Genomic DNA, 564953 nt, shown 5'->3' with positions numbered 1-564953 from the left:
AAGGCAAAATTATAAATAGCATGCAAAGACAGTGTTATGGTAAACAAAGATTTAATTACTGGTGTCAGTATCTCTTTAAGGTTTACAGACTAAAAAAAAAATATTTCAAATAATCTGGGACCCTTCTAAGCATTCATTCCTCTGTTCAGCCTCTGTGTTGTTAAACGCCTCCAACTCAGCCCCTACAGACAAGAGATTTGTTAGCTTATTGGCCCAAGTATAGTGCCGTCCTAATGACTTAATGCAACCAGTGGCTGCTCACCACCCCCTTAGATGTTGCTCCCAGTGGCCTCAAAGTAGGTGCCAAGTTTTAAATTTCTGCCTTAGAGGCCAATTTTGGAAGCACAGAGACACAGTTTTACTTCAAGCAGCGCCTTCTGCAGGCAGGGTCGGACTGGGGGGTGCAGGGCCCACCGGGGCTCCCGCCCCAGGGGCCCTGCAAGGGCCCCAGCCGCATCCCCTAACCCCCCCAGGGGCCCCCCTAACCCCCCCGCAGGGCCCCCGCCTGACGTCCTCCCCGAGCGCGTATAAATTAAACGCGTCGGGGAGGAACAGTCAGTAGGAGGGAGCGCCGGCTAGGGTCGGACTGGGCCACTGGGGCCCACCGGGATTTTTCCCGGTGTCCCGGCGGCCCAGTCCAACCCTGTCTGCAGGCTCATGCAGTCCACACGAGGCTACCAAATAGCCAATCACAGTCCTTATTTTGCATCCTTAAGGAACTTTTTTCATGCTTGTGTGGCTCTCCAACACTGTTTACATCTGAGTCTGACTCATGATTAAAAATATGGGGTCCTTGATTGAATGTAACAGTAATCTGGCCAGATATCTAATGTGCAGGTTTGAAAATCCATTTGGACAAAACTGACCCAGTCCCTTCCAGACATGTCTTCATAGGCCCGTATAGTGATACGATTGTTTGACCTCCATGAAAGCTTTTGGAAGGGGTAATAAGGGATAGGGTACTTGAATACATTGCAAATCACAATACTATAAGTTTGTGCCAGCATGGTTTTATGCGTAACAGGTCTTGCCAGACTAATTTAATTGCCTTTTATGAGGAGGAGAGCAGGAACCTCAATGCTGGAATGGCAGTGGATGTCATCTACTTTGACTTTACTTAGCATTTACTAGCATTTGATACAGTACTGCACAGAAAGTTAATGATAATATTGAGGAATATTTGGCTGAAACATAATATTTGTACTTGGATAGAGAACTGGCTGAAGGATAGAGTACAAAGAGTGGTGGTAAATGGAACATTTTATAATTGGGCCAGTGTTGTTAGTAAAGAACCGCAGGGGTCAGTTCTTAGTCCCTTACTTTTTAACTTGTTTATTAAAGACCTGGAGGTGGGCATAGACAGTACTGTTTCTATTTTCGCAGATGATACAGAATTGTGCAAAACTATAAGTTCCATGCAGGATGCTGCCGCTTTGGAAAACTGGGCAGCAAAATGGAAACTGAGGTTCAATGTTGAAAAGTGCAAAGTTATGCGCTTTGGTAGAAATAATATAAAAGTTATACACTAAATGGTAGTGTGTTGTGGGGTATCCTTAATTGAGAAGGATCTAGGGAATTTTGTAGATAACAAGTTGTGGAATTCCAGGCAGTGTCATTCTGTGGCTACTAAAGCAAATAAAGTGCTGTCTTGTATAAAAAAGGGATGAAAACATAATTTTGCCCCTTTATAGGTCCCTGGTAAGGCCTCACCTTGAGTATGCAGTGCAGTTTTGGGCTCCAGTCCTTAAGAAGGATATTAATGAGCTGGAGAGAGTGCAGAGACGTGCAACTAAACTGGTAAAGGGGATGGGAGATTTAAACTATGAGGTGAGACTGTCAGGGTTGGGGTTGTTTTCTCTGGGAAAAGAGGCGCTTGCGAGGGGACATGATTACTCTGTACAAGTACATTAGAGGGGATTATAGGCAGTTGGGGATGTTCTTTTTTCCCATAAAAACAATCAGCGCACCAGAGGTCACCCCTTTAGATTAGAGGAAAGGAGCTTCCATTTGAAGCAGCGTAGGGGGTTTTTCATGGTGAGGGCAGTGAGGTTGGGGAATGCCCTTCCTAGAGATGGGGTAATGGCAAATTCTGTTAATATCTAAAAGGACAGTAAAACCAAAAAATGAAAGTATTTTATAGTAATTAAAATATTCTGAATGGGAAGCTTTTGTCTCCTATAAGGATTAATTATATCTTTTTTGGGATCAAGTACAAGGTACTGTTTTATTATTACAGGGAAAAAGGAAGTTTAAATTATTTGCTTTCTATGGGAAATGGCCTTTCCATAATTCGGAGCTTTTTGGATAATGGGTTTCCAAAAAACGTATTCCATACCTTTAAGTGTTTCTATTCAAACAAGTTATTCATATTTGGATTTTTTAATAAATAAGCAAACATTGAAGTTTTTTTTTTTTTTAAAATGTGAGTTTATTCAAATTAGAAAAAAAGTCTCCAATCCACAAACTCGAGAATTGATAAATAAGCCCATAAATGTTATGAATTTTATTTAACAGAGTAATAAATTAAGTAATTATTAAACACCTGGGGATATTGAATTCTCTCAGTTATTGGTTACATTTTACAGTGTCTAATCTGTATTAAAGTAACTGTTTCATCATGTATCTTATTTATGTGACGTTAAAAGCCCCCAAAACCATGGAAAATTGCTAAGCGTTCTCTACTAACCATTATACTCTTGAGTTATTTTTTTCCAATTCTGACACTGTTAATATCTTGCTTAGAAGTTAGAATCACAAAGAGTAGAAACAAGCAAGATATTAGCAGTGGAAAGCTGCTAATATCTATCAAACAATGTTCTAATATTTCATAATCCCAAACTGCTTACATTATTTCTTTATTCTTTCCATTCCATACGACTGCAACAGTGCTGAAACTGTTTGCACTGACCAGTATCTGAACCAGTGGTTTTAGAAGTTCTCACTCAGGAGAAGAATGTAAACTTTACAAAATATACAGCATCACCCAAGATGCTGCCAAAAGTCTAATTCATTCACTTATTGATTAAATGTTCCCTTTCCAGTCCATAATGAATACTGCTGCCAGGCTCATACACCTCAGCAACCACTCATCCTCAGCCATGCCACTTTGCCATGCCATTCAAACTAATAACCCTGACATTGAAACCAGTCCATACCTCTGTCCCACCCTACACCTCTGAACTTATCTCTAGATACCAACCAACCCGCTTGTTACTCTCCTACTGACCTGCTTTTCAACACTCTCTCATTCCCTCCTCACACACTTGCATTGCAAGAACTTGTACCCCTTATCTGGAATTCTCTCCCATGTTCTGTCTGACTTTCTCCTAATCTTTCTGCCTTAAAACACATGTATTTATAGAAACTTACTCTTATTTTGTTTAGCATAATTTCAGCGTGCTGCTAAATGCAATACTACATCAGGCATTTTATTTGCTGTTTTATCTCACAAACCCATAATAACTGGTCCTAGCTTCTTCCCTGGGCTGAGTTTGCCCATAATAATCTGTCATGAGTCCTTGGGCTTCTCACCTTTCTTCTGTACATATGGTCTTGATCCTTCAGCTCTTCCATCTACCTTCACTAAAATAGATAAACCCGCTGCTCAATCAGTTTTTTTGAAATTTCAAAGCCATCTGGGACTGTGCTCACCAAGCTTTAATAAAGGCCTCTAATGGTGAGAAGTTTGCAGCCAATAAATGTCACAGCTGCTCCTACGTTTCAGGTTGGGTATTCTGCTTTAATCATCTAAAAACGTAATTCGGTCTGTGTCAAGCTGGACCTCACAGCATAAATATTTCTAATTCCGTCCATGTCTCTTTCTTAAAACTTGTCAAGAAAGGAGAAACTCCTGCCATGTTACCATCCTCCTGGTTAGCATAAACATTCAGGTTAACCCTGCCCACCCCCTGCTCCATGCAGATGTCCCCCCCCAAGCAATCAATAAAATCCACTCCATCCTTGGTACTGGTGTCTATGTAAAAAGCTCATGAGTTAAGGGGGGGTATGCTGACCAGAGGGCCGGCCAGGAAGGAAAATTACTGTAAGTATGGTAGGAATTTCTCCTTTCCCTGGCCATCCCTGGTGAGCATAAACATTCAGGATCTATCAAAGGAATAAAACAAGAAAAAGAAAATAAGAACACACAACCTAATGTTCAAGAATTTAATTAAACTTTGTTGAACTTTGAATAATCTTGTGACCAAAAGAAGCTCTTCTCTTGGGGTTTGGAAATTCCCTATTTAGAGCCGATTGATGTCATCCTCGGCATCTTAATAGGGGTATTCCAAGGGGTCTGTTTCTGCACTTGCGTAGGAACTGTTGTTCTGATGAGGAATTTGTTAAGGAGGCTTGCAAGTTGCGTGATAGGTTTCTGGACAGGGGCTGTTTGATGCATTTAAGTTTGCGTTGGAAACTGATAGACATAAATTGCTTAAGAGAGATAGGAGAAGAGATAATGATAAGAATTTTAGAGAAAGAGAAGAGGCTGGCACAGTGATGCTTATAACTAACTACAGTAGACAGTTTGACCAGATTAAACAGATTATAGGAAAATATCTGTCAGTGTTGTATGCTGACCAAGCCTTTAAAGAAGTCCTTGATTCAGATTTTCGGATGGTTCCCACTTTGGGTTCTATTGTAGCTCCTAGTCTGTATGTGCGGGGTGTTTAAAGAACAACCTGGTTACAAAGAAAAGGGATGTATAGGTGCGGTGCAAGGAAATGTGTGACGTGCACAGCAGTGCATGTCTTGGATTTTTTTGTATGCAGTGTGACAAATAAGCGTTATGATATAAGAAGTTATATAAACTGCAATACTAAGTCAGTTGTATACCTGCTTACCTGCACGAGATGTTTGAAGCAATATGTTGGCTGTACCACCAGGCCACTAAAGGAGAGGACTAGGGAACATTTAAACTTAATAAAATCAAGTAGTGAAACAACAACAGACTCTAGGCACTTTAGTGAGTGCAGTAATGGTAATGTAGGGAAAGAAAGTTTGCCAGCGCTTAGTTTGCGTTTAAAAATAATTTTTACAAAAAATGAGGTGTTAGTACCACACTTTGGCCAAAATATGTAAGCTCACGTGCCACGTCAAGGCCCCTCATTGTACGTGTGTCCTACACTGTCTAATGACTTTGAGTCTGTGATGCAATTAAAATAAAGTCCCCCAGAAAACAATGTGACTGAGTATTAAGACCTATTGCACCTACCTTTAGCTCAAAAAGGCTCTAGTGGGAAAGCAGGGAGCTTTTAAGCCCCAGCTCATTAGCACACACATGAAAGTGATTCATTGGTTTAAAGGCTACATAGCAGCTAGAAGCAAAATTTGGCTACAATTTGTACACAAAACACAGAAAGAAATCGCCAGCGCTCGGTCTAACCCACGCTGTAGTGTTGACCAGCTGCTAGAAACACACTATTGTGCCAGCGCTCGGTCTAACCCACAATCTGGAGTTGACTTTATTTTAATTGCATCACAGACTCAAAGTCATTAGACAGTGTAGGACTCACGTACAATGAGGGGCCTTGACGAGGCACGTGAGCTTACATATTTTGGCCAAAGTGTGGTACTAACACCTCATTTTTTGTAAAAATTATTTTTAAAGGCATACTAAGCGCTGGCAAACTTTCTTTCTCTTTGTGTATAATTAATGGCTTTTTATCGTTTCTAGCAGCTGGTCAACTCCAGATTGTGGGTTAGACCGAGCGCTGGCACAATAGTGTGTTTCTAGCAGCTGGTCAACACTACAGCGTGGGTTAGACCGAGCGCTGGCGATTTCTTTCTGTGTTTTGTGTACAATGGTAATGTAGGGTATGTGAGACTGCAGGGAATTGAAAAAGTGACCGCAGGACCTAGAGGGGGCGATATACAATCAAAACTGTTACGGGCAGAAGTGAAGTGGATCTATAAGTTGTGCACAAGGCAACCTCAAGGGCTGAATTTGATATTTGATATAAGCTGTTACTTTTCAAAGTAGTTATAGTTTGATCAATTTGGTGCAACAATGTATTTATTTAAAGAATTGTAACTGTTGTAAGATAATGTTATGTAGTTGCTTTTTTAACTGACTATCTGAAAAGTTCAGGATATAAAGCTGTGTGAACAATTAGCTACTTAATAATCACATCTAACTAGTTCATGGAATATGTATATGTTTGTAACAGAAGCCATATGATATGGTTATTTTATGGGCAGGGTTTCCGATGTGTAAGAAATGGAGAGAAGTCTCTGAGGAATCGATTTTAATATTAACTGTTGCGGCTTTTTATGCTGACCTGGAGTGCACTGCCAATGTGTGAAGCTTTATGACAAGCTCTTCTCTTGGCCCTAATGTCAACAGGATAGAGCCTTATGAATGTTAGGATTAGCCCAGGGAGCTGCCTTACAGATGTCATCCTGCTTCTACTGCCCAAGAAACCACCACACTCCTTATTGAATTAAGCCACATACCCTCAGGTGTCTGCTGTTCCTTCAACAGATATGCCTTCTTAATCATAGTTACCACTCATCTTCTCAATGCAACAATGGAGGCTTTCTCACATTTTTTTTTTGGTCCTGCTGGAACAATGGAGTCTATCTGACCTACGAACCGTATAGCATGTAAGTATGCCTCCATGGACTGATCTCACCTATGCATCCTCTGTCTCTTCTGCCCAGACCCTGTAAAAAAGTAATCTTGCACCTACTGGAATCTGGGCAGGTGATTTAACCTCCCTAGGTCTGTTGCTTCTAAAGAAACTGGGCTGTCCTGCCATCCAAGAGATTGCTTGAAAAACTCACTTGTAGGCTCTGGATTCTTCCCTGCGCCGAGGGGTGAATCTGTCCTGTCCTCTTGGAAAATTTTTGCAGCCAGCTTTGCTAGAACCATTGAAGCATCCAGACACAAAATGGGCGCCATCCTAATATCACCCAACATTTTAATCTGCTGATCATGCGCTGCTGCACCTTAAATATTCTGGCTTATTCACAAGTAGACAACAGGGAGGACTAGCTGTGCCAGACATCTCCAAATATTACGATGCAGCCCAATTAAGACAAACTCTACCATGGATCCAGCCAACACCTCCCACAAGGTGGGCGCAAATAGAAGCCTCATACACCTACCCCTACCACATTAGCTGTCTTTTATTTGTGGAAAGAGGTAAAACCCTACTACCAGATACTGCACCTGCCCCAATAAAATTCACTGCTATGACCTAGAACAGATGCAAAAAGAAATATAAAATATCGGGGCCACACTCCCTTCTCACCCCCATATTGGGAAACCCTGAATTCTCACCAGGGCTCCTCTGGAATCACAAAACAACCTGGGCACCAATCAATATGACTAAGATCCATAACTTTATGGACCCAAGAAATCATAAACTTTACCCCTATGTAAGACTCAAAGAGAAGTACAAATGGGCCAAAGACAAGTTCATGGAATATCTGCAAATCCAACACTTTATAAGCTCTAAACTGGGCACAACCGCACCCATACCCCTACAAGGGTTTAATATCTCACCTCTATAAACTGATGGTAACATTACCTGAGGACCCCTTCCCCAAACATAGCTACATGCGGTATTGGGAAGAGGCCCTCGGGATAGAACTGTCTGACCATACCTGGTCAAAAATTTGGGACAACGCTAATCACATAGTCACCTGCACGCAGCAGAAAGAAAGCGTCTACAAGGTAATGATGAGATGGTACATGACACCAGATAGGCTATCAAAAATTTATCCAAACAGCCTCCCACATTGTTGGAGGGGATGCACAGCTAGAGGAACCTTAAGCCACATACTATGGCAATGCCCCTTGGTAACAAGCTACTGGAAAGAGGTAGGCAACCTCATCACCTCAGTACTTGCAATGCCACTAGATATTCAACCACCCCACCTTTTACTGGGACAACCCATAGCAAGACTCAAACGCCCAGTTCAAAAACTTGTAAACCACATCACAACAGCTGCACGATTAGCGCTCACCTCCAAGTGGAAATCACACAATATCCCCAACATATCCGAGGTCATAACAAGGGTGGAGAGCAATAAACGATTTGAAACGATGACTGCCTCTATAACTAATAATGTGCAATTGAATGATAACATATGGTCGCCTTGGGAAGTCTACTTAGCATCAAACCCACGGGAGAATCCAGAAACTCACACAAGCACAAACAATATGTCAGATGGAAACTAAAAACCACACCTTAATAAAGATAGGGGTTGCAGAACCACAAGACACACAAGGTAACAGGATCTGGACCAGAGTATGCACTGTTTTATTACGTTTACAACTGTTGAACTTATGCTATTTTCATTTATGTATTAAAAGTAAAGCACAACATACTAACTACCAAGATGTCCTAATCAGCAATGTTTTATATGTATTATGTATTTCACATGATAATTTTTCAAATAAAAAATTTGAGTTACAAAAAAAATATTCTGGCTCATTTCCTCTGACCACAGTTGGTGGTATATACCAAATCTCTGTACTTTCTGCTAAGAAAGGATACAACTTCTCCATCTCAGGCTCAACAGGCACTCACAAATGACCCTTATGCCACTCTGCTGCAAGAAGGTCCTGTACCTTTTGGCTACCCGCCACTAAGGCTTTGCAGGCGTTGACTTCATCAAACCTCGCCAGACCCACACGCTGCACCTAACATCAGCCATGCTGAAACCATGTCCCCGGCCGTTAAGAGGGACCCTAAGTTGAGAATGCTCTAAGGCGATCACAGCAGCCAGACTCAGACTGAGAGAATGGTAATTGTGCTTGGTCCCCACACACAGGGGGCACACCTCAGGGAGATAGAAGAAAAAAACACCAGTACTAAGGAGGGAAGGGAATTTATAGAATGCTTGGGGGGGGGGGGGGGGGGACATCTGCATGGAGCAGGGGGTGGGCAGAGTGAACCCGAATCTTTATGCTCACCAGGGATGCCTTTTCCTCTGATTCTTCTTCTCCTTCTCCTGTTAAAGGGAATCTTTCATAGGAAGTTTTCAGGAAAACATAGGGAGCTCCTGGGGTTGGGGTACTGTAAGGCGCTCCGGGAGATTAAAAGATGTGTGATATGTATGGGTCTGATTGATTTTAGTAAGGTGAAGTTTCTCTGCTTCCAAGATGTGCCACATAAAGATGGATCTAAGGCAGAAGGATGAATAGGTCCTATGAGCCCTCTCTTTTTAAGAGTGATAATCATGAAAATGTCTCAGTGTTGGGCAGACAGTACTGCACAGAGTTCAGCCATGCACATTGAATGCTTTCACAGACTTCACAGTTTGTTGGGGAGTAACAAGCCTGTTACTCCCCTGGGTGCAAGGAATTTACGGTGTACAGTAATGGTTAAATTAGGGTTGAATAAAGTTTTTGTATATCCATTTTATTTCTAGTCATTTAGCAACATAGGAAATAAAGGAAAGTTCAAAAAAGACACCAAGCAAATCTGCCCAATGCCTGGGGGTTATATATGCTTAGAGCTGTAGGGGCAGCAATGTTGCAAATCTTGGGCCCAAGTAAATTATTGCACCCAGCTGGGGGAAAGGTTTGTGCATTTTTCTGTTGTTGGGTCAGTGGGTTAAAAGGCAGACTCTGGCTCTAAGGCAGACAGGGTCCTTTATTTTTTTCCGTTGTGACTGTGACCGAGACTGTAAGAGCAATTGTCTTGTGCTGTTGTTTTCAGAATAGTAATGAATATGCCCCTGGGTGTGTGTTCCATGAAACACTGCTTGTGAGGATTCCTAATGCTGGTGGGTCCAAACCATTTAGCTCATATCTCTGCCTTGTGGGTCATTTTCCATGTACAAAGCTGCTAAATGGACACAGTAAATATTTTCTGCAGTTAAATCCATGATAATATTGACATTGATTTGCTTCAGATCCTATAATGGATTATGCTTGAGTTCCATCCAGCTCAGTTTCATTCCTTAGCATTTGTAATGTTGCAGCCAACAAATGTTTCCATCTTTTTTTTTTAGGTAAGGGGATGCTGCCCTCTTGTGGATGAACATAGCACTACCTGAGTGTAATAAAAACACAATTGTTGTTATTCATTTTTTATTTTATGTTTAATTTTTATGAAACCATAAAAGGTGGCACTGGAGCTAGGCTTGGGCAGAAAAGGCACCAGCCTAGGGGGGTAACTTCTTCTGCGACAGGGGGACTGAATTCCCAAAACATTTTTTGCTGTTGTTATGTAGAGCAGCATATAGTTTAAGTGGCTCATCATTAGACCTACTCCTTCTTTATTCTTACCCTTTCTGTGTTAGCTGCTCTGTGTTAACTGTTATAATATACATTAATAAACATTATTACATGTGTGTAAACATGGCCTATGGAATGTACAATATTAATTTTAGAACAAATAAAGTTTGCACTTAAGGTTGGCCAAGCTTCTTTTGACATCATTCATATACTCAGTTGTCATACCAACCTTAACCTAGCTAAAACAGAACTCATGGTCTTCCTGCCCAAACCTAGCCCTTCTCCTCTTCCTCCTTTCACCATTACTATTGATGGCATGACCATCAACCCTGTTAATTCTGCACGCTGCCTTGGGGTTATCTTTGACCAGTCACTCTCCTTCTCTAACCAGATTAATAACACTGCCAAAACCTGCCGCTTTTTCCTCCGCAATATTGCTAAGATACACCCCTTTCTTTCACAAGTAACAGCTAAAACGCTAATCCATGCCCTTATACTTTCCCGCTTAGATTACTGCAATCTCCTACTAACCGACCTCCCAGACTCCCACCTCTCTTCCCTGAAATCAATTTTAAACTCTGCTGCCAGGATCCTCCTGCTCTCTCCTAAGAGGGATCCTGCTCAGCCTCACTTAATCTCTCTTGCATGGCTGCCTGTTAAGCAAAGGATAGCTTACAAAATCCTTCTGCTGACATTCAAAGCCCTTCACTCCTCTGCTCCTCACTACATTTCCTCACTGGTCTCCCTGCATGTTCCTGGTCGTCTCCTCCGCTCCTCTCAGAGCCTCCGTCTCTTTACACCATCCACACCCACTGCGCTCTCTTGTCTTAAACCTTTCTATCTCGCTGCTCCTTACCTCTGGAACTCTATCCCTGAATCCCTCCGTAGGGAAAACTCACCCACTCTCTTTAAGATAAAACTCAAATGCTACCTTCTGGAACACTAAAACGTAATTTTTCCCAGTCCTGCGCTTAAGGGCAAATGCCCATACCTGATGCACTCTTACCTTCCAGTTTGTGCCTGTATGTTACCCAACCAATCAGATTGTAAGCTCTACGGGGCAGGGACCTCCTTCCTACTGTGTCTCATACCACATGGCACTTACTCCCTTTGTATTTATATATATTTATTGTATTTATTTATTATAACACTTGTCCTCCCTGTGTGTAATTGTGTATTTTGTAAGATTGCACAGCGCTGCGTACCCATGTGGCGCTTTATAAATAAAGTTATACATACATACATACATACATACATACATACATTCATACCAACTCACTAAGATGTCATACCGACTGCTGACATGGAAATGCACTTTATGTGTAAAATTATGTGGTCAGGTTATCTTTATATTTTAATTATTTTTTTAAGCCACACCATCAATGGCAACACAGGTGCCATTACATCATGCTGTGACATTCCTGCTTATTCCATGCTTTCAACTTTGTGTCAACAGTTTGGGAAGGTTGCACTGACAGGACCCTATCTCTTCTAAAGCTTGTCCTCTCAGGGGGTAGTTACGAAGACTGTATAACCCCAACCTTTCTTACTCGTGAGCTACAGCCAAATGTAAAAAGACTTGGAGAGCAACACAAGCACCATAAAAGTTCATGGAGGTATGTATGTATGTATGAATATATTTATTTATAAAGGGTTACTTATGTACGCAGCACTGTACAGTAGAATACATTAATACAAACAGGGGGTTATTAAGATAATAATAGATAAATACAAAGTATAACAATAAATACAAATAAATTAATAAATACAAATAAATACAAGATACACTTGCAATAAGTAAAGACTCAAAGACACAAGAGGATGGAGGACCCTGCCCCGTAGAGCTTACAATCTATATGGGAGGGTAACTTAACAGATACAAATAGGCAAATATAAGTGCTGTAGGTCACAGTGGGTGATTCCCAGATCTAGTTCCCAGGTGCCAAATAAGGGCTAAGATTGGCTATTAGGCAGCCTCTATGCACCCTATCAGCTTACAGGGCTTTATTTGGTACTAAATCTTGTTTTTATTCAACCAAAACTTGCCCCCAAGTCAGGAATTCAAAAATAACTCCCTGGTTTGGGGCACTGAGAGCAACATCCAAGGGGTTGGGGAGCAACATGTTGCCCCTGAGCCACTGGTTGGGGATCACTGCTGTATAACAAAGCTTAACTGGTAGATACAAAAAAGAATTCTCAATTTATTATTTGTGTAGGAGGGTAAAGGTTTTGCACGCTTTTAGTTCAGGCAGTCTACATAAGGGTTAATCCAGCCAAGGGCTAAACCTGTTTTGCATTTAGGAGGAGTGGCTGTTTCCCTTTGTTAGGTTAAAGTGTTCACAGGCAGTTCTATAGTTGGCCAGGCGACCCTAGTTTTTTAAAATGGGAGTCACCATGTGCTCAGTCTCTTTGGATTGGTGTCAGAAGAGCCTGAGGTGGAGGTAGGCCTCATTAGCAGTAGTCAGTGTCTGAAATAACTCACTCTAGGAGTAAGAGGTAAGGTAAGAGGCAGGATCAGGGTTGTTAGTAGACCAATCACAGGCTTCAACGAGGAGACCAGAAGAGTTAGTACCCTGCGGTGCCAGCCGCCAGTATAGGGGCTCAATCAGGTGTAGGAATAGGAGATTCCTGGCATAATGCACCACTGTAATGATTTGTTTGCACTGGGACTATTACTAACTCTGGGTGTTACAAATACTTTGCTTGTGTAATATTACCAAACGGATGAAAATATAGGAAGTATCTGTAATGTGAATGACTATGAAGATTTTCATTCATCCAGGAGTTCTGAAACTGCCGGGGTACAGATCTTAGAACAGCATTGTATGTAGCATTGTATGGTGTAGAAGGCCCCCGCCTCTGTTTAGGGATGGTTTCTCCACTTTAACATGAATGGCCTCTTTTACACCTCTTTCAAATCAGCGGTCTTCTTTGTCCAAAATCTGGACATTGCTATTTTCAAATGAGTGCCTCCTGTCTTTTAGGTGTAGAAATACAGCGGAGTCCTGGCCTGTAGAGTTCGCCCTCCTATGCTGAGCCATTAACCAAAAATCTGTAACCAAAATATTAGTGAAGCAAGACTTTACAGTGATAGCGCCTAACAATTTTTTTTAGAAACAAATGAGTATTTGCATTTATAATATTAGAACCATTGCAATACAAAAAGCATACTGCTTCACCCTACTGAACCGGAAGTGCAGAATCTGTGCCTGGTATATTCATATTCAGTGTTCATCTCTGTAAACAAAGAGGACATTGATTAAAAACAAAGAAAAAACAATTTGTTTCCCAGAAAGCATGCTAAATTAAGCTCCTCATTAAGCCACGGTGGCACCCTGGTTTGAAAAGCCCAAATCTAAAATGACCCATGTTGCACTAAGATCTTTTTCTTGTCGTGACCTGGTCTTAATTTTTTCAAGTATCTGCCAATGCGATTGTGACACCATTGTGATGCCAGGGAGTGCTGGTGAGTTTTCCTATGTACTGCCCCCCGATGGTGGAAGTGACACTTGAGGAAAATATGCTGAGCCTCTCACCCCCAGGTCCGCCACTGGATTTCCACTGGTAGGTCTGGGGGTGACTGGGAGAGTTTTTATCTTTTTTATTTTTTAAACTTTATTGATTATATAGGTACATGAGGGCCACCCCCCAAGGCTGCCGCCCTAGGCACAAGCCCTCCGGTGCCTATATATACAGTATAAATACAGCCCTGATAATGAGAACTATTGACACTGATGCTAATTTATATAAAAGCTCATCCATATATACATTCTAATGTACAGCTTATGAACAGGTTGGAACAAGTCCTCAGTGTGCGCCTTATTCAGGACTCATCAGGGCAGGGGCGGAGCTACTAGTGGCAGGGGGAATGACTGCAGCAGGGCCTGCACCCCTATAGGTGCCAACAGAGGCGCATTCCAATTGTATACAGCTTAACGCACACTGGATAACCATGAGATGTTAAAAGCTTACAACCTTTATTCGCATCTTAAAAACAAGGTGCCTGACGCGTTTCATGCGCACTTAATCATAGGCATATATCCAGGAACAAATATGTGGCTTAAATAGCCAATCAGTGCATGACATCACAATATTGAAAGCATAAACAAAAAATAGAATACAAGAAAAAATAAAACAAAAGAATAGAAAAGCAAACAAAGGCAAAGCATACATCAATAACCATAGCAAACTCACTTGGAGGGAATATAACAATTTATATCAAAGACCGAATTCAAGCTGTTAGGCTGGCGTGTGCCTAAAAGAAAAATATCCATTTAACTTCCGTCCGCAACAATTTAGTCCACATATCACTGTTTCTCTCATATGGGAACACCCTGTCAATCACTTGAATTAGTCACATTAACAATCCAAGAAATGTCTTGAAACTGGACTAGTGGTACTTTTTGCAACAATGTGAGCAATATGTTCCCCCGTCCTACATTTAAGAGGACAAATAGTGCAACACACATATTGGATAGAACAACGGGCACAAGTTAATAAATAAACCACATAACGTGTGTTGCAATTCGCGTAATAACGCATATCAAAAGTTTTTTCAGTTACACTACTTTTAAATGTTGTGCCAACACAGGCACAAGTGCTAATACAGGTGCCCAGATGGCAACTAGAATAGGTGGGAGGTGCATGGGTGGGGGCCCTGGATAAGTAAATGGAAGCTAGTTACTGTGCGAGGGGTACCCTAGTACCCTAGTGCTCTGTTGTCGACTCTGGTACTGTAGTCATGTGGAATCTTATGGAGGGATTAAATGGCCAGCATTTCAGGGTGAGATATAGGCATTAGCTGTACAGATAAACCTGCATATCTTACCCCTAAGGCTAATGCCACATTGGGCTGTTTCTTGGCCCCAGGCATATTGACATATTTATGCATTTAGCACCAAAATCTGCTAAAAGATTTGAGCGCAGGGGCTGTTTCTTGGCCTCTGCTTATACTCCGGCCAAAAAACTGCCCAGTCTGGCATTGGCCCAAGACTAGACCTACTGTGTAAGCAGGTTAATCCCTTGGCTAATATGTTCCATTTCGGGCTATTGATATCTAAAAATCTCTTCCTTTAAGCATGCATTTTGGAAGAGGAATTTGCACTTAAAACACACCTTCAAAATGTAGGTTTCTTATGGCAATTATACAAATGAATATTAGTTATAGATCCCTACACCATCCTATCCTGTTACACACACCACCATACAGAGAGGTTCCACGGTGCCATTCTGCCTGCATTTGTCCTCTGAGCCTCTTGGTGGCAGAAAAGAACAAGAAACTGTGTTTTTCCCCCTTTAGTTTTTATTGTTTTACTAATATTCATACCCACACAAAGCAATTCCCACAATAACCATGAGCACATCAACAATAATAACAGTAAAGGTGTCACAGTGAAAATAAAATAAAATTATATAGCACTGAAAATAAATGCAGCTAGGAATCACAGACTTCTCCTGACAAATGCAGGGGACACCTAAAACCTGGCAATAATTAGTCATTCATTTTGATATTTGAAAATCCTGGATCTGGTGAGCGCAATGTGTTTATGTTTCCCTTATACAGGGGCATTTCAACAATCAATCTCATCCGCTGGTTACAGAGGGAATGGACAGTCGAGATAATAAGGACCCTTTCTATTCCTGATGCCCTTAGCAGCTTATTTGCTAGACACTGAATGCTGGTTAGGTTATTTATAAATAAAAAACACAAATACAAAAGTATTGTAGAAATGATACTTATATTGGCTAACATTAAAAGTACATAATGAGCTTTCGGAGCTCTAAGGCCCCTTTAATTTTGCTACTGGCTAACATGGGATAGGTATCGGACCCTTTATCCGGAAACCCGTTATCCAGAAAGCTCCGGAATATGGAAAGCTCGTCTCCCATAGACTCCATTTTAATCAAATAAGAATTTTAAAACTGATATCCTTTTTCTCTGTAGTAATAAAACAGTACTTTGTAATTGATCCAAACTAAGATATAATTAATCCTTATTGGATGCAAAACAATCATATTGGGGTTAGTTAATGTTTTATTGATTTTTTAGCAGATTTAAGGTATGGAGATCCAAATTACGGAAAGACCCCTTATCCAGAATACCCTTGGTCCCGAGCATTCTGGATAACAGATCCTATACCTGGACTATAGTTTGTGTTTTGTGGTTAGGTAACTATGAGCCTAGGTGGGTGACTTCTCAACGGTCGAGTTTAATTTTGATAGAAAAATCGAATGTCTGGTATTTATTAAGTACAAAAAACACGAAAACACATGTAAAAATTTACATGTAAAAATTTACCATGTAAAAGCTTTCGAGTTTCTATAGAAGTCAATGGAAGTTGTCATAGGCAAAGTCAAACCATATTCTCAAACTTGAATTTTTCAAGCTCGAAAAATTCAGCATATTTAAGTTTTTTATTCAAACGAGTTTTCCTTATAAATAAATAAGCGACCATTCAATATGCAATCTATTTAGAATAAACTTAAGTTCAAAAATTTTAAAATTTGATAAATAAGTCCATAGGAGTGCTGCTGCCCCCTAGTGATAGAACACTGATATGGCAAAAGCAGGCCTAATAAAGTATTGATATTCTCACCTGGGCAGCTATAGAATGCATGGTATAAGCAGCCTGTACCAAAGGCTTATTGGAAGATGATAAACCTTGACAGCAAGCACAATACAGGTAAAGCTTAGTCTCTTTGAAAAATGTATAATGAAGCAGTTTTTAATTAATCAAAAATAATTTGAGTTTAGGACTGGCCAGACTGGGGTTGACTTGGTAGTTGTACATGGCTTAGTTGGGCAGCTTGAATATATTGCAATATATGGACAAACAATCCCTGTTTAACTTAAAGGGGGGGGGCATATAAGGGGAGACACAAAGGGGCTGATTCACTAAAGGTTGATAAAACGAGCGCTATTTATAGCATGTGTTATCACTTCTTATTTTTTGCGACTTAATGCTCAATTCACTAAAATGACACGTGTCATAATTGAGAAGCGATGTTCTTTGCGTTATTTAACTCGCGATGATCGATTTTCTTGTGGTATTTTTCCCGTTGCGCACAATATATTTCGGCGCGTGCTATATTAGTGCACGATTTAACGCATGTAACCATTACTTTCGGAAAACTACTGTTCTGAAAATGACCATTTCCCTGAAGGCTGCATCACTTTAGGGCCAACACAGACTTGAAAAAATCCCACTGCAAAGTCCATGTTGTGTTGCCAAAAGCTCACGAACCACAATTAGTACCGCCTGCCCCAAGTAGGTGTTAATATTCATACAGACTAATGCGATATTTTGCGCGTTTAATGCTTCATATGCTTTTGTCATGCGTTAGTACTATTTCTATTCGCTAATTAAAACAATGCGTTAGAAATAACACTTTGAGATGATGCATTTTTTTGCGCATGCGATATGCGGATTAACACATGCGAAATGACTTTGATGAATCGGGACTTATTTGATGCATCGGTACTTACTTTTTAATGCAAAAAAGCATGCAATAAGCGTTTTCGACCTTTAATGAATCGGCCCCTTAGGTGAAAGTGACATGATTTACTTATAGACTGTATATGAGGAGTGAAGGACAGGATAAAATCTAGCGTAACCCCTTTTTGGCTGTAAAACAGACAATGACCAGCTAGAATGGCTATAGAGCATGGGGTACACTGGACTCTAACACACAGGATGGGCCTTTGCCATGTGGAAGGATAAATGGGGAGGTAGTGCTTTTACGCTGTGTGCAGAAATAATGAAATAAAGGACTCCAGAAACTTCTTGCAGCAAACAGAAACAGAACTGGTTTAATGTCCAAGACAAGTGATGCACAGGGATAAGCACAAGAGGATAGCACAACATACTCACAATACAGATGTAAAGCAATGGATTGGCAGGTTCAGTGCAGAGCAAGTAAAATAAGAATGCACCATTGTGGAGAGTAGCTTGGGAAGTACCAAAATCCTTAGGGTTTCTAACTCTAATGGTCGGGATCCCCTACAGCAGATGTGGGTCAGGGAGAAGACTATGGGCCCGATTCACTAAAGTGCGATAAAACGTGCGCTATTTTTAGTGTGCGCTAAAATTTTTTACCGCGTCTTAATTTTGGCGACTTTTCGCACAATTCACTATAAGCATACTTGCGCTTTTTTACGCGTGGTATTTCATGTGATAGGTTTGTCGCAATAAATAGCATGCGCGGTATTTTCCGCATGCAGGCTATTTATTGTCGCGACAAACCTATTGCATGAAATACGCGACAATCAGCAGCATAAAAATGGCGACATTTTGCCCTGGGAGAGCAGAGTGCTAAAGAGGTGCTGTATAAAAGTTTATTTGCCAAAAACCCCCCCAAAAAACTATAAAAATCTAAGTAAGAAAAAAAAAGAAGTGCTAGAGATAATAAAATGGGGGGGGGGGGCATTTAAGAATATTTAGCCAAATACTTAGGGGTCCGTTTGCTAAAGTGGCTTAAATTAAGTGGGAGATTTTAGACACAGAATAAACGGCAAATATGTTATGGGCACTTTATTAAACGGGGACAAATATAATATTGCAATTATTCTGGCAACAAAACATTGGATTGGCAGTTATCCCACTCGCCAGAAAATACGCTACGTACTAATTAACGCAAGTTTTACTATTCAGCAAAATGGGCTAAAAGACAAAATTGTTGCCAGAATATTTGCAAACATTTAACCCATATAGCATATTGATGTGTTACTGATAAATGTAAGAGTGTAGGGGAAACTACATGAAAGTATAGAATACCATATCAAGGAAGGATAAATAATGAGACATTACTCAGTTCAAAAGTATAAAAATCTTAAATTTTACTATAATAAAAGCTTAAAATAAAAATAAAAAATGGGGAAGGAAAAAACACTTAGGGCTTGCTGCCCTTGAGTTCCTCAAAGTCCCTCCTCAGTTCGGACACTTCCCCCCGGAGCTGGGCCAGCTCAGCCCCCATATTGTCCAGGTCCTTCTGCATGGAGCGACGCGATGGGCCTTCGTCGGCAGGAGAACCTGGTGGCTGGCATCCGGGGGGCTGGGAGGGGAACTCAAGGGCCGGGGAAACTGGGGACAAACTGGGGGAGGAGTAAAGGGGGGGGTGTCCGGGGCCTCCATGGCCTCCTCGGCCTCGGGGGCCTCCTCTGCCTCGTCAGAGTCTGGGGCCTGGCTCAGTCCTGGGGCCTCAGGGGCCTCACTGTGTCCTGGGGCCTTGCTGTGTCCTGGGGCCTTGCTGGGTGCCGGGGCCTTGCTGGGTCCCGGGGCCTGGCTGGGTTCTGGGGCCGGAGGTCGGGCCTCGTGGGCCGGTTGTCGGGCCGCTGGGGCCGGTAGAGCCTGCTGGGCCAGTAGAGGCTGGAGGGCCTGGGGTTGGGCCTGGGGAGGAGGCGCCAGCTGAAGTTCTGTGAAATAGTATTGCAAGATGTTATTTTATGTAATATATTATATATATATATGTACATTCATACACCATCATAAATAACGGGGCCCATCACAACAACATTTTTTGGGCCTCCCACGCCCCCAATGGCCCCTCCCCCTGTGAACCCTCACATCAATACAAAGGACACACAGACATTGTTAGCCAGGGCCCCCTAAAACATTTGTGGCCCTTCCCCAAATGACTCACACTATGGGCCGCTCCCTGCTGCTTCCCCCCTGCTTTAAACTTATTTATGCATATGTATTTGAAAATAGATGTGTATATATATATATATATATACAATATCCTGCACGCAGGAGCACGCTGATAATGTAGCGCCTCTCCCCTGGTAGCAAGTCAGAAACCCCAGGCATGTCCTCTCAGTTTGGTGGCTCCAGGCTCATTGACACAAAATGGCCCCAAGTCGCACATGTCACGAGATTACAAAATTGCCACAAAATGTCCGCAAGTCACGAGATTACAAAATCGCGATAAAAAAACCCGCCAAAATATACATAGTAATGTATTTTGCGCGAAAAAATATTCGCCAGTACAGTATATTATTGCGACAAAATATTCACCGCTATAGTTCTGTATATTTTGGCGACAACATATTCACCGCTATAGTACTGTATATTAGTAGCGAAATTCCATACATGCCAAGACTTTAGTAAAATTGAGTAAAAAGACACATACTTGAATAAATAACACTGTAAGTCCATATTTTATTGGCAAAAAACTCATTTACTGCACTTTTCTATAATTTTTCGCCTGCCTGTAGTAGGTGTTAATTTTCGCATAGCCGAATGCGATATTTAACGTGCAAAAGTTATAGTGAATCATGCGATCGTATACTTTTCAGCGCGGAAATTAACACATGCGGTAAAACTAGCGCGAGAAATACCGCATGCGAAAATGGCGACTTATCGCACGCGATAATACTATGGTGAATCGCACGCTAATTTTCGTTTCTTTTTTACAGCAAAAAAGTGTGCGATAATTTTTATCGCACTTTAGTGAATCAGGCCCTATGTCTGATACCCTTGTCACTACTGTGGTCCCTACACTAAGGCAGCAGAGCCTGTAATGGAGAATACTCCCAGCTATCTCTCCTGGTTGGAGCAAAGAATCTGTTCTTGCTAACCATTTGTAATCGGTTTTTCTAAAAAGTGCTAAAACAAGAATTATCTTGCACTTGCTAAATCCTTGTTCATGGAGTTCCTGCTCCCTGACTTCTCCAGAGGTAAAGGTCCCTCTAGAGAAAAGATTTACTGGAGCCTTGTTCAACCCAGGCTCAGTGGTACATCCACCTGGTTCAACAGATGCAGGCCAAAAAGAAAAATCCACCCCTGCAAAACACTATATAACAGTGTGCAGGAAACGGTCATACGCCCTATGGGCCAATAACACATAATATGCTAATAGCAAAAATATATACATGGGCACATAGTAAAGTTGTTAACAGTAATAGACACTTCTGGGATGCTATGGGTGTTTGATGGGGAAAAAGGACCATTTCTGCCTTAGAGAGTTCTAATTCAAGTTGGCATTGGGACATCCAAGCACAAATATTTGAGAAGCGAGAAGAGATCTGGAATGAGATTGGGAAAGGAGAGATAGCATGACCAAATGAATTGATCAGATGCCAAAGGGGGGAGTAAAGAGATATAGCAATAAGGAGCATAAGACGGAACCTTAAACAGCCCCAACTGAGAGAGTTAAGGGAGAAGATTATGCTTCTTTATAGGAGACATTGAAGGAGAGATTAAAAAATTAGTGGACAGGACAGGGCAGACAAGAGGAAAACCAGGACAGGGAAGATTATGTAATAGGGAAACATTCTACAGATGTTGGCCACAGACGTGCCCAACCACACAGTGCACTATCGAAGGCATTTACCAACACTCATATTTTATTTTGTTTTTTTTCCAGATTTGTAATTTTATGGGCTAAAACAATTTTTTTACCATTTATTAGGTAACAAAACTGTGACAAATCTGAATCTTTTGTTGCTTTGTGGTTTTCCCATGTTATTTTGATGCTTTCTTTTGTGTGACAAAATAAAAAATTCTTGCCTCCCTGAGTGAAATAAAAGAAGAGAAGACGAGAAGAGAAAATCACTGGGTATATAAGGGAATTAGATAATGAGACACAGAACCTATATCCATGTACCAGTGCTAGGAATGGCTGTACTTTTTGCTCATGACTATGGTGTATTACCACTATAAATTGTAAGCCTTTGGTTCACTACAACACTGCAGTGTGTTCTGTTCACATTAAAGGCCTTTGACATCTGTATTCTGAGCTGGATTCTGCTGATATGTCTGACCCGCTTACTACTCCATTCCTCTGAGAACGATGGGAAGAGAACATCTACAACAACAAGTTCAAAGAATGGTCAAACACTGGCTTTTTTAGTTTCTGTCAATTTATGAAAATGTGTATGTTTGTGATTATAGGAGCAGCTTGTGTATTAACTGCATTGCTAAATTCTCATTGGTGGAGGGTGAGAAAATATTAAAATGTGCAGAAAATAGAATATATTCTATGGGGAATTCTGTTTATATCAGGCACTTAATGTTGTAATATTTGTATGTGTGTTAATCCACAGCTTGTTCCCTACAACTGTTAGTCTGATCTTTCTCAGGGGTCACTGATATCTTATTATTCTGTACATAGTTTTAGAAACATTTGACATAACCAGCACTAATTAACGCTGTTTGTACGCTCAGTAAACAGTTCTTTTCTGCTGTTGGATTCTTTCATAATTATTTCTGTTTTTGTTTCCATTGCTGTATATCAAATATTAAGCACCAAAAACCTAGAACTTTTATTTATTTTGCAGTGTTCAGAAATGATTGTAAAAATTATATGTATGTGTCGTACATTGCATCATTGTGCTCGCTATGATTGGAGGGTTTGTGTCATTGCTAGACATGAGCAATTGTCCTCTGGGGTCTTACCTGTAACTATGACTCTTGACCCACCCTATTCCCACAATGCACCTCTGCCTATTACCAAACTCAAGTGAGTTGTGTTGGGTGCTTGTGGGCCCTATTCTATGCTTGATCTGGAAACCAATCTTTTGCCCATTTTTCTCCCTCACTTTTTCTCTCTCTCTCTATAGTGAAGCATGGATAGGGATGCATTGCTGGCCAAGTGTCCGGAACTATGGAGAATTTTAAATTTTTTATCTAACTCTGACAATTGTCACTTTAATGGGAGGCATTTACTAAAGGATTTCATTTTTTAAAATTGGCATTATTTGCTTATAATGGAGTCTATGGGAGAAGGCCTTTCCGTAATTCGTAATCCATAATTCGGAAATACTGTGCTGAATTTTCATATTTGGTTAAAATTCTTCAAAATGTAACATCTGAGATGGTGCTTGGAGACATATTTCTATAAGAAACACGTCCAGGGTCAAACAGGACCAAGGAAAAAGCTGATGGTTCTGGCTGCCCTCCTCCCCCGAACGTGGCAAAAGTAAGTACAGTATATGATGTGCCCAAGGGGGGAGGGGCTGGTGGTGGGGGAGTGGGCAGGGGTCCCAGAAGGGGTGTGAGGGCTCAGCGGTAGTTGCCCCAGTGGGCCTCACACACCCCAGTCCAAACCTGAACAGGTCACTTAGCTCATGGTGTCCATAATAAAGTATTGTATGACCAGGTACAAAGTCATCTAAATTCTAAATGACATTTTGAAAGAAGGAGCGTGTCCTGCAGTCGTGTTACCTCTTCAGATAATTGAAGTTCTCTTTGTGACTTTCAATTATTAATCTATTAGAGAACAACCTTAATTTGCTAAATAACAAGATGAACTATAGAATGTCATTAAGTATGACTACAAGAAAGATCTTTAAATAACATTAAAGTTATGCTGAGCAAACAGAAACCTAAGCTCATACATTAGGGAATGAATTTCACCATCCATAGATTAATATGGAGGCAACTGGAAGGCACATTTTCTAGAATTCTGAAAGGAAAAAAAATAATTGACATTGCTAAAATGTAAACGCTAATTGTGTTTGTGAGACATTTTGGCTTTACCAGCAGGCAATATACTCTATTAATATAGCCTGACATTACAGTTCCTTACAGGAAATTATCAGGATTGCACATTGCTTAAATATTACTTATAAACTTTTCTTCTCCTTCCAGTGTGTGATAAACTACTGGGATAGCAGGGGGTTAAGTGATTCTGTTGCATTAGTACAGGTGAAACCAGTCAGATCAGCACAGTAACTTCTGGTGCATTTATTACAACATGGCAGGAAGTCTGGCCTGCTCCATACTGGCTCTCAGTATAGACAGGAAGTGATAAAACAGGAACTGGATAATGAATCATAGACCAATGGTAAAACAGTAGGAATGCCCTTAACCAAAAAGTCCACACAAGCAGAGGTTACTACACAGTGTAGCCAAGTACCCTTATTTTGTACACAATTCAGTTTTAATTTCCATGTAACTGATTAATTTTGAGTTAGAATTGACATTGATAACCTTCTTTCCAAGGTATATCTTTTTTTTATCTCTGAGGTAAGTTGGTTGTTGTACAACTAGAGTTTGGAGGACAGCATCGGCACAGTCGGACAACGAGAGGTTGGAGAATAGCATTAACACAGTCAGACAAGCCTGCATATTGCCTGTCCTTCTCATTCACCAAACCCAAACTGAAACCCTAAATCCCTTTATTTATCAATACCTCATAACAAAGGGATATTTAATATAGAAATGTTGGAAACTGCCCAAACACATGATTTTCACTTTAGCACTTGAGTTTTTATTAAATCACAATTTCTTTTTAGTAGATGGGCTGTTCTTTCCAGGAGATGTGGGGTCCATGGGAGCTTGTTCTTCTCCCTCTTATGCCAACTTATACATGAGTTGGTGGGAGCACTTTGGCGACTTGAACCCCCATCAAGTATCAATATAACAACCATAAAATATGGTTGTTATACAGTATTGACAACTTTATCATGATTAGGAAAAGCATTTCAATAATGACCTTACTTTACTATAACATATAGTACATATATATCATGAATCAACACTTGATTTTTTAGATGTCACTTTATATGGAGATTAGTGATGAGCGAATCTGTCCCGTTTCGCCAAAAAATTTGCGAATCTTTCAAAATATTCACATAGCAGCGGAAAATTCACAAAAACAGCAAAAATGTTGCATGTCAAAAAAAGTAGTCGCACGTCTGGCTAATTATTTCACCCATCACTAATAGAGATATCTTCTTCTTATCCAAAGTTCTTATCCAAACCCACAGTGGGCAATACTTTTTTGTAAAGCTAGTCCAGCCCACACAGTTAATAGTATGCCTTACGCTCAATTTATTCAATATCGCCGCAATTGTTCAGCCTTAAAATTAAGCCAGAGAGAGAAATCGCGAGGACTTGTTAAAGTCATCTAAGTCTGATAGAAATATGACCCAACATGATTCTTTTTTTCTGAATATTTATTTTTCTACGGAATATAGTGTGGAATTTAAGAAATTTCTTCCGGTTTTATACGATAGGAATTATTACAGACACATCGATCAAGTATGTTCCACGTAAGGCAATGACTTCAGGCAGTTTGCTTGCTCCAAGTACAGAATCCCTAATTTCACACAAATTAGATCCGATTGGCTTCATAATGCAGAGACATATGGATGTGGGACTAGAGCCTGTAAAACATATTAGTAGGTGCAGATTTTAAATCTAATATAACTCAAAAAATGTTAAAACATTATGGAAACTGCAAAACCAGTGGAGAAGTGAACTTATTAGAATGTTTAAATTGTCAGAAACAATGTGTAGGCCATAAAATCCAGACATCTAGTAGAAACAGAGAACATATATATTCTAGTGAAGATCCTAGCTCCCATTCCCCCATTGGTAAGCACTATAGAAGCTGCACCACCAGAGACCTACGAGATTTAAGGGTCGAAATATTCGACAAAATTCGAACACCCCTTGGGGGGATGAATTTTTTACGTGTTTTAAATTTGAGAGAGGCTTTCTGGATTGTTTAATTATGCACCTGTACTCCTTTGGGTCTGAACTCCAAATGGGATATAACCCACTTCTGACAGTTTAAATTGCCAGTAGGAATATAATCCATATATGGAATTCAATTTGTGCCTATGCTGTGTCTTTTTCCCTATTCCCTATTAATGCTTTTTGTTTCATTTTAACTTGTTTTTTTAAAGGGGACATATTGTGTGAAAAACAATATTGTACCAATGAATTGTACCCTTCTAAATATAGAAGGAATGTGCTTTAAAAAGCAGTGTTTTGTGATTTTTTTACAATTTCTCCAGTAACCCTACTAGACCCACCTATCTGTTCCACTTCCTGCTGCCTCCTTTCCCAGGGTCATATCCCTAAGGGTTAATATGTTCCTATTGCTTTAAACCTTACCATTTCCTTCTTCTCCTTGTTATGGGGCAAAGACCCATGTATCTAGTTTGATATTAGCTTTTTGTGAAGTATTAGCTGATAGGTAGACCAGTCCCTTTACACTCTAATATGGTGTTTAGCAAAAGGGTGGATATTTCTCTATGGCTGCATCTGTTGATTCAGATGGAAGTTCCACTGAGCCTGGGCTCAACAGGGCCCCAGTAAGCAATCTACCCTAGAGAACCATCTAAACTCTAGTGAAGTCGGGGAACAGGGACCCCGTGAATGAGGATTAGTAAAAACAGGATAAAATCTTTCATAGCACTTTCTAGGAAAGTGAGATAATGAGGTTAGTTAGAAAGAGCAGTTTCTGGCTCCAACCAGGAGAGATTAGCCGGGAGTATTCTCCTCTACAGTCACTGTTGCCTTAGTGTAGGGCAGCAGGTGTCAGGTTAGTTGTTATCCCTGATCCACCGTCGGCTGTTTGGGATCTGTGACCACTAAGATATACATCCTAAGCATACAAGATACTTATCCAGACTACTCTCCACAGTGTGCCGTGCTGTTTGGCTGTCTTGACCCTGCCAACACTCTGCTGAGGTGGGATAAACCGGTGAACACCATCTCTTCTACATTTTGTGACTCTACCTCCCTAATCCATATTGTGAGTATTACATAACCCTTTGGATCATTTGTCTTGGACAAATAAACAAGTTCAGTTTTGTTTTATTGCAAAAGAACCTTCTGGCGCCCATTCTTTCATTTACTTTGCACACATCTAGCCGGGTCCGGTCTATATTCACAGCCAAATAGGGGTTACAAAACCAATAAAAGTTTTTTCTTAATATCAAAGGACTGTGACCTTTTACTCTGTTTTCTTGTGCTTGACTATGCAGCATTGGAGCAAAATGCTTAGAGTGTTAGAGTTTAATACATAAAAGCTCACCAATGTTCTATTCATTCATATAGGATTTCACCAATTGATAAATACGCTTCTTAAAATACCATAGAAATGAATAGAATGTGGTTACATTTTTATGTATTAAGATCAAGTGACATTTTGATAAATAAGGCAAAACCTTCTATGTAGAGCTGCCTTTATTCTATCTATTCTGACTCTATTCTACTTTTAGAAATAGAGATCAGTAATGCTAATTACTGAAATTTTATGTATTCAACCATGTGCTCAGAGCAGCTCAGAGCTATGCAACAATAATGTGCCAGGCATAAAAAACATGCCTTAATCTGCAGTATTTATGCTGAGAGCTTTCATGTAACAATAAATGGGCATAAATAAATATCAACAAATGTGCTCTTATCATCAAATGTTTTCCCTATCCAAAATGACTAATATTAACTATTCATTCCAGGGAACTTTCTGTTTTTCCCCCTATTAATTATTAAAGGGGATTGCTTAGTTTATTTATAAGATGATTTTACCATTTGCCATATTTATTGCCAATAATACAAAATAAACAAAAGCTGTTATTCCAGTGACACGTATATATTCTCTTGCTTTGTTTGGATCATTAGAATGATTTCAGGAGTGAATTACCCACAGTAAAATATTTTATAGTCTTTACAAAAAAAAAAAAAATCCCCCTTTTTGTGCTGTGTGTACTACATGGTACATTCATCTGTTTAATCTGAAGCTGAATTCTCAGCTCTGTGTGATACTCAGAGGATATAATATAACATGTCATGTCATTTTTATTTTTGACAAAGCAATTTACCATTGAGATTAAAGAAATGCATTCCTCCAGAATATCACAATCTGTGCAAAATCGCCACCCAGGGAAGGAAGGTACACTGGGGAGGGGGGGGGGAGGATCAGGTTAATGCAGATAATTTGGATACAACTCTAATAATTCAGATTAATTAAGTGCCCCAAAGTAAAGATAAACGTATAGAATTGCATTTAGTTTGGCTTCATATTTTAAAAATTCAGTATGAATAAGAATAGGCAGACTTTGTAGGCTACTGTGCCACCCCCCCTAAGAGCCATAATCAGTGGGTGACCTGGATATAACCTCATTTTACTGGGGTGGGGGAGCGAAAAGGGCAGTTAAGACAATATAAAGCCTACACTCTATTTTGGAGCGAACTGTGGAGAGAAAAAAAAAACATTAAATTATATGGGCTAAAACAAGATTGAAGCCCATTTGAGTTGTGAACTATGAGACATATTTGAATTAAAGTCTTCTGTCTGTGGTGCATTAATCCAATCATAAATGTAGGCCATTACCTGGAATGATTAGATTGCTAAAGGGTACCAACTGAAACGTACTTATCCATTATGCACGCGCTGGGCTCTCAAACATTCCTCCCACTTCAAAATGCTGATGGGCGATACAGCACGAGGAATGTTGGCGCTCCCAAGCACATAACCATTTGTGTTCAATCTCCCTCATATCAATATGCTTAGAGAAAGCTTTCCCAAAGTTTCACCATTTCTTTTATTTTCATATAATCAACCTTTTAAAAATAATGAGCCCATGTAAATATATTATCCACTGATCATGCATAAGAGAGGTGACTTAGATACATTACAGCAGGGCAGACATACATTAGCCCCATATGTAATAAAAGTCATTGTTTGCCCAGTTGCAGCAACCCATAGTGACCAATAGGATGTTTGTTTTTAAACAGGTGACCAGTAAATTCTGCTGATTGGTTGCATTAGTTTATATGCTCTAGGGCAATACCATGACATACCCAGTATATGGCAGATTCACAACAGATGCTGTGTAAAAAATAGTGACAAAATTCCCCACACACCGCCAGGTGTGTAAAAATATTCTAAAATCTGGCGTTTGGATGGCAAAATTTGACAATAATTGTACACAGCCTTTGACACCGTTTTTTCTGGAAATTTTGTTTTACACGGCATAATACATAGGCCCCTAGTGTATAGTGCTTTGCTGGAAAGTTCCTTACTATCATGCCTATGTCTATGAAGATTCTCATTCATCCAGGTCATGATATACAGTAGCTAGTAGAATTATGATGGTGGAACGTTCCACCACTCATCCGAGTGGCTTCTTCAGTTCAGTGACTGGTAGGGAATTCCCCAGCATTTAAATCCTTGAGGGTAATACAGTCGCAGCCATCCAATCACAATGGTTCCATTGAACTTATAGAATTAGTTGTTGGCTGAAAGTGACAGGTGTAAGAAGGTATGATCAAGTCACAATGGTACCATGATTCTCATTGATGCAGGTGTTAATCCTTCAAAGTGTTGTGAAACGGGGTAAGCATGTCAAAGCGGCATTGTATGTTGAAAACAAGCAGTGTCGCAGGCCCCCTCCTCTGTTCAGGAATGGTTTTTCCAGGCTGACATAAATGGCCTCTTTTACTCTTTCCAATCATCTGTCCTCTCGGTTCAAAATATGCACTACTTTGTGCCTACTTTTCACCATATCCTATAGTAAGGGGCTGATTTACTAACCCACGAATCCGACCCGAATTGGAAAAGTTCAGACTTGAAAACGAACATTTTGCGACTTTTTCGTATGTTTTGCGATTTTTTCGGCGTCTTTACGAATTTTTCGTTACCAATACGATCTTTACGAAAAAAACGCAATCGGACTCATTTCGACCCGTTCGTGGGTTAGTAAATGTGCCCCTAAGTGTAGCATGCTCCTGAGTAAGAGCAGGGGTCTCCCAAGAACCAACAGGATCTTCTTTTTCATCTGTTTCTTCTGCTACTTCAGTCTGCCCAGACTGATCAATTGTAGATCAATGCCTGCAGCTTGGCGTTGACATTAATAGGAAGGACCTCTGGTCTACAGAGACTTGTGCTTATTAAAGGGGTTGTTCACCTTTACATTAACTTTTAGTATGACGTAAAGATTGCTATTCTGAGACAATTTGCAATTGGTCTTCATTTTTCTGGGTTTTGAATTATTTAACTTTTTGTTTGGCTGTCAACCAGTTTGGATTTTCAGCAGCTATCTGGTTGCTAGGGTCCAATTTAACCTAGCAATCAGGCGCTGATCTGAAAGAGAGAGTGGAATATGAATATGAGAGGGACTGAATAGAAAGATAAGGAATAAAAAGTAACAATAATGATAACATTGTAGCCTCATAGAGCAATAGTTTTTGGCTGCTGTGGTCGTTGACCCCCAGTTGAAACCTGAAAAGAGTCAGAAACGGGTAAACAAATAATTCAAAAAGGATAAAAACTGAAGACCAGTTGAAAAGTTGTTGAGAATAGGCCATTCCATAACATACAAAAAGTCAACCTAACGTGAACCACCCTTTGTGCATTTTGAGTGCTGTTACCTGTCTGTGTGGAAAGGAATGGAAATTCCTGCACTGTATATTGACTGCTCAATTCCTTTAGTGAAGGGGGGAGAGATTGTTTAGTTGGCTGTTATGCTGGTACTATATATGTATATTATATATATCAGGTGCAGTGATGGCATGAAAGGTACTGCTTAGCTCTGTTATTTTCCCTACAGTTATGTGCAGCGCTGCAGAGAGCTGAGAAACCCTACATACCAGCAGTGATAACTCAAGGAGCGGTAACAGTGAGTTGGCACCACCAGTTAATTAAACCAGAGCCCCAGGGTAGGAACCATTATTACTGAACCGTGCCAGTGCTGGGCTGTCAGTGAAGGAACTGTGAGAGACTGTACTTAGCGGAGACTCTGTCAGGGACTGGCTATCTGTGTTAGATAGAGCTATTACATTACAGTTTAGTGTTCTATCTGGGTCCTTTGTTGTCCTTTGCAACTTTTTGCTATTAACCCCCACATTACATGTACATTTACCTACTGCGGCTGTGATTAGGTATTTCCTTCCTAGGTTTCAATGTAGTCGAACTAAATTCCTCACCACAACACTGACGGGAATTGATGCACAAGTACTTTCTCATATCTGTGAGCATTTAGTATATAAGGCCAATGGTCTCTTCCTTTGGAGACGTGAGACGTAATAATAGAGAGTTATATGGAAGGTTTCCATTGCATTTAATTACTTCATTTTTAAATTGCTTATATTTAAAGGACATGTATATCCTAAATTTTCCTACCATGTACACATGTTTCTTACCATGTTGGACACAACTACCCCACCCAAACCGCATCATTTGTAATGCATGTATCCCCTCTGTCTGCAAGGGCCATCACATTTTCCTAAAAAAAATAGCAGCTTTCACCTGGTGGCCATTTTCCATCTGCCATCATCATCACTGGCATCTACATCTGCAAGCAGCAAATGTGCACAAAGACCCATTTTCAGTGTAAATTTCACCAAGAATGCAGTCTTACACAGGCAGAACTTACTTTGATAGAAAATCCTATTTGGATTGAACACTGTGATGGTTGAGCTGAGCTCAGGAGAGGAGGCTAGGAGGAAGAAATAGGAGCAGACAGCGAGAGCGTAATTTTTTTTTTTGGCGGGGGTTACATGTACTTTAATTTGAAGGTTCACTAATTATATTTATCATTAGTAACAGTTTTGTTAAATATCATCTAACTTATACACCACTAGGATGCAGACATTAGGCAGCACTAACAGGTGCAGGCCACAACGTAACTTTGTATCACAATCTCTTTCTGCTTCTTTGGTCTTCTCTTCAGCCCCGGGCCAGGTGTATATGTGCAGTAGAGTGAAAAGCCAGCTTTTTGCGGCTACGTTCAGCTTCTTTCTCTGCTGCGCATACGCACCTGGAACAGAACATACTGTAGAAGAAGAAGATGGCAGTGTGACGTTCTTGCAGTAGTATTCAGGCCCTGTGCATTTATCAGTAAACAGGAGCACCTACCTGGGGTATTGGGTAAGCGATTATTATATCTAGGGCTACCTAACATTTTGGCACTTCCCAGTGATCATGCCGTTCCTTCTCATTTAAATGCCTTTCTAAAAGCTTAAAAAATACTCAAAGTCTAGTGACTGTAAGGGTTAAACTATATTGTGCTCCTTGCACTTTCCTTAGCAGATACGAGACTTATCTCTACTAGATACTGAAAGTAACAATAGGAGTCACCGGTGGAAAACCCTTTGGATCACTTTGTTTTCCAAAGTCACAGAAAGTTGCCTGCAGGAAAAAACTTTGCCTGAATACTGAAGAGACGTGATGGCCTTTTCACTAAAAACTCCTATTGTTGCCGGTGGAAAGGCTTTTCGAAGTCTGAACCGCTCCCTCGGTCCTTAACCTAATTTCCACCTTTGTCTGGTTTTTCGACTGAACTGCTCCATAGGTCCTTAGCCTAATTTCCACCTTCTTCTGTTTTTTTGACTGAACCGCTCCGTAGGTCCTTAGCCTAATTTCCACCTTCTTCTGCTTTTCCGATGGAACCGCTCCCTCAGTCCTTAGCCTTATTTAAAACTTCTTCTGGTTTTTCGACAGAACAGCTCCCTTGGTCCTTAATTTCAAACTTCTTCTGGCTAGTTAATCACATTACCAGTCCACAGATAAACCCTATGTATAATAAGCTCCTCATTATTTAAAAACCTGACACAGATTGGGGCTGGGTGAAGACAAAGACTTGTTTATACAGAAGTCATTATCTCTACCTAAACAAACTGTCCTGATAACAGGAGTAGAGACAGGCAGTCTACAGGTAAAAACAAAGCAATGACTCATTTACAACCCTGTTTTTTCTGGGATGCCCTAACTATATATCTTTACAACAGGAAAAGCACTAAAAATATCATAATTCCCAGATATGTGTTTATCCTCATGAGAACATTTTAAAAGGTAAACTAAGGTAACAGGCAACTACTGCAACATGACAACGCTGCACGCTTATCCCACACGCAGTTAATACATTGGATCTTTAATTAGTTGCTACAACACACATCACATGCAGAAAGATGGAACAGACTTTCCTAACTCATCATTCAAGGCTGAAGATTAGTCCTTTTAGTTGGTAAATGTAATAAAGACAGATCACTGAACCCATTATAATTATTCATTGGCAATGAAATCATTTACTAGAGGCTTACCCAGAACAAATTAATGTATGCAACAGCAAAGTCATTTTAGCCTACCAAATAATTAGTTATGAGAAATAGTCATTTAAGTAAGATGTACAAATTCAGGGTTCTAATTATTTTTCATTATTTATATGTTCATTTAACTTTACTGGATTAAAAGAAAACTGATTGCTGTTGCCAAGTGGCTTTTTTTTATCTGATAAAATGGTTACTGTCTAGAGCAATTATTAGCATTTAAAAATATGTTCCTAATGAAAAACAGCATTTATATTTTATTACTGCTGGGGCGGAAAAGGTCTGCGTAGTCAAGACACTAAGGGCCCTCTGTGTGGAAGTTATTCTAGAAGATTCACAACAGAGGAAATATGCTCTCACTTTAATAGAAAATTGAGCCTTGAGCTGCCATGAGATTAAGACATTTTATCTCCTTAATTCAGATTAGAAAACATAACCAAGAACAGAACCGCCATTGGTCTACCAATGGCCTACCATGGACTATCTATGGACTAATCTTAAGAGTAGTTATTAAAGGTCAGTTAAGGTCCCCATACATGGGCCAATAGTAGCTGCCGATTCGGCAGCTAATCGGCCTGTGTGTGGGCACTCCTGACGGACCTGCCCGACTGATATCTGGCCTGGAATTGACCAGATCTCGATTGGGCAGGTTAGAAAATCTAGTCGGATCGGGGACCGCATCAGCTTGTTGGACTGACTTTTATTTTGGACCAATCGAGCGGATCTTATGGTGTATTGGGACCATTAGGATGAGCTTGGACAAGGACAAGAGTACTAAGGCACAAAAGCATGCCCCTTGGTGCTCTCCAGGGAGCACTTCTGCCCAGGGTCTCTGCCAATTCTGAATGACAAGCAAATTTAGGGACAGGTAAGGGGCGAGACGGGACATACCTAAGTGAACAGGCAATGCTGGATTCATAGGGACAGCTGCAGGTCTCTGTATTACAACACAAAGTGCAGTGTCCTACGGTTATTCCCTATGGTATAATTTAGAATTGAAAAAAGAACAAAAGAACTAATGTGATTGAATATTTTTTTCCATAGCCAATAAATTCCATAGAGCTCCTGGTGCAGGCAGCCATGTCACACACATGTGCATAATGAGCAAGCTGGGAAACTTATTATGCGAATGTGTCATGTCCCATCATGGCCGACTGCACCAGGAGCTCCTTTCCAGTGCGGGTGATAATTTTGCTATGAAAAGCGCCCTTTAAGTACATTAGAGTCTAAGAGCTGGGCATGATATTGACTTGATACCATCTACAGGCAGACTAACAATCTTCTGCAAATGGATAGCAGAGTAGCAACTTGTTTCAGAAGGTTTTTGAAAGGCGTCTTAATTCAATTACCCAGCGTCCCCTATAAACACAATAGTCGAGCAGCAAATTGTTAATATATGCTGAACAGGGTAGAGATTCTCTTTAAAGTTAAAAGCAGCAATTCTGAAATACCACTAACAAGGAAATAAACTTTGATAGAAATGCTAGAATTTCATTGCAATTTGTCCTTAAGATGCCATTGCTCTTTCCACTTGCTGAATGTCCATTCAGAATGCTGCAAATACTATGAAAAAGAGCAGCTTTTAAATGTGCAAAGGTTATTGCCAATAGTGTTGTCATAAGAGCATATGTAACAGACTCATATTTACTGACAATAAATACACCCTAGAACACACAAATGAATAACTATAGAAGTGCAGCTGGCTTTTTCATAAGAAAATCGGTTCTCCAAGTCAGACAAAAGCAAACAAAATTCTATGAATGAATTCCAAACTCTTAAAAAAATCCCATTTACATGGGTTTATCCTATAGGCTACAGCCCAGTGGGTGAGCTGTAGCCTATAGAATAAACCCATGTAAATGGGATTTTTTTAAGAGTTTGGAATTCATTCCCAGAATTCCTTTTGTTTGCAAACTGGATCCTGAATGACTGGACATTTCTTCTTGGCTCGCAGCATCTGATTGATTAACCTTTTATCAAGGATATATTTATAAACCATCTCTGAATGTATATGTATTTAATGTCTTGTGCTTCTCCCCAGGTAGGAACATTTTACGGACTGTGGTGGTTATTAATCCATTAACAGTTTTATTATCATGTGCCTTTAGCTGCATTCTCGCTAATCCCTTATTCTTGGCAGGTACACTTGGCAGGGGGATCAGAACCTCTTCAAATGACTTTCAGACAGATGGGAGGTCCTCTGTACACACCCATTATAAGTATATATGGGAAATTAAGACATTTTGTGCATTAACGTACTAAAATAAACCCTCCCCTTTAAGCAAAACAGGAATTCTTTGTCCATATATTAGAATATACTTTAAGCTGGCCAACTACGTCAAAGTCATCCCCAGTCTGGCTGGTCCTACACTCACTTTCATCTGATTAATTCACCTACTTATAGCCTTATTTCACCCCTGCTTAATGGTTTAAAATTTAGTGGTGAGCACAACTTTTCCTTTTTTGCTCTATGAAGGACTGTTAAGTTGTCTGGCTATTCCCTTCCCAGGGAAAAAATGTTTCAGAAAGTAACACACTGCTACAAGAACTGCAGGTTTTAGCAAAATTGTATAATGAAAAACAAAAAAATACGGAACAGGTAAAAGCAAAGTCCATGAAACAGGTAAAGGATCAAGGCTCGCAGCAATCAAGCAGAGTCTGTATAATCAGGCAGAGAGTCAGGGCCAGCAATGGACAGGTCCAGGTAGCATCCAGGTAACAGGCCAAAAGTCAAGGGCAGGCAGAAACTCTGTGGAGTCAGATAACGGGCCAAGGTCAAAACCATGGAGTCAAAACAGAGGGAACAAGAACAGGACAGGAACAGGACTTACAAGGCAGGATTCTCAGGACAGGAACAGGACTTACAAGGCAGGATTCTCAGGACAGGAACAGGACTTACAAGGCAGGATTCTCAGGACAGGAACTCAACAAACAGGAACTCAGGAACACAAGGCTTAGACTAGGCAAAATGGCCAGTGATCCAGCAACAGGCTGTTGCAAAGGGCAGGCTTAAATAGCCCCTTGATTGGGTCATAGGGGTGCGGACAAAGGGAATACTGACAGGAAACAGATCTTGATCTTATTAATCACCCCAGTGCCTCCTGTAGCTCAACCTGGAGCAGTGGCTACCAGCAAACATCAGGTCCTTGTTTCAAATCCAGGGGAGTTCCTGACAATTAGTAACCTAGTTGTAAATGTTGATAAATCCTACAGGTAATATTCAGTTGCTACAATCACAAACATGAGAGAGGTACAACAATGTAACAGTGCATTTTTATCTGCAACTTTCACATTCAAGGTTTAAACTCCCAAACGCCTTTTATTCCAGTCGGGTAGGGGGCTCCTGTGGTTCCTAGCTTCTGTCAGGTGATCCCCGTGGTGTCTAATGGAAAGGATAACAATTTTAACTTTGGAAATGTAATTCACAGGTAAAATTCAGTCCAATAAAAATGCATTATTAAATAATTTAATTCCTAATGAATCAGATGAAAGTGAGTGAATGACCGGGGATGACATAGTTGGCATGACATAGTCCCTGTTTTGTTTAAAGATTTGAGGACAAAAACTTTTCTCCTAATTCAGTTTTTTATTCCATACACTTCAGTAGAGTTTAAATGTGATAAACACCAAGGTAAGTTTTTCTCATTAAATTGCATCTGGCTATGGGAAAATCTGCTCTCTGCACTGGGCACCAGATCAAAATTATAGCTCTTAGTGCAGAGAGCAGGCAGTGCAGCTCAGCCCTGTCCCTGCCCTTGTGCTATGGCCGGTGGTACAGAAAGGGCCTAAATGCATGCTGCGCTTCCTGACGCTTCCTACCTTCTACCTCTGAATGACATGCAAGGTAGGGGGGACGCCTAGATGCCCCCCTTGCCTGCCCCTTACTAATATAGCATTGACTAATGGAGTCAGTACTGTATTAATAAAGGGAGCATTGTAAATGAGCCCTTCAGTGTTGCAGCTCTAGCAGTATGCATAGTGGAAACCTACTGGTACATGGTCAGTGGTCTTACTATAGAGTTTTTATTCAATAGAAGTGTTTAACCAATATACTTTTTTATTATTTAAAGCAATTCTGGCACTAAAAACCTACTTATCAACATATGTATGTTAATAAGTATTAATGGTATTAAAAGTTCCCTATAGGTCATGGTGATTGTTTACCCCTGATATGGCTGATTTGTAAGTACAAAGTGTTGTTACTTGAAGTTCCTAAACCTGGCAAATTTGCCAACCTGATTGCCCCTCCTTAACCTGTAAATTATAGCTTCTAATGCTAACAGCCTACTGCTGCGCAAATATGGCCGCCCCCTCATAGAGTAACATGGGGGATCAGATAGGGAATGTAAAAGCATCGGGCAAATACTTTTATGGCAAATTATAAATAGCATGCAAAGACAGTGTTATGATAGATGTAAAAAGGTTTATTTTCTGGTGTCAGTATCTCTTTAAGTTAGATATACTTACCATTTTCCATTTAATATGTTTCCACAGGCCAAGCTGTGTCATCTGTGTAATATGCAATCAGTGTGTCTTATTAATTAGCCATTGGATCAGATCAAATTGATAAAATACAACATTTTTTTTAATCTAGAGTAACTGACTTAGAATTGTCACCTGAGGGCCCCAAGCACAGTGTGTAGCCAGCTACTATATATACAGAGTTTGGGTAGGAGGCTCTTTTATTAGCAGTAATTAGATTCAATTTCATTAGCACATTTCCAGAGGTATCTGACTGCCTCTATCGTTTGAGGTTAGGCAAATGAATTCATTATAGTTATACAATTTTTCTGTGTCTAAATGATAAATTCTGAAACACTGGGTACTGGGAAAATTCACATTTCTCCTGAATATATATATATACTGATATACGGTATATATATCCACAGCAGTGCCTCATTCTATATATGCATGTATAGTTTTATTTATATATCACTACTTGTGTAAGCAGTGCTTAGCATTATAGTAGTATATTAATATAAAAGACAGGGATCAATACAAAAATAGAATATAAATATTAAATACATTTACGATAAAGTGCTAAGTGTTAGGAGTCAAGAGGAATGATGACCCTGCCGTGCAGCACTTACAATACAATTAGGTGGATTACAGACACAAATAGGAAAAGTGCTAAAATGTACAGGGGTTGGCATTGCCTCGTAATTGCCTGTACTGAGTCAGATGTTATACGAGTGCTCCAAGAGATAGTCTTTGAGGTTTTTTCTTAAAAAGCCTGAGGAAGATTCTCTTATGAGGACCTTTTGGGAACCTTTGCCTATTCTCATGGCAGTACTCCAAGAAGTAGTCTATGAGTTTAGATTGGAAGAGTCTAAAGGACTGATGGAGGAATTCAGTTATGGTATTCAAGAAAAAAGGAGCAGTATTATAGAAAGCTTTGGAAAACGACAGTGGAAGTGGGCGGTGTGGCCAGGCAGTGGCTTATGACAGGAACATAGGAGGTGGCTAGAAATGTATGGAGTTAGTGGCGTAACTACATATACAGCAAACCCTGTGGTCGTGGAGGGGTCTAAGGGACCTGGACCATGGGGCCTGCAGTATTGTAGTCCCCCCCTCCCCAGCCCCTCTCCAACCTTGAACTTCTCCAAAGGTAGTAAAGCAGTGCAAGCAGGTAGCGAGTGGGCCGGGAATGGGGTGGGGGAGGAAGGATTATTCGCTTCCAAGATACACGTCTCTATGGAAAAACAAGAAGAGATGGAGTGAGATGCAGAGAAATTAAGGCTATATATATATAATGGTTATATTTGTGGGTAGTAACCACAAGTGGTGACCAGTTTAATATATTTGTTCTAGATATAACACAAAGAATATCTACTTTCTCTTGAAAAGTCACCAATGTGCTCTGACTTTGTGTTTTTTTAATTTCAGTGCAGTATATTGGCTACCATTGGATCTTTGTTCTTGTTAATATGTGCATTTGTGTGTTCTGATTATTGCTATTACACAATAATACAATGACAGCAATAAATAAGGTAGGGATTTTCTCTTCTGAGACACACGTTACACATTATAGTCATATCAACATGAGAATGAATTACTGACACATTGTCATGTTTCAGAACAAACATTATTAAAGTGTTACTAAAATGTCCATATGGGAGGTAAAACTGAAAACTCCACTGTTGTCCTAGTTAATTTGACTGATTCATCTGGATTCTGTTTTTCTGTTCCTTGTGTTACTTTCTGCTCTTGTGCATAAATAGATATAAAAAAATCACAAAAGTGATGATAGAGGAATTCTCAAAAGTGACAACAGAGGACAGTGGCAAATCCAGTGTTTTCTAATTGCCCCATCAATTTAAACTGGGGGGCTTAAGAATAGATTTGTAGGGGGGTTGTGTCATCTTGCAATTCTATATAAGAAAAGGTAAGTTTGTATACATTATTCAAGTAAACCAACTTTCACCTAATTTAGTTTAATTCTTACTTATCTAATAACTATTTTCATCATTGTATCCTTTTTTGTTAAACTACAGTAATCCAAATTTAATATGGATAGGTTGGAGCTGCAGAGTGCCATTGAGCCCTATGGGAGACTTTCCTTGGGCCGGGTTGGAGCTGCAGAGTGCCATTGAGCCCTATGGGAGACTTTCCTTGGGCCAGGTTGGAGCGGCAGAGTGCCATTGAGCCCTATGGGAGACTTTCCTTGGGCCGGGTTGGAGCTGCAGAGTGCCATTGAGCCCTATGGGAGACTTTCCTTGGGCCAGGTTGGAGCGGCAGAGTGCAATTGAGCCCTATGGGAGACTTTCCTTGGGCCGGGTTGGAGCTGCAGAGTGCAATTGAGCCCTATGGGAGACTTTCCTTGGGCCGGGTTGGAGCTGCAGAGTGCCATTGAGCCCTATGGGAGACTTTCTTTGGGCCGGGTTGGGGCTGCAGAGTGCCATTGAGCCCTATGGGAGACTTTCCTTGGGCCAGGTTGGAGCTGCAGAGTGCCATTGAGCCCTATGGGAGACTTTCCTTGGGCCGGGTTGGAGCTGCAGAGTGCCATTGAGCCCTATGGGAGACTTTCCTTGGGCCGGGTTGGAGCTGCAGAGTGCCATTGAGCCCTATGGGAGACTTTCCTTGGGCCGGGTTGGAGCTGCAGAGTGCCATTGAGCCCTATGGGAGACTTTCCTTGGGCCGGGTTGGAGCTGCAGAGTGCCATTGAGCCCTATGGGAGACTTTCCTTGGGCCAGGTTGGAGCTGCAGAGTGCCATTGAGCCCTATGGGAGACTTTCCTTGGGCCGGGTTGGAGCTGCAGAGTGCCATTGAGCCCTATGGGAGACTTTCCTTGGGCCAGGTTGGAGCTGCAGAGTGCCATTGAGCCCTATGGGAGACTTTCCTTGGGCCGGGTTGGAGCTGCAGAGTGCCATTGAGCCCTATGGGAGGCTTCCAAAATCATGCACAGAAGGATCAAAGTCGGAAAGGTTTTTCTGCATTTTACGATTGGTACGAAAATTTTGGATCGCCAATACGATATTATCGTGACTAAAACGATTTTTTCATAAGCATATTCGTGATATTTGCGATCTTAAGAAATTATTGTATCCAATCCGAATTTATCCCATTCGGAATTCGAACTCGTGTTTTCATGAATGTGCCCCTAAGTTTGCCCAGGTACTGTAGCCCATAGCAACCAATCAGCAGGTAGAATTTACTGATCATCTGTTTAAAAGCAAATCAATTGTTGGTTTCTATAGGTTGTTGCTACTGGGCAAACACAGAGGGGTATTTACCAAGGCTCCATTTTTTTCTTACGCCAAAATATGATGTTGCTGCAAATAAACCCCCCACAATTTTTTAATTTATTTAAAAAAATGCGAAAACTCCGGAAGCAAAAATATTCCATCTAAAACCTGTCAATATCATGTAGACGTCAGTGGCAAATGTCCCTTTTTCATGTTTTTTCACGCTGTCATTTGTGTGACAGTAGGAAAGTCGTGTTTTTTGCTCGTCTTTTTTTTTCATTCTTTTTCGATTCTGATCTTTTGATAAATGACTGACATTCAAGGAAATGAGTTTACTCGTGGTTGCCAAAAACTCTAAAATCACGAAAATCCGAATGTTGATAAATGCCCCCCTAAGTGCCTTTTATTACATATGGGGGTAACTGTCTATGCACTTCCTGGACTTAGTTAACCCATGGGTTGCTGGTTGCTGAGCTACAAGCCTGCTTATAGAAATCTAATAATGCAAATATCTCAGAAACTGTTAAAAATAGAAAATGATTGTACAGGTATTGGCTCCCTTATCTGGAAACCCGTTATCCAGAAAGTTCCAAATTACGGAAAGGCTATCTCCCATAGACTCCATTATAAGCAAATAAATCTAATTTTTAAAAATGATTTCCTTTTTCTCTGTAATAATAAACCAGAACCTTGTACTTGATCCCAACTAAGATATAATGAATCCTTATTGGAGGCAAAACAATCCTATTGGGTTTAATTGCTGTTTTAATAATATTTTGGTGGATATGAGTTATGGAGATCCAAATTACAGAAAGATCCCTTATCCGGAAAACCCCAGGTCCGAGCATTCTGGATAACAGGTCTCATACCTGTACATTGCAAAAGTGCCAGAGAAGCACCCTATGAATGTATATATCAATTCATATTTAGGGGGTCAGATCCCCTTTAAGCAGCTGATCAGTAAGTGCTCTGTGTTGCTATGAGTTACTAGACTAATAGCAAACCTTACAAACCTTTATTGCATTACCCACTTAGTCTACATGAGCCTGTCAAGTAGATAGAATAATACAGCTTACACTTATTTATAATAAAGGACACAAAATGAGTGCCCCTAAAGCTGTAACAATCTTGCTTTTAAATAGCCAGAAAACTAAGCAAGAACAAAATGCATCTGATTGAATAAAGTCCACTGTATTTTAATAAAATATCACTTCGCTATACATAACAGGGAACGCATGCAGAGTATTTCAAGATATATATTTATTAGGATTCTGAAATATATGTTTATCCTCTAATCTGCTTGTCATGCTACTTTTTATTTAATACACATTCTGTTTTGCAGAGTCAAACAAGTATTAACATAAAGCAATATTCAAAAGAGATTTGTTCGGTTTTGCTGAATATCTGTCTTCTCTTTGCGTTATTGTCTATAGGTTTTAGAATTAAGAATTCCTATGATTGATACATTGATTTGGCTTACCGATGTGCCCCGCTCCCAGGCAGATTCCAGCATTATTTATTTTTATTACTTTCTAATATGTCAATTTTTCTTGTTTATCTGTCAACCCTCTCAAACATATATAAATCAGAATGAGAGCAATCAGACACTAACAAGATGTCATTATTGTAGGGCTTGCTCCTTTTAAAAATTAAATCCAATTAAAGTTCCATGCTGTTTGGTTCAGGTCAAACGTTTCCTTTAATAACGAAATACATTCCGACAGAATCAGTGTTGTATAAATCAAAATACTTGCACAGTCCATATTCTTATGCAGCCAGACTTTGTTCTAAAGGACAAAATATTGAAATATTAATTCGAATTATTTCAGAATGCTGTATAAATATTAAACGTCTTTAATTATCCTGATGTTAATCTGCGGCCACATTTGATTACCAAAGACGTTTTTTTTTCGTAATTTACCGTTGCTTTGAACTAAAAACGGGAAGCAGAAATGTCTAAATATATCACCTAACACCTAAAATGACTTGGAATTATTGCCAATACCAATTACCAATACCAATTGCCAATCATTATACTCATAATTATAGTTAATGAAAATGGGCATTATAAGACCCTATATACCAAATCAGATGCCAGGATGTACACTTTAGGCCACTTAATCTGATTACCAATATAGCTTTCATCTATAGGGAAAGGTAATATTTAAATGGAGAGTGCCATAGGAGAATTAGTATCATTAGTAACATTAGGATATATAGTATTTATGTCGACAGAAGGTGAATAGAACATTCCCAGTGCATATATTTGTATGTTCCAAGGCTCTTTCAAAATTATCTGCTCTCTCTCCTTTGAGCAGTTTTCCGCATAAAACATAGTCAGATGGACAGGGAATAATTTATTCTGGATGACATATCACAAACCAGACAAGGTTTGTATTTCTACAGTGGTTTTAATATATAGTCCTCTTTAGTAACTAAGCCGATATTCTGATCTTAAGTAACTAAATGATGTGTTAAAAAATGCATGTATCGTAATTATTATTGGAAATGTCATAAATTAGGGAATGTATGTATTTAAAAAAATATATATATATTTTATAATACACAAACAGCATGTCTAAGGGATACCAGAGATACCAGCCAAGGTTTTAACCCATTAAAATCACACATCCCTACTGTAGTGAATATTTATTCCTATTTAGTCTAAATACATTTGTAGACAAAATAAAAAAAAGTAATAAGAACTAACAGGAATAAGAATATGAGACAACATCTATGGGCTTAGCGTAAACTCTCTCGTTTATACTATATATATGTGTGTCTACACATTACAAACATATATACTGTATTTTCTTTTACTATACACACACATACACACACACACACACACACACACACACACACATATATATATATATAGAAAATAATCATCTGTGGCCAGCACACCCTTCAATGTTTCATCAAAAATGTTTTTATTGTAGATATATTGTTAAAACCAACGTTTCGGTCCTTATTAGGACCTTTCTCAAGGATGAGAAAGGTCCTAATAAGGACCGAATCGTTGGTTTTAACAATATATCTACAATAAAAAAAAATTTGATGAAACATTGAAGGGTGTGCTGGCCACAGATGATTATTTTCTATACAGACATAATTTTGGCTAGCACCCCGCAGAATATTGAGCCTTGGAGTGCGGACACCATTTGGATTGATATATATATATATATATATATTTTTTAGCTATGCCACACTGATATACAGAATATAAAAACAATGCTTGTATATATATATTTATTATTTGCTTAGATATCTGTTACTGATTGATAAATGAAACCTATCTACAATTTTGCAGGCAAAAAGGCTGGTCCTCTGGCTAAATATACATATGCTTTATTATTATTATAATATAAAAGTTGACAAGTATATATATAAAATATATAAAAGTAACAAATATAGCAAATGAATAAAAACACAGCTGTGATGCATATGTTCTTTTTTTTCCCTCTCCAGTCTTTAATTTTCAATTTGTATTAATTAGAGAAATGGTAGTTGTTCTAACACTCAGCCACTAGGTAGCACTCTTGCACTGGGAACCATTACAGATATTAACTATGCAGAAGGGCAGCATGCTGTGCCGAGCTGATTTATGATTTCTTCAGACTAACAGCACATGTATGAAACTGGGAAAGGAAGGCTGGCATAAAAAAATCATTTTTGTTTTCTTTCACGTAGGGACAATTTTCAGGCATTTTTGTTGGGGTTCGTTCTTTTCAGGTCTCCTGTAAGCTTGCCTAGGAAGGATACGCGTGTTTCTGTTTGTTCCTAAAAGATGCAGGGGGTCTGCTTTATAAAAACATCCTTATTGTCACTGTTCCCACTTTTGGCAGAAGCTCTTCCTTGAACAGGATGCACTGAAACTTTACCTCTAACAAAGAGAATGAAATCTATTTTTTTAAAAAATCCTCAAACTCAGGCTTTGAAAACCAAATGGAATGAAATGAGTCAGGGCTGGGGGGGAGTGATGTTTCCTAGGAGTACTGGCAGGACAGACAAACACACATTGATCTAGTGCTGAAACAAAGGTTCCCTATGTCTGGAGTAAAGTATCAGACAGTATTACAATTGGTTAATTCTGTTAGAGCCATCAGTTGAGCATCTAAAAAGTGTACTCCAGTTTGGAAACCAATCCCATTGCTGTAGTTGCAAGACTGATTTTACGGTGGGACAGAGAGGGCATATGCTTCAGGGCTACTAGCTTTACAGGGATCTCTTTGTGGAAATAAAAATTGTTGCTAAAAATAAGTCACATTATGTTGCAATGCAATATTTACAGTATATATACAGGTATAGGACCCATTATCCAGAATGCTCAGGACCAGGGGTTTTCTGGATAAAGCGTCTTTCCGTAATTTGGATCTTCATACCTTGTCTACTAAAGGTCAATAAAACATTAATTAAACCCAATAGGATTGTTTTGCATCCAATAAGGATTAATTATATCTTAGTTGGGACCAATTAAAAGGCACTGTTTTATTATTACAGAGAAAAGGAAATCATTTTAAAAATCTGAATCATTTGATTAAAATGGAGTCAATAGGAGACAGGCTTTCTGTAATTCGGAACTTTCTGCATAACGGGTTTCTGGATAAGGGATCCCATACCTGTATATATATATATATATTTCCAAACTTTGGCCCTCAAGCTGTTGTTGAACTCCAACTAACACCATAGTTAGTCCTCTGCCCCTATATATCCATGCTGGTCCTCTGTATGTAGATATATACAGAACATTTAACAATAAATATACTGTATATACTCGAGTATAAGCCTAGTTTTTCAGCACCGAAAATGTGCTGAAAAAGCCACCCTCGGCTTATACTCGATTCGGGTGCCATGGGTCCCTCTAGACTAGCACCCTCTCTCCTTTGTGTGCAAATTAGGCCTCCTGCAACCACACCTTCCAGTGCCCTGGCCTAGGCTCCCACTAGCAATACTTATTTCCCCTTACATCCCTCCAGGACTGGGTCTGCTGCCAGTTTGCCAATGTGCAATGAGCGTGGGGTAGTACTCATATTGTTTTTGTTGACCCTCTTTTCCGCTTACAGAGCTAGTTTACTGTTTTTCTTTGAAATAAATTTTGAAAAACCTATACCCCACTGATGCCTCAATTAATGTAATTTTATTGGTATTTATTTTGCTTATTAAAACTTAGCAGTAGCTGCTGCATTTCCCACCCTAGGCTTATACTGGAGTCAATAAGTTTTTTCCGTTTTCTTTGGTAAAATTAGGTACCTCGGCTTATATTTGGATCGGCTTATACTCGAGTATATACGGTGTATTATAGATGTTGCTAGTAACTTCATATCAGCTTTCTAAAACCCACTGGTTGGTTTCTGAAATGTGTGCAAGGTACTGTACAAAAATTCAGAGCAACTTTTGTTTTTTGCCCAGTTTTCCATTGTCTTTGCATTTGCTGCTAGACCCATTGTAATGGGGAACAAAGAACTCAGGGGGTCAGTGTGGCATTTTTGGTATTCTCTGACACGTCTTCCTGCCTGTTCCAGTAGGCACAAATTACTTGGGCATATATGTAAAGCACTGCATTTAGTGTCACACCCCAAATATTATGTTTAGTGAGGGGGCACTAAGCACCAATATAATATTTAAAATATTTTGTTAATGGTGTAATTTATAAATCTGCCCATGTTTGAGAATTAAAGCCACACGCTAAAGAAATTACCTGGGCTAGCACTGTGAAGGGTGTTGAAGCCCTATGGGTAGAGATTTCAGCTGGACTTTAGCTTACAAAAACAATGACCATTGTTGTATGGTACAAACTGCCCAGTATGAGAGAGGAGAATAAAGCCCAGCTACTATTACTAATGGAATAGGCTTCACAACTAGGTCACATTGTTATTATGGGTCACTTCAGTTATCCAGACATTGACTCGAGTAATGGGGTGGCCAAGTCAGAAAGAGCTATCGGATTTGTAAATATGCTAAATGAATTTTTTTTTTTAGTTCAGGCAGTTCAGTTCAGGATCCTTCTAGGAAAGATGCTCTAAGTGATTATGTTGCATAGACAACTTTATAAGACATGCAAACTTTGCCACTATAAGGTCATCTCTGCAATATATTGCCAGGAAAAGGCTTTTCATGGGGTTAAACACAGAAGGAAAATGCAATGTCTTTTTAATTGCTGCTTAACAAATATAGATGTCAATATAATTCTCTTGTAAGCAAGGAAAGGTTTTGCAAAGCAGAAAATGAAAAGAGCAGAGAGGAGTAAAATGAATGAAAAATTATTTTTTAAATATTCAAATAGTAAAAATAAATGAAGCAAGAAAAGGTGGGAGGTCAGTTGGTTGATGAGAGCAGGGAAACAGTGCAGATTCTAAATTGTTATTTTTCATCTGTCTACAGAAACAGCTAATTACGGCTTCTTTTTTAACTACAGATGCAAGGGTGACTCGGGTGGACATTCAAAAGAGACTAGAACATGGAAACACAGTTCCAGGACTGCATGGGATTCATCAAGGGTTCCAAACAAGCTTATCTATGTGCCACAACCTCTTTACTTCATTTTTCAGTATTCTTTACATTCTGGCATTGTGCTGAGAGACTGGCGAATTGCTAATGTGGTGCCACTGTTCAAAAAGTTCTCAGCCTGAAACTATAGGCCTGTTTGTTTGATGTCAGTGGTTTGTGAACATCAATGAGCACCAAACAGCTATAATAAGTAATATACTGTATATTCAAACCCTAAGCTGGCATAGATATAATCAAAGAATTATTATACAAAATAGGTTAATGGGAAAGGTCCAAAAGAAAATTCCTAAAACATGTCAGCCAACTGGCAATTAGTAATCACACAATAAACCACAACTCACCCCTGTCGGTGTCTAATCCGGGTGCTCACAGCCCCGAACCCGTAGCCTGAGGGAACAAGCCCAGATCATCCAATAACGGCTTGAAAAGCACGGGCAGCCATGCAGGCCCGGATTTGTGGAGAGGCCACAAAGGCCCGGGCCTAGGGCGGCAGAAGTTTAGGGGCGGCATGCCGCCCCACCGCAAAAAAAAATTTAAATTTGGCTCCCATACGGAGCAGTCGGGACCTCTCCCCACTGCTCCGTATGGGCGTTTTAAGGAACGCATGCGCACTGATGGGGTCGCTTTCGCGCATGCGCACGGGGGGGCGCGCTTTTGCGCATGCGCACTGGGGGGGCCGCGCTTTTGCGCGTGCGCAAAATCCTTAAAACCTGGATGCCTGACGTGTCTTTACTCAATATTCAATTTTTTTCACCAAAAGCCCCAGTTTATCTGCCTTATTTCTTTCTCCAAAGCAACCATAGTATTTAATTTTTTCTATCAAAGTCTATTTAGCATTTTACCTCAGCACCTATTAATTTGCAGTGATTCTTAATGCCATTTTTTAATTCAATCCAACATGCAGTGTTAGTCATTCATAAGTTCTTTAAGTATTGTATGAGGAATGCCATCTTGCTGTCAGAGGTAGTGGCTCATATTTAAGATACCCCTTTTTCAAAGCACATATGGTGCATATGGTATAGGTGAAAGGGAAAGGAGCCATTATGTTAGTCTGATCTGAGTACAGATATGGAATATGAACTTTTACTTGATGGTAACTAACTTGTGTCAGTCCATGTTGATATTTTTTTGAATATTTACATTTTTTAGCTAAATTCCAGACATTATGTATAAAATATCTCTTATATGTACATTCCAACATGTTTAGCTCAGAATGATGGGAATGTGTTTTGGAAACACTTTGTAGAAGCAAAAGGATAAAGAGTGAGACATTAAAGCCAAGACATGGTCTTGTTTATTGTTTACATTGCAAATGACTCCTCCTTTGGCTGAGCATGCTCATAAGAACAGTGTGGGTCACAATCTGGTCTATTACTATAAACCCATCCCACACCACTGAACCTTTCCTTTAACCCCATATCAATGTGTATAATTTAAGATTGAAAATGAATAATTTACAAAATGTTGCTTAAAAGCTGCTTTTTTATTCATAAGAAGGTATCTAAGACAGATCTTCTCAATTAATGTTTTCTGGAAAGATTATTGTTGGTGAGTAGCAGTACCCTTATAGCCGAATGCATAATCCTTAGTAGTCTTTAGGCAGCATATTACATTAAAAGGGACTATTTTTCTGAATGAAATAGAGACTCCCTGAATATTTGTAGTGGAGTGATATATATAAGTGCTGCATGATTTTTTCACAGCCAGCTCTTTTTGTCCAAAAAAATGTGCTTTTTACAACAAAGCTATTGGTACATTTTGATGTGTTAATAGGCATGTCCTTTTAAATGTGTTATTAAGGGAATATATTTGCTGCTTTTTAATAGGAATCGTAGAACCATAGAAGCAGTGAAGTGATAGACTTTATTTTATCTTTTCAAACTGGTATTTTTCAGGGGTCATTTAGACTCAAGGCATGGGGCTCCACGTTATGGAAAGACACTTGTGTAGACAAAACTGAATATATATAAATATAAATTTATATAATTTATGGTGACAACCTGGAACAATTGGCCATCAGTCTTGAATTTTTATTTATTAACTATTGGCCATTTTGCTTAGTAGCGACACTGATTCCAACAAACCCAAGAGAATTTGATTTTGAGGCTTGGCTTTTATATTATCAGGTTTTTTTCAGGTATTTTGGATCTTGGACTTTTATTTGCTTGGAAGGTGTGGGAAAAACCTTTGAAACTACTGTTATTCGCCACAGTTGCCTATAGCCTAAAAGCACTTGTGTTTATTTCACTGTTGCCAAAAAATATTTTTAGGTTTAACCTTTCTCAAGTCATGTCAGCTGAGTATTCCGCTATCTTGGTTACAGAATTATGAACCCTTATTTTGCGCATGAGGAAAGTATGGAAATATACTTTCAAAACCTAAAAAAACAAACTGAGATTTTCCACAAACAAACATGTTTATTCTAATGTATTTTCGGGAAATTTGCTCTTTAGTGTTAATGTAAATAGCTGATAATAATCACAGTGATCTGACTTCCTGAGAATGTAGAAGATTATGTTAAAAAGAATGCATTTGAGTAATAGTAGCACATATCAAATCCAAATCAATGCTAATGCCGACTATAATGTACTTTATTCCTAAAATGCTCTTACAACTGCCTACACACGGCATCTAGCCATTTGCACAATTCTGTTATAATGATATCTTTTAGTGGTTTCTGTCACATTAAGGTCTTCGCAGATTGATTTTAAACAGCCATATGGTCTAAGATACCAAATTGTGACTTTGCTAATGTATGTTTTCATAGTATAGAACACAACATGATTTTACATGCATTAAGAATTCTGGGAATCACGGCTAATTTGACAAATTGGTTTCTGCTTACATAAATTGCTTCGGTTACGTAGTTATAGTTGCATTTAAAAAGAACACATCTCTCTCTTTGTTAGTCAGTGCATCAATGCAAATGTTTGTGATGTGTTACTAAATATAACAACAAGACAACGGTTATGATATCAGTAGTTAAACCTGCTTTAAGTTACTTGACAGGCTTTGGTGAATTATTAGCACTTAAAAGATACAGCATGTTTCATGGAATGTAAAAACTTAGATGACAATTGGCTACTATCCATTAATAATGCCACTATAGCTTTTCATTGTGATGATAAAAACTATTAAAGCATTGAACTGTTATTTTTTACCCATCCTGTTTATTTTAAAATGAGAATCAATAATCAATATGTATTCATTGTGAGGAGAAAGGCACATTACAGCACATAATCTTTCCTTCCAAGTTCATGTATAGCTAATATTTCCCAATTTACAATATATTTAAACATACAATTACACTGGCTACACTGTGCAGGGCCCATTTAAAGTACCACTGGACCCAGTGCAAAGATCTCTTTCTTGAGCATTGCAGCCCCAGTAAATATAGTAGTAGTACTGTCTTCAAGCAGGTGAAATCATGGGGCCCAAGGGCCTACCCTGGTCTATCAGCCATGGGTGTACATTTCCAAGCTAAGGGGCTGATTTAAGATTGCTTGAGCCTTCAGGATCAAGCAATCAGATATTAAAACCACGTGAGAGTTCCCAAACTCTTGTGTGGTTTCTCCTAAAAAGTAGCCTTCGTGCAAATCGGGGTTTTCTTGGTAGGATTTAGGTTTTTTGGAGGGGAAAAAAACCCCCAATTTGCATGAAGCCTGCTGTTTGGATGAAGAAACCACCAGATGTTCAACTGCATTTGGTATTATTTGTGTTAAATGTGTAATTTGTTTGATACTGTAAATCTTAAAAGATTCAATTGCTGGAAATCCTTTTGGTGTCTCCAGTTTAAGCTTTCATCCTATAGTAGGAGGTACACTATCCTTTATAATATACGTGTATAAGTTCATATATTTGAAAGGATAGTTTATCCTTATTTAATTCTGTTGTTTGAAACCCCTTCTTCTATGATTGTCACCTTGAGCCTCACGAGAGAAGCACTGGCAGCTAGAATATGCAGGTATTGTATATCCTAAAACGGTAACATTTATCAGGTTTGGACTGGCAATCTGTGGATTCTGGCAAATACCAAATGCCTATGGCTGCAGTATGATGCCATAGGCAGTCACTATTTATTGGGCTGGTGGGGGCTGTTTAGGCCTCTGTGTACCTAAAATGCCAGGGCCTATTTTGAATCCAAGTCTGGGCCTAACATGGACCCCTGAGATGTTTGTCAGTCAAATGACAGGCCTAAGCTGGCTGAAAATGGGAAGCTCCATCTGACAACCCAGTTAGCTGCCAAAATATTAAGTTTGGCGGAATACAATTATAGTAGAAGTTTAATGGATATAAAGTTTTATACAGGGCATAGAACTCAAAGGACACTTATATAGGGAATTATTATATATATATTATTTGTTATAGTGCTTAAGTTTCAATCAAGTTCAGTCATATTACATTATTACACATTGTTTACAGCTGATGAAATCACTAACCATAACCACTGTTTATAAGGATGTATTTTCTGGGTTTCATGGGTTTTTATAGTAAATAAGGAGTAATGTACCCCCAAGTTTCATGACCATATACAAACAAAAGGCGTCATGTTATCCACAGTCTCTCTAGAACACTATGGTGAAAATGCCTTCAACCATGTCATTTGTATGACTGGGGCAATAGGTGAAGGGCTGTACATGACCCCATTAATTGCAGGCCAGAACTGAGGAGGGGTTTTAAAAGTGTCACATTTATTATTCTGAAGATATGTATGACCTACATTAGATCTCCTAGTGTAATAATATAAATTAAATGTATTTTTTTAAAGACCCTATACAACTGGAAAGGGTGGAAGTTGGCTGACTATTAGGCATGCATTATTAAATATTAAGAACCATCACTGTCTTTGACTTGACTTCCACTGTCTAAAGGACAGTGATTAGAGGTGACCCCACCATAAATATTTGGTCCTGATGAACATCTGGCAGGAGGAGAAATTTGCTTAAGAGTTCAACTCCCCCACTTCCTCCAGATGCCAGAAAGGGACCCATGGTTTAAACATACTTTTTACATTTCCCTTTGTGCTGATTTTCACTGTATAGTAGAAAGGAGGTCAAGTGCCTGACCAACCCTTGTTCTTGATAGTTTCAAGGAATCCAATGCTATTTTGTATAATACAGTGCCTCAAATCCCAGGATGGTGTGGCATAACTAACCTAGTGATTTCAAGGTAATATGGGTCCCTGTAAACCAGCGGTTCTCAACCTGTGGGTCAGGACCCCTTTGGGGTCGAGTGACCCTTTCACAGGGGTCGCCTAAGACCATGGTGTTAGGAATAATTTTATGGTTGGGGGTCACCACAACATGAGGAACTGTATTAAAGGGTCACGGCATTAGGAAGGTTGAGAACCACTGCTGTAAACAATAATTTATCAGCTTCAGAGCATACATATACATTAGCATGACTACGAATAGTAAGTCAGTATATAATAAGTGTATTTAATAAATCACACCACATGGATATTACATGTTTGCAGGCAACATTATAAATGCTGTACCTCAAATACCCACTTTTAAAAAAAGAGAAAAAAGCCATCTATTGTGTGCTATTTACTGCCAAGACCCTGAATACACAATATTGAACAAATAAACAAATTAGCGGTGTCACATATTGCTGCACTAGATTAGGTGCTGTTTATTCTATTACATGCATGTCATTGGAGGAAGATTTCTTAATAATGTATTGAAGGAGACATTTATTTGAAAGCCGTGGTTGTCCATAAAGTGGTGATTACTCAGTGAAGTGGAGCTTTATGCACATCCCTCTGTACTGCCTACTCTATTGGACTCTAGAGGGTATTCACTACAGTATTTGTTTCCAGGAATGGTTGCAGGATACCGGCAGCTTTATGTGGATTTCTGACATTGTTTGTACATGTTAGTAATTTTCTAGTAAGGAGTCGATCACAATGAGCCATCCTAGTTTGTTAGCTGACATACTAAAGGACTTCTGCATCTGCTTGGTGGCCCTCCATTGACCCTCACTTTCCATAGCCACCAAGGGCAGAATACCTCCTTGTTCAACAGAAGCACAGCTAATAGAACTTGCAAATATACATTTTGCCTATTGTTTTTGTTATTCATTGAGCTAAATAGGGTGAACAGAGAAAGTCACACCATGTTTCTAACTTTCTGGTGCTTGCAAGGTTGATAATAAGGTTACCCCTTTCATAATTAATCTCTAGTTATCTGTAAGCCAAAACAGTCACAACAAGGAGGAGAAGGTTGTGGGTTATTTATACAGAGCTCATTATCTCTATTTAAAAGAGCCAAGCTAATTACAATGGAAGTAGTAAGCATGAAAGCAAAACAATGCTGTATAATACAAAATAACAAGAAATAGTTATAAACTACCCCTTTATTGAACTTTATATACTGCCCTTTATTGAACTACATTTTCTGGTACGCCAACACAGAATCAAATTGGAAAATGGTGTTATTAGAATAGAGTAGCTAACAGAGTAACTTATTGTCATATTAACAACCCTTAGTCCCTTAGTGATGTTTATGATTAAGTGAAACCTTAAGAGATAAAGTAGCTCTGACAGTTTAAAAATGACATGACAACACTTCTGGAATGTAGAATTTTGATGAGGAAGTTATCTTATTTTGCTTTTGATATCCACAGAACCATCTAATTTGCAGAGAATATGTCTTTTTGATTCTCTCTGTGGTGGCTATTTTACTTGAGTGTAATTGTTCAAATCCAGATTGATTTAGGTCTCTAATGAGGATGTGGGACTGACATTTCAGAAGTTTGTAACAGATGGGTGGCAGAGTAATAGAAAGATAATTACAAAGCTGGCACAGGTCAGAGGGCCTTTGCTTTAAACAATTATGGGAATAAGTGTGTGTCTAAAACAATTTCAGGAGATTCCAGATCTAAGAAATGTGTCAGAGATTGGCTAATGTAAGGGAATCTGAGAACATCTGAGGAATTCAGGAGAAGTTTGAAGGGAGATTCTGGCTTTGATGAATGGAGAATAAATCTGTATGTAATTTGGTTAGAGGTTAAAAAATACTATTAGTCCCTGGCAAACAGTTTTTGAATTCATATCTGAAGAACATTTTATTGGCATTTTGTCTAATGTTCTATAAAATGCTACAAAGGGTGACAAATAATGACATTTCCTGGACTGACACAGGATCTTAAATTTCCATTGACATTTTGTTCCCCTCTGTGCCCCAAAAGGTTTATGGATCTTGGGTACTGAGGGGCATCTTCTATATGAACCAACACCTATACATTTACATATGCATGACCTTTACTCTATGTGCAGGTTATGTGCCGAAACCAGTAGTGTAACTATATGGTACCGCCACATCCCAACCCAACGCCCCTTCCCCACCCTCCCACTGCAGAGAAATCTTTGGAGGGGCCTGGTGCACACAGTAAGAAAGATTTTCTTAACTGTAGAGGAAGTGGACTCCACTGTCTGGGCCACCCTGTCCCCTAGGCCCCCCCCACCACCTTGTAGGGCCTGCTTCCTCTATAGTTACGTTAGTGGCCAAAATACAACATGTTCTGTCCTCATCCCATCGAGGAAGGATCACAGATTTAACTGAACCTAAAAATGTGCCCTTGCACTAAATCAGATAGATATTCATATATTTCTTTCAGATAATATGAGGGTGTTCAGACATTCTTAATGTATATACTCTCTATCTTAGCCCCACATGCAGAATATGGGATGGAATCTACTATTAAATGAAAGGAACAATGTAGGGGGTCTATAAAAATCTAATGCATAAACAAGCTCCTATGTAAAACTCTGCTTCATCTAAATAAACCATTTTCATAAAATATACTTTTAAGTAGTATGTGCCATTGGGTAATCCTAAATAGAAAACTGCCCTTTTAAGAATTAAGGGCCGCCCCCTGGGATCATAGGATTCACAGTGCACACAAACAAGCCAAGGCACACAAACATGCTAGGCCCCATCAGCCAATTAATGGACAGAGTTCTGTCCTTTACTCCCACACTACTTCCTGTTATAGTTAGAGCTGCATTATTTCCTGTCAGCTGATCTCTGAGGGAGCACACAGCCCATCACTAAATGGTGGCTCAAGGGAAAAAGATGTAAAAAGCAATATTTATTGATATATATTACAGTTTGTCAAGATTTTTTAATAGATCATTTAACATCATATAAACTATCTATTGGTTAAGTATTCATTCTGGGGACATAGTTTACATTTAAGGGGCATATTTTTTTAAATTGGAGATAAACATCACCGGTGATGTTGCCCATAACAACCAATCACGTCTTTGCTTTTGTTTTCTAACTTGTAGGTGACTGTTTAAATTTAATTGTTGATTGGTTGCTATGGCCAAAAACCATTCTGGTTTTTTTTCCAATGTTATTAAGTACTTCCCTAAGTGTTTCCAATTGGTCTTCATTTTTTATCTGTTATAGTTCTGGAATTATTTGCCTTCCTCTTCTGCATCTTAGCAGCTTTCAAATGGTGGTCACCAACCCCTGCAGCCAAAAAACCTACTTATCTTTCTATTCAGCCCCTCTCCTATTCATATATCAGTCACTCTCGCAAACTGCTCCCTGTTACTAAGGTAAATTGGACCCTAGCAACCCAATAACTGCTGAAATTCTAAACTGGAGTGCTGCGGAACAAAAAGTAAAAAAAACTACCAATAATAAGAAATGAAAAATGCTAATTGTCTCAGAATATTACTCTCTACATCATACTAAAAATTAACCCAAAGGTGAACAACTCCTATACACCAAAACTATACAGTATATTTAACTCTATATTACATTATTTGGCACTGAGGGAATATATACCATAGTGCTTAATGTATACAAGCCCCAGATATATGTGAAGGCTCATGTTTTATATTGAAGTGGTCTAGAATGTAGCCATGCTGGAGTTAGTGATAAGGGCATTTTATGCTCCACAATAGTGCTCTTCTATGCTCTCTCTCTCTCTCTCTATATATATATATATACTTTCCAGACCAACAGCTGACCTGTTGTTTTTGTGCTCCACTGCCAGAACTGTAAAAGATTTGCACAATATGGACAAAGACTTCTAATATGTACATGTTTTTCCTGTTAGGTATTGCTAACTCCAAAAGGAAAGGTCTGCACTAGGGCCATGGGAAATAAAACTGCAGAACACCATAATTTCATTTCCAGTTTCTTGCTAATTGTTGAAGGTAAAGTGCTCACATATTTTACACAGAGCTGTTATGAGATAGCAGTCCATCTCTGATTTCCTGGTAATAGGTATTTGCTTGTAACATGACGCTTTGGCGAGAGCATACCTGGTACCAATTACAAAAAGTGAGTGATTGTAACATTCTGAAGGAAAAATAGATCAAGTGTTAACTTCAAAAGAACTCGTAAATTGAATTCATATGTTACTCGAACAAACTATATTACTTTAAGTAATACCTGTTCTCTAAAAGCCATTCTGCAACAATATTTAATAGGTTCCCAAAGTCTGCATTGACTTGTAATTTAAAATGTTTCCTGATACCAATAAAACAATAATATCAGAGAAGAAGTGTCTGTTAGACAAATGTGTGAGTATTGTGCAGGCGCATTTACCAGTTAGAAAACCTACAGTAAGCAATAGAGTTACTGTCTATTCATCTTATCTTAAAAGTAACACTGTATTTTCTTCCTGTCAAATCCCTACTGAAAAGTAGTAAATGATTCTGAATCATGCCATAAACATCTGTTTTTATTTTAAAAGGAATGTGTTCATTTTACTTTTTTCTATTTTGGGATTTAAGCACAAAAAAACCCAACTTTTAGCTCAAAGTCTGGTAGAAATATGAATATCTCTTTATTAACAGCATCTGATAAAATGTAATACAGGTATGGGCTCCGTTATCCGGACACCTGATATCCAGAAAGCTCCGAAATTACAGAAAGCCTGTCTCCCATAGACTCCATTGTAATCAAATAATTCAGATTTTTAAAATTGATTTCCTTTTTCTCTGTAAAAATAAAACAGTGCTTTGTATTTGATCCCAACTCAGATATAATTAATCCTTATTGGATGTTAAACAATCCTATTGGGTATGAAGGGTATGAAGATCCAACTTAGGGAAAGACCCTTGGTCCCGAACATTCTGGATAACAGGTCCTTTACCTGTATTAGCAATCATTATTCTATGAAATTGTACGCAGAGGTTTTCAGTCACAGGGCCACTGTGTCCCATAGCATTTACAATCCGAGTATATTTAACTGACCTGACCACAAGAAGCTAAAATAGTTGTCCATTTTAATAATTTCTTGCAAGCACTGCCGGTCCCCTTTTTTATATTAAATGAATGTTGAAGATTAATTGACTTGCCCAAGGCAATAAGAAGCTGAAACAGTAGCTATGAGAATTGAACTTTGAGTGCTTTGGATTTTTTATGTACAGATGGAGCAACACTTTACAGTATGTACATTCATGGCACAAACCTTCTCACCATTTTCGTATTAAAATGGAAAAATCAGTGCTATCTGTTCTCTACCTGTACCTGTCCAGTAGATGATTCATATACAGGCATGGGATCTTTTATCCAGAATGCTCGAGACCTGGGATTTTTCTGGCATTTGCATCTCAATACCTTAAGTCTGCTAAAAATTATTTACACATTAAATAAACCCAATAGGATTGTTTTGCCTCCAATATGGATTCATGCAGCTTAGTTACTGTTGAGTACAAGGTAATGTTTTATTATTACAGAGAAAAAGGAAATAAGGTATGGTAAAACATTCTACAGAATAAATTTAGCATTTGGCTTGCACTATTGTGACTAATCTATAGGCAATGAAATGCCTTTCTTTCTCCTTTAAATCTAATAAAAAAAAAAAAAATCATTAAATAAACCCAATAGGATTGTTTTTCCACCTGTAAGGATTAATTATATCTTAGCTGGGATCAAGTACAGGTACTGTTTTATTAATACAGAGAAAAAAATTAAATCTATTTTCAAAAATGTAATTACAGGCATAGGACCCATTATCCAGAATGCTCTGGACCAAGGGTATTCCGGATAAGGGATCTTTCCATAATCTGGATCTCTATACCTTGGGGCCGATTTACTAATCCACGAACGTATCGAAAGCGTCCGAATGCGTTTTTTTCGTAATGAACGGTATTTTGCGATTTTTCCGTCGCCATCACGACTTTTTCGGAAATTGTCGCAACTTTTTCGTAGCAGTTACAACTTGCGAGAATTGTTGCAACTTTTTTTCATAGCCATCGCGAAAGAATCGGAAAGGTTTGCCCGCCGTTTACTAGCGCTTAATACGAAAAAGTTGCAGCAATTCGCGCAAGTCGTAACGGCTACGAAAAAGTCGCGACAATTCGCGCAAGTCGTAACGGCTACGAAAAAGTCACGACAATTCAAGAAAAACTACGACGAAAAAATCGGCAAAAATGAGAAAAAGTCGCAAAATGTTCGTTTCCAATCCAATATTTTCCCATTCGGGATTCGGATTCGTGGATTAGTAAATCAGCCCCTTAGTCTACTAAAATATCACTAAAACATTTATTAAACCCAATAGGATTGTTTTACATCCAATAAGGGGTAATTATATCTTAGTTGGGATCAAGTACAGGTACTGTTTTATTATTACAGAGAAAAGGGAATCATTTAACCATTAAATAAACCCAATAGGGCTGTTCTGCCCCCAATAAGGGGTAATTATATCTTAGTTGGGATCAAGTACAGTACTGTTTTATTATTACAGAGAAAAGGGAATCATTTAACCATTAAATAAACCCAATAGGGCTGTTCTGCCCCCAATAAGGATTAATTATATCTTAGTTGGGATCAAGTACAGGTACTGTTTTATTATTACCAGAGAAAAGGGAAATCATTTAACCATGAAATAAACCCAATAGGGCTGTTCTGCCCCCAATAAGGGGTAATTATATCTTAGTTGGGATCAAGTACAGGTACTGTTTTATTATTACAGAGAAAAGGGAATCATTTAACCATGAAATAAACCCAATAGGGCTGTTCTGCCCCAATAAGGGGTAATTATATCTTAGTTGGGATCAAGTACAGGTACTGTTTTATTATTACAGAGAAAAGGGAATCATTTAACCATTAAATAAACCCAATAGGACTGTTCTGCCCCCAATAAGGGGTAATTATATCTTAGTTGGGATCAAGTACAGGTACTGTTTTATTATTACAGAGAAAAGGGAATCATTTAACCATTAAATAAACCCAATAGGGCTGTTCTGCCCCCAATAAGGGGTAATTATATCTTAGTTGGGATCAAGTACAGGTACTGTTTTATTATTACAGAGAAAAGGGAATCATTTAACCATTAAATAAACCCAATAGGACTGTTCTGCCCCCAATAAGGGGTAATTATATCTTAGTTGGGATCAAGTACAGGTACTGTTTTATTATTACAGAGCAAAAGGAAATCAGTTTTAAATTTGAATTATTTGATTATAATGGAGTCTATGGGAGACAAGCTTTCTGTAATTCAGAGCTTTCTGGATAACGGATTTCCACATAAGGGATCCCATACCTGTATTTGATTAAAGTAAAATCTAGGGGAGATGGTCTTTCTTGATCCCATACCCGTACAAGAAGAATAAACACAAGTGCAATAACAAGTAGTCCAAGCAGTTAGACATATGTCCCTTTACCGTACAGTCTATTATCATATTGAACAAAAACAAAAATATTAGGTATCGTTTTATGAAAATATAAAAAAACTTCAGCAAATGGAATCATTTAAAGGGGATTTGTCACTAACAATTAATTCCTAATTCTTTTTTATTGACCCAGTCAGGCAAAATGAACTTTACTTACACTATGTAAAAGTTATAAATCTTGTTTCCTTCAGTCTTGGAATTCACAATCACAGCAAGCATACTGGTGCCATTTTGTGAACACTGTTATTAAGGGGACAGGGAAGATGCCAAAGAAGAAAATGAATTAAGAGGTGAATTAGACCTAATAGCGTTCAGTAGAAGCTAAAGGCTATAAGAATAAGTGGCTTTAAGGGGCTTAATGGGAACATTTGAGTATCACAGATATTTCTCCTTATACACAAAAAATGCTACTGGATGATTCAGGAGAGAACAATTTACTGTGTAACCAAGGTATTCAGAAACAGATTGGTTAAAGTTTATGAGGAATGTGGAAAGGATTTCAGAAGTTATTTAGACATGTAAAATAGAGAAATAGGCATGTATTTTAGAAATAAAATAGATTTTTTTTTTGCATACAGCTGTTGGCTCTGTGGCCACACACTCACCCCACCCCCGCTTAATATTGTAACATTGTCTATTGGTGGGCACAACTGTTTTTCCATGAGTTTTGGAGCCATGAGATTTAATGAGATGCAAATAAAAAGCTGAATTTACAGTAGGTTGAGATAGTGCTGGCTAATAGTATGATAAAAGACATTTCTAATGAAGAACATCTAAAAGATTTTTTTTCCCATCACAAAGAGGTTTGGGTGAGCCTTTACTGTAAGAAGTAGACCACCCCCTGGTGCAGGGATGCAAGGAATCATGATACAGACTGTACTGAGCAGCTTCTCACAGGGATGGTATGATATAGACTGAGGCACAGGAGGCCCTACATTGTCAGCAACACAACATAGTTACGCAACGCTTCTCAAGAGGATCCTCTCATATCCTCACTCATGTCCCTCTCCAGAAGCCTCCAGTGTCACTGTCATGTGGAAATGCACTAGCAGAGTGCCATTAACCACTGAGGGGGCCTCCACCCCCAATAATGCCTTCCCCCTACTCATCTGTTGTGTCAAGCATACAGTGTATAAGCTTTTCCTGAGCTGTCTCACTACAGCTCCTGTATTTGTAGGTTCCCACTAACCTACTCCAACACTCCAATCCCTAATTGGTGCACATTGCCTGGGGCTTTACCCCAAAACTGCCTCATCAGGGTCACAGGCTGCCCTTACTGGCTAGCATAGCTACCTCTCACCTCTAAGATGAGTCTGGTACTGAAGTCCTAACATGCCTAGTCCAAGAAGGTTGTGGCCTACCAAATGGACTGGCTATCTACAGTCTGTCCTGCCTTTGATGTTTTCAGGATAAAAAGGACGTTACTGACTCCTGTACTTCCTTATATAGTCTCCTGTAGTTGGTGCCACCTGCTGGCTCAACTGGATATTGCTATTTTCATGTGAAATAATATATATATAATAAAAGTTCCAAATCTGAAAACTTTTTAGCCGCACATGCTTTTTCACTTCAGATTTTTTGATAAATGTTTGACATTCGTGGAAACTAGTTTATGTGTGGTTATGCCTATTTAACCAAGCTTAAACACCTAGTACATAGATAAAATGTATTACAATAAATACTTAGATACATTATTTAGAGATCATCAAAAACATAAGACCTAAATATATTTATCTGAACTCACATTTCCATTGTGTTTCCTTTTTCGCGAGATTAAAAATCTATCACTCATTTTATTTCTACATTACACTGCTTACATAGCAAATAATTCACCAACAAATCTATTTCTTTAGCTGTAATATTGGTGTATAGGCGCCATCTCAGTGCATTGTACCTGAGTCTGAGCTTTCAGAAGGAGCCAGCGCTACACATTAGAACTGCTTTCAGGTAAACTATTGTCTCCTACTCCCATGTAACTGGAGGAGTCCCAAGCCGGACTTGGATTTTTTTACTATTAGTGCTATTCTGAGAGCTAGCACTTTTAAAAATACAGGTGAAAGGTAGCTGCTATCTTGTTACCTTCCCATTGTTCTGCTGTTCTGCTGATTGGCTGCTGGGAGGGGGGTGATATCATTCAAATTCATGACTGTGGCACGCAGGGAAATGAAGAATATGGCTAGCCCCTTGTGAAATTTAAAAAATAAATATGAAAAAATCTGTTTGCGTTTTTAAAAACTAGATTTCAATGCAGAATTCTGATGGCGAAGCTCTATTAACTGATGCGTTTTGAAGAAAAAAATATGATTTCCCATGAAATTTTATTGCATCTGTTACAGTCTATAAAACTGAAACTGGACAATCCATTTGAATTGTTTTTATGAAACTCCAGGAAGTGAGATGATCGAGTGGTAATACCCTGTCAAATATTTCTTCATATGATTGCTTCATATGGCTCATGTATGATTTCCCTCAGATTAAACATAACCCCCTCCTTTTCCCTTTTTAATTTAGAGCCCCTAATCAGTTCTTCTCTATCTACATAATTATATTTATTATTTGCTTCCAGATATTGCTTATTATAATGCCTCTGCGAAAACCTCTTAATTAATTCACCTGCATACCCCATTGGGATCGTCAACTCTCAAGCAATTTCTATCAAATTAACCATATGGATTATTATTTATCCATGATTTTTGATGGACACTTCTTGCATCCAATAAATTATTCCTGTCTGTTGCTTTCCTAAACAATTTTGTCCCAATAACCCCTTTATCAGCAGACAAACAATACATTTAAGTCATTAGGATTTAAATAAAAAATAAAGGCCTACATACCCCCAATTGCAAATGATCAATGCATAAATGTAGGAAATTATATCATGGGGAATTATTATGTGAATATTTTATTTGCTGTATAAATGATTCCTAGAATTTAGAGGAAGGTTATTGTGCAGATGTGAAATTCCCTACCCATGTGTATACAGATAGGTTAGGATTAGTGATGAGCTAATTTTTTTACCAGGCATGGTTTCTCAGCAAATTTCAGCATTTCACCATTGGCGAATTGTTTTGCAGAAAAACTATCACAGTCATGTCAAAATGGGTGTGGACGCGGCAAAATGCATGAGGTTGCATCAGAATGGGCGTGGTCACAATGAAATGGGCGTGGTCATGTCAGAATAGGCCCATTCATGTAAAAAAATTGCGTGACATCTGTGTTTTGTAAATTTTGGCAAATCAAGACAGGACCGATTCGCTTATCACTAGTTAATTATATAAAAGAGGGAGAAGATTTCAATATGCTGACTTTCTGCATGAAAATGCATACTATTGTGTGTCCATGTGTGCGCTGATAGACTGATACCAGAGAAATACAGACCAAGAAAACACCTAGGGGGCATTTACTAAAGTTAAAAATATATGATTCTGTTGTGGAAAAAAACACAATTTGTTGCTATTTATTATGCAACAAAACTGCGACAAGTCAGAAAGAAAAAATATGCAATCTCAAAGCTGCTGAGATCATGTAGAAGTCAATAGCGGGTGACCTTTTTACAACTGGAAGGTCCTACTTTGCTTCGTGGTTTTAGAGGTTTTGGGTTTTTTTATGCTTTCACTTGTCTCGTGTTTTTTCTTCATCTTTTTTCGTCCGTGCTTTTTCAGTTCAGATCTTTTAATAAATGCCTAGCCATTCATGGAAACGAGTTTAGTCGTGGTCTCAAAAAACTCCAAAGCTACAAAAATCTGAATGTCGATAAATCTTTTTTTCACATTTCAGAAAATATACAGGTCTACCATTATCAGACAGAAATAAATCTCTGCCCATTTGTTTTGTTTTTTATTTTTTCCACAACAATTTTGACGAGGAAGATCTTTATGTAAGGCAACGCATTGTCAGGCAGGGTGAAGAAATATTTGTAGAAGGTATTCTCTTTAATTTTTAGATTAGAAAACACCTCAGTATAGCTTAGTAATTAAATTGGCTCATAATGACGATGTGAACATATCATTGCAATGCACCTTGAAGGAGCAAATCAGCAACCAATGTTTTGTTTCTGGTATGACTGTTTGCCCTTAATTTTAATCTAAGCAGTCTTTGCTGTGTCTGCCAAAACACTAATACCATCATTTCTCAATGTCATATTTCACTTAGGCAGACAGCTTTTTGCTTCAGTATAGATTTGACTTTTGAAAATGTAAAATCACAATAAGTAAACTTACAATTTCAGAAGGTCATATAGTTAAAGCTGAAATGTGATACTTATGAGACTATAATAGCTATTAAGCAGGCTGTTTAGTAAGATTTGAAGAAACACGACTTCTATAATGAACAGAGGGCATTATATTATTATAAATTCAAGTTTTTACTCCTGTCTGAGTATTTTGTGCTAAAACTCAAATTAGAGTTTCCAAAACTTGAACTCAAACATACAAATTTGCCATCTAAAAGCTGGCAGGTGCATGTAGATGTCAGTGGGAGTTGTCCTAGCAAAATTGAAGCAATTTTTTCAATTAAACTTTTTCACACTTTTTTGAACGTTTTTAGGCCCATTGAAAATGATGAGTAGAATGTAATTTTGCTGCATTTAAGAGTTGTTCTCATGTTTTTAACTGATCAATAGTGATGAGCGAATCTGTCCCATTTTGCTTCGCTGGAAAATGAGTGAAATGATCCGCAAAACGCGCTTGTTGTGCAACTTTTTTGGCACACGCGTCTTTTTTTTTTACGTGACAGAGCCCATTTTGACACGACTGCAACTTTTTTTTGGCACCCAATGAATTTTTCTGCAGTGAGTTTTTGTGGAAGTTTTGCAAAACAATTCTCCGATGGTGAAATGCAGAAATTCGCTTCGAATCCATGCCTGGCGAAAAAAATTCACTCATCACTACTGATCAAGTTTTTGGGATTCCAGGTTTTTAATAAGTAAGTGCACATTCCAATTTGTCAAGTTCCCAAGTTTTTCTAATTAAAAAAACATGAAAATTCAGCTCAAATTTAGAGTTAAATAGGCCTCTGCGAGTTATTGTTATTCATAACCACCCATGAGGAGGGTAAATAAATAATAAAGTGTATGCAAGAAAAAAAGAGAGATTTTTGCTATATTTATAATTTCGCGTGCGACGAAATAATAGCCGCGTGCGACGAAACAATAGCCGCGCGACAAAATAATAGCCGCGTGCGACGAAACAATAGCCGCGTGCGACAATTTTTTTTGTCGCACGCCATTTTCGCCGTTTCGCGAATTTTTCGCCGTTTCGCTGATCTTTTGAAAGATTCGCTAATTTTTCGGCGAAGCGAAACGGAACAGATTCGCTCATCACTGATTAGAACCCAGAAGTATTTGGGAAAGCTGAAAGAACTATAATGTAACTTGAAAATATTCTGATCGGCAGAGCTGCTCATTTTGCAGTGATACTGTGCAGAGACGTTATATTGTTTTTCTTATTCATTATTTCTGTACATTAGAAAATGCTAAATAGAGAAATATAAAATAAAGCTGTGGTTTTTATATGTTAACTTGAAAAATAATTACCCTTGAGCAAAACTGAAACGTATAAGGATATACTTACAGATTTATCACTATACACTCATTCGTTTTTAAAGTTCTGCAACTTTATTGAACAGTGTCTGCAAAAGAAACTTTAGGTAAAATAATCCATATTACTACACTTTATTCCCAGTTCCGTTATCCGGAAACCCGTTATCCAGAAAGTTCCAAATTACAAAAAAGATGATCTCCCATAGATACCATTATAAACCAATAATTTTAATTTTTGAAAATGATTTCCCTTTTCTCTGTAATAATAAAACAGTATCTTGTACTTGATCCCAACTAAGATATAATTACCCCTTATTGGGGGCAGAACAGCCCTATTGGGTTTATTTCATGGTTAAATGATTCCCTTTTCTCTGTAATAATAAAACAGTACCTGTACTTGATCCCAACTAAGATATAATTACCCCTTATTGGGGGCAGAACAGCCCTATTGGGTTTATTTAATGGTTAAATGATTCCCTTTTCTCTATAATAATAAAACAGTACCTGTACTTGATCCCAACTAAGATATAATTACCCCTTATTGGGGGCAGAACAGCCCTATTGGGTTTATTTAATGGTTAAATGATTCCCTTTTCTCTGTAATAATAAAACAGTACCTGTAATTGATCCCAACTAAGATATAATTACCCCTTATTGGGGCAGAACAGCCCTATTGGGTTTATTTAATGGTTAAATGATTCCCTTTTCTCTATAATAATAAAACAGTACCTGTACTTGATCCCAACTAAGATATAATTACCCCTTATTGGGGGCAGAACAGCCCTATTGGGTTTATTTAATGGTTAAATGATTCCCTTTTCTCTGTAATAATAAAACAGTACCTGTACTTGATCCCAACTAAGATATAATTAATCCTTATTGGAGGCAAAACAAGCCTATTGGGTTTATTCAATATTTAAATTATTTTTAGCAGACTTAAGGTATGAAGATTCAAATTACAGAAAGATCCCTTATCCGAAAACCCCCAGGTCCCAAGCATTCTGGATAACAGGTCCCATACCTGTACTAGCTTATTCCATTTAAATTCTTCAGTGTGTGTGCAATATGTTCTGCAGACTATTTCTTCAGTTTCTGTGAGTTATCTTCTGTGATCTAAATCACAAACTGATGTTTATAAAAATAAATTTAAATCTAAACTATTTTCTCACAATATTAAAGAGATATTTCCTTTTTATTCAAAGCATTAAAATAAGGCATTATTACATATGATTATTATTTATCTAATTCGATATCTAATTTTCATAATTAAAAAGCCAGAAATTAAATCAGAAAACAGAACATGTGAAAACATTGCTATGTATACAAATCAGAATATGAGTTTGCAATGCTTTAGTGAATAAAACATGGTTAATACAAGATATTAAGTAATTATTCAATGTGAGCATCACATTTATGAAAATTTCACATCAAATCAGATTAGTGAACAGTGAAATTTGTTTTAAAAAAAAACCCAGTTAGAAAAACTCAAGCTGTACAAATGATTTCAGTTATATGATTTCAGTTTTTGATATAAAACGAAGTATATGTAAACATTGGGATGTCTTGTTGCAGGATCCAGTTTTATGTCGCGTTTTGGATAAGAAGCCCCTATTTGTTTTCAGGAAAGGGAGAAATATAGCCTCTTGGGTTTCCAGGAGCCTGTTTTCAACTGAACACAGTGAACAGGGTACAGCTTGGTTGCGACATAAAGGCACTTTTAAATGCGGTAGGAGCAGGTATAAGGCCTGTTCTGTTATAAATATCTCGAAGAGTTTTATGAGTTCAAATACGGGACGGGTCTATCAAATTCCCCAATATTTCAATTGTCAAACTAAGGGGATTGTTTATCTAGCCACTTGTTGTTGTGGAGCACAATATGTAGGGCAAACTACTCGGGCTGCTGGCACAAGGTTTTTAGAACATCTCTCTGCTATTGATAGGAATGAAAAGAGATCAGCTATTGCGACACACATTATAGAGATTCATGCTAGTAGGGGCACAGTCTCCTTTCAGGTCATAGATAGACCTAGATGGAATGTTAGGAGAGGTGATTTTGGTGCTAAGCTATCAGAAAGAGAAGTATACTGGATCTACCATTTAAAGACAGTTGAACAGTATGGTGTACTTAATAGAGAACGGGAAGTTTCCTGTTTTTGTTGAGTTTAATAATTTAAAAAAATTATAATTTTTTTTTTTCTCTCTCTTCTAACATTGATCATTAAGTAGGGATGGATTTTTCCCTGTATTCCTAGATGAATCAACTATCTAACCAGTGGGGGCTGTATACAAATCGAATAATTTAACTATTGTATTTTGGTATTTATTTATATAATGACTGATATGTGGCGCATTTAGTATGTTATAGTTGTCAATTATATATTAACCATATAATGTGGAGTTCTATTCCTGCATGATGCTTATTGTGGCTTTTTGTTAGTGATGATTTTAAATGTTGTTTTATTCATTTAGTGTTAAGGGGTTAAAATATTATTGGGGACACTTTGGGTGTGCACTTAAGAATGGGTGGAAAGGGACACCGTAGCAGCTTCTGATGAAGTGGCACGAGGCCACGAAACGCGTCAAGCGAGCTACATAGGACTGTGATGTTTTTAACTTTATTAATAAAAGTGATATTTTAAATCAAATAACGGTCCCAGTGCTCCGTCTAAATATTTTTTGTTATTGACTGTTGGAACACGCCTGGACCAGGGGCGCAACGGACGTTGTAGCACGGGAACCGTTTACAGCTGGAAGCTTCGGTGAGTGCTCCCCTTATTACATTGTTATATAAAACACTATAAACATGTATGATATACCTGCAGTTTCATTTTACATGAAACAGGAGAGAATATTTATGTAATTCTTATAATCATGTAGCATATTTGTACAGGTATGGGATCCATTATCTGCAAACCCAAGTTCCTAATTACGGAAAGGCCATCTCTCCATAGACTCCATTATAAGAAAATAATTCTAATTTTTAAAAATTATTTCCTTTTTCTCTGTAATAATAAAACAGTACCTGTACTTGATCCCAACTAAGATATAATTACCCCTTATTGGGGGCAGAACAGCCCTATTGGGTTTAAATGATATTTAAATGATTTTTAGCAGACTTAAGATAAGGAAATCCGAATTACAGAAAGACCCCTTATCCCGAAAGCCCTGGGTCCTGAGCATTCTGGATAACAGGTCCCATACCTGTAATATATTTGTCATTGCTTAAATTTTTAAATTTTAGAATTATTATGTAATGTTACTCTCAAATAAAGGAATTTTTTTTAGATCTTAAAATGTTAGACTTTAGAATGTAAAAATCTGACTTGAAGCAGAAGTCTGTATATCTGAAAGGTATCATTTGATGTATGTTTGAGGATACACCCAGAGGTGTTCACTTTTGACACCCACGTGCAGCACGCATACACTAACATTTGTTTAATAAGCATTGGCCGCCCTTTTATTCGCTTTTGTGTAAGTCTGCAGTCAGAAGGTAATGCTGAATGCATATTCAGGAGAAAGGGCTGTGAACAGAAAAAAGTTCATATTGTTATTCCTGGGGTGACTGCTCAGGTTTGTTGGGGTAAGAAAGGCAACTTAGATATCAAAGTAAAATGAATATAAAACCCATGTATAAAAATAGACACCGACATGCAGAATTTTTGAACACAGCAAAATGAGCACCTCCTACACTCCTTATTAAATAGAAATGTCTTGTATGTTTTTCTCCTCCTTTGACACTTTTATTATTAAAAGTTAAAATGCTATTTTATCTATGAATTTGGAATACATGAGAGAAATTTTAAGTAGGCCACCTGTGAACTAAAATCAAATGAGATAATATCCACGGAATGATGTCATTAAAATATGGAGTAAAGCTCAGATCTTTTTGGTCTAACACTGAACCAGTCTTGCTTCTAGTGTTCTGGAGAGGATGGAGATAAAAGAAATTGAGAAATGATTAAGAGCTGGCTTTGACTCTCCAAAAACCCACCATTTGAAAAAAAAAGGTGTTCATTTGATCAAGAAAGATATGCTAGGCAAATGAAGCTCAAAGATTACCTTCTACCATTAAAACTTTTTTTTTTTTTTTTGCAACCTCAAAAATGGAATAATGAGGCCGTATAGTTCAGGTAGCTAAAGTAGAATGTGCAAACATTTATTGTATATAAAAATGAATTTTATGTCAAGACATCCTTGGGGATTGATGTAAATGTTACAGAACATTGATAGTGTAACAAAAAATTGAAAGCTTCGTTCCAGTGGAAAACTATCAGATAAGTACATTACCGGAAACCTCATACACTGTTTGATTACGATTATTATTTCCAGTTGCATTGCCAATCATGTTATTTGACATTTAAGCAACAAAGTATTGAATGACCTAGCATTGGGTAATTGAAATGCTTTCATTGCTTACTGAACATTAAAAACATTCAAGAACCCATCTACTACAAACAGTCATATCTTCTTTGATGTTTCGCAGCGCGGTTGATTGCTTTGTGCAAAATTCACAAACGTAGTAATTATTTTAAAGGTGAAAATGTAAGCGCAAACTAATCTGCTTTAAAATAGATCTGTGTTCCAGCTACGTTTTCGCTGTAAACGTGGTTGACATGGTCAGTTTCTACATTATGTCGAACTGAGAAATCCGAAAAAAAAATATACCGTGGGATTAACAGAGAATGCTGATCTATAATAACTTGCCATTCTATCATTTATACTGTAATTTCGGCTTCAGAATTCTGTAATGGGAACATCATAAAAACAGTACTTCTTGCTAGATATGTTTTTCATTTGCTTATTAACAGCTGTTGAAGCTGTACACTTTCCTACTTTCCTAGAAATAATACACCTTTACTTTAAAAACCTACACAAATGTGCAAGAATGTCAATATTAACAGCAGGAAAATTATTTTCAGTTGACCTGAAACAAATAAGTAAATACACAAACTCACAATTTATTCCAAAAATGCAGATACCACATATACTTGTTTTGTTACCAGTACATTTGCCCCTGAGAAACATAATGGTTTATATAAAATGCCCAGGGAGGTGCACTCTATTTATCAAGATAAAAATGAATGACTGGGTGCCTGAAATTTAATGCACTCAACTGGTCTTGTAGTGTCAAAAATATATTAAATTACCATGATTAATGTCACCAAAATTTTAAACCCAATTATGGACCATTAATACATCTTTTGGCAATGTATAAGACACACTTTATGCAGTACTTTTGTTCTATGAAGTATATATTTACTGTCCAATACAGATGGGTAGCACCTTGTTCTTTAAAACGAGCTAGTAGCTGCCCCAGTGCATAGTAACTTATAGTATATAAATCAAAAGAGAACCAGCACGGAAATATTCAATGCATTGTAAAAACAAATCTTGGGTGTACAACGTGTACATATTCCTCCATACAATTGTATATTTTATAAATGTAATGTAACGAAATACTAATAAATTAAAAATGGTTGTGGAGGTTTTTTTTACAACGCAAACCATAAAATGAGTAATAGAAAAACCAGCCTCACACACAGATCCCTATTTGCAAAGTTTCAAAAACAGTAAAATCCATTTGCAGATTTTACTGCTTTTCCGACTTTGTTTTTTTTTCTATATACTTTACATTCTTCAGCAAAGTTTCATTCACATACGATTTTGACCGTATTCAACCTATACAGGTATGGGATCCATTATTCAGAAACCTGTTATCTAGAAAGTTCCAAATTACAGGAAGGTCATCTCCTATAGACTCCATTGTAATCAAATAATTCACATTTTTAAAAATGATTTCCTTTTTCTCTGTATTAAGAATAATATATAATAATAATAAAACAGTATCTTGTACTTGATCCCAACTAAGATATAATTAATCCTTATTGGCGGCAAAACAATCCTATTGGGTTTAATTAACATTCAAATAATTTTCAATAAGACTTGGGGTATGAAGATCCAAATTACAGACATTTGTTTGACATTTGTTTTCAACATCAGAGCTGTTCCATTTTGGCAGATAAAGAAATTAATTTGGACAAACTGAGAAGAAATCATTAATTGAATTCTGCCTTTTGATAATTTTTTCATCATCTATACATTTTTGCTAAAAAAATGTTAAGCTTATACAGTAAATAGATATTTCCAATAGGTATTTTCCATGGAACAATAGTGTAGAACATTGAATTAGTAAATGCTACTTTTTTATGTTGTAAAATTAGGGTTTACAGTTTGCTTTTCTTTTTATAGTAACTTCAAATGATGTACCATATAATATACAGCAAAGCAAGAGCACACCATATGCTAAAAAGGGAAAATTACATGTTATGAAAGGAAAATAAAAAATATTCAGTAAATCTTATACGTTCATTATTGCATACCAAAAAGATTTAGCAAAGCATTAATAAATCACACATTATGGGAGTTATTTTCGGAAAACTCGAATTTGTCTGGGAATAATAACGAAAAAAACAAGTTCTGGTGAAAATCCACATGTAAATCTTAAAATTATCTAGAAGTAAGAAAAAATCTGACTTTATCTCATAATTGCTTAGTAAATGTGCCCCATAGAGTCAAATTTATTAACTTTCTGATTTTTGTAGTTTAAAGGTTTTTGAAACTATGACTAAATTCATTTCCATTAAAGGAGAAGAAAAGTCATTTTGGCATTTTACTGCCAATAGATTCGTCACATTAGTGCCACCTAGAATGCTATATTTATTCTGCAGAAAGCTTTACCATACCTGAGTAAAGAGCCCTAGAAGCTTTATCTGTTTAAGATAGCACCTGCCATTTTAAGTAGCTTCCTGCTCAGGTTACACATTTCTAAGGGTGGGGGAGTGAGTGGGGGGGAGCAGGAGAGAGCTGCGCAGACTCTGGTCCCGGGAATGAAGGATTTTTCTGAGAGAGGAAGTCAGATACCCTAAGAACATGTTTACAAAAAAGGAGACAAGAAATCCTGTGTTTACTTTAAAGAAAATATTACCGGATTTTAACATTGGGCTGGAAATGTCATGGTGTAAAAGACCAACACTGAAAGTAATGCTGTTATTTTCACCACTCCAAATAACCCTTTAAAGTCAACAGGGAAACTTCACATGGGAAAGAATTTCTGGAATAAAAAGTGGGGTAAAATGCTATGCAAAATGATTTTAAAATATACTTTTTTGTGCTAGAATATCAATGTATAAATGCCTCTGATTCTACTGTGGGGTTAATCTGGAGATGTTTGGTGCATTTCAACAAAGCACATTTTCATAAATTCACTAGTGGTGAGCGAATCTGTCCTGTTTCGCTTCGCTAAAATTTTTTTGGAATCTTTCAAAAGATTCACATAATGGTGAAAAATTTGTGAAAATGTTGCTCGTCAAAAAAAAGATGGTTCTTGCAACAATTCCTTTGACGAGCGAGACAATTCTTCTGGCGCAAGACAATTCCTTTGACGAACGAGACAATTCTTCTGGCGCAAGAAAATTTTTCTGGCACAAGACAACTCTTCTGGCGCAAGACAATTCTTTTGATGAGTGAGACAATTCTTTTTGATGTAGGCGATAATTCTTTTGACGTGGGTGACAATTTTTGGACGCAATGGCGAAATGCGGAAATTCACTGCAAATCCATGCCTGGTTATTTTTTTGTGCCCATCAGTAAAATTTACCCCCTACAGTCTCTCTTTCAACTGCCTATTTATTTTTATGTTTTGATCATGTATTACTACTACTATACAAATTCATACAACTACAGAAATGTAACAAAATGATTTTACATACTTTATTGTCAACAACAGTTATATAAAATGTAATGCGTAATATAAACCAGCCATTTTCCAGGAACACCTAATCTCTGTAAAACAGCTCATACAACCATTTCAGTTTATGGAAATATATAAAAATAAAAAGTGGTCAGGATGTTTGATCTCTCAAAAAAAAGAGCAAGAAAGTGAACTACATAATTAGTATCCAGCACCGCATATCAAGTTTCTGTATTAAAGAAGTGCAATTTAGCAAACTGAATGTGGTTAAAAATGCTGGCGAGAGAAACAAATACAGTATTTATGTAGAATCCACCCTAAGGTTGTTTTGAGGTCAGAACAATTAACATAATGAATGTACTTTTACTTGGAAGCGACATCACTGAAGTCAGGGTCATACACAATTAAAACAAAAAATGCAGATTATTTTAGAACATAACTCTACAAACAGCTGTAACACCAGAGTCTGTTCTTTGCTTTAAGTTTGAGAAATAATAAACCCAGGGAATGAGTCTGACTTTGGCTTCCACTCCTGTGGTTGGCGAAGAAACAAATGTTTACCAAAAGATTCTTTTTAGCACATCTACAAAAAAAACTTTTATGTTTTTACTGTATGTATACTTTATCATTGCATTAATAGTGTGCCACAATGGGTGCAGTTCCAATGGTTTGGTCTCATATATTAACTTAAGTTAAGTATAGTGTGCTATATTTGTAAAATTAAAACTATATATATTCAACTCTTGGTGGTAGCCTGTTCACCTTGAAGCATTAATTAGCAGTGCTGTGCTGCAAAATTTCTTATTTAACCCCCACCCCCCCATATACTGTACATCTCTACTGAAGTAAGATTTGAACTCAAAGGTCCAGGACACACTCAAATAAATATAAAATTATTTCTAAATGGTTCCATAGATTAAAAGAATTAGCTTACCTTGGGCTCACAGTGTAATAAAACCCTTCAATCAACTTTTTCCTTTTTGGATTCTGGGACATGTCCCACTGTTTTTCAGAGATTCTGTGCATCACTCTGTAGGGACAGCAGAGAGACGTCACAATGGAACAAAGTGAGGGAGGGTCTTCATTACTCTGTTGATCACTCTGTGAGCCTTGGGGGTGGGGGAACTGCTCCCAACACTGATTATCATGGTTTCCTTTTAATCAGGTTCTGTGTAAAAAATACATTTATATTTGGAAATTTTAGTAGCTTTTGTGCAAAGCCTTTGAAAGAGCAAAAAGGTGAAGAAGGGATATAAATGTATGAATATTGAAATAAATATCCCTAACTTGAACTGTAGTCTCTTATTTGGAGGGTGTGTCTTCAAATATAAATAAAATATCTTGTGATAGGACCTGGATCACCAGCTTTGAAGGCCTAAGAAAAAGTCCATTTCACAGACATTAAGCCATTTATTAAGACTAATTTTACATCTGGATTTTCAAAATGGCTATATCCTGCTTGAATACTGATATACTCTATATTGGCACTGAATCTATCAGACTGGCTGTGGCCCTGTGCACATAATTTGGTCAAATTAGCAGTTGTATAAAACTTTTCTCTACAGGTCTTCTTATAAGGCCCCAAACCTTCTCTTTAATGTAAAAGTAAGCCTTTTATCATAAAAGCCCTAAAAAGGACTCTATACAAACCCAGAATAACACACTCCCTGTACTCAATCTCATGCAGATTCTGTATCATGAGCAGCTGAACTTCAAACGAATCTACATGCATTCTAATATTTATGTGTTATATTAACACTTCATTCACTATGATTCCTAAATACATTCACCTCTAAATCTCCTAAATGAATATACTTCAATCTATAATGATCTATATTTGGACATTATTTTTTATCCACCTAGAATCTTATCTGCCTTATCTTTCTATAGCAGCAAAATCAGTAGTATGCAATTATAAAGATCCAATTCCAAACTTTATGAAATGTTGTTTCATTTATAAATAATGCATGAAGACGTTAGTTTGTTCACCAACTTAGATGTCAAAGGCCTAGGTCCAATACTACTCGTTCTGTTGTTGTTATTTCATTTGCAAAAGAAGTCAGCCAGTTTACTAATAACTAAACTTTAGTCACTAATGGTTTTAGATGCTGAATTATCATTCTGCTTGCTATAATTTAGTGCCAACTCCACCAATATCAATGCTTTTCTGGAAATAATCCTATACAGTTATCTGATCTCTGCTGTACATCATCCCAATTATGAACCAAAAACTGTAATGAATGAATGACTGAAAGCATACTATTAATATTTATATGGACTAATGAAAGTAAAAAGTGATGGCGAGAGAAAGAGAAAGTACATGGTCACAAAACAAGTTTTTCTATTAAAAACATATAAAAACATTGTCTCTTTTGGCTTATTCACTGTTTTTTTCATTTTATAAAGCTCACGCTGATCATAATGATTCCATTATCGGAGCTGGTACAAATGGGTATGGTTTTACAAGATGAATTAAATTATGCAATGTTTAAATGCATCAAAGAGACACTTTGTCCCAAGCTTTGACATTGGATATAACATTTATCTGGCAAGCAGAGGTGGGAAAAATTGGATTTATAATTAATAATGTTCTAAAAGCATTTACTCAAAACTGCCTACTCCAAATGCCTTTCATTTACTCTCTACTTGTTCCAAAGCATTATATTCTAGGAAATTTTATTTTCACAGTGGCAGAAAAATATACTGACATGATGACATGCACAAGGCACTGGCATAAAGCACAGTACACAGTATGGAAGGCTAATACAAGGTAAAATATATTTCTGATTTGAAAACATATCATTAATTTATGTGGCCTGGTAAGTGTGTGACGTTATCCGTGTCTGATGCTATATTCATCCTGCTTTAAATAAAGTTTAAAAACAACAACCATGATTTACAGGTATGGGACCTATTATCCAGAATGCTCGGGACCTGTGGTTTTCCGGATAAGGGATCTTTCCGTAATTTGGATCTCCATAATTTAAGTCTGCTAAAAATCATTTAAATACTGAATAAACCCAATAGGCTTGTTTTGCCTCCAATAAGGATTAATTATATCTTAGTTGGGATCAAGTACAAGGTACTGTTATATTATTAGAATTATTTGCTTATAATGGAGTCTATGGGAGATGGCCTTTCCGTAATTTGGAACTTTCTGGATAACAGGTTTCCAGATAAGGGATCCCATACCTGTATTATCAGTGCTCCCAGACATGAAGTTTCATAAGCGATATAGATATACTGTATATGATATAAGACATGAGGGCTCATTTACAATGCCTCATGCAGTGTGCAAAGTGCAAAAACAGACTGTCCGCCCTCAATTCCAAAGTGGCTGGGGGTGGGGGGCACATAGGTATCCTCCCCTCCCACCCCCTACTTTCTTGTTGCAGGTAGTCTATAGAAGGTTTATTGCACAAAACTGGAATAGGCAGATGACGTAGCAATTTCGATCTTTCGTGCGATCATTGGTCACACGAAAGATCATTTCCACCCTCCACTGACGTTCAGGGCTGAATCATCAGATACGGAGGCAGACAATGGGCAACAATAGAAATTCTACCTCCACCTGCCGATTCAGCCCTGAACGTAGATGAATGTATTACATTTTCGAGAAATTTGTAGCAAAAAAATTTTTTCAAACTAGAATCATTGAGACTTATCTAATAAAAAAAAATAATGAAAGTTCAAATGAAAAACTTTACCACCTAAAGTCAATGTGGGGTATATTTGAAGCATTCTGGCAGTTGATATTCACCAAAGTCTTCCATTGCTGGGGAGATGGCGGAGGGAAATTGATACTTTTGATTTATGATTTAAATGCTAATCTTATGACCTTCCTATCTTTTGCAAAGACCTGACCTTAAGTATAACAATCCATAAATGTTGTTATTGTATTTCTTCATTTGGTCAGAGATCATCTCTAGTAGCCTTAGATGCTTAAATATACTGTATATTTAGAAGTGCCTCCATTGCCTGATGTAACTGTATCTGAAGTAAGCTGGCTGTCCATATGAGTAGGCCACAGAAGACATACCAATAAATTCTGGGCTATAATCTGCACACAGACTTTAATGGGTACAACCAAGCTATCATTTAGCCAATGTACAGTGTTGATAACATACTTTACAGAGGGGCTGATTTACTTAAACTCGAGATTTAATTTTTTTCCATGATTCATGTATTTTGCTGTAAAAATCTTCAATCATGATCCTTGCAGAATTTTCCAAAGTTTTTGAGATTTATCCAGTGAATAATTTTTTTTCAAAATCTAAAAGCTGGCGAGCTTCTGTAAAAGTCAATTTAATGTAGATTTTTTTTTTTTTTGTGATATTGGGTTTTCCAATATCAACAGACACATTTATAGACACACACATAGTCAGTTGTAATCAGTATATCTGTTTTGTCTGTCCTTGATACATATGGGGATGCATAACAAAAAGTTTGCCCAGGAGCAGTAACCCATAGCAACCAATCAGCAGATAGCATTTACTGGTCACCTGCTTAAATGTTAAGATTGTATTGGTTGCTATGGGTTACTGCTCCTGGGTATACTTAGTGCCTTTTATTACATATGGGGAATAGTACCCTAGGCAAATTCTTTTCTATATTCCTATAGGTATAGTCCTCTTCTGTACTGCTGCAAGGCACTGTATGCTTTCTAGATTAATCCAATGGACAATTTCACACAAGGCTCTTTAAGGCACTTTAGAGGTTGTGGTTTTAAGTGTTTTAAGTCTTCCTATAATTAAGTGCCATGTTGCACGAAATGTGTAGGGCTTTTATGGGTGTGGCAATTATATTTTTTACTTTATTTGTCTTGTCACAGGGTTTGGAGTGACTGCTCACTTGTTGGTGATATGGTTCAGACCTCAAACTCTGGGTTAGGGCTTAACACCCAAACCCAACATTTCCCCTGGTGAGTTTATACATACTCCACATATGTGGGGGTTAATCCTTTTCCTTTTTGTGTTTACAAGTAGCCCAAATATTTAAGTACCCGCAGATTTTTTCTTTTTAGACTATGGGGGTTTGTTTTTTTTTACACCATGTTTTATCAGTTTTATTAACTTTGTATACATTTAGGTGCCCATTTATTAAACAATTTTTTTGTTCTAAATTATAGAACATTTCAGAATGTATATGAACATTTCAGTAAAATTCCACGAGTTTTTCATGGTTTTCGGTAAATTTCCACAAGTTTTTCATGGTTTTTGTTACATTTCCACGAGTTTTTCATGGTTTTCGGTACATTTCCACGGAAAAATATCATATTTTGCTAAAAAAATACGAACATTTCGGAATTCGTTGACACTTTGGTTACACTTTCATCGGGACTATATTTTCGCCAGGTTTGATCTGTCGAGTCCTATGGAAGGCTGCCAAAGTCAGCAATGGAAGGCTTCAAAGCAGAACTGTTTTCGTGGCATTTAAAAACTTTTCAGCACGAAAATTTTAAGACTAGTGATGAGCAAATTTTTTCACCAGGCATGGATTCGCAGCCATTGGCGAATTGTTAAGAGAATTGTTTAGCAAAACTTCCATGAAAATGTGGCGCGCAAATATCTTTTGGTTGCGCATCAAATTGGGCACAGTCACTGCAAAAAAGGCAGGGTTGCCCAAAAAAGCATGGGCGACAAAAGAATCGCAGGCGATAAAAAAATAGACGCGAGCAACAAAAAAAGACAAAAGCATTTCCCGAATTTTTCACCGTTTCACACATTGCTGTTTTGCGAATTTTATGGCGAAGCGAAACAGGACAGATTCGCTCATCACTATTTGTGACTAATGCAATTACAATATTTTCATACGAACGATAAAAGCATTGTTTTAGAACTACAGAAATTATCGTGGTTACTTCTAATTTATTAACATCCATGGTTTCTCTGGTGTATTTCTTTTTTTTTTTACTTAACAGGAAATACAATATCTACTAAATATAAATGTTACTAAACCTAATAAATGAATGGTTACCAGTGCTGGGTTATTAAAACCTAGTTATTATTTATTCTATGTGAAGTATAAAATATAATGCAATCTAATGAGCTGAAATACAAAAACACTTGCAATGCAATCTAGCTCTTAAATGGTGTTAGAATACATAATTCAATATTTTAACACACTGCATGTAACCTTTAATTTAAAGTACATGAAGACACAGCACATATATTTAAAATACTTTATTCTGACACACTTTGAATTTTCTTTTTACCTTACTAAATTAGTAGCAATACAGAAGGGAAACAGCGAGCCGATGAATATTCATAGCAAGGCCATGTTATATGAATGTAAGCATTAATAAAAGACAAAATGAAGGCTTGTTATTTTGAAATATAATGAAGTTAAGGAAAGCTGTACTACACAACTGGTATGCCTTATGTAAAAATAAATTGGTTCATTAACTATAACCATATCAGCCCTCTTCCATTATTGTAGTCTAATTGGACAATGAATGAAAAAAGTGGGGACACATCACGGAACACGAAGGCACGCATGGACTAATTACCATCTCTGTAAATGTACTGACTTTATATCTAATGGCCCTCTCTGGTTTTTGGAGAAAAGGTTTAATGAGCCAAAATGATAAAAGAAGACTGGGTAGAAATGAAACACTGCAAAACAAGCAGGAAACATATATTAGAAGTTGGCTTTTTTATGCAAAAATAAAAGTAAGAGAAGTCATCGGATTGGTTCATTTTTTATTATTGTTATTTTTAATGAACTGCATTGCAACTACAACTGCTGTTTATTAGCCCACTACAGTGCTATGCAACTGCGGGCCTCAGGAGCAGTAACACGGCAGGCATTATATTTACCATGAAATAAAAGCACTGGGAGGTCAGTAAAAATGTCTAAATTGCCAATGATTCATCTGTAATCAAGAATGGATCTCAGACCTGTGAATGCGGCAGTATCATTTTCATTTTTGTCAAACCATTATTTTGCTTTATTCTGTTTAAAAGTTATTCTATATATTTTAACCCAACCGATAATTTATACATGTTAAGAGTTTTTTAAAAATGGATTTTGCATTGTGCAGAGAAAGTCCTCTACTAAAATCTTTGTAAAAAGACTGTTTCCATTTCTCAAGAAGACAAAAAACAAGCCTTCCTTCCTTTCTTATTACTTACTTCCAGAAAAACAACAATACCTTGGAGTAAATTGCTATCATAGGCTTCTAAAAGTGGTAGTTCCCCTCTTAGGGGTTATTTCTGAGGGGTGGAGGCAAGGTGCACAGTGCCAAAACATAATTAAAGAGACATGTTTTTCCCATAAAGCCACTGTAGTTTTCAATTTGTCCTATTGTTTTCAAATAGAACATAACAAAAGCCCTTCTTCTTATCCTTCTGTTGTGCTTCGTTTTACCTTTTCTATATTTATGCTTTAGAATGAATTAATTTACTCTCCTCATTTTCCTATAAATCCTACCAGCTCCATTTGTTCAGGTGTGTAACAGTGCTACATCAAATTCTCATTAGAGCAACATTCAGAAAGAGGAAAATAATAATAACTGAGAAAAAAAATTGAAAAAAGAGAATAAGGAATGTAGTAGGTGGTACAAAAGAAAAAAATAGGATTGAAAGAAGGAAGGAAGATGGTGAAAGAAGGAAAGAGTAAAAGAGATGGAGGACAAAAGTGCCTTCATTAAAGGGAGTGAAAAAATTAGAGCAATGGGTCTCGGACAGAAGAAAAATATGTAAAAACAGAGCATGCTTTATTTGCATCATGACCACATGATAAGAAGCTAATGCCATGATAATAATGGTAATGAAACTTTATACATTATCAACCTATTTCAACAACCCCTTTCAAACATTGAAAACAGATCACAAAAGTTCAGTTCGCAATATATCTTGCTTGGTATGCTTAGAAGTAATAAATATTAAAATAAGTTTGCCTTGTTGAGCTTACAGGACGTGAAGGGATTCCTGTCACATTGTGCTAACGGTGCAAACTGCATTCATAGCTTTGTCCCCTAAAAGTTGATTTTGCCACATTATAATTTTCTAATGGATGAATCAGAATTGCAAACCAGTATAATTCCACTCAAACTAATAATGAATCAAGTGCTAAGAGCACATGGATAATGGAGAGAAGCCAAGTAGAGGGAGACCAACAAGGACAATTGTTTTCCTTCATTATAATTAATTTTAAAAAGTTACAGAGCTGTTGCTGTAATACAACCAGGTAAGAATGCAACATAAGAATGCATGGGGAAGGGGGGAATCGATTATTGTTTATAGGTGTTTCCATGGACATCATTTCTAATATATTGCCTGCTCCCTATTTTTAAGTTCCAAGGTCAAAAATGTGCACAGAGAGCACTTTAATTACTACTGGGGTGTTTACTAAATCTGAACCTGTAGTGGGTTCAGACCAGGGGCCTGGGCCCTAGGAGTTGAGGGCTCAGTGTAAACAGATCTTGGGTGAAGGGGGAGGCATCAAGTAGTCGATGGCCATTGACTTGGCCATGTTTGACTTTGATCCAATCTAAAAACTTTCTGCTGATTTCTACTCCACCTGAAGTGATGGCAATTCCTTATATATCATTGGCCAATGCACCATATTCTATCAAACTATATATTTAGGTCCTGGCATTCTAAGACATGGATTCAGAATAGAATCCAATAGAATAGACAAACTTGAACAAAAATAGTAATACAGCAAGTAGTTTCCTTTAATGTAGAGTTTGGCTTATAATGCTCTCCATATTGAGGGCCTCCAGATGAGTAAAATGAGGGTTATTCATTTTCTGTTGGAGGTCACATTGAAACTTTATTGCAATTGAAGATTTATGAGGTTACTCAATATACCAATTCTTGAATTTAACAGAACAGTACCCCATTCTTTTTGTGCAGTATTGAGCCAAAGACACACAAGGCATTAAAATTGTAGTACCTAGGCAGCCTGTGCCTTACCACATATTAACTGTAACTATGGTGTTCAATTCAGTGCTATGGGAGCAAGAGTTGGGGGAGCAGAAGTGCATTGTGAGCCTATTCCTAAATTCTGGGAATGGGTGAGAAAGCTGGTTGCTGTTTACAGACATAACAAGAATTTTGAACACAACCCAAAAGACATGACTGATAGAGAAGTGACATTCTAAAATATTTAACCAGCAGGTCTCTGTAGTTACACAAGGGAAGTAGAGCAAAAGGCCAGAAGAAAGAGTGAGAGGCATCGGAAGTGATGGTTACTGAATGTTGGCTGAATGCTGGTCCGGTGTTTGTCATAGTGCCTACATACCTAGAATTACTTTTTTTACATTAGTTGCGAGTACTTACTGCATGTGAATACTACATCCTTCCCCTAACAATTTTATAGATTTTCTATTTTTACTGATATTAAGCAGATATGGGTTACTACAATGACTTTTTTACATATACTATGGGGCAGATTTATCAAATCACGAGTTTGAATCCCAAATGGGAAAAATTCGGATTGGAAATGAAAATTTCTGAAGATTGCAAATATCGCGAAAATGCTTACGAAAAAATCGTATTAGTCATGATAATATTGTATTGGCAATCCGAAAGTCATGAAATTTTCGTACCGTACAATTGTAAACGGGTAAAACCTTTTCTGATTTTTTCGTGCAAGCCTTCGTGCGGTGCACGAAAAGACGTGCGCCGTATGCAAAATCGTACGGACGCCCGAAAAAGTCAGCGAAAATACGCTCTGATCGTTCGAATGAATGCTCTGATCGTTTGTGCTTTGGTAAATGTACCCCTATGTGAAACCTGTCCAGAGGACCCCTACATTGACATGTACTTCTGGTATGTGGGCAATGTTTGTTATGAGCTACAAGTGTTTTCATTTTATCCTACGGTCAACCCACTTGTTATAAACCATAAAACCAATAGTGGCTGCCAACAAATTGTTTTTGGGGAAGAAACTTCAAAAGCTAGATCTTAATACTGAATGTCAGACTTGCCATTTGCTCTGCAATGCATATTACAGGTGTAAATATTGAAAGGAATATGTACCATATGCGGGGACATGACAGTTAACATGACAGTCCTCAAGCTTCTCACTGTCCAAATGCAGATATACCTCCACTGTGCCATTTATACACTGAATTTATATTGGAGAAGACATGACACTATGCCATTGTCTTTCTTTTCTAAATACCAACAGTCAATATTTGCTGTTTTTTGCATTTGATAAAGAAGAAGTGCACTTCAGCATGATGTGACCTCATAAGTTATTGTCGCACGGAGTTGTTTTCTTTAAAGGAAAAGTCTTTAAAGATATGGATATAACATTTACAACTTTTATTTTAGTGACTTTCATACTGTATCTCATGCCCATATTGGAAATGCATGGTATTTTGCTTTTTTTTATTCTGTGACTAAAAGCAGTTGCAGACAATTTTCTATTTATACTTTGGTTCTTGACATGTATATCCATTTAGAGCTGACCCAGAAAGACTGATTGCAGTATATGTTCTCTTGAATGTGCTCATAAAATAATATGTCAGCTTGACAAAAAACAGATATCAGTTTCTCTGGGATCCACATGATTCTAATATCCATCCCAGTCACACTATAAAAGAGAGTGGTGAAGCAGAGATTTTCATCAGTTTTGCATGTTGATGTGCCTGTATAACACATGGATTGTGGCACTTGTCTCTTAGTAGTAAATGGCTGGATGGGTGCACAGTCAGTAAAATACTTCATGACTATAAAGAGATGGATGCGTACACCCTGGTTATTGCAACATTTTTTATATATTTTTTTTAGGGTTCAAGATCAGGAAGTAACAGGTGAGTATAGCATTCCCTCTTTAAAAATACCCCTGAAAGTCGAGAAACTAAACCCTGACCCTGAGATGAGCAACCTACTTAAAATTTTTTGACAAAGATTCAGTTTGTCATTAATACAATGTGGGATTCATAGAGATTGCTTTCAAGAAAGCTTAGGTTTGTTTTGCACTGTTTTGAACTGTTTAATTCAGGGAACTGGGATTTATAGGGCAGTGCCTCAACTAAGTGGGCTGAGGAGAACACCTCTTCCACTAGGAATTCCACTAGGAAAATAAATCACACAAGTTTTGCAGAAAAGATAAACTTTATATAAATATGAATAAGCAATGCTATAAAATGCACCAGTTTAAACCCTGCACTGGGGAACCTGTGTGGTATATCAACCGCTGGCACAGTCTCTCACTCCACTCCGGATGGACAAAGACAGATTTCTCAGTTCACTCCCTTCCCCAAGAGCTCTTTGGTCCCCCCAGGTAGCGCTACCTGCCCCAAAGTACCTCTCCCTTTATATAGGCAGTTGCACCCACGTACTAGGCACTCAAGAAACACCTGTCCTCACACAGGGGACACACAAGGATGACAACAGGCACCCACAGGCAGCTGAACAAGATGCAGAAAACTCTCTCCCTCTAGGCTGGAGCTTGAAGCTGTTGCTGTCCCAAGCTGAGCAATCTGCAGCCTCTTTGGTTACTGACAGTTCATTCACTTCTCTGCTGCTCTCTTTTTCTCTGGATTCTCTGTGTTTTTTTTTCCTGTGGTTTTGGCTCCTAAGCCAGATACTCACTGGGTCCTACTGGTCTCCCATAAATGCACTGAATAAGTAAAACGTTTGTTTTACGATCATGAAAAGTCTCTAAAAAGCCCAACATAATTTCCTCCTAACATTGAATCTGATGTCCCCTTTAAGATAGGGGGATGTGGCGGGATGTAGTGTCATTTAGGGGTGGTGCTATGATCTAACGGGAAGGGAAATGGATGGGCCTGGCAGGGAAAAGGTGGTTGGGGCTGGTAAATGGGTGAACTGTGCAGAGTAACAGGCAGATGAGGCGTGGGCTCATAGTTAACATAGTTAAAGGATGATCGTCAACAGAGAGGGTAAGGAAAGGGAGGGATTTATAGGCCATTACAAATTTATCAACAAGTACATTGCCAGTAAATTTGTAATACCGGTTCCAGCCCCAGCTGGTTAGGCCAGCCAAATACCGGCCAGATGGCAACACTAACAGTAGACAAATCTTTGACCAGCTTCCTATTCAGAGGAGAAGGAAGGCTCAGTATATTAAAGGGGTGGTGCTTTAGGCTAGATGTGGATTTGACTGATCCCATCTCAACCACTGTCAAAAAAGAACAATTTCTGACACATATATCTTTTATATATATATACAGTGAATGAATATTCTCCTAAACTTCTGGCTTCTGGGCCTACTGGTCTTTATTACTTTTATCAGGTATGTAGTTATTTTGCTTCCTATGACTCAGTATTGTATCCATGTATCAGTTTGTTTACTAGATGGGCAGAGTCCATGTTGCAAAGTTTCTGGTCCTGGTGTTGCCCAGCAGCTCTGCAGTGTAACTGAGCACCTAGGGGTTTGTTTTTACTTTCCCTTTTGCAGCAACACACAACCAAAACTTAACATGTATAGTTTGCCATTAAGATTTTTTTCTGTCCAGTAGAATTGTGTACAGGTACAGTACCTTGCCTCCTTTTGCCTTAGTTTATATGTAAGCCACTTGTAATATAGTTCCCTTATGCCCCATGCTACAGTGTGCTTTAAATAAACTGCAAATAAATACTCAGTCTTACACTTATCACTTGGATTTTTTCCCCTTTGGAAAAAAAACTGATAATAAACATCATGCAGCTAAACCTGAGGTCTAGGCATCCAGTTTCCCCTTCATTAAACAAATGATCTTCTAATGTACGTTATCATTCTCTCTCATTAACTGAAATCATGTTCCAAGTCAGCTGAGAGGAGCTGGCTTCTCTTTTATTGGCCAAATCACAGTTTGTATCTCCTACTGGAATAAATGTTTTATAGACTGCATAATTTTCCTTGCTTGGGATTTTACAAGCAAGCGCAGAGTTTGTGGTAAAATGGCAATTTTAACATTGTAAATAGACATTTTACCATGGCCAGTCTTTTGCTTTGCACTTTGTTTTGGAAGTAGAGTATTGTACCTATATGGAGTAACTCCAGTACTGCTGCACCTCCGAGACAACCTTTTTAAAATAATTTTTTGATTCAATTTCTATTCACTGGGGCAGGAGTGTTAAACAGACAGAAAACAGTGTCCTAAGATCTGTATAGGAGTAAATATATAAAATAATAATATTATACAGTTGATTTCACAGCCCTTTCATAGTAGGAAAGGGCTCTGGGATCAAGGCAAAGCCATTTTATGACTCAAAGCCTGACCACGGGTTCCTAAGTCCAACTGCATAATATTACTTTTGCTTTATTTTATGGGCAGGTGTGTTTAATTGACAGAAAACAGCTGAAGACTAGGCTAGCCAGTAAACAGTTTCCTACACTCATACTGTCCAGCATGTTTTAGGAAATTTAAAATGATAAAGTTGGTTTTAGGAGCCCATGGTCCGGTTGGAAGTTCTAAAGTTTGCTTTTCTTGGTGTCACAGATCTTTTTCCTGTTCTCTTCTTGTCTTTCTTTCCTCTTTTTTATTAAATGTTTAATCAAAAAGGGTCTTACATTTTAACAGTACATGTAATAAAGTGTACCAGAACATCATACTTAGAGCATAACAACTTTTTACTCAAGTGAAGAAGAGTAATATAAGATACAATAATTTTGTTAGTACCAACACCAAAATATGTAAATTCATGTGCCACAACAAGGCTCCTATTGTACATCCTATACTGCTTGTCAGCATTCTAACCCCATATGTAATAAAAGCCACTAAGTTTGCCCTTAAGCAGTAACCCATAGCAACCAATAAGAACAGGTGACCAGTAAATGCTTTCTGGTGATTGGTTGCTATGGGTTACTGCTTTTGGGTAAACATAGTGGGGCCGATTCACTAAAGGTTGATAAAACGAGCGCTATTTATAGCATGCATTAAAAATTGTATTGCTTCTTATTTTTTGCGACTTAACGCTTGATTCACTGAAAGGACAGGTGTCATGACGCAATGTTCTTTGCGTTTTTTAACTTTTATCTACCCTTTAGTGAATCGGCCCCAGTGTCTTTTATGACATAACCCTGTTAGACTGTAGTGCATTAAGAAATGCAAGTAAAGGCTTACTAATAATAATGCCCACATGACCAGGAACAATTGGACTGTTTTGGCTATTGAACTCTTTGGCCACTTTCTAATGCCTCTGTCTAGTGACTGACGCCTTTTCATATACCCTAATACAAGCCTGGTTCCAAAAAAAACCCAAAAATCCAATCCACTCAATCCAATTTCTTTTTTTACTACAAGACTGTACTGTACAAAATGATTGGATGGTTGGTTGGCTTGGAAGAATTGTGCAAAGCACATTATTTAATTTTCTTGCAAAATTGATATCAAACATACCATTAAATGTACATTAATGAATGCAAATTGGTTTTAGTGTAACATAGGTGTATCTATTTTATGTTTCTCTTGCTAATATTTATCAAACCTACTATAGGCATTTATCAGAAAACTAAAGCCGAGCATTGACTCTTGTACCTCAGTGAATAACAAGTGAAAAATGCAGACACCATAGATATAGCTATAATCACCAGCATCTAACTCTGCTTTCAGATATTTGGTCATAATATTGAAGGTTATGTGCAAGATAACATATATGCTACAGTATATAGTGATGAGTGAATCTGTCCTGAAAATTTTGTGAAACAGCGAACATTTTTTGAAGTGGGCGACAATTTCACCAATGGCGGAACTCAAAAATTTGCTGCAAATCCATGCCTGCCGAATTATATCGCCCATCGCTAATGCTATATATGCAGGTTCATTTTAAAGAAGGGGAAATTTAGTTCAGTGCAAAAAAGCAAGCTTGGGGCCCTATTTATTAATATTTTAGGCCTTTTTTACAATTCAAGTAAAAAAGTTGATTTTGTAAAAATAAAGAAAACTATTTATGTTGTAATTGTTTTTTTTTCTGAAAATTATATTGATGAAGTTTTTTATTATTTGGGTTTCTATATAAATATGTAAGCAACAGTGATGGGCGAATCTGTCCTGTTTTGGTTCACCGGAAAATTCTCAAATCTTTCAAAAGATTTGCGAAATGGTGAAAACGGCAAAACGGAAAAAAAAATTGTTGTGTACGTCATTTTTTTTGCTGCGTGTCAAATTTGTATGTGGCGGATTTTGACGGCTGTTTCTCAAAATAATCCACCAATGGCAAAATGTGCAAATCACTGCCTGGGGAATTATTTCGCACATCACTAGTAAGCAATCAAGAACAAAAATTGTAGTCACTCAAAAAAAGTTTCATTGCAATGTTTTTGTTTTGTCATTATGTATAATTGTAATTTTGGTAATGATTTTTCTAATGGGTGAGGTCTCTGTATTTACTACACATAGAGGCCTAGGGGAAAACGTTTTATAAAAACTGTATTTTAATGGACTCATAAAATGTCTTGTGTAAATTACCTCTAAATGGCTTCAGCAGCAAAACAAAATGAAAAAAGAAATGCATATTCAGTTCCACCAAACCTTTATGGCTGCCAATAGCTTTGCTCTGTTACACAGTACATGAATCATGCCATCATTTAATACCTGACCCTAAGCTTCGAAATCAACATTTGTGTACACCCTCCCAAATTCCAGACTATCACAGTAATCTGAAAGGGAGACTGATTTATTGTCCGATGCATAAGACATTACTGCATTTGCAAACACCTTTTTAATATTTATTAATTCTGAATACAAGAAACTCATAATGCGCTGCCCTTCCCAGTCCATCATTTTATGGCTTAGCAATTTTATATGAAATCTGGAAGCAGTTAACATTGCCATAAAATGAAATTAACAAAGGGGGAGAAAAGCATGTAAATTGAAAACAGATATTTAAGTACTTCGCCCTTATAATTGAAGATCAACCACATGTCTACCAAGAATCTTAGCCAGCAATCTAACTGGATTCTGAGAGGAAGAAAGCAGGGGAAGACAGAGCCAGCCAAATACGGTTTTTGTATTTCTAGTCATTAAAATGTGTTTATACAATTAATTGAAAAACCCAAACAAACAGAATGAACGCAAACATTATTTGAGGAAGATATGCTGCTTGTGAAGTCATTAAAATGGTTAACCAAATCCGGCACTTAAAACAAAAGTCTTCCATTTTTTTTGTGTCTTTATTGAAAAAAGCATGTGTTGTAAACCAGAGGCCAATATATTACATTTGTCAGTTTTCTGATCTATTTATGTTGTTTGTTTTTGTAAAATTCATCATTTAGGGGAAGAAGATTGGATCGTTAGTTCAGCAGAGAATGTTATATAAATGACTGATACTCTTTTATAAGATCATCTTGGATCATGAAGCACACTTTCATATTCCCACAAGTAACTTTTGCAATAAAAATATTTCATGTGATTGAAATTGGATTTCTCCTAATTTAGTTTGCTCAACAGAAACAACTTCTAGTTTATGTTTTGCTATGCTGTGCAGTTTAAACTACAAATATATGTAGATAAAGGACAAGAAGTATATTTAATTGTGTAAGGTTGTAGCTGAAATAAAACCCTGAACCAACACAGCAGCACTTAAAAGCTAATAATATTTGTCCCTTCTTTGCAACATAATATTATGAACTATTGTATATTGCTACATACATGTGGCCACTTCTACTCTGAGGTCCTGAGTTCAATTCCAGCCATGGCACTTTCTCCAAGGGTATGTAGGTTCTCCGAGTTTTGCATATGTTTCCTCTGGGTAGTGGTTTCAATACATCCAACGTGACCCAGGCATCCCCCACAGCGACAGCTTTAATCAACATATAATCAAGCACAGGGAACCCCAATCTTTTATACCCCTGAGCCACATTCAAATGGAAAAAGTTTTAGAGAGCAACACAAGCATGACAACATTTCTGGAGGTGCCAATGAGGGCTATAATTAGCTATTTGATAGCCCCTATGTTGACTGGAAGCCTACAGAAGGCTCTGTTTGGCAATTACACTGGGTTTTTATGCAATCAAAGCTTGCCTCCTAACCAGAAATTCAATAATAAGCAGCTGCTTTGAGGCCACTGGGAGCAACATCCAAAGGGGTTGGTGGGCAACATGTTGCTCCTGAGCCACTGGTTGGGGATCACTGATCAAGCAAGTAACAATGAAATAGAAAATGAATACAAGTCAAATATCTTTTAAACAATTTCAGTACCAACAACATGTGATTGTAAATACATAACACTGACATATCAGCAGAACCCCAGTCAGTCTGCACTTACATAGCCTTAAGCAATTTCCTCTAGCCTGGAGCCCGCCATCAGTTTAATGAATAGTTTATCTGGATTCTATTTACAACAATGCTTATCCACCTTAGGGGTAAACCATCCCACCAATATAGGCCTCCCCTAACAGAACAAATTCCCCCTGGCAGAGTGACAAGAGCCCACCTAACTGCTGTGCGTACTATGATAAATAATGTGATCCTGAGTTCCCCCAACTAACTGAGTTACAACTAGTGTATCCCAGCCCTCAGAGGCCACATAAGTGACAATTAAACAATATAACAAACTTAAACAACAAAGAAACCCACCCAACTGGAGAGGGCTGTTGCAACCTTAATTTCAGCCACCTGTCTAAGTTGGACACCCTCTCCACCCCACTCCCCCGAACTTAGCTCCCCCTTTTAAAGTAAACACACCCATTAGCTCCTGCCTGGGATGAACCTGAATCATACCTCCTCTCCACCACCAAGCAAATTTGCAGGAATTGCCTTAAAATGCAACTGCATCAAAATTTCAGTTCTTGATGATGGTTTCATAGTAGAAATGAAACATTGATATTACTGCATGAAATAAAGTTAAAATTGTAAATTCAAATCCTAAAATTCAAATTCTACAGGTGCAGTGGGTGTCCCCCCTCCTTTCTCTCTCTCTCTCTGTCTCTTGTTCCTTTTCTGGTTCTTAGCACATCTTATAAACCTATGTACTAGACACACTGCTTCATGATATTCTGATGCTTACCAGCCGCTAATGCCATTGTGTGAATGAATGCGGAAAAAATGATAACAATATTCAGTTGCCATATTGTTATATTGATAATACTGCACAGATAAAACTTCTCCAAGCATAATTGGTAAATATATACCAGTATCTTAAATTTGTAATAGAGGTATCGGACCCCTTATCCGGAAACCCATTATCCAGAAAGTTCCGAATTACGGAAAGGCCATCTCCCATAGACTCCATTATAAGCAAATATGATGCAATAATAAAACAGTACCTGTACTTGATCCCATCTAAGATATAATTAATCCTTATTGGAGCCCAAACAATCCTATTGGATTTAATTACTGTTTAAATTATTTTTTTAGTAGACTTAAGGTAGGAGATCCAAATTACGGAAAGACCCCAAATCCGGAATACCCCAGGTCACAAGCATTCTGGATAAGGGGTCCCATACCTGTAATATATTTAATTTGTACATATAGCAAGTAGTTTTAATTCAGTTCATTAACTCTTTTTGTTTTAGTATAAGTTTATGGCATTTAAAGGGGAAGCTCATGTTAAATTTAAACTAAATTGAACCTTGGGATATAAACAGGTGAGAGGCTTTGCGCTCTCTCAGGCGGGCTGAGCACTGATGTATGCCCTTGGCACATTGGGCAGCCAGGCAGTTTTACTTTAGTTGGCAGAACGCTTTTAATGGCCACCTGGATGCTCCTTTTCTTATTGGATTAAATCTTCAACATCTTAAAATATTTTCCCATTTTGATCCAGCATATCATTATAGAAAAAAATATTCCTGGAACACTGAACTACAATGAAAATATTTTTGCATGTCACGTTGTAGACTATATAAGAAAACAGTGCGAGGATATAAGTGAATAGAATAAATATCACAAATAAAATTCTCTCCTATTAATGTCTCTCAAATTCTCAAATGCTATTATTCTGATTTAAAACTAATGTCGCCCTGGATAATTCCAGTGAATTTAAGTGAAAGCAAATCTAAAGGAAACACTGAGACTAGCATAATGTTTCCTTCTTTTACTCCCAGATGGCGTTTTCTTAGACCAAATGGTTTATGCATGTTATTTCTGAAGAATAAACATTTCCATAAACACTACAACGTCTATGAATTTCAATTCCTACTTCAGACAAAAGCTCTGGCACTTATCTACAAGCACATTGGGCGAGAGCATGCATATTTATACAAGGAACAGAAGCTTGCTAAAAATCCTTTTGACCATTAGAGGAAGAAATATAAAATAAGAACCACATTGGGATGCAATGAAAACAAAAAAATACTTGGCCAACATATAACCAAATAAATTCTGCTAAAAGACATATTTATTAAAACATAATGTACATTTAACATATAAATCGACTGTTGTGTACAACGCTGTATAACAATGTTAAAGGTCACATTTTGCAGACTGAAAAATGAATCAATTTATGAAACTACTTCCCTGTGTTTATATTCTGGTGAGAACTGTGCTCCATTGAATTTACTGTACACTCCTATATAAATGTTAGCATTTACAATTAAGTAGTTAGTTCTGCCACTCTCTACCACCGAGTCACAGCATATATCTATGGTAAAAATAAAATCAGAACTTCGGTCTTTGTCAATAAGGTTATATTGGATACAGGAAATATCCCCAGAATTAAAAGAGATTCTAATGTATCTTAAATCCCATTGCCTACAAGAAGCCGTTAACTTTCGATATGGAAATAATGTATTAATACCTGGTCCCCTTATCTAGACACTTTAAGTGCTGCAGACAGAAATTAATACAGAAGAGTATGTATAATTCTCAAGTACAATCTTCCGCTACCCCTTAATGTTCTATACCTAACCTTAACCTTATGCTTATTTTCTTCCTAGAGAGCTGATACTTAATGAGAGACCCTGTTTAATTTTTTGTAAATATTGTATTGTTATTGCACTGAAGTGTTCACTTGCTGACACTTATTTGATCTAATTTATTTAAATTCATATACCGTATATACTCGAGTAAAAGCCGATTCGAATATAAGCCGAGGTACCTAATTTTACCTAAGAAAACTGGAAAAACTTATTGACTCGAGTATAAGCCTAGGGTGGGAAATGCAGCAGCTACTGCTAAGTTTCAATAATCAAAATAAATACCACTAAAATTACATTAAACGAGGCATCAGTGGAGTATATGTTTTAAAAATTTATTTGAAAGAAAACGGTAAACTAGCTCTGTAAGTGAAGAAGAGGGTCAACAAAAACAATTGTTTTATCAACAATGATACCTTAAGAGTTCTACCACCTTAGCTCAATCAGCAACCAAGCTAAAACACAAAGAGTTAAAATTCTTCAAAACTATATATAGTTTATATAGAATATAAAGTGCAATGTCTAGTGCAGAATGGGACAGGCGAGGATGGTAGATGAAGATGAATTTGGGAGCGGGCCAGGGCACTGGAGGGTCTTGTTGCGGGTGGCCTAATTTGCACACAAAGGATAGAGGGTGCTAGTCTGGGGGGACCCATGGCACCCAACTCGAGTATAAGCCGAGGGTGACTTTTTCAGCACATTTTGGGTGCTGAAAAACTAGGCTTATACTTGAGTATATACAATATGCATAATTTTTTCTTCATTTTCTTATCATTGTTCTAAAACGATTGCACTAAAATTTACTTTTGACTAGTCTCTTGAACACTGGTATATTTCATATTGTTTATTTTAAAATGCCAGTTAAAAAGAAAAGGAAATAGTTCTTCCAAACCAACAGCTGACACACTAGTAACCAAGTAAAGTATAAAGTGAAATATGTTTTTCACAGGTAACACCATTATGGATTTCCCTTTGTAAATGGCAAATGTACAAGTCACAGTACTGTAATCCATACAAACAATAAGTGGACCTACTGCCCATTACACAAATACCACAGCTAAGCAGTGACCTGGATTTCCTGAACGACCTAGAACTAGAAAACAAAACAAAATAAACAGGGAAGTAGAACAAAACAAACTAGACATTTGCAACTTTGATTCTGGAAATTATAGAAAAAATTGAAACAACTAAGAAGGTTAAACCAGGCCTACACCTAATCTATTAGCAATCCTAAACAAAGTGTGGCCAACAGAAAGCTGCAAATAGTAATAATTATTGCTATCAACTATTATTAAAACATAATTTCCCCTGATAATATTCACCTCTTTACTGTTTTGAAAATAATTATTTCACCTCAGATGAAAAGAGATAGTTGTACATAATGAATTTTATGATTTCTTAAGATTTAATTGTACTTGACAGACTAATGTAAGGAGAACACTTGTAAAGTGCAATTGATTTGCCTCTCTTGCATGTACAGAGAATAGTTCAATAAACCTTGAATATAAAACAAGTACATATTACATTATACTGTACCTCTCTTCTCTCAGCTGCAAATATTGATGAGTACTATAGAACTATAGATAGGTATCTAAATGGCCTAGGCTTTGCAAATCCAAAGGGTATTTCGGTGTATCTCTTCCAAGTGAGCTAAGCTGAGAACTTTTATGTCCTAAATTATGCCCTACCCTGGTAGAAATATGAGATGTATCAAAGTAGTTATTCATTTGGTTTTATACTTTGGCCGAAAAATTGGATTGTATCAAAAGAGTTGGGCTAGTTATCCGGCTAGTTATCCTTTCTCCTAAAAGTTCCATCTTCAGTGTCCATAGCTTCTCTTCATAACATAGCTTGAGATTATTAGTGTATGTGTGCCCACTGCCATCCTGAAGCTCAGGGTAATTGTACTGATGCCATTCCAGGTTTGTGATGCCGTTCAATGTTTACTAGCAACTTAGATATAGAGGGATCAGGAGTAGCCTGGCACTGATTGGGTTAATACTGTCCACTAATCCATGTAAGAGATTTAAGGTGGTTTGAATACAGTAATGTTATAAGATGTGTAACATCACAATTTACTCTCTTAATTATCTTGGCGGACTCCAAAACAATTCAATTTTTAGTCACTTTTCAAAGTCACCAATCTTGCTCTTCACCAAAAGGAAAACCACACGAGGGGAGGCCAATTTATCAACATTCTCGTTTTCATAGTTTAAGAGGTTTTTGAAACCACGACAACTCATTTTCTCTAAAATTGTGCATGCCAAGTGATTTATTAAAACAGCCTTCAAAAAAAGCACAAATGAAAAAAGATGGGGAAAAAAAATTTGATTTTTTTTTTTTAGTATTGTCATACAAATAAAAGCGTCAAAACCCCGAAAACCTCAAACCACAAAGCAAAAAGAAAAATTTGTCAGTTGTAAAAAGGACACCTGCCATTTACTTCTACATGACCTTGACAGCTTTAAGATTCCATGTTTTCTTCTTTCGGATTTGCCGTTTTGTTGCATAATTAATGGTGAAAAAAAATGCATTTTTTTGCTACGACAAAATTATATTTTTGCTAAGAAAATATAAATTACAAAAAGAAAATACAACCTTTAATAAATGCTCCCCTTAGTATGAGGCTTTGCATCAGACCATGGGTCAGAACTGTGATGTCCATTTTTCTTTAATGAGTCTGTGTTGACCCCTTTCTTTCAGACCTGGTAGCTAATGATATAGCTTAGGGTATAAAGGTATCAGTCAGACAATTCTTCCATATAAAGAGCTGATGACATCAGGAGTGTATAGAATATACAGAGGAAACAGACCCTGTGACTTCACTAGGGAGCCCAGTGAGTTATAAGCAGTTTCAAAATATAGTGATTTTGCTGGGAGATTCTTTTTTCTGATGGAATCTTTTTCTACTTTCCTGACATCTTGTGGTTGTCCCAAACTTTCCTTTATTTGGACCTTCACTTAGAACAGGGTTTTTCAGGCTCTTTTTTGTAATTTGATAAATTGCATCAATTCACTTGGAACCAATCCTATAAAGTAAAAAAGACAAAGAACAAAGCATAACTCATTTGCATCCCACAAGGGTAGGAATGTTCTGGGCCTTTCCTTGTTCAGCTGGCAGCTTGTCTAGAGCAGCTGTTGTTGCACCTCATTTGCACTTTTTAAAACTATCAGTAAGTCAGCTTTAGAGGCAATTCCTTAAGTAAATTCTATTAATTTCTGTGCTCATCAACTAGTTCTTACCAGTTGGAATAGTGGTTAGTCCTGTTTATGGGCTTTAGTGGACAACTGGGCTCTAGAATGCCACTGTACTTGTCCTCACAATAATCCAACATAGATACAGCTCCTCAAAGTCTTGTTGCCATAGTCCTTACAGGTTGCATTATACCATTCCGTTGTTTTTAGTGGGGTTGTCCCCTGTTTTATAAAGTCCCCCCCCCTCCTATGTTTCTTCACTCTCATTCAATGTCCTTCCTTCAATACAATACAAAACAGTATTTGTTATATATTTCAGAGCATCAGCTTTTATTTTAGTATATTGCACAGCCTTCACCTAATACTAAGAAAAGTACATGGGGTTTTGAAGGAAAAAAAAGTGTTATTTATTAAAAAATATTGCTTTAGATTTCATTTTGCAGTTTTAGTAGCATTTCTCCTGGTACAGCCTTGAGCAGTCCCTGAAGCTCCACAATAGAACCCTTTAAATAAAGAAAACCATTATAATTTATAGAAATATTTGCAGTCAGGTTACTTAGCAGCCTCAAATGTCAGGGTGGTATATTTTGGCTTTTTTCTACTTATTCATAATGCATGATATTACCTTTTAACCTAGCAGCCTTCTAGCTATTTCCACAGTCCACAGTAGGCCATACCTAATACTGGGGTTTGCTTCACAGTCATAACTGGCATTTTTTAATTTCCTTATGTTGCTAGTAGATAATCCAGATGTTGTGACTTGTCCCATGGATTAATGATTTCATTATTTAAGTTATAATGTCTTTGGGTTTTGTGTAAATGTAAAGTAAATGAAAGAAAGCTATACATTATTTATACTTTTCTGCCTACTTTGATCAGTACTGTATGTCAGTTTGTCACAACAGGGCTAATTTATGAATGCAAGTGCAAGTGTATCTGAGCTCAGAAGGGTACAAGGCTGTGCAAGAAGTGACATTATTCAGTAAAGGTACTTGTGTCTATACGTGTTCCTTACCCTTGTGCAATGTGCTCATTGCATTGTGGGTAAAAACATGGTAAAACTATGTAATTGTTATTTTTCCACTGCACTAGCATAAGTATATGACCCTTAATGTGTTTAGCTGCCTTAAGCAGTCAAGCTCAATTCTGTGCAATGGGGTGTTAAAGATCAGCACTGCTGCCCACCCCACTGATTTGTGAAGCACAGGATATTAACAAGCATTATAGATTTAGATTTAATTATTAAAAGATATATTAAAAAATCTAAGAATCTGACAAAATGTGGCCTTGTTTACTTCTTCAACATATATCACTAATACAGGAGTGTATATTTACACAACACCTTGCAAGTTGGACTACTACATCTAATGGACTTATCACCAGGTATATATATATCAACAGCAAAAGCACACTATATATATATATATATATATATATATATATATTGCTGTATGGTACAGAAAAATTTGCTATTTATATATATATATATATGTGTGTGTGCAAAAAAATGCTGATGCACACCAGGAATTTTGTACAAAAAAAGTTACTCATTTTATTAGATCTAATAAAATGAGTAACTTTTTTTGATAAAATTTTCTGGTGTGCATCAGCATTTTTTAACATATTCATGTTATTTTTCTGATTTGCACCCAGGTTGTAACTCCTATATGTGTGTGCTTTAGCCCTTTTCTGTATATATATATACAAGTAACTGTATAAAAAAAATTGAAAAGTATTTTTAAGTCTTTTTTCTAAAAAAATCTGCCAAATTGCACCCGGACTCACTGCCCCTAGTTTCTAGACAGAATCTGCTGTTTTGAAGTCCCTGGTACTTTTTGTACCTGGAAGTTGCCTTTGGGTTTGACTCAGGAGGTGAAAAACATTGTAATCACTAATCCAATGTTTACCTTCAAACAAGTGATCCTTAAATAGTACCTGCTAATGTGTTAAATTAATAGAATAGGAGTAATTATTAAGGTATCCCAAACCTGGAACTTAACGACTGCACTACAGTTCATGATCTTAAGTTCCGAAATCACTTCTTGCTGTCTGTCCTTGCTCTATAACATATAATAAGTGAAAAGGGAATACAATTACATTGTTATAGCCAAGGCTGTTTATCAAGTTATATCTGTAAAATCTATCACATTATGCCCCCGTTCTGGGCTATTCTTATATATTGCAAAGCCCTGGAGATTATTTTTGAACATTGGCAACAACTGCATTCTGTTTTTTAAGCTGAAATTCCAGGTAGCAATGTCTTATTAAGCACTAATGGAAGAATGCAATAAAACTAATTAATAGAGAAAATAGGCACAATACAAATGTTTTTCCTTTGTGGGCATTTAATAAACATTTTGCAAACCTGGACAAGTATTTAGCGACTGATGCACCAAAGGAAAAATTACTATGCATATTTTGGTCTTTGCCAGTGGGTAGCATCTGTAATAAAACTTCTTAATGGAAAATGTAACTTTAGGATTGCTCCTTAAGCAGATTTTATGAAAGCAGTATATGCAATAAATATTCCAAATTCGAGTCTAATGAACAATAATTTAGCAAATTTTCATTCCATTTATGACATTTTTTGCATTAAACCTAACAGAGTTGCATCCCTACTCATGTGGTATATTTCTTTATTTACTTATTAAATATTACTAATTTACTATTAATTAAAAAAACTGGAACAAAGTAGCACAAAGCTGATTTTTAGGACCTTCATTACATTACATTTAGCAGGGGGATTTGGGTTTGTCTCTAAATAACCATATGCATAGCTTAAAATATATAAATATGGACACATGCTATCTATCTATATCTATTCATCATATATGAAGTGTTTGATGCTGTTCTTTTGTTTTTCATGAAACAAAAAGTTAGAAGCAAAATAATAAAAAAGAAAGGACAGAAGAGCTAAGAAAAAGGTCTTTTTGTGAGCATTCAGAGGGAGAAAGCACAAATACTGTTTGGAAGGTCAACATAAATTACTTTTTTGAAACCAACTGCATCAATCCTGAGGAATATGTTGACAATCTATTAATACTATGACAATTCTTTTCTTCTGACTGACCAAGAGAAAAAAATAATGGGCAAAAAGTTTGTTTCCATTAGTTTCTGCACAGAGCCGTGGAAACACTTGGAGCTACCGTGAATTTTTTAGATCCTTATAGCATTTCTGTTAGTGATGAGCGAATCTGTCCCATTTTGCTTTGCCATAAAATTCGCGAAACGGCAAGAAAATTCACGAAACGCATTCCTCTCGTGATTTTTTTGTCGTCCAAGTCTTTTTTGATGAGACCGCACCCATTTTTTACGTGACCATTCCCATTTTTGATGCGCAGCAAATTTTTCCATGTTGAATTTTCACAGAAGTTTTGCAAAACACTTCACCAATGGCGAAATGTGGAAATTCACTGTGAATCCATGCCTGGCGAAAAAATTCACTCATCACTAATTTCTGTATCTAGGATGGTAATTGTAGCCTTAATATCAGTACTGTCTGACTCTTTTGTACTGTGTTTCCAGCCAAATGTTTGGTTGACATTTATACACATACTAGAATATGGCTAGTACTGTAGGAGCAGTGCCAGCATTGTTTCCCTGAATGCTGCCATACATACAGGCAGCATAGGGCAGGCAGAGTATGGCACACACAGGCAGCATAGGGCAGGCAGCATATGGCACACAGGCAGCATAGGGCAGACAGAGTATGGCACACACAGGCCGCATAGGGCAGGCAGAGTATGGCACACAGGCAGCATAGGGCAGGCAGATTATGGTACACAGGCAGCATAGGGCAAGCAGAGTATGGCACACACAGGCAACATAGTGCAGGCAGAGTATGGCACACAGGCAGCATAGGGCAGGCACAGTATGGCACACACACGCAGGGTAGGGAAGGCAGAGTATGGCACACACAAGCAGCATAGGGCAGGCAGAGTATGCTGCGCACAGGCAGCATAGAGCAGGCAGAATATGGCATACACAGGCAGCATAGGGCAGGCAGAGTATGGCCCACACAGGAAGCATAGGGCAGGCAGCATATGGCACACACAGGCAAGGTAGGCCTTATGACTTGTTGTCCTTAATTCTTTTGAAAGTACGACTGAATTACTGATACAAAATATACAAAATTTTGCTAACATGGGTCCTGATCTAATGCATGAACTAAAAACAAATTGAAAATCTTTATGAGGGCCTCAGTGGCTACACAGTATAAAGACTTTTGTTGCACTATAGTAAAATAAATAACCCATTAGCTCACTTATTTGCTTAGTCTACTAATAGTAAATGCTATAACTGCAGTGATCCATGGAGCGTATGGAAACTAATGGCATTATTTGGGTCCGTAAAAAAAACCCAGCAGAGAATACTGGACAATTGTTATCACATGAAAACTTTTAGCCAACATTTAAACATATGCAAGGAAATAACATTCACTCTTTAAATAAAGACAGTGGAACAGTGTGGAAGATCAATTTTATACTTGACCCTATTTCCTTGATTCTTCCAAGTAATTGTGGCAGCAGAAGAAGGTATCAAATTCTCCCTCTTATTAACAACCATTGTATAGTTTTCTCCTTATACATCTAAGACATGGTCAAAAATCTTTTCTGATCTTCATTGCCATGGTTATGGCTTAACATCTGTGGCCTTCATTTACAAAGGAAGTAGTGACAGTGCATACAATATGTATAAGGGCTCATTTAATAATGAAAGTTCCAACTGCTAATTTACACCAAGGCAGTGTTCGAAGTCAGGCACAAAGAAGCCCTGCGCAATGACCACCAAGTCAATTGCACATGTCAGCAGTGCCCCCTATGGTAACCATGAAATTAAGATCTGCTTTATGTATGTATGTATGTATATGTTTATTTATAAAGCGCTACTTACAGTAGAATACATTAATACACAGATTATGGTACACAGGCAGCATAGGGCAAGCAGAGTATGGCACACACAGGCAACATAGTGCAGGCAGAGTATGGCACACAGGCAGCATAGGGCAGGCACAGTATGGCACACACACGCAGGGTAGGGAAGGCAGAGTATGGCACACACAAGCAGCATAGGGCAGGCAGAGTATGCTGCGCACAGGCAGCATAGAGCAGGCAGAATATGGCATACACAGGCAGCATAGGGCAGGCAGAGTATGGCCCACACAGGAAGCATAGGGCAGGCAGCATATGGCACACACAGGCAAGGTAGGCCTTATGACTTGTTGTCCTTAATTCTTTTGAAAGTACGACTGAATTACTGATACAAAATATACAAAATTTTGCTAACATGGGTCCTGATCTAATGCATGAACTAAAAACAAATTGAAAATCTTTATGAGGGCCTCAGTGGCTACACAGTATAAAGACTTTTGTTGCACTATAGTAAAATAAATAACCCATTAGCTCACTTATTTGCTTAGTCTACTAATAGTAAATGCTATAACTGCAGTGATCCATGGAGCGTATGGAAACTAATGGCATTATTTGGGTCCGTAAAAAAAACCCAGCAGAGAATACTGGACAATTGTTATCACATGAAAACTTTTAGCCAACATTTAAACATATGCAAGGAAATAACATTCACTCTTTAAATAAAGACAGTGGAACAGTGTGGAAGATCAATTTTATACTTGACCCTATTTCCTTGATTCTTCCAAGTAATTGTGGCAGCAGAAGAAGGTATCAAATTCTCCCTCTTATTAACAACCATTGTATAGTTTTCTCCTTATACATCTAAGACATGGTCAAAAATCTTTTCTGATCTTCATTGCCATGGTTATGGCTTAACATCTGTGGCCTTCATTTACAAAGGAAGTAGTGACAGTGCATACAATATGTATAAGGGCTCATTTAATAATGAAAGTTCCAACTGCTAATTTACACCAAGGCAGTGTTCGAAGTCAGGCACAAAGAAGCCCTGCGCAATGACCACCAAGTCAATTGCACATGTCAGCAGTGCCCCCTATGGTAACCATGAAATTAAGATCTGCTTTATGTATGTATGTATGTATATGTTTATTTATAAAGCGCTACTTACAGCGCATTAATACAAACAGGGTGTATTAAGATAATAATAGATACATACAAAGTATAACAATAAATACAGATAAATACAAGATAAATACAAATGCAATAAGTTAAGAGTCAAAGACACAAGAGGATGGAGGTCCCTGCCCCATAGAGCTTACAGTCTATATGGATTTGTAAATCCCATGGTTCTCATTCATCCATGGGCTTTTAACTTGACATATGCATTTTCGATTTCATTTGCCCCAGCAGAAGTCAAGTTAGTTAGGTTAAAAAGACACACGTCCATCAAGTTTGAATTTTTATGTCAATATATAACCTTCCTCTGATCCAGAGGAAGGCAAAAAACCCTTCTTACGCCACTCTAATTTACCGCAGAGGTAATCCTTCCTGATTCCAAAATGGCACCAATAACTGGGTTAACTTGTACTGGTAGGTATCTTCCATAACCCTGTATTTCCTCACTTGCTAAAAAGCCATCTAACCCCTTCTTGTAGCTATCTAATGTATCAGCCAATACTACTGGTTCAGGGAGAGAACTCCACAAAGTCACAGTTATCACTGAAAAAATCCCTTTCCGAATATTTATTTAGAACCTCCTTTCTTCTAAGTGGAATGGATGTTCTCATGTCTGCTGGAAGGACCTACTGGTAAATAACTCTCTCTAATTTAACAATGTCCTGTTTGAGCACTGGAGACCAAAACTCCACAGCATATTCTAGATGGGGCCTTACCAGTGCTCTGTAAAGGGGAAGAATAACTCCCCCCTCCTGTGAATTTATGCCGCTTTTAATACATTTGCCCAATTGTTTGCCCTTGCAGCTGTGACTGGCAGTGCAGCACTTGCAGCCCTGCTTATAAGACTTTATTTGGACATCAGGAAAATAGCACTGTACTGCTGATACCTAATACAACACAGGTTTGACCCAGTTAATGTATGTGTGGGTTGAGGTTATTTTTTTCTAAAATTTCAATACAATCCTACTGCTGATGTAATTTTATTTATATTAACAGAAATATTAAAAAACAATACAACATTAGGCAAAGGGGTAAATATGAACGTTGTGCCACATAAGAAATAGCAGTGCAAACAGGGCTACCTGTTACTTTAAGATGCTTTTCTAAATGCTGTTTTAATGATTGGTACCTCTGATTCTCATATATAGGTCACTACATAATACTCATAGTAAATCAGTGTTTTCTCTTGTATTGAACTCTATTAAACGTACAACAGAATGAATGGCATTTCCCTTATATGACCTATTATTCCTGAGGCATCAAATTAAACCCCTGAACAACAGATAATTAACATTATTCTGAAACCAAATAGCAATGATTTTTTTCATTATTTAGTATAATCTCAAGGATTTCACATTTTTATTTCTTTTCATTAAATACACATGATTCTGTCTGCAATTGCCTTTGGGCAGCTTCATCACTGACAACTTGTGTTTATCACCTGTATCCATGGTTAAATGCAACTAGGGTATGCCTGAGGGTAAAAGTCTATACATAGAATTAAGAGCAGAAGATTTTGATGTGCTGTACCTATACTGTTGCCCATACTATTAGCATAATCCTTTTTAAAATAGTTACAGTTCAGCCGAGTTTCTGAAGTTTGTTTTATAAATGTAATTATGCCCTTTTGCCGCTTTTTTAAAGATTTTACACTCAAACAGGTTTTAAAGATATTCCAGTCAATTTATATTATTTCTGAAGGTGTCACATTTTAACAGCAGACTCGGCCTTAGGGCCCATACACACATGGCCATTTTTCATGCATTTGATGCATGTTTGAAACGCAAGGCTGAGTGCACCAAATGAGCTAACACAAACTCAGTCATTCCATATCATCCTGCCTGGTTGTACCCATAAACATTCCAGTCTGCTTTTAACCAAGGTGTTTGTCCAAACACAAATGCCCCTAATGTGCATTTGAAATATATTAAGATGGAGAAATTAATGGCCCTAGGTTTGATTCCAGTTAGGATAACTATCTGCATGCAATTTGTATGTTCTCCACATATTTCCTCTGGATAGTCTAGTTTCCTCCTACATTCCAAAAACATACAGACAGCCTTACTTGCTCCTGATAAGGACTTAAATGGTAAGCTCCAGCTGGGGGGAGGGACTGATTGGAAGCGCTGTGGTAGCGTTGGCACTGTATAAATAAATAATAATACATTTAAAAAAGAATACAAACCCGAAATGTGACTTATTCAGCTTATTTGATAACACATTTGGAAAATATTTTACAATTGAATTAACTTTAGGCCAAGGTAACTAATGGGTTATGTGGCACTAGGGTTCCCACCCCATCATGCTTTTAATAGAAGTAGCATGGAGGAAAAGAATACATGGAAAACTCACTTCTAGAATGCAATTCTCGCTCACGTTGTAGTTCAAAAACATCTGGCAGGGCTCTGTTTGCCCAAGGCGCATGCCTCTAGCGGGATCAGAAAGTATGCAACATCATTATCATTAAGAATGCACCATGTATATTATCTGAGTAGTAACAAAATGCTTACTTTTCTCTGATTTGGTTGCAATTTTCTGTATCGACATGTTCTTCTTACTTCTATTCAGAGGTTCACAAAGTAAAGGAATCACATATTTTTAGGAGACGGAAGAGTAATACAATAAAACTTACAAAGTTTGCACCAGGTATAATAACTTATAGAAACCAACCAGATATTGGCCATTAATTGCTACTAGCTGATTGATAGCCATGGGTTTGGGAGCGAATTTAACATTGGGCATACCCAGGCTATAGCCTAGGGGTCCATCTGGCTTTTTTTAAAATAATTATTTCTCAGTTCTATGCTTCCATATCTCTTTTACTTATCGTTATTTGCGCTGGCCACATCGGTCAGGTGCACCTCACTTGGAGAACTCAGGGAGACAAGGCATGCTGTGTGTGTGTGCCCCCAAGGTACGCGTGCACCCCAGCTCTCAGCTCTCTATGCCATGTTGGGTTCAGCGCACACTAATGACATCACTGGTGTGTGCTGAACACAATACAGCATAGAGAGCTGAGAACTTGGGTACACGAATATCCAGTGAGGTGCACCGGACTCAACCAGCCAGTGCAAATAATAATAATAATAATGAGTTAAAATACACTGGGAAAATAATAATAGAGCTGAGAAATAATAATTTTAAAAAGCTAGATGGACCCCCTGAACGCATGGACCCCTTGCTTGCTGACCATGGTCTGTGTTGTATCAGTATCTCCACAGATACAGCCTAGAAGGGGGGTCTGTGCCAAGTGTAGCCTGGGGGCCCCACATATCATTAATCCGCCATTGCATGGGTTACTAGTTCTGACCTCTTACTACGCATGAAGTTCCATTCCCTCATTTGTCCTGAAGCAAGGACTTCAATGCTGCACATTCTCTTACAACATTGGTAGTGCTACAGGTACAACACAGTATCTAGATAGAACTAATAATAATACTATATACTAATAACGGTGCTTAGTGAATCTTTAAAATGCAAAGTCAAGGTAAATGTGTTACTTTATGTAAGAAAATGAGATCAGATTCTGTATTTTATAGGGCCATGCCCCATCCTAACTTTATTATAAGCTCTCCAAACAACAATAGTCACTGCAGATCTTACTAAAGAAACTAAAAACCATACAATTTAAAGAAAACAGCTCTCATACATTACATTTATGACACGTGAGGTTGCCAGCTGCTGTGCTGGGAGCCCAGACTAATGGCTGTAATATGCACTATAAGCCTGATACTCTTGGTTCACAACATGCTCTAATTTCATACTACAAATCTTTTAATGGCAGTTATGTCTTAATTAATGTGATTATGTGCTACCATTAGCAAGCCCTCCCATAGTATATTTCTTCTGGTAGACCCATGAATGCCAGTAAACTGTAAACATAAAAGGACTGTTTGCTTATTAAATTTAAAGACATAAATAGACATTAGACGAACGAAAAAAAAAAAAAAGTGGTGGTTGCAAATATCTTACCGTCATTAAGCTTAATATTGTCCCCATTAGGTAACATTTCTGGTAATTAACAAGAGCATTTGTAAAGCTTGTTAGTTGCTTTATTTAAAATCTATGCAGATAGATGAGAGAACAATGCTTTGGTTAAGGTCATATTGCAGAGCCCACTCCTTTTTAAATAGTATCAGTTGTATGAAAAGTCTCATAATTGAAATGTCTCTGTAGATGGATGTTATGCAGGAGAAAAGGGAAGATCTTGTGTTTTCATTTATTTCTACAGCAATACAAGTGCTTTGTCATTATCTTCTGCATATGGTTTCATTATTTCGATATTCTGTTACATAGCCTCGCGCCATTATGCCTCTAAAGCCTGCAGGGTACAAGAGCACTTATCTTTCTTGATGACTGTTGAATCATTTAAAACAAGTTATAAGTGAAACAATTAAAATGATATTGTTTCACAATTATATTTATGGCTAGAAGGCATAATGAAACATTTGGAGCAGCAGTTGGAGGTTCTCGGAAAGGACGTGAAACACGGTTAAACAGAGGAAAGAGAAACCTTTAATGAAAACCTAAAGTGTACGGACACATTAATTGTGCTGGAACATTTAATTTGATTGAGAACAAAAGTAAGGTTGAAATCACATTAGCAATGTTTTATGAAGGAATAGGAGAATTATAATGTCATCTGCCACAGACTGTACTTACGTCTCAAGGATCCAAATGAAGGCATACTACTTAACTTGAACAAGAACAGAGTAAATATGGATATTCTTTTTGGGAGCAGGGTGCTATTTTGTTAGGGACACTACTAGATTCAGTCAAACTGGCACTTTTATATTTATTAGTATGAAGCTAATCTGTAAGGTAGGAGAAATTGCAATATCTTTAAACTCTCACATCTATTTTGTCCATACACACCTTTATTATACTAATTCATTTGGGCATTATTTTGTCTACTGAGTGATTTTGTAAAACAGTGACATGACTATAGTGACAACTTACTTCCCAATGAGTGCATCGAGGCGATCACATTGGAATGTTTTTTAAAAGAGAAAGAAAGGTAAAAACTAAGTAAGCTTTATCAGGAAGCCATAAGCCATAAGCACTCACAGAAACGTTGCACTGACTTCTCTGTCAAAAGATTTCTTGTGTCTGTAATTCATGTGCCAGAGACATGCAGCTCTCTGCTCTCTCCTGCTCCCCCCTCCCTCAAGAATGCTAAGAACTCATTTCCCCCCCCCTTAGGAATTTGAATCTGAGCCAATCAGCAGGAAGCTTCCTCATAGTCTTACAAACTGAGCATGTACACTTGGTCTCGGTCTTGGTGCAGGAGTGAGGCATTATGGGAACTTTTTTTACACAGTTCAGTGTTTTTTCTTCCTGTTTGGCTTCTAATCATCTGAACAAGAGAAATATGGGGAGACTTAGGGGCACTATTAAGAGAACTGACGGTATGCCTGCAGCTTGAGATTGACTCTTTATTAGCCTTTCCTTCTCCTTTAATGCAATTTTTTGGTTTGCATACAGTTTTGCCAGCTGTCAGTTTGTGGATATTGATGGGCAAAATAATTCAGCAAGCATAGATTTGCGGGAAACTTCCAAGTTTCGCCATTTGCGGATTGTTTCGTGAAACAATTTTTTTTTTTTGTCATTTGGCATTTTCACTGTTACACCGTTTTGCGACAGATTAAAAAAAAAAGTGCAAATATCACAGTTACACCAGAATTTCAGGTAAAATCATATACTTCAATGGACTTGATTAGATCCATTGACATTAAAGGGAAGAAACATATGTAAGCCTAAGTAACCTGCATAGAAACTGGTGTCGTTTGTAAAATGCTTAAGAACTTACTATATTATACAGTCTTTATTAATGTTGATTATCTCACGTGGCACTCTCATTATATTATTGCTTTTCAGTACATTTAATCCAGTGTAGAGATATTTATTTATGTTATCTAGTTATGAAATATTTATATATAATGCAGCAATATTTTCCATTAGATCTAATCAGCTGTACATAACAGATTTGTCATTATTCTCATTCCTATACAAGTGGCCTATAAAGCATTCCTATACAAGGGCCCCCTTTTCAATACAACTTTATCCTTCCCAAAGAATGAAAGTGAATTTTTTTGTAGCGTAATTCAATTCACAGGACGACTTGTACCCGTTTGTATTACAAAATCAATGAATTTTTGGTAAAATTCACTTACAGAACAGCAAGTGGGATGTAGTGATTTGATTTGCACAGTGTTCCACAGTCTGTGAATCACAACAATTCATCACAAATTAAGATTAGTGTGAATCAATTTACTCACCTTTAACAGGAAGCACACTAATGTGATAATACTCCAGAAAAGAAACAAGGTAAGGAAGTTACTAAGCCGGTAGTATGTTAAGTATAATTCATTTTATTGGAAGAGAGGGTGAGGTAAGCAAAATAAATCCTCAAAAATGTAATGTTTACTGGAGAAAATACTAGTGCAAAAAGCTTAATTCTATAGTTCCCTAAAGCACAACTGGTCAGGCAAGAAATGATACATATTTTGCATAGAGAGTATTGAACCAGCCTAAAGGCACAATCCCTTTATTACAGTGATTATTTATAATTCAGATATTGTCCTCCATAGTTCATCATCTTAACGATCTATGTTGATCATTAATGATCTCCCTGGTAAATGAGGCATTACATATGCTCAGTGTGCTCTGGGCATTAGAAGGTAAACCATGGGGTGGATGAAAAATGTCCTGCAGGAACTAGATGAGGTTATATATGGCAAAAATATCTAACCTTTATACCAAATAATGTTTCAGTATTTGATCCAGCCCTGGTACATGATGGAGATTGTTGTAATTGTCATTAGCTGAGTAAGAGTAAGCTGAGCAGAAGCAATAATTGGAGTAACCTATATATGCTTGCAATACCTATTTTAAAAGTATCACTGGTTCAGGGAATGATCTGCACATGATTTAATGATGTTCATTCTTAAAGGGATGGAAGGAATCCAGGCACTGGTCAATCACCTGGTTAATCTTATTTATTCTGTCAGTCACCAAACTAGGAAATCCAAAAATCACTCCTGTGAGCTGTATGAATACTACTGTATATAAAGACCAGTGGTATTATAATGTTATCCCTGATTAGTTATTTCTCTGAGTTATATGGTTATACCAGATCCAGTGACCTAGCCAAGCTGCCAGCCTTCCATGCCACAAGGCTAAGAAGGAATCTGTGGCAGTGATGCTATAAGTATACACTTACTATATATGCATAGTGCATTGTTTTGGAGCTCCTAATATATATAATTGTATGCTGAATGTTTTTGTTCCCTCTTATAATTGGTTTTTCTTCACAGCTCATTGGTCACAAAAGGACTGATGCTATATCATCTTGTAATGAATAAGGATTATTTAAGGACATTATGTACCAATTAGGTATTTTTATTAATATGGATTAATGTAACACTGGATATGAAGAGACTTAAAGAACTTTGATGGACACTTACTTTCCCCAATGACTTTTTATGGTGACTGTTAACAATCATTGAACATGACGTGAGACTCCGTTGTATAATTTATACACTTGAAATAGGGCACTAAGTGGCCCGAAACATGCTGTGTGCATAATTAGAAATGAACGTATGTGAAGCAGGGAATCTGCTCTCCTTCATCTATAAGAATTCTGTGGCCACAGAAGATTTAACATTTTGACTCATGATTCATCTAGAGAAGTGGAGTAGCAGCCAGCTTAGATTCACACTGACATACAATGGAGGCAGAAGCATGGTGCTCAGTCACAAAACTGGCCAAAGACAGTCAGGTAAGGAAGTACGAGTACAGGTATGGGATCTGTTATCCAGAATGCTCAGGACCTGGGGTTTTCAGCATAAGGGATCTTTCCGTATTTCGATCTTCATACCTTAAGACTACTTAAAAATAGTTTAAACGTTTAATAAACCCAATAGGATTATTTTTCCTTCAGTAAGGATTAATTATATCTCAGTTAGGGTCAAATACAAGGTACTGTTTTATTATTACAGAGAAAAAGGAACTCATTTTTAAAAATGTGAATTATTTGACTAAAATTGAGTCTATGGGAGATAACAGATCCTATACCGCTACTTTATTTCTGACTTTATACTCTGAGTCAGTGGGAGAGTTATATGGGCATGGAATGGTATGTTATGGTATGAATAAACTCAATAATCTTTTTGAGTGGGAGGTACAATATCTATTTCTATTTCTAATCTATTTTCTATTTTGAGCCTTACTGCTTCTTATTTCTGCTGTTACTGGGCAAAGACTCAAGTATCTAGTTCATCCTTTACCTAATGCCTTATTGGTTATTTGGGTTGACCACACCTCTTGCACTCTAATATAGTGTTTAGCAGGAGGGTGCAGCTTCCTCTTTGGCTGCCTCTGTGTCTCAGGAACAGGTCATTGAGCCTGGGATCAGAACAAGGCCCCAGTAAAGCAATTATTGCCCTAGAGTCACCATCTGCTCTAGAGAAGTTGGGGACAGGGACCCCATGAACAAGGACTAGTTAGATAGTTACTCTTGTAAGAGCACTCTCTAGGAGAGTGAGATAGAGAAGGAAGCAAGAGCAGTTTCGGCTCCACCAAGGAAAGTAGCTGGAAGTATCCTTCCATACAGGCACTGTTGCCTCAGCATTGGGCCACGGTTATGACATAGGAGACAGGCAGTACCTAAACCCTGATCCACAGTCAGCTATAGGACTCTTAAAGCTAGAGGTATTCAACCTGAGGACTGAGGTATCTATCCAGACTGCTTCCATAGGGGTACCAAGCTGACCAGGTGCATTTACCTTGCCCAGACTCTAAAGGAGGTGGGATAAACCGGTGTGCATTCCCTCTCTTTGTTGTCCTCAGAGAACTACTATCGTATAACATCTGTCTCAGTATAACTATCTGCTGAGTATTTCAATTAACCCTGCCTCTTTAATTGTCTCTGCCAATAAATCTATTCTATTGTTGAACTGCAAGAATGTCTATTTCTGCTTATCTGCACTGCACACAGGTAAAGTGAGTTGTAGTTCCACTACACCCCAGCTCCGCTGGTCACTTCTATTTAGCAAAGGCCCATCCTGTCTAAGAGAGTCGCATGTACCCCATGCTCTAATACCTATACTAGCCTGGGTTTTGACTATTTTATAGCCCAATAGGGGTTACACTAACTTTCACGTTTCGTCCTAAACCATAAGATAAGATTTTGTTATCAAATTCATTCATTGGGCCACATTTTATTCATTGAGAAAATTGTATCTCCTAATTCAGTTCCTTTTTTATAGATTTTATCTAAGTTTTCATGTAATAAATTATGTGCTAAGTTTATCTCACCAAACTAAATGTGGCCCCTGCCTTTACCCCAAAACTATACACCTTACAAATAATTGTACCTGATAATCACTTCAACACTATTTAGCTTGGCATGCTGTCTAAGTTCTTGGCTCTCTATATACTCTTTTATACTTCAGCAATGCATAATTTAATATGCCATGAATGGACTTAGCTACACATGTGCTTGTGCAGTTGAGCTGAATATTCTTACCTGCCTGGCTTCATTTTCAGTGTTTGGCGTGCAAGTGTGCTGCTCATATTGATGCAGGGCACTGACTGAGGGAATCCTGGAGCTATTGCCTGGTCAGGAGGTGGCTGTAGCTCCAGGTTCCCATGCATCAATAGGTGCAGCAATACCTGATTCAGAATGAAAGACAAACAGAGCAGTGCACAGCGCAACTTTACCAAAGCGCTAAGGGAACATTTTGACGCATCTACTGCCTATGACTTCATACCCCCTAAGTATTGTGGGGTATGAAATTTGTAAGGCGGATACACCTTGGGGTTAGTATGTGTATTGTTTTTTATATGTGGACTTTTATTTGTATATTATTTATATAATTTATATATTATTATTTATATAGCACCGTCAATTTATGCAGCACTTTACAGAATAGAGGGGTATAAAACACAGAACAGTTAACATGTACATATAAACAATTCACAAAAATGGTTTGCAGTTACATTTGGATGAGGATCGGAGACACTAGGGGGAGGGGCCCTGCTCGCAAGAGCTTACATTCTAAAAGGGAGGGCTGAGACATAAGGTCAGACTTGAATAAATCTGATTTCTTTGTTATTTAAAATGTTTAATATGCCCTTTGGACCTGGAGGCTATATTCCGTTAACAAAGGCCCTATGTATGATTGGCCTTATTATAGATCCCCTTTCATTTATTTTAGTCATTCCAAATGAATGTAATTTTGCTTTAGGGTGCTTTGTACATATGTGCTATATATCCTGTACTATCTCCAAGGTTTAAAAAAATGCAACATTTACTGAGGCAAAAATAATTACTAAAATAAAATTGCCATTGCCATTTTTATGCTCCTTTTTTGGAGAGAAATTAACACTTCAGGGACAAAATAGCAGAAAATGTTATGGTGTGCAAATTGTATTGTACATATCAGTCAACCATCAGTCTACCATCTGCTTTTTAGTGAAAATACATTAAAAAATTTCCAGATTTATATTTGGCATATTTTTGTGCGTAAAATGTTGCATATAACGCATACAAGCCTCACTAAATGTCGCTCTAAATTAAAGTGACAACATTCAATTTCAAGCACGTAACCCATATATTTCATATGTATTTCAAAATGATATCTATTCATAGTTTCCCATCGGGACTTGCTTTCTGAAAGTGCAATTTATCAGGATTAATATGAATTTATTCATCACAAGATTATTTAAGAATAAAAGTGTGGCATAGAATCTGTAAAATCATGTATATTGTATCATAGTTTTAGATACTGATATGTATATGCTGTACAGTATGATTATTTAATTAATAGTAATATCATTATTTTAAAAAAATATATTAAATATTGTTTGACAATCGAGTTTTTAATTGGGAGTGTTAAATAATGCATAAGATCTTGAGGGGGTGCTGTTGGCTTCTGAGAAAGTGGCTGCTTAGTGCCATGAAACATGTTAAGCCTTCTTCCCCCCCTCATTGTTTTGCTTAGCTATAATTAATAAGTTTGCTTCATACAAAAACCATGTGGAGTAAGTAGATATTGCTCCGCTTTACGCTAAAGCCTGTGTTGGGTCCTGCCTTAAAGATCTGATTGTAATAAAGCTTGGGCAGAGGAAACAACTGTATACAACAGAAAGGCAGAGGAAGAGGGGACACAATAAGATAAAGTGGGTACTAACAGGAAAGGGGAGAGAAAATGGAAAATTAAAGCTTTTTACACATGGAAAATAAAATGATTGGGAAGAGTGGATGAGAGAAGCAAAATATTTCACGTAGGACAAGTACAAAAGGATAGTGAATAAAAACAGAAGAAAAGGTACAAAGCTGGAAACAATAAGGGAGAAAGTAATTAGGGTGGTTTGTGTTTTATTTACTGTACATCTGTAATATAAAGGGATTAGTGATGATCACATTTTTACAGCAGGCATACATTTTGTTGCGAAATTCACCGTCGGCAGCCAATACAATTTTACTTTATCGTACAAACTGCAGCAAGCACAACCTGAGATATCTGTAGTGTTGGACTGGGACCCCAGGGGCTCACCAGAAAACCTTAGACCACAGGTCCACTCTCCAAACTATTTTTCCTCCTTTCCTCACCCAACCTCTTTATTCTCCTAGTCTCATTTATTTATATGCTAGCATCTATTCTTCCATCTATTTCTCTTCTTTGTTCCTATTCAGAAATAGGGAATGACCATGAAGCAGGCCAAATGGTCAGGAGCAGGAGGTTCCTATGACACCTGGGCCCACTGGGGTATCCTGGTGGGCCAGTCCGACACTGAATATCTGGGTTACGAAAGTCAACTGGGAAAGTTACTTGATAAATGGAATGAGCTGAAAAAAACTTTTAGAATGGGGATGAAGGAGCATCTTCTGGTAGATCGTCTGCATTAGAGTTTATAGAGTTCTTCTCAAGGTTCTTCTTAAGATTTCCAAGGGTGTCTATGTTTAATTGTGTTTATTTATTTATCTTCCTATAAAGCAAACATGTAGGGGGTGGGGTCTACTAACACACAATTTTTTCGGTTTTATATTTTTCTGAACCACAAAAAAAACTCATATCCATGAACTGCAGACATTTTGCACGAATGAAAAAAAAAGTTGCGGAAAAGTCACAAAAAACATTACTTTTTCAACTTCTTCACCTCTAAAATCGAAAAGCAAAGAAAGATCTTCCAGTTGTAATAGGGACATATGCCTTTTACATGATCTTGCCAGGTTTTAGCTGATGTATTTTTGCATTTGGCGTTGTTGCAGTTTTATCACATACAAAATTGTGGGGTTTTTTCCCTGTGAAAAATTTGAGTTTTAGTAAATGCCCCCCGTAATAATAGCATTGTATGGGGTTTATTTTGGAGTATGTTTGTGTTAATGAATTCTGAGGTTCTGGCCAGGTTTTACTTTAACATGACGGGGTGCTGCCAGGATTTGAGTGAAAGAAGAAGCAAAGATAATTTAGCCCATTTATTCGGGGGTAAAGAAATTTAGACATTTCTGTGTGAGCAGTGGTGTTTCTAGGGTGAATCTGCTTGTATCCATTGAGCATTAAAAAACTTCAATATTGTCCTCAAAATTAAAAGAACAAAAATGATTAAAAAATAGACCTCTCCAGGGTGGCTGGATTGAGGGATTGGAAGGGAAAGAAATGTCTAACTGGTTATATTGGATGAATTTATTTTGTGGAATTCCTGACATTTCTTGTAAGTAATTAAATGTCTTCAATTAGCAGGGGTCATGAGATCAAACAATATGCTAAATGTGTGTGAGGTTCACCAGTGGTCCCTCAAGACCTGGAAGGAAATGAGAATTCCCAATAAGATGTTGTTTGCAGAGTCATGAAGGATGTGTTTCTTTTATATGTGTGAGAATAGCTTTATGTCAAATGTAATGACTGAGTTTTTGCAGTCTCTGAACATCTGCTGGGGCGGCCCATAGAGGGGTGAAACTCTTATGGGGGTATATTGTGGCAGTTTCAAAGTCCCCCAGTTTTCTTTGTTCTCCTGAGGACAAAGAAAGAAGTTTGGTTAAAGAATAAGCATAGAAGTTAATTCTGTTCTGATTTACAACCAGGGTCAGACTGGGCCACCAGGACACCGGAAAAAACCCGGTGAGCCCCGGTGGCCAAGACCCGATCCTTGCCGGCGATCCCCCACCCAATTGACGCATTAAACTTACACGCTCACGGGGAGGATGTCAGGTGGGGGACCCTGTGGGGGGTTAGGGAGGCTCAGCGGGGGCCCTTCGGGGGGGTTAGGGTGGTGCGGGGGACGCGGCCAGTGGGGGCACCTGCAGGTGGGCCCTCCACCCCTCAGTCCCTGTTCACAACAAAGCAATAATGTTCAGTATCAATACTGGGCACTACACAGTATTCAGAAACAAGTTGTAACCATAATGTTTGTGTACCTAAAATGGGAAATGTACAGTACACTTAAGTTAAACAAAGGCTAAATAAATACTCAAATTGTGTATTGTTGCATAGTGTTAAAATTGTAGTGTGAAAACCAAGTATTACATCACTTTAATTATTTTTTGTTAGCTACTCTATATACCAAACAATTTTGAAATAATAAAGCTTGTAAATGACACTTTTTAGTGGTATGGCACACCAGATACATTTTTATGCCACTGGGCTAAGGCTGTCATGTCCGTTTTAGGTTCTTTAGCCCAATATGCCATCAACACTTGGGGGGGTTATTTATCAATGTCTGAATTTTATTTCCACGATTTAAGATTTTTTTTAAAAAAAAATTATGAATTTGAATAATGATTAAAAAACATAACTTTTCAATATGTATTAAGTCAATGACAGCTGTCCTAGTTAAAATTAACTATTTAGTCAACTTAATTTTTCACATCTTTTTTAGCTTTGCTATCTATCAAAAATGATGCAATTACTAATTCGAGGTATTCAAGTTTTTTTTTAACTTACTTTTTTAGATTGTTTAATAAATAAGGTAAGATTTGATTTTTTTAGAATTTGAGGTTATTCGAAGTAGAAAAACATATGAAAATGACACAAATACAAATTTTGATAGCAAAGCCTCTCGGATACTTTAAGGGGCGTATTTATTATGCTGGGTAAAACTAATTCACCGAAAAAACGGAGTAAAAATCTGTGTAAAGTAAATGGAAAAGATCGCCGTCTGAACGCTGGATATTACGCCAGATATTACGCCATTATTTTCCATAAGTTCCGGTGGTAGAAAAAATGCGTAAAAAAATCACGCCAATTTTACACCGTTTTTACACAGCGAAGCCTGGCGATGTGTGATGAATTTTCTCGCCGTTTTTTACACAGCATAATAAATATGCCCCTTAGTGTATAATTACACACATGTTGCACACTTTTATATATTATAGTAATCACAGTTTAAAATAACATGTAAAACAAATGGTAAATAGTGATGAGTGAATTTTTTCGGCAGGCATGGATTTGCAGAAAATTTACACATTTCGCCATTGGCGAACTTTTTAGCGAAACTTCCACGAAAATCCGTCAAGCATCAACAAAGTTGTGGTCGTGTCGAATTGGGCACGTGCGCGTCAAAATAGGTGTGGTCGTGCCAAAATGGGCGCAGTTATGGCAAAACAAAAAAAGTCATGCTACAAAAGCGGTTTGCATATTTTTTGCCGTTTCCCGAATTTTCCTGTCGAATCGGGACCATCACTAATGGTAAATCCAACAGTACAAGATCCTTCTCTCCAGTATGCCTAACATTAACTTAATTTGGGACCATCCGTTCACTCTCCATATCAAAAGCCAAATCTTTCCTGAGGCTATTTTAGAATGTTTTTTTTCTTTTTAGTAATAACATTTTTGCCGTGTTGATCTTTCATATAACTGTGCTGATTTGTACCTAAGGCATTCGTATTGTAATATCCGCGTGGAATCTGATGATTTATAAATTGTTAGCTTGCGTAAGCCCATAGACTAGAAATGACTTTACAACTAAAATACCTTGTTTCGGTGCGGCAAGATATTTTTAAGAGGAATAACCTTTTTTTGGATTAATGTCCTAACGAACAACCAACAAAGATGCAGGCTCAACTGCAGTTTATCTTATTAAAGATAGAACAAGTTTAGTATCCTTTTTACATTTTCCTCAGTCTGTTGGTCTTATTAATTCCAATCTGACTTTCAATGCATGCATGTAGCCAAGATAATTATTAGCAGGGGAGATCAAAGCGAGCATATTATAGACCTATTCCATTTTCTGCTGATGTGAATGATCTGCTTTCCCTTTGATGTTGTGTGCTTCTACAGTGAAAGTACAGAGGATAAAAATACTACACCATGTAATCTGGCATTTATCCCGTGAGAGTAGAATTCCAAATTGTGACACATGTCAAGAAGTTAAAAAAACTTAAAAGGGCCCTGTGCTTTTTAAAGTGACTTACTTTGCATTTAAACACCATCAAACATCCTTTTCCATTACAAATTACCGTATATACTCGAGTATAAGCCGATCCAAATATAAGCCGAGGTACCTAATTTTACCTAAGAAAACTGGAAAAACTTATTAACTCGAGTATAAGCCTAGGGTGGGAAATGCAGCAGCAACTGCTAAGTTTCAATAATCACAATAAAAAACAGTAAATTACATAAATTGAGGCATCAGTGGGGTATATGTTTTTAAATATTTATTTAAAAGAAAAACCGTAAACTAGCTCTGTAAGTGGAGAAGAGGGTCAACAAAAACAATATGAGGGCTACCCTATGCTCATTGTGCATTGGCAAACTGGCAGCAGACCCAGTCCCGGAGGACACTTAAGGGGGAATAAGTATTGCGTGGGCCAGGGCACTGGAGGGTCTGGTTGCAGGTGGCCTAATTTGCACACAAAGGACAAAGGGTGCTAGTCTGGAGGGACCCATGGCACCTGACTCGAGTATAAGCCGAGGTTGACTTTTTCAGCACATTTTGGGTGCTGAAAAACTAGGCTTATACTCGAGTATATACAGTAAGTCCCTGATATTAAATTCAAAGTATTTTCAGTTATTTTCCTGAAAGAAAATGATGGAGCTAGTTTATGAAACAGCTACCATATTTACAATTGTTGCAGGGATTTTCGAGAATGTGTTATTTGCACTTAATTGGAATAAATAAGAGGGAAAAAGAAAATCAAAGCCTTCAGATTTGCATGTTCTAACTAAACTAAGCTCATTACTTAAAGAAGAAAAGTCATTTCAAAATCGAATTTGTTGTTCTTGTATCGAGCAAAAAATATTTACATGGAGCATAAAAAGAAAATAAATGTGTTCCAAACCTATTATAAGTATTTATTGTGATAAAATATCCACTTGTAGCTACAAATAATACAGAATGTATAACATCTGCCATAGTGCAAACCCAAGTACAATGTATAAGCTTTATGGTTATGGTTATAGTGCATTATTGTGGCAGGTGGTTGTCAAAAATTAGCAAAAGGAAACTTGTCATCACCCCCCCCAAACTTTTTAAATGACAAAGGTAGGCTGCAATAAAGGCTTGAACATGTATCCAGTGTTTATGAATTCGGGAATGGTGGCAAGTTAGTGTCAAGCAGTTGTAACCCACTACTTGTATTGAAGTTTTCCTGTACTATTTTGCTCTGCTTTGCAATGGGCATTTTTACTTACAATATATATGGGTAACAAAGAACATATTCAACTACAAGTGCGTATGTACCAAAAAGTGATTGTTATGTTTTAAGTCTAGAATTAGACTAGTATTAATCTAAGAATTAGCAGTTGATAATATACTATAGATCAGGCACATTTAAAGGAGAAGGAAAGGCTAATAAAGAGTTAATCTCAAGCTGCAGGCATACCTTCAGTTCTCTCAATAGTGCCCTTAAGTCTCCCCATATATCTTCCGTTCAGATGATCAGAAGCCTCATAGGAAAAAAAAAATGCTGAGCTCTGTAAAGAAAGTTCCCATAATGCCTTGCTCCTGCACCAACACCAAGATCCCTGTACATGTGCAGTTTGTAAGACTGAGGAAGCTTCCTGCTGATTGGCTCAGATCACACATTCCTAAGGGGGGGAGGGAGTTCTTAGCATTCTTCAGGGAGGGGGGAGCAGGAAAGGGGAGAGAGGAGAGAGCTGCGTGTCTCTGGCACAGGAAAAAAAAGAGACAAGAAATCCTGTTTCTTTTGACAGAGGGCTCAGTGCAGCGTTTCTGTGAGTGCTTATGGCTGTATTTACATAGACCTTTCTGATAAAGCTTACTTAGTTTTTACATTTCCTTCTCCTTTAAAACATACAATAAGTGGATATGTCACTAAATGGCAAAAAGGTCCATTTATATAGACCAATTACCATGTGTCAAGGCCCAATGGCCCTTACTGGGTTTGAAATCTGAACTAAGGAGGAAGCTGAATCCTAAACGTGTTGTCTGAAGGGGTTATAAAGATCAAGGTCCAATTTAGGCAAAAATCGGGGCAGGCAGCAATCAGGACAGTCAGAACAAAAGTCAGGAACCAGAAGATTAAGTCAAAACAGCAATTTAGGCACACCCAGGAACTTCACAAAGAAAGACCTTTATTCAGGCACTGAACCTGGGTCTTTAGCTTTTATTTGTTTTGATTCTCGCACCAGGCGCGAGGTGATGATGTCATGTGCCTGTGTGCCCTGTATGTCACTGCACTGGCACCACCCTCACGTAATGCCCATGGGCGCCATCATTTTGGCAGGGGAGAGAGGAGCGCCATTGGGCGCTTTTCACACGACGCTGCTGCCTAAAATAGTACTGTCTGTGTTCAGAAGCACTGTATTCAGATGGGCGAGTGATGGCCTCCAACCCACTTATTGTCCTATCATCAAAATGCACAAGTTACAGGTTCTGGTGGTAAAGAAGGGGCTGCCTTTTGCCCCCCAGAGCTACACTCTGCACCTTGGGCTTTTAATAAACATTAGGGGGCTCATTTATCAATGCAGGAATTAAAATTTTTGCTGTAATTCAAATATTTTTGCACTAAAACTTAAGAATTCCTTTGAAAACTCAAATGTGAAATATTTACTAAGTGCAAAAAATTCTAAATACTCTAATGTAAAACTTCGGCATCTAAAAGCTTGCAAATTCTTGTAGAAGTCAATGCCAGTTGTCCCAGGCCAAATCTAAGCAATTTATTTTGAGTTTTTTGACAAAAAAAAAAAAACAAAGACACGGGCAACAAATGCGTTTCGCGAATTTTTTGCTGTTTCGCAAATTTTCTGGCAAAGTGAAGCGGGACATATTCACTCATCACTAAAAATGACTCCTTAAATTGCAAAAACCTGAGCAATAATGTTTCATGACACAGCATGACACAACAGCCAGATTCAGTTCAGTAAGAAAAAAGGTTTATCATGTGAATATCATGGGAATACTCGATGAACGAGATTTGAGATGCAATTCAAATCAGAGAAACTATTGTCATGTTTTATCATCTGAAAACTCTATTAAAGTCTATGGGGGAAAAAACTGAATTTGGAGAAAAGTTTTTTTTCTCCTCAAATTGAAACTTGTTCATGTGGCTTCTGAAATGTCTTGGTGGCCACAATATTTCATGATATAATGTGAAGCTAAACAGTGATCCCAGGATGATATGACACAATGGACCAGACCCCAGCAATAAATAACACAGTGTCCCAGAAATGTCACAGTGTGCCCAACATGTCAATACTTGCTGACCTACTGTAGATGGCCCTTAGGAATAAATGATAATCACCCTGTGCCCCAACATTTTATGATGCAGCGGTCCCAAAATATTTTAGTTTATACATGAAAGAGTTAAAATAGATCCTAAAAGGTTCTAGGTACCACAGGTATCCAGTCGTCATCATGCTAGGATCTCAGTGATGTAGAAATCCAGTTTTAAGTGTTTGTTTGACTTCTATTCTCAATGCAGAGATCTAATATATTGTATAAACAAACACCTACACATTCAGTCTTCTGTTGATTGTTTTTGCAGGAAGCTTTATATAATACATTTGATTAAATAAAAGTAAATGATGGCCTTTTTGAAATGATGCAGATTGCACTAATTCAGTTGTTCAGTGTATGGCCTCACCAGAGTAATGCATGGCAAATCGTATCACCTCCTAAACTAGCTGACCTGAATATTTCCCATATGATTATTCTTTGTTTATGTAATGTCATATTCCGCTGTGATTTAAAGAGATGATGCAGCAGTCTCTGCCCCCAGTGAAACTTACAATCTAAGGTCCCTATCACACAGTAGGGCCAATTTTAACAGGAGCCAATTAACTTGCTTTTAATAATTAACCTAAGATGTTTGGCCCATTGATCATATTGTGTATTTATTTTAATTACTTAATACTAACTACTTATTGCCCAGAAAAATGCCATTATACAGGGTGACTAACAGATAAGGTGTTTTGGCAACTGCTCACATTGTGGACGAGCTGCTCTAAGTGACGAGTAATGGAATGAAACTTTATTCCACATTATTGACAACTTTATTCTGCCAATAAAATTGCCATTATTCTGTGTTACTAGGTATACTAAGGTATTCTGGCAACTAATCTCACAATAATGCCTTTGTAAAAAATGTTTTTTTCATTTTTGTGGTTTTATTGAATCTTTATTTTATGTCCACAACTACTTGTGTACTCCTATAGTTAAATGGGGTCACTGTGCGCTCCAGAAAACTCTTTGCTCACCATATAAATCAAAATACATGCGACTCTTGCTCTCTGGGAATGGGCCCTCCTATTGGAGGTAGGGTGTTGCAGGTCAAGTATGGGTCTGTATGTGAGTGGATAGATAGGTCAGTATGGGTCTGTATGTGAGTGTATAGATAGGTCAGTATGGGTCTGTATGTGAGTGGATAGATAGGTCAGTATGGGTCTGTATGTGAGTGGATAGATAGGTCAGTATGGGTCTGTATGTGAGTGGATAGATAGGTCAGTATGGGTCTGTATGTGAGTGGATAGATAGGTCAGTATGGGTCTGTATGTGAGTGGATAGATAGGTCAGTATGGGTCTGTATGTGAGTGGATAGATAGGTCAGTATGGGTCTGTATGTGAGTGGATAGATAGGTCAGTATGGGTCTGTATGTGAGTGGATAGATAGGTCAGTATGGGTCTGTATGTGAGAGTATAGATAGGTCAGTATGGGTCTGTATGTGAGTGGATAGATAGGTCAGTGTGGGTCTGTATGTGAGTGTATAGATAGGTCAGTATGGGTCTGTATGTGAGTGGATAGATAGGTCAGTATGGGTCTGTATGTGAGTGGATAGATAGGTCAGTGTGGGTCTGTATGTGAGTGTATAGATAGGTCAGTATGGGTCTGTATGTGAGTGGATAGATAGGTCAGTATGGGTCTGTATGTGAGTGTATAGATAGGTCAGTATGGGTCTGTATGTGAGTGGATAGATAGGTCAGTATGGGTCTGTATGTGAGTGGATAGATAGGTCAGTGTGGGTCTGTATGTGAGTGGATAGATAGGTCAGTGTGGGTCTGTATGTGAGTGGATAGATAGGTCAGTATGGGTCTGTATGTGAGTGGATAGATAGGTCAGTGTGGGTCTGTATGTGAGTGGATAGATAGGTCAGTATGGGTCTGTATGTGAGTGGATAGATAGGTCAGTATATGTTTGTGTGTGCTGGGTTTACTTGGAAGGGTTGAACTTGATGTAACTCTGTAACTATGTAATTAACTCAGCTGGGTACCACTGGTAATTAAAACAAAGGCTAAATCTTTATTGCCTTTATTATCTATTTATTAAGGTATTTATATACTATATTATTTATTATATATTTATCTTTATTTTTTGCCTTTGCCTCTTGGCCTGTAAGCTTATGTCCCTATTCTGCAGGTGGTACACCCAGGATTTAATCCCTCTTGTTTCCTCATAGGAGCATCAGACTGCTCACTAACTACCCTGATCCTAACTCCCACTCCTAGGGTAAGTATAACACTATCCTCACGCTAGTTTCACCCACTGGGCCTACCTCCACCCAGACTCTGAGTACCAACACATGAGATCTAAAGAGGCACATGTTGGCTTCTCCTTTAATAAAACAGAACAATGACATCAACTAGCCAGTTACTGAAGTGCCAGAAAAATACTTTAACCAGGGATAAGGAAACAGTATCCCCTCCCAACTGTAAATTAGGGCCCACTTAGCTGGCCAAATCTTAAAGAACTGCCTCAATAATGACTAAACTTTCCCCTAAACTTGGGAAAAGTCCTTGTAAGAAAACATTCTATTTATATGAACTATAAGTAGTCCTGCAAGTTATGCATAAAAAAGCATGCCACCACCTAATAAAAACTAGCCAGTTATAGCATGCAAGGGGCTCAAAATGGATTAAAGCATGGTGTGCAGTTTTGTTGTCTAATCTTTGTTTTGTGAGAAATCTTTTCAGATTTACAGTTCTGTATTAATTTAGTGATAAGACTGATTATTGTAGCAAGCTGGTGATTTATGGTGTTCTGGAACTGTGTTAAGTGTCCTTTGGTATTTTAGTAAAGTGGTCACAACACACTAAAGGTTTATTGGCACAGGGTCACAGAAAGAGAATTAGGGTGAGTAGCTGCTACTAGTAGCCCAGTGTGTCTTCACCTTTAAAGTGTGCTGGAGAATTAGGGCACTTTTGGTTTCTGGTAAATGTAGGGCTTCAGTATTGTCAGTTGGGCTTTGTGGAGTGTCTGTATTTGTTCTTAGTAGAATACTGTAGAATTTTGTGTGCAGATATGAATTGGTCATATGGTGTGCATAGTTTAGTAGAGATGTAGCAAACTGTTCGCCGGCGAACTAATTCGCGCGAACATCGGGTGTTCGCGTTCGCGCAAATTCGCGGTTTTTCCGCCGCGTTTTTTCGCTTCGTTTTATCGCCTATGCATATACATAGGAATAGCTTGCGGTTTTTTTTTTGGCGTTATTTTTTTGCGTTTTCTTTTTTTTGCGTTATTTTTTTGCGGTTTTTTTTTTGGCGCTTTTTTTTTGGCGTTTTTTTTACAAGTATTTTTCAGAGAAGTTTTTGCCCTTGATCCCCCTCCTGCATGCCACTGTCCAGGTGGTGGCACCCTTTAAACAACTTTAAAATCAGTTTTCTGGCCAGAAATGGCTTTTCTAGGTTTTAAAGTTCGCCTTCTCATTGAAGTCTATGGGGTTCGCAAAGTTCGCGAATATTCGCGAGTTTTGGCGAAAGTCCGCGAACGGGTTCGCGAACATTTTTGCGCGGGTTCGCTACATCCCTATAGTTTAGGCCAATGGATTTTGACCATTGGGGCTCGCTAGTGGGATTGACCTTGGTTACACACCTTGCAAAACGGCGGGCTAAATAAGATAATGGCACTTATTTTTGTGTAGGTGCATAGTTGATTGAGTTGCAAGGTAACCAACAGGGCAATTAATTCAAATTTTAGTGCCAAAAGCATTTTTTTGGTCCATCACAACTAATATTTCATGTACAAAGGGGTGTGATTTTGTGCCCCTTATTTACATTGGTAAATGAATGTCTAATATACTTTAAGTGCTAGTTACTGCAGTTTAACAAGAAATGAGATGTGCTTATCTTTTAATACAATATTATCTTTTTAATAAAATATTTTCAAGTTTATGAATTTCTGTGTTTCTTTTTGATTTGAAAAAACTAACAAAACTCACCAAACCTGAATGTGCGATTATGTTATTAAAACTGAAATATCTAAACTTGATTGATTAAAACATGAAAAAAAACCAAAGCAATCTACACACCGTTTTCAATGGGTGCACCAACTTCAAAAACTCACTTCATTTTTGCCTAGGACAACTCTCCTTGACTTCTACATGAACTCACCAGTTTTACTGAATGTTAACATTAGTTTTTCAAGTTTTTTGCACTTACTTATCTTAATCTTGAATTCAAGATCACAAGTTTTAGTGCAAAAAAACTATCTCAAATTCGAACTATGATAAATCTAACCCCTTATTTTACTCAACTAGATGTTGCTTCTATGCTATATAAAGTTCCAATTTGCGCCATTCCTTTTCTTGCCCAAATTAAGGCTCCATGGGCAATGATTTGCAATATTCTCATTCTAATACAAGACTTGAAGGTCAAATATCAAAGCCAATTTTACCAATTTTTTCATTCATTCACTGGTTTACATAGTATTTCCCAGTACATTTACAGTTGCTTACTATTAGTTTAATTATGCCAGGGTTCTGTTATAGTGATGAGCAAATCTGTTCTGTTTTGTCGAAAAATGCACGAAATGCTAGGAAAATCTGTAAAACGCATTTGTTGTGCACATCTTTTTTTGTTGCGCTAGTCTTTTTTTTGCCATGACCACGCCCATTTTTACGTGGCCGTGTCTATTTTTGACGTGCAACAAATTTTTTCGCTATGGCTTTTCGCTGAAGTTTTGCGAAACAATTCGTCAATGGCAAAATTCGAAAAAAATTAACTCGTCTCTGTCTTGTTACTATCAGCCTTTATTTCTTTTATATAGCCCCAACACATTTATGCAAAGCTCTACATCAGTCCCTGCCCCAGTGGACATTACAGTTCCCTATCATATTTACACAGCACACTATGATCTATTTCATTAGAAGCCAGGTAACCTATTTAGCCTGCCTATGCTGGTAGAAATCTAAGTACCTAGAGAAAAACCCTTGTAGACACTGGGTGAACATACAAATTCCAGGACCCCATTGCTGCACGGCAGTTGCTTAGCCACCAACAATATTTGAATTCAAGTACTATTTTATTAGTTTAGGTCTTACCAAAATCATCAGATAATCCACAAAAATGCATTTAGTACTATAATGAGATATTGAAGCTGTATGTAAGATCCAGTGAAGTTCCACATAATCACATGATATGAAGAACTCTTCAAGTGAGGAAAGCATTCTCCTATCAACATAGAACTATACCTGTTTAGTAATTTTGGCTACTGTATTTATTTTTAATAAATCAGCTAACTTATATGAGCTGTGAATTTTAACAAGAGTGCTCTAAATACACTTTTCAATTCGTACATACTGTATATTGTTTGACAATTAAGTAAACATGTAAATTATTCATTTATTCTTTTGCTTTATTGAATATTCCTCATGCTGAAATCCTTGTTATCAATTAATTCTCTTCCTCATCAATTGTTTTTCTTCTTTTCTCGCTGTGACTGGTTTTATGACCTAGACCCAGGCGATACCCTGAGGCAGTTCATCTGATAATTGACACATTTTCCAACATTGTATAGCGATGCTCAAGTCAGCGCATTTGGACCTTGACTCCAGCTTATTGGAGTCTGCATCAGGGACCCTTTTATCCCTCATATATCAGAATACTGACAGCTCTCCCAAGCAGGGACCGAGCTGATCTATCCCTTAGGAAAATGTATGCAAAGCTTGTGAACATTACAGCGGTTGCTAGGCATCACGATTGTGACATCTATATAATAAATATATTATGCAGAAAAAGGCTATAAAAAGGAATAACAAATGATTATATCCAGTGGGCAATTTACAAGACCAACTAATGTAATAAATTACAGCCATAGTAAGATAACCTTGTTACCTATCAATGCATCTGAAAGCAAGGAAAGAATAAGCAAGATACGCCTATGAGCACAGTACCAATAACACAAACACATATATCTATATTTTATTTGAATGACATAATAATTTATATTCCTATTTAATATTCTAAAGTTTATTTATTTAGTTTAATATTATATGCTATGGGTAATTTACAAGTCCAATTAATGTAATAAATTACAGCAATAGTAAGTAACCTTTTTACCTATCAATGCATTTGAAAGCAAGTTAAAAATCAACTGCACCTATGAGCTCAATATCAATTATACAAATACATATACGTTTATTTTTTTTTGGTATGACATTTCAATAATCTCAATTCCTATAATTTCCAAGAAGAATATGTATTTTAATATTCCAAAGGGTTTTTACATTTTCATTGCTTTAGTTTATTTCTGTTTAGAAACCAACAATTCTATAGGTGGTTTATTTCTCTTTTCGATGAACACGCATTTGTTGGGCTCATTTATTATTTATGGGGCACACTTTTCACGTTATTCTCTCAGGCTGTGCCCTGAGGTACAACACTTTGCATTCCATTAATGGAGCATAAAGGTTTGCACCTCATGTGCTACTACTGTATCTGAATTTGCCAGTTATGCATTCAGAGGGGGGGAGTGGTGGGTGGCAAGTAGGCACCTCTGGACCACCCCCGCCTATATTAATTGTCCCAGGCATAACTGCTAAGTATGTAGGCCCTACAAGGTGCTATTTTGTGCCCCAAGCTACATAGTCTTAAGGGTGCATTTACTAACATTCTTTTTTTTTCAATGATTGTGTTTTGATTGAATGATTTTGCCCCATTATTATAAAACAATTCATTTCTTTTATTGTGCCTAAAAGCATTCTGTTATTTTATGGTATGTGACTCAAATTTAATGTGTTTATAGTTAATTAGTACAATACATCTGCTTTCATTGCCTCAATTTAGTCTTCTTGTGTCTTTTACTTTCAATGTTAAGCCAACCATGATCTTTGTAAATACCTCTTGTGCCCTGTGGCACACTGGTTCTGATTCTGAATACATTTCTCAATTCCCCTTAATTCACTGCAGTCAGATGTGCTCAGGAGTAGGTTCCACCATTCACACAAGCACTAAAGTGTCCATAATGTTACAAAGCAGTAAACCTTCATCAGACCCATAAGTGGTCTTATTTTGTCGCACAGTTTTTACTTAAATGCAGAAGGGCATCCAATATCCCACTCTGGTTCTCAAGAACACCAGATAATTTGGTTTAATCCAGGGGAGCATTACATACACTTCATAATGATGATAAAGTCCACCACAATGTCCATAGGGCTCTACTATAAAGGAAATACAACTTAAATACACCCTATAAATGCTTCAGTTATCTCAGAATGACCCCAAAGTTTAAGCTGTTTACTTATGAGAGTTAGTGGCCCAGCCTGAAACCTGTGGCCATTGGCCTGGACATTGGGTCTGGGTCACGTGCAGGTTAAACTTCCAAGTTGCCGCATACATACTTTTTATTAGCTTGCTGCAGCTGTTGGAGGGTTGTGGTGAAGCTGTTGGAGCCCACACCTTGGACATCACCTCTGATGTCAACTAAAGAGGCAGGACGGGTTTGGATAGGTGCGGGTTGGAAAATTCCAACCAGCACATTAATATTACATATGTACAACAGTGGTCACATATCTACAGTGGCTTGCAAAAGTATTTGGCCCCCTTGAACTTTTCCACATTTTGTCACATTACAGCCACAAACATGAATCAATTTTATTGGAATTCCACGAGAAAGACCAATACAAAGTGGTGTACACGTGAGAAGTGGAACAAAAATCATACATGATTCCAAACATTTTTAAAAATAAATAACTGCAAAGTGGGGTGTGCGTAATTATTCAGCCCCCTTTTGTCTGAGTGTAGTCAGTTGCCCATAGACATTGCCTGATGAGTGCTAATGACTAAATAGAGTGCACCTGTGTGTAATCTAATGTCAGTACAAATACAGCTGCTCTGTGACAGCCTCAGAGGTTGTCTAAGAGAATATTGGGAGCAACAACACCATGAAGTCCAAAGAACACACCAGACAGGTCAGGGATAAAGTTATTGAGAAATTTAAAGCAGGCTTAGGCTACAAAAAGATTTCCAAAGCCTTGAACATCCCACGGAGCACTGTTCAAGCGATCATTCAGAAATGGAAGGAGTATGGCACAACTGTAAAACTACCAAGACAAGGCCGTCCCCCTAAACTCACAGGCCGAACAAGGAGAGCGCTGATCAGAAATGCAGCCAAGAGGCCCATGGTGACTCTGGGGGAGCTGCAGAGATCTACAGCTCAGGTGGGGGAATCTGTCCATAGGACAACTATTAGTCGTGCACTGCACAAAGTTGGCCTTTATGGAAGAATGGCAAGAAGAAAGCCATTGTTAACAGAAAACCATAAGAAGTCCCGTTTGTAGTTTGCCACAAGCCATGTGGGGGACACAGCAAACATGTGGAAGAAGGTGCTCTGGTCAGATGAGATCAAAATGGAACTTTTTGACCAAAATGCAAAAAGCTATGTGTGGCGGAAAACTAACACTGCACATCACTCTGAACATACCATCCCCACTGTCAAATATGGTGGTGGCAGCATCATGCTCTGGGGGTGCTTCTCTTCAGCAGGGACAGGGAAGCTGGTCAGAGTTGATGGGAAGATGGATGGAGCCAAATACAGGGCAATCTTGGAAGAAAACCTCTTGGAGTCTGCATTCTCTTGGAGTCTATCATTTTATATAATATATAATATAATAATATAAGTCTTTAAATATAATCAATTGAAATTTCTGACCCGTTTCTAAATAATCAAGTTACTCTTCATGAAACCCCTCTCAGCATTTGTCTTTTTTCTTTCATCATGCAGGTGTTGGGAGTCTGATTTGATTTGATTTGATAATAGACCTGATTGACAGGTCTATTTCAGTATTTGAGGTGGGGGGATTCACACTTTTAAAATAACCAGACCTTGTCTCTTTCCATTAAGGATTTATGCCATTCCTTTATTATTTAGATTTTGTTTATTCTGAAATCAGTTATTGGTGCAGCTCGAATGCATTTGCTAAGAAGGGAGCCCCCCAAACCATATATCAGATCTGCCAATCAGAATCTGACACCCGACTCCTGAATGAAGAGAAACTAATGCTCAGAGGAGGATAGTGAAGAGTAACGTGGTTATTTCAGAAACAGGTTTAGAATTTTTAATTGGTTATATTTAGAAATGTTCCTAGTTCAGTGTGATGAAGCTTATATTAAATTTTCATGATAGTTCTTGTTTAATCAAATAAATTGTTTCGTGGCCATTGGCCTCTCTGATAGATTAGAAGCCTCTTGTAAGCAAGAAGTAAAGTGTTTCATATTTGGATATAGTCTATTATGCCCTCCTTGACGCTAACAATTTATTATTGCTCATTATTTCTTTACAGGCATGAATGGGAGTTACTTCTCGTGAAAAAATAATAAGCTACTCTGATTTACTAACTAAAATGAATCCAAGAAGACGACAGGAGTAAACAGGCACATAACACACATAAAATGAAATAAAATAACTTGCTAAAATAACTCTTACCAATTTAAAAAAGGCATTTCTAGTGTGTTTATACCAAAAATCTGCCCCAGCATTTGATAAGTTAGTGACTAAATAATTATAATAGCTATGCAGATATGGGGTGCGGAAACCTGTTATCCAGAAAGTACCAAATTCCGAAACGGCCATCTCTAGCGATGAGCGAATCTGTCCTGTTTTGCTTTGCCATAAAATTCGCGAAACGGGAAAAAAATTTTTTTTTCTCGCCCGTGTCTATTTTTGTCCTCTGTGTCTAGTTTTTTGTCAGCCGTGGTTTTGTTTGATGCAACCACGCCCAATTTTGACGCGACCACGCCCTTTTTTGACATACCCGTTCACGATTTTCACAGAAGTTTTGCAAAACAATTTGTCAATGGCGAAATTCATTGTGAATCCATTCCTGGCTCATCACTAACCATCTCCCATAGAATCTATTGTAAGCAAATAATGCTAATTTTTAAAAATTATTACTTTTTCTTTGTAATAATAAATCAGTATCTTGTATTTGATCCTAACTAAGATATAATTAATCCTTATTGGGGGCAGAACAAGCCTATTGGGTTTATTCAATATTTAAATGATTTTTAGCAGACTTAAGTTATGGAGATCCAAATTACGGAAAGGTCCCTTATCCGGAAAAAACCTAGGTCCCGAGCATTCTGGGTAACAGGTCCCATACCTGTAGTGGTATCTGTTGATAATGTTAAAGTTGTAGATGTTTCTTTTCTGTATAGCTATAGGGTCATATTTAATAGATATTTAATACGATTAGTAAAAGTGTAAAACATTATTCTAAATCCATGAAAAACAGAGGTAAAATGGTAACTGGTATAGCTTTAATGAATATACAATTAAAACCTAAGAGTTTGTAATTATATACAGTTAAGTGAATTACCAGTAGAGCAGGTAATGGAATAGTCTAAATTATCAATTAAGCAGGAAGTACTGTACTTAAAGTCATTAGTAAACATCCTGCTAACAGAAATCTGCTTGAATTAGTAGAAAAAACCCATACATTGCATGCTATATTCTCAGATAGTAATTGCCTTCCATATCATAATTAGTCATGCAAGTATTTGCTACATGTTTTTAATTATGCACTAATATTAACAACATTTATCATTAACATTAGTCCTGAAGAAGTCCTGGGATTCCAATTTACTCACGTTTTTAAAAAAATACACTGGGGCAAATGTATTCATTTTTGAGTTTCAGCCTTTTTTATTTGCAGTGGGGAAAAGTCAAAACTCAAAAATCAATATATTTGCCCCATTGTGTATGGCTGTACTGAAGTCACAGTTGTGAATTGTTTAACAGTATTTTCTGCATAGAAGAATATGTAATGTATCTGTTAGTGAAGCGGTATTAAAATGAACACCATAAACAACCATAGGTTTATTTTGCTCTTAAAACTTAATTTGAAGGTGTCCAAGTTCACATTCATTCAGCAATGCTGAGATGATAGAGTTCCCGGGAAGCCCTGAATAATTGTTTCTTTTTCACAAGTGTTCTGAGAGCCTGGTATACTGAGTCTGTAAACTCTATGCAGATATAAATAAGTGGTTTTTAATATAACTGTCCTTTACAGCTTCAGGGGAACGGAGAGGCCATGCGTTGAGCATTCAACAACAAGCTAAACAACTAAACCTGTCTCATAAAGTCTGTTTGCTCTAAATATAGAAGTTGCACCTTACTGTAAAGAAGCTTTTTTTGGTTGTTATTCCACTATAATTTTCTGCCAGCCAAAAAAATCCAAGAATATATAAGGTATCATTCAGCCAGCAAAGATTATCTTCCAGCAGAACAAGCACAGCGGATCTGAAGTTGATGAGTAGTTTACTTAACTGTTGTAAGGGTAAACACAGCCATAGATAATTTATGAAATATTTATCCCACTATTACCAGAGAGAAAACTGATGGACCAGGGGAATGTTTGCACTGGTGTATTTACTCGTACCAAGCAAAGTTTTCATCTCTTAGTTTAAATTAGAAAGGCTGATTGGTTGTTATGGTAATTATACTGCTGAAAAGTTGCATCTGCATTATAATTTCTCTGTGATAGTACCATCCACATAGTGCAACAGCTATTCTCTATACCAGTGCTGAGGAGCTTGATTATAATGAATGAATAATGTCATCCAACATCAGTGGTGTTCTTGAACAAGATACAAAGCTCTTTGAGGGTCACATATGGCCCATGAGTTTCCAGTTGAATAGTTTTGCTCTGTATCATTGATATCAACTACAAGGTGGAGAGAGGTTTTAACATGGCAGGTTATACTTTGTGCAAATGTATAGGCCAATGCGTAGCAATTCGATAAATTGTTGTTGGAATCACTTTGTTAATGCCTGAAAATAACATTTTATGGCAGTAGATGTTGTGTTTAGCCCATTTTGTCTTTCAAATATCTATTTAACACAACTTCAGTCTCCTTGGTGTCAGGGCCTACACAGCTTCTATCGTGTTAGTAGTCAGAGCCAAGAAGGAAGCTCAGGGTCAGACTTGGGAGTGCAGGACCCACCGGCAGGTGGGGCCCTGCAGGTGCCTCCGCCGGCCACGTCCCCCCCACCCCCTTACTTTCCCCCACAGGGGCCCCCACTTAGCCTCCCTAACCACATCCTCCCCTGAGCATGCATACGTTTATCGCTTCAGGGGAGGAATGGTTGGCCAGGGGAACCCCGGCAAGGGTTGGGTCTAGGCCGCCGGGGCCCACCAGGTTTTTTCCTGGTGTCCCAGCAGCCCACTCTGACCCTGAGGAAGCTAGAGTTCAGGTAAACCAATAGTCCAAAATGTGGTACCAGTAGGGTTGAAGAGTCTTAGAGTCATATTCCAAGCACAGGTCGGTTCAGGCAGGAAAGTCAATTAGCAATTTAGAGCACAGGAGTTTGCTAGGGAACCCTGTATTTAGGCATTGAACCCTGATCCTCAGTGTCTATTTACTTTGAAGCAGCAACTGTTATAACATCACGCTACAGCGGTACAACACTATTTATCATGCAGAAGCAGTGACGTGGCGGCCTTGAGCGCTGCCATCTTTACCATGAAGTGGAGAACTTCTGACAATTGGACTATCTGGGGTATAATTTTATACTATTTTCTATTATATCACCATGCTCCTGTCTACAATAAATATTTTGGTCCCTGTCCAATTACAGAAATTTCTACAATTTTTGCATATGGATTAGCATACACACATGGATAATTGCCCTGATGCACCCAACTGCTTCATGGTTATACAGAAGTAACAACACTGGGGAAAATAGAGTAATCATTTCAGCCACCAATTAATTTTCCTTTATCCTACCTAGTGCAATTGCACCAGGGAATGATCAGCCAAACTGCTTCCCTTGCATTTTGGTTGGACTGTGTGAAAAAATTGAAAGTGAAAGGGGAAAGTATGAATAATCCACTTATGACTTTATATCTAATGCAAGTTCTCACATTGTAATAAGCTTTGCTGTGCACCATCATGGCAGACAAAAGTGTTTTGTGTACCACAAGGCTGAAACTGTATTCTGTCAGTGCAATGATATACAGTAAGCCTAAGAAAAATCAGTTGGCAAAGCGCTTGTCAAATTGCAAACATTTATGGCTTAATCTTATCGTTTAAACAAAAAAATGATCACCTAAACAAACTTCTCCTTGTGCTTTTGCGAAACCTGTGCACAATTTTAACTAGTTCCCCCTTGCAGTAAAATGACAAAAATGACTGAGGTGTGCAAAATTATAAGGGTGATACTCTAAGCAACATCAGTCCGTCCCTTATGAGACAAAGGTTGTGCTCCCGGATTTTTTGTTCTGCCTTTTACTATTTTCTGCTAATGATTTAAACCATCACATCCCTTAGAGGTATATAGTCCATAACCACTTAACTGAGACTTTGGGCCTGGGTCACACAACCTATTCTTACAATATCTGAAGAAGGGGAATACAGATTTTCTTCAGATAATGTAAAAAGTCAAAGATACCTTGTAGAAGGAAACTACTTTACATCTGTTACAGTGCTCTCATTTACTGTATGTGAGGAGGAAAATGGCTCGAGCTTGTCAGTTTTTGTAAGGCAGCCTCTTACAATGCAGCTAATTAGCTTACTGGCTAATAGGAGACAGCTCTACTGGTTTTTCTATTACCCAGTCTTTATTAAGTGAGCTGTTGCAGAGACGAAAATCGCCTTTATAATGATGAGATCCCTTTTACGCCTATTAATCTTTAAAGAAAGCTTTTTCCTATAGAACAAAGTTGCCTTTATTTTTAAGAACATACAGTCAGAACAAGTACAGACTTCTTTTTTTCTGTGTAGAAGTATGTTATTAAAAGTTTTAGCATCAGCAGTGATAGCAAGGTGTCTGTGCCTTTAATCATTTTTTTTTGCTTTAAAACAGAGCCCTATATTTTCCCATCTTCAGCTGTCCCAGAGGGCAGCGAGGGCCATCTTTAACAACATTAATTTCTCTATATGACAGCACTAGTGCTGCCGGAGGTCTTCGGTGCTGTCTTAAATGTCTAGAAAAAAGGATAATGAAGGAGATATTTGAATTGTAAACAAGAACAATTTCGTAATAAAAACCATATATTTTCTCCATTGGACTTTGGGCCTAATAGCAACAGCAAAAGTATGTCGTAATTTGTTAAGTACTAGAGAGCACGCGTTATGGAGCAAAAAGGGCAAATACTATTGGCATTGATTAAAGAGGATATAAAATGCTGAATTTTAATTTAGTCACTCTCAATTTTTTTTCCTTTGATTTATGCGATCATACATTACTGCAGACAGAAACATATGCCCTGTCTGGAAAGTGGTCACGCAACAAACAGTTTTATTAGAAGGTCTCAGCTTTCCCTGCAACTTTATAATGTGAATCGACATCTTTTAGAATAGTTTAAACATGGATACTTGCATTGTACTAAAATAATATGTTATAGTTTGCAACAGGACCAGAACAAAAAAGAAAAATGCATTGTCAATACACAAATCCACAATCCACAGATAGGCTTTCTGTTTCCCAAGACCTGAAAATAAGAGGATCATAGCGTTGTACAAATACAAGCACCATGTATTTATTAACATCATTTGTTTCTCTCAAAGAACATCAATAGATAGCTAGTGGTTAGGGATATATATTTATTTAAAATGGACTTCCTTTCTTTTAACAGCACCTGCTTCCTCTGCTGTTTATTAATCATGACAAGACCTTCATGCAAAGCCTTCTACTCTGCTGCACCTTCCTATAGTTCATCAAATGTATTTTATATGTTCCTAGATGTCTTCTTCCTTACCTACAGATCCACCATTGTAACATTACTCCCTTTCCCTGCTGATCCCTGCCTTCAAAACTTTTGCAGCTTTTATCCTCCGAAACTACATACTTTAAATACATCCTCCTTCTGTCACAAAAACCCAAGTCCTGCCTTTGCATTGATGGGCCTTTGCCCGAACCAGTGGTTAAACTCAGTGTGTATGGACCATAAAAATCGAATGCAAATTCTCCATTATCTCCTGAACCACAGTTGTTTCTTATTGACTGTTTCTGTCTGTACTAAATCCTCTTTTCCAGCTCAAGTTAGTTTTGAGCTTCAAGGTTCTTCACATCAAAACAGATGAAGAAAAAGTGAAACAGTCTAAAAAAGTCTTAAGTCTACCAGTAATCTGTAAAAATTGTACTAGTCCTTTCCCTGTAGTCAGCAGAAGACATTGAGAAGTAATTAAACTGACATCTTAACCCCAGCTAAAGGGTACTTTTTGATAGGTCATGGCTGATCTCCACAATAAATTATTTCCCCCTGTCTAACTGGGCACAGTATAGAGAAAAATGGAAATCTCCCACACAGTACTAAGCAGGATAAGGTAGAGATAGGGCAAAGGTAGTAACACCTTGCTTCAGTGGAATTCTGGGAATCTCAGATTATTTTCTCTGATGTTTTCTCTATGGCTCTGTTCATTTTTGAAGAATTTTTAAAATATCTGCAAACCTTTTTCCAGTAGAATGTTAGTTAATTGTTTCACTTGCCCAGAACCAGAAACAATTGTAGAATCCTATAAATTGTTCACTCTTCTGCAAAAGATATAGAGCTTGTGCACATTATTGTTCTTTTACAGCAAAATGTTACTTACTGCTTGATGAGCCACATCCTCACTAAGCAGAGGTCTGTAGTGTAAGGTAGTTTAGTGTTGCCAAATTAGCTGTTCATAACTTTTAGAATACTGGTCAGGGTGAGTAAAACATTAGTTTTGCATTTCAGCGATGTCCCCGGAAAAGCAGCCATAAATGAGAGCTGCAGAAGGGCAAACAAGTTGGGGAAACACTGAGAAAAACAGCATTGCTAATTTTATGGATACTGATTCTGACATCTACTGTAAAGGTATATTAAAGCTTCATATTTATTAAAAACAAGCAAATAATATATACATTAATCCAAAATTATTTGCAATTATTCCAAATTCGCCAGTTTGATCTGGAATAAATCAGCCCCTTAGTCTAAATGCTTAGAAGAATGAAGCAGTAAATTATTGCACATATATGTAGGGCTTCTTGAGTACAGTTCTTTTGGGCCTATATGCCGTTAAAAAAGTGGTTAAAACCAACTTTTGGTTGGCACCACACTGTGCAAGTGACTAAAATAAAGCATTAAATATATAAAATGTAAAATAATGCAAAATTGTAAAAATAAATGGCAGATGAAACTGAATGTATAAAATGAATGTATTAAAAGCCCTGTAATGCACCTGAAACTCTTCAATAGATATTTAATGGTGCATGAATTAATCAAGAAATATTTGTTGGCTCGCGCAAGTTAAAGCAGCAAAACATCAGGCAGCCACTAAAAATACGGGTGTACATATATCTTTCCCTGCCATATGTGTATCTGAATATCAAATAGTACAGTAAATACAACACTTGCACCCTGTAGGAATAATCCTATTTATCATCTGAAATAAAAGATGGTTATGATAATTGTATCATGCACTTTAATCTGCTTGCTCTGAATCCTAGCAAATTGACCTGAGAACAATAAAACCTTGAGTATATTGCCTTTGAACACCTCCCTATGACAAATGGTCAATTAAAAGTGATACTGGGGTTGTCAATATTAAAAGGTGCTGGGAAAATTGAAATAACTGCTACATAACTTTAAAAGAGTTGAGATGTTTTGTTTGATGTTTTAATGGGTAATGTACAGCTTTACACAAAATATATTCACTGAAAACTTTAAGTTCTGTCCAACAATAGTGTCTATGTGGTCTCTTTGTTAGTAACAATATTTTAATGGAACCCGGATGCATTTAAAAATATGAGCATTGGCCTCTGCTAGCTCGAACAAGCTGTGGGTTGTCCCTAGTTCTTACTCCCCTTGCTCTTGCTTCTGTTCCTGCTCCAGTCCTTCTCCTGCTTCTGCTTCAGTCCTTCTCCTACTCCTGCTTCAGTCCTTCTCCTACTCCTGTTCCTGCTCCAGTCCTTCTCCTGCTCCTGCTTCAGTCCTTCTCCTACTCCTGTTCCTGCTCCAGTCCTTCTCCTGCTCCTGTTCCTGCTTCAGTCCTTCTCCTACTCCTGTTCCTGCTCCAGTCCTTCTCCTGCTCCTGTTCCTGCTCCAGACCTTCTCCTGCTCCTGTTCCTGCTCCAGTTCTTCTCCTGCTCCTGCTCCAGTCCTTCTCCTGCTCCTGTTCCTTCTCCAGTCCTTCTGCTCCTGCTCCAGTCCTTCTCCTGCTCCAGTCCTTCTCCTGTTCCTGCTCCTGTCCTGCTCCTGTCATCAAATGTAAGAGTGCACACAATTAGTACAGGTATGGATCCCTTATCCGGAAACCTGTTATCTATAAAGGTCCGAATTATGGAAAGCCCGTCTCCCATAGACTCCATTTTAATCAAATATTTCAGAATTTTAAAACTGATTTTCTCTGTAGTAATAAAACAGTACCTTATAATTGATGCCAACTAAGATATAATTAATCCTTATTGGATGCAAAACAATCAGTTTAATTAATGTTTTGCTGATTTTTTAGTAGACTTAAGTTATGGAAATCCAAATTATGGAGAGACCCCTTATCCTGAATGAGCATTCTGGAGTACAGGTCCTATACCTGGACTACTAAATCTCATACACGCAATACATTCCCAAAACAAAGAAGATACATTTATGGACCACGCACACCCAGCAGTCTGATTTGACCCCCCATCTTCTAGCCAGGGAGGTTTCAGGAGCTGAATCTAAAAAGACCTGATGGGAGAGAGACCCAATGGGGGTACATAGGGGTTTGTTTTACCTACATATAACATTTCTGCATTTAGCTGTGGCTGGTTAGCTGCAATAGGACCCAGTAACATTTTTGTTTTTAACAATGATTTCAATATATGTATGTTCCCAACTTGATCTGTCAGTTTCTTTATATTCAGAACATGCATTTTAGGAGGTTTTAAGAGAAACAGAATCAGCTTGACCATTTTTGATCCCAAATACTTTGCTGCATATTTAAATAAATAGCCTTACTGATCATTCAATACCTGCAACCTATTGACATTTCCTGACATTTTTTTTTCAGGTTTAAAGTACAGATATATTCTTGTGCAAAACCCTTTTATGACTAATTGGGTTTCCTGCTTGTGTGTTCCTCTAATAATAGCTACAAGATTAGGAAACAGGTTGCTTTAAAACTTGTGAGCCAGTGGGATGAATTCCCCATATGGATTCATTAAACCTTGATGTAAAGTGGAGAGCATAAAAAGAAACCTCTTCTATTTCGGCACCTGTCCAAAGGTTGGAAGAGACCCTTGTTGTTCTGATTTAGTCAAACAAAGCAGGGGAATAACCACTTGATGTCTGTCTGTAATAAGATGTGAAAAAGGCAATATAATGAGAATTATACTTTTTTTTCCCATGGATAGGACTGAGAAACAAACCGTTCTGATCACAGAGAGCGATTGTAGATATTTCCAAATGAAAGACTATTTGTTTCCAAATTACACCAGCCCCTGGAATGCATACGCGTAGAGATCAAAAAAATCCACATTTTGTGAAGTAAAATTACCTCTCAGTAATTTAGTCACTGCAGGTTTTCCCTTCTGAATGGTCAGAAGCTATCAGATAACTTGCAGCTGCAGACTGTAGCCAGGTTATTTTTTTTATATATATATTTATTTATATATATATATATATATTTTTTTTTTTTATCACGACAGGCAGTTAGTTAGTAGAGCCATCAGTGTGGCATCTGTCATCCCGCTAGGCCCAAATTGTTTTCTGTGATGGATGTCACAGTCTGTATGATCAAAATAGGAGCCCCGCTGCTTTTAATTGCAAAATCGGAGTACTCGCACGTTTGTTATTATGCCGAGGTTATTACCTCACACAAAAATGAATTAACAGGTGAAAATAATTGATGAGAATGGTCGAGGGATTTTTTTATCCACTTCAAAGGGACTTTATAATTATGACATAATGAACGTTCAGAGACAGATCTGTGGGGGGCAGCACGAGCCCACCAAAGATTTTTTTATTTTATTTGGTCCCGAGATTGATATTCAATTATCACCGCAATAAAGGTAGATTTATATGCTTGCCAATTATTTTAATAGATCTCTATGAGAACAATAAAAAAATATATTTCCCCCCCTATAATAGTATAGCACCTTCATTTACCTCTTTGGCGGCCATTAGATGTGCATCAGAAATCGGTTTCTGTAAAAATAATTTTTTTTTTTTTTTTTGCTTAAAGTAATTTTTTTCCCCAGTAGCTTGCAGCTAGTGTCTGTTACAATGCGAATCATTTTATTTTCAGCCTTACAAGATTTTGACGAAATATGATATTGATTGCATCCTAGCTGAGGTGGACTATGCCGTTGTCTCATGAAGTGAATCGCTGAAGCATTTTGTAATCTAAAATAATTACTTCTTCCTTTCTGGCTACTGTTTTGTTTTGACTTGGTCATGCTTCAAATGCACTCGGCTCTCTGTAGAACAAGGCGCTCAACAAGCTCCTTCATGTTCAGTGGATATTTCCTTCTTTGCTTTTTTCCCCCACTTTCTTTAAGACGGTTTGGAGCCAAGAGGTCGCATTTAGTATCGCAGTACAGTGCATTTTCTTGTTAATCTGACAATACAATTGCTGCCATTAAGTCCGCTGAGCATTATTTCATGTTTTGCATATACTGGGATAGGGAAAAAAAACACGTACAATTTTTTTTCCCTTTGTGTCTATGGCACAGAATTTTTATTGGTATAATCATTTTGATTGGCTTGAGTATATTTTATTTATATATGGCAATGACTATATGATACTAGTTTCTGGGCACATTCATTTTTAAGGGCCTATACTGTATATACGGGTTAAGGTTAATAGTACAATGGGATCTGTTATCTGGAAACCCATTATTTGGAAAGTACCAAATTATGGAAAGGCCATCTCCCATAGACTCCATTTTAAGCAAATAATTCTATTTTCCTTTTTCTCTGTAATAATAAACCAGTACATAGTACTTCATCCCAACTAAGATGTCATTAATCCTTAATGTAGGAAAAACTATCCTTTTGGGTTTAATTAATGTTTACACAATGTTTTAGTAATCTTAAGTAGTGATGAGCGAATCTGTTCCATTTCGCTTCGCCGAAATATTTGCGAATCTTTCAAAAGATCCGCGAAACGGCGAAAATGTTGTGCAACAAAAAAAATTGTTGCCCGCGGCTATTATTTTGTCGTGCGGCTATTGTTTCGTCACCCACGGCTATTATTTAGTCGTGCAGCTATTGTTTCGTCGCCCTCAGCTATTATTTCGTCGCCCGCGCCTATTATTTCGTCGCGCGGCTATTGTTTTTGTCGCCCTCGGCTATTATTTTGTCGCGTGGCTATTATTTAGTCGCACGGCTATTATTTTGTCACCCGCGGCTATTATCTAGTCGCGCGACTATTCTTTTTTGACGCCGGCGACAATTTTTGGACGTGCTGCGTATTTTTCTGCGGCAAATTTTTTTATTTGTTTCGCGAAACAATCCACCAATTGCGAAACGTGCAAATTTGCCGCGAATCCATGCCTGCCGAAACATTTTGCCCATCACTAATCTTAAGGTATGGAGATCCAAATTACAAAAATATCCCTTATCCAGAAAATCCCAGGTCCCATACCTGTACACCAGAAAATATGCTTTCTATATACATACTTTATGTTAAAGCCCCCATTACCTTGTTTAAAACCGTGTATAGAGCAGTGAAGTGCAATTTTCCAACAAGACAGGTTTCTATATGAGCTTTTATAATAGCACAGTATGTACTCATATAGGTATGGGACTTGTTATCTAGAATGCTTGGGACCTTGGGTTTTCCATAAAAGGGGTCTTTCCATAATTTGGCTCTCCATACCTTAGATCTGCTCAAAAATATTTTATAGATTAATTAAACCCAAGGATTGTTTTGCCTCCCACAAGAATTAGTTACATCCTAGTTGGGATCAAGTACAAGGTAAGGTTGAGATCAAGTTGGGATCAATTACAGAGAAAAAGGAAATAATTTTTAAAAATTTGAATTGTTTTCTCAAAATGGAGATGGCCTTCTGGATAATGGGTTTCCGTATAACAAATCCCATAGCTGTAGCTGTACTGTTGTGAAAAATAATATTGCAGCTTTACACATGGGCCCATTTGTACATGGCTCAGTGCAGTAGTCCCCCTAAGATTAGATATTTAATTAGATTTTTCTTAACCATATTTTTACCAGTAATTTTTATTTTTTATTAAATAAAATTGCATGAAAATGCTTAAGTCATTTTCACTAAACTACAAAGATAATATCAGTATATTTTAGACCTATAGCTTGTCACAATGGGCTGTTTGACATCACAACGTCACTGTCTTTTGAGCCAAAGTATCATGTCACACAGAGAAACAGATACCTCTTACTTGTAAGTAGTGATGAGCGAAATTCTTCCCAGGCATGGATTCCCCTTGAAATTCCGCATTTTGCCATTGGCTGATTTTTTTTTGCGAAACAGGCACAAAAATTCACTGTGGAAAAAATATGGCTAATTAGGAAAAAGTCGTAGTCGCATCAAAAAAGTTGCGCAAGCCAAAAAAGTAGCATGATAGCTGCGCAAATTTTTTGCCATCGCAAATTTTTTCACAGTTTCGCTTATTTTTTGGTGAAGCGAACGGGACCAATTTGCTCATCACTACTTGTAAGTGGTCGAGCCAAGGTCAAGTAGCAGCAACCTGTGCTTTAACCACCACATTTTTAGTAAGAACACACTATCAGCCATTGCACTATTCACACTCATGTACAAAGGATTAAATGCCTGGGTGCTGCCCTCCTTGGCCATAGCCTTTATCAACATTTTAGAGAACTTGGAAAAAGGTCCTACAACAGTGTGTAATAAAGATTCATTTTAAATTGTTCCTTAGTGTATGCCATATATATTATGAGCACAGCAATGATTTGCATTTTCATCTCTTCGCAAATATGGGAGTCTATTATCCAGAAACCCATTATACAGTAAGCTCTAAAATATAGAAATTCTGCTTTCTGTAGCATTTAAGCAAATATTTCCATATTTTCAATGATGTGCTATTGTAATAATAAAGCAGTGCCTTGTACTCAAAAGTAACTGGCCCATTTATCAAATTTCGAATTTGTGTAGTTTTAGAGATACAGCTATGGGACCTGTTATGCAGAATGCTCGGGACCTGGGGTTTTCCAGATAAGGGATCTTTCCATAATTTGTATTTCCATAACTTTAGTTTGCTAAAAATCATGTAAATATTGAATAAACCCAATAGGATTGTTTTGCCTCCAATAAGGATTAATTATAACTTATTTGGGATCAAGTACAGGTACTGTTTTATTATTACAGAGAAAAGGGAATCATTTAACCATTAAATAAACCCAATAGGGCTGTTCTGCCCCCAATAAGGGGTAATTATATCTTAGTTGGGATCAAGTACAGGTACTGTTTTATTATTACAGAGAAAAGGGAATCATTTAACCATGAAATAAACCCAATAGGGCTGTTCTGCCCCAATAAGGGGTAATTATATCTTAGTTGGGATCAAGTACAGGTACTGTTTTATTATTACAGAGAAAAGGGAATCATTTAACCATGAAATAAACCCAATAGGGCTGTTCTGCCCCCAATAAGGGGTAATTATATCTTAGTTGGGATCAAGTACAGGTACTGTTTTATTATTACAGAGAAAAGGGAATCATTTTCAAAAATTAGAATTATTTGCTTATAATGGAGTCTATGGGAGAAGGCCTTTCCGTAATTCGGAACTCTCTGGATAATGGGTTTCCGGATAACGGATCCCATACCTGTATTTCCTAAAAGCACAAATGTCTACTCATTTATTAAAAACTGCAACAAAAAAAACATGGACGCCAAAATCGTGAATTTTACCTAAATAGCTTGAATAGCCGCCCCCCCCAAAGTACAAGGACCACAAACTTCCATTTACTTCTACATGACCTCAACAGCTTTTTTATATTGATTTTTACATTTGCTTTTTTTGCGGTTTTGAAGCATAATAAATGGAGAAAATTTTAAAATTTTTTAAACACAAAACAATTTTTGCTTTTACTACAAAAAAACATGAATTGCAGAAATGTATTACTAAGGTATGGGATCCAACTTACTACTCCTTATTCTCTTGTCCCAAGCATTCCAGATAATAGATCACTGTACATTCATTATTTCAGTTTTTTTCCTGTGTTGTAAATAAACATTTCTGTCAATAAACTACTAGCTACAGTTGATCATATTCAAGAAGGAAATAGAAAAGTCTAATAAATGCATGGCCGGTAGTAGATTTCCCCACATGTGAAGTGGACTGTGCTAACCCATCAGGCTTCATGTCACTCGCTGGAACATTCTTCATAAACCCCCACCTGTCTGCATTTATTTCAGAAATAAGACCAGAAATGGATTCTGCAATGATGTTACAAAGAGATAAAAGCTTATTATACAAAGCAAGGAAAATATAAATTGCACGGGAAATGAAGGATAAATGCAAAATCAGCCGTGGAATAGAGTTTAACGACATTATCTCCCACAAACATAGACATTTTATTGGAATCTAGTGGGAATCTGTTGCAAAATGAAATCTTTTTTTTTTCAGAGCCTTTTCATACAGTGCAGCGCAAATCTGTTGACTCTTAAACATATAACTCATAATTTAAAGCATTAGGTTTGTCATTGAGCGTTCATTATAAATAATGATTCATTTAAAATGATAATTGAATGCCCCATATATTTGTAGCTGAATTAAATGAAGTCTGGATCATTCTGGTTTTTATTTTACAAATCCAATAGTTCAAAGCATTTCAACATATATCTCATGATTTCAGCCAATGTAAATTGGTTAGTTGAAATGGATTGCTGGGAAAAAAAAACAGGAATATAGGAAGTTTGTTATAAAAAACATAAAATTATGAATATTTATACATATGGTTTGTAATAGTTACATAGTTACATAGGGTTGAAAAAAGACCTATACTTACCTATCTATCCACTCACATACAGACCCATACTGACCTATCTATCCACTCACATACAGACCCATACTGACCTATCTATACACTCACATACATAAACCCATACTGACCTATCTATCCACTCACATACAGACCCATACTGACCTATCTATCCACTCACATACAGACCCATACTGACCTATCTATCCCCTCACATACAGACCCATACTGACCTATCTATACACTCACATACAGACCCATACTGACCTATCTATACACTCACATACAGACCCACACTGACCTATCTATACACTCACATACAGACCCATACTGACCTATCTATACATTCACATACAGACCCATACTGACCTATCTATCCACTCACATACAGACCCATACTGACCTATCTATCCACTCACAAACAGACCCATACTGACCTATCTATCCACTCACATACAGACCCATACTGACCTATCTATCCACTCACATACAGACCCATACTGACCTATCTATACACTCACATACAGACCCATACTGACCTATCTATACACTCACATACAGACCCATACTGACCTATCTATCCACTCACATACAGACCCATACTGACCTATCTATCCACTCACAAACAGACCCATGCTGATCTATCTATCCACTCACATACAGACCCATACTGACCTATCTATACATTCACATACAGACCCATACTGACCAATCTATCCACTCACATACAGACCCATACTGACCTATCTATCCACTCACATACAGACCCATACTGACCTATCTATACACTCACATACAGACCCATACTGACCTATCTATACACTCACATACAGACCCATACTGACCTATCTATCCACTCACATACAGACCCATACTGACCTATCTATCCACTCACATACAGACCCATACTGACCTATCTATACACTCACATACAGACCCATACTGACCTATCTATCCACTCACATACAGACCCATACTGACCTATCTATCCACTCACATTGTTTTTTACTTAGATTTCTGTATTTATAGACAATGATAAAACATCATAGTTTATGCACAAATTAACATAGAAGTAGCAAAAAACAGTTTCCACTAGAAATTATTTACATTTATACACAATTATCTTGATTATTTTTAGATTTGGCGTTTTAGCAGCTTTTCTGATATTTAGCATGTACATCCTTAGTCCTCTTAGTACACCCTTAGTCACCAGTGGGAATTAGGGCTAAATTATCAAGGTACTTACCAATGTACAAGGTTTTTTCAAGTTCAAGTTTAAATATGTTGCCTTAGTACCAGAGTACTTAGGAACTGGTCATGTGGGGTCGAATCATAGAGGAAGAAAATAACTGAAAATAACAAAAAATAGAACTCTGGAACTTTTAAATAACATGGTTTTTATGTTCCATCCTTTACAGCTCTCTCTATAAAAACCCTTATCTCAGTTTAAGAACCACTATTCTTCTAATCTCACTGGATGCCTTTGGGCCCTCTGGAATGGTCCCCTGGTGAATAAGGCATCAGAGTTAATTATTTTGGCTGTTTTATAATTAGACATAGATATCATGTTCCAATTAAAAAATGAAAATGTATCCATTGTAAACCATCCCAACTTGATCACCCTTCATCATTGAGATTTCCCATAACCTTTATTAGCTTAAAGGGGTAGTTCATCTTTAAATCAGGTGCAGACATTGAAATTCTGAGACAGTTTGTAATTGGTCTTTATTTTTAATTTTTGATAGTTTTTCAGTTATTTAGCTCTTTGCTCAGCAACTCTCCAGTTTGGAATTTTAGCAGCTATCTGGTTGCTAGGGTTTTTATATACCCTAGCAACCAGGCAGTGGTTTGAATGAAAGACCAGAATATGAATAGGAGAGTGCCCGAATAAAAAGATAAAGAATAAAAAGTAACAATAACAATAAAATTGAAGCCTTGCTATGCACTCGTTTTTTTGAATGCCGGGGTCAGTGACTCCTCCCCACCCATTTGAAAATTGGAAAGAGGCAGAAGAAGAAGAAGGCAAATAATTCCAAAATTATAAGAAATAAATAATGATAACCAGTTTCTAGGAATAGGGCATTCTATAACATACTAAAGTTAGCTTTAAGAGGAACCACCCCTTTAATAGCTCAGTAATCTTCCTTTTGAGCAGTGAAGGTGAAACTGCCCTGCATATTCTGGATGAGGCCTTGTTTCTGATCTTTAAAGGAGAAGAATTAGCCCACTCTATAAATGAATACCTTGTTGGCGCTTTAAGCTGCCAACTGACATTGCTTGCTATAGATACGTTTTTGTTCACAAGTACCCCTAGGTCCTGCCTCAACAATGATTTGCCTACATTATTAAAGGTATAAGTAGACTGTATTTTTAAGTATATGTTTTACAACTTTCCATTACGTCATTCTACAATGTTGTATAGGACCACCCAATATTCCAGTTGTTATGTATGATGTTTATAAGGGTATCCCAATAAAATTATATTTTACATAATTTAGCTTGTGACATATACCATATACATTCATTTTTTGCTGACTTTGAATATATTGGGGCTCATTTTCAAACACTAGTCAAGTTTGCACATTGGCAGTAACCCATGGCAACCAATCATATCCCTGTATAAAAAGAGCCAATTACTGATTGGTTGCTATGGGTTATGGGACATGGGCAAATTTTCCCAGTGTTCATATATGATACCCATTTTGCTTTTGGATGGAAGTTAAACCTTCTTTATATCTGTATAAATTTTAATATTGATTTATGAGTGTATATAACGTACCTTTGCATTTTGGTTTGCCTGGAAATTTCTGGCAACTAATTTCAAAAGTAGTTAACAATGCCCTTAGATGGCAGTTAAAAGATGACATGAAGGCACTAATTTGTAGAAATGTATGATTTTCTGAATAGGGTAGATTATTTTTTTCAAAAAATCCTTAAAAAAATAAGAATGTATTCTGTTGTAACATATCTTGTAAAAGGAAGACATTGAATTGCCTCCAAATAAAAAACAAGATTATATATTAGTAATAGTACAGATATAACTTGCATTATAGGACTAGAGAATGAATTTAGCTCGGATAACATATGAATGAATATAACCTCTATTGTAAAATCTAGGGAAATATGTCTCTGAGGATTAAAAGACCAGCACAAGGAGAAGGGCAACACTACCCTTCTATAGTGTACATGGTGTCCATGCATAGTTAACCACACCATTTACAATAAATGCAGATTCCACATGATTTAAATTGGTATTTATGTTGGTATGGTGTCACTTCCGGAGCAGACTGTAATTTTCCAAGTACAGATTTTATTGACGCAAGGTGCTGTTGGAACCCTGGAACTACCATCAAGTCTAGGCTGAGGAAATGATCCAGGGTAACCTAGCATCTAGTAGCATTTTACTGCCACTGTCATTTTACTGCTTTTTATTACACCAACTTATGTTTCTGAGGATGGGCCTTTACTAGTAAGTGGTTCCAAATAGCTGAAATATTGGCTTTGAGAAGTTCACTAAGTACATTTTTGCTATGGCTGAAAGGTTGAGGTGCACAGAAAGGTTGAGGTGCACAGAAAGGTTGAGGTGCACAGTCTCTGTACTTAATGCTTTTTACCAGCAACCCTTTGGCATCTGTTAACCTCAATGAGCTATGATATGTCATCACTGTTCCTCTTTTCTAAAATAATTTCTTTCCCATGTTCATGGTGTGTCCCAAAGTGTTACGGTATTTGGCACTATTCTCCTGTTATTTTGCTGCTGCTTTGTAATTTACTGTAGGTATGAAGAATTAAACCTTTTCTTTTAATCAGAATATTGACTAGGATTAAAAAATTAAAATATCACTACACTGCATTCTTATATTTATTCTCTAATGAAAACCGACTTTATTGTTAATCAGTACTGTAACTGACGAGTCATTATTTGGCGTCACTTTGAGCCTTCACAATTGTTTCTCTTTGGCCTTGGTTTGTAAGGTATAAGAAACACATACAGCCAATTAAGAAAGCACTGTAATATGGCGTAACAAATAGATATCCAGCCATTCATATTTAAATACACAGAAGAGCCTAATATTATCTCCCTTGACATGGTAATATTGGGAGCTTACTGTATTTGCTCCAGTGTATGGAGTGATATATTATATACTATGTAATTATCTTTTTCTTATTCTCGCTCCTATCTATCCCCTGCACTAGGTTATTAAATATGCACCACCACTGGTTTTGATTGTGTGTGTTTTTTTAAATGAGTGTATTCTTGCCTTCTCTCTGGAAGCTGCTAATCAATGAACACTTACTGATTTCGTTTAAGAAATCTTATGATTGACTATAGACTAGAATAAAGAATAATAAAGAGTTTACTTAAAGCTATGCAGCTTAGCTGGCAATTTATTTAATAATAAGCTCCAGTTAGGCCCTGTGGAGAGGAAGGTTAGATTTAGAGGAGTGTACACATGAACTATTAGCCATCTTGGCTATAGGTTTAGCGTATATCCTTCATTGTATGTGCAAATTCATAATTATCTTAACTATTTTGTATAAAACAGCTGGAATATGGATGAAGAGCAAGGCTTGAAACAAAACTTAGTAGAGCATTAAGAACTTGCTCTTAGTTAGAGCACTTTAATTTCAGCAGATGCTGAAATGAGTGTTATAATAAATACAATAAATATATATAAATACACAGGGAATAAGTGCCATGTGGTATGAGACACAGTAGGAAGGAGGTCCCTGCCCTGTAGAGCTTACAATCTAAGTGGTTGGGTAACATACAGGCACAAACTGGAAGGTAAGAGTGCACCAGGTATGGGCATTTGCCCCTAAGCGCAGGACTGGGCAAAATAATGTCTTAGTGCTCCAGAAGGTAACAGCTGAGTTTTTTCTTAAAGAGAGTGGGTGAGTTTTCCCTACGGAGGGATTCAGGGATAGAGTTCCAGAGGTAAGGAGCAGCGAGATAGAAAGGTTTAAGACGAGAGAGCGCAGTGGGTGTGGATGGTGTAAAGAGACGGAGGCTCTGAGAGGAGCGGAGGGGACGACCAGGAACATGCAGGGAGACCAGTGAAGAAATGTAGTGAGGAGCAGAGGAGTGAAGGGCTTTGAATGTTAGCAGAAGGATTTTGTAAGCTATCCTTTTGTAATTATAAATCCTCTTTTTGGCCGCCTACGAGTTTTACTAGGGCTGGACAGTGTTATCATTTGTAAAGTGTATGCCATCCTTGCATATAAGCTAGTTTTGTTTAAATTTTCTTTTTTTGTATTATTTAGGAGTCACATGATAACAATTGACACATGTTGGAGTCATTGTAATGCTGGAATTTAAGTTGTTTATTATAGTGTTTGTTCATCAGTTTTGTTTTTGTTTACAACTAGTTATTCTTAACATTTGCAATTGTTAAGTGTACCTAGGATTCACTCGTCTGGAGACATTGCACCTACCATCTTGCCTTGTAATGTAGTGTGTAAAGCCTCCAGTGCAAAGTCACTTACAGGATTACCCATAAACAAATATGGACATGCACAAGAGTTATTATCCATGTTGTTGATCTTTTGGATCAATTTAAGACTTTTATGAAAGCTGCAAATGAATATTCCCTCACAAGTCACTTACCTTCTCTGCAGAACTGGCCAAACAAAGTTAGAATATGGCTTCTACAGGGGTAACTTAGTGTTTCAGACCCATGAAGCAGTAAAACATGATGCTTACTGATGTTATAACCTTCTTCCAGTTGATAGCGATTCAAAAACAAGATCCTCAGAGAGTTTCTTCTAGTAGATCAAAGCTCTATTCTCTGCTTCAAAATTACAGACCTCTTGAGGCAATACAATTGGATTCTGCCATCTTGTTGCTGACACATAGCAAATAAAGCAACACTAAAACATGAGTACTGCTTAATCCTGTCTGAATCGTTTCCTCCTAGATTACAAAGAGTGGTGGTAAATGAAACATTTTCTAATTGGACCAGTGTGGTTAGTGGAGTACCGCAGGGGTCAGTCCTTGGTCCTTTGCTTTTTATCTTGTTTATTAATGACCTGGAGGTGGGCATAGAGAGTACTGTTTCTATTTTAGTTGATGACACTTAATTGTGCAAAACTATAAGTTCCATGCAGGATGCTGCCGCTTTGCAGAGCGATTTGACAAAATTGGAAAACTGGGCAGCAAACTGGAAAATGAGGTTCAATGTTGATAAGTGCAAAGTTATGCACTTTGGTAGAAATAATATAAACGCGAACTATCTACTGAATGGTAGTGTATTGGGGGTATCCTTAATGGAGAAGGATCTAGGTGTTTTATTAGATAACAAGTTGTCTAATTCCAGGCAGTGTCATTCTGTGGCTACTAAAGCAAATAAAGTGCTGTCTTGTATAAAAAGGGCATTGACTCAAGGGATGAGAACATAATTTTGCCCCTTTATAGGTCCCTGGTAAGGCCTCACCGTGAGTATGCAGTGCAGTTTTGGGCTCCAGTCCTTAAGAAGGATATTAATGAGCTGGAGAAAGTGCAGAGACTGCAACTAAACTGGTTAAGGGGATGGAAGATTTAAACTATGAGGTTAGACTGTCGAGGTTGGGGTTGTTTTCTCTGGAAAAGAGGCGCTTGCGAGGGGACATGATTACTCTGTACAAGTACATTAGAGGGGATTATAGGCAGATGGGGGATGTTCTTTTTTCCCATAAAAACAATCAACGCACCAGAGGTCACCCCTTTAGGTTAGAGGAACGGAGCTTCCATTTGAAGCAGCGTAGGTGGTTTTTCACGGTGAGGGCAGTGAGGTTGGGGAATGCCCTTCCTAGAGATGTGGTAATGGCAGATTCTGTTAATGCCTTTACGAGGGGCCTGGATGAGTTCTTGAACAACCAGAATATCCAAGCTATTGTGATACTAATATCTACAGTTAGTATTAGTGGTTGTATTTATAGTTTATGTATGTGAGTGTATAGATTGGTGGGTGTGGGTTGTGTGTGCTGGGTTTACTTGGATGGGTTGAACTTGATGGACTCTGGTCTTTTTTCAACCCTATGTAACTATGTAACTATGTAACTTCTATCCACCCAGCCTGTGCATTAGAAGACCAAATCAGTGTCTCTGCATTGGCAACAGTAAACACCACATCCTCTCTACCCTACCCCTGATTTTAAGGGACCCTCTGCCATACTCTCCATACTATACAACTTTATGTTTATGGACTACATCACTGAGTTTATAGTATTTATCATTTATTCTTTAAGATTCTTCCAAAGCTGCACGGCCTTCTAATTTTTATTTAAAATATCTAAAATGTAAAAATATTCAATTACAGATTGTACATGTGCTCTTCTATATATAATACACAAGAGCCGTGACTATCCTGTAAATTATATCCTTATAAATAATGCTGTGATGTAGTTTCTGTCACATGACACGTGTATTATAATAAATAATGTACCTATAGGACCTATATAAATATATATATAAATATATATATATATTTATTCTGTCTTTCAGGTCTTTCTTCAGCCTCTTAAAATGTGTGAACTTTCTCGGAGCAAAGATTAAAAATACAAATGTCATTATAAAAAGGCAATGATTTTCTCAATTAAATGTACAAAGTTGCCATTAAAGATTCATAAAACAGCAAGAATTGTTTTATATGATTTCTGTAATAGCATGAAATTAGTTACTCTAGCTGTAATTGTTTGTACTTAATTAGCATGCAAAATGGGTTTATGAAATAAGCTGTACACAATGGGAACCTTACAGAAGAGAATTGTTCTTTGTTTAATATTAGACTCCGCTGTATTTGCTTTCCTAATATAGCAGTTCTAATTAGTACCTAGCACTCAAACTGAGATTATTTTTTTTTTACTTGAACAAACTGAAGGTGACAATTGTGTCAAAATTCATTGGCACTACTTTTTCAATTCTTGTCAAAATATAGCACTGGGTGGATGGAAAAAAATGATAGAAATGTTCTTGTTTCTTGTGCCACTATACTATTGAAATGGGTGCAGTATTTTTTTCTTGTGTGGGTAACTTTTAATAGCCATTTTCTTTGTGCAATCTTACATGTGGAATATGTATAAAACTGTGTAAAATGGCACTGAAATACACCACTTCTAGCTCCAGTGACAGGGGCCCGGGATAGAACAAGGTGCAAGTTAAGGATACGGGGCCATGACAAGGTTAGAAAAGGCCCAGGAAATCGATTGGCTTAGGGATGCTGGGTAATGTAGTCCTGTGGTGTGACTGGCTAAGGGGAGGAAAGGCCAGGGCCAATTAATAAATGAATCAGCATTATAAATAATAACATCATTAATAGCTTATAATATGATAAAACCACATAATGTATATTGTGATTTATTGCAGAAATTAATTTCTGCAATAAATTAAGTTTTAGTATGATGTAGAATAGGGATCCCCAACCTTTTATACCTGTGAGCCACATTTAAATGGAAGGGTTCCTGGGGGCAGTAATAATTGGCTACTTAATAGCCCCTATGTGGACTGTGGACCAAATGAAAGTTGTTTAGAAATGGCCATTTTAGGGAAGGTGAACCATCCCTTTAAGTGCACCAATATTAATTATTAATGATATATTAATGTGGTGTTGACTTACTTTCTACATATTTTGTTAATATGAGAAGTATATAGGGTTAATTGCATACAGGGGGTATGTTAGTTTTCTAGTACTGTATTTTTGACAATTTCTAAAAAATGTATATATATCACTAAAGGGTTCTCTTCATTACCTTGTTTATAAAATAAGTGGCTGACCTACCTACTATAAAATACAGGATAAGGATGAGGAAAAGGATAAATAATATTGAACCTCCCATATCAGCACACACTAGGGCTCATTAACAGATGCAAGTGCAGATGCATTTGCACAATTTCAGTTGTGCATAAAACCCCATTCATTTAAGGTATGCACTTCAGTATAACTGCACTTCTGTATAGTTCCATATAGCCACTGTTCCCTCCAAGGTTTCAGAAAATGCCTTTCTCTTGTCTTCTATGCTAAAACTTGTCTTGTCTTCTACTCTACATTTTTAAAAATACAACCCGCAGTCCATAAGTAACCAATTTATTGATTGGATAAGGGAAATCATAAAAGCGGAATAATGGACCAAACTGCTATGGATAAACTAGCTTTCTTAGTCAAAAAAATATTGTTGGTGTTACTTCTAAACTTTTTATACCCAATACCAACTGACTATTTATATGATACTCATAGTGATATCTGTATCTAATCTAAATTGTTAAAATAAAATGTAAAGTATCCTTTTTCAAATTCAGTTGCACCATACTAGAGAAGTGAGAGTCTGAGAAAAACAAAAATAGAACGTTGGATAAAATTGAGTAGCTATAATGTATTCCATTAGGTCTCTGGGCTCTGCTTTATTTATTTTACTGGTACTAACCGGCCTCCCTAACGCCCATCTTTCCCCCCTACAGTCTATATTAAACACTGCTGCCAGAATTCTCCTCCTCTCATCCAGGAGAGTTCAGGCCCTTCCCCTGCTAAAGGCCTTATCGTGGCTTCCTATTAAACAAAGAATATCCTACAAACTCCTTCTCCTAACCTTCAAAGCCCTCCATTCCTCTGCTCCTCACTACATCTCTTCCCTTGTGTCTCCGTACGTTCCTGGCCGACTCCTTCGTTCCTCGCAGAGCAACCGTTTGGTTGCGCCCCCCACTACTACTGCTGTTTCCCACCTTAAACCTTTCTGCCTTGCTGCCCCTTACATTTGGAATGCCCTCCCTGATTTCCTCCGGAGAGAATCCTCCCTCAGTCTTTTTAAAACTAAACTTAAAGACTACTTTTTGGAGCACTCGCCCAGCACCTGATCTGGGAATCAGCACTTATATTGTAGTGTCACCCACTGTGACCTACAGCACTTACATTTGCCTATTTGTGTCTGTAAGTTACCCTCCCATATAGATTGTAAGCTCTACGGGGCAGGGACCTCCATACTCTTGTGTCTTTGACTCTTAACTTATTGCAACTGTATTTATCTTGTATCTATCTGTATTTATTGTTATACTTTGTATTTATCTATTATTATCTTAATAATCCCCTGTTTGTATTAATGTATTCTTGTGTACAGCGCTGCGTACATAAGTAGCGCTTTATAAATAAAGATATACATACATACATACATACTGGGTTTTTTACACACCGAGTACATTTAGCTGTGGCAAATGTTTCAAAACTATGCAAACTATGTACTTGTGTGCTGCACTACAGAACATAGAGCACAAGGATGGAACATGAAAAGAGGATGAATAAGATAAATAAAAGTGTGGCAATAAAAATAATAAATTAGAAGATAATGCAAAAAGAAAAGGGTAAAAAACCAGTGTTACACAAGGGAAGAGGAGATAGTGGGAAGGGAAAGACACAAGCAGGGAAAGGTTAGGTTGGCACATGGTTAAAAGGGATAAGTGGAGGAAAGAACTATACAGAGTTATCAAGTAAAGAGGGAAACAGGTAAGAAAGAAAAGAGAAATGAGGAAGGAAAGAATAGGTGTACTAGAAAGAAAACTAAGGGACAGTGGGATAAATAGCATAGGGGTTAGGAAAGGGCAAAAGGAGGGGAGAATGAAACATTGGAACAGAAAATAAAGGGGGCCTATGAGAAAGACAGTTGAGTGGGTAAGAGAAGAAGGTAAAAAAATAATCCATGCATATTCTGCCCCCTTTACATGGTTTGAGTATTAGAAACTGACAAAACTCTCTAATCTCTCTGGCTTCCCAGGGGATACCAGGGAATAAACAGGTCAAGTTAGCAGGGTCTACCTTATACCTGTTACCCACCAACTAGTTATCTTCACTGACTGCAATTACCTGGGCCCACCTACCCATATTTTCAAAACAGAACAACATACATTCATTAGATTTAGCTGGTGTTTAGAGGTTGATAGACCAAAAAAAACAACAGGTATTGAAGGAAGCTCAGATCCCCGGCACATGCGCAGTATAATCATTTTTCTGACTTTCCTATACTGCACATGCTAAGCCTGCCATAGGGCCATCGGTAACTATTTAGGGTCATGCAATTAAATAGGTTTGTCATTTCTTTAGCTCTGAGATGTATTCTACTTATAGAAAATATATGAATATATGAATACTGACCTCAGCCTGGGCATTGAGCACCGCCTACTGCCTATGTTAAACCTTAGAATGATTTTGGATCTTCCTTTTGTGCCACCTTCTTGATCTTCTTGCCTGTTCTTGGTACCTGCCTGTCCTTTTTGGCCTACTTTTGTATATTTGCCTCTGCTACTTGCTGTCAGGTTGTTACACTGACCTGAATATTAGCATGTCTCGCAACAAGGATTTCTCTCTAAAACAGCAATGCCTAGGAACCCTAAAGGTGTTTCTAAACACATATTTCCCAGTTTTTGTACATTGTAATTAACAATATGCTTTATCTGTATTAATGAAAAGGAAGAAGCAACAAAACACTTTAGTGAAAAGACAATAAATGATAATAAATGTGTGAAATGACCAGAACCACCAATTTATTCTCCTGGTGCTGTCACAGATCTAAGTTTGGTACTACAGAGAGCAACAACAGAACAAAAGCCAGATACACGCTAAACCTTTTCTACTTCTTTATTTTTTAAGAACTGAAAAGTAATAATAACAAAAAATGAATCCCAATATTTCTGTGGGCAAACTACAAAAAAAAAGCAATTATAATGAATCTTTCGTACAGAAACAAAATATCCTCCGGGATACGTATTCTTATTTGTCAGCTGAAGTTGAAGCAGTAATGTTTTCTTATTAATAGGGTTTTTTAGGGTTGTTGTAATGTACCATTATTAATTGCGGATTCCTTTTTACCTTTGGTTTAGCTGATTGACATCGGTAACCCTTTTTAATTTCCCCAGATGGTTGGTAAAGCAGTGGCAAAGTGGAAGAGAAAAAAAAAACTATATATGCATTATTAATGCTTATATTCAGTAGCCAATTTCCTCCACAAGCCAAGTAATAGTTTAATGAGGTCACATTAACATGCTGCTCACTGGCTGTGTCTCGTCAAGTGTTGATAAAAAATTAGATTAAATCCTCAGAGATTAAGCACATTTACTGAAATACAAGCTCAGGTGTTTGCAACTAACACCATGTAATGGCATTTTACCTTGCATTATATGCATAGCATTATGAGCGACGCTGAAAATCCAAATAAAACAATGTGATTTATGTCAAAAAGTATGAAACACTTGCCAAATGCATTATTATCTAACTAATAGCTTGCCATCTGAGATATCATTGCTATTTAGCAACGTCAGACTTAAAATGTTTTGAACTTGATGGATTTTTTGTTTGAATAACAGACTTTGAGAATATGCAACATCTTTTTTTTCTGTTCGTATTATTTATTATTGAAAATACCTGGAAATGTCATTGCAAAGTGGCAGTTGTTTTGCATTACACGGCATAACGTGATTGCAAATGTATTTTGATCTCTGCCTAATAAATGATAATTTTTCCACTCATTTTGTCTTTTAAATATAAGCCCAATAGATACTCTTAGAGCAACAGAATAAATACAATTTAAATTACATTTATAAATCAGCTGGGACATACAATTCAATTGGAAAAAAAAGTTGATGGAAATCCATTTTTAATGTTAGTTGTAATGCAGCATCTCGTGTGTTAGTGAGTTGTATCCCACTTCGTATGCCAGAAATTGTTGGTATTTTTTCGGTTCAAGCTTCCCATGGAAGTCTGATCCTTTGCTAGGTCCAACTCTTAGTTCATAATATCTGCCATTCGACCAGAGTTTCAAAAATGTAGAGAGAATCAAATAAATCTTCATCTTCCCTAAACTGACCTTCGAGCTGGAAAAGAAATTCCAGTGTCTTATCTACTGGAGAAGTAGTGGGTGAGAATATTCCCCTGTCACATGTGCTACATGGAGGCTCTAAGGCTAAGGCAGGGGTCCCCAACCTTTTTTACCTGTGAGCAACATTTAAATATAAAGAAAGTCGGGGAGCAACACAAGCATGAAAAAAGTTTCTGGGGGTTCTCAATAACAGTTGTGATAGGTAATTTGGTAGTGCTTTGTGGACTGGCAGCCTACAGGAGGCTGTTTTTTGGCAGTACACCTGCCTCCAGAACTTTCCTTCAAGTCATGGCTTCATCTAATGGTTTATAAAAATACCTTTAGCGCTACATCATCTGGAAGAAGAATCCATATCAGCATATTCTGCCCCCTCTACATGGTTTGAGTATTAGAAACTGACAAAACTCTTTAATCTCTCTGGCTTCCCAGAGGATACCAGGGAATAAACAGGTCAAGTTAGCAGGGTCTACCTTATACCTGTTACCCACCAACTAGTTATCTTCACTGACTGCAATTACCTGGGCCCACCTACCCATATTTTCAAAACAGAACAACTACAAGATGCTCTGCATACATTCATTAGATTTAACTGGAGGTTGATAGACCAAGCATCTAAAAACAACAGGTATTGAAGGAAGCTCAGATTCCCGGCACGTGCGCAGTATAGTCATTTTTCTGACTTTCCTAAACTGCACATGCTAAGCCTGCCATAGGGCCATCGGTAAGTATTTAGGATCATGCAATTAAATTAAATATGTTTGTCATTTCTTTAGCTCTGAGATGTATTCTATTTTTGTTACTTATAAAATATACAGGTATCTATGCTGACCTCAGCCTGGGTGTTGACCACCACCTGCTGCCTATGTTTAACATTAGAATGATTTTGGAACTTCCTTTTGTGCCACCTACTTGGACTCATCAGTTTTCCTGTAAATATTTCCCAAGGAGACTAAACAAAAGTGAAAGTTAGCCACACAAGACATAGAGAAATTATATATCTATATATGTGTTTGTGTGTGTTGTTTGAACATATATGCATTACAGAATGATTACATGAGCCTAATAATTAAAACATGTTCAGATCAAATAATCATGATCCAATTCAAAAATCAACACCTGTTGTGAGGCCACTGAAAGCAACATTAAAGGGTTGGTGAGCAACATGTAGCTCCAGAGCCACTGGTTGGGGATCTCTGCTCTAAGGTAAGAGTTTGCAGGCAGTGTTTGTCCTGTGGGTAGGCAGGTAGGTGCAGCTTTTGGTTTGTGGTACCCTCGCATTCCCGGGGGGGGGGCACAGACAGGGGCGGCCACGGGGTGCCATTGGACTGCAACAGGTCAACCTCCCCCCAATAGGGCCTGCTGGAGTCACCACATGTGCTACATGGAGGCCTAAGGTGAGAGTGTGCCCACAGCATGCATCCTGGCCAGGTATTAGGGGCCCAGGTGCAGCTTTTGGCCTGTGGACCCCTAGTTATGCCACTAAATCTCACCTTATATTGGTTTAAACTAAGCCACCCAGCCACTGCTCCAGCCCCCACTAGTTTGACCAGCCCCACCATTTTGGAATCACTGTTCTATGCAGTGATGACTACTGCCTTAATTGCCATTCAAAACATATAAGCTGGGGAGCGCTGAGGGACAAAAGCTCTTTGGAACCCAGAATTAAATGCCTTCTTAAGTCAGGTATTAAGTACAGGGCTTCCTTCCTTCAGTATAAGCCTTAAGGGCTGTTATGTTGGCCCCTTAGCTCTCCAAAACTTGTGCCTGTAGCTTGGTAAATGAGCCCTTATGTATTTTCTCGTGAACTATTAGCCCTAGCATTTACACATGTTTTGTTTTTACAGTCCATTTATATAGCATATATTGTTTTCAAATCCCATCTCATATGTAATCTAAACAGCTTGTCTCCTGGGCTAGGCCTGCTATATGACTGCATAATATATTCACTGTTCTAATGCTAAAACATGCTTCCAGTGCAATTATGTATTATGGCATGGAATGCATTCTAATAAATGCACAGATGAATGATTAATGGCAAGCATAAGCCAGATAGAGGTAAGTTATACGGAGGGCCCAGTCTATGTCAGTAAATGATGACAAAGTGAGACAGGTGAAAATACCAGGTTTAGCAATGGTGGTTATCTTTAATAATATTTTGGTTATGTTATAAAAGTTATTTTTCCCCTTTAATCATGATCTATGCACCTTTGGGTCCTTTGTAACAAAACTATAAAATGTGCACAAATGTATGATGCTTTAAGTAGACTGTTGTACTAAAGTTATACTATACAGTATATACATACAAATGCAGGTTCAATAGAAGAGACAAAACACACACAGTAATGATATCCAGTTTCTCTTTTAACTGCCACGTTTTACATGATTATTCTCACCTAATGGTGAGCTCAGTAGGCCAGCCAGCTCCTCATATCTACCCCCCACCCCCCCATATCCAGCTCCCTTTTTTCTATGGTATATTCCATGTCACAGGCTGCCAGAGTATAGGTATGGCATAGTCTCCATAACAATTTGCCACCCTAGGCCCAGGACTTTGTTGCATTCCTACAAATCTGGGCTTGGCCATGTTATAGTTATACCATCTTGTAGTTCCTTCCTGTAGCATCATCAGTTTGCATAAGGTTTTTCTTTCTATGTGTTGAGCTACTTACTGGACTGTAAGTCCCCTGTGCATCACCTACCTAAGTAGTGATTCTGGCCTCCTATGCTGGGTCAGTGAGTAGATTTACATTGTGAAGAAGGGTCATATGAATGTCGTATTTACAGAAAAAAGGGGTTCCAAAGACATTCAATGACCCCACATAGATCACTCATGCACCTGTCATGCTTTATATGTCAAGCTCTAGATTATGTTGCAGTACCTGCAGTGTTAACTTCAGACACAGTAATACAATAATACAGTAAAAACAAATTATTACGTAACTGTAAATATAAACAAACGTTCTGGTGGCCATGGTAGATGTAGAACCTCATGTTCCTCACACCAGTACTGTGCACGTACTGGAAATGTCACTTGATGCACCCAGTCATATACATATTAACTGTTTGGGTGATAATCGACCTAGGTAATACCATAATATCGCTATATATAACATTACACATACCCTCTATAATTTAACAATTGACAACACAAGAGTAGTGATGGGCGAAAAGTTTCGCCAGGCATGGATTCGCGGCGAATTTCCGCGTTTCGCCATTGGCGGATTGTTTCGCGAAACGGATGAAAAATTTTGCCGCGGAAAAATTCGCCGCACGTCCAAAAATTGTCGCCGGCGTCAAAAAAGAATAGTCGCGGGCGACAAAATAATAGCCGCGGGCGACGAAACAATAGCGCGCGACAAAATAATAGCCGCGGGCGATGAAACAAGAGCCGCGCGACGAAACAAGAGCCGCGCGACGAAACAAGAGCTGCGCGACGAAACAAGAGCCGCGCGACGAAACAAGAGCCGCGCGACGAAACAATAGCCGTGCGACAAAATAATAGCTGCGGGCGACGAAATAATAGCCGCGCGACAAAACAATAGCCGCGGGCGACGAAACAAGAGCCGCGCGACGAAACAAGAGCCGCGGGCGACGAAACAAGAGCCACGCGCAACGAAATAATAGTCGCGCGACAAAACAATAGCCGTGCGACAAAATAATAGCTGCGGGCGACGAAATAATAGCCGCGCGACAAAACAATAGCCGTGCGACAAAATAATAGCTGCGGGTGACGAAACAAGAGCCGCGGGCGACGAAACAAGAGCCACGCGCAACGAAATAATAGCCGCGCGACAAAACAATTAGCTGCGGGCGACGAAACAAGAGCCGCGCGCGACGAAATAATAGCCGCGCGACAAAACAATTAGCTGCGGGCGACGAAATAAGAGCCACGCGCGCGACGAAATAATAGCCGCGCGACAAAACAATAGCCGCGGGAGACGAAACAATAGCCGCGCGACAAAATAATAGCCGCGGGCGACAATTTTTTTGTCGCACGACATTTTCGCCGTTTCGCGAATTTTTCGCCGTTTCGCGGATCTTTTCAAAGATTTGCAAATTTTTCGGCGAAGCGAAACGGAACAGATTCGCTCATCACTACACAAGAGTAGGGATGACCGAATTTTTTGACCAGGAATAGATTCGCAGTGCAATTCCACATTTTGCCATTCGCAAAATTTCTGCATTATCCACATTTGGCAAATTTTTCACCGTTTTGTGAATTTTTTCACAGTTTTGCAAATTTTTCTGCAAGCTAAAATGGAACAGATTCACTCATCACTACTCAAGAGCCATAAAAATCCTGTAAATGATATCCTTTTAAATGGAACTTAGTGATGCCATCAGTTAAAATCAGTGCTTAATGAATTAATTTTTGTCACATGACACACTGGGGGTCATTAATAAACACTGGGCAAATTTACACGGGTGCAGTTACCCAGGGCAACCAGGTAGATGTTTGATTTCATTGTTTTACTTGCAGCTGGTTCAAAAACAGCTGATCACTGATTGGTTGCTATGGGTTACTGCCCAGGTGCAAATTTGCAGAGTGTTAATAAATGAGCCCCAATGAAAAATATGAGGATATTAGAAGAGTTCCAAGGTTTTTAATCCCTAAAAATTCTGGATAAATACATTTATTTGATCTGAACATGTTTTAATTATTAGGCTCATGTAATCATTCTGTAATGCGTATTTGGGCAAAAGCCTTGGTACTATAGAATTTTACATTAGCCTTTTTGTCTCCACTTCTCTCTTTCAGCTCCTCTGCATTTACTGTTTTTTTCATAAAAGATGCCCCTGCTCGGTAGTACCAAGGATCTTTCCTTTTTGGATAAAATAACCAGTATTACAGTTTCTCTAAAAAAGGAATCTCTGCCAAAGGAATAAAGTGTTTCTACATAGAATCCAACTGCCACACAACATATGTTCACATAACACACACAAACACATATATATAGCTATATCATTTCTCTATGCCTTGTGTGGCTAACTTTCCCTTTTGTTTAGTCTCCTTGGGAAATATTTACAGGAAAACTGATACGAATTCTTCTTCCAGATGATGTAGCGCTAAAGGTATTTTTATAAACCATTAGATGAAGCCATGGGCACAGATAGATCATTTGGCATTAATAAAATATTCATAACAAATATTTAACACATTAGGACAGTAAAAGAAGCACAGAATAAAAATGTAGGCAAATCGTGGAAGGCCAAGGATTAAATGTATTGTGGATGGAAAAACCATCTAAAATCTATCACTATAACAGGAAGATAATGTATAACAGACAGTAGTGGCAACTGCTAAGCATTTACTATTCTGATGGACGTACTTAAAAATCAAAAACATATTGTGTGCTTTGTATTGTGCATAATGCATAGGTTTGGAAATCGGGTTTGCATATATGTCTGATTCTAAATCTTTATATCGTGTTTAACTCTCTCAGTGCCACTTATAGGCCAGTGAGTGGATGACTGGCATTTAAAGACACTTTCCACTTGTTCTCCAAGGCAACAAAGTGAGTTGGCAATGACTGGCTCCACTGGTGTGATAACATAGATATGTGGTTTTCCTGTTTCCCCAACCCTAGCCAACCCACCATCTGGAGTGACATGGTTGCCCTCCTAGCTACCTTTGGCCCTTCAGTATTAGCACCCTTCCAGACTTCCTACAGTCTGCCTACCTGCACCCAGATGTTAGGAACTTCCCAATTATTGTAATAACTTACCTAATACACCGGCTGTACACCTAGAAGCAGAAAACTCACCAGCCTGGGGTGCTTTTTAGTGAGTCCCACGTGGGTGCACTTGTGCAGTAGTCAAAGCCAGACTTTAATAAAAAGACCTCTCCTTCACTCTACTCAGCATGTGTCAGCCCCAGGGGATTGAAGAAAAAATAAGCAGAAGAATAGGATCAGTCTGCTCCCTGAAGAGTACCCTGGGCAGTTTTTTACTAACAGGAACACCGTCCGGGTATCAGGAAAATGATTACAATCACTGGGAGTGCCTAATATTTGGCATGCCCCCCCCAGCCAGTGATTAACAATTTCCTTCTCCTCCATACTTATAAAGTTTTATATTGGAGTTTTGTAAGAAGCTGCACACTGCAGATTTTGAGAAATGGAAAAAGTTTGATAGTTTGAGGTAAGAAGACATATTTCCATAGTTTTACCTTATCAGATATGTTTTCTTTCCAAAAAAAATTTTTTTTTGGGGGGGGTCAACTTAAGCATTTTGCAAGGTAAAGTAGGCTTATGTCTGGAGCAGTGATTTGAAAATGTAGTACAGGTATGGGGCCTGTTATCAGAATGTTCGGGCCTATGGTTTCCGGATAAGGGATCTTTCTGTAATTTGGATCTCCATACCTTAAGTCTATTAAAAAATCCATTTTAACGTTTAATAAACCCAACAGAATTGTCTTGCCTCCACTAGGGATTAATTATATGTCAGTTAGGATTTAGTACAAAGAACTGTTTCATTATTACAGAGAAAAAGAAAATCATCCTTTAAAAGTTGAATTATTTGATTTCACTTGAGTCTATGGGAGATGGCCTTCCTGTAATTCAAAGTTTTCTGGATAACAGGTTAACAGATAACAGATCACGTACCTGTAGTGTACAGTTGTGGGTGGAGTCAAATTTGAATAAACCTGTTTCCACGAATGTCTTCCATTCACTAAAAAGTCTGAACTGAAAAAGTTGCGAAAACCCCAATTTTTTTGACTTTTTGCACAAAATACTTGCGCTGAAAATCCAAAACCTCTAAGGTTTTGAAACAAAAGAAGGATTTTCAAGGAAAAGGGCCTCTGCCATTGTAGACATGATCTCAACAAGTTTTCAGCAAGTTTTAACTGGGGAATTGTGGGATACAAGCTTTTAGCCGTTTGAATGCATAGTTTAAAAAAACGTGAATTTCTTTTGCTACTTTTATCGCTAAAAATCTAAATCAGATCTGAGTTATAGCTCAGATCACGCATTCCTAAGGGGGGGGGTTCTTAGCATTCTCATGGGAGGGGGAGCAGGAGAGAGGAGAGAACTGCACAGACTCTAACCATGGGAATTAAGGATGTTTCTGAGAGAGGAAGTCAGACACTGGAACATCATGTTTACAAAAAATGAGACAAGAAATCCTGTGTTTCTATTGATAGAGGACTCCGTGCAGCCTTACTGTAAGGGCTGTATTTACATAAACCTTTCTGATAAAACTTACTTAGTTTTTACCTTTTCTTCTCCTTTAATGAAACACCAGGAGACAGAGATGGGGTAAAATGGCCACAATATTTATTCACATTTTATCAAATAAATAGGACCTTGCCAGCCTCACCCCAAGGCAATACTCTAAAGCCAGAATTCCATGAGAGATCGCTTCTATGCTCTACTGTTCCTTACTAAAGACTTGAATTTTACTTCCATAGTTGCCATTTGAGATCAGTACTATGTCATTATATCCACCATTGAGTATTAGGCTGCCTCTACCTACAGAGAGGATGGCCCCAAACTCTGCTACCAGGAGGAGCTGCATCTCCCACCATGAGAGAAGTTCAGCAGCCCTGCTGCCGGTCCTGAATCTGCAGTGCCTCGATGATAGGAAATCCAAGCAGGCTGTCACCAAGTGTAATCTGGCTGCTGGTCATATGGATCCCTTCTCATGCAGCCCCTGCGCTTATAGCTCCAGGGCTTTTCTTTATCCTTTAGAGGACCTTGTAGAGTTGGTGATTAGAGTTTTTTGTTATGATTTCTGTTTTCCTTCCCTTTTTCATGCCAGTTTTCCCTTCAGGTAGTCATCTTTGTTCCTGTCCTAGTTACAATTTCAACTATTTAGTCAATTTGAGCTTTTCGAATTTTTCAAATAGTTATGGAGCTTTGCAAGCCATTACAAATGATGTGAAAATGACAGATTCAAGGTATTCACATATTTTAATTATTCAATCATATATTTTATAAACAGATTTTTTAATAAATCTTTAAAATTCAAATTCTTTAAAAATGCTAGTTTAGTCGAAGTAGAAAAAAAACACAAACATCACACAAATGTAAATGTAAACACTATGCCCCTTCGGTATTGCAGTGCTCAATTTAGTGTGAAAAGGGTCATTTTGGGAGCAAGGTTTTTTTTTTACCCACAATGCAGCTGCATGTATGCTTTGATAAATTGGACTAAAAATTGAATTGCACTAAAAATCATCAGTGTTCAGATGTTGTCATATCCAGCACTTCTCGTTAAAATGATGTCTGGGCCCCATTCTTTTTTTTGCAAATACAGTAGCTCCAGGGTATCAATAGAACAGCCTGGAAGGGCGCACTTGAGCTTTATGTCAAAACGTGCAGGTACACGGAGCAGCTTTAGTACCTTTAATTAATGCTTTATAGTTGTGAAACTAATTTGATAGAGCACAATCACCGCAGGTTATATTTGTAAATTTCTTGCATCTTGAACTGTGTCTTTGGATCCTAAAATGAGGCCCAATACAGTTCTGATTTTGAGAATATAGGGAGTATTTACATACCTCTTTAATCAAGCGTAATGGCACAAGTACACACAGTAATGCCCCCAAAGTTTGACTTTAAATTATGCACTCCAAGCCCCCCTGGGTGCTCACACACCCCACCTGCCCCTCAGCCTGCACTTGCCTCTGGCTGCTCACACCGCCCTCCAACCACCGCAGCACGTCCTCCATCCCCCACCACTGCTGCCATATCCTTCACTGGGGACTGGGTGGGTGATTTAAATATCTGTCAAAATCTTCTCACTCCCCAATGCAGCTGTGGCCAGCAGCCGGCATGGCGTCCCCAGATTTCTGCCACCCTAGGCCGGGGCCTAGTGGCCTGCCCACAATTCCAGGCCTGAATGCTCTTTTGAGCCAACCTGCCACTCTCTCCATCTTGTATCCTGCAGCGAGATCCCTGTAGATTATACTCACTAATTCATTTTTAATTTTTTTCTATGAGCTCATGTCTTGATTTACATCTTATATATATATATATATATATTGTAGTATCCCCTTGTGATGAAAACTCTGATTGGGCACATTTGAATGTAGAGGTACTATTCCCCAATCACAGTGCAATGATATCTGTTAATGGGAACAAAACAACAATAGGCAAAAAAAACCTGATACTTCAGCTCAAAAAAAATTAAAATATAAGACCAATGGAAGGAAGTCCATGAGGGGGTTGAGGGTAGAAGGTAAAATAATGGGCCCAAGGATGAGCCTGAATACATTAGTATAATAAACCAAACAGCCCAATCAAAATCTCACCAGAATGATCTAAACAGATTGTTGGTTCATTGCAATGCTGCCTTCCAGCTAGTAAATTTCCCCCAGAGGTGCTACACAATGTAACCCCTTGTCCTCCCCTTCTCCCACTTTTAATTCTTTACATTAAGATTCCCTGAATACATTGTTGTTTGAACTGGGAAATGATTGAATATATATTTGAAACAAACTGTGTTAATAAGGAAAATACAAGGCAGTGTTTGCTTCTGCATTCAATTCATTTTAATTAAAAAACTGAAATTAATTAAGAAACACAATTTTATTTAAAAATAATCCTAAAATCAGCGAGGAAGCCAAATAAATACAACACTGAAAAAAAGAACCAGTGAGCACCGAAAACATTTATTTTTTTTTACCAGCTTTACAAGGATAATGGCCATAAATGTATTCTGAAAAACTGTGCTGGAGGGGAAAAAAAAGCTCCATTGGTGTTTGAGTTCAAGCTGGTTATCTCATATTTTGTACAAAAACCCAGTGAATAATTTATATTAAGAGTGAGGAGACAAATTAACCACACCTATTTTTGTCTAAAATGCTGCAAAAGCCTCAAGATGCAGCTGTTCTGAAAGACGAGTGGTGGTAAGCTAATGTGAATCTGAGCATGTCAAAGAGAGGAAAGGCTGTTGTAAAGAAAATGAAATGTAATGAGATATTCTTTCATGCATAATGCATGGCTGGAGACAGGACTGCATAAAAAGCTACAGATTTGACAAGGTGGCATTGCAATCATGCACATTATCTTCTGAGAGGAAGTTTTTACATTATTGGTCAACAGACATCATTTTAAATACAGGGGAAAATATATGTCAGGAGCTTTTCATATGTAGAATTTGCTTTTAATGTATCACAGTGCAAAAAAAGGGATTTTATTTATTTACTTTCTTAAGGCACTTCAGTTTCCTTGAAAAGGCAGGTTTTTTTGTTAATTTAATGACCGGATTTGCACTTAAAAATCAAATCAAATCAACACGCAGTGGATGTTATATTTGTGTGGGGGTGGGATTGGGCAAAAGCTAGATGTGAAATATGGGAGCGCCGTTTATTCTCTGTAGTCACAATTAGAAAGGAATTACATCTGTCAAGAGCCTGTTGAAAGAGAAAGTTTTAAAATTCTATTTACAATAAAATGCAGCTTTAGGTATTAACCCCCTGTACATTGCAACGCGATCTGCTGGAATGTTTTTCATATATAGAGAAACATGAAAAAACATCATTAAATGTTAGAGAGGGGTTAGAAAAACTGATTTTCCTCCGTGATAAAGATCCAAACTGGTTGCAAAACAATTCTATTGTTATTATATTGTTGTCTTGTGTTTTCAGTAGACTTAATAGATGATAATGAGAGATAATGCTGTAGATTGATCCTGTACTGAGTTTTGGGACCATCACATGCACAACACCTTTCTTCCTTAATAAAGTATCTTAAAAATGTGTGAACTTTATGGTTTGAACCTCATGAAAGGGGCAGACCTGTCCTATGGGGAACGTGGTCTAACAATGAAGAATTCAAGAAGAGAAAAGGTAAGTTTTTCCGGATAATGGTATGCCTACGGTAAGGTAATACTTGTCTAGCTAGTCTAGCTTCCAAAGTTTGTCACAGTGGAATTTACATCATTTCTGTGCGTTATTGAGACATTTGATTATGATTCCGTGGACATAAGTCTGTTGCACCCATTGGTGCAGCCTGCAGAGGAATTTATGCCAACTTTAAGTCACGGCAAACGTGGAAATCCAAAATGAATCCCTGTTAGTCAAATTACCATTTACAAAATCATAACAACACTTCCTTGACTTTTGGAAAAAATTGTCAAATGTGTTTGACTAATCTGTGGTCAGCTGAACAGAAGGACTATACCTAGAAAGGTGAACAAAGTGTTGCTACAGCATGAACATGTATACCTATACATTGTATTTTATTTATTTATATAGCCCCACAAATGTGCACAGTTGTGTAGAATAGATCTATACTGGGAGATTTCCTTATGCATGATGGTAGAGAATTCCAGAAGCATGGTGCAATCAGGTAGAGGTTTTATATATGAATTAGATCTTGTGGTGAAATGTATGGTCAATTGTGATGAACAAATCTGTCCCATTTGACTTCCCCAAAAAATCGAGAAACCACTGGAAAATTAGCAAATTGCGAAATATTTGTGAAATGATTTCCTTTTTCTTTTTAATGATAAAACAGTACCATGTACTTGATCCCAACTAAGATATAATTAATCCTTATTGGAGGCAAAACAATCCTATTGGGTTTAACTATTGTTTACATTATTTTTAAGTAGACTTAGGGCTCTGGCACACGGGGAGATTAGTCGCCCGCGACAAAACTCCCTGTTCGCGGGTGACTAATCTCCCCGAGTTGCCTTCCCCTGCCATCCCACTGGCGAAAATGTAAGTCGCCGGTGGGATGGCACATGCGGTGGCGCGATTTCGCGCAAATCGCTGAAAAAGCCTCGCGAGGCAACGCCATTCCACCGGCGACTTACATTTTCGCCAGTGGGATGGCAGGGGAAGGCAATTTGGGGAGATTAGATTAGTGCCAGAGCCCTTAAGGTATGGAAATCCAAATTACTTATCCAGAAAACTCCCAGATCCCATGCATTGTGGATAACAGGTCCTAGAGGAAGTGGCAGAGGAATGTAGGGCTCTGAAGGAAATAATAAGACTGTTATACTATGTGCCACTTGACCAGTAGCCAGGGACTAAGTATGGAATGTAGTGGATGGAGATGAGATTCTGGGACACCAGCTAGTAATATGGTGCAGCAGTCTATCCTGAATAGGATAAGGGCCTGGATAATATGGTAATATGGTGCAGTGGTCTATCCTGAATAGGATAAGGGCCTGGATAATATGGTAATATGGTGCAGCAGTCTATCCTGAATAGGATAAGGGCCTGGATAATATGGTAATATGGTGCAGTGGTCTATCCTGAATAGGATAAGGGCCTGGATCAATGTTAGTAGTAGTAATTTGTAATGTTCCTTAGAAAGAAGCAGAAATCGTGTTTAGGGATAGACACTGTATACTGAATAACCTACTGTATTCCCAATTATTTAGGAGAAATTGTTCAGAAAGGCCTGCTACCTTGGTGCTGTTTTAGCCACAGCTGGAACTGGAGTTGAAGTTTTTAATGGTAGCTTTTGCTTTATGTTTTTCATTTGTTTAGGACAGCTTGATGATATCAACTCATCTGTCTTTCTAAGATTAAATTATTTTTCTTCATTTTAATTTAAAGTTGACCTCTTTCCTTAATCAGAGATCCTGCGTGACATTTAGAATCTTTTCAATCGAACCAGTCATTTTTCATGCTTTAGCAATCTTATTAATTTCACATTAGACTGAATTATAATGAATTGAATTTATTTGGATAGAATTTTACCAATGTTAAATGCAAAACAGAGGATTCATAATGGCATCTAGCATAAGGATTCCAGTGGAAATACATGGTTGCACACTTTGCCTAGTACACATTTGTTTGCTCCAAGAAAAACCTTTTTACAGTAGCTTAAATAAAATGTTGGCACAAAATCACAGTTTGTTACATTATCCATTATCCAGAAAACTCTGAATTAAGAGAAAGCTAACTCCCATGGAGTCTATTTTTAGCACATTTTCCTTTTTCTCTGTAATAATAAAACAGTACCTTGTACTTGATGGTAACTAAGCTGCATGAATCTATATTAGTGGCAAAACAATCCTATTGGGTTTATTTAATGTTTAAATGATATTAGCAGACTTAAGGTGATCCAGATTACATTAAGGTCCCTTATCTGCAAACCCGCAGGTCCCAAGTATTCTGGATAATGGATTCTATACCTGTACACCAGGTTTTATTGTAGTAAACTTACAATACAACCAGGCTACTTAATATCTGATTGTTTGTAAACCATGATCCATACACATTTATGGCATTGATACCATATGGAGTACCAAAGATGCTGAATATGCAGTTACTGAATTATCCCTATGCATTTTATTACTCAAATTCAGCAATTACGTAATTTTTCAGTAAGACTGTAAAGCTAATTGAAGAGATGATTTTAGTCTCCATTCTATAGAAAATACAGCATATTTTACTAATGATTAGACTGAACTATAATGTATGTTCACCACTCCCCGGTATTTGATTGTTAGACCTAAAAGAAACAAACATGGTAACTCTGAATGTGCGATATTAAAGTCAGATTGTAAGCTCTACGGGGCAGGGACCTCCTTCCTACTGTGTCTCATACCACATGGCACTTATATATATATATATATATACATATATGTATTTATTGTATTTATTTATTATATTACTCGTCCTCCTTGTGTGTAATTGTGTATTCTGTAAGACTGTACAGCGCTGCGTACCCTTGTGGCGCTTTATAAATAAAGTTATACATACATACATATACTTCTTGTTTCAATAAAATTGAATAAAGTGGTTGACTGTCTTCTTGTTTGCCAACCATCTTCCACTAGCAAAACTGATTGGGGAACCACAATCTCTCCCCAGGTTTCACATCTCTTATCGGTCTAATTGGATTGTTTCTTGCCATGATTAGTCTTTCTTGTATACCTTCTATACCCTCCCATCTTTAAAGGAACAGTAACACCAAAAAATTAAAGTTTTTTAATGTAATTAAAATATAATGTACTGTTGCCCTGCACTGGTAAAAGTTGTATGTTTGCTACAGTAACGCTACTATAGTTATATAAATAATCTGCTGTGTAGCCATGGGGGCAGCCATTCAAGCTGGAGAAAAGGAGAAAAGGCTCAGGTTACATAGCAGATAACAGATAAGCTTGGTAGAATACAATAGTATTTTATCTGTTACCTGCTATGTGCCTGTGCCATTTCTCCTTTGAATGGCTGCCCCCATGGCTACACAGCTTTGTTTATATAAACTTTCTGAGGCAAATACACCAGATGTACCAGGGCAGGGCAGCAGTACATTATATTCTAATTACTTTTATATACTTTCATTTTTTGGTGTTACTGTTCCTTTAATTGTTCCAGAATGTTTAGTTCCACATATTAAGCCTGTGGAGAAGATTAACTAAAACTCTTTTTTTTTATGTTTAAAAATGTAAATAAACTCACTTCCACGAATGTGTTACATCTACTAACACATCTGAACTAAAAAAAGTCCGATTGAGAGAAAGTCGGAGAGATGTTGTTCACCAAAACCTCAACGTCTCCAGAGAAGGGAAGGGACACCTGCCATTGACTTCTACATGATCTCAGCAAGTTTTAGCTGGGGAGTTGTCATATTCAGTTTTGTTGCATAGTAAATTTTGGAAAAATCACGACTTTTCTGGGACTTAGTAAATGGACCCCTATGTCTCTTTCCCCCATAATAATTAGCAAAGTTATGTGCTTCTGCTTTTTCTCTTTTTCATCTCAAATGAACATGTTGCCACTGCCAGAAATCTTTCTCCGCAGTGAGTCTTATTAAAAAAGATCTCCATCCACTTCAGATGTGGTAGAAAGCCTTCTTAGATTTATAGTAGATTGCTTTAGGGAATTGCACTCTTGCTAAAAGCTGCTGACACATTTAGTGGAGGGGATGTAGTGCTCTTCATATTATACATAAACCAAACATGGGATGTTGTGTTCTTCATATTATACATAAATCCCCATATAGATCATAATTATATATAATATAACATTAGGCATCACAGAATACCATAATTGCGACTTCTTAATGTTAGGTGGGCTAATGGAACAATTAGTCGAGTACAGAGAGTACATTTTATTCTATTCATGCACCAGTAATTATGTGACTGACATTTTTATGAGAACATGTCGACAGCCCTGCTATGTTTTTAGATTACTATATGCTCTGACACCGTGTGCTCCCCTTTATTCTTCTAGTAACAGCAAATACAGGTGCTTAGAATAGTTTATTACTGTATATACTGTAGGGGCTTCTCACCATTCTCCAACTTCCTTTGCCGCCTCCTCTTCCGGTGCTCTATAGGAACTCACATGGTATCCTTTCTTGCCACTTTTTTATGTTCGCTGGTTTAAATATTACTTATGCAAACAATATCCAGATATATTTAAACACTCATCACTAATATTCAGACACAGATCTCAAATTACCTAATTTTTTTTCCTGATAAATAAATACAACTAAAAACTGAAGAGAAAAATGAAGCTTATAGTCTTTCCACCCAAACCCGGCTCTACTCCCCATGTTCTGATTACTACTCATGGCATGCTCCTTAACCTTGATGATTCAACACTCTATTTGGAGTACTCTTTGACTAATTTTCCTTTTAATATCGCTGAGATTTATCCATTTCTCTCTGAAGACATTAAAAAATGAGGTATCCATGCCCTACTCTACTTAGATTAATGAAACCTAGTATGCAACCTGTTCTTCTCCTGTTAACACTTAACACAAAATCCTTGTGCTAAATTTTCAAAAACTCACTTTTTCAAACTATACTCTTACTCTTAACTGTCTCATTTATTTTCTGTTTGTCCCACAGTGTCTCCCACACTGATTATCTTAAAGAAAAAGTTCACTTTTCAGTAAACTTTCAGAAATGTTTTAACCAACTTTTCTAATCTTGATCTTCTTTTGTTGATTATTTATGATTTTCAAATAATTGGCCTTACTAAACTAATTCTTTCTAGCATGCAACTGAACATGCTATCATCTCACTGAACCCAGAACCAAAAACACTGCAAGGCTTCAGGTTTATTGCTATGCTTTTTTATATTGCGTACCTAATCAGCCTACATTCTTCTGCATCATTTCTAGTGTAAATGAAACTCTATCATTCCGATTGCCTGAGACCTGAACAACACAAAATGTAGATAATTTAAAAAAATACATACAACAAAAAAATGGCGACAAGATGAAAATTGGCTAGAATACCACTGCAGAAATTATACTGAAATTGAGTCTGGTCCAGTCTTTGCACCTATGGGTCAATGACGCAACCATTGTAAATAGCAGTGATTATTGTCTCCTCTCGGTGTGTATTTATTTATTGCAGTGTTTATCCATTCTATTTATTCTGCCATTGTATTGCAAAAATGTGCATCTCTGCTGATATAAGTAGCACTATATAACTAAAAATATACATATATACATACATTCTTATTCAACTCCTTTCTACCCTATTATCACTCTCTCTTCAATTGAAAACACATCATTCTGCAGATTTCATATTGTCCCTTGGTTCTATTTTTTTAATTTTGCCTTTTCAGAAACATTTTCTGTGTGTGTGTGTGTATGTATTGATAGAGCCTATTCTTTGTTTACATCCAAAGAGTTCATATATGGAGATAGGAGATGAATAGAAGCAGTGCAGTTACACAAAGCAAGCATACAGCAATTACTTTTATCAGTCTATTAGCAGTTGGAAAATGATAACAAAAATCTAAATGGCTGCACTGGTCTTATTTAGCACTTATCTTAAAAAACCAGGCCCGTAAGTCACCCTGCATATCCTATCCTCTGAGTCCTTCTTTACACAAGAGTTATTGCTCTTAACATTTAAGTCCTATCCAGTGCATTCAGTCTCAGGGTATTCAGGGTATTTATTTCTTCAACAATATCCCTAGTTCACCTACTCAGAGTATCTAGTTAATCACTTACTCCTGCCATTTATCTGCTTGTGCTATACTGTTGCTTTGATTGCAGCTCCCATCCCCTGCCCATTGCACTAGACCGCCATGTTATAATGATTTCATTTAATTATTAATATCATGTCTTAAATTAGCTGCAGTGTTGTCTTCTGGTTTTGGCCTTGGCATTAGATAATTTCTACATAGAATTGTTATTTATTTGAATTCTCTTAATTACTCTCTGTCCTATTATTATTTTCCACTCATTTCAACCTGTATCTTTATGTCTACCTTTCCTTGTAAGCACAACACATTCAGTCTTCCACTGCCTTTTCCTCCTTTTTTGTAGAGAAGTGTTTTTATTCCACTTCAGCGCACAGCCATGGATAAATAGATGGCATACATTTTCCCTTTATATATACCTTTATAGATACCCTTTATCTTTGTAGGTTTAAATCGCACAAAAGAAAGAGCAAAAGTCTTATAGTTTGTAGGTACAATTTATCAAAAGGCACCCCTTCTAATCTTTTTTCCTCTCCTTGGTTAAAAAATATTCCCTTTTGATTTTCAGTCAAAAGTCTTATGGATTAAACCTTAAAGCTCTTATGCTCACAGTTTAACGCTATGTAAATCTCTGGCCATGGAAAATTTATAGAGGCTCCTAAATAAAGCATCTAATTCAAATAAACTATCTAAAGCTAACATTTCATTGGCAGGAATAGCAGCATAAAGAGCTAATAATCTAAAACCATCTGTGTTTTAATCTTCTGGGATTGAGACTCAAATTGGTGGCATATGCAATAATCTGTCAAATTTAAGCATTTTACTAAACTGGTTGATTCACTTTTTTAATCCTAAAGATGAAACGATGTAATGGGCCAAAATAAAATCTGTATTCGCTCAGCATTGGCATTCAAAATAAAGTCCTGTATTTCAGTTCACCTGAATTCAATAGTTTATTTATTCTTTACATTAGGGGGCACATTTACTAATCCACGAATCTGAATGGGAAAAATTCGGATTGGAAACGAACATTTTGCGACTTTTTCGTATTTTTGCGATTTTTTCGTTGCGACTTTTTCGTGAATTGTCGCGTCTTTTTTGTAGCCGTTACGAATTGTCGTGACTTTTTCGTAGCCATTACAATTTGCTCGTATATTGTTGCGACTTTTTCGTATTGAGCGCTCGTAAACGGCGGGCAAAACTTTCAGACTTTGCATGATTTTGGAAGCCTCCCAAAAGTCGTGACAATTCGCGCAAGTCGTAACGCTACGAAAATGTTGCGACAATTTACGAAAAAGTCGTAACAGCTACGAAAAAGTTTCGACAATTTACAAAAAAAATATCGCAAAATACTGGTTATTACGAAAAAAACGCATTCGGACGCTTTTCGGACATTCGTGGATTAGTAAATGTGCCCCTAGATGTGCAAAGTGCTGTAAATGTATTGATCCAGCATTGGTTGTGTGTCAATCAATCTATTACCCAGATTCACCTTCAAATTTATTGCTCCATGTTTTGCTCTTCTGTACCTGCATCGTTGTAAGGTAATGGGAAATATTTAAAATATTCATATGTATTTTGGTAGTTCGGTAGTACAGGTATGGGATCCCTTATCCAGAAACCCGTTATCCAGAAAGCTCTGAATTACGGAAAGCCTGTCTCCCATAGACTCCATTTTAATCAAATAATTCAGAATTTTAAAACTGATTCCTTTTTCTCTGTAGTAATACAACAGTACCTTGTACTAGATCCTAACTAAGATATAATTAATCCTTATTGGAGGCAAAACAATCCTATTGGGTTTAATTAATGTTTTATTGATTTTTTGTAGACTTAAGGTATGAAGATCCAAATTACGGAAAGACCCCTTATCCAGAATACACTTGGTCCCGAGCATTCTGGATAACGGGTCCTATACCTGTACCTTCTTTAAAGGTATTAATTACTTGTACTCCTTAGTCAGTTCCAGTATTATGTTTCCATTATACTATTCACCTCCCCATGTCAGTCTTGGGTGGAGGATTGGCCAGGTAATGAGGAATACTTCCAAGAATTAGGGGCAAGCAATCAGTGTCACTTATTAATATTATTGCAATATTTGAATGTTTATATGTTTCCATAAGGAATTACATCAGATAGGGTTTTTAATCTAGTTTCTTGCTAGGTTTATGTCTAGGTCTTTATTGTAGACAGCTGTTTGTAGTACCTCTCAAGAGTATGATGGTCAAATACACTCACTGGGCAGTAAAGTTCTGTGATCTGCCATCAAATATCTTCCACTTGTTTCAGGCTTTGATCCATTTGGGTTCATGAGTACTGCACTGCGCCACCTAAATAAAAGCAGTTGAGTGGTACGATTACTTACTGATACACATCTTTTACTGTATGTCAGGCAAGTCCTTTCAGAATGTTGCCAGTCAATGCCTAAATCTACTTGTTTTGCAATAAGAGAATACTGACTTCCCTAAGGTAGCAGCAATGCCTTCCATTTCATTATCTGGCTAGGAGTAACCTTATCCTCTTCTCCACCACGTATTATAGACATTCTCACACACCAGAGCCATGTATTTCTGTACATTTACTGACTCAACAGACAGGGTATATCATATCTTTATTTTCCTATAATCTCACCCTCAGAGGGGCTCTTTTTACTTACAGAAATGCAAAGTGAAAACAATTAGTGCAATTCGCCATTCTATTTACCTGCAATGAAAATGTGCAATATTTTTTGCCAGATGCCAAAAGGGCAAACATTTGCATTGTTCAGGGCCTGCTAGGGTAACAGGGGGGGCGGGGGGGGGGGCAGGCTTCAGTGGGCCTCAGTTTGATAAATTCCTTTTGGCCTTTTAATTCTTCCCATCATTATCCTATATTATCTCATTACCATTTGGCACTGTCTCCATCTAATTCTTATGAGCCCTGGAGACCCAATCCAACACTGTGTTTGTTAATTAAAGTGGAAAATGTCACAACCTCCACCTGTGAAACAAGAGTGGAACTTGGGTAGGACATGGGCAGGTAATTACTTACCCTAAATTGTGTGTGATTTAAGTTGTTTATCATTGAGTTCATATTTGTGCAACATGCAAAATGGGTAAGCCAGGTGTTAGGTACAGTGCTACCTTGTGCTTTCATGCACCAAAATAATTCATAATAATAGGTTTTCACTTTGCACAAACGTATCCAATTAACTTTTAAATTGGTTTATTCAGTGGTACTAAAGCATTATTGTTTTAGGTGTGCATATACATATGTTGTTTTATCTTGTCCAGCTTGTACGGGCCAGTGACTGCTTTCATGACACCTATTTTCATGCCCTATTTACGCAGTGCGCCAAACATATTCTAGACAGGCCCTCTAATGGTTTTAAACCTCATCCAACTATCTAGCGATCTTTTTCTAAAGCACAGTTCCTATCTCATTTGCGTTGAGCCTGCCCCACAAAAATACTTCAAGTTGACAGCAAAGTCAACCTATCCTTCTTAAATAGAAAAATCATTCCTGCTTCTTTTTGTTCATTCGCCTCCCTCTGGTCCTCCTGTCTCCCTGGACTAGCACGCTACATAGCACCATAGTGATTAATTAAATATCACGTTTTAGTCCTTATAGAATATGCATTTGGAATTCTTAAAGTAAAGTTCACTATGTAATTCTTAAAGCCCACTTAAATTGGCATTATACCGTTGAGCTATTAATTCTGAAAACTTGGCATGTTTGTTTAAGGCTAGACATAACAAGATTAGCCCTTTGCCTTGGTTGTTACCCATTAAAATAAGCACAAGTTATGGATAAGATCAGGGTAGGATAGAAGATCCCATTAAAATGAATAAATGAAATGAATACAAATATAAATAATATCTTAATAATAAGATAAATAAGACTCCTTTGTTTGGTAAGCATTTATAGAGAAAATAAAGAAGTCAAATATAAATATTTTATACTGTTCCATCAAATGACAGAATTTGGGATGGTTTTTCAAACTAGGTAGTTATTCACAGTCTAAACTGTATGTATATCTCACTGTTTATGTTTCCCCCCAGTTATACAGCTCTACAGAATATACTTAGCAATTTATAAATAAATGACACTCATTGAAATATAGAATATGTGTGATGGGTCTTTGAACAAAAAATTTGCTCTCTGTAAAGCTTAATAGTTGTCATGCTGTGAAAAATCTAGCTTGTTAAAGGCACTCTAGAATGCAAGATGTTCACCCCTGGGAATTATCCTGAAAATGTGCTCATAGAACAGCTGAATGCTAATGAAAATCACATTAATTTTGTATCCACTGCTACATACTGTAAATATGGAACTCAGCACCATGATTAATCTGCCATCATAAAGTGCAGCTTGTGGACTACAGATTGCTCGTGAATGCCAATCACTGTGAGCCTCGCTATATGTTCAAATATTCTGCTGTATAGCACCACTGTGTTACGCATACCAGGACTGGGGGGAAAAAAAACCTATTCCAAATCAAAAATACATGGGACGACACCACATTAAGTTTTAGTGCTTTATAGTTTAAAAAATGGCTAGTTTCTAAGGATAGCAGCTGTTCCCGTCTGATGGCTGGAAGGTTCTCCTATGCCAAAATAAATCACTAATCACTAAAAACAGCTTTTTTCCACAGAGGTAGGGATGAGCTGTGTATGCTGCTGGATTTGACACTGTCAGGATCAGAACAAATCTACGCATCTATTTCCCAAAATATATATATAAAATCCCTGCAGCTTACTGGGTTCTAACTGCTTAACAGTTGCAGCATACATTAATAGAGCTAAAATTCAAAGGCTCCTAACTAATAATTGTTATGATTTTTTTTCTCGCTATCTTATAATAGGCAACTTCAGATCACTGCCATCACCGGAATGTAATGAAATTGTCAACATTTTCTTCATTTCTTCTATTCCTGACAAATGGCTGGAACATATCACCTTTTCTCCTAATGGAAAACCTAACTGGAATACATCAAAATGCTATTAGTTTTTTTTCATTTTCGACTACAATTTAAAGCTGGGGAATGCATGCAGCCTTCATCGCCGGAGTTGTGTAAAATATTCCCTGTCCCTGCTCAAATGACTGCAATAGAAAATCAAGCAGAATTGTTCTGCACACTATTGTTCTCTCATGGACACTAGATTGCAAGGTGCTCAGAGAACAAATTGAAACAGAGGATTCTTACTGGTTTTTACTGGTTAAACCATATAAAGTTAAAAAAAAAAAGAAAAATCCAGCCCTTTGTTAACTTATTTTACATAAGAAATAAATAAAAAAGATAAATGATGTGCCTTAATGTTTACTATGGAATTTGTGCACAGTATTTCTTAGATCAAGGCAGAAATGAGTTACAAAACATACATTAATACATTTCAGAAGGAGCTGTAATATTGTATAGCAAAAAAAAAAAAATTAAAGGCTTTATCCCTAGGGTGCGTAGCTACAAACTGCTGTATTTGCTTTTATTTAGTTTTCTAGTGATTTATTTGCAGTAATGTACTGTAACAAATGCATCCCTGATGTGTATAAATATCTAAACTGAAGTTGTATTCACAAGACTGTTGGATCTTCCAGCTATTCTATCCAAAAATAAACGCAGAAAGAATATTTAGAAGGTGCATTTTCAAATAAATGGAATTTTGTTAGTATAGATACATAATGTTATGTTTGTCGTGGCTTCATTTTATATTCGCAAGGTCATTGGCTCTTCTGTAGGACTATAACCCTTGGGACAGGGGTCCCCAACCTTTTTTACCTGTGAGAAACATTTAGATATAAAAAAAAGTTGGGGTGCAATGAAAGCATGAAAAAAGTTCCTAGGGACTGACTAATAAATGCTATGATTAGATATTTGGTAGCCCAGTGTGGGCTGGCAGACTATAGGGGGCTCTATTTGGCAGTACACATGGTCTTTATGCCTCCTTTATACCTGCTTTGAGGCCACTGGGAACAACATCAAAGGGGTTGGTGGGCAAGATGTAGCTCACAAGCCACTGGTTGGGGATCACTGCTCTAGGACCAGACTGAAAGAGATTTAGGGAAGGCTTGTGTTGGTGACATGAAGAAATATAATACATGTTCATCCAAGCCTAAATAAAAATGAATTAGAGCAAACAAACAAAATAGCCCATCCAGTAAGGTTGAATTAGAAGTTAACTCTGCATTGTTAATGATGCACACTTATTATACACTTATTATTAGAGATGAGATTATTTAAACATATTATATATGAGTATAAGTATAGTAGCTGAGGTTTAGAGAAGTCACAATCCCATCAAGTTTGTAGTCATGTAGTTCATCTAACGGAAGGCATAATCTAACTAAAAACATCTCTAGTTTGGCATGAATAATAGGTTACACAAAAGAAATTCAATACTCATAAACCTATGTCAGGCATAGAAACATGTAGCAATCCAGTCTTTGCAAAACTACAGCTGCTATCATTCTCCAAGGAGCACAGGGGATGCTGGGAGTTGTTGTTTTTCAAATATTGGTGGACAAAGTTTCCTATGTTTAAACTAAGATGAAAAAAAGGCTGCTGTGGCAACATTAAGTGGGGATTGTCCTACTCCCTGCCTATTGTTGTGGGGATGGAGGTGGTTGGTTTATAAAGCTATACAACACTAAACCCAGACCCTGCCACTGTCTGGAGGGCAAAAAACAGTGCCTGTATGTCAACTCACTCTGAGGAGTAGCTATTAATGCAAATAGAAATGCAGGCGACGGCCTTACCTAAGACCACAACCCTCTTAAGTTAAATTATGTAGGTGACATATCATTAAAAAATCCATGTGGCCAATAACCTATTAATCCTCTACCTTCAGATATCGGAAAGGGACATTTTTTGATTCACTTGAAATAAACACGCAGGGGTTAAGCCCCACTTGCTTTGTACTTGTTGTGCTGGCCAAAACTTTTTTTTACATTTAGGCAATTTTCACTGTGTTTATATCTTTGAAATATGTTTTGAAAAATGAATAAACAAGTTTGTAAGGGATCTACAAAAACAAAAAAGCAATTCATTTTAGAATGGTGAAAGACTGTGCTGATAGCAGATAGCAAACTGTTTATTGGCTGTAACTATGTAAGGAATGATTTATGTCTAGCTTCCCAACTTGTCTTAGGTTTTGGGTCAGGTTTACTATGTGCCAATTTTTATGAGTGGTAATTATTATTATAACAAATAAGCAGGTCTGATTTCCTAATCATTGTCTGTGTTAGTACAGGTATAGGACCCATTATCCAGAATGCTCGGGACCAAGGGTATTCCGGATAAGGGGTCTTTCCGTAATTTGGATCTCAATACCTTAAGTCTACTAAAAAATCAATAAAACATTAATTAAACCCAATAGGATTGTTTTGCATCCAATAAGGATTATTTATATCTTAGTTAGAATCAGTTACAAGGTTCTGTTTTATTTCTACATAGAAAAAGGAAATCAGTTTTAAAATTCTGAATTATTTGATCAAAATGGAGTCTATGGGAGACAGGCATTCCGTAATTCGGAGCTTTCTGGATAACGGGTTTCCGGATAAGGGGTCCGATACCTGTACTAATTTGCAGTAATGGGGCAAAAAATTTTTTTTACTGCATTGTCAAGCACCCATAAACTTATTTTCATTCAAATGTAATACAGTACATTCACATTAAAATTTTGACTCCAAAATTTGAAATATGGTTTCCAAAACTCAAATGATAAGTATTTATTAAGCATAAAAAACTCAAATGCAAACCTTCTGCCTCACATGGTTTAATTTTTTTGAGAGTTGTAGACCCATTGAAAATGATAGTAGAATACAAATTCAATGTATTGTAGTTTTTTCACTATTTTTCACTAATTTGATCAATTTTTTATATTAAAATTAATAATTAAGTTAGCTAGCAATTTTGACATTAATGCATAACGCATAATGGAATATATAATAAGAAAATAGAATAAACAGTAACTGTTGCCAATTGTAGGAAGTAGAACAAGAGGCAAACAGAATTAGATCTACTACTGGGCAGGGTTTACAAACACAGCTACACAGAAAACAAGTACAGGAAGTAAAGTAGGAACAGAAACACACAAATGCAGGAACCAAGGTGCAGGACTCAAGGACAAGGACTCAGGATACCAAAGCTCAGAAATATATAGCAGAAGTAATTCTAGAGCAACTGGACTTACTGAGTAATCATTGAAGATCTTTCACTACTCATCTGAGCAGTTTCTTCAGTTTAACTGACTGTTATGGGAAGTCCTCGGCATATAAATTCTTCAAATACTCCAATCACAATGGAGCAATATAACTATTTAGAGAAGTGACAACTGAAACTCACAGAGGTTTTAGATGAGTAGTGAAAAGTATACAGTGATTATTTAGCAAGTCCATTTTCTCTAGATTTACTTCAACTAAATATACCATAACCTTGATGAATGAAAACACAAAGCTTAGGAATGCATGCACAATGCCTACCTCAAAGAATGAGGCTGAATAATCCAACACATTTAGACGGAAGAGGCAAGTTTAAACAACCCATTAATTGGTCAATTGTCTATAGCTGGACCTGACTGATTACAGGGGAAGACAAAGAAGGGTCATCAACATTGTTTACAATACTAAAGTCTCCTTTGGCTCAACCAGGAGGAGCACCGGCCAGCAAACACAAGGCCCTGGTTCTGACAATGACCTTCAATTTATCAAAGCAGAGGAATGCATTGACCCATTGATCAAAAAACAAAATGCAGTGAAAGATGTGTCAATATGTATCAGGAACGTGTTCATATTTGCTGGGTATCCTTCTGGATTTCACACTTTAATATTTAGTAAATCTGCCCACTACATTTTAATTTTTTCAGAGAAAAGGGAATTCTTAACTCTCTGTTTTAGAATGTATACTACCAGAATGTATTGTATCAATCAAGTAAGAAAAACCACTGTACAAATCTCAAACAAAATAAAACATGTGATAAAACGACCTGTCATACTTGCCAATCCAAAGATTCTTTTTTAATACAATTCATTATGTCTTGAATATTCTGTGAGGATTGTATGTGGTTTGGCAAAACAACAACAGTTCAGTTTCTTATTTTCAGGTCACTGATATCGTCTTCTTTTATGAATTATTTACTCCAGTATTACAAGCGTAAAGTAAATATTCAGTCTTCACAAGATATGTGTCAATATTCCCAATATTCTCCTTTTTACTCTTACATTTTTATCCTATTGCTGTCCTTTCTTTGGAGAAATTATGGTAGTGTTTACCTTTTTAATTGTTTTCCTATTTAGCAATAGATTGTGCCATAAATGTCATTGAATATGTGAGACTAAATAGGAAGAAAATGTACGCTTGACAGTTTATAGTTACTTTCATTGGCTTAATAATATAATAACTAAACAGTAGCTTATGTGTTTCATTTAGCATGATGTTAACAATAATGTGAACTTTACTTCATATAAAAATATAGATATAGGTATTTTAAAAGTGAATGTTTTACTTGGACTTGTGCTCACAAACATTGGGGTATAGGGCAATAACAGAACTGTTCTTTATCTTAGGACACAGAATAGGTTTGGGCTAGTGGTTGCTAAATAAATAATAAACTGATTTATCTAGACATATATGGCTGGGTTTGCACTCCATCAAGTTCAAAGGATTCTGTTGTGATATTTATGATGTCATTTGTATTACTATGTAACATTGTGTACTCTGCAAATAATTCATCCTACCATTCAAAATTGTATTGTTAAACCAATTTTTTTAGCTGCAATATTGTTGTGTAGGCGCCATCTCAGTGCATTGTGCCTGATCAGAAACAGCCAGCAGTTCACAATGCAACTGTTTTTAGATAAGCTATTATTTCTCCTACTCTTCGTAACATTGCCGGACTTGGGTGTTTTACTATTGATCACTTTACACACCATGTCTACCACTAGGTGGGACGTGGGAACATTTTTAGTAACATCGGTGTCAGGGGGCCGTTAACTTGTTAACTTCCCATTGTTCTGCTGATGGGCAGTTGGGGGAAGAGGGGGGTGACAACTCCAATTTGTAGCGCAGCAGTAAAGAGTGACTGAAGTTCATCAGAGGACAAGTCACATGACTGAGGGCACCTGGGAAACTAAGAATATGTTTAGCCCCAAGTCAGATTTCAAAATTAATGATATCGCTATTAACTGATTCATTTTGTAAAAAAAAGTTTTTTTTTTTAAAGAATCCCTTTAAACTAATTAAGTACTGTAAAATCCAAAATGTTTGTGATCCATTAAGGGGTCCAAACGTATTGCTTCCATATGATGTAAACTACAATACATTGTATGCCCTAACATTTTAAGAGTGTTGGGAGATCCTGGGAATATTCAAGGGATGATGGACAATTTTACAGCCAGAAATCTATTGTTCTGCTTTAAAAAAGTAAACTGTTACACAATCCCACAAAATAATCAGGGCAAGAAACCCCCCAAAAACAAAGTAAAGGTGTACCTTTAATGGCATGGGAATTATTAAATGGGATTTTCAAGAAGGGGAATTTCTGCACATAATTCTAGAATCCCTGTACATCGCGCTACAGTTACAGGTTGAAATCAGTAAGTTCAACTCAAAACTTTATCCATTTGCTGATGCTCAGGTTGTATTTGTAACTATGACAAACCCAGGGCACCAATGCATCCAAAGCAACACTTTACTGCAGTCTGTGGAACTGAGCTATAATATCTACTCTGGATAGGAATTACAAATGCAACATTTGTAACCAAACTACATGTTCAATGAAGTTGAGAGAAGCAATCCTAGACCATCTCTCTAGGGTAATGTAGAATACCTCTATTATTATGACACAAACCTTAAAATGGTTTCTACTACCACTTGCTTTTTTTTTTAAAAAAAAAAAAAGAATAATATGAGCAGCAGAAGCAATAAAAGTTCCATTATTTTGCTATGGACCTGATGCTTTCAGGAGCCATTCAGTTAAAACAGAATATAAAGTAAAGTGAATAGTGATGAGCAAAATCATAGCATTTTATTTGACTTAATATTGTTCAAAACCATGGATAATTTTGCAGAAAAGCATTGTAATCAATGGAAAGGCAAAATAACATTGTGTTTAAGGTGTTTGGGGTCTGGAATAGCACATACTTTTTTTCTAGCTAGATTTGCCAAAAAGTTTGCCACTACCAAAACCAAGAAGTTGACCATGAAACTACCAAGCAAAGAAGTTCAGTCCTTTCTGCCTTGGGTTCCAGATCAGGTGTTGCTACGCCTATTGACTCAGGAGAACCCTGGAGCTACTGCCACCTACAGACCAGGCAGTAGCAGTTCAGCTGAAGTGAATTAATATGGAAACCATGTCACTTGCATGCCCAACACCAGAAATTATGCCAATACACACTGGAAATCACACAAAATGTTCTCACCGCACTTATTGACATAAATGAGCACTGTTGGGTGTTAAATATTCTTTGATCACCAATTAATGCAAATTCCAATGTCTTTGTGTTTTTATAATTTAGTATGTTACATAGTTACAAACGGTATTTAATTTGGGGTTTAAAAAGACCATCAAGTGTAACCTTTTCAAAGGAACCCCAGTGCACAAACATACACACAGACTCGTACTGATCTACCTATACACTGACATATAAACTCTGTATACTGATATCTCTACTAACTAACTGTCGGTCTTAAGATCAAAGATCGCTATAGTTTTGACTTAAATGGCTGTGGTATAACGTGTGTGCACTGTTTGTATACGGTTACCGACCCTTTTTTATAATGTTCCTGCAATAGTCTATTATGTTTTTGTTACAACCCACTGTGTTTACTCTCATTGCCTTCCTGATATCGATAAAGAGCTGTACAATTGTTTGCCTTGCATCTCCCTTTTTACAATAGTATTGTATACCTTTACCATTTGTACTGTACAAATGTGAATTTCAAATCAAAATAGGGAGCACTAAGAAATAATGGTAAAAATGTGAGATTATTGTTTATTATGCCAAGGTTAAGGATAGATTAAATTAGGAGATTTTGTGCCCTTATTTTTATACATACATAATGTATAATAGAATTCATTTGCAACTTTAATTATAGCTTGTTTAATTTCTCTTAGTAAATTTTAGGCGCCCTGGGCACTGTTCTCATCTTGCATATGTAAAAGAATTCACAAAGCTTTAGAGATTAGTGATAACGGCACAAAGGAAAAGATTCAAAGATCTGAGTTCTTGTGCTTCTTGAATGACCGTGATCAGTGCAAAGGTAAATTGCCCCTTTAAGTCACATGTATTCTTTTATGTCAAGTTCTTTTCATCAAGGTTCTTTTCTTTGTATGTCGGTTGGTCATTTACACTACAATCATCTGCCTGTACTTGGGGAATTATTTCCATTAAAATTCTCCTTTTTTTCATTTTGTATACTAAAACATGGTCATATTAATTGATTAATATGACATCAGTTGTTATAAATCAAGATATCATACTCCCACTTCTTATAAGACAATTTATCCATTTCATTCCCAAAGTTCTTTAGCTGCAACCCATCTATATAATTGTACAGTAAATTTTGGAAATGTAGACCTTTGTTAATATATAATGTTCTCTGAAAGCTATATATCACATAAATATATCTAGCAGTGAGGATGAACTAGTCAGATTTACTGCTGGCAATAAGACTTAACATAACCCAACACTTGACATACTAACCCAATAACTAAATGATGGCCTGAAGAAAGTTGAAACATCAGCAGAGGTTACTTCCAACGTTCTAGGCTAATAACAGTAGCATTAGTAGCACATATGTATTTAGTAATTGGATCACATGGAATTCTGAAAGTGTAGTATTCCCTATATCATGGGTCTAAAGGTTTTATGTTATAGATAAAACCAAAAGTGGGTCCAAGTGATACAACTTGGGATATGTTGATGATGATGTTGGTTGGTGCAAAATGGCACTTGTAAATACATACAAAATGTATCATGATCCATGAGAAATCATTTTAGTCATTGGTATTTTTAAATAGTTTATTCAATAATTGTTAATGTGGCAAAAGCCGTTGCAAAATCCAATTAGGCAGCCTCAACACAAATGTGTATTTTATGATCCCATAATAAGAGATACTTATAGTAACTGTATTCTTATAAATATAAAAAATGTGAATAGAAAATGTATGTACAAACTGGTCTTAGTGAAATGTCAAGGTATTTTGTATGTCAGTGTTTCAATATAATTCTTCTTCAGGATATAATTACAAAATGAGATAAAAGTAAGGTTTAAATGGAGTATCTACAGCGAACAGCTACCAGGATCCTCCCAAAGGAAGCTAGCAGCTTACAGAACCTAAAAGAGGAATAATAAAATCAGTGTAACAAAATGACACATACATATGAATATAAATATTTTATTGTATAAAATGGCCACAAGGTCCATCTTCTCACACCTGCATTTGAGAGAAGCATTCAGCATCAAGAAAACACATATATTTAAATACATAATACTTGCGGATTACCACCTTATTGAACTAGGGCAACATGTAAAAGACACTAGGGCTTATTTATTAATATTGCCACAGTTGTACCAAAAATTGATTATTATTATTATTATTATTAACATGCATTTAAAAAGCAGCAACATATTCCCCAGTGCTGTACAATAGGTGGGTGTATACATTGGACATACATAATTACATACAAAACATTACCATTACAAAAGAGTGAAGAGGACCCTGCCCAGAAGCTCTTACAATATATAAGGATAGGGGGTTGAGATGCAAGAATTAAGCAATGTAAGAGATGTAGCTTGTAGCAGCCTACTGAGGTTATGCTAAACTTAATGAGGGTAAGCTTCTCTAAATAAGTGTGTTTTTAGAGATCTTTTGAAGGCAGAAACATTGGGAGAAAGTTGGACAGAACGTGGAAGAGAAGCGTAACAAGTTGGTTGGTTAAATGTACATGCCCCCCCAAAGCCACTCCTCCTTGAATTTGCTCTAAATGCCAATACGCCCACCAATCTTTTCGGATTGATTATGTTGCGTCTGAAAATGCACTCTCTACCCTGCACTTATGCTCATGATGAAAGGGTTTAGATTTCTATACATCAAATTGCATTAGGAAAGGTTTTTGGATGTCTATATTATAGGTTGCTAAAATTACATTTGTTTGACTTTTTAACCATATTTTGACTCCCTTTTTAGAAAGCAATTGTATGTTTGGCATAAAGGCCTTAAAGGAACAGTAACACCAAAAAATGAAAGTGTATAAAAGTAACTAAAATATAATGTGCTGCTGCCCTGCACTGGTAATAGCTGTGTGTTTACTTCAGAAAGTCTACTATAATTTATATAAATAAGCTGCTATGTAGCCATGGAGGCAGCCATTCAAAGGAGAAAAGGCACAGGCACATAGCAGATAACAGATAAAACACTATTGTATTCTACAGAACTTATCTGTTATCTGCTATGTAACCTGTGCCTTTTCTCCTTTTTTCCAGCTTGAATGGCTGCCCACGTGGCTACACAGCAGCTTATTATATCAATTATAGTAGTGTTACTGTAGCAAACACACCAGTTTTACCAGTGCAGGGCAACAGTGCATTATATTTTTATTACTTTAAAGCTCTTTCATTTTTTGGTTTTACTGTTCCTTTAAATAAGCAAAGTTCCCCTATGGAAAGATCCAGGTAGGCATTTTATGTATTTTGTACTCTGGAATAATATCAAGATACCTCCATATAAATCATTTGGTACTGCATTACAGACTCTTTGCTTAAATAGTTCTGATATCTGACTGTTGTGAGTATCTGGATCCAGTTTTAGGAAGAGCAGAACCTAACCTCATTCCTTGTAATGTACCTTGAAACATTCCTAACTACAGATTTATCATGGCCCGGCTAAGATCATGCACAGTTTTCATACAATGGATGCATGGTTATATTTACTTAGCTTTGTCAGTCAAATTTCATCTTCAGCATTAAAGGAGGAATCCAAATAATAAGGACTTTTTCAACCCAAGTCTCTGATGTAAATTACATGCTACAAACTATATTGTCTAACAGAACAAGCTGCCTTATTGGATTTGTACGAAGATGCTCACAATGAGGTTCCCAATCTTTTAGTAGGTCAATGCCTTAAACCCACACAGCATCTACAGTACATATGAAGCAAATACAGGTACCGGTATATGACCTGTTATCCAGAATGCTCGGGACCAAGGGTATTCCGTATAAGGGGTATTTCCATACCTTAAATCTCCTAAAAAATCAATAAAACATTAAACCCAATAGGATTATTTTGCATCCAATAACGATTAATTATATGTTAGTTGGGACCAAATACAAAGCACTGTTTTATTCTTACAGAGAAAAAGGAAATAAGTTTTAAAAATGTGAATTATTTGATTAAAATAGAGTCTATGGGAGACAGGCTTTCCATAATTCGGAGCTTACTTTACATCGGGTTTCCGGATAACGGATCCCATACCTGTACAAGAAGTTAGAGGCCAAAACAACAGGCTGAAAAGAGTAGATATTTCATGGACAGACAGGTTGATTGTCAATATAGAGTGCTGATAAAGTAAGTTTGATTGCAGTGTAGATGGTAGGATTTCAGGAAAATTTACAGTTAGCCTTCACTTCTTATGTTTTGTGGTTTTTGAATTCCTTTTTTTTTGTTCTGGAGCTCTCAAGTTTGGAATCAGGAAGACAGAATGTAAGATGAATAGGAGCCAGTATCTATAGAAATAAATATCATAAACATAACACTTTAAAAATAAAGACCAAAGACAAAAGTTGCTCAGAGTAGGTTGATCTATAAAATTCAAGGAGACTTTCTCCTTTAATAGCATAATGGGAATACACAGTGCATTCTTAAAGGCATAAAGTCATGGTTTTTATGGTATACTTTTTATTTCTAAATTACACTGTTTACATAGCAAATAATTCACTGTATCATTTACAATTTTATTCTTGAACCAACAAATGTATTTTTATTTTTAGTTGCAATATTGGTGTGTAGGCGCCATCTCAGTGCATTGTGCTGAGCTTTCAGAAGGAGCCAGCCTACATATTAGTTAATTGCTTTCAGGTAACCTATTGTTTCTCCTACTCCCATGTAACTGGAGGAGTCCCAAGCCGGACTTTCTTTCTATTAAGTGCTATTCTGATACCTACTGGGAATTTATATCTTGCTTCCTTCCCATTGTTCTTCTGATTGGCTGCTGGGAGGGGGGGTGATATCACTCTAACTTGCAGCACAGCAGTAAAGTGTGACTGAAGTTTAGCAGACCACAGGTCACATGGCTGTGGCACTCTGGGAAATGAAGATTATGGCTAACCCAATGTGAAATTTCAAAACTAAATATAAAAAACAAAATCTGTTTGTGTTGTTGAAAAACAGATTTCAATGCAGGATTCTGCTGGAGAAGCTCTATTAACTGATGTGTTTTGAAAAAAACATGATTTCCCATGACAGTATTCCTTTAAGACTTACTGGTAAGAGGCATACTAAGATGGAAAACAGAAATGATTAAAATGATCCCTATTCACTTGGATATCTTAGGAAAACATCGGACATAAAGAACAACTGATGGGACAGATGGACTTGCACTCAAATACTCAAGCTGCTTTAGGCAAATATCACTAGAGAAATACTGCCACATGGATGGGGGTCTTTTGGAAGCCATTGTTTTTGGCCTGATTACACTGGTGTACATTATCTGTGTATCATCCCTTAAGGCTGTTACAGCTGAACCTCTACAATAATGGAACGCATAATTTGGCTTCTCAAAGACATAGGGCCTAAAAAAATCATAAACATTTTACTTCAAGAGGAAGCAAACATTGTGTCAAGAAAGAAAACATTAACTCTAGTGATTTCTATTGCCTACTGCATCATCTCAGTCTACAAACAGCACTGAAAGGCAGGCCAAAATGGAAGAAATGGAAAAATCTAGCAGCAATTTCTGTTTCAGTCACGTTTCAATGATTTTAGTAGCTGAGTTGGAAGACAAATTAAGATTAAACAAAACTACACTTAAAAAGGCACCTAGAACTGGTGACCTTCATGGAAGATACCCCAAGATAAGAAAACAGCCATACTGGAGGATTAGTTAGAAGGTATGGCATCTCTAATTGCAAGAGTTCATACAAAGACAAGCACTTACCCCAATATCTACCTTCCTTTGCTTTAATGCTTTTTCTTTTGGATTGCATATACAGGTATGGGATCCCTTATCCGGAAACGTGTTATCCAGAAAGCTCCGAAATAACGGAAAGCCCGTCTCCCATAGACTTCATTTTAATCAAATAATTCAGAATTTTAAAACTGATTTCCTTTTTCTCTGTAATAATAAAACAGTACCTCGTAATTTATCCCAACTAAGATTTAAATAATCCCTATTGGATACAAAACAATCCTGTAGGGTTTAATTAACGTTTTATTGATTTTTTAGCAGACTTAAGGTATGGAGATCCAAATTACGGAAAGACCCCTTATCCAGAATATCCTTGGTCCCAAGCATTCTGGATAATGGGTCCTATACCTGTATATATACTGTATTTAGCTTAACATAAAACATACTACATTAGAACCCTGATTTTACAAACCAGGATTTTATGGTTTGCAGGAATTGATGCCATTTTGTTGTGGTCCCATTCCATCAACCTGCGTTTTTTCTTTCTCGGATTTAAAGGAACAGTAGCACCAAGGAATGAAAATGTATCAAGGTAATTAAAATATAATATACCGTTGCCCTGCACTGGTAAAAGTTCTGTGTTTGGGTTCTACTGTACTACATAATCTGAGGCTGGACAGCATATTAACTACATCACACATGCTTGAACCTATGGGGTTTACTGTACATGTACTAATAATGCTAAAAAGAACAAATAAAACATTAGAATGAATTAACGTATTATTAGCACAAGTCAGAAGCATCTGTATAAGAAGTTATACCAAATATAATGCTGTGGAATACATTTTGGATCTACTATAAAAAAGGGACATTTTGCTTATTTAAAGGGCAACCTGAAAGCAAATACATATCCGAAGGGTATATAACAGTAAATTAAAAGTGGAAATAGTATGGGTAAAACCCACAGGCATAGTATAGTATATATAGTATATAGTATAACACACCTTTGAGGACTTTATTATACTCCACCGAGGGTTTATTTTCCATGGTTACCAGCTGTGGTATCGGATCTATTATACAGAATGCTCAGGAACTGGGGCTTTCTACATAAGGGATCTTTTCATAATTTGGATCTTCATACATACGTTAAGCCTACTAAAAAATCATTTAAACATTTATTAAACCCAATTAGAATTGTTTTGGCTCCAATAAGGATGAATTATATCTTAGGGATCAAGTACAAGGTTCTGTTTTATTATTACATAGAAAAAGGAAATAATTTAAAAAAAAAATTGAATTATTTGTTTTAAATGGAGGCTATGGGAGATTACTATAATTCTGAGCTTTGTGTATAATGGGGTTCCGGGTAACCTATCCTGTACCTTTATTTCAATTGGTAGAACATCTATAAAACCTCCTTGTAAGCTTTTGCACTTAAATACACATCTATATGAGTGTGTGTGTATATTAAACATGGTTTATTGTTTCTATCTTTGTAGCAAAATGATTTACAGAAACAATTTCACTCAATATAATGTTTTATAACTTGTACAAAATAAAACATTTTTTCACAATTTTTGTTGGGGGGGGGAGTTAAATTGATGCAGTGGGTGCTGAATAAATGCAATTTTACTTGCCTTTTAGAACATAACCTCCCTAGGAAAACAAAAGATAAAGCACTTACAGATTCTCAGCACCGGGAAGATTTTTGAATAATGCCAAAAGGAGCAGTAATCTTCATAACTAATTTTAAACTAAACCAAGAGTTAAGTACAGTGCAGCAGACGTGTATTGAAGTGAGCATTTTATTACGAATAGTGCCATTCAAATTAAAGAAAAGAACGCATGACACTGACAGGTTATTGCATGTATCTTAAGCAATCTATTTAAAATGTGACAGGGAGGTTTTGATTTAGAGACAGAGTGACAACCCCACCAAATAGCATCTCATCTTTAAATATTACTGTAGAACAATAAGACCCTGTTTAAAGAGAAAAAAAAAATCGCTCTGAATCTTGAATTAAGAAAATGTAGATAAACATGATTTAGAATCAATTCTGACATATACAGAAGAACAGAAAACAAGACTGGTCATGCTTGACTTTGGTATCTTACACCTCCTGCCATCACATGCTCTGGGGTAAAGGAGATGTCTGAAAATAATTCAAGGTCACAGTTTCCTCTATATATAAGGTACAAACGTGTTAACTGGGACAGCCACGCTCACTGAATATCCTTTAGCATTTCCATAGAACAAATAAAACAAAATGCAGCAGTTTTATTTCAATGCGCCCTGCCATAATGATTGCAGTTTATCGGATTCCCGTTATGGCTCTTTTGGGTTCTGAATGAGCTCCAATGCCCAAGAGTTCAATCATCAAATAATCATTTGTGGGGAATGTGCTCATTGCAGATGATTATAAAAACCTGATGAAACACAAAGTGATTCGGCTCTTTGCCTCAGAAATCTACAAAAGCCTCTCAGATCAAATAAATTAACGCTAACAAGTATAGATTAAACTGCAGGGTTATTACCAAATAAAAGGGACTACTTACGCTGCACACTGCTTAAAAATCTATGTATAAATATTGTGGGGCCCTCATTAAAACACACTGGCTTGGCCGTGTAGGTATCAAATCACTGCTGCCAATTCAAACTGTGAGCGCAATTCTCATGGTGCACATATGGGGGAGCTATAAGATAGGTCTAGATTTTATTGCTACAATTGTCATAACCAGTGTACAGTATTTCCTTGTAACCTCTTTTTCTTTGTTATAAAGGGAGTTCCATATTAATCTGTAATATATGAATTTTGGAAGAGGATGTTAATGCATCTGGAAGACAGATTATTTCTGTTGATTTCTTCTGAGCATTTACTCTGCTCTTAAAAGCCATAATGCAACATTATGCTTAGGTGATAGGTACTGTAGTTTTAGAGGACATGTACATCTTTATTTTAGTCCCAATTGCTTCTGGGGATTTTCCTATTTGGTTGATACTAATCAAAGGCGATCATGAATGTTAATGTACTAGTCAGCATATATTAACAGTGCACAAATACAGATTAAATTCCTTTTACAATAGGCCAAGTCAGATACACCGTGTATATTATTATGCAGTCCAAAATGAAGTTCTTTACTAAGCCTGATTACATCAAGCTTTATAATGCACTCACTAATATTTTAATCCTCTCAGGAAATTGTACAATAAATTCATGGGAAGCAACCATATATATATATATAGAGAGAGAGACAGAGAGGGGCATAATAAACAATATTCATTTAAAACCATTCATTTGTGTATAGATGATAGAAATCGCAATACGACTGTGAATATGCAACATCCCATATACTAAGCAGTTGGAATAGAAATAAATCAGAACATATAGATTCACATTTAAGCGAGAAACGTTATTTACGTAGAACAAAGGTAGCAGCGACCTCATCATTGCAAAATGAAATCTTTTTGTCTCTGATTTTGTCTCCGAAAACACTGTTGAATGTTTCATTAATAAGTTCCCCTATTGTTGTGATTAAATTACAGTGACTTTTGTGTTTGCATGGGGGAAGTGTGTTCAGGTGGTTTTGTCTCCTTCCTCCTTCTTGCACAAAAACAGCAGGCAGATACTGACTATCCTTTAGATTGTAAGTTCTTGTGAGCAGGGCCCCTCAATCCTATTGTTATTCTGTAACCCTTTTATTGGAAGACCCTTTGTTTGTTATAATGTATTGTAAATAAATGATGGCAGTGAACTTTGTAACACAGTGGTAGAGTCCATCGGAAGCCCACTGTTTATATCGCAGCATGTTTTTGAGCATGGTGTGATTTGCCCAACATTGCTCACACATTTCTGAGTAGATATCTGACTGTCTCTGAGCAGCAGGCGCAGCATTTCTCATAGATTAATAAGGGAATCAGCGACAGACAGAGGGGTATGTTTTGACTATTTGTTTTCTGCCTGTTAACAGTGGTGGTCAAATGAGTGCTCCAGTTGGACAGACCAGTACCCATCCTGGACCTGCTGACCTGCACTTGCCACCCAGCTTTGCCCCTTATCCAGACCCCCTGCCCAACCTTAGGTGCAATGGGTAAACTTCCCTTACGATTCACGGGCCTGGACCTCACTGTACATTGCTCCAGAGGCAGATCAACTGGGTATGGGGAAAAAATTTAGCATTATCGTTGGGGAGGGAGGGAACACATCCACACTTTAGCCAAGCAGGTACTCATGGACCCCCAGCACTGTCAGGGAATTTTAAGACTTTCAGGGTTAAATCTGCAAAGAACCCTTAGCAGTGTTAAAATGGAAAATGTTGCATGTATTGATGCCATTAACGAAAGGTACTTACATAGAAATATGCTCCTTGCATCTCTGTAGAGTTGCACAATGTGTGTTCCTACCCAGTCTGCCCTGATAAACTGGCACCTGGCAACTCTCCAGCTACTGCCACCCTGAATGGCCTGGTAACAATAGGGTTCCCACTATGGGTTGCAGCAATAGACACAGAAGACTTGCACCAATTAGACGCCAGGTTCCCTAAGTGATGCAATCCCAATTCTGAAAATGTTACCCAAAGTGTCCACAGGCAATTGCGTTCATTGTGGATGGGAACACTGCCCGCGTGGTCACAGCAATGCTAAAAAGTTGCACTTTGCACATTACACTGCATTACCCTGTAGCCCCATTAAGGCAAAAGATACACCAGACTATAAAAAGCACACCTTTAGTTAGGCATAACAGCATTTATCACCTATTGATTAAAAAAAGGTGGCTGGCCAGCATACTTACTACTAAATAGCTACCAATTATATATAAATATAAATAATGTATAAAAAAGTTCGAAATTTATCTCTGGAATACAACCCTTGATTTGCGGTGTAGCCAGTATTACTCGTTTCAAATAAGGGATTTCATAATTAGTTATCGAAATGGGTTATCTCGCTATAATTCAGATTGATGTAGCTGGTGGGTTGAAGAGGGCTTATACCACTGATTTATATGTCCAATTTTAGATTTTTCGAAGGGTATTTATCAAATGGTGAGTTCTAACTCTCACCCATTGATAAACATGCTTCTAAAAATCCCATAGGAATGAATAGAATGTGGGGGAGTTTTTATGTATTAAGCTCCAAACTCACATTTTGATAAATCTGCCCCATGGCATTACCATAGATCTAAACACACAAGGTATTAACTGTGTGCAGCTATCTGAGTTCATCAGCCTACATGTGCAGAAACAGCCAGCACAGCATCATAGAAGTCCTTTCAGGCAGCTACTTTCTTTTTTTCAGTTATCCCTATCTTACCTGCTGTAAACAACGGAGCTTTACCTCCTATACCCCTGGTGGTGCTATTCCCACATCTGTCACTAGGTGGGTGCATTCTCAGTGATACAGCTGATTTCTGTGCCTTCGCGTAGCCTTTTTTTTGGAAGGGCAAGCGGGTTTCTGGGGTATCAGGACCCATTAATATTTTTTGTATGTAATGCATTCGGATCTAGTTCCCACTGCCTCTCACTGTATTTAATGTATTTGGAATGTCTGTATCCTCTGCTCACTGTAAAATACATTCAGGATGTGCGGATATTGTTTTTGGAAGTGCCTAACTGTACTGGAAAATGCTATTAGCCCAAAGTGCAGCATTGGTAGCACCATAGAAACATGAAGGTCCTTTCATTTTAGGCAGAATGGGTTTCTCCCATCTAATATACCATTTATTTATGTACATACAGGTATAGGACCCGTTATCCAGAATGCTCGGGACCAAGGGTATTCCAGATAAGGGGTCTTTCTATAATTTGGATCAGCATACCTTAAGTCGACTGAAAAACCAATAAAACATTAATTTAATCCAATAGGATTGTTCTGCATCCAATAAGGATTAATTATATTTTAGTTGGGATCAAATACAAGGTACAGTTTTATTTTTACAGAGAAAAAGGAAATCAATTGAAAAAATCTTAATTAATTGATTAAAATGGAGTCTATGGGAGATGGCCTTTCCGTAATTTGGAGCTTTCTGGATAATGGGTTTCCGAATAAGGGGTCCGACACCTGTACTATTTTAAGGGCACAATTATTAGTACACAGATATTAGCTGGAGGGAATATAATACTACCATCTTGTTTAGTGTTTAATTCATCATCCCAAAAGTTTTGACTTTCCTTGTGAACATTTTTGGCTGGAAGGAAGACTTGGATCACAATAGCTCAGGTACACTTCTGTACATTTAGGGGCAGATTTATCAAAATGTGAATTTAGAGCTTAATGCATAAAAACTCGTCTACATTCTATTGATTGCTATGGGATTTTTAGAAGTGTATTCATCAATGTGTGAACCACAATTTTTATTTTTTTTTTTGAGAAAAAAAAGTATTTTCGTAATGTCCACAATAATTTTGTTAAAATTCCACTACTTTTTCTTGGTTTTTGTTAACCTTCACAAAAAAGTCATATTTTTGGCAAAGACTATGACCATTTCATTCAAGCTTTGGTATCATGACTATCTTTTGGCCAGGTTGGAGCTGTAGAGTGCCATTGAGTCCTATGGGAGACTTTCCTTGGGCCGGGTTGGAGCTGCAGAGTGCCATTGAGCCCTATGAGAGACTTTCCTTGGGCCGGGTTGGAGCTGCAGAGTGCCATTGAGTCCTATGGGAGACTTTCCTTGGGCCGGGTTGGAGCTGCAGAGTGCCATTGAGCCCTATGGGAGACTTTCCTTGGGCCAGGTTGGAGCTGCAGAGTGCCATTGAGCCCTATGGGAGACTTTCCTTGGGCCGGGTTGGAGCGGCAGAGTGCCATTGAGCCCTATGGGAGACTTTCCTTGGGCCGGGTTGGGGCTGCAGAGTGCCATTGAGCCCTATGGGAGACTTTCCTTGGGCCGGGTTGGGGCTGCAGAGTGCCATTGAGCCCTATGGGAGACTTTCCTTGGGCCGGGTTGGAGCGGCAGAGTGCCATTGAGCCCTATGGGAGACTTTCCTTGGGCCGGGTTGGAGCTGCAGAGTGCCATTGAGCCCTATGGGAGACTTTCCTTGGGCCGGGTTGGAGCGGCAGAGTGCCATTGAGCCCTATGGGAGACTTTCCTTGGGCCAGGTTGGAGCTGCAGAGTGCCATTGAGCCCTATGGGAGACTTTCCTTGGGCCAGGTTGGAGCTGCAGAGTGCCATTGAGCCCTATGGGAGACTTTCCTTGGGCCGGGTTGGAGCTGCAGAGTGCCATTGAGCCCTATGGGAGGCTTTCCTTGGGCCAGGTTGGAGCTGCAGAGTGCCATTGAGCCCTATGGGAGACTTCCCTTGGGCCGGGTTGGAGCTGCAGAGTGCCATTGAGCCCTATGGGAGACTTTCCTTGGGCCGGGTTGGAGCTGCAGAGTGCCATTGAGCCCTATGGGAGACTTTCCTTGGGCCGGGTTGGAGCTGTAGAGTGCCATTGAGCCCTATGGGAAGCTTCCAAAATCATGCATTGAAGGTTTCAAAGCCAGAAAGGTTTTTGTGCCGTTTACAAACGTTCGGATCCGAAAATTTTGTGCTGTTCGGAACGCAACCACGATATTTTCAAACGACTGATAAAAGAATTTTTGCAAAATTTTCGAAAATCAGAAATTATCATGGTTACTCTGAAAAAACTTGGTTTAATGAAAGGGCCCCTTAGCATTCTAACGCCTCCCATAGGAATGAATAGAACGTGGGCGAGTTTTTATATATTAAACTCACATTTTGATAAATCTGCCCTTATACTACACAGGAGGCTGCAATGAATGTAGAGGTTGAACAATGGGGGGGTGAGCAGAATTAACAGGTATCATAGACGTCCCCATAATATGTATATCATTGGGTAATAACGTTTATTTTTCCTGTTAAAACCATTTCAGATCACACTGCTAAAGTAATGTAATTCTTTTCAGAAAGTGCTAAGATAAATCTGCCAACAATTATTTATTCTCAGATTCTACTTTCTGAATCTTTAACTGGATCACCCAGGTTTTGAAATATGTTACACCTATTAGCGATGAATTCGGCATCTGCTTCTAACAAAAACAACATTTATTTGAATTTATAATGCTCGTACTGTGTAGCTACGCGGATCTCTAATACACACTGAGACTGTGCAGTTATTGCCAGCGCGGCGGCCCTCCAACTTCTAACTTTTAAAAGCACAAAAACAGGCACTATTTGAAAATGTTTATCTCATTAACACATAATTGAGCTGTCTTACATTGCCAGCAAGAAACTCTGCATAGTTGATGAATGTGTTGAGAAGCAAACCTTCTCCGTTGCACACTTGTGAACATTAAGCTCTGCCTGTGCTTCTAATCTCTAAGAAAAAAAAATGTTTCCATGTCAGCTATGGAATCTGTGTATAATTCTTCTGCAATTATGGGAAATTGCAAAGCTGAAAGCTTACAACATTTAAACTTATTTAGATAGTCATTAAATGAATCATCTCTGGATCCTTTTGTAGCACTAAATAGAGACATGTTTTTCTAATGACATCCATGTTTAGCCATATGTTCTTGGCTTTTTTTTTTATCACTGTTAAGTTCCAAGTAAGAAAAATCAGGAGAAGGACATTGGTTCACTGGTCTGTGAGCCCCTAACTAGCAATACGGTATCAGATATATCATTAACAGCCAGTCTGGGCATATAGTATGTGCATGTTTGACCCATGAAGGACTCATATAACAAACCCTTCCAGGGATATGTCACTGATGTGTTTAGTAAATAAATGGATTCCAAATCATCTTCTCCATCTTGGCAAAAACACACTCCAGTTTAGGACTGGTAATCACTTCATTTATAATGAACATTTAGAACAATGATTTTGAAGTTGAATTTTAGCATTGACTCATAGACAGTTGGACAGATGTGTTGGTTTACATAACAGTGACTGTGCTATAGTATCTATAATAAACTGTGAATCTAGTAGCAGTAATACCCGGATCATTAGCGAATAAGTTAAAAATGTTAAGACTATTCTGCTGCGCATCTTATTTTGCTGCGACTATGACTTATTTGCCGCAACAACATCTTTTTTGGACCCAACTGTGACTTTTTTTTACTTTTTTTGTGTCCCCTTTTGCTTCAACGAAAAATGGCAAAAATTTGCAAAATACATTGTTAATAGGCATTTTTTGCAGCAACTTTTTCCATTCTATGCAATTATTTTTTGCACCCCTTGGCAGGTGTCTTGGTTATGCCCAGTAACTTGTGGTAATGAGTGTTAGAAATGCTTAGGGTATTGCACAAAGGGCATTTAGGCTTAAAATCTGCCCTTATGCTCTAAAAAGCTCACTAATGTGCCTGCACCGGGAGCCATTGCGCCATCCTGGGTAAAGATACACGGAGTGGATATCAACATGAAAGTTCTCAAGCGGTTTCAAGCTGAAGTTTGCTGCTTGTATTTGCACCAAGGCCAAAGTAATGATCTATGCAGGCACATCATTAAGATTTTTAGAGCGTAGGGGCAGATTCTCAGCTTGTGTTTATCCACAGGACAATAATTTGCCCCATGTAGCACTGCCCTTAAGCTTACAAGGCCCTTCTTACTTGTGTGTAACTCTTCATAATGGGGAATTGACATGTTTAGGGTGGAGTGCCTTCATTATCAGGGGTTATCAAAGTATGTGATGCTGCTGTACAAATAACAGATTGTATGAAATTAGGACACTCTGATTAGAATAAAAGTACTTTAGTAGACCATAGACTGATTGACAGAGTGCAAAGACTTTTTTAAAAGGAATATATATCGATAGTTCAAGTTGTTTATTTTTGCAGTCTAGAACAGGGCTCTTCCTCTCATGCCCAGGTCTTACATTAATATATATTAGTATGATATGCAGTTGGTCTTCATTTTTTATTTGTGTTTTTTTCACTTTTTGTTCAGCAACTCTTCAATTTGAAATATCAGCAGCTATGTGGTTGCTAGTGCTCAAATTACCTTAGCAACCAAGGAGTGGTTTGAGAGACTGGTGTATGAATAGGAGTGGACCTAAATTGAAAAATAAGTAATACAAAGTAGCAATAACAATAAAATTGTAGCCTCACAGAGCCACTGCCGGGGTCAGTAACCCCACTTGAAAGTTGGAAAGAGTCAGAAGAAGTAGGAAAATAATTCAAAAACACTAAGAAAAAATACAGACCAATTGCAAAGTTGCTTCAAATTGGCCGTTCTTATACCAAATAATAACTTAAAGGTGAACCACCCCTTTGAGGGGTTTTTACTTAAACCCACACGTACCCCTGTAGAAAAGAGCCTATTTCTGTGTGGAAGTTTTTAAATCAGAGTTGGCCAAATACAGACAGATGGAAACACCATGTGTTACTGGAAAAAATGGCAGATGATTTTCACATTAGATAAATGAAAGCCACAGTAACATCAAGCAGTTCAGACAATTAGTGAACTAGTGATTAACCTCATGTGCTCACATTTGAAAGCATTAATTAAATGAACACATGAGAAAGGCAGAAAGAATTTGAAATATTAGTAAATAGCACACATTTAAAGAAAATAGTTTGGAGGAATAACACACTCCGCACTGCTTTTGTAAAGGGTAAATTATGTTTAAAGTGTATCGACACTCAAGGACTGTTTTGGGCAGAATAAAAGGCAATGTAAGCCTAAATACAGTTCCACTATACATTCATTCAACATTTTCAGTCTTTTTAAAGTTATGTGTAAATCTAATTGCATTTAAAAGCAATAATTGTTTAACCCTTTCCATTCTCTTCCTTTCATTTCACTCACTCCTGGTTCTGATTTTTGAAACCAGGTCTGATAATCAACTGCCTTCTGCTTCATTGTTTCATGAGTCAGAACTAGAGATGATCAATTTTTTTCGCCAGGCATGGATTCACAGCGAATTCCCACATTTCGCCATTGTTAAATTGTTTCACGAAACTTCAGCGAAGATCCACAGGAGAAAATTTGTCATTTGTCAAAAAAAAAGCCGCAGTCGTGGCAAAATGGTAACGGTCGCATCAAAATGGTCGTGTAAAAATGGGCACGTTGTGGGAGAAAAACGTGCATGGCAAAAAATTTGCGTCGACAAATGCGTTTCGCGGGTATTTCAAGAAAAGATTCACTCTTCACTTGTCAGAACCAGCAGATCAGAGCATTAAAACAAGCAAACATTGCTTTCAGCTGCAATTACATTCACAAATAACGTATAATAAAAATAAATAAACCAATAAATAAACCATTTAGAATTTTTAATTCATGTACAGGTATGGGAAACCCATTATGCATAAAGCTCCGAATTACAGGAAGGCCATCTCCCATAGAGTCCATTTTAAATGAATAATTACAATTTTTTTTAAAAAATTCCTTTTTCTCTGTATTAATAAAACAGTACCTTGTACTTGATCCTAAAAAAGCTGCATGAATTAAAAAATATCCCTAATCTGTAAAACCACAGGTTCCAAACATTCTGAACAAGATCCCATACCTGAAGTTAGATAGAATTTCCTTTTATTACAAATAGTGATGAGCAAAATTTTCCCCAGGCATGAATTCGCGGCGAATTTCCACGTTTCGCCATTGGTGGATTTTGTCGCAAAACGGGTGCAAAAATTCACACTGAAAAATCATCAAAATAAAAATCACGTGCGTGTCAACAATAACGACGCACATCAAAGTAACTAAGTACTTTTTTTAATGCACGCAACAATTTTTCGCATTTCGCAAATATTTCCCTGATTTTTTTTAAAAGTTTCACAAATTTTTCAGAAAAGCGAAACGGGACAGATTTGCTCATCACTAGTGACAAGGGCAGCGTCAAGTCTCCACAGGAAGGATACCACAACTTACTGTTATGCTTACCTCGCGCGTATATCCATTTCTGGAACCCTTTCCCCCCGAGACACAATAATGACATCCAGGTTTTGGGATAGAGAAGGTCACAGCTTTAATTACAGATTTAAATACATTTATATTAAAGGAACAGTAACACCAAAAAATTAAAGTGTATAAAAGTAACTAAAATATAATGTGTTGCTGCCCTGCACTGGTAAAAGTTGTGTGTTTACTTCAGAATCTACTATAATTTATATAAATAAGCTGCTATGTAGCCATGGGGGCAGCCATTCAAAGGAGAAAAGGCACAGGCACATAGCAGATAACAGATAAAACAATATTGTATTCTACAGAACTTGTCTGTTATCTGCTATGTAACCTGTGCCTTTTCTCCTTTTTTCCAGCTTGAATGGCTGCCCCCATGGTTACAGAGCAGCTTATTATATAAATTATAGTAGTTCACACATAGAAACAGATTTGTATCAGAAACATACAGATAGAAACAATCTGTTACATAATACAAGTTTTCACTCAAGGTCCTTGCTTGAGTCTTTGCCTGTTACACAATTTAAAAGAGTTAAGAGGATTGTTTCTAACAGGACACAGTGTGAAAAAAGATTGGAGGAAATGTCGGAGCGTTTTCAGGCAAGGGGTTATCCAAAAAAGAAATTACAGGAAGGTTTGGAAAAAATTCGGGAGGAGACAACTGAGCAGCTTAGAACCCCATCACAGAGAAAGATTAAAGAGAAAGAGAAACGGTTGGCATTTGTCAGCCAATTCTCTGTAGCAAGTGAACAAGTGGGGAGGATTCTTAGGAGACACTGGCAGGTGTTACAGATGGGTATTCCTACTGTCACAGAATTTTCTACACCACCTTTGATGGCCTATAAGCGGAATAAAAATTTAAAAGATCTTTTGGTCAAAGCTGACATAGGTTCAGAAAAGAAATATAGTCAGAGATTCTTTGGTACCCCCAAAATGGGGACATTTCCATGCTTATCATGTGCACAGTGCAATAACATCACTAAGGGGGAATTTTTTACACACCCACATACAGGTAAAAATATTTCAATTAAGAATTATTTCACATGTAACTCCACTTATGTGGTCTATTTGATTAAGTGTCCCTGTGGCCTTGCATATGTGGGGGAGACAACTCAGAAGGTCAAGGATAGGATTAAACAGCATAAGTCTAATATACGTTGCAATTTACAGCATCTTCCTATACCAGCACACTTTCATGAGATGAAGCACTCTATTTCACAACTGAGATATCAGGTTATTGATGCTGTTGGTCCTCTCAGGAGGGGAGGTAATAGACAGTGGATGCTGAAGAAACTAGAAATGCGCTGGATAAATATATTGGGTACTTTGTCACCAGGTGGTCTTAACAGGGAATATACCCCTATGTTATTTATATAAGTAAGTGATTACGAGTGCTTGTTTTTAACAAATACTGTGTTTTAACAAATATTGTGTTTTGTTTTTGGTTTTTATCTAAAAAATTTTTATTACTGTTTTTGTTATAGGACAGTAAGATTCAGAGATGTGGAAGCTCCAGATTCCTAACAATTCAGGGGTGATTTGTCCCCTGAGTTTGGCATCGGAGCCAAAAAGAAAAAGAAATAAGGAAAAAGCAATTATTTTTAATGAAATACATTAAAGTAAGACATTTATTGTTCCTATACGTTAGCAGTATATTTATCACTATTACATTTTGATGCACTTGATACACTAGAGCATATTATGGAAGTATTACTATGGCATATATATGTGCTGTTTTATATGTTTTTTACAATTTTGAAATTTGATATGTGCAATCTATATATTGAAAATTTGTATATTGAACACAAAGGGTTAAATGGAGGGCTGGAGTGATGGTCCCTCCCTTTCCTGTGGGTATATAACACTTGATTGTATTTGTTTGACTAGGCTTGATAAAGGGCTGGTTTATGCCCGAAACGTTGCTGTGTGCACTTGAGTAAAGTCACTTTTTTCTACAACATTTCCGGAGTGCTGCTGTTTTTTCATTTTATCCTGGATAAATTATAGTAGTGTTACTGTAGCAAACACACCGGTTTTACCAGTTCAGGGCAACAGTGCATTATATTTTTATTACTTTAAAGCTCTTTCATTTTTTTATTGTTACTGTTCCTTTAACATCAACAATGTATTAACTTGTTTTAACTTTAACATATCCAAGGAATGCTTGCCCAAACCACCACTGCTATACTTCTTCCTGGTATGCCAGCCACCCAACCTCATATGGGCAGAGGGGCGAGTGAGAACCAGGTAACCAACTTGTCACCCCTCTTGCGGGACCCATGCCCAACTAGACCCTGCATCAGCACCAGTCGGCTATTTAGCTGTAACAATCCATGAACCCAAGTGAGTCCCCCAAATGACACTATTATAACCTCTCCTATAGGGCGGGAGGGAGGGATGCTGCTCCGCTTCTTTTTCAAAATGGGGCCGCCTCTTTTGCGTGCTGCGCCCGAGTCTCCTCTCCCCCACTACGCATCACTTCCTGTTCCTCCTTGCCCTGTCACTGTCCTCCTCCCTGCACTGTGGGCCATCCGGAGCCCCTATTACGAAAATGAAATAATTTTTGGTGAAGCACACCTTGAGTAGGTACAAGTTTTGGTCTATAAAGACAGAGGAGATTAAAAATTTAACCAGATCAATTGAAAGGAAAATTTGAGAAAAGATAAATTAAAGGAGAATTATTGACTGAATGGACTGGAAGTTCTTCTTTAGTTTTCATGGAGTTTCCAAATAAGTAAGCTGGTAAACACTTATTTATGTTCCTAGTTTAAATGGTACTTATGGCTCTCTAGCAAGAAATAGCCAAACAACAATGTTCTACCTCCACTTAATTAACTTCCCTGCAATGGGACTGCCGACCCCCTAGATTGTAGGCACGTGTCACACAATGCAATTAAAAGGGCCACCGAAACAAAATTAAATATTAATGGGCTTATTTATCAGTTTTTGAGTTTGTGCAGTTGAATTTATCGAATGCTTGCTTATTTATTAATGTAGTAATCTCGTTTGAATAAAAATAATACTTAATAAATACCAGACATTTGAGTTTTTAAACCATAACTTAGCGCAAAAAAAACTGGAATCTAGTGATGAGTGAACGTATCCCATTTTGTTTTGTCGAAAAATTAGTGAAATGGCCAGCTCCCCCCCAAGCCGACCCCGACGCACCCCCCTAACCCTCCAACAGGGCCCCCCTCCTGACATCCTCCCATAAGTAAAACACAGCAGGGAAGAACACCAGCAGCAGGGGGAGCGGCAACAGGCATTGGGTCTGGGCCAGGACCCACTGGGTTTTTTCCAGGTGTCCCGGCAGCCCAGTTGGACACTGACTGTTGGTAAAGAAACATGGCCTATTGTGTCTGAAACTGTAGTTTTCATTTGCACACTACACTTTCATAAATTATTCTTATAATGTCATTGGTTCAGAAACAATGCCTTGTATGGGTGGAAAGCATTTATACTTCTCTTTTGTCCTAAAACTTTCACATGTATATATTTGAATTATTATTTCAATTGCCTGTTTTTTTTTTGGTATTTTGAATGAATGAACTAATGACATAAAGAAGCAGCATTTAAAGAATATCAAAGCAATGATTATTTGCACTAATTACTGATGGCAAAGGGACAGAGAGGGATGAGGGAATTAAGGAAGGTAAGGCAGAAACAGGAACTGAGACACGAATGTCACAGCAGCAAATCAGTGGGACAAGGACAAACAACACAAATAACTACAGTAGTACAAGCAAAAAGTTGCACAGGGCCATAGAATATGACATGGAGGTTTAAGGGTCTAGGAGGAGGATAAAGAAGATGGAAGTCAAATGCATTTGGCTACAGTGTGTAGAAACATAGGTCACTCTGAGGTTGCAATATAAATACAAGGGTTCAAAGAAGAAGAAAGATCAAAATATAAAAATATACAGCTGGAAAGATAAAGTAGAAAATCTATATTTAAAAAGAACATAAAGAAGTGACTATATAACATTAATGTGCCTTGAGGTGAGACAGAGAGGAAAGCAACAGAAGTGATTCATGTTCAGGAGCAAAAAGATATGGAAGAAATAAAGGGAAAGCAAGAAGAGAAAATGATGAGTGATTTTTTTTCTGTATTTGCAGCGAAATTCCACATTTTGCCATTGGCAAATTTTTTCGCAAAACTGTTCACAGAGAAAAAATCCTGGCAGGGGAGTTGGGACCAAAACATTGATGTTACAAATGGTATCAACTTCTCCACAGCTTCCAGACAGCATGTAGGGACTACATAACCCACAATGCATTGCACTGTGATGTTCCTTTCCCTATTGACATCACATGTGAAGTTGGAGGATCTGAAGGATGCAGGCTGAAGGCCCATGTCTCGAAGTAGTCAGCCAGATCAGCAGGAGAACAGGGGGCGGGGCTTAGTTAACAGTTTCAAACTATTATTACATTAAATATCATGAAATGGCTGATTTTCAAAGTTGCTTGAAATAATGTTTCCTTTTCAAAAAGCTTATGTTTGGGTATAGTTCCCCTTTAAGGAATATAAAGAAAGTACAGTTCTATATTAAATGTGTACAAAATGTAAAATGTTGTGTGAAAACGTCAGTATTTGTGCATGTTCTCCCATTTGGGAGGAAAGACTAGAAAAAAAAAGCATCATTGGCTTTGAATTTGAATTCTCTATTCATATTAACTAAAGGCAAAAATAATTTGTTTGTAAAGAATGTATTAAAATTGGCTGGAAACCTAATAGTAAACTGGCATGTTTCCATCAGTTGCCATGGATAACATGAAATAGTACACAATAACAGTGCTTTCTACCTTTTAATTGTGATGGTAAACATATGGGCCTGTGAATAGCACTTATCAAAAGACAGCATGTAAACTTTAGCAGCCTTGCAACGTAAATATTACTGCTTCTCATGAAGACCTTATGGGGTCTGTAAAGTGGTAAGCTATACAGACAATTTGTGACTGGCAGGGGCTTTAATCAATATCAAAGCGTGTTGTGTTTTCTAGGGTTGTAACATGCATACATTTCATTAAATATTCTAAGAAAAGCCTTCAAAGAAACATGTGTGAAGCTATATAGTAGGAGTTGCCCTATGCTGCTTCATTGTTCTTATAAGGCAAATACAAGGTGACAGTTAAGTGGAGGTACTTGAAATTCCAACCACAATCAGCCAAGCCTATAAAACATGCATGGTGTTTGTGTAGTGGAGGAAGAGTGTTGTTGAACTACAACCATCCGAGCTTGAGTAAAACAATTGGGTGCCAGTGGTTCTTTAAATCGAATGATAACACTTTGTTTACCGGAACATAGAACCATCACTTTTAGGACAGTCAAAGACAGATGCAGTACAGTTATTCAGCATTAACTCATGAACAAAGCTTCCGGAAGCATTAGGGGTCAATAACGGAACAATGGATTTGGTTAACTCGTACAGGCGCGCTGCTGCTGCTGTTGGGAAACTCGCCTCAGGTGGGGCATCAAAACTTTAAAAGGCAATTTTCTGTTTTATTAAACTGGAAAGGCTCTTGCTAGTAGTGGTTCTATATGAATAGTAAAAACAAGCTGCATACTGTATATTAATTTCACAAAAGATGCAAGATGTCAATGCAGCTTAGCACAATTAATATATGTATATCCTGTAGTATGTCTGAGTCATGTTTTACCAACACTGGCATGACAACTGGGGGAAAACACCTTCATGGGGGCCAGTGTTGGTGGCAGTAAGCCAACAAGCTGATGGATACTTGTATAGTCTGGATCAATTATATGTTGGGGGTCATTTGTAATATGGTATAAATGATAGCCATTCTAGAAAGAAGTATGCATAGTATAAGGGGAGGTTAGTAAGTATAAAGGGCTACCCTGGGTCAGAATCTCATAACCCTAACAAATCTTCTCTTGGTTCCTCCTTAGGTAAGGTAATGTTGTCTGCCATAAAGTCTGCAAAGACTCAAAAATACAAAGAACACAGCTTAAGTAATTGAGGTTGAGATTTTACCCTTAGTAGTGATGGGTCCAGGTGCTCATGCCCCAGACCTTCAGTTTAGGAAGCCAATATTGAAATTTACATAGGAAAGACAGGCAGGCACTCTGGTACTCCAAAAAGTTTCAAAGCAGCTTAAGTAAAAACATTTTAGTTTATTATATCCATACACATAAAACAAGCCTTACGCATTTCATACCGAAAGGGGTACTTAGTCATAGGCTAACCTATGCCATATAATCTGCTCATCTCCCTTAACTTTGACTCTCACCATAAACCCCCACCATTTAAATGAAATACGTAAAATAAATCTAGACAGTACAACCAGCCATGGAAAACCAAAACATATAAATTCACTAGAAGTCTACCACCGTACCACAATTTTATATGCAGGCTACCTTATAGCTATTTGCATTTTTATTATCACAGATTCAGAAACTGGGTGTGACACATTCATTGTGATCAATTAATTTCTTACTTTACCTTTAAAATAACTGAAACAATATTCTGAATAAGAATAGATTTTCAATGTGTGGCATAAATCAGCACACCAAGAAGGACCCTCTGATATCATCCCATTTTATTCTGTAACCCTTGTTTGTTAGAAATGAATACATAATGATTATCAAGAATCAAGGAACAGAAGTCCAAATTGTTTAACTGCTTAAATAATAATTACATTTTCCATGATTCTCCACTACATACAACCTATTATTAAATATCTTCCAAAATGCAAAGTAAATCCACTCATCTCTCCCCATACTCTCATCATAAACCGCTACCATTTGAATGAGAGAAGTAAAATAAATCTAGACAGTACAACCATCCATAAAACCAACCAAAACAAAGGTTGGTTTACTATTAACTACCCTACTACAAATTTAAATTCTCAAAATGGATCATTACATTTGCCATGATTTTCCCCTACCTACAACAAATGAATAATGTTTTACAAGATGTAGTAAATAAATCTACTCATCTCACTTATCTATGACTCTCACCATAAACCCTCCGCTACCTACAATGATGTAATAAAGTTCTTCCAAAACGAAGGTTCGTTATGTGAAACAAATGCTTTTTACTATTTCAAAAGGGATTTCTATTTTTAAAAGCTAAAATCTGATCACCATTCCTATTTATTATGTTATATATTGATGTGGGTAGGTGTAAATGGAAACAGTGCTCCTGCTCTCACATTCTGTAATGGGAATTTTTTGCTGTTTTACAAATTTTTCAGCAGTTTTGTGAATTTTTCTGCAAAACAAAATGGGACAGATTTGCTCATCACTATTGTAGTTTGTTTTTACAGAGCGTTAATTTGTAAATATTTAAGTCACTCTGACTTAATGAGAATAATTGTTTATTCATGGTTACAGATGTTGTGCTGGGCTTTAACTACATGTACAGTATATTTAAACTTTATGTTAGTGTTTATATTGTACACATTATACTGTTTACATACAGGTTAAACAACATGGACCCCGGAAATGTATATTTCCAACATTGCTCACTTAATTGAGAGGCATGGGTACTCTCTCTGATTGGTTTTATGTCATAATGGGTGGGGAGGTTTACATACACTAGCAGGGTGTCAGAACTGCCTATGACTACTTACCGAGGGTATGAAATGCGTATATACGGAATACCACTACATGTATAATTTATTTTTAATGTGGAGAGTTTTGGGATACTCCTTATATTTTGTTTGTTTATATGCCCTTTTGATCTGGGCAGTATCCTGTTAACTTTGGTCTTTTTAATGGGCCATACATATACATACATACATACATACATATTCCCTTTAATAAGCTATGCGATTTGGTAAACTTTTTCCTGCATACAGATTTGTAATTAAAGCTGCAACAGAGAATGGATGTAAATCACTGGAAGGGAGACGAGGAAACATACTTTCCGTCATATTCTAACCATTACGACTTGCGCAAATTGTCGCGACTTTTTCGTAGCCGCTCCGATTTGCTCGTATCTTGTCGCAACTTTTTCGTATTGAGCGCTCCTAAACTGCGGGCAAAACTTTCAGACTTAGCATGATTTTGGAAGCCTCCCATAGGGCTCAATGGCACTCTGCAGCTCCAACCTGGCCCAAGGAAAGTCTCCCATAGGGCTCAATGGCACTCTGCAGCTTCAACCCGGCCCAAGGAAAGTCTCCCATAGGGCTCAATGGCACTCTGCAGCTCCAACCCGGCCCAAGGAAAGTCTCCCATAGGGCTCAATGGCACTCTGCAGCTCCAACCCGGCCCAAGGAAAGTCTCCCATAGGGCTCAATGGCACTCTGCAGCTCCAACCCGGCCCAAGGAAAGTCTCCCATAGGGCTCAATGGCACTCTGCAGCTCCAACCCGGCCCAAGGAAAGCCTCCCATAGGGCTCAATGGCACTCTGCAGCTCCAACCTGGCCCAAGGAAAGTCTCCCATAGGGCTCAATGGCACTCTGCAGCTCCAACCTGGCCCAAGGAAAGTCTCCCATAGGGCTCAATGGCACTCTGCAGCTCCAACCTGGCCCAAGGAAAGTCTCCCATAGGGCTCAATGGCACTCTGCAGCTCCAACCCGGCCCAAGGAAAGTCTCCCATAGGGCTCAATGGCACTCTGCAGCTCCAACCCGGCCCAAGGAAAGTCTCCCATAGGGCTCAATGGCACTCTGCAGCTCCAACCTGGCCCAAGAAAAGTCTCCCATAGGACTCAATGGCACTCTGCAGCTCCAACCTGGCCCAAGAAAAGTCACGATACTGAAGCTTGAATGAATCTGAAACTTTCGTACTCGGCGCGAAGGCTACGAAAAAGTTGCGACAATTCGCGCAAGTCGTAACGCTACGAAAAAGTCCCGACATTTTCCGAAACATTCGTAACGGCTATGAAAAAGTCGCGACAATTTACGAAAAAATCCCAAAATACCGATCATTACGAAAAAAACGCCTTCGGACCGTTCGTGGATTAGTAAATCGGCCCCTATGTCTAAAAAAGACATGGTCATGTAAAAAAGGTGAATTTTAAGTAAAAAAAAGTTGTGCGGTACCTGCATTTCATATTTTTTTGCCATTTTGAGAATTTTTTTGCAGTTTCCCAAATTTTGCGGCAAAGGAAAAGGGTCAGATTCGCTCATCACTAAATGTAACCCCAAATCCAGAATTGGTAGCACCTTATTCTCTGTTCCGACACCAGATCTTTGCTCTACAGTCTTGTAATGCCTGCCATCTTGGACAAGCATGTTTCATGCTTCCATATATTTCTCTGCTTTGCCCATTGTGTATGTGGAAAAGAGCAAAGTAGGAGCTGGAGAAGGGAGAGAGTATGGGCTGCAATGTAACCCAGCAAATAGAATTATAAGTGAGTGAAAACTGCAGATTTAAATGGTATGACAATTTCTACGCGACTGTACTTGTCTTATTACATATGGGAATTTACCTTCCTCTTTAAAGTTAAATGTTCCCTTTTACTATTTTGACAATTTCCTCTGGCCAAGTGTATTTCTATTTCTAGCACTGAACATTTCTAACAATTATTGTATAGTTTTGCTTGGTTCAGAGATTTCTTATAAAAACCTCTGGGACACTTTACACCTGGCTCACATAAGCAGAGGACAGAAATTATAAAGCCAATGTATTGATGCTGCAGTTTAGAAGAAAATTTCAACCAATAATAATAACATACACATATACAGTACACTAACTGAACTATTAAAAGGAACACTAGATAAAGCTTATTATTAGGAATCGCTGAAGCCAATTGCTGAGCAAAACACATTGCTTACAAGAACTGCTTGTTTAATAAGGAAAAACTAAAAATGCAGGGACAGGCAGTAAAACAAGTCCCAAAACAGGTAAAGGTCTGGGCAGACAGCAATTAAACACAGAGTCCTTGAGATAGATTGAAGGTCAGGGCAGGCAGAAAAGAATCAGGCCAAGAGTCAAAAACCAGGGTGTCAAAGGATGGAGGGGACAAGGGCAAGGCAGGAACCAACTTACTCAGCACGGGAACTCAAGGATTGATCAGTCAGATGGGCCAATGTTCCAGCACAGGTTGTAGGAAGAGGTAGGCTTAAATAGCCCATTGGGTGTGGTTACCAGGGAACAAAGACTGGAGGAAAAGACAATATAATTCACAAGACCCCACCCACACTGACTGCTGTGGCTCAAGCAGAAGGAGCAGCAGCCAGTATATAGCAGGTCCATGTTCTAAACCAGCAATCCCCAACCAGTGGCTCATGAGCAACATGTTGCTCTCCAACCCCTTGAATGTTGCTCCCAGTGGCCTCAAAGCAGGTGCTTATTTTAATTCCTGGCTTTTGGGCAAGTTTTGGTTGCATAAAAGCAAGGTGTACTGCCAAACAGAGCCTTCTGTAGGCTGTCAGTCCATATAGGAGCTGCCAAATAGCCAATAACAGTCCTTATTTGGCACCCCAGGAACATGTTTTATGGTTGTGTTGCTTTCCAAGTCTTTTTACATATGAATATTGCTCACGGGTAAAAAAAGTCGGTGATCCCTGTTCAAAACCAAGGAGTACCTGACACTGACACGGATACAATATAGTTTATAACATATATACATGCATTCAAACTAAATCTGGATCTCTATATCTCTACATGGTCTATCGCTGTTTTATTACACCCCAACACATCATAACTATCCATCCATATATCGCTTTGTCGAACACATTTTATCTAAAAGACTGGTTAATTACAATATGCATTAAAAGTAATGACTTGGCCACTGAAGTGGAACTATAAGTGTTTTTAGAAAATAATAATGGTAGACAGATGCAGTGAAATTATGCATAGGATATAGACTGTCTCTTCAGAAAGGCAATTAGCAGTAATTATAGTAGCACTCCTTACTTAACACCCCAACCTGAAGTGTACTAAAGGTATGACCCATTATCCTGAATGCTTGGCACCTGTGGTTTTAAGATTTAAATATAATGAATAAAAACAAATGTAACACAAAACTCCAGTGACAGGACTTAGACACATCTTGCATTCTCTATGCATTTGTACTTTGTTTTAGTGTTTTTGTTTTACAAGTCACACATTTTGCATTTACCATTTCTCTTCATTGAGGTAGGTATAGTACAACCATAAGAGTATAATGTTTTACAGCATAAAAAATATACAAGGAGAGAATGTTCTCCCTTCCTTCTTTATCAGCAAACAAAAGACATACTGTTATGAAAAGTATTACAAATGTTTGAAGAATATGGGAGTATATGGGATAAGAGCACTTACTGAACAAGCTTTCTAAAGCCAGAATGATGCATCATTGCATATCTGACCATATTCATATTCCAGACTAAGCACAAGAAGAAAATCCATGATCAGGTGTATTTGTATTTGTAAAATCCAGACTGATGGTACAGAGGATTTGCTCCTACCAAATCTTTATTCTCTTGTTATGATATCTATAATAATACACAATCACACCCAAACTAAAAAATGTACAGTCTTTACAGTCTATTCAAAACACAGTTTGAAATACTCTGTATTGTATGTTTTAATCAAAGACATTTTATTTTCTATTACTTCTGAAGTTGTTGTGGGTGTGTTAGGTGAGGCAGTTGCTAAAAGAGCTATTAAAATCCTATAAAATACTTTTTAAGAAGTACAATATTAACACAAATACAACCCCTCATCCACTGCCAATTCTTCCCCTAACTTGCATGTCATTTAGGCCCACAAGTTAGGGAGTGCCACCAAGTACCAGTCACCATGGAGCTCTGTAGTTAAGAACAACATTGTATTAACAAGGAGTGGGGCAGGGGGAGACACATATGCCTCCCCACTCATGCCCTGCTAGTTACACGTCGTGCTTGGTTTTTTGCCCCTGGATCAAGTGCAAGAGTGTAAAGGGAATAAGGAGCATAATTTGTGCCTTTCAGTGCTCCTCCACTCCAGGTCCAGGTCATAAGTCCAGGTCCATCTCTATATCCAGGTCGTAGTGAGGGGCAAATTTTTTCGCAAAACAAAAATTTGTTGAGTGAGAAAAAAGTCATGGTTGTGTAAAAAAGTCACGTGACAGGCGCATTTTGGCAAATTTTTCACCATTTGGCAAATTTCTTGGCGAAGCAGAGAAGTGATTTCTGGCTTGGATGCAATTGTTGGTTGCATAATACCCAGTGTGAAGCCAAACAGACCCTTCTATAGGCTGCCAGTCCACATAGGGGCTACCAAATAGGCAATTATAGTTCTTATTTGCACCCCCATTAAGTTTTTCCATGCTTGTGTTGCTCCCCAACACTTTTTCCATTTGAATGTGGCTCACAGGTATAAAAGGTTGGGGATCCCTGATGTAGAGAGTGATATTCTGAGACAATTTGCAATTAGTCTTCATTTTTGAATATTTGTGGTTTTTTAATTATTTAGCTTTATGTTCAGCATCTCTCCAGTTTGGCAATTCAACAGTTATTTGGTTGTTAGAGTTTAAATGACCTTAGTACCCAGGCAGTGACATGATTAAAAGACTGATACTGTATATTTATAGGGAAGAGACCTGAATAGAAAAATAAGTTATAAAAAAGCAATAGTTTTTTGGCTGAGTTGGAGAGAGTCAGAAAAAGGCTCATAATTCAAAAAGTAAAGTAATAAAAAAATAAATAATGATGGATAATTGAAACGTTGCTTAGAATTTATCATTATGTAACATACTAAAAGTTAACATAAAGATGGGCCACCCCTTTAACTCATTAACTTAACTAATTTATAATTTTCTTTCAATCGCCACCTGCTTGCCCCCCAACTGTGATTAATACTACTCATCTGTTCTTTGTTTGGGTAATAATGCTACAAAATGTTAATGCCACACCTTCAACTTATATTTTCTAATTAAATCTTTTATTTTAGTCTCTGCCTTTCAGACCATAGTAATGTCTAGCGTACTTTATGGTCTGAATAATTCTATGTTTGAAGTTCAATGGATTAGGTACGAATTTTACCATGACAGTAACCTTGATGTATTATTATTTTTTTCCTGCCCAGCTTGTTTGTGATGTTAAAAATATGTTTGCGATGAACTAAATTAATATTATGTACTGCAAGGAAATTGCTAAACCAGCCCTTATTGCTGTCTCTGCCCCCCCCTCTATATATACAGTATATATATATGTGCATCTGAATGTTGATTTTCATAATGTAATCCATTCTAGAATTTCTGTTTGAAAAAAATAACATTTTGATTAAAAGGTTTATTAATTTTCTGAGTGGTGGTAATAGAAATGTTCAAGTGTTTTATACATATTTTCTGCACAGTATTGTAATGTTGTTTTTATAGTTTTATGCCCATATAAAAAGGTGTAATGCACAATCACACAGGTACCCAAATACCCATGGTAGTGCTTTGCCCCGAGGTTCATTATGATGTGATAAATCAGCCCAGAATTGTAAATATTTGTCTAAAGCTACCAGAGATTTAAATTTAATTTTTCAACCATATTACAAGGACTTACATAAGTTAGTTTGAAGGTGGTCCCCACTTCTAGTCATTTTTCTTTCTTTTTCTTGATTTAGGGATTTTTATTGCTCATATTTCTGTCAACTTTATTCTCTGGTTTGGGATTTAATACCAATAAAAAATTGTCACTGTAATTTGTTACCCAATTTATTCTTCCGCAAGTACTATATATTGCACAGGTTTAATCTCTGCTGACCACTGATAAAGTTGGTCTAAAAATGCTCAGAGAAAAAGTTCATTTATAAACTTTCAAAAATAGTTCTGTATTTATGTATTTCCATGGACTTTTTAGAGATATGAAAAGTATCTCACTTTGCTCTCAGTAAGTTACTATAAGTTTTATGACTTTGTTTTTTGCAATAATCTGGGGAGGGAAGTGGTTCTCAAATTGTGTGGCTATTGCCCCTAAGAGGGGTACAGTACAGGCCAGTTAGGACAGGTTTTGGGGATCAGAAGCTGATCTTCATAATGTGATTATACAATGGCCCTAAGATAATAGAAGAGAAATATAAATTTTAAAGCTCTGAATTAAAATTCAGAATGGCGGATTGTGCAATTTATTACTAGTTTTCAAGTCATTTACTTTGATGTACAATTGGTTTGGACAAATATTTATTATATAAATTTAACAAAAACCCTGATATTATAAAAAATATTATTACAATATAAAATTGAATTATATAAAAGCATTAAACAAGAAAGCTTTACAGATATGCTCTAAAACAGTGATCCCCAACCAGTGGCTCCTGAACAACATTTTGCTCACCAACCCCTTGGGTGTTGCTCTCAGTGCCCCCAAACCAGGGAGTTATTTTTGAATTCCTGACTTGGGGGCAAGTGTTGATTGAATAAAAACAAGATTTAGTACCAAATAAAGCCCCCTGTAAGCTGATAGTGTGCATAGAGGCTGCCTAATAGCCAATCACAGCCCTTATTTGGCACCTCCATGAACTTTTATGATGCTTGTGTTGCTCTCCAAGTCTTGGAGTTATTATTATTATTAGTAGTAGTATCTTATTGTTACTAAATACACTCCTTACCATAAGGAAAAATACATTTTACTTTGCTCAACTTCAACAAGTTCATTGGAAGGCAACAGAATAGCTAATCAACTCCATTATGCTTTGCAGATTGCATTGATTTTTACATATGTATGTATGTATGTATATTTTTATTTATTATTATAGTGCTACTTATGTATGAAGCACTGTACAGCAGAACAATGAATTAATAAACAGGGGGTCATTACAAAAATACATAGAATACAAGAATAAAATAACAAATACAAATAAATAAAAAGTACAGTTGCATTAAAGATTCCACAAAGCTAAGTGACAAGAGACAAAAGGATGGAGGCCCCTGCCCCATAGAGCTTACAATCTACTGTAAATGGGAGGGTAACTTACAGACACAAATAGGAGGGTATTAAGTGCTGCAGGGGGTGACACTGCAATATACAGTAAGTGCCAGTTCACAGATCGGGTGCTGTGCAAGTTCTCCAAGAGGGAGTCTTTGAGTTTGGTTTTGAAAAGACTGAGGGAGAATTCTCTCCAAAGAATTCAGGGAGGGCATTCCAAATATAAGGGGCAGCAAGGCAGAAAGGTTTAAGGTGGGAAACAGCAGTAATAGTGGGGGGGTTGCAACCAAGTGATTGCTCTAAAAATAGCAGAGGAGTTGTCCAGGAACATATAGAGACACAAGAGAAGAGATCTATGCTAATTAATTACTTGCATTAGTAGTAATGAGCGAATCACATCAAATTGGGTGCGGTCATGTCAAAAAGCGCGGCTGTCAAAAAATTATTCGCGGGCGGCAAAAAATAGACGGGGGCAACAAAAAAAAATCGCGCAACAAATGCATTTAGCTAATTTTTTTGCCGTTTTGCAAATTTTATAGCGAAATGGGACAGATTCCCTCATCACTAATAAGTAGATCTGTTTTACAGTTAATGTGATATTACTTCATAGATTAATTTCAGACCTGAAAATATGGACATTGTAAGACTTATGTAAGACCAGTCATAGGCCTGGGAATGTGGGGGGTCAAGGCCCACAGCTTTCAAGGCATTGATACTCGCCTTCTCTTTTTTTATGTTTGACAAAAACATCTTTAATAATTTATGGCAGTATTATGTGAGAAAATATGCATATCATAAAACAAACATGACTCCATAGTCCTAAATATCTTCCATATTTATGCTAGGTGATATTATCCAGATGTACAGATTAAAATTAAAAGTAGATATGAGTATCTTCCCTTGCACATAGTCTCTATAGCAACCTAATGGCCCAAGAAGACACATAATTTTCCAAAGAAGTGAATGCATTGCATATAGATGGTGTATTTCCCAAATGCTTCACTAATATCTATTTTACCTTCTAACCCATCTGGCCTAATAACTGCTCCTCAACTGAATCTGTTTGTGCAAGGGTTTCTTTCACAGTAATTGCCAGTGTCGATTCCAATGTTGTGAGGGGAATACTCTGATGTATAATTATTATCAAAATATAATACAAATTTGTAATAAAATAAGAAAATTGTTTTGCTAAATTAATGAGTAGGCCTTCATAAACTTCCTATGCAGTACATGATTTCTTCCAACTCTGTTGAGAAATAATTTTCCAGTTGTGTTGTTTATAGATCCCTTGCAATCTGCCCTCTATCAACGTGATGTAGCATGGAATCTCAATGAAGGAAAAAAAACAGACATATAAAATGACTGAACAAAAGTAAGATAAACAACTTTATCCCTTTGTAGAATTATTGAAACTATTTCCAAACATTTCTAGCAAAGTGGTTTAAAGCCTACCGCTCATCCTGGCTTCGGGACTGGTTGAAATTGCCTTAGATAGATTCAGCATCTAAAGAATTTCCTGCGACATGAACATGACTGGAAAAATAATTTTTTACATTAAATCTGTGAACTGCTGAACTTTGTTAATATTTTTTGCAGTGTTCAATCCATTTTTAATAAATTACAAAGCATTGGCAGTGAAATGAATTTGAAAGATGCGAGACTGAAAGCCTGAAGAGGTCACCGAAAAAAAACCCAACACAGAGCACAGAGTTTGCAAGCCTGCTAAAACACTAACCATAAAAATTAGGTCATTAAATGAGTTTTAAAAATGCCAGCAGTACCCGTGATCAGAGGACTGAAGAGGAGAATATGACAAACAAGGAATTACAAAGAATAACTGTTTAGCCTAAAAGACACATTGCGGATGTGATTATAGTTAAGCATTATTTCATGTAGTAAAAATTGTGTAAAGCCTATATTATTCTTTCTATTTTTAAAATAACGTTTTTCCCAGAATGTACAAAATGTAAAATATATTGACAATAAGGGCAGCTTCACATAGTCCAATAAATATATTTCTGACTTGTGAAGCATTTACTAGTGATCGCCATTCACCATTAAATTCACAAAACAGCAAGTAAATTCGCGAAATGGCGAAAAATTTGGCATTTGTTTCACATTTTTTTTGTCGCCTGCATCTATTTTTTGTTGCCCGCGTCTATTTGTTTTGTTACCCGCACTTTTATTGCACGCTACCGCGCCCAATTTTGAAGCGATCGCATCCAATATGACGTGCGGCAAAAACATTTTCTGTGGTGAATTTTCACAGATGTTTCACAAAACAATTCGACAATGGCAAAATGCAGAAATTTGCTGCAAATCCATGCCTGGTGAAAAAATTCGCTCATCCCTAGCATTTACCAAGAAACCTTATAATTAGTCATGAGCGAATATGTCCTGGATTGTTCGTCATTTTGCAAATTTTCTTGTTGGCTCACATATTTTTCAAAGAAGCGTAACAGTAAAAAATACGTGAAATGCAACTTTTTTGTCTTTTTTTCCCACGACCATGCCCATTTTGTGTCTATTTTAATGCAACCTCACCTATTTTGATGCAAATGCTTTTCACAAAAGTTTCACTAAATAATTCACTAATGGCGAAATGCGGAAATTTGCTGTGAATCCATCCAACAAAAATTTTTCCCATTACTACTTATAAGGGTTACTAAGGGGCATATTTAGTATGCTGTGTAAAAAACGGCGAGAAAATTCGCTACACATCGTCAGGATTCGCTGTGTAAAAATGGCGTAAAATCGTTGTAATTTTTTTATGGGTTTTTTCTTCCACCGGAACTTATGGAAAATAATGGGGTAATATCCAGCGTTCAGACGGCGATCTTTTCCATTTATTTTACACAGCTTTTTACTCTTTACTCTTTACTTTTTTTTCTGTGAATTCGTTTTACACAGCATAATAAATACACCCCTATGGTCTGTTAGAAGGAAGGTAGAAACAGAAAGACAAGTTTAGTACTGTATCTTCAGGCATTTCCCTTACCTTATGAACCAGATCCTAAATATTGAACTCAGAGTCTAAAAGTCTTACAAAAATGCACAGTTGGATTTATGATTTTATTTTGGTCACAATATACAATCAGTTTGCCTACTCAGTAAAAACTATTGGTAACAGGGAGGCAAAATTCAAATTTCACATTTGTGAATTTTAGGGGGCATTTATCAACATTCAGAGTTTCATGGTTTTTGAAACCACAACTTAACTCATTTCCATAAATTACAAAAGCACAAATGAAAAAAGAAAAGAAACAAATCGATCATTAGTAAATGCCCCCTTAAGAGTTTTTATTAATTTGAATAAACTTGAAATTTTACCAAACCTCAAAAATTCTAATCTAAACCAGGGGAAAAAATGGAATGCATTAATAGCATAGTCTAATAATCATTTTCATTGGGTCTACAAACTCTCAAAAAATTAAAAAAAACTCAAATTTGGAAAATGTATTTAATATTGCTTAAGGCAACACTCATTGACTTCTACATGATCTCACAAGCTTTTAGATGCCAAAGTTTTACATTCGAGTATTTTACTTGTAATATATATTTTTATTGAAAATACTAGTTTGGAAAGGGCAAAACATTCTTGAATTGTGATAAAAATTTAAATTGAAATATTGATAAATTAGTCCCATAGTATAGTATAGGCACAATATACTATACTCTAGGCCACTATCCAGAAAGCTTGGAACCTGGAAACTTTACATAATTTAGATCACCATACCTTAAATCTACTAACAAACGTTATATTACATAAACCCATCAGGATTGTTTTGCCACCAATATGAATTAATGCAGCTTAGTTACCACCAAGTACAAGGTACTGTTTTATTTTTACAGAGAAAAAGGAAATCCTTATTTAAAATTAGGATTATTTGCTTAAAATTGACTCTATGGTAGATGGCATTGTTGCAATTTGGAGTTTTCTAGATGAGTTTCCAGATAAGGGATCCCATACCTGTACTAATAAATAAATCTGGATTCCACATTGCTTAAAGGAGAATGCAAGTCAAAATTTAAAAAGCATACTGCCCAATAGTCCTCCTATTGTTTAGTAAAAACACCACACTTTTGGCTCACCTAATCAAATATTTACTCAATCACACTTACTTCACATTTTCTAGAACAGGCAGCCATCTCTAAAAAGGTATTCTCCCTTCCTTTCCCTCCTTGCTTCATACTGCACGTGTGTTTCATTCCCTCCCCCCCCTCTGCCAGATCCGCTTCTGATTGGCTGGTGGGCATGTGTAGCTCAGAACAGCAAACAGGATCAAGTTACACACATGCTCAGAGAATAGGAAGGCTGCCGCTGGCACCTACAGGAAGGGGAGAGAGATTTCAGTGATGTCACTGTAGGCTTCACACTGCTGTAGGCTGCCAGCACCATATCTCAGAGAAGCAAGCAGGGATCTGGGAATTTAGATATGCAGTAAGTACTTAAAAAGAATGCCTTTAGACTTACTTTTAATTTATATTAACCTTTCATTGTCCTTTAAGGTTAAGAAAAGAAGGAAACTAAAATAACTCTACAATTAAGCAATTTAGGGGTTTCAGTGCCTAAAAAACAAAAGTGTTATGTCTATGATACATAGACATGGTCTAACTATTGAAAAATCATTTTAGAAAGTCGGCAGTTAATGTTAGTTTAACAAAAGCTGATACTTTAAAAGCGGTTCAGTAAAGTATGTGGTCAATAGTAATACATGTATGCAACATATATATATTTATATAATTATACATGCAATATAAGGATTGCACTATCCACTGTAAAACATAACTATAGAATACACAGCGAAGAATAGATTGCAAAATAACCTTAATAAATAGTGCTAAATGATGCTGTTTAGTGATGTCACCTATGTCACATGACTCTTGGGTAAACTATTAGTCATCTTAAAGTTCTATAACATGTTACAAAGTTCATAAATCATGATCATAAACTTGGCAAGCCATACCACAACCCATATGGTGGTCCTATTTATTTACCTCTGGTCATATTTTGGAAAGCTGGCCCCTCCCTGCATGGTAGAATTTCTTTGAATGATTGTCTCCTGACTTGTGCATTGGTTTCAGTCACAGAGCTTAGTCCTCCCCCGCCATTAGCTTTTATAAGAGAGAGATTACCAAGCCCACAGCATTGGACTACCAAGACCAATATCTGATCAACAAATTCTGATCATAAAATTGACAAGCCACAAGCCATGGCATTTCAGCCAAAAAACCCAGTCTAGGGGCCCTGTCAAAATGGTCCCAATTGGACCCTGTAGTTAAGACCAGCCCTGACTCCAATACCTATACTGATACAGTCTAAGGTTAGACCTGCTGCAGATCAGCACAAGGCATTTGTTGATTTGTTGGTGCTGAAGGTACAGTGGTATTAAGTAGTATTAATATTGTATTCTGCTCACACAGAGCATGGCAGATTTACTCCCTTCTGCTGATCACCTTAAATATCAAAACAGAAACCTTGCCCCCCTCCAGAATGTATACATAAAAACTCTTTAAGTAGTAACACTTTGAACTGTCTGTGAACAGGTGAAAATACTATTGAATGTGAGAAACCATTTGGCAGCATTAGAAGAATTCCTCCTAAAATCTTTTCCTGGAAAAAAAAAAACAGATGTCCAAATAGACTATTCAATGCTTCTTTTATTTTAATTTTGGCAGACCTTCAAAAGACTGCTAGACAAGTTTAGCTGGAAGACTTTTTCCAGGATATTTACATAATTTCATACATATTTTATGTCTCTGCATTCCATCTTTTGGTAATGGTCATGTTTAACTTTCATGGACTTTGTAAATATTACATTTATTTATATGAACGACTCTTATGATAGAAGTCATTGTAAGAGGATGTGCAGAACACTGCTTAACCTATACACAGTGAGCTATGTTTTGAAAAACACATTAATTAGTCATAGTGTAGATTTTGAAACCTCGCCTGAACTATGAACTTATTAACTAGAAACTTAGAGGTTGCACAGCACTTAGAGTGTTGCAACTACTATAATTGTAGCACAGGAAGGTAAGTGTCGGGAAGCATAAAAAACAAAGTTGATTAAAACAAAAATTAGCCAAGGTGTCAACTTAAATGTTCTATTTCTGGTAGAGTAGTCAGTGATCATGGATCTTCAGTCTGGTGCAAGGAGGAGACGACAGTTTGCGCACAGGCTACAAGTGGACTGAAATAATTACTGAGTAATTTTGTTCTCCTAACATTTCACACTTGCACTCCTGCCCATAGTAACTGAGCCTTCAAATGTTTTTTATGATCTTGGAGCAGTCATTCCTGGGAAAATTCAAATTTTTGAGTTTTAAGAGGGTTTCTAAGTTGGAATCTTTCAGCTTTTAGCATTGAGGGGTTGATATAGTGATGAGCGGATCTTGTTGTAAAATTCACAGAACAACAAGAAAATTTGCGTGAAAGGCGGAAAATCCACAAAATGCATTTGTCGCGTGACTTTTTGTCACCTGTCTTTTTTTGCCACACCACGCCCAATTTGCAGCGGCTGCGCCTGATTATTTTTAACTCACAACTAATTTTTACGTGCAAATTTTCGACGAAGTTTCGCAAAACAATTCACCAATGGCCAAATGCGGAAATTCGCTGAAAATCCATGCCTGCCAAAATAAATATATTATTCACAGAGTAAGCAGTGCAGGGGCCAGGGATATGTAAGTGTGGAGTCCAGGCAGATAAAGGAAAGGGAAGTGTAGGTGGTTCACAACTAGTTTACCCCAGAAGACTTACAATTAAGAGAGGAGATGTTGGGGAGGAAGCTCTAAACTGGCAAGAATGGAACAAGCTAACTCTCAGAGCACCCTGGGTGTTAGGAGGGAGAAGAAGTAAGACCAATACAAGTTATGGTAATAAAGCACTCAATTATTCTACAACAAAGGTGGATAGAGAAATCTGTTGCAAGGATCTTACATACCTATTTGAGTATTGTTTGTCTGGTAAAAGGGTTCATCATATAGTGGAATCAGTAAAAGATTACTGGTGCTCGAAAAGACACAATAATCATAGTGCACATTGTTACTAACAAAACATTGTGACGGTAAAGGTATTTGCATTTGCTAAGGTGTGCTAGTCACTTACCCAAGTACATTTTTAAAAACACTGATCCTCACTACTTGGAGGAGAATCAAAGTATTTATCATATTTCAAAGTCCATGAAGTTTATTTAAAAGACAGGGGAAAGGAAGATGGATCTAAAACACAGAACTGCAATTTCAGCTCTTGGTAGCCACTCCCAAATAGTCAGTTAGTAAGCTATAGTATTTTTATTTTTTCTTTCAATTCCTTTTTCAAACAAATAAAACCAGTATTCTATTAAAATATATTGGGATTAGATTTATTTTTATTATAATGTGTTCAAATGTAAATGCATTTATAACACATACTAAAATAGTAGATTATGGCAGCAAACTAGGTTATAGCTGTGCCTACCAGAGAACAAAAATTCTGTACTATTGTTGAAAAACCCTGTTATCCATCATTATTATTATAGTTTACATATAAAGCAGCTACTAGTGATGAGTGAAAATTATTGCCAGGCTTTGCTCTGAAAAAAATTCCCATAAACCTAAATGAATTGTGCGCTGAAAAAGTCACTGCAAAAAGTCACTTGCAGTGGAAAAACACCATTGACTTCACAATTTTCCTGGTAAGTGACTTTTACATTACTAGCTACATTATACACACACCCAATTTTCTTAAAGGGGAACTCTGGCTTCCAAACCACAATACTAGTAATACCAGTAATACTACTGTACATTTATATGCTGAGATCCAATGGAAAAACAGTTCTTTTCTTTCTGTAGCATTTGAAATCCTATCAAGGAAAGAGGGACTGAAACACTGATGTTACAAATTGTAACAACTTCTCCACAGCTTAAGGACAGCATATGAGGACTACATAACCCACAATGCATTGCACTGTGACGTTCCTTTCCTTATTGACGTCACATGTGCAGGGAATTGTGGGATTGGGAGGATGCAGGCTGAAGGCAGGCTGGGGACAGATACATTTTTTCTCTGAGTCTCAAAATGGTCAGCCAGATCAGCAGGAGAAGGGGGCCAGGCTTAACTGTTCCAAACCATATTATTACATTATAATATATATATATATGTGTGTGTGTAAAATACCATGTATAATCAATCTTTAATTACACTGTAAGGATTCAATAAATGCTAAAGAAAAACTCAATAGTGCATGTATATAATTGAATATATGATATAGGGCAAAGTTTTAGCTGATGAATTTGGTTTTTAGGGGGAAAAGAGTTAAACGTGTTTTTAGGTAAGCACAGTGTTTTTCCTCAGCTTCAGTGAAAAGAACTCTGAAGTCTTGAAAATCATGTAGGTGGAAAGAACTTATCAACGCCATTGAACAACAACAAAAAGATTAGGAAATTCTCTGTAATTGTCGTAAAAGCAAAGATTAAAAGCTATGTAGAAAAGGAAAAAAATATAATGTGTGCTTCAAAAAGAGTCGGCTCCCTCCTGTATATTCATCGGAATTCTTTAAAACAACATTTTATTATTCATTATTCTAAAAAAAAATCCCTGTATTTTAAATAGGATCAATATATCAATACTTTCATCATTTTATTGATGCTTTTTTGATGGACCGAAGGTCATGATTATTTGCAACAAAAATGATAAAACAATCTTTGAAAGAAAGAAAAAAAAAAAAAGATTGAAGAATGCCAAAATAAATATTTATTTCTTAAAAAGAAAATAATAAACCCCATTGATGTTTTCAGTTTGGAAGTTGCAGTAAATATAGTCCTGTTGGTGGGCATCAACATTTGATGATGTCGAATCGAATTGGTTGACAACAAAGTGCTAATGGTATTTTTACATATACTGCATGTGTATTTTTGTTGGTGGGATGTTAATAAATGACAAGATTTGTACCTGAATCTGAAACAAATCATTAGGGTTGAGGAGACTGCCTCATAAAGATGCAAATAAACGAAAGGAATTCTGGGAACTAATCCCATAGAGCTCCAAGAAAATCCCATTTACATGGGTTTATCCTACAGGTTAAAGCTCACCCACTGGGTTTTTAAAGCAGAAGCCAGGATAATAGCTGATTAGATTCCCAACTGGAGAAGGGTTTTGCCCTTCATGGGGCTCATCATTGTAGTGCAGGGTTTTCTGATCAGCTAGAGCCAAGGTAAAGCCAAGAGAATCCCCTCTCCTGGCTCTACCTGGCTCTACCTAAGTTGATCAGAAAACCCTGCAGTACAATGATGAGCCCCAAGAAGGGCAAAACCCATCTCTAATTGGGAATCTGATCAGCTATTATCTTGGCTTTTGCTTTAAAAACTCAGTGGGGGAGCTTTAGCCTATAGCAGTGCTGTCCAACTGGCGGCCCGCGACCCCCCTCTGTGTGGCCCCCCACCTGTCTGGCTGCTTTGATGGCTTACTCTTGTGTAAGCTTTTAAAGTACAGTACTGTGATTAACTGCCCCCCTGCATGGTTCTCACCTCAGATTCAGGCTGTATTGTTTAAATATGTAATCCCCTGTGTTGTTCACACCTTTTAATCTATGTATTGTTCACCCCCTGCAGTGTTCACACCTCAGGCTCAGACTGTAATCACTCCCATTGTTCCCCTGTTCACACCTCAGAAGGAGTAGAAACCCACAAATAATCCCTGCATACTACAAAAAGAACATATACTGAGGTGGTACTGCAATTAAAAAGTTTTTTAATATATAGTTATTGTGCAGACTGTAGGAGCAGTGCCAGCATTGTGTCACTGTATGCTGCCTGTGTGTGCCATACACATAGGGCAAGCAGAGTATGGCACACACAGGCAGGGTAAGGAAGGCAGAGTATGGCACACACAGGAAGAGTAGGGCAGGCTGAGTATGGCACACACAGCCCAAGTTTAGCACAAACCAGCCAAGAATGGCACACACAGTGAAAGTATGGCACGCAGGCAGGGTAGGGAAGGCAGAGTATGGCACACACAGGCAGGGTAGGGAAGGCAGAGTATGGCACGCAGGCAGGGTAGGGAAGGCAGAGTATGGCACACACAGGCAGGGTAGGGAAGGCAGAGTATGGCACACACAGGCAGGGTAGGGAAGGCAGAGTATGGCACACACAGGCCAAGTATGGCACAAACCAGCCAAGAATGGCACACACAGTGAAAGTATGGCGCGCAGGCAGGGTAGGGCAAGCAGAGTATGGCACACACAGGCAGGGTAGGGAAGGCAGAGTATGGCACACACAAAAGCAGGGTAGGGCAGGCAGAGTATGGCAGGTTTTTGCTGTACTACAACCATTAATATGGGTATGGTCATGTGATAACATGGGTGTGGTTTCAAGTGGGTGCGGTTTCAAAAAGGGGAGTGGTTAAAACTGGCTTCCATTATCGGCCCTCCACCACGTAGGTCGGAAAAATTCCGGCCCTTGGTACAACAGAAGTTGGACAGCACTGGCCTATAGGATGTAAATGGGATTTTCTTGGAGCTCTTTGGGATTATTTCACATAATTCCTTTTGTTTACCTGAATGTGAGAAACTTAAGGTTGGAGCATAGAGAAAAATTGAAGTTGAAAATGTACGTAATACATCATACAAATAATAGTTTAGCTCTGCCAAAACACAAGCACCAGCATCTTATTCATTATTATATACAGGTCATATTATTTATAAAAAAAATCCTCTTTTTACATATCCCTAAGTGGTAACCAAATCATATTGGCGCAGGCCATACTAGATTAATATCTCTTTTTTACTTTACAACTTCTATCAGTACTGTCGGCCTGTCTAGGCATATATAGCAACTTGGTGGGGCAGTTTCAACAGACATTTCTGCAATGCTATCAGATCACAGTTAGAGGCAGATGCATTTATTTTTGAAATTGAGTTTTTGATCATGGAAATAAGTTCAACTTTATTTATAAGAAAACCCTAATACAGAAAAAACTCAAAAAAACAAAATAGCTTGAATGTTGACAATACAGCTCTCACTGCCACTCTCCTACTAAAGAAGCCTCCCAGGTTGTTATTGCCCAGTTTTTTCACTTATATTTTGAACTTTTTCAATTGATAAATAAAAAGTGCTTCCCCTTTTTGTTAGACAATAGCATAATTCCATATTCAACATATAAAATAAATACATGTAGAGAAATACATATATAATGTGTGCGTATATATATATATATATATATATATAGAGAGAGAGAGAGAGAGAGAGAGAGAGAGAGAGAGAGAGGGAGTAAATTTCTGGTGAACATCCATGCTTGGACCGCACCCATATTATGCAAACATAACACTATAAAGCAATACAAGGTGAAAGAAATATATACAGCTTGTATTTTCTCCCAAGGCTTATCCTTCCTATGACACAATCTTTCTAGTGAAACAAAAGGGAATTAGGTGTTTTGGATGGTCCAGTCACCATTCAACTGATGTAGAAATGGTGTTAAAAAATTATTTGTTCATTTCTCTAAAATACCTCAGCCCTACATATTAAAGTATTGCTCTTATAACTACTCCCTCCATTCACATTAATGCAAAGCCCCACTCACTGATGTAATTGTCACCACCATTGTTGTGCAGCGTTGAACCTGTAGAAGGCAGACAGTTCTGCCCTTTTCCCTTTGACATTGAGCTCTGCACCTTGGAATATATTTTTAATCAGAAGGAAGGTGCAGAGAGCAGCAATACCCCTGTGAATGAGCAATAACAGCAAGATTTTGCACCCCTTAGTTCTTCTGTAATTGTGGTGTTGGCAAAAAATAAATAAACCCTTATGAATATTTTGCGTCTCAGATAGGGTTAGTTATTGCTTTGTAAATCAAGCAAATGTTCTATAATCTCACTTAATAAAACCAAAGGGCATTGGTTTATAGTGACATGATGAGACTTCATAATGGTAGCATTAGTTTCTGATCCCATAAAACTGTATAGACACAAACATACAGACAAATAAGACTTTGTGTACAGGGTAACCAATACCAGAATGTTTTACTAAATAATTATATTTAAAAAAAAGAGAGAGGGTGAGAGAGATATTAATCTCCATCTAATATAATCTCTGTTTTACTCTGTAGACACTGAAACCGCTCTATTTCTTTTCCATTCTAATCTATTATTTGGCAGTTGGGGAGAACACATCAAAAGCAATGTTTTTAAAAGTGAATTAATATATTTACATCTCATGAGTGAATCACACACTACTTTATTTCACCAAGTCTCTCATTAGATATTTTCACTTCCTTTACATAAGCCAGAGGAAAGCAGACCCAATACTCCAGGGCCTCTAACAGGCTAGCTCACTTAGGCCACATTATGGAGTGTTGGATCAATCGAAACGACTGAACCATTGATTGACCTTTTAGCCTTCAGCTAGCATTGATATGCTTAATACCTGCCCTGTTAGCAACACTTGAGGATTATGGTTGCCTACCCCTGACACAAGCAATTTTCCTGAAACAGATTGTCTGTAATGCAAGCTGCTGGATACTTATTGCTCTAATGTATTCCTAAAGCTAAAACAGTGTCAAAGACCATAAATACAGTGTGTATCTAGAGTGTTTGAGTTTATGATGCATTAATATTAGAAATTAAATTATGTTTTCATATTAGTTAACATTACCATGTGTTTATGAACAGAGTCTTGGTTTCTACCTCCACCTCCTCTTCTACCAACCTACCATCCCACCTCCTATATACACACACATTCACTATCAAGTATAAAGCAGTCTGCCATTCACTAGTGACACAAAGTAACCACTGCATTAATTTAATGGTTTTAATTATGGTAATGGGCCGAGAAATGCTCATTATATACGGTGGATGAGTGGGTAGCACGTTTGCTTTGCAGAAATGGGTCCTTCAATTCCAGGTTGGACACTATAATACTGTTTGTATGCTCTCCCCAAGTCTGCATAGGTTTCCTTTGGTTTTCTTGTACTTTTTAAAAACATACAGGCAGGCTAATTGGGACCTGATAAAATAGACCATTTTTCTGTAAATGCAATAGGGACCTTAGACTATAAGCTCTACTGGGGCAGGGATAGGTATGAGTTATAAATAACCTCTGCAAAGCACTGTGGAAATGCTCTATATTGCCATTTTTGTGAGAAATTCAGGATTGTATATGTAAGCAGAAGGGACCTAGACAAGTAAGTGCATTTTTATTTAGCTTTCATATTTATGTACAGTATAGTTGCCCAAACTGCAATAATATGCGGGTCAGGGGCCTTGGAAACTATTGCCATTTTGGGGGAAAAGCAGTCAGAATAGAAAAGTGAATAATTATGTAATTATGTTTTCCCCCCTAATGTCTCTAAAGGTACTCCTGACTTAGGTAGCAGTTTCAGACTTACGTAAAGCTTCACTTTACACAGGCTTTCTTGCCATCTTTCCTGTTGTGCCATATCCCCTTTACTAAAACCAGCAGGGGGCATGCCTAGTGAGAACAAGCATAGAAGTAGGGGCTACACATCTAAAACAGACATAGGTACAGAATCTGCCTGCATTTCCTGCCTGCACATAGAGTAAAGACTAACAAACAGGTGCAAGAATGAGATCTGTTATTCCATACCTGGGATGGGATCCGTTATCCATAAAGCTCCGAATTATGGTAAGGCAACTTTATTTTTAAAATGATTTCCTTTCTCTCTGTTAAAAATAAAACAGTACCTTGTACATGATCCCAAATAAGATATAATTAATCCTTATTGGAGGCAAAACAATCCCATTGGGTTTATTTGATGGTTAATTGATTATTTTAGTAGACTTTACATACTCGACATAGACTGTATATACTCGAGTATAAGCCGATCCGAATATAAGCCGAGGTACCTAATTTTAACTAAGAAAACTGTAAAAACGTATTGACTCGAGTATAAGCCTAGGGTGGGAAATGCAACAGCTACTGCTAAGTTTTAAAATAAATACCAATAAAATTACATTAAATGAGGCATCAATTTTTAAATATTTATTTTAAAAAATTAAATTAAAAAGAAAAACAGTAAATTAGCTCTGTAAGTGGAGAAGAGGGTCAACAAAAACAATATGGTATCAACAATGATACCTTAAGAGTACTACCCCCTTAGCTCAATCAGCAATCAAGCTGAAATACAAAGAGTTAAAATCCTTCAAAACTATATATAGTTAATATAGAATATAAAGTGCAATGTCAAGAGCAGAATGGAACAGGTAAGAATAGTAGATGAAGATGAATTTGGGAGTGGGCCAGGGCACTGGAGGGTCTGGTTGCAGGAGGCCTAATTTGCACACAAAGGACAGAGGGTGCTAGTCTGGAGGGGACCCATTTGAGCATATTTTGGGTGCTGAAAAACTAGCCTTATACTTGAGTATATACAGTAAAACATGGAGATCCAAATGACAGAATTACCCCTTTCCAGAAAATCCCAGGTCCCGAGCATTTTGGATAACAGGTCCCATACCTTGTCTTGTGTATTTGAACATGCACTCCATATACTGCAGGATAGTGAATAATCTAATACAATTTTTCAGCTCTGTAGGCAAAATACCCTCTCACCCTATCCTTAGGTCAGCCCTCATACTTCCCACAAACAGTCACATATCTTTTTGATTAAGTTCATGCGCTTGCAAAAACCTATTTACACCAAGATGCACCACCCTAATGTTGAATTACTTTATTCATAGACCATTCCAGCAGTCAGAATGCTGAGGAGGTTTTCTGACTTATGGCCAACTTGAGAGAGAGATGTGTATTTTGTGCAATAATCATGTTTGTACTTCACTGGCATAAAGTGTATTAACATAAAAATGTCTTTATGCAATCATTTCCGAGAACACTGGATCTATGAATGGTGCCACAACAATAATCTGATTCTAAATCTATGTTATTATTATTGTAATGAGGAGAATTTGATGGTATTTATTCAAGCTCCTTTCTACTTCAGGTAATGCATTGTTTAGTCTCTAGCAAGGGTTTTTACAGCTATATTGAATCAGAAAGCAGGAACTGTTGGAATAGGAGATCTAATATAATCAGATTGTTTATAGATGGTAATTCAATATAACAGACTGTTTAAAAAAATCATTATGCTTCATTAACTAAGCAGACGTCTCTGATTGTTCTTATTTTATTCCAAGGCCATTGTTTCACTTTAATCATTTATTTTATTTGGATATTTAAATAATACACAGCTGCAAATGTAGGAAACTTTGCTTTAATTAATCAAATCAATGTATAATTGCACCTTAGGGTGTGTGAAGAGGAAAGAATGTTTATTTTTTTCATTTCTTTTCTTTTTAATTGGGTCACATATCGTTTAAATAAAATGCTCATATATAAAGATGTAACTAGATATGATCAAAGTTCTTGCACCTGGCAGTGTTGTATACCTTGCATGTGACATTCCATTAGCTGAGGAAACCCGGATTTAGCTTTCTTCAGTGCAGCCTGAGGAGCAGTAGATTTTCAATGGAAATGCAGACATAATACATGAAATAATAAGACATTCTTTGCATGCTAAAGCAATTCTTCCCTAGAAAACCTTTCTCCATGACTAGTTTGAAGCTACAATAACCATGAATCCACCTGCATAGGAGGGAACAGGTAAATATTCCTTTGCTTCTTTCCATCTGCTCTCCCTCATTCTCTCTAGACTTGACTCCTTCATTCTTGTTTACATTGTTCATCTCGACTTGTCTTGTCTGGTTAAATAACTGAAATAATATCCAAACAATACTATAAACATTCCATACTCACAAACTATAGTAAAGAGTTGATCTTGTAGCACATTTTCCATTTGTAGTATGACCATAATGTCAAAAAAGGTCTATAATTGCAGCCTGAAGGCTTTTCTCTACCACTTGGAAGGGCAGTATTATGAATAGAACTATAGAATCATTGTGGAGCAGGATTCATATTTAGGTGCAACTTGCAAGTAGTGATGTACCTATGAATACGTGTGCAGTCACACGAAACATGTTAGGTTTTTATCTTTAATAAAGCTTTTTTGAAATTTTATCCGCTGTCCTGGAGTCTGACCAGTGCATGCTGTTTTGCGCTGGCTATTGAAGTTGAATCTCCCCATGCTGTGGGTCTGGGGCATGGCACCCGGGCCACCAAAAGATAGCGGTGAGTGAACATCCTGCATTGTGAATTTTCATATGAGCATATACTCCCCAGAACGAAGAGAGAAAAAAGGGATAAGCGAAAGGTTCGAGGCATTAGCACCCAAACCTATTATTCAATTGGGTGAGCGTGAGCGCTAATTGAAATATAAGTCAGTTTTTTATCTGTAGTGGGAAGGACTGTAAGCCCCCGAACAAACAAATAATGCAAGTAGTGATGGGCAAAATTATTTGGCAGGCATGGATTCGTGGCGAATTTCCACATTTTGCCATGGGGGGATTGTTTCACAAAATGATTACTCTACTCCTCTACTGATGAGTAATGAACATCATTGGCTCTAAATCAATGCGGATGACTACTGCAGTTCTCAAAACACTTACTAAGACTTTGGTGCTAATTTATTTCTTATTAATATATTTATGAAGGGTACCAATGCACAGCGATCAAAAACAAAATAATTCATTTTCAACACTGAGCATAATTGTCTAACCTTTTCTCCAAACAAGGATTCAGTTAGGGGTTAGGGTTGGAAATTTTTCTGGAATTCCAAATTGAACTCAGATAAATCTGCCCCTAAACCACTTAGTGATAGGAGAATGTCAGATCCTTACATTTAAAAGCCTAGACCCTAAACAACACCCTTTTATACAGTTTGTTTTGAGCTAGATTTAGTTGCTGTAAGTAATGCTGTTCTTAATGTTTGGCTTGCATGTAAAATAAATGCTGATAATTGCTATTTTTTTAAATGATCTAAAAATCTTACCCATACCTACCGTGAAGTATATATGCTGTAGGCCAGTATGCTAATGTTCCCATCAGTCCCCTATTTCAGATTTTCTGTCCCTGTGGAAAATTGAGCCGAGCAAGTGTCCCTGCCTCTGAAAGCTGTCCCTCTGGCAACAGAGCCACCCCAAGCCAATTTACAGGACAGGAGGAAAGAAGGAGTGATCTTGTGCCACATGTCCCCTTCCCTCTTCCCACATCCTCTAAAACTTCCCGTGTCAGTATTTCTGTTCCTGATGAAGGGAATATGGATAAAATTATTTTGGAGGTTTTCTAGAGAGATATATTAAGATTAAAATATGTGGCTGTGATGCTGAGTGGGTGTACAGCAATGGGGAGTGGCCACAAAGTGAGTGTGGCATATATAATTTTGTGTGGCATGTTGTGTGCACCGCAGCCACTTCCTATCCCTGGACTTCACTTTGGAAATATGGTAACCTTACTGTATGCTCTGGGGAAGGTTTCCATCATCAGGGACATCATACCCTGTACAATATGTTTGTGTTAAAATAGAAGGAGATATGGACAGCATAAAAAGGAAAGCAACTTCACGGAAATACAGCAGAACAACCTGCTTAAACACAAAGCTCCCAACACAAAGCCAAGGTAACATTGGAGTGGCTTATTCACAAAATATAAATATCTCACAAAAGCCTAATCATCATAGTCCTCATCTCAATCCAGCTGAGCACATCTGTATAGAACATTGGGCCAAAATCCACTCTCAAACAGCATGCAAAGCTGGTACATACTAAAAGGTGACTGTACAAGTTTTAAAGGGCGCCTATTACCTAAAAATGGTTTCCCCACCAGAGCTAATGGAGCCCACACCCTGGATGGGAGATACAAGAGCTCCCTATCAATCACTTGTTATGTGCATATGTGCGACGGAGTCATTACCGTTACACATTGCCTATGTCATAGGTGTGTGCATAACGAGCATAATGAGCAAGCTGGGTACTCACTCATTATGCACATGTGTTTACCCCAGTATGGCTGCCTGCACCTGGGGCTCCCTCCCTGTGTCCCTGGGGCCAGAGCATTCAAAAGGGGGCTGTCCTTAGAAAAACAATATTTTCTCCAGCATCTGGAGTAGGGGCTCTGTTAGCCCATACCTGCAGTGGGGAAAAAACTTCAGGTGATAGATGCCCTTTAATAATTCTGCAACCGGCCAGTTGGTACTTATATTAATATTGTTTGACTGTATAACACATTAAAAATTAATTTTGTGTATCAGTGCTTAGAAATAATAGATCACAGAAAACAACATTTCATTCTTGGATTTGTTACTTGGTAAAATAACTAGTGAAGAGTCTAAAAACTTTTGCAAGGCCCTGTATATCATAATATATCCTAAATCATACTTCTTAATAAATCCAAGTCAATTCATCATTGTTTCCATTTTAAAGATGATAAATTAGCCACAGCCCAAGTTGGAGAATAGTCTCAGTAAAGGATGAAAAATGAATTCTTCATTTAAGCCTTTTGGTTTGCGTGTATTGTAAGAGCACGGTAGGGAGGGTATCAGCTAACCTTATCTTAACAATCTTACCATCTGTAATAAATGTATCAGTCTTATCTTCATCTTTTGTTTGGAAGATGGTGTTTTTTTACGGTTGGATTTGCCACCAGGAAAATAAATAAATATAACAAAATATATTTATAACCTTTTCAGTAATATATTTATTTATGTGTTGCATTAATGTCATTAGTTTCCAAGATGATGTTGTGTGGTTAGTCTTAAGGGGGTAATAAAATGAATGATGACCCTCCATAAAACTGATAGAGCCGTTTGCTGTACATACAGCGCGATGCTGGGAAATGAGCAAGTTGCAGTACAATACGAAGCTTCTGCACCTTAAACAGTGATATATGATGAGAGGTCACAAGCAAACCTAAAAACTAGCTCTTAATTGGTCATAGAGTACACAGCTAATTTCCTACCAAGGGAGACTGTAGCTACACTATCCATCCTCTGAGAGCATTATCTCACCTTTTACGTTTTGGCAAACCGTTCATCATAAAGCAGCAGAATCTCCTTAGAGACTTGCTTCCCAGCACTGATGTTTCAATGTTAACTAGACTCTCTTTATATCTCATCCTAATCTGACTGTGGCGAGATGCTGCAGCTGGATGAATATGCTTCTGAAGTGTACATTGTCTGGAACCACCCCGGTGCAGAGACGCAGAGATTTATTTGGAGTAAATATACCGTAATTAAATGAAAAGAAGACTGGGGAGAAAGTGCAGGTAAAAATAGGCCAACACAAAGGCAAAGGCTTGCAGGAAAGAGTTTGTAACAAAACAAAAAAAGGAAAAAAAACACAAGACAAAGAAGGTGAGTTTTTAGAAAATTAGGCCCTGCTGTCCTTGGCTGCTTAAACATAGGTTTGTATATGAGAAAAATAAACAGATGTGTCTGATCGATGTTAGATAGCTACAGTATATTCTGTATTATATACAGGTGTGAGATCCCATATCTAGAAACCCGTTATCAGAAAAACTCCAAAGGCCATCTCCCATAAAGTCTATTTTAAAGAAAAAAAATTCAAATTTTGGAAAACGATTTCCTTTTTCTCTGTAGTAATAAAACAGTACCTTATACTTGGTACCACCTAAGATATAATTAATTCTTATTGGAGGCAAAACAATCCTGTTGGGTTTATTTAATGTTCAAATTATTTTTAGCAGACAAAATATGGTGATCTACTAATAAACACATAATTATAATTTTTAAAAATGATTTCTCTGCACTAATAAAGCTTACCTACTGTACCTAAGCTGCATGAATCCAAATTAGAGGCAAAACAATACTATTGGCTCTATTTAACACTTACATCTTAGCAGTTTTAAGTTATGGAGAACCATATTACGTAAAAACAGGAAACCCCAGGTCCCAAGCGTTCTGGATAAAAGATCCCATAGTTGTATATAAACTGTGGTAATACTTCTGGTTCCTACACTACATTGCTTTGCACTACACTACCCATCCTTTTGGTATAAGTGAAACCAAATCCTTTTGAGCTCACGTGCTATTAATCTTTATTTTGTATCAATTCATGTTTTTGATTTTACATTCATTTTGCTCCTAACTTGGTATTGTAACTGCTATCTGGTTGCTAGAGTGCATGTCTTTGTTAACAAGGTGGTGATTTTAACAGGTGACTGGATGATACAGGTGAAAGCCCAAATACAAAGGTAAGTAATAAATATAGCAATGGCAGTAAATACTGTATCTGGTGTCACAAATAATGCACTTTCTGGTTGGCTGACCCTAGCATATCAGTTTAATTTTAAATTCCATGTTGTAGAGAGGTTGAATATGTATATATATATATATAGGTATACAGGTATATACATTATATACACACATAAAACCAGCAGGCATTACGACACATTAACCTAGCCTGCAGGCACTGTGAGCACAGAGAAAACGGGATCCATAGTAATCACGGTTTGTCGCTCACAGTGCCTGTTCTCCCATAAGGTTGCATTGCGGTGCTATTAAAGGAATGCTATACCCCTGTGATAACTAGGATGTATTATAACTTAAAGTGTGGAGCTGGGGCAAATTTCAAGAGATGCTTTATGTCAATATTGTTATATTTGAAAGGAATTCTGAGGACCCCAGTTCTGGTGGGCAATTGGACGTATTTCCCTTTTATCCATCTAGTAAAGTGCCAGTGAAAAGGATAATGATGTGCAGCAAGCCCCAAGCATAGGCCAATCAGCAATCCCAGCACTATGCAAATACAAGCTGAATACACACTAAGGGGCCCATTTATTAACATTCATATTTTTCTGTTTTCCTAAATCAAATTTTTGTGCTCTAAAAATTGTGCATTAAGATAATTACTGTAAACTCTTTAAAACAAAACGTCACCATCTAAAAGCTGGCGAGGTCAGGTAGAAGTCAATGGGAGCTTTACCAAATCGTGGCATCTTTATTTTGTTCAATGTTTTAGAGGCTTTCAAGATTTGTTTCATTTGTAGTTGCACGAAAATTTGAAGTCTTCATATTTTTATTTGTATTTATTCTGTTTTTTTTTGTTGACGCTTTTTCCTGTATATTTTTTTTTTTAATAAATAAGGCTTTTATAAAAAGTGAAAGGTAGAAGAAAACATGACAATATGAATTTTAGTAAATCTGCCCCTGGAATAGGCTTTCAGGTACTCGTTATTTAACCTGCAGTGCACTGGTGATTGGTTGCTTAGGGTTACAGCACCGGGGCAGATTTGCCCAATGTTAGTAAAATGCCCCAATAAGGGCCAGTTCTAACTTGTGATATCAGTAAGCACCTGTTGTTGGCTTATAACTAGCACCATTTTCATTTTGGTTTTAGAAGGAACAGTAATAAAGGTATAGGACCTGTTATCCAGGATGCTCGGAACCATGGGTATTCCGGATAAGGGGTCTTTCCGTAATTTGGATCTCCATACCTTAAGTCTACTAAAAAATCAATAAAACATTAATTAACCCCAATAGGATTATTTCGCGTCCAATAAGGATTATTTATATCTTAGTTGGGATCAATTACAAGGTACTGTTTTATTACTACAGAGAAAAAGGTAATCAGTTTTAAAATTCTGAATTATTTGATTAAAATAGAGTCTATGGGAGACGGGCTTTCTGGATAATGGGTTTCTGGATAAGGGGTCCGATACCTGTACTATACATAAAGTATTATCATTTGTAATATACTAAATATGTTTATGTTTGATTCATCCTGCCTAGTGATGGGCGAAAAAATTCACCAGGTACGGATTGGCGGCAAATTTCCACATTTCGGATCTTTTTGTGAAATGGGCAAAATTCAGTGTGGAAAAATTTGCTGCATGTCCAAATATTGTCGTCCATGTCAAAAGAATTGTCACGCGTTAAAAGAATTGTCGTATGTGTCAAGGGAATTGTTGTGCGTTAAAAGAAGTTTTGCAGCACAAAATTTTTGTTGCCGTTTTGTGAATTTTTCACTGTTTCGCAAATCAATCACAAGAAGAACAAGAAGACAGATTCGCTCATCACTAATCTTGTCCACGGTGTTCCATTCTTAAATTGAAAGAGGGAGAAGAAAAAGGCGGCAGTTTAGTTGTGGTGTAATGAAGTATACTGTGATAAAATAGTCTATTGCACTGCTCTAAACAAGTGGATTTCAGGATAATACCATTTCAGAAATAACAAGTGATACCTAAACCCCTGCAAGGGGTCTAATCCTCTCATTCACTTCTGATCTTAATAATAACTTGAGTTCCTTTATCCTGAGCCTATAGTCTATAGTTAATGCCGCACACATTTCCAGTTGACAAACCTTGGTCACGGGGGTGCTCTATTATCCTAGAGATATAACCACCTTACAACAATGTTCTCAGATATATAGAAGTGAGTTAAAAAAAAAAAAGAGTTAAGAAACTGCCCACTTTTTGTAATATAAAAAAGAAGGGACCACTCAGACTTCCTCTTCATGTGAAGTAAATAATAAGTACTTTAGATAAGATGATTTTCATTTCGGCAGGTTAAACCGAGCTTTAAATGATTATAGACTGTGTACATCGTCTGTTATTGGAAAAAAAATACCTAGGTCAATTTCTTGAGTTAATTGTACGTACAGCTGGTCAATACCTTTTAACAGATAAAGGTTCTTTTAAGGGATGTGAAAATGTCATAGCAACTTGGAGCTAACCAAACCTTCCAATGGTATATCCTGACTTAGTGCCCCATGTGTTCCAGCTATTTCACAAATCATTTAGGTGTGTTTGGTTCATTGAACCACAATGATATAAATTACAAATATTGCTTCTGAGAAGCAGAAAAATTGATACGTTCAGTTATTCCTGAACAATAGAACAATTTCTGGAAATAGAATGTATTTTCACAAATGCAAAATATCTTAGATCCTGGTAACTAAAGCCTTTTTTCCTATAGAAAATAGATTTTTGAAGGCTGAAATATATCAGTGATGAATTAAAGTCTAAATAGCCTGTACCTTAAATAAACAATATCATTTCTTTCTGGCAGATCATTTTTCTTTACTCATTTATATATTTTGATCCCAACCCATAACTAATACATATTAATATTTACCAAATACCATGGTAAACTCTGGTAAACAATATTTAGAATAATAAGACTGGCAACTATAAGACAATATAAGACAGTTGGAAAGGAAGCATATAAATCATGTCCTATGTTTCACGCCTACAAGTCACTGACTGCTGGAGATAGCTGGACGGTAACATACCTTCCCTACACAGGCAGAAAAAAAAGGCATCTTTGTATACGTGTGTCCTAACTAGGGTTGCCACCTGTCCGGACCCCAATAGCATGGTTTTCAGAAGAGCTGCCCAGGTCAAAACCTCCTGCCTGGTTTCCCTAATTAGGAAACTAATTAACCAGGATTCAGTAACATTGACACAACGATCAGCCAATCACTGATCGCCGCGTTATAGCCCTGTGCCACCACGGTTTCGCCTCCTCCCAGATGTCACCCCAGGCCCCTGCCCAGCTTTTTTAGCAGAAGTGGTAACCCTAGTCCTAACCTTTTTGTCCAGGGGCCCAAATTATGTTGCAGAATCAGCTCTGTGACCCAAAATTGGTTATTTACCTTGTTTATAACTATTTTCTATTCTTGAGAGAAATTTAACATTATAAAAATGTGAGCTCCTCCCTTAAAAGCATGGGGGCCTAGTTTTGAGTCCCAAACCTTAGGTTAAAAATCCCAGCTTTATTAGTTAAAGCAGATAATTGAAGATATCATGTAGAGGGGCAAAGGTCTGGTTTATCAAACCATCTGTGCCAAAATAGTTAAATATTATCTAATTGGATGTCCAAGATTTGCTCTGTTTCATTCATGCAGAGAAAAGAAGCATCTGATGACTGGATTATTACAATAGGGAATTCAGGATGGCCTTCCTGTAATGTGTGCCGAGGACCCATAGTGGAGGAGGGCCATGACTTACTGTAAATGGGGGTGACAAGGGGCATGTGACATCAAAAGGGGTGGGGCTATAATACAGCAGACAGCTAGAGAATGAATGGAGGGGAGATCAGAGAAGAGAAAAGGTAAGATTGGAGCAGGTGGAGGGCTTAGATGGGCAGGCCAAGGGCTAAATTTAAGGATATTACAAATTTACCGGACAACTACATCACTGGTAAATTTGTAATACTGGCCCTGGCCTTGGTGTAAAATACCATCCAGGTAACACACACCTAGAAAGCGTTTTGTTTGTGAAAATAAATGCAGGTCAGCTAATTGGTGGTGAAAAATCCCCAAACTAAATTACATTAAGCAGGTTTGCATGGCTAGTCAAAAAGCTCAAAATCAAAATAATCAAAACATCCTGTAACACAACTTTTTTTTCACAAAAATAGAAAGAAATGTATTCAAAACATCATATTAAAATTAAATGTAATGTAAAATTAAATGTTCCATGTAATACAGTGTATTGTATGAATGCATCAAGAAGGCAGCGAGGCATTCGGCAAGACAAGTTACTGGAAACGAGTTAGTTGGCATGGTGCCCAACCCTCAGACAATTATTTTGCATATGTGAGAAAGCAGGCGATCTTGGGTGTATGAAGCAGAGATTCAATAGATACCGCTGATTATTTCCTATAGAGAAACAGTGGCAGAGTGTTTTCGGGAACTAAGTGAAGGGCAACAATAAATAAAAGAATGGAACCTAACTGTGGAGCTTAAATACTTATTGGGACTATTAGTGGGAGGTGGCCCTATCAGATAATAGATTGCCCACTGTTTATTTATTAATCTTGTCTGTTGGTAATTGTTTTAGCTGTTGTATGGAAATGAATAAGAAAACTGTTTGTACAGAAACTGAGGCTAATATTGGAGCTCCTAGTATAATAATACTATACTAATACTAGTCAACAGTACAATCAAGGGTGGTCAGTCTCTATGCTATTATTCCTTTGTGGGTAGGAGTATCTCATCTATTAGGCACTTTACCATTCCTATAAAGTAGTCCATTTAGCATTTAACTTGTGTGTATTTATCATATTCTTCCTAAGGGATCAGTCAAGTGCGCATTCACCAGTTCCCAATGGGTGGAGGCTCTGCAAAGCGGCATAGAGTGTAAACTCACCTCCTGGACCTCCCCCTAATACACATAATCCTTTATATGGCATTATTGGCTGATGTAATAAATCACTGTTACCCTCCTTAAAATAAAAAGGCAAGAAAGCCCAGTGCTTGTTAAAAACTCAAACATACATTAACTTATAATAAATTAACTAGGGCAAGTGCACTATGGTAAATAGGAACATAATGCTTAATGGGTCTACGTGACTGCAGTTGAGTATTAATTGCCTACACATTATTTATGTTGTAGTCCCATGTGCCCCGACTCTTGTTTCATTTATGCATTAATCATGTCATACAGATATTTCCCCGGGTAGTGACCCAAGTATTGGATATTTATATGCCTCTAATAACTATATTATCATGTATTTGCTTTTCTCCAGTGCTGAGTGATCTTACTACAACCAGTAGTGTGTGGTATCCATCCTTCAGAGTCTCATTTACATCAACACTTGCTCTTTGTTGTCTGATGTATATAATCCACCTTTCCCCAGGAACCATTAGTGGTTCTATCCCTAGTACCGTGCCAACAGGGAGCAAACATTAGGGCAGATTGCAATAAAAGTCATGAATTGAATAAAAAGTCACAAAAATAAGAATGAGTAACTGCATTCTGCCCTATACTAATTAGTCATTGTATTATATTGCCAATTGTAAATGTAGCCTATAGCACATGTTTAAAGACCTGCTTGACTGTGACATAAAAACAATGGCTTATTACTTGGCCTTATTACATACATGTGTGTAAACCACCGAATAATCAATATTTTTTTCCATTGGTGGATGCAAAACACGGTTTGCAAAAGATAAGCAAAGGAAAAACTGCCTTGTTAGTGGGTCATGTAGCTGAACCATACACAAGATTGCTAGGAGTCGAGGAGCAAGAGTGCTCCTTATTAAACATATTTTAGGAATGTCAAAAATTGCTTACTTTCTGGGAGAAAGTTAAGGGATGGGTGGAAAGAGAAATTATAGTAACAATAAATTTGACCTGGTGATATTTATACAGAAAGACAGAATCCATACAATGAAACCACCACCACAAAGGGTGGGCAGCCATATTTTGACAGTGACGAGGAGACTGATTGCAAAAAATTGGAAATCAGGACCTCCTACAGAACAATTATTGCTAGATAGTATAAGATATGTATGTAGAATGGATTATTTGACAGCACTGAAACATTTTGCAGTAAAGTTGTTCTATAAAGTCTGGTACAACTGGGACATAATAGAACGTGTAAAGTGTACTAGATAATAGACTATGGAACAGAAATGTAAGGAGGTGGGCCTTAAGGAAGCTTCAGCATATGGCTATAGAGCACTGAAATGCTAGAATTGGAGTAAATGTTTTTCTAAGTAAAAAATGAGCTCAGATGTCATGCTTATACTTATTACAGTTACCCATGTATATGATGAGTAAAGCAATACATCAATATTGTTCTTCTGTGTTTTTTTGTCATGGCCCCCTGGGGCAATTTTGAAAAAAAAAAAAAAAGATTTCAAGAGTCCTAGGCATGGATCATTGATTATCAATGGTTATTGCTTCTGCCTTACAGTACTGGAGTCCTGAGTTTATTTCTAGTGGCTTTCTAATAACCAGGACACAAGCACAAGAGCAATTCTGTGTCAGTTAGTGCACATTCACAGAGAAATGGGCAAATATAGTGCAAGCTAGGAGACAGGGGATATCTATGTCCTGCCTACCTTCCATTCCATATATAATAAATGTAGGGACCCATAGGGTTAACATTCCCCTATGGCTTTAAACCCTACAACATCCTAGTTTATGCTGTTACTGGGCAAAGACCCATGTATATAGTTTATCCTTTGCACTTATGCCTTATTGGTTATTTGGTTGACCACACCATTTGCACTCGCATATAGGGTTTAGCAAAGGGGTGGGTCTTCCTCTTTGGCTGCCTCAGTATCTCAGGTGGAAGGTCCACTGAGCCAGGGATCAACAGGGCCCCAGTAAAGCCATCTCTACCCTAGAGTATCCATCTGCACTCTAGTGAAGGCGGGGACAGGAACCCAGTGAATGAGGACCAGTTATATAGTTATACTCTGTTGAGCACTTTCTAGGAAAGTGAGATAGTTAGGTGAAGGACGCAAGAGCAGCTTTTGGCTCCAACCATGAAAGTAGCTGGAAGTACCCTTACATACAGGCACTGTTGCCTCAGCATAGGGCCATGGTTAAGACACAGGATACAGGCTAGTATCTAACCCTGATCCACAGTCGGCTGTAGGACTCTGTAAAGCTAGAGGTGTTCAACCTGAGGACTGAGGTATCTATCCAGACTGCCGTCCATAGGGGTGCCGAGCTGCCCAAGTGCTTTACCCAGTTGCTATTTGTTCACCATCAAGAACCTAAAAATAATACTAAGTGGCTCAGTTTTACGCTAACAGGAGGGGGAATGTGTGTATACAAGCCTCAGTACAATCCCCAGGCTATCTTTCAAAGCTAAGTGCAAATGAAGTGGTAATAAGCTCACCCCATAAATTATGTGGTCCGGGTGTATAAACCCCGGACCCTCCACCTCCAACACACGACTTCAAAACAGTCCTGGCAAAGTTATTGGGAAATGCACTCACCAAAGACAAGTGGTGGTCCAGGTGCAGCGCCCTGAACCCGTAGCTTGAGGTATTAAGCGAACATCAGTTTGAAGAGAAATGGCACGCACTCCTTGGTCCACTAAAACTTGTCTTTATTGTAGAGATCTTAAAACAAAAATGTCCTCAAGCGTTTCGTATACAAAAGATACGTAGTCATAGGCACCATCAAGAACCTTCTGGCGTCCATTTTTCTCTAATTTACCCTGCACGCAGCTACAGTGAGTTGTAGTGCACTACACTACTTCCATTTAGCGAAGTCCCATCCTGTTTAAGAGAGTCGTATGTACCCCATGCTCTAACCTATCCAAGCTTGAGGTTGGCTGGTTTCCAGCCAAATAGGGGTTACATAAATATAGTGCAAGGAGTTGATGAGCTTTGATTTATGCTGCATCAGCTGCACTGTGGTTAGCACAAAGTGTTGTGGATTTGAGCAAAGCACAGGTATTGGCTATAAGCAAAGACTAGAAAACAGGCTTGCTTTACTGTTTTACACTTTGCCCTATAATAATAATAATAAATGGGCTCTATGATTTCAGCTGCACTGTCCAACAGATGAGCACGCTCACAATTCTTGCTTAGATATTTTTTTCTGCAGTGTTTGAAATATGCCAAACACTTAAAATAATCTCGAGAATGTCACTTTTTCAATTTTGATGTCCATGGGATATTAAAAGAATGCTAATCCACTAGTAAAAGCAATTTTTGTTAAAGCTTAAATCATACCTTTGTGGCATAAGAAAAAAAACTCCTTTGCCATTACAGGTGTTTGTGTAATAGTTTTCGCAGCACTTTTACAGTGATTTCCGCACCCTTGGGCCTACTTGGAAATAATGTGCTTAGGTTGTTTTTAGGTGTTTGAGGCTGTAAATGTATCCAGAAGTAATGCCGCTGCTGGAGATGATTGTTGCATATACAAAGCTCCGGTCAGAAACGGTAAGACCTTTACAGCTACACAGCAGGCGGAGAGAGGTTAAGATTCTCTGGCCTTGCAATTTCAGACATGAACGGCGTCCTGGTAAAGACGCGTTAGGAGCTGTTAAGGAAAAAAAATGCACAAAGGAAAGAAAACAATAACTAACTAATAACAGTTTTAAATACCTTCTTGCATTTAAACCCCCCTCATAAGGCATATTCAGGCTGCTCAGCAGACAAAGAATTAAGCTATTGCTCAGAAGGCTAATGTAAAATGGCTTAAGCAGCTTATAATTTACTCCTTTATATTCTCTTTCTCTCTAAAAAGGAATTTAAACTACTATTTGGTTGCCAGAGTTTTTAATGTTATAGTATTATTAGTCATGTTTCTATTTAGGCTCCGTCTCTTTCGTCTTTCACAATGGCAATTAAAAGGGGGAACTAAAGCCTGGCAGCGAATTAGACTAAAAATTATGTATCGTATTTTATAACTTGAATGTATTAGCCCAGGCTTATAGCACCCCCAGCACTAAGGAGTCACACCTTCATACGTGTCCACAATAGCTTCCCATCTTTCTTTTATGCTCAGGCACAATATGCAGGCAGTTTGCTCTAGCTCAATCAGCTGAGCTCAGAAACAAACATGCAATATAATGAGCAATATAATGAGCAGTGTATTCAGTTATGCAGATATGGGATCTCTTATCTGGAAAGTTCCAAATTACAGGAAGGTCATTTCCCATAAAACAATTTTTAAACAAATTTAAATTTTTGAAAAGAATAAGTGGGACCTATAATTCTGCATTTCGCCACTGGCAGATTTTTTTCCCGAGTGAGGAAAAAGTCGCGGTTTAACAAAGTGGCAGTCTCATCAAAAAAAGTTGCACATGTCAAAAAAGTCACACATCCAAAAAATGTCACACAGTAGCCACATTTTGCGTAATTTTCACTGGTTCACAAATTTTTCCGCAGCTTCATTAAATTTCCGTCGAAACAAGCCAGATTCGCTAATCACTACTTAAGTGTACTAAATAATCATTTCAGCATTAAATAAACCCAATTGGAATGTTTTTCCTCCAATAAGGATTAATTACATCTTACAAGATACTATTTTATTATAACAGAGGAGAAGAAAATCATTTTTAAAAATGTGAATTCTTTGCTTTTAATGGAGTCTATGGGAGATGCCCTTCCTGTTATTTGGAACTTTCTGGATAACAGACCCGATACCTGTACTGAGATCTAAATTACAGAAAAGCACCAGGTCTCAAGAATTCTGGATAATAGATGTCATACCTGTATCTCTAAAAGATCCTTTTTGTGCCCAGAACTTGCACTTTGTACACTGAACTGCTTGTAAATGAACCCCTCCAAATGCATTTTTTTTTGGCAAACTCAGGCCTGGATCTGCTCCTCCTGAAAAAAACACACACATATGGGGCAGTTTCAGCTCATATCTACTTATTCTTAGGCGGCTTTTTTCCACTGGTGAAAAACACTGGAAGCTGATTTTTCACTTTCAAATTCTAAATTGTGAAACAACATTTTTTTTGCAGTTAAGAGTTTAATGTAATTTTGTAAAAAGAAAACTCATTTTCCATTAAATTATTTTTTAAAATTTACAATTAAAAAAAAAACAAAAAACCTTAAATGATAAAATATAAAAAATATATATACCACCCACCCACCTATAAAAGCTAGTCCTTATCCTTCAAATGCTTGTATATATTCTGGTGCTTACACCATTTAAATGTTCTACCAGCAGAAATTTCCACTGAAATCAAATATCTACGTAATGGTATTTTCCAATGTTTTGTCACATGTGTGAAATTTTGTATTTATTCTGACCCACTCACTAGTGATGAGGGAATTTTTTTCTCCAGGCATGGATTTGCAGCAAATTTCTGCATTTTGCCACTGGTGAGTTGTTTCTCACTTCTGCGAAAATTTGTTGCATGTCAAAAAAAGTTGCATCAAATTGGGCGCAGTCACGTAAAAAAACAAAAGAAGTCTTGTATCAAATTGGACACGGGCGTGTCAAAATGGTGGTGGTTGCGACCAATTAGTCATGGTCACTGCAAAAAAAACAAATGCAACCAAAAAAGAAGCGGGCAGCAAAAATGTTAGACTAGTGTTTGTACACTGTCAGTTAGCAACAAAAAACCTTCTCTCTAATATACTGTGTTATACTGTTATGTTCTGCCAGTAGGTATACATATTGTTTTGTGTTTATAAAGTTTTTATGAACCTATGCATTCTGGGAAGGGTCTCCAGGATGTGATGTTATGTTCCTGTTTTCCTTCTTGTTGTAAGGTGAATAAAGTATCAGCCATGCTTGCAGCATCATCCTGATTGGTAAGACTCCTGACTGTTACTGCTACTCCAGATTACCCAGATACCCTGCTAACAAAAAAACTAAGCGAAACGGGATAGATTGACTCATCCACTCACTCCTCTGTGCAAACAGTGTAAAAACGTAAGCACCAAAGATACAATCATTTTGGAGAATACAGCCAAAAAGAAATTAAGAGTAACATTGGGTTTGACAAGTCTGAACAATTACATTGATATTCTCTATACAATAGACCAGTGTCAGGACTCAAGGATCTTCTATTGGGCTGCACTTAATGACAGCTTTTTAGTATATAATATATATATATTTTATTATATTGCATAGCATTGCATGCAGTTTATTTAATCACATCTGAAATTTACAGTTTTTCATTTGTGTCATGAGCCAATACTGTTTAGATGGAGATAAGCACAATGTATTTGTGTTCGTCCCAGCTGCATAATCATAACGTCCACATAATTGTTAGGATCAAATGTAATTTTCAAGCTTGGATTCCTTTAGCTAACACTACCATTTGTTTACAAAGCATTGATGCCTGATAGGAAAAGGAAAGTAGGACGCCTTGCCTACAGTCTCTTCTGCATTAGCACCAAGTCAATATATCTATTTTAAATGGGGGGGAAAAAAGAACATTTTTTCCTTTTAATTTAAAGTGCTTCACTAGCTTTATTACCATCACACTGCCAAATACCCCCTGAGAGGGAGCACTAGGTCATTACATCTGTGTGAATGTTTTGAGTCCCCAACTGTGCATATTTCCTATTTCCACAAGTTAGAGGCTCCATTCTCTGTTAGCTTTCACACAACAACAGTGAAATCCTGCTGTGTGCAAATGCATTAAAAAGGGGGGAAAAAGAGAGACCTGCTTAGCACAAACTAGAACTTGCCAAGTGAGTTTGTGTTTTATTTTTTTAACTCATATCGATCAGTAGAATCAGTAAACACACATATATAGTGTATTTTGCCCTATGGACCTTAAGGCTTAAATGACCTTTCCACACTAAAGTCACTTGCTCTTTCTGAAACATTGATTTTATATAGATTAAATATGTTCCTTCTATTCGTTCGTTCGTTCAGTTTTCATATATAGCTTGCTCCTGTGTAGGTTCTCCTGCCATGGAGACTAAAAACCCTGCTCAGTAAGGTTAAACTCTTCATTAGTTCTATTTTTCATTTTCTGTATTTTTCTGCAATCAGCTTTTTTTGTTTACCATAAAGGCTTTGTATGCCCTACTTACTTATCATCATGAGATTTTTACTTCAGCTTCGACTGTATCAGAAAATCTTCTAGGGAGGTCAAGTATACAGCACTATAACTCCGATATGGGTACAAAGACAATAATGCACAATATGAAACATTTTTTTATTTGATGACATTCACAGGGTACCATGTGACTTGCAAAATGTTAATAGGGCATTATAATTTTAATGAGTGAAAATAAACCTCCGTAACCAATACTCACTGCATATCTGCAGTGTATGTGTCATTTTACCCCTAACAGTAAGATAGCCTCACACAAACATACATTTGTAGAAAGTACTGACTCAAACAAAAGACTTCAAAGCAATATGTTTCTTTCTACTCCATATTAAAATATCAAATCTTATCTTATCAAAAGTTAGCCAATTCTGCAATTTTTTTTAAAATAGACGTTCAATTTATAGCATCTTATCTCCCACATGCTCAAATATGAATACCAAAGGTCTTATGATTTGTTTTATGCATATGATCAGCCAGCTATATAGCATGTAGAGCCCCAAAATATTAATAGGTTACAGGTTTTTATTTAGATAAGACATTAGATGATTCAGGTACCCCAGAAATGGCTTCAAAATTACAAAAACGGAGGACCTGACCAAATCTTTGTTTATGGGGTACAGGGGGCTCTGTAATAGCTAAGGTGCCAATATGGTTGTCCTCCATACTGGAGGAAAAGAAGTGTGGCATGGCTGGAGGAAAAAGATTTGAACTATTTTGTATTTATTGGGTTAATGAAAATCTTTTGCAGTATCCAGTTGGACTCTTTGTGGAAAGCTTTGTTGATGCTAACAAAATCTGAGTTATTTGTGCCTTTTATTATAACATCTCTAGCAGGGGTCAAGTGCATGAATACAAAACAGTGCATTCACAATCAAAACAGGTCTCAACCAAATCTGTAGGCATTGTTATTCAGCATAATTATAGATAAATAGCTTGAATCATGGGGAAAGGTCTTGTTGGACATGAAGCAATGTGGCACCAACAAGCTAAGCTTCACCCTTCAGGATATGCCAACAGTAGACACAAGAGTGCTTTCGTCATGTCAACAAATGGCACAAAAATAAAGATTGCTCACATTGCTGAAATTTCATTGAAGGCAGAAGATGCCAAGTTCTTGGGCTCATGGGATCTCTGCAGGATGATTGCCATATCTACAGATGTTGCCACACCATCTATCAGCCTACAATAGTGCCTTTGAAGGAAGAAAAAAAAACAGCCTGATAAATAAGATAGTATTTAAGCCATCAAGGGTTTCAACAGGAAAAGTGAGCCGCAACACCAGTATCTTCCATAAAAAGAGCTTTATTCCACTACGATTATAAAGTCAACACCATACAACGAGGCCCAAATCTTGATGTGTTTCAGGAGCATGCACCCTTAATCATAGCATTTAAGTCATCAAGTCAATCTTGCCCTACAGTACATGTAGCAGAAACTTGAGTACTACTAAATGAGGACCTGTAGAATATGGACATGTTCAAAATGAGCTGTCTGCTGATAATGATAGGCATCTATGAGAGAAGGAGGACATCCCACAGATATGCTGCCTACAAAATTGAAATATTCAGCAAGTATGCCTTTGCTGGCATGGAAAGGTGCCATCCACTTGACTTGAAAACTACAAAAAGTTCACCAAAAAGATCTGGATGAGCCAGCCATAGTGATTATACTCTACTGTCACAGAACTTGAAGGATCTGCTTGGAGATTATTGGAAGGGCATCTGTTGGGACTTATTTGTAATGGCTTGCATAGCTCCGATGAGGATACCTTACAATTTATGCTTTGCTGACTGACCTAGAAAGACTTATCTCCTATAGTTAATGTAGCACTAAATTACAGTGAAAAGTTTGTTGTGGCAATTAGTGGCTTGAACACTACCACAAGTTTGATACTGATCACATTACTTGGAATATATGTGTACAGATAAAAATGAACCAGGCATTCATTTTTCTATTGGAGTTTACTGTGTTACGCAATTAATTTACATGGGTGTTACACAATTACAGCACATACTGAAAATCAACCCTTCGATTTCCCTGTACAGTTAAAAAAATAATTTACAGACGAATTACCATGCCTGTTACATTTTCTATCCTTCAGTGTATCAGTTATGATGGACATAACAGTCTTTCTCATGCAGCTGTGGGTTTGCTAGCCTAACACGCACACATCATGCATTATAAATAACAGGTTACATGTCATCTTTTTTTCTTCTAGCCTGTAAAATCCTTAATTAAACAATAAAGAGAGCACCAGAAGTCGGTGGTGGCTGGGCACTGCTGTGCATAATCTGGAATCTAAAATGCCAAAAACTTGGTAAGCTTCATTTCACAGTAAAGGCACATGAAACAGTGTTCAAAGAATGCTGCATTTTTCTAATAGAAATGTATAAAATTCATGCCTTGAATGGAATAAAACTCTTTATGAACAAATATATGTTGTGTAGGTATTCACAGGCTCTGTTAGTTAGCATAACTATGAGGGCTTATGGTGGGGGAGTGCTTCAGGCACCAGGTATTGTGCCAACAGGTACAGAAAAGGGGTGACAGGAGATTAGGAGCAGGCTAGACAGATTCAGGGTGTAGAGGGGAAAGGACCAGGTACAGGAAGCAGTGGGAGAATTACTGGCAGGGATGGAGTGGATGAAGAATCTGGGACAGGAATGAGGTGGAGTGGGCAAAAAGATCAGGGACAGGTAAGAGCAGGATGGGGTGGACAAAGAGAACTGAACAGAAACAGGACTGAGCAGGTACAGACAGGAGCCTGAGCACAGGAACAAGAGCCACGGACATACCACAGTGTGCAGGTAACCAAGGCCAATGCTCAGGCACAGGATGTGAGGAGGGCTGGCCTGATTGGCTGCTGGGGTTATATAACATAGCCAGGGATCCAGATGAAAAGGAGATATGTGCTTGCCAGCTGCTCTCCAGTGATTAGGGCAAGCAGCCAGTAACGAAGAGGTCCCAGACTCGAACCCCAGCAAAGCCTTACAATAACCTAAATAAGTGATAATGGCCTTTTCATAGAAACTAAAAATGCATTTGGAAATGTAAAGAGTGAAGGTTCAGAAATATCCCTAAATGTACATCTTTTTTCATGCATTTCTTTATCACGTAGTTTTTCGGCACTACATACAACAGCTGATATTTCACTCACCTGTGGCCCCATTTGTTATTTAGTTGGTTTCTCCCTTTGCATCTCAGCTATTAAACCCTGCTTGTAGGATTGCCCATTGTTTCACCCAGTTGTTACTTAAGTAGCTAGAAAAATCACACAAATGCATATTTCCATCTACTGCCTTTAGAATGTCTGGAATATACTCATCTCTATGGCAACACTTTGGCTAGTTTCAAACATATTCTAAAATATTTATCTTATGTTGTTGCATAGATATCATTGTACAATCGCCTCTGCAAACCAACATCCAAGGAGGACAACATGTGGCTTAATTACAGAGCAGATGGAGGCTTATTACAATCCATAGAAATGTTTTTTGATAATACGTGGTTTTTAATTTTTAGGGACATCAAAATATTGCCGTAAACATTTGAATTTTTTGTCAACTTTTTCACTATGGAAATGGAGAAATGGTATGGGATATGGAAATATATTCAAATTGTTAAAGGGGTTCTGCTTGCCCAAATGAGTTCATGGGGTGGAGGGTTTGATCCCTAATGGAATCCTGCTTTTTCAAACAAAATGTAGGGGACCTAACGAGTTAGTTTCCATATTGGCTTAGGAATTCCCAGTAGCTGTTGCCTATGCCCTGGAGTAGGGGTGTGTTTTCATAGACCAAGGGGTAGTGTGAGTTGTTCCTGCCCATAGTTAATTTAAGGGGTGGGAGCACATGGCTTTCTCTATGGACTTCACTTCAGAAAGGGATGGATATTACTGCAGAGCTTGAAACATAAGCTGTCAGTAAGAAGCTCTGTGCCCTATGGGAAAAATGACCCTTGGGTAAGTCTGGGAAAGGGATCTTGTCAATGAGGGATTCTGTAGTAGAACACATACAGGAGCGTTAAGCAGAGAAAGTAGCTAAAAAGAGCATTCTTGTGCTCCACTGATGATATCTAGTGTGGGGTAGTTTCCTAGGTGGTACTCACCAGGCTTGGAAACTCAGGGAATTCTATGTGTAATCCCATAGAGTCTTCTCGAGACAACAACCCAAGACACATGTTAGACAGTACTTGTGTACCAGTGATGAGTGAGTCCACCCCCAGAGAACTGTTGCACGTGATCCACAGTATCTAAAGTGTTGAATGTACTGCAAAGTATTTTACCACTCTTTATTTTTTCAAAAGCTGTGTCCATTGAGAATGAGAGGGTCGCAAATGTAACTGTGTTCTGCCCAGGATTAGGCAATACAGACAAGAAAGGGTTAAACATATTTTCCAGGGTATCCTATCTCATGAGTAAGGATGAAATACAATGTATAATGATTTGCCCTAACCCTTTATAGTTAAAACCACACCCACCGACACAGAAAACATGAATAATTAAGATCAAGGATACATGTTACAAATGGTATGTCCACCTCTACTCATAAATTAGATCAAATGAAACTGATTTATCATTTAAGTGCACAAAGGAGTGGGCTTTGGGAGCATAAGCATAAGAGCTATGAAGGATACTGTATATTAACATAAGCATTTATAATAAAATAAGCATTTTCAGACTATTTATACAACAAGTTAAATTAAGTGGTGGCTTGGAACAGAGCGTGGGGGTCAAGTTTAGCATTACTTGGGATTAGTTCAAGCTAATAAATTAAGTTAGATGTGTAAGGATGTGAATATTAAAGTAGGTAAATGGCTTAGCCAATTCCAGAGGTGAAGACAGAGCATGCTGGAAGATAATTAACTAAAAAAAAAAGGAAATTTGCTCTGACTTACAGTAAAATCAACAAAGGAACCATTTTTTAAATAATGTCCAGGGCAAAAAGGTCCACATCTACTTCACCTTGTGTTGTAATATAACATATTGTAGATTTGATATCCCGTTATATCCCTAAGACACACGTGGGCCTTCAAGGTAAAGAAAGATGGCACCTAATAAGAAATATGGATTCTTCCAACACAAAGACTATAGGGGTCATTAACTAAAGTGGTGTTCTTTTTCACTAATCATATTTTATTACACAAAAATATGATTTTGTCACGGATAAATTTTTAAAATTTTTTTCGTCATTTATTATTTGACAAAACTGCGACAAATCCAAAAGAAAAATGCCCAGGCCATGTAGAAGTCAAAAGTAGGTGTCCATTTTTACAACTAGAAGATCTTTTTTGGCTTCGTGGTTTTAGAGTTTTTTTGGGGGGGTTTACCCTTTAATTTGTGGGACAATGAGAAAAATTTGTGGTTTATCCATTGCTCTGGCTTACAGTAAAATCAACAAAGGAACCATTTTTTAAATAATGTCCAGGGCAAAAAGGTCCACATCTACTTCACCTTGTGTTGTAATATAACATATTGTAGATTTGATATCCTATTATATCCCTAAGATACACGTGGGCCTTCAAGGTAAAGAAATATGGCACCTAATAAGAAATATGGATTCTTCCAACACAAAGACTATGGGGGTCATTAACTAAGGTGGTGTTCTTTTTCACTAATCATATTTTATTGCACAAAAATATGATTTTGTCACAGATAAAAAAATTTTTTTACCGTCATTTATTATGTGACAAAACTGCGACAAATCCAAAAGAAAAATGCCCAGGCCATGTAGAAGTCAAAAGTAGGTGTCCATTTTTACAACTGGAAGATCTTTTTTGGCTTTGTGGTTTTAGAGTTTTTTGGGGGGGGTTACCCTTTCATTTGTGGGACAATGAGAAAAATTTGTGGTTTATCCATTTTTTTTTTGCATGTTTTTTCAGTGCTTTTTTTAATAAATCACTTGGCATTCATAGTTTTAGAGAAAATTTGTTTAGTCGTGGTTTCAAAAACTTTAAAAAATACAAAAGTGAGTATGTTAATTCATCTGCCACTTTGTGTGTGTATGTATGTATGTATAACTTTATTTATAAAGCGCTACTTATGTACGCAGCGCTGTACAGTAGAATACATTAATATAAACAGGGGTATTAAAATAGATAAATACAAAGTATTACAATAAGCACAAATAAATACAAGATACAGCTGCAATAAGTTAAGAGTCAAAGACACAAGAGGATGGAGGTCCCTGCTCCGTAGAGCTTACAATCTATATGGGAGGGGTAACTTACAGACACAAATAGGCAAATATAAGTGCTGTAGGTCACAGTGGGTGACATTACAATATAAGTGCTGTATTAATGTAAAAACAGTCATGGCCAGGTATCAACTGAGGGAAAAAGAGGATTGAAGGAAAACCTATGTCCCTGGAGGTAAGGAAACAAGGGAAAGTTGTGCTCACCGCTAAATGTTTAACCATTAGGCGGGGGTGCAATGAGGCTGTGACCACCAAATACATACAGACAGCAACAAGAAATCCTCTGCACTCACCCATCATCAATATATATAGGACTGAGTTTTACCTGCAATTTACTTGCTTGCAAGATTAAAACCCCCATATGGTTGCCCTTTAATTTGCTCCACTGGGATCACCTGACTGTAGCTAAGATGGGTGGGAGCTACAACATGGAGCTCTATAGTGCTTAGCTCTAACATTGCACGTGCCACATGAACAGAGATGTTACAGTTTGGGGCATATGTTTTATAGTGTGTAAGCCAACATCACCAGTGATGTTGCCCAGAACAACCAATCAGCCATTAAAGTTAGAAAACAAAAGCAAAGATCTGGTAATGTTACACACTATAATAAATATGCCCCTTTGTGTCTGGAGTCTATATAAAAGGCATTCCATCTCTATCCCCCATATGTAATAAGAGGCATTACGTTTGCCCAGTAGCAGTAGCCCACAGCAACCAATAAGATGTTTCCTTTTAAACAGGCCACCGAATCTAAATTTTCAAAAAGCTTCTGCACAGTTAGCCTAATATTATACCATTCCCAGGTTTTCACTTTGTCTCTCACTTCTTGGTAGAGTATTACAAATATAAATGCCAAATGATCTGTTTGTTATAAGTTACATTTACATTTCAGCCTGAAACACTAGCTGCATACATTTCAACAATTATTGTAGCAAAACGGTACCGGGCATATAGTTTTAGTAAATTAACATGTTTGCATTATATGTCAAATTTAATGTGTTTTCCTTGGTTTATTTTAAAACAAAATATAAATTGCATGGAAAAGAACATATTAATTTCTTCTTCAAATGAAACAAGATGCTGTTTGTAGACCACCAAGTAACCCACATACTGTTCGATCCCCAAAGACAGACCTTGGAAGGTAGACAAATCCACAATTTGGCTTTGCTTACAGTACATATATAAATATGCAACCTGGCCTAATGTCATATCCCACAATTCAGCATGTCTCCTATCAAGTAACTTTTAATTTTCTATTTAAAACATTAAGTCCATCAACTCCTATGCCAACGAAAACATCATAAATGAAAAGTTCAGAATATGAAAACCAGCTAAGCGAACTTCTGTTACTGTGCGTTCCAGTTATCTCAACTGACATTTCAGCTACAGAAATTGCAGCTCTTACATTTTCTTTTTAATAACTTTTGCAGACTGGTGTGCCCCGTGCTGTTTGTCGCCGAGCTATCGAATGCACACAGGGCTATTCTACATTGTGTATATGACTTCTGTATGTTTGTCTTTGCATGATGTACTTTTCCACCCTACTGACAATGCAAGCTGATCCTGTTATTATAAGAATCATTCAAGCATTCACGGAAGGCTTTTTCATTTGGTATCAAGCTCAATTTTAAAGCTGCCCCTACCAGCAAGACCTTTTAAATCATAAAATGATTTTCATAGTTTCCTATATTTATGGTAAGCGTGGGGTTATAGGAGGTGAAATAAAAACAGACACTAGAAAGCATTCCTATTGATTCTAGTTTAGTTTGGCATCTGGGCTTTGCTAAGTATATTTACTTTAAATGTTATAGAATATACATTCGGCACAACCACTGAATTTGCTTAATTCTATGTGGGGGTTTAAGGTTAAAGTAGTCTTGCAGAATGTTAACTATAGCCAGATACTACACAATATACCGACTACTAAATCATGCAAATAGCTTTTCCTTATCACTATACAGTAGCTGCCTCAGTTAGTATACAGATAAAGCTCACAAAGAACTAAAGAATTAATTTCTGTTTCTGATCAACAGGAAACTGCATTAATATTGACTTATTTATATACGAATTATGACAATATGTATTTTTTTCCCCATTATCTCTCCATACTGCAGTTGAGTCAAATGAGATTGTACATTTACTAATATGCATGACTGCAAAATCTCCTTGTTTTGTATAAGGCCAAAGCATATTTGCTAGGGACTCGACTGGGACAAAAGTGAAGCTTATTTATGATTAGGGATGTAGCGAACCTCAAAAAATAAGTTTGCAAACGCGTTTGCGAACTTACGCCAAAAAGTGCGAATATTCGCGAACTTTGCGAACCCCATAGACTTCAATGGGAAGGCGAACTTTAAAACCTAGAAAAGCCATTTCTGGCCAGAAAACTGATTTTAAAGTTGTTTAAAGGGTGCCACGACCTGGACAGTGGCATGCAGGAGGGGGATCAAGGGCAAAAATTTCTCTGAAAAATACTTTGTTGACACAGCGTTGCATAAAACCGCAAAGGCAGCTGGCAGACCTAGCGGAAATAAGCTGCGTTTTTTGCTATTTTGCACTATTAGCACCATGGAAACGGGATTTGCTGAAAAATACCATGTGTGGCTTGTGCGGCGTTTTTAGGCCGAGAAAAAACGCAGCGGAAAAACCCCACGCGAACCCAAATTGCGAACATACGCGAAAAGTTCGCGAACTTCCAAACTTGCGAACACCCGATGTTCGCGCGAATTAGTTCGCCGGTGAACAGTTCGCTACATCTCTATTTATGATCCAGTGACAAAAGGGGCTAGTAAATAAATTTAAAAAAGTGCTACATGGCTGCCAGTATGAACACTGGGCTGTTTCTTGTTAAAGTATGAAGTTAATTAGACAATTGGGCATTCTTTTGGCACTCCAACAAGTACAAATCTAGCTTCAGTCCATATGCCATCACTGTGCATGAACCGAATTGGCTTTACATGAGTTGTGTTTACAGACTTTGGCTAAATATGTAGACATAAATATATTTATTGTGGCCAACCTGGCAACAACTAGTGACTCTGGCTGCACACTCTGGGGGCAGTTACCCAAGCAATCAGATGAGATGGGTGGCCAATAAATCTATTTGCATATATTATATACTGTAGATGATGCACAGATTTAGTTATTTGTGCACTAATGGGGTTAATGCCATGTTTTTTCAGACTGGCCATGATTCTTAGTAGATTCTAGCTGTATCCCTGATTCTAACTGTATCCTTCCATTGTAAATACTGTACTTTTATGTATGCCTTTTATACATACCTTGGGTTGACGGCATTATGGACTACCCTTCACCCACATTGACACCTACAAAATTTTGATAATTTTATCCAAGACCCTTGTAGTTGCACTATAAGGGGTGTATTTATTAACACTGGAAACAAATATTACTGGTGATGTTGCCCATAGCAATCAATTAGCAATTATATTTTAATGATCACCTACAAGAAAACAAAAGTAAAGATCTTACTAGTTGCTATGGGCAACATCACCGGTGATGTTTGTCTCCAATGATAATAAATAATATATGTCAATAAATAAGTGTAAGCTGTTATAATGACTTCTATAAACACACAAAAAGTAGAGGATTCCTGCAATGCTCTTAGCATTTATCTGAATGTCGATTCATTTCTTGGTGTTACCTGAATGCATTATTAAAATCTCTCATAAAGGCCAGAAAATCAACTTCTCCCAGGGTGAAGGGGACGTTAACATGGAGGCTAGAATGAAAGAATAGGAAGAATTTTTATATGACCTCATAGTAAACTTTGGCCCTTCTTACTGAAGAAATGAAACACGGCACCTTAACCAAAACTAGGGCAAAGACTTTCTAAAGAACTAATGCTGCAGGCCAGGGTGGCATAATTTGGGCAGATAAAAATCCTAACTTCAAAGTTAAATTCCGATTTGTCAGTCGATATGATCATGTAAGCGTTGACAAGCACCTTGAATTACCCAAGATGTGGTTGGAGCCACTAGAATGATGTATCTCCCAATGATTGCCTCAAATACAAAACTCAAAGCATTAGAAATTCTGAATGATGTTATCTAATTCCAGGCAAATAACACAGAAAGGTGTATAAATGTATATATGTTTTTGTTACTTCATGGGGGCATTTATTAACATTCAGATTTTCATGGTTTTTTGAAACCAAGACTAAACTCATATCTACAAATGTCAGTCATTTATCAATAGATCTGAATTGAAAAAGCATGAACAAAAAAAAAAAAATGCAGAGAAATGTTATAACTGCGTCTTTTTCATTTTGTTGCACAAAAACTGCAACTTTTTCGTTTAGTTATACAAAAGCCAATGTCGAACCCCCCTGAAAACCGCTAAAACTACGAAGCAAAGAAAGCTCTTCAAGCTGTAAAAGGGACACTTGCAATTGACTTCTACACAATCTTGATGGTTTTAGATGCTGTATTTTTGCCTTTGGATTTGTCGTGAGTTTGTATTTTGCCATCAAAAAACCCAGAACCTAAAAAATGGAGCCTTAATACCTGCCTGCCCATGTGTTTAAACCTTGCTTTCACCAAAGGCAATGTGTATATGTAGTTATATGGGAACCCAATTATACATTTATTTACTACAACAAGGGCAGCCTGTGTGTATATATAAGATTATTATGCCCCTTTACAGATGTTTACTCCCTCCAAAAAAAAAAGAAAAAGGAACAGAGAAATCAAGGGCCCTGGTATCTTTTGATTGAATCATATATCATAATGGCTCTGGAGTAGTTGATGGAATACAGCTAGCAGCCTCCCCTGTTATCCAATGTCACTTGAAATTCCAGCCCAATCATCATCTTTTATCCATTCTCTGGGAGTTATACTGTAGTTCAGTAACAGCTCACGACTTACTGACTAAAGGTCAGTGCCGAAGATACAGGTTTCTGAGCTGTAATAAAGATCACCACCAGTAAGCCTTAGAACTAATCTGGGAGGAACTCGTACTTATTCAAGCCGCATCCAGTTTCATTAAAATATGAGCGATGGCAATGAGCTCTCTGGTAACACTCAGGAAAAATGCTTCTTACAGGGGAGCAATAATTTTACAAGAGCAGAATCCATTTCTCTGGTTAAACTGCTGAATCAAATTTCCATTTGGCTTCATAAAATAGCACTCTGCAAACATTTGCATCTTCAGTTACAGTAACGACATTTATTCTCCTCGCAGATAATGATATTCACAAACAAATTCTCCCTTAACCACCATTACATTAACCTGACATTTGCCACTGAATTCTGTTAAGACTTATAAATCCTCTGTCGTCAAAATGCAATGATCTGTTCATTTATAAACAGTAAGGGAACGCTCCTTGTGAATGAACCGGCGGATCATAATCATAGCAGAGCTGATGGGGGGGATCAGCCAGGTTCAATCACAATTTTGACAGAACAGATGTAGATGCTCGGCTGTGTACACAGAAACTCCATGATAACTATATGTAGCCCTGGAGGCCTATACATCTTGGGAGATTCCCATGTCATGGCTGCTCAATAGAACATGGGGTTACTCAACTGCAACTTTGTACCTGCTAGCACCCTCCATGGAAGGCTGATGAGCGATAATGGCATCAGAGTATGCTTTTTCAGATTAAAAAGAATAAATCGGTGCCAGGAGAGATTAAACTAATAGATATCTGATTTTTGGAGTTTTGGAGCTGACAGGTTTTACAAACAGCCAGTAACTAATTCCCACAACTGCAGTGTCAATAAGACATTTGAAGACTGCTGGGAGAACAGAAAGAGAAGCACAGCCCGTAAGAATGTTTTCAAAATGTCATATATTTTTCTAAGGAGGGTCATTGATGCTGGGTGCTACACTGACGAGCTGGACTTGATGGTCACGTCTCTCTTTTTGCATTTGTCTTAAATTGCCTTTGTCTAGTGGTGCTTAGCTGTGAATAGATGTGGCTTCACAATGGCGTTGCCTTTCAGAGAAGGAGACTCACAGGGGCCTGTCAAACCATGTTGAGAATCATAAGAGCCAGACTGTCTGATGAAGTTTAGAGGAGTCATGTATAAGTACAGAATTACCCTACAGTTTTACATGAAATTTGCATGCCATTACATACATTATGTAATTATAATACAGTGTATGGAAATATCTCATTATCATTCCCAGATTTGTATGGACAGTTTAATTGCTGAATGAGGTCAGTTGAGTCAATGTGTGTGGGGTTGTCCTATATGACCCTAATTGGTCCTACAGATGGAGACTTGACACATCATTTTCAAATAAGGCTGGCCATATTAAAGCTGCTGATGGCTGAAATTCTGTCACCCTCAGCCAACTTTACAGTTAATTGGACTGTGTACTGGACCATGCTGATGGCCTTCACAAAGAGTTACCAAATCGCTATAAAAAATATATGGACACGCCATACAATCCAACATGCTATAAATACATGTTACAGGGCAGCACTAATGATTTGAATTAAATTGCAAACAGTGCAGCCTTTTTCAGATGGATTTTCTAGACACCTACTTGATCTGGTAATAATGCTGCCACCTTTGGTCACTGTACGTACCAGACAGGGTATAGTGGTTGATGTTAGGGGCGGGGTTGATGATGTTGGGGGCATGATGATGATGTTTAGGGGGCAGGCCAGTGACTCAGGGGTTGGGTAATGATGCAAATGCCAATGACTGTCCAAACTGAATGTTAATCATGGCAGAGTACTGTCAGGGTATCAGACTTCTGAAATCAAGATAGGCATTTGTGAACTGGACAGGTAGCAACCCTATCTGGTAGGCCTATGTTTAAGGTTAACAATTACCAGTTATAGACATTATCTAGGTGACCAAACTGGACACAGACCCACTCACTTGGGCACCTCACAAACTAGTGGCCTTAAGAGTACATATAGCTATTGGGCTGTGTTTAGCTGTATGCAAGCCCTGCCCTATGTATAGCTCATACATTTCTAGTAACCTGACTTAAAATATATCACACTGCCTGCCAACTTAGCAGATTTTTCCTAAGACCTCAAAACTGAATTTCCCTGCAGTGATGGGATCAAGTCTCAAGAATGGTTTGAAAATGTTGCTGGTTATTTGACATTCGCTAATGTTACATTAATGAATTAGAATTTAAATTAGGAAAAAGGACCCTAATTGGTTTAAATGCAGAGTGCAGATATTGATTGAATATGAATATTAGGGGCAGTTCTAGATTCATCTCATTTTTTCATCGCTTAGGATACTGACACAGGGGTGTTAGGATCACAGCATGTCATGATCACAGCAATGCGTTCAGAAAAATAAAGGTATAAGAATGCATTTCCCCTTGGTGTTCAATTTGGCACATTTATTACCAAAAGGTAGCCCCTTTCTTGGAACTGGGTTTTGTGGGCATTCTTCCTGAGAAGACCACACAGGCCAAGACACTCTTTGTTCCAAATGCATTAAAAGGAATCTCAACCCCAAAACTTTATTTAAAAGAATATAATTTTATGCAACTTTTCAATATATATTCATTTAAAAATATAACTGGTTTTAAAGGTCTTGAAAGCAGTACTGGGGCCCATTTATCCACACATGGCAAATTAGCTCGTGGGAAGTAATCCATAATAACCAATCAGTGATTGGCTTTTTGCCAGTCAGCCGCAGGAAGAACAACGTATTAAACAATTTGATTGGCTGCCATTAGTGGTAAGTGAAATCTTTCGGCAGGCATGTATCCAGGCATGTATCCACCATTGGAGGATTTTTTAGTGAAATGGCTACAAAAATTTGCAGCGGAAAAAATTTGCTGCGCAACAAAAAAAGTCACTTGTGTCCAAAAAAAAGAAGTGAGTTAAAAAAAATCATAACACGCAGCATCAAAAAAATTGTTACATGTGTCATTTTATGTGTTTCACTAATTTTTCACCATTTTGCGATTTTTTTCACGAATGCGAATTTTTCAGTGAAACTGAACAGATTCACTCATTATTAGCTGCCATGGGTTACTGACTAAGGGCAAATTTCCCCACTGTTGATAAATGACCCCCCATTCTTGTCTTGATGTTTATAATCCCTGCAGTACTGGTTCTGACTCCTGAAACAAAGGAGGCAAACAGGCATCTGCTACATTGCTTCAAGAGTCAGACTAGAAGGAATGGATAAACAAATACTGATTTCAATTGCAATTACAAATAATGTTAAAGCAGTTGTCTGAGTGCCAGTTTTATAGTGAGTATATTCTGTTTATGTGATACCAACACTCACGCAGGAATAAATGTAGCAAAAGAAATATCTATATAAATATTTGCACTTGCATTTTACATTTTCCCTTCTATCCCACCCCAGAGTCACGCTGTGTGTCGTGCATATGTACAGTACATCAGCACTTTAACATTACAGAATCCAGTTAGTTAATATTCACAGTCCAGCATTTTACAACTAATTTATCAGTATTTAACTCAAACAAACTACCACTTTACTGTGCTCAGCCATTAACAAAATCCCATTTTTCTATAAAAAATAGACACACTGATCTACATTTTTTCATGCTGCCTAGCCAGAATAGACTCAAGGGATATTATCTTATTCAGAAAGAACCTTTCAAGGTTGAATAAAAGAAATAGTGCAGGATCCCTGGGAGAGGAAAGTGATCATCATTTTCACCTTCAACTCCTCTTTGATGTGGCAGAGTCAATTTTTAATCAGCAGCCATCAGACTGGGCTTCATTTCGCTTTACAAAGTCCTATTACTCTACCACTTTCTGGAAGAAGGTGATAAGGACAATACTGTTCATAGAGCCCTGCATATGATGAGTCCCCTTGGAGAGACTTGATAAAAAAATGAGCGAGTATATAAGGATAAAGGTCATCTCTCTTTCAAAATTAACTCCTCAAGATGGCAAACTTTGATTTTTGATGTACTTGTATTTTGAAAATCGCTATTGTCCTAGCTGTTGTATGGAAAAAACACAATGTACACTGGAGAGTTAAGCTTGAACTATCCGTGGAGCACATACATACATACATACATACATATATACATACAGTATATGTACATATACACTCACATAAACCTGGATGCAGCAAATACTTATGGAGGCAGCAGGCTGTGTATGGAGCTTACATTTTAAAGCACCAGTATCCCAAAAAAGAAAGGGCATCATATACAGTTATGGGATCCATTATCTGGAAACCCTTTATCCAGAAAGCTTACAATTACAATAGGCACAATAGTTAGAGCTGCTGCTTGGAGCTCTGGGGTCCTATGTTTGTTTCCACTCAGGGCATAAACAATTGGCAGGGATTTATGATGTGCTACCACTGGTTGCAGGGGAATCCTCCCACACTTGAAATATATACAAGCAAGTTCATAGGTTACTGATAAAACAGACCCTACTGAATATGATAGCCAAGTTGTGGGTGATGTAAAATCTCCCTAAATATGTTACATAAATAAGGGATTATTATACTAATAAGCTGTTTAGAACACAAGAATGTTATCATTTAAAGGAATATTGAAACGTTATAGGTTTTAGGTTTTAAAGGGGCAATAATACAAAAAAAAAAGGGTTTCAAGGTAATTCACATATAATGAACCATTGCCCTGCACTGGTAAAAGTTGTGTGTTTCCTTCAAAAACTCTTATAGTTTATATAAACAAAGCTGTTGTGTAACCATGGGGGCAGCCATTCATAGGAGAAAAGGTACAGGTTAAATAGAGATAACAGATAAGCTCTGTAGAATACAATGGTGTTTTAGAGAGCTTATCCGTTATCTGCTATGGAACCTGTGCCATTTTGCCTTATTTCAATTTATATAGCTGCCCTATGGCTACACAGCAGCTTTGCCTATATAAACTATAGTAGGAGTTTCTGAAGCAAACACACAACTTTTACCAGTGCAGGGCATTTGTACACAATATATAATCTGATACAATTTCATTTTTTGGTTTTACTGTTCCTTTAACAGGAACTTGCCTCTATGTACAGAGTATTTATCTGTACTGGTATGGGACCTGTTATCCAGAATGCTTGCGACCTGGAGTTTTCCAGATAAGGGGTCTTTCTGTAATTTGGATCTTCAAATCTATGCTATCTATCTACTATTTACCTCTGGTCATATTTTTCAAAGGCTTGCTCTCCCATGCATGGTAGCCTTTCTTGGGATAAATATCTCCTGACCTGGGGGTTTGGTTTATACCTTAGCTGAGATCAAGTACAAGGTGACGTACAAGGTAATGTTTTATTATTACAGAGAAAAAGGATTCATGTTTTTGTAATTATTTGATTAAAATGGAGTCTGTGGGAGATGGCCTTCCTGTAATCTGGATAATGGGTTTCCGGATAATGAATCCTATACCAGGATATGTACATAGTATTTATCTCTATATGTAGAGTTCACGTTTAGTGATTTTTTCGGCAGGTATGGATTTGCAGCGAATTTCCGCATTTCGCCATTGGAGAATTGTTTTGCAAAACTTCCATGAAAATTCACTGTGGAAAAATTTGTTGCGCAGAATTTTTTTTGTCACGCATCAAATTGTGCGCGGTCGTGGCAAAAAAAGGCGCAGTCATGTCAAAATTGGGCCCCATTGCATCAAAAAAATTGACGGGGTCAACAAAAAAATCGCGCAACAAATGTGTTTCGCAAATTTCCGCCGTTTCGTGAATTTTCTTGCCGCTTCACAAATTTTATGGCGAAGTGATACGGGACAGATTCACTCATCACTATTCACGTTTTGCTATTACAAGCCCATTCTTAGTTGAAGATTGCATTTACCTATGTATATGTCTTGGATCAGTTTTAATTTCCTTCCAAACTGGGCAGATGCAAAGGAAAAAGAAACCTTTCTATAAAATCACTGAACAGCTTCAGCCCTGTTGAGTAAAACAATAAAAAAACATAATATTCAAAAGGCAGAAAAAGGAGAGCCTCAATCCAATGCCGCCTTCCCTCGCCATGTGTGGATTTATATATATATATTTGTTAACTAACAATTTCACAGCTGAAACAGAGCACTTCAGCAGAAAAGAAATCTTTATCATCTTTCTATCATTTATTGAAGTCAGCAGCCTTAATTGCTTTGCTGAAATTGATCAGGGTTCTGGGAATTGCACACTGAAATGATGTTACCACTCTCTCCGGCCTGTACATTTCTTGATATAATCTCATTAAAAAATATCAAGCCTTTAGGTGAGAGAATACATATGGATGCTAAATGCATTTTAAGCAGCAGCACCCAAACTGATGACCTAGTTATTAAAAAAGAACAAAGCTGAGTAAAATGAATTTTAATGCTGAAGCACAGCACATTCTTCCTCGCTTAATGCATAATATAATTGTGAACAGGTTTTTGGATTGTGTTTGGTGGTTAACCCTGGAAAAGGACGCGAGTCTCCACAAAAGAGGAAAAAAAATACATTTGATTTTCCAGGAGACTACACATGTACAATAAAAATATGGTTTAATTGGCTGTAATTGCCGAAAAATAAATGAGTAGACCGTTTTCTTTCTGCCAGAAAGTTCAGCCACATAAAGCCAGATAGGAAAGAAATGCTTACAATGCCACAAAATGCCTAACCCTGGAATATATATTATTAGCTGAATGTTTCACTGTGATGGTGGGGAAGGAAACTGCAAATCAGGGCTCAGTACAAGGGCGCTCTTCTGTATTACAGCACTGCATGTATATTCTGCGCAGCAACTAAGCCTCCTGTCATTTTGGATCCGTTTGTATAGCACCAAAGCCTCGGTATGTGTTGTTCCTATTGCATTTAGTCTGTGAGAAAGGGTTTTTATTTCAAATCGGTGTCCTCCTCCATAGCTGCTGCTATCTGCCAGTGTACACAGTACCATTGCACAGTGTTGGACTGGGATTCATTGGGTCCACTGGTGAACCCCCTCTATGGGCCCTCACCACCACTTCTAAACATCGCTGCCCCCCTCTTCCAGCCATCCCACCACGCACGTTGGCCAATATTCCCCACTCCCCAGTGGTGCTGCAGGACCTCCTGGGCAGAGTGAAAAAATTGACATTTACTTTGATGAATAAGGTAAACTGAGGATTAAGATGCATTCAAATGGGGCAGGGGGTTTAATGGGTCTTGAGAAACCAAGCTTTAATTTGTTTCTTTTATTAAAGTAAGACCTTAAACAGTCAACCAGTCTAGGAGACGGAAGCATGTAAGACATTTTTGCCAATATCAAAGACACACCCTTAAACTATGATCAACAACAATTCCCAACATGAATATGATTAGAAAATAAATCTGTTGACATAATTAGAATTTCATTGAGACATATGACTGTAAGAGCCAGAATATCTCTAGAAGATAGCTGGGTCATTATAATCGACATAAGGGCTCATTTACGTCCACAGGCTCAGTGGGCAACTTGCACTTGTACCCACAGTGAGTTGCATGTAGCACTTTCATTAAAGGTACATGCAGCAAAATGCACTCCTTGTGCCTCCATAGAGTTGCGCTTGGCTCTGCTCAGTCCTTCCTGCCTCCCAGTCCAAATCAAGTGCTGCTCCACCTACTAATGCAGGGGAACCCTGGAGCTACCGGCACCTCCTGACCAGGCGCTAGTTCCAGGGTTCCCTGAGTCAATTGTTGAAGTACGGCAAAACCAAAAGAATGGGGTGCGCACGTCACTTGTGCAATAGCATCTAGAGATACCACCATTTGCATGCTGGAATTCTGAGATAAAAAGTGCAGTGTGCCGATCACACTCAAAATTGCACTTTGCTCATTTTGCCTTGGTAATTAATGAATGTACCCTCTAATGTGATACTCATAATGCCCATCCATGGTTTTGAAGTTGTCTTCCACCCACACTCTGAAATGCTACTAATGTTGAATGAATCACAATGGTTGAGTATGTTAAAGGGCTTTGCTCTCTTTAGTTTATAATAGCTTAGATCACTAGTTCAGAAATGAGGGTTGATATTAATGATCCTTTGTAGGGATCTTGTCAAGACCTCGCTATTCTATACATGTATGTAAACCTCTTTCGTTGTTTTCTCCAGAAGGTTTAAGGCAGTACCATCAGGAGTAGGAGGATAAATTCATTCCCTAGATAGATTATCTTGATATTCTCTATCCCATAAGTGCCTGGTGAGGAGAGACGTTAGCTTGCTGAAAGGTTGACAGGCAGCAATAAAGCATACAGGTATAAGCAGGTGTAAGTGTATTAGATGGCTGCAAATGAGTAGCAGCTGAGTACCTTCTTCAAATAGGGGAGACAGACAGGTGGACTCTAAGCAGAAATATGATGGTACATTTTATGAATGGATTGATATGCCTGAGTCAGAATAATAGCTGAGCCAAGTGACACTAAATGATGACATAAATAGATCATACTTGAAGAGAAGCAGTCTTTGGAAGGGAATGCCATGTTGCCAGGCAAAGAGAGTCTATGAAATTCCCATCTACATGCATGTCAAGGATTTCTCAGAGTCTATTTTGAGCTGTTATTGGATTTGAACAATAAAACTGCAATAAACTGCAATAAATAGTTTCTAGAATAGGGCTCCTTTTTCCCAAGATGTCTGCCTACCCCTAGTCCTGACTGTATTGAAAATTAAACAATCTAAAATGGTCTTTAAAATCAAACAAACCCTATTAGTTTTCAGAGAATGGAAGAGGGAATTAGTAAAGATAACAAAACAAGGCTTTAGAATTTAAAAACATGTAAAATACAGATTTGTTTTTATTTAAACGTATAGACAAAGCTCATTTTCCTGGCAATAAGCCCCAGACATCCTCAGCATAACCATTACAAGAGACTTACAAATATGCACTATGTAAACTTTCCTTCCACAGCTAAACTGCTCTGAATTTGGTCTAAAACAACATTTACATGATTTGGAAGAATCAAAATAAATAAATCATGCCAATCATACCGCACCTTGTATCGTCTCAGGAAACGGTCATTACAAACATAGCATGCAAGCTTCTTTTGGGTTACAGTATTAATCAAAAAACAAGAAATAACTGCATTAGCTCAGTACAGATATGGGATCCGTTATCCAGAAAGCTCCAAATTACAAAAGGACTATCTCCAATAGACTCCACTTTAAGCAAATAATTCAACTTTTTAAAAAAGATTTCCTTTTTCTCTGTAATAATAAAACAGTACCTGTACTTGATCCCAACTAAGATATAATTAATCCTTATTGGAGGCAAAACAATCCTATTGGGTTTATTTCATGTTTAATTTTTTTTTTTGTAGAATTAAGGTATGGAGATCCAAATTACAAAAAAACTCCTTATCTGGAAAACCTCAGGTCCCAAACATTCTGGACAAAAGATCCCATACCTGTATTAGACCTATGGAATGAATGAAGAAGAAGAAGAGACCTATGAGAAGTGCCAGTGAAAAAGGATTGCCACAGATGTATTTCCATTCACTTTGTCCTATTCCCTGATTGCAATCAAAAGTTGCTATCCTAAACATGGTATTTGAAGCTTTCTTTACTAAATGCAACTCACAATTTGCAGACAAAATTTGACATATTGTTCTTTTACACCCAAAATTTCCACATGATTGTGAACATGTGGTAACTTGCCTGAGATACACCAATAGGGACACTATTTTGCATCCATTTGGCAAACTATTCCTGTTGTCACGTGTTGTCATGTACAACCTGTGTATTTTTTTTTTTTTGTAAACTTTGTTTTTATTGGTTTTTCACATGTTTCGTTGGTGCATTTATTTCACATGTTACATGAAAATCATTTTGTTCATCATAAGGGAAAGTTGGGGAAAAGGGAAGGGAACAGAACTGTGTATTTTTTTAATGCCATCCTTTCCAATGCACAGTATTAATAAGTGTATTAGTAAAAGTCATTAGTAACTATTGACACAGCTCACTAGTGGAAGCTTTGAATCACTGCCATGCTACTCAGTGAGTAGCACTTCTACTTTGCAGTGCTGGGGTCCTTAATTAAATTCAATGGCCTTCCCGTAATTCAGAGATTTCTGGATAATAGGTTATCGTATAACAGATCCTATACCTGTAATAATAATCAGAACAGGCTGGCTGGGTGCATTGGTGCTGCCACAAGTTGTTAGGAACACTTATAGGTGGAAATACCAGAACTGACTGGAGTCCATGTGAGCTCAGTTTTGTATCCATTTGAATTCAATGCAATTGTACTTACAACGTGTGTGTATAAATAAGGCTGCGTATAATATAGCGGGGCTTGAGCAACCAGTATTTGTGCAAACATCAAGTTACCTTCTGTATTTTCATCATGATATATGGTGTTTTTAATAGTTAAAAAGGTTTGCTCTGCCCCATTCTATCATTCATCATTGTGCTGGATGAGCCTTATGTGGGATTTGTCAGTGTTTCGGCAGGATGCTTTGACAGGTTGCCTTGATGGATCGTAAGCACTTTAATTTCTCTGTTATATAAACTCGTCAGACCATTTGCATGATCACTCAAAGCATCAGGAGAAGAAAAAGAAGTTGACTAACAAGCAGCTGCAGGGCCTTGGCTTAAACTGCTTAACAGCAGAAAGGTGTCTGCCTTGGCAGCGAGGCGCTCTGCTCGTCAGAAATATCATCTGTTCAACCAGTTCATGGGGCACTCATAGAAACATGTTAGTCAGTGTATTCAGATTGCGATGCAAGTGGGTTATTCCTGCTTGGTTAAGTGTACTTTGCGTAGCTTTAATTAGAAAGAAAACAACATCAAGCTCTCCAGATTCAGAAAGACCTCGGCATATACCAAGAATGGAAATGAACTCATATTACCTTATAAACAGTTTAAATACAATATAGAAAGTACTTTCAGGTACTCAGTATTCATATTGAGTATCAAAATGTCCCTATTTCAAAAATAAATATGTTTTATAAAAATGTTGACATATACAGGTATGGGATCTGTTATCCAGAAAGCTGCAAATTATGGCAAGGCCATCTCCCATAGACTCAATTTTAATTAAATTAATGATTTCCTTTTTCTCTGTAATAATAAAACAGTACCTTGTATTTGATCCCAACTAAGATATAATGAATCCTTATTAAATGTTTAAATGTTTTTTAGCTGACTTAAGTTATGGAGATCCAAATTATGGAAATACCCCTTATCAGAAAAAACCCAAGTCCTGAGCATTTTGGATAACAGGTCCCATACCTGTACAATTTATATCTTTAAGAGATTTAAACAGACAAATTGCAAAGACTGGTATAGGATCCCTTATCCAGAAACCTGTTATCCATAAAGCTCCATATTATAGGAAGACTTTCTCCCAGAGTCCATTTTAAGCAAAAATTCCAATTTGTAAGTATGATTTCCCTTTTCTGTAATAATAAAACAGTATCTTGCATGAATTCTATTAGGAGTATTTACTGTAAATTATTTATTAGCAGACTTAAGGTATGATGATCCAAATTATGGAAGATATGTTATCTGGAAAACCCCAGGTCCCTACTATTCTGGATAATAAATTATAAACCTGTACATTTATAAAAATGTTGAAAATAATTTATAATGGAAAAGTTGTTTAGAATCACATATCCTTTCAAATGGCAAATAATGTGGGTAGAGTTCCCCTTTAACAGCTTAAATCTTTGAAGCCGTAGACTGTGTTTCTAGGTTTCATGTAAACCTATAAAAAATGCATCACCTAGCAATATGTGGCACCGTCTGCAGGCGCCAAGGGCATCTAGACTTTAAGGGTTAAAGCCGACACATTGCATTAGAAACAATCCAAGTAAATTATAGCTTAGTACAGTTATGAAATTGTAGTCAATGGAATGGCAGCAGAATTATTTATCATTCCCACTCACTGTTGGAAGAATTAATTCAATCACCTGTAAACTTCTTGTGACCTAGAACAAAGCACTTTATATGAATCATAAAGAAATAGATCATAAGCTCTGCGGTGTGCAGACTCCACTGAGATTATTTACCACCTGCAAGGGCATTTCTGCAGTAATAACGACACTTGGCTCCACTTAAGTGCTATTCTGTAAATAGTGTTGTGTTGTAAGGGAAAATATTTACTTGGAAACAAATTATAGTTACTTCTTGCACTTGCATGGGGATGGGTTATCTGGTAACTGTGCGGCTGGCTTAATTTCCATTCTGGGGGTCAAATGGTTCTCTATATACATTCAGGATCAGAGGAGGGGTCTCACAAAACAAAAGGAGGATCATTTTCTGCACTGCTGCCTGGAAGGGAGTAGAGCTCTGATTGGGAACAAAACAAACAACTGAACTTCTAAACTAAATGAATATATAAAGTAGGCAGTACATTAGCACAACATCTAATGTAATAGTAAAAATAGGTACCTATGCAACAATTCTAATACAGGTATGGGATCCATTATCTATTATCCAGAAACCCATTATCCAGAGAGTTAAGGAACGACCATCTTCCACAGACTCAATTTTAATCAAATAATTCAACATTTTAAAACATATTTTCTGTTTTTCTGTAATAATAAACAGAACCTTGTACTTAATCCCAACTAAGATACTATAAATCCTTAATTGAGGCAAAACAAGCCTATTGGGTTTATTTGATGTTGAAATTATTTTTTATTAGACAAAGTATGAAGATCCAAATTACAAAAAGACTGCTTATCTGGTAACTCTCAGGTTTTGAGCATTTTGGATAAGAGGTCCCATTCTGACACAGTATGGAGAAACTGTAGATTAGGCAGCTTTTATAGCCTGCATACCCCTTGCATTGACCACTATCAGGAAGACTTTATATCAGAGCTCATAGAGGTAGAACTCTCACTAAAGGGAAAGTTAGTGATGGGCAAAATAATTTGTCAGGCATGGATTTGTGGTGAATGTCCGCGTTTCGGCATTGACAGATTCTTGTGTGAAACGGGCGTCAAAATTTGCCGCAGAAAAATTTGCTGTGCGTTTTTTGACGCACAACATTTTCACAGTTTCACAATTTTTTTGCCACTTCATGAATCTTTTAAAAGATTCACAAATTTTTCGGCCAAATGGAATGGGACAGATTCCCTCATCACTAGAAACAGTCACTGAGGGTGGTAACAGGACTGATCCCAAGTGGAGCAGTGGCAAAAAACCAAGTGTCAAAGCAGAATCTGAAGGCAGAGGCAGGTTGGGCGGGCAAGGGTCAGTTCAGGCAGCTAGGGTCAGAATCCAAGGACAGGCCAAGTCAAAACACAGCAGAGACAGAAAACGAAGGCAATGCTCAGTGTCTCACCAAGGCGATCACTTCACAAAGATGCTAGGGCCTTTTATAGTTATAAATTACCAACCTATCTATATACTCACATATATAGACTATATTGTAGCACCCCCACACCTGTCCCTTTAATAGTGGTCAATGGGCAGTCTTCTCTTCTTTACAAGTCGGAAGTGGGGGAGGATTAAACCTGTAGAACCAATGCTGTGGTCTTGGCAATCTCACTCCTATAAAAGCTACAGACATGGGCGTGGACTAAGCCCTGTGACTGAAACCAATGCCCAGGTCAGGAGACAATTATCCCCAAAAAATGCTACCATGCAGGTAATGTTGGCTTACCAATTATATGATCATAATTTTGTAACTAAAACCCCCTGTTTTTTGAAAATTCATGCACTAGCATAGATACTAAATTCCGTATGAAACAGAAGACCAGGGAATGTGCATTGATCAATCCTCCTCTCTATTTAGTATATAGACAATATATACAGTATCAATATCTATACTAATTGTAGATTTTAGTATCACAATTAGTGATGAGCTAAATTTTCGGCAGACATGGATTTGCGGCAAATTTCTGTGTTTCACCATTGGTGGATTGTTTCGCAAAACAGGCGCAAAAAAACGCAGCAGAAAAAATGTAAAATGCATCAAAAGAAAAAAGAATATATTTTACACACAAGTCATGGCAATTTTTTGGCATTTCGCAACTTTTTGCAAAGTTTCCCAAATTTTTTCGGCGAAGGTGAAAAGGGACAGATTCGCTCATCACTAATCACAATAGCCTTCAATATCAAGTTTGTTCAAGTAATCATCCAAGCCACTCTTAAAGGCAATAATAGGATCTGCCATTACAACATCAACGGGCAGGAATTCCCCAACCTCACTGCCCCCTGTGGGCGTGAGTGTGCACCCTGAGATCATTCTAGACAAGCCATATTGATGAAGGGCAGAGACGTGCTGGGAAAAGTGCCCAGGGACATGTTCCTTACAACCACATAGAAAGCAATGTAGGGGAGTCTTTTACAGCGTTACAGCCTTACAACAGAAGAGAACCAGTAGATACATACAGAGTCGGACTGGGACCCCAGGGGCCCACCAGAAAACCTTAGACTATAGGCCCACTCTCCAAACTTTCCTCCTTTCCTCACCCAACCTCTTTATTTTCCTACTCTCTTTTATTTACATGCTAACATCTGTTCTTCCATCTACTTCTCCTCGTTGTGCCCATTCAGAAATAGGGAATGACCATGAAGCAGGGCAAATGGTAAGGAGGAGGGCCCACCGACACGGGAGTTTTCCTGGTATCCTGGTGGGCCAGTCCGACACTGGATACATACATTGCAGCATGTCCAGGGAACCTTCCTCCAGTCATTTTTTTCCCTTTATGTCTTTATTTAACATTATTGTCATGATATGAGCCCAAGCTCACAATGAACTAGATTTTCCTAGATTTCTGGGTCCAGCACCACTACTGATTCTATAATAATTGACTTTCATTTATTTTGACAAAACCTTTGTTGCTAGATTTGCCCTGAAAATGGAAATAAACAAAAATTGTGATTGGAACATGTTTGGTACATTGAAGGTATGAACACCCATGAATGCATGACTGTGGTACTATCACCCCACTATCTATTCTTTCTGCCTTTGCTTGAATTCAAGTGAGATATCAGTCTGGGCAGATATGCTACCCTGTAACAATTCACTTTACTCTTTCCATTTATAAAATCATGTAGGCTCATAGTATCTTTCTGTCATTCTCTATAGTCCCTATATCAGCCGACTTCCTTGATTTTACAATGGCTGTTGAATCCCAGCAGTGCAAGTACAATCTCCTTTTATCTCTCGTTGAATTACTCCAGCTGCACGTGAGACCCAGCCTTTGACCTAGTCTGGCCCACTGAATCCTCAAATCCATTATTTACCGTCCCTAGAGAGGTTTCTATGCAGCTCTCAATTAAAGTTACATTTAGCATAATATATTATTCCTTACAAAGCTAAGCAAATTCATTTTTATTTTATATGTTCTACATTTGCTCCCGTTATTATATGACTAAACAATATTGACATTTTTGCTTTTTCCCTGTTATTGACATTATTTAATGATTTCCTACTTTTTTCTCATTATATAAATTATATTGTAATTTGTGCTTTTATTGCCTAGAAAATGTAGATAACTGTTGTATAATTTAAACACAGGCCTGTATCCTTATGCACGAGATTCAGAAAATACACATTGGTGTCCAGGTGCATCAGAAAATTCGAGTTTGTTTTGTTGACAGTCCCTAAATGCTTAAATGTAAAAGTGAAGCATCTCTCTCCCATCCTGACTCATGCTTTTCTTATTTGTTGTCTCTTTATTCTATAATGTTATGAGGGAAAGAAAACAAAAGGGCTGAATGTTTATACAGTTATCCATATTAAGGTTACCAGATTTCCAAAGTGAAATCTAGGGAAAGGAAGGGGCTGTGGCGCACTCAGAGCTCCACCCTAAATTGTATATGCCACACCTACTTTTTGGCCACTCCCTCATTGCTGTACACCCACTCAACATCACAGCCACTCATTTTAATCGAAATATATTTCTGTAGAAATGCTGTAATATAATTTTATAAATATATTCCTTCCTTTAGCAACAGAAAACTGGCACGGGAAGATGAAAGGACTTGAGTGGAGGCAAAGGGGTAAGTTGACAGAAGATCACTCTTTCCTTCCCCCTGCCCTGCAATAACAATGATTGGCTGGGGAGCAACTTTGTTGCCAAAGGAACAGCCAGAGACAGCTTTGAGAGGTGAGGACATTTGCTGGGGTGAATTCTATATGGGGACAGGGAATCTGAAACAGGGTCAGTCCCCCTAAAACGGGGACTGCTGGTAACCTTAATCCATAACCATAGTAGCAGGTATACAGTCTGGGAAAGGTGTTTGGGTGGAAGTTAAGAATGGGCTGTACAGCAGGTAGAAGAAGTATGAAATACACAGCAGTCATACCCATAGTTACACAATGAAAAAAGAAAGAAATCAGTAATTCATGTGATATTCTACTAAAGTGACACAAAAGTGTAAGACTGATTGCGGCTACCATTGAACCCACTGCTCTGATTGGCATAAAAAGCAACCAAATAACCATAATTAGAGGTATAAATTCCGTAGAAGCTATTTAGATGGGGAGGAAAGAGGAGAATATATAAACCTAGACGGTTACTGTATATTCATAGGATGATGGATAAAGTCTGTGAAAGTTACTTTCTTATGAAAGAGAGAAGCAGATTTATTTTTTGGCTTTTACGATATATATATATAGTGGAGAATTTGAATGCAAGCAGGTACCTTGAATGCCGAGGATTTTGTGGTCTGTGTTACTCTTTTCAATATCTACTGTATGACCTGTTTCAGCTGCTTTTAAATAATATATTTGAAACCTGTCTGAGCATATCTGAGCATTTTCAAGGACTGCTATGTAGTGCTACCCAGCTGAATTATGGTCAAAAGCTGAACTTTATCTCACAGCAATGGCAGTGACAGCTGTGCACAGGGTATGGTGCAGTCGGATAACTGCTTGGCTCAGGCAACAGGAGTGTACAATGCAGCTGCGATTCCTACATATCTATCTTACATATATAAACTGGCACCCAAGTGGGGTTTTACAAGGCACAGAGAATACCAGTTTTAACCCTTTGCGCACCCAAACCTTATCTAAATTTTTCCCACCCAAGTAAAAAGTAAACATTAATTCATGAAAAAAAATATGCAGCCTTTTCATGATTTTTAATGTAAAAATATGGTTTAGAACAGTAACCCAAGCCTGACCCCCTGTTCTCCTGCTGATCTGGCTGACTAATTTGAGACTGCCCTGAGTCTGCCTTCTGCCTGCATCCTCCAATTCCCACAATTCCCTGCACATGTGATGTTGAGCTAGAAACATCACAGTGCAGTGCATTGTGGGTTATATAGTTCCTAAATGCTGTCTGCAAGCTGTGGAGAAGTTGTTACAATTTGTAACATCAATGTTTTAGTCCCTCCTCTCCTGCCAGGATTTTTAAATGATGCTGGATTTCAGCACATACAAATGGTATCTATTCATACTTTTTAAAGGAACAGATTACAGTGATAGGTATATTAGGGGTTTCTGTGTTGTATGGGGCTCTTTAACAAATTTTGGCTTAGAAGCCAGAGTTCCCCTTTAAATATTTCATTACTATAGTCATGTCTCTGCTGCAGTCTCCCATAACAACAAATCAGCAATTAGCTTTGCTCGATGTAATAAATAATGGAAGTAAATCTGATTGGTTGCCATGGGTTACTACACTGGTGCAATATTTTCCTACATTTAATAAATGAGCCTCCTTTGCAGCAGCCCCCAATTATTATGTATAGCAAGTGTTATTTATGGTATATACACAACAGGTAGCATGGTTCCTATGCACGTAACAGGTAGGATTTTTAAGGCATTTAAATTAATTTGATATAAAATGTGTTGGTGTTAAGGCATTTAGATTAATTTGATCCAAATTGTGTATGTGCCACAGCCCTAGAGGGATGCGTATTTCATTTAGTATATTGTAAGGGCGACCAGTGTGCGGAAAGAATTCCCATGGTACTTTGGCCATAACAGTTATGTCTACATTCCTTATACCGTATATACCTTAATATATCACTATATTTGCTGGATTCCAAAAACAAGATACTAATGTCATCATATAAACAGCATGTCTACTATCTAAAGATAAAACTGGGGAACAGTATTTAATGCATATTTTATGGCACATCATACTGAGTGCAAATTAGCAATGCTTCAAAAGTAACAAATCAGTTTTGATATAGCACCAAAATAATGGCTAAATAACCCAAAACTTTAGTAACTGCTAAAACAAAGGAAATGCTTAGACTTCACGCAGATCCACAAGTCAGCACAAAGCTCATTTGTCTCTGGCTGTCTATCTATGAAATGCTTAGGGCTCCCTAGGTAGCATTAACCTATTTTGCTTTTTACATTCAAATACAATTTTATTTTCTATCGTGTGTCACTGAGAAATGAGATTAGCAGCGATGATTTGTATGAGCAGGTAGAAAGAAAAGGAGAGATAAAGCAGATGAAATTCCAAAATGTCACTTATGGGGATATTTTCTAAGCGCCACCAATTTAGACATTGGCTAATAATCATGCAGAGGCTTCTGTGAGCCGAACCAGATTCATCTCTACCTGGGCTCCAAACTGCGACCGACCAGCAGCCAAAGGCCGGCAACTGTACTTTGACAAGTGCTGATTGGGATGCTGGTTGGATTTTTCTTTTCTCTATGAATCTAAGGGAAAGCACCTATAAAGAATGTTTATTGCTGTTTATTGTACTTTTTTGGCCACTGTCAGTAGGAGCCTATACTATACCCGTAGACATATGAGTATACTTTGGATTGCCCTCCATTAAATATAATTTGGAACCGGTTAGGAAACAGATACTTTGTTAAATCATGTAGGAGGGAGGGTGGGATCAAGGATACCAGAGCGTGTAGTGGTTCTATATTGCAGGCACTGGAGATTGCACAGATAATTTTAGCAGACTGAAGGTTGAGACTGGAGGTGTGTGACTTGGATCCAAAGAGATGCAATATGCTATTCCCAGGTGATTGTCATCATTTGCAGGGAATTTTGTGCATTTTCAGATCGGCTTTTCCAATTGCTGGTGCCCTGACCCCTTATCAACATGCACTGCTGTGAAGATGTCATAATCTGATGCCTGTATTGTGCTGCAGTGACATCATCAGCTTCTAGGGAAATCTGATGACATCATACTGTATTTTGGTTCCAAAATAACCTAAATGGGTCAACCACTCTTAGCACCCTGTGGGTAGTTGTGCTTTCAGTATAGTCCCTACTTGTACTAAATATCTGATCTTAAAATTCTGTTCCAAGGAATTGCTGATTGCTTTCATGTTTTCTCTCTCCATATTTGTGAGTGTTGAACTTAAGTATTGCCACCATGAACAGCATATACAGTATATTGCCAAGTATTGTTACTGAGATAAATCCCTGCACTTCTGTTTGCTCAAGCCCCCTTCTCACAACATACCAGAAACCACTACAGGGTACTTATAAAATACAGTTTTCTGTGCCACGTTTTATATATTGCTATTTAAAACGCTGCAAAGTCTAGAAAACTTGTATAGAAACCAGTGTTGCGTACGGTATGAAAAATGTTACTGAATTTCCCTTGCTAGAACCAGAAACAACAGAAAGCTTCCCCAAACCATGGATAAAAAACAGATTTATCTTTAAATAAAATGTTCATTAAAAAAATATGTAATTCTGTACCCTTCTATAAACAGGTAGCAGAAGTCCCCTGTTGTTGCATTATTCTTAATACACTGTATTATACACTAAGGCCTTATGGTTTAATTTAGTAGCAGAGATCCTAGCTGACTTCTTATATCCTTATATTTCTTGGTAGGGGTACATAATCCATTACATCCATAAGGCAGTAATACATGCATTGTACAGCAGCCCTTTAATACATTAGTGAGTCCCAGGAGACCCCACCACCATCACATTAAATATGGTCATTTTATGAGACTTCTGTTTGCATTCGGTTTACAATGTTTCCTGCATAACAGAATAACCAGACAGACAAGGAAATACCTATTTAAATTTCATCAATTTGACATGCGAGTTTTAATGTCAAGGTTTGCAAATGATCAGATCACCTGACATGTTTCCTTGAGCGATACCCCCAGGCTGTGTAACAAGTAGACATAATCTGAAGTCCATTACAAATGCACAACACTTGGGTTTCAATGGAAAGAATGTAATTATTATTACTTAATTTATTGCTTTGGAGATAGATGGAGATTGTCATTAAGTACATAAAGGTTTACTTAGAGGCTTATGACACTTGAATACTGGGCTTTCATTTTCTCAAACTAATCACTTCAGCATTCAGGGATTTTTCTCCAACTTTATTAACATACACATATTCCATCTAATTGTTTTTAAAGCTACTGTCCATCATCCCTTCTACCCGGCACAACCATGTCATAATTTCTCGCAGCAATTAAACTGTGCTTCTTGTTTCAATAATTTGATACCGTGGGGAACACATTTCTTTTGAATAGCAAGGAACATTATCTTTGTATCACACTTCATATGCATGAATTGAAATAGCAGAAAAACTAGAGCAATAATTGTTCCCTGTCACAACCACACTTGGTGCCAGTAGAATATTGCTTAGGGGGATACACATTACCAGTGTTTGTGACCATGAACCATAGCAATGGCTGTTTTCACATTTCAATACAAGATTGATTTCAGTAACAACATATTTATCTGAAATTGCAACATCCCGTTCAGAGGGTTATTTTTTTTTTTGTTTTAGAATGCGGCTAAACATTTCTATGTCTTTTTGCAAGGTCAGCCATCCATGATTATTCAGTTTGAGAAGACAGACGTTTAATTAATTGGTGTAATCGCCTTTAAAAATATTTTTCTTTTCTTTTACTTCTATTGTTTGAATGATGGTTGGATATTTTTTTTGTATGTGAATGTGACAGAATAAAAAAACAAAAGAAATGTATGAAAGGAAAAGTATGAAATATCTGTCAAGGTAAAACCAATGTGCAACATCTACAGGGGTAATGGCATTATGGTAAGTACTGCAGAGCGAAACTTTCTAATTTATATTCACCGATGTTTAATTATGTTGCAAATATTGAGGGTGTAGCATTCACAGAGAGTCCCAACAGCATACAAGTGTGCTAACATGACACCAGGCCCAGTAGGCCTTGGCATTTCAGGTACATGGAGGCCCAAACAACACTTTACCAAACCAATAAATAGTGACTGTCTATGGCATCTTACAGCAGAGCCTCTAGCATTTGCCAAAATCCTCAGATTGCCAGTCCTACATGACATCCAACATTACCCATAGCTGATGGGTGGACATTAGAATTGTGTACCAGTGGCACTAAGGGTTCATCAAAAGCTTTATGTGCATTGGATTGGGTTTAATGACAAAATATGCCAGGATTGGAATGGCCTGGCAGAATAAGAGAAGATCTCTTGATGAGTCTCAGCCTAAGACAACGGCCTCCTGTGCTTATTTTATTTGGCACTGAGAGTCATAAATAATACTTTAGTACTTTAGTGCCAGTCACATCATTTCTGCAGATCGGCATGTAAAGGCGCCCATAGACGTTAAGATTCGCTCGCTTGGAGATATCGCGAGTGGATCTTCACCCAATATCCCCACCTATGGGTGGGCGATATCGGGGAGTGTGCAGGCTAATTCGATCATTTGTACAAATTGAACCTTAACCCGCACACCCTTAGCTCTCCAAAAAAACTCACCGCTCGGTGCACAATGCCCGGGGGGATCAGCACCCCCTCTACAGACTCCAAACAAATATGTGGTCCCCGATCCAACTAGATTTTCTAACCTGCCCAATCGAGATCTGGCCGATTTCAGGCCAGATATCGGTCGGGCAGGCCCACCGGTAGTGCCCATAAATGGGCCGATTAGCTGCCGAATCGGTCTAAGGGACCAATATCGGCAGCTAGAATCAACCTGTCTATGGGGACCTTAAGTGATGAATGTTCCCTATTCATTAGGTGCAAGTGTGTTGTGCCCATTACTGCAGGGCGCTTAGGGAACCCTGGGGCTACCACTTGGTCCCAAGGTGACAGTAGCTCTAAGTGCAAGGAGCACAATTTGATCCAAGTAACTTTTATGAATGGGTTTTAGGGGGAAATTTTCAGAAGCACGGTGTGACTGAGCTCGTAAATGACCCCTAAAAGCAAATCGAATAGCATACGGCAGAAGTTTGTCAGCTACTGACTCTTATGCTGCCTCCTGCACACAGACTTTCCATATATAACTGAACTGTATTATTATCAGTGTGTACAATCCCCATCAAAAGACAGAGCAAGACAGATATCTCCTCATACTTGTGGACCAGATTGCAAAAATATCTGGTCAATAATCTTGTGAGGGAATTAGTCAGATGTCCTGCAAGTGGCATTATGTATTACCTAGTCTTAAAGGGCCCCTATATCCTTAAGTTTTCAGGACAGGGGAATAGCTATGCTGTCGTTGGATTCAAATACATCTATACCACTTCCCCTGCAAACTTCACATCTGAAATTCTTTTTCTCAGCCACCCCCTTTTTTTGCACAGCAATGCATCATTCGGCTGACCTATTACTCACAGGCAAATGACTAATTATCAGTAATTAATTCCCTGAAATAACCAGTAGGTTAAGAAATGTACATCAAACACGGTTGCAGTTAATTTCCCATGATTTAGCCGATGATAATAAAGATAATATAATTCTGAAAGCTGACAGCTTTGAAATGTATCTTTTTAGCTAATTTGGCTCGGTAGATTAGTTCAGGGGGCAGCTCTAATTACTGACGCTGAAGGAAGCAGAACATTTTAAAAGCTAACCTCCTAGATGTACTCCCACATACAAAATGTAGGACTGATTTTATTTAAATAGGATTGAATGTTAGACCTGACAAGATGCTAAACAAAGGAAGGAGAAATTAGTTTTTTTTTTTCTTTGTCATTATGTTCAAAAATGAATTAAATTAAACATTTTCAAGAAACTCCCATAAGGAAATCAAGGTGTAAGTGCAAATGTGGATCTATATTGTCAGAGATGTGATTGACAAAACCCCTAGGCGGGATGTAATCAGGACTGATGGAACTTTGCTATAAACTAGAGCAAAATAAGCTATGAAACACAGAAAATCGTAATAATGCCTCCCGGAATTACAGTATTTTACACTCTGATACAGTGTAGAGATTTCTCTTTGATTTGCATACCTTTGAGTGTCAAGAAGAAGAGGAATGTTATCTTGCTTACTAGACTTTCTGCAGGTTTTAGTGCCAGATATTCAGGTATTATAATGCTGCCCACTATTTACTGGAATGCAGCAACTGGATATACTCGAAATCAGTAACTCTCCAACACTGGGGGTTAAACTGTACTAAAGCCAACAAAAGCAATAAACTGGATAAACTTTCATGTTCTTCAATGCCTTTTATAGTGCCTAAAAATGAAATGGTGAAATGTGCTAATCACACCAAGATACCTCCACCATTGCATTAAAGCACTGCGGCTTTCACTTCATTCCCACAGAACACATAGGGAGCTGACTAATAGTCATTAGCGATGAGCAAATCTGTCCCATTTTTTTTGTTATTTTATTTAATTTTTTTTTATCTGAATTTTGACACCCGTATCCATGTCTGGTGAATTATTTTGCCCATCACTACTGGTCATTCCATACAGGTAAAAAAAAAAAAATCTATTCATATATGTAATATGTCCATATATTAGTGTAGGAAGTTTTTAACTAACTGTTTTTTCAGGTAGTTCCCTAAGGGGTTGTAGATAAGGGTACTCCTGTTAGGAATCAGTGTATTTTCTTTTATTCCTGGGTTAAGATAAGACCCTGTAGTTCAGAAATTGGCCCAAGAGGGCCAGGCTTTTATAAAAGGGGAAGGCACCACATGTTCTGTCTCTTTTGGCCCCCACTTGCTGGAGGAGGTGGTATTTTGAAGGGTGCGGGTTGAGGCAGCGCAAGCAGGTAAAGGTTAGTAATGTAATAGCTCACTCTAGGAGTGAGAGGTGGGATCAGGGTAATTAGCAGAGTAGCCAGAGGCTCCAATGAAGGGTTTGTATCATATGGTGAGAAGGCCCCCATATTGGGATTCAAGTGGCTGAGAGACAGGAGATTCCTGAAGAGTGGGACCACTTTGACCTTTGCCTAGTGCTGGGGATTGATTAACTAAGGTAGTGAGTAGTGCAGACATTAATGATGAAAAGTAAGAGTACCATCCAAAGACTGAAAGTGTTTTGAAGTAACTGTAAGTGATTGATGTTTGTACCATCATATCAGCACTAGCCCACAATGATTGTGAATCATTCAGTCAATACATTTTTGAGAACCACTGGTGCCCAAGTTATTTGCAATATCAAGTTCAATGGGTGGAGTCAGTGTATTTAGCCCTTCCTCCAACAGTACAGCGAGAGCCCACCTGATAGGAAAGAGTCCATGTAACACATACTCTACTGGGAGTGGCAAGGAGTTGCTTCTGCCTGAAGTCAGCCTGGGCGAGACCTGTACAGGTACAATGTACCAGTAATCGGCCATTTCCAAAAACCTGTTATATTACCATCTATCTATTTAGACCCTCTTCTATTCATCTTTCAGGCACCCATCCCAACTGCAATGGTCAGTGCCACCAGAACATCCAGGTAAAATTTGAATTACAAACAAGAAAGGTACTGAACAAAAGACAACTTAATATATAAAGTACAAAAATAAAATAATCAATCAATATATGGGGAGATTCCCACTTAGACCTTTGTCACGCAAGCAAATTAGTAGCTGCACCTTGAAGCTTTTGCGAAATAGGGATGATTTGAGACCTGCAATAAACATTGTTTATGAAAAAAACGCACAATGCAAACAATTTTCCATCTAAACAATATAAAAAATGTATAATAATTTAATAACCATAAACAAAGAAAAGCAATAAAATGCTTTTATTACACATATTTTATATTGGTTGAAAACTTAATAAGCAGGAGGCGCTCTTTACTTCCTCTATCTGTCAGCGTGGAATCCATATTCATCCTCTACTGGGTAGTACTGTGAAATATGGTGGCACTTTATAAATATTTGTTAATAATCATTATAATAGCAATAATAATAACTGCTGAAAGATAATAACGCAAAATGTAAACAATGTTTGGGGGGAGCTTTGGCTTTTTCTGTAACTCATATGGGGGAATGTAATATTGCACACTAACGGGAAAAAAATTAGCAATGGGGATAAAAATTTGTATTGCAAATAGTGATGAGCAATCTGTCCTGTTTTAATTCGGGTAAAAATTTATGAATTGGCGAAAAATTTGTTAAAGGCATGCCAAAATTTTGCGGCCGTTTCGTGAAAAAATTCTCAGTAAAATGTGGAATTTTGTTACGAACCCATACCAGCCAACAAAGTTCGCTCATCACTAATTGCAAACAATTTTGCCTTTGCACAGATGTAAAATACCTTTTGCGAAACCCTAGGATAATGATTGTGAATCTCTAAGCTTGCGCCTGTATATGTAATAAAACTTCCTTATGAAAAAGTCATTATTTTCGCACTCACAATTACTCCATCTTCAGGTATGTCTTAAACATTTGCATTGTGCAATTAAAATTTGCAATGTAATAAGTACAGGTATAGGACCCATTATCCAGAATGCTCGGGACCAAGGGTATTCCGGATAAGGGGTCTTTCCGTAATTTGGATCTCCATACCTTAAGTCTACTAAAAAATCAATAAAACCTTAATTAAAACTAATAGGATTGTTTTGCATCCAATAAGGATTAATTATACCTTAGTTGGGATCAATTACTAGGTACTGTTTTATTAGTACAGAGAAAAAGGAAATTAGTTTTAAAATTCGGAATTGTTTGTTTAAAATGGAGTCTATGGGAGCCGGGCTTTCCGTTCAGTAGAGATATATTTATAATTATTTGTATTTATGTGATTTTCATATATTGTAATTTTCAATTTTCATATTATGTGCCAAGTAAAGTCTCTTCTGTCCTAAACATCATATTATATCCTAATACAAAATTTAATCATTTAATTATACAGATCCATTTTATTAGACCATCATATATTCACCAGTTTTAAGTAACATCCCATTTATACTACAAAATACACAGAATGTACACAGAAAGACAAAAACATTAAAATATTCTGAATGCTTCTTTATTTTAAAGGGAAAGAAAATCTTTGTATTGATATCTAAGGCTGCTTTATGGCGCATTCACTTGCCTTATGGGGGGCATTTATCAACATTTGTATTTTATTTTTTCACAATTCATGTTTTTTGCACTAAAACTCCAATTTTTTGTGCCCATTTATTATGCGTCGAACTTGTGACAAATCCGAAAGTAAAAGTACGTCATCTTTCTTTGCTTCATTTGTTGAAAAATTTGAAAAACGTGAGTTTTCTTTTTTGGTTCCTCCTTTTTCAGTTTCAAGATCTTTAAATAAATGTCTAGACGTTAACGGTTTTAGTGAAAAATAAATTAAGTCGTGGTTTAAAAACTCTAAAACCAAAAAATGAAAATGTTGATAAATAGGGCTCCACATACAGCCTTGAAATTGGATATTTTTCCAGTATTAATGGTGAAAATGGAGATAAAGGTTACTTTTATGTTTTCCTCCCTTTTTAGTTGTGTAACTATTACTAGCTTCTAAGGCAGTAGTTGTTTCAGTCCCCCTTTTAAGACCAATCATTGTTCAGGCCCTCATTTGCTTATAACAAGTTTACAGATACAGTAAATCACTGATATATAAGCCACAGTTCCAAGAATAAACACCCACCCCCAAATCTCACCATATATGAAGTTCTTGCTGAGCTTTTGGGTGCATCTAGGAAAGCAAATAAGCTTTATTGGAATTATCACTTATTGGCCTTCAAAATGAGCCCTCCCCAAAGCTTCCGGGGTCCAGCCTCACAGTTTTGGGAAGCACTGTGTTACTGGTGTTACTGACTATGCTTGCAGGACAGGTATGGAATCCCGGAAACCCATTATCGAGAAAGTTCTGAATTACAGAAAGGCCATCTCTCAAAGACTCCATTGTAAGCAAATAATTCTAATTTTAAAACCGATTTCCTTTTTCTCTGTAATAATAAAACAGTACCTGTACTTGATCCCAACTAAGATATAATTACCCCTTATTGGGGCAGAACAGCCCTATTGGGTTTATTTAATGGTTAAATGATTCCCTTTTCTCTGTAATAATAAAACAGTACCTGTACTTGATCCCAACTAAGATATAATTACCCCTTATTGGGGGCAGAACAGCCCTATTGGGTTTATTTAATGGTTAAATGATTCCCTTTTTTCTGTAATAATAAAACAGTACCTGTACTTGATCCCAACTAAGATATAATTACCCCTTATTGGGGGCAGAACAGCCCTATTGGGTTTATTTAATGGTTAAATGATTCCCTTTTCTCTGTAATAATAAAACAGTACCTGTACTTGATCCCAACTAAGATATAATTACCCCTTATTGGGGCAGAACAGCCCTATTGGGTTTATTTAATGGTTAAATGATTCCCTTTTCTCTGTAATAATAAAACAGTACCTGTACTTGATCCCAACTAAGATATAATTAATCCTTATTGGGGGCAGAACAGTCCTATTGGGTTTATTTAATGGTTAAATGATTCCCTTTTCTCTGTAATAATAAAACAGTACCTGTACTTGATCCCAACTAAGATATAATTACCCCTTATTGGGGGCAGAACAGCCCTATTGGGTTTATTTAATGGTTAAATGATTCCCTTTTCTCTGTAATAATAAAACAGTACCTGTACTTGATCCCAACTAAGATATAATTACCCCTTATTGGGGGCAGAACAGCCCTATTGGGTTTATTTAATGGTTAAATGATTCCCTTTTCTCTGTAATAATAAAACAGTACCTGTACTTGATCCCAACTAAGATATAATTAATCCTTCCTGGAGACAAAACAATCCTATTGGGTTTATTCAATATTTAAATGATTTTTAGCAGACTTAAATTAGGAACCCCAGGTCCCGAGCATTCTGGATAACAGGTCCCATACCTGTACTATACTCTGGTTATCTGACTATAACCTTTTTTTTTGCCACAGGTTAACAGCGAGCAGTTCCAGCTGAAAAACAAGCCCCTAAACTGGGTTTTAGGTTGTTCAGAAAGATACAATATAAAATAATTATTAGAACTGGTGCATTTTTATACTAGAAGTTTTAAGTAATAGGTTGCAAGATAAACAAACCTATTATTTTAAAACCAGCACTGCTGACAATACATTCTCTAAATTCCACTTCTACCTCCAAGCAACTTTAGGTATGAGTAGGTTTCTAAACTTGGAGCCAATACCCAAAAATTAACAAGCATTGCATTAAAATAAAGGCAACAAAAGTCACCATTGGGAAAAGCTATGTTTCCCATAAATAATTCCAGTACAAAACAGAGCTTTGTAAATTAGTCTCATATATTGATACATCTTACAAAATAGTCTTTGAATTGATTATACATTATAAAAAATACTGTATGTTAGAAGTACAGATATAACTGTAGTGAATGCTCATAATCAACATTTCTATACACAAAGGACAACTTGGGAACTAATAACTTTGCATAGCTAAGCTTTTATACAACAGATGTAGAATTTATAGATAGTGTGAGACATATATAAATAAAAACAACACTGATTGGCTGGAGGCACTTTCCTTCTGCTAAAGCACAAAAGATCCCACCAGGTAAATATGTGAAACCAATATTCTAATATCTAAGATAATTTTATGAAAATAAAACAAATTAAAAGGTATATTGTCCATATTTATAGAATTGGTAAATGCAAGATTTACACACAGATGCCATGGCAAGTCATTTGTCCACAAATGTATATCTGTAATTGGCTCTGCTTTTATTGCAGTTCATTCTATCATTGGTTATTGTGCAGTAGAATTCTAAAGGAAATGATGCTGCCTATATAACATCATGTAGAGCCAAGGCTACTGGGGTGTAAAATCATGTAGAGCCAAGGCTACTGGGGTGTAAAATCATGTAGAGCCAAGGCTACTGGGGTGTAAAATCATGTAGAGCCAAGGCTACTGGGGTGTAAAATCATGTAGAGCCAAGGCTACTGGGGTGTAAAATCATGTAGAGCCAAGGCTACTGGGGTGTAAAATCATGTAGAGCCAAGGCTACTGGGGTGTAAAATCATGTAGAGCCAAGGCTACTGGGGTGTAAAATCATGTAGAGCCAAGGCTACTGGGGTGTAAAATCATGTAGAGCCAAGGCTACTGGGGTGTAAAATCATGTAGAGCCAAGGCTACTGGGGTGTAAAATCATGTAGAGCCAAGGCTACTGGGGTGTAAAATCATGTAGAGCCAAGGCTACTGGGGTGTAAAATCATGTAGAGCCAAGGCTACTGGACTGGGGTGACGTTACACATTTTTGTTGAATTTCAGCAGTTAGTGAATCCATTTTTTCAGTCCAATATTCAGTGTTTTCCTGCAGCTGAGTGGAAAGTTCTTCTACACATTTTATCCAGTATGAGCAGCCTTCTGAATCTTTAGTTCCTTCCTTTTGGTGTCTATTCTGAGCTTGGTTTGGCAACAGCAGGTTCGAACATGGTACTTGATCATCCTTCCAAGATGGACTTTTCTGGGAAATCTCTGTAGGTTCTTGTTTACCTTGTAACTGAGCAAAAAGATTGGCCACAGTCTGGTTGCATGTTTGCAAAAGGATTTCATATTGTCGACAGCGAAGCTTTTCGTCTTCAAATTTTTTTTGGATATTTCCATTTTCTTGACTTAATTCGTTTAGCTGGAATTAAGAAAATAAACAATGATCTACTTTACGTAACAGCCATTGAAATAAACCAAAAATTTTAAATCAAAATTTTAATTTGTGAGGTTTTAGTGATTTTTTGCTACTTTGAATAAACTGACAATTTAGAAAACTCAAATGTTTGCTTATTTATTAAAAAATCTGAATATAAAAAACTTGATTGAATAAAATCATGGGAAAAATATCTCTAACGTGTGAGTTTGCAAAATTACAAAAAACTTGAAAAACGTGAAAAAACTCAAACTGAATAGTTAAAATTTTGCCTAGAACTAGTGATGAGCGAATCTGTCCTGTTTCGCTTTGTTGTATAATTATCAAAACGATAAGAAAATTTGCGAAATGAGTTTGTCACATGTTTTTTTTCACCTGCGTTTTTTCTTTTGCCACCCGCATCTTTTTTTGCCACGACCTCTCCCATTTTGACACAGCTAAAAAATTTGTGGCGCATCACATCAAATTGGCTGCGGTCATGTCAAAATGGGCACGCAACACATTTTTTCCCTGCAACTTTTCTGAGAAATTTTGCAAAACAATTTGCCAATGGAAAAATATGAAAATTTGCTGCAAATCCATGCCTGCTGAAAAAATTCGCTCATCACTACCTAGAACAGCTCCCCTTGACTTCTACAAGACCTCATAAGCTTTCAGATGCCAACGTTTAACAATCAAGTTTTTTACATTTTTCTTTAGCTTAATAAATACTTGAAATCATAAGTTATAATTTGAGTTTGTGATTTTTAGCACCAAAAAAAAACTCGAATCACGGTAAAATTAAAATATAAACATTGATGAATCTGCCCCTTTGTAAACTAATAATCTTTTGTGATATACACATGTATATTGGGCTTCTATGCCCAGAATAAGATTTGAATAGATGTTTACATGCCTGGAAGGTTTAGAAAATTTCAGCCATAATGATGGACTTTCTATTTTCCCTTTCTGTGGCTGGGGTCCTTAGCTATGTAGAAATACCATGTATGCTCCATTGAAACCTGCATGTACAGTTACACAGAGCAGGCATAAGTGCAGACAAGGGAAGGGTAGTGCACAGAATTATCAAATGAATGAAAGGCTGGCATTTTTTTAGAATAATTTTATGTAATAATTTTTATTCATAATATTGGAAAAGGGAAGTTTTTCCTTTGGTCGTTTGTACCTTCAGGAATGAACAATAGCCACATGATTACTGTTCAAGTTATAGACATAGCACACAGTAATGTCTCTATTAAAGCCTATTTCAAATCTGGAAATGTAAAATCCATAACCCAAAAACTGTGACAATATTTTCTCTTCAAGGATAATGTCGTCGGTATTTCATAATATGCAGAAACTGGAACCTTTAGATGCACCGTAATTGACTATAAAGCTACAGTTCTAGAAATCATGTCTGTGATTTGGAATATATATTTTATACTGGAAACATTAGATGGGCTGGAACTTCTTTAAAGAATAAAAAATGCTAGTGTTGCAATAATCTTGCATATATTTCCAGGCGTTCCTGCACTCGTGTGTGTGCTTGTTGCACAACCGGGAGTCTAAGGACCAGATTTATTACAGTTTTTACAGTGCATCAAGTTTTTGTGCTACATCTCATAAAGTGGAATTAGGGTTTCTAAAACTTAAATGTTCAAAATTAGTGATGGGCGAAATAATTCTCCAGGCAAGGATTCACGGAGAATTTCCACATTTCGCCATTAGCAGGTTTTTTCACAAAATGGGTAACAAAATTGGCCACGGAAAAATTTGCTGCATGTTAAAAAATTTCCATCCACATCAATAAAATTGTCACGCGTGTAAATAAATGACACACGTCAAAAAAGTAGCGAGTGGTCAAATTAGGTGTGGCCCGGCACAATGGGTTGCATCATAAAAAGTTGCACAAGACAAAAAGCTGTGAAACAAATGCGTTTCGCGGATTTTCATAGTTACACTAACTTTCCGACAAAGCTAAATTGGACAGATTAGCTCATCACTAGTCCTAGGCAAAATGTAAGAAATAGTTTATGTCTATGAAGATTCTCATTCATCCAGGTCATGACTTTTCTGAGTTTTTTCCTTGAAAACGTTTCACCACTCATCTGAGTGGCTTCTTCAGTTCAAATGACTGAAGAAATAGTTTAGAATTTTAGTTTTTCCAAAAAAATTTAAAAAAATAATAAATAAAATGTAATTTTGCTGTATTCAGGTTTTTTAACCGTTTTAATTGATTCATTTTTTTTAACTGAAATTTAGGTTTTTTTTTAATTAAGCTCACATTCACATTTGTTGAGTATAAGAATTTTTTAGATTAACTAAAAAACTGAACATTGACAAATTCGAATTGGGCTACATATGCTTCTCTTTATGTAACGGAATGCCAAGCAAAGGTGCGTGTGTAGTGAGGATCGAATCTGCACCATTTCGCGTCGCGAATTAGCGAAACTACCAAATAATTTGAGAAATGGAAATTTGTGAAACACAGGTGTCAGGTGTCCATTTTGCAAATTTTTTTTTGCTGAAAATTTTGCAGCAAAATGGCTAAATGCGGAAATCCACTGCAAATCTATTCCTGGCGGAAAAATTAGCTCATTACTTGGCTTAAGGTGTTAGTGTGATGCTGCTCTAATTTTTTTCTATAAAAGGAGGACCAGCCTAGTGAGAAAATGTTAGAAATTGGATTCACTGGAAAGCGCCTAATATATTGCCACAGCCAAAGTGAATTAGGTTTTCATTTTACTCATATAAGGAGCAGATTAGGAAAGTTCAGTCTCAGAACAATGCAGGTAATTTTACCCTGATAGTATTTTTAGCAATAAGCAAATCAATTCAACTGGCGGTCAATTTTGAAACGACTAAATAACAATCAATATCAATATTTTTAATTGCCCAGGCCTTCAGAAATCGTTATCGCAGAGCAGCCAAAAACATAACTGCACAGTGATCTAAAATGTCCCACTGTTGATTCATTAACATTCATTATTAGCATTATTTATAAATGAATTTCTTTATTAACATGTATTTATCTATTACCAATTTACTGACACAGTTTGAAATTCAGAAATTCATTTTGAACAATCTGATTCAAACAAATTTATATATTTTTTTTTAATCCAAAAATCTATTGTGTGATCAATGCATAGTGATATTTAGATAATCTAGCCCATACTGTTTTATTGTATTATGCTTCCTTGCAAATTGCTGCAGTGACTGTTAAAATATTAGTCATCAATAAAAAGTCTTAATAAAGAAATAGTTCCATCTTTTTATTCGAAAAATCAGAGTCATTCACATTCAGTTTTGGAATAATGGAAAATAATCAGAAGTGCGCTAAGCTTTCTAGGTATTTGACATGATTGGTGTGCAGAGCTTTCATACTTTTCCTTTTAGGAAACTTTAAAATAGTAATAATTGAAATCAATTTCTGTGTCACTTATCTTTATCTGGAATTAAAACACAATCTATTCATCTTTGCCAGACAATTTTCACTCCCATTTATCACTTTTTAACAGCAATTCTGGCAAGACATAGCTTTCACAGCACATTCCCAAATTAATAGTCAGCGTGGCTCCACTGTAATTTTGCCAGTCTTATTGCTAGGGTAAAATGTGAAGTATGCATCATTTTAGCACCGGCTTTTTTTTTAAGCAACACATTTTAAAGAATCAATCAATCAACGTCAAACTGAAATGGCATTATACTTATTGTATATGGGGAGACATTTAGTATTTTTGCCGATGTATGCAAGGGTTTTTTTTGGTCAAAAGTGATGTTGACTCTACATAGAAAGACTTAATAAAGGATAGGGGTTCAAAGCTGTCCTCAACCTTAATATCCTTCTGCACTGGAGATGAAGAAGGGGGGCATAATGCACAGGATCCCTCCTACCATTTACTTATCAACAACTTTTTACAATATTCTGCTAATATCTCTATTTTAACTCCTTATTAATAGAATATTTTTGTGGCCAAAGTCAATTTTCCACCAGTAAAGAGCTGCTGTGTTGGACTCCTGTGCTACTCTCGGGCAGAACAGTGTTACATTTACACCCTCTCTAGCTCGGATGAGCCTTTGTAATATGTAGATTGTAGATTGTAAGCTCTTTTGGGCAGGGCCCTCTTCACCTCTTGTATCGGTTATTGATTGCTTTATTTGTTACTCTGTATGTCCAATGTATGAAACCCACTTATTGTACAGCGCTGCGGAATATGTTGGCGCTTTATAAATAAATGTTAATAATAATAATAATATGTGGAGGAAGGGGTTAGGGAAGCTAGACTGTAACGATCATTAATCACAGTGTTTAAAACAATAAAGGGTTCCGCTGGATATGGGAACAAATACACAAATTACTGTACCTGAGGCAGCAGCAAATGCCTCAGGTACAGTAGCACAATCACACAAGTTCTACTTGAGTCCCTACCCAATTGAGTCTCTTATTACCCCACACTAGATCTCCTCAGTGTAGTACAAGACTGCTCTTTCAAGCTACCTTGTCTATCTTACCAAGCCTTAGTGGCTGCTATAACAGAATCTGCAACCCACTGTCTACACCTCATTCAAGGAGTCCCTTTCACTATCTTCTTTAAAGGTCCCCCTTTCATTAGGGCACTAAGGGGGTGATGTAATAAAAGGCAGTAAGTTGGCCCAGGAGCAGTAACCCATAGCAACCAATCAGCAGGTAGCATTTACTGGTCAGCTGTTTAAAAGCAAACATCTTATTGGCTGTTATGGGGTACTGCTAGTGATGAGCGAATGTCCCGGCAAGAAAATTCGCGAAACGGCGAGAAATTTGCGAAACGCATTTGTCACAAGTTTTTTTTTGTCGCCCACATCTTTTTTTGTCGCCCGTGTCTTTTTTTGACGCCTGCGTATAATTTTTTTGTCACCCGCGCTTTTTGACGCGACCACGCCCTTTTTTGACGCACAACAAAAAAAATTCTGTGCAACAAGTTTTTCCGCTCCAAATTTTCACGGAAGTTTTGCGAAACAATATGCCAATGGCAAAACGCTAAAATTCGCTGCAAATCCATGCCTGGTGAAAAAATTCACTCATCTCTAGTTATTGCTCCTGGGCACACTTAGAGCCTTTTATGACATATGGGGGTAAGCTTCTTACTGGGGTGTTATGCGCCATGCTGCCAAGCAAAATGCACATTTATCAATTGGATAAAAAAGCTCTGCAAGATAAAAGTAAATGAGCAGTATTATAGTAGGCTATACCGTTCAAGTTAACTTGTCTCTATATTCCAATAGAAGTATTTTTATGGAAAAGATATCCAAATACCAGTAGCACTGACACAGCGCCTCTTTCCTTTAGGATGCAGTGGCAACAAAAGAACTCTTACAATATGTTTATATAAAGACATGTTTAATGCAACCTTAACGATGTATTAACCCTATAAATGTGAGGGGATTGATTCACAATGTTTTTTCTTAAATATTTATGTATATTTCTATGTATATTTGTTCAGTGTAAGCTAAGTAAAAGGCCCAAAGCCATATGAAGATGTAGAAAATAGTAATGTTGGGCATGTTCATCTGGCTTAGTTTTAAAAAAAAGGCTCAAATCGCTTGATCGTTTAAATACAGGACCTTTTATCCAGAATGCCCAGGACCTGGGGTTTTATTAGGGTTCCATAAGTGCTTTCGGCATTAAAATTTCTTTCCAAGCAGGTGAGTCTTTTGCTGATACTACTGTATTTAGGGCTTAATAGCTATGTGAAGTCTAATCAATAAATGAATATTATTAGCACTAACTATAAATGAGGTGCAACAGACAAGCAACAAGGATTTTATTCTGCTTTATAAACATGAAAAACATCCAAAATCATAAAGCCTCGGTAGAATAGTTTACATTTTCATTACTGCACCTTTATAAATGTGCCCGGTAGTGTCTCCTAAAGCTTTACCTAGCAATTATCCCTTCTCTTGCATAACATTAAACAAACATTTGTAATCATCGTATAAATTGTTTCGTGTTTAAAAGCCGAAAATGCTCATTCTAAAGTAGGCCAGCAAGCAGCCAGTGTAATTACACCACGATATCAATGAGACAGTAAACAGAAGCGACCTTTTCCTACTCGCAACGAACGCACCGATTATGCAGGGACAATTTAGTTTGCAGTGCCGCTGCCATTCTGCGACTATTAACAGGAAATGAAATGAGATATTTCATTATTATTTAGCATGAAAATTCAGCAGAGAAGTTGCTGAAATTACCGCTGAATTTATACTTGACTTACTACACTCATTATTTCAAACATCTTGGTCTGAATCAATATCAGTAATGATTCATTCTTTTGATTAAGAAGTGACTCCATCTGTAGATGTCAGATAATTACTGAGATGACCTATAATGAGAACATTTCACAACTCTCTGACTTAACTTTCTTATTCCCTCAACAGCATAATGACTTCCTCCAAGAGCTTTTTATAGTGCGCCTATGCTCCTGGGGTTCTCTTTTCATGATCAGTCACTATCAATGTTACTTGCTCATTTATTCTATAGTGAAAGAAATATTCTTAAAATAAAAAAATAAAGTTTTATTTTTCTATAGCAAATGTCTATTATTTTTTTCTCCCTGTTCGCGTCTCAATTTGACTTGTGAAACCCAGAAATACAAAATTAGTATTAAAACATATGACAGAACGCAAATTTAAATTATGATAAAGAAAAAAAAAAAACCTAGTTATTTTGCTAAGTACTCAAAGGGGAATTCATCTCTGTTTTATTAAATAAAATGGCTAAATGAGAAATGCAAGGTATTCTTTTGATCTATACACTTGAGGATGTAGAATGTAAAAGTTTGTGAAAAGAAATATAAACTTTCAGTGACAGGTTAGCATAAAGCGTGAAATTTATTGCAGTAGCGTTATATAGAGAGCATTTTGTAGCTGTCAGATATGTTACGGTATCTCCTGATAGTTCCGGGCTGTTTCAGGTGAATAATAGCAAGGCACACCAAGGTATTGCCGAATGTTTAACTTCAATATATTAAAGACGAAATAATTTGCTTTTATTTTTCAGCTACTTTAAACCAAGGCAAATACGCAATATAAATATAAAAATGCAAACGTACAACTGAGTTTCTTGAGAAATGGCTATGATAGGGAAACAGCAGAGCTTACCTTCTGGTTTAAAAAATCAATCGATTTTATGTTGGCCTTTAACTTAGTGTGAATATCCTCAGTGGCTGTCGGGTTCTCCTCCAAAACACTTGTCTGGTCATGGCTAATGCAACTGAAATAACAAATTCTGGTCAGGCTTTACAGGTTAAACAGCAAATAAAAGATGCCAATTGTAGATACAGAGCGTAAGATATACAGGTACAGTATGTTATTTGGAAACCCGTTATCCAGAAAGCTCTAAATTAGTAGAAGGCCGTCTCCCATATACCCCATTTTTATCAAATAATTGACATTTTTAAAAATTATTTCCATTTTCTCTGTATTAATTAAACATGACTTTGTACCTGATCCCAGCTAAGATATAATGAATCCTTATTGGTGGCAAAACAATAATATTAGGTTTAATAAATGCTTATTTTTTTGCATGTAAGTGTAAAACGTGTGCTTTTGTGAAATTTGAGTACAAGTCTCAATTGTTAACATACAGTAGACACATTTTTTTATACACTAAATTTTTCATAAAGTCCTAACCCTTAGTACCGCCAGAAATATCTGAGTATAAAAGTGCCACAAAGCACATAGTAAACTGGCATTAATGTGAGATCCAAAGTTGTAATGTTCCATCTTCAGTGACGCTTAACAATAACCTACTAATTGGAGAAAGGGGTGCAAAGAGCCTGTAGTTACTACCAGACAGGGTCAAGACTGGTTTATAGTGATAAACAAATCTGTCCCTTTCCCTTTGCCACAACATTTGTGAAACACAACTTTTTTTAATGTGACCACGCCCGGTTTGACGAAAAAATGCCGCAACCGGCCCACTCGAACACCTATTTTGACGTGAAATTTGGAATTTTGCTGCAAATCCATGCCTGGCAAAAAGATTTGTTCATCACTACTGGTTTGTGCTCTAGCTCTCAGCTTGCGCCTCTATATGAGGATAGGCACTGTGATTTGCACTGAGCACAGCTTCACAATGCCTAGCTCATCTCTGTCCCTACCAATTGCGCCCTTGTTTTTTGCACTTTGCACACTGTGATCAGGTTTGCAAATAAGCCCTTGTATCTTCTATCTGAATTAGTTTAAGTTCATATTTTTTAGAATTTTCTTGTTTTGGTGTTTAGTATTTTTGTTTCAAGTTTTAAAGTATGATTTGAATATGATAAATATGATGTATTATAAATGAGCAGTGGGGGCACAGCCTATGGACAAAAATTGCATTAATACATTTGCTATGCAATATTCTTCATTAGACAGTTATTAAACAGCTAATTTTAATTGGGCATAGTACATTTGTAAGGCCAGCTTAAAAGTTGGTGTTGTTTGTGTCATTTGTGTCAAAAAACATTTGTGTCAAAAAGCAGCAGAACGGTTGGGGGGTATTAATATGGATATTTGTCCTTTAGATTTAGCAGATAGAAGGTTGTTGGAGATTTTGGTTAGTGCAGGTTCAGTTGATTATAGTTGGTGAAAGCCAGGTTGAAGGGAGTCAAGTGGACAGGTTACAGAGAGAAAGTGGGTTGTGCGGTTGAAAACAGCAAGTTTTTAGGGCAGGGAAGGTGAGAGATAGAATTGCAGCTTCGTGGAGACACAAGATCAAGTGAGGATTATGGGGTGGTTAATGTGTGCTGCTGTAATCTCATTATTACCCTGCACAGCAAAGTGCAACTGTGCCCCGACAATATGTAAGGATGTAGCAACACGAAAAACAGTGTATAATGGAGGAATGAAGACTTGCATCGTATGGAAATTAAATGATTCAGTCTTATAGGGGAATAAATCTACAGGAACCAAACCTTTTACAGAACCAAAAACAAAAATGGAGTAGAGGGTGAGAACAGGTGTCACAATATGTCAGTAGGACACATATCAATAATAAAAAATATATATATGCATACAAATATGAGAAATGTGGCAGGGAAACAGGCATAGAAGATCAACTTAAAGTTTGACCTATAATGTAGTAGAATACAGAGGATAAAATATAGGGACAATGCTTGTTATTAAATAGATGTGTTTCATAGTAAAAGATTTCCTTCAAATCTACTTATTGACCACAGCAATAAATACCCACCCTGATACACAAACATCCTTAAAGGGTTTTAGCATTTCGGAGAATGATATTGTTATCCTTTTGATGCGATAAACGTGGTACCAGCCATTCCAACTTACTGAGCATTGGCTGCAATAAATGGGCATCTTCCTACTCAAATTTGGGTCAGAATAATGTCATTTATCACTAGATGAGCATCTGACACCTGCAATTGAGCTCACAGGTTGGAAAATCTGTTCAATTAGTCAGACTGGTGCTAACCTTGAAAGTTAGACAGCAATGCTATTCAAATCTCTAAGTCATTGGAGAAAGCCTAAATAAGGATTGTGTATTTTATTCGCAAATAGGTTCAGGGGAAGTCATTACGTGAAATCAAAGCAAAGAAAGAAAGGCAGATGGCACCCAAGCATGCAGATCTGACAGCACGTCCCTATGACAGGCAGAGACAGCTTCAAAGTTGCTTGTAACTTGCCTGTGGAGTCTGTCACGAGAGACGCTGTAACAGCACAAAGTAGAAAAACATTCAAGGATAGTGCTAATGGCAGGATGTGTAGTACTTAACACATCCTTGTTTATAATAGTATGAACAAGGGCAAACATATTTGTGATTAAATATGCATTAGGTGACGGTAAAGAGGGTTGAGTTGAATCCCTCATTGCCTTTCACACAAATTGTGCTTATTTTCTGAAATGGCATGTTATTCAGGCATTCCATCTATGCAATTTAAGTGCATTTTAAAAGAATAGAGGTTACACAGGAATATGAATAATGCCATCAGAGCCCTCTATCAAAAATAACTTCATACCTTTGATGTATGTTGAATTAAAGCTCTCTGTTGGTGAAGATTGCCTATGCCACCTTATAAAATCTACATCTGCTCAGGCTGTCAAATATAGTCTTAATTTAGACTTACTGAACAGGGACACGCCCCTTTATCTATTTAAATGAATGCTGTGCTATGTACTCAATGTATACCAGAGCGTTAGCAGTGCTTTATATGTAATTCCTTCAGTAATGTATATATTGCTATCCTAGTGCATTTATCATTTATACAGGAAATATCATAGCCCTTTGTTACTGGTCTGTTCTACTGTATGTAGGTGTGGGATCCATTATCTGGCAACCCATTATCTAGAAAGTTCTGAACTATTATAAATAAATGTTAATAATAATATTAATAACGTCCATCTCCCATAGACTCCATTTTAAAGGAGATGTAAAGTCAAAAATCATAAGCCTTGTGTTATTTAGACCAAATTAAATACATTTGCAATAAAAATTCTCTGCCGTTTTTAATTAGAAGCCTTTGTATTTTGCATTTAATGCTATTCCTCTGAAATGAGCTCTGATCACAGCCCCTGGAATCCTACAGGGCCGGTGGTCATCCTGATGTGAAATAAAAAACCAGGAGACTGCTCTGTGCCAAACTTGAGAAAAAAACAAAAGCAGGGACTGTCCTTTACCAGACATGAAAAAATAAAGCACAGGAGTTTGTTTACTGGATTGTCATTGGTCAGTTGTTGATAAGGGCAAGTCAGGCACAGATAAGGAAGCATTAGCAGAGAGTGAAACTCGCCCACTCCTCAGCTGCAGAAAATTCGGGGCTCATTTATCAATGTGTGATTGGTTACGAATAGAAAAAAATCATATTTTTTCTAACTTTTAGAACTGTGCGTATTTTCCACTACTTTTTCCTTAATTTCCGTGACTTTTTCGTACTTTGCGTCAATTTGTGCGATAAAATCGTATTTGTCGCGCCGAGTATGAAAGTTTCGGAATTCATTCAAGCTTTGGTATCGTGACTTTCTTTTGGCCAGGTTGGAGCTGCAGAGTGCCATTGAGTCCATTAGAAAGCTTCCCACATCATGCATTGAAGTGTCAAAGTCAGAAAGGGTTTTGCACTGTTTATGATCGTTTCAATACGAAAATTTCTGAACTTTCAGATCGTAAGTACGAAATTTTCATATTCAAACGAAAAGAATTTTAGTGACATTTTCAATCATCAGAAATGATCGGATTTCGTGATTCGGATTCGTACATTAGTGAATTGGCCCTTCGTAATGCAGAGCTCGAGTTATCTGTGTTTTAACTGCTTTGCCATCGAGTTTTTAGAACAACATCTATTATAGTGCTTTCCTATCTTAGGGCTATATATAAACACTGAGTTATGATTTTGACTTTATATCCCCTTTAATCAAATATTTCACATTTAGTGATGAGTGAATCTGTCCCATTTCCCTTCACTGTAAAATTTGTGAAACGACAAGAAAATTAGCGAGACAACGAAAAATCCGCAAAAAATGCATTTGTCACGCAACTTTTTGTCACCTGCGTCGTTTTTTTGACCTTGCAACACAGGTCCACTGATCCTTCTTTGCTCCTTAATTCTCCTGTGCACTCCTGTCATTCTTGGTAATAAGAAGTCTTCCCTTAAAAAAGGTTGTATTTGGAGATAATGGTGGCCATATAGGAAAAAAAATGTAATGTAGTCATAGGATACAAATTCTCTGTCTTCTCCCTCCTCATAAAAACATTTCATGTTGCAACTGAACAGGAAGATGGAAAAACAGCTACTACTATACTAGGCAGCATTTGTATATGGTGTGAGTGGACACTAGAGACATGTCTTGCATTTTAGCCAGGCCTTTCATTTTATGGTCATTACATTACATTAACATTTATTTATAAAGCGCCAACATATTCCGCAGTGCTGTACAATAAGTGGGTTATATACATGGGACATACAGAGTAACATATAAAGCAATCAGTTACCGATACAAGAGGTGAAGAGGGCCCTGCCCAAAAGAGCTTGCAATCTACAAAATGGTCTAAAGGACAAGCAGTAGTTAAGCAAAGGCAGAACCTTGGGTGTTCTAGGTTTATATTCTCTGACACCTAATTATACAAGTCTACGACTCTCCCTTTGGTACCAGTCCCAAGTGTTGGTCATTTAACCTGGTCACTGAAATCAGCACTCAGTATCAAGCAGTCTGATGGTAAATGCAGTAAATGAGGTTGTGTTCTGGAGCCTTTGGTTTTGAATGCAAAAACATAAAATCCTATGTTTGGTTTCTCAGCAAGTTCTATTTCTGAATCTCTAATTAAAGTCATGTCAGACTCAGAGATACAAAGGTAAAGCAAGTAACTGTTCAAACCAGGCATGCTGCACAAGCAGGTGTTTTCTGATCGCATTTAGAAAGGTCATCTGGGGGGGGGGGTAACAACCCTATGCAAAATGAATGCAAACTCTACTTCTTGGCACGTATTCATCTATGACCTTGCAGCTTCTCGTTGACTGCTAAATTCATGCTTCTGAATAATTATGTTTTCTATGGCTCTAATATAGGGTTGACTGAATATGGTCATAGACAAAAGGGGGTTTATCTGTAATGGAAGTTGTAATGTTATGTTGTTTATATACCATGATATTGTTAGACAGGTATAGGTAATAACCCTTAGATATGTAGTTACTGTTCACAATAAGTTGATCTTTCTTAAATTTCAGATTTTCATTTGAATGGAAAATGAATATAACCTGGCATAGATTAAAGGCTAAAAAACAACTGAAAAACAATAGTGAATTGTGTGTTGGTCTGCGGCCTCAGCACTCTGAGGTAAAGGCATTGCTCCCATACAGTTTAGCGCAGAAAATTGGTTTTAGCCTATGAATTAGCCAGAAACACCTTTTATACATAATAATATGTCATTTGGATCTGTGCCTCTTAAGTCTACTAGAAATCATTGAAACCTCAGTGCATGGAAGTCGCTCCCCACTAAAAAAATAGAATATAATGTATATAATGTCATAAAGTTAATACATGAGCGATACTTCTAATAATTATGTGGTACTTGTGCAACAGCAAAATAAATTATATGGGTTTGGGATCCATTATCAAGAATGCTTGGGACGTAGGGTTTTCTGCATAAGGGATTTTTCTGTAATTTGGATCACCATACATTAATTCTGCTTAATTTCACCTAAAAATGAAATAAATCCAATAGGATTGCTTTGCCTTCAGTGTGGATCCATGTATAGTTAGGATCAAGTACAAGGTACTGTTTTATTATGAAAACTCAGAAAGCTCAGAGTTACAGCAAAGCCATCTCCCATAGACTGCATCTGAAGCAAATAATTCTAGTTTTAAAAAAATACTTTAAGCTGTAACAATAAAACAGTACCTTGTACTTGATGGTAACTAACCTGCATAAATCCATATTGGCAACAAAACAATCCTATTGGGTTTATTTCATGTTTAAAAGTTCCTTTATCCGAAAACCCCAGATTATAGAGCCTATACCTGTACAGTTTAGGAAAAAAGAGGTGGCCTTTCCGTATTTCAGAGCTTTCTGGATTACAGGTTTCAGGATAAGGAATTCAATTTTACCCTGAAAAAGGCATTATCATATAGTATATTTGGATTTTCTTTGTCTAGAAGAAATTATGTTGGAATTTAATATTTAAGCTAAGCTCAAAAATGAATTTTGCCCACCAAAGTTCTTTGCAGTTGTGTAGAGTTTTCAACCACAACCATCTAACTCTGCAGTATTTATTTTTTTATTTTTTGCTTTGAAATATTATTAAATGCACCTTTTTTCCAGACTTCAAATCATACCACTTATTTCAGGCTATGCAATGTTTATATTTTTGGGGTTTCAAAAAAAAATATAAAATATCCAAATATGATTAATAATGAAAAGTACATACTATTTCATATTATTTCAGAGCAATTTCCACTGAATGGCATGTGTTGGAAGCAGGTACTCCTCAAAGCAATATAATGCTTAATTTGTCAGCCAACACAATATGGGCCCAAAATGTACTTAGAAGCAATTTACTTTAAAAATGCAGGTCTCTTATTTATAACTGGATTTGCAGTTCCATTGTCAGAGTCGTATTGTTCCCAGAAGCAATATTAATCATAAAAACCAGCAATGATAGGCAGAGAGCTGTAGATCCTACTGTATCTCAGGGTCGGCTTGCATTTGATTCAAATATATACATGCTTTCCTGACATCCTTCATAAACATCCTTCGGATGGCTGAGAAAGTGAAAATTGTGTTTATTATTGATTCAAATGTACACAAATAAAGCTCAATGAGCGCCATAAGCTAAGTGCTCATATTAACAGCTCCGTTACACACCAAGAAACTGCAAGTATATATGCTAAATAGCTGATTAGAAGTTGAGTGCAAATTGGAAAACAAAAGACTTTTTCCGCTTGCCCGTGCCAAGCCCCGCTTTGTTGCTCTGCTTGCTTTCCTTACCTACTGTGTTAGGACTTACGCATTCCCCGCTTTACTTTTCAGCTAAAGAATATTTGTCACATAAAGAAAGGGCTCTTTCCGCTTCAAGAAGCAAACCAGCCATTTCCTCTTATCATAGGGTATCTAGGCGTGTGCTTATTTTTTCCGAGAGCATGCTGTGCCGGTATAGCCTACTCCGTAGTGATTCCAGTATATTAATGAAATTGTAATGGAAAAAGGAAATTGCATACAACTGGTAATATTGTCACAGCATATACATCATTTTTGTTGTGTTTGTCACAGAATCTTAAATTCTTTTCCCTATCTTAACTTCCACAAACACAAATGACGGATTTCTTTCCATATTCTCTGCACTGACATTTGCAGTAAATTTAATTTATAATAGTGTACCAAGTATCCACTGCTGCACTGTCATTGAGATTATTGAAATGATAGTTCTGCAAGATAATCTATCAGTCCAAACTGCAGGACTTGGGCCGATCTCGTCTATATTAAAATTACCTCCACCGTAAGAAAGCCATAACTCTTCTCCTTTCTTTCCCCAACTTTCCCTTCTGTTTTGAGTTTTGTGAATAATTGCGTTGTGCTGATCAAAAACAATTTCTAATGCACTCCGCACACTGCCATTGATCACTATAAGTACTAATATCTAAATAAAAAATATGTTTATGTTTCAAACCAAAACTGACATCTCTATAATAAGATGCTGTGTTCCCAGCCCAGAAGATTCTTTTTACCCAGCTCGCAGGAAGAATTTAGATGCTTGTGGGACTATAAACATGACATGGGCAGGCTTCTAAAATTAAACAATTATAAAAGGATTATCTTGCAGGAACTAAAAAGCAATTTCATTGGACTTTATTCAAGTATAACATAAGAATAGCAAAGATTACAACTGTAAGGCAGATATTTCATACAGCAGTCGCCCCCATCTAAACAGATTCAGAAATGTTTAATATAAGCAAATGTCTTGTATGTGAGTGTATAGCAGCCTTAAACAATAAGGAATAACAAACTTTTATCTTTAAAGAATTAGTGCCCAATATATACAGATGAATAACATGTTTGCCTAAAATGAAAGCTCTAGCGATAAGATGGACAAAGGAGTGCTGGTTCTGTGTGTGCCTGTATATGGACTTCCCACAGTGCCGAGGCCTACGTGGATACACAATGAATAAATGTCTGTAGTGAGGCTGCTGAGAGCACACACACACGTGGAGAAAGAGATGAATCTGACGACAGAAACTGATGGTCTGGAACAAATGCATCCACAGGTAGGCAGACAAATTGTCCACTTGAACATCGGAGCACACAGATTGCCAAGTGCCGGGTCAACAGTTATTGAGTGATAATGAACCAGGAACACTGTACAGTAATAACATCTTTCCAATATGTGTAAGTTAATGTGCACCATACCATTACGTTATTATAAACACATTTATAATATGCCAACATATTCCGCAACTCTGGGAAATAGATGGGTATATACATAGTGATTCCATACAAGTATTGACCAATACAAGAGGAAAGAGGGCCCTGATTAATAGAGTTTACAATCTTCAGGGAAAAGGGGGTATGAAAGTCAAGGTGTGGGGATGGGCAAGATCAGGAGTCAGAAAAGTGAGATGTGGCATTGAGCAATGCACAAAGAAGTTGGCAATAGCATATTGTATACAATGGCAGAATGGTAGGCTACATGATTCTAAAGGTTTGTAAACTGATTTGCACCCTATACAATCATATACAGGTTGGTTACATTAGTATATATAGAACAGCTTAATATTTCCTTGCACTGGAAGCTAGGGTGGACAAGATTAGCACAGCAATGTCTCCTACATGTAAGTACAGGTAAATGATCTATTACCTGCTTGGGATCTGAAGGTTTCCAGATAAGGGATCTTTCAGTAATTGGTATCACCATACATTAATTCTGTTAAAAACATTTAAACATTAAATAAATCCAATGGGATTTTTTTGCCCCCAATATGGATTCATGCAGGTTAGTTACCATCAAGTACAAGCTACTATTTTATTATTACAGAGAAAAAAGGAATCATTGTTAAACATGATAACTATTTGCTTATAATTGGCTCTATGGCAGATGGACCTCTTGTAGTTTGGAGCTTTCTAAATAATGGGTTTCCAGATAAGGGATCCCATAGTTGTACTGAGTTCTACACATAGGCTCTATTCATGGAAGGCCCTGAACCCCACCCAACATAGCCATTCTTCAGTAAGCGAAGAGGCAGCTCCAGGAACCTTAAATGTTTTCCAAGGAACCAGCAAAATAGTTCAAGGTTCATGTCAGTAACAGTATTACAGTATTAAGATAATAAAAAGCCTTTTTAATACAGAATGTATATGTCTTTTGCTACACGCTTATCAAAATAAAATATGAGATTGAGGGGGAAGGCATGCAAGTTACACCTTACTTAGCACTTAAGCTGTGCACAAATCTAGTCTATTAACTGTGCCCACTCATGTCAGTTCATGATATCGATACTGCAAACAAGTGGTGGGTTTGCTGGGAAATGTTCAGCCGGTGCACAAGGATGATAAATGACCCAAGTGATTCAAAATTCTCCATCTAAATTTGGTGAATCAAAGTGTTCTTCGGTGTGCTTTGATGCTCCAATCAATGTGAAGCAGCATAGGCTGTATCAATAATTAACTCAAGTCTGTTTCTTAATTAAAAGGTTAAGAATCAATTCTGATTGAATGGGTCTTTTGATGAAAGAGATTCCCTGAGATAAAATGATGCTGCTGTTACAGCTGTGCATTTATTTTGGGCCACTAAATACCACTTTATTTTGCTTCAGCAGCACACTTGGGCTAGTTTTTATAACTTTTGGACAAGGGACAACTGCGAAAAAAAGATTGCGTGATTTGAATGTAATAAATGTAGTGAATGTAATAAAATGTCTTAATAAAAAAGCAGATATAGGGTTAACACTTTCCTGCTTTAGCTACTCAGGAGAGGGAGGACAGATGGGGACAATTTTGTATACGCTGATGTGTTCTCCAAGACAGGGCACCTATGGTCCTTAAATGAAACAAAATGGTTCTATCTCTTCCCTTCTTCACTTATTGAATGAATATTCAATTCTGTCCTTTTATACACATGGGAGGGAAATCAACATAAATCATTTTTGGGGGCTTTGTAGCTGCTCCAGTCTTCAACCCCTGGGAAAAACTTGTTGGCAGGTTAAGTTTCACGTTCCATACTGTTTATGGGGAACTATTATATGAGGCATATTTACTGTACAATTATCTGCATTTACTTGAGAAGATCTAATACCATTTAGATAACTAAGCTAGTCTGTAGCAGTGGAGGTGGCCATGAAGGGCCCAAAATGCATAGTAGATAACAGATAAGCTATTTAGATTGCAACAGTTGTAATACTAAGGGCTCTGGCACACGGGGAGATTAGTCGCCCGCAACAAATCTCCCTGTTCGCGGGCGACCAATCTCCCCGAGTTGCCATCCCACCGGTGAAAATGTAAGTTGCCATCCCACCAGTGAAAATGTAAGTCGCCGGTGGGATGGCACACGCGGCGGCCCGATTTCAGCCGATTTGCCGAAATCGCCTGCGCAGCGTGTGCCATCCCACCGGTGGCTTACATTTTTGCTGGTGGGATGGCAACTGATGGCAACTCGGGGAGATTAGTCGCCCGCGAACAGGGAGATTTGTCACGGTCGACTAATCTCCCCGTGTGCCAGAGCCCTAAAGTGGTGATAAACAGGGTACAAGCATTATTCATTGACAGTTGCTGGATGGAAATATACAGTCTATAAATGCATAAAGTATAAAGTATTTTCATGTATTGGTTTTATCATCTTGCAATGTAATAGCTAGTGATGAGCAAATCACTAGGAAAATTCGCAAAATAGCTAAAAATCCAAGAAACGCATTTGGCGCATTTTTTTTTGCCAAGACCGTGCCTATTGTTGCCGCAACCTCATCCATTTTGACGCGCAACTAATTTTTTCTCTGCAGATTTTCGCTGAAGTTTTGAGAAACAATTGGCCAATGGCGAAATGTGGAAATTTGCTGCAAATCCATGGCTGGCGAAAAAATTCACTCATCACTAGTTACAGCTGGACTAATGTGGCAAAAAGTTTCTTCTTCACATGGGGGTAGATTTACTAAAACTCTAACATTTCTAATTTTTAAAATTCGAATAAACTCGTTTCCACAAATGTCTGGCATTTAATAAAAATCTGAACTGAAAAAGCACGCGAGGGAAAAGTTGCAAAACCTTGAAGCAAAAGAGGTAGGTAGGAAGGGAAGGGACATCTGCCACTGACTTCTACATGATCTTCGCAAGTTTTAGCTGGTGAATAGTCGGATTAGGATTTGTAGGTGATATGAGGCATAGTCAATCTTTTTCTGTGACTTTTAGCCCTAGAAATTCGAATCGGGGGAAAAAAAATTCCCCTTAGAAAATGCCCATAACCAATTTTAGTTAAAAAAGAAATGAAGTAATATGTAATTACCCTTTGGGCTTTGGGAGAAAAGTATAAACATGACAAAACAATGTGCTGTCCAGGGTACTGTATCACAGATGAATGTACAGCAACAGCCTCAGCCCTCATTCTACATAATAATAAAAGACCCAGAATTTCCTTAGCAAAAATTAGCCCAGTGCAATTTATTGTATTCCTTATGTATTAATGTGTGAGACTCAACTGCAATCTCCATTATGGGACTCCTTGTAGGTCTGTCACTGGCTCATAAGCATGGAATACCGACTCAGTATTTAGTGGCAAATTATGCCTCCTGAGGAGGGGTGGAGGATAACTGGGGTCATTTAGACCTATAAGGCAGTGCATAAAGTGAGATGTGGTTATACTGGGTGAAGAAGTGCTGTCTGAATGAACACTAAGGGGGAGATTCATGAAATCACGACTTCGAATCCCGAATAGGATAAATTCGGATTGGATACGAAAATTTCTGAAGATCGCAAATATCATGAAAATGCTTACAAAAAATCGTATTAGTGATGATAATATCGTATTGGCGATCCGAAAGTCACGCAATGTTTGTACCCAACGATTGTAAACAGCGGGAAAACCTTTCCGATTTTTTCGCGTAAGCATACGAAAAAGTAGTGTGGGCGTCAAAAAAGTCACGCAAGCAACGAAAAATTTGGTGAAAATACGCTCGGAGCATTCGAATGAACGTTCCGAGCGTTCGTGTCTTAGTAAATCTGCCCCTAAGGGTGCACTCCTGTGCCTTTTATTGCTCTGCACTTTTCCCCCCATCTGCCATAAATCACCCCTACCCCTTTGGCATATCATCCTCAAACCATTTGTAATTTGTATTTCACAAGCACACAGGTTTGAGTGTACTCAATTTATGGTCCCAGAAAAGCAATACACAGTGCAATGAAAAAAGTCAGCTTTTGAGGTATAGTTCTAAAAGACATGCATTAGTTTTATGGGTGACAATCAGAAAAACAAATAAAATACATACACAGACCTAACTGTATGACAAATGCACTTACTTTTCAGTGTCCAATTCACTTTGAGGTTTTAACAGAAGTGCTTGCTGTTCGGTGCAACTTGCCTGTGTTCATCACAAAGAAAATATGACTTATTATTTCTCTGCATGCTCTTAATCACTAAAGCATAGTGTGCTATCGTGCTATAACTGTAGAGTTCTAATGCGCTTTATAGTAAAATGGCATTAAACTGTTTCAGTCTACTAATTCACTGTGTACAGTAGAAATGTATTTTTCCTTCTGCATAGATATAATGGGACCACACATGGGAAGGGGCTGGAGACTGAAGTTTGAAAACTTCCAGCTTATTACACATTAACCTTGTGCTGTTGGGAATATATATTGGGGTTCATTTACAACTACAAGTCCAGGAGGGCTAAAGGGCACAAAAACCTACCTCTCAGGTGGAATTGTGCCCAATGTTTGCACTTTGCACCATGCCGTGCATGTGATAAATGATTCCTATTCTCTCTTTTTCCCACCTTTGGTTCAGGATTACATGACATATGGCATGACATGGGAGGCTTTTATTATATCTACATATTGACATGTACCTGAATTACATATAGACACATTTAGTAAGGGGATTGACTGCAGTACAGTCAATGATGGCAGTAACGGATGGTTTTGAGATAATCTGCAATACTGTGAGTTCTGTGAGTATAAGTATGTGGAGAACCATATGTTCATGCTACAAAGTAATAGCTCACCATTAGTCTTTCATTCTCTCTCTTATTCTCTTCTGATTCACTTCTTAGTTTCAAAATCTTCATGGAGAGGGTCTCTTCTATTTTCTGAAAATGACTACAAAAATCCCATGTTAAGAGCCTAATTGTTAATTATAAATACATTATACCCAGTTAAGTCAAACAAATGCAGAAATAGATGTGCAGGTCATGGATCCTGCATACAAACAAGCACTCTACGTACATCAACAGTAAACACCATGCCTAATTATTTACAAATACAATAGGTAAGCCTATGCCATGTATGTCGCGTTATAACTCTTTCACTTCAGCTGAATTGCCCATAATTATGTAAAGCCCAAAGCATTAACTTAGCCCAGCAGTAACAACAGTGGCAAAAGAATGGCGGTATTAGGTGCCAGGGCAGCTTTGGAATGTACACGAATGCTACAGACCTTAAAATGAGCATTTCTCTCTCATGAGGGTGGCAGCAGTAGCTAGAAAAGCTAGTTTGCTTTTGCTGGATCACTACTGGCCTTAGATCTCATTATTGACAAGCACAAAAAAAGAATAGGAGCCTCAATTACAAAGAGATAGCAAGTGTAGAAATCAGCACAATTTCCTTTGTTTTACCCACAATGCAATTGGTTTCTCACCTTCACGTGGGCTTGGCACAGGATGTTACATTTAAATTCTCTTCTTTTTGCAAACTTTTCAGTTGCAGCAAAAAAACTGCAGAACAGAGCACAAAAGGGACTTAACAGAAGTGTACCACTTACTTTGATAATCTTGTATGCAATGGTGAACAATATTATTGTAAATTATGGCTTAGGCACTATAGACACAACTAAACCCATGCCAAGTAGTAGAATTGTTTGCCATTTTCACAGATGCAAATTTGCACCTGTTTTTACACTTTGCACTTTAAACATACTGGGTGTTATATAATACATGGAACTAGGATTGCCCAGGAGCAGTAACCCATAGCAACCAATCAGTAGGTACAATTTAATGGTCAGCTGTTTAAAAGAAACAGTATGGGTTACTGCTACTGGGCAAACCTAGTGCCTTTTATTACATATGGGGGACTGAGTTTCATACGTTTCTTAAAGAGAACACCCTGTTGTCACACAAATAACATAAGCCTTTATTCAAGAGCTTGTTATTAGGATACCCCAGTCCAAAGAATAAACTCAAATTCATTGAACTGGTTCTGTGGGAATGCTAATGGCGAATCGACCAACACCTAACCATATTCTCCCTCATTTAAGACAACTTTATCTAGGTATGAGAGTGCAGCTCCATGCAGTATTGTGTTCCCTACAGCAACCCCACAAGTGCAGATCTGTAAGATGAGGCTAATACTCCTCTTGGTCTCCAGGTCCATTGGTCCTACATTTGCTTTGCAAGAGAGTAGGGATTACAAATCTTCTACAGAAGTGTACTAAAGTGGTAGAATTGCTTCTACAGAGCATGGCTACAGTTCCTACAGAGAATGGCCCAGTGCTACTGTTTAAGTCTGATTCTGGATTTCAGTACTGTATGCCAAGGGATCCTTGTGAAGAAATGACGTAATCCCTCTGTTAAAGAGATGGGACCTGTCACATCCCCTACATCTACATGTCAAACCCTTTATTGAAGCAGCCCACAACTTAGGAGGCAGCTACAGTATATGTCAGGGCAATTGTTCGTTTGAATACTTTAGTTAAAGTTAAACAGAATAAACGCTTTTTGAAATCTAATTTGCTCTTGAACTCAACTATCACTTTACCTGGACTTGCACTCGACTGATGCTTCAGGGTTACTGGGAAGGGCTGACCCACATATTGTGTTTGTTCTTTGGGAAACACCTGTTCTATTATACAGTCCTGACACAAACCCACCCTTTGTGTTCCCTCTGTTTCCTAATCCCTGTATACTGTAAGATCTCAAAAACAGGACTCTCTGTCAGCCTTTCTGCCCGCTGATTTGTTCAGGCTGCTTCCTGTAGTGTACAGAGCTGCTGTAGATGATGGTGCTTTATAAATTAACTATAATAGGAACGTTCTTTGACTTAAATAACAATGATTCTATTTGTATTTCCACTGCAGCAATAAAACCTTTCTACGTTTTATATAGCAGTTCAAGGAAACCTTTGATGCTTTTGCAGGGGAACTGGGTGTTGGAAAACCACTGTAGATCCAATGATTTCAATCTGGCATTGGAGCCAGCTTAACATTTTACAGCCCATTTCAGTCCATTGCTATAGTTTTAATCATAAAGGATATGGAGGGCTTGTGAAGCCTTTTTTTTTTAATTTCAAGTTTAATGTTTCTATTTCTTTTTTCTACGCTGGTTTCAAATTTATGACTAAATGAGGCCATAGGTTCCCGTGTTCAGAAACAGAACCATCAATAGCGCAGTCATATGAGGAAATTCAATTTAAATGGGTTTCCTCTAATTCATTACAAACTAATGAGGTTATATCCTACAGATCCCTATAACACTTTCCTTTACATACATGATCTATTTTCCTGGTGGCTTTTGAGGTTTTTTTTTTTTTTTTTTTGCTTCTTAATAAAAGGATTAATTGTGATATCAGAAAATAAAATCCAACTTAGCATTAGAACGTTGGCAATGCCCTTTTAGATATTCATGGAACTGAGTGAGTTTACCTATAATGAACTTTAATGAACGCACTTAAGAGCAGGCAAACGGCTTCAATAAAGCACCGTGACATCATAATCTTTCCTGTTGTAAACCCCAAGCAGTTTCCTTCTCAGAAATAGAATATGAAACATTTATATAAGTGGATAAGGCAGGACCTGTAAAAATCATCTACCGAGTATTAACAGTTTATTCGTTATTTGCTTTATGTTTTCCCCAACATCCTGTTTCAATAGCCCATTACTGATATATTGCTTTCTGGCCACATGCATTCACACATTCCTGCTAGTTAAGACAGCACGATTTATATTAATGACATCCTCAAAATTCCATATGTTTTTAAACGCATCCTGTGCGAGCGGTTATGGTATGTCTTTTCGAATACACCTTGATTGGTTGCAGTTTTGAAACGTGCAGATGTAAATTGTAATATGTGGCACTTTTATAAAGGCTCTAACCCTGCAGGATTCATGCTGCCATAGGATGAAACAAACTCAGATATATATATATATATATATATATAGAGAGAGAGAGAGATATTTATGCAGATGATAACTTGGCCGGTCTCCCTCATTATTTGTGAACTTGGAAACAAACCTGAAAACAAAATAAACACTCAGTATTTAAAAATAAATGTATTTAATGTTCTCAGAAGCAGAAGAAGCTAACTATACTTATTTTTTTTCTTGGTTTAGAGAAATGCAGAGTATATGGGGTAACATTCCATGACAGATAGACTCTGGAGACATCTTTGATCATTCGTTGTGATGCATAAAATATGTCACAGCTGCACCATAAAAGATATCAGCCATCAGGCATGGCTGTCATTTGCCCTTGCTGGTTTATATGAGAAAAATACAGCTTTTCTGTTTTGTACTTCTGTTGGATTACTACTTGGGATAAACACAACCTATTTAGTCTATGCACATATTATCATACTTCTGGTTTATTTCAAAAGGGAGAAGTCATAAAATAAACATGCTTAAGAAGAACAGATCCGGTTGATATTTTGTTTCAGCATACACTAGTTCATATGTTGTTATAAGCTGTGAATATGTTAAGGGCTGGTGGTGAGCTGGGCTCTAAAAAGGATTACACATTTCCCAGGAGATTGTTCCCTTTCATTTCGTTTCTGTGATGCACACATCTTATTTTAATTCAAAATCTGATCCCGTGTAACAAAAGACACAGTTTTGACTACAAAAGGAAAATGCAACTCGAAATTCAGGAGATTAATATCGTCCAACAAAAAGCACGTTAAGGCAAGAAAACAGCCTTCCCTCGACTTAACAGTTTTCTTTTAGGATTGCAAAGGCATCTTTGTAAAAGAGGCAGAATAGATTTAAGGAAATATTTCATTTTGGCAGTCAGCCTACACTTAGACACACAGACGGGCGACTGGTCCACTCGACTGGTTCGTATCCAATTACAGTTTGGAGTCACCTTGGGCAAAACGTGTTGCTCTCTGTGTTTAAAGAGACACAGCTAAATCATAAAACTGGCCAAGCTGCAATTTTTGAGGTCAATACAGTTGTTTTCATCTAAACTGACTTACACTGACTGCAAAAGTGGGTCCAGGATATTTACATTAACATGAGAGCCATGCAGGTCACCCCATAACTGTACTGGTCATGTCTTTTTTACTCACTTGTAGTCCGGGGCAAGGTAATTGAATTTATCTGATTTGGGTCACATCTTTTGATCACTTGGTGTCCAGGGCTAACACCTTAGTGGACCTTAGCATGGATGGCCAAGGAGAAAATGCATAAAATACATTTACTCAACAACAAATATGAATGTAGAAAGTGGCAATCTTTTGTGGCAAGCATTTTTGATTTGTGTAGATGGCACAGCATTTAAATAACAGCATCACTATACAAATATACAAGCAAATGGGTTTTCAGCTGCCTTATTCCATTGTATCTGAACCATGTATCCATATTAATGCAGCTCAGTGTTTTGTATGCCTTCTTCTCTTGTACGAACCACATTGTTCTTATATGGTTTATGGTTATTTAAAGAGTTCGGGCAAGGATAAAAGGTCATTACAGTTCCATTCACAGAAGTGCTTTATAAACACAGTAACATAGCACAGGGAAATAAAGGAACAAAGGGTTCATCAGTCAGGATCCTATACTATAACTAAACATATTGGTGGTGGATGAACAAAAGCAAAAAAAAATATATATATATATGCATAGGACTGTTGTGTCCTATTACATGTACGGCTGTTCTACTCTATAATATCCTGCCTCATTTTACCCATCTCCCACCCCCATTTGCAACTATGGAACTATTCCTATGTGGGTAGCATGGCACTTGCACAGAGCAGGAAGCAGTAATGGAGATGCCCATGGCGTGGGACTCCTCCATGCATCGTAGTACTGATATGGATATATGTTTTGAGACAACACTGCTAAATAAGGGAGCCTGGGAGGACCTGGGGGTCATACTAATAAAGGTGCAGGTGTGCATGGGGCTCTTGGGCAGGCGAAATGAACTGGATTATTTGGGTAAGCCAGTGATCACCAACCAGTGGCTTGTGAGCAACATGTTGCACACAAGTCCCTTGGATGTTGCTCCCAGTGGCCTCAAAGCAGATGCTTATGTTTGAACTCCTGACTTTTGGGCAAGTTTTGGTTGCATAAAAACCAGGTGTACTGCCAAACAGAACCTCCTGTAGACTGCCAGTCCACTTAGGGGCTACCATATAGCCAATCACAGCCCCTATTTGTAACCCCAGGAACATTTTTCATGCTTGTGTTGCTCTCCAAGTCTTTTTACATTGGAATGTGGGTCACAGGTAAAAAAGGTTGGGGATCCCTGGGGTAGGCTATACTTATAGCTTCTGCTGATTTAGAGCACATTCACACATGGAGTAAGGGGGGCTATAAAAAAATAATTTAACAGACAGAACAGGACTCTTTCTGGTTCTAAGAACTGGGGAAAAAAGCCAGGAAAATGTTTAGTTTAGTATTGTTAATGTAAATGACCCCAAAACCAGATATGGGTATAGGATCTATTATGCAGAATGCCTGGGACCTGAGGTTTACTGCCTTAAGTCTGGTAAGAAAAACATATGAAAAAATAAATAAATAAATAAACCCAATAGGATTATTTTGCCACCAATATGGGTTTGTGCAGCTTAGTTACCATCAAGTACATGACACTGCTTTATTATTAGGAAAAAAAAATAATAAAAAAATTAAAAATTAGAATTATTTGCTTTATTTGGGAAATAGCCATCCTGTAATTCAAAACTTTGCACATAATGGGTTTCTGGATAAGGGAACCCGTACGGTCCAGAAAAAAAAAAAAATGTTTTCATACCAGATTTCAGCATTTCCTTTTTTTCGAAAGACTAACATGTTAACTATTTTGTGAATGTTCACCAACATACGTTTAGGACGCACGCCATTGCGCTGTTTGTTAATTTACCATGCAGTGATGATTTGAAAGAGTAAAAGCAAACAGCCGCTTGCTCGACACAAAGAATCGATTAGCGGTCACCATCTGGCTCACTTCTTAGAAACTGGCTGCCATATGTTTTGGCCAACATGACAAAACAAACTGTTTTATACTGTCACCACCTCCAGCTCTGTTTTATGTATTGTACCAGCTTTAATAGACTTATGAAATGGATTAGAGGCCGTTTCACTTGTGCCCTACTGCTAGATCGAAAAGAGGGGGGGGAGGAAAGTGCAGGTTTCTAAATTGTAAACATGGCTTAGAAACAGAAAACTTCTGACAGCTTGAAATAAAAGCAGCGGCGTAATTTCATTACTGCACATATTCAAATCATAAAGGCTTCCATTACAGTAATGGTTTAAACAAAGGGAAGCCTGACCAGCAGCTCAGCTGCAGCCCCCACCTTCCCCTCACAGCGACTGGCTGCCGGCCTGCTGGGCACTGGAACTGACAAACCATTGGAGGGCCAAAAGATGGACATCCATGCTTAACTCTATTCTATATAACTGAAGAATATGGAGTGTTAATCTCAGGTCAGGTTGCCACCTCGCTATTATTTTACTAGCCGGTAAAAATGATCCCTGATACCAGTGTTAATAATAGGGAAAAAGGTTAAAAATACAGGAAGGCAACCGTAATCTAAGGGGCACATTTACTAACCCACGAACGGGCCTAATGCGTCCGATTGTGTTTTTTTCGTAATGATCGGTATTTTGCGATTTTTTTGTAATGATCGGTATTTTGCGATTTTTCCGGAAATTATCGCGACTTTTTCGTTACCAATACGATTTGTGCGAAAAAACGCGAGTTTTTCGTAGCCATTCCGAAAGTTGCGCAAAGTCGCGATTTTTTCGTAGCGTTAAAACTTGCGCGAAAAGTCGCGATTTTTTCGTAGAGTTAAAACTTGCGCGAAACTTTTAAGTTTTAACGCTACGAAAAAGGCGCGACTTTTCGCGCAAGTTTTAACGCTACAAAAAAATCGCAACTTTGCGCAACTTTCTGAATGGCTACGAAAAACTCGCGTTTTTTCGCACAAGTCGTAATGGCTACGAAAAACTCGCGTTTTTTCGCACAAGTCGTAATGGCTACGAAAAACTCACGTTTTTTCGCGCAAATCGTAAAGACGCCGAAAAAATCGCAAAAAATACGAAAAAGTCGCAAAATGTTCGTTTTCCAATCGGAATTTTTCCAATTCGGATTCGAATTCGTGTCTTAGTAAATCAGTCCCTAAGAGTGAGGATGTTAAAAATTGATTACAATTAACACAAATGTATACTGGGTTAGTTGGCATTAGCTAACAAGCAATTGGGTTTACTTATCATGTTGAAGAAAGTGCAAAAACTGCCCCCACAGTGCAGTCTGATTTGTTATCATTACATATTACTATTGGATGGGTGTCTAAGAAAATTAATTTGAAACTAGAAAATTTGTTTTAAAAACATCTGAAACAACTGAATGCAGCGAAATCACACTCTATCCTTCATTAATCTTCAAAACTTAATTTGAAAAATAGCTTGAAATTTGAAACTACATCTCCCATTGTGGGGTTGGTTATAAACACTAGGCAAATTTGCACCGGGGCAGTAATCCATAGCAACTAGCAATGGGCAATTCTGTCCTGTTTTGATGAAAAATTTGTGAAAGAGCAAAAATTTACAAAATGCACAAAATGAGGTCAATGGACATTTTTTAGCAGCAACTTTTTCCAAGCCATGTGACTTTTTTTTTGTACAATACATTGGAGTCTATGGCTCTTTTTTTTGTGATGAAACATAGTGAACAATTTTGATCATCACTGATTACAACCAATTGGCCGTTTAGTTTCTTTGTTCTACTTGCAATCACAGACTGGTTGCTATAGGTTAGTTCCCAGGTGCAAATTTGCCCAGTGTTTATAAATGAGCCCTATTGAGTGATGGGCGAAATAATTTGGCAGGCATGGATTCATGGCAAATTTCCTTGTTTCCTTGTTTCGCCATTGGCTGTGTGACAAAAAATTGTCGCCCGCATCGAAGAAACTTTTTGTGTGCATTAAAAAATGATGTGGGTCAAAAAAATATTGTTGCATGCATTGTTTTTTTTTTGAAGCGCGCATCACAAAAATTATACACGCTGCAATTTGTTTTTTACATTTTTGCCATTTCACAGATTTTCCTGCTTTTCGTGAATCTTTTGAAAGATTTGCGCATTTTTCGTCGCAGTGAAACGGGACAGATTCGCTCATCATTATTTTCCATCTTTTAGATGTCAAATTTTTTTCAATTTGAATATGTGTCGTAAACTGCATAAAAATGAAACCATTGTTAAGATGCAAATTTGGATAGTGATAAATCTGGACCTAAATGTATATGAATTTAATGGGTGCAGTTTTGACCTTATTAGTGTATATAGAGCTTGCCCCTGTGTATAGTAAATTACCCTACAGTCCATTATTGTGTGAATGGGGCACAATACTGACATTCAGAGCATTTTGAATGAACAGTTAGATCCTCTATCTCTATATTATTGTCACTATTCTTTTCATTAATATTTATTCTTATTAGATAGTAACTAGTGATGGGCGAAATATTTCGCCAGGCATGGATTTGCGCCGAATTTCCGCGTTTCGCCATTGGCGGATTGTTTCGCCATTGGCGGATTGTTTCGCCATTGGCGGATTGTTTCGCCAAACGGATGAAAAATTTTGCAGTGGAAAAATTCGCTGCACGTCCAAAAATTTTGACGCCCGTGTCAAAAGAATAGTCGTGAGACGTAGGAATAGCCGTGCGACAAAAGAATAGCCGCACGACAAAAGAATAGCTGTGTGACAAAAGAATAGCCGTGCAACAAAAGAATAGCCACAGGCGACAAAAGAATAGCCGCGCAACAAAAGAATAGCTATGCGACAAAAGAATAGCGGTGCGACAAAAGAATAGATGTGCGGCAAAAAAATAGCCGCAATTTTTTTTGACGCGTGACATTTTCACCATTCCGTGAATTTTTCGCGGTTTCACGAATCTTTTGAAAGTTTCGTGAATTTTTTGCCGAAGCAAAACAGGACAGATTTGCTTATCACTAATAGTAATAATCACACTATTTAAGTGCAAATTCTTTCATTACTGAGGATGCTGGAAGCTGCGGAGCAAAAGGCTGCCCTTACCTGCTTTAACTATTCTTTACCTTTCCTATAGCAGACTGGCTAAAGCAAGAAACTGCAATAAACAAGCCGAAACAGAGACTAAAAAAATGTATATTCTCCGGTTTCCTTTAAATATGTACATTTTCATAAAGATTATATTAAAGAAACCATGCATGTTGCTGTTGGAAAAATAACATATCAGGTTCAAATGAAATTTAGGAATGTTAATCTCTTTTGCAGCTGCTATTTTTGTTTTATGGTATTTTTACAGCTGTTTTTAATTTCTTTTAAGGAATACTAAACCTTTAGGAGCATTCCCCTGGGAACAGCCACAGTACAGATAATTGGTTTCATTGCAATTCAGATTATGAACATCATTTTTCAGTTGTTACTTTCAAACTCCGCATACGGCAAAATCTGCAAGCTATTTTCTCCATTTCAGCTACCTCAAAAAGAGGAGAAAATTACACAAACAGCCTATTTACATTACTCAATTGTCTCTAAAAGTATTTACCAATATGAGATGCTTCTGTGCAGCATTTAAGCGGCGCGCAAGCAAGACAACAGCTATTACTTTGCATTAAAACACTTCAAATTAGGCAGGAAAGCGCTGAATGTGATGGTTTAGATGTTATTCAAATCAATGCACAGTAAATGAAAATCATTTTAAAAAGCCCCATGCAGGAAGGTAAAAACACCATGGTAGGATCCTGTAGAAATATCATTGGCTTCTGTCTGCTTTGCTGGTAACAATACATAATGATATGAGCATTGATAGCACTGCAAGAATACAGGGTTTTCTAACACTGACAAATCACTTTACTCTCGGAATATGGCACAGGTTAAATTATTGATTCCCTTGCAATAGCTATAAATAAGGCAACGATAGGTCATTGACACAGAATGAGACTCCACTTATGCCCAAATGGCTTCCATATCCTCCCAAAACAGGCTCCATCTAGGTACCAACGTGGCTGTTGCTTGGGACCATAATGTCTGCTTTTCATTAGTTCACAAACCAGCAGTGTGTCCACCTTTTGAATGATGTTCGTGATGAGTAGTGATGAGCAAATTTTTTCGCCAGGCATGGATTTGCAGTGAATTCCGCATTTCGCCATTAGTGAACTATTTTGTGAAACTTCAGTAAAAATTCGTGTTGCGTGTCAAAAAAATTAGTCACGTGTCAAAATTGGGCGCGGTCACATTAAAAAACCGTGGGTGACAAAAAAAAAGGATGACAAAAAAGACTTGGGCAACAAAAAAGACACGGACGACAAAAAAAAATGCAAATTTTTTTGCTGTTTCACAAAATTTATGGCGAAGCGAAATGGGACAGAATCGCTCATCACTAATGATGAGCACTAATGCTATGAATGCTATCAATTGGCTGGAGTTCCACTGTCTAGGCGAGGGATCCCCAACCAAGTGTTGGTGAGCCACAAAAAGCATCAAAAAACTTCATTGGGGATGCCAAATAAGGACTGTGATTGGCTATTTGGTATCTCCATATGGACTGCTAACCTGCTGGAGGCTCTGCTTGGAGTAAAACTGTGTCTCTGAGTTTCCAAAACTTGCCTCCAAGCCAGAGATTTAAAAAATGGGCACCTACTTTGAGGCCACTGGGAGCAACATCAAAGGGGTTGAGGAGCACTGGCCTAGGATGACTATCACTCCCAATGTACCTTCCACTGAACATTCCTTCAAAACAAATCTTTAAGGTATTTGTAAAAGACAATGTAATGCCTATTTTTTATAAAGATATTAGTAATTGCCATGGGGCTCCATGACCTGTACAGAATCTCTTGTGGCATTGTTCCTTAATTTAATTTCAGTAAACAAGCATATATAGTAATATGATCTGTTATACATAAAACCTGTTATCCAGAAATCTTCAAATTATGGAAGGCCATCTCCCATACACACAATTTTAATTATTTTCTTTTGGAGATTTGCTTTTTCTCTGTAATACAGATAAAACTTTACCTTGTATTTGATCCCAACTAAGATATAATCAATCCTTATTAGAGAAAAACAATCCTATTGGGTTTAATTAATGTGTAAATTATATTTTAGGAGATTTACAGTAAGGAGATCCAAATTACAGAAAGACCCCTTATCTGGATAACCAGATAAGGTTATAAGTCCAAGCATTTTGGATACATGTACAATAGTGATAAGCGAATCTGTCCTGTTTAGCTTTGCCATAAAATTCACGAAAAGGCAAAAAATTGGCGAAACGCAATTGTCACCGATTTTTTTTTTGTTGCCCACGTCTTTTTTGTTGGCCGCATCTATTTTTTGTCACTGTGTCTATTTTTTGTCACCCACGCATTTTTGACGCGACTGCAACTTTTTGTTGACGTGACTGCTCCCAATATGACGCGCAACAAAATAAAAATCCGTGCAAAGAATTTTTCCGCACCAATTTTCACTGAAATTTTGCAAATCAATTTGCCAATGGCAAAGTGCAGAAATTCGCTGCGAATCCATGCCTGACGAAAAATATTTGCTCATCACTACAGTACAAGTTTTTTTTTTACTTCTTTAGTGAGGCCTTGCTTTCTGATGCAAACCTATTAGAGTATGGTGGCTTGGGTCCATAATAGAAAAGTACTTAAACTATGGACATTCTATTTTTTGTGGTTATAATACCCTGACCTGAATTTTCAGCATTCTCGCCCATAACCCATAGTAATTAATTAGCAGGTAGCATTGGTTGCTGTCATTTATTAGATGTGGCTGTAGATGGGTAGAGATGTAGCGAACTGTTCGCCGGCGAACTAATTCGCGCGAACATCGGGTGTTCGCGAACGCGCAAGTTCACAAACTTTCCGCGTATGTTCGCAATTTGGGTTTTTTCTCAGCCTAAAAAACGCCGCACAACCACACATGGCGTTTTTCAGCCTAGTACTGGTGTAAGCAAATCCCGTTTCCATGGTGCCAATAGCACGAAATAGCAAAAAACGCTGCGTATTTCCGCTAGGTCTGCCCGTTTTTACGCAACGCTTTTTCAACAAAGTATTTTTTAGAGAAATTTTTGCCCTCCTGCATGCCCCTGTCCTGGTCGTGGCACCCTTTAAACAAATTTAAAATCAGTTTTCTGGCCAGAAATGGCTTTTCTAGGTTTTAAAGTTCGCCTTCCCATTGAAGTCTATGGGGTTTGCAAAGTTTGCGAATATTCGCGCTTTTTTGCGTTTTTTTTTTAGGTTCGCTACATCCCTATAGATGGGGTCCCTTGAACAGGACCTTTGCCTTAGGTTTACTGATGCTTCAAAGTGGCCATGTTTCTAATGTCCTTATTTTGTGCAGATGGAAGTACCTTGTCCTTCATATATGCACCCATAAACATGATAATTCAAATAAAAAAAATCTTTAGATCATTGTCATTGATTTCAAACACAGCTCAACCAGTTTGGTAACCCATAGAAACAAATCATCTTTTGTTTTTAGTATTCAACACAAGACTAGTTAAAGCTTGCAGGTGATTGGTTGCTATGGGTAACTGCATTTGTACAAATAAGTATCCATGCTAGTAACGGAAGACCCCTGATTGATAAGGCAAGGCAGTAATCGGTTGCAGTGGTTTACCACCAAGGCTATTTTAGAAAAAATAAACTATAAATCTATAAAATTATATAAAATAATACATACAATGATATATGAATATTATTTTGTCGTTCAGATGAGTGGAAGGCAGCAGAAATATAGTATACTGGTGGAAAATACACAGTGGGAGCCATCAATCTATGCCATCTTGCTCCACATTTCATCCAAACACCTATCAAAAAAAGGTCCAATCATCTCACACATAAAGTTCTAATTTTAATTCTAATATAGATATGTTACTGTTTCACAAATAGAAAAAAGACTTTAATGCTGAATAAACAAACTTACTCTCTTTCTGCAATAAGGTGGGCCAAGAGTTGGTTCTGCTCTTTAATTTTTTGAGCTAGATATTCATTCGCCAACCTGTTCAAGAAAATACAAAAAAGTTAGATTGCTCAAGCAAAACTGATACCTGAGAACAACAACAAATGTGAAAACCTCTCATGGGCAAAATACAAAAAGAAAAATTGAGAAGATTTTTGGAATATAATAAATCGCCTCTAGTAGGACAAAAATGCCTTTTCAAAATGACATGAAGCAACTCTGATTGGTATATAATGAAGCCAAATGCAAACACATCAGCAATTTAATCGAAATTCAATCAAGTAGAATAAATAAACAGATGCATTAAGTTACTGTACCTCTGAAAACGCCTTTATATAAGTGTATTCAATGGAGAATTGGGAGCTTATCAAGAACTGTCAAGATAATGTGATTGCAGATTGTAGGGGTCATTTACAACCCTGGGGGGCCCATGTGCAAGAGCACTACAGGGTGCAGGAACGCACCCTCTTTTAACAGCACTTGCACCCCCGGGGTCATAGCTAGTGATGAGCGAATCTGTGCCAATTTGCTTCGCCATAAAATTCGTGAAACGAAAAATTCATGAAACGCATTTATTGCGTGATTTTTTTTTTTTGTCGCCGCGAATCCATGCCTGGCAAAAAATTTGCTCATCACTAGTCATAGTCACAGCCCAGCCCTGTCCTTACTGCCTTCTTTTTTAAGTACAGGGTGGGTTATGGGCAGGAAGAGGGGGAGGGTGAGTACGTGGCTCCCCCCGGACCTTCAGAATCAAGCGTGACCTGACACAGAACGCACTCAATTCAAGGCGCAGTTTGCAGGTCTCAGGCATATTTTTGAGCTTCAAAATGAATGGAAAAATGTGATTGTCGCCAGCTTGCGACTATTTGGTTTGAGCTAGCATTTGAGAAAAAAACCTAAAAAATTGTACACGTTTTGTCTGCTTTTATTTCCATGCTCATTTTTTTTAAATCATTTTTTTAATTTATCTGCCCTTTAAAAGTATAATGTATATGTGAAAAACCAAATAAAGTTCTCTGCTATGACCAATTATCACCAGTAATTCAATATAGATGCATTTTTTCTCCATTAAAGGGTATACGTACATTTCAAGCAACAAATTGTGGGGCAAATCAAGCTGGAAAAATCCAAGAGGATTCCCAGCAGTTTGACAGTTTTTCTAATTACCATAACTTTCCTAGTTGTCAGCAATTTTTCGCAATTTGACACATTTATCAATGCTAATATATATCCCTTGAATGTATAATCCTTTGTTCCAATTTCATCCAATCATTAACAATTCAATTATTTCTCATTTTAGCAAAGAAACCGTATTACTTAATACAAAAGTATTTGTAGCGTTTTACCTCTATTGATATTTGATAAAGTGCCCCTTAATGTGAAAATGTACTTTTTTTATGCCTGTGAGTAATGAATAAATGTGAATGCAGGCTTGAGAAGGCTAAACCTCCCTAAACCATCACCAACACACACCAAAGAATTTCTTCAATAAAAAAGGATGAAGATATTAACATACACATACAAGTTGGCACTGCATTTGTCCTTCCATGTGTTCTGGGGTATTATATATGTAACTGGCACTACATTTATCCTGCAAGGTGTTCGGGGAGGATTTTACATAATATTGACATTGCATTTATGCTGCCACGTGCTCCAGGGTATTATACATGGGACCAGCCATGTGATACTTGGAAGGAATCCATGTAGAAAATGTCTTTAAATATCCTTTGCGAACACAAAACCACCCTCCGCCTATTCTAAATGCTTCTAAAAGAATTTCCAATTATAACTTAGAACATTAAATTTATTGTTAAAATCTATGTTTGTATGTTCTGGATATTGTGGCAGTTGTTGGAATGTACTAGAGGATATGGGCCAACTTAGGCGAGGAGCATCAGGATCAGTGTGTTCATGGGGAACTACATGCCACATAATGCTATCATGATCATCTGGAAGAAGCAAGTGAGCAGCAAACATCTGTGCTGTCGAGTAACATTCAGGAAAACCCTGAAACTGATTATAGTTTCTGTCAAGGCTGACTGAAATACCAACAAAGAGAAAATTAAAAAATTCTGCCAGTTTGACACTGTTTTCTTGACAACAATTTGACATTAATAGGCAATTATTGCTAGGTAATATGAGTAGAAAGTGGCTGTCAACCACTACCCCTCCAACAAATGCAATATGCACGGAAAAAAATAATAGGATAATAGACATATACTGCCTAGCAATACTTCAAAAAATTAGGTGCCTGGGGATGGTACAAGGTCAAGCAGTGACTGATAACATTTGTGGGATTTGTATGAATGTTCAGTTCTATTAAATGGTAAATAAATTAGATATGGTTATTTACTGGCAGCCGTTAGTGTCAAACTGGGTTCCTGAGGCCCCTCAGAGAACTAGATACACTGTATATGGCCTTCTTGCTAGAGCAGTGATCTCCAACCAGTGGCTCAGGGGCAACATGTTGCTCACCAACCCCTTGGATGTTGCTCTCAGTGCCCCCAAACCAGGGAGTTATTTTTGAATTCCTGACTTGATGGCAAGTTTAGGTTGAATAAAAACAAGATTTGCAACCAAATAAAGCCCCTGTAAGCTGATAGTGTGCATAGAGGCCCCTAATAGCCAATCTTAGCCCTTATTTGGCACCTCCATGAACGTTTATGCTGCTTGTGTTGCTCCCAAGTCGTTTTACATTTGACTGTGGCTCAGGAGTAAGAAAGGTTGGGGATCCCTGTGCTAGAGCATTAGGGACCCCTGTGCTAGAGCATTAGACCTAGTACGCGTAAGTATAGGCCACTGGTAAAAATAAAAAAGGTCTGATTAAACTTTCCCACTGCAGTCCATTAGGGTCTTTTTCTGGCTGTTCAGATAGGATTTCTGCACCTTTATTTTTACAAAAGCCCAAATGAATGTGCTCAGGTCAAAAACAGTACATTTTGCATTTATGTATCATCCAGTAACTAAACAGGTATAGGAGTAGCATGAAGTCCGATCCAAATAAAGCAAGTTTGCACAGTATGTATAAATAGATGCACTAGAAATTGTTCATTATATGAGTTTGCAGCCATTTAATCTGTATTGAACTTTATAGGAACAATGAACAAAGTAGACAGCTTACCTAGCTTACAGTATTTGTTTCAATGATAGTGAGCTGTATGGCCCAGCAGCAGGAAATAGCCCAGAAAGGATATATTTATGTCAGCAAGCATAGAAGGCAGCGACTGCTGCGGGCTGCTTAATACTCAGGCTGAAACAACAGTTTAATATCTCTTCTATTCATGCATTTTAAACACAATTATACATTTTATTTCAAGTTCATTCTTTGCTGACATTAAATTAAATTGGATACTCAATTTTTTGCGATAGTTCCATTCCACATTTAAGGTTTATTAGGATACACTTCAAAGTGAAACATTAAACTTATTTAAATTACCTTGGAAAGTGTTTGCAAGATATCCCTTTGGAAATAATTTGAATCACTGTGGTGAAGGCTGTGTATTAGCTTTTGTAGATGGTTATTGCTGATGAATAATTCGCTGCACAATAAATATTTGCAGTTTTTTTTTTTATTTTAATATATTTCTAGAGAAGATCTGAAACTTGTCCAAGCAAAGGAATAACAAAGTTAGGCAATGTCACAGCAACAACACACTGCCCGTTATGTTAACTACAACTAAACCCTAAACATGAATGACTAGAAATACAGGTATGGGATCCGTTATCTGGAATTCTGTTATCCAGAAAGATCCAAATTGTGAAAAGCCTGTCTCCCATAGACTCCATTTTAATCAAATAATTCAGATTTTTAAAATTGATTTCATTTTTCTCTGTAATAATAAAACAGTACCTTGTATTTGATCCCAACTAAGATATTATTAATCCTTATTGGAGGAAAAAAAATCCTATTGGGTTTAAATAATGTTTTATTGATTTTTTGTTAGACTTAAGATATGGAGATCAAAATTACGGAAAGACCCTTTATACGGAATACCCTTGGCCCCAAGCATTCTGGATAACGGGTCCTATACCTGTACTGTATTAAAACTATTGGGCTTACTGTACCAGCTGCAGGCCAATGTAAGTAATGATTCAGGCCTTCAAAGATGTCCACAAGAGGTCACCATTTTAGATGGTTTTAGTCCTTCTTTGAGTGTCAGTGACAATGCACAGGCTCAGTAAGCTCTAAAAGCTAAAGGGTTATTACAAGACATCAAGCAGCAAATGAAGATGGAGTGGATGAATACATTGGGTATTCTAATATTCAGAATAAATATTCTGTAGATCTTACAGTAGAGAGCAGTGATCCCGAACCTTTTATACCCGTGAGCCACATTTAAATAGAAAAAATCTTGGGGAGCAACACAAGCATGAAAAAGGTTCCTGGGGGTGCCAGTAAGAGCTATACATAGCTACTTGATAACCCCTATGTGGACTGGCAGCCTACAGGAGGCTCTGTTTGGCTTTATACTTGGTTTTTATGCAACCAAAACTTGCCTCCTTACCAGCAATTCAGAAATAAGCACCTGCTTTGAGGCCACTGGGAGCAACATCCAAGGGGTTGAGGAGCAACATGTTTCTCTTGAGCCACTGGTTGGGGATCACTGGTATAGAGTAATGTTATAAATTCTAGATCCCACTTTCCCTTTTTTTAAGTTTAGCAGTTATTGAAGTTATAACAGTTATACAGACAATGTAAAGGCTTCCTCTCTTATTTTTCTCCCACTAAGGTTGGGTGATCCCAAAAGAATGCTAAACCTTTCAAGCAGTGTGTTGCAATAATTTAAGTCTCCCTCGACATTAATATTTTTTTTTAATGTTTTAGGTATTTAAATACAAGAAAATGACCATGAAAATTATAACTGTTTTATGGAAATAATTCAATTTAATTTGGCTCGATCCCCAAGAGTTTACATAATGGCCTCCATTACAATGAAAGGTATACAACACACAATTCGCTAAGCGAGTACATAAGAAAGCCTGTATTTCCTATAGTACCTTAATGTTGTATGACATGCTTCTGACACATCGACCAATGTTTCCTTACACACTGAGTTTCTGTTGTACATATAAATTAACAACTTCATCTCTTGGGGTGGAAGAAAGCTCGCGGAATGACAAGTTTTGCCAAATATCTTTCAAAGCCTACAGAAACAAGCACGATTTAATGTTATGTTAAATTAAACATGCTAATTTCTTATCAAAACTTAACTTCAGGGAAGAAAAGAATCTGTTCTTGAATCTGTAGTAAATGCCATAGTGCACAATAAATATTTGAGTTGGAAGAAATTGAAAGGGAAGAAAAATCCACCAACGAGGGAGCATGTCAGGATTTTGTGTAAATAGCAACATTCGACTGCCGTCAGATTTAACATTCAACGCAAAATATCAGTGTATTAATTATTTAACAAATCGTTATTAAAGGATTAGTCCGATTTGGGTCTCAGGAAAGCCTATTTTATATTATTCTTCCAGGGAAATAGCAAGGTTATGATGTTTGAGTCATTAACAATCTTATGGGATGATGGGGTAGAATTGTTTCTTTATATAATTAATGATACTGTACCATTATATTCAGCTTTGAAGGAATTATTCTACTTACTGCATGTCACTGATGTCTCCTTAAATTATGACTAAATCCCTGGTTATGCATTGCTTTTTATAGCCAGCCCTATACCATAAAGTTTAAATAACCTTTGTCTCTCAAATGTAAATGTTCTCCTACAATGTGACTTTCTCCAGTCGGCCATTGCTCCTGGGAGGTACAGGTGCACATTGGTACCCTTTGTCCTAGATCAGGGGTCCCCAAACTCTCTTACTCGTGAGCCACAGTCAAATGTAAAAAGACTTGGAGAGCAACACAAGCATCATAAAAGTTCATGGAGGAGCCAAATAAGGGCTAAGATTGGCTATTAGGCAGCCTCTATGCACCCTATCTGCTTACAGGGGCTTTATTTGGTTGTAAATCTTGTTTTTATTCAACCAAAACTTGCCCCCAAGTCAGGAATTCAAAAATAACTACCTGGTTTGGTGGCACTAAGAGCAACATCCAAGGGGTTGGGGAGCAACACGTTACTCACGAGTCACTGGTTGGGGATAACTGCCCTAGATGGTAAAAAATCATGAAAAAGCTTGAAGGTTTGAAGGCTTCACTGATGTATCAGTGCTTTGTTGAACTATCTCAGCCCACTTTATTGTCTGACTTCTCACTTTCACCATTATGTATATATATATTGTAAACTAGCGGGATCCACAACAGACACTTTCTTAGCTTTAAGGCAGTTTATTTACACAGGGGTGCCCATTTCAGCATACAAAACAAATCATAAAAGTAAATCCTGCCCTCTGGGTGCTACCTTCACACATTAGATTAGTTCCCTCACTAACCTGGGCCCCTTGTGGACTACCAGTGAGAAAACACAAATGTTGGGGTCACCCCTGTACTACACTTCTGGGGGATTCCTCAGCCTCCTGGCTTCCTTTCAGCTCCTTAGATGCTCAGTCTCTTGGCAGCTTTCTCAAGTCTGTGCTCCCTCTGCTCCTTGCAGTGGCAGGAAGCACCCCCAGCCCCTCTGGGAGTCCTAACACAGAGAGGTATCCTTCCTGCTCTGTGCCCTGCTCTGAGAGACTGTCTCACACCTTTCCATACAATGAAATACTTTTCCCACAGGACAGCCTTCCTGTGGAACATAAGCTCCAATAGGTGAGCTGGACTACTGGATTGGATCGCCTGATCCATTTGTTCCTTCCAGGAGCCTATAGCTTCCAGGGCCAGACAGCAACACCCTTTAAACAGAGAAAACATACTCTGTTTATCAACATCAACAAATGTCATATCAACATCTCCTTTAAAGGGAAAACTAACATTTTCTCTCATTTGTTGGGTCATTCTTCCACATAATATATATAAATATTTGGTGTGTGTGTACCCTAATTAGAAATATGTAGGTTTAGGGCTCTGCAGAAAACTTTGAAGCTCTACATTCAGGGTTTTTTTCTCCAGTATTACTCCCTGCCTTTATATATAAGCTCATAGGAAGGTGGTGAAATTTAAATACTAATAATGTAAATCAACATTTAACTAGAATTACAAGACTGTATAGTTACAAGAGAGAAAGGCAGGAATTCTAGGTAGCCAGTACCCTAATTCCATTTGCCAGATCACCTACTGTATGTGATATTGTTATTCCCCATATAGGGATACAAAAGGGAGAGCTTTGTTGATATTCTTGGCATTTAGTAGCCAATTCATTACTCTAGATCACCTTTTTAAACAGTAAATTAAATTTCCTTATCCAAAACTGGAAGTTTCTCAAACAAAGGCATCTGAATTTATAGTTAGGCTCATGAACTGACTCAGAAAACCAAAGGAACCCAAGTTAAAGCATTGTCTCAATGTTACCTATACTGTAGTAATGGCACTTTAGATTTAACTTTGAAACATCTCCCATTTCTTCAGAGAGAGACCTCAAAATCTCCCCAGAGGGTAAAAAGCCTCCCAATTAAGGAGACATTTCAAAACTGCTGACAAAATGCAATATTGAGATATGTTTAAATATTTCATATGATGCTTGAAAGTTTGTTAGTGCTGTCTGCCAGCCCTTTTCTTTTAAATGGAAAAAATATGATGCCAAATGTTATGTATTAAGAAAAAGACTAAACTCAGAATCGTATCTATAAAATGTGACGTGTCTGGCATTGTAATTTTGGGTTTTAGCTTTGCTGTGTTTGATAAACAAAACTTCTGGCCGTCTGAAAGACAGTGGCAAAGGCAATTTCAGTGAATGCTCCAGAACACGCAAAGAGCATTTTAAAAACATACAGGTCATGTGACATTTTGATTTTATTTTTTCTTAAGCAAACAGAGCTACAGTATAGATACCTTTTGGCACTTTGGCATTATTAATTTAATTCAATAGTTTAAGAAATAATTGAATGGGGGAATTAAATCTGCCAGTAGTCATTGGCAAATCCTGCCCTAAAGCAGCACAGTTTTAGCCTTGGATGCCATTGCATTTGAGGCCAGATGGCCACAAGCTTCACGTCTGAAAGCTCTTTGCTTATGTTACAAACCTCTTAAAAAGACCCAAAAGGAGATATAGTTTATATAGGGGAGTCACATTATTTCAATGGAATCATGGTAAGGGGGCTATAAGGGGCCATAAATGGACCCATCCATAACAGGAAAACTTTTCTCGGTTTTCTTATAACCTACGTACATAGAAATATACCAAATATAACCAATATAACCTACATACAAATATACAACTATGCCAAATTGTTCCCCAGTACACTGTATGATGTCATAGCCGCTACAATTTAAATGCAGCACTGGTTGGTATGTCTGACAAAGGGGCGTGCCCTGAGAATGTACATGGTTTGCAACCAATAAAATAGCAGGGTCCATCCCGCTTAAATAAGTCCTGTTGGGCCAATATTTTTGTGTATTTCTGATACACTCCTTGCCAGACAGTATTTTTATTTGAGCTTGATGAATATCTGACCGAGTCCTGACCTGATACTAAACATGGAAGGTGATTGTTTTGCTTCCATAAATGTACAACTGAGCTGCTGATTTTGTCTAGCATTGTCAGATAATACCTGGCTAACTTTGGGCAGTCTTTTAATTACAGTGCGTATCAACTGAGTCAGAATTTGTATTTATTTTTCATAAACAAAACCAGTTCTTGCTATTGGACTTTTAGACTCTAATTTATATACACATTAAAATGGGAATGGACCAATCTGAAAGAGCAGCTTTTTTAGAGAGTACAGACAATCATATATGTTAGAATTCTGAGAAATTAGTATCTTTTTTTCATATACAGTTGGATTAAGTTTTAAACTTCTACGGAGACACATAATTCAAATGTGTACTCCTAATAAACAGTGTAAAGCATATTGGTCATTTAGAAATAAAAAAGTTACACAATGAATGTGTTCCCTTTAATTAGTTATTGTCACCAGTGCTAGAACAAGTATAAAAATACTAAAGAAAATATTCAATCTGTTTGCCAAAAGAGCTTATTGCAATATTTGCAGACCAGTATATCAAGCTATGTTCCTTATGATATAGAACAGCATCTGTATTAAAGGGGCAGATTTATCAAAGTGTGAAATTAGAGCTCACTGTAGAAAAACTCACTTTCTATTCATTCCTATGGGATTTTTTAGAAGTATATTTATCAATTGGTGGAGTTCACCGTTTGATATATATGCATCTCAAAATCCCATAGGAATGAATAGAAAGTGGGTGTGGTGTCCTTTTATTTTACACTTTGAATAATCTGCCCCTAAGTTTCAAAACCAGATGAACAAAGACATCCTATCCAACTGATAAAGCACAGTCAAAAGACACTTGGCAAACTCCAGAGGGCGAGTAGAGGTTTCCAAACCACTTCTTTGGTTCATGCTAAAAATGCACATTTGTTTTGTTTTTCAAACAGTAGTCAGCCAAATATAAAGATTCCAGTATTCTATTATGAGTCAAACAATGTCACCATTTTACTATGATCTTTCCTTAAAGAAAAACTTGGTTACTGATAAAGTGAAGTGTGAAATTTACAGTTGAAGATGGAGAGCTTTGGTGAGAAACTGAGGCATGAGAGGTTATCAAACATGCTTGTGGAATCTTCAGTTGTAGGCATGTCTCTAATTTCAGAGTTGGTGACTTATATAGGATCTACTACAGGTATGGGATCCGTTATCTGGAAAACAATTATCCATAAAGCTCCAAATTACGGAAAGGCCATCTCCCTTTGACTCTATTTTAATCAAATAATTTAGATTTTTAAAAATGTCTTTGTTATAATAAAACAATATCTTGTACTTGATCTCAACTAAGATATAATTACCCCTTATTGGGGGCAGAACAGCCCTATTGGGTTTATTTAATGGTTAAATGATTCCCTTTTCTCTGTAATAATAAAACAGTACCTGTACTTGATCCCAACTAAGATATAATTAATCCTTATTGGAGGCGAAACAATCCTATTGGGTTTATTTAATGTTTAAATTATATTTTTGTAGAATTAAGGTATAAAGATCCAAATTATGGGAAAATCTCTTATCTGGAAAACCCCAGGTCCCAAGTATTCTGGATAACACATCCCATACCTGTACACACTAAGGAGCTGATTTACTATGTCGTATAAACTCGACATGGTATAAATTCGAATTAAACTCTAACATTTTTGTAGTTATAAAATGTCATGATAATGCTTGAATCGTTCGTACGAAAATTTTAATTTCATTTGAAAATCCTGAAGTTGAAAGTGTTTTCAATGGAATTGCAACCATTTTAGGAGCATTAGAGCTCATTCTTGGAAAACAATAATGTGTTTAAGTTTTACTTGAAGCTGGGTGAAATAGAAAACAATTAGGGGATTAATTTCCCCTTGAACTTGGGTGAAACTGAAAATAAGGAGGGGATTAACTTCTCATTGAAAGATCAAGGACAGGCTGTCACTGACTATTCTATTCCTCTACTATTCTAGGGGGCTGATTTACTAAGACACGAATTCGAATCCGAATTGGAAAAATTCCGATTGGAAAACGAACATTTTGCGACTTTTTCATATTTTTTGCGATTTTTTCGGCGTCTTTACGACTTTTCGGAAATTGTCGCGACTTTTTTGTTACCAATACGATTTTCGCGAAAAAACACGAGTTTTTTGTAGCCATTACGATTCGCTCGTATCTTGTCGCGACTTTTTCGTATTGAGCGCTCGTAAGCAGCGGACGAAACTTTCAGACTTAGCATGATTTTGGAAGCCTTCCATAGGACTCAATGGCACCCTGCAGCTCCAACCTGGCCCAAGGAAAGTCTCCCATAGGGCTCAATGGCACTCTGCAGCTCCAACCCGGCCCAAGGAAAGTCTCCCATAGGGCTCAATGGCACTCTGCAGCTCCAACCCGGCCCAAGGAAAGTCTCCCATAGGACTCAATGGCACCCTGCAGCTCCAACCCGGCCCAAGGAAAGTCTCCCATAGGGCTCAATGGCACCCTGCAGCTCCAACCCGGCCCAAGGAAAGTCTCCCATAGGGCTCAATGGCACTCTGCAGCTCCAACCCGGCCCAAGGAAAGTCTCCCATAGGACTCAATGGCACCCTGCAGCTCCAACCTGGCCCAAGAAAAGTCACCATACTGAAGCTTGAATGAATGCGAACACTACGAAAAAATCGCAACATTTTGCACAACTTTCGGAATGGCTACGAAAAAGGCGCGACTTTTCGCGCAAATTTTAACGCTACAAAAAAATCACCAGATTTTGCGCAACATTCGGAATGGCAACGAAAAAGGCGCGGTAATTTTCCAAAAAAATCGCCAAATACCGTTCATTACGAAAAAAACGCAATCGGACGCATTCGGCCGGTTTGTGAGTAAGTAAATGGGCCCCTAAGTCTCCATAACTAACTAACTAAACACTAATAAATCACGAATTATGGGAGTTATTTTAAAAAACACAAATATTTTCGTGGAACAATAATGAAAAAATTTAGTTCTGGAGAAAATCTTGAAATTATCTAGAAGTAAAAAAAAAAAAAAAAAAATCCGACTTTATCTCAAATTAGCTTAGTAAATGTGCCTCTAAGTAAAGAGAAATACCACTCTATATACGAGAGGCATTTTATCCCCCAGTTTAAAGAGGAAGAAGATTCCTTTTTAAGTAGTGAAATCTTTGGGAACATTTGAAAAGAAAAACGGCAAAACAAATGATGACATCATAAGACACTCCCAGATGATTCTCAAATTCTTCATGTGTATAAAAATGGCTTTGAACTTTGACTTTAGTTTTCCTATTTTCTAAAGCCCTGACTTAAGCTCAGTGCTCTGGATATTTTGTGTATATGTTCTGTGCTCTGCTGCTGTATGATCAACTCCAACGCGCCAATCCCTCCAAGTCAATGTAGGGTAAAGCCAAAATTCTGTTCTAAACATATATTTAGTCTCTTGTGCCAATTACTATATGTTTAAATGATCCTGCTGTGTTCCTATGAGCTGGAATGATCACTCAGGTCTTGTAAAGTAAATTAAATACTTTCAAAAATTTAAAAAAATTAAGTGCATAAACCGAAGAAAACATTCAAAAGCTCTACAGCACTTTCTGAAACCAATAAACACCACAACCCCATATTATATATGTAAAGTACTGATGATTTATTATTGATTTGTTGAACTTTTCCCATCTGCCATCACTGATCCAGAGAAAGGCAAAGAACCCCTATACCCCAGTCTAGCTCTGCCTCTGCAGCAGGAAGAATAGGATAATTATTTGGACTGTATTTATCTTGAATCAACTTTTCATTGCATAAAAGTCAATCTAAAATCCCCTTAAAAAAACAAGTTCCTTCTATATATATTGTAAGATTATTCCATGACAACATCCCCAGGGAGAATCTTCTACAGGCGCACTAACCCCACGGGGAACTATTTTGTATGATGCTCCAATGAAAATTCCTTTCCCCCAATTCCCTTTTGTACATCTGTACGTGTGAAAAAACACCATTATTTCTATGTACAATATTTACAATATTTGTATCTAACCACCATCTCACTTTTTAAGTGGCTCTTCTCCAGAAAAGACAAGGCCAACATTGTCTTTTTTCACAACATATTTTTGCTATTCGATAAAGCAATTATTTTTGGTAATATTATTACTTTTACCAAGCTGATAAATTAATAAACAGTATTCCTGAAATGAAGATATATTTGTTAACAAAATGAATGTAAAGCATCTGCAAAACAAACATCAGATCAGTAGTTAGTATTGCCAACAACATCTGATGTTCCTATATCCAACAAATGTTGGCAGTTAACTGTTTTTATGGCCCCATTTTTTAATTGACCCTGGACATGAAATGTCTGTATTTTTTACCATATTAAAATCATTTTTAAGGTTGATTTAGATTTCTTATACAGGAAAACATCCTTAAAAAGTGCAATCAGGGCCACCATCAGTAATCATGGTAGGGTGCAGGGTGCTCCATTGGGTCCATTGGTCACATGGGTGGTGGGGCTGGCCAAAAAGTAGAATGGGGGAGCAACAACCAAAGATTTGTGCAGCATAACTTTTTTTTTTTAACGTGTTACATTGCTAGGATATACATTCAGGATGGCATTTACCCTTTTAAAAACACTGTGATTATTATTATTATTGTCTTATTCCTTTCCATATTTAAACTGGTTTTTGCAGCAGGTTCAGACAACACCCTTTTCTACTCACTTTCAGTTCAATTCACTTTCAGTTCAAGTCCCACAAGTACCGGTAGTACCTTGTTTCTAGTGGTAGAGCTTTGCCTATTTTTGTGTCTCTCATTTTGGAGGCCTACAGATAAATATATCTTGTCCCAAGTCGTATGACTTTGCAGAAGAAGCCCTTTTGCCAATATAATAATGTAGCCAAAGTGTTTGGTTTGCAGTATATAAAATATAGGGATGCACCAAATCCCGACTTTTTTTAAGGATTCGGTTTTGGCCAGATCTGCGGTCCCGGGATAACCGAATCCGAATCCTAATTAGCATAAATTAACATATGCTAATTAGAATTTGTTAAGGGTTAAAAAAAAATTCCCGCTACGCGCTTTTTAACACCTTCCAATCCTAATCAGCATAAGGTAATTAGGATTTGGATTCGGATTGAGATTCGTCCGTATCCTGCTGGGTGGGTTTGGAGGTTCGGCCACACCCAAAAAAGTGGGTTTGGTGCATCCCTTATAAAATATTAAAATATTCACCTACCCGATCCTCCTGTTTCCTGTTACCCCACCCTGAAGGAGGCGGCCGCCGACCCCCACTATTCACACACCTCTGTGTGCAGGCAGAGAGAAACCAGAGTGGGGTTAAGTACTGCCACTATGTTAAGACTTTGCAAAAATGTGGACATTCCCTTTAATGTCACAATAAATGTGTGGGATTTTTATTAGGAAAAGGATGATTCCGTGTGTTATGGAAATTTCAGATACCGAAAGTCGGTAAAAAGGTATGTTTATTAGACATGTACACGGGTTCTTAGCGACAGATAGTCAGAACAAGAGAACAAAGACAGCACTGGGTTTTTATAGACTTTGTGACATGGTAGCATACGACATAATTACGTATGAGTATGGGTGTTACCAATTTGAACAAAGAACTGTTCTTATGCCACAACAGGTGGCACAGCCCTGAAGGCCGAACACAAGGCTAGCTTGAGAACAGCATCCGTCCAAGTCAGGGGGCGGTGCCTGCAGCTGGACTCACACAATACAGAGGTGATAAGACCCGCTTTAGAGCTTTAACACCATTGGTACTGGAATAAAGGGTAACATGAATTGTTTCACAACATGCTTCATGGACCACTGAAGGGGGGGCATAGGGAATCTGCCTTCACAGAATTTATTCTTTATCATGTGCATGCCCTATTTTGTCTGAGCCTAATTGATCTTATCTAACCTACCTGCATTGGGGGGTGTGGCTACATCATTACCTGCTTGGAAGCTAGAGTACATATCTAGAGTAGCTTTATGAGGATCTGGCACAATGCACATGGCAATAGCAGGGGAAACATTATATATATGCGCATTTTAACCATACAAGACATGTATTTTTCATTTCATGCCAATAATGGCCCACTCTTCAGCAGTTTAAAAATAACATGTTATGAGGACATTCTTTAAAACATAGCGACATTTGTTGTTTGGCAATCAAGCAGTGATGTGCAGCATTTCTGGTATTCACTTACTTTTGTTCTTTGATCCAGTGATTAACATTTGCAGCCACAAACTCGCTTTCCTGATGGAGGCGACTGTTGTCAGTTTTTGCTGCTTCCAGAACTTGACGCTGGGTTTCCAGCTGTGGATGCAGACAGATCAAAGAGGATGATGGACTCCCTAGAACAAGGGCTATCTGGAATACTAATAATAGTCTGTAATACTTGTAAAGAATCAAGTCATTTTTCTCCACTCCTTCAAATAATCATGGTTTCCTCATACATGCTATTAATTGATTCAATATGCGAGATGGAATGCCTGAGCCTTTCCCACGCTTTACATTTACCAGTTTACTATAATATGCATCACTCTACCTCCAGAGGTTGTTTAATTCAAATCAGGCTTATTTTCTAAATTGAAAAGGGAGTCGCTACAACTCGTTATGCTTAAGCGTAGCGTTTTGTTAGAGATTCATCTTGATGAAAGAACTCAAAGCCTTACCTTGAGGTGCATGTTCAGTTAAAAAATATCATATTAAGCAAAATCCACTAGATTTACCCTTTTCCTGCTGTTCAAATGGCTTTGGCCCAATAGACTTCATTAGCAACTGCAGTAACCAGAACCACACTGTGTATGTATATTTCTGTTGGATTCACAGGCCATAGCAAGCACCTTCTACTGGGTCAGAACATACCAATTAAAGAGCAGCGTATATATTTATAAAGAACAATTAAATTCCTTGGTAAACCTTCAAGTTAACCTTTACCATGTTATAGACTGCCAAATTATTAACACGTTTTCAATAGGTCTTTATTTTTTTTAGTTTTTGAATTATTTCCATTGTTCTTCTGGCTCTTTCTAGCTTTTAAATGGGGGTCAAGGACCCCAGGAAACCATAAACTATTACTCTTACTGACCATTTTATTGTCATTGTCATTTTTTATTACTTATCGTTCTGTTCAGGTACTCTCCTGTTCATGTTCCAGTCTCTCATTTAAACCACTGACCACTGGTTGCTAGGCTAATTTGGACCATAGCAAGGAGATAGCTGCAAACTGGAGAACTGATGAACAAAAGACTAAATAATAATAAAAAAAACACACACATTATAAAAAATGAAGAAGAATTTCAATTTGTCTTAGAATATCACCCTCTACATTGTATGAAAATGTTATGTAAATGTGAACAACCCCTTTAATGCATGAACAACATAGACCTTGTTGTTCACGTTTTTGCTTTTCAGTAGAATTCACGGGCATAAGAGGCAACATGTATTCCTACAACTGCCCAGCCTTGGGGATGTTAAATGTAGTGCTGTGCTTAGGAACTGGAAAACATCTCTATCTAACTAGGAAACAGTCTGTTCCACATTCTAGCCTTGCTAATGCAGCAGTCAGATGTCTTTTAAAAGCCACGCTGTAACTACCTGAAGATATGTATGCAAGCAGTTGCCATGCAAGGTACACAGTTTGGACAAAGAAGACAAATGGTTTGAAAAGAGACATAAAGAGGGCCAATCATATCAAACTGGAACAACACACCTAAACGGAGGGGGGCCTGAAACACCATTTATTAGCCTCATAAATTACAGTTCCAACATCCTTTCCCTATGGGTTTTACAGATATGAAACTGAAGGTATGATATATTTGTATATATCAATGTTTTTAAGGCACCTTCAGCCTCCTTATCCTTATCACATACATATAGGTACAGTGTAAAACTCTACGGGGCCGATTCACTAAAGGTCGATAGAACGAGTGATATTTATAGCATGCGTTAAAAATTTTATCACTGCTTATTTTTTGCAACTTAACGCTCCATTTACTAAAAGGACACTTGACATAATTAAAGGAACAGTAACACCAAAAAATGAAAGTGTATAAAAGTAACTAAAATATAATGTGCTGCTGCCCTGCACTGGTAAAAGTTGTGTGTTTACTTCAGAAAGTCTACTATAATTTATATAAATAAGCTGCTGTGTAGCCATGGGGGCAGCCATTCAAAGGAGAAAAGGCACAGGCACATAGCAGATAACAGATAAAACACTATTGTATTCTACAGAACTTGTCTATCTGCTATGTAAACTGTGCCTTTTCTCCTTTTTTCCAGCTTGAATGGCTGCCCCCGTGGCTACACAGCAGCTTATTATATAAACTATAGTAGTGTTACTATTCCTTTACTACTAGTGTTACTGTTCCTTTAAGAAGCAATATTCTTTGCGTTATTTAACTCGCGATGAGCGATTTTCTTGCTTTATTTCACGCCACGCGTGTGCGATATTAGCGCACGATATTGCGCACGAAAATCGCAAGAAAATCGCTGAAAAGTACTGTTCTGAAAATGACCATTTCCCTGCAAACTGGAGGATGCATCACTCTAGGGCCAACACAGACTTGAAAAAATCTGACTGCAAACTCCATGTTGTGTTGCCAAACGCTCACAAACCGCAATGTTCTTTAAGTAGTTTAACGCTTCATATGTGTTTGTGAATCATGCGTTAGTATTATTTCATTCACTAATTAACGCAATGCCATACAAATAACTGCGTTTTTTTTGCGCATGCGATATACGTCTTAACGCATGCAAAATGACTTTGATGAATCTGTACTTATTTATTGCATGCTTTTTAACGCAAAAAAAGCATAAGCGTTATTGACCTTTAGTGAATCGGCCCCTATATGTGGTAGTGATCACATGTCAAAAAAACTTTGTGAAAAATCAGCCAATAGTTTTCCAAACTTTGTCCTCTTCAAGTAATCCATTATTATTTGTTTCCTCTTCTTGCAGCAGAGGTCCAACTGCCCTTCCATGCTTTTGATGGCATCAAAATTATATCAAAATACCTCTACTATGGAGAGATGGTATATTTATTTGTTTAAGTTGTGCACACTAGTGACGGGCGCAATAATTTAGCAGGCATGGATTCACATGCTCTAAGAAATTGTCGCCTGCAGCGAAAAAATTGGCGCACGTCAAAAATATTGTTGAACGCGTAATTTTCTGACGCGCAACATTTTTGCTGTTTCGCTGATTTTTCGCTCATCACTAGTGCACACCTCCTATAGCTTACATTATGACAACCCAGAGCACCCATAGGAGCACCTCAAGGCTTAAGGATAGTAATAAATAGGATATAGTCAGTAAGAATGTGTGTATCTGAATAGGGTTCGGTGAGTAAGAATGAGGTTCAGGTACAGGTGAGAGATGTGTTGTAGGGGTTTGTATATGTTAAAGAAATCAACCTCACGTGGCAGCTATCAAATAAAAATTAGTTCTAAAGTAACCCTGGCTATTTAATGTATGTTTTAAAGAAGGAAGATGGAAAAATGCCAATGTTAATATAAAAAACTATTGCACATGGCTCAGCAACATGAATCATTAAACAGAAACAGTATGATGTCATGCAGCTTATTCTTCATTCCTATTCTGCCACATTTCATTTAACTTAACATAATTGATGACAGCATGCAAACAAATGCCAAGGCTTTCTTCATTTGCAGAATTTGTGAACATGAAAGCAGCAAAGCATTTAGTCTGCTCCTCACAGAGTGGTCAATAACTTGAGCTCATAGCTTTTTGTTTGGGCTTCAGAACCCCGCCCTCTGCATTACATCATTATGTTGACATGTCAGTATAAGAATGCTGTCTCTTTAGATTGCAGGATACTGTAGATGTTCAGCTTGACCCCACAGATTATAACAGCTAAGTCATTTATGCAAAGCATCTGAGGGAAAGTCATGGCAATAAAACAGATTGATGAAGATTAAGAAAAAAAACATGATCTTCTATATTCTTATTTAAAGATGTTGTAAGACTGTAGTAACAATGTTCTGCAAACAATGGATTTGCCATAGACCAATAAGGATTTAACATTTGTTCCTTTCATTTTCGATAAGGTTAAAAATCCCTTTTTTTCTTGCATAAATCCAAGCTATTCAAGGTTTCAGAAAACACTTACACATTGTTCCCATTTCTCTTCTCACATTAAGAAAGTATGCCATCTTGTTTTTGATGAATCTTGCACTAGGGGTTAAATCTATTTAAATGTTTGTTCTGTGATTTGAGAAAACTGTAGCCAAAAAAGTTCCCTAATTTTTTCAAAATTAATGTTTTTAGATGTATTTATCGGAATTCCAGTGAAGATTAGTGATGGGTGAAATTATTCGGCAGGCATGGAGTCATGGCGAATATCCGTGTTGTGCCATTGACGGATTATTTCGCGAAACAGGCAACAAAATTTGCAGAGTAAAAATTTGGTGTGCCACAAAAAATTTTTTTTTACAAAAGTCAAAGGAAGGTCATTTTTAATAATCAATTTAATTTTTTCAGACTCATGAAAATGAGTGTTTTTCCCACTATTTAATGCATTTGGGTTTTATGGAAAAAAATATTTTCATAATTATTTGCTCATCAGCTGTTAGTAACTGTGTCTACAAATGTTCATGTATTTTAACTTACCTCTTTTTCTGCTTCATTATATTTCTGTTCAGTTGTTTTTACCACATCTTGCAAAATTGCTACCTGTGAAATACAAAAATAGTGCACATTGCTTCATCCTGAAACTGCAAAAATAATCAGAAATGAAAAATGAAAATATTCACTGGTTAATTAGACCAAGCCTTTACCTGGAGAAAGATTCCAATCAGACTTCTTAAATACATGGGCTTTCTTTCTCCGAGAACAGTCTAAAGCTGGTCAAATATATCAAACTTTAGCCGGCAGTTTTGCTTATCTCGACCATAGTGCTAGGTGGGACAGTTCTGACCCAGTTTTGAGTGTCATTTTTAGGCACCTAAATGGGTCACTGGAGTAAGGGATGAAAGAAGCACCATGGCGCCACAATTTATGGAGCAAACATTGTTTTGACACAGTTTTCTTGGCACACCATACAACTGCTTTCACTTCAATGGATGTGAATAAATGATCTGTTTGCTAGTTAATAAAACTGCTAACAGTAAAATAAATTACATTTCAGTCAGTTACTAAACCTAGGCCACATATACAAGAGCACTAAGGGGTGCTTTTTAATGTTCAGGTGGTAAAAACAGGACTCATTTGCAGCATGTGCCTGCCTATGCTCTGTAACTTGTGTATTACAGAGGGAATGCCTACATGCTTCCACCTGTCCATCCCATTCATGAGAACAGGGCTGATGAACGCAGGCAATGCTGTATGCAATGTAATGTAGTCATGAAGAGTCACATCTAAAGCTGGACCTTTCCAAATTTTGCCTCAGGCAATTCTGGCTATACCACAAAATGATTTAGCTATCAATGGCAGGGCCATCCTGTGATTCTATTTGACCCTACTTGACCCAGTTGATCTTGCCCCTGCTAAAGATTTCACCTACCAATGCAAAATGGATTTATTGAAATAGTAATCTAGATACAAGAAACTGTTCCTTCCCAAGACCTTATAAAGCTATTCAGCATTTTCTGATTTGGCTAATGTTCCCAGGAAAATATTTTGGTGAGATTTGCATTGCTTATTTTGCATGTTGCATTATTAACTAACTCTACATTACAACTTTACATCTTCATTAAAAAAAAATCAAATGATTTCCTCTGATAATGCACTGTTCTACACAATACACAAACTATGTTACAGTGTTCTTTGTCATTTCTGGTAATTTTTTTAAAGAACTCAGAGACTTTGTTATGCATTATTGTTCTCACAGACTCTAAGCCGTTAGTAAAATCGGTCTTAAGACTTTAGAAAACCTGATTTGAAAACTGAGTATATTTCAATATCTAAAAAGAAGAAAAAAATAAGAATTAAGTAATATTTTGTTGCCAAAGGGGACTATTTCTTGATAACGTGCAGCAGGCATCTCTGGGAGATAAATAATCTAAAGCCATCTGCTCAAAAACATGGCATGGTAACATTTTAATATCCAGAATTCTTCTTGCAACAATGGTAATTTATTTTACTATGTTTGGAAGAATATGACATTTCTATATCTCAATAGTTCAGTGACTTCAGTATATAAACACGAAGCATGAAAAAAAAGTCTTTTGAAGTACATTAATAGCACTGGAACATAACAAAACCCAGACAACAAATACCTGCTCAATGAATCAGCCAAAGCACAAAATATAACTACCTGTTGCACTTAACAATAAAACATTTCTCAGTGTATAATCCATCTGGATAAAACAAATCATATTTCTGATTACAAAAGATCTGGATTCTATACATTGACTTTATGAAAACAGAACTTCACATGATGAAAGATTACAGCATTAAATAACCCTAGACATACATACATATATTATATATTCCAACACTACTGTGTATATTGTTTGAATATTTAGTTAACCCTTTTGAATTTAATATTTCTTTTGTTTTAAAAATAGATAATGAGAACCCAATTATACAAATAAATAAAACAACATAATATTTGTTCATTTAATTACTATGGGGAAATCATCCAAAGTTATATATGTGTGGCAAAAGTATGGGCAGCAATAACTGCAGCTAAATGTATCCGGTAACGGTTGATGGGTCCTACACATTGGCATGAAGGAACTGTAGCCCATTCCTCCTTACAGAACAGCTTTCTGGCATGAATTGCCCACTTTTAGTTCTTCCCCAAGATTTCTAAAGGACTTGGCCATTTCAAAACATTCATCTGCTTTAACAACTGTTTGTTAGTTCGGCTCGTGTGTTTAGAGTTGTTGTCTTGCTGTATGTTAGTCATTGGGATCCTAGGGCAAAACAATTGGACCAGTCCAATATTGCCTATCTTAAGTGGGCATATTGGGGAAAGATCAGCTTGTTTGTTGACCCTGCCAAAGGAGAGGATCTTATAATATATGTAGGGTTGCCACCTGTCCGGTTTTGACCCTGACAGCCCGGGAATGACACGCTGAGATTGATGTGGTGATCGGCAACATCACTGAGCCACCACTCCCTGCCCCCAAAATGTCACCACCCACCCCCTGCCCAAAGAAGAAGCCAGGAAAGGTGCCAATTTTAAATGTATGGCCAGATTGAGTCTAGAGTTTACAATTTTATATTTAGAAAAATATATTTGTAATATTTTTTTGTGTTACTTCTTCTTCTTATTAACTATACAATCTATATGGGAGATCAGGGAAGGTATTTACTGTATATAGTATAAATAAAAAGCTAGATTGTGGGAATGGAATACCTCTTTTGAAGTGAGAGTCAGCTTTTCCTTTAGTTTCTTACATTGACTTTTATACGTTTCTAGTTGCTCTTCTCTGTTACCAAGATCCTTAATAGTTTCTTGATTCAGTTTGTGAGCTTGTGATAATTTTCCGGCCAATTCCAAAACACTTTCTTCCTGCATAAGAACCTATTTGTCAAAACAAACAAACAAACAAAAAAAAAGATAAATTAAGCAATATAATACAGGGCAACACAGTGAATAACATAGAAAACACATGCACATTTTTTCTCCCCCTTTCTGCTTTTTTATACTGTTCTCTGCCTTTACCATATTCAATACATGACTTTCTTCTGTTGTCTTTGTCCCATTTATTTTTTTCTTCTGCTTTAACCTTCTTCATCTGACTTGCCCAACTGCTTTGTTTATTTCAGTTTCACATTCTTTAATACAGTTGATTGTCTTTGGTTTTTATCATTCGCCTTCCCAAGTCTACTAGCCAGTTTTAAATACTACCCATTCTCTTTTATCTACTTGTCATTTCTTCATAAATGTTCTTTTTATTTTATGTTTTGTATTTTCCTTTACAATAACAGGTATAAGAAATATTAAGGCCAATGATGTCAGAGCATGTGCTTGAGCCCCTAGGCCACACTCTATATTAGTGGTTGTCAAATTGTTTCAGTTTAAGCCCCCTTGAAGGTTGAGGCTTTATTCAGTGCATCATTTCTAGGACAACAAATACATATTCACCCCAAATATCACCCTAACACAGTGACCCCTAACCATTGGTTCATGAGCAACATGTTGCGCCCAGTGGCCTCAAAGTAGGTGCTTCATAAAACCCAGTGTAAAGTCAAACGGAGCCTTCTATAGGCTACCAGATAGCCAATTATAGCTCTTATTTGCACCACCAGGAACTTTTTCCATGCTTGTGTTGCTCCCCAACACTTTTTCTATTTGAATGTGGCTCGCGGGTATAGAAGGTTGGAGATCCCTGCCCTAACATATCTTAAAGGAGGGTTTTGTTTTGTTATATAAACGAGAGTAAGTACCCAATTCACACCCTAAATTGCTTTCAGGCTGAGCCCTCTTGCCACTGTTCCAAGCCCCTAAGCCCCCTAAGAGGCAAGACTAAACTTGCCAAATAAGTAATAACATTGTCATAAATGTTAGAGGCATTAAGGCATAGTGGTTTGAGAAGTTTAGGAACACCTACCTATTAAAAGTGCAATTAAACTTCGAAGCATAAGCTTTTTTCAGGTTTACTTGATAGAACATACAGGAAAATACATGATTCTTTGTCATATTCTGCCCCTGGAACTGTGATTTGAGGATACTAAAGTGCCAACCCTTGCAGATTACAAGTGGTTACCATATTATGTTAACTCTTTATAGAGGATTAATAATTCCTTTTTATGAAAAATGCATGTCTTTTAGGGTTAATGCTGCTTAATAAATTAAGACAATGTTTGGGGAATCATCACAATTTATATCCAGTGGCATCATTCTGTTGCTGCCTAAAAGAAGACTTGTCAAGTTGTCATCTTACACAATAGTGATGGCAGTGTTGCATCTGTTAAAAGCATATCTTGTGTACTAGCCTCTCTCAAAAATGGCACACTATCAATTTTAATTAGCTAAGAGAGATCCACAATATATGCAATGTATTCCTCTAAACCAAAATAAAAACCAAACCAAAGTTCTTGAATTACTTTTGATAACCAACAATTGGTCTATTGCATGTGTGCTTGATCCAGGGTCAAGGTGCGGAAATTAGTGACGTAGGCCTAGAGCAGTGATCCCTAACCAATGGCTCGGGGGCAACATGTTGCTCCCCAACCCCTTGGATGCTGCTCTCAGTGCCCCTAAACCAGGGAGTTATTTTTGAATTCCTGACTTGGGGGCAAGTTTTGGTTGAATAAAAACAAGATTTCCTACCAAATAAAGCTCCTGTAATCTGATAGTGTGCATAGAGGCCCCTAATAGCCAACCTTAGCCCTTATTTGGCTCCTCCATGAACGTTTATGGTGCTTGTGTTGCTCTCCAAGCCTTTTTACATTTGAGTAAGAAAGGTTGGGGACCCTTGCCCTAGAGCAGGGGTGGCCAATACATCGATCGCGGTCCACCAGTCGATCTCCCATGGATTTCTGGTGGACCGCGATCAAGCCGGGAATGTGGAAGTGCTCCGTGAATTCGTATGTACGCTGCATCATGTACGCACGCATTCAAGCCGCATCTCCGCATTCTGTGTTGGTCTGGTCGATCGCGAATGAAGAAAGTCTGGCCACCCCTGCCCTAGAGGAATAAATGGGCATTGCACTTGCCAATAATCACTAACAAAATATGATGGGTTTGCTATTGTTAGCAAAAAATGTAGCGGAATATCCACTGCATTAAAAATAAATGATATCGTACAAAATGTACCTGATGATAGCGTTACCAACATGATTGCCAGCAGTGACACTAACATATGCAAGCAATAACATTCTTCTTGGAGTGACTTCCAATGAAATACATTGCAGTTATGTCTCATTTGCAAACTTACAGAGCACGAAACAGCCATCCGCTTCTTGTAGCATCATACTGCCTGGGTGTTCATCATGCATCGGCGCAGACCTGACACATATTCCTTGGCATGTCTCTGTCAATTGTATTGATTTACATAAGCCTTCCCCAACTTTATTGCTCCTTATTATAGGCGCTGGATATTACTAATTCATAAAAATCTCAATGCTGCTGTTTTTCATAGGTTACTACATGGAAACCAAAGCCAATAGTGAAGTCATAGCATCTTTCCAACAGTGGGAAAATGTAATTTTATTAAAAATATTTTGGATAAAGCACACAAAAAATGGAAACCAATATCTACTGCACACCTGCTATCTACAGACGTCTGACAATTTACATTTTATAACTCAAATATGATGTTGAATATGGTGGAATCTGAATTTCTTAAACTCGAATTTTCGAGATTTATCAGTGGAAAAAAGGCTAAAAAATGTGAATAAAATGCAGTAGAACCGCCATTTTATGTTTTTCAGAGAAATGGAAAAAATGGGGTAAAATTAAGGCAAATATTTTACACATTATATGTTGGTGGGACCACAAAAAATGGGGGATAACTTAAAATCTGGGTATGTAAAATTGAGGTTTCGTTATTTTTAACATTTAAGTTATTTTATTTAAAAAAATAGGTAGGGGACTATTTATATAGTGCTTTTTTTTTGTAGCACTCAAAGTGATTTTACAACAATCAAGGCAGCCAGTACAGGTGCATTTAGTATGTCGGGACACTGGGAGATGAAGTGACTTGTCCAGGGTCACAAGGAGTTGCCACAGGGAATTGAACCAGAGTCTCTTGTTTGAGATCCCATTTCAAAGGCTGATCACTTAACCTCTAGGCCACATATTTAAAAATAATGTATGGAACAATTATATGATAGTGGTCACAAAATAAATTGCAATCACAGAAAAACATGATCAAGTTTAATCATCATTTATTCCCACAATCTCACAATTCCCCTTAACATAGCAATGATTATAAAAGGAAACACATAAAAACATATCAAATTGGAGTAACCAGATTTGCTTACTTATTCCCTTATATATACATAATACCCAAGGGACATACATCTTCCTGGAAGTAAATCCTTCTAAATGGTGCTTAGTACTATTATGAGTAATAACTGGTGCTTAGTGATGTAATTTGTCACCTAACTACCTGAAACTTGTGTATTTTAATAAATATTTTATCCCCTGTTGTAAAATATGAGGGTCTGGGGGGCATTTACTAACACGATTTTTTTTTTTGATTTGGGTTTTGTTGTTGCAGGAAAAAAAACTCAATTTTGTCACGATTTGTTATGCGACAAAACCATGACAGATCCAAATGCAAAAATACACCATCTAAAACCTGATTAGATCATGTAGAAGTCAATGGCAGATGTCCCTTTTACAACTAGAAGACCTTTCTTTGCTTCATGGTTTTAGAGTTTTTTGGGGATTTTTTTTACGCTGACTTCTGTGCGACAAAAGCGTTTTCATGTTGCAAACCCAAAAAGTTGGCTTTTCTGCCTTTTTTCAATGTCTTTTTTTTTCATTTGTGCTTTTTCACTTTAGATCTTTCGATAAATGACTGATATTTGTGGAAATGAATTAAGTCGTGGTTTAAAAAAAATGATAAAACCACAAAAATCTGAATGTAAATAAATGCCCCCCTAGAAGTCACCGAGGAGTTCCATGACCTGAATAAAAGCACTCAGCCTCCTGCTTCTATGTGGCCATGATATTCCGTGGTGACTTATAATAGAGGTATATTTTACAATAGGGGGTACATAATTCACTATATACACACACATATTTTGGATTACGGGCTGAACACAGGTGCACTTTATTTATTCATTCAGCAATAAGGAAAATGATTTATTGCTGTGTTAAAGCAGCTAGGAATGCACAGGGGTTTAAGAATGCTTTTAGTAGACATGTATAGAAAACAATGCACATCCAAATGTCTTTCTTAACAGAGTATTGGCAGAAGAAACAGCATCTCTTCCCAGCTGATTTAAACATTCCAGTTTATTTGTACAGAAAACATGCAGATTCTTTTTTTCTGTGGCACAGAGCCCAAAAACATATATTCCTGGCTGCGTTTGAGAAGAGCAGAATTCATTATGTGATGGTTAGGGAGCATTTCTCTGCTCTTAAAATTCCCACATTTATGCATTTCAAGGGAAGAACGAGTTTCTACTGCTTCGGCTGCTGCTGTGCCTCATATGCCAGAATTAAATGCTGCAAATGTGCTGGCAAAATTACAAATATACAGAATTGGAGAGTTACAATCACCCTGCCAGCAAAGCAGAGCACATTGTTACAAAAGAATGATGAAAAAAATAGTGGGGGAACAACAGTGACAGGTAAATTAGTAAAAAACCATAAAAAAAACACAGCAACCACCTAATGCTTAGAAATTTTGAGAACATTTTAAGTAAAATAGATGAAATGAGTACTGTGTAAAGTATGCTGTTGCTAAGGTAACTGATGTTGTTTTCTTCATTTGAATAAAGATAAAACTAGTGCAAAATAATAACTTTCTACAGACACAGACATTGTACTCATACGAGTCATTTCACAACATGGCAATTGCAGCTACAGGGGAATACTGCAAATGTAAATAATAATAAGTCCAGTGAGCAAAGTGAAATTTTAAGCAAAATCGCCATGGTTTTGCAGATTTTCCTCCCAAATTTGTGCATTATTGTGGTCACAAAGGGGCATTGCACTTGACATAATTGTTGAAGTCTACCTGGGCTGTAAGCGACATTAGCGCCTGGCTCTTTAGGCACAAGTACATGATGCCTATTGGCACTGGGCGCAAAGGGAACCCCGGACATACCGCCTGGTCAGGAAGTGGCGGTTCCTTCACGATTCCCCTGTGCCAATAGGCGCAGCAGCAGCACTCGATTTCAAACAGAAAAGACAAGAAGGACTTAGTAACTATACGGCCCAACAAGTGCCAAACAAGACTGGGGTTTAATGTGCAATCACTGCAGGGAAAATTGTGGGAGCGCAGATGTGCTTGTGGTCGTTAAATAATCCCTATAATATTGAAATGTTTTTTTTTTATTTAAAAATACTCAGTAATGGTTATTGGACCAGTAGAGAACATGGTAAAACTCTGGTATGCTTAAATCCTCATCACAGTTGTATAGCAGGCACTCACAGGTCCCAGGGACTGGCAGAGTAAAGAAAAATGCAAACTTTATTTTAAGCAAATATACATAATACATATTAGCCTTATGTGTTTTGTGCATAGGGCACTTGCAGATTCCTTTACTCTGCCTGTCCCTGGGATGTTGGAGTGCCTGCTATATAACTGTGATGCACTTCTTTCATCTCAACCTGTAGGTCTGGGGCATGGGCACACAGAACCCACGGGGTTACTGGCGAGTTAATCCTATATGTTTGTGGAAAACACACAGAGGGGCATATTTATTATAGTGTGTAAGCCAATATCACAAGTGATGTTGCCCATAGCAACCAATCAGCAACTGGAGTTGAACGGTTAACTACAAGTTTAGAAAACAAAAGCAAAGATATGATTGGTTGCTATGGGCAACAACACCGATGATGTTGGCTTACACACTATAATAAATATGTCCCTATGTCCTCCAAATATTTAAATAAAAAATTGTTTTTAAATAATTAATTTTGCCATTGTCAACATCCTACATGCAAGTAATTGGCCAAAGCAGTGTACTCTATTGTGTTGAAAGCTAGGGGTAATCACCATGCAGCAATCTGTGCCCATTGAATTACAGCAGAATGCTACTTACTAAAAAGTTTGGTGTAAAAAAATAACCACAAAAAAAAGCCAATAGACTTCAATTTTTATAAATTTCCCCATGGTTTCGCAAATTTTTGGCAAAGAGAAACAGGACAGATCTCTCATCACTAGCCCTATAATAATTCATTCATACAGTAATCCTTAATGAGCCATAATGACAAACATTACAGCTGCAATATAGAATGTGTTCTTAGCCTTATTTGTCCAATTAGCTGAGTTTTCCTGTTAGTGCTTTGTTATTGATTTACTGACTTCTGAATTTGCCTGTTTGCTGAATATTCAGGATCAATGCCTGCCCTGATCTAAGCCTGTTAATGGACCTCATTAACTATCCACCTGCCCTGAGCTTCATGCGTGAATGAGATTTCTCTCTAAGGGCAGTGAAACGTGTGGAGTTTTTACTTCCTTTAGTGAAAACACTGTATATTTCTTCCCATTGATACCCAAGCAGAAGTGCCATAAGCAGCCCCTTGACCTGTGGTTACTCCAACCCCTTGTTTCCTTATAGACCAAAAAATTTGAGAGGTCCTAAAAAAGAGAGGTCCTAAAAAACAAGATTGACAGAACTGACCAGAGATCATAGGAAGTCTATGCAGCTAATATTCATCTTTCTAGTGGACACCATCAGTGACCGGATAGTGAAACAATACAACACCAAATTATTGCATTGCAAAACTAATTTAGCCTTCCACATGTGTCCAAATTCACAGACTATCCTATAATTTACCATCGGGTTTATAGGACAGATTTTGCTGTGTGTGACCAGCATGAAATTCAGTCTATGAGAAATGATGGTCCCAAAGAGAATGACTTGAGAGCGACTTGAACTCACCACTGACTCTCATCTAAGCTAATCTTTAACACAGAACCTACGGTGACACCAAACCTACACCTTCATATTTGATTTGTTCTGCAAAGACTAAATCTTAGTGGATCTACTTTTATTTTTCTCAAATCATCAATGTGGGACTTTCTTCTGTGCCACACAATGAACCAGTGAGTAATAAAAATAAGCAAGTCCCATACAACAGAATGAAGGAAACCACTTGAGCAAGGACACTGAGCTTTAAAATATAAATAGTAATAGTAAGGGAGTAGAGATGAATGGCCATGATATATTGTACTATTTAAGCCAATTAGAGATGCTCAGCAGGTCTTCATGAAATAGTGACTGTCTCAGAGAGATAAGTGTTAGAGGATAAACAGTCTGTTGGTGTGAAGTGACACTGAGCCACTGAGAATTGATATTTAACAGAGGAAGGATTTCTCAAAATGCACCCATTGGCGTTACATAATTGCAAAGATTGTCATACAATAAGCAATTTTTTATATAATTTAGTCATTTTCCATTCAAATAGTGTCATCAGTCTTTGTGTGATACCCCCTACTAAGCAATTGAGCTGATCCAGCTCTGGAGGTCATTATAGTTATACATTTGATAAGCCAATTGGAAAACTAGGCTAAATGATGACGAGGTTATCTGCCAACTTAAATTGCACAGACCCAGTTTTGCAAGTTGATTCTGCAGGCCTACATCAAAGCACACAATATATAAACAAAATATAAAATATGTGGATATTAGAAATCACCTCGGAGTTCCACAACCTGTATAAAATCATGTGGTCTTCAGCCTCATATATTTATATGGTCATGGAACTCCTCAGTGACTTATAATATCCTTATATTTGACAATAGGGGGTACATTACTCATTATAGAAACATAAAAATACTTGTACATAGGATTATATATATCGTATATTGCATTCTTGTGTTTCTTTTCCAGAGAATCTGGCTTGAGAAAGTGGCACCACAGAACACAACAAGACAGAGGTATAAGTGAAGAAAATAGAAGTCCTTCTCCCTCATACTGTACAATGTTGTGCAGAAATTTAAACACAGTATTTTGAGGCATTATCATGTCTAAATATGGCATTGAAGTATTTTTAAGTTTGCCGTTCTTTTAAAATAGTGGCAGCTAACATTAAATGTGCATATTTGTTCTACGGAAGATTACAAATTATAAATGCCAAAAAGGCAATGTAAAGAAGCCCAGCAATCAGAAGCATGAATTATGCATGTTTTAGATTATAGGAACAATCAAGGCCACAACATGCGAGATTTTAACCTTATACTTATAAAGGATGCACAGGGGCTCAAGGTCACATGGAAACAGGAGCGTTCTTTAGATTGCATCTCCAGCCTAACAGCGAATTAACTGAACAATCCCTGCCTCATCAAAAGAAGATACAGGAGAGGTTGCAGCCAAAGCAAAACCATAATTGCTCCAAGAAATAATATTTTAATAGAGTAAAATACAGGAAAGTGGCTCCTCGCTTGCTTTTTGTATCATTCCATGGTCACTACCATAGCGTTTGACCCGTTAAAATGAAGAAAGAGAATTCCAAAAGCTGCTCTGCATATTAAATCATAAATATTACAAAAGCTTCACAAGGTGAGCTATAGGAGCAAATATAGCTAAAATATATACCCAGCAGAATTCCTTTTCATTATAAAATCATTATGCACACTTAGGAAGGGCTTCATAATAGATTACCTGCTTTTTCATTCCTATATTCATATATAGCTTATATTACAAAAGTATATATAGGAATACTGTTCATACTCAGACATGCTGCCCAAATGCTGCTCCAATCCAGTAGAGTATCTGCTTATGTAAAAGTTAGAGAGCAGTTTACTATTAGCTCTCTCTTTCTTTCTCTCTGGCTGCTTATGTTTGTGTGAATCCTCACAAAGTTGTATTTCCAAAACTAAAGTGAGAATTTCAAAGTCTGCACCAGGTCTAGTAACCCATAGCAACCAGTTAGCAGGCAGCATTTATTAGTCTACTGTTTGAAAGCAAACGTTATTGCAGTGGCGTAACTACTAAAAGTGGAGCAAATCTTCGGAAGGGCCTGACGCATCTCCAACCCTCGTGCCTCGCTCCCTTCTTGCTTGTTTAGGTAGGAAAGTGGCCATCTTTGGAATTCTAGGGGAGAGTGTTGCAGTGTGGGTAAAAAAACATAAATTTGCATCCACTACTTGCAATGTCAACACTGTACTGAGTTTGTCAATGACCCCTAATGTTACAGCCCCCTTAGAGGTATATTAAAGACCCCTAAAGATTTTCTGCTGTACATTCCTTATATAAAGAGTTAAACATGAATAATGGGGGGGTCATTTCAACCTCATGTATTATAGAGCAAACAGTTAATACCAAAAACACCCTGGAAAAAAGATGATGGCAGGTGGTGTGCATCTTTTTTTTTCATCCCTTATACAGGGCTATGTTCAGTCTCCACCAATTAGACCTCATTAGCTGAAGGACTGCTCATTTCTATAATAACATCTCATTCCCTGGATGTGAGAAATACATTTGCAACTTTGATCATATGATAAAAACGCTTCAGTGGCAGTAATTGTATCATTTGTGTGTATAACTCTACTGGTAATCAGTCATCATGAAGAAATGGCTCAGTACACATTGCATTAAAGGGGTAGTTCACCTTAAAATTAACTTTCAGTATGATATAGATAGCATTATTGTAAGGCAATCTGAACATAGTCTTTTTTGTGTTTTTGAAATACACTGCTCAAAAAAATAAAGGGAACACTTAAACAACAAAATGTAACTCAAAGTCAATCACACTTCTGTAAAATCAACTAAGGTCGACTAAGGTAGCAACACTGATTGACAATCAATTTCACATGCTGTTGTGCAAATGGAATGGACAACAGGTGGAAATTATAGGCAATTAGCAAGACATCCTCAATAAAGGAGAGGTTCTACAGGTGGTGATCACAGACCACTTCTCAGTTCCTATGCTTTCTGGCTGATCCTCCAGCATGACCCATTTGGCAGTGGGTCAGTAATGGTGTGGGGTGGCATTTCTTTGGGGGGCCGGACAGTCCTCCATGTGCTCGCCAGAGGTAGCCTGACTGCCATTAGCTACCGAGATGAGATCCTCAGACTCCTTGTGAGACCATATGCTGGTGCGATTGGCCCTGGGTTCCTCCTAATGCAAGACAATGCTAGACCTCATGTGGCTGGCGTGTGTCAGCAGTTCCTGCAAGACTAAGGCATTGATGCTATGGTTTGCCCGCCCGTTCCCCAGACCTGAATCCAATTGAGCACATCTGGGACATCATGTCTCGCTCCATCCACCAATGCTACATTGTACCACAGACTGTCCAGGAGTTGGTGGATGCTTTAGTCCAGGTCTGGGAGGAGATCCTTCAGGATCAGGAGCAAGCCCAGGCATTGTAGGGAGGTCATACAGGCAAATGAAGGCCACACACACTACAGAGGCTCATTTTGACTTGTTTTAAGGACATTACATCAAAGTTGAATCAGCCTGTAGTGTTTTTTTCCACTTTAATTTTGAGTGTGACTCCAAATCCAGACCTCCATGGGTTGATACATTTTTTAAAATCTTATTTTTGTGTTCCCTTTATTTTTTTGAGCAGTGTATATACATTTTTTTGTTCCGCAGAACTCTGGTTTGACTAGCAGGGCTTAATTAACCTAGCAACCAGGCAAAATTTGGAAGTCAGCGTGGAAGTGGCTTTGTTGCTTTAAAGGCTCATTTACAAGGACAAGTACAAGTGGAAAGCATTCAAATGGACACATAATTGTGGAAAGTTGGATGCTGTTTACAAAATCCCTACTTCCAAACATGCTACATAGGCACTTGCTAATTTGTCTCTTTAGATAAATAGTGCAAACGTGAGGAGCAGGGTACACCAACGCAAGGCGGCACCCAAATGCAAAGGACTTCCAACTAGTGAATTGGGTGCCAACACCAGTATACTGTGCACTAGAAATCACACCATTTGCACACATGAAAAACAGGTGCACAGTTTAGAAAAGTGGATGCTGACATTGCACATTACACATGCATTCATAACTGAGCATTTTAATGTCAAATGTAGAGATTTGTATCTTTTGTAGCCTGTGCTATTATCTAATTGCTATGTGCAATGAACAGTTTGGGTATTTAGACAATGCCTTGAGCAACACCATAGGAATGCAGACATGGTTCAAGTCATGACAGGTGGTTGAAAGCAGCAATTGTGGAGCATGATCACATTGGATAAGGTATGTATTGCACAAATATTGTCCTGTTAGCCCAGATATCTTGTGATCAAGGGGGGTAGATGGCCAAAAATGTTTGGAATCCTAGTCACTTCACCCTCCCCTATGGCAACAATGTTTTATATTATAGCGATTTAGAATATAATTTGTTTGAAACATATAAATGAAAATCTGGTACTTTTAGGATGAGCTGTGATGTATATTTTCAGCTATAATATAATGTATTTTATTGATACAGGTATGGGACCTGTTTTCCAGAATGCTCGGGTTTTCGAGATAAGGGATCTTTCCGTAATTTGGATCTCCATAACTTAAGTCTGCTAAAAATCATTTAAATATTGAATAAACCCAATAGGATTGTTTTGCTTTCAATAAGGATTAATTGTATCTTAGTTGGGATCAAGTACAAGGTTCTGTTTTATTATTTTAGAGATAATGGAAATCATTTTAAAAAATTAGAGTTATTTGCTTATAATGGCATCTATGGAAGATGGCCTTTCCATAATTTGGAACTTTCTGGATAACGGGTTTCCGGATAAGGGATCTCATACCTGTACTCTATCAAGCACCACCCTAGTTTACCAATTACTGATTGTTATATGAGTAGTAATGAGCGAATCTGTCGCGTTTCGCTATGCCAAAAAATGACACGTTGCGCATGTCAATAAACTGTTGCATTTGCTATAAAATGGGGCGTGCATCAAAAAAATTACATGCACAAATTTTATTTGGATGTGCGTCATCTTTTTTGATGGCTGGCAATTTTTTATGCCTGTTTTGTGAAAAAATATGCCAATAGCAAAACACGGAAATTTACCGCAAATCCATGCCTAATGAAAAATATTACTCATCACTATATATGAGATTTCATGATTATTTACTTAGTGTTTCCTAACACTTTTTTTTACTGCCATAGTTCTTTGCTTTATTAATGGGGCCGGAATAGGTCTTGGGGTCAGTAACCATTGGCAAGTCACTATGTTCAGAGCAAGAGCCTGTGTTTCCATGTATGAATACAGTGCTATCTGTGCTGGGCAGCACTTTTCTCATCTAACAGGCAGGGCACGGTGGCACATAGTCAGCCCTATACCACCCTATACCTGACTCCAACAAGCATGACATTTATACATGCAGGGTAGGGAGCAGGGCAGACAATAAGGACAGGGATGTGCCAGTGCAACTCATGGCAGACTATTCATCTCTGTGCAATTGCTTCCTGAATGAACACTAGTGGGCAGTATTTTACCCCCTTAGTGCCACTTTATCATGGTTAATGACCCATCTTGTCACCCTTATAATGTAGCGATAGTTTCAGTCAAACAAGGAAATGTCTTCTGGCCACAGATTTATTGGACAAGGAAGAAATGCTTGTGACATGTGTTACCTTACCTTTCATATCTTTGGCATCCATATTTAGCCAAATAAATACCGCCATCAAAATAATAACATGGAAATAAAGCAGCAGTGGCCTATGTATGCTTCATCATGTAACCTAACAAGGCACAGCCCCATAAATACAACACACCCAAATCCAGTAAGTTTCATGAGAGTCACTGACTTATGGATCCCTTTGGACAGACCATTTTAAAGATATTTGTATGTCATCCCAGTGATCCAATTAGTACAGATTAGCTCATTGGATCACTAACAGTCTTGTCATTGAAATCACACAGAGAACATGGAGGTGTGCAGCCACCCTGAACCTTAGCTACTATGGAGTCGCAACAAGCGACCATACATTCATTTTGTTAAAATCTTTAGCATTGATCAGTATGAAACAGATTAGAAAATCCTTAATAATAAAAAAATCCTAATAACCAACATTATCTAATAAACTGGCAGAAGCTATTGTACGTAGCCCTGGCGCTTATGGTTCATTGTTGTTCACTTTTCTGTAGTTTAAAAAAAAAAAAATCAGTTAAAGGAAATTTTTTCCATCAGAACATAGCATGTTAATTCAACATTAATTATAGAACATGTCAAACTGTATTTCAGTCAAAGCTCACTGTAAGTCTCTAGAGCTTTCTTAATGACAGTAATTATAGGTCATAAAAAGAGTCATCTGAAATTAACATTTCTCTCATGTCTCGATAGGAAAATGTAAATGGCCATACAGTACAGATGTTTTGATTAGTAAAATTTACACTTATTTTTTTTTTTTCATTGCATGTCAGATTCGCCTGTGCCCAACCTTGGGGTGAATTCTCTATTTTTTTTTAAAGCTGTTAGACATAATGGTTGAAGTGGAGATGTAACCATATAAGAATATCCAAGTCTCTTCCCTTACCCCCCCCCAATAAACATGGCGCTGCAAGCTGTCTGCTGATTCCCATTATTATATACAGGTATGGGATCCATTATCCAGAAAACCGTTATCCAGAAGGTTCCAAATTACGGGAAGGCCATCTCCCATATACTCCATTATAAGCAAATAATTCTAATTTCTAAAAATGATTCCCTTTTCTCTGTAATAATAAAACAGTACCTTGTACTTGATCCCAACTAAGATATAATTACCCCTTATTGGGGGCAGAACAGTCCTATTGGGTTTATTTAATGGTTAAATGATTCCCTTTTCTCTATAATAATAAAACAGTACCTTGTACTTGATGCCAACTAAGATATAATTACCCCTTATTGGGGGCAGAACAGCCCTATTGGGTTTATTTAATGGTTAAATGATTCCCTTTTCTCTTTAATAATAAAACAGTACCTTGTACTTGATCCCAACTAAGATATAGTTACCCCTTATTGGGGGCAGAACAGCCCTATTGGGTTTATTTAATGGTTAAATGATTCCCTTTTCTCTATAATAATAAAACAGTACCTGTACTTGATGCCAACTAAGATACAATCAATTCGTATTGGAAGCAAAACACTCCTATTGGGTTTATTTAATGCTTAAATAATCTTTTAGTAGACTTAAGGTATGGAGATCCAAATTATGTAAAGAGCCCTTATCCGGAAAACCCCAGGTCCCGAGCATTCTGGATAATGGGTCCTATACCTGTACGGTGAAAAAACAGAAATAGACTTTTTAATCATTTCTACCAGCCCCTGTTGATTGACCATTTGATTTGAACACTGCTGAGCAATGCTAAATAATTACTATACTGGAAAAAAGGAGGACTAATAATATTACTGTAAAACAATGTTAATATCTTCGGCCGTCCGGGGAATTAGAAGAAATTAAAAGTGATTTTTTTTTTTTTTTTAGGAAGAAAAGGCTTGCACCTTAAGTAATAATGAATCTAATGCTTGACATTCATCTCCCTGGAAAATAATATTAGATAAACTCTTGCAAGGGCATTCTGAGCAGCCAATCCGATTTTATTAATAATTTCCTGTTTCTATATTGGAAGCTCACATTATCTGGTCACAGTCACAGTAGACCTGCACAGATATTTAATAAAGCTGCCATTGGTAATCCTCTCTGATTACCTATAAGCTTCCAGCTGTAATACACACTGTGCTGCAGCGCCATAGAAGGACATCACACTGTCACCTGGTATGATGTTTGACAGCTTATTCTGCAATATCAAGCCAGCACAAAATTGCTTTTTCAAAATCCATCCCTAGTTAATAACTGAAGGCAATAATGGTATTCAGCATGCGTAATATACTGAGAGGCAAAATGAGGCAACAGAGAGAAAATGATTAAAGACTGACTATTATGAAGAGGAGATCAAACGCTGAATTCTGAAACCGACAACAATGGTTCAATTACAACATCATGCAGAGAGCACTGCAAGCTCACATTGCAATTCTAACAAATACAGAAAAAATCCCATTGTGTGACTAAGAGATGCATTCTAATTTCAATTTAAACAAAGCAATATTTCACATTTTCTTTTCTTGACAACTATATGCTCTGAAATTCTCCCTGGAGCGGGTGTGTAACATATCATTTGATAGAATGCCCACTATGTACATTTAGCCATACGTGCACTGCTTGCAGGAGATTAATCACATTATTTGCTGTAAAAAAAAACCACACTGGATTCAAAACACTTGATTTAATCAAAATATTTGAGGAGGCAAAACTATAATAAGGAACGCAAATATATATATATAAATAAAATTTTTTTCGTAGGTGGTTTATATATAATAATCATTTGAATGTTTTTTTTAGGGGGAGTCAACTAAGAAGTAGGGTTAGAGCCAGGGTCATATTTATATATATATAGACACAGAGGGCCTGTGCCTACAACAGCAACCTTAGGGGGGTGGCCCGCAGGTACCTATATAATCTATCAAATAAATAAATACAGGTATAGGACCCGTTATCCAGAATGCTCGGGACCAAGGGTATTCTGGATAAGGGGTCTTTCCGTAATTTGGATCTTTATACCTTAAGTCTACTAAAAAAATCAATAAAACATTAATTAAACCCAATAGGATTGTTCTGCCCCCAATAGGGATTCATTATTATATAAAAAACTTGAATATCTCAAATCTTTTGAGATTACAAGCTCTAAAAACGTAAAGAATTTAAGTTTTAGAATATGGTTTGACTTTGCCTAGGACATCTCCCATTGACTTCTTTAGAAGCTCGCAAGCTTTTACATGGCAAAATTTTACATTCAAGTTTTCAGGTTTTTTGCACTTAATAAATACCAGACATTTGAGTTTTCAAACCGTAACTTCAATTTGAGATCTTTAAGCACAAAAAAAGTTGAATCGAGAAAAAAAATGAAACTTGACCATTGAAAAATCCCCCCATAGTGGAAGTAATATCATGCACAATAATATGCATAAAGTCACTTTTGCAATCTAGGGGGGCAGTTAGGTCCAATGCCTAGGGTGGCACCAGACCTAGATACAGCGCTGGTTAGGGGTGGGAGTGGGGGCAGGCCAGAACTAGGGGTAGGCAGGACAGGAATGTGCCTCAAGCACAACGAAGGAACGCAATTGGAGGGGGAGCAGAAAAGTAAAAAAGGAAACAGAGTCCAGGAACAGGTGAGCAAGCAGCAGGAGTTGGAACAAAAAGCAGGGTGGCCAAGTAGAATTGCATTGGGAGCAACTACTACAGGTACAGGATCCCTTATCCAGAAACCCATTATCCAGAAAGCTCTGAATCACAGGACGGCCATCTCCCATACACTCCATTTTAATAAAATAATTCAATTTTTTTTAAAACAATTTCCTTTTTTTTATGTAATAATAACCAGTACCTTGTATCTTGATCTCAACTAATATATATTTAATTATTTTCGAAGGCAAAACACTCCTGTCCAGTTTATTTTATATAGTATATATTTGGTATATACAGTAGAACCCCCATTTTACGTTTTTCAGGGGACCATGAAAAAAAGATGTAAAATCAGGGAAAATGTAAAATCAGGGAAATGTGTTAAGGACACATAAATGTCAATGATTTAAAGGAAATAAGTAAAGGAATAATTTTTTATTTGCAACACACTTCCTTTACTGAGTTATTTCACAGGTTTTAGCAGAAGTACTGAAACAACTTTTTGCATTTAATGCATGTGTTTGCTAAAAGTTTGAATATCACTATAAATTAATAAGATGTGGAAAAGAATGCTGTACAGCACTGAAACAAAAATCTGTACTCTTTTAAAAATCTGCACCTTGTACAGCTGTTCCCCATACTTGTGCAACTCTCGCGGTATTTTGTACGCTCCCGGATAGGTACGCATGCGCAGTATGAAATATGAGGCGATAGTGGTGACGCTGACCTTCCTAAGATGGCGCCTGTGATCGCAAGACATGGGGGAAACTTTAATTCCTAAAGTATGCTGTATTTTTACCTTAAAACTAAGCGATTTGCTAGGGAGAGGCATGATAAAAACAGTGTAAAATGCGGGAAATTCATATGTAAAATCCGGGAATAGAGCCCATAGGAATGCATTAAAATTGGTGGGACCACAAAAAAACGGTGTAAAAAGCGGGAAAACTTAAAATCCGGGGATGTAAATTGGGGGTTCTACTGTATTTCAGAAAAATCCCAAATCCCCCCCAGATCTCATACCTAGTGATGAGCAAATTTTTTCACCAGGCATGGATTCACAGCGAATTTCTGAATTTCACCATTGGCAAATTGTTTTGTGAAATTTCCGTAAAAATTTTGTCACGCAACAAATTGGGCGCGGCCATGTAAACAAAGGGTGCGGTTGCGTCAAAAAAGGGCGCGGTCTCGTTAAAAAAGGGCGGCAGACAAAAAAAAAAAAAAGACGCGGGCAACCCAAAAAAAAAGTGCAACGAATGCTTTTTGCTAATTTTTCACCAGATTCGCTCATCACTACTCATTAAGTGGCAAGGCAATTATAGAGGGTCACCATTTTAGATAGCAAAAAAGGAAGGTCCCCACTTGCCCCTTCTAGAATGGGAGCCTTTAGGGAAGATGTACACTACTGCTGAAAATAATTATGGAATTATTTTCTGTGGGTGTGATTTAAATATCCACTAGATTTCTAGAGGCTGATTAGAGCTGGGAGGCCTACACATTTCAGTCTGCTAAGGGAATCTGTTCTGGTATGGGACTGGTTGGCTGGTTTAATCCCATGGTGGGTAACAGCTGATGTGAGCAGAAGATGGAAAAGTGTGTTATGACAAAGCAATGGAGGACAGTGGAAGGTGATGGCTCAGGTGCAGTTGGATACACGAGATTCTGACTGGGGGGCATATCTACTGAGCTAGGAAGGTTGCAACTAGAAGATATTACTGCTCAGTCTATGGAAAGACAGACTAAGAGCAGCTCTGGGTACTTGGGTATTAATGTTCCATATATGACATTATACTATTTTGCATGTCATCATTATTTACTGATATTAAATTCTGTCTGTATCTATATTGTTGTATCGCATGTTGACGTTCTTGCACTGTTTGTAATGCTAATAAAGCTGTGGGCAGTATCATTTCAAATGGTCCTGTCATGCATTTTAATTTGACAGTTAGGTTAATGGAGTGAATGCTGGGCGATGCCGGGGTCAAGTATTTTCATAAGAACTAAAACCCCTCAACCCTTGGAGAATACTTTATATTTATTCAACAAATGTTCTCAATTGGGCAGTTTTTCAGACCAGTATATACAAAATCTAAATCTATAGACACAGCTCAGGCAATGACATCCAGAAGAAGAGTAGGAGGAAGGATGAGAAGGTCACTTTAGATATGATGATCAGGCTCCTAATGTCTGGTTATTACAATGACAATCACAAAGAAAAAACATGGCGACTGCAATTTCTGCACATGAAATAAAAGTCATGAGTCAATTTCACCACAGTTATTAAGGAAACTGGAATTAGTCCAATAATAGCTCTGCACTCAATCGGAACCTCTCAGCATGAAGCTTTGCATTTTATATCTCTAACAAAACTTTTGCAAGGGAATTACAGGGGCATAGATCCATTTAGTTATATGCAGTATAGGAGATACGTGATGGGTGAATCTGTTCCATTTAGCTTTGCCTTAAAATTTGTGAAACTACGAAAATTTGCAAAATGCATTGTTGTCAATGGGCGTTTTTTCTCTGCAATTTTTTTTCCCAATACATTGGAGTCTATGGAGGTTTTTTTTGCAGTGAGACCTGCCAAAAACTTCATCACCTTAGGAGACCTAGAGAGGTCTAGATCATTTTCAGCTTCATGCAAACACTGTTCTCTGGTTTATCCATTATAGAATATACAGTATATAATAAATATCTGGAATAAGTAATAAGAGCAGAGTGTACATGCTGCAGGGAGCTCCCCAGGATACGTATGCCTTAGAGGTCCCCATGGGGCTGTAAGATGCAATATGAGGTAACTTTCACATAACTTTCATCGGGAGGTGCAAGCGCTTAACTGCATAGGCACTGTGCTATAGACTAGTGCAAGAATGTCATAAAAGTTGTTAAGAAAATAAATATTCCAGGTGCTTGCCATTTTCCTTTAAGCAAGCACCACTATTCAGTATAGGCAAGACATACACCTGCACTGCCACTGCAGCCCATGTAAGTGCAGTGCATGTAAGTGACCCAGGACAGCAGCTTCTGTAGCAGTGCAGGAAAATGGAGCAGTATAGCAGTTCTTGACCAGCAATAGACACTGTCAAGCCGTAGAAGACAGGTAGATGAGAGCAAACTCACAAACGTCTCACACTAACTGGAAGCTTGCCAAAGAACAGGAAGCGCAGGAGAGAGGCCAGAGAGCCAAATGAAGTATCAAAAGAATCAAGCGGGAGAATCGTCAGACAGGTCCGGGTCGAGGCAGGCAGAACAGGTTCACAAGCGGAGATAAGGCCAAAATTCACAACTGAGAAGCAGGATGATAAGAACGCCAGTCGCAAGAGAGGACTTGATAACCAAGCAAAGATGGTGTGTACTTGGCGACTATTTAAAGCGGAAAGATGGTGCCAAAACACGAGTACGCACTTGCATCAGTACGTACGCCAGAACTCAGTGTTTGCACGCTAATGTATTTTTGCCGCGTATGTTTTAACGCACGCTGGAACTCAAGTGCCTGCTCACATGACCAGCTGATCTGACTCATGCGCATTATGAACTACCGGACGGAGAACACCCTTACAACTGAGCATGAACAGGGTCAAGGGACCAAGGAAGTAAAAGTAAAAGTAAGAAGAAAGTGCTTAGAATTATATTTTCTCACATTATGTTGACATGACATGTTTTAATATTCCCTTTACCCATGGAGCAATAATAACAAAAGAAAGAGAGCATGATTCCTAGGCAAACAATAACAGCCAGTAAGCAGCTAGCATGAACCAAAGTATGGAGGCAACAGATTGCTTAATTGGCTTGGAGTTTATTATCAAATTACTATAAGCACTCATTGTAGCAACAGCCAAATACAATATTACTGAGAAAGAATATTCTGGGTAATTTACTGCTTTTAATAGCAAAATAATGTTGCATATGTTCATCTCAAAATGAGATTTATTGTTAAACGGAAGCAAGCATTCTAGATTACCCCTTTCCTGGCTCACCCTTGTACAGCAGGATTATATTCCAGCATACACAGCACATTTCCCTGCTGGTGATAATGCAAACCAAGGAGCCCTGGGAGGCACCGAGAGACTAGGAATGCTGGTACTAATGGCACGGTGCATCTTGGTGAGTTCAAGTAGGAAATAAAATACTAAAAACGTTTGGCCGGAAAACTGCAGACTGCCACTTGATAATTTTAGTGCATGTCTATGGACGTTTGTTCTGGGTACTCTGGTGTCACATGTTTAGGTTAAATACATATGTAGCATTTATAGTGCCCTGTTTGCCATTACGTCTAAGTACAAACAAATGCAACACACCATAAAAACTGCCAAGAAGATAAGAGCAAGCCATACCATATTCAGCCCACGGAATGCTATACATTGGTACAAAGTATTAGTTACAAGATAGCTTTGTATTGATAACATTAACACCTTAGCAGCAGCACCTTAGGGCCAAAAGTCACCCCGACGTAAGGAAACTGAACAAGGGATTGTGTCTTCCCCCTTCCAATCACTGTCCCAATCCTCCTTGTACAAGTTATCATATATGAAAGTACATGAATTAGGTTAGTAGGCCTCGCATTTTCAAATCCAATATTGATGTAATAAGATGAAAAAACAAATTAGGCTGGGTACTGAGGAGCAAAATTCATAAAAGAAGGATTTTTACATGAACAGGGTTGATTTTATTACAAAACTCTCCATGGTACTACGTCTCCAGATATGTTACATCTAATTAAATCAGTCAAAATCAGAAATAGAAGTGGAATTCCGTGAAAAATAGGGGGAAAAGTAGAATATACATTTTTTTTTTAATTTTAGAAAGTAATGAATATGCTTTTGTATGATATGCATGCTTGTATGTACATAACACAACATATATATTTACCAGTACTCTGATGCAACACAAATTGGAGCCTGAAGTATAACAAACAATCTATTTTCATAATGAAAGCTATAAATGCATTATAGAAGTGACAGGTGCATGTACTGTAAGCTTTCAGGCCCCACTCGTATCATAGAAACATTGTCTTCTCTCCTCTGGCCATGTCTCCTGTTTCCTAAATGACTTGCTTGTTCTATGGGTTCTCTTCCTGAGAAGAAGGAGAATAACAGAAGTAACTGAAGTCTTGGCTGGAGGAGAGCCGACTACTGCTACACTGTTTGTGCAGTCAGGCAAGCAGAGAAGAGCAAATTATACACAGCTTATGCCAAACAAAAACTTGGGGGTGGATATCTTCTTTATTCATTTTTATAACTATGAAAATATTAAAGGCGAATGGTATGAAATTGGTGTTCAAGCTATCACATTTTTGAAAAATATCAAAAGGGTTAATTGCATTCATGTTAACAAACGGCAAAAAATAAGCCTGCAAATCACATTTTTCTATTCATTTTTAGGTAATGTAAAAAAAGCAGAGAAAACGTTGAATATCAACTTGCTGGCATGATAAATATGCCCTTCCCGTTGACTTTTATGGCATCTCTACAGGTTTTAGGTAGCATCATTTTGTTGCACACTTTATTTTATTATAAATCTAGACTAATCACAGTAAAAAAAAAAAGTAGCTATCTAAAATAATTAATCCCCAATGCCCCCAACTGCAAAAAAAAAAAAAAAAAAAAAAAAAAGAACAACAGAAATGTCTTTAACCCCAATGCAGCCATGATTCACACCATCCTCTGCAACACTTTTTTCCCCACAGGGTTGCATGTAACCCAGAAATGTGGGCAGATCCATACAATCATATGATCTACAGCAGGGGTCCCCAACATTTTTAGCACAACAGCCCGGTAGGAGCAAAAAATTTTTTCCACGGACCGGAGGCAGAGGGGGGGCGGGGCACGGCGCGTAATACATGCAACACGCTGGGGGGGGGTGCGCTGCGGCCCACTGCCATGCCGTCCACGGCCCGGAACTGGTCCACAGCCCGGCAGTTGGGGACCCCTGATCTACAGCACTCAAGGGGTTAAATACAAGGAATAATACAATCTTCATGACTTAAATTGTGTGTGAAGAAGTCAATATGTTGCAGTTAAATTCCCAATAGTTTTCTGGGTCTGTTGTGATGCTCATTTTATGCAAATGGTTTTATTGGCAAATGTTTTTCTCTTTGTGTAAAAGCATACGTTTCTGTGCACCCATTTACTTTACATAGTTACATAGTTACATAGTTACATAGGGTTGAAAAAAGACCAGTGTCCATCAAGTTCAACCCATCCAAGTAAACCCAGCACACCTAACCCCCACCTACCAATCTATACACTCACATACATAAACTATAAATACAACCACTAGTACTAACTGTAGATATTAGTATCACAATAGCCTTGGATATTCTGCTTGTTCAAGAACTCATCCAGGCCCCTCTTAAAGGCATTAACAGAATCTGCCATTACCACATCTCTAGGAAGGGCATTCCTTTATTACTTTATAACAGTTTTTCTTTTAAAAAGACTCAGGTAGTGCCTAAATGCCCCCAGGCATCATCATGCCAACAATAATCAGTCAGCAGTTCTCACAGCTAAAGGGCCAGCCTAAATATCAGTGATAAATTGAAAGAGTAAAAAATATGGCTTTATCAATATACATATATTTCACATACACGTCTATCACAGAGAAGGCTCAACAATAGCTACTAAACATGCTCCCCAAGCTTTACTAATGCCTGGCACAGGAACTGCTGGCATTGCTGAGATACTGCTGGGAAATGAATCATTTTATGTGCCAAACATTTAAGAAGGTCAAAGCTTATTGGGCTCTTACTGGGTAACACAAGAGGGGGGAGTAATTAAACATGCATTTTTAAAGCCAAAATTTCATAAAAATTAATAAAAATAGGAAGCAAAAAGCAACTGAAAAAGGCATGATTTGTATTATTTGAAAACAGATTTACGTCATCAAACCCAGTGGGTACAGGGCCAAAATGAGCTCCTTGCTCCTCCCTGTATTTGCGCTCAACACCACTCACTCTGTTCTGAATTGAGCACTGCTGTGCCTATTGACACATGGGAACCTTGGAGCCGCACCACCTTCAGACAAGGCAGTAGCTCCAGGGTTTCCTCAGAGCTCTGTGATGATTGGCACAGTTCAATTGCACTGAAAGAATAGGATGCACATGTCACTCACATGTCAAATACCAGAATTAACACCAGTAAACACGGAAAATGACACCAGACTTTAAAATAATTGGTGCAACTGACCCTGATTTGCAACAAAGCAGACACATTTTGGTGAATCAGATCCAATTGCACCTGTTTGCGTTCACAATGATGCCATAATTCGGAAAAATTGTGCATTGTGGGAAAAAAAACATGGTGATTGTGTTCAAAATTGCACCTTGCTCAATCCACTTGCAGACCTAAATGAGCCATGATATGTTTTCTAATGTGTGATCGCTGCTTTGCCAACATTGATTTGAAAAAAATATTATTCTTGCTGACCTACTAATTATTGTATCTGCTGGACATGGGTGAACACATATGGGGTCATTTACAAAAACAAGTACAGTGTGTAAAGTGTAATTTGGGATGCAAAACACCATGTTTTATTTCCACAGCCACCACCAGGCATAGGAGGCGGCAGCTCCAACTTTCCCCAAGATGATAGTTACCATTGGGCACCATTCATCAGAAGAGGCAGGATGGACACATTGGCAATCAAGTGAATGTGCAGAGGAATGTTTAATACAATTACCTTCATGAATTGCACCAATATGCACTCTATTGGATTCATTTTAGAGCAGCTTCACTACCTATTGCATTTGTAAATGATCGACATAAAATATCTTATCTTTAATCATTTTTATTTAAAATGAATATATTTCTGCTCAGGTACCCAGGCAATGCCCCTTCCCTGCCTGCATTTATAATGGGTCAGCAATGTGGGTGCATCAGGGTGGCTGTGAAACTGTAATTGGTAGCAATAGGGCCCTTGTTTCTTACTACCAATGTAACTCATGGTAGGTTAGATTATTTTCGGCCTTTATCTATATATTTTCATCACTCTGGAACTGAGGATGTTATTGCATGACAGACACTGATATATAGTAGGAAGGACTTGCCTGACTTGAGCAGAAATACATAATTATACCAAAATAGATTATAGTGGTAATGCAGCCAGCCACAGATGTATGTAAGTACACAGATGTATGTAGAATCTGTAGAAACACACCCAAGAGTAAACTTGTCATTAAGGCATTCAGACGAGGTATAAATCAAGGCCCAGTGTGAATAAGGCAGCAAAAGATTAAAGTTAACACCAATATATAGTGCAACCGGCTAGTTCTCTTTCAGGAAAATGTTTATTATTGCTTTCTGTGAACACCTCATAAAACTGCACTTTGAATTTCATAGAGCAACCTGGTAAAAATTGTGATATAAACCTGTTTTTAATTAGTTGACTGTAGAAGGCTTTTTCCCTCTTCCCTCATGTTTTCATCAGACCAGTCACTACTACGCAGGTTGTAATTTCAGGACTGGTGCTAAAATTCCCTTATAATGTCAATCCGACGGTTCCTCCCTATTCTATCTGACTGTCCCTATAATACAGGAACAGAACATAACACAAATGTAATGAAGAAAATTGCTACCGTACCTTAAGGGGACAATAGGCAAGTGTAAAGAGTTTTGGAATTGAGTGATATGAATCTTCTGTTAACGTGTTACAAGAAAACCAAAAAAAGAGATTGAGTTCCATAAATGCAACTGTAGATTACATTTTCAACACAATGCTATTCTGAGATGAAAAGGACAGACTGTGATATTGGGTAAGGCAAACTGAGAAATAACATTTTCTAAGCAAGCCTAGAATTAGAGAAGAATAGAACAAATTCTATCCATGTATAATGTATGCATGCTAATACTTAATATAGGCATTAGGGGCTCTTATGGTCAAGGTGGGTCATGGTCTGTGCTATCTAATCAACAAATTATTTCAGCTACATTTTATTTCACTGACTCCATTGACTTCTAAAACAATTTGGGATATAGTCTATAAACTAATCACAGTTAAAAACCTTACAATTTAATTTATGGAGGGTGGATACATATCATGTAGGTACTTTTTTTATATTTTGCCAATGTAAAAATATTTAACACAATAAAATCCCAATTTTACTTTTTCCAGGGGAGGGGACGGCATCAAAATGGTTACACCATGGAAAAAGTAAAATTGGGGTTTTATTGTGTTGAAAAGCCCCAATATCAGGGAAAACATACTGTATGCCACTTGCCTGTATGGGACTGTGAAAATATAGCTAACATTTAAGGGAAAAATGTAAAATCCATGAAATCTTCTGTATTACCATTATTTCTATTATTATTAATAATAATAATAATAATAATAATAATAATAATAAGCTAGCATATGTTTTTCAGAAAGTTGGAAAAATACAAACATTTCACAAATATAAATTTTGATAAATAGGTCTCTAAGTGGGGCATTTACTAACATTTTTTTTTTAGGATTGGTATTTCTTGGAAAAAAACGTCCCCCCACTCCCCATTTATATCCATGTGACAAATCTAAAAGTAAAAATACACCATCTAAAAGCTGTCAAGGTCATGTAGCATGAGGTCAATGGCAGCTGTCCTTTTTCAATTGGCTAATCTTTCTTTGCTTCATGGTTTTAGAGGTTTTCAAGTTTATTTGACACTTTTCATTTGTGCGCCAAAATGAAAAATTTGCGTTTTTTGCGTTTTTTCTGCTTTTTTTTTTTTTTTTTTGCTTTTATTAAAAGGCTGTTTAAATAAATCACTTGGCATTTGTAGTTTAAGAGAAAATAAGTTTAGTCGTGGTTTGAAAAACTTCTAAACCCACTAAAATGAAAATGTTGATAAATGGGCCTCTTGCATTCTTTGGACAGTAAAACAAAAGTACAGGTATGCATTCACCTCACCACAACCTTTATAAAAATAAACCCAAAAACTTTTACGATATATTTATATAGAAATAATAAAGTTTAGACTAAGAAAGAATGATCATGTAGCCAAGTCTGACAGGCAGACAGGTGGTGTTACACAGCCAATGTCCATCAGGTTCAAGCTTTTGTCCAAGTGAAACCTTCTATCTGATCCAGAGGATGATGGAAATATATATATATATATATATATAAAGCCAATGACCCCACCAATTTGGCTTAGAAGGGGAGTCAAATGAAACAGCAAAGCTTTCAAGCCGTAGCATATTATGAAGAAAGGAAACAGAGCATAAAATAGAGAAACTGGGCACAAAATGAATGAATAAAACTGTTGTAGGAAGAAAAACATTTTTCAGAAGCTAAATGTAAAGCTTTAATGCAGTGGTTCTCAACCTTCCTAATGCTGCAACCCTTGTGGTGACCCTCAACCACAGAGGAGTGGTGTCTTGGTTCCTAAGACCATCGGAAATATGTGTTTTCCGATGGTCTTAGGCAACCCCTGTGAAAGGGGCGTTCGACCCCCAAAGGGGTCCCAACCCACAGGTTGAGAACCGCTGCTTTAATGGATATATTCTGTCCTAAATCATATCAACAAAATGTAATTACAGGTATGGGGCATGTTACGCAGAATGCATGGGACTTGGGGTTTTACGGATAAGGATCCTCATAAAGGCCAAATCAAAAGGAAGTAATGCTATCTACATAATGCATAAAAAATGCAAAATCACCGCAAAATATCCTCTAGTGGCCAATGAGGAAAATACTGAAACAATATAAATCTGTACCAATATCAGTTAAAAAAAATCTTTCCTTTTTTGCAATATTTTTAAAAAGTATTCAAACCCCTTGAATACTGCCTAACGCGTTTCATGCTTACCCAGCACTTAGTCATAGGCTCCTGAATAAGGAGACTCTGTAATCTGGAATGCCATACCTTCATGTTTAAAGAATCTAAAACATTCTTTAAACATGAAATAAACCGAATAGGATTGTTTTACCTCCAATAAGGATTAATTATATCTTAGTTGGGATCAAGTACAAGGTACTTTTTTATTATTACAGAGAAAAAGGAAATCATTTTTAAAAATGTAAATTATTTGATTACAATGGAGTCTATGGGAGATGGCCTTTCTATAATTCAAAACTTCCTGGATAATGGGTTAGTAGAAAGTAGAAATTAGTAGAAAGAAAAAGGAATTATTTTTAAAAAATAGCTATTTTGCAGGCATATAAAATGAGGCCATAGTGACTGAATAGGAGGGTAACAAAAGCTGCAACTAGGAAAAAGGGAGTTTGTAGCCATTAATTAAAGCATATTGAGAAAGAAATGAAAGCCTAGTAATATAAGGCACATGGGCTACTTCAAGATATTCCTGAAGATTGATGTGCTAAAAATGTACATGTCAAACACATGTTGCATGGGTGCAACTCCTGAACCAGCACAAAGGTTAATCAGGTTTGACGTGTGTAATAGAAATGCACAAAAACAAAAGCCATATTCAGTCATTAGGTGCCATATGGTTGAAGGAGTTTCTTTAATTCATCTGATTCTATACAAAAATTAGCCTGGAGTGAATCCTAGCTCTCCGCTTGCTAATTACTCCCATGCTTGTTGCCTGTAGATGAGGAATATGTGCAGATGGTACATTTCGAGAAATTACTGCAAGTCAGTTCTCATTTTTCATGTGATTAAATCTGCTTCTCTTATAATATCACCATTCACTCAGACCTGAAAACGGCATTTAAGTCATGTTTCTACTCAAAGCACCACATGATCTACAGACACAGGGGGGTCAGGAGTTAATAGAAAAACATAAGTGCTTCTAAAACAAATATGTTTCTATATATTATAAGTATTGTATTGTGAAGTTCTGAATTTATGTGCATTTGCCCGGGTAATATGACGGTTTGTTCAGCACCATTGCTACCAGAATGGTTATTAGAGAAGTGCAAAACCTAGTTTCAATCTTCTCTGAATGTTGGCTTGAATCAAAAAACGCATCAGTTAAATATTTGATACATTATGGAGTATAATGTCGCAGAAAATAACATGATGCTGCCAAGGCAGCAAAATGGATGCTTTCTTTTCAAAATCCCAGCTCAACTAATGAAACAGGTTGCGGGTGTCTCAGCCGGCTGTTTCCTCAACAGTCTGAAACGTGAGCTGTCTTTTCATAAATGCATACAGTATTTTTAATGAACCAATCATCTCTCTGAGTGAAGTGAAGATTCATAAACATGACAGGTCATCATGGATCTCTTGCAAACCATTTATTTATTGAATTCCAACATTTAAGCAAATCTCACGCATTTCCCTCCAGTAGAGGTTTGTGGGTGAAGAATATGTACGAGCTACACCAAAACAGCGAGTTAATGCATAACAGAATTGGATCTGTGTGCATATATCAAATCCTTTCATTTACTGAGGAAACTGAATAGAAAGCATGTTTTGCTCTTTGTTTAAATGATAAAACTTTATTCATACAGTATATTAATTAGAACTAATCACAAATTACTCAGGTTGCCGCAAATCACACATGAAACATGTTGGTACAGAACTGAATAGTACAGGTATGGGATCTGTTATCCAGAAGGCTTGGGACCTGGGGTTTTCTGGATAAGGGGTCTTTCTTTAATGTGGATACCTTAAGGGGCCGATTTACTAATCCATGAACGGATCAAAAGCATCCGAATGCGTTTTTTCGGAATGATCGGTATTTTGCGATTTTTTCGTCACAGTCGTGACTTTTTGCGTAGCCGTTACGACTTGCGCGAATTGTCGCAACTTTTTCGTAGTCGTTACGACTTGCGTGAATTGTCACAACTTTTTCGTATTGAGCGCTAGTAAACGGCGGGCAAACCTTTCCGATTTTTTCGCGACGGCTACAAAAAAGTCGCGACAATTCGCTCAAGTCATAACGGCTACGAAAAAGTCACGACAAGTCGCAACAATTTGCGCAAGTCGTATCGGCTACGAAAAAGTCGCGACAATTCACAAAAAAGTCGCAACGGCGACGAAAAAAATCACAAAAAATACGAAAAAGTCGCAAAATGTTCGTTTCCAATCCGATTTTTTTCCCATTCGGGATTCGGATTCGTGGATTAGTAAATCAGCCCCTTAGTCTACTAAAAAACATGTAAACATTAAATAAACCCAATAGGATTGTTTTGCCTCCAATAAGGATTAATTATATCTTAGTTGGGATCAAGTACAAGGTACTGTTTTATTATTACAGAGAAAAGGGAATCATTTAACCATTAAATAAACCCAATAGGGCTGTTCTGCCCCCAATAAGGGGTAATTATATCTTAGTTGGGATCAAGTACAAGGTACTGTTTTATTATTACAGAGAAAAGGGAATCATTTAACCATTAAATAAACCCAATAGGGCTGTTCTGCCCCCAATAAGGGGTAATTATATCTTAGTTGGGATCAAGTACAGGTACTGTTTTATTATTACAGAGAAAAGGGAATCATTTAACCATTAAATAAACCCAATAGGGCTGTTCTGCCCCCAATAAGGGGTAATTATATCTTAGTTGGGATCAAGTACAAGGTACTGTTTTATTATTACAGAGAAAAGGGAATCATTTAACCATTAAATAAACCCAATAGGGCTGTTCTGCCCCCAATAAGGGGTAATTATATCTTAGTTGGGATCAAGTACAGGCACTGTTTTATTATTACAGAGAAAAGGGAATCATTTAACCATTAAATAAACCCAATAGGGCTGTTCTGCCCCCAATAAGGGGTAATTATATCTTAGTTGGGATCAAGTACAGGCACTGTTTTATTATTACAGAGAAAACGGAAATCAATTTTAAAAATGTGAATTATTTGATTCAAATGAAGTCTATGGGAGATTGGCTTTCTATAATTCTAAACTTTCTGGATAATGGGTTTCTGGATAATGAATCCTACACTGTATCTGTTTGTTGACCACACACTGCATGAAAGGTGACATAAAGAAGCATTAAACATGTACAAATTGTGTGGTGTGTGAATAATTTGCTCTTCTCTAGAACTAATTATTCTGCAAGACTTTTCAGATTGGGATGCACCTTCAGAGTCATGTTGAAGAAAAAAAAAGGTGTTTGCTCAAAAATTAGCAAAACCCCTGATAAATTTGGGAAATAATGTCATTTTGCCGAAATTTCACCAAATGTATTAAGAGATAGTGGGTGTTTTTTCTTGCTTCATATTTATTAATGGCGATGGACATTTGTTTCTCAAAAGAAATTCACTATTCACAAGTCATTGGGTGTGTTTTCTTGCATGAACATACTTATTGTGTTTGACTGTAGCATGAGGCATGTGAATTCTTTCTGCTTTCAGAATAAACTAATTTTGCCTTCATATATTGTAATATATATTAAATTGCAGAGATTGGATCTGGGGGGAGGTCATGGGGGTAAATAAAGGGTTGTAACAGCAGCCACTAAGTGCATACTGGGACTCCAACACAGTAGAGTAGTGCTCATAGTGCTTCTGCTGGTTACTAGCAGTGGGTCCTCCATAAGGCCAATAGTGCATTTCATGTCCATTACACTGTGGGGTGTGGATGTAATAAGGCAGTGGTCCAATATTAACCAAACCAACCAATTAACCAACCAATTAGATCTGTAAACCATGTCCAGGCCAAGTTTGATGGCTGCATATTTAGTGAATCAGTTGGAGGAGGAGGAGTGTCAGAGGCCATCACTGCTATGCAGGGGCGTATTTAGGTCCAGTGCTACCCTAGGGACCAGACCTAAATACATCCCCACGTCATGCAGTGTGCCCGTGGCATCACTTCCCAAAAGCCCACAAGCCCTGCTTTGTCCCTGAAGAAGAGTACTGTTTGCACTCGAAAAGGTGGAGTTTTTTCAATAAACTTTTTTTCTTTTGCACCAAGTCCCTGAGTGTGCGGTACTCTTTCTCTCTCTATATATAAACATATATATATATATATATAAGCACCCTAGTGCCTTATTATCTTATTATTAATATGCCCCAGCTGCTATGTATTAGATGGCTGGGGGTACATAGGAGGATTTAGATTTTTTCAAAAAGGACAGCGACGGGCTGGCTGATGTTTTCAACTTTTAAAGAAAAGTCAGTATGACTTTAAAATCGCAACAGTGAAATAAAACATTGCAAAAAAGTTTATTTATCCTTGGGTTTACTTCGGCTTAACTTTCTACTCTGGTTTAGTTCCTTTTAATTTGTCATTATCACATGGCAAGCTGGCAAGCTCTATACTCATCAGAGAGGCTTCCTTTGTTTTTCCTTCAGCAACAGATGATGGATGAAAACACTTCATTGCGTCAGTTGTAAGAAGTGTCTTGGATATTGTGGTGTGACTGACTAAAAGCGTATTCTTGCAGGGGTTACATATGGTCTCCAGAGCTGTTCCACTGATACACTCTCTTTAATTGCCGACAAATGATGTTTTAATTGTAACATTACTGTAAACAACACTATGCATAATTTCTGGCAAATATAATGATTGCATAAACATTTACTTTGTATTATAAACTCTTAGCATTTCAGGGATGAGCGCAGAACATGAATGTGTAGGGGTGGTAATGCCTCACTTACTGCCAAGGACTCCGGCTTTATAATAAAATCATTATATTTCTCTAAAGCTGTTTATCAGGAGTCTTTACCCTGTGTCTCTACAGCTTTATTATATCTTCCAAACCACAAATCAGCGCGTCTGAGTATGTGAATAAGCAAGGGATAATGCTTGGAAATGGAGAGGACAAAGGGGTGGGTTTTCCGTCTTCTTGTTTTAATTACTGGCATAGTTCATGCCTAGACTATTATGCTTCTTATGCCATACCATGTAAAATCAGCGTAGCCATTTACTGCGGCATGTCTCATTCATTATCATTTAAATGTAATGAGTCATTGGCATAATAAACAATTTAACCTCATAATGAAACTATAAAGGCTGATTGCACTGAATTCAGGTTTAGCTTAGCTATAGAACTTGCAATGTAATTAATATCATAGTAAGGCCATGATGAAAATTGAAAACCGCGTTTGGTTGCATTTGCGATCTCAGAATTACAATGGGCTGAATTGAATAAAGCTTACAATCTGCATTAGATCAAATGGTTTCACCCCATAAGGGCTATAGGATAAAAAATATAAATACTTTTTATATACTAGATGAATTAGGCATAAGTGTAATGTTGCTATTTATTTATTTTTTGTAACTTGTTTATTGTCATAATAATAATAATAATAATACTATAATAATAATAATAATAATAATAATAATGCTTCAGAAGAATGTAATTACTCTCACATTTGTAACATCTCACATTTGTATTTACAATATTTTGCACAGTCTCATGAAATATAGTCGTTATGTAACAAATGCATAGTAATAAAGTAATAATAATAATAAATAATAAAGTTGAGCTTTATACTTTATACTTCTATAGAAGAATAGGTTAAAGTCTAAGCAAAAGCAGAATGGAAGAAAGTTGTAGGTTAGCAGCAATAAGAGGGGGAAAAGTAGAGAGTAGAAAGAAAAGAGAGTGATGTGGTCGCCTCGTTGTGCCTGGTTTATAACTAAGAGCAAGTATTTAGGTCATATAGTAGGAGACCCATGGTAACCAAGTAGCTATGAAATTGTTTTGTTTGTTATTTAGTGAGGAAGGCAATTCTTCCATAAGGTAAATATCATTAACGGTTTTTCGCTATTCTTCAATTGTTGGTGGGAATCAGGGAGCGTGCTGCTATCAGTAATTGAAGAAGTAGGCTATGCTCAAAATATTTCTCCTTAAAAGGAAAGTGTAAGAAAATAATTGAAGTTGGGGTTAAATTAATTTGGTTACCAGTGATCTCTTGACATTTTTTACTGAACTCGTTGCTATTTATTTTATATTGCCCACCAATTTATTTTATTTAAAAGGCATAAATTTACTGATGCAAAAAGTATCCTTAGAAGTAGAATGGTCAGCGCGATGAGGCCCAACATTTAATGGTGTAATATGTAAACCAGCCATCACACTGGGTTCTGGGATGTGAAAGTATATAGTATGGTCCAATATTAACAAAACCACCGTCCTATGAGACTTGTGAACCCTCATCCAGCCCCGTGTAATGGCTGTGTATCATTTCTAAGCATCAGACAGCTGGGGAGTGTGGGGAAGAGCACCAGGACTGACTGACACTTTCCGTTTTGAAGGGAGGCATTTTGCCTCTGATGCCAAACTGCTATTATGGAAAGCAGGGCTGTAGGCATTTATCAATACAAGCAGGCTGCATAATTAGCAAGTGGCATATCTATAGCTTGTGCTATGTAAACAAAGAGTGGTGCACGAGTCTCTGTGTGTCTGGAGAAAGAGTCCTTTATGGTTATGTTTGATGGTAATTGTACTGCTATGTCCCAGCTGGAGTGTCTCCTACCATTGAACCAAACATCAGTGGCATCGATGAGGGAAGCTTTCCAAGCAAAATGCAAAAATAGTGCAGCCCTATGGGGGATTACTTGTTGAGCGTCATTGCAATTATTTTATTATCTACTTTCATAAGTGTGTTGGGTCTATAGAACTAAGTCACATATGTGACGTGCAATTCCTCCATATAGCGTCTGATGGGCTGTTTAAATACATATGTTTAATAGTAAACCAAGATAATGCTATTGTCATTCCTCAGGGAATGGCACAGATCCCTATGCTGTATACGGTAAAGATGCAGAAAAAGATGCAAAAACGCATTTTGTTTTTGTATTTTCACGCAAACGAAAGAATAAAAAAAATCATGAAAACCTCTAAAATCACAAAGCAAAGAATGATCATGTTTTTTTTTCCATGACCAAAATCGTGTTTTTGCACAAAAAAATATGAATCATGAAAAAGAAATACGACCTTTAGCAAATGCCCCTCCCCCCCGTATCTATATAGGTATGTGTATCCTGGTAGGAACACAGCCTTATCACAGAAACAAACATTTTTACTGGAGTTTCTTATATTTTACCTTCAAGCTGGTACAGCAGGTCACATAGGGTCTAACATTTATATTTGTATGCATTGTAGCACGCTGATGAAAGACAGTGCTGGGAGTAGGAACAAACAAGCTTGGGACAATGCTCATATATTTTTGTGTCAAACACATGCAGAATAAGGCTAAAATACACATTTGTGCATTTTTCACCTTATTTTTATTATGCCACAATTTTCTAGTATGTTCATAGCAAAAAGTGATGTTTTATAGAAAGTATATGTGTAATTGTGTCATGGCATATGTTATATTACAATGAAACACCCATAGACAGGTGTGCGGTGTCATATTGTAAAAAGAAAGGAAGCAAAAAACATTTTGCAAAAATATGCTCACATTTAAAGCAGCAAATGATTGGACAATACCTGCTCAGTGTGATGGTTTATCTGCTTCTCTGCAGCAGCCAGATTAACATGGAGCATTTTGGACTGTGCTTCGACTTCTAAGAGCTCGTTTTGGGCACTGATGTATTTTTTTTGCGTTTGGCAAAGCTCTTCTTCTATTTCCTCTAATCGTCTCTGCTGTTCTTTCATCTTAAGAGAGGGAAACTGCATTATACTTTAAGAACAAATAAATTGCTTTCCAAATTTGCGAGATGTAGAAAAATCTTATTTTGTTATAACACTGGATATTGCAACTACTTCTGCTCTGCAAAATATTTCCCTATAAATATTTTAGGCCGTTATCCTGATTATACATGCCAAGGTGACTCCAAAAGAAGATTGGTTTTAAAAGGTTCTGTTCTTGCACAAAAAGGCTAATTCCCATTACCCAAACATAACGCATTGTGAAAAATGAAATCAAATGTAAATATCAGACAATAATGTGAAGATCAAATACTTTTGTAGTTATATGTTATATAAATATAGTAGATAACAGGGGTAATTTACAAAAGGGTGCAAAGTGAACAAAATGGGAGCCAATGGAGCACCTTACACCAGGAACACAGGCCTCTGTGCTCCAGAATGAAGCAAAAAATGCTGTTCTTGTATGAATTGTATGAATACAATACTTCTGGCACTGTATTATGAGTGACAGGCTGAGGGAGGTATATAGAACTGTATCTATTGCACCCTTTACCTGTTGTTAGTCATTTAGACACAAAGGTAAGGAATGATGGAGCGTGAAGACACCCAACTTGCTCCCACTAGCACTGCACTGTGCACCTCAAGACAGATTTTTAATCCAATGCAGGCTGCAGAGAGAAGCAAGGCCCAGTGCACAAGTCCTTAGTGAATGAGAACTAAAGGTCCTTTGTAACAGACTACTAATGAGTTATGCACAAACACAGCCAAACTTGGCCCAAACCTACTAATCCTTATGAACCAAACAGCAGTTTCCTCTTAGGGCAGCTGGAATAATGAAAGCAACCATCAGGTTCAATCCTACAGATCAGAGGTTTAGGGGAAACTTTTATAATAATTGCACTTCATCTTGATAGGATATTAGATATGTTACCTAAAACATGATGCCAACAGAAACACCAAATAAATAAATAATGGAATTTGCTAATGTCTGTAAGACATCAATGACTTTTGCCCTAACTTTTGGCGACACCCAAAGTTAAACAAATGTAAAGCAATATTTTGAAAATGTTGGTATTTTTTGATCAGAAGAAAAGGAGCATTTTAATTGGTTAAACTACCTCTTGGGTCTGTAATAAGCTAGCAATTTTTTTAAGCAGACTGAGGCAGCATTTTCAGTCCTAACTGCAGCATTTGGGGTCAGTTCCGTGCAGAAAGCAAAACCTTATTGGTTTATGATCGACTACGTGCCACTCTGAAGTGACGAGAGAACAGAGGAAGTAATCACACTTTTCGGTTTTACAAAATTCTGCAATATTTAGGCAGATGAAATGCTTTATTTCAGTTTTGCCGTAAGAAGATGAATGAAATGCGTAGACTCACTCACACACACCTGAATAAAATAAGTCTTTGCCTCTGACATGCTGGGCCATATTAGCCACATAAAATGGCTTACTCAAATCATATTATATCAGCTGGTTAAAATAACAAGCTTGCAGCTGCATATCTAAAGCTGGGATTCATTTTTTTCCCCTCCAATCTGGATTAATTATGATCATATAAACATATTTTTTATAGCACGTGCAAAGAAAGCAATTTAGACCGCATTTGTATAGTGTATACTGTATACATCCGGAATGCTGTTTATCAGTGTTTATTAAAAACCCATTGTGACTGAGAAAGAACATAGCTCTGAGGGAAAATGTTTTCAAACGCAAATGGCTGTTTTGCAATTTATTACTGTAAAGTTATATAATTAGTAGTTTGTTAAAAAAACACATGGAAAATAGACAAGAATAAAGAGAGAACACAATTTATTCTGTTGTTGCACATAGGTTGGTTCTTCCAAATGGAAAGATTTTAAAAAGCCATGGCACAATGGTATTCTAAATCAGTGAGGTCACCTTGGCACTGCATTCAAAACTCACTCGCTCTCCAGCAGCTGCTTCCCATTTACTTGAATGGGAAACATGTCATATATGGCTGCCATAGACTGGAGACAGATTTATAACTTGGAGATGGCAGGAGTGGCCAGCTAGATTAAGTGCCAGCTTTGGTAAATAACTTTGAGAAGGACAGCTTTGAACTAGTTGTATGGAGTACCCCAGGGGTCATACACTCAAGTACAAGATGGTAGCAGAGAGTTGTGGCGATATGATTATAAGGAAACTGGATAGGGTAACTATTGCCAGAACACTAAAGGTTACATAGAGTGTTGTGAATACTCTCCTGACAGTCAGAAAAGTTTTTACCAAACTGACACATTCATCAGTACAAACACCTGTCAGTTTAAAGCATTTGAGAACCATTATACTCTATTGGGTGTTAGAGGTCTGTGGCGACATTGAACTTTAACATCCTTCTAATCCAAATAATGAAACCCTTGTGCCCCTTAGCTCACAGTATGGTTGTAGATATATGGCCATCAGATTTGCACTGACATAGTTCCACAGGTATTTAAGATAACCTTTACCCCTGGCCTTTCTGTAAAGGGCCTTTGAAGAGCATCTTCAGTCATAGCTTTGGACTCCCTGGAGAAGGGGTAGACTCCAGTTTGGGAATCACTGTCTAGGAGGTATGTAACGTTGGGTATGAATAATATAAAACACACTATTGAAGGGTTATGTCGTACTGGGCCCTTTGGAGCACCACTATAATGTAGTGAGGTCATAATGACAAGGCTTATGTGGATCACATGCCAATGCCAACAGGGCAGCTGCAAATCTTGCCCCAAAAAGGGCACCAATACATCTTCAGCAACAACTGTAGGCTGCAAAGTGCTTTCCAATGAGAAGTGACACCCCCCCCCCACCCCCCGAGTGTTGCAACCCTTAGGGCTGGCTAAAAATGTGCCATATTCTTTAACAGAAACAGAGAGAAATGCACATAGCTATATAAATAAACAGACACAACACAAGTGATAGAGAGACAGAGTGATAAAAATATCTGTATACATAAACAGAGAGAGAGTCACAGACACAGTATATAAACAACAGAATATGAACAACATGTGCAACAGAGCTCATATCTTATCTTCAGCTCTGTCTTATATATTTGACTTATTCGCAGTGAACTAAGAGTCGTTTTATCACCAGCACATCATTTGTGCATGCACACTGCTACAGAGTGTGTTTATAAAATACAGCTTGCTTATATACACTGCAGATGACTGCCTTAGAATTTGAAGGTTGAATAGTTAAAAGTCCATAAAACACATACTTGGAATTTTTTACTCAATCATAATCATCTCTATGATTTGTATTAAACTATTTATATCAAGCTTAAGTATTTAATATGAAAGTTAAGGAAAGAATGTATTTCAATACATTATGATGTATAATGATGCTCGTGTACATAGAGTATATATACCTATGCAACATTATGCATACAAATATACACACATCCATATCTGAGTGTGCATTGGGAATCTTATCATTACCGCTTGGGCGTCCTTCTGCTTGTTCAGTCTCATTTTTTCTATTTTGGATTCCAAGCCTAAAATCTGATTCTTTAACTTTTCAGTATGTTTTTTCTCATCTTGGTAGCAAAGTTGTTCTTGGTTTAGTTCCTCACGCAAGCCTTTCACTAATTCTTCATAGTTTTCAGCCTACAAAAAAAAGCTTAAATCAAAACAGGATTCTTCTAATACTTTATAAGAAACAGTGATACAAACAAAGTGTTATAGTCCCTGGCACACAATAACTATTGTACTATTTTGGAAATCTGATTTAGCTGTTACATTTGACCTTTTCAGGCCCATATTTGTGCAAAGTTTTTTTAAATTATTATTATAAATATTAATGCAGAAGTCATCATATAGAAAGTATCACCAAAATAAGCACATTTGTTTATTCTCTCTCTAGAAACACACACAAAATGCATACATTTTAGGTGCCAAAATCGTATTTAACCAACAATGTTAGCAAGTGTCATGGGCTTGTATGCTATTTCTAGTTGTTTTGTATTCCCAGTTTAACGTTATTTCATGTTGGAGAGTCAGCAACACATTTTGTAGGGCTATTTATTCTGTTGTGGATACAAAGCTTGCTACTCTGTCTGCTAAGACAGACCTTTCAAAACGGAAGCTTCATCCCCTTGTGTGAGCATTGTGCCTGTTGCACCAGCACAGAAAGGGTATTAGAACAAAGAGGTAAAATAGTATCCTTTTTCTAAAGAGAGGAGTATGGAAATACAAAGCATAATGTAACAGAGGAGTGTGTAGTTTTGGGAGTCAGCAGATGAGGAAACACCTGGTACAAGCAATTACTAAAAATTCAATCCACCCTAAGTAAAATGAGCTATATTCCACTACAGAAGGGAGGCATAGAAAGTAACATTCCTCTCAGTAATGCCCTTTGGACTCTTATGGAACCACTAGCCCCACTGGATCTGTGCAGCTTGGAGGAACAATATCATCTATATACTGCAGTATACCAGCCTATGTGAAGATTGGCTACACAAGACTATCCGTGAGACACTATAGGTAAATCTTGCTGATTAAAATCACTAGAAAATCTTATCCCTGACCTCAAAGTTATCTTGTCTGATAAAACAACCATGTCATGGCTCAAAAAGGCCTGTTATAGCATGTCCTCAGCCTTTTACACTGTGAAACATACAGCTTCAGAATAAAGCAGAAAAGCATGTTGCATTCAAAATATTTGTAAAATGCGAATGCTGATGCAGCCATAAGAATTAAGAGAATGTATGATTTAACATATTTGATGAGTTCAAGTACAAAGCATGTAATTCATTGAAATGACTAGACAAAACATGAATGGAAATTCTCTATCAGCTACAAAAAAAAATGGGTTTTAGAATAGGAGATCAACATGTACATGTACAGTTGAAAGTATCTTAATCATGGGGTAATAATAATATCAGTAAACATACAGTATATTAGTTCTTTAAAGACAGTGGAACAAACAGTAAAGAGCAAAAAAGGCTCTAAGAGTGTAAAACATATATGTTTATATATTAACTATTTAATCAAAGTCTATTACCTAATAAATAAATCTTAGTCATCACCTTTTCACAAGACATTTTGCCATCCGAGCATGTGTGAAATATTTGAAAGAGGTTTGGGGATCCCCTATGTTCTATCAGAAGTGAGGTGGAAAAATTGGGGCAATATTTTTTTCTAATTCTATCCAATACATGGACAAATTGACATTATAGTTTGGAGGTATTATTATTATTATTATTATTATTATTAATAATAATATGTATTTTAAAAGTGCCAACATATTCCGCAGTGTTGTATAATAAGAAGGTTTATACAAGCAGAATTACATACAAAGCAACCAATAACTGATACAAGAGGTGAAGAGGGACCTTTCCAAAAGTGCTTACATTCTAGAAGCAGAAGAGGTTAAGACACAAGGTGTGGGAATGGGCAAGATTAGAATTAAGCAAGGAGGGAAATGTAGCACAGGGTATTGCTTTAATGAGTGTAAGCTTCTCTAAATAAATGTCCTTTAGTGATCTATTGATGGCAGAATGAACGTGGGGTAGAATGTGGGACAGAGCCTTTAGGAACCCCTACAGAAAGTTCTAAGGAAGAAGATGATGCTCTATTGTAATAGACACTAAAAGAATGGTTTGTGAGGTAAGATAAAAACCAGTTCAAGGCAGTGTCGTAAAGGCCAAGAGAACTGAGTGGCTGGAGGAGGAGAGGATGATCCATAGTGTCTAAAGCAGCTGAGAGATCAAGAAGTATTAGTATTGAGAAGTGTTCTGTGGCTTTAGCCAAAAAGTGATCATTAGTCAGTCAGGTAAGAGCAGCTTCTGTGGGGTGTTATTGTCTAAAATCAGATTGTAGGGGATCCAGCAGGTTACAGTTATAGAAGAATAGCGTCAGTCTGTTGTAAACTAGGCGCTCAAGTAGTTTCGAGATTAAAGGGAGCAGAGAGATAGGTCAGAGGTTCCCAAAATTGGAGGCTCTGATTACACAGGAATTAGCATTACATAGAGAGGTTTGGAAGGAATGGAATCAAGTGGACAGTAATAGTAATTTGGTAAGGTATTAAGTTACTGCTTGGTTTACACAATGTACCCACCATACTTTTTATTCCAATGGTATGGAAGTGCACATCACAGACTAACAAACTATTAACAAAGGTTAATTAAAGAATGGCTTTTCTTACTCAGCACTGCCAGCAGAGAGGTGTGCTAAAGAGAATACACTAGTGATATGGGCAAAACAAAAGGCTTAACATCAAAAAAGGATATGTTTGTTTAAACAGGACAACATGGGAAATGCCATATTTCTGAGGTTTCTGAATAATGGGTTTCCAGGTAATAGTTCCCATACCTGTATTATATTGTAATCTATGGTTCTTCCCAACAAATGGTAAACCGTTTTGGCTAAAAAACAAGATCAATAAGGCAAGATTTCCGTGTTACATTTATGCTGTGGAAGATGTGGCAATTTAGAGGTATTACCCTTGTACAATCAGGAAGTGCAGAGTGCCCAATTACAAGTTCATTGCTACTATAAAATTACATATCTGGCACGAGCACCAAAACCACCCACAGCTAGGCAATGGATCCCACAGCTCTACAAGTGATTTTATATACCCACAAGCACGTACAGTACCATTATTGTAATCCTGTGGATCATCAACATCACTACCAAGTATTCCTTAGCTAAGCAAGGGCCCAAGGCATTGCAATATGCTCCCTTTACATTTCCATTTAGAGGTTACATTGAGGTATAACAGTTCCTTATGGATGAGTGACTGGGTGATGAACATCTGACTGAGATTATGTGATGTATTATGAGCATTACAAATGTAAATAAGTAATAGAAATGTACCAATAAACAAAGCACATAAAAAGAAATAGAGCAGATTAAACCAACAGTGTGAAAACTAGAAAAGAAATGGAATAGAGAACAGAATCTTTAATGTGGAAATAATCTCCTTCATTGCCAGACCAAGGCTTAGATTTTACAGTACTATATTTTGAGGAATTTACTGTTGGATGATCCCTTATATAAATGCTGAGTTCTCTCACATAAACCTTAATTTACAAGGGAAAGGTCTGCTTCTGCTGACACCACAACGGAAAAATGATGAGAAGAGTAGCACAGAGGCATGGATGCGAAACAACTAAGCCTGTACAGTTACAGGTAAATTATCCCTAATTGCACCACCTATAAGTGAAGTATACAACTAATTATCTTTTTTCCTTCAGCTGTATGAAAATCAATATCCATAAGCCTCCCAATGAAACACGCGCTGCACGCTTCTGCAGGCTGCTAATGAATGCAAATGGTCTGACCTTTCATTGACAACACTGAATATTGTTCCATACTTTTACCATGAAAGCTGCTGTTATCAGCAATTCACTTCCAAACAAAGGAGAAAAGGAAGAGTGAAAAAGTGAACTAAAGGAATAAATAAGATGTTGACAGTGGTGAGGGGGAAAAACATGCACAAAACCTGCTCCTAAACTTTCTGCATCTCAAAGCCTTCACTTAATGAGGAGCATCTCAGTTGCATAATGAATTTATTTTATTCACAAAGCTTTTTGTCTGAAGAGGCTCTCGAATCATCATGTAGATACCAGTCTGCATAATTTTTGTATAAATATTGGAAAAATACTTCCGTAATTGGTTTCCACAGAAATTCACAGTCACTTTTCTCAAGAGCAGTGTTCTTTTAAAAACAAAGGTTAAGTGAAGAATGGCTTTTCTTAACCTCTATGCTGGCGGTGCTGAGTATTTATGCTAAAGAGAATACACTGGTGACACGGGAAAACCAAAAGGCTTATGTATTGGACATAGAAGGTTACCAACTACAGGTTAGGGGTCCATTATTTGGCTACTAAAACATTTAAACATTCAGAGAACCCAACATCGTTTGCCATTAATGTGGATTTATGCTAACTTAGGGGCTCCTGTTGCCATAAAATTATTTCCCCCATCAGAGTTGTGGGCATTTTTTTTTGTTGCACCCCCCCCCCCCAGCAGTAGGCCACCCACATTGGGGGCGTAGCCATGTTGTAACACAGGTAATTCATCCTTTCCCACGTCTGGTGGGGGAAATAATTTTAGTCTGACAGGTGCCTTTTAACATCAAATAAAGGGATTGTTTGTTTAAATAGGACAAAATGGGAACACCATACATTTCACAGGTTTCTGAATAATGGGCTTCCAGTAACAGTTTGTGTGTATAGATAGGTCAGTGTATGTTTGTGTGTGCTGGGTTTGCTTGGAAGGGTTGAACTTGATGGACTCTAGTCTTTTTTCAACCCTATGTAACTATACGTGTATTACACTGTAATCCATGTTTTTTCTTTCAACAGAAAGTGGGGAATGTACTTTTTACAGGAATTGTTTCAGAAAGGGGGTTGCTTAAACCTTGAAACACTAGAGAAATGGACAATACATTCAGGGCAGGACCAGTCTGACCATAACTGTAACAAGCAAATTTGCTTCTCTTACTATTGCGTCCTATGCTCCAAGGCGCGTTATTGCACATTTTTACATATAGCTCTCAAAATTGTGGGAAGTGTCATTTCTGGAGCTCGGCATTTGCAAGTGATCTTTAGGCACAGGCCTGAAATGCCTATTGCTGCAGCCTGTAGTGGTAACCCTGGAACTAATGCAAGGTTGTGCACAGTTCTATAGAACAGACTAGACTAGAACAGAGCAGACTGGAACAAATATGAGTAAGTTCAATGAGCATGTTTAAACGTTTAATGAATAAAGTCAATATAATATGCACCACGACTGCACCATGACTGCACACTGCCATCTTAAATAAGCCCTACAGTCTTTAAAATATAGCCCACACTGCCATCTTAAACGAGCCATATAGTCTTTAAAATAAAGCAAGCTGATAGCATGATACATGCAGAGATACATACAGAGATATATTTCATGCAACCCCTTGGCTAGATACTGGGCTTTTGGCCAAGCACTGTTGGCCTCTAATGGGTCTCATGGCCTTTAAAAAACGGCATGTGTTTTCTTGCTTATGTCTCATAACTAATATCTAGAGAGCAATAGAAATATGAGTTAACATCTTAAGCTAAAAGTTCCCAAAAATGAATCAAGCAACAATTAAAATAAGTAAAATTCAAGGCAAATATTAATTTTGGTAAGATAAAATCTATAGATATTGCAATGGATCATTTGATGGGTCTCTTTGTAGGAACAAGAGCTAAAGGACAGCTAAAGTATCCACATGAATATTGCCTATTGCACTTAAAATGAGATACATATACAGTAGCACATCTATCTACTCCTTCACATACAGCATGGTGCCAAAAGTCAAACAGTCAGGGAAATCTGGCTCAAGAGGCTACCCAGTGTCCATGCACAAACATAGGGCTTTTCCATGTAACACCATCTGTAAGGAACAGCCATAACTGGCACCTTATCTAACTTTGACCCGTGTCAAAGTATTTTAGAAGGGGTTACCTTTGGATCCAATAGCATCCTTACAGGATAGGAAAAGAGATGGGGACACCATGGTACACAGTTTTAGACTAGAGGTGCTGGGTTGCCAGGTATGTGTAGGGTCCTTTTTATAAGGCCTTACGTTAGTAAAACTGATTGAAATTTGCAATGTAATTTTTTAATTTCCGTTTTAAAATATATATTTCCTTCTGATATTTCAGATGTAATTCTATTTCAATTTTTTCTTTATAAAGAACTTCTAATTATTCATTTAAAAAAAAAATTTGCAAGTGCCAGTGGTAAGATTCAGTATCAGCTGGCACTCACTGGCTCACTTTAGGGAAGCTGACCAAAGTGACAGTGTAAGAAGTAAAATCCTGGGCTGACCTAGATTTTGACCACACAGTAAATTTTCTCTTAAATCTTTGGTTTCAAGCTGAACAAGCACATCGTCCTACTGAAATATGGATTGTCTAAACTGTACTGATCCTTTGGTTCAGTTGATGAGCCAAATAAACAGATCCTGAGGATTTTGGTTGCTTTAGACTTTAGGAAAGTCTATATCACTGGGGGTGTGGGGGGGGGGGGGGAAATACCAAATGTTAGGCACCCCCAGTGATTGTAATAGCTTACCTGATACCTCAGGTTGGTGTTTCTGTTAGCAAAAAACTTCTGTTCGGCGTTCACTCTACTGCACATGCGCCTACCCAAACCGGAATGAAAAGAAGATGGAAGAATCCCAAGAAGATGTCAACAAGGATCTTGTGCAGAAATACCCTGGGCTGGTGCAGTTTTTAGAGAACAGGAGGGTATCAGGTAAGTGATCTTAAAAACTAGACGGTGCCTAATATTTTGGCATCTACCAGTTATTTAAACTTTCTTTCTCCTTGAACTGCTGATCACCCAAAGAGGCCACACCAAATATCTTTTCATAGTGTGTCTGTCCAGATGGAAAAAGCTAAAGGTTTGCAAGATGTTCTGTTTAAACTACTCTTCAAGGCGCCCTCATATAAAACAATGGTATGATGGTCTGAGATTGACAACACTACCTAAATCTTCCACATAGTGTGCATCATTTTTAGCTATGTTTTTTTTTTTTAGAGGATTTAGTTAATGCTGAACAGACTTAAATGGTGTACTAGCAATTGTGTCTCAAGATGGTACTGCTGGCTTTTGTGTAAATAAGCACCACCACAATATTCTTCCTATAGCAGCTAACAGACAGTTATTATTGTGCCCTTCACAGCTTGTTCCTGCGAGGGCCATTAACCAGAATGGAGAACTCAACCCACTCTATTTCCAGTGTCAGGTGCTTGTTCCAAGAGCCCTTGCCTTCTCATGGATCATTAGACTAGAAATTTCTCTTGCAAGATCTGCATAACTGCAAAAGTAAGTCAATATTAAAACAACATATAAAAGGGCCACATCCCATTGAGGGCAATGGCATGCAAGGCTTTTTGAAGAGACATTAAAACAGAGTGGATCATTATATGTTTTTTTTATTATATGATGGCAATAGAAATGTAACCTGTATCGACCAACAAGTCCTAGTGGTCTATAGCACCTATTATTATTTTTGTATGAGCTGTACATCCACAAAAATGTACACTGCCTTGCAGCTCATTACTAATATTCATCAGTTTAGTTATCTATAGACATTATTGTACAATAAAAAAACTATCCATTATCTGATTTGCATGATAAATAACAATGGCAAATAATTCTTTGCAGAAGTCCTAAGTGGTTTCTGAGATATAGTTCTATACTACTAAGCAGGCATGGCAACTGCTCTCTTTATAGGCCCAGAGTGCCAGTGACTCTAAGGGGGGCCAATGTACCAATGCTAACATTTCAGAAATAGTTACAAATAGAAAATGAATGTAAACGTGCTTAGAGATGCACCTTAGGGTTCCATCAATTTATCCTCTTTAAATTAACCTGGTAACAAAATTAGATTGAATTGCCATTTGTAATGCTATGAGTATTGTGTTTAACACCACACCTAGCTTGAATGCTTTAAAACTCCACTACAAATGAAAAAATCAAATGGTACCAAGCTGTATGTGAATGAATAACATTATAAATTCAGGCACGTTGCCCTCACTGTTGTAGTACCACAACATTCTATTACAGCACATACAAATAAACATTGCCTGAGTTGTGAGTAAAGAGTGGGGCTTACTGCATATTAAAAATGGAAGGGCTCCAGGCTAACCTTTTATTTGTGGAGAGATCCCCCTTCTTATTCTTGCAAGACTTTAATGTTCTGAATGATTCCTTGTTACATCTTACTTAGTATTGATCTGGCAGGCATCCCTACCTATCCTTTACCCAGTGTGGTCACTGAACAGTAGAAAGGTTCAATAGGAAGATCAGCTTCTCATCCACTTTTTCTCGAAAGCAATTTGTATTATGGATTTATTTTAATAGTGTACAGTGGCAGTTGCTGTTTTTACTATTGAAAACTGGTTTGATTATCTGACCTTGCTTACTTTATCTTTTTAGGTTCTGTGCACAGGCTTTAAAACGAATCGATAGACGGGAATTCCTACACAGCATTATGCCGAAATCAATCTCAATTCAGTCTTATTTATACTTTCCTTGCATGGTTCAATCTCCTTTCTCTCCTAATTGTTTCTGCATTTTTTAATAAAGCATTCCTGGTTACAGAATAACGCACACAGTTTTGCCAGCTCAATCATTTCAGAATTTCTCTGGGTAACGGTAAAATTAACTTAAATCCTCCTGCAAAGTTGTTCTCAATTTGTATTCCAAGGGAGTACAAACCGGCAATGGATAATGACCTTTTTTGTTCACTCACTATATAGCACGATAAATATTCATCATTCCCACTCACAGTTCTCACATTATTACTGTTCTTTGAGCCCCTGAATACAATGCTGTTAAAAACAGTATATATATATATATGTATGTATGTATGTGTGTGTGTGTGTGTGTATGCTGCTAGATAGATGATAGATAGAGCACATTTTCCTTTTAGATAACTCTAGAAAATTGCAATGGATCCACAGTAATACAAGAAGCAAAAGAAAAAGATTTTCATGTGTTATTGTAAAGCTGGTTTTTCGGGTTGGTCAGAGAAAACATTTGACTTGAACCCCTAAACTTGGGAGAGGCGCAGCACCCTTGGTCAGAACACTTGAGGGGGCACAATCTTTTCAGGTCAGGCTCTTTGACGCTGAAAACTCAAGTTTGTCGCAATTTATTATGGAATAAAATACGCCGGCAAAAACCTGTTGAGGTCTATGTACTTCTATGTACTTCTATGTATGTAGAAGTCAATGGCAGGTGTTCCTTTTAGAACTAGAAGATCTTTTTTTGCTTTATGGTTTTAGAGGTTTTCTGGGAGGTTTGACACTGGCTTTTGTGTGACAATACAAAAAGTTGCATTTTTCGTGCGACAAGTTGAAAAAAGTTATGGTTTTTGCAACTTTTCTGCGATTTGTGGTGGCAAGGAGCAGGCAGTTACCAGGAGCAGCAAAAAGACACCTCTGGTAACTTTAAGAGTCAAATTTCTATTCTTTACAAGGGAAATTTGGCTCTACTAGTGCAGAGAGCGCAATAGCAATGCGGCCCCCTCTTGACCCATTCCAATGCTAAAGTCCTAGGCACGGAGTGGGAGAGGGGGGCTGCAGCAGTCCGAAAATCAGTGCTGCTTACATTATATAAATTATTTAAACTTTTTTCAATTCTGGAATTAACAATCACAGCAAGCCAGCAACACCATTTTGTGGATACAATTATTAAGGTAAGCTTTCTGTCATCCCAAAATCTTCTGTATGTGCCAGACTGGGGTACCTAATGCCTATTCACAGATTACACAATAAAAAACAGTAAAGAGGAAGGGAGAATGTGAGATGTGCAGTAACATCTAGGAAGTACAGAATGGAAAGTGAAAGTAACTGCCTGCCCCACTTCTATGCCAGAGGGATAAAGGGGTAGCAATATAACTGACAGATCAGATTTAGAAAAAAAACAAAAACATTTATAACAGTAAAAATGTTTTTTTTTTTTTTTTTTTAAAAATGAAAAAAGAGCTTGAGTTTCATATTTAATTTGGAAAGGACTTTTAAAATACAGCTTTTTGTGTCTCTGTGACAGGTCCCCATCAACCAGGCTATTGCCACTCTTTACATATTGATTCTATTGTATCAAAACCATTTTAGAGGCATATTTATCAATAGGTGAAGTCAGAGTTCTCCATTTAATAAATACACCTCTAAACTGAATAGAGAGTGATAGAATTTTTCTGTGGTGAGCTCTTGTTTCACACTTTGATAAATCAGCCCCATTGCATTAATAATAATGGTGTTGTTCCCAATCTCCTGTATAGTTATTCTTTTATTCCCTTCTCCTTCTCCTCTTTGTCTAGTGGGTTTTTACTAAGTTCTAACAATTCTTTCATACATATCGCTTCATAAGTGAGACTAAAGGATTCTCACTTAATGCAAATGATCCGCCTTACACTTAACTGACTGCATAATCTTATACCTTTCTAAATATTATATTTTTTAAATCCATAATTGCCACCTATACTGTAGCTACAATGTTTTATTCTCTTTCACCCACACCTGTAATGATAACACCCTAATATTTCTATATTTCTTTGTTCTCTGGTACACATTAGGTCTCCAACTACCAAAGATGATTATTTTTCACCCAAATCATCAACCCAAAGCTTCTTTTTTTAACCAATCCATCTCCAAATCTCAATAAACAAATTCAAGTTCTCCTTTGTTTTGTGTTTCCTTTTGTTTATAAAGAATCCAGCCTGTCACCTCAGTAATGTCCACCACCACGTACAGAACTGTACTTTTATAATAGTTAATAGGAACTCTAATCTACATAGCACAATGTGCAGCAGGTGTCAAGAAAAATAAAGGTCATTTACCTGGAGCTCCAAATTCCTAGCATGATCCCTGACAGAGGCCAATTCTGTCTTGAGCTTGTGATTGGCTTGTTGAAGTGGCAGGGTTTCCTGAACAGTATGTTGATGCTCTGCCTTTAATGTTATTAATTCAGCCTTCAATTTGTCAAGCATTTCTCTAAGAGAGAGGGAAAGGGGGAAAGGTCAATATATAAGCTACATTGTGATGGAATAAAAAAATAACCATGCTACATAGATCCTAAGTGAACAGTTCAGATTATGTTTCCTTAACTCATTTCCAGCTGGAGCAAAAATTTTCTTCTCTACATGATAAATCACATCTTTTACTAATAGTAAAGTTTGATAATAATTTGGGCAACATATGAGGAACATATGGCTAATAGTAAGTCAGTAGGGCAGGGTTTCAGCATATAGGAGGCGTATACTTGGTCTCTACTACAGTGATTATTATTAGAATGTGTTTAATATTTCTATCAAAGCAGGCAGTTGGGGACAGTGACCAGCACTGGGCATATCACTGACTGACAAAAAGGAAGACTAAATAGGCATATACAGCCTAAAAGTCTGAGCATTCTGTTCAATGAGTATTTTGATATAGTTCAAGAATTATCAGTTTGCATTTCTCGAAAATGTACAATCAATCTTTAGCACAGTTATAATATAACTCAGTTATTACATATCTGTGTATCTAACAGCTGTTTGAGCACATTATAATAACTGGGAGGGTAAGGGTTAGGTAGCCCTTCACTTCTACTGGTGGTTTCAAAGCAAGAATGAGTTAGTTAAGACAAGTTAAGTTAAGTCAAACACTGTGTCCAAATGGATGTTTTGGACTGCTCTCATTAATATTATGCATTTAACAAACACACAGTCTTAGTGAATGGGAAAACAAGATCTCCAACCATCTTTGCTACTACTGTACTATAGTGGACGCAGTGTGACTGTTGAAGTTGTGTTGAAGCTGAAAAAAAAAGTTTTTGCACATTTTTCCAACTTGATCCTTAAAATTTCAATGGTTGAATTCCAGCACTGCTTTGCTGCAACGTCTGCTTCAACTGTTTTCTTCTCACTTCTCACAGTTTTGAAAGAGCGTCAACGTCGACTTAGGCAAAAAATATCATTGAAATTTGTTCAAGAGCTCAGACCTGTCGAGATCCCATAATTTCCTATGGGAGGATAAAGAACTTCTATTTGGCAATGTGACAGGTGAAATCATCAATATTGTACTACCCGGCAATAATCTAGTCAGAGTTGTTAGAGCAATATTGAAATAATGGGATTTGAATTACATTTTAGTACTTTGATAACATTTCTGTTACAACTCCGACAACGACTTCCCTTCCCTCCGACTTTGTATCGACGGAAAACATTGATGTACAGCTGAGTAGTTATCATGACTACTTTGCAGCTTTATAAATAGGCTACTAAGTATTGATAGATGGGGAGGAGGGGGGCATCACACTAAGGCAAATGTTCCCCATAAATAATTTAGCCCCATAAAAGAACATATTATTTACTGTTAACAAACAATGTAATCAAATATAAGGGCAAAGTCTGCACATGTATATACATAGCATTATAAAGAGAATAGAGCACTGCATAGTATACTTATTTATTACACACATATGAATATTTTATGACACCAAAAGGCTGAGCTAATGCCTCGTTGGCAAATGAACTAATTAATTAAAAGAATTTGCTGTTGATGTTTATTAGTTAAAAGGGGTCTGAGGCTAAACACTGAAATATGAAGGAAGAGGTTTATTATTAGAATTATTATATTATCATTAAAGGCATGGGATCTGCTCTCCAGAAAGCTCTATAGGAAGCCTATATATCATAGACTCAATACTAATCTAATCATTTTCATTTTTAAAAATGATTTCCTTTTTCTCTGTAGTAATAAAACAGTACCTTATACTTGATCCCAACTAAGATATAATTACCCCTTATTGGGGGGAGAACAGCCCTATTGGGTTTATTTAATGGTTAAATGATTCCCTTTTCTCTGTAATAATAAAACAGTACCTGTACTTGATCCCAACTAAGATATAATTACCCCTTATTGGGGGCAGAACAGCCCTATTGGGTTTATTTCATGGTTAAATGATTCCCTTTTCTCTGTAATAATAAAACAGTACCTGTACTTGATCCCAACTAAGATATAATTACCCCTTATTGGGGGCAGAACAGCCCTATTGGGTTTATTTAATGGTTAAATGATTCCCTTTTTCTCTGTAATAATAAAACAGTACCTGTACTTGATCCCAACTAAGATATAATTACCCCTTATTGGGGCAGAACAGCCCTATTGGGTTTATTTAATGGTTAAATGATTCCCTTTTCTCTGTAATAATAAAACAGTACCTTGTACTTGATCCCAACTAACATATAATTAATCCTTAGAGACAAAACAATCCTATTGAGTTAGATTAATATTTAAATGATTTTAATAGACTTAAGGTAAGGGGATACAAATAACAGAAGGATCTTTTATCTGGAAATCCCACACCCCAAGCATTCTGGATAACAGGTCTCAAACCTTGTATTATTATTATTCATAATTATAATAATACACACCATTAGACTTGAGGTATTGACATCCAAATTACTGAAAGATCCCTTATCCAGAAAACCCCACGTCACAAGCATTCTGGATAAAAGACACAAGATGTATTATTATTGTTATTATCAATATAACATATATATATATAATACACATGAATGTACATTTGAAAAATATTTGTATATTCATATGTGTTGATGTACAATAACATTTGAAATTCTGTTCTGTGTCCCCCTTTTTTTTTTCCATATGCACATTTATGAAATAATCCATATTTTTCATGGGTAGAAGGGAAAAAAAATCAATATTCAAACTTCAAATCAAGCATAAAGTTTTATCTTTAAGTAGTTAAATGATTAAGTAGAAGAATCACATTTTCATAATGCTCCAGTTCAGAGTTTAAATGTCTAAATTATTTTGCAATGGAGCCTTGCAAATATAACTATGAAAAGCAAATCAATAAAATGTCTATTCCTATCCATTCACCGGGGACCTCAGCTGTACAGCCGCACGAAAATCAATGCAACAAATTATTACGATTTCCAGGCACCCAGTAGAAGCTCCGGACAAGTATTTTACATGAAGCCTGTATGTGTGGAGCATTCAGCCCTGATGGTAATGTACAGCACTAATCATTAGGGCACAGTTCTGTACAGCAAACACACACACACATACACATATCTAACACTGTTTAGCAATAACTGTATATATTATATATATATTTTTTTCTATTTTTATTATGAAGAACTCTTCTATCCCTTATTTAATTGTTCTGGGTAATAATAAAAAATGGCCTCCTGGAAATGTTATGTACAGTATGATAGAAAGCCATTCTCTCTAGAAGAGGCCACATACACATTTAACAATATTGCAGTATTTGTGTCTTAATAGCCTTGCCTATAGTGTTTTATTATTATTTTTTTTTTATAAACCTGAACATATATACATTTGAATATGAGACCCAGTGGTATAGAATGTATTAAATGGAAACCTGTTATTCAGAATAATCAGCATTGTGACAATGCCATTCCCCACAGTGTAATGTTGAAATAGCAATTCTTCATTGTTGACCAATTCTATGTAACAATAAAGTAGTGATGTGTATACAGTGATAACTAACCTGGCATATATCCATGCTTAGGAAAAACATGTGCATTTTTCTTTACATCTTTTAATGAATTAACCACTGTATTCTAAATTATAGTACAGGTATGGGAACGCTTGGGACCTGGGCTTTCTGGACAAGGGATCTTTCTGTAATTTAGATTCCCATACCTTATACAGTATCTACTGAAAATTAACAATTAACCCAATAGGATTGTTTTGCTCCCCATAAGAAATTATATCTTAGTTGGGAACAAGTACAAGCAACTGTATTATTATTATAGAGAAAATGGAATAATTTTTAAAAAATGTAATTATTTGATTACAATGGAGTCTATGGGAAATGGCCTTTCCCTAATTTGGATAACAGGTTTCCAGATAACGAATCCCATACCTGTAATATCTGTTATCCAGAAAGCCCTAGGACATAAACATACTGGATAACAGTCTCCATACCTAAAAATATACATATATAAGTATTGAAATATGCACGCAATTTTAATTTTACTTCCATTTCATTGCCAGTTAAGGCATATAGTAGCATGGTTAGGGGGTTTATACTTTGGACTTATGTTTTATTTAAAAAAAAAAATTCTATTTGAATAGAATATTTATCAAACGAGTGTCCCTGATGAACTCCCAATACTATATCATCAAATAGGAGGGGTGTCTCATAGAACACTGAACTTTAACCACTTACCTTCCGACATTCTTCAGCGCCAGCAGTCAGGGACCTGACAACTAATGCCGTAGAATTGACATTTTTTGGATCTTTGTGTGCTCCGCATGTTTCCTGGTGACACGTGGTGCAGCAAGATGAAAGCACCCTGGCAGCCAAAGCGTTAAGGGGCAGATGTGTGTAAAACACCTGATCTGTGTTTGTAGTTGCTCGACCTACAGACCCCTCCTGATCTGTGTTTGTAGTTGTTGGACCTGCCCCCCCCCCCTGCAAATGTTATGGCTATAGAAGTAGTCACCCTTTATTTTTGGATTCAATTAAGTAAATCTAATATTCATGCATTGCTCAATCATATAACTTTCAGCTGCTCGTAAGGCATCAGAAAGCAATTTAAAACATTTGCCATGTTGGAACGGGTATAGTATGATAAAGCAGAACAAGGGAACCTTAAAATGAGATAGAAGCTTTGCACAGAAATAATTGTGTTATGGTTGTGGCAGAAAGGCTTTGGACACTTAAGAAATTAAATTAGCACAGCTACCAAAAACACAAACATAAATACATTAGATTGAAATTACTGGTATATATATATATATATATATATATATATATTACAAATATCATCCTGCTGTAAGCATAACAGGTTAATGCCAGTTCTTTTACACTGGTTTTGTTATACTGCATTTTGAAACACATAGAACAAATACAGATGCAGATAAGTGCACATTCATGTATTTATTTGGCATATTGTTAGAGCTACGAGTGCGGTTTCAAAGTCACATTTTAATAAAGGAAAATTAACTTTCATGTTTTAATGTTTAAATGAACTCAATGAAACATTTTAAAGCAAAAGAATAATGTAGTGCTGACTGTATATTCTGCAACGTGTGCCTGACTGATATAAGCCCCAGCATTTAAATGAGGCCCTTGCCTGTCTCAGTTCACTCTGTCGCTACGGATTAAGTGAAAAAGATGCCTATTTTTGGACTCTCTTTATATTCACAGGGCAACAGGAAAGAGATTTAAACTCAGCATTTGGTATAATTTGGTACCATCTCGCTTAGAGTCAACTGCTTTAAGGAAGAAGAGGAGACAATAAGAGCCATATGTAACCTTTGTCCTCTCTGGTGTTGGAAAATTAAGACTTTTGCTCCACAGCTCTGCCATTGAAGACTTCTAAAAAGAATGCCGACACCTTGCACATTATTACATTTTTTTTTCCAAGCAGGGGAGAGAAATAACGGTTTGAAACACAAATGCAGTTTGCACACACACTCTCAATGTGTATACAGAAAAATGTACTGCCCCATACAATAAATAAAGGTATAGGCTGGGTATAATTTCATGCAATAGACAAATAGCAGCAGTAGTGGATGCTGTATAATACACTTATGCCACATCTTTTACTTTAACACCACACTTATTTTAAAGATTTAATTACAGATACCAGAACACTACAGAACCAAACTAAATCAAAATGAATCATTTGCACAATGGCATGTACAAGTAGCAATTAAATTGCCTTTTTTTTTTACATTCAAAAGAAGTGACCACTCACTTGTATTCTCTGTTTTCCTCATGTGAGACAGCGAAACGTTCTTTTAGGGTCTTCAGGTCCGTCTGGCATTTTCTGCTGTTCTGTTCCTGGCGAACTGTTTCAGCTATTTGCTTGCTTAGCTGCTCTTGAGTTGCTTTCGAGCTTGTTTCCAAGTATAGAAGTTTTTCTTCTTGGCTAACAAGTTCCCGAGCTATAGGATACCAAGGAATCATAGCGTAAAATATTATTAAGGCAAAGTCAAAATTTAAAGTTGATGCAAATCCCAGCAAGCCCTCACCTCAGTATCAGTTTGCTAAATTCTGGGTGCAGGTACAGGGTGTAGGTGCTTTAACATAAGTAATACATTCATTTAAGACATCCTTATTGCTGTTTTGCATTTACTTTGCAAGTATACATACTTAAGTATATATATATATATATATATATATATATATATATATATATATATATATATATATATATATATATATATATATATATACATACACACACACACACACACATATATATACACACACTCACATATAAACATTTATTCATTGGATAATAAAACAAAAGAACATAAGTTGGGTTTTCTTTTTTTTTTAACACCTATTTTGGTCTTACATACCAGCTGAGCAATTTCAAGGTCAACCAATAGATGGCGCTCAGTTATCAGTCCAAAGCTGTACCAGACAGACACTGGCAGGTCTTTTCCTCTACAAAAATAAGTGATTTTAAGACAAAGACATTTCCCTTTGTTCTCTGTTGACCGCAGTCCAAAATGATATGTGGGGATGATTTGAATAAAGTAAGGGCTTCCTAAAATTTTACAAAAATAAATAAATATGTAATAGTAATAATAATGATAATAATAATACTGTCCTCTGCTTTATCAGTAGATGTAAGGGGATCATATAATGATAATTAATCTCAGAAGAGGATAAATGTATTAATTTGTGTGCATAAAGCCCTGTGCAAAAAAATGCAAATTGATAGGACAGGACAGGTCTGTGTGTTCTGGAAATTAAACAGCACTCGTGAAATTAATGGAGATTAAGAAAAAGGCAAAATTGGGATATTGTAATGGCCAATAAACAAATACAAGTACTATTTTTTGTATTTTTTTTTTAATTGTTTGCATTTTTCTTTGCAAGTTTGCACACTCCCTCGGATAGTGATAACCTGCTAAAGACTTGCCTATTGATCCAAGGGCCTCCTGCTTTTTACTGAACTTGCCCAAAGGCATGAGACAAGCATCTTAACTTAGTGAATTATCATCATCCATCTTGCAGAGGTAGATAATATATAACTTTATATCTCAGGCATCGGGCAGGCGACGGTGGCACACTTTACATTCCTTAAAGATTTATCATGCAGATGCGTCCCATAACACAGCGTTGGGAGAAACACATTCAATGCAAATTTAAAGAACGTCCATATGTCAAAGGCAGCTGCAAATTTCTACATGTGTTTGGTGTCTATAGACGATTCAATATCCATGTATACATTTTGGTAATGGGGCACCCTCCTGCCAAATGTGGCTTTCTGATTTGCTCCCTTAGTTATATTGTTTTTTTTATGGATCAGCACACTGACACTGATCATAAATCCATCAGATCGATGACCTTACCTGCTATAGTGTCATATATTTTTTTCATTTTCATGATTTATAGATAAATAACATTGCACAAAGTGACGCACTTGAGTAGAAGTCATAAACACAAAAAAATATGGAGTTCTGGAGAAAAAAATATGTGTTATTTTTATAAAAGGTTCTCAATAGCAAATCTAAGGTTAGTGAGTGTGCAAGTGTGCAAACACAGCAAGCGACAAAGCTGCCTTACACTTGGGCCCAGGGAAGTGTCTCCAAGAACCAGATATTTGTATACAAATATCCTACATTCAAAACCTCTCTTACCCCTTCCATTGACTCAATCACTCCCCAATGAGTGGAATTAGCATTGCAGGCTGTATATAGTGTAAAACCCTATGGCACAGCCCATAAAGCCACGGTGGGGTTAAGTTCCCAGTACATCTGCATCTCTTTGAGCAAATGAGTGGAACGTTTAATAATTTCAACACGTGTTGAAATACGGACGCAATCTAATGAACAACTTCAAGTGAGACTCCTTTCAAAATCTAAGATAAACCCTCCAGGCAGTAAAACAAAATCTCACTAAGGGGGGGAGCTCAGAGGGGGGAGTGCTGCCATTACCCAATAAAGAAAATGTAATCACACAGTAAATCAGCTCCCCCCCCCCCTCCAGCCACTCTCCACTAAAGCAATGTTTTGGGCTTTGTAAGTGTCAAGCCTTTAGATGAGGCAACATTTGGTTCTCTTACCAGGTGTGTATCAGCTTATATAGAAAACAAGCAGCTTTGAAAAGCAATCAGTTTTTTTTCCTTTAGAGGAGCACAGCAGGAAATATTAAAAAAGCAGTAAAAAAAAAAATTACAAATTACAAATGAGAATTGTAGCTTTGTGTTCCTTAATAGGATGCTGGCAAAATTAATAGGAAGCTCTTTGGGCTAGAAATATATATATATAGATGCATGTGTGAACTAGAAATATATCTCACAATAAAGGGAGCTCTAAAATAACAATAACATTATATCGCTTCCTATAAAAGTTAAAACCATTTTATAAAAGACATATGAATGGGGGGGGGGAGAAATGTGTGCACAGAGGGCAGTGTGGCTCGACAGAATTGACCACCTCATCTGGCTACGGGCAATACGTGTCAGGCAAGTGTGTGGCATTATGTATGCCTAGGTTTTGTAACAATAAAATCATGTACACTCAAACACAAACATATTTTGACTTATTGCCACTATATATATTATGAAAGCTCTAATCTCTTTTATAAAATGCTAGGAGATTCAGTGGCAGTAAGTCAAAATATATGTGTGTGTTTGAATCAGTTTAAATGTGTGTTGTGTTTGAATCTGTGTATATGTGTGTTTGAGTGTATGTTAAAAAACATATGCATATATAATGCCACACCTGCTTGTCTGATACGTATATGTGTGTGTATATATATATATAATTAAGTCCCAAGAGGTACATTACCTTGACCATTTGTAGCAACTTGCCAGGGTGCACATGAAAAATTAGATATGAAAAAAATGGCATTGCATTCTGCTGGTCTGAATAAAAAAAAAAAAACCTTAGTGACAAATATATATCGGCATTTAGAGTGAGTATGTGAATATGTGTTTAAACACACTAAGAAACGAATCAATATATTTGGAGGGGAGATGTACTGATTTTTAAATCCTACTACTTGCCTTTCTGTTCCCCTTCAATAAATAAAGAATACAAGCCGGAGGATGGGGGATAATATAGTGGAGAGGAAGGGTTAAATTAGTGCACGTTTGCTTGCGCCCTGGACGTGAGCTGGAGTTGATCCCAAGCCAGAGGCACTTGCAGCTGCATGCTTTATTTACAATCCCTTTGGCAGACTTACAACTGCCCCGGGCGATAACATAGTGTACCTAATGTTCAAACTGCCAGGTAATCTCATGTCAAACATACTTCTTTGATTTAAAGTGATCAATAGATTCTTGTAAAGAGGTAATTTCTCTGATGTTTCCACCTTGCTTTCCTTTACAGGTGATTCACACAAAAGCCCACTCATACGATGTGTGAACAATAAACAGAAAAGCTGGAATCGTTGGGTTTTTGTTTTTTATTTCATTTTTTTTTTTTTTTTAGCATTTTTTTCCGGGGGAACAGTGATTTCGGATCAATACCCCATGTAATACAATTATCTGCAATGATCTGGTTGTATTGAAAAAGAATTTGCAGTAGACCTCTAGGGGTTTTATCTGGAAACGAGTATCTGGCTATGCTGTGAATAGGAAAGCAGAAAATTAAGGCGCTGACATTGATGGCATATTACATTCCCAATGACTTCATTAATATTTGAATAGGAGGCTTCTACAACATTCTTTTATTATTATTATTTTAATATATCTTACTATTTCAAGACATTCGTTTAGTTAAGCATTCCATTTGCTGTCCTGAGCATTGGCTTTTTTTTTTTTTTTTTGTGCCGGAAACGGCTGCACTGCTGTCAATGGAACAAACAAATGAACCTGAAATCTGAAAGTGCAGTCTTCAAAAGCTGCCGTATATGGGCACACACAGGATAACAGAGATTCCTGCGATTCAGCACTTCCTTTATGGATTGTCAGAAAGACACATTTTTGCTATATGCATTCGGTTAACACCCTATTATTAATATAAAGAAATGAGCCTGATAAGAAATAGTCTAGGGAAATGCTGAATTTTAGTCTTTGTGTATTTTTTTTTCTCCCCTCGCCCCAGATTTAAATGAAAACTCAGTGACAATCAAGGCGAGTTATTTACACTCAATGGAAAATACAGGTGACTACAGTTCAGCTAAAATGGTCCCTTCTTTCTCTCAGAAATGCTTGTTAGCACTTTAAAAAGTAATAATTACATTTTTTTTTGCTTGGAATACATTTTTCTATGTTTCGGCATAGTATAAAATCATCATAGAATTAGTACAGGTTTGTGACCTGTTATCCAGAATGCTCAGGACCTGGGGTTTTCTGGATAAGGGGTATTTTCCGTAATTTGGATCTCCATACTTTAATGGGCTTATTTTTCAGTTGTTGTGAATTGAGAGTTTTTTTTTCTATTACGAATAAACTTGCATTTGAAAAGAACTCGAATGTTTGATTATTTATTAAAAAATCTGAATATGAAAAACTTATTTTTTTGCACTTAAATAAAAAATATTTATATAATAAATATTGAACATATACATTTTTGAATCATAATTTAAATATTGCGTGTTCTAGCACAAAAAAAATTGAATTGTGGAAAAAATATTAATTTGAACGTTGATCATCATCCCTAAGTCTACTAAACAACATTAGCCATAGGTGCACGTAAGTGCTGAATGAACGCAGGAAGGATCCACCCCAGGGGGACACAGGAACAGATACTTGTGAGTACAAGTCCTAAATAAACCCAGTAGGACTGTTCTGCCTCCAATAAGGATTCATTATTTCTTAGTTGGGATCAAGTACAAGGTACTGTTTTATAATTACAGGGAAAAAATGAATCATTTTTAAAAATTTGAATTATTTGATTAAAATCAGGTATTAAGTATCAATTTATAGGAGATGGCACTTCTGGATAATGGGTTTCCAGATACTGAATCCCATACCTGTATCTGTTGCTATATGTTTGTGTGTGTGATCTTTTTATTGAGCTATAACTAAAGTGGAGTATTGTGGTGTGACATAGCAAGTGCTTTACACCAATGATCACTTTCTATTATTGCTGAAACCATGGGACATTGGGGATTCGCGTGCCACCTATGGCTTTGTATTTTAGGTCATTAGGATGGGCGGTTTAAATAACAATAAAGACTTTTGGGGGTTATTGACACAGATCTGTGGCATATTTAGCATTAAACATACTTATAAAGGCACATAAATCAATACAGGGAGTAAATACTTAAACTACAATGCAAATAAATATATAATGGATAAGCAGGTAGGAGATCATCACCTGGAAAAACTTTAAGCTGAGTCTGCTAAATAATACAAAGCAAAGTAAATAGGAAGTGAGTTGCAAAATGGTTTATTAGTAATGGAAAGTGGGCCCAGAAACTAGTGCAGAACAGGGGTTCTGGGCTGTATATGTCTGCCAGTGGACACAGCGGAATGCTATGAGAATACAACTTTAATTGTTGATTGTTTCATGGCATGAGCTGAGCCAGGTGAGGTTACCTAACAAGGGAATCATTAGTTGACTTGGCGACCAGCATACTTGACAATATTGTGATGATCTAGTTATTTGGTCCCTCATCCAATAAAAATGGGAGCCAAGGGAGCATAATTGGGAATAGTGACAAGCAAAAGTTTTTGTCAGGCCTGGATTCACTGAGAAATTGCGCATTTTGCCATTGGTGATTTTTTTTTTTTTGCGAAACGGCTACAAAAATTTGCAGAGTGAGGAAAAAAGTTGCAGTCGCACCAAATGAATTGTGGTTGCATCAAAAAAGTGGAGGTCGATTCAACTGAATTGGGGTTGCGTCGAAAAAGGTGCAGTTGTATTAAAAGTAGCGGGACTTGATTATATGGCCCTCGCCCAGCCAGATTTGCAAACCTTACTGCTAGATATCTGGTTACTTTTCAGACAAATATTACTCAGGCAGGTGTTAGCGGGCCCCCATAGAGAGTGAAGAAGCTGTCAATTGGCCTGGAAGTCTGTGTATAGCCACCTGTACACTTTGGATCTCCTTGTAAGTTGAGTGTTTTACAGGTACAGCCTGCAGTATTAACAGCAGCTGCTTCAGATCCATAGCAAACACTGGCTACTGTATTAGCAATCTGAGCCCAACATGCATAGAACAAACAAATCTATGTGTGTATGTTTGTATATGGCCATAGAACATCTCAGTCACTGCTTAGTCCAGTCTATTTCACAGTAGGGGATGCATCATACTATACAAATATCACCAGGGTAATCTATTTCACTCTCCATATATATATTGTTCCCGCCATCAGTATTACCTGTTTCTTCATACAGCCTGCGTGCATTGTGGAGCTCACCCTGGAGTTTCTTCACCTCTGCTTCAAGTTCATTGTTTTCCTTCTCCTTTTCTCTCTCTTTGCTCTTTGCATCTTGGAGGCTTTCTTCTAATTTCTTGACCATGCTGTCATGGTGTTCCAGCTCAGCAACTTTCTCTTTGATTCCTTTTCTTGCCTGCAGGAGATCAGCTTCTGACTTTCTCAAAAGATCATCTCTTTTGCTTATTGCCTTTTAAGAAAGAAACAATGATTAAAAAAAAATACCAACAAACACTTGTGTAAGTGCCATAGGTAACTCCTGTCCTACAAGGCTGCTACAACTAAAACGTTATTGCAGGCACCTGAAACAGTTATTGTACATTTAATATTGTGCAAAGCAATATAGTTTAGGTAAAACTGTATGAGGGGTAGGTTTAGAAAAACTGACAGTACCTTTGTTGCTTGAATGGGGGGGGGGAGTCATTTTATACTGGTTATGTGACCATCTTTACTTTCTAGAGGGAAAAGTCCCATTTAGATGTAGGTACCAAAGATTCAGATATACTCAAGCCATCACAGTAACAGACCATGGCAAAATCAGTGATTGTATGGCTGAGAGGTCCATATACAATGCATTAACAGTACCACTGGTTAAACAGGCCTGTGATTTAATTTAAGATAACTATAGTGTGTAGAGTGTGCAGGTTAGATGGTAAAAAGGGATTATCTTAAACCAGTTTCCCTTGAACTTAAACCAGTGGTTCTCAACCTTCCTAATGCCGAGACCCTTTAATACAGTTCCTCATGTTGTGGTGACCCCCAACCACAAAATTATTCCTAAGGCCATCAAAAATATGTGTTTTCCGATGGTCTTAGGCGACCCCTGTGAAAGGGTCGTTCGACCACCAAAGGAGTCCCGACCCACAGGTTGAGAACCGCTGCCATAAACTGTTACATAACACAGCAACAGAAATAAGTTGTAGTGCTGGACTGTGCAGTCACACCATATTTAAAGGGGATTTAAAGACATTGTTCAAACCATATTTAATTGTGTATCATGTTACTACATACACTTACTGTAAACCATAACTATATAAATATATATATCCATATTTATATGGATCTCTTTCAATAAACACATTTTATTTTTCTTTAAGTCCTTGTGTGTGCGGCACTCTGTTCTTCTGTTGCTAATTTTTGCCAGCACCCGAGGCAGTTGATTCTCTGAAGGGTGTGCTCTATTTTGTTCTAGTGTATGTATAGGAGAATAGGAATCTATAGAAGGGCTATTATTAGTTTACCTTACTTAAAAAAAAAAACTGTGGTATTGGTTGGAGAGAGAAAGGGTGTAGAGCCTGGGGTAGGAGAACCCCACTTAAAATGAGGAGATCTCAGAGCCCAAGTCAGGCATGAATATTACCGTATTACCAGCATTATGGGTTCAATTCTATGTGTTATGCAAGGATGGTAAGGTAGTGTGGGCAATTTATAGTAAGCAGCTTTGGCTCCACTGAAGAGAGGGAGTAGGAATCCTGGGTGGGGCACTTACCACTAGGGACAATTATTTTAGTGCTGTAACCAAAGATCCACTAAACAGATTTTGCTATTAAAATCAAAATATTCATTCTGCAGTTGGCAGCTATATTGTTATTGTTCCTAATAATAACCTATTGGCATCCTGCTGAGTGATTTAGCCCCTTGCTGAGCACATGCACCAGTAAATGAAGTGACGTATAACCCATATTCTGCATTGAGTAAACCTTTAAGGACCTACTATGGTGTTACACATATACAGTATATTATTTTAGGTGAAACTTAAAACATGCCACGTATCTAAGGTATGCCCTTATTGTATTATCAAACCTTAGCAACAGGTGCTGAATCACAGGCTAAACAGCCAACATAGAATACAAACAGCGTACGATAACTCTACTCTTAACACAATTTATTATAACAACATCAACTTAAAGCAAAGCAGTGAATGGAAAGCCACGATGCTCCTATAGAACATGACACTGACTGGTGCCTAAGAGCACAAAACACTGCCCTCATGGAGTGGACAGACATTACAGCAACGCAATGTTAGCTTTTCTGAGATAACAACATAACACTTAAGGCCGCAACTGAAAGGGAACAAATGATACGGGAATAGTGGGAGTGAAGTGGAGAGTGGAAAATAGTATTTTCTTTTCTCACACTAGCAATTCTGTGCATTGAGACCTTTCGTACAAACAGTGCAGCTTGTGAGCATAGGGGCTGAGCTTAGATCACTCGCTCTGAAGCCAAAGCACCATTGTGAGTGCCCTGTGCCCTAAATTGTGCCAAGTCTCTAGCTCCTTTCTAACTGGTATATGAGAAGCACCCACAAACACACACTTGACTTCATTTTTGACACACCTTCTAATATTTTTTTGGCCTTGCTTTCCTTTCCTGCAGCAATAAAACAGTTTACTGACCCCATGGAAGCTTTTTGTTTCTATCTGTCCCCTCTTCCTTATAGAATGCAAGCTTTTTGGGCAGGGACTTCAACTGTGCATTAAAAATCCTAGCACTTAAGCATAGTTTTATACTTTACAACTATACCCCTCTTTGTGGTTTTGTGCCTCGTAGAGCATTCTTTATTTAATTCGAGATTTTAGAGGTTTTCGGGTTTTTATTTCCCATTGATAATATAAATTTTTTTTTCTTAAATGCCAATTTTGAGGTTTTTGTATTCTTATTCATGTTTTTCCCATGTTTTTATTTGTTTGCGCTTTATATTTTCGGATATTGAATTGAGTAGACATTCATGCTTTTTTAAAAAGTGAGTTTTGTTGTGGTAGAAAAAGCCACGAAAATTACACAAATATGAATTTTAATATATATCCCCCCAAATGGTGTCATATATAGAAGAAATATGCTTATGAGGGAGGTAATATAGACAAGCAGGTTCAAGTCTTCTGCATTCATTCATAATTAGCAAATAAACCTGCATCTCTAGGTACTTAGCCTTGTGCCCCCAGCACTGCGCCTCACAGCAGATTATTAATTCACAGCCAGGATGCCAAGTGCAGTGATTCCCTGGATGGAACTGCTTAGTGAGTGATCACTACTGGTTAAATGAGGACAAAAATGTTTACTTATTCAGTCAAAGTGGTTTGTTTCTCAACAGAGCAAAGGAAAACAAATTGAATTAATTAAGATACGTGCTAAAATGCGCCAGTGCAGTTGCCCGGCAAACAATCAGAGGGCTTATTTACTGGATGCAAAACTGAACATTCATTTACGCCAGGGATCCCCAACCTTTGTTACTCGTGAGCCACAGTCACATGTAAAAAGACTTGGAGAGCAACACAAGCACCATAAAAGTTAATGGAGGTGCCAAATAAAGGCTAAGATTGGCTATTAGGCAGCCTCTATGCACACTATCAGCTTACAGGAGGCTTTATTTAGCAGTAAATCTTGTTTTTATTCAACCTAAACTTGCCATCAAGTCAGGAATTCAAAAATAACTCCCTGGTTTGGGGCACTGAGAGCAACATCCAAGGGGTGGTGAGCAACATGTTGCCCCTGAGCCACTGGTTGGGTATCACTGATTTATGCCATTCACAACGGTATTGGTGCGCTTCTAACAAAGTGCCAATCTACCTGTTAGGAATGCCTATGTGCTATATAACTACTCGCAAACATATGGAGGCTTGACACAGCTAAAGTTTTACAACGTACAACTAAACACACAGACCTCGGAATTTAAATGGGAAACAGGCAAAAGGTAAGTTAACATTCAGACATAGGTCTGGGCAGGCAGCAATCAAAAGCACAGTCCTTAAGACAGGCCAAAGATCAGGGCAGGCCTCGTTGAGGTCTTCTTAGTCAGAGAGAAAAGAGGTGGTCAGAAAGGAAAAGGGGCAGGGCTTCATGCTAGACAAGGAAGTAACTAAAAGAACTGTTGTTCAGCTGCTTTAAACAGCCCTTTAATTAGAACATTGCCTGCAGCTGGATTAAGGCCATGGGCCAGGAAATACAGAAAGAATAATTTTTTTTATTGATATTAACAGCCAGTCCCAGATTGCACTGCCTCCTGTGGCTCAACGTGGAGGAGCAGAAGCCAGTAAACACCAGGGAGTTCTCAACAGCCCTTGCACAACCTGTTTTAATCAACTGCCCACAAGAGCGCACACTGATGCAAGGGAACCCATGGAATCTGATGCAGATGCCAAGATTAATGGTTGAAGTGATGCCACTCTAACAAAATAAAAATGTTGTTAATATGTATAGGGAGAATACTGTAGTACACAAAAACTGTGGTAATGTATGCTAGAGGATTACTCAACAATTAACCCAGCTCAATCTGTATATAAACCCTATCCCCATTTAAAATGGCCCAAAGCAGCACTTTATTAGTCGAATCTTATTCATCTACTTTCTAACTGTCAGTTCTTGTGTGAAAACTTCGCAGCAGCACAAACTTTTGAGCAAGTGATGAGGACAGGACTTGGAAATCAAAGGCACAAAATAAAATTGAACCATTTCTCGCCGCAAAGTTAATTTGGGTCAGGGAGGCATATATTTATAGAGCAGAATTAATTTTATTCATGAGTTGCCTAAAGCGGTACAGGAGCGGAATATCGCAAAATACTGTTTCTCGGGGACGGCAAAAGATATTTTATGTATTTATGTAAACATTCATTAATTCCATTATGACAGGCTGCACACAGGCAACCTCTTGTTAACAAGGAAAAGATCATACAGGTGCAGCGCTCGCTTTAAAAAATTCATTACTAGGGAGATTAGATCCAGCGGAACTTAGTAATTAGAATGTGGAATGTGCCAGCGATTGTTTGCATACTTTCCCCCCATTTTATTACCAGGCTAAATACTGCAGAACGAACATGTTACATCTCACTTTAGGAGGCAGTCACATTTTCTATGTAATCATTCTTTTTTTTTTTTTTTCCCCTGCAGTAATTAGTCTAATCTGGTTTGCTTTATTGTAATATTTTATTGGCGTACGTTTCAAATCAATTAATATTTTGCACTCATCGTGAGTGACTGGTATTTATTGGCTCGCTGCCACACCTTGATTCTCTATCACATTCAATCACGGCTCTTTTAATCTGAATATTTAGTACTCTTTCATGTCTTAATTACAGCAAATTGCACACAGTTGGCACCATTTCTTGAAATTAATCCCAGAGTACTTTGTTTCTGTCAAGCAGTCAAAGCCTCAGAGAATAATAGTAAATGTTATTGCAGATCTAAATTTAAATGACTGTCTATGTATTTAACACGAGCCTTTAATTATTTGTGCAATTTGTTTTTGGTTCAAATGTTAAACATTTTTCATTGTGAATGGAAAATTGCTGTTGACAACAATTGAGAATATGTTTAATCCTTGAGGCACCGTGACAATTGCTTTTATTTTAATAAACCGTCTTACTTAGCACAGCATATTAACATAAGGGCGAAACAATAACGTCTACTATAAGATGATAACCAATCAACATCAATAACAGATATTGGTTTAGGCACGATCGCCAAGAAGCCAAATGTGAAATGTGAAGTGCACGCACTAACAAATATGCACAAATCACTGCCAGAGCCCAATGCAAAAGTGGATAGGATGCTTTAAATAGGAAATATGGTGGATAGAATATTCATAAAAAAGAAGAGCTAGGAGCACATTAGAGATATATTTCTCATGAGTTGCGTGTGGTCTTTAAGGAGTTTTTGTTTATTCAACAAAATAAAGGAGGTTCTTTTATTTGATTTAGGTCCTTATGGGTTGGGTAACCTATGGGGTTATGTAATAAAAAACACTACGTTTGCCTAGGTGCAATAACCCATAGCAACCAATTAGCAGGTAGCATTTACTGGTCACCTGTTTAAAAGCAAACATGTTTAAACAGTGGATATTCAGCTTAAACTTTTGTTTCCTTTGATGAAAGGAAAAGTTAAAAAAAATAAAGAGAACATCATGCTACAGGTTACTACTCCTGGGCAAATATAGTGCCTTTCTTTAACATATGGAGGATAGAGTCTACAGCAGGGGTCCCCAACCTTTTTAACCTGTGAGCAAAATTTAAATATAAAAAAATACTACAGGAGGCTCTGTTTGGTAGTACCCATGGGTCTTTATGCCACCATAAAGAAGACCTGCTTTGAGGCCACTGGGAGCAACATCAAAATGGGTTGGTGAGCAACATGTTGCCCCCGAGCCACTGGTTGGGGATCACTGAGCTACAGCAATGATGTGAAAGTTACCAGGGTGTGCATAGATTCTATGTTTACAAGTTTCTCTATGCTATGCCACACCTACTACCTAAATGGAGTGCAGATAACTTAAATGAGTTGGCATAAAAAAAAAGTAAAGACGGTTATGCCAATTGGTTAAAATAAGAACAAACTGACTCTGACTTTTGTTCAGTATAAATAACAAGTTTATAGCTTAGGCTGCACGTTTAACACTAGAACATCACTGCGGCCACTTTAAGAGACTTTCACATGGTTTGCCTAAGTTTTACTAAGATGTCTCCATGATAGGCTGAAGAAAAGCTTTACTTTGAATGTGGTGGTTGGGGAGGACACTACTAGTAACATGTCAGATGCAAAATACATTAAAGTACCAACCGCCATCATACAGGAATATACAGTAGAAGACTTATGCTTTTTCACTTCTAGCATAGCCTGTGGCTAAGTACTAGAAGCAAAAAACACATGAGGATTTTCTGGACATCTTTCCATTTCAAGTTAGGGCTTGAGCAACTGGACGCCATGGGAACATACTTATATAAGTCAATTGCGAGGGATTTCATTTTCAATTTTAAAAGGAAACTCTAAAATGCAAAACACACCATGGGAATGTCTAATAACTAATTAGGATATATATCGTAAAATGTAGAAAACAAGTATTTTCCCAAACTGTATTTAAATGAACATCTTCCCCGCACACTGAAAACCATACTATACCTGATCTTTTTGAGAACAGAGTTTTCTGGTATCCATTAATTCTGTATTTAGTTGGACAATCTGCTTTTCCAGTTCGTCAAGGTCCAACTTATGCTTCTGCTCAGATGCCATGATATCTGTATGTAAGGTTTGCAGAGTCTTTTCTAGCTCTTCCATTTCAAGAGAATATTTATTTTGCCGGGAAAGGACATCTGCCCCTTCTGCTTTTTGCTCCACTATTACTCTTTGATATTCTTCAATTTGTGATGTTTTTTCATTTAGCTGGGCCTGTAGGACTTCAATCTCCTGTTTAATCAAGCACACAACAGTTTTAAAGAAATGTTGTTTTTAAATAACCAGTAATGTGTTGTATTGTTATCAATAAGACTATTTAATTCAGAAGCAGAAAGTAAAGTGCAAAATCCAAGGCCAATCTGCCCTGTTTTTTGTACTTTGCCAACTGCCCTGCAGAAAGAAGAATTGTTGCAGGTCTCTCAAGTCCATTTTGGCATGTACCCATGAATACATTGCTCCCTACATTAGGGAGCACCAGGGGGCGGTTAGGACAGGGCTCTGGAACTGGAACTGATCTCTGCACCTTGCATTATTTCTTTAGTTATTTTTTATCAGGAACAAGGTGCAGAGTGCAGCCAGATTCTGGGAGCAAGTACTTTTAAAATCAGCTCTACTGGATGCATAGAGGTCCATTCATGAAAGCAGGAATTTAGGATAGTTAAAAGCAAAATTGGAAAGAATTCAGAGTAACCATGATAATTTCTAACGTGCGAAAATGTATATTGTGGTTGCTTTAATGAATGGACCCCTTAGTCTATTGCTACTTAGTGCTTTCGCAGTTGTGTCGGGGGTTTCAGTTGTAACACCATATGACAGAAAAAATTAAAAAATATATAATATTACTAGCCAAAAAACCTACACCTGCCAATGCAGCAAACAGACAATTTGTATGTATCTAAATATGTGATACTGCATACCTGAGCAATACAAATGAAACATGTAGTCCATATCTCCACCAAACTATTACTCTTGTTATTACTGAATAAGAATCAACATTTTCCCAGAATATTTTCCTGACTTTAAATGGGTCACTCTAAGGCATAAAACACATGAAGCATTTTGACTGCTGCTGTGCCCAAGGAGGAAACAGTGGAGGTTACAACACCCTAAATTACCTGGCAAAGCTGGCAAACACTCTGGCAGTAACAGGCAGCCTCATCTCAATAATACACACTTCTTTTTAACAACAACAATTTACAACAAAATTGATATGACTGACTGATTTTATAAACACATAAAACCAGTTGAGTTTTTAAATATATTATACTTAAATTGCTTACATTCTGGCACGTCTGAAGAAGGAAAATCTGTGCATTATGCTCTTCATTGGAATGACTATGGCTGGACTTGTATTCAGTCATATCAGAACGTAGCTGATCAACAAAATCTTCACTATCCAAGATCTAAATATATGAAAAGTACCAAGAAATTAGAGTGGAAGCATGGTCATTGCTGGGGAAATAAAGGTCTTGATTTTAAATTAAATTAAATGCAAAGCAATGCAAATTCATTACTGAATGGCTGCATCACTTCCTATCTTTTCCTGGCTCTCTGGTGGTGATTGCTGGCCAGATGCATCCATTTGGAATTCATATCAGACCACCAGACATCCTACAAGCTGCCAATTACCACCACAGAGCCAAACAAATAGAAGACAAGGGGACAGACATGCCAGCCACCAACCCTGCGGTGCTACTCTGGGCTTTATGATTGGGTACAATGGAGCTGGCCACATTCAGGAGTACAGATGGAGCTGCCATTCAGAAGGTAGGTCCCTAAAAGGCCCCTAAGATAGATCTTGCACTTTCATTCTTGTTTAATAGAAAACAAATATGGGTTCAGTAACTGGCAGTAGAGAGACTGTGATCAGTAAAGTAGACTGATCACAGTCTACTTTAAAGGACAATGAAAGGTTAATATAAATTAAAAGTAAGTCTAAAGGCATTCTTTTTAAGTACTTACTGCATATCTAAATTCCCAGATCCCTGCTTGCTTCTCTGAGATATGGTGCTGGCAGCCTACAGCAATGTGAAGACTACAGTGACATCACTGAAATCTCTCTCCCCTTCCTGTAGGTGCCAGCGGCAGCCTTCCTATTCTCTGAGCATGTGTGTAACTTGATCCTGTCTGCTGTTCTGAGCTACACATGCCCCACAGCCAATCAGAAGCGGATCTGGGCAGAGGGAGGGGGGGGAATGAAACACATGTGCAGTATGAGCAAGGAGGGAAAGGAAGGGAGAATACCTTTTTAGAGATGGCTGCCTGTTCTAGAAAATGTGAAGTAAGTGTGACTGAGTAAATATGTGATTAGGTGAGCCAAAAGTGTGGCGTTTTTACTAAACATAGGAAGGACTATGGGGCGTATTGAATTTTACATTTTGACTTGCTTCCTTCTTTTAATGGTGGTGGCTTTAGTAGCACCCAGAAACTCCCAGTCCTCCCTTTAATTTTAACACTGCTGTCAAACAGAGAGCATAGACACTTAGGGCAAGAACTGGCCGAAAAAGTCGCGATAATTTCCGAAAAGTCGTAAAGTCGCCGAAAAATCCGCAAAAAATACGAAAAAGTCGCAAAATGTTCGTTTTCCAATCGGAATTTTTCCAATTCGGATTCGAATTTGTGTCTTAGTAAATCAGCCCCTTAGGGGCGTATTTATTAACACTGGAGACAAACATCACCAGTGATGTTGCCCATAGCAACCTATCAAAGCTTTGCTTTTTTATTCTAACTTGTAGGGGACTGTTCAAATCTGATTGCTGATTGGTTGCTATTGGCACCATTACCAGTGAGGCTTTTGTCCAATGTTATTAAATACACCCCTTGATGTCATAGAAAATATGATGATCTTTTTAAATAGGCTTGCAAGCAATATACCAAGTGCATTGCATAAACTCTTACTGTAGTAAATAAAAATGAGCCATTAACAATAAAAACTTTTATAACAGTTACCATCAAAAAAGGAGCTGAAAAAAATTGCCAAACTGCTCTTATAGAATAAAACATATAAATTGTTTTCAGACAAAAACTCTGTTTTGCTGAAAGTTTCTTTCATGCCTAAAAAAAGCAGGTTTTAAAGATTCATATACTCCACCGCTCCCCAGGAAGGCCGGCCGGTAATTTTGGATAAATGAGTTCAATAAAACCAGACTGCGGACCTGAGTGGATCTTCTGTTATTCTCTATTATAAGAACTTAGCTAAAGATTCATTTTAGGGCAAATTAAGAGATGCTGTGTTACCGCTTTGATTTCAAGCCAAATGAATATCTTCTTTTATTCTGAAAGAGAATATGACTGGGGCTTATTCTTAGTACCGTGCAAGTAGAGAAGTTCCTTGCAGAACAGCAGGGTTAAAAGGCAGCTTCTTCCCAGAATAGAATGCATTGTTGATAGTTTGATGCAGTACAAGCTATCATTCTGGTATCATCCAACAATTTTTTATTTTTATTTCCAGAGGAAACCATCCCCCTTTGAAAATTAACATACAACAATGAAATAAAATAACAGCAATAGAAAAACATACAAACAGGTTTACGACCAATACTGTCAAAATGGAAAATCAAATAGCACAAGGTACCTGCTTTTGCAGACAATCAACCTTTTCTTTCATTGTTTTTGCTAGCTGCTCGTATTGCTGGCATTGTTCTTTGTTCAATTTAACATCATCCTTGGAGGAATGCAACTCTCCAGTTAACTGGTCAATCAGGCCTTCAAAGGTTTCTACCTGGTCGCTCTTTTCCTTATACTGACGCTGAAGAATCAATACTTCAGCTTCCAGGCTCTGAATTGTTTCCTTTTTGTTAGCAATCTGGCAAAAAAGAACATAAGAGCGAGCTACTCTCACAAACTTACTGTTGTTTGAGGGCAAAACGTCCTTTGCCGAAGTGTATTTTCAGCCATCCTGATATGATATGGTATTTGCTGATTCACACACAATTAAAGACAAAACTAGAAATAGCATAAATGGGTTCATAGCACCAAAAAGAAGTGGCATCTGGAAAAATAACTACAAACAAAATTCATCTTTATTTGTCATTTACGGGAATATTTTTTTTATTAAAAAATGAATTCAAATAATAAAATATAGATAGACAGCAGATATACATAAATATACTGACCATTTCATTAAAAATATTGTGTACATCATAAAATTCACATTGATCATTTATGGCAGAAAAGAGATGCTAATCAATTCTTAAAGGAAAACTAAAGCTTAAATAAAGTAATAGGCTACAAATGTTGTACATTGGGTTTTGGGCTTCTGTACCAGCCCAAGGCACCCACAGCCCTTTAGCAGGGAAGATCTGTGCCCCCAAAGATGCCCCAGTAGCCCCCCATCTTCTTTTCTGCTGATTCCCTGCACACGCTCTGTGCTTCTGTCACTTACTTGAGCTTAGGGACCCACTCACTATATACTGTATAGACTATACATAAATGTCACAATATATGCCAAATAAGTAATTTATTCAGATTCTCATTACATAGTAGCTCTGAAACCAGTGCAATTAGCATCAGCCCTGTAAAACCAGCTTATATGACAGACCAGACTCATTTCCTGCTTGATAATGTGAAACAACTAGTGAAGAGCAATTTTTTTTCTCCAGGCATGGATTTGCAGCAAAATTCTGCATCTTGCCATTGTGGAATTGTTATATGAAACTTTGCAGTCACGTAAAAAAAGGCGTGGTCGCGTAAAAAAGCATGGTCATGTAAAAAAGACGGGGTTGCATTAAAAAAGGTATGGTAGCGTAAAAAAAGGCAATGCTGCATCAAAGAGTCCCACCCATCAAAAAAGTTGATCGGTACCCAACAGCTAATGTTTCTCCTACTGCCATGTAACTGGAGGAGTCCCAAGCCAGACTTGGATTTCTTACAATTGAGTACTATTCTGATCTACTGGGAGCTGCTATCTTGCTCCCTTCCCATTGTTCTGCTGATCGGCTACTGGGAGGGGGTGATATCACTCCAACTTGCAGCGCAGCAGTAAAGTGTGACTGAAGTTTAACAGAGCACTGTTCCCATGGCTATGGCACTCTGGGAAATGAAGAATATGGCTGGCCCCATGTGAAATTTCAAAATAAAATACAAAAAAAATTGTTTGCACTTTTAAAAAATCAATTTCAATGCAGGAATCTGCTGGAGAAGCTCTGTTAACTGACAGTATCCCTTTAAGGTCATTGAGACATTATTCTGTTTTATTTTAAATATACACTCAAACACATAGTTAAATATATCAAAATGTAACTAGAGTTTATTGCAAACCCATGTCCTGCAAACAAATGCTATGTGTTGATAAAAAGGTTCATCCTTTTACTCGCTGCTCTGTTACATCGGATTCTTCGTTGAACCCTGTACTCTTGGGTGTGAATGGGGACCTGCCACTTGCATGTTCCAGCTGCCAGCCACTAGAGAGGAAGAGTTGTGCCCTTGTATCCTTTATTCAGTATCCCCGTGTCTTGCAGTCACTCAGTATAACCTCTTTGTTCAGCAACTCAACTGCCTCGCTACATTTACTGAAACAGCAGCATTGTTTTGGTCTATGCTGGAACCTGCACAAAGCATGGATTAAAAGGAAAAATAAATCCAAATAGCAGTGCACTGGGCTGTAAGTTAACTAAGAATAGCTTTAGTGTAGGTTATGGGTGAGAGAACAACTAATTTAAATCACTTGTATTGCTGAAACCAGAACTCTAAACTCTGTCTATATATTCACAGATAAATGAATTCATTAATATAGCCTTCAAAATATGTTCTATAAATATTTTCACCAGAAGTAGCACAAATAATAAAATTGTAATGCAACAGTGACTTATAACAACTGATCCATGGATAACATTGATCTGTCAAAATCTAAACCCCATAGGTGATAATAAGCTATACAAGGATTAAATATTTGTTAAGGGATGGCTGTACAGCAAAGGAACACCAACATTTGTTTAGAGCAGTGCTGTCCATTTAAGACCATGCCCACATTAATGGTGGTAGCGCAGCAAAAATCCAAATGCTTTGTGCTCATTATGGGTATATCAACCATCATTCACACGTGAAAGAATTATATTATGTCATATTAAAACACACCCTTAAATCCATATGCCTCTTCCTCCTCCCCTGTGGATAGCACAGCTACCCCCAGCACATAATTACACACCTTAGAGACCATTTAATGGCTATTTCCAACTGCTAACAAACACCCGAACAAACCCCTACCAGGTTCACCTCCCATAGGCAGCATAGGGCAGGCAGAGTATGGCCACACAGGCAGCATAGGGCAGGCAAAGTATGGCACACACAGGCAGTACTTTGCCTGCCCTATGCTGCCTGCATGTGCCTTACTCTGCCTGCTCTATGCTGCCCGTGTGTGCCATACTCTGCCTGCCCTATGCTGCCTGTGTGTGCCATACTCTGCCTGACGTATGCTGCCTGTGTGTGCCATACTCTGTCTGCCCTATGCTGCCTGTGTGTGCCATACCCTGCCTGCCCTATGCTACCTGTGTGTGCCATACTCTGCCTGCCCTATGCTGCCCATGTGTGCCATACTCTGACTGCTCTACTCTGTCTGTGTGTGCCTTACTCTGCATGTTCTATGTTGCCTCTATGTGCCATACTCTGCCTGCCCTACCCCACCTTGCCATACACAAGGGCAGCATAGGGCAGGCAGAGTATGGCACATACAGGCAGTACATACAGTGACACAATGCTGGAGTAAAGAAGTAAACAATGTGGGTGATTACAGCCTGAGCCTGAGGTGTGAACAATGCAGTGGGTGAACTATGCAGAGATTAAAAGGTGTGAACAACACAGGGGATTACATGTTTAAACAATGCAGGGGAATTACAGCCTGAATCTGAGGTGTGAGTAATACAGGGAGCCAGTTAATCTATAAAGATACTATTTAAAGTTCAGTTTTGATACCATTTAAAGCTAATACAAAGGTAAGCCATCAAAGACAGACAGGTGGGGGCCACACAAAGCAGAGCTAAACCCTAGAAATTAATATGTCTAGAAATGGAATATTTTATATACTGAACTTATTGCTCCAACTTAAAGGTTCAGCATCTCTATAGCAGTAATGATCCAGGCCTTCAAAATTGTCACAGGGGGTCACCATACTGAAATCTTATAGAAGTGTCAGTGCACATGCTCAGTGAGCTCTGTGCAGCTGCTGAGAAGTTAAGATTAGGGGTTGTCACAAATTATCAAGCAGAAAATTAGGCTTTCCTGTCATATAAGCTGATGCTACAGGGCTGATTATTAAATTCTGATGCTAATTGCACTGCTTTCAGAGCTGCCATATATATATATAAAAAATATAAATATACAGTATATTGTGTGCCGATCCCTAAGCTCAGTAAGTGACAGAAGCACAGAGTATGTGCAGTGAATCAGCAGAAAAGAAGATGGGGGGCTACTGGGGCATCTCTGGAGGCACAGATCTACCCTGCTAAAGGGCTGTGGTTGTCCTATAATGTTTTAGGACTAGTATCATAAAAGCTTCATACACACATTGGGTACAAAATAAATATTGCATTACAGTCCACTAGACTCTTACTTGCTCTGTTAAGCATGCCACTTTCATAGTAAAAACTACAGTTTAATTCTCATCTTTCTTAATGTACAGTATATCACACAAAGATGTATAATTCACTTGGGACAGTAACTAAAACTTACACCTAACACTTGCCCAAGTTTGTGATATCTAAAATGCACCCAGTGCTTGCTCTCATGTTATATGGGACGGTAGACCTAGAAATGACATGAGTCGCCACAAGATATTATTGCAGTGCAGTATATGATGACACATAAGTGGGGCAGTACAATTTACAAATATTAGCGCAGCAAAGTGTACTGCATAAGTGGGCTAATAATAAACCTGGGATATGTGCCATTAAAAAAGAGGGTGCAGTGGGCTTTAGTTGCACATTACAAACATCACCCTGAAATCACCAAAAATAAATCAACTCATTTCAACATAAACGGGTAGAAAGGACTTTAAATTTCAATTCACCATTCAAAATATAACACCCCCACCCAACAGAAAAAAGTATGAAATGAAATACTGTGTCTGTTGTGTGAAAGTACAAACAATGCAGGACAAAGAGTTCTTTGAGCCCAAGCAGATGGCCCAAAGTTTTTATATAAAAATGTCAGCCCAGCGGGACACTGTTTTATTTCTCATCTCTTTACTTTCTAGATTTTTGGCGCTCGGCAGGACACGCTATACAAAATGGTGGGGAGTGTGCATTGTTTTGTCACTTTGGTCACAGATATGTTTTAGTAGCGCGGAACTTCTAGATGTGATTTATTCGCTGTATTGCTACATTTAGCTTCACTGCAGCATGGCTGGTGTTTGTCAAGCAGCATCAATTTCCATTTCAGAACACAACTAAAAATTCACCTCCTAAACGGAACTCTACTTTCAATGATCTACTACTAAATTACTGACTCAAGATAAACTTTTACTTCTACTCATAGTTAATGGACTTTTACTCTGTGTCTCTTATTTACCCTAAGATTTGTTTAATCATCTTTTTGCTGAATTTTCTTCTTTTTTTTGTGTGGAGCAAATAATGAAGCATCCAGTGTTTGGATTTTTTTCCATATATTTGTGAAACTAAATAGATTCCATATATTTGTGAAACTAAAGCATAGGACACAAAAGGAAAAATGAAGACCTAAATCAAGTTATGGCCCATTTACTCCAAATCAATACATTTTGCTACATTTGTGATAAGGTGCAAGTTTTAAGAAGGATGATAACATAAATATGGAGTTGTGCCATCACAAAGGGTATCATTTACTATGTAAAAGGCAGGGTGCAAAAAAATGGGAGCAATTCATCATCTTTTCTTTCTCTTTGCACCTTGCCCTGTACTACCATAGGCCTCTGTATTCCAAAGCACAGAGACCAGCAGTTGCCCCATAAATAAAGCGCTACCTTTTCATGAGGGGTTGAAAGGCGAAGGAATTACTTTAGAAGGGCGACCTATCTTAATGTATCCCCTAACATACTTGCAGGCCCAGAACTAGGAGTAGGCAAGTGCCTAGGGTGCAATGGGGGGAAGTGCTAGACAGGTACCTCTTCTGTTACCTACCCCTAGTCTGGGGCCCAGTGACTGTGCTTGTTCCCATGCTCGTTCAAGCACTGCAGTGGGGACAAGGTGGCTGGCTGGGTTGCCTAGGGTGCTGAGCTGGCTTGGACCGGCACAATGTACTATACCTCTAGAAACACCATTTTCTGGTTCCTTGTTTGCTTGGTTGGTTGCTTCAGATTACTAGACCTGGTGCAAACTTTACATGGCATCATTTAGATATTGTCCTTGTGGTTTAGTACTGCTGAAGGCACCCACAATAAATGTATGTATGCATGTATGTATAACTTTATTTATAAAGCACTGCAAGGATATGCAGAACTGCACAGTCTTACAATATACAAGATTATATAAAGCACTACAATAATACACAGCACTACACAGTCTTACAATATACAAGATTACACACAGCGAGGACAAGTATTATATTGAATACAATAAATAAGTATAAATACACAGAGATTAAGTGTCATGTGGTATGAGACACAGTAGGAAGGAGGTCCCTGCCCTGTAGAGCTTACTGTCTGTCTAATGGACTGTTTTGTATGCTCCACTCCCAGTTTATTTTGTGTGGGTGCTCTAACCCAATTTACATCTTATAGAGGCCACAGCTAATCAAGTGTCCTATGTTATCAATAGGCCTGGTCCCTTATATAGAAATATTGAGTAAACATTCAGTTGAAAAGCAGACTCCCTAGGATCTTGCCTTGACACTCTATGGCCATAAAACTGGTAGAACACCTTTTTGATGGAAACAAAATTAACCATAAAGAAATCCTAGTACAACTAAAGAATCCCTTATGGGGACCTCTATAAACAGTGAAGAAGCCAAATCTCTATCATATTTAAGGGAATTACTATACCCAAAACAAACTATTCTGCTATATCTAAAGCTCAATGGGCATACTGCAGGTATATAAAACAAAACATGCTACAGGCATATCAATACCCTCAATTACGAAAAGAAGATTATTGCAATTTATTGATGTTTTTTTTCCTATGGGAATTTTGTTTTTTTATCTTGGTTGTTTAAACAAAGCTTTAATGTATATAGCATTCCACTTATGTCCAATATGTAAGCTGGGAGGAACACTGAGGCAATGAGCTCATAGAAAGGAGAGATACAAATTACCTTACACTTTCTCTAAAAAATATAGAGGGATTAGAAAAGCGCATAAAGCAAATAATGATCAATTTACTGAAAGTGTAAAAAATGAAAAAATGTAATGATTAATAATAATGTTATATTTATAATGTGTTTTTTTAAAAATGACTACTTCTGACCGCAGTATTCAACATGATGCTTTGTTTAAGGGCAAAGTCCCAGCTTGCCCATTATACATTATATCGTAACTAGTGGTTTTACAAGGCTGCATTTTTACTGGATAGCAATTTAAAAGAAGGCAGGGTTAATGTATAGGCTGAAGAGATACATATCTATATGCAAACAATGTACATGCACATTTAGTTCTGCTATTTAATTGTCTACATATCATACATTATTAATTATTATTATTGACATCCGAGGAATAACCTGGAAAAATTAAATGTATTTTGAACAATGTGAGATTCCTCTTCCCATTGTAATATAAAAGAAGCTTTATGTCTTGTGTACCAGATGAGAAGCTAAGCGTGCTGTAAAATCCCATCATTTATGTGCTTAGCCGTCACTCAAGGATTGGCTTTAGATACCCAGCCCAGTTAATGAACCATTCACCTTCACTGAAAGACACTTCTCATAAATGTTCCTAGACTGTAAACTGGCAATACTCTGTAGAGACATCTGAACACTGGGACTGCAAATGTCCTTCAAAAGCAACTGTCTATACAGAACCTTGCTGAATGTTATATTGAGAATCGGTTGCACTACAACTGATTGATCCCATGTGAATTACAGTGTATATTTATTATACAAAAACGAATATCATAATAGAATGGCCAAAGATTTACTATCCTGTGACATTAAAAAATGAATTAAAAGAACTGGTTAGACAAATCAGCTTTATCACTGAGGCCTTTAAACAGAAAATTGAACATTTAGTAGATGTTTTTGGGCCTTCTTGGCCTTGTTGGCTCTGTGACTTTTACAGTGGAACACAGGCGTAGGAAACAAAGGGTGTGTCCCTGAGGTCAGTATCTGAGAATAAAGCATAGATGGTTTCTGTAGTCTGTCAGTTTTCTTCTGTCCTTTTATATTCCCCAACCAGTTTTAGAGTATTCTCTCCAAAATTAATGGCAATAAGGTTTTCATTCATCCAGGTCATGGTATATCTAATATAAGTAAATCTACAGCAACTGGACTTGCTGAGTAATTTTTTAAGAAAATTCACTACTCATCCGAGCAACGTCTGGCATGGGAAGTCCTCAGCATATAAATTCTTCCAATAATCCAATCACAATGTAACTATTCATAGAGGTAGCAACGGAAACTCAAAGAGGTGTGCCTCCTGTGGGGTTTCTGTGATACCAAGGTGCCATGCAACTCATAGAGACAGCTGTTGCTTGTGAGAGTTGCATGAATAGATGTGTGAAGTGTTCTGAAGTGTGAACCATGTCCATTCATTGGCTGATGTATGTGTGCCCTCGGTTTGTTTGTCTGTCTTGTGACTTACACAAATCAGGGGTAGCACTTAGTACTTAAAATGGAATGTTTTTCGTATTTAGAATCATCCAATGGCACATACTACATGTATTTGAAGTATATTTTTATATAAATGGTTTATTTGGATGGAGCAGGTTTTTACATATGGGCGGTTTTATGCAATACATTTTTATAGAGACCTGCAGTGTTCTGGGGTATAGTTTCCCTTAAGAAGAAGGTCTAGGAGAAGCTTAGGAGAGTCTATATCAGCCCAAGCAGAAGTGAAACCAGCCAGTCTTATATGGTCATTGTTATCCACTGCTGTCATGGAAATCCTTCAATTTCAAAATCAGTAAAGAAAGAATACTGCAAGTTTAATGAATGGATGGTGGATTACTCAAATTTGCACAAACACAGTACAGGTAGGGGGCTTGCTAGCCAGAATGTTCAGGACCTGGAGTTTCCAGATAAGGTGTCTTTCCTTAATCCCCATACTGCTCTATAAACACCAGTCCGCTAAATATCTTTTAAACTTAAAATAAACCCAATAGAATGGTTTTGCCTCCAATGAGGATTAATTATATATAACTTTAGATCAAGTACCAGGTACTGTTTTATTATTACAGAGAAAAAGGCAATAATAAAAATTACATTGTGAATATGCCCAAACCTAAGCATAGAAAGTGGGGGAAACTTTTATTAAATTTCTCTACCATTTGGAATAGTTTTGGTAACTTAAGCATATACTGTGTATAGTACAAATGATTTCTTATATTCTTAATATTTTAGTTGTATTGCTTCCAAAGACATATAAACAAACCCTTGCAAGCACATAAAATTCATAGAGGCCCACAAAGCAGAAATATCTATAATATAATAATATATAAGTGTTGAGTGAGCTAATGGTTCAGCTTCATTACGCGCCAGCAAAATGCATACCTTGATTCCCAAATGTAGAATTCCAAGAAGATTTTCTAATGAGAATGGCATGTAGTTTGCATTTTCTGCTAACAGTAAGCAGATTTATGAAAAGCATTACATTTGCAATGTATTTCTTTAATTTACTTAAGGCAGATTTTTATGTCCAGGAGTCGGTAAAACTCTACCCCTCCTGAAAGATGTATATCATGATCAGTATTGGTAAAAATAATGTGCAGTTGTTTATATTATCTACATATACACTAAACTTTTATATGTATCTCTAAAAGATAAAAATGCCTTACAGCCAGCACACTATTGTGAGGAGAGAAAGTGGAGGCATGGCAACATGATACAGAACAAAATCTCATTCTACATTGTAGCAAACAAACACCAAAGGAGATTAAAGGAAAGGTCTCCATGTAATAAATATATGTGCAGCTGATATCTAATGCAACATGAGAGCATTCAAGCACCTTGAGTAGGTTATAAGGCCGACAGGATTTTTTTAACTTAATGGCTCAGGATGGTTTCCTTCCCCACGAATGGCCAACATGTACCTTAATACAACATCGCTTTCTGGTAGAAAGTTGAAACTTGAGTGGCAGTATATCATTCTCTAAATCCCAGACTCAGTTTGGGATGTGGCAGAATCTAAGTGCTTGGCCAAACCAAACCTGAGCCCTTAAAGGAGAAGGAAAAGTCACTTGGAGTGACAAAATGTTAGGCACCCCCAAGTGACTTTAAGGCTGATGCCACACGTGGCGTTTTTCCACTGCATTTTTTCTCAGCCTAAGAACGCCGTACAAGCCACACAGCCCGAGACTATGGCGTTTTTCAGCCTAGTACTGGTGACGTAAGCAAATCCCGTTTCCATGGTGCTAATAGTGCGAAATAGCAAAAAACGCAGTGTATTTCTGCTAGGTCTGGCAGCTGCCTTTGCGTATACATAGGAATAGCTTGCTTTGCAAATACTGGCGTATTTTCAGCCTACGCTTGAAAAATCCGCACTAAGGCGTTTTCTAGCGTATTTCCGCATTGTGTGGTTTGCTTCGAGTCTTTTCTAGCTATTTCTATGGATGATGATATCAGGCGTTTTTCAGCCGCCGAGAGAATTAGAAAATACGCAGCGGAAAAACGCCACGTGTGGCATCAGCCTAATTGTTCCCCTTTTAACCCGGGCTGGTTTGATTGTTAGGAGAAAACCGCACCAGCCCAGGGTACCTGCAGCGCTTCCTTCTGTGTCAAAATAGCGACTTTTTTCTTAAAGTTTGGCTTTTCACTCTACTGCGCATGCGCAAGTGCACAAAGACAGAAGAAGGAAGGAGGAAGCACTCTCTACAGGTACCCCGGGCTGGTGCGGTTTTCTCCTAACAGGGGCACCAGCCCAGGGTAAAAGGTAAGCGATTAAATTCACTTGGGGGTGCCTAACATTTTGGCACCCTCAAGTGACTTAGCCTTTCCTTCTCTTTTAAATCATGTGACTTTAGACCATGAGACAATGGGAGGTGCCAATTTTTTTCACGCAATTAATTTTTGCGCCAGGTTTAAGCTCACTTGTGTATGCAAATTGTGGTTCAGACTCTGAATTCTTCATGGAAGATCAGCAATCAGTCAAATCTGGAAAAAGTGGATTTCAGGCTTCCCTAATCTCAGGAAAAGGTGATCTATCTACTCATATGAAATTACAGCATTTATTGGTTGTCCTCATCCCCAGTGATGAGCAAATTTCTCCCATTTTGCCAAAAAATCTACAAAACTGCTGAAACATTTGTGAAAGGCATTGAAGTCAACAGCTGTTTTTTTCACATCTTTTCTACACAAAATACATTGGTCAGTGGATATTTTTTTGTCACCTTTTTTACTCCAAATGCATTAAAGTTAGTGGCCATTTTTTCTCACTCCAAATGCATTAAAGTGAATGTGGTGTTTTTCTCAGCAATATTTTGCCACAGTTTTCGCCAAAAAATTAATTTATGGTGAAATGTGGAATTTTACTTCAAATCCATACCTAGCGAAAAAAATCACTACTCATCACCCAAAACAGGAAATTGACACAATGTCACTGGGTCAATGTATAATGGCTCAGAACACAGAGGAATATAAAGAGTGCACCCTTGACATTTCATGTCTCCAGTACAGTACTTTCTATTTTATTTCTTATTCTCTACCAATTATTTTCCTGCGTTGGCCGCTGGTGTTTACATAGCACATATGCAGCAAACAGGCTTTACTAGGGGACAACTTTGAACAGAGACAGTGCTCCTAAAATGGGCCTGTCTGGGAAACTTAGAATTACTTTTGCTTGCATTACACAAAATATTATATATAAGCCCAAGCTTTCTGAGCTGTTAATGAAAAACATGAAAGGGGAATAACAAATCACATTCCTTTTTAAAATGTACATAAAATAAAGTTAAGGTGAACTATCCCTTCAATATAAAGTGTAGAGAATTGTCTCCAAAACCAGTTTCTGTTTTTTGATACACTGCTTTTGAGAAAGTTTCTTGATATTGCTACACAGGGTTAATTTTTTTTTAAGCATTTCATGGGATTATCAAGACAACTCCCATTATGTTTAATTGAGGTTGCATGTCTAATTGTGCATGTAGGAGAATAAGATGACCAAGAGCCTGAGAAACCTGAGCCAAAAGGCTTAAGCAATTACATATCATGGAAAAGAAAAAGTCGAGAGGGTATTTTTGTTTCCCCCAAAATACCAGAAAATTGCAGAAAGCCTTTTATGAAGTATTAAACATAACGTTTTGCTTTGATGTAATCTCTAATTTTGACATGAGAGAATCTAAAATAGACAGGATGGGGGAAGAACAACAAGGGGCCACATACTTTAATCTCAATACATGTTCAATTAATCTGGTTGCTAAGAAATGACCTAGCTAAGGGGAAAAGGAAGGACACATACATATTTGAATAATCAAGTTTGCACTCTTACGGCTACATTCTGCTGACTTGGAATTTAGTTGTGCTGCTTTAATCTTATATAGAAAGAAGAAGTTTGTTTGTGTGTTCTTTTGGTGTATTCGGACACGGTATAACTGAAAGGCTCACAACTTCACAGGGACCCTCAACTCATCCGTGATCATGTCAACATCTACTTTTAGTTCAGAAATTGTGGAAAGAATGCTGTATTGTTAAAAAAATGGTCTGTGTCTAAAATTTGTGATTTGCACTATGCATAAATCAGGTTAAGTTACTGAAATTGGAATAAAAAATCACAAAGCAAGGCTAGTGGATAGTTTTTCAGAGGTTTTCTTATTTTTGGTTGTTTACTTCAAACGCTGATATACATGTTTTAGAGCTACAGTCTCCTTGCCTGTCTGGAGCTGTGTCTGCCACAGATAGTATGTTTCATGTTCTAATGAACGGAAAAAATCAGGTGAAATGAACCTTTTGATCACCACTGTTCTCATTTTTGCCAGGGTATGATGCAAATTCATTTGCAAATGTAGTGGCTTTAGTGAGGACAAATTGCACATCCACCTAGACTTGTACATGTTTGCTATTATTTATCAAAATATTGACCATTGAGAACCCTACATATAACACTATAAATATAAATCTGAGGAAGTATTTAGTTGTTATGATAATAAAATTGTTCGTATATGAGGTCCCCAGTCTTATCAGACAATTACATGAATGGCAATGCAGCTTGCAATGGATTCTACATGTAGTACAACAATTATAAACTACAAGTCAAATTGAACTTATCATCATCTGGTGTCTCTTAACAGTTGTTGTATAAGACTTTGGAACATAAAGAAATAGAGTATCAGCTTCTTCTAATTTCCCAACACATCAGCTTGTTCTGGCCATCAGCCTGAATGAATGGAACATGTTATTTGGCCGTCTCTTGGATGATAAAATCACACAATATCATAACCATAGGCTGAGATAATTCTAAAGTCCTGTATATATAAATGGCTTAGAACTAGAACCTGTCCAACCTACCTCATACTAGTCTGATTACCTACTACTCATGCTATAGTCTGATTACAACAGGGCAAAAAACATATTGGTGTGGTTTTTTTTTATATAATATAGATGTGGAGAGGTTGGGCTCAGGTAATGTGGTGTAGAAATCATGTCACCAAGGCTCCATTTACTTTCCAACATTGCAGATATTAATCACTACATTACTTTTTAAATAGGCTGGCAAAGTAACTGTTGGCATATTTTCATATTGTATAATCCTTTGACGCAAATATACATCAGTGCAATTTTCACAGTACAGGGAAATAACAGCCTTGACCACTAATATTTCACTGAACACAGCCTGCGATAAAGCTTAAGAAGTAACAGAAGCCTTTTGTCATTCAGGCTATCAAGAAGAGTGAGGCAGCAGAGGTACTTGAGTACAACGGGGTAGGCACACTTACAGGTAAAAGGTCAAGTATATTTACAAAGTCTCTTAGATTAGCACAGAACAATTTCAAGCCCTTTTGTGCAAGGAAATGTTCAGAAAAATTGCAGGTAACAAAAGAACTTCTAGAGGATAGCCAGGCAGGAAAACGCTTAATGATACTTGAAGGTTAACTAAGCCAGGATCATCTGGGACTGGGAAATTAGGTCTATGGCAGGTAAGGCTCAGAACACTGGTATCTAGGAGTAGCAGTAGATAGAGTCAAGAAGAAAGTAATTGTGAGCACTTATATGGCTGTGTATTCTAGCAGAGTGTAACACCGGGCTGGTGCTGACTGGAGCCCATGGCATCTAAGCACAAAGAGAAGGCTAAGGAAGTTTGAGTTTCAGCCAGGTCAAACACCAATACCGTGGTACCAAACTGGCAACCAAATGCAGAGTCAGAGAGACTGAGCTGCCAAATAGTAATTGAGTAATTCTTGGAAACTCTTGACTGCTCTGTTGCCATAGTGAAAAGGTAATTGTTAAACAAACTATTCTGACAATCAATATATGTGTCAATGCATCAATCTTTGAGAAATGTATTTACCACAGTTCAAGGTGATCGAAAAAAAAGAATTCAGTAAGATTACTAGAGGACTAAAAGTAACAAAATTGGTTCTGTAAATTTGACTAACAATTTTCAAGTACCCAAATATCAGGAGCAAAATAAAAAGTTGCAATAAAACATATTTGGTTGAACTCCCTTTTATGTGTAAAAATCAAGTCAATCATCTTTATGTTTCAAACATTCTAACAGTGCCAAGCTGGTTTTGGCATGTGCTTTCAGTCCCTCGAGTGTTTTAATTAGCTAAGATCTACTCAGTTGTTTAAGTAATAATTAGAAAGCATATAAAAGTAATGACGTATTGCACAATGGAGGTGAACAGTAATTACTATTTCTGTTCCCATTGATGTTCTAAGCATTACAGTCCCACAACACACTTCCTCGGGCATTAATGCTTAATTCGGCGCTCGTTACACGGAGGCACACTATAACTTGGCACATATCCATGCACTAAATTCCTTGTGAGAAATGAAAACGATTGGCAGTCAGCCAGCATTATTTAAAGCGCAACAAACAAAAAATAAATAAATTAAAAATGAAAAGGCTGCTGGAGGATTCTCCGTACCATTTGCAATAGCATAATATTGACATGCCCTACTTTTTTCATTTAATTTTAGAATTACTGTATATATCCACCCATTTGTTTTTTGCTGTTCTTTCTTTCCATCAATGTGCTCCTATGTAAAACCAGGTCACTTTGTAAAATTATTTTGATGTAGCCAAATCTTAAGGTGTCTTTGGTAACCCTTGTTGCTATATTTGTAGATTCTAATATTTTTGTTCTCTTCCTTTAATATAATTCTCTATTTACTCTCACCATCTCTGTCTCTACAGTAACTTCACTTCTACCCATGCTGACCTTTGTGCTCATGTACCGCAACACTTCTACTTTCCTCATCCTATACAACTCTTTATCATGCGTTAATATGCCCTACATCATTATGTATCTTATGCAGATATCATTTTATTTGCACACCCGACCTCTCATTTTTAGTTTAGAAAATGTTTTTTTTTCTACATATACTGTTTAGGTGTTGTAGTTGTCTCCTCTTTATCTAAATGTTCACTGTTGCAGCTTACTAAACACAGGTCTCCCTACTAGTGATGTGTTGGGGTGATCAACTTGTAGTCTTACTCTTATCTTCTTTTATATAATTTTATTTTTTTGAATATATATGTCTATGTGAAAAGGGGTCCTTGACTTGGAGAACAACAGTTTTATCATATAAACTTTAATGGTAGACAAGAAAACCTGCTGCCATTAACTGGTTATATTTACTAAATATTTTATTATATAATAATTTACCATTTTATCATATCAAAGGAATTCTTTATGTCGTCAGTGCAATACAAAGATGGGCATGTCTTTTAACATATGATACAGTACTTTGCACTACAGTATAAATTTTTGTAAAACTGCCAGGGTATGGATGTTCTTTTAAGCAAGGGTCTGTTGGCCTTAGTAATGTTGTTTGTACATGTATGGGATGCACAAAGGATGGATTCTATGTAAAATAAATGTTTTTTTTTATTGCAATAAGGGAATGCTGATGTGCGTGTTTATTTATATATTGATTGGACCATACAAAAGAAGCTTAATTCACCAAATGGTCCTTTCAGTGAACACAAGTAGTGATGAGTGAATATGGAATTTCACAGCGAATTCATGCCTGCCGAAAAATTTCGCTCAGCACTTAACACAAGGTGATCCATTCAGAATAGAACAAAGGAGGTTCCACCTTTAGATTCCTAATGATTTTTTTTACAGTGAGAGCTTTGAAGTTGTGCAAGTTTCTCCTCAAAGGCTGCTGTACTGGCAGATACATTAGACAGCTTCAAGAAATGGTTAGATGCCTTTTTAGAGAGTAAGAAAATACAAAGTTACCAAGTTATTGGGATTAGAAGAAGTGTTTTTCCCTTTGAGGCAGATTGAAGAGGGAATGTTTTACCTTCCTTTGAATCAACTCATAGTTAGGAAGCTTTTACTTGTGCAAAAATGTTAAACTTGATGGATATTTGTCTTTTTTTCAGCCTTCTCCACTATGTTAAAGTGACATTGTACATTGCTGACAAATGGTGCTGCAGGTCCCCTTTGTGACATGAGGGAGGCCATTTATGCCCAAATGAAACAACCATACCTAAGAAAAGGAGGGGACCTGCAACACCCCTTATCAACAACATACACAGTGGATCACAATTTCAAATCAGAGTGAAATTCACCTGAAAAAGTTCAGTGGAACCTTTATGGTTGGATATCGGTGACTGTATCCCCTTAGGAGTTTAAAATGCTGGGAAACTTATAAAATCACCCAGCTGACTGGTGAAATATTTCTCAGAAAGTTCATTTGTTTTCGACTTATCAGCACTAGATACTGAATATAATTAGTGATGAGCAAATGTTTTCGTCAGGCTTGGATTTGCAGCGAACTTCCGCAGGTTGCATTGGAAATTGCTTTGCAAAACTTCAGCGAAAATTTGACGCGCATCGAAACAATGTTGCGGTCATGTCAAAATAGGTGCGGTCACGGTAAAATGGTGGCGGCAAATTGGACACGGTCATGTAAAAATGGACGTGGCCACAGCAACATAGGCACGTGCCAACTACGTTTCACAAATTTTTCACTGTTTCACAAATGTTTTGGTAGTTTTGGGTATTTTATATATCATGAGATGAATAAAACCTTTCATAAACATTACTTTTTAAAGTATTTCATAAACCTGGGCATTTTTTCAAATCATTTTCCATAGCCTTAACAACATTCTCAGGATGCTCTGTGCTCTCTTAACTGCCCTAGAGTGGAAAAAAATGAAGTGAGCTAACTAAGCATCAGAATGCATAAAACCAGATTCAATTTAATAAGAAATGTATCAACAAATTCAATTTCAGATTTATTTTTTGAACAGTATTCTAAAGGGGCACTAAACACCTTTGTTCAACATGAGCTTATTTGGAAAACTAAACCCCCAAACAATGTAGGTCTCTATAAAAATATATTGCATAAACAAGCTCATATGTAAAACCCTGCTTTATCTAAATAAACCATGCTTATAAAAATATACTTTTCTAGTAGTATGTGCTATTGGGTACTCCTAAATAGAAAACTGTCATTTTAAGGGCTGCCTCCTGGGATCATAGGATTCACAGTGCACACAAACAAGCCAAGGCACACATACATGCTAGGCCCAATTAACCAATGCATGGACAGAGTTCTACTTCCATACTAATTCCTGTTACAGTTAGAGCTGCATTATTTCTGGTCATGTGATCTCTGAAGGAGCACACAGCCTGTAACTAAATGGTGGCTCAAGGGAAAGGATGTAAAAGGGCAATATTTACTGATATAGATATTACAGTTTGGGGAGATTCTTTAATAGGCCACTTAACATGATATAAACTGTCTGTTGGTTAAGTATTCATTCAAGTGGTTGAAATTTCTTGTTCACTGAAATAAATTTAGGGAAAAAATGCTGAAAACAGGCAAAAAAAGTATTCCTTTTATTTCAGATGCTGTAAAATCTTCAGTATTTGAAAATCTTTCTAGGTTTAAGAAGCAACGTTTTATCCTTTATATTTGAGTGTGAAAATCTCTATTTCATATAATAGCTGTCATGTAATTTGCTGCAAATTTTTACGAACTGCAGAAAATGCAATCTTGAATATTGATAAATTTGGCCGTTTAGGTGAAAAATACATTAATAGCCTGAGAGTGCACACACTTTGGGAACACATGAATAACATCTGGCCACATACTCTTCACAATTATGTAAAGTTAAAAGACATCAGTAAAACATTTTAGTAAGTGTCAAATAGTTTTCAGCACGACCAGTAAATTTACATTTTAGATTTTATTTTCTGTTTTGTGTATCCCCAGAATTTATCATTAAAAACATTTGATATTGGTAAACCTTGCTATACACATAAAAGATAAGGTCACCAAAGGAGCGGATCTGTGTCTGATTTGGCCACTAACATATTGGGCCATATTGGGGTAATCCCATCACTTGGCCCCTGAGCCAATGATCATATTATAATGGAGAACTATGCGGTCCCCACCCGAGGGAATTTTTTTTAAACCTGCTTGGTAGATAACTGGCTGATTTTCGGTAAAGGCCCATATTAGGGGGCACATAAGTTTCCAGCTTGGTCTGACTAAGAGCCAGATTGGCATCTTAAATCTTCACGTGTATGACCAGCTTTAATAGTAAGAGCCAAGTAACAAAGCAAGTGTGTTAGGATTCTTGTGCTACTTGTACTAGTGTAATAAAAGGCAAAAAGTAGAAACAGCTTTTTGTTTTCTAACAGCTAACTAGTTTATGCTGCAGTATATACCTGCTGATTGGATGATATGGATTATGCCATGAGTTAATCTGTGCACCTTTATTACCAGGGATCCCCAACCTTTCTTACTCGGGAGCCACAGTCAAATGTAAAAAGACTTGGAGAGCAACACAAGCATTATAAAAGTTCATGGAGGTGCCAAATAAGGGCAAAGATTGGCTATTAGGGGCCTCTATGCACACTATCAGCTTACAGGGGGCTTTATTTGGTAGTAAACCAACCAAAACTTGCCACCAAGTCAGGAATTAAAAAAATAACTACCTGGTTTGGGGGCACTGAGAACAACATCCAAGGGGTTGGTGAGCAAAATGTTGGTCATGAGCCATTGGTTTGGGGATCACTGCTTTAAACCATTTACACCACCAAAACAAATGTTAAAAAAAAAACACAATTCTAAATTGCAAAATGTTTTAATTGTATCAGAAGATACTAGGGCAACAAAGATTTCAACACTTGATTTGATTTCAATACTGTACATCAATTATACCTCAGTGGCTGCTTCTGTTGCTTGTTCTTGTAGGGTTTCCATCTTTTTTTCCATATCTATAATAGTGCTGACGTATAACTGACATTTGTTCTTGTGCAGCTCTACAGCGGATGCATTTGCCTTGGCCTGAACGCACATTTCTTTTAACTTTCGCTGCAAATCCTTTACCTGCAGCTGTGAATGTTGAATCTCCTCATTTTTCTTTTGAATATTTTCTTCTCCAGTTTCAGTCTAAAACAAAACAATCTCTGTTTTTTTCACTACTTTAGGAGCTTGTTCATTGTAAAAATTGTAGTAATGAAGTGAAGTTAAATTACCATTTCGAACAGATAAGCACACTTCACACACAGATGACAAGGAAAATAGGAAACATAGAGGGTTATTTATCAACATTCTTTTTTTCCTCATGATGTGAGTATTTTGGCATTAAAAAATAATTTGAATAATGGTTAAAAAATGAATTTTTAATATTTATTAAGCAAAAAAAATTTTGAAAACTTTGGCATCTAAAAGCATGCAAGGTAATGTAGAAGTCAATGGGAGCTGGCCTAGGCAAAATTTTAACTATTTAGTCAATTGGAATTTTTCATTTTTTTGTTAAGCTTTGTGATGACGTAAAAATGATAAATTCAAGTTTTTTTACGGTTTCATTAAATCACATTTTTCATCTAGATTTTTAAATAAATAAGGTAACATTCAAATTCAAGGTTATTAGAAGTAGAAAAAAATATGAAGATTACACAAATACGAGTTTCGATAAACAACTCCCAAAATGTCACAGGTATCTCTTAAAGCACAAAATATAACCTTTTTGAATGATAATGAATATGTTTGAACGTACCAAATCCCAGGGCTTTTTGCATTATTCAGATTCTGCAAGATCAAGATGACTAACACAACCATGCTTTTATATATCTATAATTCTGTGGCGGGGTTTAATCAAATGGCAGAAGTAGTCATTTTTTTCACAGTAACAACCAGAGTAACTTCAAGCAGGTATCAACCTGTGTTTTATTTACACAGGGGTTTTCATAGAATAGATTACTTTTTAATACCATATAGCAAAATTCAAACAAATAAAAAAGTTTATTTGTAGACTGGTCTACTGGCAATCTGAAAATTTAGGAAACACTCTAAGGGCCTCAGCCGGTATTAATGCAACTCCAACCAGAAAAGTAAAATATTTCATTTTCACTCACAACCTTTAGGTTTAGTTCTAAAAAAGAGTGTGATATTTAATTCAGTTTATTTAGGTTAATGCTCAATTCTCAAGATAATTTACCTGTTTGTAAGGGTGATGTTATAAAGCTGAGCAGCATGAAGAGGGGCCAGTGTACTACCATTTTCAATTACTAATGCAACCATGGAGGTTTGGTTTATAAGTTGAACTACTTGAAATCTGGAAATATTTCAAGTAGCTCAATCTGTTTTGGATTTATGAAAACTTTCCTGACTGTCTGAAAAATTTTGCTGACATGAAAGTTTTAACCAATCGACTCATTTATCAAAGCTGATAGTTGTCAATTCATCAAAAAGTGTTAGACTGCTTTGAGCAGTCAAACGCATTAATTTCTTATTGGGCATTGGCAAAGTTCAGTTGAGCAGCAGCAATGTGCAGCAATACTCATATAAATCCTTATTCCCCATTTGGACATTTATTTTTCACTCTCACCTATTTTACAAGCAGAATGCTTTTGCAAAAAGAAAAAAAAAATGATAACTTAGGCTCACATTGATGCAAAACCGGTAATAATGATATTTTCTTTACCTTCATGTTTGCTTCTTTATACAGGCGATCAGCATTTTCCAAGCTTACTTGAAGACTTGATATTTTGTCTTTGCACTCTTGTATCTTTAGCAGATCCTCTAGATGTGCCTGATTAACAGAGGTTAATTCCTTTTGTATATGAGATGTTTGTAAAGTCCAGCGTTCTAAGTCAGTTGTGTGCAAATGTTTGGCAAGATCCAGATCTTTCTGGAGTTTCTCAATAACTGACGTATTGTTTTGAAGCTAAAACATAATTTAAAAAGAGAATTTTACCAAGGATAAGCAATGCAAATAGTCTTATCACACACAATCTGCAACAAAAAAAAGTTACTAGCAAAGCTGCAATATTGTAGGCACCCTCCAAGAAATATAATGTTTTTAACATTCAAAAGAAACTAAAATAATATGCAAACTAACCCTTATGTAATGGTGAATGACATTAAAGAAGGAAAAGGAAATGGCCTTAAAAGAAATGTTCAGATTTATTTGGCCTTTAATCACAAAATGATGCCTATAATCAATATTTTTGTACTTTCCCTTAATATATTTAGTACATTTCAGTGCCTTAATATTAAAATTTCATACAGAATTTAATTTTAAACACTATCAATTTAAAGCTGGAGGAAATTTTCAAAAGTTAAACAGGAATTTTTTTTTAAGTAATATAAATTATTCTTCTGGAGTTGTGGTGGAGACTAACTAAAGGAATATGGTAAGAGATCCCTTATCTGGAACCACCTTATCCATAAAGCTCAAAATTACCGGAAGGCTATGCCCCATTTTAAAGAAATATTTTAAAACTAAGCTGCATGAATCAATATTGGAAGCAAAACAATACTATTTGGTTTATTTAATGTTTACTTTATTTTAGCAGACTTAATTTATGGAAATCCAAATTACAGAAATATGTTTATCCAGAAAACCCCAGGTCCTAAGCATTCCAGATAATAGATCCCATACCTGTACAAATGCACAGGACACAAAGAAGCAAAGAAGCAAACAAGGTCAAAGCAGCTAATGGGCAGAATAATAGTTTTTTTTGCCAGTCAAAGATTTGCAAAACAGCAAAAAATCCATGAAATGCAATTGTCGCAAGAATTTTTTGGCGTACACGTCAATTGCACCTATTTTGATGAGGCCACGCCTATTTTTATGCAATCAGGCCCATTATGACACAACTGCAACTTTTTTTGACACGCAACAACTTTTTTTCATGTCAGATTTTCGCTGAAGTTCCGCTAAACAATTTGCCAATGGCGAAATGTGGAAATTCGCTGCGAATCCATGCTACATCCATCACTACACATTAACTATAGCACAGACACAGGCTGCCTGCATCACAGTAGCCACTATGACTTTGATCTTTGAATAAAGGATCGGTTTTTAGAGAAGGAGTGTGGCCCTTGTCTCTTTTTCTCCTTGGACAGACACAGCTTCACCTACAAGGAAATGGTTAAGGTTTGATTGGCCATACACTGATATTCTTAATATACTATGCAACACTTAAGGGCAGATTTATCAAAACACGAGTTCGAATCCCAAAAAAATCGTATTAGTCACTAAATTTTCGTACTGAACGATTGTAAACAGCGGCAAAAGCGATCCGATTTTTTTGAGCTAAAAATGCAAAAAAAAAAGTCGTGCAAACGTTGGAAAAGTCGTGCAAGGTACGAAAAAGTTGCGGAAAGTAAATGTGCCCCATAGAAATCTAAAAACCAGCAACTACAATGAGTTAAATTAGAGTTAAGTGCAATAAAACTCAGATTCCTTTAGATAAATATGAAACAAACAAGAAAGGAAAAAGAAAAAAAAATCAGCCACAACAGAGGAAGATTAAAAAGCGCCTTAAAAAGAGATCTACTTTAACATAGGAAGGATGGGAATGAAAGGGAATTTGCATTTATCATGTGTGAAGCCCAACACATAAAAGCAAACTGGGAAAGGAAACAGAAGGACGATGCAAGGCCCCCCTCCTTTTTGTGCTTCACATTTAAATTTACACATAGAAGCTTATTGTTCAACAACTAATTTTTATTCACATAAAATAAATGCAAGCACACCACATCCTGCTTATTTAAACTAGTGTACTGGATTGGTTCCATACATTTCTTTTTGACTTAAAGCCATCCAAAACTGTTATGCAGGGGTTTTTAAAGCTTTCTTTGTTCTCTGGTAAGAGGCTAAATAATTCAGTTTAATGATTTGGCATAAATACTGCAAGAAATACATTTTAAGTAATTAATTAAAGATGATTATTAGAATTGACTAATTAAATAGAATATCCTTGACTTCTGGGTTTTCACATTTTCAGTTAGACTGCATACTATTGGCTGAAGGTCCTTACCATGTCTCTCTTTGCACCTGTTAGAATATCCCTCCATCACCTACTGCCCAAAAGTTGGTTCTTGGTGGCACAATAGAAATTAAAATATTGGGTATATAGGGCATATAGGATATTATACGCACACACACCTGTGTGAGTTTGCAAATGTATTTATTATATATATGTTACAACTAAGGGGCGTAAAACTGGCGTAAAATCGGCGTAATTTTTTATGCGTTTTTTCTTCCACCGGAACTTATGGAAAATAACGGAGTAATCTCCAGCGTAATATCCGGCGTTCAGACGGCAATTTTTCCAATTATTTTACACAGCTTTTTACTCCGTTTCTTCGGCAAATTCGTTTTACACAGCATAATAAATACGACCCTATGTGTTATATAGGCTTTTATGGTGGAGTGATATTTTTGTCCCATTATAGGTTTGGATCTAATGTATTTTAGATCATGTATGTATCATTCTTTTGGTTTACTTTTCCTCAAATAAGCTTTTATATCTCTTTGAATTTCTCTGTTAATTCACCTTTAAGTATCTCCAAGAAGTGGTGAGGAACAGAGAATTTAAGAAAAATAGTAATGGATCCTGCCTTGTCTAGTGGAACACTGAATCTGACCCCTGGTGTCTATCTAGAAACCTTGGCATAAGGCAAGACAGGGTTGGATATGTTTGCCAAAAAGGAAAGTGAAACGGCCCCCAGTACCATGAAATTCCTCCATGAAAGCACAGACAAAATGACATTCATTTTTTCCAAAGTAATAAAAATACTTCATTGATACAACAGTGCTCCAATATAAAACTTTAGCAACACTAAACAATTAGCATTTTCTAGATTAAATGACTACTGAAACATTCAGGGTATTGAGAGAAGATGGTGATGAAGGGAATCAGTTGGCTGAAAATAAACAGCACACTATCGAAAAGTGTCCGAATGCGTTTTTTTCGTAATGATCAGTATTTTGCGATTTTTTTGGAAATTGTTGCGACTTTTTCGTAGCCGTTACGACTTTTTCGCAAAATGCCGCGACTTTTTGGTAGCGTTACAACTTGCGCAAATTGTCGCAACTTTTTCGTAGCCTTCGCGCCGAGCACGAAAGTTTCGGATTTTTTCGAAATTGTATGTGACTTTCTTGGGCCAGGTTGGAGCTTCGGAGTGCCATTGAGCCCTATGGGAGACTTTCCTTGGGCCGGGTTGGAGCTGCAGAGTGCCATGGAGTCCTATGGGAGGCTTTCCTTGGGCCAGGTTGGAGCTGCAGAGTGCCATTGAGCCCTATGGGAGACTTTCCTTGGGCCGGGTTGGAGCTGCAGAGTGCCATTGAGTCCTATGGGAGGCTTTCCTTGGGCCGGGTTGGAGCTGCAGAGTGCCATTGAGCCCTATGGGAGACTTTCCTTGGGCCGGGTTGGAGCTGCAGAGTGCCATTGAGCCCTATGGGAGACTTTCCTTGGGCCAGGTTGGAGCTGCAGAGTGCCATTGAGTCCTATGGGAGGCTTCCAAAATCATGCAAAGTCTGAAATTTTTGCCCGCAGTTTACAAGGGCTCAATACGAAAAAGTCGCGACAAGATACGAGCAAATCGTAACGGCTACGAAAAAGGCGCGACAATTCACGCAAGTCGTAATGGTTAGGAAAAAGTTGTGACAATTTATGAAAAATTCGTAGCGGCTACGAAAAAATCGCAAAAAATACGAAAAAGTCACAAAATGTTCGTTTTCCAATCGGAATTTTTCCCATTCGGATTCGGATTCGTGGGTTAGTAAATCAGCCCCTATGAGTGTTGGCCTCTTGTAAGTTTATAATTAGTTTTTCATATTCCTCTTTAAATGCTTATGTTAGTTACATTATTATTGTTTTTTAGGTTTTTTAATGCTGATGCTCATATATATATAGAGCTAGCCTGCCTAAGGGTAGTCACTTTAGGGGTAGTTGAGGCAGAGCTGCCCTAAGCAAAAGATTTTTGTGGAGCTTCTATAGCACCTTATGTGTGGCGTTAGGTTGTTTCAAGGCAAGTGGAAGTAACCGACACCACAAATCTGCTTTTGGTTATGCAGTTCTCTATGCCCAACTTCAACACCCAGTCTCTTCTGTGGAGTGCTTATTATTTTGAAGAGCTGGCAAGTCATGATTGGCCCAAGGTCTGCACAAATCCATGTGATGTTTGAATAGCCCCTCGTACCAATGAAATTAATTTATAAAAAAGAGAAAGCCAAACTGCAGAGCATTGTTCTTGATAGCCTTTGTTCGTGATGACATTTGTCTCAATACAAGCAAATAAATATTCAGTATTATTGACTAATTTATTTATTCTGATACTTTTAAAATAAACTTTCTGTTGTTTGGGAGTGAGGCAGTGACAGCAGAAGACGATGATTACAGCTTTCATACCTTGCCCAGAAGTATCTCCTGCTCATGTGACATGTGTTGCTTGGCTTTTTCTACTTGATTGAGTTGATCTACTTGCTCATTGCATTTCTCCCACAGCTCGCAAGCCTCAGTTTGCAGACACTTCATTTTCTGTTGAAGCCTGGACACTTCTTCCTCTTGAAGACGCAGCTGTTAAATAAACATTGATTTTAGAAATAAATGAAATTCTTAAAGGTAGCCGCACAAAGGAGAAAACATCGCTACGAATAAGCATAAACTTGCAGGCTTCTCTTCAGAGAAAATAAGCATCTGCCATTCTATGAAATTATAGCCCAGGACTGGAAATTATATCAGCTCCAATTAAAAAAAAAGTAAATGTTGCTGATTTCCAAAAAACATTGTTCAAAGAAATTACATTTGCCAAAATGAACTCTGTGCTCTTTCCCGGGGGGTAAGCAATAGATTATCAGCTTTGATACTGATTTTAATGGAAAAGTAAAGAAAAGGTGGCACAGTCACATAAGTAACGGATTATACATTACCCAATTCAAAGATAAAAGTCAGCTTACCTTTTTTAAATTTGAAGTTAACCAATTTTTTCCAACCTTGATCTGCTTCACTAAACATTACATATTCTTTTATGAAAAAAGGGAAACTGATTGATGAAAGAGTGACTTTAAGTAGGTTTCAAATGCTAAGCAATGGTGTGGCACTCTAGCAGCAATAATCAGCACCTTGCAATGGGGTCATACAGTTAATGGACTGGTAACACCTAAATGAAAATATTTTATTTGCTTTATATGCATTTGCACATAATGTTTGCTCATTTTTTATTCTCCAGGACATTTACTTTGATATTTTTCAGGACTTTCTGACCTATGTCAGACATCAGTCACACATAAAACAAATCAATGTACACTGGCATAGGAGCATTGAGCTGGACCAAAAAGTTTGGACAGATATATCGCTGGAACTGGGAATGACATGCCAATGAATTTGAACAAATATATTCCTGTAAAATAAACATTTTATCATTGGGGATACAGTAAATAAAGCATTTTAGTATAAAAACTTACTTCTTCTTGAGAGCCTAAATATTTCTCTTGTGATGTTTTCAAGTCAGTTTTAAGTTGCAAAATAATTTGATCTCTGTTGTTAACCTAGAAAAATAGCATACAAAATAATATACATTAAAGCTGCAAGTGTTAGTGTGCTAAAAAAAAAAATCTGGCGTTAATGGCTGTTAGTATTACTCTGTATGTTTCTGGTATAACACTGCGCTATCAAGCTTGCTTACTATAATAAAAAGGAAGCAGACCCCATTGCAGAAAGGCCACAAAGGCCCAGGCCTAGGAATGCCAATATGACTGCCACATGTGCTCCCATAACCACTCTTTTGTGTATTTCAGTAATGTAGCAAAGTCAAACGTCCATGTGGTAGTCACAACTTCCACACCCATCCCTTTAATAGCGGTCTTATGTGTTTTAAATGGGCGTTGGTCTGGAAAATTCCTTTCCTTTAAAACCCATGTGGGGGATTAAGCCTGCAAAACCAATGCTTTGGTTTTGGCAATCCCTCTCCTATAAAAGCAGGGGAAGCTCTGTGACTGGGACCAATGCCCTGGTCAGGAGACGCTTATCCCAAGAAATGCAACTATGCAGGGAGGTGCCAGCCTGACATGTCAATTTTTTGATAATTAAAAACACCTGTTTTTAAATGCATATGCACTTGCACAGACACTAATGTACCAATAAAACAACCAACTCAGGATGTATTAAATCTGTTCAAAATACGATCCTATTTTATATAAAACTATAGTCTGCTTCCTCATTGGTTACAACAATTCCACAGGAATAGGGGGAGACAGTTACCATAACATAAGGTATGGCTATGTTTTTGTATGTGACAGATTGTAGTAAAATACAGGGTATGTTTTGTATCCTATACTACAGCTGCCTATGTACGATATATGGAAACTTCTGGAAGCAAGAAGAACATCACTTCATAAGGAAGTGAAACCTTCCCCTAACACAAGAAATATAAATAATGTCATTATTGAGACTAATTGGATGTCATAACCAAGTTATCCATACAAAAAGATAGTTTTATTGATTTCACCTGTTTTATAGATCAAATCACCACAAGACCATAACAGCTTGAATGGTTTCAGGAAAATAAAAGATAACATGTAATAGAATAAAGGATACATATAAGAATGGCATTTGGGATGACTAGAGGTTACAATGATGTAAATTACATGCTTCCTTATGTTCACTAAACATACAACTGACAGAAAGCACTTAAGGAAGGAATCTCCAAATGCATAGTTATGACGGTGTCCACACACCTCTTGTTGAGCAGTTTTATGTCTCTCTGTGACAACTGCCAGCTTTAGCTCCACTTTCTTCTTTTCTTCACTCATCTTGAAAATATCCTGGGACTTCTGCTTGATTTGCTCTGTCAGCTGAATATTTTCTTCCTTAAGTTTATGTAAAAGTTTCTCCCTGTGGAGCAACTGGATATAAAACAGGTAAATGCACTGTTCGTTTTAAATTTTACTGTCCCATCTGCATACCGTGCTCCCAAAGCAGAGTCTATATCAACAGAATATTTTATTAGGCTATTAATATACTGATACAGCTACAGCAATGGCAAAATTAAGGTGTTCTTTGTAGAAATTTGAATTAATTGGATGCTTTATGTATTCCAAATTCTAAAAGTCGGCTACATTAAAATGGCACACTAAGCCAAAAATATATTAGGGGTTATATACAACCCCAGGGGTGCAAGTGCAGGAGCATTAAAGGGCACAAGAGTGCACCCCTAGTGCTCATTCTATGAGCACTGGCACCCCTCCTATAAAAGCTCTGAACTCATGAAAAATCTGGTGTTTTGTGCAGAGATCAGCACAACAGAGACCGTTTCCGCACACCCTGGCTCTCCAAACTTGAACGCCCGGTGCACACTGCTAGAGGGATCGGCACCCTCCCAAAACTATAAGGCAACAAAAAGCAAAGGAACTCAGGGCTACAAGGGAACAAACCCTTAAAAAATGTATTGAGGAGGTGCACCTCCACAATAAATTTTTAAAGGGTTTGTTCCCTTGTAGCCCTGAGTGCCTTTGTTTTTTGTTGCCTTGTGCAGAGATCAGCCCAGGACACGCAGCTAAACCCTGCCCTTACCTCCAGCTTTAGGGCAGGCAGTAAGGACAAGACGTGCAAGGTAGGGGTAGGCAGGGGCCAGCAAGGTAACTTAAGTGCCTCCACTCACCTGCCTCTACGGCAACCTGCCCTGACTAAAGCAGTCAACACTGGATCCAAAGGCCAGACGGAAGGTCTGTACTATGAAATGGAGTACAAAGTCCTGTGTGCAACTGCAGAAGTGCCAAAAAAATGGCCGACTGTGGCCTTAGGATCCATCGTTGATGGTTTACTCAACATTGCATTGACTGAGTTAGTCAATGTTGCGTTGACTGCGTTTGGCTTCACAAATGAGGCCTGTTATTTTGTTATCAGTGCAGTTTATTAAAATGATTTGTCATAGCATAAATAGCATCATTTCAGCAATCTTTTCTACTATAAAAAGAGCAATGCTCACAGGCAATCAAGTGACTTATTATTCAACAAAGATACATTTTGCAAGGGATTTCCTGTTGTTTCTTTTATAGAGGGAACAAGTGCACAATGATTATTTTCTCCTCAAAGATAACCTAATGTGTAGTACAATCTGCATTGCAAACTGCAGAGAATCAGAAAAGTGCACATTTTAAATAAAAAAATGACAATGGCACATAACAGTAAAGTAATGTTTTTTTAACAATAATTTCCACTTATTGTCTCCCCCCCCCCCCATAAACTGCCTCCAGTGTGACTTTTAAAGCATTTACTGTCAATCAGCAATAGAAGATAGACACCATTATCTGGGGCTGCTGTGACTTAGTATTATTGTCAGAAAGTAAAAAGGCAAGAATTCAGCTTTGCAAGGTGAGACTAGGTAAGATGGGAAATTCCTTAGTGTGCTGTTCATTCGTTATAGATAATATTAACATTAATAAAATAACCCAATAGGATTGTTTTGCCCCCAATATGGATTCATGCAGCTTTGTTACTCTCAAGTACAAGGTATTGTTTTATTATTATTACAATGAAAAACAAACCATCTTTAAAATTATATTTATTTGCGTGCGGTTCCCCTTGCAGTTAACCTTTATTAATAGAAATGTTGCCACTGGTCTTTATTTTTTCATTTTTTAAATACATTTTTAGTTATTTGCCTTCCCTTTCTGAACAGTTCGCTACATCTCTAATAACAGGTTTCAAACGGGTCTTGGGGGTTATCTAGTGCAATATATTAATTAATATATTAATAACTGGGCAGCAAATTGGAAAATGAGGCTCAATGTGGACAAGTGCAAAGTTATGCACTTTGGCAGAAATAATATAAACGCAAGCTATCTACTAAATGGTAGTTTGTTGAGGGATCCTTAATTGAGAAGGATCTAGGGGTTTTTGTTGATAACAAGTTGTGTAATTCCAGACAATGTCATTCTGTGGCTACTAAAGCAAATAAAGTGCTGTCTTGTATAAAAAAAGAGCACTGACGGAAGGGATGAAAACATAATTTTGCCCCTTTATAGGTCCCTGGTAAGGCCTCACCTTGAGTATGCAGTGCAGTTTTGGGCTCCAGTCCTTAAGAAGGATATTAATGAGCTGGAGAGAGTGCAGAGGCTGTCGAGGTTGGGGTTGTTTTCTCTGGAAAAGAGGCGCTTGCGAGGGGACATGATTACTCTGTACAAGTACATTAGAGGGGATTATAGGCAGATAGGGGATTTTCCTTTTTCCCATAAAAATGATCAGCGCACCAGAGGCCCCACCTTTAGATTAGAGGAACGGAGCTTCCATTTGAAGGGGGTTTTCACGGAGAGGGCAGTGAGGTTGGGGAATGCCCTTCCTAGTGATGTTTTGATGGCAGATTCTGTTAATGCCTATAAGAGGGGCCTGGATGAGTTCTTGAAAAAGCATAGTATCCAAGGCTATTGTGATACTAATATCTACAGTTAGTATGAATGTTAGTATATAATTCCAAACCCAGTGGCCACATAATAATTCCAAGGCTCTTTTTTGGTCTCTTACACATGGGTGTATGTACCTGTGCACAGGAGTTAATTGTCTAAAGTTTCCTGTAAAAAATATTCCTCATGAGGACATAGGCTAAAAAGTCTATTTGTAAAAGCCCTTATGAAAGAGGGGTGCAACATGCAGACAACCCCCTCGTAAGGTGCAAGGTTCTCAATTTCTTGCTTCATGGCTTGAACCGCACTGCTTACATGCTTGTTTAGGAAATATACAGATAAATAGATAGATAATAATGTTAGCTATTAACATACTTTTTCCTTTCCTACTATTCTTTGCCCTTATTCCCCCCTCTTCTACATTAAAATGTGTCTGCACACTATGAAATCTGCAAACTCAACATGAAACTCTTGGCAATACATGCTGCTAAATGACTGTAGGCCTTTGTGTTTTGAAAGGGTTTCTGTTTGGTCATAAACATTCTAACATTAAGATGCATGCTTGTTTTCAAACAAAGAGAAGAAAAAGAGAACCATATTTTAAAATATATATTTGGCAAAACACCATGGAAACAATACAAAAGGTAACGCAAACCATAAACAATCACAACAGGATACCTAATTTTAGATGTATATTTTAGGTGCTTTTACTGCCAAAGGATAAGGGGAAAAATGCAAAGGTTAATACAAACCAGGCAATTAAAATTGATTACCTCATCATAACATGCAGAGTACTGGTTTTGAGCTTTTAATAGCTCCTTCTGTAGAGCCTCGCGTTTCATTTCTTTGTCATGGATCTAAAGAAAACAATTTCAGAAAATGTTTGAATAGAAACAACAGGAGTTGTGCTGATGAAAGCATTTCACATTTCAGCTGATAACAAGAGGAATACAGGTATTAGAGCAAAACAAACATATTTGAGGTGCAGTTTTACATATTATAGCAGGGTTTCTGAACTAGGTTAAGTGGACTACAAGTCCCAGCGTTCTTCAGTACTGTGTCAAGCATTAAAACATGGTGCATCCAGAAAATCCTGGAAAAACCCACACAGGTATGGGACCAATTATCCAGAGTGCTCAGGACCTGGAGTTTTCTGGACAAGGGTTATTTTTTGTAAGTTGGATATCCATACCTTAAATCTTCTAAAAAACATTTAAACCCAAACTTTTTTACCCAAGAGCCAACTTTAAATGTAAAAAGAGTTGGGGAGGAACACAAGCATGAAAAGTGTACCTAGGGTACCAAATAAGGGCTGTGATTGGCTATTTGGTAGCCCCTATGTGGACTGGCAGCCTACAGGAGGCTATTTTTGGCAGGGCACCTGGTTTTATGCAACCAAAACTTGCCTCCAAACTAATAATTCAAAAATAAGCACCTTCCTTGGGGCCACTGGGAGCAACATCCAAGGGGTTGAATGCACAATGGGGAGAATGAGCCATTCAGAAAATTTCAACATAACAACACCTTGTGCAGTATAAAAAGCTTCAATTTTACCATTTTATAAACACAGAAAAATGTATCTCTCCAATTCAGAATATTGAATGTCTCATGGAAAGTGAAAGGTCATTTGTAACTGTCCAAAGGATTGATGGAGTTAAGATACCTCCTTGACCTTCACCCTGCGCTCATAAAGAACAGTTTCAGATGACAGAGCATCGGGTGCGCTTTTTCCACCCAGAAAATATGTTTTCTTATATTTCCCATTGCATTGCTGCTTTGTTATCCAATATCTCTTATAATTGTGTGTCAACATTTAATTACTGGGCACCTTCCATGATTAAAAATCTAACTGGCCGCTAATACTGCTAAGCAACACCATGCTGTTTACACTAATTCATGCAATTCTGTCTGCTTTCTGCCATCGGTTTCCATCACATTCTGTGACATAATTGCTTCAGATGCCTCAACAAATAGTGTCAAGGTCATTGCAGACAGAAAAAAAAAAAATATTCCAAGTACTGGCAGGTTGTAAGAAAGAGAATATATAAACCAGTGTTTAAACAGAAATACAAATTGTAGAAAGAAAAGACCAACATAAACAGCAATTTCCACATTTATCAGTTACTGCCTTGGCAAAAACAGGCAAATATTTTCATTTGTAAAAACTGAATGCAGAAAGCCTTTGTGCTATTCCATTAGCATTCAGCACCAATGTTGTGGCAACATGATTTCCTATGCATTAATGCCAGCTTCTGCAAGGCACAGAGTACAAAGTGCAATGATACAGGTGCTTGGGTACTTTATCCTCAACACTTGCCTTTGAGCACCCAGTTGGGTGATGGCACAAGTGGGGGCTGCAACAAAGCACCTGAAAATACCATTCTGAGGCATTATGGCAAGAGTACGGGATGCAAATGGTTTATCCATGGGGATTCACATTCACTGCCATGGAAAGATATTTTTGTGCCTTTGTCACCCGCAGAGAGCACAATTTCCCATGGTCGACAAAGTGTCCCATTGTGCCATCACCCTTTAGGTGAGGGCTCCTGCAGACTAATTCTTTTGCAATGACTGACAAGAAAAAAGAGGGCATATAAAAAATATTAGTGTTACCCCCAATATTGCCAAGCACAACATGTGCATACTACTAACAACAGAAAGCTGATTGAGAGCATTTTTACTAATGGTCATTATAGAATGACTGATTTGGCGAGAACATTTTGTTATAAATCAATTACCCTGGTAAAGCCTCCTGTTCAATTAAAAAGGCATTTAAAAAATTACTGTTGTTCATTGAAATACAATGAATCTTGATGGATTTGGCAATAATTATTGAATAAATCTGCCCTATAATTTGTACCTAGTGCCAGGTGAAAGTTGTATGGTGCTTGAAAAGACACTGGGATTCTGGTACAAATTATGCATTGTGGGTAAAAATCATAGAATATTTAATAGATGTGTACATTTAACATTTATCTGACTGTCATTAAATGGGGCCCCCATGGTCATAAGTGTTATACACAAAAAAAATACACCCAGGGGTTCACTTAACAGCATGTACACAGTATTGCAGCTCAAAATTGCTGCCCTTCCATGCATTACTTGCACTCAATGCACCCATGGGATTGTTGTTGTGCAAACAGTACTCTGTACCTTGCACCTACCCTGTGATTTACAAAAGCATTTTTAAAATTCCTTTGAAAACCCTTATTATCTTTGGCCAAAATGATAACAGGTTTGAGAAAATTTGATTCTATTTCCAGGTTCTAAAAGTGATCCTCTATAGCAGGGGTCCCCAACCTTTTTTTACCAGTGAGCCACATTTAATGTAAAATGACTTGGGGAGCAACACAAGCATAAAACATGTTCCTGGGGCAGCCAAATAAGGACTTTTATTAGCTATTTGGTAGCCCCTATATAGATTGGAAGCTACAGGAGATTCTATTTGGCTATACATATGGGTTTTATCCAACCAAAACCTGCCTCCAAGCCAAGAATTCAAAAATAAGCACTTGCTTTGAGGCCACTGAGAGCAACATCCAATGGGTTGGGGAGCAACATGTTGCTCACGAGCCACTGGTTGGGGACCACTGATCTATAGGAAAGTTTTACTCAAGAGAATATGGGGATCATTTCTAAAGTTTGCGCAAAATTTAGTTGCATAAGGTCCCATACGGTTACATTTTACACTTCTGTGCCTATCTTTCCTTTTTTTTGGGGGGGGGGGGGAATTTGCTGTGAAATGTGTAAAAATTTGCAAATGGCTTCCAAATGATGTTGATGCATGAGCATGGCTACTGTATGTGTTTGTTGAGCGCAAATATAGGCTTTGCAAATATAAATTCAGAATTTACAAAATCCGGTTAGCGAATATTTTTTTGGTGGTGTAACGCTGACACAGAGTGTGTGTGCATGATTTCCCACATGCAATTTAGATCTAAGGCTAATGCCACACTGAGGAGTATATTTATCATGCTGTGTAAAAAGTGGAGTAAAACATCACCGGTGATGTTGTATATAACAGCCAATCAGATGCTTTTTTTTGCTCTGGGTAAGATCACCAGTAATGCTTTACTCCACTTTTTACACAGCATGATAAATATAGTTTTGAATGTATTCTTGGCAAGCCGAAAAACACTTGCCAAGAATATGCTCCTATGCTTGAAAATCCTCTTACCTGTGCCTGTACCTGAAAGCATTGAATATGCTCGGGTTCAGGCACATATAGCCAATATACGCTAAAAAACACCAGCAGATATCGGCTACATGTGCCTACATGTCAAGAATACACTCGTTGTGGCATTAGCCTAAAGGACTCAAATTGGCGGCTTAAATCTGCCCGTGTATGGCCACCTTAACAGATAACCTGATCCCTTATGCACCGAAACAGGTTTTACATTTGGACAATGAAGTGGCCAATCTGTGGAAAACTGCATGTGTGGCCAGCTTTAAATAACCTCTATAAGATACATTTCTGTAAGTGCATATTCTGAGAAAAAGAATATAGTGTGTAATCTTGGGCACTTCTAAATTGGCTTCTGCTTTGAGAAAGGCTGGGGTTTAATATTATATGATACTGGGTAATTTAGATATGTTGTTTGTGTCTCCAGCATGAAAATGATATTGTAGCTTCAGATAGACAGTGTCATACAGCAATACAAAAGATCTGGCCATAAACGTATTGGCATTATAAAAGAAACAGAACTATTAGGTGTCTCCCCTACTTAACATTTTATGCCTAGTGACCACTGTCCGCTATTAGGACAGTGGCTTGTTTGATAAATGACTGGGGTTATTATTTCAGAAATCTTCTCTAGAAAATGACGTGGTGCCCTAGGGACCCTATTGCATAAAACCATTACTGAGGGTTAAAAAATCTATCCAAATGACTAGATTTACTGCAGCTTTACTGCACAGTGATTAAGTTCATTAGTCTATAAAGTAGTCATCGCCTTGTTAGAAAAGCTTAACCCTTTTTTCAAGAAAAGTGAATGGCTGGCAGGCTTCTAGAAGGCAATGCGCCTACAGCCAAACAGGAGGGGAAAGATCGGTCACTGCACTTATTTACCTTAGTGCCTGCTATATTTTAGCAGCTGAACACACATAAATTCAATATCTCAATATCTTTACAATGCCACAATATTTGCATCTTAAAATTTAAGAACAAAGGGAAAGCTCCACAGTGGAATTTCCATCAAACTGGCAGCAGCACAAGCTATAAAGCAACGAGAACATCAGTGGTAATTAACAGTGACAGAAAAGGAAACACAGAAAAAGTAAACAGTGGTTAAAATGTGTTTTTTGTACAATACATTAAAGTTGCTAAGTGCCGAGGGTACTTTTTTTTCAAGGCTCCACTTAAGTCGAAATGATGTATTTTCAAGAAAATTCTCCTAAAAGCGTTTAGCATCAGGAAACCATTAGATGGCAGTTTTCAGTAGTTTGAATCCCACAATTTGATTTTTAAACGATGAAACGTTCAATAAATGGAACGACTTTGCGCAAACATATACGTGGAATAAATTATTTCAAATGAAAGCATGGAAGTTATTTGTTCAGCTGCTCCAGTGGTTGGAAGGTTAAGAACAAAAGCTATTATTGTTCAGTGTATTTTTTCACAGGAAATAGACAGTGGCAAAGATACAGGAGTTCAACACATGAGATCAGAGACACAGTTTTCATAGTAAACTCAAAACAGATGTTGGAAAGACGTGTGATCTTTACAGAAACTATTAGTTATGTTTTCTTTTGAAAGCATAGCACGTTAACAGAAAGGTGTACCTGTTTAACCACTTCGCCGCCACCGGCTGTGGCACAAAGCCACGTCTTTGGCTACCGGAGGGTTAAACAATCCTGCCCAGAACACGTCTATCTTATGCTAAAAAAACGAAAGGCAAATATATTTGCTCAACACACCCTGCTTACTCAACGTGTAAAGTATAGGCATTTATGAAACCCTATCATTTAATTACAGCTTTCGGATTTCTTTAGACACATTTTCCATTATACATACTAATTTCCTAAAACCACCAGCCCAGTAATTATACCCAGTCCTTCCAAAATTAAGTTTTGAAACTATTTTGCAGACGTATAAATAATTATACCTAAACCAGTCTCTAAATGTTCCTTTTAGTTAAATGGCTTTATTGTAGCGGAGGTGGGTTCCAAAGCTTACAAAGCTTCTACTGAAACTCAAAACATCATTTTCAAAGTACATTATAGGAAATAACTAGTTAAGGGTTAGTGATATTGGCTAAATGCTAATATACTCCATTACAAAAAAAAACAACATATATTGAATTACAGGGAGTACTGAAGAATAAAAGTGATTTACAAAAAAAATGGAGGTTTACCAATTATTACAAAAGGTTATTTCCGTGAAATATTTAATGCTTAGGGCAATCTTGCAATAATAATATATTGTTTTCATTAATGTGCTCATACAAAGAAAATTAGAGTCAATAGTAGGAAAGTAAATTAGACTGTAAGCCCAACTGGGGAAGGGACAGATGTGAATAATGATAAAAACTCAAGACAGGTTAATAGTCATATACTATTCATCTATAGACCAGAAACACATTATACAGAAAGCTCAAAAATACAGCAATCTTGTATCTTCCAGAGACCTATTTACATAAAGAAGTGACTGATAAGCATTTTTTCTGCAATAATAATACATTGTACTGGATGCTAACTAAGCTAGCTTAGATCTACTTTGACAGCAAAACAATTCTATTACCTTTCTGTCGTGTTTAAATGTTATTATTAGCCATAACGCATGGTGCATTATGTTATAAAAATAGAAAAATTGGTCCCACACATTTCAGGTACCACAGTAATGGCTGATTTAGCATTGCTGGGTAAGTTTTCCCTGGCCATAACAAATCAGATAAAACTTTTATCATTTATTTATTAATGATTTAATACTACTATTTCCAACACAGGACAGATTTGTTCCAGGGTGGTAAATAACAATCCAAATAATTTCTCCCTGTGTACTCCAGCACCTGGGAGCAAGGATATGGACTGGGGACAGTTGAATGTATCCGGATGAAGTGATGCAGGTACTGGCTTAAATAAATGTGACAAGAACATGGGTGAGTTTTAGGGGGTGATTTAACAACAAAAGTTCGATTTTTTTTTCGAGTCAAGTTTTTTTTTTGCTCTTAAAAAACTCGAATTCAAGGTATGAACATCTGGTATTTATTAAGTGCAAAAAACCTGATAACTGGAATGTAAAAATTTGCCACGTAAAAGCTTGCGAGTTTCTATAGAAGTCAATGGGAGTTGTCATAGGCAAAGTCGGACCATATTCTCAAACTCAAATTTTTCAAGCTTTCCAAGCTCATAAACTCGAAAAAAATTCAAGATATTCCAGTTTTTTATTCAAACGAGTTTTCCTTTTTAATAAACAAGCGACTATTTGAAATGGAAGTTTATTCGATTTTGAAAAACAAACTCAAATTCACAAACACGAAAAATTGATAAATAAGCCCACTAAAGTATTACGTTCTATACTCACATTTTGATAAATCTACCCCTCAGCATATGATAAACCAGCCCTCTGGTCCTTTCAACTTACTGCAGACTTTTGACAATTCGGTTTATGCCAAGTTGGAATTTACTGCTGGTGTAACACTGGCACAGCCATCCACCCCATGTTCCTGCTGCACTGACGGACACAGAACCAACCTGTCATTGCACATGATGCAGACTTCAGCCTGGAAATGTATAGGTGCAGATTCTGTTTCAGGCAGAAAATCCACCCCTTTTGAGGACTGACAGGCATGATATTCTCCTAACAGAGGATTGGTTTATTCTTTGCTAAACTATTTCCAGCCAGTGAAGAATATACCTTGTGTGACATTAGCCTTAAAGGAGAAGGAAAGGCTAATAAAAAGTTAATCTCAAGCTGCAGGCATACCTTCAGTTCTCTCAATAGTGCCCTTAAGTCTCCCCATATTTCACCTGTTCAAATGATCAGAAGCCAAACAGGAAGAAAAAACACTGAGCTGTGTAAAGAAAGTTCCCATAATGCCTCACTCCTGCACAGACACCCAGACCAAGTGAACATGCTCAGTAAGTAAGACTATGGGGCACATTTACTTACCCACGAACGTTCCGACGGCGTCCGAATGCGTTTTTTCGTAGTGACCGGTATTTTGCGATTTTTTGGAAAATTGTCGCGACTTTTTCGTAGCCATTACGAATGTTTCGCAAAATGACGCAACTTTTTTGTAGCCATTACGAATTGCGCGAAAAGTTGCGACTTTTTCGCAGCTTTCGCGCCGAGTACGAAAGATTCGGATTCATTCAAGCTTCAGTATGGTGACTTTTCTTGGGCCAGGTTGGAGCTGCAGAGTGCCATTGAGCCCTATGGGAGACTTTCCTTGGGCCAGGTTGGAGCTGCAGAGTGCCATTGAGCCCTATGGGAGACTTTCCTTGGGCCGGGTTGGAGCTGCAGGGTGCCATTGAGTCCTATGGGAGGCTTCCAAAATCATGCTAAGTCTGAAAGTTTCGCCTGCCGCTTACGAGCGCTCAATACGAAAAAGTCGCGACAAGATACGAGCGAATCGTAATGGCTACGAAAAATTTGCAACTTTTCGCGCAAGTCGTAATGGTTACGAAAAAGTCGCAACAATTTCCAAAAAGTCATAAAGGCGACGAAAAAAATCGTAAAAAATACGAAAAAGTCGCAAAATGTTCGTTTTCCAATCGGAATTTTTCCAATTCGGATTCGAATTCGTGCCTTAGTAAATCAGCCCCCTTGAGTCAGCTTCCTGCTGATTGGCTCAGATCCACATTCCTAAGGGGGGGAGTGAGTTCTTAGCATTCTTGAGGGAGGGGGGAGAAGGAGAGAGCAGGGAGCAGAAAGCTGCATGTCTCTGGCACAGGAATTACAGACACAAGAAATCTTTTTTCAGAGAAGTCAGTGCAGCATTTCTGTGAGTGCTTATGGCTGTATGTACCTTTCTGATAAAGCTTATTTAGTTTTTACCTTCCTTTCTCCTTTAAAGGGGAAAAATAATATTCTTATGGCAGGTACAACATATCAGACCAGCTGGGGTCTTTTGGGGGTTTGAGACAAATTGGGGCAAAAATAAGAATAAAGAGCATCTACACACCTATTAAGAGAGAGAGAAATGGGAAAATGTTGGAGAACTTTGGGGGTTTATTGACTGATCACTGTGAAGAGAACTGCTAATTGATTAGGGATGATATGAGTTCTTTTCCTATGGGGAGGGTTGGAGCAACCTAACATCTTGTGCATTATAATGTATTAAATATAAATATATATCAGAATGCATATGTGCAGTTTTTTCCAAGTGTCCTACAGATCCAGCTCTTCATCAAAGCCCTTAAACACAAGAGCACATCACTGTCCAACATCTGGCACACATATGGCAGAATTCTATGACATTTTTCCTACTGAAATTAAGTGAACATTACAAGAATGAAATAAGATGTTATGTTCTACAAAAGTGAATTCAGGGAAAAGAGTTACAGTATAGTTGGTTTACAGGAAGAAATGTATTTCCTGGAAGTCATGTGACACTTTCTACTGCTTCCTGTAAAACAAAACATTGGTTCCAACATGGTTTATAGCTTTAATATTTCAGTCTTTAAAATAGGATATGATGCACAAGAGACTCTCAGACTGTGCAGTTTTGCTGAAATATCTGTTTAAAAATATTACATTATCCTTATATACTCTCTCCTCTGTATATCTAATGCTCACTATAATTAATACATTTGTGTATTTAATCGCAATAAACCTAGACTCAATTCTTTGAACACATCAGAAAAAATACAGTTTTACTCTTAAGAAAAATATAAGGGATCTTTTATACAAAAGATAGGACATAACTGACACAGCTGGACAAACAGAAACGGCTACGAATAGGAAATAACTAGTTCAAGGTAAGCTAACAAGCAAGATCCCTATGGAACTGAAAAGTAATAGAACCAGCTATGTTCGGGTTTTAGAAAATATTATGAACAGTTGTATAACTCCAAATCTGAAGGGAATATTTGGAAACCGCAGAAAGGTAGAGAATATCAGAAACACGAGTTATAGGCAGAAACAACAATAGAAAAGCATTTTATTTTGGGTAAAAATTGATCTAAAATTACCTCATTTGCTGCAGTTCTGCAATGAGCCACAATATACTATTCCCGCAATTGTGCCCACTCTTCACCAAAAATGGTTTACAGCCTAGGCAAGAGCTTCTACTGCTTACCCCTAGTTTAAACCCTCACTGCTTCCTTAGTACCAGCTCCCAGCAATGCTTGGGTCTACTGCCATTTTATTTATATATATATATATATATATATATAGTCTTGCAAAGAATCGGCACTCACCAGTATCGGGCACAGGCTGGGTGCTGACAAAAATAATGCATCAAACTCAACAGTAGAAAGCACTCACAGCTACAGCATCAATCAAGTCAGTGATTTATTTCAGCATACCGTCTACGCGTTTCGATCACCACAGGATCGTCATCAGGATGATAGACAGGAAGTGAAGTGTCACTTCACTTCCTGTCTATCATCCTGATGACGATCCTGTGGTGATCGAAACGCGTAGATGGTATGCTGAAATAAATCACTGACTTGATTGATGCTGTAGCTGTGAGTGCTTTCTACTGTTGAGTTTTATATATATATATTGGGTCTATGGAATAATAATGTAATAATGCTGCAGCTTACAATTTTACCAGAACTTGATCTTTGCACTTCTACTTTAGTGTCAGTAATGATCTGTGCTATCAGAGGGAGTTACAAATGTTCATGAAGCTGTGAATGCAAAATTCTCAATTGTTATGTCTCTGTGCATTGTTGCACTTGCTGGAATCACAAGCCATGCTTGGACACAACCACCCAGCTTTATATTAAAGGAACAAAATGAAACTGTGTTCAACATAAGGTCAATAAATAAGACTTGTGCTGAAAATCCTACATACCTATCATTTCAAGTTTTGAAAGCACAGAGACTCCAAGCAGAGCCTCCCACAGGCCATCCATTTCATTGAGTGGGAAGCCCCTGGCTGCAGCAATTGTGGTGATTTTGAGCCCCCCAAAAATAAAACAAAAACACTTCCTAGTTAAATGAATGGGTCACTTTTGATTAATATACCACATAAAGCACCACAAAAAAAGCAAACTACATATGCAATGAACACATGTTTATATTGCTCTATCAATATAGAGTAACAGTTCTGAGTGTCTTGAAATGTCCACTAGTGATGAGCGAATTTTTTCAACAGGCATGGATTTGCAGCGAATTTCCAAATTTTTTGCGAAACTTCCGCGGGAAAAATTAATCGTGCATCAAAAAAAAAACTTGTGGTCGTGTCAAAATAGACAAAAAAGACGCGGGCAACAAAAGAATTAAGCAACTAACGTGTTTTGTGGATTTTTCACCGGTTCACAAATTTTCCTGTTGTTTCGTGAATTTTTCTGTGAAGCGAAATGGGACAGATTCACTCATCACTAATATCCACCACTATAAATTCAATTTTGGGTTTGGTGCACTTTTATATGCACTGTAATATAGGAAAACTGGAATTAAATAAACAGTTAAAGAAATAATTGTCTTTTGTTGCTGTTCCCCAGTTAAAGCTATAATAAAGTTACCCCTTAATCACATTCAAACATCTTGTCATTTGGAATGATTCTGAAGTAAACCAATTATATAATTAAAAGTGTATTATAATAGTACAACAACTTTAGAACATACATCATTCACTCAACAGCTATAGGGGTTTAGGTTCATTGTTGGCAAATGTACTGACTGATAAAGCTATGGGAAGAAGGTTGGATAAAGATCCCCATAATGCATTTAATGACATACATATTATGAAAGCTTGAGGATAAATGGAGTTTATTAGGATTTATTCTTAATTAAGCTGCCCTACAATCCTTAAAATCCTTGGGTAGGTAGGTGTGAGATTTTCAACAACAAAGCCAAGTTAATGTCACCACCATCTTAATAAACAATTTGAAAGTACTGTATATAAAAAGAAATATTTTGGGGTTTACCACTGTTTAGTAATTAGAACAAATGAGTACCACCTACATAAGCCAAAATGCCTTCATGGCATATCTAAAGCCATGGCAAGCTTGAGCTTTGGGTTCACAGTGAAACAAACCAACAACAAATTTAATACTGAATCAACATATCTGTATAATTTGTAAATCAAAGGTAAATTTAGTGGGAAGAATAGAGGAAAAATGACTTCTTTCGATCAGGCACCCTGGGTCTACCACTAACCCTGCCTTTATCTGGGCGGCCACCACACAGTCCTATTTTTAAGCCTACCGTCAGTGCTCAAAACATATCAAGCTCAGCTCACATGGTTTCCAGGACTTTTAGTGACTTAGGTTGCTTTTTGGGATCCCAGCAATCTCACATTATAGAGCAATTCTTGCTGGTGGCAGATCAGATAAAGGAATGAATAAGGACAGACTTGTAATATAGGTCGATTTTATAGAAAACTTGCTACTTGCTGTTTCATGTTCTGTCAATCATACATTTTGTAATGTACACACATAACCAATACTGTCAGTACAATAAGATTTTGAAAGTGGGATTTTTTGTACTATATTTAGGGCAGTTTGTCTGTAGGTCAGATAGTCCTTTGTCCTATACCTAAGTATATTTTGAGTTTCCTTTAACTGCTTAACACTAAAGTCTCTTCTCCCAGCTTTAGGTGTTAGTGCTAAACCCTAGTGCTAAAAGCAACTGTAAACTAAAGGCAGAGAAGTCTTTAGATTTAACACACTGGTCATATGCACTTCTAAGTACATTAAAGTATAAAAAAAATCAATGTAGCTTATCCTGTGCATAATAAAAAAATACATTAAATAACTGCACTCAATATCAAACTATGTTTCTTAGTATAATTGCTCAAAAGATCAATAAAATAGCAATAACATATAATGAATATACACTATATATTCACACAGCCCAAAATAGTAATTTGTCTCTATAATATATTAACATGACTTGTGGGTAAGGGGGGTTATTCATTAATTTGGAACTATACTGGTGTCAAATTACCCTTTGATATTTCAAGCAAGAGACAACCCACATACTATGCTTACATGCATATGTACATATAAAATATACATTATATGATCTGTGTTAAAAAAAAAAAGGAAAAAAGACCATCAAGTTCAACCCCTCCCAATGATGTCCCAATGCATATATATTCATACATACACTATACAGACCTATATATACACTCAAATACATAAACTATATATTCTGATACCTATTTTAAATGAAGATCTTAAGACTACAATAGCCTTGGATGTTATGCTTGTTCCAGGAGTCATCCAAGAAACAAGGCATTAATAGATTCTGCCATCACAGCATCACCCAGCAGAGCATCCTCAACCCTATTGCCCTCACCAGAAAGAACCATCTACAGGAACAGAACAAAAAACCCCATTGCCCTCACCAGGAAGAACCATCTACCAGGAACAGAACAAAAGTTCTGTTCTTCTAATCTGAAGGGGGCAGCGTTTGGTTCGTTCATTGTATTTATGGGCAAAAAGATTCCCTCTTATTTGTCTATAATATCAGTGACTAGGGGGGGGGGGTATATGGTACATATCTTTTCAGTTAGTTTGCTTCTGAATCTCACCTAACATAATAGCCAGTAGTGTTCTGGCTATTATGCTAGATATCCACCCACTTCAGCCTTTATAGATTAAATTTTGGACTAACTATAAATATTTTTATTTTGCGCAGTCTGTCTATTTTACCCAGTATCATTTTTACAATGAACTGTTCATTTAATTCCCTATGTAAGGGTTAAAGCCTCTTACTCTTGGTTTTTACTTTATGTACTGCATGTAGCATGAGATATCTGAATACTTTGTTTCTTGCATTATGAAGAGATTTGAGGCTCCTATTAGCTCACCCCACCCATGATGGTTTGTCCAATTAGAAAGAAAAATGCCTGAAGTTTTCATTTGTCATTTTTGTGGATTTTAAAAAAGGTTACCGTATATACTTGAGTATAAGCCGATCCGAATATAAGCCGAGGTACCTAATTTTACCTAAGAAAACTGGAAAAACGTATTGACTCGAGTATAAGCCTAGGGTGGGGAATGCAGCCGCTACTGCTAAGTTTCAATAATCAAATAAATAATAAAAGGACACTCAGCGTGACCCCCTGTGAACTCTTCATAAATATATCATGCTGGCAGCTGCAGATTAGGGAAAGGTGATTAGGGAAAGGTGGATGGAGGACCCTTTCACCCTCCTGCCTTGAAGAGTTACAGCACTGGGAAAGAAAACAGGTACAGGGAAAACAAGTGGGGGAGGGGGGTCACTATCGGAGGAGTCACTATCGCTCAACATACAGGCCGTGCTGCTGCCCAAGAAAACCGAGAGCTCCAAGCCGGCCAAGAGCAAGTAAGCTGCCCGGTCACAGCGCCCCCATCAGGAAACAACACAAAGGCTCTTTTCAGAGCCCCAGCATCGGCTAAAGAGGGCTGCATACATGATATTCCGAACTCGGTTACACAATAGACATTACAGTACAATGCTTAGTGCCACAGGGAGACACCTTGTTACTTTCAGATCTGTTATAACATATCAGCTTCGCCTTTCTATTTTAGTAGTAGTGGGGGACTCTATGAGCAGGTGGGGAGGTGTGGGGAGGGGAGGGCAGACATATGGGGATCCCATAGCCGATCTGCACGCAACGCAAAGCGGCTGCAGTGTAGGATGGAGATGGCACGCAACAAGCTCATTACGGCTTCAAATCCATATACTCGAGTATAAGCCGAGGGTTACTTTTTCAGCACATTTATGGTGCTGAAAAACTCGGCTTATACTTGAGTATATACGGTACTTTTTTTTGCTCTGCAGCTCTCAAGCTTTTGAACTGTCAACAGTTTTCCACGTGCTAGGGCTTCCTTACCCTAGCAACCAGGCAGCGGTTTCTAAATCAGAGTGGGAGGCAAACAGGCGAGTACCCAACAAATAGAGAGCATTTCTGTTGCATTGCTTAGAATAAACATACTAAAAGTTAATTCAAAGATAAACTTACCATATAATGATGCTTCTAGTGGTATTAATACAGGTATGGGATCCGCTATCCAGAAGCCCATTATTTAGAAATCTCCAAATTATAGGAAGGCCATCTCCCACTGACTCCATTTTAATCAAATAATTCAGTTTTTTTTTTAATGATTTCCTTTTTCTTTGCAATAATAAAACAGTACCTTGTACTTGTTCCCAACTAAGATATAATTAATCCTTAAACCTATCAATAATGCTTAATTGATTTTATTAGACTTAAGGTATAAAGATCCAAATGACAGAAAGACCCCTAATTCCAAAAACCCAGGTTCCCAAACTGCAGAAATGTAGACTTCTTACAAACTGGAGAAAAGAATGGGAAAGAATATCTAACAGTTCTCAAATGAAGCTTCCCTAGGAACAAACATGTTGCTGTATAAATCCAAGTGTACAGACTCCTTAGATAATTTACTTTAATTTAACCTTCAAATAGTATCTGCAATTTTGCTCTCAATCCACATGTAAATGCAATTCTTCAAGAATGAATAATGCTTCTCTTTATGCTCTTAAAATGATTGAAGCATTAATAAAGGTAAAGGAAATCCTCTTTAAAATGTTATTACAAGGAGATTATTTTTCAGAAATGCAATCTAAAAGATTACAATGAATTAAATGTATTTAATCAAATGTTAAATGTTAAAAATTGTGTATAAAGTAATCATTGTGTCAGCTGGACAAGAAACTACTGCGCCAAAATACTTAAATCTATCTGTAAATACATTAACCACTGTTGGAAAGCTCCCTCTGAATTAGCTTTGTAGGTAAACAGGCAGTTAAGGTCCCCCCAAATGTAATAATAAACGCCCCAACGTATATGGTCCCAACTCTTTGGGGCACATTCACTAAAGGTCAATATCGATTATCGCTTGCTTTTTTGCTTTAAAAAGCATGCGATAATTAAGTCCCGATTCATCAAAGGCATTTCGCATGTGTTAAGATGCATATCGCATGTACAAAAAAAAAAACTGTACTATCGCGATTAGTTATTTACCTCGCATTGTGTTAATTCTCGCATAGAAATAATACTAACGCATGATACACAAACACATATGAAGCGTTAAACGCGCTAAATATCGCATTAGTCTGTGCGAATATTAACACCTATTTGGGGTAGGCGGTACTTAAAGAATACTGTGGTTCATTTTGGCAACACAATAAGGACTTTGCAGTGGGATTTTTTCAAGTCTGTGTTGGCCCTAGAGTGATGCAGCCTCCAGTTTTCATGGAAATGGTCATTTTCAGATTAGTAGTTTTCTGAAAGTAATGGTTACGTGCACTAATATAGCAAGCGGCGAAATATATTGCGCGCAGCCGGAAATAACGCACGTGGCGGGAATTAATGCAAGAAAAACGCTCATCACGAGTTAAATAACGGAAAAAACATCACAACTTAATTATGACGCCCTGTCCTTTTATTGAATCGAGCGTTAAATAGCAAAAAAAAAAAAGTTGCAATTAAATTTTTAACACATACTATAAATAGCGCTCGTTTTATCGCCCTTTAGTGAATCAACCCCTTTGTGTTGTGACCATATAAATGCCCCAGGCCAAGAACATTTTACTACAGGTATGGAATTAATTATCTAGAAACCTTACTAGTAGGGATGCACCGAACTCATATTTTTGGGTTCGGCTGAACCCCTGAATCCATCCCAAGGGATTCGGGTGAATACCGAACCAAATCCTAATTAGCATAAATTAGCGTATGCTAATTTGGATCCAGAACTGTCATTTGCAGTTGTAAAAGAGCCCTTTTTATCTCTGTTCAAAACTCCAGCTTCCAAGAGGAATAATAGATCCATATATCCCTATATTCCCTATATTCAATGTACAAATTGCCTTTTAAAAACATACTTACAAAGGTTATAAGGTAACAGATATTAAAAATATCTTCTATGTTTAAAACCAATGTACAAAATAAATAAATGTTTTTAGTCTACTGCATTTTCAACATATAGTATTCTTAAAGGAGAAGGAAAGTTAATAATCACTAGGGGGTGCCAAACGTTAGGCACCCCCAGTGGCTTCAATCGCTTACCTTTTACCCTGGGCTGGTGCTCCTGTTAGGAGAAAACCGCACCAGCCCAGGGTAGCTGCGAGACAACAATCCTCTTCCTTTTTCGTACTAACTATGCACGCCCGGTAGAGTGAAAAGCTGACAGAAAAGCCGGCTCTTTCCCTCTACTGCACATGCGTTGGCCCCAGAATCCCGAAGAAAGAAGGAAGAGGATCACTGGACCGCAGCTACCATGGGCTGGTGCGGTTTTCTCCTAATATAAGCACCAGCCTGGGGTAAAAGGTAAGCAATTACAATCACTGGGTATGCTAAATGTTAGGCACCTTCTCCTTTAAAGGTGCATTACTAAGAACTTTTCTTAACTGTCGGCAGAATCCTTGGCCGAGCACCACAGGCCATAACCTCCTGTTGCCTAACCAATCCTAGTAATGTGTAACAACAACACCCCAAGGGGCTCTTCCATTGTCAAATAGTGCTTGCATCTCATACACCTTATATAGTAGGATAGTAGGGACTCTTCCAATATACAGTTGATACACTGCTTGCAGCTCATCCACTTCACTTTTCTCTTAATCCTTTCCACTGCAATTCCCCAGCCATTTAATAGTAGTGTGGTCAAATTCATACCAGACACCTGGAGCCCTCAAGAAGATTAATCTGGTGGCAAATAGATGGCTGTTACTATATATGATAAAGATTTAATGGAAATGGTGTTTCATGCTGTACTGAGCTAAATGCACCATGAAACCAGCTTCTGTCTATGGTGGAATGCACATTTTTATTGGTGGAACAGAAGCAGGCGCATTTAGGCAATGTGCATGGAAATGGAACCAAACTACAGGCTTGGCAAACGATTCAATGGTGCTCAATATGGAGGTTAGTTAGGGAACACCTTCAAGGGCAGCAGCTCCCCAGAATTCCATCACACTATCTCTATAAACATAGAACATGTATAAGGGATACAACTAAACCCTGCTCTATAAAATAAAAATATACTGTAGGTTTCCTCAGAGAGTTCCATGACCTGTACAGAAGCCTATATTTAGTCACTGTGCCTCTATGTGACTTCTAATATCCATACACACACATCTACAGATAACCTAAAACAAAGCACATTTTTTTCTAATGACGATGTTGTACTATCAGGATAATATCTCTGTAATGCAAAATGCATGCAACATCTCATATTCAATTCATAGCAGCTTCCCTATCTGATAGAAATACATAGTGAGATTTGGAATGCCATCATTACCTTTTTTTCTGAACAGCAGAAAATCACACAAAAACGATCTTTTTTTTTTATCTTCAACCCAACAAAGGCAAATTATTTTATAAGGTAACACCTGGTTTTCTGAAAGCAATTTAAGTGCAATTACAATAACTATCTCATCAGAAGACATACCAGATTCTTCTTAAAGTTGAGGAACTCATCACCCTACACGGAATCACTATGAAAATTTCCTCCATCAGAAGGGTCATGCAAAGATCACATGCAATAAAGTTTGTAACTCTCTTTTCTTTATATATAATCACTGCTTTCCTCAAATATCTCACAGCTGTGGCTTTTTCTTATACTTGCTTAATCTGAAGATCTGCTATTATATATATACATTGATTTATTTATTTTAACAGAAATATAATTAAATAAAAGCAAGATAAAAGTTTATCAAAGCATTTTTTTTATTTATTTCATTTCTGTTGGCTTGTGTAATCCTACCCAAACAATCTAAAGCAAACTGAATTTCTCATAATTCTCTGCACAAAATGTAGATACAAGCAGTGTCACAGCAACACCTCATACATCTGTTGTCATTGGATAAAGAAGTCATTTTACCAAACCCAGCTATTCTGGTATCCTATCAAACAATAGATTTTTATGAGTTTCTGCATTCCAATGCCTTGGATTTCCTATTTTTTTTACACAGACTGGTCAATAGTGGCACAGAATCTGTCTGTTGACAATCAGCCAAACACCCAGATATGTTAAGGGGGTCATGTAGCCCCTTTTGTCTGATGACCCCTTACACATGCTGAGCATTAGCCAGAGTAAAACAGATTTGAAAAATCAAGGAAAATGCTAGACAGGGATCACAGCAGATTCTGTTTGAGAAGTTGGATTAATTGATTTAGGCGCAGAATTACAGTTACATAGGTGAATTTTACACCATAGTTCACAATTTACAAATGACTATAGGGCCATATTTTTTTACCAAAATGCAGTGTTTTTTTCCCAAAATTCTAGCATCATTGTTGTCACCAGGAAACAATGTTCTTGGCACAATTGCACAGCACCTACTGCAGTTGCCTCCAGTTTGTCAAAATTACCACATCTGTGCAATTCGTCACAAATGAGACATAATTGCACAGAAGTCCACCTGGTGTCATTTATGGTGTTTGGCTCCCAATTATTTAGGCACAGGTGTGCTATGCCTAATGACACTGAGCATGAAGGACACCCTGAACTTACCACCAGGTCAGGAGGTGCCAGTAGCTTCAAGGTTCCATTGCGTCAATTTTTGCACTGAAATTGCAACAGATGGCAGGAAGGAATAAGATGCACTGAGCAACTATACAGAGGTACCATAAATGAAAGTGGTTGTGCAACTGACTGAGAGAGAGCGGGGATCACAACTGCACTTGCGGATGTACATGAGCCCTCATAGCTAAGTTGTGGAATAATGCTTTAGGTACTGTAGTCAAGTAACTGAATTAAAACTACTGTTGTATAAAAACTCCCATAATGGAGTTTGGTATTCTTATCCGGAAACCCTTTATCCAGAAAGTTCTAAATTATGGGAAGGCCATCTCCAATAGACCCCATTTTAATCAAATGATCAAAATTCTTACCTGTAATATTAAAATAGAGCATTGTACATGATCCCAAGTAAGATATAATAATCTTTATTGGAGGCTAAACAATCTTATTGGGTTTATAAATCACTGAAATTATTTTTTAGTAGCTTTAAAATATGGAGATCCAAATTATGTAAAAACTCCATAAACGGAAACCAAGGTCCCAATCATTCTGAATAACAGGTCCCAAACCTGTACATGTGTTGGTTTAACTGTTCTACACTTGCAGTTTGTTGGAATTTCTCAAAAGAGAAATTCAGAAGCAGATTTATTGACTGAACTTGAAGGTTTTTTCCCCCTTTTGCTATTTTTTTTCATCACAAACATATTTATGGAAAACCTAAAAAAAATGTACAAAATAAAATAGCTCGGATATTAAAAATATCCCTCCCATCGACCTCTACAGAAGGATTTAGTTGTCAAATTTTTTCATTCAAATTTTTTTTCGACTAATAAGTTAGAATCCTATACTCTGAACCATTATTTCAATTCATACTTTTTAACTTAAAATAAATGAATTAATTAATCAAGGAAAAAGAATACGAACATTGATAAATAACCCCCGATGTATGATGTCAACAGAGATCTACAGTAACTAAGGTTTTGCTGAGTCCAATTACAGTGCATTTCTTTTTGGCTTATCAGAGACCACAAACAGCCATGTTTAATTATTAAGCATATCATGACAGATCGGATTCTTTGTTTGTACACTTTATGTGGGTCACTACAAAGTGCCTTAAAGGCAAATGTATTTTCTTTAGCATATTACATATAACCATCAAATTATGACTAAGATGTCTTTGATATACTTTCACTGAATGGACTGGTCCAGGTCATTGGCTTTGCTTCCCTATCATTCATTCACAAACGCATTTACATAAGCCAGAATAACAGTATCATGGTGTGTTCATGTATGTGTAGGGACCCATAGGGTTAAGCTCCCTATGGTGTTATCCCCTATTTTTTCCTTATCTGTGCTGTAATAGGGCAGAGCCCTCTACACTCAGATTCCAGTTATTAGGCTACCCCCTATAGGTTTAGCCCAGGTTGACCACTCCCATTGTGCAGACTATATAGTGTCTTGCATAAGGAAGTGTCTTCCTCTTTGGCTGATGGTGTCTAAAGGCTCCTGTCACTGAGCCTGAGGCATTGGCCCCAGTAAGGAGAACTGCTAATTTGTAAGTCGGGGACAGGGCCCCGTGAATGAGATAAAGCCAGCACAGTCAGTCATATGTAATAGCACCCTCTAGGAGTGGTGAGCATAGCTTATTTAGTAAGGGCAGCACTAGCCCCATCAAAGGAGACTGTAAGGGTTTAGTCTAACCCAGGCTTTGTATGCCTTGCTGTAGGGACCACAGTTAAGACGCAGGATTCAGGCAGTTCCTTACCCTGAACCATAGTTGGCTGGAGAGGATCCGTTCCAGTAAAGGGCATCCATTCCTGGTATACAGCTAATACTCTGCATATCCTCCAAGTGGGCTATACTGTTACCTTACGTGTCACATCTGCTGCTGTTCTCTGTGGCCAAGTTCTATACTGCTGTGACTGTGAGTATATACCCTGATGCACTATTCCATATGTGCCTTTGTCCAATAAAGTATTATCCAGTTAACTGCAAGAGCTCCTGGCATCCTATCACTTATTATATTGCACAACACCAGTGTGGTTTGTAGTTCAGCAACACCATATAGCCCCTGACATAGCTCCCATATAGCGGAGGCCCATTCCTGGGAAAGGGGGTTGCTGTAACACGTGCTCTAAGTGTCCAACTAGCCTGGTATAATACCCCTATTAAGCCAAACAAGTGTTACATATGATAATGTGTGATAATGCATGCCTGCTGCTAAAAGGATAAAAGAAGTCAGCGAGGAGCAACTTCTTTTGTGTAGCTTAATATAGGCCTCAGAATTGCAAGATGGCTTCTAACATCCTTACATTATGTTATATTTTGGAGCAAGGGGGTGCATTAGATCTTACAGAGGGCAATGAAGGTATGAACATGAACAATGAAGGTATGAGTTAAAATTCAAAGCATAAAATGCATGGTGGGGAATAAAAAATCATGTTTGCTAGTGAAAGCTTTCCCATGGTATGTGTATAGGATCAGAAGCTAACCTGATCAGAATGGAGTTGAACCATTACAGTGATCCAGGGTCGGACTGGGCCGCCGGGAAAAATCCCGGTGGGCCCCAGTGGCCCAGACCCGACCCTTGGCGGTGCTACTCTGGCCGACTGTTCCTCCCCTGATGCGCTCGGGGAGGACATCGGGTGGGGGAGGACGTCGGGTGGGGGACCCAGTGAGGGGTTAGGGGGGGCCCCTGCAGGGGGGGGGTTAGGGGATGCGGCCGGTGGGGACACCTGCAGGGCCCCTGGGGCGGGAGCCTGATCTGTGGGCTAATTGGTGTTATCACTGTTTAGTTGATTTGCACAACTAAACTGGCAGATGCATTACTAACTGTCAAGCATTCGCCACATTTTCTGCAGCCCATAGGCAGGAAAGTTGGGCAATTTCGCTGTATGTGCCTACACTGGTTGAAAATTGCTCTGTTTATGACCATATATGATCTCAATATTTGCACTGAAAGTAGATATTCACTCAGACATTGGAAACGGGAAAAGTGGGAAACCATTAGAAACTAAGAATTGACTGAAGTTGCTACACCCTAAAATTTTAAGGGGAACTCCACTCAAATACAACTTAAGCTTTTTGAAAACAAAAATTCAAGCAAATTTGTGCATAAAAATATGCAGCCTTTTCGTAATTTTTACTGGAATAATATGGTTTGAAACAGCAACCTAAGCCTGGCCCCCTGTTTCCCTGCTGAACTTGCTGACTACTTTGAGAATAAAAATGTGTAACAGTAGTCGGCTGCTCTCGCCCTGCCTTCAGCCTGCATCCTCCAAATCCCACAATTCCCTGCATAAGGAAAAGGACATCACAGTGCAGTGCATTGTGGGTTATGTAGTTCCTGCATGCTGTCTGTAAGCTGTGGAGAAGTTGTTACAAGTTGTAACATCAGTGTTTTAGTCCCTCCTCCCGTGCCAGGATTTCAAATGATGCAGAAAGAGAAAGATTGTTTTGCAGCTGGGTTTCAGAATATAAAATGGTATTTATTCATAATTTTTTACATCTGTAAATTTATTAGGGTTTCCTGTTCATTGTACAACACAACAAACAAGTTCATTGCACACTGTCTTCCACATGTATGGCTAATCCCATACAGTTGTTCAGGAAAGAGATATAGGTGGCCATATTTAATGTTATATTTGCAGAATTTCTCTTTGCAAAACAACATAGATATTATACTTTTTTTAAAAAAAATTCGAGTTTGATACTAATGTGGACAGAATCCTTCATAGAACCATACCTACTACAGACTGATCGGCAGAAACATTTTCTTCTAGCAGCACTTTGCTCTATACCAGGTAATAAACCTCAGTGAACTGAACCAGACATATCCTGTTGCTCAGATATATAATACAATTTAAGTTGATAATCTAAGAAAAAAAGTGATTTCGATTTAAATAAAAGCTGAAAAGAACTTTATGCTATAGTATTATATGTGGTGTCAAGTCTACTAAATGCGGAATATTATAAGCCATGTGAAGTTTTAAAACTCGTAACAGGTTATAATGGGCTTCTTTGTTTGCTATTTTATTATTACTATATTCCCCCATGTCCTCTGTCAACCTTCAAAGTCAACCTGGCCCTTGTTGCCTTAATGCAGTTCTAAATAAAGGGAAACCTACATCTTGGAAAATGTTACAGAGCACCTGGGATAAGACCCTCTATAAAACATAAAGGGCAAACAGAATAAAGGGCATGAGAATGTGGAGCTTTCGTCTGTTGTCAATTCATTTTAATTACCTTGTTTGCAGCAGCTTTCTTTGTTTCCTTCAATCTGTCACTTGCTCTATTCAAAGTTGCTTGTTGCTTTTGTATTTGAGCATCCAGTGTTTCCATCTCTCTTGTTTTTTTATCCAATTCACATTTCAGGATTCCAACTTCCAAGTTTAGCTCATTAATCTTTACGTCACCAGCACTAAGCTGTAACAGATTGATGGGAGATACATATTGAGGCTGAATATGTACAAACAGATGTTTATACAAGCATCATAATTAGTTTGTGGAATTTGGATACTAACAAACCCATATGTTTGACAGAAAATGGGAATTGCTTTAACAGATGGAAGCAATGCCCCATGTTTATCCCGCAAAACACTAACGATATCCCTTTGGAATTTAGAAAAGAGGGAAAAAAAGACATGCTGAGAATGAACTGTATAAAATCTACAGCATATTCTTTGCTTCAAATCAGTTCCATATATGAGCCATTTGCCAAACCCTGACAGGTTCTTTTAAAGCTATCCTTATAGGAATATAACGTATCAGTGCCTAAACCCCCTCAATAATCCCAAATAACGTCTGTGTTTTACTACTATTACTATACTTTTCTGAATTCTACATCTTCTATTTCTCTTATTACATATGCAACAGATTGACAGATTTCACTGTACATTTAAGGTACAGAATATCAGGTTTTGATGCATCTTATTCAAACAGGCTGGAAATCAGTCAGAAAAGAAGTTAATTATTAATAGCTCATCCAGGAATATAGAAAAGAAGAGCCAATATTTTTGAAACATTGCACTTAGGGCTTTGCCATGTTTTTATTTTGAATTTGGGTGCTGCTATTTTGGATCTGCTGAACCCGCTGGCTGGGAGGGGCCATCTGATCTCCATTACCAGTTTTTGAGGCAACTGCCTGTAGAATGATAGAGCCAGGCAAGGTAGATAGACATAAAAGTCCTTGACCCAGAAACATTCTTTAGGATCAAAGTCCTTTCAGAGAATGAAGTACTGAAGAGAGCATCTGGAAATCCTGAAATCAAGAATCTTTTCTACCTCATATTCTTGCTGGCTATGAACTGACAGGTGCAGGTGGCTGTTGATCAGAGGCAAATTGGCTGCTCACTGCAGGATGATGACAATGTCGGATTGCTACCCCACTTAATACTATCTATGCCTATGTGTTGATTGTTTAGGTGATGGGTCCCCCCTCAGCTCCAAGATTTCTCAAAAAGTATCCAATAATGGCTGGGGAATGAAAAAAATGACAAAAATGTTTTCTATACAGCCATGGGCTGACCTCCTGCAGCTGCCATCCTAAGCATTGGCCCTTGTGTGCCTATTTATAAAACAGGGTCCTGGGCAAAAATGAGTTCTGCACAGTTTTCAAATACATTCAAATGATGTTAAACGTTTTCAGGGCAAAAGGAAACCAGAACAAGGTAGAAAGGCTCTAAACATTTTTACTAGCTACATTGTTTTACTTAACACTATATTCTGCATTCTTGCAAGTGCTGTATTTCAGTGGTATGACAATGAGTACTAACACCCGGCAAAAGAAAGCAAACAATTTTCCACTGAATCCATTATCTCTGGCCTTGCATTTGTTCTTTTGCTCTTAGCTGAGCTTAATTAAACATACCTTGAACTGCATTTCCCCAACAATACACTTCAGTTTTTCACATTCTTCATATAGCTCGCCACTAATATGTTCCTTCACAATGACTGTTTTCCTTGCTGAATCTTCGGCAGTCTGCAGTGAGGCCAGTTCCAAATGTAAATGCCTGATGGTTTCCCCACGGTCATTCACCTTGAAAGATGGAAAATATATTAATTATGTTTTACTTATTTAAAGCAACACTAAAGCTTGTTCAACCTGGTACTATGAAAGAATATGATAAAGGCCTTGGGATTATAATGCTCCTGCAGAATTAAGTGCCATTCATTGAAAAATAAATAGCAGGGTTTTTTTGTGTCACATGTGAACAGGAAAATCAGTCTGGGGTGAGAAATTATCTGTGTACATATATGACAGCATTAGTAATATAGGATTTATAAACGTAAGTGTATTGGGTATACAAAGTGCAAGTACTGGCCCTATGATCCTATAATTTATATATATATATATATATATATATATATATATATATATATATGCCATTATTTATAACCTTTGCAGAATTGCACTTAGTGGTAGGTTTATCCCCTTGTGTGTACCAATAATAGACATTCTGTGCTTATCATGGATATTTTAAATTTGTAGGAAAATGCACACATCAATCCCATGTCTTTCTATGCCATGCTTTGCATATGCAGTCCCATTCTGTGTCTAATGCCAGCTTAATCCTTTTATTGTAATATTCCAGTCAGAATTAGAGTCAGGTAAATTTCTGAAGAAAAAATGAAGGAAAAAAAAAAGAAAGAAAGACTCCAGCATAATAGGTATGGGGTTAGAAACGTGCCCCTGGCAAAGTCTGGGTCTTCTTAGGACAATAATTAATGGGAAAAAAACGTAAATCCCATCCCATCCCATGTCCCATCTTGTTAAACTACAACTCTCAAACATTCGCTGTAACAAATGTTGCCTTACCGGCCACGGCGGGGACGCCCGCCGCGCCGCCGGTCAGCGGGGACGCCCGCCGCGCCGTCCTCTTCATGCGCCGGCTTCCTTATAGTGGCGGCCGCGCGTGCGCGCTTCCGATTTAAAGCGCATGCGCGCTGGCCGTGATGACGTTCCAGCCGCGCAATGGCGCCGAAAATTCAAAGGTATTTAAAGGGACGGTTGTTTAGCATTTTGTTGCCCGTGGATAGGATTGATCCTGGTGCTTTTCTGAGCCTTGTACACTTCGTTTCTGTATCCTGCCTTGTTTGCCTTCCCTGTGTTTTGACCCGGCTTGCTCCTGACTATCCTGATTATCCATATCTGCACCCCGGGCTTTACTTTGACCTACGATTTCGTCTCCTCCTCTGCTATTGATTACCCGGTTTTGACCCTTGGCCTGTCTGACTACCCTTTGATTGCTGCCCGCCCCGACCTATGCCTGCCTGAACGACGACCTTGTTTACCCAATTCGCTACCGTGATCTTATGGCCTAACTGACTTTTTACAGTCGTGCCCCATTGCCAGCCAGAGCTCCTGCTTTGCACCTCTCGTATAAGTCGCAGGTGGCATCCGAGTAGCTGAGGGCTCCTCCGCGAAGCCAAAGGCGGTCACGCTACTGGTGAAGCACGAGCTGAGACCAGGGTGCCTTGGCAGGCAGTGTGTTTGAAATGGTCCAAACTGGCCATCCTAATCTAGGCATGTATGACCAGCTATGTATGGCCAGCTTTAGTTTTTGCCCCCAGGTTGGATGGTCATAGCAAATTATCCTTATAATCAAGAGCAGAATTTATTTTGTGTTATTAAAAGAAGTTGCCATGTCCCAGCAACAACAAGGGACATGGACAAATATCATTGGTGCAGCCTGTACATGGAAGAGGGCTAGACCTCCCTAAGATTTCTACACATACATTAAGGTTAACAGATCATTTGAAACATTAGGGACACATTTAATAAATGCAAGTTTTTCACTAATTGTAAACTCATATTATAATATTTTCAGACATGGAAGCCATTTAAAGGAAAACTATACCCCAAACAATGTAGGTATCTATAAAACTATTGCATAAAGCAGATCCATATCAATAATCCATTTTCATAAAAAAAAAACTTTTTAAGCAGTATGTGCCATTGGGTAATCCTAAAAAGAAAATTGCCATTTTAAGTACTAAGGGCCGCCACATGGAAACACAAGATTTACGGTGCACACAAACAAACCAAGGGCACACAGAGGGTTATATTTATCATGCTGTGTAAAAAGTGGAGTGAAATACTTCCGGTGATGTTGCCCATAGCAGCCAATCAGATGATTTGCTTTGGTTTTCTAACTGTTGAAATCTAATTGCTGATTGGTTGCCCTGGGCAACATCACCAGTAATGCTTCACTCCACTTTTTACACAGCATGATAAATATACCCCATACAGTACATGTTAGGTCATATCAGCCAATGAATGAACAAAGTTCCTTCCCAAACTTCTTCCTGTTACTGTTAAAGCTGCATTATTTCTGGTCATGTGATCTCTGGGGGAGCACACAGACCATCACTAAAGGGGGACTCAAGGTAAAAGATGTAAAAGGGTAGTATTCTATATTAATAATAATAATAATAATAATAATAATAATAATATATAAAAGGTATTGTTCCTTAACTGAATGTTATACCCAATTTATATAATGCTTTTATACAGGTTATGAAACCCGTGTATTGACTTGTAGCATTCACATATTTGATAGGAGGATGTACATTATATTTTTCAATTAAGTTTTAATGATTCATGTGACAAAAATTACATCATTCTGATTACAATAGATGATATCATTAAGGACTGTTTAGAAGGATATTCATGCATTTATGTAAGGCTATATGTTGCTGATAAGGCTACAAAAAACAACATACATTTTATGCCTTTGTATTGTAGTACACTTAAATGTGCTAGAAATAACCCTGGAGTTCTGCCACATTTAAGGCAGACTCCATACAGCGCAATAACCCATATTTTGGGATCTCTATCCCCTGCCTCTTTTATATAGAACAAATGTGATACTTATTCTCTTGTTCTTTATCTGCTTGTGCCCAATAATCCTTTAATGATTAATCTGCAACTACCGAATACAGCAGATGACATACCTGAAACGCAGAGTCAGTGACAGGTTATAATTAGAAGATGTAGCCTACAGCAACCCTTTCAAAAGATTAGGATATATCCCAGAACAGCAGGTGGTAGGTAAGAAGGATCTGAATATTCAGGGAAATGATGATCCAAATCAACTCTTCTTAGTTACCCATTGGAAAGTTTTACTGAGTGTGTTATTAAGGACAATATTCAACGCTGACTTCTTATTAAATGTATTTATTTATATAAATACTGCACTGCGGTTTCTGCGTTGAACAAATTTAAAAACCTACTAGTGGTAAAATGATATAAGATTACAGGAACAATTATAAAGGTCATTTTAAAAAGAGATTTATTATTTTCTGTATTTTTGGAGAGATAACTCCTCTGACCGTTTATAGTGGGGATTCCCAACCTTTTTTACCCCTGAGCCACATTCAAATGTAAAAAGAGTTGGGGAGCAACACAAGCATGTCAAATGTTTCAGGGGGTCCCAAATAAGGGCTGTTATTGGCTATTTTGTAGACCCCACCTGGACTGGTAGCCTACAGGAGGCTCTGTTTGTCAGCACACCTGTTTTATATGCATCCAAAACTTGTATCCAAGCCAGGGATTAAAAAATAAGCACCTGCTTTGAGGCCACTGGGAGCAACAGGGTTGGTAAGCAACATTTTGCATCTGAGCCACTGGTCGGGGATTGCTGGTTTGTAGAAATCAAAACATCAACCGACCACTTGGTTTATACTAAAGCATAGCCAGGATTTTAAACCATACAAAAGAGAGTAAAGGATTGATCAATGCACCTGGTCCCATTTCAAGTAATTTAGTATCTATGCTAGTACATGTTGTTCAGAAAAAAGGGATTTTTAGTTAGTGTTTTTCTATTTTTTACTTAGCCTAAGAATACTCCCGCAACCCCTGCCCCCTTCTTGTGTATCTATGTACTAAGCAGTGGTCAAACTAACATGTGGTTGTAGCACCCCCCACACCCATCCTTTTTAATGGTGGTCTTATGCCTTTAAAAAATGCGTGTCAATGGGCAGTCTGCAAGCGGGGGAGTATTATGCCTGTAGAACCAGTATTGTGGTCTTGACATTCTTTTTATAATGGCAGGGGTGAACTAAGCCCTGTGCTGCTATGCACGGACGTGCCAGCCATTAAAAATATCCCCGGAGGTACATAGGGCAACCATATGGGGTTTACCTTGACATTGTATGGTGGCTTACTAATTTTACGATCATAATTTTGTAACTAAAACCCAATTTTCTAAAAATACATGTACTTGCATATATACTAAATTACTTATGAAACAGGGGACCAGGGCAATAACATTAATAAATCCCTCCCCGTCTTTTGTATGCTTGTAGCTAATTTGGCCAGATCAGTCACACTTCCAGTGTACTTGTATATTTCCTTAGCCTTGGAAAGCAACCACAACCAATTTTTTTGTGTATTTAGGATTTTTAACCATGAGTTATTACCTCTATCTTTGCTTCCTCTTCAGCAGCATTAGCATCTTGCAACTGTCTGATTAGGGACTGCACAGCCTCTTCTCTCTCCTTGGCATAACCGACCAGATCATCATACTTGCCTCTCAGTTCTTGAAACAGAGCGTTTTGATGCAGTATCTGTAAATTTAAAAGCGTGTTTGTCTCATTTTCATTCAGTAAACATCAAGTAGAGTGTAATCCATTTGGATTTTAACAAACCTTATCAAACTGTGTCGTAAAAGCAAGCCTGAATAAAAGATCTGCATTCGCCCCTTTAGAATACATAAACCTTTGCCGGATTGAATTGCTTCCAGAATAATGATATTACTCAAATAATGCACATACACTTACAGAGGAAAGCATTACCTGTTTATCTGCTTTACTTAATTTCTCTTCATAATCTTTTTCTTGCATTTTCAGTCGGTGGATAATTTCCTCCATGCCAGAGATCTGCAAGGTCAAGACCCAGATATTCGGAGAACAGTTGAACATTATTTTGGAATTTGAATTTAAAAAAAGGGAACGGAAAGCAATAAATCACAATTCCAGGCATGCCACTGACAGCATAAAGTATTTACCTCATTTAAAAGTACATCTTGTTCACTCTGAGCTGTTATCATGTGGGTTTCAATTTTTGCCTCTAATCGGCCATTTTTTTCCAGTGTGTCTTGGTAAAGATGTTGAAGTTGTTTCATTTCCTTTCTCTGTTCAATTATTACCTGCTCCAGTTTCACAATCTTTCAACAAAAATAATACAGAATCAGATTTCAGCTGCAAACCCAAACCCAGGAACATAAAACACTGCACGGTCAACATGAACAATACTGAATGAATACAGAGAATTCATAATTTGGCATAAACCATTTCATTTTTCAGGAAAAATTAGGTGCTTATATTTTTTCTATAATCTCTTACAAATGAATATTAACACCTATAACAGATTCTTCCTCTCCAGGAAACCCCAACATAAGTAAGCTACTTCTACCATATAGCAAAATACAAAGGATGGTGTAGTAACTCTACTGTACATGGATAGGAATGATATAAAGTCTCCTTCCCATCTCTGTATGTTCTTGCCAAGTTTACACAGAAGCACTGTAAAAGGATGCCAAGACTATGGGTAACAACTGAGGCAGAGGATGTCAAGCTATTTCCTTGAATGAACTTCACACAAGTACAAGTTTCAGGCTATTGAGCGACTGATGATGCATACTGTATGTTTAATGCCTCCTTTTCTTCATTGAAGAATGCATTCAAAGAACGGTACAGCTTAAACATGGTTGCCTTACTACAAAACTCTATGATGGGAGATTGGCAAATATACATGTAGAATATTTCATGGGTTAATAGAACAAAGGACAGATTAAGGGGCATATTTATCAAAGGGGGATACCATAGCTTGCCAGAGTGAGATTCCACTGCTCTCAATTCATTTCTATGGATTTTAAGCAACATCTTTATCAAAGAATAAGAGTAATAATAATTCCTACCACGCTTTGATAAATATGGCTCAAAGTGATCTGTAGCCTTTTTATATGGCGATGCTAAGACAGATGTTTTAGAAGAGTATACGGAATGTTAGGAGTTTATCTTTTTTGTTGTAATTATTGTCACACAGAACAATTACCCCATCCCTTACATTAGTGATCTCCAACCAGTAGCATGTGAGCAGCATGTTGCTCACCACCCCCTTTGATGTTACTCCTAGTGGCCTCAAAGTAGGTGCCCATTTTTAAATTTCTAGCATGGAAACAAGTTTTGGAAGCTCAGAGACACAGTTTTACTCTAAGCAGAGCCTCCTGCAGGCCACATGGGGTTAGGGTTCCCTACATTACATCAAAAAAGGAACATTATATTAATACTTCCCATACTGTTAATTTTACTTCATGAAACTAATGAGTAAACATGGCTGCCTACTCGAAACCTGCTTCAGACAATAAATGCCACCCACACAAAAAACAGAAAAAAATATGGCAATACCATATAGAAAACATAATTATGTTTTAGGTATAAAGTCAGCAGTACTGGTAAGTACAGTAAGTTGAAAGCAAGTAGCACTGGTCAGTTATAAGAAAGAGCTGACAATCAGCAGTTTGGTATGTGAATTTTCAAAACAGCATTAGATGACAAAGATGACAAATGGCTGGGTGAAAATAGCAGGTGCATTGTACAGAAAAACTGTAGAATTGCTTTAGAGGTCGAGTAAACTTTATCAGAAACAGAGATCACAACTCACTGATGGGGACAGATGGACACTGGATTGAACAGTTTAAGCATTAAAAAATGGGCTCCAAAAAAGCCGAATCTTTGAATCTTTGAGTGAAAGCTATACCTTTTACGATTCTAAAAGCTTGGTAATAGTCATGAGTGTATCTGTGGCCATTTTGATGTCACTGCACCTCATTTGTTGCACCTGAACTTTTTTGCCGCACATGCAACTTTTTTTTTTTTTACACAACCGCAACTTTTTTGAACCAACTGCGAGTTTTCCAGCTGTGATATTTGCAAAATTGCCCGGTGAGAACATTCGCTCATCACTACTTGCTAATGCTCATGTCTAAGGCCAAACACACAAGCAGTTAAAACTTGTGTAAGCATTAATGTGTCCAGGTTATAAAAAAAACTAGATTATAAGTATATTATTGTTGAGATCCATATTATGAACAAATACTAGCCAAGAGTTCCAGTCCTTTTGAAACATGATGAATTTTGCATTGTATTGGTTGAACATCTGTTCATTCCACGCTTGGTTGTTAATGTGACTGATTATAGTGTCAACTGTGAGAGTGTTATTGGATTTCCAGGTGGAGGCTATAAGGGTCCTTGCTGCTGATAGGATATGCAGCAGTACTGTCATCCACCTTTTTACATACATAGGAACATGTTTACATTTAGAGAAAACCTAATGGAGACATTAAAGTGACAATGTCTGTTGCAGACTTGGCGGCCACCATGAGATTCACTTGATCCAGTGGCTGCATTTCTTAGAAGTACAAAGGCAGAGGAATATGAGCGCATTTTCAGGTGCCCACTGTGATACAAACACTTTCATTGTTCCATATTCCAAAACTGAAAATGTATACTAATAATAATTATAATTATGGCAATAATTATTTTCCTTAAAAAATCAGAAGTAAAATGCCTCCCCATCGCTCCCTAATAACCAGATGTGATTCAACCTTATTGGGATGATGTAAAGTATAGGGTACAACATAGATCACACAGGGTTTTCCTCTTAGTTAGACCCAGTTCCTCTTAGTTAGACCCAGACAACATTCCAAAAAGATGAAACCGTTGCGAAGGCAAACATTAGCCCAATCAATATATTGTCAGACTTTTAACCTACATCCTGTATATCCATAATTAAAAAAATGTCCTCAGAAGAGTATTACTGATGCTGGGTTGGCTGGTGAGGCTTTCCTGAACAGAGAGACAGTCCAATATTATGGTCAACATCAGCCAAACTGCCCAAACAATAGGAATTATTGTTTCAACCACCAACTTGTTATATTGGAAATTAAATATTCATTCAAATATTCATCAAATAATCATCAGAGCCAGAACAAGGGGTAGGCAGAAGAGGCAGCCGCCTAGGGTGTTGAACATAGGGGGTGCAGTCAGCATTGCCTCTTCTTGTCTACCCCTCCAGCCACTGATTTTCATTTATTTTTGCTCATCATTTCTACTTGGGCCCCAAGGGATTCTTTCTAATACCAGATGTGCTGAGAATACAGGTTGTACCAGTACAACTCCTTCTTTCTGCTGATTTGTGTGTTCTGAACAGCACGCTCCTGTGTGGCAGGCCGGGCAATGGTGGGGGGGTTAGTGTAATGATGGGGCTTGCCTTGGGCACTGTCATGCGCTGGCCTAGCTCTGATATTTACTATCTATGCACAACAATACATTAACAAGCATGGAAAACTCAAACACCCCAAACGCTCATTAATATGCACAAATGGTGGAGGATCTCGGGACTCATCTTTTGACATTAGGCTTAGACAGGTATGGGATCAGTTATCTGGCAACCCATTATCCATTAAGCTGCAGTTTATGGGAAGGCAATCTCCCATAGGCTCATTTTACTCATATAATTCTAATTTTTAAAAATGATTTCCTTTTTCTCTGTAATAATAAAACAAAACCTTATACTTGATCCCAACTAAGATATAATGAATCCTTATTGGAAGCAAAACAATCCAATTGGGTTTATTTAACCAACTGTGACAGAAGACACTCCCCAGAATCAAATTACTGTATATTTTATTTATAATTCATGTATTTGCTCATGCACATTAGTGCACTGTATTGTTATAACCAAGACTATATAATTTTAGCCAGAAACAGATACCTTTGGATACCTGTTTATACACATATTTCATGCTGCAGTGTTTCTTCAGGTATTTCAGATATAATTGCATACACTGAAATCCAAAAGAAGATCTACAATAGGCAAAGGCAAAATCTGGAGCACCAATGGTTATCCATCACTGATATATCATTAACCACAGAAATATCCTATTTATCTGAAGATTAAAGCAAAGAGCCTGGGTACTTAAATATACTTTTAGTGTGTTGGAGGAATCTATATAGGCCCAGCAAGTATTTTATAAATGAGCGCTGTTTGAGAAATGCGCTTCAAATGCCGGTAGGAGACGTTGTAAAAGAGTGACCTTTTGATCTTTGTCTCGAATGCTCATAGCACTTTGGGGTGGTTTTCTTTTTCCCTCAATAAAGTGGCCAGTAAGTGAAATGAGCAGATTTAATAGTCTATGCAATATCTGGCTTGCATGAACAATATTCTCAGGAGTGGTAATTGGTTATGGCTTAGCAGATACTCAATAAGGTTAATAAGCTCTTAAATCCAGGCTCCCTTATTTTTGCCTTCTAATAAAGGAAGCATTCTAAATGTACTGTTGTCGACTAACTATAAAGAACATAACATACTGATGTCAGAATGCTGCAAAAAAGAGCAGATGCATCATAATCTGCCAAACAGGTTTAAAATAAACATAATTTGGAATACAGGAAGGTTTATGTTATATGCATTAAAGAGCCAAACACACAGTATAGGGGAAAAAAGAAGATGGTATAAGGAGGTGAATTTGGAATTATCCTTTGCACTGCTGCTTTTATTTCATATTGCATTGTTCGTTGTTTTGTTTGTTTCTTGTCAATAAACTTTGTTGCCATTACGTTAGGAGCTTTGGTCATTTTGGCAGTGGTTAGTGTAAGGTTGCTGGCTGCCAGTATGTGATGTCCCATTCCTGCTGGTCATTTTGTCCATACAAAATAAGAAGAAATTAAAAGTTTGAAATAGGTTCGTCTATCACATACTAAAATGAATATGAAGGTGAACTTTCCCTTTATGTCTTCAGTACCCTACTGTCTGGAGAGCAAAGGATCAAAATCTAAATGAATCTATATTATGCCAAAATTCTGGTGTCATGGCAACTGACCCAGTGGTGTGTCAAAGTACCTCTACACAGGTACTGTGCATTATGGGTAAAGGAACAATGACACAATATTGAACTGGTGGAAAATTTAATTAATTTATTAATTTTCATGTCTGCACCCAGGCACAATTTAAAACTGAGTCTATGGAAGATGGCTTTTTCGTTATTGGGAACAATCTGGATAACGGGTTTCTAGATAACAGATCCCATAACTGTACTGTCTATTTTAGTTATATAGTGCTTTTGGTGCCAACTCCAGTGAAGCTTACAGTCTAAAGTCCCTATCATATTCATACACAGCAGGGTCAATTGTAAGAGCAGCCAGTTAACCTGCTTGTATACTTTTTGGAGTGTGGGACCCAGAGGAAACACATGGCGAAACAGGGAGAATCACAGAATCAAACTCAGAACCCAGCAGTGCAAGGCAGAAATGCTACCCACTGAGCCACTGTGCTGAGGGCTCTTTTTTTTTTTCAGTGTATTTAGCTGTACAGGTATCGGACCCCTTATCTGGAAACCCATTATCCTGAAAGTTCCATATTACGGAAAGGCCATCTCCCATAGACCCTATTTTAATCAAATAATTCACATTTTTAAAAATGATTTCCTTTTCCTCTGTAATAATAAAACAGTACCTTCTACTTGATCCCAGCTAAGATATAATTAATCCTTATTGGAGGCAAAACAAGCCTATTGGGTTTAATTACTGTTAAAATAATTTGTTTTGTAGACTTAAGTAAGGAGATCCGAATTATGGAAAGACCCCTTATCCAGAAAACCCCAGGTCCAGAGCATTCTGGATAATGGGTTCCATACCTGGACCTTGTTGCCCTGAACTTATCTTTAAATTGGTTGTTGAAGTAGCTACGGGAATTAGTCATGGATGATGCCAAACCTGCTCCAAAAATAACTTTTTTTTTTCAGATCGAGGAGAAGCAAATTATGTGAGAACAAACCAAATAAAGCTGCTGACACCAGAGTAGCCGTATGCTAGTGGCCTGCTCATGACAGATGTATAGCCAGAGCTTAACAACACTCAGGAGCATATGGTGCTACCCAGCCAATGGTCAGGCCTAATGTGGAAAGTGGTGCAGCAGCTGTTCAGGTCAAGTATTATACATATGGCAGGTAGTGAGGCATCTTGTTAATAAAGTGCATAGATTTCATTCAAGAATAGCCAGCATAGATACGGGTAGTAGCCAGTGAATTTAGACTACAAAGACAAAACAAACAAACACAGAACAGCAAATCTCTTTTGGATTCCATCCATTGGGGTCACAGCTGCATAGTAAATTCTTGCCTGAATGTGGGGGGCTGGAATTCCCTGCTCAGTAGGATATTTTGCCTACTAGAGTACAACCCTCCTGGGAGGTAGAAGTTAGAATGAGGCTTAGCCCGCTCTCACTTGCCCATCTAAGTGCAGCTGAGCCAGGAGTCTGGCATGGGAGATGGCCCATTTACTCCAGTAGAGTTTGTGAATTGTTCTCATTCATAGAGAATCCAAACATGGGAAGTCTCCACCTCTGTCGTCTTTATTTGTCCTTCAGTTTATAAACCATTTCTATAGGACACGATTAATGGAAAAAAAATATTCTGGAATTGCAACCAGGATCATAAGCACTAGCATTGCAATTAACTGTTCCTATGCCAATGGCTTTCTTCTGCTGGTTGGTAATATATTAAAGGGTCAAAATGCACGATATACATTTATACATAATAGAAGCTGAAAATAAAACATTTCTTGGCAGCAACAGTTCTACTGTAAATGAGAAAGATCTTTATCATGCTGTAGAGTAGAAAGCCATGAATAATATGTGACCTCTATTTATTACCAGTTAAGTACTTGCATTATTATATTCCAAATTGTTTATCTGCTATGCAAATATGGGCCCTACAGTCATATTAGACCTCGAATAGCAGCCCCATGGCAACATAACAGTCATATTAGACATTTATTACATTTATATTAAATACATTTATAAGCATATAAAACGGTTTTGTTTTTTGGCACTACTAGTCCTTTAAACTGAAGCCAGTGATGTTGGCACATTCTGTCAGGAGAAGAAACAGAAAATAATATAAAGCATAAACAGTGCGATTAGTTTTATTAATTTAATATATAGCATCTAAACTGGGACTGGGAAGGAGGAACTGTATTATAAAGGAATCCAAAAGGTGCTACTTCCCTATTTATATAATGCTGGGACAATTTAATCACCCCTCTGAAACTGGACAACTATGTCAAGGTGATTGATGGCATTGCTGTTTGTAAAACATTGAAGCACAGAACACAAAGTTAGAATCTATGTCTGCCAATGCTTTCATTTGACCTTGCATGGAAAAACTTCTGACAAAAGAGCTAGAATACAAAAAGCAGGGAATAGGAAACTTCTCTTCTATATTAACATCACATGTTTTGAAATCATTCTGGCTAGGTCTCTCTTTAAAACGACCAGTGCCCCCCCCCCAAAAAATTAAAATGATTGTATTGGCATTTATATATGAAACAGCTACATTTGTAATAATTGTGTAAAATATAAATAATATAGGTTGCTATCTAAGCAATGATAAACATGTGATGAGTCGTGCATGTCAATTTCAAGTCAGACTGCTGTCACTCACAAACAATGACTGCCACATTTCCAAGTGCCATACAAGTTAATGGGAAGAAATTTGTTTTGCTTTGTTGCCTGCGCAAACTGATGAAAAGTTTGAAATCGCCACATGTAAGCATGGCAGGAACAAGAAAAAGGGGCCCTGAGCATTGCAGGGAGACTGTTGGTGTTTATTAGATTCAAATTTTTAGAATTGATCAAACTAAAAATGATTTCAATGAACCCGTTCAAGATATTTCTTAAATTTGCTTGTGACTGTGCAAATAGGAACATATAATGAAAAAAAAGTTGCTCAAAAAATCATAAATCAGCCTCCCCATATCAGTCGTTTCAGATAACAAGGCAAATACCAATGCAACATACTGCATTCCTCCATTTTATTAAAAAGGTTTTTTAAAAAACAATTCAAATAAACAACCTCAGCTTTTCAACACACAAATTTTTACAGGTTGGTTTGTTTCATATTAACGTTGAAACTAATAAAGTATATAAAAAGACAGTTTACCTCTTTCTCGGATATTTCTTGATTTTTCCTGGAGATCCTCAACTCATCTTCTAAATGCGCTATATATTGCTTTTGTTGTGTAATAATTTGCTGGGATTTATCTTTGGTTTCATCCAGCTAAAAAAGCATGATAAATGCCAGGATTAAAAATAACAAACTGATTCATAATCAAATTGAAAACAATTCATGAAATGCATGAAATCACTGTGTTTATGTTGTCTTTGCATAATACCCCCATTAGCTTTTTATTTATTTGCATGTAAAATAACAATGAAGTCTGTACTGATTTCTAGTTATCTACAAAGAACCTCTGGCATTCTAATTTCATGATTAATAGCTTTGGCAGTGGAGAGTAGTTACACAACATCTCTCAAGTGCATTCTTCCCCTTTGCGAAGGCCCATCTAGCTGGACATTGCCTTAATATCAGTCAAATTAGGGTTACACTCATCTAAGTCATTAGTCCACTAGTCATGATTTTATGAAGGGCTGCACTAACCTTAGTAAAGATGAATCCAACAATTTGTCACAATGTGATCAATGACATCTTAGGTCCTATATTTTATATCTTCGATACATCTAGTATTAAATACTAACCTGTAAGTCACGACAAAAATACAAAGTAATCTCTGGCTCAGTCCCAATCTACCCATCAAGAACTCTGGCCGAAGTACTTTTTATCAGTGCCCCCTCTGGATTAATATTTACTACACATATAATATAATGCATATTTATTACAAGTTATTAGATTAAACAATGTATATAAGTAATTATGAAGAAGTTAAATATCTCATATATTTAGATGAATGAACACCTATCTGAAGATGTTTTGCCCTTAAAGTAGTCTATATTTATTTGGTACTGAAATGTTTTCAGACAGCTAATCAATATTTGGATGAAGCCTGAATTTATCACATTCCCTATTATTCTATAAGGTGAAACCTGAAAGTGTCATCCTAATGGAACAACAAGAAAAAAACAGTAGATATCTGTCGTTACTGATTAGACACAAAAAAGGACCAACAGAGTAACTGAGCAGAGTTGGCTATTTAGACTAGAATGTACCCCTATGGAGCAGTAATGGCATTAGACAAGGAGCAATGACCATAGAGCAGATTAGCTGCCACACAATTTTTTATTTACCAATTCCTTTAATCAGCAAAAGGGACTTTTATTTGGTAATATACATCATCCAATTAATGTGAACTTTTATTTAACACCATTCTGTTGCATTTCCACAAACATTTTCTAGGTCCAGCGTAAGGGATTGCCATAGAACACTTCACACAATTACATCCAGGTCATGATATATCTCAGGGGGCAGCCTTTTTATTCCATAAGAAGCTGCTTGGATGAGTGGTAAAACATTTTTAACATTACTTAAAAGTTCAATTAATGTAGACTTATCTCTTCTAGATAACAAAAGTATCTACATTCAAAAAATGAAACTAATTTGTCAGATTTTATGTTCCATCTCCAATATGTTCTTAATTTTATCACTAGACTTGCCATCTTATCTCACCACTCTATAGCTCTGTCTCCCCTGTGGAAATCCCATTTCCCATTTTATAGATAAATAAAATGTAAACTCTAAATATTCAAGGCCCTTAAAAAAACATGTCTACATCTCAGCTGTGTTTTTATCATATAAGCTCCTTCATGGTCATTACACTGCTTTTATCGTCTTTCATTCTCATAACTTCATCCCATTCTCAACTTAATTAAGCTACTCTCACATGAATCTCTAGGTTTCCCTTTCCCTCAAAACATTTAATGCATCCTACATTATCTGAAATCAACATACCATGAAGAATAATTATGTTAAATGTGTCAATTGCCATTCAAAGAATGTAATTCTTGTAAGCAGGGTACTCTAACCTTCCTTTTAAATTCAATGAAATGTTGATATAACTTGGTATTAGCCTGCAAGCACCTTTATTTTAAAGATCACAACATTCAGCATACCACAAGTGAACCTTAAAAGGGGAGGTATCCCAAAACAGGTTGCCTTAACAAAAAAAAACAAAAAAAGGAAGGTGTTTGCAAGCTAATACACCATTATGTCAACAATTCTTCATGTTATATTGAATTTTGGACCCAAAGCACATTGACAGGGAGTGCAGAAGAGTTGTGACCAAGTAACTATGGTACCATTCTGTACGCATGAGCTGTACATTGAATTTCCTTTCTTGTTTGTTATATAAGTAAGCTGCATATTTTGTTGGCTCTATAAAAGTAAATGATAAGGGAAGGATGGTGGCATCTTTATTTTCAAAAGGACAAATTAAAGGGTAAATTTACTCAAAGTCACAGAGGAAAAGTGCTGAGATAATGCTGGAAGGCTTGCCCCCTCAACCAGAGTAAGGATGATAAAATGTAAAGATGATGTGCAATCTAAGACACCCTAACTGCTGATGAACTTTATCTCCCAGTACCTCCAGGCAGCCATGATGCAATAAAGGATTGAAGTGTGATATGGGGGACATATCTAGCATATAATAGGTAGAGGGTTGCATAAAGCAATATTTTCTCATTAATTATGAACTTCTGCTGCAATATATTTTAACATCCTGTGTCATATGCCTTCACTGCCCAAACTGAGACTTGATTTTCCCTTTTATAACACATAATATATCTAGGAAGGGATTATATTAGTACTTGTTTCTATAAAATAAATATTTTTAGACACTATAGACCTCCCCCAAGTCCTAATCAAAGATCCCAGAATAAACATAGGCGATTTAATAAATCCCATACCTAGTTTTTATTGTGTAAAATAAATGTAAAATTGCAAGTGTAAATACACTACTACATCCAAAACATATGGTAACCTATTTGCTACATCATACAGAGGATAAGACTTCTTGAAAGGTCCAAATTCCAAAATATGTGTGGAATATTATTACATTGTTAGAAGCAAGGTCCAAACAAACCGCCCCATGTGAAATATGCGAACATAATTTCTTTAGGACATTTAGCCACGTTTATATTAAGTGTACTTTTCAGTTAATATGGAACGGTGCCACATAAAAATGATTTATAAAGAAAATGGAGCAATGCGAGTCTGATGTCTACCTCAGCAATATACTGTAAGGCAGCTTGCCATAATCTACACACATTAGTTAAAAGCCACAACCATAGAGGCATTATTTCTGACAAGTAAATTGGCCTACAACCACAAAGGGTGATTAATAAGTCAAGCCTCCATAGTGAGCCAACTATATATCTCAAAGCAGTGTTTCAAGGTTTTAGTCCTACATTAACAATTGTTTTCTTCCCCGTGCATTCTATATGTAATTGTTTGCATTGTTTAATAATTTAAGAGACTGCCAGAAAGCCCAACGAGCAAAAGAGAACTTGGCATGTGAAGGTGATCAGAGTGAAGATGTTTTACTTAATAATACTCAATAGTAGAATTAGCAGCTCATGTTCTTAAGAAGAAAAAAAAGCTATTACAGAAATAAGCAGCAATATATAGATTGAAAGCTTACATATTGCTTAACCAACATAATATTACAGGCTAGCTCCCTGGGTTTATTCAACATTATATTATTGCATTTTGTTTACTTTTTTTTTCTATTTGTGAAAAAATGTAAAACTTATACAAAAGAACTGCCTGCTTTGCAGTTTGCCAAGCTATGCATATGTCAACCTCAGAAATATATTGATTAGATCCTGGCCGGCATACTCCTTTATTACACTAATTATTTCACTGTGAATCTGAATGCGTTGGTATTAAGAATACGGCTACTGCAGTTATTACCTTGTCATCTCCAAGCCTTGCAGCTGAGTCATTTGTATTGATTCAGATTCATATCGGAATGAGAGGCTTATTTTAATCAAATGTGTTTGTTTTTCTATTGAGCACCAAGAAATTAGCACTTCGACATGTTCTTTTTCTTCCATCCAGGGAAGATGCACATTGCCTCTTTACTATCATTTCTCCAGTCAACTACAATTAGGACCTACAATTAGGATCTAGAGGAAATAATGTAACAGGTAATGAACTACGAATCACACAACAAATACTTATTTTGTAGAGCATACAGGCCCAAACAAATAGATGCTTGGCCAAACCTTTGTCTTTTTTGGATGTTATGGAAAGATGCAGCATAGAGAATTTCTCACAGATACAAATAAACATATAAGTACAGGTCAAGGATTCATTATCCGGGAAGTGCATCTACCATTTCAATTAAATAATTAAAGTTTTTAAAACTGATTTCCTTTTTCTCCGTAATAATTAAACAGTACCTTGTAATTGATCCCAACTAAGATATAATTAATCCTTATTGGAGGCAAAACAATCCTATTGTGTTTATTAAATTTTATATTAATTTTTCGTAGACTTAAGGTATGGTGATCCAAATTACAAAAAGACTCATTATCTGCAAAACCTGAGGTCCTGAGCATTCTGGAAAATAGGTCCCATACCTGTATGTGCAAGTAAATCTACAACATTTTTATATGAACACATTACAGAGTACAGTTGCGGTTGCGCATAATGGTCAGTCATGAAAGCTACTCGTGTCCAAAGCCACATCTTGCACTTCCCAATAGTTGAGCTGAGTGCCTTTCCATTCCTAAAACTGTTGCTGTGTATGCCTATTGATGCAGGGCAAAGGTAGAGCTAATGCCAGCCTCAAAGGTGGTGGTGGCTTTAGGGTTTTAACAGTATCCTGCATTGATTGCTTTAACGAACTTGCACTTAAAGGGGTGGTTCACTGGTAGTGCTGCGTAAAGTATCTTTACTTTGCCAGCCACAAAGCAGGAAAGAAAGCAGGGAAGAGCAGACACCAATCTGGGTTTGATGTTCAAACCCAGGTTGGTAACTGCCTCCTGGCTATCTCCTCCTGGATGAACAAACCCCAGCTCAAACTTAACCTAGCTAAAACAGAGCTCATGGTCTTCCCGCCCAAACCTGGCCCCCCTCCTCCTTTCACCATTACTATTGATGGCATGACCATCAATCCTGTAAATTCTGCACGCTGCCTTGGGGTTATCTTTGACCAGTCACTCTCCTTCTCTAACCATATTAATAACACTGCCAAAACCTGCCGCTTTTTCCTCCGCAATATTGCCAAGATACGCCCCTTTCTTTCACAAGTAACAGCTAAAACATCCATGCCCTTATCCTTTCCCGCTTAGATTACTGCAATCTCCTACTAACCGGCCTCCCAGACTCCCACCTCTCTCCCCTGCAATCAATTTTAAACTCTGCTGCCAGGATCCTCCTGCTCTCTCCTAAGAGGGAACCTGTTCAGCCTCAATTAAGCTCTCTTGCATGGTTACCTGTTAAGCAAAGGATAGCTTACAAAATCCTTCTGCTGACATTCAAAGCCCTTCACTCCTCTGCTCCTCACTACATTTCTTCACTGGTCTCCCTACATGTTCCTGGTCGTCTCTTCCGCTTCTCTCAGAGCCTCCGTCTTTTTACACCAGCCACACCCACTGCGCTCTCTCGTCTTAAACCTTTCTATCTCGCTGCTCCTTACCGCTGGAACTCTATCCCTGAATCCCTCCGTAGGGAACACTCACTAACTCTCTTTAAGAAAAAGCTCAGCTGTTACCTTCTGGAGCACTAAAACATTATTTTGCCCAGTCCTGCGCTTAAGGGCAAATGCCCATACCTGATGCAATCCTTCCAATTTGTGCCTGTATGTTACCCAACCACTTAGATTGTAAGCTCTACGGGGCAGGGACCTCCTTCCCACTGTGTCTCATACCACATGGCACTTATATATATATATATTTACTGTATTTATTTATTATATCACTTGTCTTCCCTGTGTGTAATTTGGTATTCTGTAAGATTGTACAGCGCTGCATACCCTTGTGGCGCTTTATAAATAAAGTTATACATACATACATACACCGGATGTTCCATTCCACGCCCCTTCATTGATCTGATTAGCTGAATTGTGTCAGCCAATCAGATAATGGATATTCAAATGAAGGGTGCATGTGCAGTAGAGATCAATGCCTACACTTCCCCCAGACTGCTTGGGACATCAGAATGATGTAGACTTAAGCTGGCCATACACGTGGCGATCCGACGATGTTTCGTACGACCATCGGTCGCACGAAACATCGTCAGATCCGCCACACACCATTCAGGGCTGAATCGGCAGGTAAGGAGGTAGAAACAATAGGATTTCTACCTCCTTCTGCCGATTCAGCTCTGAAGGGAGAATTTTGGTCAGGCGCCTTCTATGGCGCCCGATCAAAATTTTCTAACCTGGCCGATCGACGAGCCGACCGATTTCAGCAGCTTACTGCGACATCAGTCGGCTCGCTGACATACCATACACGCACCGATTATCGTACGAAACGAGGTTTCGTACGATAATATCGGTGCGTGTATGGCCACCTTTAGTCAGCCAGGGTGTTGCCAATCCCACTGGCTTAGGCAGAAAGGAGAGACCTAAGGGTCTATGCAGAACTACCTTTGCAGGTAGATATTTTGAAAAATGACTAAATCCCCTTATTTTTTTTAAGGTGAACCACCCCATTACAGAACTGTACATAAATGTAATTTCCATGGCAAAGAATAAAGAATACTTATCCAACAGATAGTTTATAACATAATAAGTGATCTAGTAAAGAACATGAATATTACCATATTACCATACATAAATATGGCTGTAAATATCTGATTAAACATACAAAGATTTGCTTCCTGCAAGTGAAGACATTGTGAGAAAATATTTCTCTAAGTGATTATGTCACAAGTAAACAATATATACAAGATAATGTCTTATTTTCATAGAAAGTAAATAAACAATATCATTAGTTTATCTAAATCATACAATACCCAGGAGTAGCCACAATGGAATTATAAGGTATATTTTATATGAAAAGACAAATAGAGTCATATTTAATGAACATGGGGCCTGATTCGCGTTAAAAAACGCTAAATAATTTGCGCGCGATTCACCATAGTATTATCGCGTGCGAAAAATCGCCATTTTCGCATGCGGTATTTCTCGCACTAGTTTTACCGTTTTGCGTTAATTTCCGCGCTGAAAAGAATACGATCGCATGATTCACTATAACTTTTGCACGCTAAATATCGCATTCGGCTATGCGAAAATTAACACCTACTACAGGCAGGCGAAAAATTATACAAAAGTACAGTAAATGATTTTTTGCAATAAAATATGGACTTACAGTGTTATTTATTCAAGTATGTGTTTCTCCTAGAGTGATTTTCTGCAAGTATTGGCGTGTATGGCTAACATGGCGTGCGTTCATTTGCGCAACTATTTCTATTTTGCTACAAGTGATGAAGTGTCAAAAAATAATAGTCACAGCAACAATTTTTTTGCCCACACAACATTTTTGCCGTTTCGTGGATCTTTCAAAAGATTTGCTAATTTTTCACTAAAGAAACCAGAACACATTTGCTCATCACTAGTGGCTACTATTTATAAGCTACTAATTATATGCTACTATTTATATGCTACCATTTATATGTGGCTAATATTTATATACATCATTTATATGCGGCAACAATTTTTATACACTATTTCTATGCTACCATTCATATGCGGCGATTATTCGCGTAATTTAGCGCATGTACCGGCAAATACCGCATTGAAATAGTCTTTTCGCGAGTTAAATAACGCATGCAATATCGCGCGTAAAAAAGCGCGAGTATGCTTATAGTGAATCGTGCAAAAAATCGCCAAAATTAAGACGCGGTAAAAATGTTAGCGCACAATAAAAATAGCGCACGTTTTATCGCCCTTTAGTGAATCAGGCCCATGGTTGCGTAATAGAACACTATCATAGACCATAAAAAGAGGGAAAACTTGGCTAAACAAAAGATTGTGGTCAGGAAGGCATCTTTAATATAAACGGAAACTTGTAGAAAAAAAAAGAAATGTGGTGTTTTTGCTTTGGACAAGGGAGCAGATTATCAATTCATTAATAAAGATATGGCAAAGAAAATTGTATTTGCAGGTTGAAAAATATACTATAAGCACCACTCTAGAAATAAAGGTATGTTTTGAGAGTACTGTTGTGCATTTACTAAGGGACCTTGTGCTGAGAGGTACAGAGAGCAGGTGTTTGACACTGAGCTTGTACTTATCCAGACTACTGAAGCACTCTAGTTCTGGAGTTAAACAAATTTATTTCATTACCATGGGTAATGGTGTGTGTATAACCACCAAATGGACTAGTGACTGCAAATGGAGAGCTCCACCTCAAAGGAAATGGGACAGAAAACAGAAGAAGCCATAGCAAGAGACAAGTAAGGATACCACAAGTTTGGACTTACATCGTATGGACCCCCATAGTGAATTTAGGGATGTGTCCTCTATTTAAGCTGGAAAAAAAAATCAGGACCCCTTTTGCAAAATGTTTTATGTAAACTGTATTCAACATAAAATTAAGAGAAAAAAGTAAAAGCAAATCAAACACCCCTGGGTATGTGCTAGGTACAAATTATACAATCAACATGAAAGATAAATATGAAAAATAGTTACAAACAATGACATGAATCAACAGCAAGGAAGAAGGCTAGGGGGAAATACAAATACCACCACTTTCTAAAACCCTTATAACTTCACTTTCAAAAACCTAGGCACTGACAGAATGACTGTATGTACTGTGAAATGCATTTAGGGCCCAATTCACTAGCGGACATTGTGTACCAGTTGATTCCAAACGATCCACAACAACATTTGTATTTATCAATGAGAATAGAAAAATTCTGGTAGAATTCAGATTCAATCAGCTAGAAAAGCTTCAATGTTGATTGAAATCAAAAGGAAAAAAACCAAACCTAAAAATAAAATGCAATATTTTCCACAGCCTTTTATATAATTTGATTGTTCAGTGACCAGTTGTTCTTTAGGGGATTGGGATAACAAACCCCTTATATAAATTCATTGCATCTGCCTCTTAATTTTTTTATTTTTTTGTTATTCTCTGTCCTGCATTAAGTAGTATGACAAGTTATTACACACAGGGGGTTGGGAGACTCTTACTGTATTTCAACGAAAAAAAAAGTTGTCAGAACTTCTAGATAAACTTGCTTAAGATAGTCTTCTGATAACTAGTCAAACACATACTGTTCTTTATTTTATATGATTATTGGTATGTGTATTGTGGCCTCAAAATTCTGACCCATATCTATGTACTATGGATATCGATCCATTGGTCAATCAGGAAGGTTTGAAAATGTAATTTGTCTGTGCACCATGTCAACCAGTGCATAGTACATAATCAGATAAGAGAGTGAAGAGGAGCCACATCTGTTGTTACTCCAACCATTTGGGCTGTTGGGCCTAAGAGGTTGAATAACAGACATGTGGCCATACTGTGTATGAACTCTTGTATGGTGTCTGCCTGTTTAGCTCATGGGCCAATCAGTTGGATACAAGTGATTACAGGCAGCACTCCATAGTATAGTTAAAACACCTTTATTATCACAACAAGGGCAACAGCAATGTTTCAAGCATAATTGAATCTATATTTTGGTTTGGGACCTGATCAGTTGGATACCCCATGGGATCAGCCCATGTATGGCCACCTTTACTTCACTATGTCAGCAATAGGACATTTAATAAGGCAACTATTGTCTAAACCACAGGGTTGAAGCACTAACTGAGATTTTATGTGTTATGTGTGACAACTATTATTGCTTGTGTGATTTATCAAGTTAAGTGATAAGCAAAAAGGACTAATTTATGTATGCAGACGCAGTGAGCAAAGTGCAGATTGGAGCGCAGTCGCCATATTTGTTCTCACAATTCAACATTTGTTCCTAAAATTAGTAATGAGCAATTTTTTTAACCAGGCATGGATTTGCAGCAAAATTCTGCATTTCGCTATTGGCGAATATTTTTGCAAACCTGCTGCAAAATATCACCATGAAAACTTAGCAGTCACATAAAAAAAGCTGCAGCCACATAAAAAAAAATCTCGCTATACCCACAATTTACAAATTTTTCACTGATCACTATCCAGAATGTCTTTGTGGCCACAAACAGGTGTTGCATCTGATGCAGTTGAATTGTGCCTGACACAACTGTAATTTGCCAGAATGGATGCAACTGTTACTTTGTTGCAAATTTGGCATTAAATATGTCAGAAGTCTGCCCGACATGCCTAGTGTGCATCTGCTTCTGATCCTGTAGGCGCAAGTGCGCAGTGCCTACTAATGCAGGGTGCTACCTGCTACCACCACCTCCTGACCAGGTGGCAGCTCCAGGGTTTCTCTGCATCAATAGGTGCAAAAGTGGCCGATTTGGAACAGAAAGCAGGGAGGACTTAGGGGCAAGAACTCAACTTTATGCAAGTGCCTTTAAAGAAAGTGGTTTTAGATGCTACTCACTGCAGAGAAAAGTACAAGTTTCCCACTGCATCTGTGAACATAAATGAGCCCTAGAGCATTTACTGGACTTTACTGAATTTAACAATCAAAAGTTACTAATTCATCTTTGGGTTTAATGATGATTATCTCTGTGTATAATAGATTTAAAAACCCCAATGATGATAATATATTACCATTCATTTTTATACATATGCTTATTTACTAAAAGAAAATGATATGTCTATTTAAAGAAAAGGAGTCACTATTAACAAATGTACACAGTATATAGATGTATCAGTAAAGTAAGATGAGAGTTTTAACTAATAATGCGGGGTCATGCAGTCGCCAAACTCAGTGTGACCTCATTATTTTGTACCACTACCATGGATTTTCTCCAAAAATTGGATTGCAGGAAAGATAATGTAAAACATGACAGCTGTGCTTTCAATCGTCTGTAGTGTCACTTATCTCCTGTATTAATTCAGCATAATTCAAGGTGTTAGAGTACTTATTAGCATGCAACAATATTGCTTTTAAAATTGCTTTTCTTTCAAAGATCAGTTGCTGTTTAACGTGTGATTTAGAACTGTATCAGTACTTAACGTTCATATTATTAGCACTGCATTTAATTACAAGCAATTAAAGGAAAAAATGTTAATAGGCATTACAGAATAGGCACTCGTAGACAAACAACACATGCATTCCAGTATGCAGAACATTAAGATATCATTCTCCATTACGGAGGTACTCTGAGAGGTGAAACAATTTGCCAGTTCATTTTCTCATGCTATGTAGAGATTGAACTACAGTATCAATTACCAAACCTGACAGTTAATGAATTTATGTAAATACATTTGGACTATATCTGCAACATATGTTTGTCTTCACTCACAGATGACCTTGATGCAAATTAAATATCATCTGATGTGGAACTGCAGGAGACAAAATCCATAGATTACCAGTGATGGTTTTTTCATTGGCTCGGCGATGTCTTTACAAGTTATTCTGTGGCCTACATTGTGTTTTGTTTTATTGTTTCATTTATTTCTATTCGCTGTTTATCATCATTTATTTGTTATGACAGAAGAAAAATTATGGAAAGGAAAAGCTGTCACGGCTATTATGGTAATACCATGCATTCGGATTTGGTTAGGCTGTACAAAAAAATGCAATCATTTATATAAATAGTTACAAAACACCTTTTATTTTTATATTTGTCCAATCGTATGTTGACAAATATGGACTGAGTTTCAAGGTTATCTTCTTGTTTAGAGTTTAATAAAATTTGGTAATACACACATTTACAGTATATTAAAGGACAACTATACCCCCAAACAATGTAGGTCTCTATAAAAAATATATTTCAGTATGTGTATGACTGCTATCTACTTTCCCTTCTGTACCCCCCTCCCCATTTCATGTGAAAATCAAAAATAAAGAATTAAAAAAAAAAAAAATAATATATATATATATATATATATATATATATATATTTCATAAAACAGCTTATATGTAAAACCCTATCTAAATAAACAATTTTCATAAAAAATGCACATTATGCAGGTGTAACCCCAAACATGACAGGCCACACCAGGAGTTCCCTCCCAGTGTGTAGAGCAGAGTGATCGCTAAATGGCTTAAAAAAAAAAAAAAAGTCCCCCATACATACTGTGGAGTTAGCCTGCAACTCTGTTGAGAGAATCAATTCAGATGTGATAAATAAATATTAAAATAATTATATTGGATTTCTCAGAATTTTTACAAATTGCATTCCTGCTAATGTAATAGTTTGCATACTTCAATTACTGGTACAGCATGTTATCTATCAAGTACCGTATATTGATTTTGCTTATCCTCTTTATATAATAATTCCAAGCAATTTGGTTGGCCACATCGATCATTTTCAGATGCATGAACTAATCTTATGTGGGACCCTCAGGTTAATATTTTAAAATATTGTTCTTCACATTTATAAATGTGTTGGGGGCCATTATATAAGGAGTAGGGAGCCTGCTGCCTCTGTTTTCCATCTTTATGGACCTTGCAACCTTTATGGACAACCAATAACATGTAGAAAAATCCCATGTTCGTTTAGCACTTTGTGTGATGCAAGTTCTGCAGTCCATATGTCCATTATTAAACAAATAATACCCCAAACACTTTCAGCAACACTTACTTACACATTCAACCAACAGCAAAGGACTAATGGGATAAATGAGATAAAGTTGTACTTTGTTCTACTCACCCATGGGAGTTTAGCTCCCAAATGCTTTGATTATTATTTATTTGCTACTATTTCAAATATTCCAGGGGTCCAAAAACAAAACAATAGCTAGAACTCCCAGACTATTTATCTGATTAGTATATTTAAATCTACCTGACCCTTTGTCTGAGGCACTTTTTCCTGTAGGAGCTCTGGGAATAACCTACAGTTGAAGTTTTTTAGTATTTGAGAATCTAAAAGCTTTTCCTGAAACCACAAGTGAGCTTTCCAGTGCTTCACTGGGGTATGACTTACTACACACCACAAATGTAATTTAATTAAAGACATTTTTATTTAATTACAACATGCTTTTAAGAGATACTTCATATGATAAGAATTAATTACAAGTATGGGACCTATTATCCAGAATGATCAGGACCTGGAGTTTTACTGATAAGTTTGCATCTCCATACCTTAAGTCTACTAAAATATCACTTAAACATTAAACCCAATAGGATTTTGCCTCCAATAAGGATTAATTATATCTCAGTTGGCATCAAGTACAGGTACTGTTTTATTATTACAGAGAAAAGGGAATCATTTAACCATTAAATAAACCCAATAGGGCTGTTCTGCCCCCAATAAGGGGTAATTATATCTTAGTTGGGATCAAGTACAGGTACTGTTTTATTATTACAGAGAAAAGGGAATCATTTAACCATTAAATAAACCCAATAGGGCTGTTCTGCCCCAATAAGGGGTAATTATATCTTAGTTGGGATCAAGTACAGGTACTGTTTTATTATTACAGAGAAAAAGGAATCATTTAACCATTAAATAAACTAAATAAACCCAATAGGGCTGTTCTGCCCCCAATAAGGGGTAATTATATCTTAGTTGGGATCAAGTACAGTTACTGTTTTATTATTACAGAGAAAAGGGAATCATTTAACCATTAAATAAACCCAATAGGGCTGTTCTGCCCCCAATAAGGGGTAATTATACCTTAGTTGGGATCAAGTACAGGTACTGTTTTATTATTACAGAGAAAAAGGAAATAATTTTTAAAAGTGTTAATTATTTAATTAAAATAAACTCAATTGGAGACTACCCATAATTCAGAGCTTTCTGGATAACGGGTTTTTGGATAATGAATCCTATACTTGTAATTAGCTTGTAACTTGTAAGCAAAGCTACTAGATCAGTACAATGTAGACACTCTTGTGTAGTCAACTGGTACATGATCCAACCAGTAGGCTTCTCCTTGAGAACTAAAACCCTATTTATAATAGGCAAATGCTGTGCAGGCAAAAAATAATAATGTGCAAATACATTTTTCCAGTGGTTTAACAGAAAACAAGACAAGATGCGAGCTCTTGCATAAACATGGCACTCTAAACCACAAGCATGAACTACTCAATAACATATAGTGGCAACATTAGCATAATGGGAAAAGAATCACATGGAGTAGCTGCATCTGTTTTGTTCACACTATAGCATGGGTTTGGACAGCAGCTAATTGCTCGGGGTGGGGGATTAAACACGAATGCCAGTGACCTGTATAATGTATTTAATAGTTTAATTATTCTGACTATGAATTATACTGGGTGCATTGTAAGCAGATGCAGAGAGCACGCAGACAAATATATTTTATATTGCGCCTAAACCAGGGAACATAAAAGGCAAAAGGTCATTATGTTTCTGTTTTGCATATTCGCATGCAAGATTTGATAGTTCTTATTGATGGACAATGTCATAAAGCCATCACTATGTTTATAGACATTTAATTGAAGACAGCATAAAACGATAAACTAAGAAACATGCATGGTTGACTCCTCCAATTCAAACCATAAATCATACTGATGTTCAGACAAGTCGCCCAGACACAAATTCAGATGATAGATGAACCATTTAACTTTGATTTTTGAAAGCAATGAGCTTGCTAGCAATACCTCACACTGACTAATACCACATATGGTCATACAAGAACTCATCTAAAATCCATTTTTCCCTCATGTGGATGCTAAAATTATCTTCTAAATGATCATTATTAAAAGTATGCTGTGTGTAACATCTTTCTAATGTGCATAGCTATATTCAGAGACTATTTGCCTCAGTAAGCAATGATTTTATCACTATTTCTAATCTGAAATGAAGGGCTCTTAAAATCTAGATGAGAAGAATGAGGTAATCTTGAAAATTAATTTATGGAATGCATTATTCTGTGGCAAAGTTAAGCGAGTAATTCAAAAAGGAAAACCATGCGCATATTTCTCTAAATATGGTATAAAATACTAAATGAATTTCTTTCCAACGATCCAATCTGTGGAGAGCATGTTGCTCGAGATTTAAACCAATTGAATAAATGTATATAAATTGTGTCATTCAAAAGACATAATTGTTACTTTTATTTGACTATACAAATGTGTAGGAAATGTGCTACCATAAATGGAGTATGCTCAACACCATCCAACAAAAAGCAAAAGGCTGCCTCTATGAATGACAAAAAAAAAATGGAGTTTACATGTTATATCCAAGTGTCCACAATCAGAATAATGCTAATAAAGGTTGAAGGTCAATTCCAGTATATACAATAAATGCAAGGATAGATATATTTATATCCTGATGAAGATCCCTTGAGGATCAAAACGCATAGATGTTTGTAGCTTTGTATTTTTGTAACCTAGAGTGCATTACACTTGGTATATATATATATGTATATTATTACACACCAATAACTGGGCGGCACATACAACAAAGTTGCAAAAAGGCAAAAGGTCGTAATGTTTCTGTTTTGTATATTCGCATGCAAGATTTTACAGTTATTATTGATGGACAATGTCATAAAGCCATCACTATGTTTATAGACATATAACTGAAGACAGCATAAAATGATAAACAGGTGTAATCCTGGAAGCTACACGTGGAGGCAGATTTATCAACATTTGGATTTTTGTGGTTTCTGTTTTTTGAAACCATGAATACTCATTTCTACTAAAACCAGAAATATCTAGTCACATGTTAAAAGATCCAAATTAACTCCTATTGACTTCTACATGACCTTTGGCAGCTTTTAGATGGAATATTTTTACATTTGCGTTATTCGTACTTTTGACAAATTTTTTTTTCATGAAAAAATTGGGTTTTAACACAAAAAAAATTAATCGGAGAAAAAAAATTTACAATCGTTAGTAAATGTCCCCCTTAGTTTTGTTTTTAAAACTTTTTTTGAAGCAAAGGTACTGTGGTGAGAATCTGAAATAGTAATAATGATATGTTTATGCTCGCCTAACGCCAGTTTATAGGTGGAACATGTGGAGTAAATGTGGAGAGGACAAAGTTGCAGCTCTTTTTAAGCATCCAAATGGGTTAGAAACATTTTTCCAAGCACTTGTGGCAAGAATTTGGATGTGCTCCGTGCCACGTCTAATAAAAAATCCAGTCAGTAAGCCACAGGTAAAAGGCAGGAGAAGGGCATGTATGTGCCTTCCCCCACCCCTTGTAGATACAGAACATCTAAATGCAGAGAGCTATGTATTCATGGTGTAAATGCATGTAACTATGATCTGTTTTGGAGCCAGCTCCCCTTAATGTGGGGGGGTCCTAAGGTCCTGTATTTAGTCTGCAATCATTCTCCTTTGTGCAGGACAGGGTGCATGGTGGATTGTGCCCTTTTTCCGTTTGCATTAGAGACTAGGCAGAAGAGAAAAGGATGCAACCCTAGTGAATTAATCTTTCCTTGACCTTTAAAAATAATGGAAAAACTGTACTATTATGCGATCAAAACTTTGTCATGAGTTATTCCTAATGAAGGTTTCAGCTAAAGACCAAAAGGAAATCACATGCTGGATGGTTTTTCAAGATTCACGAGTGTAATGTTTTCTCGCTAAATATGATCCCTTTAGGCTTCCACCTTGGACTAAGGAGCAAATTATTGGCGTACATTAGTGAAAAATTTGCAAAAATTTAAAAAAATCTGTAAAACACATTGAAGTCAATGGCCATTATTTTTTTTTTTTGCTGCTACTTTTTTTGCAGCAACTTTATCTGTGCAAAATACATTAGAGTTTGTATGGACCACACATTGAAGTCTATGGTCCATACCTGGCAAAAAATGTCACTCATCACTAGTGTGCATTCTAGCCAATGGGCTGTTTGAAATTAAGCATTTTTTATACCAAGGAGTAAAATCTACATATTTATTCATAGAACAGCCAGAATGATACTTTTCTTTTTTAGTGTTACATTGTTATATCTATTTATATTATTTCTTTTTTTGTTTTATAACTTTTATCAAGTATCAATCCATTCAGTTTGTACATGGTATGTAACAATGTGAAAAAACAATGAACAATAAACAATGTGTGTAAGATCAGGTGTAAGATCAGTTATACAGAAACCCGAAAAGTGGGAAGGCCATCTGCTATAGACTCCATTTTAATCAAATAATTCACATTTTTAAAAACGATTTCATTTGTTTCTGTAACAATCTGATCCCAACTGAGATATTATTAATCCTTATTTGAGGCAAAAAAATCCTATTGGGTTTATTTAATTATTTTTAGAAAATTATTTTAAGAAAAGATCCCTTATTTGGAAAACCCCTAGCCCCGAGCATCCTGAATAACAGGTCTCTTACCTGTAATAATGAGCAAAGCTTGCATTAGTTGACTGGCTATACCACATCTGCCATGGAAGACTTATTTTGAAGGTATTATTGTATCCTGAGTTGTTCCAAGCAATCCTGATTTCTTTCCATGATCTATTTTTTGTCCTCTATTACTCTCTCTAGCAACATCATTGAATACTCCATCCCCCCTCTCTTTTACATCTCTGATAAGTCCAATATTGTAGATAGATACCTCTTCAGCTCCTAGGACTTCCACATTTTGTTAAACACCTGATTGGGGATAAAAGTATGGGGCAAAAAGGTGTTTCCCAATACGATTGCAATTAATTAGAATACTTCTGGTGAGAATTTTGAAAACTATTTCACAAGTCCATAATATATGATTAAAATCATCTTTATTGTGACAATATCTAGAACACAAGGATTGCTGGGGTCAAATGTATTTTAAGTGTGGGCTATATCCAATAGCAACTAATCAGTAATTAGCTTTCTCGGTCACATGCAGATAAAACAATGAACACAAACATCTGATTGGTTGCCATGGGTTACAGCCAATGTGCCAATTTCCAGTGATTATAAATGCCCACCCGCTTCTCTGTAAATCGACACTTCTCAAGTCTTTGGTTTGGGATTCAAAGTATCTAGCTGCAATGTCAAGAAAGTATCTAGGAGGTTATGTAATAAAAGGAAGTTTGCCCAGGAGCAGTAATGTTCACCTGTTTAAAAGCAAATATATTTTTGGTTGCTCTGGGCTACTGCTCATTGGCCAATGTTTATTACATATGGGGCCGAACCTCTCAAAACAAAAGAACAGTTTAGAGGACATAAAAAAGTTCTGAAACTAATAAAAAAAGACACCACCAGTTGTCTCAGGCTGCCAGAGAGGCCTTTAAATTGAATTACATTTTGAACATAGTGTTACTACAAGACAGCCACTTACGTAAAAAAATATTTTTATGTACAGCGCAAGTTTAAAAAATTTGCGTCATTTTCTTACATTATATATTGTTGCTTTGCAACATTAAAATTAATCAGATCAGTTTATGCCCCTCCTAGTTGCTTTAGGTATCATCCAACTGTAATGAATGAAAAAGCACTGATATTTAGATGGATGAGTTGTGTGCCAGGAAGAGAAAACTACCAAACAAGGACCTAGAGCGATCCCCTGTCCTCACATGCTTGATTTCATTCCTTAATTAGAGTCATTAATCAATTGGTATGAGATATGAGACTTTAGAAGGGCTTGGTGACACGACACCTTGCCACCTGTCAAAATTACAGCTTTCTGTTCACGCACCATCCCTCAAATAGTTATTTTCTGCAAGCCTGGCTGCATCCCACAATTCATTATTTACTGTATAGTTCTATCTCACTGCAATGTCAAAAACACTGTTATAAGTAATGGTCTACATGCCATGGTTGTAGAATTTCAAAATATATATATATCTGAATTTACAGCAGAAGTAATTCCTAAATTCGCTTTTCCTTTCAGTACCCCATATATGCTTGTTTTTCTTTTTCTCTGCACAAAAGCCATTTTAAAATAGTAATACATTAGTGGGGGAGTCTAATAAAAGTCATAAATGGGAATAAAAAGCACACAAAGAGGAATAAAAATTTGCAAACTTTCTTCCGCATTCGCAAAGCCCATATTAAATTTGTGCAAAGGCAAATTTGTTTGCACAGAGACATAAATTTTAGCATTGAGAATAATTTTTCCATTGCTGACTTTTATTACATTCCCCCTTAAAAGACGAAAATGAGCTGTTCTCTTGACATTCAGTAAGTCGTTGTCTCCAAAAACTTACTAGAATATAATTATTATAACTAGTAGAAAGGATATAGTGATGATGTATGCAAGGCTACATTCAGATGTGAAATGTACATTATTACCTTAACTAATGGCCTAATATATAAGAAAATGATTTATTTGCTTCTTTTTAACAGTTTTTTACATATGGATTACTGACAACTATTTTTGGCCAAAAACATCTTGGCTCCACTTCTATTAAAACAAGCTCCAAAATCATGAATTTTGAAACCTGGTTTTGTGAGGTTTGGAAAGAGAAAATAACAATTGGTTGTGTTGTCGTGATTGTGGAAATAAAACTTTTGGACCTGTAGTCATAAAATTAAAAAAATATTAAAGTTTGATGCTGACTAATGACTGTGAGAGGAAAAAAAAGATAAGAGACAGATGCAGAAAGTAAAAATGAGAAGTGATATGAAAAATAAAGATGGTTAAAGTTACTGGTGCAGTAAGTATATTAATTGTGGTATACAGAATAAACCATACACACATAAAACTTAAAGACAAATACATAAATATTTATTTTGGAAGCTTATGCAATCTCATTAAGAAAAAAATGTATGCAGGTACAGTATATGTCCAGATAAACATGTGGTTATTTAGTTATTTTTAATTTCTACCTACCCCTTACTATCACCCCAAAACACTGACACAAGGCACAGATCTACGAGAGCACATTTACTCGTAATGTTGGTAAATGCAGTGCTCTACTTTGTGATACTCTCGACAAAGGACACTGTATTTTTTACCCTTACCTGCACTCCACTCAACTGGGTGAGGGGAAACTCCCAGAAAGCAAGAATTACAAATGACGTATGCACTTAGGATGGGCCCTCGCAAAACAGTGAAGAAAGGGTAGTGTAGTTGTACTATTACTGTCAACTGAATACATCAGTTCGGCACCACTGGTACTTAATGAACAGGAACTTTATTGAATATCTACATTAAGCATAAGGATGCCAAGTTATCCTTTAATCTCTATATGCAGCTGATTGTGTAATATTTCAATAGCCGAAGAGACAACGATGCAGAAATAACAATATGTCAAGATCGGTAATGTCTCAATTCTGACACTGCCATCCATGAGTAGAGAGAATATCCAGGATCTCTTTCCACTGGGCAAATATTGCCTGGGAAGTTATATCCCCATTGGGGCAATAAACTGCCCTAGCTCACTAATCCTGTGTGCTTTGACTGGGTCTGACTATCACTCACTAATCCTCCTTCATGGGATCCTGGCACCTCTGTTTAATCCAAAAGATGAGGCCTATTTCAGCCCCTGGACTCCAAGAGCCAAACACATGGTGATTCCACCCTTGTTATCAACTAAGAAACAGGACATCCCAGAACCAACAGGAGAATACCTTTTTCCTACAGAGTACAGGTCACCTAACCTTACAGCCTATCAAAGAAAAAGATTATTTCACAGTAACAAATCAGTAACAAATTTCATTCTGAGAACCATGTCCATCATCCAGTGATCTTTCTACCACCGTGTATTTTACATGTTTTGGATCCAATGATCCTTTATCAGTATACAGTGTGCATAACCCAAATCCCATGTAAATGGATTTAAAAAACAACGTGCCATGTTTAGAATGGAGTACCAGCATATTAAATATCACTGCATATTGTATGCTTTTACTGTTTGTTTAAAAATTGTAGCAAATGTGAGTTGCTGGTCGAGGTTGCAAATTGCACAGACATGGCAGCGCACCTTAAGCTTTCTATTGACCAGTACAGAGAGGTTCTATATAACTAAGGTATTATAGCCATTCTCCTGTACAAAGCACTGTTCTTATAACAGTATCAGCGTGCAGAAGCCCTTTATATTTTCTTTTGGAATAAGAACCTTCTACAAGTGTATTCCAGTGCTCAGTCAAGCAGTTATTTTATGTTGAATGAAAGCAGAAATCACCAGCAACTCTATGGTACTGTTGTGGTCACTGCTACCTATGTGACCTGCCTACAAAGAATAACTTCAATGTTCTCTGTGTGTGCGAGAAAGTGAGAGAGAAGGGAAAAGACTAATACAGAAAAATCCAAACTTATTATTTTGAAAATAAAACCTTTGATTAACATCTGTTGTGGCTAATTTCCAAGTGACTCTAAATCATCTCAACCTGTTAAATATGATTTACAGGACAATGTTCAAACCAGCATAAATCAGGTTACATCTAGTTTGGATACAATTAACAGTTTGAGATGAACAGTTATGTACATCTCAAACTTTTACATTACATACCCACACAGTGCTGCAGATCCATTGCTTGGAGCACATAGGTCAACAAAAATGCTATAAGAAAATTGAGCAAATCAAGGCCAGGTGTATTCAGCTCATAAGGCCTAACAAATACTTATTTACAAATAATCTGCAAGTTTGTCTATTTTTATTTAAAGGGGAGCTCAACCCAAACACAAGTTAGTCTTTTTGAAAAGTAAACATATCAAGCAACTTTGCAATATGCATCATTTAAAAAATATGCAGCCTATTCCTGATGATCTGGCTGACTACTTTGAGAACTAAAAAATGTAACAGTAGTCGACTGCCCTCAGCCTGCATCCTCCAAATTCCACAATTCCCTGCAAGTGTGATGTCAATAAGGAAAGGAACAGCACAGTGCAATGCATTGTGGGTTATGTACTTCATGTCTGTAAGCTGAGGAGAATATGTTACAATTTGTAACATCAATTTTTTTAGTCCCTCCTCCCCTGTCAGAATTTCAAATGATGCAGCAAGAAAAGAACTGTTTTGCAGCTGGATTTCAGCATATAAAAATTATATTTATTCATACTTTTTGAAAGAACACATTACAATGATATATTAGGGGTTTCTTTGTTGTGTGGGGCTCTTTAACAAATTTTAGTTCGGAAGCCACAGTTCCCCTTTAATTGTCTGCTTTAGCTAAAGTAGAATAAGTCTGGACTAAGGGGAAATGTAGGATTCAAGAGGAAACACATGCTCAAGGTAAAATTGTCTTTTTTCATTGAATGTTTCAGTCAATAGCAGAACTAAAGGAAAGCCAATAAATTTAGTGCAGTGCACCATGTAGTCTCTATCTTTCTTACCTATACATCAATAGGTCATTCTCAGTTAATTACGTGAAGACATAATCAGCTTAATTTATGTAGCATAGGCCAGTTAATGATATCTCAGTAGAGTACCTGCCGCTTGGCTAGCCCATATAACTTCTCAAACATGTCAAGCTTATTCTGCAGATGTTCAACTTCAGCTGTCTCTGTGTTAAGCTCGGATTTCAAGTTATACTTCTCAGACTGTAGCTGGTAAATGGTTTGCTCTTGAGCCTGTAACTGAAAGTAAGCCTGTTAAATTAAAGGATTAAGCAAATCGTGTGCTCCAAACCTATTAATTACTATGTACTTCCTGTAAAAGAGCAGATAGCAATGCTAATTATTTTAGCTTCCCAGCTGAACAATTAGTGCTTACGGAATTAAGGATTTTCCAGTGTGAACACTTAGCTCTTTCGCTTAGACATATGGACAAGAAAACGTTTCTACATGTAAACATTCATCATTTAACCAGGGGCACAAATGAAAATGGTAATGAAAAAGGAAGATTATTAGCAGCTGGCATAGATAGTGGCATTCCGTAGTGAACTAGATGCCATAGAAAGATGTCTTTTGGCTCGCAATCTCCTCTCTCAAGCTGCAGGTTTACATAGAAAGGGAAACAGCTAATATCAGCCAATTGGACACCAGTTAAGAATCTTAAAAAAGATCAATTTGATAAGCAGGGGATGAACAGGACCCCATTTCTGAAGTTCCATGCTAAAATGACTCTCATTAAAAGATGCTCTCCCCTATTGATTACGCCTTAAGTAATGAGAAAGCTTATCCGAAAATCTTTAGCATTTGGGCTCAAGTTAAGAAAAATCAATTCAGCTATTTCCCATTTGAACTGCATATGTGAGTTTTACGTACAAAAGGCAAGACAAAGCCAAAATCGGATAAATCGATGATATTGTCAATAGAACATGAAGCTGACAAATGGTTTTTTAAAGCAATTAAAGTGAGCTGTAAACACACAGAAAGAGAGCGAGAGAAATCATTTACATCCTACAATTCAGTGCTTAATTAGGACATAGACTTCAGTGTTTAAATCAAACAAACTTTATACAGTAATAAAAGATTTCTTAGGCTTGCGAAGGAAACAAAACCACATATTCCATTTCACCTGTAATAAAGACAAGGGTTCAGGTGCAAAATGTTCATGCATGTAGCCTTTTTGTCTTTACATCTTCATCAGGTCCAAAGTAATTATAACAGAATCTGCATATTTATATTTGAGCAATTAAACCCCGACCCCTGGATTATCCAAAATAAAAACTATCACCTTCAGTTATTCAGTGTTAAAGTTAAGGATTTAAATTTTGATCGGTCAGGAGCATTCTCTAAATAAAAGTGCAGGGATTTGCTGAATCCTAAATTGAACATTGGATTTGATCTCTATTCCTTACTCATACATAAGGCGGAATTAGTATCACCTCGTTAGGTGTTGCCCAACAAATAATCTTTACCTTGACTTTTTCCACTAACAACACCAGTCTAATTTTTTAGCCTAATGAAGAATATTCAGCACAAAACAGCATGCACTCGTTGGACTCCAGGACACCGGATAAAAATTCAAAAAAGCTTTATTAAGGATAAAAACCTGTTTTGTGCTGGCTATTGAAGTTGAATCTCCCCATGCTGCGGGTCTGGGGCATGGCACCCGGGCCAGCAAAAGGAAGCGGTGAGTGAACATCCAGCATTTTGAACTTACATATGAGCATAAATTCCCCAGAACGAAGAGAGAAAAAAGTGATAAGCGAAAGGTTCGGGGCATAAGCACCCGAACCTACTATTTAACTGGGTGAGCGCAAGCGCTAATTGAAATATAAATCAGTTTTGTTTTTTTTTATCTGTAGTGGGAAGGACTGTGAGCCCTCGAACAAACAAATAGTATAATGAAGAATATTACCTTGCAAAATGCAAATTTTTATTCTTATTTGTGCATTTTTTCCATTTACAACTGTTATTACATTCCCCCGTTTGTATCTTTCCAAACTAAGGGCAAATAGCATTTTAAAAGGCCCATATTGTACTCCCTAAAACCCCTCCAAAGCGATCCTATCACAGATGTTAAAGGAACAGTAACACCAAAAAATGAAAGTGTATAAAAGTAACTAAAATATAATGTGCTGCTGCCCTGCACTGGTAAAAGTTGTGTGTTTACTTCAGAAAGTCTACTATAATTTATATAAATAAGCTGCTATGTAGCCATGGGGGCAGCCATTCAAAGGAGAAAAGGCACAGGCACATAGCAGATAACAGATAAAACACTATTGTATTCTACAGAACTTATCTGTTATCTGCTATGTAACCTGTGCCTTTTCTCCTTTTTTCCAGCTTGAATGGCTGCCCCCATGGCTACACAGCAGCTTATTATATAAATTATAGTAGTGTTACTGTAGCAAACACACCAGTTTTACCAGTGCAGGGCAACAGTGCATTATATTTTTATTACTTTAAAGCTCTTTCATTTTTTGGTGTTACTGTTCCTTTAAACTAACATGCCTGTAGTTATCAGACTGAGAATGGGATCGCTTTTCGAATACTGGCACTCCATTAGCAATTCTCCAGTCACTCGGTTCCAAATCAGACTTCAAAATATTAAGCAACATTTTGATTCATTTTGTTTTACTATTTATATATTTCAAAATAATTTTGTCTTGTTTTACTCTTCTCATCAATGCCCTTTTCATTTTCTTATTGCATGATTGCATTTTTTTGCAAACTCAACTGTCTACTCCTTAAAGGGAAAGTACCATGAAAAAATATCTAAACTAAACCACATGCAAATATGGGGTAAAATAATAAACTTAGTCTTCACCACCACAAACCACACCAAACATACAACATGCATGCAGAAACTGCCTAAATAAACCCTAAAAATCTAAATTTGAAAAAAAAATTCAAGACCAAAAAAAAATAAATAAATAAAAAGCGCTAGCTTACGTAAGAAAAATATAAACCAAATTGTTGAGTTTGATTTTCTTTTCGAACAAAGTCACACATGGCCTAGCATGGCTGAAAACTTATATGTTTTAGTAAACTGTAAAGTTATTAAATAAAGTTGTAAAATATTTCTATAGATGTCTGCAGAACCTTGCCTGCTTTTACTTGCAAATTGTTTCCAGTGACTATTCAAAGTTTCAGAAAATACTTTTGTTTTTTTTCCATACATGTTGTTTACAGCATTTTTCTCTAATTGAGCAGAAAAGGCCAACTCAATTTTTTAATAAATCTGCCCCATAATGTGTGAAATGTTCTTTTTGTAGCATCTAAAGCCAAGAATGTGTGTGTCTAAATGGCCAGGCTAAGTCATCTATCTCTTGGAGAACCACTACATCAAGCTATATATAGAAAGAATCATGAGGGCTTTGAATTGAACACATTACACATATCAAGAAGGCAGTGATTAACTAAAAATGCTCCATCAGTGTTAACTGAAAGAAAAATAAATAGACCTTTGGGATGTAAAGCATAAAGAAATATATAATTCACACTTAACTTTTTACATGTCTTTTTTGTTTACTTCCAGTCGTCTTTATGATTGCGTTCCAGTGAATGAAAATAATATTTTTATTATCTAGTTAGTCTAATACCTTTTCAGCCTTGAGGCTTTATAACTCCACAACCCTCTCTTTAGTCCTACAAAATGCTTTGGAAATGTTAGTCTCCCGCTTTCTAGTCTGATGAAACATAATATAAAATGCGGAGATCTGTTCTTTGAATGAAAAAATATCACCAATCACAGCACAAATGGCTCCCCCAGGAACATTTACAAGCTTGTGTTGCCCTCCAACTCTTTTTATATTTGAATGTGGCACTTAGGCCCGGATTTGTGGCACAGCGAATGGGGCCGGCCTCGGGGCGGCTGGATAAGAAATCCGGCGCTGGTGGCACTCGGGTAAAAAATAGTTTGGGGATCCCTGAAATAAGACATACTTGCACCTTTATTAGGATGCATACATACAATTCAAGGTATTCTTTTAATATGATGTCAGAACACTGGGAATCATATTAAATCTTTAAAAATGGATTTAATATCTACAGTAAAATTGTTAAATAAACAGATGTGAATGCCCACACACTAACTTTCTGTGCACCTGTCTCCCTTGTCATAATTTCCACTCCAAATGACCAATGTGTTAGCTGGTCTGTGCATCATAGGGTTGTTCTTGATTTGTGTTGATAGTAACATTTTACAGAGACGAAAGGGAATACAGAAAGTTCAAATTAAATATAATTTGTATCACCCATCCCTGGCTCTATATATGGTTATCAGAAATTCCTGTGCCTCACTGTGAAACCCAATAAGAGCAACACCAGTATGTAGATATCTGATTTTGCTTTAAACCCAGTGGAGGAGCATCCATTTACAGAGAAATGGGAATTTTATGAGAGAAATTTAGTTTTCTTCCCAGGATTCCAACTGTTTAGTATAAACCTAAAGAGAAGGTCTCCTTCCAGTTGTGCTGCTCATGTGTGACACTTTTTGAAGTGGTGTTCACAATTGGTTTTCTAAATGTATATTTAAATTCACAGCTAAAGAGGATTGTTGTTAACAGATGGGCTGATTAAATAAGATGTAGCAAACACTTTAGTGCTCTTTTATTATATAAATAGGGCATGGTGTGCAAGTACAAGTGCAAACTGACATGTTTTTTGTTCTCCCTGCAATGCATTTAGCACCCTTGTACTATCTTTAGGATGAAATATGTGTTATATGCATTATATTATGTGACATAGCTTTTTGATTATATATAAGATAATTTATTGATGATTCTGGTAAATTTCAGGTAGGCCAATCATCCACTATACATACACACCAATGGTGTCCACGTGTTTTGCCACATCCACATATTATGTGTTATGTATATGGCCAATAAAATCTAGAAATATGACATTATCAAAAGAAGAACAGAAGAAGGTTAATTGGCTCATAATCAAACTGAGCATAGTCTGTGTACATGACAGAAACCTTAGATTGTAAGATCCACCAGAACAGGGACTTTTGACAATAAAGCATAATCTCTGCAAAATGCTGCACATATTTCAGCTTCAGTGCTATAGAAAGGTTAATATTTATAAAAAAAAATGTATGTGGCCTTCCAAGTACAGAGTGTAGAGAGAAAGCAGCAAAGAGCTAAAGTACAGAGCCTTGAGGCAACCGCATACTAGGGGAACAGTAGAAGTTTTGCTATCATCAAAAGTCAAAGAAGGATTGCTTACAATGCTATGAGAAACAAAATGTAGCCTATTTACAAATACTATGGAGGTTAAGAATTTGCTTTACTAGAATTGCAATAAGTATAAATATTTGTACAACATAATCATTGATACAATTATGTAATCTATTATCCAGAATGCCTGGGTCCTGGGATTTTCAGGATAAATGATCTTCCTGTAGTTTGGATCACCATACCTTAGGTCTATTAAAAACCATTTAAACAGTAAATAAACCCAATAGGATTATTTTTGGCAACCAATATGGCTTCATGCAGTTTAGTTACCATCAAATACAGAGTACAAATATATCATTATAGAGAAAAAGAAAACCATTTTTAGAATTAGAATTATTTACTTAAAATGGAGTCTATGGGAGATGGCCTTCCCATAATTAAGAGCATTCTGGATAACTGGTTTCCAGAAAATGGATCGCATGGAGTTAGCATGAAAAATATCTAAAAAAAAGTTGTTGTTTTTTTTAAAGAGAACACTTGAAATAAGCTGATTTTGAAACAATTGATTTTGAAAAAAATTGTGCATCTAGTAAATATGGTTATGTGTTGTGTAACTGCTGATTTGGAGATCACAAAGCTACAAATTTTGATTGGGTAAAAATTACAAGTGTAGTTGATTCTGAAATTATAAAGGTTATGACAAAGTCTCCCCCATAAACAAAAAACCTTGAATCTATTTTTCACTCAGAAAATACATTCCATATCATTAGACTCTCTGACCATTCCTGCAATAATTATTTGAGTGGTCGTCTAAAAACACCAGCTATTTTGAACAGGGTTAACTAATGCATTAGCTTGGCACATGAAGGGAAATTAATAACTCAAGAGAGCAAACAGTAATGTGTTTATCCAGCATTTTTATGAGTGAATTCAAAATGAGATTTTTTCCCTCTGCTGCCCATCTTTTGTGGAACCTAATTTTTTTAATTAGACATTTAGTTCACCTCTCCTCACCGCATGATTAACATTTAGTCAGTTATGCATATTTACACACTTTGAAAGACGATTCTTCAAACTAACAAATTAAACAGGACTGTGCACATAAGTATGATGAATGCATGCTAGTAATGAATGCTGTCTTCCTAAAAACGTAAAAGATATCTGCGCTGCTTTTAATTGGGACAGGAGGTTACAGAAAATACACAAACATGTTTCAAAGCAAAGGCACCCTACTACATTTCCACACATTTTTGAAAGCACGCTAAGTGGCTGGACAGTCGTATTTTAATATTCATTTTAATTAACGAACACAAAAAGTACAGAACATTTTGAATTTATTATAAGCACAACTTATTTCCCAGTTTCCAAAAAATAGTAATTTCAATAACACTAAAAACTACAGAAAATATTAGAGTATATTCTAAATTTAAGCACATTTTATATGCCAAGTATCTGAAAATGGTAATTTTAATTAATGAACCTAAAAAGACAGAAAATTTGGAATTTATTTTATGTTTAACTACAATGTATTTTCCAGTTTAAAAAAAAAAAATTAATTTTAAATAATCAGCCTAAGAACTACAGAAAAATGTGAATGTATTCTATATAAGCACAATTTATTTTCCAGTTTCCAAAAAGTTTTAATTTTAATTGATGAACTTTAAAAACCACAGAAAATGTTCAATGTATCCTTTTTTTAAAGTCAAATTTATTCTGTTTCCACAAAATGAGTATTTATTTTAATGAAGTAATGACAATTTTGAATGTATTATCTATGTATCCATTATCCGGAAACCCATTATCCAGAAAGCTCCAAATTACGGAAAGCCTGGCTCCATTTTAATCAGTTAATTCAGAATTTTAAAAATGATTTACTTTTTTTTCTGTAGTAATAAAACAATACCTTGTAATTGATCCCAACTAAGATATAATTAATCCTTATTGGATGCAAAACAATTCTATTGGGTTTAATTGATTTTTTTAGTAGACTTTAGGTATGGAGATCCAAATTACAGAAAGACCACTTATCCAGAATACCACAAAAATGAGTATTTATTTTAATGAAGCTAGAACGTAATGACAATTTTGAATGTATTATCTATGTATCCGTTATCTGGAAACCCCTTATCCATAATGCTCCAAATTACGGAAAGCCCATCTCCCATAGACTCCATTTTAATCAAATAAATCAGAATTTTAAAAATGATTTCCTTTCTTCTATAGTAATAAAACAGTACCTTGTAATTGATCCCACGTAGAATATAATTAATTCTTATTGGATGCAAAACAATTCTATTGGGTTTAATTAACATTTAATTGATTTTTTTAGTAGACTTTAGATATGGAGATCCAAATTACAGAAAGACCCCTGTATTCTATATCTATAGATATAATTAAGTCTATTTTGATATTTATTTTTCAATTTCCAAAAATAAAAAAATCAATTTACAACAAAGTGCCACATTAATTATTCATTCTTAATAAATACAATTAATTATGCTAATCAAAATTGTTTTTATGATGCAACATTCCCAAGTATAACAGATCAATTTAAATCTCGTAAATATAAAACAAATGCTCTCGCATGTGGATTCAAAAGTGTATTAAAAAGGTCCTTGCGTGCTTTCCCTTTAGATTGATAGCCAAACATCGCATGCAGTAATAATTGCTGGTATTAAGGTAATGTAGAAAAAGTAAAGTTTACCACAAAAAAATAAGATTAGCAGCTTTAAACAATGCAGTACAGTAATGTCAGAAAATGATTGCAAAAATCAATAACACTTTCATTGTCAGAAGCTTAATCTGATGGTATGCCTGTGTTTATGGATATATGAAATAAAATACATAATTCATATTCCATAATGGTCTGCATAAAAAATATCATTCTCATATGGAACTATCCTACATGTAATTTTTATTAGTTGCCGCTCATTTACATAAAACAAATGCTTGGTGAATAATTGAGTATGATAATATTTCCTTGCCATGTTGTGCGTCGTATTTTATGCCTTACGGCATAATCACAAGTATAACTGCCTGATCTGTGTACTAAATTTAATACATAATTTGACAACATACAGCTATGTATTCCTTACAATGTATAATTTAGATATGATTGCTCAATATTTCACCCAAGAATGTAGTTGCTCAAGCTTCCAGAAATCTCAGTTGTGGAGCAGGTTGCCAGATCTGAATGTCTCTTTGAATTAATGAATATTTTCAGAAAAACACTTAAACACTTTGCCTATGAATGTTTTAGAAAACCTTGTCATAACATCCAGCGAGCGTACACATGACAGCTAGCATGTGTTACTGCATTTTTATCTTAAATATTTGATGATTGCCTCTCTCAGTTCCAGATGCATCGCCCAAAGGGTTTCATTTTCTTACAGCATATGTAATTCGGTAGACATATATTAGAACATGTCCATCTCTCTGCGTTTTGATGCAGTTTCAAAATGTTTATGTAGCTTTTTTTAGTCACCAAACTGATCTGGCTAAAACTCACCAATGTGATTGAGCAGTTGTAAGCATCGTTTAATATAATGTTCTTTTTTATTTTGATTCTTTGATTGTTCTTCTTCTTTCTTATAAATGATTTTCTTTTTTATGTTTATATCCATTGGCTGCATAAGGAAACATTCTTATCTGGGAGAGCCATCTGATTTCTCATTCTCACTATATTGAGAAGAATCCCCTACTTTCTAAAAATATAAATATGCTCATGCTGTATAAGGAATGTCTGCAAGGAATCATGTAGTATTACAATGCTCCATCTGAAGGTTGTCCATTGATAGGTCACCTTCACTTGACCTTTTTTTTCCCCTTTCTTTTTTTTTTTTTCCGGAGAAAGGTAGTTCACCATGGTAACCTTGGTCCTGTAACGCTCCATACAGTAAATCATTTCAGTCCTCTTCATGTAATTCTTTTATTGGCTGCGCAATTGAAATGTCATGCTTTGCGAACAGAGAAGCCAGTAATTTCTTATGGGTGATTAAACCCCCTTAGTAATTCTGTGCTTGCAATACAAGCTTCCACCCTTATTTATCTTTACTAATATTAAATAAAAACAAATTGTACCACCTTGTTTATGTTGTAAGCAGGTTGCTACTATAAGTTAAAGGTGCATATAAAGTAAATTCAAATGTAAACTAAGGAAATTCAAGATGTAAACTAAGTCGACATTGTTTTGAGAATTACAGTATAACTATAGGAGCTTCAAAATAAGAGTGCACTAAATGTACCAATGCAGTTGGCAATTAAACTAGCACCTGTGCCCTGTATTTGCATGGGGTTACCCTACAAAGAAAAGCAAAGGTGACTGATGGATCGTACCATGGTTTTCATTCTGTATTTTTTGTGGTTATTTAGTTTTGTTTTTTAGTCAGAAGTAGTGATGAACTAACTTGTCCCGTTTTGCCTCGCCGAAAAATTTGCGAATCTTGCAAAAGATTTGCAAAACAGCGAAAAATTTACCAAATGCCGAAAATTACATGTGGCAAAAAATAAAATTGCAGTGCGCATCATTTTTTTTTTTGACGCGGGCAACAATTTTTTGTTGCATGCCGAATTTTTCTGTTTCGAATTTTGACGTTCCATATACTTTGGTCACATCAAACAATGTAATCCACATTTTTTCTTTACATGCAACTGAGAAAGTTGTGTGTGTGTGTGTAAGGACCTTTAGAGAAGGTATGTTTTACCCATAATGCTTTATGAGACAAAGCAGATGTAGACAATAACAAGAGCTGTGTTTACTAAGGCTGAAAGGTCAGTGAAGATGTTGTAATAAATGAATCATCTCCTGTGATAAAGGGGATGAAGGGGTGGGGCTGAGAATGTGCACAGGAGGAAGTAGGACATGTAAAAAGGTACTGTACACATGTGATTATTGGGAGAGCAGAGAAAAAAACACAGAGAGAGTGTGCGCTAATTGTTTTTAATTTCCTGAATGACTTTGCCCTAATAGCGACCAAGGCACTTTGAAAAAAGAAAAGTCACACTACCAGTGGATCAATCTGCGTTGGTATCAGAGGAATGAACATTACTTTTTCCAGTGTATGGTGTAAAAGCAAAAAGTGCCTTTTTTGTTGCGGACCAGCTTTGTTGTAAATAAAACAGAGGTGAATATTTGCTCAAACTGATCTTGGGTGTGGCTGCCTCTGGTTTATTACTATTTCTACCACCATTTATTACCACTTATGAACATTTTCTCAATAGGAGACACGTACACACATTACAATGTCAGCTATGTTTTTTTTTTTTTCAATATTTAATCAAAGCCATATTTTTATTTAGCATATAAATTGGGCTTATAGAATTAGAAATTCATTGCATTGTAATTCATCAGCATACAAACACACGCATTACATTTATGCCTTATCACAACTGATGAAATTATTATTTTGGTGTAACAGGCAACACATAAATTTAATTATGGAGGAAATATCCAATAGATATGAATAGTAGGAGAAAAGTATCTAATACTAGTTTTTCCCTATGACTTGTATTTGAAATAACATTGGCAAGTCATAAACCAGACAAAACCTGCATCTCTGTGTTTTGAATAAAGCTTAAAATAGTCAAAATCAACATGGAAATTGATGTATCTGCTAATCCTTCTATGTAAAAGTTGGTCCCTATAATTAGTGCCATCAATCCTTTTAGACACAGGGCACCCAGCTTTAGTAAAAAGGAGGAGTCACAAGGAAAGAAGGGGGATAACGTTTTAAAAGTACCCTTTTTTAATCAAGGCCAAAGATGATTTTATATTTTTTTAACAGAAAACTGGGATATTCTAGGACACCTGCTGCAAAATTGATATATTTAAGGCCGATAACACAGGAGCTTTGTGACCCCAATCGGCGACAAATCTCCCCAGAATGCTTTGCCTTTTTGGTACTCATGAGGAAACCAGATAACTTCAAAAAATAAAGTGTTGCATATGTTTTCCCACTGGCGATTCACTTTATTGCAAGTGGGAAAGCATCCTGGGGAAATCTCACCATGCGCCATAAGTCTCAGTATGTGAATAGCAAACTGTTGGGACCCAGGGTTGAAAAAGGGACAATTTTAGGAAAACCAGGATGTATGGGAGCCCACAGATGTCATCACTATTGGTCAAATAATATATACCAATGCATAAGTCATAGGAAACTCATATTATCACAAGGCATGCCGCTTTATTCGGGAGAATGCCTATTGCGAAGAATTATTAAATATATTTGTAAACATTACATATCTCACTGATTCATAACACAAGATATATTTATGGTAAGTTTTGATTTACAGCTTCCTGACGGGCTTACAAACTGAGCAAAACTTGGCTGGCACTGACCTCTCATGATGAAATAATTACTGATGGATGACATGAGAAACAAGAGTGATAAGTAGGTTAAGGACAATATTTGTTCTTCACTACAAAGGTCACATAGGTGTTGGAAGGAAAGATATTTGAAGTAGCTCATTGCACTTTTGTGTTCAGAAAGACAAGAATGAGTCAGCTTTTAAGGCAAAGTGATAACAAACTAACTTGTCTTTACAGAGAACCTTGATACATTTAAAAGAATATTAAATCAGTAGGACTGCAGATAAATAGTACTGAGCTATGTGCAATGACTCTTTTAAAGATTAGTGTTTTGCTTTTCTCTGTCCCTGCTAAACTTTCTCATCCTTACCATTTCCATATGACAAAGCTATAAATATTAGGTTCGAAGGATGATTAACTGTGACATGAGTCTGTTGAGACTACTGCTCTGATTCTCAGTTTATAATATATTTAGAACCTGAGTTAAAGAAAAAGAAGAATGGAGTTTTACAGACAGCATGTTCGTACTATCATTTTCAACAGGTTTTGCACTTCCAATGCTATTCACTAAATGTAGCTATATTTTACAATAGTACATCCAGCTGGATTTTTTCAATGGCAAATATAAATAAATGTACATTAAAGGTATTACAAAAATTATATATGATATAATATTATATATATATATATATATATGAACTACCTCCCTTGATAAAACTGTAAAAATGTAAAAAAATTAAAGCCCTGATCCTTTTAAATAGCTTTACGACAGTGTATGAAGCATCAAAGTTATCAATTAATGGCATGTAGTTTTGTTTTTTTTAAGATGCCCTAGTGTCCTGATCCATGTTATGAAGATGACAAGAGAAGATGACACCAGATTCTAGTAAATCCCACTTTCTGGTAGGGAAGCATTTCCACAAATGTGTATAATATTTGAGATGCATACTGTTAGAAACGCTTAGGTTTGGCGCACTATGCTTTATAAGCATGATGGAGGCGCCAATGGGCACAACATCACATCGATGCATCATGTAGCACCACCATCATCGCAATATGCTTTGGTGCAAAAATTCTAAATAAATAGATACCGGAATGCTCGAAAAGAGGACTTTTTATGCAAGTTCCTGGGTGCGCACTAAATTACTTTTCTTGACCTTTTGGTTTCCGACCCTCCTGCCTTATTTTTGACTACTCTGATTGCTGCCTGCCCTGACCTGTGCCTAAAATATATGTATCAGGCAGGTCTATGACTATGTTTTATTCACAGCAGGGTTTTCTACACAACAGGACACTTTTTATAATTCCATAGAGCAGAAGCAACTTCAATTTCATTCTTCTGAAACCAGAACAGACCTCTGGAAGTCTCCCTTTTTCCAAGACGATGCCTAATTAGTTCTAACACCTAAAGTTTGTTTTCAACATGAGTGAACATAGCCCCTCTTATTCTCCAATATGTTTGCATAAGAGCATTCTGGGAAATACAGATTGTTTTTGATATTATATGCGTGTGTGTGTGTTAATTTTTAGTTTGTTTCCCATTCATACAACAAGTTTGTTGCCTAATAGTAAAAATACAGGTAATCTAGTCCATGCGATCCTACCAAGTTTTTTAAAAAATAATCAAAAAAAACACTATGTAGCAGCTGAAGAAACAGGATTAATTATTGCATTTGTTTGTTGTTAAGCAGTGAAAGTGGTTGGTGGGTTATGACTATGAATAATGCTGAAGAGGGGGGAATCTAATTTAAAGAACTTGTATCAAGAGGATAATTTCCTCAATTATTAGGCTCTGGCTGGCAAGCAACATTCTAATTACTGCGATCATTTAGTAATCAAACTACTAAATAGCAATTTAAAGATTGAGTTGCTGAGCAGCATATTGATAAAAAATAGGACAAAAATGGAAGAGATAATTGTTATTGCAATTCTTGGTTTACTTTAATGAACCCTTTAAAATGTAATTACAAATGAAAAAAAAAAAGACAAAAACTACCATACTTAGATAAGTTACTCTATAAGAGGAAGCTAAGAAATAGTTTACTACAGTTTAAGTCCTTTATATAAAGGCAATGAAACTAAAAGCAGTTCTACATTTGTAGAATTACATTAGCAAAATAATAGAATGATAAGACGTTTTGTAGACATATTCTTTCATAGATTGTATAACAGTAGTATTCAAGCCCTATCCCATTGGACAGGGATTAAAAAACAAAGCCCCACAGGTTACTGAGTTCAAGTTTCAGATCTGCCAGTAAAAGTTTAATAATATTAGGATTTGTTTGTAGGAAGAAGTGCATGGATGGTGTTTTCACCACACCCTTGTCTGTATAGGGGTAATATAATTTAATATAATACAATAATAACTCAAAAATTAAATGTTGCCCTAAAAAATCTGCTCCATTAAAATAGTTTTTAGGGCTTATACTGATATGCATTTCTTTTGGCATTCACATTTGTTAGAGTTCCAACATGGAACCCCTTTAGGAACAAGGCCAAATGAAGCAAAATATCTTCAACCTACTGTAGGTTTACCTATGAGTATTCGGAACTGCATGTAAGCTAATGTTGTTAGAAACCATAACCTGCCCCCCTTGCAATATAAAAAAGTGTTATAAAACAGCACTACCGCTCAGTTCTAAAAAAAAATTTCTTGATTTATGCGCTGATAAACAGAGAACACGTTGAAACTGCTAGGGACCCTCTAGGATCCACAGTTAGATATCTGATAAATCCGCCCCATAGTCATGGGTAAAGGGATAGGTTACGTGCATTGTACACGTGCACATTTATGTACAGCCTATAATCTTGCTTTAAAGAAACCCCCTACTTGAATAGATTAAAACAGGGCTGTATAGAATGATGCACTAAATACTAGTGCATTGTTACGTCTTTCTGATCCATCATTACCATCACTAACCATAGCACTACTAATTTCTAAAAAATGCTAAGCCACTAAATGTTTTCCCCCTCTCTATTCAATTGGGCTGTACATCTCAATATTATATTATTCATTTTTGACACTTTTTAATTCAAACAATCTATATAAAGAGATTAATATACACTGTCTGATCCCATAATGTGTATGCTATTTTAAATATTACAATGAACATACCCTAAAGACTACAAAAATGAGATCACAATATTAACAAAACCTAGAAGGGCCTGCATGATGTTTTTTGGCCCACAAAGAGGGAAAGATTAATTAATGCTAGAGTAAAAAAGTATGGGGGCATAGTAAAGTATTGCTAGGTAGGGAAGTGGTTGTCATTTTCAGTTTGGCAGGTGACAGTAAAAGTTCCCTACAGTGACCCCTACATTGTGGGTAGCTGTTTGTTATTTTAGTTTGTTACGTTGTGGTCAGAAGTGTAGTACTGAGGGCAGAGGTACAATAGTTCTTAAATAATGTAGTTTGGGGGGAAGGGGTTCTTTTTCAGGCAAGTCTTAGGCAGAATACTTAATTCACCAGTTATAGCTTTATTGACAAATGTCCTTTTTGCATCCACGATTACCCAATAGCCATTCCCTTTGCTAATCTTGTGCAAATGTGTCTCCTTCTTCAGCAGTCTCTCCACCTTTCTCCCAATTCTACCTGTGCCATTCTCTCCTCCTTTCCCCCAATTCTCCACATTCTCCATTCTTCCCCACTACATATTGCTCCCTCCTCACATGCCATTCCTTCCCTTTCTTTGTCAGCTTTAAAGGGAAACGAAAGGCAAAATCAATTGGGGGTGCCAAAATGTTAGGCACCCGCAAGTGACTTTAACCGCTTACCTCGTACCCCGGGCTGGTGCCCCTGTTAGGAAAAAACAGCACCAGCCCGGGGTACCTGGAGCGGAATGCTTCCTTCTTCCGGCTTCCGTTGCTGGAATGCCAGCGGTGGGCGCATGCGCAGTAGAGTGAAAAGCCGACTTTAATGTTTAAGTTCAGCTTTTCACTCTACTGCGCATGTGCACGCAGCGAATCAGGAAGAAGCAAGCGCCGGCAGCTACCCCGGGCTGCTGCTATTCCCTCCTCACAGGGGCACCAGCCCGGGGTAAAAGGTAGGTGGTCAAAGTCACTTGGGGGTGCCTAACATTTTGGCACCCCCAAGTGACTTTGACTTTCTTTTTCCTTTAATATGCATTTTTTTCTCTTTCTTTACCCATGTGCCATTTTCTTTTACTCCTTTTGTCCTTTTCCAATGTGCCATTATCGCTCCCTTTAGCCCCCCGCCAATGTGCCATATTCTTAACTTTAATACTCCTCACCATGTGCCATTCAGCTTTCTCTCTTCTGACATGCAACATTTTCTTCCCCTCCTTCCATGTGCCATCCTTTCCTTGTGCCAACCCTGCCCCTAGACCCATTCTGTTCAAAACTGACACTTTCTTTCAGCAGCCATTATTTTCTCCCTACCCCCACTTTTGGATCTGCAGTAAGAAAAAAAACTCTGTAGACCGATGACTAGAAAAATGAGTAAGAGTTGTAGAGAAAAAAATGTAAAGTGTGTGCACAAAAAAAAAAAAAAATAATATGGATGAACAGTCAGAGGGAACACAGAGATTGAATCTTTGGATGAAAAAGCACAATTATGTTATATGGCAGACATAAGATGAGGAGGGGAAGTGGAAAGGACTGGATACAATAAGTAAGCAGAAAGAGGATGGATTTAGAAGGAGCAGGAGAGTAAACGGAGAACCAATATGAAGAGAAAACATTTTAATGGCATTGAAAGAAAAATCTAAGTAAACCCAAAGGAAAGATTTTATTATGCAGTGCATTCTCTGAATACTTTATTCTAAAATCACTTTGAATAAAAAAAAAGGCAGATGGAAACTAGCTTTTTTAAAAGCCCCATAACACTCCAGTGAAGCACTAACCACTTCATAGCCTACTCAAGAAATCAACTAGATACTTTGATCTTAATGTATGTGAAGATTAAATGCAGCAGGAAAAGCTTTTAAGAAGCTTATCTGCATACTAATGTTAATGATAGTGTTTAATTAGTTGCATATTTAATTATGCTTCCTATTAAAAATGAGCCACTTATTCAGTTGGCTTGTCTTTACGTTTGGCACATTTTCAAGGTAAACCACTGAAGCAGGAATTATGTGTAAAGAACGAAGCTCATAGTTGTCAAACATGACAAAGCCGAAGCCAAAACGAAAGCCAGCAAATATTCCTGTTTCATTGGCATTTTATTTAATTCAGTGATATCTACAGAGCTCAGCATTTTGTACTAATAAAGAGATTTTCTGTCTTAGCATTGGAACATGAAATGGTTAAGGGCTGACATTTCCACTAAGAATATATCACTATTTTTTAATTGTAATAATTAAATGAATACATTATACACTTGAAGGGTATTCAAAGAATAAGTAAATTATAATGGAGAGGCAGCTGACCAAATTTGCTTCAAATATAAAAAAAAGATCTGAAGGATGGATCAGTGCACATACCCTGGCTCCAAGTTTTACTAGTAATTTGCCCAGTTTTAGATAATGTATGCACTTGCACACAATGGATTACTAATAAAACACAGGGCCAGGGAATACATCCTCCTTAAGCAATTGCACTAATGGAAAAATATTACAACACAGCTCAGAAGCTCTTCAATGTCTATGAAAGGTATGAAGACACTTCATGGGACAATTTTTGACAAGGTGCATTAATTTAGAGACCTTTGCCCCATTAAAGGAATAATGTATTAAAAGTATTAAATAATCCTCCCAGTACACAATGTTATGGTGCAAGTAGTGCACATTCATAAACTCCCTTGAGTAAGCATTACAGAGTCGTGTCACACCACATATCATAGGATAACTAAATTGATACTACTCACTGACTGTAAAGGAATCAGGTAACTCTTGCAGAAAAACATTGTTTATTTTAGCTAGTTGTGACTTCCTTAAAATAATTATTTGGTGATCTTTCTTGTTTTGTTTATATGTTGGCAAGTACTTAAAGATAAAAACATTTGCAAAGTGCAACGCTTAGTTTGTGCATTAGGTTAAAGGACAACTAAAGCTTAACAAAAAAATAGGCTGGAAATGCTACAGATTATGGTTCCACTTGGCAGGGAAGATCTGTGCCCCCAAAGATGCTCCCAGTAGCTCCCCATCTTCTTTCTGCTGATTCACTGCACATGCTCTGTGCTGCTGTCAGTTACTGAGCTTAGGGACCCACTCACAATATACTGGGGGTCATTTATCAAAACAAGGCAAATTGGCCCATGGGCAGTAACCCATAGCAACCAATCAGTGATTGGCTTTTTTCAGTCATCTGCAGGTAAAACAATATATGCAACAATCTGATTGGTTGCCATGGGTTACTGCCCATGGGTTAATTTGCCCAGTGATGATAAATGACCCCCACTGTATATATGGAATATAAACATCACAACACAAAGCTGAACAGTAATTAATTTAGAGTTACATTACATGGCAGCACAGAAACCAGTACAATTAGAATCAAAACTGAATCATCAATAGTGATGAGCAAATCTATTCCGCTGAAAAATTCTGGAAACTTCAGAAAAATTTGTGAAACGGTGAAAAATTTTTAAAACTTTTTTTTAAACACTCAACTTTTTTGACGCGACCTAGCCCATTTTTCTGCGACCACTACTTTTTTGGATGCAATTTTTCTGCGGCAAAATTTTGCGGCCACTTTGACAAAACATTTGCTAATGCCGAAATTTCGCTGCAAATCCATGCCTAGCGAAAAAATTCACTCATCAGTAATCATCAACCCTGTTGACCCGGATTGCCCCGTTTTGACCCATTTCAGAAGGACTGTCAGAGTCAAAACTCCCTGGCCAGTTTTCCAAATTAGGGAAACCTGGCTTCTCCATCTTTTCCTCTGCTTCCATATAGAAAATCCTTATCATCAAGGTTACATATTTTCTAAAAACTGATTTACTGAGAATTTTGTATGCATTGATACTTTTTAAATTTGGAATAATTTGTCAAAACAAGATGGCCAGAGATTTGCTTTTTCAGCAGCAGGGTGTATATTTAGATCATCATATATTTATGTATACTTATGTATTTAACTTTTGCTCAGAAAATATGCCTATAAATAACATTTCAACATTGATTAATACATAAAATCATATGTATATATGCAAGCACACACATGCGCATTTTAATGTTTTTTTTTTTTGGCCTTTACCAGACAATTTATTTTAGTAGTTAAATAACTCAGAATGTTGCTATGTACCATGAGAAACTTCCAAAATAACAAATTCTGTTTTCAAAGAACCTTTCATGTCTGACCTGTTTCATTTCTTTTTACACAGCTGGAAAGGGATAAACAATCCACAGACGAAGGAAATTGCTCAACTATAAGACTCATATGTTACCCATACACTGCCTTATTCACTAAATATTTTTCCAGTAGGCATAACAGGAGGAAATTGAACTACAATCCCTCAAACCATTAGCAGGAAAAGTCACTTATTAGGAAAATATGTTGAACGCATTATGCAAATCTTAGGTTTTAGGAAAGGAATAATGCGAGTTATAGGACATTAATGAAAGCCTGCTTTTTGCATTGCTATTTAAAAGCTGAAATTAAATAATGTATTGAAATGAATTAAAATATCTGATAACTGGCATTTGTAGCATCATGGCTATAATACTGTGTGGGGGTTTGGTGGTCTACTAAGATTACATTTTTTTCACAATTCGTATTTTTTTTGTGTTAAAACTCAAATTTTTCATGCAAAAAAACATGATTTTTTTTCACAATTTATTATGCAACAAAACTGTGACAAATCCAAAAGAAAAAATAAGTCATATAAAAGCTCATGATCAAGATAATGTAGAAGTCATTTGCAGGAAGATCTTTCTTCACTTGGTTTTAGAAGGTTTTGATGCTTGCAGTTGTCCCACAAAAGCTGCAGTTTTCACATATTTATGCACGTCTTTTTTTTCACACTTTTTCAATTCGGATCTAATAAATGACTGATATTTGTGAAAACCATGAAAATCCGAATGTTGATAAATGCCCCCTAAAAATCCCAGATGTTTTTTGCATAAACCTAATTTTCTTTGTCCCAACACCTTATATCCTTATACTATGCTTATATATATATATATATATATATATATATATATATATATATATATATATATATATATATATATATATATATATATATATATATGATACACTACAGCAAACAGATTTTATTAAACAGAGGCAAATTGCATAGAATTATAAGCAAACACATGTAGTATACATTAAGACATTTCAAAGTTAAAGAATTTATAGTATTTCATGGGAAAGACATCTTTCTTGCTTCAATCAAGGCACTCTCAACAGACATCTGTAGAACAGAGACGTCTTCGGTATGCCTATGGAAAGTAATTTAACCAGTGCTAAAAAGCATAAATGCTGAACTTGATACAGCATATATGCAAATATGTAGGGGAGAAATACTTCTGAGCCCAGTATGCCTTCACATTGAATCTATACATATTTTCACTACTCATCCGAGTAGCCTCTTCAGTTGAACTGAAGAAGCTGCTCGGATGAGTAGTGAAACGTCTTCAATGATTACTTAACAGTCCAGTTGCTTTAGATTTATTTATACTAGATATTTATTAAGTACAAAATACTCAAATGTGAAAGATAAGCATCTAAAAGTTGGCGAGTTCATGTAGAAGTCAATAAGAGTTGTCCTAGGCAAAATGTAAGCATTTTCTTTTAATTGAGGTTTGTCGTATTTTTTGGAAAGTTGGTAGAATAAAATTAATAAAATGGGATTTTTAAAATGGGAGTTTTTTGTTTTCGCACTTTGAATAAGCACAGATTTGAGTTTGGTGAGTTTTCCACTTATTAACAAAAAAACCTTTAAAATTTCACAAAATGATTTATTAAAATAGTTCTTTTTTTTCAGCAAAAAGTTGTGATCAAGTTTCTTGTTGAATTTTTGAGAATTGTGATTCAGAAAATGATAAGAGACACAGGCTTAAGGATGTCCCTGTACCATAAAGCTTGCAATCTAAGTGGGTTTGATCCATATACAAAATACATTCATTTAAGTTCTGCATACATTGGCCAACCCATACCGTTTGTTGCCTGAATAGCTTGCAGGCTGAACACATTGACACTGTACCAGGAGACCACCTTTCACTCAGGCCAACCCTTCAAACAACAGCAGAAAGCATAAAAGAAGCCACAGAGCTGCAGCTTCTCTTTTTTCCAATAACATCCCATAGTAAACAGCCCAACCACATCTGGGCATGTATAGCCACCTTTAGGGTTGTAGCTATTAGCACCTCCTTGCCAAAGAACCCCAAAGCCTGACTACCCTTACTGTACATTGTATACTGATGGAAATGTTTTTCTTCCATGTGAATATTACTTTTTCATCTGTAAATCTCATTAGATATATTTTTATATTTACTTGTTATATATTTACAATCATTTCTAGGTTTATGTGCCATATAATGTGGTAAACAAACCCATCTTAATTATACATCAACCTTTTAATTTCCTTAGCAAAGCAGCCTGCTGCTCAACATTCCTGTGCTTCCTATTTGCTTCTTGTAGACACGTGATCACAACTGCACTTTGTATTCAGGTAGTTGTTTGGCTTGGGACATATAGTGGGTCTAGGTGCACAACCGTGCAATGTTCTATTCAGTTTGTCACCCAATTTTACAATCATTATTTAGCAGGACTAAAATTAAGCTGATTTGGAAACGTATGCAATAACAGCATTAACAGAAAGAAATTTGCAAAAATAGAAATTCATAATAAAAAAAATGCACATTTTCTGTAATAAGGTTCAGAAGAAAGTTGAGCAAATTGTAATTGCACAAGCCAGTAGCATCCAGATCAGATCTTTGCTTTAATTTTCTAACTTACAGTAAGACTGTTCAAAACTACCATCTGACTAACTGCTAATCAACATAAGCACATACCTTGCTCCGCATTAATAGCAATATATAAAATGTGGCCATCTGTAAACATGGACACCTTGCTTCATAAGCCATACATTTAAAAAACAAGAATAAAAAAACTAGGCCATGTTTATACCAAAGATTTCCTTGGTCCATTAATGTTGGATTATAGAATTGGATGACTTGTGCTCCAATAACTCCAATAACTGCAAGTTTATAGTATGGCAGGAAAAAACATATTGGATATTTTTGTAACTCTGAACAGATTCCATCCAATCCAGGAAAAACTGCTCAACCAGTTCCACTAAACTCTATGCTGGATGTATACCAAACAGTTTCTATAATGAAGTTTTGAAAGGTTGCTTATTATCCCTTATTTATAAAGCACAATATATTAGGCAGCACTTTGCAGGGATTATTAATCATTTACATCAGCCACTGTCCCAGTGGAGCTCACAATCGTAGGTCACCATTCCACCCATCAATACAATATATAAATTCATAGAACCCAACATGTTTGCCATTTACAGATAACTATTACTTTTTCTATCAAGGCTCAGGAGGCCCTAATGTAAAATTTATTAAAAAACTGTGGTAAAATGTGCATTACAGGCCCACCATTAAAACATATAGTGGAGCTATAAGTTAATATAAGTATAAGTTAATTTGGAGGATATAATAATTTTACTAGACCCAGCCTAGCAAGTTATTACAACAGATTTACCTTGCATAAATGAAAGTCCTCATATAACACAAAGGACCACCTCACCATTTGGTATAATAGGGTTACGAGGGGATTGGTTACCACATTTATTAAAGGAAGCTGAAAAGGCAAAACTTTAACTAAAAAGCTCTTTTCCTCATGTTGTTACTTTATGCAAGTGAGGAAATCACAAACACCTAGGAATCCTGCACCATTTCCTGCATTACAGTTCTGTTTAACCACTTATATGCTTGTCGTATATATCCTTAAGTTAAGTAAGCAAATGCACATGACAATAAATTTGGCAATGAATAGTTTTTTAAGGGCTTTATAGGTATATAATTATTCCCATCCCATCTATACAATATTGTTTGCTGTTTAAAATTTCTTTTATTAAGCATAATAAGATAAAATCAGATGTAAACTATGCTGCAGTGGTTTGCCCATGGCATGTACACTAGCAAAGGCATGATAGGAAGACGTGTTTATTAATACCTTATCCAGCAGTGCTGCTCCATCATTTATAACCTTCCTGAGGTCATCCTGAAGGACAGAAATCTTGTGATCTTTGGCTTCAAACTGAGTTTTTGTACCATCTCCAAAGTCCATCACTGTACCGTCTTATTTCTTTCTTCTGTATAAAAAGAAACAGTCTTAATAATAATCATAGCAAATTAAAACTCCAAACAAAACAACAATCCTTTGTTTTATAAAGTGATTTCTCATTTTTAATGAATGCTAACATCTCTAGTTCGCAACCATCTCTTTAGCTTTGCCAGAGTGATTTTTATTCACTACAAGGGTAAAATTTTCTCCCCTTCCCACTCAATCAAACCCAACCAAAATAGCAGAGCATGCAAAACAACACAACCTTATATAAAAACAGCTTAATGCTTTATTGTAGGAAAACTATACCCCCCAAACAATGTAGGCCTCTATAAAAATATATTGCATAAAACAGCTTTATATGTATAACCCTGCTTCATCTAAATAAACCATTTTCATAAAAAATACTTTAGTAGTATTGTGTAATCTAAAATAGAAAATTGTCATTTTAAGTACTAAGGGCCGCCCCCCTGGGATAATACAATTCACAGTGCACACCAAAAGGGCACTCATACATGTTAGGTAACATTAGCCAATTAATGGACACAGATTTTTTTTATATTCAACGTTTATTTTGTGGTATCGAGCAACATAAACATTATGGGGCCCATTCATTAAACCATGGTTTTTTTTGTGGTTAAAATCACAATTGCAAAAAATTCAGAGCAACCACAATAATTTCTGATGTTTGAAAATGTCACAAAAATTCTTTTATCAGTCCTACGAAAATATTGTGGTTGTGTTCCGAGTCACAAAATTTTCAGATCCAAACGTTCAGAAACTGTGCAAAAACCTTTCTGGCTTTGAAACCTTCAATGCATGATTTTGGAAGCCTTCCATATGACTCAATGGCACTCTATAGATCCAACCTGGCCAAAAGATAGTCACGATACCAAAGCTTGAATGAATTCTGAAATGGTTGTAGTCTTTGCGAAAAATACAATTTTTTTGTTAAAAAAACATGAAAAAGTAGTGGAGTTTTAACGAAACGATCAATTTAGAAAAATATTAATTTATAATAGCCAATTGTCATATTGTTTTCAAAAATAACAGTTCACATAGTTTTAACCATTCTGTAAAAGGCCAGTTATCTGAAGAAAACAAATAGAGCAAGCAGTAGTAAGTTATTTATCTATATAATAGCCACAGAAAAGGATTGAAAAAGGAAAAGGAGAAATAAAAATCTCCTGTTAACATAAAAAACATAAAAGTCACCCTATCTCATTAAAAGTATCTGGTTTGTTTGGATATATCATTTCTAATCTGTTATTTCCCCTAGGTGTCTTTCACCCAACTTCTGTTATATCAAGGTAAGTATTCACTGTGTTTCCTTTTTTTTTATATGTTCATATTGATTTCTGGTTAACCTGTCAGGACCTGGTATCCTAGTCTCCATTATCTTTAATTTTCCCAATATATTCCTTCCAATTTCTTTTTTCCCTTTTTAACTTCCATTGACTTCTACATAAACTTGCAAGCTTTTAGATGCTGATGTTTTATATACATTTGTTTGGGTTTTTTGCACTTCATAAATATCAAACATTCAGATTTTTGCACCATATAACCAATATTTGAATATTGGGATTTTTAGCCGGAATTGTGGAAAAAATTTTGAATTCAAATGTTGCTAAATCCCCCCCTTACTGTTTATTTACTAAATATTGAAACATATTTAACTATGGCATCAATGCCTAAAATGTCCGTTAGTCTCCATAATGAACCAGACCATCTTCTGGCCAAGTGGTCAATTAAACAGCTGCAGTGGGTTCAACAATATGTATCAAGTTCACAGTGTCTAAGCCAATACCAGTTACATGCACTCCCTGTACCCATTATACCTATCTAGACTATATTAGATCCTGTAGGTGTCCATAATATGATTCCCATAGGATGATACCATTGATTCCATAATCCATCTGTTGTATTTTAGCTCTGGTGTGGTGGCATTCGTAGGGCCACAGAAGGACACTGGCACAAACCAGTTTTAGGTTTGCAGTGTAATGTACTTTTCCCTTGTTCCGTTGTGAAGTGATGGATTCTGGGACTTCCTCTGCTTATCAAAGTGGGGGTCAACAGTTTCTCTGGAAAGTAGAGGGAGTTCAAGTTTCAATAAACAAGGAGAGGGAGGAAGTTGGAGCACTCTGTGAGCTTACAGGGAGGGGGGAAATGGTCCCTGCGAGGAGGTTGGAGTACTCTGTGAGGTTACAGGGAGGGGGGAAATGGTCCCTGCGAGGAGGTTGGAGCACTCTGTGAGCTTACAGGGAGGGGGGAAATGGTCAGACTTTGATGGTTTCCTTTTAATCTGTGGGACTATGTATGTCTGTGTGAAAATAAAATACATTTACATACAGTTGTACTAATATGTCATCAATCAGTATGCAAGCAATATATATATATATATATATATATATATATATATCGGACTATACAACATACTCATGGTTTTATTCATGTAAAAAAATAAATAAAAAATGTCTACAGACAACAACTTTGATTAGAAGACAAAAAAAAAAAATGGAGAAATTGTTTAGTCTTTGGTTACATTTCCCTAAAATCCAAATATCCAAGCTGGGTGGCAGGGGAAAGCTTCTGTTTTCAACACAGTGTAATTTTCCATCCTTCCTTTCTGCTCCATTAGAGAAGGCTAACACAATTATTTACGAACATGCAAAAATGACATACGAATTGTTCCCTCCCAATATCCCCAAGGCAGTAGCCTACAAGCTTGAATCCATATGACATAATTCATCAAATATGAAGAGGGTACTCCGGCTGTTTTTTCCCCTCCTTCTCCTATTATTGGATGCACCCAGTTAGTGAAAACATCAGTGCTGTTAAGTATTTTCAGCAATCAGTTTGTTAAGGATCCAGTCCCCAGCTCCCTGCTACTGCAGTACTTGTACGTTTTTCCCTTGGGTAATGTTAGACACTACATTTGAGCCTGCCAGAACAATTAACCCTACTGTTAATTAGAGGGAAATGTCAGCCACACAGATGGTAAGAACTGGCACCCTGCCATCCCACCAACTGCTGCTGCAAGCAGCTACCCTACTGCTGACAGCTGCTCAGCAATACCCCAAACCAGCAGATGTCAAAACTTTCCAGCCGCGGAAAGCTACAAAAGCAAAGGGAAGGGATTTTTTAGTCCCTACAGTGATGATGGCTGTTTTATTGCTGTGATATCCAATACTTGTTTTCACAATAAAACAATCAACGTGAGTATATTAGAAACACAAAGGAGTATTCAATAAGATAAATCTTACAAGGGGAGAGAAGGGAAGAAAAAACACACACAAATGTGTGCATTACAGCTTTGTGGTTTTCAAATTAGAAGGCTGTCAGCGGCTTAATTCTTTATATAAAAGGGAGCTAAAAAGACTAATTCATGTAAATATTAAATATATTTTTTGTAGACTATATCACTCAGTTACCTCTATAATGGCATTAAAAATAGTAAAAAGTTACAAAAGAGCTTAACAAGAGAACCCTGCTGCATGCTGGGAAGAAATTTGTGATCTGAGTATCAGAAGCCAAAATGACTTCAAAGCTTCTGCCTTTAAAGGTATAGAATCTGTTATCCTGAATGCACGTATAAGGGATATTCCATTATTTGGATTTCCATATCTTATGCCTACTAAAAAATCATTGAAACTTTAAATAACTCCAATAGGATTGTTTTGCCTCCAATAAGAATTAATTCAATTTTAGTTAGGATCAAGTACAAGGTACTGTTTTATTATGACAGAGAAAAAGGAAATAATTACAAAAAATTATAATTATTTTATTAAAATGGACTCTATAGACTTTTACCTGTAATGAATAAGGAATATCAGATTCATAAGGAGGTGCATGGCAAAAAGTGCCCCGGCTACGCTCAACCAGCAATGGGGCAAGCTGCCACATTTACCAGTGAGAAGTACAGCCAGAGAAGCTGGCAGAGATGTTCCTGTATAATAAGGGACAATGTAATGAAAGGTATAGTAACCCCAGTAAATGCAACCTGCTGACTGGTTGCTATTGCTTGCTAGAACGGATGCAATATTTGCACATTTCATTACCAAAAATGTGTGCAGCCCTGGGTATTGCTATTTTATGACTGCTTGGCAAATATTTATCTACGGGACTAGGGAGAGGAAAAACAGAATAGTACAGCACTATAAAACTCCCCCAAGAAGGTTGTAGAAGCCTTGCTGGGTGATGACAGATTCTATTATTTGCCTTTAAAAGTGGCTTGGATGACTTGGACAAGCATAATATACAGAGCTTTTGGGATCATTAGATCTACAGTTAGTTAGTTGGTATAGGTATCTGTATATAGATTTGGAGAGGTTGAAAATGATGGAATACTGTTGTTTTTCAAATCAAATTAACAATGTAACTCAAAAAAACTCACTAAAATTAAACAAAAACTAAAATGTAACTATACTAGTTAAGTAGGGTAGGAACGTACATTATGTTTTGGCCTTCTGTACCAGTCCAAGGCAACCAAGATCTGAGCCTCCAAAATTGCCCCCAGTAGCTCCCCATCTTCTTATCTGCTGATTCCCTGCACATGCTCTGTGCTGCTGTCAGTTACTGAGCTTAGGGACCCACTCGCAATATACTGTATATATAGAATCTAGGAAATAACCTCACTGCTTACAAGAGAACTATTACGAATCTAACTCATTTGTGTACAAAGAACACATTGTATACAGTGGAGATGTCCAATGATGACACTCCAGACATACACAGCAGAACGCTACGTGTTTAAGCCTATTCTAGAATGTGTATAATATATACATTTATACCCACCACTATGGGGCCTATTTATTATGCTGTGTAAAAAACTGACAAAATTCACCACACATCTCCTGGCTTCGCCGTGTAAAAATTGGCGTAATATTTTTATGCATTTTCTCTTCCACCAGAACTTACGTAAAATAGGCCCCTATGTATTTACTTATTCTTATATTAAACCTATTATGTAGCACACAACTACTAAAAGGTGTTAACACCAGGTCCCAGTCTTTCCCTACATTATAATCGTATTCAAAAATTTCTGGGGGGAGCGTTAAAAGCATTCTAAATGCAAACAATAAATTTGCAGCATTCTAAGCATATCTAAATAGCTATTTGTGCAGGAACATCACGCATTCCGTGGAATTTCATATTCTGGAAAATGATATTAGCTAGCAATAAAATACGAAGATGAAGAATTCCATGCCTCAGTTACACAGCTAATTTCCCATAAAAGGGATACATAAACCATCCAATTAGCTGGAAAATGGTGCCAACGTGGTCATTTAAAAAAAACATAAATTAACAAGAAGCTAAATTTCAGTACACAAAAGGGAACTTACACTATAGCAGACCCCAAAACCATATGTGCATCTCGGAAAGTGTAAATAATAAAAAAAAAGGGGACTAATACACTGCTCAAACCCCATCAAGCCAGATAATGAGAGATCCAAAGAAGCTAGCACTCACTATGCTCAGTAAGATCCTAGAATTATGTTAGTCCTGTATACAGAGGCATATTTACCATATAGGCCTGTGCCTAGAGCAGCAGGTTTAGGGAGCAGCCCTTGGATGCCTACATGGCAAATAAAACTTTTGGGGGAAAGCCCCTTTCCCTGCAGGATACTTTCCTAACAAATCCGGCAGCGGAGGTGGGGGGTAGGGTGTTCCCTTGTGGTGCTTGAGCATAATTAATGTCACGCACAGGCACGTTGCGCCGTGATATCACTTTCGATTAGATCATTGCGCATGCACCGGACCAGAATATGCTGCTGCCTGTAGAGCTTCTTCCACTGGGAGAAGGATGACTGTTGCGTTATATGTATTGGAAACACCAATGAGCAGGTACAGTGACTGCATTTAAACCGAAACACATCCACATTAATTGTAACCCTCAAAAGTATGCATAGATGGCATACCCCTAAAAGCTTCTGCTGGAGTTACTTTATAAGAAACTGTTAAAATATTGTTCTACAGTAGAAGAGGTTTCTAATATTGGTTATATAAAGTATATAAAGTATATATATATATATATATATATATCTTCTGGCAAAAACACAGGTTTATTTCAGGCAAAATCTTCCTAAAATAAAGGTTACAGGAACACAGTTCAACAAAACAGCATTTCAACAAAACTTATTCAAGATTTGTCCCCACTCTGGAACCTTTAGGGGTTTCTTACTATCCCCAGTGACCTTCATACATCCACAGTGACTCATACACTCATGAACACTTGGGCTTCTTGCTCAGACCTGCTGTCTCTCCTCTCCTGGAATAACAGCTCACCAGCCCCTGACCCGGCTCACCTGCTGGCAGCACCACACCACCCTCCAATACCAGGAGGTCTCTCCTGCAGCCTAATCAGGCAGCTCCATACAACTGGGCAGTTAAAAACACTAAATGGAATACAGCATAGGTGGTTTTTCACGGTGAGGGCAGTGAGGTTGGGGAATGCCCTTCCTAGTGATGTAATGGCAGATTCTGTTAATGCCTTTAAGAGGGGCCTGGATGAGTTCTTGAACAAGCATAGTAATATCTACAGTTAGTAGCTGTATATATAGTTTATGTATGTGAGTGTATAGATTGGTAAGTATAGGTTGTGCGTGCTGGGTTTACTTGGAAGGGTTGAACTTGATGGACTTTTTTCAACCCTATGTAACTATGTAGAATGGAGGGCACATGCTACTCTCGTTCATCCACTCCAGGGACTCATTCATCCAGATTTTCCTATGCCGGGAAAAGAACACAGGCTTGTTGCAAGACCAGCCATTTTCTCTAGAGCTAATTGTGTACCACCTTCAAAATTCACCTAACAACGATCTTGTCCACTGCAACTTTTACAATAAATATAAAAATATAATTCTGAATTATAAATACAGTTAATATGAGTAAAGCCAGATTCATATGGGATTATTTTCACTTTTTTTTACAGGACAAACTGTATGCCATACAGTATCCCACCTGCTTTGAAAATAAACACGCGGAATGTGCGCTTTCCTGCTTTAGCTCTACTAAACTGCTGACACCAGTATTCAAACTGCTTGTCTTACACAGCAGGGATTTATCATGTATGACAAGTCCAGTGACATGCTGACCTACAGATAAAGCAAAGCAGATATTTGGCTCACTATGTCCCACCATGTTGCTTCATATAAACCATTCATAATTGCACCTCTTTCCATTGAAATTAACACCTTGACATGTTGTGTTGAGGTGTGCCATGACATAGCAAATCATATGTTGCGCCATCTGTATTTGAACAGCATGGAACCAACCTCTAGGTATTTCCATGGTTAGACTACACACAGGGATGCTCAAAAATGCAAGGATACAATGCCCCCCTTCTTCCCCAGAAACTTCTTGCTAGTGCCCAATAACAAAGTTGTTAAAAAAGCTCCCCTGGCTTTATTTATCTAATACATAACTAATATTTGTTCTAGGTTTGAGTTATCCAACACAAGTGGATGATATTTACAGTTAATTGTAAACAATTTTGCATTTCAGTTCTTGAAAATAAAAACATCACCTGAAACAACATTTTGTGTAGAACATGTTAGCCAGTAAAACAAAAAAATCAAAGTGAAAGCTTCATTATTTAGTAAAATGAAAGAATGTGTCTAAGATGGGAATTCTTTAGCAAGACACAGTACAAAGAATCATGATCTTTCTTTCCTTCAACTGTGTTGCTCTGCTGGTCAGCCAATGATTTGTTTTGTGTTTGCTCTCAATTGTCTTTAATTCAATAGAATATTCCTGGATGTTGTTCAAAATGAGCTAATACTGCTTGGAGCTTCTCACGTCTACACTTGCTGCACTGAATATTTATATTTGTATATTCTGAGCGAATATTAAAATGTTTTGCCACTAGTATTACGCTGAATCATTTTTATAAGACATGTTGTCTCTTACAAAAAATAAACACATAAAAATAGTGATAACACTTTTGTATCGTGATACAGATTTTGAGGGAACAAAGAGTCCCATGACCTGTATGAAGGAACGGTATGACGTTATAGACATGTAGTTATAAAAAGATGGATTCTTCTTGCTAATAAATAACCTTGACTGGTTTTGTACTATAAACCTAGAGGCAGATTTATTACAATGTTGATAGCCTGCTTATTTAACATATATAACACTTACTAATCTACATTTCAATTTTAAGGGCTCTGGTACACGGGGAGATTAGTCGCCCGCGGCAAAACTCCCTGCTCGCGGGCAACTAATCTCCCCGAGTTGCCTTCCCCCTGCCATCCCACCGGCGAAGCAGGGAGTTTTGCCGCGGGCGACTAATCTCCCCGTGTACCAGAGCCCTAAAATAACTGTGATATTTAAAATCATGCCCTTAATCTACCAAAGCCAAGGCCAGTGATACCTACATATACAGGTATTGGCTCTGTTATTCAAAATGTATGGACTGTTTCTTCTGTAATTTGGATTTCCATACCTTAATCTACTAATAATAATTTACAAATGAAACCCAGTGGGATTCTTTTTCCTCCAATAAGGATTAATTAATTATTAAGGATTGGTTTACCTTGACATGGTATGGTGGCTTACCAATCTTATGATCATAATTTTGTAACTAAAAACCCCTGTTTGTAAACACATGCACTAGCATAGATAATTTACTTATGAAACAGGGGACCTGAGAATGTGCATTGATCAATCCCCCTCTCTTTTTTGTATGCTTGCAGTTAATTTGGCCAGATCAGTCACACTTCCATTGTATTTGTACTTTAGCCTTGGAGTGCTCCCACAACCCCCTTCAGTGTATCTTTGTATTTTAGCAGAGTTATTCTGCAGGAAGAATGGCCAAACTTCCATGTGGGTGCAGCACCCCCACACCCGTCCCTTAAATGGTGGTCTTATGCCTTTAAAAAAATTGGTGTTGGTTAATGGGCAGTCTTCTCCTTTACAAGACGCAAGCGGGGGAGGATTAAGCCTGTAGAACCAATGTTGTGGTCCTGGAAATCTCTCTCTATAAAAGTTAAAAGTATGGGGTGGACTAAGCCCTCTGACTCAAACCAGCCCCCAGGTCAAGAATGGCAACAGTGAATGGGAGTGCCAGCCTTTCAAAAATATGACCAGAGGTAAATAGATAGGACCACCATGCAGGGTTTACCTTGACGTGGTATGGTGGCTTACCAATCTTATGATCATAATTTTGTAACTAAAAACCCCTGTTAAATGCACTAGCATAGACAATTTACTTATGAAACAGGGGATCAGGGAATGTGCATTGATCAATCCCCCTCTCTATTTTTGTATTCTTGCAGTTAATTTGGCCAGATCAGTTGCACTTCCATTGTATTTGTATACTTTATTTAGCCTTGGAGTGCTCCCACAACCCCCTTCTGTGTATCTATTAATTACTGTATATCTTAGTTAGGATCAAGTACAATGTACTGTTTAATTATCACAGAGAAAAAGGTAATTGTGTTTAAAAATGGGAATTTCATTAAAATGGCATCAATGTAAGATGGCCTTTTCCTAATTTAGAGCGTTCTGCATAATGGGTTCTTGGATGACAGATTCCATAGCTGTACCTTCATCCACTGAAACCCAGTACATTTTCTGGCAAGCCCTGTCCCTTTTGGGTCCATGTAAGCTGGCACCCTTGGGAGGTACATATACTGTAAAACAGACAACAAACATAGTTTGTTGACTTCTAATACCCTTGTAACATACAGTTGCCCACACACACTCCTGTTAAAAATAATGCTGTACTACTGATTCATTCTTAAGATTTTCTAGAAATAAATGCTTGCTGAAGAAAACTGACAAGGCAATCAGTGTGCAATGTTTGTAGGAGGAAAAACAAAACTGTTTTAAGCTATTTGATTGCAAGCAAAATAAATCACAATGACTAAATCAATATAGAAAATGAGAAACTGAAGTCAAAAGAAAAAAAAAAAAACATGGTACGTTTATGTAATTGCAAAATGCAAAAATCCCCTCATTTATATACAATGCATACATATAACGGTTTAATAACTGCTTTATTGTTAGAAAGCTTCCAGGGTTAAGCTGTTCTTGCATGCAGAGCTGATATATTACTAAAGGTTTAAGGTGGCATATACTACAAATGTAAGTATGTCCTTACCACTGACCTTATATTGCACTAAGTATCTTGTACTCCACTAATGTTAAATCTGCCACTACAAGCAATTCATTCTGTCTTACAACTACTGAGTGCTCATAAATCAGCATTATACTCGACTACATTTTTTCTGTCAAGGCGACAATTTTTTATTTTTTTTGTAAACCCCAGATGCAGATGTTGAAGCAGCGGCATATGGATTGAGAAGCTAATATTGGCACACATATTGATTTTAATTAGTCTAATTAGTTCATTACACCAGAAATCAAACAGACCATTTATTACACTCAGTAGTAATGGCATAAGATCAAGGATTTAATATGATAATGAAGTAGATCAATTATCACTCATAAAAAAAGTCATTAACAAGTGTAAACACTGTCAGATTGAATGGAATTATAGAGGATGAAGTCATGGAATGTCCATTTGCATGAGTACAACAATCTGATTTTGTATAAATAGTTACATAAAGGGGAAAAACAAAGGCCCCATCATTGTTTCTTTTTTGACATTGCGATAGCACAAGTGTCTCTGAAAGAAGTGAGAATTGAAAAGTGTTGATGTAAGGTCATGTATTCAGAGTTAATTGTAAAGGCATTTTTAATTAGTGCTCGCTGAATTAATACGTTCTCTAAATGACTTGAGTTTTTTAAATTAGAGCTTCATATTCCATTCATCAGTGTTTCGAAATTACACTGTGGAAACCTTATTAAAAATAATTTTCAAGATAAGAAGAACGCATTTTAAAAGATATTTAAAGAATTTCATTAACATAAACCTGTGGGATCTCATGCGTACCTTGACAATCAGAATATGCAAGAATGGAAAATAGGGGGGGAAGTTCTTAAAGTATAATAAATGTTGATGGACCTGCTTAGGTTTGGAAATTTACACTTTGTGGATACATGTCGCCCTTTGATTTATTAAGATCGCTTATCAAACCAATGGTCAACATTTTTCTTACCTAAAGGGGAACCTCACCCCAAAGAATTGTTTGTACAGGTATGGGACCTGTTATCCAGAATGATCGAAGCCTGGGGTTTTCCGGATAAGGGATTTTTCTGTAATTTGGATCTCCATAACTTAAGTCTAATAAAAAACATTCAAATATTGAATAAACCCAATAGGGTTGTTTCGCCCCTAATAATGATTATATTTATCTCAGTTTGGATCAAGTGCAAGGTACTGTTTTATAATTACAGACAAAAAGGAAATCATTTTTAAAAATTAGAATTATTTGCTTATAATGGAGTCTATAGGAGATGGCCTTTCCGTAATTCGGAACTTTCTGGATAATGGGTTTCCCGATAAAGGATCCCATACCTTTATATTAAAAAGAAAATGTATGCTATACATGAATTAAAAGCTTTCTACAGTGTATGCTATACATGAATTAAAAGCTTTCTACAGTTTCAGAGTAATTTATAAATGCAATTGCTATTAAAAGTATGTCTATCCCCATCAGCAAAAGCCAAGTGAGTACTGGCTGAGCATACACCATTTGCTTGGCTATTTAGATACAGGTATAGGATCTGTTATCCAGAATTATTTGGACCTGGGTTTGACAAATAAAGGGATCTTTCTGATTCGGATCACCATACATAAACCCAAAAGGATTGCTTTATCACCAATATGGAGTCATGCAGATTAGATATTATCAAGTACAAGGTACTGTTTTATTATTACAGTGAAAAATGAAATCATTTTTAAAAATCAGAATTGCTTACAATGGACTCTGTAGGTATAGGATATGGCCTTCCTGCAATTTGGAGCTTTCTGGATAATGTTACTTTAGATAAGGGATCCCATACCTGTACTGTTATGAACTGTTTTAAAGGGAAGCTGGAGAATATGATATCATGAGTTCCCACAGTGAGAACTTAAATGTAAAGGATATTCTAAGTTTTAAAATTAAAGAGCAGGATGGAACTTCATATCATAAACAGCGATACAGAGATTGTGTTTATCTTTTTCTGTTAGTATTTATATAATTTTATGTTTCATTCTTTGCTTTTACAAACATAAACAACATTATACATTAAAGGGGTATACATGGAATAGGATACAGGAAGATAATGCAATGGAGATTTTTAAGGTAAATTCAAATTACATACATATTTAAAATAGTTAATTGCATTTTAAATGTGAGCTTAAAAGTGAAATAAATGACTAAATTACTTACAAACCTTATGAATAAATTCAGTATTTAGTTTCCTAATGAGACAGTTGGGAACTAATTAAATGGCAGATGGTACACATTAAAAAGAAATCTGCATCTGTTCCAATCATGAACGAAATGCTGTCATCTTTTCATCTCCATGAACCCTTCGCCTCAGCAGTAATAGTGTTAGAGATAAGATACCTTGCCTTGAAATGAAGAGTTAAATGAGCAGCTTAAGGAGGAAAACTTGAAACAACTTAAAGAAAATGTAAATGGAGATAAGATAAGATGGAACTGGCTGGAACTTTAGTGGGAACTGTCTGCTAAAACTGAATTTCTTTGGTGTCTTATGACTAAATATATCTGTACAGTTATGGGACCCATTATCCAGAATGCTTTGAACCTGGGGTTTCCTGGATAAGGGATCTTTCCATAATTTGGATCTCCTACCTTAAGTCTTCTTAAAAAAATATTTAAACAGTAATTAAACCCAATAAGATTGTTTTGGCTCCAAAAAGGATTAATTATATCTTAGTTGGGATCAAGTACAGGTACTGTTTTATTATTACAGAGAAAAGGGAATCATTTAACCATTAAATAAACCCAATAGGGCTGTTCTGCCCCCAATAAGGGGTAATTATATCTTAGTTGGGATCAAGTACAAGGTACTGTTTTATTATTACAGAGAAAAGGGAATCATTTAACCATTAAATAAACCCAATAGGGCTGTTCTGCCCCCAATAAGGGGTAATTATATCTTAGTTGAGATCAAGTACAGGTACTGTTTTATTATTACAGAGAAAAGGGAATCATTTAACCATTAAATAAACCCAATAGGGCTGTTCTGCCCCCAATAAGGGGTAATTATATCTTAGTTGGGATCAAGTACAGGTACTGTTTTATTATTACAAAGAAAAAGGAAATCAGATTTAAAAATGTGAATTATTTGATTAAAATCTATGGGAGATGGCCTTTCCGTAATTCGGAACTTTCTGGATAATGGGTTTCCGGATAAGGGGTCTGATACCTGTATATAGTAATGAGAATAAAATCCATACGCAAGATATATTTGCATAGAAAAAGAGTATTTATCATAGATGCAAGACTGAAGAATTCTCAGTGGAAAGAAATGGGAATAAGAGCATTCAGTGGCATAACAGACACTTAAGTTTAAACATTTTTGATAACATTATTTTTTGTAATATAAATTAAAAAGTCAGCAGAGTTTTAGGGCTCGTAACTCAAGAGCGTTTGCAGGAACAGACGCAGCCCATTCTGCCTTATCCTGCGGAACTCACACAGCCGCATGTAAGCACCAAATGCAGGTGGAACACAATATGCTGCAAGTTTATGAGTTTTAGAGCAAAAACCTTGAATCATGGTAGAAATTAAAGTTCCAGTGTCTAGATCTCTAGACTAGCAATCAGTCCAGTGGTGGCATAACAGCTGTCAATTTACAACATAAGTTTATAGGGGGATCCACGGTACGCCAGAAGTGACTTCATATGCGAGCATGCGCCCTCGGAAGTGATGTCAAACACATGTGGAAATGCCTGCTAGAGCTGAAAAATGGCTACCCATGCATGCTTCAGCAGGTTCCAGAAAAATTATGAGAATGCTATGGGGTTACGGGAGACCGGGCGAGAGGCTCCATAATTGGGAAACTCCCGAAAATATGGGGGGTTTTAAACCTCTGGCATAAACGTGCAAACCAGACTAGTGTGTTACAAATATATAGTATATTAAATGCAAAAAATGGCAAGCTATTTGAATCAGTGTTCTATGATTGTTGGTACCCATAAAAATATTAACAATAAAAATCTGTCATAACCAGAATTTAAAAATAATGTTACAGCATAAATTATTTCCAATTATTTGTTGTAGTCCATTTTTATAGAACCTGTATGTATTAAAAAATAATACTTGTTTTTCATGGAAATGTTGCCTTATAGTGCCTAAACTGCCACAGCAAAAGAAGCAATAAGAATTTATTTGTCACTTTGAAAATGAGCACCTTCCATTCTACCTAGTGTCTGTACAATCTGCGCATCCGCTGCACTGCCGTACTGTGTATATGATATTAGCAGACTAGCATAGACTTAAAGAAATAGGTTCAAAAACATGTCATTTGATTTATAACGTTGATGTTAAAGCTCCGGTGTGTGACATATAAAATGCCACAGTGTATATTTTAGCTTTTACATTGCTATGAAATGTCATTACATTGCGGCTTCATCATCATCATCATCATCAGATGAAGTGGATTGCCGTTTAAAGCTCTATGAATAGTGTCAGTATTCCACTTTCAGAAACAAATATATTTCATTACTGAGACAGGAGGGATCAAATGCAAAAGGAAGAAAAAAAAATAAAATACACATTTTCTGCAAATGGTGCTGAGACCAAGTAACTTCCCAAACAAAGGCTGTGATGGGTTTGTCACATACGAGCAAACTTTAACTTAGTTCAGCACTTTTTACGACTGTAATTGCAACTTTCTGCCTAAAAGTAAATAAAAATAGGTCTTGGAAAATTCTGTGGGTATAGATAATAAAGAATGAAAGCTCATTGACAACAATAAGAAACTCTGAAAAATGCTAAATATTATCCTTACTTACTACCACGAGGAAAGCTGTTTTGGGCTCATATGAATATATATTAGAATAGTTTTGGAATATAATATATATATTCTAATATTTTTGGGGGGAAGGAGTCAAGGACTGTCAATTTGATTTGTACCACATGAGCCAAAATTCTTACCTTTTTCCCCCGCTCAGTGCCAAAGCAGGGTTAACTTGGTGAGTGCCAGAAAGCCATTTTTATATTAAATTTATTTGGAACCTATTTATTAAAATTAATAAATCTGCCTGTAAGTATACCAGAGGGGAATTTTAAAAAATGGGTCATTGCAAGTGTGACCAGTGGATATGGTATTCTGATCACTGCTCACATTGTGTGATCATGTTATTTTAGTCATTTACTTCATATGACTTTTTTACTACATTTTTATTCTGTGCTGTGCGACCAATAGATCAGGTATTTTGACAACTGATTCTATTTTATTATTAGAATAAAAGAGGTATACTTCACGTCCTTTGCTGCAAACTTTGCTTACCAGAAAGTTATAGACAGGTTTGGCTTAAGGGCCAAAAGAATGGAATTCGCCGGTGGGATGGCATACGCGGCACAGCAATTTGCCGATGTTGCGGCACCGTGTATGCCATCCCACCGGCGATTTACATTCTAGCCAGTGGGATGGCATTTCGGGGAGATTTGTCGCGCGGCGACTAATCTCCCCGTCTGTCACAGCCCTAAATTCTGTTTGTTTGGCTAGGCTTTTTGCAGCTTTCTGGCTTGGGAAATGCATGGCTCTTAAACTTTGAAAGGGTGCCTTCTGTATGGTGAAGCTTAATACAGGACACATTACTGGTTAAAATAATCTGATCCTGGTATTGACTCTTGGCCTGTCTGATCCAGTTTATATGCTGCCATGATGCCTATATTCGAACCTTAAGGCTAATGCCAAACCATGCATATGGCGTATATTTTAGGCAAGCCAAAAAACGCTTGCCGAAAATGTGCACCATACTCTCCTACCTGTGCCTGCACAGGTAGGAGCAAATGGGGCGTTTGGCGCATATTTAAATATACGCCATACGCATGGTGTGGCATTAGCCTAAACCTTTAACCCTGCTGTACCTTTCCTTTGGCTTTTACCTCCCCATTAACTCTCTCTCTGCCAGTGCCTTCTGCCTTGCCTTGTTAACCCTGCCTGTGCTTTAGTAAAGTATTCTTGCTTCCCAGCTTAGTCTCCTCTTTGGTCCTCACTTTAACAAAGGGCTGCTTCTGTCAACTTGAGCTGAGTAAAAGAGGTGGAGTCTCACTTTTAGAGCACAAGAGTGAGGTCTGTGGGGAAATAATGAATGCTTAATTCACAGGTATGTATAATATATATATATATATATATATATATACACAGAACACTGCACTGGCCTGGGGCATTTCTGAAGTTGCAGAAATCCTTTTAAAGGAAAAGAATTGGCTTTTTCACTATACTGCCCATACACTTGCCCCTGCTGGAGGAAAGAAGCCTAAAGAGGAAGAAGATCAGCAATTGGTGCAGGTTTCTGCTAACAGGAGCACCGGCCTGGGGTATCAGGTAAGTGCTTATAATTACTGGGAGTGCCTTACATTTGTGCTAATATGTCAATATTTTAATTGGGGTGAGTGGAGTTCAAAGAAATGCATGTTTGCAAAAATTACATAAATTCTGTGATAATCAAATCTTTCCCGTTTTGGTTCATTAAAAAATCCACGAAACGCATTGAAATCAATAGGCGAAAATGCTGAATTTCCCTGCAAATCCATGCCTGCCAAAAAATTTGCTCATCACTACATAAACTGAATAAACACTGGGGCCCAATTATGATGCTTTGAGGCCCAATAGCCAGTCATTTCACTGCTGAAAAGTTTGTGTAGGAGACACTCATATAGTTCAGAAAATAGATCCCATTATAAACTGCAGGTGTTACTCTATAAGACGCAGTTTACATTAATAGTTATAATAAATAATTAGTGTGCTAATAAGTCAGTCAGTTCATTTGGGGCAGTGGAATTTACCTTAAAGAGATACTGACATCAGAAATGACATCTATCATAACATTGTCTTTGCATTGGAATTTATAATATTGCCATAAAAGTATGTCAGATGCTTTACCTGTCTGATCCCCCATGTTCCTCTATGAGGGGGCTGCCATATTTGTGTAGCATGTTTTTATGTAGATTCATATTTTAAAAAGTAGTTTTTCGTAGCATTATCACTTTAGTTTTTTGATGCCTTAGTGGTCAGTGGAGTTTGCCCCTGCCTGCCCCTGTCAAACTTCTCTGCATTGCCTATTGCTTGATACGTTTCTAGTCAGTTTTTTTGGAAGTTACGTAAATTGTGTCTGTTTTGCGGTAACTTTGTACGTAACTTATGCAATTTGCGTAGCGAATCATTAAATGGCTCCACAAAAAGGTGACACATATTGACCTGTATTCAACTGCTTCCTATTTCTACCGTATCTCTAAAATATAGGTCTGAAAAATGAATTTGTTTCATTTTCCTCTATCGAGTCAAATAAACTCTGCATACAAATTGTAACAGTTTATAAAGTTTGGGTTCTGGCTCACTGAGCTGCTACTGAGAAAAGAGAGGGGAAAATTTAACAAATTCATACTTAATACGTACACAAAAAAAAATAATAGAATAAATTGGGTGTGGTACTTGAATACAATGTTTTCTGAAGGTTCCCCTATATAGAATGATATCTCCTATATCATGAATATCCAAGGCTATTGTGATACTAATATCTACAGTTAGGGGCACATTTACAAAAGCACGAACGCTCGAGCGTTCATGCGAACGCTCCGAGTGTATTTTCACCGATTTTTTCGGGGGTCCGCACGACATTTTCGTACGGCGCACGACTTTTTCGGACGTTTGCACGAAAAAATCGGAAAGGTTTTACCGCTGTTTACAATTGTTCGGTACTTTCGGATCGCCAATACAATATTATCGTGACTAATACGATTTTTTTGTAAGCATTTTCGTGATATTTGCGATCTTACGAAATTTTTGTTTCCAATGCGATTTTTTCCCATTCATGATTCGGATTCGTGGATTAGTAAATGTGCCCCTTAGTGTTGGTGGTTGTATGTGTGGTTTGTGTATGTGGGTGTATGGATTGGTGGGTGTGGGTTGTGTGTGCTGGGTTTACTTGGATGGGTTGAACTTGATGGACTCTGGTCTTTTTTCAACTCTATGTAACTATGTAACTATGAGCCATTGTGTCTATACCTTCCCAGCACTTAATGTAATGTAATGATACAATGTCGCCTGTTTGCGAGTACTTGCTCCACAGTCACATCATTATCAGGATGGTCCTTCCAAAGGCATCAACACCATTTCCAAAATGCACTGCTGTCTGGTTAAAAATTAATTCATTTTTTTCTTGCAGCCGTTCACACTTGTATTTAGTATTTATTTGTTTATTTATATAGTCTAAAATATTCAGCAGAGAGTATACATCATTCCAATTAGTCCTTGCCTCGGTGGAGCTTACAATCTAAAGTCACTTTCACAATGGTATACACTAGGGCAACAGCACGAGGAGACAATTAACCTGCCTGGAAATTTTTTATTTATGTACTTTAATGCCTACTCCCTGGTATATTTCTATTTTGTTACAAACGCTAGTCTCTTCAGCCCCATACTACCATCACAGAATTTAAGATGGAAGCCCCCAAATCAGATTCTGCTAAAGCACATAATGGAATTAGAAACTGAAGTTGTTGCCATTTCACTGATTTGCTCCCTGGCAGCAGCAGCAGGCATCATTCCCATAATACCCTTGGAGCAGAGCGGGCACGCTGCAGGCCGATAGGCACATAGGCCCCATTTCTCCTGCAGCACAATGGTACATACGGGGGTCATGCTCACACACCTACACCCTTTCTCTTATACAGGAGCCTGTTACTTATTAATGCACACAAAGAAATACATAAACCAATTAGAAAGTCATTGCTAGCCATGAAATGGTGATGAGCTTCCAGTCTCTGGTAATGTGGTTTCATTGTATGTGGTGCCAGTTTGTATTAGGAACTACTAAACCCACATGAAGGGATCGCATTGTGCAGCTCCAGTAGCTTCAGGCTAAATAATACATTTGTGCTATTAATCTGAGGCATGCCAGGGCTAACTGCATTCAAATATATGTATTATTTCTCTCACAAAGTTATTATCTCAGCCACCTGCTGTGGCACATACTGTAAGGGTGCCAGCCTGGGGGGGGGGTCAATTCAGTGTCAGACTGACCCACCAGGATACCAGGAAAACTCCCGGGGGGCCCAGGTGTCAGTGGGCCCTCCTGCTCCTCACCATTTAGCCTGCTTCATGGTCATTCCCTATTTCTGAAGGGCAGGGCCGGTACTAGGGGTAGGCAGAAGAGGCTGCTGCCTAGGGCGTAACAATTAGGGGGCACCAGGCAGGAGCCTCTCATGCCTACCCCTAGTCCTCCTCCTTTGTCATGCAATGACCCATCGCATGGCAGCACCCCCTCCCGAACTGCGCATGCGCGCCAAAGCACGGTGGGGGGGCGAGGTGGCCAACCAGGTTGCCTAGGGTGCCCGGTTGGCTTGGCCCGCCCCTGCTGAATGGGCACAAAGAGGAGGAGAAGTAGAGGGAAGAAGAAATGCTAACATGTAAATAAAAGAGAGTAGGAAAATAAAGAGGCTGGGTGAGGAAAGTTTGGAGAGTGGGTCTATAGTCTAAGGTTTTCTGGTGGGCCCCTGGGGTCCCAGTCTGACTCTGGGTAACTTTATCCTTTTTTAATATCTGCCTCATACAAACTGTCTCCTTAATGTACCAACGTTATTACCCCCAGTGGCCCCTGTGATGCTGGGGGCTCTAAGCAAATGCCTGTGAGTGATGGGAACTAGGGTCACCTGAGGCGCCAGGGAAGTCGCTGCCAGGATAAGGGGGGTCACAATGGCGATAGATGGGCCGGGGAATAACAGGAGCTGTGTTTTGCTAGAAGCCAAATGAGAGGAGCATTACCTGCGCCTATTAGCGCTCGCCAGGTACTCACCGCGCCGGCAGCCGTGTGACCGAGTCGGGAGAGGGACCGAGTCGGGAGAGTGAGGGAGCGGGACCCTGCGCGCTGCCGGTGGGGGAGTGTGAGCGCCATAAGGCGCGGCTGAGGCGGGAGATGGAGGGACCTGGCAGGTGATTGTGGCCGCGGCTCCACCTGTCTCAGTGCCTGCAGCCTAACAGCATTGTAGCGTGGGGAGGAGCAGGGAAACTGCCACAAATGCAACTCTAGTTTCTGCGCTCCCCTGTATATAAGTGCCCCGCAGCGCTAAGTGCCCAGTAATTGGCTCACTTTCATATATACTCTTTTCTGGAAATCCAGAAACTTAAGCATTAATTACTTACAAAAGCAGCCCTAACTGCTGAAACATGATCAGCAAGACCTATAAGTCAATTTTTTATGTAGATTCATAATTTAAAAAGTAGTTTTTTTTTTCGTATTGTTATTGCTTTTTTAATTCATTGGTGGTCAGTGGAGTTTGCCTCTTTCTCTGCATTCTCTTTTGCTTTATAGGTAAGTTACATACATTTCTAATTACGCAAATTGTTTCTGTTTTGTGGTAACTTTGTATGTAACTTATGCAGTTTGGATAGCGAATCATTAAATGGTTCCATAAAAAGTGACACATATTGACCTTTATTCAGTTGCTTCCTATTTTCTATTTGTACCATTACTCTAAAATATAGGTTTGAGAAATAAATGTATTTCATGCTACTCTATCTCATCACATATATACTGCATACAAATTGTAACAGTTTAGACAGTTTGGGTTCCGGCTCACTGAGCTGCTACTGAGAAAGGGAAAAATAAACAAATTTGTATTGTGTGACTTTCAGATATAGGGACCACTTTTACACTGTTCCTGGAAATCCCTCTGGTTTGTAGAACTGACCAACTGCAAGGAAGAATATCAGTGATTTGATGAGGTAAGTGCCTGTTCTCCCTTAACCTGTAGTTAGTAACACAAGTGGGGGCTTAGGTGCAGCTTCAGGACAGGGCAGACTTGCCTTTTTCCTCAGACCTTAAGGATCAAGGGTGTAAACTCACCCCATGTCAGGGTGGTTATGACCTAGTGCTGGGGCCCCTTGTGTAACAAATGTTAGTTATTGTCAGTATATACATCCAGAATATCCTACCTGAAATGCCCCAGCTGATGTTCCACTACTACTTACCACATCCCATATGGAATGGAAGTTTCTGTTAAAAAAAAACTAGAGGGCTAAGGACTGGATTTCCCTGAGTTATGTGTTTTTTTCCATCCTCATAGTAAGCAGTCTGGCAGCATTACCCTCCTTCTGAAGGCAAGGCTGCATTCAGCAATTACAGGGCCCAATACTAATAAGTTAGCAGGGCATTTTCCCCAAAGCAGTCCCAATTATGAACTTATTAGTCACACTGGGCCCCTGCTAATAATTAAAATGGGGTCCTAGTGGAAAAAGAAATGACCCATGGCTGCACTTGATGCCTCATGCTTGCATAGAGACAAAATAAAGAAATTGAGTATTTTACTTGCCCCCAGTACCAGAACATAGAGGAAAAGCATGTAGTTAGTAAACTTAACAAAAAACTTATTGGATAAAACTACCCTGGGCAACTTAGTCCCTGATGTGGCACTGCCTATTCCAATTTAAGAATAAAGAAATTGCTGTTCATTCTCTGCCATTCCTCATTTTTCTCACTTCGCTGCATCTTCTAGCATTTCCCAAGGACGTGTGTGGCAGGTCCAAGACTGTTTCCATGTGCAGGGCCCCCAAGTTGCCTGGGTCTTTATACTGCCCATGTGCCAAGGATACTTTACTGAGCTTGCATGCTTTACCAGCAACCACAAAGAATCCTTAAGGAACTCAAGAAGAATAGTCAAACTGGGCTGCTGGGACACCAGGAAAAAACCTGATGGGCCCGGGCGGCTGACTCAATGCCTGTTGCCGTTCCCCCGGCCGCCAGTGTCCTCCCCTGACACGTTTCACTTTTGCATGCTTAGGTGAGGACGTCGGGAGGGGCCCCTGTGAGGGGGGGTTAGGGGGGCACGGCAGGGGACCCCCACCATTCCTCCCCTGATTCATTAAACTTACACGAGCTCAGAGGAGGACTTTGGGTGGGGGGGGATGGTAAGGGGATGCTTTGCCTTGGGAGGCCCCTTCTTTCCTGGAATACAGTTATCTATTAAACATTGCAACAAACTGGTCGCTCAGTGTGGGCCAGACCGGTAGCATGGGCGAATCAGTAGCGCAATAACACAAGGACGCACACAACGGCTCTCAGTCTTTCCGCGGTAAAAGCTTTATTTCATATCCTGATACGTTTTGTGTTTCAGCAACATGTAATCACAGGAGCATCTATTTTCACCAAACAACAAGAATTTAAAACGCCAGCGGATCTGACATCACAGTCCATCAGCCCTCCTCCCAAGGAAATTTTAACCATTTCATAACCCCGTTAAAATCAATTCATTGTCAAACATGCTTCTTCACCTTTACAAATTGATTGCAATAAATGTGCACATAAACCGTATTAAAATATAATTCCTTGAAAATATTTTTCAGTTTATATAATTGCTCCCATTAGCCGGTACATGTTTCTCTCAATTTACTTTAAGTAATCGGAACCTTTTTAAATTCTATATCAAATTACATCTAATAAATAACTAAAATTCATTTAAATCCTTAATAATACTTTACATTGCAAGCTTGAATGCCAGAAGTATAAAATATTTCAAATCAATTAATCCTAGGAGGTCCTTCTTTAAAAGCACAATAAATGTATTTATACAATGTATCTATCTTCCAAATTGATATCTTAAGTGTAACCAAAATGTATTACTATTAACTAAAACATTTTTATATCTCTAATCAAAACGTCTTCCTCCTACACATTGCTATTTAGACAAAGCAGTTTACATCCCATTTCACATTTAGGCCATAGGGTTGCTGATTGTTCAGGTTATTTATCCATCTCAACCTGGCCCACTGCCAGCCTAGGATCTGAGGGGCAGAGGAGATGTTCTCTGTATTATGAGAATAAAGGTACAAGCAATGTTGGGCAGGGGATGCGCAATAGGGGCCTCAGCGGTGGGGTCCCTTGTTCTCAGATTTCAGGTGGGCCCACACACTTCAGTCCAACACTAACACCAGGGGTGGAGAGTTTGCAGGGGGAGTGGGGGACCCTGGCAGCCCTGGTGGGCCCCTGGACACACCAGTCCATCGCTGTCTGTCTCCATAACTTCTTGCAAAATCTCTACAAGCACCTTGAGTATAGGCTCATCTGCCCAAAATGGGAACTGTGCTCCCCAAGAGAGATCTTTTAAGCAAAAGATGGCACGTCCCTCTATATAACCAAGTGGAATAGCTCCACAATCCATTTTTATTTCTTGGGAATATTTCCACTTTTAATTTGTATTTATTGGTAACATTTATAGTCTTTTTACTGTTTGCAATATGCAGACTGACCCCATAATCAGTTATCAGCTAAAGCGGTTTTAATTCATAATAATCTTTTTTTTTTTTTTCCTTTTCATTTTGCGTAAAATCATTTAGGGCAGTTGCCTCGTATGACAGTGATTTTAATATCTAGATGAGTTATAACAACATTACCTGAAATCAATCGCTTTGACTCCATCACATAATAATTACACTAATTTCAGTCTTCCAGCTAAATTAGCATCCCTGTCAAATGATTTGATATACACAAATATGCTTTCAATGCTCTGAGCAATTCCTTGTTACTGTGCATTTGGTAACGCACATCAGCTATGAGCAGTGACTGAATGTCAGGTGAAATCCATAGTGAGTTGCGGAAGAATGAAAAGCAGGGAATCCAATAATAGTTACTATTAAATATAGTATATACACTATGCAACACCATTTCACATACAGTATGTTTTTATAAAATCAGGTTTAGTATAAAAATATAAAAAAATGAAAAGTTCATTAGAAAATGTCTTGCAGAGCTGCGTCTGCACTACATGAAATGGGAAATTAATTCTTACAATTTTTTTTTCTCTCTCCCGGCTACCATATTTCAGGTAGTGGAGATGTGCCCAGAACTGCCCCTCTTGCCACCTATTCACTTCAATATTAAATACAGGTATAGGACCCGTTATCCAGAATGCTCGGGACCAAGGGTATTCTGGATAAGTGGTGTTTCTGTAATTTGGATCTTCATACCTTAAGTCTACTAAAAATCAATAAAACATTAATTAAATCCAATAGGATTGTTCTGCCCCCAATAGGGATTAATTATATCTTAGTAGGGATCAAATACAAGCCACTGTTTTGTAATTACAGAGAAAAATTAAATCATTTTTAAAAATCTGAATTATTTGATCAAAATGGAGTCTATGTGAGACAGGCTTTCCGTAATTCGGAGCTTTCTGGATAACGGGTTTCCGGGTAAGGATCCCATACCTGTATATGAAACCTGGAACCAGTTTCAGCGTAAAAATGCTTATCTTCAGAACTAGAACCATCAAGTCGTTCCAGTTATGATTCTTATTTTATTTACATTGTGCCATCATGTTCTGTCGAGCTTTACAGAGATTATTCACCATTCAGACCCTGCCTCAGTGGAGCTTACAATCTAAGGTCTCATTCAAGTGGATTGGAGGCAGCAGGAGTGGATTCAGGCACATTTTCACTTGTGTCCCGTGTCCCAGACAGTGGTTTTCACACCACTTAAAGGGGTTGTTCACCATCAAGTTAACTTTTAATATGATATAGAGAGTAATATTCTGAGACAATTTGCATTTGGTCTTTATTTCTTATTATCTGTAGTTTTTTTAATCATTTAAATTTTTGTTCAGTAGCTCTCCACTTTGGAGTTTCAGCAGCTATCTGGTTGCTATGCTCCAAATTACCTTAGTAACCAGGGAGTGGTTTCAATGAGAGACTGGTGTATGAATAGGAGAGGACCTGAACAGAAAAATAAGTTAAAAAAAACCAATAACAATACAATTGTAGCCTCGGAGAGCAATAGTTTTTTTGGCTGCCGGGGTCAGTGACTCCCATTTGAAAGCTGCAAAGAGTTAGGAGAACAAATAATACAAAAACTTTAAATAATAAAGACCAATTGATAAGTTGTTTAAAGCTGTCAATTCTATAAGATACTAAAACTTAATTTAGAAGTGACCCACCCCTTTAAACTCAAATGCCACAAGATTTGCTCAGGGCACCTTGGCTAATACCAGGGTTACAGATATTTCAAAACTTTCCTATATTAAGCAGTAGTTCCAAGAACAAAAAAATAAATACATTTTTATCCCAAATCAAGTCATATTTAGCCTTCCAGGAGTATCTAGGAGGACTTTCTTCAAATTTCTTCTGATTTCTGACAAATTTCAGACTTAACCCCCAAGCCAAGGCTGTGGACCCTCCCTCGGGGGAAGGTGGATTATGAGCATATTGTGGGTGTATTATCCCGACAATTTTTGTACCATGGTGGTTGGTGGTTTAGTCATTTGGACAGATGATATCATGGGAGGGGTGGATGATGTTTTAGGTGTGCTTTTAACATCAGGGGCGGAGTTATGATGTGGCAATCAGCGATTTGCTAAATGTAGCACCATTAAAGAAAAAGTCCTTTCCGGATTTCCTGATTTGGAAATCCAGACAGGCAGTGTTCACCCAGAGAGCCCTGGACAGGACAGGGGGCCCAAACTGGACAGATGGCAATCATATCTCTATGCTTAAGGTTCTGAATGTGTGTGTGAGCAGATAATAAAATGACCTGTAATACAGAAAGGAGGTAAAATTAACTTATTTTGAGAATTTACAAGTATCCAAAGAACTAATTTATGTCCATTTATACTCTTTTGGTCTATTTTTGTCCTATTAAATTAAAAAAAAATATGGCAAAAGTAAAAACTGTTGGGATATAATTGTCTTCTGCAGTATGTGATAGATTCTCTTCTTTTGTTTCCTAATTTTGGAGATATGAGGCCCTGTGAAACCCAGCGCTTCCGTATACATTGTCATGAATATTGTGAGAATCCAGGAATTAGATCTGTCCATAAATGTATCTGAAACTCAAATCATTTGCATTGTGTTATTCAGCAAAGCTAATATTCTTCCCTTTTGTTGCATTGGCAAAGATTATTTGTGTATTTTATTTGTACTCCCTCACTTTTACATGATTTATGCGTTATGAATTATTCTTGTACAGTGTATCACATGCAAAATTAAATATTAAAATGCATTTTCACTGAATGAATGCAGGTAAATTTATATCAGTCGTTCGGGTTTTTCCGTATAGAAAAAGGTTCAAGAAAGATGTGAAGAAAAACAATATTTTATATTTAGCATTTCATATATTTTCTCTGTGCTTTTATGCTTTTGTTTCCGGCACCTTCAATTTAAGAATGCATGTATTCTGCAAGAAATCACGCATTAGCCAGGAAAAAAGATACTTATGTTGCCACCATAATGTACTCCTCTAATAAAAATGGATTCAATTAATTTAATATGTGACAGAAAATGTGGATTGCTTTACAGCTTTTATGTACTGTACGATGGATACTTCATAGTGCAAAGAAAGATGTCGGGGAATGCAATAAAAGTAGTACGTGGAATAAATATTTGTAAAATTAAGGAAAATAATGTACATTTTCTTTACTTTACATTGTCTCTTGTTGCACAGAAGAAAAAGTGTTAGTTTTTCACATTTTTCACATTTTTTCACATTGGCCCCAAAATTCTGCTGTTGTATATAACAGCAGCTACAGAATCCATAAGTCTGAACCCTTCAAAGGAAAACTATACCCCTGAACAATGTAGATCTCTACAAAAATATATTGCATTAACCCCACTTCTAAATAAACACCTTTATAAAAATATACTTTTTAGTAGTATGTGCCATTGGTTAATCCAAAATAGAGAATTGACATTGTGCACACAAACAAACCAAGGGCACACATACTGTAATGTCACCCACTGTGACCTACAGCACTTACATTTGCCCATTTGTGTCTGTTAGTTACCCCTCCCATATAGATTGTAAGCTCTACGGGGCAGGGACCTCCTTCATCTTGTGTTTCTGACTCTTATTGCAACTGTACCTTGTATCTATTTGTATTTATTGTTGTACTTTGTATTTATCCATTATCTTTAACCCCCTGTTTGTATTAATGTATTCTACTGTACAGCGCTGCGTACATAAGTATCGCTTTATAAATAAAGATATACATATACATACAATTACGATCGTTCGTACCCTCCAGTAATGTTCAGGGCTGAATTCTCAGATATGGAGGCAGAAACAATAGGAATTCTACCCTTATCTGACGATTCAGCCCTAAATGCATGCCTTTGCTCTGGTGCCTTCAACAACGCCCGATACAAAATCTTTTGTTCTGACCAATAGACGAGATGACCGATATCCAAGGCTTTAGTGATATCGTTTGCCTCATCAATCCATGGTACACGCTAAGTGTAATTTCTGGTGTTAGTTTTGCATTTAATGTCTGTGCCCAATTTATCAGACACAAGTGAACCCATTGATGCTGGGTGCAAGGGGAACTCTGGAGCTACCGCCTGGTCAGGTAGTGGGTAGATCCAGGGTTCCCCTGCGTCAATAGGGCATCATCGGGAGGGACTGAGAGGCACCGAGCACAACTATACAAAAGTGCAAGTGTATTTTGATACCTTTAATGAGACATGCAATTGACTGCAGGGATATTCAGTGAGTGGCAAATGCACCTGTGGACATACACCCTGTGTTTTGCACCTTGCCTGACACCTAGCACCCATACTTGCAGGACAAGCGCAAGAAAGAGTAAATGCAAACATACAAATACATTCAAAATGAAGTGCTAACTGTTAATCTCTTTAGTTATTAAGGAGATATGAACCTATCACCATATAAGCACTTGGATATAATCTTTTATCACTTAAATATACTTTTTTGTTACCCTAGATTGGTTTCTGACTCCTGTATCTGGACAAAGGACTTCAGTCCCAGCTGAAATGTTGCCTAATAAATACATTAAATAAATAAATATATTTTCCTTCATGCTTTTTGCAATTTATGAATACATTTCATTTGAGTGTGCTGTCTTTTTTATATATATTCTAGTCCCATAGTAGCTGCTTGAGTGACACAACTCATTGCCAAAGGCAGGAAGGGCTGATGCAAACTACAGGAGGCACTTACCTTTGCCAATGGCAGGCATTAAGTACTGCAGCACCTTGAGGTACAGGGCACAGCTATTGCCCAAGAGTTCTGTGCACAAGCTCTACAGGGTGCAATATTGCTCTTGTGTCAGTGAAATTAACAGGGGCGGGCCAAGCCGACCGGGCGCCCTAGGCAACCTGGTCGGTCAACTCCGCCCACCTCCCCGCCCCCCCGGAACAGCACATGCGCGCCAAAGCACAGGAGAAGGTGCAGGGGGGGCGGAGCGATTAGATCGGTCATTGCCTCCGCCGCTAATGACAAGCGGTGGAGGCAATGACAAAGTAGCACTAAGGGCAGGCAGGAGAGGCTCCTGCCTGGCGCCCCCCAATCGTTGCGCCCTAGGCAGCTGCCTCTTCTGCCTACCCCTAGTTCCGGCCCTGGAAATTAATACATGTCCCTTATGGGTCGAAATCACATTTCTCTCTTTTATCTTAATATTATCTGCTTGAATTCCAGCTTTAAATGTAATATTTCAGTATTGAGTCTAAGGCTGTCTAGGGCAAAAAAATGGGCAGGACTTTCTTGAATTGACGGAGCAGTTAGCCAATCACGATCACCACATCATAGCCCTGAAACGTCACTGTCCTGCCCCATGACATCACTGCCCACCCCCGTCTGGCTTTTGGCAGAGGGAAAGGTGGCAACCCTAATCTCAATATACTCTTAAAGGAGACATACAGTATAACTAAACCTCCCCTAGTCTTGTAAGGGAGGAATAATATATGGTGCTGGTTTTACTCTGGGCTAAAAACTATCTTTAAAAATGGCCCCTTTATTGGAGCTCTTTATAGTTCTGCTACAGTCCCTATCATGTTTCAAATGAGGGGTGTTTGTGTCCTAATGGTCCCTGCCAGAAGCAGAGTAAGAGGGGGATAGCCAATCACAGCAATGCATTCATACAAGCAAAGACAGGCTGCAATTCCCTATCAGGCTGCCGTTTGGTTCCTATAATACAGTTCTGTGTGCCGGCTTCCCTGTGCAGCCTGGGAAAGAACGAAGCAGAAAATGTTACAAATGGGCAGGAATAGTAGGGTTTTTGCAGAAATTTTAAATAAATAAACACAAAACACTACTTTTTAAGCACACTCCTTCTATATTTAAAATAGTATAATGCACTTTAACAGACTTGTTTTTTATACAGTATGTCTCCTTTAAGGCAAACACAGTGGGGCTGATTTACTAACCCACGAATCCGACCCGAATTGGAAAAGTTCCGACTTGAAAACGAACATTTTGCGAACATTTTTTCGTATTTTTTGCGATTTTTTCGGCGTCTTTACGAATTTTTCGTTACCATTACGATTTTTGCGTAAAAACGCGAGTTTTTCGTAGCCATTACGAAAGTTGCGTAAAATCGCCCGATTTTTTCGTAGCGTTAAAACTTACGCGAAAAGTTGCGCCTTTTTCGTAGCGTTAAAACTTAAAAGGTGCGAAGTTTCGCGTAAGTTTTAATGCTACGAAAAAAGCGCAACATTTTGCGCAAGTTTTAACGCTACGAAAAATCGCCAGATTTTACGCAACTTTCGTAATGGCTACGAAAAACTCGCGTTTTTACGCAAAAATCGTATTGGTAACGAAAAATTCGTAAAGACGCCGAAAAAATCTCAAAAAATACGAAAAAATCGCAAAATACCGATCATTACGAAAAAAACGCAATCGGACTCATTTCGACCCGTTCGTGGGTTAGTAAATGTGCCCCAGTGTGTATCTCCAAATTCTCAGCATGTTTCCATTCAACTAAATGTGAATCATATTACTGGGATGACTTTAATGCCAAAGGGGGTGTTTACAGTGCCTTTAGACATCTCTGGTCTGTGTGATGTTGTACATGAATAAATAGCTGTAAAAGCAAGTATAGAATTCTTAGGCATTGGAGACAAGTCAGATTCGAATGCATAAACCAGTAAGCCTATACCACTCTGTAATTACAAGAGATCTTGATGTTTTGTGTTAAACCCCATTAATAAAAGACAAAACTTGCACTAGGATTCTGTTGTGGAAATGAATACGCCTCATCACACATCAGTCTTGGCATGGAACAATATTGTTGTGAGGGATAAGTTCTAATAAGTGGAAAGTGCTTGCTGTGTTCATGTATCTTGCCAGTTGCTGTGTTGGACGTCCATGACAAGGTTTGCATCTGTGTAGGCGTCATCCTGTCGGTGAGAAATTAGATTATTACGAAGGCCAGAAAGTCACAGTGTATAAGATTACACAATTAATATTCAGATCTAATCTCTCCCAGCGAGCAGCACATTTCAGGTGAATTCTCATTTGTGGTTACGTACCCGCTAATAATGAGAATAAACATTTTCAGAAAGAAACCTTTTTTAATGCGTATTTGACAAAACATCTGACAACAACAAATATCTGTCAAGCTGTTAGACCACAATACTAAGTGATTTAGGTGCATTTCGTATTAGAATGTAAAATCTGCTGGGAGATGGCAACGACTGCTCTTGTTAAAAAAATTCTCAAGAAATGTGTGGGGTTTGTTGCTATTCTTTTAACAGGAAGTCAAACTCTTTCTAAACAGCTTAAAGCGCTCCTTAATCTAATTAAACACCAGCCAACAGATGGTTCTTAAACATAATGCACACCTTTTGTGGCAGAGGTACTATGTTCCCCAACAAAAAGTCATTCTGTGAAGACTTTTAAAACAAAATAAACAGTTTATGTGCAGTTTGGGATTGTATTTTTATACTCCTTTCAATTTCATTGTTTGCTCCATTTCAACTTCCATCTGTTTAAAAGGAGTTTAGTTTTGGAAAACCAGAATATTAAAGGAAGTCTCCTGTCACACCTTTAAAACAATACCATGCACTTTAATAATGTTCTTGCATGTTATTGCACATATGGATAACTATAATCCTTGTCTGTCACAATAAACCATTTGCATACTTACCTGTTCGTCTTAAGATGGTGGTGAGACCTTTCCTCAGCTGGCACTTTACCAAAAGCCATAAACATCCCCCCCCCCCAGGATCTTTAAGAAATGGATTTCTGTTTTTTTAACAAAGTCTCTATAGCAGGAACATTTGGTCTGTTGTCCTAGTGTTAAGTAAAGCAAGATATATAAGAATTTTGCATCAGAACACTACTATAGTTTATATAAATAATCTGCCCTGTAACCATGGGGGTGGCTATTCAAACTGAAACAGAGCACAATGCCACAGGTTACATAGCAGATATTAAAATGCTCACAACTGCATTCTGCAGATCTTATCTGATGGGCCCTAACTATTAGTTCACCAGTCACCTAGGCCCACTATCAACAGGTAAAATGGGGCCTCATTTAAAAAAAAAAAAAAAAAAAGCCCTATGCATGCACAGTCTTGCTCCTGATGTGCCATGACAAAGTCCCAGTCATGCCACAGCTTTATGACTTTCAGCCACTCCGAATATGGGACATATAATGGGTCTAAATTTGAATCTAAATAAGGATGAATAAATACTAATAACAATTACATACCTTTTGGCATAGGCCCTGGAAGATCTTCATGTTCTGCTCACTTTAAATACTGTTGTCAGAAATTCTAAAATGGCTAATGTAGGTAGCAAAGTTTGCAAGCAGCCAGCATTTATTGAAGAACTGTTTAAAAACTAACATATGATTGGTTGCCATTGATTCCTAGACCTAACACAAGCTTTTTATACTTTCTGTACTTATTTCCCCATTTCAGGCTTCTTAGAATAGTCGTTCTGATTTACAGTCTGCGGAGTGCATGTTGCAGTGGTCTCCTACAACTGAGGCCATTGCATATAACTCCTCTGACAAATTTTGATGGGCCTAAACTTTCTGAAGGGCCTATGAGTACTTCTCAATTCAACCCGGCTCCAATACAGCTCTGAATGTGAAAGTGTGCGGTGCAGTTACATTGTACCATGCCAGAATGTCTTGTGATGTTCAGGGGGTGATTTGCTTAGATAAAAACAAGATGTCCTCTTGTTTATCAATATATATAGGACATTAAGACATTCTGTGCATTAAGCTACCAAGAAAGGCCCCTTTAAGCAAAACAGGGATTGTTTGTCAATATATTTCACTATATTCAAGCTGGCCAACTACAAAGTCATCCTCAGTCTGGTCAGTCCTAAGCTCATCTGATTCATTAAAATGTTACTGCTTCATTATACATTTTACAGAGGGACACAGTTTTACCTGCAACTTACTTGTAGGTTAAACCCCCAAATGGCTGCTCTTTTATTGCCCACCACTGGGATCACCTGACTGTAGCTGGGAAGGGTGGGAGCTGCAACATGGAGCTGGCCACTTCTCCTGTATAAACTATAGCAAAAAAGAGGGAATGTTGTACTCACCACTAAATTTTAAACCATTGGGGGGGGGGGGGGGGTTTCAAACAGGCTGTGATCAGAACATTCATATAGACAGAAACAAGGGATCCTTAACACTCCCCCATTATCAATATGTATAGGACATTAAGACATTATGTGCATTAATGTATAATGTGTGATTTGCTATTTTACATTAGCTTTATCAACAGGGCAGTAAAGCTTTCAAAGCAGTCAGTAAAAAAGCACTCTGAT

At 37.4% G+C, this 564953-nt stretch overlaps 1 protein-coding gene across 2 annotated transcripts; it reads right to left on the bottom strand.

Moving 5' to 3' along the window:
• Nucleotides 1-289574: 289574 nt before the first annotated feature.
• LOC100495973 (polyamine-modulated factor 1-binding protein 1) lies at nt 289575-552647 on the bottom strand. Of its 2 annotated transcripts, none has more exons than XM_018095150.2 (30): nt 552209-552647; nt 532238-532376; nt 487622-487738; nt 479627-479785; nt 479415-479498; nt 479040-479186; nt 474487-474654; nt 472863-473042; nt 449798-449881; nt 446361-446528; nt 445089-445172; nt 444034-444201; nt 439314-439556; nt 437546-437776; nt 418722-418952; nt 416428-416550; nt 415094-415378; nt 408149-408395; nt 401612-401801; nt 395708-395861; nt 384826-384993; nt 381228-381395; nt 346577-346744; nt 343882-343944; nt 339455-339564; nt 324700-324774; nt 311598-311691; nt 310891-310952; nt 298064-298175; nt 289575-290932 (listed from the first exon to the last, which is right to left on the bottom strand). In XM_018095150.2, exons 2-30 carry the CDS (start codon nt 532349-532351, stop codon nt 290516-290518), a joined length of 4614 nt encoding a protein of 1537 aa, XP_017950639.2. In that variant the 5' UTR covers nt 532352-532376; nt 552209-552647; the 3' UTR covers nt 289575-290515. The 2 variants fall into 2 exon arrangements, with proteins under 2 accessions (XP_017950639.2, XP_017950638.2); XM_018095149.2 differs by having other exon boundaries at nt 552240-552647.
• Nucleotides 552648-564953: the final 12306 nt, after the last annotated feature.

The sequence above is a fragment of the Xenopus tropicalis genome, chromosome 6 (assembly GCF_000004195.4).
Source record: "Xenopus tropicalis strain Nigerian chromosome 6, UCB_Xtro_10.0, whole genome shotgun sequence".
Taxonomy (NCBI): domain Eukaryota; kingdom Metazoa; phylum Chordata; class Amphibia; order Anura; family Pipidae; genus Xenopus; species Xenopus tropicalis.
This window is presented reverse-complemented; position numbering and strand designations above follow the sequence as displayed.

Bases quoted from the DNA above. Each gene is read 5' to 3' on its own strand.
- LOC100495973 (XM_018095150.2), bottom strand. From the start codon at position 532,351: ATGGACTTTGGAGATGGTACAAAAACTCAGTTTGAAGCCAAAGATCAC. The intron at 479,187-479,414 runs GTAATGCTTTCC...TTAAATTTACAG, and splicing joins TAAGTAAAGCAGATAAACAG to ATACTGCATCAAAACGCTCT. The intron at 401,802-408,148 runs GTAATACTGATG...GGTATCCTATAG, and splicing joins CAGGCTGTATGAAGAAACAG to CTCGGGAACTTGTTAGCCAA.